The following is a 564831-nucleotide window of genomic DNA, read 5'->3' on the forward strand; positions in this document are numbered from 1 at the left end:
TAATATAGCAAATCAGGTCAATATATGAGCTGTTGTATACTTTCTATTTTCATATGGAGAATGGAAAAATAATCGTTATCGCATTTTTCATGTTATCACAATGTGTTATCATTTTCTTCACATTTCAAGTGATCAATTAAAAAAAAGTGTGGGTACCACATTTTTGATGCCCTAATTGGTCTGAAATTTTGTAACAGAAGGAGAGTTTTATGAGGCAGCTAATCAATTCCCCGCTGTGAAAATCATATGGCTTTCAACAAAATGAATGCAAATGTTTTCCAAAAAAATCTGAAAAGATATATCTTCCGGACAAGATCCAAAAAAGTAAGCTTGGTAATCTGTGCTCTCTACCACTACTACTAAGAACTCACCGCAGCACCAAGCCGCCTGAGGCCAACACAGCTACGCATGCTTCTCCTTCATCCCAATCTATTCCAAGCCTCCCTTTTTACACCCTCCCATTAAGTTCCCATTCTCTTTAAATCTTTCTTCATGACGCCCACCCCAAACGAGGACGACCTGCTTACCGTTTAGCCCTAGACGGTTGGCCGAAAATATCAATCTTCGGCAATCTGTCGTCTTTCATCTGCACAACGTGCCCTAGTTACCTTAACTTTTCTTTCATTATAGTCCTAGAAAGCGGGATTGAACCACATTTTTCGTACAGCCTATTGTTTGAAATGCAGTCAGTCAGTCGGGTACCCAGGACAATCCTTAAGCAATTTCTCTGGAAAACATCTAGCAAATCTTCATCCGCTTTTCGGAGCGCCCATGCTTCACAGCCATATTTGACTACTGTCACCACTGTAGCTTCTAATATTCTAATCTTTGTTTGCAGACTTATCTTCCTATTCTTCCAAACTTTTTTTTAATGTGAAAAAACAACCTGAGCCTTGGCTGTTCTACTTTTAATATCATCACTGCTCCCACCATCTTTACTGGTAATACTACAAAGGTAAGTGAAGCTGCCCACCTGATCAATCTTTTCATTACCCAACGTCGCCTTTTTATCTTCACTTTTTCCTAGCCTTATTGACTTAGTCTTCTTAATATTAGTTTTCAAACCTATCCTCGCGCCCTGAACTCGCAAAACCTCTAAAAGTTTATTCACGTTGCTCATACTCCTCTAGGATGCTTAAATCATCAGCATAATCGTAAGTCCAGGAGAATTTTTCTTCCCCATTTGATTCCGTGGTCTCCCATTGCCTTTCTTGTGTTCCTTAAAATAAAGTCCATCAAAATAATCCGTATAAAGGGGGATAGAACACAACCCTGTTTGACTCCTGATTTAACACAAAACCAGCTGCTAACCTCATTTCCTACCTTAACCGCAGCAGTGTTATTTTCTTACATAGCACTAATCACTGTAATGTATTTGTCTGGTATACCAAACAAGGATAAAACCTTTACAAAAGCTCTTCTATCAACAGGATCGAACCCTTGCTCATAATCTATAAAACTGAGGACCAAAGGTGTTTGACAACTCAGGCGCTCCTCAAATATTAACCTAAGAGTGAAAATTTGGGTGAAGCATCTTCTACCTTTTCTTAAACCGCACTGTTCTTCTCTTAAAACTTTGTCTGGAGCATCTCTCAGTCTAAAAAGCATCATATTGCTAAGTAATTTGCTACCTACAGAGACCAGACTAATGCCTCGATAATTACCACACCCACTTTTATCACCTTTCATAGGCAGCGTGCTGGCGCTGCCTAAGTAAAGAAGGATGTGGGCACAATTTTTTTTTTTTTTTTTTTTTCTTCATCAGTCGGGCACTTCGCATCGAAGGAGTTGTCGTAGAAACTTTGAAAAGGGCTCATTCGATTGGAAATTGGAGTGGCTAGTGCCCTTTTCAATAGTCGAAAGTTTTGGAGGGCAACTAGCCCCCCCCCCCCCCACGCCCATCATTCCCCCAAACACACCCAATCAAAATTTTGAGATAGCCAGTTAGTTCAGTGTAGTTGATTTCCAGATAGAAAATATGTCTTTGATGAGGACACTCCCCCACAACACTCAGGGCAAGGGTTTTAAGTTATGCCCTGGGGGCATATAAGGTTTCTATAAAAGGTGTTGTCGTAGAAACTTCAAAACAGGCTCATTAGATTGGAAATTCGAAGAGCTAGTACCCTTTTAAATAGTGGAAAGTGATTGGAGGGCAACTAGCCCCCCCCCCCCGCCCCTCATTACCCCAAACACATCCAATCAAAATTTTTATATAGCAATTTTGTTAAGCGTAGTTGATATTCTGATAGAAAATATGTTTTTGAGGAGGACACTCCCACACAACCCTCAGGACAAGGGTTTTAAGATATGCCCTGGGGCATATAAGGTTTTTATAGAAGGCATTGTCGTAGAAACTTCAATAAAGGCTCATTCGATTGGAAATTCAAAGGGTTAGTGCCCTTTTTAATAGTCAAAAATGATTGGAGGGTAACTAACCCCCTCTCACGACCACATTTTCGCCAAACACATCCAATCAAAATTTTTAAATAGCCATTTTATTCAACGTAGTTGAAAATTTTGGAAATTAGGTCTTTAAGGAAAAAAACTTCTCCCCTCACAGCCCTCAAGGCAAGGGTTGTAATTTAGGCCCTGGGGCATATCAGGTTTTTATTGAAAGTGTTGTCGTAAAAACTTCAAAAGGGCTCATTCAATTGGAAATTGAAAGGGCTAGTGCCTTTTTTAATAGTTGAAAGTGATTGGATAGCGACTAACGCCCCTCTCACGACCACCATTTTCCAAAATACATCCAATCAAAATTTTTAGCTATCCATTTTTTCAACGTAGTTGAACGTTCTGGAAATTAGGTCTCTTAGGATGATAACACCCTCAGAGCCCTCAGTGCAAGGGTTGTAAGTTATGCCTTGGGGGCATATAAGGCTCATATAGTAATTTGTTAAATAAATCACACGCAACGCGATTACGCTGCCTAAGTAAAGAACAGGGACACTCGAGAACGAGACAAGAAACGATAACTAAGTAAAGAGGAGGACACTCCCCCACAACCGTCAGATCAAGGGTTTTAAGTTATGGCTTGGGGGCATATAAGAACGATGGTGGCACAATGTATTATTTATTAATTTATTCTTTTAGAGCAGGGCACTTCGTATCGAAGAAGTTGTCGTAGAAACTTCGAAAAGCGCTCATTCAATTTGAAATTGGAGTGGCTTGTACCCTTTTTAATAGTCGAAAGTGATTGGAAGGCGACTAACACCCCTTCCACGCCCCCCATTTCCCGAAACACATCCAATCAAATTTTGAGATAGCCATTTTGTTCAGCGTAGTTGATTTCCGGATAGGAAATATTTTTTGAGGAAGACACTCCCCCACGGCCCCTCAGGGCAAGGGTTTTGAGTTATGCCCTGGGAGCATATAAGGTTTTTAAAGAACACGTTGTCGTAGAAACTTCAAAAAAAGCTAATTCGATTGGAAATTCAAAGGGCTAGTGCCCTTTTTAATAGTCGAAAGTGATTGGAGGGCAACTAGCCCCTTCCCACGCCCATCATTCCCCCAAACACATCCAATCAAAATTTTGAGATAGCCATTTTGTTCAGTGTAGTTGATTTCCAGATAGAAAATATATTTTTAAGGTGGACACTTCTCCACAATCCTCGGGGCAAAAATTATAAGTTATGGCCTCGGGGCATATAAGGTTTTTATTGAAATCTTTGTCGTAGAAACTTGAAAAAGGGCTCATTCGATTTGAAATTCAAAGGGACAGTACCCTTTTTAATGGTCGAAAGTGATTTGAGGGCAACTAACCCCCCCTCTCACAACCACATTTCCCCCAAACACATCCAATCAAAATTTTTAAATAGCCATTTTATTCAACGTAGTTGAAAAATTTGGAAATTAGGTCTTTAAGGAAAACAACCCCTCCCCCCACAGCCCTCAGGGCAAGGGTTGTAAGTTATGCCCTGGGGCATATAAAGTTTTTATTGAATTTTGTCGTAGAAAACTTCAAAAGGGCTCATTCAATTGGAAATTGAAAGGGCTTGTGCCTTTTTTAATAGTTGAAAGTGATTGGATAGCGACTAACGCCCCTCTCACGCCCACCATTTTCCAAAACACATCCAATCAAAATTTTCAGATATCCAATTTGTTCAACGTAGTTGAACGTTCTGAAAATTAGGTCTCTTAGGATGATAACACCCTCAGTGCCTTCAATGCAAGGGTTGTAAGTTATGCCTTGGGTGCATATAAGGTTTATATAGAAAGTTGTTGTATAAATCATAGCAGCACGATCGCGCTGCCTAGGTAAAGAACGGGGACACTCGAGAACGAGACAAGAAACGGGGACTAAGTAAAGAGGAAGACACTCCCTCACAACCCAGGGCAAGGGTTTTAAGTTATGGCTTGGGGGCATATAAGAACGATGTTGGCACAATGTATTACTTATTAATTTTTTCTTTTAGAGCAGGGCACTTCGAATCGAAGAAATTGTCGTAGAAACTTCAAAAAGCGCTCATTCAATTGGAAATTGGAGTGGCTTGTGCCCTTTTTAATAGTCGAAACTGATTTGAAGGCGACTAAAACCCCTTCCACGCCCACCATTTCCCGAAACACTTCCAATAAAAATTTTGAGATAGCCATTTTGTTCAGCGTAGTTGATTTCCAGATAGAAAATATGTTTTGAGGAAGACACTCCCCCACAGCCCTCAAGGCAAGGGTTTTAAGTTATTATCTGGCGTCATATAAGGTTTTTAAGGAAGGTGTTGTCGTACAAACTCCAAAAAAAGCTCATTCGATTGGAAATTCAAAGGGCTAGTGCCCTTTTTAATAGTCGAAATTTATTGGAGGGCAACTAGCCCCCCCCCCCGCCTCCCACGCCCATCATTCCCCCAAACACATCCAATAAAAATTTTGAGATAGCCATTTTGTTCAGTATAGTTGATTTCCAGATAGAAAATATATTTTTGAGTTGGAGACTCCCCCACAACCCTCAGAACAAGGATTATATGTTATGCCCTGGGGTCATATAAGGTTTTTATTGAAATCTTTGTCGTAGAAACTTGAAAAAGGGCTCATTCGATTTGAAATTCAAGAGATAGTACCCTTTTTAATAGTCGAAAATGATTTGAGGGCAACTAACCCCCCTCTCACGACCGGTTATTCCCCATACACATCCAATCAAAATTTTTAAATGGCCATTTTATTCAACGTAGTTGAAAGTTTTGGAAATTAGGGCTTTAAGGAAAACAACCCCTCCCCCCTCATGGCAAGGGTTGTAAGTTAAGCACTGGGGGCATATAATATTTTTATTGAAAGTGTTGTCGTAGAAACTTCAAAAGGGCTCATTTGATTGGTAATTGAAAGAGCTAGAACCTTTTTTAATAGTTAAAAATGATTTGAGAGCGACTACCGCCCCTCTCACGCCTACTTTTTCGCCAAACACTTCCAACCAAAATTTTGAGATAGCCACGTTGTTTAACGTAGTTGAAAGTTCTGGAAATTTGGTCTTAGAGGATGCCAACCTCCCTAACAGACCTTAGGGTAAGGAATGTAATATATGCCCTGGGGACATATAAGTTGCTTATAGAAAGCGTTTTCGTTTCCAAAAGGGCTCATTCGATTGGAAATCGAAAGGCCTAGTCCTTTTTTTATAGTCGAAAATGATTGGAAGGCTTGACATTTTTATAGTAAAGATCGAAGGGGGTATAACGTATTGTTTTTTGTTGTTGCTGTTTGTTATACTGGTAGGTTACAATACCACCAGTATTGGTGTGGTAAGGTACGGGTGTCACCACTTATTGGTGCGAAAATGGAGCTAAACCATTTACATTAGGAAAAAGCCCCTGGCGGCGCCAAATTTTATTGGATGCCCGGGTCTACCACACCGGTTCTGTAAATATCAGCTTTGGTAATACCCAATTTACAGTATACCCTGCCCCAGGGTATAATAACGTGACTGAGCGGTCTAATGGCCACTTTAGGCCAAGGTTACCCACCCTGGGTTACCGCTAATTTCTAATTATCCTCTTGGAGGTAACGAACCCCCCTGTCAATATAATTTTGACGGTATCTCGTATCTCTGTTCCTACCCTGTCTGGGTTCCGGGAAAATTAGTACACAGTTTGTAGAAAATATCTTACTTGTATTCTTCTAAACGGTCAGAATAAACACATCTATAAATTCCCATTACAGACTCCGTATACGGGGTCTCAAAGTAAACTACTCAAAAATAATATTCTGTAAAGAAACTTTTCATAGGGGTGGACCTTCGCTTGGCCCAGCCAATCCTCTCAATCTCCATTCAAAACCCATTCTACTTTTTCTTACCTTTACCTTTCAAAGACTCAAACCAGGAAGTCCATGATAGAATTTAGTTCAAAGCTTACTTATTGCGAAACAATCTAACTTAGCAACCAGAATTCAACTTAGGATTAAAAATTATCTTATAGGCTAATATAATTACAGAAAAGAAAATCGGCCATTTATCTGAAAAGAAAAGGAACAGCGGTAGAATCCGAACACCTCGCCCTGTAAGATAAACGACCACCCATACACCATGCTGGTCCACCTTTACAAATATAAAACTTAACTTCGACTTTACAAACTCCCTTTGTCTTCTTTCTTCCACCAGTGCCTGTACTTCCACCGCTTGGCTCAGGATCTGTCGCTATCCTCACGTCTCTACTGTAGAACCACCATGGTCTCTATCGTATAGCATCCTCATTAGGTTTTTAAAGTCGAAGTCCCTAAGATTCGTAGAAAATGATCGTGCGCAGCTCATTCACGACACAAATTTTCTTGTTGTTATGAATTTACATTTGAGAGGAGCAGAGAATCAGTTTCTAGCACATTTGATGAAGCCAGCCATCATGAAAATTGGCTGCCCTAGCATTTTAAATTCTATCTGTGGAAACAACCCCACATCTCAATAAAAAAAGTAAATTGCCCCTTGGCATAATTTCAAATCATCTCGCTCTCACGAATTTACATTTGAGAGGAGCAGAGATTCAGTTTCTGGCACATTTGATGATGCGAGCCATCATGAAAAGTTGCTGCCCTAGCCTTTTAATTTCCATCTGTGGAAACAACCCCACATCTCAATAAAAAAGTAAATTGCCCTTTTGCATAATTTCAGATCATCTAAGGCCGAACATGCACAGGCCTGTGAAAACGATAAGGGTACTTGGAAGGAAGTAAAATTTTGAGCGAACCATGAATTGCCTTTTTTCTGGGTTCCCTCTCCTTGGATAATCAAATGCAGAATATGCGTTGATGCTAATTGAAGATGAAACTTTGATACTGAATATGATTTGCCGGAAATAATTGTCGATTCCCATGAAGAATAACAACTATGAATAGGGTTGCTGGACAAAGGTTTGGGTGAAATTTGAAGTGACTGGGAGAGAGTATCACCCAAGGACTCCAGATCAGAGAGGCAAAAGCTCGGTAAAGGGATCTCAACTTGTCTGCCAGTTGTGCATTGAGGAAAAGGGCTATCTTACGCGACTTCCTTCAGGGGATCTTACCCAAGGGATTCCTCCCCCTCGTAAAGGATCGACATATCTTTTGATTCGATAATACTAATCTCAGATTCTTTTCCGAGTTTTTCCAATCTGACTCAACATTCAATATCCCCCAACTTTCCCCCGACCCGTTGTAGGTCATTCATCTATTTTGTAATAATTTTGTTTTATTCCCCATGAGTCCTGGACCTCTTTTTCCCCCCTATTATTTATGTTATCAAGGCACAGCCCATCCAACATGTTTTTATATTTCGCCACTGCCAGCTGAATCTCCAATTTTTTTCTCTTTTTTGCATTTATTTGTTCTTTTTCACTTTTTCCATGGCGTAAAATGATAAATCATCGTTAAATCTTATTTTGACTCCAGTGTCCACCATCTTTGACTGCATTACTTCATTGTAGCTCCGTTTAATATCTCTTTTCTCCCTTTTAGTTTCCTTTTCTTTTGTAGTAGCATTAAATAAATCGTCATGAAATCTGAATTGGACTCCAGTGTCCACTATCTTTGACTGCATTTCTTTATTGTAGTTCTGTCTTGCATCGTTTTTCTCTATTTTAGTCTTCTTTACTTTTACCGCAGAAACAAATATTTCGTCATCAAATGGGAACTAAACTCCGACATTTGGTTTTTCATATTGTACTAAACTTTCTCGGACTTTCCGAGGAAAAGCGCGTACAATAAATTTCGTCTCCTTATTCTCTGATACAATCAGCGCTTCATTTTGGCAAACATTTTTCGGCGTCTCTCACTCGTTAAACGTGTTCTCGAGTTTTCCATTTTCTGGAAATTTTCCCGAAAAATCATTTCCGCGCGTTATTTTCAATATTGTGTGGCCTGTTTACTTCCGCATCCCATTTTTGTGGATTATCAACATTTTGAACACGAGTATCAAGCTTTTTGTTTTTCCGACAGGGGGCGTCGCCCCCCAATTTGTTTTTTGTGCCGGTTCACCTCCCCCGTAGCCAACAAAGTTGCCTATTTTCCTGTATTAGTGTTGTTATGTAATTTTTCCACTAAGTGTAGTTTCGTTAAAGGACTCACTTTTAAGGATAGGAAATTTTCAATATCCCCAAGGTCTCCTCCTACTAAATCATTCACTGCAGGAGTAGGTACTAAACCTACTTTCATTGTTTTTCTCTGGACCGTACCGTCCTTCTTTGCAATTTCTATTCTTACCCAAGCAGACGGGAATTTGTGCTTATCTCCATAATAACACACTGTTGTAATATTATTTTTATGGTCTATTTCCGTCTTTTTAATTAGGTCTATTCGCACAAAAGTTTGCTCACTCCCTGAGTCAATTACCATTTCGGTCAATTTTCCGTTTAATTTTCCTTCTATTTTATGTGATTTCACAAACTCGTCAATGTTTCCTTCATTATGGGCTATAGCCCAATTTGTTCTTTTATAGGTTACTTTCTTACCTCTATTATGACAATTCTTAGAAAAAGGCTCCGAGGAAACAAATTTTACCAGATTATCAATATTTTGAGTATCAGCCTCCCATTTTGTTTTTTAGGCCAGTTCACCCCCCCCCGTCGTCAACGAAGTAGCATGTTTTACCGTAAAAGTGCTTAATGTCTTGTAATTTTCATTTTCTCCTGATTGATCCCTAGACAATCTATTATGGTTGTCCAATGGCCCAGAAGTAACTTATGATAGAACGTAACTTTGCGAATTTCTTCAGTAAGTTTTCATTAGTCTGTCAATTGTTTTTGCAACATCCTGGTGATATTTTTTATCGGACTCCCTACGGGCCTGTCTTTCTTCCTTTCTTTCTCTTTTATCTTTTTCTGTTTGTTTCCTATCCTCCTCCTCTTTTTGCTCTCTGGCTTTTCTTTCAGTCTCTATACGTTCTTGTCTTTCCTCCTCTATTTTCTCTTCTACTATTTTATGTAAAGTAGAGGTGTATACTTTTCGCGGTCTAGAATTTTTCTTAATTAATAGAAGAACCCTGTCAATAATTTCCATCTGAAATTTGTCAACCCTCTTATTTAACTCTTCGTAGGGTTGAAAATTTTCTGTAAGTGCTGTTGTACACGCCTCGTGAGCAATGTATGCCTCGTAAAAAACCCTGTGCAATTCCCTATATAGATCCTCAATAATCTGTTGACGTTTAAGAACAATCTTTTCATCCTCTACCCCTTCTCTTAAAGTGTTAAGTGTTATATTTCTTGTTTAGTTGTTTGGACCAGGGCACTTCGTATCTAAAGAGTTGTCGTGGGAACTTCGAAAAGGGCTCATTCGATTGAAAATAGAAATGGCTGATGCCCTTTTTAATAGTCGAAATTGATTTGAAGGCAACTAATCCCCCTTGCACTCCCACCCTCCCACGCCAAACCTCCCATTTCTGCTCTTAAAATTTAACCAAATCAAAATAGCGTAAGTGTGTCCAAGCGATCAAATAAAGTAAACAGATTTTTTTGCGAATGCTATCAAGTTTTCCATTTCAGTTCAACTAGAGGAGGTATGAAACTAAATTAAACAGTATTATTTGTGTCCCGATTTTTAAAAGGGTGTGTGTTGTTAAAAATTGCTGAAAATGTTTCTCCAGCGTACAAATAGCAGGCCAAACTATAAAGTCTTAAAAAACGAAAAGATTTAAAGTATTATTTTCTTTTTCTTCGAAAAGACTGTGTCAATATAAAACGAACAGAAATTAATTTAAAAAACTTTCTCCGCAAAATAAGTTTTTCAAAGAAAAGTAAAGAACTCCATTAACCAAAAAATGAGCAAAAATAAAATCAAATAATATACCAAGCGTGAAACTACCACAAATCAGCATTAATTAATAAACGAAACCCAAAACGAACAGAAATAACAATAATTAACCGAGTCAAACTCAGAACGAGCAGAAATTAACATAAGTTGGGCGCAAAACCCCTATGCCTTCCCAAGGCCAGAACAAAATTTGCACTTTACTGAAAAAATGCAAATGAATTTGCATTGTCAGTTTAATATACATATGCTGATATTTAGTAATCGAAATGTTAATATTATTTGATTTATTAAAGTTATAAAAGTAAAAACATTTACCACCCTATCAGCAACTAGACCCTTATTATTTTTTATTCCTTTCGGTATTGTCGCTAATTTTTACTCACAAAACAAAACTTACTTAATGACCAAGGTATAACAAAATTTTTCATTTTCCTCTATATATTATGCCGCAACTCTATCTGGGTTTAGCAAATTCTCAAATTGTTCTGCCCTCTCTCTTTAATTCTTTTCTCATCGCTAATTGTGGCCCAATTCCTATCTTTAACTGGGGCAAGTCCGGATTGACTACTCCCTCTGAATTTATTAACATGCCAGTACAATTTTTACTATTATGCCGTCTAGATGCATCTTCCAGATCCTCAGCAATTTTATCCATGGCCTGCACTTCACATCTCCTTAGATCATATTTTAATGCTTTCTCCACTTTCTTTACATTCCTTTTGTTTGTATGTAATCTATCACTTAGATAATTCTCGTACAAGTCCTTTCTCCTTTCTATTAAACATAAAGCTTTTTCACTAATATTCTTAGCTGCAGTCATACCTTTCTTCTCTAAGACACCTTCAGCAACTTCACAAATTATTTTTCTAAAATCCTTCCAACCATCTTCCACATTATCAAATTTGAAACTCTTAAGTTTAGTATTCATCTGTTCCTAGCAAATTTCTCCCAAATTCTCATCCTGGAGTCTACCAACATCATAACTTGCGGGAGGTAGTTACCCTTCCGAAACTTGAGCTTTAAATTAACCATTGACACTACTAGAGGGTGGAGTTTACTTTTAACATCAGTAACAACACTCCTATGTACCCTAGTATCCTCTATTAATCCTGCCAGTCTTGGTTTACTATAAAATAATCAATAAGGTTTGCTGTCTTACCGTCACGTGCATACCATGTTAACTTATGAGCCATTTTATGACCAAACACCGTTTTGGTTATAACTATATTGTTATGCCTACAAAATCGCAAAAGTATCCATTACTGTTTTCTTTTCCTATACCAAATTTACACAGGCTAGGATACCATCTATCCCTATTTCTACCGACCTGGTCGTTAAATTCTTCTAGTAAAAACATCATATTTCTACCTGGGACCCTATTTGCTCCTGTAACTGTAAGTAAAATTCATCTGAGTCACTAGTATCTCCGTTAGTCGATTATACAGGGACATATACTACTATAACTGATACCCTGAACTTTTTAGTCATAAAATGAGCAATTAGTATTCTATAATTATTACCTTCCCAGCCTAAACAAGACTTAGCAGCTTCCTTATTCATCATGAGCCCTACTCCCTGTCTATGTACCCTCTATTTTTAAAATAAGGGTTGAATCCCTTAATTTCGGCTGTAGCCTTATCAGTCAAGTTAATAATTCTGAGATGAGTTTGCGATTAAAAGTATTTAACTGTCTGGTAAAGGCTATGAGTAATAAAGCAAGATATAACGAGATTGGTATAGTTCGCTGTTGCTTTAAAAGGAATTCAATTTCTACGGGACTTTGATAACTTTTGGAATTTCTTAATCACTGCGAGAACTAGAACCTGGTTTGTGAAACAGTGTAAAATATTTGAGCTTGAGCTAAATTGAGTCATCGTCCCTAGTTGTTCGGTGGTAATGACCTTGAAAGTGTCTTGAAATGCCCAAAATAAACATTTTTGTTTCTTTTCTCCGTCATCAATGAAATGCCGTAACTTTCAACCCCTCAAAAGCTAGAACGGTATGTTCCAACAAGAATATTTGCTCAAAAAAAAATTACAATATTTTTTTTTTACAAACAGTCTCAAAATACGCTGTTTTCTTATACTAACTTTATTCTGTGTTCTCTGACATCCAATGAATGTAGTTACTTTTAAAATACACCATTTATACAAGCTTGCCCCAAAATATAAAACAATCTATAAAATATACTCAATCTATGTTGCTATTTCTAAAATTGCAGTATGTACAAGCCACAGCTACGGGGAAGGCGTCTGGACATCGACACGTCAGGACCACTACCGTCAGGACATCGACAAAATCCATCATAACTAATAGTATAAGAAGTATAGAAGTATAGATTAATAGTATAGAAGTAGGGCACCATACTATTGTAAGATCTACTAGTACTAGATACCTTGGTGTTATAATTGATGAAAGCCTTAGTTTTAAAGACCATATTGCATCTGTTAACAGCAAATTGTCTCGTAATATTGGTATTATGCGTAAACTTAGGTATCTTCTTCCGTGTGAAATTCTGAGAATGTTGTATTTTTCTATGGTTCACCCATATCTCATTTACTGTTGTATGGTTTGGTCGAAAACATTCGTAACTCACCTCCATCCGCTCTGCGTAACACAGAATATGGCAATTAGAGTTCTTTATGGTAATCAAATTGACCTATCGGTATCGGTGAGGCATCTTTACCGCGAGTATAAAATTCTACCGTTAGCAGGAATATGTGTATTCCATAATGCTCTGTATATGTTTAAATATTTAGCTTTGAAGTTACCATCATTTTTTTCGGGAATGTTTAGTCTTGCGTCTAGTATTCACGATAATTTAACACGATTTTATCAGTTGGTACAAAGACTAATTTTGGTCACGTCTAGGTTTGGGTTTTCAATTCATCATGTTGTTCCGTTAGTTTGGGAGAGTTTGCCAGAGCATTTGAGGAATGTTGGGGGTTTGCAGGATTTTCGTAAGTCGCTAAAGAACCATTGTTTTGATGTGTATATTTTGAATGGATTAGTCCACGCCACTTAAGTTTTGTTTTTGAGGAGGGTTTAGTTGCAGCTGAATATTATTATAATTATTATATTTTTGTTGGGTGTTGTTTGGAGGCTCGTTGGTTTTCGGGTCCGGTAAGTTGAGCTCTAATTATGTTGTGTTTTTTTATACTTTTTTTTTTTTCTATTTTTTTTGTTTCTTTTTTTTTTTTTATTTATTATGAGGGTTTTCTCCCGCACAATCATTGCTTCAGGGAATCGATGATTTATATATTTTTTTTTTTTTTTATAAACCCATTGCTACTTAACATCGACACAAAATCCGTCAGAACATCGACAGGTCAGGACATCGACAGTCACAATCGCTAGCCGTCAGAACGTCGACAGTCATAGCATTGACACGTCAATTTATCAACAGTCACAATCGCTACCCGTCAGAACGTCGACAGTCATAAAATCAATTTTGTTTCATACCGAAAATCCGTTAAAACGTCGATAGTCATAACGTCGACGCGTCATAACATCTAAAATGTTTTCATAAAATCTAAAATTTAAAAACTTAAGTAGAATGCTAATAATGAATTCTGGTCCTTTACGTTCCTTCCTATGGTATTCTAAGGGTTTATGTTCCTTCCTATGCTATTCTAAGGGTTTATGTTCTTTCCTATGCTATTCTAAGGGTTTATGTTCCCTCCCATGCTATTCTAAGGGTTTATGTTCCCCCCATGCTATTCTAAGGGTTTATGTTCCCTCCTATGCTATTCTAAGGGTTTATGTTCCTTCCTATGCTATTCTAAGGGTTTATGTTCCTTCCTATGCTATTCTAGGAATTTATGTTCCTTCCTATGCTATTGATAAGAATTTCTTAAGAATGTACGTCGTGAGTTCACGTGCACATTTTTTTTTCTTAAAAAAACTGGTATGGTATAAAGTAGTCCAACATGTTTTGGGAGTATGCACGAAATTATGTAACTCAACCAGAGTGTTTTTCGAGCCAACATCCGTTTTTTATTCGTCCTTGAGATTCTGTATAAAATGTTCATACATTACAATTTAATTTTCATTATGATTTAATATATCGTACATAGTACACTGAATATTATTAACTTTGAAACCATGGATACTTCTATTTTCAACGTGAGTATAGTTTACTGAATTTCTTAATTTATTTCCAAATAAAAAGCATTTTACCAGTAAATTCAAATTTCAGGGGGACTTAGCCCCCCCTCCCCTCCAAGAATACACACCCTAAAATATGATGAGTATACTCGCTAGAAAACGCAAAGCACGCTTTTGTTCTATGATGTTAAACAAAAAGTCCCTCCTCCATTGCTTTGTTACGGCCATAATTCTGTAGTTTTACATATCTCGTTCAAAATGTGGCTTTTCCCAATTGTGTGTTTAAGATATTTCGTCTTTTTCCGGTCTACCTAAAGGCATCTGTGTCTTATCCTGTTAGCAAGAGTGACAATTTCCAAACAACCTTTTACATGTTACTTATCTGGAATTATTATTATTACCACATGTCTAAGTACAGTGCCAATGATTTCCTTGAGCAAATAGATTTCTTGTTGTGGTCAAATTAGGCGAGAGTAAAGCCTTTTAAATACGATGCGTGAGTGATGTTTGAACAATGTCATCAATTTAAAATAGGATCTAGCGTTATGATATACTAAAAAATTGATATTAAAATCGTTAATTAAAGAATAGTACACTAAACTCAGAATTGACTTTAGGGGGATAATTTATATTATGGGGGGATGTTTTTGAAACCTCCCTTCCCTCCAAACTCAAAATTTTCCAAAATTCTACTTTAGAAGCTTTTTTAATTATTTTTAAAGCACTAAGACATAGAGTGCTACAAATATCAGAATCGACTTTTTAGGGCAAATTATATTATGGGAAGATGTTTTTGAAATCTCCCTTCCCTCCAAACTCAAATTTTCTAAAATTCTACATTAGAACCTTTTTAAATATTTCTAAAGTGCTAATAGATATAGCGTTACAAATATCAGAATCGACTTTAGGGGATAATTTATATAATGGGGGGATGTTTTTGAAATCCCCCTCCCCCCCAAACTCAAAATTTTCAAAATTCTGCTTTAGAACCTTTTTTAAATATTTCTAAAGTTCTAATAGATATAGCGTTACAAATATCAGAATCGACTTTAGGGGATAATTTATATTATGGGGGGATGTTTTTTAAACCACCCTTCCCCCCAAACTCAAAATTTTCAAAAATTTTACTTTAGAACTTTTTTAATTATTTCTAAAGCACTAAGACATAGAGTGCTACAAATATCAGAATCTACTTTAGGGGATAATTTACATTATAGGGGGTTGTTTTTAAAACCACCCTCCCCCCCCCCCAAACTCAAAACTTTCAAAATTCTACTTAAGAACCTTTTTTAAATATTTCTAAAGTGCTAATAGATATAGCGTTACAAATCTCAGAATCGACTTTAGGGGATAATTTATATTATGGGGGGATGTTTTTGAAATCCCCCTTCCCTCCAAACTCAAAATTTTCCAAAGTTCTACTTTAGAAACTTTTTTTTTAATATTTCTAAACCACTAATGGATATAGTGTTACAAACATCATAATCAACTTTAGAGGGCAATTTATCTGTAAAAGGGAAATTGTTTTTTCCATGCTAAATTTTTCTTCTTCTTTTTTAAGGATGAGGATTCGTACAATTACTCTCCCCCGGAAAAGAGAGCTAAGGCTAACGGCGTTACTCCAATGAAACAAGTGGAGATAGGTGGCCCATTGGGGGCTACTCACATCCATTCCGGACCGGCGCTGCCTGCCCAAGACCCACCCATGCCAGCCCCTATGCAGCCGGGTAGAAAGCTGAAAAGAGAGTAGATAGTTCCTCACATGATGGTGAATCCCACTGGTACAGCCCCCCAAGCCAGTCAAATCGCAGCTACCACCACATCTATGCAAGAAACAGATGGCACCGTCCCATCTATCTCCCATCATGCTTTGCCAGGACCATACGGCACTCAACTACAGTCTGAATTTGGAAATGTGAGCATTTTTACTTTATTGCTATTACAAATAGTAGATTTGTAAAAAAAAAGGAATCTGCTTCTAGTCTGATCGCTATTTTTTATGGATGACTAGATTTGTAGGAAAAAAGAGTCAGGTTTTTTTTTAATGAAGTGTTAAGACAATTATTGAGTTGATTTTTTTTACCATATTTTATTGCTATTAGTCAAACATCGCGTTGTGTGTGTGTGTGCGCATGTGTGTGTGTGTGTGCGTGTGTGTTAACGTGTGTGCGCATAAGTTTGTGTGTGTGTGTGTGTGTTTGAGCGGTGCATGCGCCGCGTCTACCGGATAATTCATGGAGATAGTATAATGAATATTGCAAATTCAATATCGACGTAATGATTTTCACTATTTTGTTGTGTGTTTGTGTGTGTGTGTGTGTGTGTGTGTGTGTGTGTGTTTGTGTGTGTGTGTGTGTGTGTTAGTATTTGTGAGTGAGAGAGTTTGTGTGTGTGAGGTGGTGTTTGTTTGTGTGTGTTTGTGTGTGTGTGTTTGTGTGTGTGTGTGTGTGTGTGTGTGTGTGTGTGTGTGTGTGTGTGTGTGTGTGTGTGTGTGTGTGTGTGTGTGTGTGTGTGTGTGTGTGTGTGTGTGTGTGTGTGTGTGTGTGTGTGTGTGTGTGTGTGTGTGTGTGTGTGTGTGTGTGTGTGTGTGTGTGTGTGTGTGTGTGTGTGTGTGTGTGTGTGTGTGTGTGTGTGTGTGTGTGTGTGTGTGTGTGTGTGTGTGTGTGTGTGTGTGTGTGTGTGTGTGTGTGTGTGTGTGTGTGTGTGTGTGTGTGTGTGTGTGTGTGTGTGTGTGTGTGTGTGTGTGTGTGTGTGTGTGTGTGTGTGTGTGTGTGTGTGTGTGTGTGTGTGTGTGTGTGTGTGTGTGTGTGTGTGTGTGTGTGTGTGTGTGTGTGTGTGTGTGTGTGTGTGTGTGTGTGTGTGTGTGTGTGTGTGTGTGTGTGTGTGTGTGTGTGTGTGTGTGTGTGTGTGTGTGTGTGTGTGTGTGTGTGTGTGTGTGTGTGTGTGTGTGTGTGTGTGTGTGTGTGTGTGTGTGTGTGTGTGTGTGTGTGTGTGTGTGTGTGTGTGTGTGTGTGTGTGTGTGTGTGTGTGTGTGTGTGTGTGTGTGTGTGTGTGTGTGTGTGTGTGTGTGTGTGTGTGTGTGTGTGTGTGTGTGTGTGTGTGTGTGTGTGTGTGTGGGTGTGTTTGTGTGTGTGTGTGTGTGTGTGTGTGTTTGTGTTTGTTTGTGTGTGGGTGTGTGTGTTTGTGTGTTTGTGTGTGTGTGTGTGTGTGTGTGTGTGTGTTTGAGCGGTGCATGCGCCACATCTACCCGATAATTCATGGAGAAAGTATAATGAATAGTGCTAATTCAATAACGTCGTAATGATTTTCACTATTTTGTTTTGTGTGTGTGTGTTTATGTGTGTGTGTGTGTGTGAGCGCTGCATGCGCCGCTTATTTTTCTGTCTGACCGATAATTCATGGAGATAGTATAATGAATATTGCAAATTCAATAACAACGTAATAATTTTCACTATTTTATTGTGTGTTTGTGTGTGTATGTTACTAACAAAATTTGTAATTTATTAAGCATTTGTTCTGTAAATAATGCTATAAGCAAAGATTATTTAGTTTAAATAATTCTAGGAGGAATTGAGTTTTATGGGTGGTATGGAAAAAAATGGTATGTGTTAAATATTCAGGTAAACATGCGACTAGAAATGAACATGATTTTTCAACTTTATGAAATAATGCTTATTTCACATAGAAAATAAACCTTTTTTCTATAGATTAATGAAATAGCAGCACCATTGGGACATGAAACATCAACATTTACTGGACCTGAACCAGTTCTGGCACCACCAATGGATTTCAGAGACGAACCTTCATTAGTTCTAGACAATATGGAATGGCATAGGGGTTTTCTTAATGATTGTTTTGGGAACATTTCTAGCCTAGACGATTTAACTTGTGATATTGACATGATGGAGGATCCGGAGTGGGCTGATAGATCTATGCGTGAGCATTTAGGGGATGTTACTAGTGCATCTGAACCGGATCCTCATAAAGAAGTCCCATCACAGGACAATACAGGCTGGCTCGATCAACTGTCTCCAAACACCTTGGAATATGTACTAGCAGGCCTAGGGGACCTCATGCCATCTCCAACCATTGCAATTGAACAGACTGGGGGTGGTGTTATTGACAATTCTATGTCACCCCCCACCATTCCGCTTAATGATACAGCAACAACAATGCAAATTGTTGGACCTAATTTTTCCGGGGACATTTTTGACGATGACTTTATAATTAGTGAATTGGATCCTGTACAAATAGGTGCAGGACATGAAAATAGTGTCATGTCCCCGGAACTACGTGAATTTTATTTGTTAGAGTCTGCTCTAGGTCACTTACAAACACATAGGGTAGAATTTAATCCTCCTGAAGAAAACGGGGTTGACGGGGGGGCGTTATTTTAACAGACCCTGTAAATGTTCTTCATAGCTAAATCGACCGAATTCGAGCACTCATTGAGAATCAGATTCAGAAATGGGGGGGGGGGGGGTCAATGGGGGATTAAAGCATCAGTATATCAAAAAGTTTATTTACAAAAGGGGACATCTGGGGACATTTTTTATTTTCATTTTTCAACTGGCAACCAAACTTTTCACCCTGGTCTAAATGAATTTGAGGGCAACTTTTTCAACTGGGTAAATAAATTAATATCGACTTTGGACACATTTAACGAGAGGGGAAGCGGGTCCACAATTTTATACATTGAACACATGGATCTGAATCTCAGTAGATTTAAAAAAAAACTTTATTTTAAGGGAGGTGGGTAGTCGACGAATAAAATGCCCCCAGATTTGTCAGCGGCCAAAGGGGTTCATAGTTTCGATTTTGACTCGGGGTTGCAATGTTTTAAGTTCGAATTCTTAGCGGCAGCCCATAAAACATTAAACATAGAGTGATGAATAAAAAATCTCGACGATCTTGCACGCAACGGCTGTGAAAATTTCCCTAAGGTAAATTTTGACTGTTTAGAGGGGAAGTATCTGGTGTCATTGAAAGAAATAGCCATATTTGAAAAAGCAAATGACAATCTTGGGTTGGGGGTGTTTGTTCTCCACTATGACACAGGATTTGTAAATGGGGGAAGAAAACAAATAAACAAGAGGTTTTATATTCAGTTAGGACACCGATGGTAGATAATGTTAAAAATTGGGTTTAGGTTATTTATGAGCCCCCCAAAGATGTAAATTCCTATGGTCATTTTTTCCCCGTTACAGCAATAAGTCGACTCTTATCCCAAAGCAAGAACAAAGGAAAATGTCATTATTGCCCCATGTGCCTTTCCTCATTTAGATCTGAGCGAACATTCACGGATCACATGAGACATTGCAAAATTCATGGCAATCAAAGAATGCCGGCAGAAGGCAAAGATACTTTACAATTTATAAATTTCCAAAATTCCCTGCTACAAGTTGATAAAGTATGTTTGGACTGTGAATCAAGACTGGTGGAGGTATCTCACCCATTAAGGCTAAATATAGTCAAGGATCACAAAATAGTTGTGTGTTCATATTTGCAACCTTGTTGCAATTCTAATAATAAAATGTATCTGGAAGGGGTTTTTTGCTTTGGATGAGAAGGGTAGCATGGAGAAGTTATTGGTGTCTTTAATAAAAACAGCAAACAGCGCAATTTCACGATTGCGTCACACCAACTACGCAAACTCATTATCAGATAAGGAGCAACGGAAACTAGATAAGGGGACAATTTGATGAGTTTGTAGGGTTGCTCTTGCCCCAAAAGACGCTGTCCAGGATCACAATCACCTTATTGACCCCAATTCAACGGGTAAAAGTAACTTTCGGGGGTGGGCTTACAATTCATGTAATTTAAAAATTAAACAGCAACTCTTTCTTCCGGTTTTTATGCATAATTGTAACTACGATCTGAATTGTGTGCTACCAGCAGTGGCACATCTTCAAAGAAATGGAACAGTAGATGATGCATGGGTGATAGACAGCTTTTCCTACAAAGTCATTCCTAAATTGTCGGAAAAGTTGCTTGTTTTGGAATTTATGCGGAGATTTGTTCAAGACGACATTGAGTACACGAATAAAATTCGCTTTTTAGATTCCTTCAGTTTTTTTCCCAAATCTTTGAGCGAATTAATTTAAGTGCAGAAAAACGATGACGGCTGCAACGCTTTCCCCCTTCTCAAGCAACAATTTCCAAATGATTTATATAAATTGTTGACTGCCAAGGGCATATATCCTTATGATTTTTATTGGTCCATGTCGAGATTCGCCGAAGAAACTATTCCCTCGATCGAATCCTTTTACGACAGTCTACACGATCGTAGGTGCACCCCCGATGAATACAGTTTTGCTAAAAAAGTATGGGCAGAGGGAGGGTGTAAAAATGGGTTTGACTACTGCAAGCTGTATTTATCGAGTGATTTGTTAACTTTGTTAGACATTATGTGTAGAAATACGGGTAAAATCTATGGGGAATTTAATCTTGATTTGGGGTATTATTTTTCATCTCCTCATCTGGTGATGGACCTCATCCTAAAAATTAGTGGGGATAAAATTGAGCTAATTACTGACATTGATCAGCACCTGTTCATCGAAAGGTCAATCAGGGGTGGATACTTTTTTCACGGGGATCGTATCTTGGAAACTGATCCAACTGGAGAGAAGACGGGGACAAAATCGGATGCAGTTTTTCTTGATATGAATTCTCTCTACCCCTCGGTCATGACTCATTGTGCGCTACCTTACGATGACTATAAATGAATCAATGACCCTCAAGCTCCCCGTTTCCCGAATATTGACAGTGTTGAGGAGAATGGACCGGTTGGATGGTTTTTTGAAATTGATAGGTAGATACCAGTTGAGCTTCACGATTCAGTAAAGAATTTTGTTTTCCCGTGCATCAATAGACCTGTGACTAGGGACTCTTTGAGCCCTCGCAATAGGCGTTTAGTCGAGGTGGACGGATTGCATTGGTCACCTCCAAAACAAAAACTTATTGCTGACCTTCTGCCGAAAAAAAATATGGTTGTACATCATGTGGCTTTAAAATGGATGTGCAACAACGGTTTCAACGTCACAAAGGTTCATAGAGCGCTCCAGTTTAGTCAAAAACCCTATCTGAAAACATTTGTTGACACCTTTGTCAAGAAACGTTCTGAAGCACAAACGAAAGCCGAAAAAGAAATTTATAAACTCATTTTGAATTCGGCTTTTGGCAAAATGTGTGAGAGTGTTCAAAATAGGAATCGTTGTGACGTCGTGACCCATCCCAAACAATGTGCTCGAATTATTGCCGATCCAAATTACACTTCCTTCACGATCATTGGCCCGGACATGGTACTATTGAATAGAAAAAAAAGACGCACTGTATTAAATAAAAATATTGCTGCAGGCAGTGCGATCTTGGAGATCTCTAAAAAGCTCATGTTGGAATTCTACTACAATGTGGCTAGGGTACAGTGGCCGGAGAAGGGGCAAGTAGAGGTCTGCTACGGGGACACAGATTCTCTATTGATAAAACTAAAAACACCAAATTTATTTAATAATTTACCGGACGGGTAAATTATCAGCTCACGGATGGAATACACCAATTGGAGTGGGCTTTACCCAGAGCTAGTGAAACGTCGGGCGCCAAATCAGCTTTTATTTTTTAAATCAGAAACGGGAAGCGACATGATTTCCCGTGGTATGTTTAAGTCCGAAGGTGTACTTTATACAGACACGACAAGGAAATCAAGAAACGTTGCAAAGGAGTACCCCCGCGCTATGTGGATAAGAATTTCGACATGGACATCTATAGGAATTATATTGTTCAAAATACAATTCCACGAGCCAAATTGCTGGCAATTCGTTCACTGAACTACAGGAACTATACTGTAAATGTAGAGAAAATTACCATGAGTACAATGTTCGACGAGGACTATGTTTGTCAATACGGCGTGACTACCCTCCCCCTCTGGCACTATTTAACTTCAGACCGGACCGAATGTGTCAACCATAGGAAAAGTCTCGGTTTGAATAAAGTCCAATAAATTTTTTCCCAAACTTTGGGGGGGGGCCTTTGGGGGGGGGGGGGGGGGGGGCTCACGGCCCGGGGGGGGGGATGCACCGCCACTACCAAAGTTATCTTTTTTTTACTTAGAGCAGATTTTTTTTGTGCTTTTGTAAATATACATGTTTCGTTCAAATTTAAAAAAAGTGATATTATTTTAAGTGCTTTTTCTAGTGCACTTTTTATAAATAAATTTAAAAAGTGTATTTTTTTCTTTGTTTTCTGTAAAGTGCTGTTTTTAATACAAGAAATATGATTCTTTACTGATTTTGTTCTTGAACAGACTAGTAGCAGTAGTAGGGAAATTATTTATTCATTAGACAACTATAGTCTACAGTAAGTTGTCCAGGTGAACTATTGAAGGGAACGTGTATCAATTTAAAAAACCATTCAGATCGCTTCTGTGTGGGCCGTCAATGTCAGGAAAAACAAGACTCTTAACTTAAGTAATTAGGAATTGCGATATAATGTTTGTTGAAAAGTCAAAAAAAATCTACTATTGTTACAGTATTTGTCAGGAGCAACATAATGAAATAAAATCAGTTGGCGCGGCGGGGTTGGCGCAGATACAGTTTATACAGGGACTTGATGTTTTCAACATTATTGAAGCAAACTCTTGGCTGATTATTAACGATCTGGCAGAATCTATTGAACAATGGTCCCAGGAAATGTTGCAATTATTCACCATTCGCTCTCATCATGAACAGATTTCCGTTACTCTGGTTCTACACAATCTCTTTCATCAGAGCAAATAGATGCGAAAACTTGCTTTGAAATTAATATACTGTCTCATCTACAGAGCCTTTTGTGATTCTAGCTCCCTTATCACCCACAACAAACATATATGTCCAGGCACACCTAAAGTTCAATTATCAGCATACAAAAAGGAAGCCAATAAAATCTACAGATTTATTCTTTTACACCTTAATCAAAATACATCCGTGGATTTGTGCGTAGTCAAAGATATTTTTAACAATGAAATTACAGTATGTCTACCCGAGAACACTCAAAAGATCTATTATTCCGTATAATGACACTGAACACTCTGCATGAAAATAGGCATTTGTTTTAAGTTCTAAGCACTTCAAAATCTCCAATTAGGAAAGCCATAATCAAACATGGTATTGACAATGATTTCATTAATCTAATATCTGAACTTTGTTTAAATTCGATAGAGGGCAATGTTCAACTGTCAGAAGTAGTTAAGCAACAGGCAAAGCAACATCGTTCCATTGTACGTACATTGGCCTCTAAAAACAAAGGAAAGAATTTTAAAAGGAAACGACTTCTTCAGGCGGGTAGTAGCTTTTTCACACTTTTACTACCAATAATTGCAGGACTTGTAAACAGTTTTCTCTAGAGAATGGCAAAACCCTATAAATTGACTCCAATAGAACTCGCTCTCTCACCCGTGGAACACTTTGAGAACAATCTGAGTAAATTCATTGACAACGAGAATATTGAGGATGATAAAAAACTGCTTTTACTTCAAGATGCACTTCCCCGAGTGGACAAACATAAGCCCTATCGTGTGAAGGCTACTGGTATTGATCACAAAAAAGAATCATCTCCTCAGGATTCTGCTGCTGTAACACAATTAAATATGGAGGAATTGGATTAATTTGTATTGAAATTTGTAAATATATGTCCCCACTCATATCGTGAACAAAGTAAACGACTCCTAGCCTATCTCATGGAAAGTGGTCAAGATCACATTCAAGTTGAGAGCAATGGGAAAGGGATTATAATTCTGGGCAAGAACTATAATCTACTTGATTTAATCTATGATATGGTTACAAATCGTAAAGAACTATTATCATTTGACGCTCATCTATACAACTTTCTAAATACATTAAACTTTCCCAAAAGTCTTATTAGCAGTCAGAAAATTCTAAAAAAATTAAATGAACATGCACCATCATCATCAACAACAACACCATTAAAATATGAAGAGGAAGAAGAAGAAGAAGAAGATTTTAAATCAATCTTGGAAAATACTAGAACACCTAGTGGAAACTTGACAATGGTGGCGAGGAAAAAGCGAAAACGTATCATGTCATCAACCACAACTAGTATACAAAAGGGTAGAGGACGTTACACAACGTGTTTACGTTCAAAATCGTTGAAGTTCAGAAAGATGTTTATAAAAATATTGTTGAAGTAGGGAGTTCAAGTTCCAACAGAACTCTTTCCAAGGTCACCTGTATTCGAGATAAAAGTTTACAGGACTGTCCACAAAATTAATCATGGTACACTCTTCATCTAAATCACATACTTCATGCTGATCAAAATCGAAAAATTAAATTTATCTCACTCTTGTAAATAATATAAGTAGGTCTCCCGATTTCTGACGAGATTGAAGGACATCCAAATGCACCTTACAAGAAACTTCTACTTACCCTCAACTTTTTTGTCAAACGAAATATGCAGCTTAAGGGTGCTCGAAGAGGGGGGTCGATATGGCTCAGGCCGATTAAAGAATTTTTTAACAGGATTAGAATAAAAAACTCGGACAGATTGCGGAAGCGAATTTGTTAACCCCCATGTTGCAAAAGTACTAGTGAAATATAGTACACTGCTCCATCATAGTCATAGTCCTATAAAGGCTGCATTGGCCAAACGATTGATAAGAACTATTCGACTTTTAATTTCAAGAAATTGTATACTGAAAAATAAACCTGTTTTTATTAATGATTTAGATAAAATCATGTTGGTTTATAATCAATGACATCATCGATCATTGTCAAACTCTACCCCAACGGAAGTTCATTATTCTGATCATGATACAATTGACACCTTTCTTAGATATATATTCCAATGCAACGATTGTCAAGAAGAAAAATAAATTCAATGTTGGTGATACTGTTCGAATTAATAGAACAACTAATGTTTTTGAAAAGGGGAATTACTTGTGGTCCACCGAACTTTTTAAAGTGGCAAAAATCTTAGACACTAAACCCATAACATATCGTTTACGCGATACCAAAGATGAAGAGATTCTCGGTGGCTTTTATGACTCTGAACTACAAAAAGTTAAAAATAATAGTGAAATCTATCAAATTGAAAAGATATTAAAGACTCATACTCACAGGGGTAAAAAACAGTTACTTGTTTGGTGGCTAGAATACAACACCGATTTTGATTCTTGGATCGATGTTGAAGATATCTACAATACTCAATGATTTCTGCATCACTTTTTTGTCCAACATTTTAGAACCTCTCTACAATGACCTGAATAGAAAAATGGATTTTTGGGCCAATCTTTCTCCCACCATCAAAGTTTACAGTGCGTATGAAGTGACCATTGTCGATTGTATTCCCAAAAATACCTATGAATTCCCTAGAAAGGATCATGTGTATGATATAAAAGTTATACCATTCGATTGGGCACTCTTTGTCGACTATGAATAGGTTGAAGCACTTAAATCTAGCGAATATCCACATGCCAAATTAAAATATATTGAATACGATAATTTGACAGATTTGTGTCGTACAATCAATAGAAAAATCTCATATCGTAGGAATGGTAAATTCCATTTTAATTATTCATTGGCACACGATAGGATTTATGTTACCTCACCTGTTGACACTGAAATAATTATTCTCAATGATAATCTGAGAGACGTTCTTGGCTTTAAACAGAATACGATCAATGGGGAAAATGCTGGCATCGTTTACGGGATGGATCAAGTTATTTTTGCTGATTATCCACCTGGTTTCGCCTCGGACTCTTGCATATTTCTCTATGCATCCTTTGTGGAAACGTTGAGAGTCGGTAATTCAAATATCCCCCTCCGACGTGTTCTTGAACGAAAAACAACTCAAGAACTTGTTCACCAGTTTAATATAAAGCATCTTCAGTAGGTTCTTGTAAACAGTTCTTATTTGGAACTCTGTGATTTAACACTAGGAAGTGAATTGGTTGATCTTCTAGCAATAAAAAAAGCCTTAGTAGTGATGAAATATCCCTTTTGACCCACTGTTTGAGATAGCGTAATGACTTAACATAAACAATAGGAGAATTTTATTTTTCTGCCTCGATATCGAGTGCTATGTTGATGCTTTGAGTCCACGTCACAAAGGTAATGGATTGGACTATGACAAGGGACGTACTACGATGTCTGGCTATGGTCTTGGTAGCTGGTTTGCCAGGCTATTTCGTTTTGCACTACCCCTTGCCAGAAAATATCTTGTACCTACTGCATCAAATTTTTCTGCCTCCACACTACAGGACAGGGGGTCGGGTAAGAATTGCAAGAAGAGTGTTAAAGAAAATATTAGATCTTCAGCAAGAGCCATTGGTGATCAATTAAAATCTTGAAAAAATGCGGAGGGATTGAAATTGATGCGTGCGCGTCATTCACTGATCAATCTCCAACCAAGCGGCAAGTGAAAGACATCAACAACAACTTTGATGAACAAAACAAGAAAGAAGGCTAAGCAGCAGAAGAAGAAGAAGAAAAATATTGTTAGATCAAAGAAGGATTTCTTCTCTCAAGATGACTTATCTCCCTCACAAGGAATTATATCCATCAATCAGTTCCTCATTGAATCTATTCAATGCTGAAAATGTTGATGTCAGTGTCAAGTATGACTACTATGAACAATTTCATCCCCAACAACCCCTCTCGGAAAATATACACTTTCAAATATTTTCCAATGAAGACTATTTCATTGATTTGTCATCAACGTTTATTGATTTGAATGTTGCGGTGAAGAAAAAGTCAAATATTACAACTCCAACTGCCGGTGATGGTCTCTCATACAAAAACTGCATTCTACACAACATACTCAAACAAAGTAATGTATTCATTAATAGTAGATGGGTGAGCACTAGCAATGATTTATTCAACTATGCACGCTACATACAATTTATGATGATGACACAAAAGGCATACAAGGAGTTGAGAGGACAAACATTGGGCTATGAATATTGATCAGGTGTTGATACTGATGGTGAGTTGACTACTGCAGAGAGCCAGGAGTATCATCTGGTTGGAAAATTAAATCATGAGATATTCAATATGTCTCAATGGTTACCCCCCAATGTCAATATTGACATAAAGTTACAGATGGCCCCATCGAATTTCATTTTGAGAAAACTACTTCCTGCAGCACCCGATGCAAATGTCATAATCATATTGACAATTCTCCATGTCTGAAAACAACAGGTTTTGAGTTCTGTTTAATTTGCAGAGTAAAAGATAAGAGCCAATGGTAACAACATTAAACTTCTTATCCCCCATACGATCACCAATCAACGTCACATTGACACCGGCTCTCGTAGTTATAGCAAGTCATCATGAATAAATGGAGCAATCTCTTCAAAATTGGCTTTAGCCTTTGTGAAAGGTGGCAACGCCATTGAATTCTGTACTGAATCCCCCCATGATTAAAATTTTTTCGGTCAATCTAGTCACGTGTGTAAAATAAATGGTATTACGTTGTACACTCTATCATTTGACAAAAAATCCTATAGAACTCTGTACGAGTTGACCCTGCAATCCCTAGATCATGACTCAACTATTTGAAAATGGAATAACCGATTCCATGTTTTCAAAAAATCATGGGGTAATTGTTTTGGACTTGTCGGGGACTCAGGATATGAGCATAGTACGAACAGGGAATGTATGTTTAGAGTGTACATTTGCCGATGCTTTGAATGAAAGTATCACGCTAATATCACTGAGTCAATTTGAAGCCTATTAGGAAATCACACCCGACGGCAGTGTTCTACTAGACCTAGCACCAAGAACACAAACCAAGTAATCAGCGTATTTAGTATGGATCCATACATGTCCCGGTACAAGTCCTATTGCATACCTTCGGACTCCATTGAAAATATTCCAAGCGTTAACAATACCCTAATCATTGTTCATAGCAGTCCATCGACTTTGAAGACCGGCCATTGGCTATGCATCTTTCAAACAGCGAAGAATATTGAATTTTTTTATCCTCTTGGCCTATCTTATAAATTCTATACTCCAAACATAAGCAACTTCATTGAAAGCAGTAGGAAAACTATTATTCAAAATCAACGAAGAGTACAAGATTTAACGACTAAGACATGTGGCTTTCATGCACTACTCTTTCATTTTCAGATGTCGTGGCTACACCTACAAGCATTTTTTCAACATCTACGTTGACTTACCTCGATTGAACGACTTTCTAGGGGAGAATAAACTTACAAGCGTATTTAATGTTGATTTTAGTTCCCTACGAATAAAATGTTCTAAAAATATATGTGAAAATTGTTTATCAATAAATGATAAAAACGTAAATATATGATAAAAACGACTTTTCTACTCTTTAGATTTCATCTTCGACTAGGTATAGGTATTTGTCGACAACAACTAGTGCAGGTAGATTATCTTATTTCACAGTATACTGATCCTGATGTACTGCAATGTCAGGGTCACATTTTCCACAGTAGAGTATGACTTCACTCTTGTCATATCTCTTTGTATAGTCAATGATACTATTTTCATTCATTCAATAGAATTCACATGTTTCAATTTGACTATTTGAAGCAATGTCACAAATATTATCCTCAAGTGGCGAATCACATTCCGTCACTGCCAAATAAAAATCAATAGGTTTACAATCATAAGACATCTTGTCTTCACAACGATGACGTAGAAACCTCATTCTGTTGTTTTTCCAGCTGTTGAATCGGTGACCCAGTTCTTTCTCCCATAATAATCTAAAACTACGACAACACCAATCTCGCTGCAATAAACTAAAATCACGCTTATAATTTATTCCAATCATACCTGAGTATGCATTCCCCTACTGATTACATTTATAATAATGACAATTGGAACATAGGTGGCCTCTAGGATGAGAGTCACACACTTCTTCAAGACAGGAATTACAACCTTTAATTTGTACAGCATATTCTCTATGCAATTTACACTGGTTACATAATTTACGCTTTTGATCATACTCGTCGATCATTGTGCAATCCTCACATGATGACCAGCTGCCCAGTGTGTACATACATAGGGGACATGTATGGAACATTTTTTTTCATGTGTTGACACTCTCACTGCCACAATGAAACCGAGCTAGCAACAACAAAAAATTGTCTGAGATAGAGATAGAGAGGAGTAAATCATCCTTGAACGCCATCTTTCTCATGAAAAAAAGTCCTAAATTTCTAAACTAATGTTTAAAAGCATATCTACAATATTATTTTGCCGTGTCGTGATCATTATATCAATAAATTGTGTAAATGCATTTGGACCACGATGTAGAAGCTTCATACAATTGTCTAATGATTCAGAACCAGTTGTCATTATATCATATAGAATTCCTTAAGAAAATATATTCTTTTGAATAGACAACTCCAGAAAATCATCATCTAAAATCAAGTGATTTATCATAAGTACTAGATTCCCAATGGTTCACTCTTTCTCGACTCCATCAATTTTTTTTAGTCCTAACTGTCCCATAACCGACTACTGACTTACCAGAATTTTTCTAATAAAAAAAATATACACTAGTCTACTATAGAAAGAAAAATACCTTTGATTTAGAAACAATTTTATTGAGTATAATTACAATAATAATATTCACTGATGCATTTTGTTCTCATCAATATATTTCGATAGGACATCTAATGCTGACCGAAATTTATTTGTATTGAGAATATTCACTTTTCTGGAAAAACATTGTTGCTCTTCCTACTTAAAGTTGCGTAATGATGTCACGTGTCTAGCATACACATCCGCCGGTTCAAGTCAAAGTCTACAGCCAGTGATTATTTCAAAGGCTGCATTGTTTACTCGTAAATACTTGCTGCTAATGCCAGCTCCATCAATAATCTTCAATAATGTAAACGCATAACTAGTTTTTCTCCTAAATTATCCTCTCAAATAAACTATTCTCTATGAATTCAATTCTCTTACTAATATGAATTGTAGTGAAAACCATTCCTTTCATTCAAATTCCAGTCACAAATCAAGTTATCGTATATGGAGTAACCTCCGCTCTCTGATTGGCTCCTAAAAAACGGATGTTGACTCAAAAACCAGTCTGCTTAAGTTATATAAATACGACCATACTCTCAAAACTTGTTTGACCACATTATACCTTGCCAACTTAATTCCTAGGGGCTTGCGCAAATAGCATAGGAAGGAACGTAAACCCTTAGAATAGCATAGGAAGGAACATAAACCCTTAGAATAGCATAGGAAGGAACATGAACCCTTAGAATAGCATGGGAGGGAGCATAAACCCTTAGAATAGCATGGGAGGGAACATAAACCCTTAGAATAGCATAGGAAAGAACATAAACCCTTAGAATAGCATAGGAAGGAACATAAACACTTAGAATAGCATAGGAAGGAACGTAAAGGACCAGAATTCATTATTAGCATTCTACTAACTTTTTTTTTTTTGGGGGGGGGGTTAGGGGGAAAGGGACTTAGGTTAGGTTAGGTTACGTATTTAATATATACTATGCTTTTCCCCCCCCCCCCTGATGTGCAAATATATAGCCGAAATTTGTTTCTAAACTATTGTATGCTTATTACTTTTATATAAACTTGTAATTTTTTTACATAATGAAAATCTGTCAGAACCACTACCGTCAGAACGTCGACAGTCATAACATCGACACGTCATAAGATCTAAATTTTTTTAGATGTGATGACGTGTCGACGTTCTGACGGGTAGCGATTGTAACTGTCGATAAACTGACATGTCGATGTTATGACTGTCGACGTTCTGACGGGTAGCAATTGTGACTGCCGATGAACTAACTTTTCGATGTTATGACTGTCGACGTTCTGACGGGTAGCGATGGTGACTGTCGATGTCCTGACGTCTCGATGTTCTGACGGATTTTCCTTCTCGATGAAATGACATTTAGTGCTTGTGACGGTTAAATGAAATGGTAGCACCCCCGGCTACGTTTGAAAACTGTATTTGCGACACAAGTTCCTATCTCTTTAGAAATGGGGGAACTGTTTAAATTTAGGAAGTACATATGATACCATTCCCCAACTTCAGTTCCAAACACAGAAAATGAAATCACAAAGTCGACCAAAATCTCAAATAGAATTGGCTTTTTAGCGTAGATGGCAACATTTTCCAACTTCTGTGAAAATGCTCGTTTTGCGGGCCTCTAAATTTTTCTTTTGCATTTTCGAAGAACATATGTTGTTGAGTTTACCAATATGTCGTGAAAAAATTTTTAGTATGTAATTTAACTCCAAATTGAAGCTACTTCCTCCCTTCTTGAACGAAGCTTTCTGCTCAAATTTAGAAACAAGGTTTGAAGAAACGAAAGGTGTCTGGAAGAACTTTAGATGCTCTTACGTAGATTATAGATTTCCACTTCAGGTTATACACAGTAGTTTCTTATTCAAGGACACACAATACCATCCTTTTAGCACCTAGGCAAGAATTATACACATCCATCCAAGAATATAATATCATATTCATTAGTTCGGCCCAAGGTCGAGATTTTCCTTAGAAACCGCTGAGGTTAGGCCTTTGCCACGTTTGTGTTTGGTGCGGGTGTTTGGCACATTATCTTAATGCTAAATTTTGGATTAATTAACAATTATTCTAAGCAATTATTATTAACTACTAACAATGCTAAATCAATGATTCTTGTGCTTTGATAGGTGATGAACAATGTTGACTATATTTATAAAAACCAAAACCAATTCGGAACTATATATAAACCAGAAGAGATGATGATTTTTCAGTGCCAAGTGACGAAGATTGAATCCACTGTAAGTTGTAACTTTCCTATTTCAATTCATTTTGATTATTAGATTTGTCAATAGTTGTGTTAGTGAAATTTTAGTAGTCGTAAGTAACATGTTAAAAAAAACTAATTCAGGTACAGGTTTATTTGTTTATCAATCATAATCATATATATATATATATATATATATATATATATATATATATATATATATATATATATATATATATATATATATATATATATATATATATATATATATATATATATATATATATATATATATATATATATATATATATATATATATAACATACTAAATATACAAATATCTGCCAGAGAGGCAAGATCGTTTTGTGCTGATTTAACATCAAGTGCTTTAACTTCAAATAAACCTCCTTTTACCCACTATTCAAATCTTTAAGAATTATTGAAAACTGTAGTGCCTACTGAAATTGAAGATGTACAAATCCTGATGCATAATTTTAAAATGTCATGAATCGAACCTAATCGATTCATGATCTGGGTTCGCCCCCTAGTCAATACCTCGCTCTTTAAGCCAAAGATTTTTTAGTACTTTCATAAGAGCTATTTGTTCTAATTAACGGCCTTTGTGATTATGGGGTCATTCTTAATAAATTGAAAGAATTTGAACTTTAGCGTAAAGAGCGAGGTATTGACTAGGGGGGCCAACCCCCTAATATGCGTAATAAAAATACACGAATATAGAAGTTCATTACGTAAGTTAATTTGTAAGTTACGTATATTTATTACTAATAAAAACGTTAAAAAATAAAATTAAACAACTTTAGAGAAAGCCATTTAGCCAAAAAAAAAAGTAAAATTAATATGCAAATTTTGTTTTAATTATTCATGTACGGTGAGCCCAAATAAAAACCTGTATTAATTCAAAAACGTTCAGAAATTCAATTTTAAAAAAGCAAGTTTTTTTTTACTGAAAGTAAGGAGCGACCTTAAAACTTTTAACGAACAGAAATGATTCCGTGTAAGAAAGGGGCTGTTCTCTCCTCAACGCCTCGCTCTTTACGCTAAAGTTTGACTCTGTCACAACTTTATTGTTAAAAACAATAAAAACCTTAGCGTAAAGAGTGAGGCGTTGAGGAGGGGACAGCCCCTTTCATATCCGAAATAATTTCTGTTCGTTAAAAGTTTTAATGTCGCTCCTTATTTTCAGTTAAAAGAACTTGTTTTTTTATTTAATTATGTAAAGACACAAGGCAAATGACGAGTCCAGTCCTGAATGCCTTTAACTGGTGTTTTCCTTGATGGTGTTATATCAAATTAGTGCCCTGTGACTTTTGGAGTGGCTCAAGGAAGCATTCTCGGAGCATCCCCTTGAGTCATTAAGCCATACTTGTTCGTTTGCAAATTGTGTACTTATTATATACCACGTTTTGCCCCAGTAAATAAATAAGCAATGGCAAGTTGCGTCGAAAATTGTTTCTTACTCATAGAGAAATCTTTTGAGGGATTTTATCGTCAAATTCCAAGCTAATGAACCAAAGTTTTTTGGAAAGAGACAGGTAATTTTGTCGCGACATCGTTTTTGTATCAACAATTGAAAGTTAAATCTTCTTTTTAAGTATGCATAAAATGTGCTGAGAATATTGCTTATTTTCTGCACAAAGAGCAAATATTTCATTTCTAGCTGATCTAAGGGTTTCCGTTCATTTCTGTCGTTCTCAAATTCTTATGCTTTAAAGACCATTTGAAGGAAAAGTTGTTTTGTGAACAAATCAAAAGGAAATATGGAAGTTCAAAAGAGTCTGAATTCATGCACTATCGGAATAAAAATCTTCAATAAGAGAGTCGAATAATATGTCCTCTAAGAATGTGAACCATGATTGTTAGAACTTATTGAGATATGTAAATTACCATATAAAAATCCTTAGTTTATATTTTTGTGTGTTATTTATTTAATAGTTAGCCTACAGACTGCAAAAAATTTAAACCAAAAAAGATTCAAAATGCATTCCATAAACATTAAAACGTGTGCTTCCATCTTTTTTCTTCTTCTTTTTTGTATAATTCATGGTATGAAGTGCATTAGGAGTGATCTATTAGCCACTGGTGTTTTACTTGGTTGTGTCTCGAGGTTTTATACATTTGTTGAATCTTCCCTTGAAGGAAAAAATAGCAGGTTTCAGTAGGGATAGTTGCATTCAACACTTTTATTTGATTAAAAAGAGTAAAAAAAAGGTAGTCAATTCCCTCCCGAAGGAAGCACGGTGCTATACAAAGTATAAAAGGATCTTTCACCTGGCGAGAAGGGAGGAGGCTTCAATTAGAAAAAAGTGCATTTTTATCACACTGAGCAATTTACAGTTTGCCCAGCAGGGATCTTTCAGATTGTTACATGGGGTCCCTATCCCCACTGTGTAATAGTATGTGCATGTCCAGTGTAATTCCATCTAATATTTTCTCATTAGGCCTTTTTGATGGATGTTTATACGGACTCGAAAGAAACTTCTGCTACAACTCACCTTGGATATTGTTATATTATACCTGATTCAATAAAAGATGGATCGTATGGAAATTTGAAGCTTACTATAGTTAACCTAAAACACCATCCAATCGGAAGCATCAAAGGTAATTTCATGTCAGTCGTCTATGTCTCTTGTTTCAATGTTATTTGTGCTATTAGTTTCTATTGGTGTTCGCCTTCTTTTCTCTTTCTTGTATACTATCTTCTTGGTTCTTGAAACCTAACAGAATTTGCTTTGAAACTTATTTTGCCTTCAAATAGGTGCCTATTTATTTCCATAGTTTTTTTTTTTTTTTTTTTTTTTGTGGCTAACAAAACTTACACGAATTAGATGCTGCTAAAACGCGAAGTTATTTGCACTTAATTGGACCTTTTCAATCGCTAAAATGCTAATGCATAAGTTTAAACATGGGATTGAATGGAAAGCAAAATGGATAATTGTGGGTTGGTGTTAACGCGTACTGGACAACAGAACTCATGTGTAATGCTATTCATGCAAATATAACTCAGATTTCTGTAACTTTTACTTTCTGATAAAACTATAGGGATTTTTTTTAAAAACAGATTTCTTTTATATTGGTCCAGTTGAAATATTTAGCGCAGGTGGTGAACGGTCATGATGCATGTAAGTTATGACTAAAGCAGAACTCCAAGGGGACTGAGCACCCTCGAAGACAAAAGTGCGTCCCAGATTAGGTTGGGGTAAGATTAAAGAAAGGTAAAAAATCTTTGAGAATTTCGTTGGACGAAAGTTTAAACAGGATGTGATGAAGAAGGGGTGTTTGTCGGTTTTTTGATCTTGGGTGGTTAATACTACAAAAAAAACACAAACAGAGATTTTTACACTGTACTGCATAACATGAAGAAAACACAGGGTAGGGGGTGGGTGAAAATACTAGTTTCTTCCTCTTCTCTTGAATGCGGCCACCTATATTAAATGACGCATGTGATTTCGTGTGCTCTATAGACATTCTTTCCAGAATAATTCCCAGACTAAGTCGAACTTTTAAATGTGGCTTTAAGGTATCGTACTTTTTTATTATATCTTTTATTTGATTCAGGTGAATATTCATACTTACGATGTAAAGTACACAATAGGGGAGCTGTATGAAAGATGTCCTTTCTTCTAGATGGTTTTTCATAAAAATGTCTTGTGATGGTGTCTGCTCGTTTTATTTTTACGATGCTCTACTAAGTTAATCTGTTTTCACTTATTATCTATTAAAGACATACAGAGTCAAAATGGACAAAAATAAGAAAAAACGTTGTAAATGGCATATTAAAATTAGACACAGATTCAACACAGAAATGCAGGTATTGGTACACGAATATGTTACTTCAGAAACCCTTTTTTTTTTGCCAAAAAGAGCTAGTATACTAAAAGCATATATATAAAACCAGTATTGGGAGGAACTGAGGCTTGAAATTACATGACAATTTGATTTTTAGACCCCACCTTCCTATCTTCGGTTTTTATGATTATCTCCTTAATATCCTATATTTTTAAAATAATTTGCCTTTTTTGGCTGCATTGTCTAACTCACGTCCTTTATCACTGGAATAAATTCCCGCATAATTGCCTATCAGTTCGTAATTTGTTTTTGTTCAAAACAAATTGAGAAAGGGGATGGAATGGTCCAGCTGAAGATAAATTAGTGATGAATTAGAAAGAAGATATAGTAAACGAATGAAATCATACAATATTGTCACGATTTGAAGTTTATTTTTATAATTAATTTTCTCTGTTTATCTTATATTAATTATCCTATAATATAAAAAACAATGTGAATATATATGTGATAATATCAACATTATCAGATCTTGTTTTTTTAACCAATACCATCCGATGAAGTAAGCAATACTTGGAAGTCCAGTAGCCATTTCTCTAGGCAGATGTCTTTCGGGAATAAAACATTTAAAGCCACAGCATAAAGTCTAGATCACAGCTTTGTTTTAGGATGAATTAACTCTGCAAAATTCCAGATTTTAACATATCATTCTTAGGCATGGCAACGTTGATATTTATAAAAAAGCAGCGGAGACTGCAATCCATTCGTTTTTTATCTTCTTCATTTTCTAATCCAGTCTAAATTAAAAAATATTGCACTCATGATCTCAGATATGCTGCATTTTTATCCTTAAATTAGGCCACATAATACAGGTGACATTAGGGAGCAAATTGGTATTTTTCCTTTTTTAGTCGACTATCTTGTAATCCATTCCCTTCCTGAAAATATATGTGATATGAGTGTATCATATGCTAAGTACTGGGACCCGTCTTGGACAGGACTAAATGTTGGACACCGAGGTTCTGGTAGCTCCTTCAAGGCTAGTTTTAAAAGGTGAGTTTACATTTCTCAAAACTCAACGCTTTTGAATGATATGCTTATAGTATCTCATGCTTGGGGTTATTGGCGAGTATTACAATAAAAAGGTCTGATCTTATTTTCTAGACACAGCTACCCTCTAACCTATATTATTCGTCTAATATTAGAAATTTTCTGGATTTATGTCTTCAGTGTATTTAAAAAAAAAGAAGCTCAAGTGTTCAAAAGGTGTCCCACATTAGCCATATTATTGGCAATAGTCTAGTTAACTAATCATACGGCCAATGATTTGCTTAGTCTGACTTCAAACCTGGAGCATAGTCTAATCTTCTTCTAACATAATATGTGACTGCTATTCAAACCGTTCAGATGACAAATGGAGTAAGTTCATAAATGGCCAGTGACAGCAACTCCACCAAATGGAGGTGTATAGCTGGTTTTGATTTAATGCACCAATAATTTTGCACCCAAAAAAATGTCCATAATTGTTTGAGGTTATTTTTTATGGAATTGACTATAGAAAATGTTCTCAAAGTACGTTCTTAGTCTTTCTTTTTTATACAAAACTCCATTTTAACGATTACGTGTAATTTATGGTAGATTGGCGTCTGACGTTTATTTTCGGAAAAAAATATTTATTGTTAATAAATTGGCATGTACGTTGCTTGCGTGTCAAACTGTGGGCAATATCTTGGGGCATCTTCCTCGTTGAAATCGGCTAAAAGCTACCCCAACCTACAAAGACCAGATGGAACTTGAAAATGTTCCCCTATTCTGTGATGAATGTCGTTGTAAGGCTACTTTTGGCAATAAAATGGTTTATGTATGTGAAAGTTATGATATTTTTAGATAGATATTTATTGCAATAAAAACCGCTTTGGGCCATGGCAAAAAATGATATATTTTTTTCCATTTCTATCTATGTTGATAGAAATGGTAAAAAGGCCGTTGATATTAAAATATTTACCTTATTTCGCTGAAGAGAGATTAAGATAAATGCATAAACTGCACTTGCTTGATTATTATTGTCTGTCTGTTTTCCTTGTTAATTATGTGACTCGTTATCTTTTTGACTGATCTAAACTATTTCAAGGCAATACATGCTAGAAAAAGGCTTATCAGCCTGCTTAGCCATTAATGATTCTTATACAGTGTTAGCCTGTCTTCTTTGTTTCTTTGTTCTTCTTTTTTGTTTCTGTCTCAAACAGTTGTCAAACAACCTTTGTCACGCGTGTGAATAATAGTTCATTTGGTTATGTTTGAATGTTTGATTATTTTTCAAAGATGTGTTGTAAATCCATTACCACTTGGAAGTAAAAATCGAGACTGATGCAAAATTATAGTCGCTGTGTATTGTCAAGATGTTTCACTACTACTCCTAACAACTCACCGTAGCACCAAACCGCTTGAGGCCAACATAGATACGCACGCTTCTCCTCCATCCCAATCTATTAAAAACCTTCCTCTTTACACTCTCCCAAGAAGGTCCTGTTTCCTTTTAATCTTTCCTTACGACATCCTCCCACCCCATTTTGGGACGACCTGCTTTTCGTTGGCCCTAAACCGTTGGCCGTGAAGGACTATCTTTGGCGATCTGTCATCCTTCATCTGCAGAACGTGTCCGTCATCTTAACCTTTCCCTCATTCTAGCCCTAGAAAGCGGGATTAAACCACCTTTTTCATGCAGCTTACTGTTTGAGATACGGTCATTCAGTCAGTAACCCAACAACGATTGTTGTTATTCCACCAGATGTCTTCACCCAACAGTAAAAAACGGAGAAAGTTTAACCAGATAGCACGTGATCGTTTAGGGTTTTATTTTTCTAGAAAAGACACGATAGCCTCATTCTGTTATAGTCCACTGTCATCAAACAATGAATTTTGAACATCAAGCTTGACATGGCCAGTAATGATACCTATAAATGTGTAATGATTTTTGACGTCACGGAAGTTTTTTTGAGATAAATATCATTGAAGATATTGTTTGTCACTTTATCCAATTAAATATACTCCACGTATGCAGAACAATTCTTGTTGTTTGCCCTTTTTCTTGCAATCATCATTAGCAGCATAAATTGAAAAATCTTCAGCTTTTTAGTCAAACTTTTAGGGGGGAGGGATATTTTTCTGGATATTCTTAGTCTAAATCCATTCTCACGGTCCCAAATCCTTCTGCGCAAATTTTCACGTTTCTAGTCTGACTTGTTTTGTTTGTTTTTCAGTGCAACGAAAAAAAGTGTACACATATACTATTGATTTTATTGGGTTGTTCTCCTTAACTCACCGACTTGCATATATATTTTTTTTTTTTTTTACTCTTGTCACATAAATTTGTTTTCCATTTTTCGACCACTTCCGAATGTTCAATTTATTCCAAATTTTATGGGTATATGCACTTCCGATGACAGTGCGACAGCAAAGGACTAAAATTCTCCCTTCTTGTATAGTCCGCCTAGCATGAATAAAACAACATGAATGTGTGATTGGGCGAATTGAAAAAGTATAAAACAGACACCGTTATGCAAGAATTGATAGCGTAGTGGTGAGGACATTTGCCGATAACCGTGGTAACTCAGATCGAATTTTAGATCAGATACATTTTCTTGAAATAGACAAGTTCAAGTTCATTTAATTTCTCATTAAATCACTACAAGACAAAATAACACTTTTACAATATGAATCATTGGAAAAGAAAATATATAAAGAGGGTGCCTACACAGTGAGGTGCCTACACAAGTTTGTCTATTGTTTTGAACAGACAAGCTGTTGTCTTAAAGACACTAAAGGAAATGGAAAGAATGTGGAATTACCAGCCTCGAAACTAAAGATTATTGGTAATAAATTTGGTTCATTCTCTTTTGTCTCAGGGTCGTATTTTCTTCACTTGTTTTGTCTGGATTTGTTTATATGTATGTTTATTTCTGTGTTGGGTCTAAATGTCCCTGACTTCCACGCTGATTAGACTTGGAACTCAAAATGGAATTTGAAATCCAACTGGTTCCAGTTGGAAACCGAGAGGCATAGTAGTTAGAAATATGAAGTGAATAAGTGTTTGTATAAGAATAAATACAATTCATGGTAATAAAATTTTTCTAACTCGTTTTCAAAATAGACTGAAAAGTAGAGAATAATTTCTTTGCTGAGAATCTATGAATTTAAGTGAAAACAAGGGATGCAAAATAGATTGGGCGTAACATAATTTGATCTTTTAACTCGTTTTCATCAATTCACCGACTTTTATGGCTTAGGCATTTATAACTTAGATCAATTTGATATCCTTGTTGTGTAAAACCCAATCCGCTTTGCGCCCCTCGTTTACACTAATGTTCATAGATTCTCGAGAAAAACAAATTTATACTTTTTAGTCCATTTTGAAAACAAGCTTTAAACAAAGATTATGTTTGTTGTACACAAATATTCTTTTTTTTATCGATATTGTTATTATAAGCACACCGAGCTTTTCAAGCTTGACATTGAAAAATTATGTTTGTTACTTGCTTTGATTAACTTGTTCTTTTAAAGCTTAATTTGTGTCCTTCTTGGCTGTGTTTGCGTCCTTCTTTTCATGTTTCGACTAAAAAGAGTTTCAAACAACTAATTTCAGCCTGATCAGTTTATTTCAAGATCAACAATTTATCTCATGGTTTTCTTATTTTCTGCTTTTTATCCCATCAATATATGTGTTTTGTAATGTTATGTCCTAGTTTCGGGTGATATAGTTAACCCTGAAGTGACTCAAAAAATCCCGTAATCGCGATTCTCCTGACTGAAATGAAGGAAGAATTTTGTGTTTATAGTGTTTCTTTCAGAACGGGACATACACTGTTCTGTTACTTACTTGTTTCTTACACATACATCTTCGACAAACTTGTGTTGGAGGATGCACATGTCAGTATCTTGGATTCAAGTTATTATATTTACAAAATACCTGATAGATAATTTTCCATAATGTTTAATGTGTATGTAATGTGTGTATAACACAATGATGTGTATATGTCAAAGCTAATTTAAAGGTGTTATGTCGAAAATATGTCAAAGCTACCCAGCAAAGACCTGGAAAAGCTTTCCAGGGGAGAACAATTCTCAAATGGGGGACGAAATTAAAACAAAAAAATGAAATGAAATTTCAAATAAATTCAAATGGAATTTGAATTCAATTTCAAATCAAATTGAAAATTCTTGTGGCCTTTTTAAGAGCCAGAAGGGATAGCCCTAAAATAGGATGTAATTTTAGGCAGAAGTGCATTTTTGGTCAGCATAGTTATTATTTATTTTATGGTTCGCTTTTTATTTACAAAAAGCTGATAGATATGAGAAGTTGCTTTTCAATGAGTCATTAATTATCTCTCTGTCAGTTTGTGGTATCCTGATAGCCTTAGCGAAAGAAAAAGGGGGGCAAATCAGTGCTACCTATTCAAAAAGTAATTTTCCTGTTCGGCAAGATGGGGGGCTAAAAATTCCTGTTTAGGGTTTCCTTCCATGGGGATTTCAATTGTGTATTTCTCATTTCGGTGTTCCGCCATTTTAAAGGAGTTGGAGCTCTTCTCAAATTCTAGAAAAATGCTTTGATAATAAATTTTTTTATGGTCTTTGTGGTCTTTAGACCATAATGTGGTCTCTAAATGGATAAACCAAATTAAGACGTAAATTCTTACTAATTAAGTTATCATTTGTTATGCACCTTTAGATGGGAATTCTTTTCTCACTTGACAGTCTTTTTTAAAACTTGTTTTTTAAATTTTGATTATTCATAAACATAGCACCATGTCATGGCGTTCATATATCATGCGAAAATAACATAAAATGTAGTTTTTGCATTTTAATTTAGTGTTAAGCCGAGTTTATGAAGTATGTAGAAAGAGCATTAGCTTTCAAATGAGCCCTTAAACAGCTTTCTACGACTTTTCAGTGCCCTGCTTGTGCTGCCAAAGAAAAAACGACATGTCAGTGATACTATAGCTAAAATGCAATGATGAAGGGCTGAAAATTGACCATGATAATATACTTTTTAGGTTGATCCACCTTCATTTCGAGGTGTTTTAAGGTCTTTTGGAAATTTCCATTAAGTTGTTTTCGTCGTTACTTTTTTATTATAAGCTTAACATCGATAATAGCTGCCAAGTCTGAACACTAATAGGTTTAGCTATGTTTTCACGTTGGGTATCTATTTTGGTGAAAGAAATGGAAAATTGTTTTAAAAAAATCAGCAGAGAAACAATCAAACTGGGTTTTAACAATCGTTCTGCTCCTGTTAATAATTTGTTAGTGATTTTGTACAGACGGCCAGAAAACAAAACCACTGGAAGGTAGGAAAATCGTTCGTCGTCTTTCGGGTTTTAAAAGTGCATCTCTATTTGATTATGACCTGTAAAATTTACCTTCTCTGTTGAGCCATTATATTTTGGTGATGATAAATTATTACTATATTTCTTCTCTGCAAATATGAATGTAAATAAATTTATATATTAGTTACTAAAATGTCTACTTCACATTTGCTTGTAAGTTTTGGTTCTTCCCAGCAGTAATTTTGAGATAAAATTCAATCTCTGAGAAAGCTTTTTCTCGTAAGGTTTCTGTTGTCCCAACAAAATTATTTATTAACATTTTTGTTTCTCTTTTATCCTTCAGAAATTTGCCGCGTAATTGTGTAAAGAAACTGTACATTCCCTAGTTGTCAAAAATGCCCATGATTTTGAATTTTAATATCTATTTTATTTCAAATATCCTTGTTTTAGCTGTTCTCACATTCGTGAAAACACACTAGCCTCGCTTCAGCTTGCTGCTGAGTATGGCGCTGATTATTTGGAGTTTGACGTCCATCTTTCCAAAGATCATGTACCTGTTGTCTACCATGACTTTGTTGTCAATGTCTTGCTCAAGAAGAAAGATTTCGATGATCACGACAAACTACTTTTGCCTGTTAAAGAATTGACTCTAGATCAATTGCAAAGACTAAAGGTAAACTCTTTAGAAGTATTAATTTGTGTTCATTGAAGAGTAGCATTTGTGGCTTTCGGAGCTAGTTGGTCTGCTACTGCTAGTTCTACAAATTTACCACTCCGCTGGGCTACCTAAGCATAGATTATATTTAGCTAGCTAAATACATTTCTTCGTGGGTAATACTAACGCTATCGTTTTTTTTTTTTTTTTTTTTCATCGTCGATGATGCTGGGCTCAATAAAGACGAGTAATGAAAATTCGAAACTGTTTTGGCAAATATAGTCGTATAGAGAAGAATAGCTATGAGGTTTACAAAACTTGCAGTAATTTTCGGACCCGAAGCATTTTATTTTCTAGTCAACTATATAGTTTGTACGAGAAGCGAATAAAAATTTACCTGACTCTGCAAGTAAGCTTTTATGATCACGGAATGTCAGACCCCTGCAGATAATCGAATTATCTCCTCTGTCGAGTTGCTGTCGTCGCATCTCAACCAAATTTAATGAGAAGCCAATTTCGTATCTGTCTTATCCGGTTTTATGTCTATATTGAATTTGGGCATAAAAGTAGAAAAGTGAAAGGAAAGAAGGAGAAGGAACTTGTTGAAAGATGCAACTGAAAGGTTGATTTTAAAACACTGTGGGAATTTTTGAGCCCTTGGTGTTTGAATCATTTACTATTCCTGAATTTCTACAATGCCCCTAAGCTTTTACCCTGTTTTTGGAATTAAAACAGTAATGGCATATAAATACTGTCTTTATCCTACATTATACTAACTTTGTTGTCTCTGTAATAACGACAACTGCTCTCAGGCCCCAACTTTTAAGATTTACTCCGAAGAAGTAAAAGATTTACTTCGCAGTAAATGGTACAGGAACCAGATTATGTCAATATACACAATGTTTTAATTATCTTACAAAAAAAAATCTATGATTTTAAATCTCATGCCACTTACAAGGCTTGAAACCAAGGCTTGCGGTGGTCATATAAATTCACCGCAAAAGCACTTGTCCGCACAGGCTGCAAGGAACTATAATTGAATGTGTTTTCAGCTTTGTTTCATACCAACTTAAGGAAACAACAAGGCGTTAGAATTTTACCTTATAAAGCGTTGCTATTTTCTTCCTGCTTAAGAAAACGTTGACACCCCCTCCCCCTCCTCATTAATATATTCTTAAAAGGGAAACCGCCTTTGCCCCAGGAAAGAAGCATTCTCGTTATTTCACTGCATTGCATTACCGGCTTTTGCATACGTTATTAATGCAAATATTGGCTAAGAAATCTTTCATGTACGGTAAGGTACTCATAAGGTCTGAAACGCAAAGGTATTTTGGACCTTTTTCCATTTCAATTTATTCAATTTCCAGAAAAGCATGCTGTTTTGACCTTTGTAAATAAGCATGTACTGTTGATCTGCGCTCAATTAAAATAAGTCCATATTACAAATTCGCTTTAGTGTTAAAATAAATAAGAGCTATATTTTCTTGTGTTTTTTTCTTTTTTTTATGGACTTTTCCTACTTTTTTCCTACTTGTTTAGTGCCAGAGAAAAAAATTCAATAGCAATTGTAACAAAAACATGAATTAGTCTAAATAAATGTGCAAGTGAAACAAATATTTTTTTGCCTTATTGAAATACTTTAACAGAAGCTTTTTGTTCATGCGAATCTTTTTTTTAATTTTACATAGTCTGTCCTGCATAACAAATATTCTCCCCACCGCCTAAAGGTTTGCTTTTTTTTCTTTAATTTTTTAGTGTTTTAACTTTTCACCATTGACTTCAGCACTTGATAATTTCACTTTTTGGGGAATTTCGAGATATTTTTTTTTTTCATTTGCAGTTTTTGCATCAAGCAGAAAGTGAATCTAGCAAATTGCCAGATGTGGGTGATGATAGGCCATTTCCTACCTTGGAATCTGTTTTGGACTGTGTCGATGAGCGTGTTGGAATGAATGTAGAACTGAAATGGAACATGCAAAAGAAGGTGAAGTTTAATGTATTCACGTATGAGCATATTGAATGATGATCAGTTAAAGTCTCTCTCTCTCTCTCTCTCTCTCTCTCTCTCTCTCTCTCTCTCTCTCTCTCTCTCTCTCTCTCTCTCTCTCTCTCTCTCTCTCTCTCTCTCTCTCTCTCTCTCTCTCTCTCTCTCTCTCTCTCTCTCTCTCTCTCTCTCTCTCTCTCTCTCTCTCTCTCTCTCTCTCTCTCTCTCTCTCTCTCTCTCTCTCTCTCTCTCTCTCTCTCTCTCTCTCTCTCTCTCTCTCTCTCTCTCTCTCTCTCTCTCTCTCTCTCTCTCTCTCTCTCTCTCTCTCTCTCTCTCTCTCTCTCTCTCTCTCTCTCTCTCTCTCTCTCTCTCTCTCTCTCTCTCTCTCTCTCTCTCTCTCTCTCTCTCTCTCTCTCTCTCTCTCTCTCTCTCTCTCTCTCTCTCTCTCTCTCTCTCTCTCTCTCTCTCTCTCCTCTCTCTCTCTCTCTCTCTCTCTCTCTCTCTCTCTCTCTCTCTCTCTCTCTCTCTCTCTCTCTCTCTCTCTCTCTCTCTCTCTCTCTCTCTCTCTCTCTCTCTCTCTCTCTCTCTCTCTCTCTCTCTCTCTCTCTCTCTCTCTCTCTCTCTCTCTCTCTCTCTCTCTCTCTCTCTCTCTCTCTCTCTCTCTCTCTCTCTCTCTCTCTCTCTCTCTCTCTCTCTCTCTCTCTCTCTCTCTCTCTCTCTCTCTCTCTCTCTCTCTTATAAAGGTGAAACTTTCAGGGAATATTTAGGGGGGGTGATGAAGTAAATCTCAACGCACTATGTGCTTTCTGGTTGCCAAAAGTACGTATGAACAATTTCTCAGGAACAGCTTAGGGTATTAAGTTTAAACTTTCGGGGAGTGTTGAGAGGGATGTTGAACTAACAAAAGGTGCTCGTGTACTGCTGCTACTATTGCTGCTGCTACTTCTTCTACTACTACTACTGAAGGTAGGAAGATGAAACTTTCAGGGAATGTTTTGGGGGATGCTGAGCTCAGAAGGGTGTATCAGCAATATCTGAGGAATGGTCCTGAGTCTTATGTTGAAACTTTACGGGCATGATAAGTGTAAGTTGAATAAACCAAAAAACACTCTATGAGTACTATTGCTGCTTCTACTGCTACTGTTAATACGACTATTAAGGCTAAGGGTATTAAGTAGAAATTTTCAGGAATTTTTGTTGATTTTTTTTTGGGGGGGGGGGGTTGAATTAAATTGAAATACGCTATGGGTATGCAGACTGTGAAGAGGTTGTATCAGCAGTATCTAAAGAACGGTTTAGAGTATTAGGTTGAAACTTTCAGGGCATGTTGAGGGGTATGTTGAACTATCAAAAAAGTACTAAGTACATACTACTACTTCAAATAGTAGCAGTACTACTGCTACTGCTATTAGTACTAGTATTACTGAGGCCAATGGTATTAATGTGCAAGATTTCCGAGACTCTTGAGTTGGACTGTTTGCTAAATCAAAACACACTATATGCTTGCAAGTTATCAAAAGTGCATATCAGCAATATCTCAGAAATAGATTAAAATATTAAGTTGAAACTATCAGGGCATGAGGAGGGGATGTTGAATTAGACCAAAAAGATAGAATGTGAATGCTATTGCTGCTACTACTTCTAATACTACTACTTCTATCACTAATAAACTTCCACTACTCATACTATCACTTTTGCTACTATGACTACTACTATTGCTAATGCTAAGGGTATTAATAAAGTTTTCAGGGAATGGCAAGGGTGGTGTTGAACTGAATCAAAGCACTATGTACATGTGGGCTTTCAAAAGGTTGTATTAGCAATATCCCATCAACGTCTTAGGGTATTAAGCTGAAAGTTCCAGGGCTACCAATATTACTGTATTTTTTGCTACTCTTTCTATTACTGTTGCTGCTACTATTGAACTTAATCAAAATAGTTCAAGTGCATCCAGGTTGTCAAAATAGACCTGGTTGTCAAAATAGACCTGGTTGTCAGATATCCAGGCGAGATATATTAGGACTGAGAAAGGGTAAAAAGTAAAAATTTTCAGGGAAAGCCTTTGTTGCTTGAAAATCAAATCAAAAGACACTAAGTGCATGCTGGTTATCAATAAGACGTCTCAGCAAAATCTCAAGAACGACTTAGGGTATTAAGTTGAAAGTTTCAGGGCTACTGCTATTAATGCCGCTGAAGTTTGTTGAACTGATGAAGGCATACTATGACGCGTCAGTGAGCCGAGTTCGAGTCTATGGTGAAGAAACTGAAGAATTCCTGGTTGAGTTCGGAATAAAACAAGGGTGCGTCCTCTCTCCTGCTCTGTTCAATTATTGCGTCGATTGGGTGCTTGAAAATGCACTGTCGTCCAATCCAGGAGTTCAGATCGGACAGAATCTTTCATTGACTGACCTCGATGATGCGGATGATGTTGGCCTCCTCTCAGACCCCGTAGAAGCTCAAAACATGCTTGACAACATGGTGGCCTGGGTAGACCTGATGGGCTTGAACGTCAACACAGAGAAACCGAAATTCATGGCTAATAACCACGACAATGGACCATTCACACTAACTGTCAGTCAAGTTCAGCTGGAAAAAGTCAACCGTTTCACATACCTAGGCTCCCAGATATGTATTGACGGATCTTCCGATGCTGATATCCAACAGAGAATACAGAAAGCGCAGACAGTCTTTGCCTCCCTTCGGAAACCCTTATGGAATCGCCGCGAAGTCAGTGTCCGAACGAAATTTCGAATCTACATGGCACTAGTCCGCACCGTTCTCCTTTACGGATGCGAAACATAGTCGGTAAAACTACAGTATGAGAATACACTGAAGGTGTTTGAGCATACCTGTCTGCGAAGAATTCTCAGAATACAGCTGCGTGACCGTATCTCCAACGTGGATCTACGTCGAATGTGCAATATTCAGAGAGATGTTGCGCTCACTATTAAAAAACGCCGTTTGAAATGGTTGGGCCATGTATTACGGAAGCCGCCAGAATACCTACCTCGCCAAATACTTCAAGTTAAGCCTGTTAGCTCCTGGAAGAGACGCCAAGGAGGACAGAGGAAGAACAGGTGGAACCTGGCCAAATCAGACCTTGAACCTATCGGGGGATTCAGAAAGTTCGGACACAGATGGTCAACTCAGTGGCTCGCTTTTGCAGAGCATCTGGCAGAAGATCGCTCAACATGGTCCAAGAAGGTCTCCAAGATCATCGATGCCGGGCGAGGTGGAAACCCCTGATTCCCGCCACAAGTACAAGTAGTAAGTACTGCTATAACTACTTCTCTTAATATTTAATTAAATCAAAAAGTGTAAGTGCATCCAGGTTGTCAAAATAGAATAGATACAATGGCTTAGGAACAGAATAGGGTATTAAGTTTTTGTTTTCTTTGGGAAAGCTGAGGCGTGAAACTAAATTAAAATTTATACTATGTATATCCAGATTTTCAAAGGGGCGTATATTATTAAAAATTGTGGAAAAGTTTTGTCTAATTATAAAAAATAAGCAAAAATCAGGAGTCTTATAGAGAAGAACCGAAAAGATTTAAAATTTACTAAAAAAGACTATGTCGCTTAAAAAGGAACTTTCCACCAAAGAAATTTTTAAAAGAAAAGTAAAGGGTTAATCTATACCAAAGATGACAGAAATGAAGTCAAAAAATTTTCAAGGGTAAAACTACTGTAAATCACCATCAATAAATAAATTAAACCAAAACGAACAGAAAATATAATTAATAACCAAGTCAAATTCAAAACAAGCAGAAACTAAAAGGAGTAGGGCTGACGCCCTCATGCCTTCTAAAGACTCGAATAGAATTTGCAATTTACTGAAAACAAAATATTTTTTAAATGTTAACTTGATTTAACAAATAAAAACATTAACCTCGAAATAAGGATTGTTTTCAGTAAAGTGCAAATTACGTTCGAGTCTGTAGAAGACAGGGGGCGTCAGCCCTACTCCTCCTAGTTTCTGATTTGGTCTGAGTTTGGTTATTTATTATAATTTATGTTCGTTCTGGGTTTCATTTATTAATTGCTGGTGACTTAAGGTAGTTTTACGCTTGTAATATTATTTGACTTTATTTCTTCTCATCTTTGGTTTAATATAGCTCTTTACTTTTCTTTGAAAAACTTCTTTTGTGGAAAAACTTTTTTAAAGTTATCTGTAAATGCACTATGTGAAATTTATTTAGTATAGGGCCAACCTTTTTGATTACTGGTTTAAAAACTTTTCTGTAACAATCTTGTCTGGAGTTTACGCTGCTGCATCCGAATATTTAGTTCGATTTTTTTTTCTACTGTCTTTTCCATAATCAAAGAGAGCTAATTTGACCAAAAAATGGTTGACCAAATTTCACCAAAGACGGTACTCTAACGATGTTATTTCTAAAAATGAAGGATACCACGTTATTTCTTCTACTTAAATTACATTTTTAGTTTCTGTATTTTTTCGCTTTCCTTATCATGGTTTTGGTTCGACAGATTCGCGGAGTCAAAACAGGTCTATAGAAATAACATCTTCCATATCTACTCTTTCAGTTAATAAGAAAAAAAATGTTTTTGCGTAGTATTAACAGAAAAATAATTTAATTTTCAGGACGGAACATATGAATTAGAACATCCTTTTGATCCAAATCTGTACGTCGATCAAGTTGTCATGACTGTTCTTCGCCACGCCGGCAAAAGGAAAATTGTTTTCTCATGCTTTCATCCTGACATATGCGTCATGTAAGTTCATCTATGTAGATTAGTTGTTGTTTCATTAAATAAGTCTTTATTTCGTTTGGTTTAAAAACGAATTAAAGCTTTTATAGAGAAATTTTTAAATGGGAAATTTTGAACTTTACAAAAGCTTAGTTCAATGCTTCCTCAAATATGTTTTATTATTCTCATTTGGTCTCTTGATGGCTCTATGAAATTTGTGTTTACATTATTGTCGTGCAAGGATGCTATTCAAGTCCTTGGGCCAAGAGGAATCTAATAAATGAAAAAAAAAATCGTTTCTGAGCGCTGTTTCTCTCCTCCCCGCTCTTCAGTAAAAAGAGCCCAAAAAGGGCCAAAAAAACGTTTCTTTTGGTTGTTTCAAAATTTATGCATATAATTCCCTTAGCAAAGGAGCAACTAATGCAAAGAAAAGTAAAACTGTACCCCCCACAAGCCGGGACCTGACAAAGGGCCGATTTTTTTTTCCAGCCACTTCGTACAGAAAGGATGGTCTAGAAACTTGGAAGGGGGCTCATTCTTCTGGAAATTTTAAGTTCTAGTACCCTTCTTAAGTGCCAAAAGGGATTGGAGAGTCACCCCCCCCCCCCCCCCGTCCAATGAGAGAGAGAGAGAGATAATTGAAATCTCCCCCAGAACCCGGATGCACTGGCTCTAAATTATGTAATTTACTGATTACTCACATATAGGTTCTCGTAGAAAAATTGGCCATGTTTGGTGTTGGTTGTTCCAACAGCTAGGATCTCTTAGGAATCGTTCACTAGACTAAGACTCCCCGAGTTTTCCAAAAGTATATTCTGAAAGCGATATGCGCACCTGAGTAAATATGAAGATTTGTTTGTGCACCAAAGTTTACAAAATATCTGCAATATCTCGGTCATTGCTTTGGGGATTGATTTGAGAGTGCCAGGAAGTATTGGAGGATCCAGTCTTGTCTTGGGGAAAGGACAGAGGTAAATTGAAATACGCTATGTATATCCAGGTCATCAAACTTTCAGTTGCCGTTGGGGAAAGGATGGTCAATGTAGGGCAAGGGGATTTCATGCTGTTTTGTGACGTAAGGGATTGGACGATTTTTGTCAAAGCTCCCTCAAAGTGTGTTTCCACTATAAGTTCTAGTGGGACTTTTAATCTATACACGGTTAAGTAGCAAGGTAAATAAAAAACAAAAGAAAAAAAAACTATGTGTTGTCAGAATTTTGAAAACGCACTTGCTTCCTCCGGAACTGCTTGGGATGTAAAGTTAGAACTCTCAGGGACTCTTTGGGACAAGTGAAGGGTGAATTATGGCTTAGGGGAGGGAATAGATAAATCAAAAAACACTAGATACATCCGAGTTATCAAAGTAACGTATCTACAATTTCTCTGGGACAAGTTGAGGGATGTAGTTGGAACCTTCGGCTTATGTTGGAGAAGAAAAGGGGGCAGGGGCTTGATTTTTTAGGATTAAAATTTGTGTTGGAGGAAGGGGCTACTAAATAATGTCTGGTTAACCTAAACGTTTTTGCACAGTTAGCCGCTAGGGAATTTAAAATATATTCACGGTAAAGTAGTAAATCAAATCAAGGCCAGAATGTTTTGCCATATCTTTAGAATAGCATATCTGGATTATCTTGGGAACTGCATGGAATATGAAATTTTAACTCGAATGAGGGGACAGAGAAGAAGTAAATATAAATCTGCCTGAAATATAAATCTGCCTGAAAGTTTTGGTACTTCAGTCCCTCTAGGACTAAATGAAATTGAAAACGGGGTTACTGAGATTTTTGGATGCAATGCAAATATGAACTAAAATTAAGTTATATATAAAGGCTATAAAGCGTTGTCTCCGATTCGTTCACTTTTTGCTTATTTTTTCCTCATTTTAAAAGTTTCTTTTCTCTGTCTTTCAGGCTGAGGACTAAGCAAAACAAGTATCCTGTCCTGTTTTTGACCATAGGTGTTAGCCAGAGAATAGAGCCATACAAAGATCCAAGAACTTATTGCATCCCCGTCTCTACATACTTTGCTTTGAGTTGTGACATACTGGTATGGTTAGAAAATATATCTAAAATTTATAAAAAGTTGTACTAGGGACTAGTGGGGCTGTTAAGCATAAGAATTGTGCACTTCTGGCAAAAAGCACGAAAATTAGTGGAAATATAGATTAACATAAAGAAAGAAAAACGAGCAAAAATGGGGTTTTTTAGAGGCCAAATGAAAGTACTGAAAAAAAAACACAACAAAGCTAATATTTCGATAGGACAAACGCCTCTCTTCTTCAGCACGAAACGAAATAATGTATCCAAAAACAAACGCGGAAAGTCGATGTGAAAAAAAAAACAAAAAACTTAAAAGATGAATAAAATTCAATAAAAGCCAAAAATTAAAAGAATTAAAACCAAATACCTAACAAGCATAAAAGCGAGTTATTCGCCAATATCCGCGATTTGCATAAAATCCAAAAAATTATAAACTGCCATCAACGGATACTAGCGGACAACTAAGCGAGAAAAGAAAACAATTCATTCACTCAAAAACAAAACGAACCAGCAATTAAATAAGTTGGTGAACTATGTCATATGACTTCGGATTTTAATTAATGCATTTCTTGCAGACACCCTTTGAGACCTAAGGGGCTGTTAACGTGTTTGATTATATGACTGGGAAAGTGGTGCAAGGTGTATTTCAGGGATTACTAAAGTATCGGCTTCTTTTGAGAAAACCGAAATATGACTCGTTTATTCTTAAATCACCAGAATCTCTGTTAAAAGCTAGACCTAAATGTTGGTAATTATAAATTTCAACAGCTTCTCTGTGTGCTGGGCAAAACCTTTGTCATGCTAAATTAGGCTAGCTTCATTAAACAAAATAGTATGGTCTGGTTTTTCAAAAATGTGCTCTGCAAGGGCAGAGTTGAATTTTTCTGTTTTTTTCGGCATTTTAAGTATATTGTTAATTGAACTAGAGTGCTGAGTTAATCTATCCGTGAGTCGCTGATCAGTTCTTCCGATATACCAAAGATCACACGAACAAGGCATTCTGTAGACACAGGAGTTTTCACCTATCGGGATAGGGTCTTTACCTTTATAAATTTGGGACCTGGGTCTTTTCTGGGTTTTTCTGGGTCTATAATTAGTGTAAATGTTATTTTTTCTTAGATTTTTTGAAATGTGGTCTGAAACCCCTTTAACGTATGGGAGACCAAGATAAACTGAATTTTCCCTTTGATTTGTGTTTTCTGTGGAACTATCTGATAATCTTGTAATGCGTTTTGCAATTACAGAATTTATTAAACTAATTGGATATCCAATTAATTCTTTTAATTTTTGGCTTTTATTGAATTTTATTCATCTTTTAAGTTTTTGGGTTTTTTGGGTTTTTTTACATTGACTTTCCACGTTTGTTTTTGGATACATTATTTCGTTTCGCGCTGAAGAAGAGAGGCGTTTGTCCTCTCGAAATATTCGCTTTGTTGTTGTTTTTTTTCAGTACTTTCATTTGGCCTATAAAAAACCCCATTTTTGCTCGTTTTTCTTTCTTTATGTGATGTCAGGCCAATGTGGTTTAAGAAATTATCTTCTTAATGTAAATTAAAGCACGGGGAATCTAATGGTGACGGGAAGCACGTCGAGCGGGCGCTCTAAACCACCTTTACGAGTGCCCAAAGTGCTAAAAAACGCGCAAGTTTACCAACATCTCTACAGAAGCATCAAAACCTCTGAATATACATTTTAAGATATGGCGATTCCAATGGTGGCTATATAAAAAGTAAAGGATCGCTCTGAAGCGCACAATAGAGCGCTAAAACATAGCTCGTAAAGCGCAAAATCTTAGCGCCTATCCCATGTAATACCTAAACAGGCAAAAACATAGTTTAGAGTACTAGAAGTCTAAAGATTAAAAGCAACAGCTCGAGTCTGCGCGTCAAAGCGCAAATTTGTGCGCCCAAAGCGAAAAGTGCAAGACTAATGAAAAGTTTGAAGAAACTCCGGAAAAAGTGGTAATGTAGTACTAAGTATGGGGAACCCAATAATCATAGGTAGAAAGTCTAGAGATCGCTTTATAGCACCTTTACACTCGCTGAAAAGTGCGCCAAAAGCACAAAAATCATCTGCTTGTTGCAGAAAGTTCCGATTTGGTAGAAACACAGTTTGAAATACCGAGAGTCCAGTGGTGTTGAAAAGAAATTGAAGCTCTCAGCCAAAACCCGGTCCTGGCATCTTTTAGTGCCCGCTTCAAGCGCAAAAATAGAAAAATTAAAAACATTAGTCTCTTAAAACAAGCGATAAATCGAAATGACATCAAACATGCAATATGAAGCGCGATTTAGAGCGTCCAGCAGAGCCCACGACGCTTAATGACACGAAAAGAATAAAGGATTTTGAACACACTTAGAGACCTAGATGGCACTTTTTCGGAGATGCGCAACCAGAAAAGCTTTTGAGTGCCCCAATACGGGCTTGGACAGACAAATTCGAGCTGCTTCTTGTAATACTCGAACTTCTAGTACTCTAAACTATGTTTTGCCTGTTTTTGTATTCCATTTAATAGGCGCTAACATTTTGCGCTTTGCGTTCTATTGCGCGCTTCAGAGCAATCCGTTGCCTTTTATTTAGCTACCAATGGAATCTCCATATCTTAAAACGTATCGTCAGAAGTTTTGATGCATCTGTAGAGAGACTGGTAAACTTGCGAATTTTTTAGCGCTTCGGGTACTCGTAAAGGTGCGTGCTTCTCGTCACCATTGGATTCCTCGTGCTTTAATCTATATATCCCCGTCAATTTTGGTGCTTTTTGCCAGAAATGCACGATTCTAGTGATATTTTCCTTTAACAGACCCACTAGACGAGAACAATTCCTTCAAAACCGGTTAGAAACATCGTTTTCCTCAGTTTTGAATGGAAAATTTTAGTCTTTTCATTCTTGGGTTTCTTCTGTATCGATTATTGTCATTTGCAAAAGCGTTGTATGATTTTTTTTTAGCCCGCTATTTACTATCAATTTCCAGGTAACCTCTTCATTTTAAACTTAAATTGCTCAAAATTTTTGTGCAAACTTTCTGATATTTTATAAGCCATTTTTTAATTCTCAGCACATATCTGATAAATTTAAAAAGTTGTATGGTAATTCTATTATCAAATATATATGATGCATCTGGTGTGCAAAACCCTAGTGGTGGTGCAATTCCCTGTATAATCTACAAAATGAGTTTTGATTATAAGAAGTCAATTCTCAGGCGGTGGATTTCATTATTCTGTATTTCACGGCTTGATATATGGTCATTCGACTTGATATATTTTTTTTAAACTAAAATGTTTCCTGTCATACCTGAATACTTTCTTGGACAGATTTTTCAAGAATGGTTTCTTGAATAATCCCTGAGCAATTTTGCTTGGACATTAACAAAAAACAAAGAGATTTGTTCAGCCCCAGGGGCAAAGACCCTAAATTATGTAAATAACCCTCTTTACGAATATGTTTTATAGTGGAAACAAGGCGCTTATGATCAGTTTGGATTTTGCAACCATAGCTCCGTGAGCCAAAACGGCCCTGATTTACAAAAAAGGAAAGGGTTAAAAACTGATTTTATATGCTTGACTCGAAACGTGTATCATAAAGTATCTGGGTAAAGAGAGCCCTAATGCAAAAGAAAATTTCCTCTGAAAAAAGGGTCTCAGAAGGGACAAAAAAAAAATTTTTAATGAATACCCCAGATCCGACTTAAAACGAGTTAATAAAAAGCCGAAAATAAAAGTGAGGCTAGGTCGAAATAATAATTCAGTAAACTAAACAACATGATCAGCTACCAATTCTCTAAAACTACCAATGTTCTTTTCAAAAGTTTTATTCAATTTTATATTTTTAAAATAAATACAATGTATTTTTAAGAGGGTAAAATTAAATTGAAAGACTTACTTAGACATAGTTCTTCCGACACATAGTGGCATATAAGACAGCAACCTCCATTTGGAAGATCCTGACCTAGAGACCGCAGCTCATTTAGGGATGAACGTCGAATTCCCGTCTCAGCTTCTAGAAAACGACCAATCGTGGTCTGTTCTGGAAGCCTGGGGGGGGGGGGTCTGGCACCAAATGTCAAATGGAAGCCTTCTCTGTATTATTCGAGTCATGTAACCCCAGTATCGCCAGCTTCTTAGTCTGACTGCATTGGTTATTTGTGGTTGCTTAGTGTGGTTAGTTTCTTTCTTGTAATTTCTGTTCGTTTTGAGTTTGAGCTGATTGTTCATCTTAATTTCTGTTTTCTTTAGGTTTTATTTGCTCAAACCTTCGCAAATTTCTGTTAAATTTAAGTTTTGATTATTATATGAAGTTAACTCTGGTCGTTTCAGGTTTAAATTTCGCTCTTTGCTTTTCTTTGAAATTTTTTTTTCTTGTAAAGTGTTTTTGTTTAATTAATACCGAGGAAAAAGTAGAAGATAGATTAGTTAACGGTTTATCCTTAGTAACAAAATTTAACTTTTGATTTTTGCATCAACGTCTAAAATATATTATCCTCATAGCTTATTTACACTCGATTTGAAAACATGATTGCAGGGACTCCATCGCCCGTGTTTGTTGAAATATTTATGATATGAATCTTTTTATAATTTTGGTAATTTAATAGTTTTGTAAAATAATATTTAATTGTTAGCGAAGTTTTTCATACTGTATGCCAGTTCAAAAATCTTCCGCAACGTTTCTCTAATGTTTTTTTTTTCTTGCACAAACGGTGTTACAAAATTACCCTAAACTGTTGATTTTTTATCATTCAAATTTTGCTGACGGAATTGCGACCGGCAAACTTGTTAATTTAAAGGTTTAGCTTAAAAATTTTAACTAGAGCCGTTTTAATATTTGAGCCAAAAACCGGTCAGAATCTAAATAATTTTTGTTACTTACCTTTGTTGATTCTACAAAAAATTCACAATATGCAGTTGTTCATAATTAATATCCACCTTTTTACACAGACGCATCTTGAAGAAGACAATTTGGTGCATGCTCTGTGAGTAATATTGCTGCTTTACTCTCGCCGGAATCAAATGTTTTCGTGCTACGAAACTACTTATGAGAAAATTTACATTTGTAGCTTGCCTTTAAAAAAAATGAGAGAAAATAGCTTGAGGGCCAAGTTTGAGAAACAGATCGGAATTGTTGGTATAGTGGTCTTGGGTCAGCAGTAGTTTATTTTATTTTCCATTAGTCAAACGATAACGTTAACCTTATTGTTCCGATTCGGCTTTAGAAAATAAGTTTATTATAAATTATTGGTTTGATTAGTTATTTGACTTTTCTTTATATTTAATTTTGCTTAGATATTTTTGACTGAAAGTTGTGGTTACAAAGTCAAAAACACCTACATTTTTATGTATAATATGTTACACCCTAACTGCGGCTCTTCAATGGATTTTTTACAGTCTTAAAAAGATCATCTAAGCCCTTTGAACTAAAAAGGTTGCCCATCACTGAACTATGGAGATCAATTTTCATCTCGCTGTCATTAAAAAGTGGAGAGATCACTTGAACGATACTGATCATTTATATTGAACGACACAGAATTGGAAGAAAACTAAGGGAAAAAATATATATAGATTATAAACCTTATGCTAATAACAGGAATAGAATCATTAACTAACGATTAAGACAAATGAAGCCTGTCAAATGTCGTTTCCCACCTTAGTTGATAGTATTGTAAGTTCTACTTATTTAGTTCTGCATCATGGGCGTAGGGAGGGGGGGCCGCTGCCCCCCGCCTAAACCTTCAAATTTACATTAGATATGGCTGAAAAAGCAGATGATTGGAAAAGCAGTCGATAAAAGGCCCTCCATCACACTATCGACTGCCCCCCCCCCCCGAAACAATATGCTGCCTACGCCCATGTTCTGCATGATAGTTCTGTAAGTAACCGCAGTATTATGAGCTTAAATTTATTGTTACATATTTCAACTGCCAGATATCTTAAAGATTGTTTTCCAGAAATGAAAATTGCTAGCTGACTATGTAGGATGTTGATGTTTCTAAATTGGATGTATTCCACCCTCTAGTTGTATTTCTTTGTGAAATTGAGCTTCAGACAAAAGGATAGGATGCAGTCGAAAATATTGCACAAAATTAACAGTTTTGAAAGAAAATAACAAATTTTGTCCAGCAAAAGTGACAAATCTAAGCTGCTATTTGAATTTCAGTTGTTGTCTCTGATTAAAAACGAAAGTTTCTAAGGTACAATGAGGAAATTTCTAAAAAATACTTTGCTGAATGCATATCCGAGAAAGAATACTAACTGTATCAGTTTTACGCAACTTTGAGCACAATTTTGTCTATGAATACAAAAAAAAATTGAATTCTGAGCTGAAACAGAAGTAAACTAAAAATTTGGAAAGAGGAGGGTGGGTATAGGTTTTTTTTTTAGAAAAAAACTATATTTGTAAAAGTGTATTTCAAAAATCTGTGGGATGTATTTTTTTTATTCGATATTTTTTATTGAAAATTCGAAAAAAAACATTTTTCAATTATATTGGTTGTGGGAGGGGGGGATAATGTCCTCCTCAGTTGGTTGCCCCGTTCGTATAGACATTTTTTAGTGTGGTGACATGAAATGGGTTTGTGGTGCCACAATCCGAGGCCTGTCAGAACTTAGCCCTACTCTCACTAGAGATAATAAACAAATAACCAAACTCTCATGTTGGCTAAGGATGAGCCAGAAGTTAGTCGAATTGAAGACCGTTAAAATCGTTAAAGTCATTTTCTTTATATCAATTTAGAAAATAAAAAACTGGGATTCCCACTATTTTAATATATTTTAGGAAGTTTTAAAGTGTTATTTATCTTGCCAAAATGATTCAAATAGAATTTGAATAAATATTACATTATTTTTATGAATCATAAATTACGTGCAAAGATAATATGAGCATAGAGAGAAAGATGGCACGTGTAAATACAAGAGGATGGAAATTCTCATTTGGATGCTTATGCTTTTTTCTGTAAGAATAACAGTTATTTAATTTTTTACGCTTAGTACTAGCCATACAACTATAGCCTAAGTTTTTGTGGGTTTTTTTTTGGGAGGGGGGTATAAGAGGGCTAGGATTTTGTGCTTGGGAGAAGAGAGCAAACTACTTTTTCTGCGGTCCTTGACATACAGCAGATGTTATTTTTCATGTCCGTCTTCCAACAGGCTCTTAGGCTAGTTAATTTACAATGAACTTCAGTCAGCATTCTTATGGCGAGCTATTTGCACTTTTTCATCAATGGTGCTTGCAAAGGTTTCCCACGGTGTTTGAAGTAGGCAAAACCGCCTATTCAAGTCTGATTCTCTATTATTACCATTGATTGTCACCATTCTTGTCAGATGACTGGTGGCTGTTTACTTTCTCGCGTAGTGTAACGTTCTTTATGCATTATCTGGCAAGAGGTATATTATTAACAAGAGAGACAATTAAATACCTTCAAGATAAAATGTCTCTCGTCTGAGTAAGGCTCAGGATGACCCGTCGTTATTACTTCCGAGATGACATTTTCGCGCTGATCGGGATCAAAGAGCGAAGCAGTCGGTAGGCGTTCATAATTTTGTAAGTGTGTAAATTTTAGATGGCTTATAGACTACTTTTATTCTAATTAGTCTAATTGAACAAAAATGACTATTGGTTATAAATTGACTATTTGAAAGAGAAAAGCAATAGTGATTGTAACAATAAGGTATCAGAAGGGACAAAATTCCCGTAGCCGCAATTGGTACTGACTGCTTTTAAGCAAGGCTTGCAGAACAGGGGACAATTCCTTGAGAGTTTATGTTTTCTATTGATAAACGCTTGAATCTAACCTAATTCATTTGTTCATTTGTTCTTCCTGTTATAAAATGCCGAAAACAAATTTAGTCGCGTGAAAAATCGAAAAATTATTTATTAGGTACTTTTTTTCTTTTTGAACAGTAAAAGTGAAGCAATTTTATGTTCAGCTTTTCTTTTGTCTTTTGAACTGCTTTTTGCGAAACCCCGTTTTATGTGTATTCAATTTAACTTTTCTTCCTTTTTTCTGCTTAAGGGTATAAATGTGCATGCGGAGGATATTCTTCGCGATCCTAGTCAAGTCCAATTTGTCAAAAAATTCGGACTAACTCTTTTCTGTTGGGGCGAGGACAACAACGACCAAGCCATTATTAGACAAATGAAAAAATTAGGTGTCGATGGAATTATTTATGATAAGTAAGTCCTAACTTACAGTATGTTTCCCGCTATCATTTGTCTTTGCTAGCGTCGCATTTTTTTTTCTTATTTTTCCTTCTCTGTGTGCAGACTCTTCTCTTCTCTGATAATTTTTTCATTTCCAGTATATCGGACCATTTAACTCTCAATCTCTTCTTTTTGAAGGCTTGTGTTTATCGTGTTTAACCAAAAAAGTTGGATATAACCAATAAAAGTGAAATAACGAAGTTTTTAAACGTCCACTCTTAAAACAAATCATTTCTGTCTTTCTTTAACGGTCTAACCACTGAAGTCATTTTTTTTCCGTTTGCCTGTTCTTTGTCGTTTCGCTTTTTTATATTCCTTTTTATATATTTTTGTCCTTTTCAATGTTTGCGAGTATATATACCCATATTTTGTTCTATTAAGCTTAATAAAATTTCGAAGAGTGGGTAGAGATTATGCAAACTTTATTTGGTTTTTATCAAAACTGTAAGTCAATTGCATCTATAAAAACATTATTTAATTTTAGGACTCTTAAAAAGACTCTTGTTTTCGTTCGTTTCTCAGAAGGTGACAAAATAATTCAAGAAACACTTTTAAGACTAGTGCCACAACGTAATTTTTCTAAATCATAATAATCACTTTGTTAAAGCCCTTTTGTAATTGGCAAGATCATAAAACGAAAATATTCGTTTTTCTTGTTTGTTTCTCGTAAACTTGCCTTAGTTTTAAGTTTAATCCCATCCTCATGTATTAAATCTGTTTTTGCCCTGCGCTGACCCCCTATCCCTCCTAAGCATTAAATTTGATACACTAAATAATATCTGTTGTTATCTAGCCGTATATCTTTGGACTGCATTCTTGTGCGGTAAACAAAGCTAACCTATTCAGTTCCTGGGTAAGAAGGTGCACCCAAATAAACTTTTGAAGAACAGTTTCATACTGATCGTTTTGGGGCTATATAACTTGGAAGTGGTAAACTTTTCCCTTTGTGCAGTAGCTGAAGCGGAAAATGCACAAATGTGGACCTTTACGTTTATGAGTGGATTGAAAAATTCACGCTTTGATTGTATTTTTCACATTTTCACTGACGATTTTGATATCAGATTGTAATTGGGATTTTTTCAAATCTAACTATCAAAAAACCAATGTGAAATTGCTCTTTACTTCATATATTACGCTAACCGTTTGGCAAAGTGATATTTAAAAATAGGATTTTAAGGTAATATGTTGTGTAAGTGAAAGAATAACTTAAACTTTTACTGTTAAGCCAAGTAATTGTGGCGTTTTAACACAATGATGATCACGACTGATAAAGATATACTTTTAATTTTCAGCGCTCCCAATGCAATTTTTGTTCACTGTCTAGATTGTTGTACGGTTAGTAATTTGGATTGCACAATCATAGGCAGCGCGCTAGCGCAGCCTAATTAAAGAACGATGTGGGCACAATGTGTTGTTCTTTGGTTCTCCATACCCGGGCACTTCGTATCGAAGGATTTGTCGTAGAGACTTCGAAAAGGGCTCATTCGATTGGACATTGGAATGGCTAGTGCCCTTTTTAATAGTCAAAAGTGATTGGAGGGCAACTAGCCCCCCCCCCCCGCCCATGAGTCCCCCACACACATCCAATCAAAATTTTGAAATAGCCATTTTGTTAAGTGTAGTTTATTTCCAGATAGAAAATAGGTTTTTGAGGAGGACACTCCACCACAACCCTCAGGGCAAGGGTTTTAAGTTACGCCCTGGGGGCATAAAAGGTTTTATAGAAGGTGTTGTCTTAGAAACTTCAAAACAGGCTCATTAGATTGGAAATTCAAGGGGCTAGTCCCTTTTTTAATAGTCGAAAGTGATTGGAGGTCAACTAGCCACCCCCCACACCTATCATTCCCCCAAACACATTCAATCAAAATTTTGATATAGCCATTTTGTTAAGCGTAGTTGATTTCTAGATAGAAAATATGTTTTTGAGAAGAACATTCTCCCACAACCCTCAGGGCAAGGTTTTTAAGTTATGCCCTGGGGGCATATAAGGTTTATATACAAGGTGTTGTCGTAGAAACTTCAAAACAGGCTCATTCGATTGGAAATTCAAAGGGCTAGTGCCCTTTTTAATAGTCGAAAGTGATTGCAGGGCACATAGCCCCCCCCCCACGCCCATCATTTCCCCAAACATATCCAGTCAAAATGTTGAAATAGCTATTTTGTTCAGCGTACTTGATTTCCAGATAGAAAATATGTTTTTGAGGAGGATACTCCCTCACAACTCTCAGGGCAAGGGTTTTAAGTTATGGTCTGGGGGCATGTAAGGTTTTTATAGAAGGAGTTGTCGTAAAAACTTCAAAAAAGGCTCATTCGATTGGAAATTCATAGGGCTAGTACCCTTTTTCATAGTCGAAAGTGATTGGAGGGCAACTACCCTCCCTCACGCCCATCATTCCCCCAAACACATCCAATAAAAATTTTGAGATAGCCATTTTGTTCAGCTTACTTGATTTCCAGATAGAAAATATGTTTTTGAGGAGGACACTCCCCACAAGCATCAGGGCAAGGGTTTTAAGTTATGCCCTGGGGGCATATAAGGTTTTTATTGAAGGCGCTGTCGTAGAAACTTCAAAACAGGCTCATTCGACTGGAAATTCAAAGGGCTAGTACCCTTTTTAATAGTCGAAAGTGATTGGAGGGCAACTAAACCCCCCCCCACGCCCTTCATAGCCATTTTGTTCAGCGTAGTTGATTTCCCGATAGAAAATACGTTTTTGAGGAGGACACTCCCCCACATCCCTCAGGGCAAGGGTTTTAAGTTATGCCTTTGGGGTATATAAGGTTTTTAAAGAAGGCGTTGCCGTGGAAACTTCAATAACAGCTCATTCGACTGGAAATTCAAAGGGCTAGTGCCCTTTTTAATTGTCGAAATTGATTGGAGGGCAACTAGCCCCCCCCCCCACACCCATCATTCCGCTAAACACATCCAATAAAAATTTTGAGATAGCCATTTTGTTCAGGGCAGTTGATTTCCAGATAGAAAACGTTTTTGAGGAGGACACTCCCCCACAACCTTCAGGGCAAGGATTATAAGTTGTGTCCTGGGGGCATATAAGGTTTTTATTGAAATTTTTGTCGTGGAAACTTGAAAAAGGGCTTTCAGAGCCCTGAGTGCAAGGGTTGTAAGTTATGCCCTGGGGGCATATAAAGTTTTTAAAGAAGGGGTTGTCGTAAAAACTTCAAAAAAAGCTTACTCGGCAGGAAATTCAAAGGGCTAGCACCATTTTTCAAAATCAAAAGTGTTAAGCAGGAACCTAGCCCCCCCCCCCCACACCCATCATTCACTCAATTACATCCAATAACAATTTTGAGATATCCATTTTGTTCAGGGTAGTTGATTTTCAAATATAAAACACATTTTTGAGGAGGACACTCCCCCAAAACCCTCAGGGCACATATTGTAAGTTATGCCCTGGGGGCATATAAGGTTTGTATTGAAATCTTTGTCGTAGAAACTTGAAAAAGGGCTCATTAGATTTGAAATTCAAAGGAGAAGGGTTTTAAGTTAAAGCCTGGGGGCACTTACTATTATTTTACAAGATGTTGCCGTGTAAACTTAAAATAAGGCAAATTCGGTTGGAAATTAAAAGGACTAGTGCCCACGTAAAAAGTAAGACGTGAGTTAAGTGACACCCGCCCACCCCCCCCCCACGCCCTTTAATCCCCCAAACACATCCAATCAAAATTTTGAGATAGCCATTTAGTTCAGCGTAGTTGATTTCCAGATAGAAAATATGTTTTTGAGGAGGACTTAGTATGAAACTAAGTTAAACAGCACTATTCGTGTCCAGATTTTTAAAATGGTTTATATTTTTAAAAATTGCTGAAATTTTTTCTCCAGCATACAAATAGCTGGCCAAACTGTAAAGTCTTAAAAAATGAAAGATTTAAAGTGTTATTTTCTTTCTTTTTCCCTGAAAAGACTATGTCAATTAACAGAAAAAAATTTGCACTTAACAGAAAAAAATATAAATGTTTTTACTTTTATAACTTTAATAAATCAAATAATATTAACATTTTGATTAATAAATATGAGTGTATGTGTATTAAAATGACATTGCACATTCATTTGTATTTTTTCAGTAAAGTGCAAACTTTGTTCTAGCCTTGGGAAGGCATAGGGGTTTTGCGCCCAACTTATGTTAATTTCTGCTCGTTTTTGAGTTTGACTCGGTTATTTATTGTAATTTCTGTTCGTTTTGGGTTTCATTTATTTATCGATGCTGATTTGGGGTAGTTTCGAGCTTGGTAGATTATTTGATTTCATTTTTGCTCAGTTTTTGTTTAATGGAGTTCTTTACTTCTCTTTGAAAAACTTATTTTGTGGAAAAAGTTTTTTAAATTAATTTATGTTCGTTTTTATTGACATAGTCTTTTCAGGGAAAAAGAAAATAACATTTTAATTCTTTCGTTTTTTAAGACTTTATAGTTTGGCCTGCTATTTGTATGCTGGAGAAAAATTTTCAGCCATTTTTAACAACATACACCATTTTAAAAATCTGGACACAAATAGTGCTGACCACCTTAGATCAGTTGTTTATCACTGATGTCACATCTGATAGGCCGTAGAGCAATTTTCTCCGAAGCAGAAAGAAAGCTGACTCGAGCACGATACACAAAAGTCTTATCCAAACTTATTCGGAGACCGTGTTTATTAAAACGAAAATGAAAGGTCCTACGCGTCAAAATGTAATTGAAAATAACTCCTACCAATACTTTAAGGAATATTCCTTCGCAATAGAATTTATTTTCAATGAATCAGTTTTTATTTATAGTTCAGTTGACTTTTTGCTTTTGATGTAAGAGTCTAGTTCTCTAAATTTGCGTTTTTATGATCGTCGTGTTTATTTTTAAATTACTATTTAACTTCTGGTGTTTTTATCTATAGGTTTCTTTTTTATTGAACTGGATTTTTTTGTGGTGGTGGTTTTTGTTGTTTTGTCGTTTTGTTTTTGCATTTTTTTTTTTTTTTTTTGTTTTTTGGCACAGGAGTGCCAATTAGGGGCGGGGGCTAGAAGAGTGGGACATGATTCTCTTCCCCATATTTTGCGAAGGACTTTTTTTTAGATATTTTTCATTTTGAAAAAACGGAAATAATACCCCTTCCCCTAGATTTGGCATAAAAACACTATCGTTCTATATTCATAAAGAAAAATCAAAAAAATACCCCCCCTCCCCCCAATATAAATATTGTTAATTGGTGGTCCTGGTGGTTTAACTCCCTTCATTTCTTACGGCTGTCTTACCTTGGTTCTTTTAGTCCTCTTCTTTCTGTATCTTTTCAGATTGAGATAACTTGACCTTGCTTGATGTTTTCATAATCATTTTTATTCATATTTAATTGCTCAAAAGTTTTCTTGGTTTATATTCTCTTGGCGTTTGTCTTCTCTTTCTTTCTGTTTTTTTTTTTAATGATGCAATGGAAAAAAGCTGCAAAATCAAAGATTGCCCCTCGCTTAACAATGACTTCATCGTTGTTTCAGTTCTTACTTAGAAAATGTGGTTGTTTATTATCCCTTGTCTGTTTTTTATTATAGGGATTTTATTGGGAAGAGAACATTAAATCTCTTTATAAAATATCAAAAGGATGTTAGAACTTCATAAAATTTGTTTATTTTTCCTTCTTTTAGGATATATGAATACCATGTCAAGGAAAAGGAAAATGAAACTACTTTCCTCGTCTAAGCCAAAATATGGAAATGTTTGAAATGCTTTAAAGCGTAAAGGCCTCAGTCTACGTGAAATTGTTCTTTAGTTGTAGCTATGTTTTGTGTGTAGATGTCCTAACTTGGGGGTTTTCTCTAAAGTAGCTTGTAGAATTGCAGAATATGGTCAAAATGAATCTTAATTCGTTTATTTTTAAAGTCTGTAATGTATATCATGCGATTTTAGCTACGTGAAGCTCTTTTTAAGCAACCAACAAAAGCTTCTTGCGATATGACAAGCTTTTAAGTATTTGAAGAGGTTTTTTTCAAACTGCATTTTATTTTCTCTATAACTATCAATGCGCCCAGTAAAATACGGACAACACTGTCATGTACCTAACAACTGGAAAGGTTAAAAAAAATTATATACTCATTTTTTTTTTTTTGTGAATGTTTTTTTTTTTTATCGGATGGTGAGTAAGGAACTCTTCTTTCTCAGACCTCCTTAAAAAACTAGTCCCATCTTTTATCCTGTTTTGGTTAACCATAACAGAGTTAATCTATATATATATATATAGATATATATATATCTGTTTTAGTTGCTCTTTTAAGCCTTTGTCCCCAGCCTGACTGCCTCCCTTTTTTCGAATGGACTCAATCTGTCTATTTTGTGAAAATTGTTCTTTTGGTCATATTTCTCTGTTAAGACTATAGTTGTTTTTAAGAAACTGTATTTGGGTGTGTTATTTAGTTGTTTTGTTTTATACAATGGTCTTGCTGTATTCTGTTTTTTGTCTTTTTATGCCTAAAACCTACAGTTGTAAGCTTGTTTAGGTTTATCATCAACAATTGTTAATGACCGGTTCATTCCAAGAGGATAGACAACAACCAGTTCACCCCTTTAGATGATCATAAGAGGATAATATTTAATCTCATCCTTTTTATTAAAGTGAGAAAGAATCCGTTCTTGTTTTTCCCCTGTGTTCTGAATGAAACTTGTAATAAATAATTAAGGATAACTGGCTTTGAGATTGCGCTCATTATTAATGCATCATTCGGATGAAGAGAAAACATAAATATTGGACAGGAAGTTCAAATCTTTGACAGCCTACCTAGGCTACTTTTCCTAAATAAAAATTATTTTTTTTGCTCTCTTTATTTCCGTCCACAACAGCAAAAACTTCAAAATCTTGAGACCTGACTATCAAATTCTCAATATAAATTTCTATGGAGAGGTATTCCGTTACATGCTATTTCTATTGTATTGTATCGTATTGTATTGTATTGTATCAAAAATCCACAAGAAAATTTATTTAGTCAATAATATATGCAAATATTTATAGGAACTGAAGCCCCGACAATCCATGGAAGGCTCAATAACGAGAGGGAAAAAAGGGAATAAGTTATTCCCTTTTTCTTTTGATGGACGTAAGGCTCAAAAGAAAAAGGGAATAACTTTGTTTTTGATTCATGAGACTTTTAGACCACACGTGAGAATAGGGGGATAGACCAGGTGCGTCAATAAGGGAAGGGTTCAATTCCCTCACCTAGATTTTGAAAAGTACCTTCTTTTGTATTTTCATCGAATAAATACTTTTTTGGTATTTAAATTGGGAAAAACGATAAAAGAACAGAATTCTCCGTTCCCCCTTGATTTTGAAGACACATTTTGCCTCCCCTGTATTTTTGTGAATTGAAGTCCCTGGAATAGACAAGGGGAGTTCAGGGTTTAAGATATGTCCGACTGATCCATATTTGTCGAAAAATTCAAGTTGTCCCTATTTGTTACCCTACCCCCCTCACCTCTTATTTTTCGTTAAAAAAATGCTAGGATAACCCTCTTCCTCTTAGGGGTTGGAAATTTATGTTTCTATTTTTGGTAGATTTTAACTGTAACATAAAAATCTTCTTTTGTTTCATTAACAAAACACTTCAATCCAATCTTGGTCAGCGCCCTTTGCCTGTTTTGAAATTAACTCTTCTCTGGAAATGCGCCAGGTGGAAAAAGAACAGTCAAGATCACATTATTTCATGCTAGCGAAAAGTGTCAGATACATCCTTTGGTCATGGGCAAGGCTATTTTTAAAATAGTATAATTTGTAACTAAACAAAATGTTATTGCTTGTCAAAATAACAAGTTGGCTTTTGGTGGGGAAGAAAAAAGTTCTTCGTTTGAATCGCCGAGAATTTCAAAAGAAGAAGAATAATAATTTGTCGGTATAATCGAATTATCTCTAAATAGATATCCAACCAAATAGTTACAAAACACTGATGTACGATAGACTTCAGGATTACCCCTTCACCACTTGAAGGAAAGGAGATATGAATCAATTGCATTCCATAGCTCAAGATCAAAATAATCTCATTTCAGGGCCAAAAATATGAACGTTTTTTATTAAAAATATATTCTCAATCATAAATTGCATTAGTTTTATTTATATTACGTCGTTATAAATTATATAGAGCTATAAAAAAAGATCCACTAAATAATTTCGCATGGTAAATGACCGAAATTGTAAATAAACTTTTGTACTTAATCGTAATAGTTAACGATTAACTTGAGGAATCCTTAAGATTCATGTTATTGAATATTTCGAGAAATAAAGGTTCATGTCATTCAGCTATAACATCATAAAAAGAAATTTGTGGCTAAATACAATGTTTTTGTTTTTGTGTCGTAGCAACTGAAAGTACGTTTAACAAATGGCTTTTCGCTTTCAAATCATTTCCGATAAACAAAAAAAAAACGTTAGAATTGACCGAGGAAATACCAACGAAAGATAATTGCCTGAAAAGTCACTTCTGATGGGGGAGTTAGGCCTAAAATTTGATAACCTAGGACTAGCCGGAGTTTCTTTAAACCTAGATCAACAGACATAACTAGTGACCTTTTCTTACCTTTTTGTTGTAGACTTTACCGTTCCAAACAAATCAAGTAACTCGTGTAACTTGAAGTAATAATTAAATGTTTGGTAGAGAAGTAGAAATATGGTAGTTTTCGTGTGGTATATGTATGTGGTAGAAATATGTAGAAATATGGTAGATCTATTTCGATTAATAAAGTTTCTCAAATCTAAAGAAAAAAAAATGCAAAGGATGTTCAAGCCTAAAATCCTGTACTGATTTGGGTGACTACTATTTACTTCATTTTTTGTTTTTACCGACTGAGGCTGGTCTTCTTTCATTGATTTTACGTTCATCTACCCTTGTAAAAAAAAAAAAAAATAAACCGGTAAAGTAGTAGTACTTCACGCCACTAATTTGTTGACTCAAATTTTTTTACCGAATGGTTGAAAACATTTGGGGGACCATTGCCCCCCCCCCCCTATACGTGGCGCCACCGTGAGAAGCTCATGAGGATACGGAACCAATCAAATTATAAAAAAATTTGTTCTGTTGAGGTTCTGCTGCACATCATTTTGGTTAAAATAACAACAGCTCTTTTGAATCTATAAGAAAGAAATAAAAATCGTAACCCAAAAACAAAAAACATAGTGAAAAAAATACAATATTAAAAGCAACAAATTTCGTTTTCAATTTAACAAAGCCCAGACTTAGACATTGTTGGGCTTCTGGGGTGACAAGACCTTTATGCCCCTTCAATCAGACGGATTCATCCTTTAACCGGCCATTAGGTGCCTTAAATATTCACAATTAGAAAACTTGTATGCTGCGTGTCGGACTTCCAGCCAAATATTGTTTACTCCTTGAAAAGTTATATAAGGAAACCGAGAGCTGCATTTAAGTAAACGGGAAGTGAAGCACGCCATTTACCATCAAAATTGGTGTGCGACAAGGGTCTGCTGTCGTCCTAGAATTTTTTGGCCTCCGATTTGGGGGTCGAGTCCTGATCAACGTTGACTTCCCAGACGACCTTGCGCTCATTACTGACTCCATGCAACAATTAAGACATTCTGAATGTCCTGTAGGAAGAAGCTGCAAAAATCGGGCTTAAAGAAAATTAGCAAAAAAACAAAAATAATGGTGCTCGAGCCGCCAGCCCCAGTTAGACTCCCTGAATTCATTGTAGTTTTTGGAGCCCATGTTGAAGTTGTTGCTAACTTCATCTATCTTGGCTCTGGGATTTCGAAGGTTGGCTCCGTGGACGCGGAACTGGGCAGCCGAAACATGAAAGCTTCTTCTGTCGTTGGAAGACTTAATGTGATCTAGAAATCACCTCATTTCTAGGCACACGAAGGTGCGCATATAAAACTCATCCGTCAGCTCAGTCCTGCTCTAGGTTGGCTGAGACATGACCCTTCAAATACACCATTTTGAGCAGGATATGCACTTGCCAGACGAAACAACTCCATCGAATTTAGGTGCTCCAATGGGATGATTTTGTACGTGATGAAAGGCTCCTTGCCCTTACTCACCAAGTTCCATTTATCACAAATTGCCCAATGAACTATCAGGTGGTTTGGGCATTGCCTTCAAATGCCACCGACTGCCCCTGCTAGAGTTACATACGACTTTGACCTTACATCCCGTGATTAGTTACGCCTGAGGGTTAGAACTTGGATTGGATGGAAGGACAGCCTTCAGAAGTTCCTCAAAATGGTCGAAATTGATGCTGTCGAGGCCCCCCCCCCTCGCACCATAAGATCGGTCAACCTGGAGGAGTACAGTTGCTATGCTCTCTACGCCACATACCATGTGGAGGAAGTCTTTAGTCAAGTAAGTCATGTGCTCCCTATGCTATAATCGTATGATAATATTGTATTTTAACTGACATGAAGCTTTCTAATAAAAATTCCTTTAAAAAGCATTATTGTTTTATATCTACACAATATTCATAGTCTTTGAAGTGAAATAGGCACAGTTCTATATATCAGATCATCCTATATATCAGATATATTGGCATCCAGGGGCGTCTGTTTCCCTCTCTTAGAAGACCAAAAACATCAAAAAAAAATATAAATTCTGCCAAATGGGAATGCTTATTTGACGAAAGCAGTTTATGAACTGTAGCCTGCCTCCCCTCGTAATGTTTTTTCCGGATTTTCCTCTCTTCTCTTGAAAACTGCGCGTAGGGGTTCTTGACAGCATAATTAATTCTCTGATATATGAAAAGTGCTACAACGTTCAAACATTTAAAAACTTCAGGAAATTTTCTTTCTTTGAAATGATATGTCTCTATTAAAATAGTTTTGAGATATTCGGTGCTGCAAAAGACTTTCATCTCTTCCAGTTTTATCAGAGGATTGCAATTCGTTGGTTATATTCGGGTCTAAAAAAAATATCCCTGGAACAGATATAACTTGCTAAACACAAATTTTCCTTACTAAAAAATATTAAACTAGCTCCTTTTCTCAGTCGAAGGAGCACTCTGGAAAACCGATACATTCATTAAATACCTTAAACCCTCTTCCGCATGATAAGGCTCAGAAGCCTGTAAAATTATCGCCTGGAAACGTCGAAAACATTAGAAGAGCTGACTAAGGGGTCATCCTTTGTCACCTTTAATATAAATCTATTCTATGGCAGATTTGATTTCTTTGGATAGGCTGTTCCACTTGACTTGACTTAAGGCTCCTGCCGAGGGTTCGGCGTAGAGAACGATGAGACTAGGCACCTCCAGGTTGACCTATCGCTTGCCAGGCTCGCAGCTTCTTCCACCGGGATGTGGGCTTGGGTGAGGAATTCATCAGCTTTGTCTTTTCGCCTAGTGGGGGGCGTCCTCTGGGTCGCTTCCATCCGTGTAGGGTGGGGTCGAATGCGACCCGTGCTGGGGCGTTGCGTGAGATGCGAAGGAGGCGGCTGTACTACCGAACAGTACGCTGGGCGAGCTGCGTCGAGAAAGGAGTTTGAGCGGTACGTGACAGGAGAGTCTGGTTGCTAACGAAGTCAGTCCAGTGAAATCTTTCGATTCTTCGGAGATGTTTCGTCTATGCGACATCGACGGCGCTGAGGATAGATTTTGCAGCTGGCCACGTCTCCGCTCCATACAGCAGCATGGTGCTGACTGACGCATTGTAAATGCGCATTTTGGTAAAGCTGCTTGTGTTTGGCTTTCGCCAGATGCTGCTAAGCCTCCCAACAAGTGCTGACGGTTTCGCTATTCGAGATGCAAGCTCTTTTGTGATCAAGCCATCCTTCGACAGAATAGATCCCAGGTAAGTGAGAGCACATTTCTTCTGAGAGCACACGGAGAGCTTTGGTGACCTTTTCGACGGTGTTCGCAACTAGCGCTATGTCGTCGGTGAAGTCAACATTAGAGAGTAGCCGGTCTCCGAACTGAAGGTGATTCGTCATGCTAGTCATAACATGGTCTATGACGCAGTTGAAAAGCTTGGGAGTGAAGGTGCAACCTTGCCGGACGCCAGTCTTCGCCGATAATGTGGGACTGCGTTTTCATTTGACTTGCACGCAGCTTTCCGTATTCTCATACAGCTTTTCAAAAAGTGAGCAATATTTCTTGGGAGACCCGTAGTTCTTAGTATCAGCCAAAGTGAACGGCGATCAGCAGAATCGAAGGCAGCCTTAAAGTCTACGAATTCGATGTACGCTTTTCGGTGGAATTCGCGTCTTCTCGATCAAGTGGCGCATAGTGAAAATTTGCTCCTTCGTCGACCTGCCGGGTATGAATCCTGCTTGCTGGACTCTTCTCCTTCTACGGAAAAAGGTGGAACACCTGTCCAGGAGTGACATGGCGAAGAGTTTACCAGGAACGGGGAGAAGCGTGATCCCACGATAGTTGGAGCACATTTGACGGCTGCCCCTGCGTTTCCAGAACGGCAATATGATGCCAGCACGCCAGTCATTCGGTATGCTTTCCGTCATCCATACAGCTGAGAATATTAACTGGAGCCACAGAATCATCGCTGCACCCCCCTACTTGAGGATTACTGCATAAATACCACAGACGCCGGGGGCTCGATTAATATATAACCGTTTTACAACATTTTGGATCTCAGAGGTGGTAAACGGTTGCGATACGAGGTGGGAAGTAGCCTCGGGTGTGGCCATGGCTGCTTGAATCAGATCTGGGTCGGGATGAGCAACTGCCTATGCATTCAAAAGTGTTGAGAATTGACTGCTCCTGGCGGAGAGTTGGCCTCCATCGTCATCCAGCATACTTCCGTCACCAGACGAAACACGGCTCACGGTGGAAGCCTTCCCTTCCGTCACCCCGCGGAGGTGTTTGTACAGGGAGCAGGTGTCTCCTTTCCTTGCAGCATTTTCAAGATCGCTGGCTTTCGGGTCAACAAAGGCCTTCCTATCTCTGTGCAGTAGGCTATTGCGTAGGCCATTGAGTCGTCTGTACTATGGCATATTCTTTGCTAAGCTGGCCTTCCGGCACAGCTCGATCACAGAAAGATTCTTCTGGGGTATCCAGGGTTTATTGTTGTATCTAATGCGGCCAATGTTGTTGCCAGCAAAATCGAGTATATTATCTTTGAAAGACTTCCATGCTACTTCAGGGTCGTCCAGAACTTGGAGGCAGCTTAACCGGTTAGAGATATCGAGAGCATACTTCTGTTGAATCTCAGAAGTAGCCAGACTACTCAGATCGAGCATGGGGGGCCGTCTTTCTTATCGTTGTGCTCTCAGGCGTAGCCTCAGTATGGCGACTACCATCCTATGGTCTGTGTTTCCAAGCTCGGCCGACCTATAAGTCCATCAATTTGTTATTGACGAGCGCCAGCGACCCGAGATCATAACATAATCGATCATCTTCTTTGTCTGGCCGTCGTTACTATACCAACTGTATTTGTGTATATCTCGTCTCTGAAAGAGCGTGTTTGATGTGACCAGATTATGCATATTGCAGAGCTGGAGGAGTCTTTTTCCGTTGTCATTCAGTGAATCCGGAGTCACAGGGCCGAGAACACTTCTCCACACGCCATTTACCGCCGCGTTAAGGTCTCCCAGAAGAGTAACGATGTCTTGGGGTGGGACTCTAGACAGGGTCGCTGAGAGCTCCGCATAGAACTGATCCTTCACTTCCGCAGGAATCGGATTGGTGGGAGCATAGTATACAATAATTGTCCACTTTCCATGCTTGTGCTGGAGCTGAGCCAGCAGTATTCAATCTGAAATTTGTTTATAGGAGGGAAGGCATCTCTTGGCTCTGACGTTCAGTGCGAGGACTATACCATTTGTCTTGCTTTTTGGGTCACCAGACCAGATCGGATGGTATTTTTCATTAGTATCCTTAGACTCTTTTCTGACAAGAGACGTTTTCGTAAGACCAACCACAGCTGCATTGAACCGTGTTAACTCATAGGCAAGCATTGATTTAGCTCCAGGAAAGTTGAGTATGAGTACTTTCCAGGTGACGAGTCGTATTCCATCTTGGTCAATAAGGTTCATTCGATGGTCTGAAATTTGTCCAGGGACATGCTGGGTTCGTGGAAGGTAAAGGGGGGGGGGTAGGTCATCCGAGGCAGTATCATCGTTTTTCGTTGCGGTAAAATTTTCGGGTGGAGGGTTACAGGCCCAACCGACCCTAGGCCTTGAATCTAATTAGAGCTAGGACTAGCTAAGATACTGAGATTCCCTGGGATGAGATCCACCCACCTCATCAGGTTGAGGCTGACCATGAACATGGAGCGCTTAGTTAGGGGGAATACCCATATCCAGAGGCACGTGGTCAGCAGACATAGTCTGCCTCATTCCGGACGAACTCCATCCGCCTCAAGATAGAAAGGCCTTCAAGATAATAAAATGAATACTTCTATAATCGAAGAAATGAATACTTCTACGTCTTTGGATTATGACGTAAGATATCCGATTCTAATTTATTAGTTCTTACTGACTTTAACATTCCCCTCGACATACTCTGAAAATTTCAAATTAATGCCCTTTACTGTTCCAGATATAGTGCACACACCAATTTAACAAGCTGGATGCAGATACCAAGGCCGTATCCAGGGGGGGGGTTACCCGAAATTAATGATCGAGTCAAAAATTAGTCTAAAAAATACCTGTAAAGACAAAACCTTACCAGAAAAAAATATGCTCCCACACTAAATCCTATTGCATTTTGTGGGTAAACGGTTGTGATCAGCTTACGCAATTAGGTAAGCCCATGTTCGTCTTATTATGCAAGGTCAGACCTGGCATAGTAAATTAGGATTAATGGGGGCTCGAGGTAAATTAGGATTTAAACTAGGTAAATTAGGAGGTAAATTAGGTCAGACCTTGCATAGTAAATTAGGATTAATGGGAGCTCGAGATAAATGTTATAAGAGAGTGCAAGATTGTCAGTTCAGTTCAATTTCGGACTTGGATAAGAGAAGAGCGATTTTCAACATGAAGAGGAAGTGTGACATTACGTCGTTTTTCGCGCCCAAGCGGACCAGGGATGTTTCTGACAGTGGCGTTTGTGGGACGTCTGCGGAGCATTCTATTGTGGAAAGAGAGCATTCGTCAGTGTTGTGTCGTGGTTTTTCGTATCACTTTTACCAATAGTATACTTCAAATTGCATTTGGAAGCTTTCTCGTTTAAATCTTTTAACTCGGGATGTATTTATAGTGTTGGCTCATGCTTTATCTTATCAGTGTTACCTCTCTTGATGTCTCAAAGTGCATTTTTTTCATAGCAAAAGTATGACTCAAGATATTTTTATAGTGTTGTATCATGCTTCATCATGTCAGTGCTACCTCTCTTGATGTTTCAAATTGCATTTTGGAAGTTTTTTCTCATTTGAAACATATGATTCAAGATATTTTTTGCAGTTTTTTGTCGTGCTTTACCTTGCCTTTGTTAAATTTGTTAATGTTCCGAAATTCATTTTGGAAGTTTCTCGTTTGATACGTATGACTCAACATGTTTTTTTTAGTGTAGTGTCAGGGTTTGTCTTGTCATTGTTACCTCAGTTGATATTCCAAAGTTCATTTTGGAATTTTTTCTTTTGAACAGTATCACTCACGATGTTTTTCTTGTCTTTTGTCGGGGTTTAACTTGTCAGTGTTACCTCAGTTGATATTTCAAAGTGCGTCTTGGAATTATTTCGTTTGAAACTTGTGACTCAGAATGATTCTATACTGTTGTGTCGTGGTTTATCTTGTCAGTGTTACCTCAATTGATGTTTTAAAGTGTATTTTGGAAGTTTCTCGTATGAAGCGTACAACTCAATATATTTTTGTAGTGTTGTAGCTTATCTTTCCTGTTTCACCCCAATTGATGTCTTCAAAGTGCAGTTTGGAAGTTTTTTCCCTTTGAAACATATGTTTTGGCTTATTTTTGTAGTGTTGTGTCGTGGTTTATCTTCTAAGTGTTACCTCTATTAATGTTTCAAACGAGAATAGCATCAAGTTTTCTGTCAAAGATAACAAATTTCTCTTAGAAGAAACCATTTTCTGTTAATGCTACCAAGTTTTCTGTTAGAAGTATCAAGTTTCTCTTAACACCAACAAATTTCTCTTCGAATTAACAACTTTTTCTTTAATACTAACAAACTTTTACTTAATATTATCAAATTTTTCTTGGAGGTAACAGCTTTTTTCTTAATAGTAACAAATTTTTTCTAATAGTAGCAAGTTTTCCGTCAAAGATAACTAATTTCTTATAGAAGTAACAATTTTCTGACTATACTAACAAAACTTTTGTTAGAAGAAGTAAGTTTTTCTTAACACTTACAAATTTTCTGTTCGAAGTAACAACTTTTTTCCTTAATAGTAGCAAAGTTTTTCTAATAGCAATAAGTTTTCCGTCGAAGATAACAAATTTCTCTTAGAAGTTACAATTTTTTGTTAATGATACCAAGTTTTCTATTAGACCTAGCAACTGTTTCTTAACACTAACAAATTTCCTCTTCGAAGTTACAACTTCTCTCTTTAATGCTAACGAATTTTTACTTTATACGATCAAATTTCTCATGGATATAACAGCGTTTTCTTAATAATGAAAAAATCTAATCTCATTCTTGAAAAGTATTCCTAAAAATCAATATTAGATATTACATTAGTTACTACATATTAGATTAGACTAGGGCGAAAAATAAATCATTAGAGATCTTAGGAATACAAGAACTACATAATGTTCGAAAGTAAGGTAAAAAAAGTGCTGTAAATATTTCATGATTGCCAATAAGCGGTTCAACCACTCTTGAGGCTGAGAGTGGCTGTTTCTTCGTTTACTGAAAAGGATTCCAGAGAAGCTGTAATGCTTACGTCGTGTGAAGTCAAAACAATATGGATGTTTCAAAGATTGGATTTCCATACAGAGTAGTCCCCGAAGCCGCGCCACGCCGAAATGACGGCGGCGAATGTGTGATTCAGTATCGGCGGCAGGAAATTTTTTTGGCGGCGCGCCGCCGATTTTAGACCGGCGGCGCGCCCCGGTGCGCCAAATTTTCTGATTAAAAATAAAAATAAAAATTCCACATCACCAACCACGTTCAACCTCAATTTTAGTAAGGATTTTTAAATGGTTGGCTAAAAACATACAAGAACAATATGACAAAACCGGAATTTGTTGGGCCGTGTGGAAAGTGTTTATGTTCACCGTCGATCAGACCTAGTAGAATTTTCATTTTTAGCCACTAGACCCAGGGAAACCTATGTTGTGTTTATGTTTAACATAGCATTGTTCCTATAAAATCCCGTGTTTAGTCTTTTTCTTCTTTTTAATGGTTTGGGATAATGTTTTTATAACTTTTAAGTTTTGAAGTTCAAACTCCTCCTGTTCATAAAATACATACGAAAAGGAAGTGAAAAAAAAACAAATGACATAATCGAAAAAATACTTTATACATGTCAAATATCATGGCTTAACAACATGAACAATTTTAGGTCAGCGGTTACATCACTTCAGTTACAACTGATGTAACAAAAGTGAGTTTGTTCACTCTGCCTGGAGCCATTGATCTTTTTGCAGTCACTATCAGTCCTGTCGTGCTAATAGGCCGTTTAGCTGGGGCACTTGTGGCCGGTACACTCAGAACTTGACGAGCGTAAACTGCCATTCGCGGGATCTGATACTAGTATTGGACCTTGGGGTCCCACAGAATGCCGCAAATGGGCTTCTTCTTTGTATCTGCTGAAATAAGTTGTTTTATAAGGGAGAACAAACCTTCACCTTCACCATAGGGCTCCTGCGCCCTACACTACAGGAGGAACTAAACTGCGCCTTTACCCTCTTTTCTTATCAAGACGGAATAACCCTCCGAAATTCTTTTCTGAAAGAAGTGGTCAAGTTATAACATTTCAAGTCAAAGTTTAAGGCTACTTCAACTTCAGTGTGCTCTGCTAACTGTGCAAAAAAAAGTAATTCATTTCTACAGATATATTTCTATACTAGCTCTAGATAATCTACCAAGCGGGAAACTACCGCAAATCAGCAACTATAAATAAATGAAACCCAAACCGAACAAAAACAACAATAAATAACTGAGTCAAACTCAAAACGACCAGAAATTAATATAAGTTGGGCTCAAAACCCATATGCCTTCCCAAGGCCAGAACATAATTTTCACTTTACTGAAAAAATATAAATGTTTTTACTTTTACAACTTCAATAAATCAAATAATATTAATATTTTGATGACTAAATATCAGTATATCTGTATGAAACTGACAACGAATATTCATTCGTATTTATTTAGTAAAGTGCAAATTTTGTTATGGCCTTGGGAGGGTATAGAGATTTTAAGCCTAACTTAGATTAAATTTAGTTCCTTTTGAGTCTGAATCGGTTATTTATAGTAGTTACTGCTCGTTCTCGGTTTCATTTATTTATCGATGCTGATTTGTGGTAGTTTCACGCTTGGAAGATTATTTGATTTTAATTTTGCTCATTTTTGTTTAATGGAGTTCTATACTTTTCTTTGAAAAAACTTATTTTTTGGAAACAGTTTTTTTAATTAATTTCTGTTCGTTTTATATTGACATAGTCTTTTCAGGGGAAAAGAAAACAATACTTTAAATCTTTTCGTTTTTTTAAGAATTTATAGTTTGGCCTGCTATTTGTATGCTGGAAAACAATTTTCAGCAAAATTTAACAACATAGACCCTTTTAAAAATCAGGACACATATAGTAGTGTTTAATTTAGTTTCATTCCTCCTCTAGTTGACCTGAAATGGAAAACTTGATAACATTCCCAAAAAAATTTGTTTAATTTCTTTGATAGCCTGGATACACTTACGCTATTTTGATTTGGTCAAATTTTAAGAGCAGAAGAAGCCCTGAAAGTTTGAACATAATACCCTCAGTCGTTCTTGGGATACTGCTGAGATGCCTTATTGGGAACTAGCATAAACACAGTCCATTTTGATTTAATCTTAAGGAAACATTTACTTTTTAAACATAATGGCAAATTGGGAGGGGGGGGGTGGTAGGGGGATTAGTTTCCCTCCAATCACTTTCGACTATTAAAAAGGGCATCAGCCCTTTCTATTTTCAATCGAATGAGCCCTTTTCGAAGTTCCTACGACAGCTCCTTCGAGACGAAGTGCCCTGGTCTAAACAAAAACAACAACAAAATGATACATTATAACCACAACGATCTCTACTATAAAAATGTCAAGCCTTCCAATCACTTTCGATTATTAAAAAGGGCACTAGGCTTTTCGATTTCCAAACGAATGATCACTTTTAGAGTTTCTACGACAACGCTTTCTATAAACACCGTATATGCCCCCAGGGCAAAAATTACAACCCTTACCCTAAGGGCTGTGAGGGTGGTTGTCATCCTCTAAGATCTAATTTCCAGAACTTTCAACTACGTTAAACAAAATGGCTATCTCAAAATTTTGATTGGATGTGTTTCGGGAAATGGTGGGCGTGGAAGGGGTGTTAGCTGCCTTCCAATCATTTTCGACTATTAAAAAGAGCACAATCCACTCCAATCTCTGATTGAATGAGCCCTTTTCGAAGTTTCTACGACAACTTCTTCGATATGAAGTGCCCTGGTCTAAAGGAAAAAATAATAAATAATACATTGTGCCAACTCGTTTTTAGGTACCTCCAGGGCATAATTATAAAACCCTTACCCGAAGGGTTGTGGGGGAGTAACCTCCTCAAAAAAACATATTTTCTCTCTGGAAATCAGTTACTCTGAACAAAATGGCTATCTTAAAATTTTTATTTGATGTTTTTGGGGAAATGGTGGGCGTGGAAAGGGTTTTAGCTGCCTTCCAATCACTTTCGACATATTAAAAGGGCACTAGCTATTCAAATTCCCAATCGAATCAACCCTTTTTGAAGTTTCTACGACAACTCCTTCGATAAGAATTGCCCTGGTATGGAAAAAAAAAATAATACATTGTGGCAACATTGGTCTTTACTTAGGCAGACCGATTGCGTTGCCTATGATAACATCCTGAATTGCCTAATGCTCTTTTACCTACCTCTTTTCATCCGAAAAATCAGAAAGAAAAATGAACAGAATTTTAAAGTGGAAGGTAGAATTTTGTTTCAAGAAAAATTTCTTCTTCTCCTTCCTACGAACCGATATACATGGTGAGCCCATTTATTCTTAAGAAACAGATTAGCCGGGATGACGGTTGAAGCCCGAAGGTCGATATCGATAACCAAAAAAGAGATAAAAAAAAAAAAAAAAAACGGCGGCGTATTAGTGACGCCGCCGCCGATAGAATCAGCGGCGGCGTCAGCGCGCTGATGCAAGTTCGGCTTGCGTTTTTTTTTCGGCGGCGCGCCGCCAACTTTTCGGCGTGGCTTCGGGGTCTAATACAGAGTGGATTTGATGGATTACCACGTAGTTTAAGATACATAGACTGGATGAATTTGACTACCACATGGTTTAAGATTACATTACTTATATCCATTTTTATGATTAAGGTAAAATAGAAAGCACTTTCACATTTTTAATTCCTGTCAATAAAGCATTTAAAACTCAGATCATCTTATCTCAAGCTATCCAGAGAGTGTAATTCTAGGAACGATCGTAAATATTATAAAGCTACTTTTATCATTCACTTTAAAAATGCATAATTTCGAAGCAAACCACAAGCGAGAGGTTTCATATAACAAAATCTTACAATTGTACTAAATGTTATCTCACCGACCATTTATCTTATTCTTGATAGCCTTTGTATATACTCAATATTTATACTGAATATCTATACTTTAGAAAAATTACTCTTAATTTTTATAGACTCCATACAAAGGATTCTTTTTGACAAGAAGACAACGTGACGGGACAAGAATATGTTTATTTTTATACTTTCTAATTTGTAATATACTGCATAGTTGGATGCAAGCCAATTATACTAATTTCGTTATTTTGTCATTCTAATCAATCACAGCAAGACAAGCAGCGAGTGACGTGAGAATAGTTTATTTAGGGGTTAAAAATAACGCATACGAAAGGGAACTTCAGATAGCTAGAAACATGAATCTTATTTACATGCAGTCTTGGAAAGGAATAACATTGTGAAGGAATTATATGACTTATAAATTTTAGATTTTTTTTCATATATATTTTTATAGCCTTGCTGTCTGTAGCCTAGTTAATGTTATTCTTGGAAAGGAGTAACATTTTAAAGGAAGCATACCACTTATAGCCTTTAGCCTTCTTAAAGTCCTTCTTGGAGAGAAATAATATTCTGAAAGAATTATCACTTGCAAATTTCTGTCAAGTTTATTTTTTTTTAATTTATTCTAAAATCTAGTGTTTTTACATTTAATTTCGATTAAGCTTGGAGTTACAGACATTTTTTATTTACAATGTTTTTTACACAATTTTGTGAAATGTCTTTAACTTTCTGTTTTGATCTTTCATCTATTATTGCTGTTATATATTCTTTTGTGAAGTAAAAATAGATGAAAGATCTCAGTCTCCTTGGTTTTCATACAAAACTTGTAATTAAAATAACATTGGAGTCAGAGTAAGTACTGGAAGAACTTTTTCTGTTTGTAGGTTTTGCCTCCGTATAAAAGGATTTTCTGCGAGGAGAGGACATCTTTTTAACAGCAGAAGCACAAGTAAAAAATTATTTTATGTGTACATTTAGTCCTATTCTTTTAAACAGGGGCGAATCTACAACATTTTCAGTGGGGGGGGGGGACGGGTCTACTTTCGGATATTCAAGGAGCATGGGCTATATAATAATTTTTTATTCCCATTACTTGGGGGGGGGGGTAACTGCCCCCTTGCCCCTCCCAAACGACGCCCCTGCTTTTAAATACTCTTTCTCTGGTTCTTTCAAATATGGCTGTAACTTGATTCAACTTTAGTTTTCTATTAAAAATATGAAAAAGGTCAACTCTATAAAGTTTTATCATAAGCTATATTTTGATTTAAATGAATCCTATTTCTACATCATATACAAACAATTCATAACTAATTTCTATAGAAATATTATAACATAGCTGCCTCCATTATATGACCTGAAAGGATAAGTAACAATTAATTAAACAAACTTATATAGGTGATAACCATGGACAAGAAGTATATAGAGCTATGGGACTCACAGACACATATTTACATGCACTGTTAGTGAGAGGATATTAAGGGTTCAGGTTTGATACTACGGGACGGACAGGGTTGGCTGTGTAAAACCTTTACATTGGAGCACTGTTTTCACGATTCTCAGTGCATTTATACACAACTAGCAGTGCATCCAGAAGATCCAGGATCAAACATGCCCTATTTTCTGCTAAAATAAACTAAAATCACTTTACGCAAGAGATAACCATATAACCATCGGAGGATATCAGAATTAATTTGATAATTTATATAGGTGATAACCATGGACAAGAAGTCTATAGAGCTACGGGACTCACAGACACAAATTTACATGCGCTGTTAGTGGGAGGATATTAAGGGGTCTGGTTTGATGATAGGGGGCGTACGGAGTTCGCTGTGTAAAACCTTTACATTGGCGCACTATTTTCACGAATCTCAGTGCGTTTACACACAACTAGCAGCGCATCAATAAGATCCAGGATGAAACAAAATGCCCTTTATTTGTTAAAATAAACTAAAATAACTTTACACAAGAGATAACCATATCCTCCTATAACCATGGGAGGATATCATACTTAATTTGATAATTTATATAGGTGATAACCATGGACAAAAAGTCTATAGAGCAATTAGACTCACAGACATATTTACATGCGCTGTTAGTGGGAGGATAAAGGGGTCGGGTTTGATGCTAGGGGGCGGACAGGGTTGGCTGTGTCAAACCTTTACATTGGAGCACTGTTTTCACGAATCTCAGTGCATTTATACACAACTAGCAGCGCATCCAGAAGATCCAGGATGAAACATGCCCTATTCTCTGCTAAAATGAACTAAAATAACTACAAGAAATAATCATTCACAAGCAGTGTACAGAGCTATTATTAGGGGGTTGGACAGACCTATCCTCCCATTTGCGCTGCTAATGGGAGGATATCATAATTATTATATAGGTGATAACTATGGACAAGAAGTCTATAGACCTATCTTTAGTCAGACCTATCCTCCCATTTGCGCTGAAAATGGGAGAATATCATAATTAATTTGATAATTTAGGATTTCATAATTAATTTGAGGATATCATAATTTAATCATAATTAATTTCTATAGAAATATTATAACCTAGCTGCCTCCATTTTATGACCTGAAAGGATAAGTAACAATTAATTGAACAAACTTATATAGGTCATAACCATGGACAAGAAGTCTATAGAGCTGTGGGACTCACAGACTCAAATTTACATGCGCTGTTAGCGGGAGGATATTAAGGGGTCGGGTTTGATGCTAGGGGTTGGACAGAGTTGGGTGTGTAAAACCTTTACATTGGAGCACCGTTTTCATGAATCTCAGTGCATTTATACACAACCAGCAGCGCATCCAGACGATCCAGGATCAAACACGCCCTATTTTCTTCATAAGAAAACCTTGTATGTCATAGTATTTTTATTGCCTTAGGAATATTTTGAACTAAAATAGCTATTCTAAATTTGATCTGGTCCATTTGAGGAAAAAAGGTGTAGGGAGGGGGGGGTGCCCTCTAAAAACTTTTAACTCTTAAAAGAGTACCTGATAACTAGTCGAATGAGCTGTTTTTAGAAAATGGGGAGTTCTTAGATGAAGGCCGAATAAAACATTAAAGCCTAATGGTCTTTATGACCTTTGGTTTTCTATTGTCTAAAACTTGGTAACAGAAAAAAAAAATAATTAAAAAAAGTAAAATAGCTTTACATAAGAGATAACCGTTAAAAAGCAGTATGTAGAGCTATCCTCCCATTTGCGCTACAAATGGGAGGATATTAGGGGGTTGGGTTTAATGTTAAGGGGTGGGCGGACGGGGTTGGCTGTGCAAAACCTTCCAGTTTGTGGCCCTGTTTCTACTGATCTTATTGCAAAACTAAAAACAATAAAACATCGAAACCTTATTGCCTTTATGGAAATAAGGAAATCCTATTATATGGAGGCAAAGTCTACAAACAGAATAAATTCTTTTAGTATCTAGAAAGAATTATATAATCTTTGCAGTATATAAACCTATACTCCAATTTGCGCTGCAAATGGGAGGATATTAGGGGGTCAGGTTTAATGCTAAGGGGTGGACGAGCGGGGCTGGCTGTGCGCAATAAAATGAGGAGTTTTCAAAACTAAAAGTAACAAAACTAAAAACAATAAAACATTGAAACCTTATTGCCTTTATGGCAATAAGGAAATCCTTTTATATGGAGGCAAAATCTACAAACAGAAAACATTCTTTTGGTATCTAGAAAGAATTATATAATCGTTGCAGTATATCCTCCCATTTGCGCAACAAATGGGAGGAGGGAGTTGGGTTTAGTGCAAAGAGGTGGGCGGACGGGACTGGCTGTGCAAAACCTTCCAGTTGGTGGTCCTGCTTTCACTGATCTTTTTGCACCACTAAAAAAAACAATAAAACATTGAAACCGTATTGCCTTTATGGCAATGAGGAAATCCTTTTATATGGAAGCAAAATCTACAAACAGAAAAAAATATTGTATCTAGAGAGAATTATATAATCGTTGCAGTATATAGAGCTATCCTCCCATTTGCGCTACAAATGGGAGGAGGGGGTCGGATTTAATGCTAAGGGGTGGGCGGACGGGGCTGGCTGTGCACAACCGTCTCGTTGGTGGCCCTGTTTTCGCTAATCTTAGTGCACAACTACAATAAAACATCGAAGCCTTATTGCCCTTATGACCTTCAGTTTTCTATTGTCTAAAACTTAGTAACATAAGAAAATTAATCTAAAAAAATAAAATAACTTTACACAAGAGATAACCATTCACAAGCAGTATATAGAGCTTTCCTCCCATTTGCGCTGCAAATACGAGGATATTAGGGGGTTGGACAGACCTATTCTCCCATTTGCACTGCAAATGGGAGGATATCAGGGCGTCGGGTTTAATGCTAAGGGATGGGCGGGCAGGTCTGGCTGTACACAACAAAATGAGGAGTTTGTAGAAAAAGACCCAATAAAACATTAAAGCCTTATGGTCTCTTTGACCTTTTGTTTTCTATTGTCTAAAACTTAGTGACAGAAAAAAATTTATTAAAAAACTAAAATAACTTTACAAAAGAGATAACCATTAGCAAGCACTATATAAGGCTATCCTCACATTTGCGCTGCAAATAGGAGGGTGTTTTGTAGCGTGTTTCCTCCTCCTAGCAGTGATTTCCAGAGGGCACGATGATATTAGAGTTACATTTAAGCCATATTAAGAGCTTTTAAGGAAAATAACCTGTTTTCTTCGACCCAAGACTATGAATATTCCACACAATCGAGACTTATTATTAAAGCCATATTAAAAACTTTTTAACGAAATTGCATCGTTTGTTTGACTGGGATGTTAGATTTCAGTCTCCCTCTCCCTAAAAAAATATTTTAACAGCCCCCCCCCCCCTTATCTCTAAGCTCTTGAGTGTGCTAGTCCAAGGCAATGCATGCCACCCTGGCAAACTATGGATGGCATACGGTACCCTCTGGCACTCTCATTATTCCAAAGACATTTACAGATATTTTCATGATAACAATATGAACTTAACTCCACCCTCAACATGATACCCCCATGGCAATTCACGCCACACTATCAAACTATTACTGCTCTGCGGCACCCTCTAACACTCCCTTCATTGTTCCTAATACATTTTTCATACATTTCTTGTTAAAAATTATGCTTCAATCCGGTGATTCAAGTTTTTGCAAGCCAAGCTATTTATGATGTTCCACAAAGCACTCCACCCCATCACAGCATTGCGTGCTTGCCACTCCGGCATCCACGTCGAATCACCCGCTCATCCCAGCCTCTAGGACCTTTTCAACTTTTTCCACGGAAAATAAGCTCATGAATCTAAATTAAAAAGTACATTTTTGAACAGCGGGAACTCGACATTTCATTGCAAGAAAGCGTTACTCCAAGCAATTCACGCCACAGTGCCACACTATTTTTCCCCTGTGGAACCCTCTGACACCCCATTCATCATTCCTAAGACTTTTTCAGACATTTCTTGTTAAAATATATGCCTCAATCCGGTGATTCAATTTTTCCCGACCCACCCCTACGTGATATACAATGTCAATTCAGACCACCATGGCATTACACACCTTCTCATCCGTCATCCATGTGGAATCACCCACTCATCCCCCCCTCTAGGGTACTTTCAACCGTTTCACTACGAAAATAATCTCATGAATCTAAATTAAACAGTTTATGTTTGAACAGCAGGAACTTGACATTTCATTGCTAGAACATATTACTCCAACCAATTCACGCCACAGTATCCCAATACTGTTGCTCTTTGACACCCTCTGACATCATATCATCATTCCTAAGAGATTCTTAAGACATTCCTTGTTAAAATTTATGCTTCAATTCATTGATTCTTATTTTTCTTGCAAGCCAAGCCAATCATTATGCTCCACAAGACACGTCACACCACCATGGCATTACGCACCCATGCAATTCACACCACAGTACCATTATTTAACTGCCCCCACACCCCCTAACAATCATTCCTAAGACATTTTTCAGACATTTCCTGTTAAAAATTATGCCTCAATCTGGTGATTCATGTTTTCCCAACCCATCCCTACGGGATACACCATGTCAATTCACACCACCGTGGAATTATATACCTCCCCATTCGTCATCACCCACTCACCCCCTCCCTCTAGGACATTTTCAACCGTTTTACTCCAAAAATAAGCTAATGAATCTAAATTAAATAGTTTGTTTTTGAACAGAGAGAAGTCGATATTTCTTTGCTAGAGCATGATACTACAAACAAATCGCGACAAACTACCCCACTACTATTGTTCTTTGGTACCCTCTGACATCATCATTCCTAAGACATTTTCAGACATTTCTTGTTAAAAATTATGCTTCAACCCATTGATTCTTGTTTTTTGCAAGCCAAGCCATTCATGATGCTCGACAAAACACATCACACCACCATGCCATTACACGCCCAGCCAACTGCAGGGAAATTTTAACTATGGATATACAAGGATTTAAGGATTGAAGCAATTATTTTCAATATTTCAACATATACTTCATATATTTAATATTTCCAGGGCTTATGGCCCGAGGTTTGAGAATTTTCAGATATTATTTACCATATTTTTATTATTTTTACATATTGTTCGCTATTTTCCTGAGTTTAATAGATCCAGAGAACGAAAAAATTTAGCATCGAGTGAGACGTAAGATTTAGATAATTTTTATATTGTTGTGTGTTGTGTCGTGGTTTTCTTTATCACTTGTACCACCGTTGATGTTTCAAAGGGCATTTGCAAGCTTTCTTGTTTGAATCATATGACTCAGGATGTATTTATAGTGTTGTGTAGTGCTTTATCTTATCAGTGTTACCTCTATTGATCTTTCAAAGTGCATTTTATCATAGCAAACGTATGACTCAAGATATTTTTATAGTGTTGTGTCATGGTTTATAATGTCAGTGTTACCTCTGTTGATGTTTCAAAGTGCACTTTGGAAGTTTTTTCTCATTTGAAACATACGATTCAAGATATTTTTTGTAGTTTTGTGTCGTCCTTTATCTTGACCGGATTATATCTGTTGATGCTTGAAAGTTCATTTTGGAAGTTTCTCTTTTGATGCGTATGACTCAAGATAATTTTGTAGTGTAGTGTCAGGGTTTGTCTTTTCACTTTTACTGCAACTGATATTTCAAAGTTCATTTTGGAATTTTTTCGTTTGAAATTTGTAACTCAGAATGTTTTTATAGTATTGTGTCGGGGTTTGACTTGTCAGTGTTACCTGAGTTGATGTTTCAAAGTGCATCCTGGAATTTGTTCGTTTGAAACGTATGACTCAGAATGTTTTATACTGTTGTGTCGCGGTTTATCTTATCAGTGTTACCTCTGTTGATGTTTCAAAGCGTATTTTAGACGTTTCTCGTATGAAACGTATGACTCGAGATATTTTTGTAGTGTTGTAGCTTATCTTGCCTGTGGCACCTCAATTGATGTCTTCAAAGTTCAATTTGGAAGTTTTTCCCTTCGAAACATATGTCTTGGCTTGTTTTTTTAGTGTTTTGTCGTGGTTTATATTCTCAGTGCTACCTCCGTTAAGGTTTCAAACGAGAACAGCAGCAAGTTTTTCGTCAAATATAATAAATTTATCTTTGAAGTAACAATTTTCCATTAGTGCTACCATGTTTTCTGTTAGATGTAGCAAGTTTCTCTTACCACTAACAAATTTTCTCTTCGAAGTAACAATTTTTTCTGTAATACTAACAAACCTTTACTTAATATTATCAAATTTCTTATAGAGATAACAGGTGTTTTCTTAATAGTAAAAATTTTTTCCAATAGCAACAAGGTTTTTGTCAAATTTAATAAATTTCTCTTAGAAGTAACAATTTTCTGGCTATGCTAACAAGATTTCTCTTAGAGGAAGTAACTTTTTCTTAACACTTAAAAATATTCTCTTCGAAGAAACAACTTTTTTTCCTTAATAGTAACAATTTTTTTTTAATAGCAACAAGTTTTCCGTCAAAGATAAGAGGTTTCTCTTAGAAGTAACAATTGTCTCTCATCGTTACCAAGTTTTCTGTTAGAAGTAGCAACTTTTTCTTAACACTTACAAATTTTCTCTTCGAAGTAACAACTTTTTTCCTTAATACTAACAAATCTTTACTTAGTATCATCAAATTTCTCATGGAGGTAACAGGTTTTTCATAGTAACAAATTTTTTCTAAGAGCAGCAAGTTTTCCGTCAAAGATAAAAAATTTCTCTTAAAAGTAACAATTTTTTGACTATGCTAACAAGTTTTCTGTTAGTAGAAGTACGTTTTCTTAATACTAATAAATATTCACTTCGAAGTAAAAATGTTTTTCCCTTAACAGTAACAAAGGTTTTCTTTTAGCAACAAGTTTTTCTTCAAAGAAAACTAATTTCTCTTAGAAGTAACAATTTCCTGTTAATGGTACCAAGTTTTCTGTTAGAACTAACACCTGTTTCTTAACACTAAATTTTTTTTTCCTTAATACTAACAATTTTTTACTTAATACGATCAAATTTCTCATGGAGGTAACAGCGTTTTCTTAATAGTAAATTTTTGTTTCTAATAGCAGCAAGATTTCCGTCGAATATAACAAATTTCTCTTAGAAGCAACAATCCGTTGCTAATGCTGCAAAATTTCCTGTTAGAAGTAGGAACTTTTTCTCAACCCAAACAAATTTTCTTATTGAAGTAACCACTTTTTTCCTTAATACTAACAAATTTTTATTTAATACGATCAAATTTTTCATGGAGGTAACACCTTTTTACTGATAGTAACAATTTTTTTCTAATAGCAGCAAGTTTTTTCCTTAATACTAACAAATTTTTACTTAATGAGATCAAATGTCTCCTGGAGATAACAGCGTTTTCTTAATAGTAACAACTTTTTTCTAGTAGCACCAAATTTTCTGTCAAAGATAGCAAATTTCTCTTAGAAGTAACAATTTTGTGTTAAAGCTACCAAGTTTTCTGTTAGAAGTAGCAAGTTTCACTAACAATTTTTCTCTTCAAAGTAACAACTTTTTCTTTAATACTAACAAACTTCTACTTAATATTATCAAATTTAATAGTAACAAATTTTTTCTAATAGCCCCAAGTTTTCCGTCAAAGATAACAATTTTCTCTGAGAAGTAATAATTTTCGGACTATGCTAACAAGATTTCAGTTAAAACTAATAAATTTTCCCTTCGAAGTAACAACTTTTTATTTCATACCAACAAACTTTTACTTAATATTATCAAATTTCTCATGGAAGTATCAAGTTTTTTCTTAATAGCACAAAAATTTTTCTAATAGCTGCAAGTTTTCAGTCAAAGATAACAAATTTCTCTTAGAAGTAAAAATTTTCTGACTATGCTAAAAAATTTTCTGTTAGAAGAAGTCTGTTTTTCTTAACACTAACAAATTTTCTCTTCAAAGTAACAACATTTTTTTCTTAATAGTAACAAAGTTTTTCTATTAGCACCAAGTTTTCCGTCAAATATAACAAATTTCTCTTAGAAGTAACAATTTTCTGTTAATACTTCAAAGTTTTCTGTTAGAAATAGTAACTTTTCTTAACACTAACAAATTTTCTTTTCGAAGTAACAATTTTTGTTCTAGTTAATTAAAAAAAAACTTTCCGAAATATAAGTTTTTCAAAGAAAAGTAAAGGCCATATTAATCTTAAGCTCAGCAGATACAAATACTTTTTAAAATTCAAACTCAAAACAACCAGAAATTACTATTAAAGAACATATGAAACCAAAAACGAAGAGAAATTAAATAAACAGTCATAGCAAAAAACATACAACAGGTAATATTATAAATGAATAAATAGATCTTAAAGCGAGTAATGCTTAGATTGAATATGAAAATCGAAAATCAAGATTAAAACGAAAAAAAAAATATTTTCCTATTGAAGTATAAATGAAATTTAAAACGAACAGATGTTAAATAAACAATCAATACAAACAAACATACAATAGATATTAATGTAAATTAATAAATAAATCTTAAAGCGAGTGAAACTTAAATTGAATATGCAAATTAAGCTTGAAACAAACAAAATTATTACAAAAAAGAGTTTAGGCCTCACCTCCTTCTCTCACTCTAAAAGTCTAAAACCTACTGCGTCATTGGCACTTTACTGAAAACTAACTTTATGAAAAATATTTTCTTTTGTACTTAATATTGAAAATAAACATTAAAATTATAGTAACATTTTGAACTGATGAGTTTTCACCAATTAATATCATTATACATCAAATATTCAGGTTAATTTATTAGCTCTTTTTAAACTTGTTCAAGACGAATATAGTTTCTTTACAAGTGTCTGGATACTGCCTCCTTCCTTAACTGTAAATAAAAACAAAAACCTACTGCGTTATTGGAACTTAACCGAAAACGAATTATATTCTTTTATATTCTTATTCTTTCTCAAATATTTTCTTTTCCAGTTCTTACAGCATTGAAAATAAAAATAAAATTACAGTAAAATAAATTCTTGAACGGATGGATCTTTGACCAATTAATATCATTATACATCAAATTTTCAATTTGATGTTGTTTGTACTATCCAAGACTGTTCAAGACGCATATAGTTTTCAGTAAAGCGCCAATGAAGCTACTTGTTGTATGTTTTTAGCTATGATTGTTTATTTAATTTCTGTTCGTTTTGGGTTTCACTTATTCTTTAATATTAATTTCTGGTTGTTTTGAGTTTGAATTTTAAAAGGTATTTATATCTCCTGAGCTTAATTTTAAAGTTGCCTTTACTTTTCTTTGAAAAACTTATTTTTCTGAAAGTCTTTTTTCATTACTTTTGGTTTGTTTTTCATTACAAAAAGTTTCAAGTTCTAAAAAATTACTTATTTTAAAATCAAACTTTAAAAAAAAATCAAATGTTCATCAAAGTATCAAAACTGCTATCAAAGTAACAGTTTCAAAGTTAAGAAATGGGTTTGCCTCAACCTCGGAGTTTTTATAATCTGGTGTTTGAGCTATTTTTAATAAAATGGCTATCTCAAATTTTTTATCTGATGGGTCTGAGGAAAAAGGGCGTGGGGAGGGGGCTAATTAACCTTCGGTCTCTTTTGAATCTTTAAAAGTGAACTAGAACTTTCTATTTTCAATCAAATGAACCCTCTCTGAAGTTTATACGATCATCCCTTGTATAAGAACCATATATATCCCCAGAGTTTAACTTATAACGCCTGTCCCTGGAGCCTGGGGGGTTGTGTCGACCTCGAAGTTTTAGTATCTGATTTTTGAACTATTTTGAACAAATTGGTCACCTCAACTTTTTAACGGATGGGTTTATCCATCCAATAAATCCAAAGGCGCGGAGGGCGGGAGAGGCTAGTTGCCCTCCCAATGTTTTTTCACTCAGAGAAAATGAACTACAACTTTTAATTTCCATCCAAATGAACCCTCTCTGAAGTTTATACGAGCATCCCTTTCATAAGAACCACATATGGCCCAAGGACATAGCTTACAATGCCTTCCCCTAGGGCCCTGGGGGGTTGTGTCGACACCGGAGTTTTTTTTTATCTGACCTTTGAACTATTTTGAAAAAAATGGCTCTCCCAAAGTTCTTATCGGATGGGTTTGAGGAAAATAGGGCTTGGAGAGGGGGGTTAGTTGTCCTCCGATCTCTTTTGACTCTTAAAACGTGAACAAGAACTTTCATTTCCCAACCATATGAGCCCTCTCCGAAGATTATACGAGCATACCTTCCATAAGAACAATATATGCTGCCAGAGCAATACTTCCAACGCCTGCCCCGGGCTCTGGGGGGTTGCGTCGACCCAGGAGTTTTAAAAACGAAATGGCAATACGTTAAGGAGTTTTTTTTTTTATATGATCTTAGAAATATTTTAACAAAATGGCTACCTCAATCATTTGAGGGGGGCGGCTAGTTGTCCTCCGCTCATTTCTGACTCTTAAAAAGGGCACTAGAACTCTCAAATTCCAATCTAATGAGCCCCCTTTGAAGTTATACGGCAACCCCCTCTATATGAAATGCATCTTGGAAAAAAATAAATGGAGTGTGGGGGAGGCTATCTAGCCTCCAATCACTTAGTACTCTTAAAAAGTGAGTTACAACTTTCAATTTCCAATCAAATGAGCCGTCTATGAAGTCTATAAGAGCATCCCTTCCATAACAACCATATATACCCCCAGGGCATAACTTACTACGCCTTCCCCCAGGCCCTAGGGGGCTGTGTTGACACCGGAGTTTTTCGTTATCTGAACTTTGAACTATTTTTAACAGAATGTCTATCTCGAAATTTTTATCTGATGCATTTAGGACGTAAAGGGGGGGGGGGCTAGTTACCCTCCGATCTCTTTTGATTCTTAAAAGGTGAACAAGAACTTTCAATTTCCAATCAAATGAGCGCTCTCCGAAGTTTATACGAGCATTCCTTCCGTAAGAACTACATATGCCCCAAGAGCATTACTCATAACGCCCTCCTCCGGGCGCTAGGGGGTTGCGTCGATACAGGAATTTTTCTTATCTGACCTTTGAACAATTGTTAATGAAATGGCTATTATAAAAATTTAATCGGATGGGCTTGGGGAAAAAAGGGTGTGGGGGGGGGGCTAGTTGCCCTCGGATATCTTTTGACTCTTAAAAATTGAACTAGAACTTTCAATTTCCAATCAAATGAGCCCTCTCTGAAGTTTATACGAGCATCCCTTTCATAAGAACCATACACGCCCCCAGGACAACACTTATAACGCCTTTCCCCTGGGCCCTGGGGGGAGTTTTCGTTATCTAATTTTTGAACAATTTCCAAAAAACTGGCTATCTCAAAATTTGTAGCGGATGAGTTCGGGGGCAGAAGGGCTTGGGGAGGGGGCTAGTTGCCCTTAACTCTCTTGACTCTTAAAAAGTGCACTAGAACTTTCAATGACCAATCAAATGAGCCCTCTCTGAAGTTTATACGAGCATCCCTTTTATAAGAACCATATATGCCCCAGGGCATCACTTACGACGCCTGCCCCCTATCTCTGGGGGTTATGACGACACCTGACTTTTTTATCTGTATTTTGAGCAATTTTTAACTTAATGGCTATCTCAAAATGTTTCTTGGATGCATTTGGAGAAAAAGGGGCATGGGGGGTGGTAGTTGCCCTCCAATGCCTTTTGACTCTTAAAAAGTGAACTAGAACATTCAATTTCCAATCAAATGAGTCCTCTTTGAAGTTAATAAGAGTATCCCTTCCATAAGAACCATATATTCCACCAGGGCATAATTTAGAACACCTGCCCTCGGGCCCTGGGGGGCTGTGTCGACCCTGGAGTTTTCGTTATATGATCTTTGAACTATTTTGAACAAAATAGCTATCTAAAAATTTTAATCAGATTCATTTGGGAGAAAAGGGTTTGGGGGGGGGGGGGGAGCTGGTTACCCTCCCATATCATTTGAAGCTTAAAAAGTGAACTAGAAATTTCAATTTCCAATCAAATGAGCACTCTGAAGTTTATACGAGCATTCCTTCCATAAGAACCATAAATACCCCAGGGCATAACTTATAACCCTTGCCCTGAAGACTGTGGGGGACTGTCCTGCTCAAACATACAATTCCCAGAACTTTTAACTACGTTGAACAAAATGGCTATATCAAAATTTTGATTGGACGTGTTTGGGGAAATGGTGGGAGTGGAAGAGGTGTTAGCTGCCTTCCAATCACTTTTGGCTATTAAAAAGGGAACTAGCCATTTAAATTTCCAATCGAATAAGGCCTTTCTGAAGTTTCTACAACAAAGCTTTCTATAAAAACCTTATATGCCCCCAGGGCATAACTTACAACCCTTGCCCTGAGTGCTTTGGGGTAGTGTCCTCTTCAAAAATATAATTTCTATCTGGAAATCAACTAAGCTGAACAAACTGGCTAACAAACAAGCTGAACAAACAAGCTGAACAAAAGGGCGCTAGAACTATGGATTTCCAATCGAATGAGTCCCCTTTGAAGTTTCAAAAACGACCACTTCCATATGAAGTGCCTCGGGAAAAAAAATAATAATAAAAAAAAACATTGGAGCTGTATGGCCTTTACTATAGGCAACGCTATAGCGTTGCCTCTGATAGCAGCAAGTTTTCCGTCAAATATAACAAATTTCTCTTAGAAGTAACAATTTTCCGTCTATGCTAACAAGTTTTATGTTAGAAGAAGCAAGTTTTTCTTAACACTAACACATTTTCTCTTCGAAGTAACAACTTTTATTTCTTAATACCAACAAAGTTTTTCTACTAGCAACAAGTTTTCTGTCAAATATAACAAATTTCTCTTAGAAGTAAAAATTTTATGTTACTGCTACTAAGTTTTCTGTTACAAGTAGCAACTTTTTCTTAACACTAACAACTTTTCCCTTGGAAGTAACAATTTTTCCCTTAATACTAACAAATTTTTACTTAATACAATCAAATTTGTCATGGAGGTAACAGTTATTTCGTAATAGTAACAAAATTTTTGTAATAGCAACAAGTTTTCCGTTAAAGATAACAAATTTCTCTTAGAAGTAATAATTTCCTGACTATGCTAACAAGTTTTCTATAAGAATAAGTGAGTTTCTCTTAACAATAAAAAATTTTCTCTATGAAGTAAAAACTTTTTTTTCTTAATAATAACAAAGTGTTTCTATTAGCAACAAGTTTTCCGTCAAAGATAACAAATTTCTCTTAGAAGTAGGCTAACCCATTTTCTGTTAACGGTACCAAGTTTTCTGTTAGAACGGGAAACTTTCTTAACACTAACAAATTTTCTCTAACGAAGTAACAACTTTTTTCTTTAATACTAATAATTTTTTACTTAATACGATCCAATTTCTGATGAAGGTAGCAGCGTTTTCTTAATATTAACCAGTTCTTCTAATAGCAACAAGTTATCCGTCAAAGGTAACAAATTTATCTTAGAAGTAACAATTTTCTGTTAATACTACCAAGTTTTCTGTTAGAACTAACAATTTTTATTTAACACTAACAAATTTTCTCTTCGAAGTAACAAATTTTTAATTAATACGATCAAATATCTCATAGAGGTAACAGCTTTCTCTTAATAGTAACACATTTTCTGTTAGAAGAAGTTAGATTTTCTTAACACTAACAAATTTTCTCTGAGAAGTCTTAACTTTTTTCCTCAATACTAACAAAGGTTTTCTAATATCAACAATTTTTCCGTCAAAGATAAAAAATTTCACTTACTAGTAACAATTTTCTGTCTATGCTAACAAGTTTCCCGTTAAAAGAAGCAAGATTTTCTTAACACTGACAAATTTTCTCTTTGAAGTAACTTCTTTTATTCCTTAATACTAACAAAATGTTTATAGTAGAAACAAGTTTTCCGTCAAAGATTAGAAGTAACAATTTTCTGCTAATGCTACCAAGTTTTCTGTTAGAAGTAGCAACTTTTTCTTAACACTAACAAATTTTCTCTTCGAAGTAACAACTTTTTTCCTTAATATTAACAAATTTTTACTTAATACGATCAAATTTCTCATGGTGGTAACAGGTATTTCATAATAGTAACAATAATTTTCAAATAGCAGCAAGTTTTCCGTCAAAGTTAAAAAATTTCTCTTAGAAGTAACAGTTTTTGACTATACTAACAAGTTTTCTGTTAGAAGAAGTAAGTTTTTCTAAACACTAACAAATTTTCTCTTCAAAGTAAACAGATTTTCTCCCTAATAATAACAAAGTTTTTCTGTTAGCAAAAAGTTTTCCGTCAAAGATAACACATTTCTCTTAGAAATAACAATTTTCTTTTAATAGTACCAAGTTTTCTGTTAGAACGGCCATTTTATTCTTAACACTAATAAATTTTCTCTTCGAAGTAACAACTTTTTTCCTTAATACTAACAAATTCTTACTGAATACAATCAAATTTCTCGCGGAGGTAACGCCGCTTTCTTAATAGTAAAAATTTTTTTCTAATAGCAGCAAGTTTTCCGTCAAAGATAACAAATTTCTCTTAGAAGTAACAATTTTCCGTTAATGCTACCAAGTTTTCTGTTAGAAGTAGCAACTTTTTCTTAACACTAACAAATTTATCTTTGAAGCCACAACTTTTTCCTTAATACTAACAAATTTTTATTCAACACGATCAAATGTCTCTTGGAGGTAACAGCTTTTTCTTAATAGTAACATATTTTTTCTAATAGAGCAAGTTTTCCGCAAAGAAAACAATTTTCTGTTAGAAATAGTAATTTTCTGAGCATGCTAACACGTTTTCTGTTACAAGAAGTAAGTTTTTCTTAATATTAACAAATATTCTCTTCAAAGTAACAACTTTTTTACTTAGTAGTAACAAAATTTTTCTAATATCAACACATTCTCCGTGAAAGATAACAATTTTCTCTTAGAAGTAACAATTTTCTGGTAATGCTACAAGGTTTTGTGTAAGAAGTAATTCGATTCTTCGATTTCTGTTTACGCTAACAAGTTATCTGCTTGTAAACTTCTTAACTATATTATGTTAACTACATTTAAGTTAGATTCATTTAACTTAGGTTAGCATGAGCGGTCATATTAATCAAATTTAAATGAACCTAACTTAAACTTAGCTAACTTAATATAGTTAAGAAGTTTTTTAGCAGATAACATGTTAGCGTAAACAGAAAATTGTTACTTCTAAGATAAATTTCTGAAACGGAGAACTTGAGATAAAAATCTTTGACGGAGAACTTGCTGGTATTAGAAAAAAATGTTAATATTAAGAAAAAACCTGTTATTTTCAAATACATTAGATAGTATTAAGTAAAACTTAGTTAGTTATAAGGAGAAAGTTGTTATTTCGAAGAGAAAATTTGTTAGTGTAAAAAAAATTGCTACTTCTAGCTGAAAACTTGTTACCATAGATAGAAAATTGTTGCTTCTCAGATAAATACCTTATATTCGACGAAAAACTTCTTGCTAATAAATAAAAATTGTTACTATTAACAAAAAACCTGTAAGTTCCAAGAGACATTTGATAGTATTTTGTTAAAATTTTGTTAGCATTAAAGAAAAGTTTTTACTTCGAAGAGAAAATTTGTTAGTGTTAACAAGACTTGCTACTTCTAGTGGAAAACTTGTTATAAGAAACAAAAATAATTGTTACTTCTAAGAGAAATATCTTATCTTTAACAGAAAGATTGGTGTTATTAGAAAAACTCACTTACTATTAAGAAAAGCCTATTACTTTCAAGGTACATTTGATAGTTTTAAGTAAAAATTTGTTAGTATTACGGAATAAAAGTTGTTACTTCCAAGAGAAAATTTATTATTGTTAAGAAAAAGCTGCTTCTTCTAACAAAAAACTTTTTAGCATAGACAGAAAATTGTTACTACTAAGAGAAATTTGTTATCTTCGAGGGAAAACTTGTTGCTATTAGAAAAACTTTGTTAGTATTAAGGAATAAAAGTTGCTACTTCGAAGAGAAAATTTGTTAGTGTTAAGAAAAACTTGCTTCTTCTAACAAGAAACTTTTTAACATAAACAGAAAATTGTTACTTCTAAGAGAAATTTCTTATCTTTAATGGAAAACTTGCTGCTATTATAAAAAAAAAGTTGTTACTTCGAAGAGACAATTTGTTAGTGGTAAGAAAAAGTTGCTACTTCTAACAGAAAACATTGTAGTATTTGCAGAAAATTGTTACTTCTAAGAGAAATGTGTTATATTTGAGAGAAAACTTGTTGCTATTAGAAAAAACTGTGATACTATTAAGGACAAAAGTTGTTACTTTGGAGAAAATTTTTTTTAGTTTTAAGAAAACCTACTTCTTCTAACAGAAGACTTGTTAGTATAGTCAGAAAATTTTTACTTCTAAGAGAAAATTCTTATCTTTGACAGAAAAACTTGCTGCTATTAGAAAAAAATTGTTACTATTAAGAAAAAACTTGTTACCTCCAAGAGAGATTTGGCAATATTAAATAAAAATTTGTTAGTATTAAAGGAAAAGTTGTTACTTCGAAGAGAAGATTTGATAGTGTTAACAGAAATCTTGTTAACATAGACAGCAAATTGTTACTTCTAAGAGAAAATCGTTATCTTTGACGGAAAACTTTGTACTATTAGAAAAAATTGTTACTATTAAGTAAAACTTTGTTACTATTAAGGAGAAAGTTGTTACTTTGAAGAGAAAACTTGTTAGTGTTAAGAAAAAACTTGCTACATTTAACAGAAAACAGAAAAAATATTATCTTTAACGGAAAACTTGCTGATATTAGAATTTTTTATTTTAAGAAAACGCTGTTATCTCCATGAGAAATTTGATCGTATAAAGTAAAAATTTGTTAGCATTAAAGAGAAAAGTTGTTACTTCGAAGAGAAAATTTGTTAGTGTTAAGAAACAGTTGCTAGGCTTAATAGAAAACTTGGTAACATTAACCGAAAATTGTAACTTCTAAGAGAAATTTGTTATCTTTGACGGAAAACTTATTGCTATTAGAAAAACTTTGCTACTATTAAGGAAAAAAGTTGTTACTTCGAGCAGAAAATTTGTTAGTGTTCAGAAAAACTTACTTCTTCTAACAAAAGTTTTGTTAGCATAGTCAGAAAACTGTTAGTTTTAAGAGAAATTTGTTATCTTTGACGGAAACCTTGCTGCTATTAGAAAAACTTGGTTACTATTAATAAAAAACCTGTTACCTCAATGATAAATTTGATTACATTAAGTAAAGGTTTATTAGTATTAAAGAAAAAGTTGTTACTTCGAAGAGAAATTTGTTAGTGTTAAGAGAAACTTGCTACTTCTTACAGAGAACTTGTTAGAATTAACACAAAATGGTTTCTTCTAAGAGAAATTTGTTATCTTTGACAGAAAACTTGATGCTATTCTCGTTTGAAACATTAATAGAGGTAACACTGAGAAGATAAACCACGACACAACACTACAAAAATAAGCCAAAACATATGTTTCAAATGGAAAAAACTTCCAAACTGCACTTTGAAGACATCAATTGGGGTGAAACAGGAAAGATAAGCTACAACACTACAAAAATATATTGAGTTGTACGCTTCATACGAGAAACATCCAAAATACACTTTAAAACATCAATTGAGGTAACACTGACAACATAAACCATTACACAACAGTATAGAATCATTCTGAGTCACAAGTTTCAAACGAAATAATTCCAAGATGCACTTTGAAATATCATCTGAGGTAACACTGACAAGTTAAACCCCGACAAAAGACAAGAAAAACATCGTGAGTGATACTGTTCAAAAGAAAAAATTCCAAAATGAACTTTGGAATATCAACTGAGGTAACAATGACAAGACAAACCCTGACACTAAACAACAAAACATCTTGAGTCATATGCATCAAGCGAGAAACTTCCAAAATGAACTTCGTAGCATCAACAGATGTAACACAGTCAAGATAAAGCACGACAAAAACTGCAAAAATATCTCGAATCATATGTTTCAAATGAGAAAAAACTTCCAAAATGCAATTTGAAACATCAAGAGAGGTAGCACTGACATGATGAAGCATGACACAACACTATAAAAATATCTTGAGTCATACTTTTGCTATGAAAAAAAAAATGCACTTTGAGACATCAAGAGAGGTAACACTGATAAGATAAAGCATGAGCCAACACTATAAATACATCCTGAGTTATACGATTTAAACGAGAAAGCTTCCAAATGCAATTTGAAGTATACTATTGGTAAAAGTGATACGAAAAACCACGACACAACACTATAAAAATAACCCAAGTCATACATCTCACTCGATACTGAACTTTTTCATGCCCTGGATCCATTAAACCCCAGAAAAACAGTGAACAATATGTAAAAATAATAAAATATGGAAAATAATACTTTAAAATTCTCAAACCGTGGGCATTAAGCCCTCGAAAATATTAAATACATGAAGTAAATGTTAATATATTGAAGACAATTGCTTAAATCGTTAAATGCTTGTATAGCCACAGTCAAAATTTCCCCGCAGTTGGCCGGGCGCGTAATGGCATGGTGGTGTAATGTGTTTTGTGGAGCATCAGGCATTTGCGAAAAACAAGAATCATTGGGTGAACCATAATTTTTAACAAGAAATGTCTGAAAAATGTCTTCGGAATGATGATGTTATTTCAGAGGGTGCCAAAGAGCAATAGTAGTGGAATGTTTCAAAACCAGCTAGGGAAGGTTATCCTGTTGAAACATTAAGAGTGCTGAGGGGAATTTCGAGCTTTAAAACACTTTGTGCATCCCTGTTGTCAATGAGCGCAGCAGCAATATCTCAGGAATAGCTAAGATATTGAATTTTAAAGTTTCAGAAAATGTCAATCTAATGAAGTCAAGACACCCTAACCATTCTGGTAGTCAAAAAAAGATGTCTGCAATATCTCAGGAACAGGTAAGGGTATCAAGTTGAAACTTTCCGAGAACGTTGACTGGCTTGTTGAACATTAACAAAATACAACTATGTACATCCCGGCTGTCAAAAATACATATGTGAATATCTTAGGCTTGGCCAACGGTGTTAAGTTGAAACGTCTTGGGATTTAGAACTAAACCAAGAGATAATACAGTATCTTCCAGGGTCGTATCCAGGATTTTTGTTCGGGGGGGGGGGTGTACCCGATTTTTTCCCGTGGATTTTTTCTAACATCCTCGAGCAACAAGACCGTTAGTCCGCCCCTTCCGAACGAGGAGGCGTCCACTAGGCATACTTTCGGCATTTTTTTTTTTTTTTTTTTTTTAGTAACGCAAAAACAATACAATTATTTAAATACAGTTCAATACTACAAGCTATTTTTTTTTTGAGACAGCAAAAACAGTTAACGCAAAAACAAGCAAAATAGTAGAAATATTCTATATATTTTTTTTTTTTTTAGCTAAAAGTAAGGGTGAATATCTATAAAACGAAATCCAGGCGACGATTTTTCTTCCCTCCAAAAATGTCGATGACCTTGTCAGGGCAGATGTCAACGTCCCTATGGAGCGCAAGGAGGGCTAAGTCACTCAATCGTTCTTCTCCTGTTGAATTTCTCAGCCAGGTTTTGAGCCTTCTGAGCGTTGAGAAACTTCTTTCTGGAGTAGCAGGGCTAACAGGTAACGTCACAAGAACAGCCAGAAGAAGAAACACATTTGGAAAAAAGGTGGCGTCGCATGCCTGAAGCGAAGACATAGCACAAGTAGGCCTTTCTGATACCGGAACAGTCTCCCACTTGATGCGCCATAGCTCAATTTCTTGCTTCAGACAGTCTGGTTCGGGAAGAATATCGCCATACAATTCAACCAATGACTCCAGGTTTAATGCCTTCAGATTGACAGAAAAAATTTTGGCAGGAGAAAGGACGCTGATATTTGACAGCAGTTTCTGGTGAAGCACAAATCGTTGTTTAACCTCGAAAGTGAAGTGGTCCATGAAAGGAATAAAGAGCGAGGTTCTATAGTGGTTGAGAAGGTCTGGATCGTGTGCATGCATACTCCGGCTACCTCTCGTCCTTGGACGAGTCATCTCCAGTCCTAAGTCGCTGGCAAAACGCTCAGCTTCGTCGAAAATAGACGTGAAAGCAGTAGCAGTATTTCCTCGCATTTCCTTTGTTTTTGAAAGGACAGTTTCCACGTGCTTGCATGCAGCTACCAAATCACAGTTAACTGACTGAAGAGTCTTGCACAGTGGAAGCGTAACCCAGAAAAGCTCTTTGACCACATGGAGACACACAAAAAATTGTGACTGGTTCATCGTGTCCAGCAACTGCGCCGCTTTTGGAGAAGTTTCTGCATTTCCGTTCTCTTAAAGAGCTTCCAGAGATCGCAGGATTGGTCAGTACAGCTCAAGAAAACGCACGACTGAATCGTGGTGCTCCACCCATCTTGTTTTGCAAAGTCCGGTTAAAGTATGTTCCCTCAAATCCGGTAGTATTTCGTTGATCTTATCTTCTCAATTCTGTGTCCTGAGTGGGAAAGTATGGTAAAAACTGCAGACTTGTGACAAGACACTGAAGAAATGTTTAAACGCCAGAATAGAGCCTACAGAATAGATGACCAAGCTGAGACTGAGCGCACTACAATGAACGTAAAGCACCTTCGGATACTTTTCAGGTATAACAGCCTGGACACCCCTAAGATGCCCACTCATCTCTGCTGCACCGTCATATCCCTGACCAACCATCTTGTTCTGATTAAGACCAAGGCTTTCGAGGAATCGCAGGATTGACGAAGCCAGACCTTGCCCAGTCAAATCAGAAACTGGGGTAAAACCAAGGAAGTCCTTGGTTTTAAAAAAAAAACGACGTCGTTTTTACCAAGTAAGTCCCTGGTAAGTCCGAAGGGGGTGCTAACTCTTTTGCAATTTAATGTAAATTTGGAATAACATCATTGGTGTCAATCTACGGAAACGATTATTTTAATTGGATTGTATGAAAGTAGTAAAAAGGGTTAAACTGCTTACCAGTTAAGGTAAGCCCGAAGGGGGGTGGTAACTCTTAGGCAATTTATTATAAATTTGGAATAACATCGTTGGCATCAATGTATGGAAATGGATAACGATGTCAAGATGACCGTGTGACTTGACCTAGCTTTACTTCTCGACTGCGTTCTGTATAATACACTAGTAACATTTGAGCAGTGTTGTCAAAATAAAATATGCTTTAACATTGTAGTATACTAAAAAGTTGAAACTAATAAAGATGTAGGCACCAAGATGGCCTTCTGACTTGACCTAGCTTTACTTCTCGGGTGTGTTCCGTATAGTACCCATCCTTTTTTGCTTTTTTAAAGCAGACCAGCATCCAGTGACATTTTTAAGACTCAAAAAAGCAAATCAGCCACATTTGAAGTGTTTTTTTTTATAAAAGCCTGTTTTCCGACGAACAAAAGCTTTTTTAGATGGCTGACTTTGCCTGAAAAAACCTTAATGAAGACAGGGCTTTATACATGCGAGGTGTGTTTTTTTATTAAGATCTGTTTGATCATAAGTACACAACGAAGGACTATTTAAAAAAAATCCAAAAGTACATACTTTACTCTATTTAGCAGCATAGTTGCCGAGTTTGTTGTAACACTTATCATACATTTCAATTTATTTTAAAGTAATCTCTGTATAAAAAATTGCCGCCTGTTCTGCTAACCAGGAACTCACTTCTGTTTTTGCGTCGTCGTCATCATTGTGTGACTTGAGGAGGAGAAACGGATGACAATCATTCAGCGCAAGATCAGGACTGCATTGTGGTTTAACTAAAACTTCCAAACCAAAACTATCAAATAAATCACGGGTCTGACCCGAAGTGTGAGGTCTTGCATTGTCATGAAGAAGGAAAACTTCATTTGTCAGCATACCCAGTTTTATTTTATGCTTCTGCATTGACAGTGGTTCCTCCTTTGCATTAAATCGACCAAAAAAACCATGCCTATTCCCAAACACCGACGCCATGATTTTGCGCTTGGAGAGAGAGGAAGTTCGCCCTTCAAATTTCCAGGGGAGTGTGTACGTTACCGTCCCATGTTCTGTTGCCTAGGTTTGGGCGTAATATGGAAAACTCATCTTTCGTCTCCAGTTCAACCGGCTGCCACCTCAGTGACAACCGTTAAAAAGGTGACGACGACGTAAAAACAGCAGTGAAGTCTTGGTTCTTGGAGCTGGCGGCAAGTTCTTATAAAGACTTTACTTTCGAATTAGTTGAGAGGTATAATAAGAGTTTCAAAACACTTGGTAACTATGTCAAAAAATCTAGTGAAGTATGCTTCTTCTGATGACATATGAACCCAGACTTGGTGATTATTCGCGACCTTGAAACCCATCTGTTTCCTTAGCCTCGTTTTCAGGCTCAGCGGGTTCGAACACGGGTTGTTCTCGTGTAGTGCATCAAGTGTTTTCACAAAGCGGGTTCTTGAGGAAAACACAGGGTTGAAATTTCGCAGCTGAAAACGCTTAATGCCGAGGAATAAAGCGGAGATTTTGAAAATAAAATTGCATGGTTACAAGGAATATTTTAAAATTTTAATTTGATTTCAAATGATTGAAAGGATTAGACAGTAGGCCATATATCCTCATAGAATCTTAGGAGTTTGATAAAAAAAACTGTACATATATTTGTTGATTTGTGATTCTTGAGATTGTTATTAGGTAATCAATGTAGGCTATTTCAAAAATTAATTGAGGCAACTGTTTGTCTCTTGACTGCCTAAACTGATTAAGTAGATTTAATTATAAAAACTAACTGTTGCTTAATATAAACACAAAATGAGAAGTAGGCTTAACACTTCTCATAGAGTTGTCACAGAATGATGTGTTTTGCTAACACTTAGGTGGCACTCAAACAGGCACAATAAGAGGGTGACCAGCGTTTACACCCCTCCCCCTCCATTGGAAAAAGGGTTTTCCAAATTTGAGAATTTTATTCAAGTTTTATATTTTTTTATTATATACCAAGGACAGCAAAAACAAAATCTTACTGTTACTGTTAAATTAACAAGGACAGTGAGAATGAAATCTCACTGTTACTTTAGCCTACTGCTACTGATATGTACTGTTACTATTAAAGTACCAAGGCAGCAAAAACAAAATCTTACTGTTATTGCTAAAGTAATAATGACAGTGAGAACAAAATCTCACTGTTACTGAAATGTAGTGTTACAATTAAAGTACCAAGGACAGCAAGATGAAATCTTACTGTTACTGTTAAAGTGACAAGGACAGTGAGAACAAAATCTCACTGTTACTGAAATGTACTGCTACTATTAAAGTACCAAAAACAGCAAAAACAAAATCTTACTGTTAGTGTACTGTTACTTTTAAAGTAATAAGGACAGTGAGAACCAAATCTCACTGTTACTAAAATGTACTGTCACTATTAAAGAATCAAGGGCAGCAAAAACAAAATTTTACTGTTAGTGTACTGTTACTTTTAAAGTAATAAGGACAGTGAGAACCAAATCTCACTGTTACTAAAATGTACTGTCAATATTTAAGAATCAAGGGCAGCAAAAACGAAATTTTACTGTTACTGTTAGTGTACTGTTACTGTTAAAGTAACTAGAACAGTGAGAATGAAATCTCACTGTTACTGTACTGTTACTATCAACATACTAAGGACAGCAAAAACAGACCTAGGTACCTTTTATTCCTGCTAAACCCCAAAAAACTAAAGTTCAAACATACTTACCAGAGTGAGAAACCCTTAGTTTATACAGTATCTCATATAAGTACCAGGTAATGGTTATCTGATCTTTGCAATACAATCCTAGCTTGTTTTTTTCCTGGATTATAAACAAGTACCAGCCATGTTGATATTCTTTTTGATGATCAGTATAATTTTTTTTTAATTTCTTATGTTTTAAGGCATTTTAGTGAGATTCTAAGCCAACCATAGACATATTGCTGTCACAAATGACTTTGCTCAAATAAGCTGGTGGAAAACAAATAGAAAATATAAATTTTCTTTTTTTGTTATTTCAAGACTAGAATATCACAAAACTAAGCATTCACAGTGCTGGTTGTATCTTAAGCAAATACAATCCCTGATGGAGTTTTGTTGATACCTGTCTTAAAATAATTTGTCTAAATAAAATATATTGTTTATGGGACAGTAGTGAAAATGGCAGCAACTGTGACTTGAGTTGTTTTGTTTTCAATATTTTCTTTTTTCAAATAAATGTTGTTCTCTGGTCACATTGGTGGTCCTGGCAAAGTGGTTGACAGTCTGGGCTGGGAATCTTCTGTCCAAGGGGCACAGGTTTAATTCCTGGCACTGCTAGTTTATTTTGTTTGGGATAGGGATCAGTGATGTGACTCTGTAAGCTCATCCAGAGTTGGCCAAGCTTTAAATGGGTATCTGGAAAAATCTGGGAAGATAAGGAAAAAAGGCATGCCAAAGCGTGGGATGGCTGGCCCCTAGCTTCCTGCTTCACTTCTTGGCTAAAGGATCACAAAATAAAGATCAGTACTGCCAGTTTGAACCTTGAAAATCTAGTGCTACTATACTAACTTACACATTGGACTAGAGTTCGTATACAATATTTGATCTTCAGTAATTTTTAAAAGCATTTAGACAATCAGCCAATCAAGTCTCAAAGCGTGATTAGTATTAAGTAGATTTTCAGGCCATGCTGACTTTGCATTTAAAACAAATGCATTTTGCTGTGTTTAAGAAGAGATTTCAAAGTTATTAACTATTGAGAAGCACTTTCTCCTGTTTTGCCAACTTTTTAAGCAATAAACAATTTTTAATCACCATAAAATATTTTGTGGGATCTTTACCAGTGGTTGTCCTTTCTAATGCACTTAACAATGATAGAAATATATTGTGATCACTAAAAATTCTGAAAATCTTACCTATTTTAACAACTTAAGATTGTTCAAAAAGGTGTAAGAAAATATTTAAGTAGGCCTAATGACTTAGCAACAGAAACCTTCTTTAAAATCCATTAAATGAAAGCAGATATGAAGAAATGCAATTAAGATGGTCCTTCTTATTGCCTGAATTGTGGATGTATGGACATGAGAGATGGTGAATGTAGTGAGGGATGAATACTTTGCAAGATTTAAAAATTTAGGACAATTGCTCAGGTTGGCAATTGAGCACAGAAGAAAAATTTTTGTTTTGTTTTTCTTTGTTTCTTTTATACTTAAGTAATGTCAAGTATTTTAAAGTTGATTTTGTTTTCTGTTTTTTTTTGAATTGCCATGACACCAGGGCTTTAGTGCAATAAGACCTACTTATGTCTATTCATTTTCCTTAGAAAGACAGGAGTTATATGTTTCCTACCTTCAATAAATTTAAGTGTTTTTAATGTCCTTAATTCTGTTAATTTAAATGTCCTTAGTTCTGTTAACATTGTATGATATCACAGAAAGCTGAAAAGTCTTAGATGTGGATACAGGTCCTTTTTTAGTCTCTCCTGTATAACAAGACAACCCAAGCTTTAAACATAGGTATTTTTTTTTAGTTAGTACATCTAGGGGGGGGGGACAATGCAGGGTTTATCTTTTGTAGGAATGTGTGCTCCAGCACAATGGGCAAATGGTTGAGTATTAACTGAACATGCATGTTAAAAGTCTGTGGTTGGGGGAGTGACACGTTAATAAGCTTTAGTTTTAACTTAAAGTGAGTCTTCACCTTGTTGACTTTTTTGAAATCTGGTTTGAATTTCTCAGATTCTGGAAGCTCAGATTACAGAGAACCCAGGAAGTGAAGACTCACTTAAGTAGTAGTGAGTTGATACAATACCCATCAGAATCCAAATTGCCAGAATTGGGAAGCCCAGATTCTTAAAATCCAGCAGGCAAAGACTCACTATTTCAATAATCAAAACATTGCTTTTTTCAAATTTAAGTAACGAAATAGAATAAGCCTTATTAAACTGTTTCATCTTTATTTTCTAGGCATCTATAACATCAAAATGGAATTTCACCTTCTTTATGAAGGCTTTTCTACAATTTGGAGCATAGAGGAAATTATTCACCCAATAAACCCTCTTCCATTCCTAAGCAATTCAAGTGGCTTAAATGTGCATCAAGCAGCTTTAGAGGCAATTCTTGAAGAGAATGGAAGGACCCAGCATCCCAAAGTACAGGGTTTTTCAGAAGTGACTGTGGAATCACTCAGTAATGAGAGATTCCGAGAACATTTTAGGCTGAATAAAACAACCTTTGATGTTGTTTGCAACCTGCTACAACAGGAACATGAAATTACTAAAGAATATTTTCCACATGAGTACCATGGTGGCTCTGGAAGTGATTATAACAAGCCAATAAAGCGTGTAAAAGCAATGCAGATTACCCTGTGGTACTTATCAAATAGTATTTCAATGAGAGACATTGGTGACCGCTTTGGTGTAGCAAAGTCTAGTGTTTTTTCATGTGTTAGAAAATGCTGTTTGATTTTAACCAAGCTGTCTAAATAGTTTATAGTGTTCCCCACTGACCCAAGTATTTACCAAGACATTGCTACTGAATTTAAGAAAATCTCTGGTTTCCCAAATACCAATGGCTCAATTGATGGTTGCCATATCCCCATCATATGCCCAGCAGATCAGCAAGTTGCATATCGCAACCGGAAGTGCCAGCATTCAGTGATTCTGCAAAGAATTTGCACTGCTCAAAAGATTTTTACTGACATTTCAGCTGGCTATCCTGGGTCAATGCATGATGCTAGGGTTATTCGGAACAGTGGAATATTTAGTAAGGCCACAAGTGACCAGAGTTGTATTTTCCACAATGGACAATACCATTTAGTTGGTGATTCCGCCTACCCATTGCTGCCATGGCTTATGGTCCCCCACAAAGATTTTGGTGCTTTAACCAATTGTGAAAAGAGATATAACAAGAAGCTTTCTAAAACTCGAGTAGTAATTGAAAATACATTTGGGCTCTTGAAGGGTAGATTCAGAAGACTCCATATGCTTGATTGCAACATTGACTTTGCCTCCTATGTTATAACTGCCTGTTGCGTTCTACACAATATTTGTATGTCCAATGGGGACCTAATCCAGGAGTGGTATGAAGAAAACGACAGTATGCCATCCCAAGACTCATCCTCAGAAACTTATCAAAGTAGCAGTGGCAGGTCACCAGCTTCAACTGAGGTAATTGCAAGACGGAAAGCCATATCTTCTAGTTTATGAACTTTTTTTAAGAGCTTTAATTCTTTGATTATCTGAGTTATTTTATTAATTGTTTATTATGTGTTTTGTAATCACATTTTGCAAGAAATGTAATCAACGCCACTGCTTTTACCTGCCATCAAAACGTATCTTATTATCTTGAATAGTCACTCATTCAAAGCTAGTTTTTTTTTGCTGTTAGAACCCATTAAATAATGTTGTATATCTTCTCCTAAAATCTGAAATTAGGGACTCAGGTCTTTCTTCTTTTCAAGAGGCTGGGGAAACTGAGATTTCTCCTGAGAGCTCTATATTTTGTCTGGAGAGGAGTTAGCGCCATAGTTCATGTTCCCTCAGAGCCTTCCACCTACCCCCCAAAAAAGGCTCAAGATTTTTAAGCATTTAAGAATAGAAACGAACTTGAGGAAAATGGCCTAAAGATTATGGCAACTAAGCTTAACTTTACCGACCCATTTTTTCCCTCTTTGTGCCATATTTTGTAGATTGTTTCAACTTGCAGACTTAAAAAAAACATTCAGTGTTTTCTCTGTGCTTTTTTTGACGTTCCGCTACTAGCGATTTATTCATACAGTATTATGAAGAAATAGGTATATCTTGTATAAATATATATAATATAATGTGAACTAACTGGATAAACTACTTGAAACTATATGTCACTAAATGGAACTCAATCACTGTCTGAGCTACTATTGCCTTTCCTTTTTTTGCCCTTCTTCTTTTTGGGCAGCTCATTTTTATTGGCAAGGGCTTCCATTAAAGAAAGGAAGCGATCAGACGCCTCTTTCTGCTGGGTCAAAGCCCTCTCACGGACATTATAGTCTTTTTTTAATTGGTCCAGCAGGACCTGACGGAACTCGCTATCCTATTTTTTATTTTCTTCTTTGTTTTTTTTTAATTCATCTAACCGCTTCAACGTCTCAACTATGGTTTGCCTTTGATGTCCTTTTGCTGGCGGAGGTGTAATAGGGCTCGTAGCCTTCTTTCTATGATTTTCTTTGTCATCTTCTGAGACTGTTTCCAGGACAATGGTTGGCCCTTCTCTTTCAATAGTTTCGTCTTTGGACGTGTCAACAATGTTACTCAGGGTGATGGACGAATCATCGTAGATAACTGCCATCACCTCCTCATAGAACTGTAGTTTATCCATTGGAGCCGCTCCGGTTTTTTTGGCATTGTCTAAAAAAGTTTTCACATTCTTTTTCAAGTTATTCCACTTATTCTTACATTTTTCTGCAGGAACAGCGCCAAGATTGAATCCAGCCTCCACAAGTTTCTCAGCAATGTGTTTATATTGAATATCTTTGCGTAAACTTTTGGACTGGATTCCTTCTTTTAATTTTCCAATAAGATCGATCAGCATTAATGTAGCTGTATTTTCGTCTGCAAAGCACTTCCCCTTGTTTTTTTTTTTACATAATCCAGATTTCTTCTCTTGCACTGGAAGCTGAAAAGAAAACAAAATGATTGAATATTTGAGTTGAAGCAGTCTTGAAAAACATACTTAAAGGATAAAGGAATGCAAAAAAAAGTGTCACTAGCACCATTTAAGAGTGAAAGTTTCAATCCATATCCGCTAAGGGGTTTTTTCTTACATTTAGTAGTTTTCATGATTCTGAGCCTCCATAGGTATCTCCGCGTCCATAGTGCATCCAAGACCACGCTTTTTCTATTAGCTGTTGATACTGTCAGCACATTGTTGGTGGCTGCTTGTGATCCACTGTTCATGAGAACCGGTTTTCCAAGACCAGGCATATAAAGACAATGATAGCAGAAATCGCTAATTAAGAAGTTAATTTGAACTCAGATCTTTTGGATTTGAATGCAACCACAATTGTTTATAAACTATAGATTTAAGCCTGATTGCGTTTATTTGTCCTTTACACATACTACGCCTATTGCATTGATAGCTGGAAAAACGTTCCGAATAAGGCAACACATTGCACCTATGGCACACATACTGGATAGTCTGTGTCTCTCTGGAGCTTCGGAAGATATTTGCTGGATATATATTTTAACCAATTTTTTTTCCTAAGCAAATCACTCAAAAACTGGTATTGTCAAATAATATGGGATTATCTGAAGTTTTTTTGCTCAATATCTCTTTTTCTAAATCGACAAATCAGGCCAATTTCTTATGGCTTCTAAACTTTATCAACAAGGACCTAACCTAGGAGACAAACTGCAAGTAGGTCCATTAACTCGTAAGCTTGCAATTTAGAATTCCTTTGGTATTGATTTATTTCTCTTGGTTATTGTATCATAATTTAAGACATTTTGATCACTTGTAGATTGAAAGGACGGTTTCAGGAAGGAAGGGGCGCCAAACTGGCAAGAAGATTGTTTTTTTACAGTACTCATTTAACCATAAAAAGGATTAAAAAACACAACTATTATCTGAACATTTTTCTTTAATTCGTATTTTCTTGAATTTTGTATTTTGCAGTCTCTTTTGCTTTTATCAGTCTTGAGTTTGATTGTGACAGGTTTACTTAATTTAAATTTATTTGTTGATTCATTAAAATCTGCTTCAAAACATGGGGTTGTGGTGATCAGAAGGGAACTTCTGGTTAAATATCAAAAATACCTGACAAAGTAGACCCAGAAACTCCCCCAGAGGTTGTTGTTTGACAAATGCTGATTCTAGGTGACAGAGTTGAAGGTCCTGGCTGCATGTCCATTACATGGCTTACATTCGATGAGCCAACTGCAAAATAAAATTATAAATTATTTCTTCAATGAAAAGGAAAAGTAAGGATATTGAAGCTATTTCTTTGGGGGGGGGGGGAAGATCCGTTATAAAAAAGAAATAAGAAAAGAAAAAAACAACAGGGAGAGATCGAGAAGAGAGGAGCTGCAACTGGTCCTGACCGAGATTCCAGACCCCTTGCCTTGGCCACGTCCCTTGATCTTGCAATTGCCAAGCTCTTTTTGTGTGAATATGATTCTAGCTTAAGATATAAATAAACGAGTTTGTTTATAGAATATGATCCACTCTAAATTGAGTGTGCATAACCCGTATAAGATAGAGACGGATTAACTGGATCTTGGAAAGACTAAGTCGTAACTATTGACTATATGATTTTTCAAGTTGGTAATTTCAATATTTCCATATCTATTTTTATTCCCTAAATATGCTAGATAAATAGGTGATCATATAAATAGGGTTTATAGTTTAGCCAAGAGGTCACATGTTAATGAAAAACTGGTGAGTTAAGGGGTTAAAGGGTAAAACTGAAAAGGGTGCTGCTTCAGACTTTCGGAGGAGAGCCTTCTGTCTGTGTCCAACCATAGCATTCTTTTAGAATAAAATGGAAAAAAATGCATATGCTTGTATTAACACAAAATAGAGTTCAAATTCATTCTAAACAAGTGTTGAGCTGGGCTGGGTTTACATTTGCTCAAGATTAATCCATATAGGTTTTATTTACCTTCACTTTCCTTCTCAACACTCAATGTAATCGCTCGCATACTTTGTCCTTTTTTATAGGAATACTGAGGTGGCAGGATGTCCCTGTATATCTGGTATATAATGGAAGTTCCTGGAAAAAATATGCCATTGTAACAATTTAAAACCACTTCATATGACAACAGAGCTTACGAGGAGAAATTTTGAACTGAAAGGAAGGGTAGCCTGAGGTAACATGGGACTTAATAAAAGGCTAAGCTGTAAAGAGCATGATGGCTTTTCATGCTGAATTTTAGAAATAAAATTTAGAAACTCCAACTCTTTGCTGAAGAATGCATTTACAACTCTTTCAATTGCCATAATAAAGATGAAAAATAAAGATAATTTAATATGAATTTGTGCCAGTGGTAAGGTTCAATGATTTGATCCTTTAAAGCAGACAGTTCCCATTTCAGACTAATTGCTGTCTCCTCCTGAAGGTAAGAAGAAGAACTACAGTTATTTCAGCTGGACTTGCCAAATTTTGTCTCTTAACCATGGGGTTATCTTTTGTCTTTAAGCCTGTTTGACTGGAAACCAAAGGAGACATGAAGTTTTAATGAAGTAGTCAATTCTCTAATTTGTATGCCTATCCTTTGGTGAGACCTTGTGTATATTTTTCCTCTTTAAGAAGTTGAGTGCAGATGGGAGACTGTATAAATTTACAAATTACAATATCTCCTAGATATTTCTTTATAAATATGTCAGCCACAATAAGTTTATAACATTATTCAAGGAAAGTCTGAATGCTTTAAATAAAGCAACTGGTTCTATGGGGAAGGCAAAGCATGTCCTCGAAAAAAGAAACTCTCAAATGAGACCATCTATTTTATTTGGAAGCAATTTATTTGAATTTATTTCGATTTAAGCTTTTTGAGGTTTTATGACTTCCTTTAAATTCGCTACTGTTTTAGAGCCCAAAATACTGCTAGACAGAAGTTAAGACACAAATATACAATTCAATTAGGAATTCAATCCTCTATCTGAATATAAAATCGTTTCATCTGTAAATTAATTTTAGAAGTTTAGAAAATTTTGGAAATTCCATAGACTAGTCTGGAATTTAAAAAATCTAATCTTGGTTTAGTTTTCAGCTCACTTAGGTTTTTGGGGTCTAGACAAACCTATCTATAATGCTGCAGCCCACCCTCAAATCCCTTTGTCTACCCTAAAAGCTTGATTTATAGAATGTAGGAGGTAAAATGTCCAGAGGAAATTATGGTAAACATGCAGATTAGTTCCTCCTGCAGTGTAGGGCACCAATAGGACTGGGATATACAGTAAGATGTGAGTTGTTTGCAAGCTGCTTTTAATGGACAGTATCTGTGCAATTTTATAGCCTAATTGAGAGAATAATATACAATTAGAAATAAGTTGTTTTTATCAGGGGAAACTAAACTGCACCTTTACAAAAATTACTGTTATATCTGGATACAGCATTAAATTCTATATTTATTAGTGTGTTTATTTCCTTACTGTTTCATTATGGACCTATATTTAAAGTCAGCCAACCTTGCAACCCAAGATGATCTAGTACTAGATAGATCAAAGGTGCGGATAAATTCCCCTTTAACTTTAGAGTGCAGATGACCTGCCAATAGAAGCAGGATATACAGTAAGAAGTGATTTGTTTAGCCTATGCCTTGCTTCTATTAAACAGTAAGGGTAAAATTCTACTTTAGCTACTTTTGGCTATTATGGGAAGGGGTTAGATTCGGCAAATGAAACTTTTGGGGATGGGTCTACAGGCTAAAGTATACCCTGGGAAGGTATTTTGAAGTACCTACCTCCACTCCTTCTCCCTCTAAAGGGTCCTGACCTTTGGTGACCTTTAAAAATCTGTGTGTTATAAAATTCCAACCTTGCGAAATAAATCTTGTGCTTAAATGAAGTACAACAAAATCGTTTTCAGCTTCACAACTTTGCTCAATCCCAATTTATGAGGTTTTAAAGATATGCAAATACATTTCCTAAATTTTGAAAAAAAAACATTGATATGACTTAAAATTCTACTCAAATAACAGGGATTGTAGTTCAGAACTAAAACCAGAGAAAAGGAAACTGATAAGTGAAAATCAAGGTAAAATGTTGTTTTGTCAAAATTTAAATTTGTTATCTTGTTTTGTCAGAATACCCCCAAGAGGGAGAAGGAGTGGAGGTAGGTACTTCAAAATACCTTCCTGGGACACACTTTAGCATGTAGACCCATCCATGAAAGTTTCATTCTCATAACCTAACCCCTTTCCAAGATAGACAAAAGCAGCTAAACTAGAATTTTACTGACAGAGTAACTGTGAAAATTTATAACCTAATTGACTAAATAATATACAGCAAGAAATGGTGAAGATGGAATTTAGATCCTCATCATTAAAACAACTTATTTCTAACTTGTATTATTTAGTCAATTGACCTGTAAAGTTGCATAGATACTGTCCATTAGAAGCAGATTGTAAACAAGGTACATCTTACTATATATCCCAGTCCTATTGGTAGGGCCTCTGCAACTTATACTACAGGGGAAACTAAACTGCACCTTTACTGTAATAAATAAGCTGTTTTTATCATGGAGAACTAATCTGCAGCTTTACTCTACCCAGGACCTAGGCTCCCTTCAGGCTTGGATTGCCTCAAACTGCAGTGCCAAAAGATCCCATAATAACCCAATTGCTTGAAGTTTTACCATGTGCCAAGAATATCTCATAGTTTTGATAATTCTTTGTTACTTGAACAAGGCACCCCAATGAGCAAACATCGCGGGCTGTAAATTCTGGATGGTTAGCCATTTTTGAATTTATCGCCCATGAAAGCAAAACTCGTGTTTGAACCTGGTATTTCTGCGGGTTCCAGATTAAACGAACCCGGGTTCAAACACGGGGAGAACCCGGCAGATGAATACGCTTAGGAGCGGATTCGTGTTGAACCCGCAACCCTAAAAACGCATTATACAGAACTCGATAGCAACCCGTGTTCGAACCCGGTGCCTGAAAACAAGGCTACTTGAAAACGCAGCTCCTGCTCCTACTGGCAAATTATTTGAATGATTCCTATATTGCAAGTGAAATCAGCTTAAGAAAATGGACTATTTAGTGAAATCTGTATCATTGTACACTCTTAAACCTGTTAGTAATCAGCTACATTTATGGACGTTCGCAATGGCCTATGGTTTTTTTTTTTACTTTTGGCTAATTTGTGGAGCCATTGATGATGAAATTGGGCTCATTGGATCTTTCACTGTTGGAATACTTCAGATCATAATCTCGCTATTTTGTTTTTGGTCTGTTGATGTAAAATGCTTTTTAATGTGTAAGAAGGTAGGTTCTTTTTTAAAAATTTATTTTTGGCGTGCTTTGGAAATGGGTTAAATTCATGAGGCTAGATATACCTTCATAGTAGGCTAGTAACTGCAGTTGTTAGCCTATACCATCTACAAATATAGCATATGCTAGCAGCAATTCAGAAGGAAATATCTTAATAAAATGAAAGTAGGTACAGTTCTACGAAATCATATTATTGAGTTAGGACTAAAGTGAATACACCATTTGATGCCTTTTTTTTATGCTGATTACAAATATAATAAGCATTTATAGTGGTAATGAATTTGAGCCCCCCCCTCTACATAGGCTATACCTAACCTAGGCCTAACCTAACCCAACCCTGAATTGGCATATAGAGGGGGGGGGGCTAAAGTTCATTTCCAATAGAAATGCTTATTATATTTATAATAAGCATAAAAAAAGGCATCAAATGGTGTATTCACTTTAGTCCTAACTCAATAATATGATTTGGTAGAACTTTACCTGAAAGTAGGCTCTAGCACCATTATACATTTTGTGACCCTTTCCTACATAAAAGGCTAGCTGTTACCCTAACTTTACACCCTAATCCTCCCCCCCCCCCCACCTGATGGACTCATATATAGTCTTAATAATATATTCCTTTGCTGTAGTTTTCATGGTTTGATTGATTCTATAATGGGTATCTACTGGGTAGACTAGAAGATAATTTAGCCTGATTGAATATTAGATGAAAATACTATTTTAAATGACTAAAAATGTGAATAGGTTAGTACTGGAAGTGAATATGATAATCTGATTAATATAAATATCCTAGGCTATTCCTTAGCACATCTATCAAAAAGTGCTAGACTTGCTTCTCCACAAACTCAAGCTACAAAATACTCATGAGCCAGTTACTTATACAATTCTTGGACCATAACCAGATCATGTAGACTCACTGCTCATACTTCTAAGTTACTATATACACTATTTCCTTACCTTTCATTGAAGTTTCAATTTTTTGTTGGCATTATTAGCCTTATCTATTCTGTTGTGGTCAATGAACTTTCTGGTGGAGTATTTTCATCAGGCATCTGTGGGCTGTTGATGACATTAGAAGGGGCTTGATCATTAGAAGAGGGATTGCTAGGAGATATAGTCATGGGATTTCTTTCATATGATTAGATAGTATGTGTCATGTTTAGGGGTCTGTCTCTTGAATTTTTGGTGTTGTGGGTAGGGGGTCAGAGATGTCTTTCCTATCTCTCTCTAAACTCATCCCAGATTCAGGTACTAACTGGAGGTATCTAAGGTGTCCTGTTTATGTTAGTGCCTTGGCTTTGTTTCAATGGTCATTCAATTCTTACTGGTAGACAACTTTATTGCCTATGTGGAGTTGGTTGTGAGGCTTATCATGTTTTTCAAATTTAACTTGCTTGATCCTGTTTTCTCTTCTGTATATATTTGTAATGGGAACAATCTGCTTCTGTAGTTGTTTTCCTTTACAAGAGATTGAGTGAAGATGACAGCTCATAAGCTCATCAATACCTCAGAAGGGTATTTTGGTATTCAAGTTCAAGGAGTTGTAACTATGTATTGTCTCCAGTTGCTATTGTTTTTGTGAGTTTATCCTTGCATGTTTGGACAGCTTTTTAAGTCCATTTGATTAGGCATATATGGGATGAAAAGTTTTATGGATTATGCCCCAGTCTTCTATGAAATGTTTGAATTCAGAGGATGGTTATTGAGTGTGATTAATTAAAAAAAAAAATTTCCCACAGAATAAGTTTTTCAAAAAAAATTAAAGGACTCCATTAAACAAAAAAGAAAAGAAAATAGAATCAAATAATCTACCTAGTATACAAGTACCATAAATCAGTATCAACAAATAAATGAAACCCAGAACAAATAGAAATTAAAATAAATAAAAGAGTCAAACTCAAAACAAGCAGACACAAAAGCCAGAACATAATTTGTACTTTCAAAAAACTTGTCAAGACAAGGGGGCCAACAGCTGAACCAAAGAAACTCGCCTTTTCAGTTCCCCTCCCCCCAATCACATCCACAACAACCTTTATCAATATTGACATCATGTTACTGGATCCCTTCTTTGCGGTCACCATGGGTCAGATGGGCTCAGCATATCTCTCTGGTTCCTCTTGGAGCTTTCCCCCGTCCTCCCTCCCCACCTACTCTCCCCAATCCCTAGGTCTTTCCTTCTTAAAATATCAGCCTCCTGCATTTTGAATATAAGCCACACCATCCCACTTAGTAACAGGTTTTCGCCATTAGAAGAAATTGATCTTGCAGAATTGTTAGAACACCAGGAAACTGTCTGCACAAGGACTAAGGGGAAAACCAAGGTCAAAGAAAAATCTTCTAACATTTTTGCTCTCCCTAGTTTTTTTGTATAGTAATGCGGAAAGTTTAAATACGGATAAGATTATTGAGCTAGAGAATTTAGCTCGAGTAATTGGAGCCTCAATAGTAGCAGTAACAAAGGTTCATAGGCAAAATCCGGATCTACTCAGTTTATCCAGTTATAATAAAATGATAAAGTTACGGCCAGATGACCTTTGGCTTGGAAAAAAGGGAGGAGGTCTTGCAATTTATATTAATAAGAAAATTCCTGCTTTTCAGATAGAGGTACCTGTGCTTGATGATTATGATGAGATTCTTTGGGGTTTTGCAAAGCCCAGACGCCTGCCCTACCATTATAATGGTGTAGCTGTTAGTGTTTTTTATTGTTCACCAGGACAAGATGTCAGCTCTCAAAAAGCTTGCCAGGAAAAAACTTCAATTAAGTGCTGACTAAGTACAGGGTAAATACCCCACAGATGTTATGTTCCTGCTTGGTGATGCTAATGAACTACGACTTGAGTCTTTGGAAGCAGAATTAGGTCTAAAACAGTTAGTTCATTCCCCAACAACAAAACGTGATACAGCTCTGGACTGCATAGCTAATAACATGTCTCAATTCTACAGGAAACCCTCCCCAGGCCCCCGAATAGGAGGAAGCTACCACTTCACCCTTGAGCTACACCCCATAAGCAAAATCTGGGTCACATACACTACAGAAACAACTACAAGTCGGCCAATCACAAACAGCAGATTGTTTGGTTTCAGTAATTGGCTCACAAGTGAAAAATGAGACAGTATAATTTCTACAGCTAATGCTGATGAAATGGCCACTACTTTTCAAGAAAAACTTCTTGGCAAGTACCATTTCTATTTTCCTGAAAAAGTTAACAAACGTTTTTCAGCAGATTGTCCATACATTACAAAAGAAATCAAAGCATTAAGCAGGAAAATGAGGCAACTTTTCAGGAACAAAAAACATAAAGAAGCTACTACCCTGAAGAATAAAATCAGAAAAATGACCCGCCAGGCTGCAGTGTTGTACTACCAAAAGGAAGTGTCTCATTTATTGGATTCTAAGCCTGGACAGTGGTACAGAAGGATAAAGCAAATGACAGATAAAACGCAGGCTGGATCGGATTTTGGCTATTATGAGCCGGACAAAGAAACTGCAGATCGCCTAAACACTCACCTGGCAGCAATTGTTCAGTCACTTTCACCACTAAACTTGGAGGATTTTCCACGTCCATCTCCAAATCTTATGGATTTCGCAATCATCACAGAATCCCAAGTTCGCCTCAAATTGATGAAATTGAAGAGGACCAGCATTACACCACTCAATTTTCCTGTTGATCCCATAAAGGCTTTTCCTGAATTTTTGAGCGCTCTTTTAACTTTTATATTCAACAAGATTACAATGTCAGGACAGTATCCACAAAATTGGAAAAGTGGATTCATAACCCCTATCCCCAAAAAAGGAGCCCCCTTTGATTTTACTGGTGTGCAGCCTATATATACATATATATATATATATATATATATATATATATATATATATATATATATATATATATATATATATGTATATATATATGTATATATATATATGTATATATATATATATATATATATATATATATATATATATATATATATATATATATATATATATATATATATATATATATATATATATATATATATATATATATTGATTTTTAGCAAGATTTATGAAAGTTTCATTGATGGGTGGCTGAAAACTTATTGTGCATAAAATTCACCATCAGCAATTCAGGAATGTTCCCAAAACTTCAACAAGCCATTACTTAGTTAGTTTGCTTGATAAGATTTTAAAGTATCTAGATGAACCAGAATGCTGAATCAACCTCATTGCAATTGACCTAAAGAAATCATTTACCTGATCTGCCATAGAACCCTTATCCACAAGCTATTGACAAATTTTAATGTTGATGTATATTTGATAGGAATAGTTGCAAATTTTCTTTCAGGTAGAAGTAAAAAAATTAAGTATAAATCAGCCTATTCTGATCCCCAGCCAATTTACTGTGGAGTTCCCCAGGGAACAATTTTAGGCCCTCTACTTATTTTGGTTATTAAAATTTGCCCTGCAATCACTTTTGGCTATTAGAAAGGGCACTAGACCTTCTGATTTCCAATCAAATGAGCCCTTTTCAAAGTTCTATGACAACTTCTTTGATAGGAATTGTCCTGGTCTAAAGAAAAAAAAAATAATACATTGTGCCAACATTGTTCTTTACTTAGGCAGCACTATTGTGCTGCCTATTTTCTGAGCAATACCATGTCTAGTAAAGCAAATTTTCAACTCGGTAATGACTTCCTTGGATGACATATTTCTCAGCTTGTTGTCTTAAAGGAAGTGGCTGTTGTAGTTAACTTTTATGAGGTGTGTATCTTTATTCTTGTTAAAGATGTTTGAAGCTATCTGCTGCAATGGTAAGATAGGTATTCTTGAACTGATTTGAGGCTCTTTTTGCTTATTGTGGCTGTGCTTTTGACATACTGGACAGTTGTTAACAAGGGTTTCAATGTTGTTATTCATCTTGGACCAGTTGACAGGCATTCTGGCATGTCATTTGGTCTTCTCAATATCCAGCTGAGATGAATGAAGCTGCTTTGGGATTTTTGGACAAATATCCAAGGAAATGACAATTCTCTCACCCTTGAATAGGATTCCATTGACAAAGCATAACTTTTGCAGGATATTCCAGCATATGATGACATCTGTATGACACTGTTTTCTAGAGCTTGGCCTTCTGCTTTGAATGGTTGTTTTAAGGTGTTCACATTTTTCTGTATATAGTTATATATCTTCAAACCTAGCATTGCCAATAGGAAGAAATTTTGTAATTTGATGGATATTGCTCCCTCTGTGGGGAGTTGGGTGATGGGCTGGACCATTTTTTGAGCAGATGCCAAAGTTTGGCGATTTTGAGGCATAATTTTTTTTCGAGGGGAGGTACAGCTGCTTGCTGGTATTTTGAGGACTACCTTGCGTGACCTAATTATTGCGCTAGGTTGCTTTTTAGAGAGAGGATTGGATGTACGGAAAGCAGCAACTTAAATTTGTTGAGTGTTTTTGCATGGTTTATTTTTATTTTTGTTCAGTGTTTTGTGCATTTGGCCACTTATCTGTGAAGCTTCTTATCAACTTCAGGTTAGTGCATCCTTGATATGGTACTAAAAACTGCAACATCAGTGTCAGGTTGGTAGTTAAACACCAGGTCATATGGCTGAAAGTAGGAAATTATGGCTGGAATAAATCTATATTTTTCATAGTTTTGGGGGGAATAATACCAGAAATCCTAATTTCAAAACAGAAGTTCGGATTTTGTTTTTCTATAATGGTTTATTTTGATTTTTATTATAGTTTAGATGTTTAATGCCGTGAGAAGTAATAAGCAGCAGACCTACACTCTTCTGTGTTTAAAAGTGAACCCTACACTAAGAAATAAAAGTTTGCACAATGAACTAACATTGACCATACAAATAATAACCTTCAATAATCGTGACTCATCTGAGAACTTGATGCAGGAGCAGACACATTTACTAATATCCAGAAATGTAATGTCATACACTTTGGAGAATTTTACCCTCAGAGCCAATATTTTATGGACTCTAATGATAGTTCCAACCAGTTACTACAGAAAAGATCTGAGAGTCTTGGTTGATGATAAGCTCAAATTCAATTTATACACAGTCTGTTGTAGCCAAAGCCAACCAAACTTTCAGTAGTTCATAGTTGCTTGTGTCATAGACTAGATATATTCTTTTCAAATTTGATAAACTGAAGATTCTGAATATGATTTTTGAATGGAGGAAATTCAAAGGGGAGGTAGGGGGGATGTGGAAATTGAACAAGGGGTCCCCTTATCTCTTTCAATAAATAGAAACATTTAAAAACCAATTTAGAGAAATTTAACTGTCAATTCGATTTTTGATTTTATCCTAAAAAATGAGTTAATAATTATTATAAGGTCTTGCAAAATTACCAGGGGACTAAAGTAAATTCCAGACCAAAAAGAACCGCAGGATTTGATGCCAACAAAAAAAAATCCAACAAAATAATTAATTTCAGCCAGATTCATTTTCTTATTATTTTATTTGGTTGAGCTATGTTTGGACCAATCTTATCCCGGGGTGTGGGGTAGCTTTTGACCTCGTTTCTTTTAAGTCTAATTTGATAGTTCTAGTTCTGGTTAACTCCGTTCGGTCCAAAATCTGTATTTAAAAAAATTGTTTTGACTGCAAAGAATGAAAAAGTAAACACATGAAACCTCAATTAGTTTTGACATAGATTGTTCAATAGGTGCATGGTTCAAGCTCAGGAAATAACTTCTTGGCACTAATTGGCTCTGATCTGACCTAGAAATCTTCAAATGAGAATTATACACTCCTGGTTGAGGAAATGCCTGGAGCTGGAACTGGGTTGTTCATTACATTAATCATATCCTTCACTGATAACTCAACACGTTTTAGGCCACTTCCAAGGCCCCACCCCACACATTGTCATAGGATTTATCTTTACTGTGCCTTTCTGTTGGTCAATGATAATTCCAGCAAGTGTTTCTTCTTCATATAAGAACCACACGAAAGTACCACTGTGAAGTTTGAGATCATCAGCAATATTTAGATTTGCATCAATTATGGGATTTTTCTTTGCCACATTTCTTTTCTTGGATGTCATGTGTATGTCTTTGTCTGAACTATGATTATCTTTGGATGACTCTGACCCTTCTTCAGTTCTTTGTTTGGCATGCTTTTTCTTGAATATTGAACATATAGGGGACCTTTTATCATGACCTTCAACATTAAATCTCTTTGTTTTATTTGCTTGCTTTTGGACTTTATTTGCAAAGGTTAGTCGTTTCAATGTGTGTCTCTTCCTCTTCGTCTTCACTGAGCTTTGGGTCGCCTCTGAGCATCACATCATCTATGCTATAGCTTTTTTCAGGTGGCACATTGATTCTCTTCCGTCAAGGGGCCCTTTCACTTTTCTTGCCCTTTTGAAGCTCTTTCAAATACTCAACTACTGTCTTGTTTAGAGCATCATTTGGTTTTTCAGTTTTGCAACTTGGTAACCGGCTTAGTACTTCCTGGGGTTTAAATGGCAAAATTCAAGCTTTTTGAAATCCTGATATCACATTCGCTGCTCTGTTACCTTCATCAAGAACATCCAAAAGTTCAAAAGTTTTTTTTGAACAAACAAACTAAACTAATAATGTCAGCTGGGTCAGAGATTCTTCACAACAATCACATATGTGGAAAGAAAAAGAACTTCCAGTAAGCCTAGGCAAAAATATGGACTCATAATTTTTTTTCAGTTTTGTACCAGTGTTACTCCAGAGGACCAAAGTAACCACATTCTATAGTACTCAAATTGTTTAGACTATATATATGCTATGGTAAATTATGGAGTAATAATTGTATATATGTTAGTTTGGGTTTATATTGTTTACAATAAAGCATTTTTTAGATTTTATAGATTAAGTTTAAATTTTTCTTTTAATTTGTTATGTCTTATATATTTTCTATACCAAGCTTAGTTTATTTCCATTCTAAAATTATTTACTTTACCAAGCTGTAAACTTTCCAACTAGGTACCAGGATGGTACCTTTCGTTGATGGACTTTGTAATAATAGGTGGCTATGAAGCTCTATTATACATAGCCCCACTACTGCCCTTGGTGCAAGTAATCACGCTGCTATACAATGTTCCCTTAGACTGTACGCCGAAAAAACAATTTTTTACCAAACATATGTATAGAGATTACTGTCTAATGAGGCAAGAGTTGGCAGGGTGTGATTGGTCCTTTATCACTGTGAAGGATGTGGATAAATTGTTGAATAGATGAAGAAACTTTTGCTAGATGTCTCAGAGAAAAATACTGTAGTAAGATGGACTCGAAAACCCAAAAGCCACCATTTATGACCAAAGAAATAGAAAGAGCGAGAAAGATAAAGTATTGGAGGTTATGTAAGCATAATATATGCAATAAAAATCACTATACAAAATATATCAAGACATGGAATCAACTCAGAAATCTCTCGTGAATGCTATTTGAACAGCATGAGCAGGAAACAGCAGCAGCAAGCAAGTCAAATTTAAAACGCCTGCTGTTAAATATAAGAAGAAGAAGAACGCTTTTGGAAATAGACCTCTGTCTGTAAACCTGGCAGACACTTGATTACACAAATTAAAAAGAACGACTGTGTAGATGACTCAAAAGACATTCCTAATGCTGCAATTAGGCAGTTTACGATAATGCCCCTCTTCCACCAAAATCTTGAGGGTGAATGAAGATGTGGTTGAGTGGCTGATACGAAAAATACTGAATAACAAAGTAAGCCTCTATGCTGATGACTCGAAACTTATTGGTTGTACAGACACAATGGAAAGTATTGAGTCGACAGTGATTACTGCCATTTACAAGAATAATATAACTGCGTTTAAGGGAGGAAAAGACGTTAGTAGATGGCTTCATGTTGAATCAAGAATTAGGCAGAGTTGTGTTTTATCCCTGTTTATTTGGATAATTTTGATGGAATTAGTCCTATGGAGCCTGACAAAGGCCATGGCAGAGCATGGATTCAAAGGGAAAGTAAAACCCTCCTAGAAACAGTTTTTGCTGATGACTTAAGTGTCCTAGATAAAAATGTTTGGAAAATGAATGATTTTTGGAAGGTTTCAAGAGTTTAAGGCACAAGAAGATTAAAGTAATCAGGTGAAGTTTGGTAACAAGAAGATTGATCAAGTGGATAGCTTCATTTTTTTAGGTAGTATTATTAGTAAAAATGGTGGGTGCAGTGAAAATGTTAAAAGTAGAATGGCAAAGGCTCAAGATGTTGTTTCACAGTTGAAAAAAGTTTGGAAGAAAAGGAAGGTAAGATTCCGATTCAAATTTAGAATAGTGATGAGAGTGGTCAAGTAGGGTTTTGATTGGTTAGGTGCTTTCCAGAAACACTTTCTACGGATCCTTTTGGGTACCCATCTGACTGACTATATTTTCTGAACATTACATGTGCTTCATACCCACTTTCTAGGGAATGAGAGAAGGGTTGTGATGGCTAAGAAATGTTCTGTAGATGAAGGATGACAGATTGTCCTTATTGGCCAACCATCTATAGTTAAATATAAAGCAGGTCTTCCCCGAATGGAGTGGGAAGAAGTCACAAGGAAAGAATTTTTTTTTGGGGGGGGGGGGAATCATTGGGAGAGTTTAAATATTTAGACTTTAAATAGATGGGGGCGGAGGAGAAGTTTGCGTAGCTGCGTTGGCGTCAGGTGGCTAGGTGCGTTAGTGGTAGGCTAGTATTAATAGTATTAGACATGAAATTAAATGGTATATTTTTTTTTATTTCATTTCTGCGTTGCAATATAAACTTAGTAAGTTTTCAGTAGTTTTGGGGGCACTGGTAAGTGGTTCACAAGTTAAATCTACTTTGGGGCAATTAAAATAATGTGGTTGTATTGTCTTCATAGATGTTATAAATTTTCAAGATCTCCAGTGTATAGACTTTCTAATAATTAGATTACATTTCCTAAATTTTATCATTCTTAATGTCAAACTATACTGTCTTTATTTTAAAGACAAAACCATGTTTTTACATGCTGGTAGCTGCTTCATTTGTCTGTCTTGAATCGGATCTTTTTTTTTCCTTCAGCTTCACATGGGTGTTCCAAAGGTTTATCTATTTCCACAACAATAGATGTACTAGATTTATTGTCTCTTTTTTTCTTCTATTTTAATTAAACCTACCTCCACTCCTCTCAGTGACAGCAACTTTAACAAGAAAAATACTTTAAAGCTTAGGCATCACCAATACTCTTTTTAAAAAAGATTAAATAGCGGCCGAACTGGACACACTTCAAACCACCATTTGCTACAAAAATAAGACAATCTTAAAAAAAGAAATTGCTTTGCCCGTAATAAAGGGCGTCCTTTCACCACAGGTTGTCCTTCTCACAGTGATTATACTTACTATTTCAAAGGTTTTCCAAAAGAGTGGCCCATCATGTCTCCCGCACAAACAGAAAGAAAATTCCCTATATTCTCAAAAAGGAGATAATGAAAAATTATAGTCATTCAAGAAAAACTAATCATCATTATCATCATCTAGTGTGTGAGCAATATACTTATCGTCTTCAACATTCTGATTCCTTTTTTTCTTACATGTAAGGTGATATTTCAATCCTTTCACTGTATATCATATTTTATTAAGTACCCTACTTAATTAGCTTAAAAAAAACATTTCTAAGTGCAAAACTGTAAAAAAATGGTTTGTGTGTGATCGTTTTACCATGCTCATCAAATTGCTGTTTTATTAATATTTTTATCGAGTATAGTTGTTCTGAATTTAGCAATAGATGCGTGTTTTCATCCCGAGTTGTTTGTTCCCCTGGTGTAGTTTTGTCTTTTTTTTGGTTAGTTGATAAGTTTTTCTGATGTTAGATGCTAGAGTAACCTTGTTTTTTCCTTCCTCCCTTCCCTACTTTATCGTTGTTCTTATGTAATCAATTAATTTCTAGTTGTATTTTCGGTGTTTACGGACTGTTTAGCTTATATATATTTTGCTTGATTCATCATTTATCAACAGGGGTACCAATCCATAAAATGGAGGGCAAGAATTTTTTTTCAATTTCTTTAAGATTCAGATATGAAAAGGGATCATCTTCAAAATATTGGTGGTGAGGGGGGGGGGTAATTATTTTCTTCTTTTACTTTTTTCGATGAAGATACCAAAAAAACTTATTTTTCAGAATCTAAAGGTGGGCAATAGCTCCCCTGCCTTTCTCCTAAATCAATGCCCATGCTTATAAACAAAATACTTGATTATAAAACTGCATCCAAAAGAAGGTATTATTATTGTTGTATAGCCAATTGTATTTTCATATTGGGTGTAGCCTACTATATTTCTATGGTTTACCTTATTTTGGTCTATGTTGATCTTTTTCAGGAAAGGTCAGTTCTTGTGGCATCCCATGTTAAAGTAGTCCCCACTGCAAACAATGGATCAAAAGAGCTTGTCAAGTTATACAAAGAAAAGGTATCTTTCATCTTTCCTTTACAGGGCTTAGAAATTTGGAAGAAAGTTGAATATGCTGAAATTGCGATTTTATATCATTTGATGTGGCATCACATCTTGCTTTATCTAAAATCTAGTGTTAATAAAATTCACATAGATATAGCTAATCTAAAAAGTATGATATAATCTATGATGATCCTATGGAGTGGTTAGTTTTTCTAGAAAGCGAAGATCTGATCTGTCAGTTGGTTTTTGGTTGCTCACAGCTGAACATACATCTTCGTTTTTCCCTAAAGGCAAGTAGATGTATCTTATTATAGAGAGTGCATGATGTCAATCGATTTGATTAAAATTAATGATTTTTATATTCAGTTCGGTAAACAATGTCTCACAAATTGGGGATTAAGTTAAAACTTTCAGGAAAAACTTTCTTTTTTGGAAGTTACGGATATTTTTCTCTTGTCCTGGCAGAACAGAACATACTTTTTTGTGGGGGAGGGGGGAGGATTGTCCTTTTGGGGGGGGGGGGTGCGGCATCACTGAGTTTTTTTTGGGGGGGGTAGTTTTTTCTAGATCCTTGCAAAAGAGAATATACGACAGTGTTTTCAAGAAGTTAAAACTATAAAGTTTGTGTCAGTAGGTTTCATCTAAAGTAAAAAAACAAACTATATATTCTTTGGTAATTATGCCTTGTTTTTTGTCTAATGGCTCAAGTTTGAACTTTCAGAAGAAGTTCAGGGCCGGATAAAGAATAATTGGAGTTACTTGGCTCAATCGGGCCCTGCGTTTGAAAGATCCCCACGCTGCCATCATAACGAACACAATTTTTTTTCGAAATTGTGAAATACTTTTAACAATTCCTATAAGCGTTGCTCCAGGAGAGAGATCATTTTCCGGGCTAAAACTAATAACAAAAAAACTATTTGTTATCAACAGTGCATCAGGAATGGATTAAATAGTTCAGCAATTATGCCGAATGAAAGTGAAGACGCAAGGAAATTAGTTTTTCAGACAGTTCTAAAAGAGTTTACAGGACGAAACTTAAAAATATATAAGTTCAAGTGTGCATATTCGCTAATGTAAATTTATATTCAATATTTTTTTTTTTATTTTGTAAACAAGAAATAATTTTATATTTATTTATTTATTTGTTTATGCACGAATGAATGTATAAATTTGTTCTTAAAGACAGTTCCATATATGTATTGGAAAATTGGCATCCTGGGATTTTCTGGGCTTAAAAAAAAGATCTAGAAAGGTCACAAGTTTAAGAAAATTCGTTAAGAACATTAATTTTGGAAAAAATTTCATATGACTAAAGTCATGTTTATGAGCACATTTCAAATGCAAAAGTACGTCATTCGGCCCCAGGAGTGGTTCTATTGTTTTTAGTATCTATGACGCACGTAAAAATACGCAAGAAACATAGCTAAGTATAAAGGACCAAGTTTAATGAGTCTATTTACAAAAGGCGTTTTCTGCAGTTCCATAATACCTAGAGGAGAAAATGTAAATTAACAATTGCTCAAAATGAACAAACTGAACCATCAAATGAAACAAAATCAAGAGCACGACCTGAGAAATGTAAGTTCACAATCACAATGGGTGAAAATGAACAACCTAGACCATCAAATGTAACAACACCATTTACCTCATTATTAAAAATAGCAGTGGTATTAGCAATAGTAGTGACATGCATATATTACCTTTTTGTCAATTGATCTCCCGCTTTAAGTATTCTCCAAAGTTCCAACTTAATACCCAAATCCATTCTTGAGATACGCCCTTTTGACAATCTGCATGTGCATAGCGTATTTTGATTTAGTTCAAAATCCCCCTCAATGTTCTATCAAATTTCCACCTTGATACGCGTAGCCTTAATTGTACAAGTATCATAGTATTAGTGGTAGTAGTAGGAGAAGTAGTAGCAGTAATAGTATATTATTATTAGAAGTAGTAACAGTAGTAGCAGCATGATTAATAGCAGTAGTAGCAGGTACAGTTTTACCTTTTGCTCAACTGAACATCCCACTCATGATACCCCAGACGTTTCCTCTTCATACGGGAAGCCGTCCCGAGAATATAGATTATACACCTGTATCAGCAATCTGTATGCACATAGTATGTTTTGATTTAGTTCAACTCGAAATAAGAAATCATTTATTTAAAGACAGCTTTCATAGTCGTAGATAACAATTTCTGATTTCTGATTTTTAATGGAGATCTTTACTTTTCTTTGAAATACTTGTTTTGTGGAAAAAGTTTTTAAAATTAATTGTATTAAAAAAGCTGTAACTACGATTGGCTTTACTCCGTAATTTATGTCAGAATTTTAGTTATTTAGTTCGATTGAAATTTAGTTCAATGTGTTTGCAGCACTATGCTAAAATTTTACAATCTTTGAGCTTTTCCCAGTAATATCTCTTAAAATGACCCAATTTTCCTCTTGAAGCATAGGTGTAAAGTCGTCTCTGCTATAAAAAAAAAAAAAAAAAAAAAAAAAAATGGGAGTGAATTAGGGATTTTGGCAATATTCTTTTATATAATAGCCAATTCAACAAAACTATCTTTTAATTATAGGTTTTGCGGAATTATCTTTTTGACAAGACTAATATTATGATATTTATGAAATAGTCGTATAATGCTACGCAACCTTCTATCATCCTTGGTGGATGGCAGCTGATACTTCATAACAGCAATAGTGGTCCGTCCCTATTTTTCATAATATATGCAATAATTTGGCACCACATATACCAATAAATCTTACAGACCTTTCTCTATTTTAAAGAAAAAAGATAACCGTCAGTAGTGAGGATAAATTGCAGTTTAAACCTCTATTTGTTTAGTTTTACAGGAAATGGAAGTAAAACGATGGTGTTTTTTTGGCATTTCTTTCTTGGAAGAGAACACCTTAAACCAGTTGTGACAATACATAAAAGTTTTTTACTACCATGTTTTTTCTAGGATGGCAACGATAGGATCAAAATTGCTTTTACGTTTCAAAAGAGTAGATACTGGTGGAATGAAGAGAAAGAAGAATTTGAGGCTGTCAAATATCCTATGAACAGATCAGTTAGCTTTTATTCCTCCTCAAAAGGTTTTGGATCTAGTCAGGATTTAGCAACTGCTACTGAATATTTTGGCACCAATTCGTAAGTTTTCACATGTTTATATTCTCTAACTGGCTTAAATACAATTTTTTCTCATTAGGGAATGAATTATTCTTTAATGTCAAGAATAATTTAATTTTTGGCTGGAATTTATAAAGGCTAAGTTTTATTAAAGTAGACATTGTCTATGAAATTAAAATTCAGGTTGAGATGGGGAGGATATCAGATGATTTAGGGACATATATCGGGACGAGTTTGGCACATATATCCCCCTCCTTCCATTGAAGAAGGAGGCTACCAAATGAGTATTTGTAAGACATGGTTTTCTAACTTCGGAGAAGTGGGGGAGGGAGAAATAAACTTGCCCCTTTGCCTCCTGCTCAACTGCAGTGCTAATTACGTAGGCCTATACTGTTCAGAATTTGTCTATTTGACTACTGTCAAAATTTTGATTGACTAATCAAGTTAAAGATTTAAGGTAAGATTTTCTTTTAAATTGGAAAAGGTGGAAGATTGGAACCTATCTTTGAGATGAATCCGACAAAAAATAAAGACATAGTATTAGTTGGGCCCAAATTAGCGTTGATGTAAGCGTTTCAAACTAGTTTCTTCCCATTACCATTTTCTGCTTCTAGTACAAGTGTGTTGTTAAAACCAAGGGAAAACATGCCTCATTCATAATTCAGCTTTTTTATCGAAAGGTGTAACTACGGTGTCCCTTTTCCATCATTTATTAATGCATTCTAATCATACCTTCCTGTCAGATCAGAAACTACCTTCCAAACTAAAAAAAAACCTTGAATTCATGGAAAAGAATCGAAACGAACCTCATTCTTTGACTAGGAAAACCTAAACAACTCCTTGATGATGCTTATATCATTTTTGATGTTCAAATATGTTCAGTTTCAATGTTCAATGAGGAAAAGATGGTCAAGAGCAAGGTGAGCAAGGGCCTTTTTTGCATTCAATTATAACATGCAACTAGGGAACAACAATTTATTTTACTTAGATCTGTTTTTTGTTTTGTTTTTACTAACTTTCGGGCTCTGAATTCAGAAATAACCCTAGGTTTTCTGTGTCATGGGGTCTCTTTTTTGTGTTTCTCTTTTATTCAGAAGTAATAGAACATGTGTATAAAAAAAGAAAGAGGAAACCTAAATAGGTAAAAACAATAGTTTAATTGTATTCACAGGTAAACTTTTTTTTTACCAAACAGTATACATGCATGAAAAGACAAAATCTGCGCTTACAGCTTCTTCTAGAATTTTCAGTCTGTGAACATCTTTACTTGATGCTCCAGCAATAGTCTGCCGTCATGTGTAGACTATATTCTATCGACCTTGGTACTATCCCTCAAAATTGGTAGAATCACTTATCCTGGTCATCACTGACTACATCAAATTCTTCATTATGTCGCAAGATGTACTTGATGTAGTTTGATGCAAATGTTGCAACAAACCATTTTGTAGCTGCCCAAGAGCAGCTGGATAATTTCGGTGGGATTCTGTTGTCAAGCACCTTGGCCTTTATATTTTCACATTACAGGAAAGAGCAAAATGATGTATACTAAACAGTCTCCTTCGATTGACTGACCTTTAACAATGAAGCTGACAAATTTATGACGTAGAATGTTTCAATCACCTTGTTTTAGGTTAGACTTTGGTGGCCAATTAGACTGTGTTGGCTATGTCAATAAAGGCTAATATAGCACTAGTCATTTACTTAAGTTCTATCGGATCTGTATTTGATGTGAATGAATTTGTCGTAAACCTCCCAAGTCTTATATTTGAAACGCTGACGGAGCAAAAAGCATGACTGACAGAAAAAGAAAACACTCAAATATTAACTACTACTGCTAGTAGTTCTAGCAACTCACTGCAACACCAAGCCGTAAGGCAGACATAGTTGCTCACGCTCCTTCTCCATCCCAGTCTGTTCTAAGCCTCACTCTTTAACTCTTCCCATGAAGCTCTAGTTTCTTTCAAATCGTTTCATATGACTTCTTCCCACTTCATTCAAGGACGACCTGCTTTTCGTTTGGTTCCAAAAGGAGGCTCAAAAATATTTGGCAATTTATCATCCTTTATCCATAAAATATAGCCTAGGCATCTGAACCTTTATATCTATATTGCCATAGAAATTGAAATTGAACACCAGTTTTTGTGCAGCTTAGGACGAGACAACTATATAAATAAAAACAACTAAATATAAAAAGAGAAAAAACATAGTATTCACAACAGAAGGTAACTACTTCACAAGTATGCTACACTTGTATCCGAATAGTAAACTGTTTGTAGTACTTGCTGTTGTTATTAACCTTTACAAAACCAGTATAGATTGAGGATGATTAACATAGAAACTGCTTTCGTGTGAGAAAGTTGACCTATAGGCTCAAAGGGAGAAGGCAAAGAGTCTCAAATTCCCTCTCCCTGTCCCGCAGTTTCTGTTGGGAATTTTTTATTTATTTTTATTTCGGTATTTCGGAGGTATTTCGCAGGAAAAACATGTACAATATTCACTACAACAAAATACAGTTATCTGCTGGAGACGGTCACTGGATATGTGGCCAAAATATCCAGAGATTTTGCTATTGTTTCACTCTGAAATAAAAAGATTTGTCCCTATTGAAGTGTTATCTGTATGTCATGGAAAGGTAGTGTGGTCAGTTTAGGGATAATAAAAAGATCCAAGTAGTTAAAGAGGTTTTCAGGGCTAACATTTTAGGTGTGATACACTATGGATCTGAGGTTTGGGGATATGCGAAGGGAGATAGTGTAGAAACAGCGCATTTAGGATATTATAAGAGGTGACTAGGGATAAGTCATGTGTGCGGGAGGGTTTAGGGCTCGAGGTAATGGGGGACCAAGTAACGGGATTAGTTATAAGGATTTTACAGGACCAAGAAACAAAGGTGTGGTAGTCGCAGCGTTCGCTTTCAAAATCACTTGGTCTTTCTTCTCTATTAAGAGAGATTTTAGACGATGTTTTATTTTTTAAGATGGGGTCGAATGAAAGTGATATAAACTAATTCATTGAAATGAGGGCTGATATTTTGCCACTGGGCCAAAGAAGAAACTTTATCGGGAGGGAAAGGTCAAAGGCTGATCCTTATTTTTGTCCTATGTGTGAAGGTTTAGACGAGAGCGTATATCACTTGATGTGTGAATGTGAGAAGCTGAGTGATTGGAGACTTGAAGTGTTTGGTAGGGGGATATAATTTTGAGTGGTTGATGAGAGTGTGTGCGGATGAGTGTTATATGGATTTCAGAAGCTTGGCACGATTCCTTCGTCTCGCGATGAATCATAGAAATAGTTTTCTGTAGGATTATGTTAGGATTTGTGCAATTTCTTTGTAATTGTTCTTTGTTTATATTTTTTGCCATAGCCTATGGGTTTTTAGTGCAAATAAATTCAATTAAAAATTCTTCGAAATTACCCACAGTTATCGACCACCCTTATCCTCAGTGAAATTTGTTTCCATGGTTTTGCGAGCCTAGGAATTATAGTTAATATTTGAGTATAATTCTTATTAGACATTATATTAGACCTTGTATAATTTTTTTTATGAATTTTATAGTTATATATAATTTTCAAAGAAACTTTGACTTTTATTCAAAATCTAAATGAATATTTTGATAATATTTTAATGGATTTTCTTTTGTTGACTTAATTCGTATATTCTTTTTTTCTAGCATGATTATGGATATTCCAGAGTTTAAAGAACTGTTTTTGGAGCGTGCAACCGCTCCTTTCTTTGTTTTTCAAGTTTTTTGCGTCCTGCTTTGGTGCTTAGATGCCTACTGGTACTATAGTGTTTTCACCTTGTTTATGTTGGTTGCATTTGAAGGTATTCTTGTTCAACAGCAACTGAGAAATATGTCTGAAGTAAGAAAGATGGGGAACAAACCTTATTCAATTCAGGTATGTTTTTTTTTCGGTTTTATAGACGATATTCATTATTCTTAATGCCCCTTCTTGGCCCAAATGTGAATTAGAAGCATATGCTTTGTTCTGGAGCCCGATTCATATTGCGTTTTAATGTTCCACTATTGGCCTTATTATGAGATACTGGATCTGTTATGCTTTTGTAGTCTAATTAATAATAAATAAGAAATTTGTATTCCTTTAAGAATTGTAATAACGTTAAGAACAATGCTTGTCGTGTGATATAGACAATGTAGTACCAGGCCCTGGCACTTAGCAAACAGCAGGCTTCTATATATGGATTCTCATTGTCGCTTGTCTTCTAACCGCAGACAATTTGCTGTCTTGAAATACTGAACTGAAATGCTGAACTAAAAAAATATAAATGTTTTTACTTTTATAACTTTAATAAATCAAATAATATAAACATTTTGATTACTAAATATCAGTATGTGTATATTAAACTGACAATGCACATTTATTTGTATTTTTTCAGTAAAGTGCAAATTTTGTTCTGGCCTGGGAAGGTATAGGGGTTTTGCACCCAACTTATGTTAATTTCTGCTCGTTTTGAGTTTGACTCGGTTAATTATTGTGATTTCTGTTCGTTTTCGGTTTCATTTATTTATCGATGCTGATTTGTGGTAGTTTCACGCTTGGTACATTATTTGATTTCGTTTTTGCTCATTTGCTGTTTAATGGAGATCTTTACTTTTCTTTGAAAAACCTATTTTGTGGAAAAAGTTTTTAAATTAATTTCTGTTCGTTTTATATTGACAGTCTTTTCAGGGAAAAAGAAAATAATACTTTAAATCTTTTCGTTTTTTAAGACTCTATTGTTTGGCCTGCAAAATTTTGATTGGATGTGTTTTGGAAAATGGTGGGCGTGAGAGGGGCGTTAGTCGCTATCCAATCACTTTCAACTATTTAAAAAGGAACTAGCCCTTTCAATTTCCAATTGAATGAACCCTTTTGAAGTTTCTACGACAACGCTTTCAATAAAAACTTTATATGACCCAGGGCATACCTTACAACCCTTGCCCTGAGGCCTGTGGGGGGAGGGGTTGTCATCCTTAAAGACGTAATTTCCAAAATTTTTCAACTACTTTGAGTAAAATGGCTATCTAAAAATTTGGATTGGATGTGTTTGGGGAAAAGGTGGGCGTGAGAGGGGGGTTAGTTGCCCTCAGATCACTTTCGACTATTAAAAAGGGTACTGTTACTTTGAATTTCAAATCGAATGAGCCCTTTTTCAAGTTTCTACAACAACGATTTCAATAAAAACCTTATAAGGCCCCAGGGTATATGATCCTTACCCTGAGGGTTGTGGGGGAGTCTCCTCCTCAAAAATATATTTTCTATCTGGAAATTAACTACGCTGAACAAAATGGCTATCTCAAAATTTTGATTAGATGTGTTTGGGGGAATGCTGGGGGGGGGGGCTAGTTGCCCTCCAACCACTTTCGACTATTAAGAAGGGCACTATCCCTTTTAATTTCCAATCGAATGAGCCTTTTTTGAAGTTTCTACGACAACGCCTTCTATAAAAACCTTATATACCCCCAGTGCATATCTTAAAACCGTTGCCCTGAGGGTTGTGGAGGAGTGTTTTCCTGAAAAACAAATTTTCTATCTGGAAGTCAACTACGCTGAACAAAATGGCTGTTTCAACATTTGGATTGGATGTGTTTGGGGGAATAATGGGCTTGGGGGGGGGGGGGGCTAATTGGCCTCCAATCACTTTTGACTATTAAAAAGGGTACTAGCCCTTAGAATTTCCAATCGAATGGGCCTGTTTTGAAGTTTCGACGACAACGCCTTCTACAAAAACCTTATATGCCCCCAGGGCATAACTTAAAACCATTGTCCTGAGGGTTGTGGGGGGAGTGTCCTTCTCAAAAACATATTTTCTGTCTGGAAATCAACTATGCTGAACAAAATGGCTATATCAAAATTTTGATTGGATGTGTTTGGGGGAATGATGGGCGGGGGGGGGATAGTTGCCCTCCAATCACTCGACTATTAAAAGGGGCGCTAGAACTCTCACTTTCCAATCGAATGACACCCTTTTGAAGTTTCTACGACGACTCCTTTCATATGAAGTGCCCTTCTCTAAAGGAAAAATATAATACATAGTACATTGTGGCAACATCGTTCTTATATGCCCTCAGGGCATAACTTAAAACCCTTGCCCCAAGGGTTTTGGGGGAGTGTCCTCCTCAAAAACATATTTTCTGTCTGGAAATCAACTACACTGAACAAAATGGCTATCTCAAAATTTTGATTGGATGTGTTTGGGGGAATGATGGGTGTGGGGGGAGGGCTAGTTGCCCTCCAATCACTTTCGACTATTAAAAAGAGCACTAACCCTTTGAATTTCCAATCGAATGAGCCTTTTTTGAAGATTCTAAGACATCGCCTTCTATAAAAATCGTATATGCCCCCAGGGCATAACTTAAAACCCTTGACATGAGGGTTGTTGGGGAGTGTCCTCCTCAAAAACACACTTTTTGTCTGGAAATCAACTACGCTGAACAAAATGGATATCTCGAACTTTTGATTGGATGTGTTTCGGGGAATGATGGTCGTGTGGGGGCTAGTTGCGATCCAATCACTTTCGACTATTAAAACGGGCCCTAGAACTCTCGATTTCCAATCGAATGAGCCCCTTTTGAAGTCTCTTCTTGACCCCTTCCATATGAAGTGCCCTGCTATAAAGGAAACAAATAATAAAGGGTACATCATGCCAACATTGTTCTTATGTGCCCTCAGGGCATAACTTAAAACCCTTGTCCCGAGGGTTGTGGGGGAGTGCCCTCCTCAAAAGGATATTTTCTATTTGGAAATCAACTACATAATAACTTCAGCGATTCTGACTGAACTTAACAATTTTTCAACTTTTTTTCATGTCTTAAAAAGACATTGCTTATACTTATAAGAAAAGAAATTCGGTAATAATGTTTTTCTAACAACGATTTCTACCAAGTTTCAAACTTTTGGTTTTCTTTTTTAAGGTTTTGAATTGTTGAAATCCCTTGTTAAAATATATACAAATATATTTATATGTTTGTGTCTATTTATATACAAATATTTTTGCAATTACTTGTTTTTTGCTCTTTACGCAGTTTAATGCATTTTCATACTGCGTCTATTCAAAGATATTTGATTATTACCGCAAGTCCAATCTCTAACAACGGCTTCTACTGATTTTTAAACTTTTTGTTTGTTTTTTAAAGTTTTCGATTTGTATCGAGATCTTCTCAAAATATATATGAATAATTTTGCAATTGCCAGTTTTTTGCTCTTTAAGCAATTTAATATAAACTTCTCTATACACGAAAATCTTCAATTTTTTCACAAAAGTGTGACAAGTGTGACAACGTCATTGCAATACTGATCAGAGGCAACGCTATAGTGTTGCCTATAGTAAAGACCATACGGCTCCAATGTTTTATCATTTATATATTTATTTTTTCCAGAGGCACTTCATATTGAAGGGGCCTAGCCCCCCCCCCCCCGCCCTTTTTTTCCCAAATGCATCCTATAAAATTTTGAGATTGCCAATTTGTTAAAAATAGTTCAAAGATCATATAACAAAAACTCCGGTGTCGTTACAACTCCCAGGGTCCGGGGGCAGGCGTTGCAAGTTATTCCCTGGGGGCATATGTGGTTCTTATGGAAGGGATGCTTGTATAGACTTCAGAGAGGACTCATTTGATTTGAAATGAAAAGTTTATAGTTCACTTTTTAAGAGTCAAAAGAGATCGGAGGGCAATTAGCCCTCCCCCTCCACGACGTTTTTTCCTCAAACCCATCCGATAAGAACTTTGAAACAACCATATTTAGAAATAGTTCAAAGATCATATAACGAAAACTCTGGGGTCGACACAACCCCCCAGGGCCCGAGGGCAGGTGTTGTACATTGTGCCCTGAGGGCATATATGGTTCTTATGGAAGGGATGCTCGTGTAAACTATGGAGTGGAGATCCTGATTCTGAACTTAAAGCCGAGGAATGGGGTTGGAAAAATAAAGATGACTTCTTGTATTCATTGACTACTGACGTCCTAGCAGTTCTCGTCTGCTTCCTAAAACCGTGAAGTGCTCCTGTCAACTGGAATGTAGCTCAACGAGATGTAGCTGCTTTATAAACGGCTTAGCTTGCACTGCAGCGTGTAAAACGTGCAAAGGGACAGCATGTTCTACCTCTCCAAGAATCGAAAGCTATAACGATGAGGAGAACATCGAAGTTAAGGTATCTGAATTAAAAGAATGCGTTGTGAGTGCTAATCAGAGTTTTATTCTGTTTTTCGAATGTTCACGCAGTTGATTCAACAGTTTTATTACTTGTGAATACTAGTCAGTGCTTTCGCAGTAGTTAGTCATAAGATGGATTTTAAATGTCAACTGCTGATAACTAGTTTTATTGAAGATTTCCGTTTTCTAATATATTTAATTTTTCAATAAACATCTTGCAATCACTTTTTTTAGGCCGTCCCATCAGGTGATGGAGCCAGCGACGATCAGATTCAGGCTAACTAATTATTATGTCTCAAAACCGACAATTTAGCAAGTGAAAGATGGTGTGGTAAACAAAAATGGGGGTCACGACGACGAGAAGCGTAAAAATATCATATTGATGATTATGAAATTTTTTTATATACCGTACACGAAATTTGACTCCATTTTCGCACTCATCTCGTCTTTTTACAATGGAAAAATAACTCAGTTCAAGAAAAACGAACAATTACCGCAACTTAATTTTTTTGTTAGGAAAGTGAGAAAACGCACGATACGCAAACAAAACTAGTTTTGCGTCGATCTAGAATGTGCAACTTTGGATATGTTGTTCAGCTTTTTTTCCTGTACAAAATGGTGTAAAAATCATTTCTGTTGCTATTTGTTTTTATCAACAATTGACGAATTGGTGGACAATAAGTGCTGAAAGAAATATGGCAAATGAAAATAAAAAAGTGCATATTGATGAATATGAAACGGATTTTCTAGTAGACATTACATCAGGTTAATTTGATTTTTGGGCTCAGCTCATCATTTTATGTCAGAATAGTTGCCTTCTGATAGTATGGTGAAAAAGAGGTCACAACGATGAGAAGTGTAAAATCACATATTAATGATTATTAGACTTTTTTCTGGTACATTGTGTATCAAATTTGATTTCATTTTCGGGCTCAGCTCTTCCTTTTACATCGGGATTATGCTTCATATACAGAAAAACGAACGTTTACCGATAGTTCATTTTTTTAGAATAAAACTGAAAAAAATTGACACGAAAAGCAAAAAAAAACTAGTTTTGCGTCGACCTAGAATGTGCAATTTTGGATATGCTGTTGAGCTTTTTTTTTCTCTACAACATGGTGTAAAAATAATTTGTGTTGCAATTTGTTTAAAGTCAAACTCTAGTTTGCCTGTACTATTAGCAAATAAAAAAGTTCACTTAATTTATAAGGCATAAGTTTCTTTGACCCGTTGCTATATATAATTGCCATAGATAGTTTGCAGATATCCGCTATTTTGATAATCAGGCAACACATAATGCCTTTTAATTTACCTCGATAGTTAGACGTGATTCTATGTCCCGTGGGGGCATGTAGCGGAAAAACCTTTAGCTGGATCGGAGAGTTTGCTAGTTTTTATCATAACAGATAATAACATCAGTTTTGCATCGTTAGTAAGTTCAGATTACTCCAGTGTCAACTTATGTTATTTTTGCACCGATTTAGGGTTTTGTAACTTTCATTTAAGCAAAACTAACCTTAAGTATGTTTTATGAACAAGTCAAATTCTAACATGCAATATACTATGTCGGATGGTAGACTACAGGAGGGACACAGAAGAATATTGTGCCTATTTTTTGAGGTCACGGATTGATGAAACCTTTTTCTTCAATTTTTTTTTGTCTTCTATAAGGTTTTCTTCAGCCCATCGAAATGTAACTTTGAAGGTGATTGGGAGAAACCTATCTGTGGTTTTACCAATCTATGTTCGAAAAAGAAAAGTTCGTAGATGTCTGTTATACGGAACGCAATCAAGAATTACGCTGCGTAAAATTTGACAGAAACCGGTTTTCCTTCCTGGTTAAGTATTTAATATAATGCGTTCCATACGGCCTTCTTTCGTCGTAGTTTCCATAATATATACATATATATATATATATATATATATATATATATATATATATATATATATATATATATATATATATATATATATATATATATATATATATATATATATATATATATATATGTATATATATATATATATATATATATATATATATATATATATATATATATATATATATATATATATATATATATATATATATATATATATATATATATATATATATATATATATATATATATATATATATATATATATATATATATATATATATATATATATATATATATATATATATATATATATATGTGTGTGTGTGTATATATATAGAGGTAGTTAAGGGTTAGGTTGGGTTAGTTTAGGTATTTAATATAATGCGATCTGCACGGCCTGCTTTCCACAATTCTTTGTCGTAGCTTCCATAATTTGTTTCTAAAGTATTATATTATCGTCATATTTTGGCATATTTCGTTAGGATTAACCTATCTTCCCTTTTTGTGTGCGTTCCGTTTAACAGACAAGTACCGGAAAGTTCTTTGGCCCTTTCTAGGGCCCATTTGGCCCAATGCTTTCTTTTTTACATTTGGTTCCCCTTGGCCTAAGGACTTACAGCTGTAAGTATAGAACGGATCAAGAACATCAAGTTCCCAACTCATTTTTGAGCAGTCTAGCACCCTCCCAACAAAAATGTGCTGTCCCCTTAGCACAACAATCCTTGAGAATTTCCAGTCAATTGGGGATAAATATTTCTGGCTTTGTTTTGCACCCTATCTTTGGAGAGGGGTATGGACCCCAAACTAGAATTGTCTTTATACATTAGCGTCCACTTGCCTGAGAGAATTAGGGTTTTAAATTTCAATCTGTATAGAAAGCAAAGAGCTTATTGGCCCTTTTATGAACCCTGTTTTCAGGTGAATCAATATTTTTTTTCTTTGATGTTTTAATTCTTCTTTGCCTAAGGTATTTCAAATATAAGTTTCAAAGCAATCAAAACAAAATAGTTTGGTTGAATCAAATCATCTTCTTTCTTTTTAACTTCTTTCAGGTTTATCGTGAGAGCAAATGGAAGTCAATAATATCGAATGAATTAGTAGCTGGGGACGTAGTGTGTGTTGGAAGAGCAAAAGATGAGTTTCAACTTGTTCCTTGTGATATGTTGCTTCTGAAGGGTTCTTGTATTGTTGATGAAAGTATGCTGACAGGTAAAAACATTTTCAATTTCATTTTTATTTTCAGAATTCTTAAAATAAATCCAGCTGATTCATTATCTATAAGGGCTGCTTTAAATTTTGCTATAGAAGCAATTTTAAGCTGTTTAAAATGGAACGGAAGTTCAAATTTGTTTCGTAAGCAGCTGTTTTGCGGAGCATCACTTCTGCTCTCGTTGTTTAGATTTTTTATTATTATTATTTTGGCTCAGCTTGGTAAGTTTGGTAAGGTAAATAAGGAAACTTGAAAGATTTTCACGGCTGGGGGATTATGAACCGGAGAAGAAAAGGTCCTAGAAAGCTCGTGAAAAATCTTGAAATTATCCAGGAGTAAAATAAAAATAAAAAATCTTGCCAAGTAAATAGCCAAAACGAGAAGCAAAACGGAAATACCTTAACTTTGAAAATAAACTTCTTATGTATCATTAAATGTCTAGCTTGTTTAGATCGTAAAATTACCGCTAAGAGCCCTTTGATCGAGAATTCTGTACTCTTCTAGATTTCTAAGAAATAGTTCTGGAAAGCTCAATAGTGAAATCCTTAATTTAATTTTTTGTCTCTTTGTGCAATTTCTATTTTGATTATGCACTTCAGGCTTAGTGCCAAAATTGAATTGAAAAAATGTTGAATCTGATCAAACTCACGGAGGAAAGGGAAAGAGATTCTATTTAAGCCGTCATTCGGACATCATCATGAAGTGGTTTATATTTCTGCTCCAATCTGATATCATAGCCAGCGCGCTAGCGCTGTCTAAGTAAAGGACGATGTGGGTACAATGTGTTTTTTTTTTGTTTGTTTTTCTCCATACCCGGGCACTTCGTATCGAAGGAGTTGTTGTAGAAACTTCGAAAAGGGCTCATTCGATTGAAAATTAGAGTGGCTAGTGCCCTTTTTAATAGTCGAAAGTGATTGGAAGGCAACTAGCCCCCCTTCACGCCCGTCATTTCTCTACACACATGACATCAACAGTTTGAGATAGCCATTTGGTTCAGCGTAGTTGATTTCCAGATAGAAAATATTTTTTTGAGGAGGACACTCCCCCACAACCATTAGGGCAAGGGTTTTAAGTTATGCCCTGGGGGCATATAAGAACGATGTTGGCACAATGTACTACGAGTATTTATTTTTTTTTTTCCTTTAGAGCAGGGCACATCATATGGAAGGGGTCCTCGTAAAAACTTCAAAAGGTACTTATTCGATTGGAAATTGAAAGTTCTAGGCTATTTTTGGGAGTCGCAAGTGATTGGCGGACAACTAGCCCCCCCCCCCCCACGCCCATCATTCCCCTCAGAACATCCAACCAAAATTATGAAATGGCAATTTTGCTCAGCAAATTTTATTTCCACATAGAAAATATGTTTTTGAGGAGGACACTCCCCCACAACCTTCAGGGCAAGGGTTTTAAGTTATGCCCTGAGGGCATATAAGAACGATGTTGGCACAATGTACTACGAGTATTTATTTTTTTTTTTTCCTTTAGAGCAGGGCACTTCATATGGAAAGGGTCGTCGTAGAAACTTCAAAAGGGACTTATTTCATCTGAAATTGAGAGTTCTAGGGCCCTTATCGGGAGACGAAAGTAATTCAAGGGCAACTAGCCCCCCCACCCCATTCTTCCACCAAATACCACCCATCCCAATTTTGAAGTATGCAGTATGATCAGCGTAGTTGATTTCCAGATAGAAAATATGTTTTTGAGGAGGAGACTCCCCCAGAACCCTCAGGGCAAGGGTTTTAAGTTTTGCCCTGGGGGCAAATAAGGTTTTTATAGAAGGCATTGTGGTAGAAACTTCGAAACAGGCTCATTCGATTGGAAATTCGAAGGGCTAGTACCCTTTTTAATAGTCAAAAGTGATTGGAGTGCAACTAGCCCACCCCCCACGCCATCATTCCCCCAAACACATCCAATAAAAATTTTGAGATAGCCATTTTGTTCAGCGCATTGGATTTCCACATAGAAAATATGTTTTTGAGGAGGACACTCCCCCACAACCTTCAGGGCAAGGGTTTTAAGTTATTCCCTGGGGGCATATTTTGAGATAGCTATATAAAATTTTGAGATAGCCATTTTGTTCAGCTTAGTTGATTTCCAGATAGAAAATATATTTTTGAGAAGGACCCTCCCCCACAACCCTCAGGACAAGGATTATAAGTTATGCCCTGGGGACATATAAGGTTTTTATTGAAATCTTTGTCGCAGAAACTTGAAAAAGGGCTCTTTCGATTTGAAATTCAAAGGGCTAGTGCCCTTTTTAATAGTCGAAAGTGATTTGACGGCAACTAACTCTCTTCTCACGCCCACCTTTTCCCCAAATACATCCAATCAAAATTTTTAGATAGCCATTTTATTCAACGTAGTTGAAAGTTTTGGAAATTAGGTCTTTAAGGATGACAACCCCTCCACCCACAGCCCTCAGAACAAGGGTTGTAAGTTATGCCCTGGGGGCATATAAAGTTTTTATTGAAAGCGTTATCGTAGAAACTGAAAAGGCTAGTGCCTTTTTTAATAGTTGAAAGTGATTGGATAGCGACTAAGGTCCCTCTCACGCCCACCATTTTCCCAAACACATTCCCAAACACATCGAATTAAAATTGTGAGATATCCATTTTGTTCAACGTAGTTGAAAGTTCTGGAAATTAGGTCTTTTAGGATGATAACCCCCTCAGAGCCCTCAGTGCAAGGGTTGTAAGTTATACCCTGGGGACAAATAAAGTTTTTCATTTAAAGGGCTGTCATAGAAACTTCAAAAGGGCTCATTCAATTGGAAATTAAAAGGGATAGTGCCTTTTTTAATGATTAAAAGTGTTTGGATAGCGACTAACGCCCCTCTCACGCCGACCATTTTCCAAAACACATCCAATCAAAATTTTGAGATATCCATTTTGTTCAACGTAATTGAAAGTTCTGCAAATTAGATCGTTTAGAGAGATAACCCCTTCAGAGCCCTCGGTACAAGATTTGTTAGTAAAGCCCTGGTAGCTTATGAGGCTTATATACAAAGTTACGTTATAGATCACGGGCAGCGCGATCGCGCTGCCTAAGTAAAAAACGGGGACACTCGAGAACGAGAAAAGAAACGGGGACTAAGTAAAGAGGAGGGCACTCCACCACAACCATCAGGGCAAGGGTTTTAGGTTATGCCCTGGGGGCATATAAGAACGATGTTGACACAATGTACTATTTATTAATTTTTTCCTTTAGAGCAGGGCACTTTGTCTCGAAGAAGTTGTCGTAGAAAATTCGAAAAGCGCTCATTCAATTGGAAATTGGAGTGGCTTGTGCTCTTTTTAATAGTCAAAAATGATTGGAAGGTAACTAACACCCCCTCCACACCCACCATTTAACAAAGAACATCCAATCAAAATTTTGAGATAGACATTTTGTTCAGCATAGTAGATTTCTAGATAGAAATTATGGTTTTGAGGACAATCCCCCACAGCCCTTAGGGTAAGGGTTGTAAGTTATGCCCTGGGGGCATATAAGGTTTTTTTATAGAAGGTGTTGTCGTAGAAACTTAAGAAAAGGCTCATTCGATTGGAAATTCAAAGGGCTAGTGCCCTTTTTAATAGTCGAATGTGATTAGGAGCAATTAACCCGCCTCATACACCCACCTTTTCCCCAAACACATCTAATCAAAACTTTGAGATAGCCATTTTATTCAACGTAGTTTTAAGTTCTGGAAATTAGGTCTTTGAGGATGACAATCTCCCCACAGCCCTCAGGGCAAGGGTTGTAAATTATGCCCAGGGGGCATATAAGGTTTTTATACAATGCGTTGTCGTAGAAACTTCAAAAAGGGCTCATTCGATTGAAAAATCAAATGGTTAGTGTCCTTTTTAATAGTCGAAAGTGATTGGAAAGCAGCTAACACCCCTTCCACGCCCACCACTTCCCCAAACATATCCAATAAAGATTTTGAGATAGCCATTTTGTGCCACGCAGTTCAAAGTTCAGAAAATTATACCTTTGAGAAGGGCACTCCCCCACAGTCTTCAGGACAACGGTTCTAAGTTATGCCCTGGGGGCATATAAGGATTTTATTGAAATCTTTGTCGTAGAAACTTGAAAAAGGGCTCATTCAATTGGAAATTTAAAGGGCTAGTGCCCTTTTTAATAGACGGAAGTGATTTGAGGGCAACCAGCCCCCTCTCACGCCCACCTTTTCCCCAAACACATCCAATCAATATTTTAGATAGTCATTTTATTCAACGTAGTTGAAAGTTGGAAATTAGGTCTTTAAGTGTGGCAACCCCTCCCCCCTCCACAGCCCTCAGGGCAAGGGTTTGTAAGTTATGCCCTGGTGACGTATAAGGTTTTTATTGAAAGCGTAGAAACTTCAAAAGGGCTCATTCAATTGGAAATTGAAAAGGCTACTGCCTTTTTTAATAGTTGAAAGTGAATGGAGAGCGACTAACGCCCCTCTCATACCCACCACTTTCCCAAACACATCCAATCAAAATTTTGAGATATCCATTTTGTTCAACGTAGTTGAAAGTTCTTGAAATTAGGTCTTAGGATGATAACCCCCTCAGAGCCCTCAGTGCAAGGGTTGTAAGTTATGCCCTGGGCGCATATAATGTTTTTTATAGAAGGCGTTGTCGTAGAAACTTTAAAAAAGGCTCATTCGATTAGAAATTCAAAGGGCTAGTGCCCTTTTTAATAGTCGAAAGTGATTAGAGGGCAACTAACCCGCCACACCCACCTTTTCCCCAAACACATATAATCAAAACTTTGAGATAGCCATTTTATTCAACGTAGGTTTAACTTTTGGAAATTAGGTCTTTGAGGATGACAATCCACCCCACAGCCCTCATGACAAGGGGTGTAAATTATGCCCAGGGGGCATATATGATTTTTATATAACGCGTTGTCGTAGAAACTTCGAAGAGGGCTCATTCGATTGGAGATTAAAATGGCTAGTGCCCTTTTTGATATTCGAAAGTGATTGGAAAGCAACTAACACCCCTTCCACGCCCACCATTTCCCCAAATACATCCAATAAAGATTTTGAGATAGCCATTTTGTTCCACGCAGTTCAAAATTCAGGAAATTATACCTTTGAGCAGGACACTTCCCCACAGTCTTCAGGGCAAGGGTTATAAGTTGTTCCCTGGGACATTTAAGGTTTCTATTGAAATCTTTGTCGTAGAAACTTGAAAAAGCGCACATTCGGTTGGAAATTTAAAGAGCTAGTGCCCTTTTTAATAGTCGAAAGTGATTTGAAGGCAACTAACCCCCCTCTCACGCCCATCTTTTCTCCAAACACATCCAATTAATATTTTGAGATATCCATTTTGTTCAACGTAGTTGAAAGTTCTTTTTAGGTCTTAGGTCATAGGATGATAACCCCCTCAGAGCCCTCAGTGCAAGGGTTGTAAGTTATGCCCTGGGCACATATAAAGTTTATATATAAAGTTGTTATAGAAATTTCAAAAACGGCTCATTTGATTTGAAATTGAAATTGCCCTTTTTAATAGTCGAAAGTGAGTGGAGAGTTATTAACCCCCCTCTTACGCGCACCATTTCCCCAAAAACATTCAATCAAAGTTTAGAGATAGCCATTTTGTTCAACGTAGTTGAAAGTTCTGGAAATTATGTATTTAAGGATGACAAACCCCCCAGAGCCCCACGGGCAAAGGTTGTAAGTTCTGCCCTGGGGGCATAAGGTTTTTATAGATAGAGGTGTCGTAAAACTTCAAAAGGGGTTCATTCAATTCGAAATTGAGATGGCTAGTGCCCTTTGTAATAGTCGAAAGTGATTGGAGGGTAACTATCCCCTCTCACGCCCAGCTTTCCTCCAAACACATCCAATCAAAATTTTCAGATAGCCATTTTGTTCAACGTAGTATAAAGTTCTGGAAATTAGGTATTTGAGAATGACACACCCCCTGTACTCAGGGCAAGGGTTGTAAATTATGCCCTGGGGGCATAACTCCTCTCACGCCCACCACCGCCCCTCTCACGCTCACCATTTCCCAAAACACATCCAATCAAAATTTTGAGATAGCCATTTTGTTTAACTTAGTTGAAACTTCTGGAAATTCGGTCTTAGAGGATGACAACCACCCTAACAGACCTTAGGGTAAGTGTTGTAATTTTTGCCCTGGGGGCACATAAGGTGCTTATAGAAAGCGTTGTCGTTTCCAAAAGGGGTCATTCGATTGGAAATTGAGAGGCACAGCGCCCTTTTTAATAGTCTAAAGGGATTTAAATGCTTGACATTTTTATTGTAAAGATTGATGTGGGTATAATGTATTATTTTATGTTGTTGTTGTTGTTTAAACGAGAGCAATTCGTATCGAAATAGTTGTCGTTGGAACTTCGAAAAGGGCTCATTCGATTGAAAATAGAAAGGATTGATACCCTTTTTAATAGTCGAAAGTGATTTGAGGGCAACTAATCCCCCTTCCACTACCCACCTACCACGCCAACCCTACCCTTTCAGCACATAAAAATTAACCAAAACAAAATAGCGTAAGCGTATCCAACCTATCAAAGAAAGTAAACAGATTTTTTGCGAATGGTATCAAGTTTTCCATTTCAGGTCAACTAGAGATGGTATGAAACTAAATTAAACAGTACTATTTGTGTCCAGATTTTTAAAAGGGTGCATGTTGTTATAAATTGCTGAAAATTTTTCTCCAGCATACAAATAGCAGGCCAAACTATAAAATCTTAAAAAATGAAAAGGTTTAAAGTATTATTTTCTTTTCCCTGAAAAGACTATGTCAATATAAAACGAACAGAAATTAATAAAAAAAAAAAACTTTTTCCACAAAATAAGTTTTTCAAAGAAAGGTAAAGAACTCCATTAAAAAAAAAAGAAAAAAAAAGCAAAAATAAAATCAAATAATCTACCAAGCGTGAAACTACCACATTTCATCATCGATAAATAAATGAAACCCAAAACGAACAGAAATTACAATAATTAACCGAGTCAAACTCAAAACGAGAAGAAATTAACACAAGTTGGGCGCAAAACCCCTATGCCTTCCCAAGGCCAAAACAAAATTTGTACTTTACTGAAAAAACACAAATGAATGTGCATTGTCAGTTTAATATACATATACTGACATTTAGTTATTCAAAATGTTAACATTATTTGATTTATTAAAGTTATAAAAGTAAAAACATTTAAATTTTTTCAGTAAAGTGCAAATTTTGTTCTGGCCCTGGGAAGGCATAGGGGTTTTGCGCCCAACTTATGTTAATTTCTGTTCGTTTTGAGTTTGACTCGGTTAATTATTGTAATTTCTGTTCGTTTTGGGTTTAATTTATTTATCGATGCTTTTTTGTGGTAGTTTCACGCTTGGTAGATTATTTGATTTTATTTTTGCTCATTTTTTTGTGTAATGGAGTTCTTTACTTTTCTTTGAAAAAATTATTTTGTGGAGAAAGTTTTTTTGATTAATCAAGTAAAAGGTGACCCATTTGTACATTTAGGCTGTCAATACACAATCTGATCTCATCTAAAACCTGGATGCTGGGAATTTCTAATTTTTTGTCATTAGGGCATCTGCTGCAAGTGATTCTCGGATCCTGACTAAACCTGGAAAGCCAGAGCAAGTGTCTAGCTGCACTGTTTGGAGTTTCTTGGCTGATCCAACCCTTGGGGCTGATGAAGGAATCTAAATTCTTGTTATCAGAGCATTCAGCAACATATATTGTCCGAATTCAATTAAACTTTGTGTGAAGCAGCAGCAAGCGTCCCTTCTGGGTCTTTTGGGTGTAAATATACAATCCATTCTTTGCAGGAAGAGAGAAAGGGGAGGATACTCATTTTATTTGGACAAATGCCAGATCAGATAGTCGGATCTCAGTAAACTTTTTGAAAGTAAAAATGTGTCCCGAAATTATGTCTTCGGGATCCTATTTGATAAGACTTTCTTAGGGGAAGATAGGGAAAAATTCTAAATTCTTGTCAATCTAGGTGAAGGGGCTATTGAATTTTCAACCAAACTTGGTTAGAATCAAGAGTAAGTATGATAGCTGTATATCTTAAGGGTCCATTCTCATTCTGGTCTAAACCATCTTGTCACAGTTACACCGATTGGAGATGAGGACGTAATCCAAGATCTAATCAAATTCAAAACTCTAACTTCAGCCTTTTTCAAGTCAAATATCTATGTGCGCATGTGGGGGAGAAGGAATAGTCACTGTAATATCTTGGGGTAATGCAAACGTTTAAAGGGGTAGTTTGATCTCGACCCAGATCACCGGAAAGTAAGAGCTAGTGACGTAACTGGGCTTTTCGAGAATTTTCTGCCCATTGCAACCTCTTTTGGGACTGGAGGCAGGGGACACCCTCAATTCTTGTCATCAGCACGTCTTCTAGAAATGAACGTTGGATCCTAGCCAAACTTAGTGAAAGTAAGAGCTAGTGTCCTAGCTGTGACCTATGCAGAGGCAACCTGACCATTGCAAAGAAAAATGGTCCATAAATTTTTGTTATGACATCTAATAGAAGGGATCATTGAATTTCAACCATACTTGATGGAAAGTAACATTATGTTAAATGCCCCTTTTTAGCCTTTAAAGTTACCTTCATGGTGGTCGTTCAGGGCATATTTCAAGGAGGTAAAGGCGCAGCGGCCCTCAGCATTGGACTGTTGCTTAGCTGATGATTTTGAGCTGAACTACTCTTGTTCTACTCTTCACACGGTGTCAGATGATATGCCCCAACCAATGCGTAGCACTCCCGGCAGAAGGCAGAAAATAAAGAGTTCGGTACCTACACTATGCGAATCATTGTCTGCATGCGAACTAGTTTTTTCTTGATCTAGGCTTGTGTTTATCTGGTGTTATCCTCTACTTTGATTTCAAGCTCCCCAAAATCGTGAAGTACTGGTGTGAAAAGGACTGAAATTATGATGGTTATTTCAAGTCATTTTCTCGAATAGATTTTTTCTGTTATAATTCTCTGTCATAATAATTATTTTTTTTTCTTTTTTTTTCTTTTTTTTTAATTCCGGTTTTCAAGATTCCAAATTTGCTGCAAAATTTTGAGTTTCCAGCTTAGAGACGAACATTGTACTTCAAGTGTATATACTCAGTAGCTCCGGCCTTCGGCCTTTGCAAATGAACCTCACTTCGATTGGGCTTTTTGTGATTGTAGTTATTGGCCTTGGTTCGCCATTGACGTCGCTACTGTTTAGTGATTTGAACACTTGTACCTGAAGGCTACAATGGTTCCAAGAAATATATAAAAAGAATATATTATGTTTGAAAACAAACATTATGCTGCTCAACTGTTTATGAACGAAGTGAGTTGGCTCCGCTCATGATGAAAGAGCAGGTTTGACGGAATTGGCATGTCCTATAAAGGAATAAAGACCGTATCCTTAGAATAAAGAATAAAAAAAAGCTGAACGTCCCATGTTAGGTAGGACAAAACTGAATGAAAACTAGTAAAAGCTTCTGGTATCTAGGGTGAAGCAGCAGCAGGGTTGGGTACAAAGAGTCGACAAAGACCACCTACTTAAATTAAAAATATAAAAAGACTGTGCGCACAGTATTAGTCTAGGATAAAATGGAGTAAAAACTAGTAAAAATCTCTGTTTTTTGGGGGGAGGGAAGGGGGCGTCTGAGGAAAAAATTTTACCAGTGCACCCTGAAACAAAAAGGCAGAAAACAAATTTTTCTTTTTGGTGAAAATTTATAACAGCAGAATGAAACGTATAGTATAATTACGGGGTTTCTATGTTTGAAACTTATTAATCTGGAAAATAGAAACGAAATTTTCCTGAAGTTTGTATTTGTATTTACTTTCAATTATTTTCATGTTTACATTTATGTATTTGATGGGTTTTTTTCCTATTGAAGTTGGCACGATTTATATGCACCCTGTAAATTCCAAAAAATATTTTTATAGTAATGTTTATATTCCAGTAGTGATGAACAAATGTAAATATAAAGTTTCACTGGTCCATCATTTAGTTTTCCAAAAAAATTAAACGGAAAAGGCTGGGAAAATCAATGGCCAATAAGCTGAAAAATTACAAATAGCTCCAATTACATTATATTCTTTTTTCTTTCTTTTTTAAGGACTGTTTCTTATAATTAAAATATTTTATGGTAACTTTTTTGGCTAATATTAACCTAAAGTTTAAAGATGTTAGTCCCTGAGATTCAAAACACACATCTTTTTCTTAGAATCCCAGTTATTACAATAATTTTATGCAATTCCACTTTTATAGGTGAGTCCGTTCCTCAGATGAAAGAATCCCTAGAAAATGGGGAATATGATCCGGACAAGATAGTTGACATTGAAGCCGATGGGAAACTCCATGTACTCTTTGGCGGAACTAAGATTGTCCAGCATACTCAAGGCTCTAAAACATCCCAATTTAAAGGTATAAATTCATAAATATTGTCTTTCTGGTGACAGTTAAGAGTAATTTAAAACTTTGAGCAAACATAACTTATCATAATTAAACATAAAGATATATTAGGGGTGGTTTTATCCTAGGCACCCTCACCCCCACTCTTCAGGTATTGCGCAAAGGTTAATTAGCTAAAAATATTTCGTATAAAGTGCATGTTACTAAATAAGCCCTACTTTTTTAAAAGTTTTTAGTAAAAATCAAAAATTTTGCCCATTACCTTTCTTTTACAGAGTTCATTGAAGCATTGGATGAAAGATAAAGCCTTTGCGTAAAGGCTGTGCATCAGGCCCCCTTCATATATAGAATAACTTCTGTTTGTTTTTGGTTTCAAGATCCCTTTTTACTTTCAAAATTATCACAAATAAGAGTAGAGCCGTCACCCTATTAAACATTCTAAAGCCTAAAGTGTTTTACTCACAAAACTCCATTTTAAACAGTTGTTCTTTGTCAAAGAAATAAAAAAATCTCTAAGTTCTAGGAATTCTTTGGCTATATATAATAATTTTTAAAAATTCAATTTAATGTCGGAGACCGTACTGCCTTTGCATGACGATAAATAAAAGTTCAAATAGGACAGTGATTTTCACAAACAGTGATAAATTTCACAAAAAAATACTAGATATTTCGGTCACATATGCAGTGACCGTATGACGGTCATTGCATATGTAACCGAAATATCGAGTATTTTTTGTGAAATTTTATTACTGTTTGTGAAAATCACTGTCTATTAAAAGGATTTTATCCCTATTTGAACTTTTGGTTTCAAAAGTCAATTTGGTTTCATCAACGTATTATAAAGTAATATTTTTCTAATTATATTATTTTCAAATACATAGAATAGCAATTGGTGAATTATATATTGTTTTGTCAATTTCAATTGCTTTAATATAGTAAACAGATCCTTTCAAAAATTACAAAGTTTTACTTTAAAATTTTATTTAAGCATCAATTTCTTGTGCTTTTGAATAAAATAGAATCAAAAGAAAGGCTCTGACAAAAAAGTGTCCTTTCAAAATAAAAAAAAATAAATCAAATTGTTTTTTGTCGAGAAGTCTTGATTAATATTATGATTTTCTATGTATTTTCTAGTAAATAGAAAAGACGATGTTGAAGATGACGCAAATGACGATGTTGCGTTTAGTTTTCACTTACCGCAAAGGACACCTTGTCTGTTGTAGCTGTTTATGTAAATGATTAGCATTGTGATTTTTTCTTTTTTTTTAACACTATTTATAATACAAATAGTTTTTAGTAAAGGTTATATGACACTCTAGCCATTAGAGGCCTTAAGGGGTGGAATTTTTCTCTTTTTGTGGTAATTTCTGTTTTTTTTTTTTTTTTTTTTTTTTTTTTTTACCTGATTATTCATCCTAAGGCAAATGGAGGAGATCCATGCTGAGCCGCAGCAGTGATGGACGATAATCCTTTTAGAGTATGTTCTTTTTCAGATGTTTTTTGCAAAACAGTTATCAGAAATCTATGACTTTGGAAGGGAACCAAAAGCTGCGTTTGTTCACTGTAAAGTCGGTTCTCTTGGATTTTTCTCGGGATCTTTGTAGGAGTCGCAAGCAGTTTCCATTTCTCTCATTAGCTTTTCTGTCTCTGTTTCCCATCACCATTTGGGTTCAAGTATTTGTTATGAACTTGAATATCTGTCAAAACAGTTTTCTGCTTTGCTTGACTTTCCCTTGTCCCGACTCGGAACGGGTAATAGGCCTCCTGCAAGACCTTAGGTGAGATCGACTCCCTCATCTATACCTTTGGACTGACACTATTGCCAGTCATTCAAGTAAATCTAGTTTACTACCAGGTCTTCTCCGCATTATCTCAGGAACTGTTAGTGGTATTAACTTGAAACTTCCAGGGGTGTTGAACTAAATAAAAATACGCTATGTGCATCCAGAATGTCAAAAGGACGTATCTGCATTTTTTTTAGGAACTTCTAAGGGTACTTACATGAAACTTTCTGGGGATATTGAATCAAACCAAAGCCCAATATATGAATCCACGTTTCAGGGAATGTTGATGGAGGTGTTACTATATATGTCTATCAAGTGGTCAAAAAAGCAAAAACAAAGGCTCGTGTTATCGGGAACAGATAACGGTATTAGTTGGAACTTTCAGGGAATGCTAAGGGGGTTTTGAACTAAATCCGAAGACAATCTTGGTATACAATTTGTAAAAATGGTGTGTCTGTAGCATCTCAGGAATGGCTAAGGGCATTAAGTTGAAACTTTCATGGAATGTTTAGGGACCTGTTGAACGAAATTCAAATACACTCTGTGCATCCAGGTTTTCAAAATCAGGTATCGGCAATTTTCTGGAACAATTAAGGGTGTTAAGTTGAAACTTACAGAAAATGTTGAGGGGGGGGGATAGCTAAATTAAAACTTACTATTTGCAACCAGGTTTTCAAAAGGGTGTATTTCCAGCTTCAATATCTCAAGTAATTCTAAGGGCATAAATTAATAGGTTAAGGGACCCCTCTGAAATTTCAAGGTCGTATTAGATGGAATGGTCGAGTATATTTTAGTTTTTACTTTGTGGGGGGGGGGGGGGAAGGGTAGCTTACCCGGGACAAGTAGTTTTATTGACTCTCTTGACCATTTATAAAATTATTAGTATGATCTGCTTAAAATTTTAGCCCTTGAAGTCATATCAATAAAATTTTTAGAACCGAGGAAATCCGCACTGGAAACAAACCTGGTTGCATTTATTCAGGAAGTCCATATTTGTTTTTACTTTTTAAACAGCAAATTAGATTTATTTTTAATAAATCAGCTCAAAATGTATTGATTTTGAACAAACTGGCAGTTACAACAAGATAAAACACAGTGAGATTCTTCATTCAGACTTATAATAGGTACCATTCCTAAATTTGCTTCAAACGGCGATTCTTCCTCGCTTGAAAGTTATTTTTTCAAACACTTTATTCAATTTTTGGCTACTATAGGCTAGAGTTTGTTCTTTATTAGGTTCCGGTAGATGCCCCAACCATGATCTATAGTTGCTTCATTCAATTTAGGAGTTGGCTTAGCAATGGTCGCTTTTTGTATTTTGGGGGTGTATTGGATGGGATGGTCGAGTATATTTTAGTTTTTACTTTATGGGGGTGGGGGCAAGGGTAGCTAAACGGGTTGTATTTACTCTCTTTACCATTTTTATTATTATTATGATCTGTTCAAAATTTTAGCCCTTGAAGTCATCTCAATTAAATTTTTAGAACCGAGGAAATCCGCACCGGAAACAAACCTGGTTGCATTTATTCAGGAAGTCCATATTTATTTTTACTTTTTAAACAGCAAATTAGATTTTTTTTAATAAATCAGCTCAAAATGCATTTATTTTGAACACACTGGCAGTTACAACAAAATAAAACACAGTGAGATTCTTCATTCAGACTTATAATAGGTACCATTCCTGAATTTGCTTCAAACGGCGATTCTCCCTCGCTTGACAGTTATTTTTTCAAACACTTTATTCAATTTTTGGCTACTATAGGCTAGAGTTTGTTCTTTATTAGGTTCCGGTAGATGCCCCAACCATGATCTATAGTTGCTTCATTCAATTTAGGAGTTGGCTTAGCAATGGTCGCTTTTGGTATTTTGGGGTTGTATTGGATGGGATGGTCGAGTATATTTTAGTTTTTACTTTATGGGGGTGGGGGCAAGGGTAGCTAAACGGGTTGTATTGACTCTCTTGACCATTTTTATTATTATTATGATCTGTTCAAAATTTTAGCCCTTGAAGTCATCTCAATTAAATTTTTAGAACCGAGGAAATCCGCACCGGAAACAAACCTGGTTGCATTTATTCAGGAAGTCCATATTTATTTTTACTTTTTAAACAGCAAATTAGATTTTTTTTTAATAAATCAGCTCAAAATGCATTTATTTTGAACACACTGGCAGTTACAACAAAATAAAACACAGTGAGATTCTTCATTCAGACTTATAATAGGTACCATTCCTGAATTTGCTTCAAACGGCGATTCTCCCTCGCTTGACAGTTATTTTTTCAAAACACTTTATCCAATATTTGGCTACTACAGGCTAGAGTTTGTTCTTTACTAGGTTCCGGTAGATGCCGCAACCATGATCTATAGTTGCTTCATTCAGTTTAGGAGTTGGCTTAGCAACGGTCGCTTTTGGTATAGACGCTGAGCTATCCAATTTAGGGATTCGATCGTGATAAATAGGACCGTTGGTCTTCATAAGTTGTATCTAAGGCTGCACTGATTTTTTTTTTCAATAAGGGATTTGCAGGGACCGGACGTAGTTACCGATCCCGTTACGCTTGTCCTGGAATGAAGTTTCATGGCTGCAACGCAACCTTCTTTAAAGGAGCCAAACATGACTCAAGGATAGATTTTTATAGTCCTGCTTCTAGCACATTTTAAGAGATGAAGTATCCTCTGTATTTATTGTTCTAATATAAACTGGCTGTAGATGGTGTTAGCTGCAAAGTTGTATAATTACAATGAGGATTTTTTTTTTTTACTCAACGTCTAACATACGAGTTTCTTACCAAGCTGCTTAAGCTTTTTGAAAGTGAATTCCTAATCTTGTGGTCGCCCATATTTTTTTGTCCAAATTATCTTGGAATATCTGTGTAAATCTTCAAGACAAACTTGTAAATATAATTGAATTTTCTGTAGAGCTCCTAGTTTCTTTGTTCAAGTTAGTGTTGTAGGAGACTTGAAACACTGGACATAGCAAAACGTACTTTAAATAGTGTTATTGTAAAAGTAACATTTAGACATGATCGTTTAAATGATTAAAAATTAAACATTAACATTAAATATCTGACAAAGACAAAATCTGTGACCCAGGAGCTTAGAAAATAAATCCAATATGTTCATTAATAATATGAAATACAAGAAAATGAATGAAAATAATGGTCGGCCTGTTATCCCTATAATATTGAGCAAAATATATTAAATTCGTGTCGAAAAATAAAGTCAAATTCGGAAAAAAAAACCTATTTGTAATAATGTTTCTGCGATATTTGGTAGAATTTTGGCATTTAATAAAAAGTTTGTTTTTTTTTATTTATATTTGTCACATTTTTTTTCAGGCCATGAAAATGGCTGTTTAGCTTTTGTTCTACGCACTGGATTTGATACCTCCCAAGGAAAGCTTTTAAGAACTATCCTCTTTGGGGTTAAGCGAGTTACTGCTAATAATCTAGAAACGTTCCTGTTTATCCTATTCTTGCTGATTTTTGCCATTGCAGCCGCCGCTTACCTCTGGATCGAAGGTTTGATTATTGTCTATGTAGAATTCTTTTATAGTGCATATGTATATATTTGCGTCTTTTATCTTTATAGATAATCGGCACAGACTTGGCAGAAAAGCTTTTATGGATCGGACTATCACGACTGCTGCAGGCTCAGTAGGCTTAAAATAGAGACTTCGTCTGAGTTAGATTCCTCTCTAGAAACTACAAGCCTTTTCCACTGAGAAACCGAGTTCAAAATTCTAATCTGCGTTGTAAAATTTATCATTCCCCTGATAATCCATATTATGAAACTTAAGTTCCAATGGCAATCAGGATTGTAAGTTCATAATCTAGATTGGGGATAGTTGGTTTGGCCCAGTCGTGATTCAGGTTTATAAACTCAACGTTCCAGAGGCTGCAATGCAACAATCCAGTCTTATGAACTTCTTGGCTCCTCCGATAATTTTCAATCTTGGTTTAAGAATCTGGTTTGCCAATGGAAAACGCCTTATTTTTAACCCAAAGTTCGGTTTCAGAAAGCCATGGGGAAGAAATATATGTTGATGTCTATCAGTATTAATTAAAAAAAACAAGTGTTTTTTAACGAAATTAAAGAGCGAAGCTATGAAGAGCCAAAAAAAAACTTCCAGAAATTGTAATGAGCAATGAATTTGAAGTTAAAAGAAACAGATTTTAGACTTATTAAAAATGAAACCAAGAGTTAACTTATGATGTACCAAAAATATAACTGATATTCAACTCAAACTTAAAATGAACATAAATCACTAGATATATGAACTGGGAAGTCGTCCTCCTTGTACCCCAATTATAGATAAAAGAAACAGACATTAAAGCTGAAGGAAATCGATAAAACAAACAAACTTGATAAAAAACAAAACCAATAATGAACTTGTAATGTGCCAAAAATAAAACAGATATTCAACTGAAACTCAAAACTAACTGTAATTACTAGATATATGAACATAGAAATCGTCCCCCTTGTACCCCAATTGTAGCGCGAGTGTCATTCGGGCTTTGCTGAATTAAAGTCATAAAGAAAGATTTAAAGGAAATGGGAACTTCGTGGGAGGGTGTAAGAAGTGAGGCTCTGAATATATCGAGATGGATGAGGAGCGGGAGTAGCTGTGTTGGCCTTATGCGGCTTGGTGCTGCGGTGAGTTGTTAGTAGTAGTAGTAGTAGTAGTAATAGTAGTATATATATATATATATATATATATATATATATATATATATATATATATATATATATATATATATATATATTAAGCGATTTCAAAGCGAAAGTAAAATTTAAAAAAAAATGAAAGTTTTGTCAAATAAAAACTCAATGTGCATCCAGTGTGAAGAGTTCACCGGGCTTCAGCTCCCCCCCCTCCACCATCACCCAAAGATAATTCTACTCGTAAAAAGGCTACAAAAAATTTTGATGCGTTTTGTAGATGTTTTTGTAACCCCCCTCGAACAAAACATCCAAAACAAAGCATCCAGATTGAAGGGTGTTACCGGGATTCCAATCGAATGAGCCCCATCCAAACTGTATACGACCAACCCCTCAACGGAACCGTACAATATGTTAACTATGGGCAACTTGCAGATGTTACAGCCCTTTCCCAAGGGGCTGGGGGAATTTGTGAACCCCTGAGTTATAGTTATTTGACTTTCGGAGTATTTTGATGAAAATGGCTATATCAAAATTTTGGTCGGATGCACTTGGAGAAAAAAGAACCTGAGGGGGGAGGGGCTGGATACCCTCCGATCACTGATGAGTCTTAAAAAGGGCACTAGAACGTTCGATTTCCTATCGAATGAGCCCCCTCCAAAGTTTACACGACCATTATTTCCATAAAAACCTTATATGTTTACAATGGACAGCAAGTACTTGTAGCCCTTGTCCCGAGGGCTGGGGAATTATTAAACCTGGAACCATAGTTATTTGACCTTCGGAATATTTTAGACAAAATGGCTGTCTCAAAATTTTGATCGGAAGCATTTGGGGGAAAAGGAAGGGGGATGAGTGGTTGCCCTCCGATCACTTATTCTCTTAAGAAGAGAGCTAGGATTTTCGGTTTCAAATTGAATGAGCATCTTCTGAAGTTTACACAACCACCCCTTCCGTAAAAACCTTTTGTGTTAACAATTGGCAGCTTGGATAACTTACTGCCCCCATAGGATTATGGGGTTTTATTAACCAAGGAGGCATAGTTATACGACCTGTGGACTATTATAAACAAAATAGCTATCTGAAAATTTTGATCGGAAGCACTAGAACTTCCGATTTTTAATCGGATGAGCCCCATTTTAAGTTTATACGACCACCCATTTTATGAAAAACTTATAAGCATATAGGGATTGAATCAACCCTGGAGGCTTTGTTATGTGACCTTTGGACTATTTTGAACAACAGGACCATCTTAAAATTACGATCGGATGTTTTGGGAAAAAGAGGGCATGGGGGGGGGGGGTCAGGCTCACTCCCGATCACTTTTGATTCTTATAAAGGGTACTAAAACTTCCGATTTCCAATCGAATGAGCCCCCTTCGAAGTTTAGAATACCAGCCCTTCCATAAAAAACTTGCATGGTAATAATTGGCAACTAGCATAACTGGGGGGGGGGGGGGAGATGTGGCATGTTACCTTCTAATCACTTTTGACTCTTAAAAAAGATACTAGAACTTTCAATTTCCGATCGAATGAGCTCCTTTTGAAGTTTCTCCGACAACTCCTTCTATACGGAGTCCCTTGGTCAGAACAAAAATAATAATACATTGTACCCACTTTGCTTTTTACTTAGGCAGCGCTATTGCGCGGCCTATGATACACGACAGACTTTATAGACATTGATGGGACCATTCCCATTGATAACCAAGAATAAGACCAAATTTACTTTGATTGATTATAAAAAATAATGAACCAACGTGGACAATAATTCCACGTAGCATCTAAGTTCCAGATGCCAGTTGAGGCAGAAAACACTTAGTCTTGTTACTGGGTCAAGAAGAAAATGAGGGTGAAAAATAGCCGAACAAATATGGTTTCCAGTTTTCTTTAAGGAGCCAAGGACAGTGAAAATGAAGTCTAATTGTTGGAATTAGATTGAAGTTCAATCTAATGCAGTCTAGTTGGAGTGGAAACCTAAGCTAGCGTGTATATATTAAATTAATAAAAATAGTTCAATTTCTAGACAAAAATTTCCATGTGGAGTTATGTAGTTTTGATACTTGCAAATGCAAAATTAAAACAAAAGAAACGTGGGTAAAATATCAGCAGACAAAAATCTTAAAATATAGCACCAACCATCTTAAGATACTGTAGCTGTCCTTTGAAGGCATAGTTGCCTTTGGAATCAGCAGATTTTATTTTTTGATATTTTACGGACAAAATTGTTTTCAAATTTAACTAATTAATTTTGCTCATTTATCTTTCCGATTCAACGTGACAATACTGACAAAATATGATACTGCCGTAATAACTTCATGATTTTGAAGCAACCGAGAGAAAAATTTTTGAAAACTGGTTTCCAGATTTGAATAAACTTTATATGGGTCCAGGGGGGAAATGTCTTTATTTTTAATGCCCTTGGTACTTTAAAATTTATGACTGCTAATCTTAAAATGATTTTAACACAATCTTTCTGGTTGTAAAAGCACGTTTGTCAGCTCGGGTTCGAAACAGAAGCAATTATATTTACTATCGAAATAAAGACAATTTCCGTAGGTCGACGCGAAGTTTGGCAGCCAAAACGAAATTCGATTCCTGGCAGAAATTTCTTAGTTCTTTAGTGCATTATTTTCTTCGTCATACTCACAAGTGAATGCATCTTATAACCTCTCTTCTTTTTAATTAAATGTAATGTTATTGAAGATGCGTTTGTTGCTTTGGATTGTTATATATTATATTGACAAGGCTCATTTGGCTTTTAGAAACTTTATCAAATAAGCAATTAAGCAATGCCATCAATTAAACTTATTCTAAACTACAAATGATCGTTTTATTTTTTTTAGGGTCGAGAAATCCAGAGCGAAATAGATATAAATTATTTTTAGAGTGCACTCTTATCCTTACTTCAGTTGTACCTCCTGAGCTACCGATTGAACTATCTTTAGCTGTGAACTCGTCTCTTGCTGCATTGGCCAAATTGAGTAAGTCGATTTACACCCTCCATTCATAATTGACCTTGTTTGAAAGGCTAAGGTAAAGGAGGAGCATAATGTTGTGTGGTAATGTAAAAGGCGTTGTTGACATTCTCGGTCAAATTAAGATTTAGAGGCCATCTCCTTAGCACAGATAAGCGAATTGGAATAAGGAAATAAAGTTCAATGTAACAATTTGAGGAAAGGGGTTTGATGCAACAAAACAAGAATTTAAAGCTTTAATGCTGAAATATCAAATCTGTATTAAGATTGAAAAAAGATTATTGATAAACACAATTGAGCTCTCAATTTTAATCTTAGAGAGTTGAAATCCTCCATCAAAACGTTTATTATTCGAACTTATTAGAGGCAACATTGCTTTGTAAGATGTAATAGTATACACACAACTAGTTTTTACAAAAGTAAAGAGTGATGATAAAACAATAGATGAATTGAAATTACTAGAAGGGTCGATACATTAGAAGGATGCATGCAATCCTTGTCATAGCGCTAAAGTTTTATCTGTGTCTAATTGAAAATAACACATTTTACCTCCAACTATAACCGTTATTATTGGTAATAGCGGCTGAAATATTTTATTGATCTTTCATACGAAGCTTCGTTCCACCATTTGCCTCCAGAAATAACAGTGCTTGACAAGATACAAAACAGCTGAAAGCGGCATATAGCCTTCTTTTAAAGGGGCTGTAATCCACCACAAAATCGGGAGCCTGCTTACAGATGATGCCAGGAATTTTTTCAAAGAGGGAGAGGGACAATCACCTTCCTGATGCGTGTTTGCGTTTTATGTAGTTATCCACCAGAAATGGCACGGTATGCATATAGCTAATGTCTTAATGCTGCAAATTCTGATACTAAAGCATATTCTTGGTAAGTATCGACTGTAAATACAAGGCTGTTGCTTCAATGAGACTGACTGGAGACGACCAAAGTTTAATGACGTCATCGATTGATGAACTGGATGTACAGTTTTCTGTTTTTAAAGTATGCTTTGAAAATGACAGAACTAAATATGTATTAAATTAATTACACGTCATTTAATTAGCAGTTATCTAAAATCAACTGCAATATTTTTTCCCAAACATTCGTACGAAAGAAACAAAATTGAATCAAATCTCATTAAACGAAGTGGAGAATTTTATTGTTTACAAAAGTTGTTAAATAATTTTTGCGAACAATTTTTTGTTTTCTCTTTTTTCTCTCTTTTTTATTTTTGTTCTCTGTTTTTGTCGTGTCCATTAGTTACTGCATAGCGGGTTTTGCAACAGGTAATAAGAATAATGAGAAGAGAGAGGGGTAGCGAAAGACTAAGACAAGTAAAACTAAAGACATTACCGTCCAATATTTATCAAGATTTCCTTCCCCTACCATTCGAAGGATTTTTTTTTTTTTCATAAAAGGACTGCCAAAAAACAAAATCAAGGCAGTTAGCGCCATATTACGATAAACAGAGGCTTAGATAGAATTCTATTTTGGTGGTTTTTTACTTATTTTGGTGGGTGTAACAGGTTTATTCTAATATATCCAGCAACCAAAAATTTTCTAATAGTAAAACTAATTGAAATTAAACAATAAAAAGAAACTCCTCAGCTTGTATTTTGTGTAACTTTTTTGCAATTAAACCCATCGAAAATAAATCATTCATTTACCATCAACTTCGTTTCCACTGAAGTAGTGGTCTTTAGCAGCTTAAAAGGACACTCCCGTCCAGAGTACCTTAATTAAATAAGTTTCCTATTTCAAGAGTTCAGATGAGCTTATTGGAATCTTCAAATCTTACTTTATTTTGATAGACAATTAAAACGACAATAAGAAGGAATGGATGTTAATAAAAAACGATGAATTATGGCTGCTATAAGTTTAATTTGTTTTACAATTAATAGGTCTAATGGTAACAAATTAAAGCACTTTAAAGGTGCTATACATTAAAATGAAAATGATGTAGTTTCATGTCTATGAAACTTAAAGAATAAAGAATAGTTGTAAAGAAAGAATAGAATAAAGAATAAATAAAGATTAAATAATAGAATAAAGAAAGAATAGGTAAAGAAAAGTTGTATTGGTATTGAATAGTTTTAGACCAGAAAGTAAAATACTCTTTGCGAGTTCAATCACTAAAAAATAAACTCAAGGATAAAGGAGAACAATTACACAGTCACCTAGGCATAAAGTGAGGTTTTTCATTGTCTTTCTTCTCCCCCACCCCCTCTCCTAGGGGGTAGATAATTTCGGAGATGTCTCTTTGATTTCTAGGGATCGGGGTTTAAAGAAAAATTTGGGCTGAACTCTATCTATGATAATTTATTAAAATCTGACAAGAGTAAAGTTCAATTCACCCAATGTAGTTGACCTCTGTCCAAATTTTATACCATTAAACACTAATGAACTGAATCCAAGAAGGTCAAAGAGGCTAGCTTCCGCCTTTGCTTTGAAAAGAATTAAACAATATGTAGTTTTATTTGATTTCATATATAAACTTTTGTTTTAAATTGTTTTTGCTTAGTTTTACTACTGATGACGGTCACTGTATATGTGACCGAAATATCTGGTATTTTTGTGAATTTCTATACACTGTCTATTAAAAAGGATTTTATTCCTATTTTGAACTTTTATTTTATCCTCCTAGGGGGAAATCCTCTCCACCCTTCGCAGACCTGTTTATGTCCATTAGCTGATACCATGCGGCACTTACGATGCTCAAGCTCAGCACGTAACCTCTTCAACCCTAAATACTTAACCAGGGCCAACCCTAATACCACATCCCAGTTTTTAATCAACTTTCATCCTAAAATGGCGATTTCTTTTTTTTTATATTGATATCTAGGCTGAAAAGTAGGTACTCATAAAAAAAAATTGTCGGAAAATATTGAAAAGCAGTCAAAGTGATAAAATATGGCTGGTCAAATCCAATAATTAAGGATGGGAAAGAAGAAAGATAAAAGAAAAAAAACACAAGTTTAAAGGAAGTTTTTTTAATTTAAATTAAGTGCGAATAAAAAGAGTAAGAAGTAAAACATAATTTAAAACAGAAAAAGATTTCAATGTTTTAAAAGTTAGCTCAGTCTGAAATAAAAGGGCATGATCAACTAATGAGAAGTTCAGTAACATACGGTACCAAGCAGTTGGAATATCTTTCTGTGTGGATAGAGATTGAGGAGTAAAGGGGACTTCCTAGGAAAGTCCCTACCTTTCTGTATGGGCATATACTTTGAATAAATAGGACTTTGGAGCTTTAGGATGGAAAATTCTACATTTATATTTATTTTGCTATACCATCATCCAATGACAGTTTTTTTTTTTATTATTATTATTATTGCTGATACAGATGTCCTCCAATTGAAATCCTTAACACTGTGGTTTTCAAGAGGCAGCATTTTCTCATCTTTAGATAAAAGCAAAGGGACGTTAAAACTTGAAATTGAGTTGACATCTCAGCTGAATGGGTATCCCATTCAGCTCATAGGAGGATAACTACTTTAAACAGTTTTAATCAGTTCTCGAATAAGTTACACCTGCTACTCCCGGAAATCCAGATAAGTGATGTCGTATGTAAACAAAAAATTCCATCTTTTTTAAAAATGGAACAAACACATGAAATTATAGGCAGAAAACAAAAAGGGAGAGCAATTTTGAAATGAGGCTAAGCTTCGGGGATATTATAAATAAGCTATGTTGTTTTTTGCCCATAACGTTTCAGTTAACTAGTTGCCAGAAATATTTATTGTTATCTTTTTTGATATTACATCCGGGGAAGTTAGTGATAAGCCTATAAGTCGGACAAGGGATGCTCGAACGCACTAAAAATGGACACTTGCAAAAGATCTGGTCTTGGATTTAAATCAAGATCCATGATTTTTCAGATTTTAGTGTAATGATTTCGGCACAAATAATTACCAAAATGAATTCAAACTTTAAAATAGCAAATAGAATCTTTTGAAAGCATGGACTCAGTATGCTGTTTTTGCTTTTGTAACTTATGTTTTTAGCTCAGTATATGTGATATTAATAGTAATATATTGCTTAAATAAGGCTCATATGCCTCTAATTGCAAAAATAAAAATCACATAGACTTCTCTCCAACTCAAAAGTTCTCTTTAGCTCAGATATCTCTTTGGTATTTGTAAATTTCATACATTTAAAGATAGAATATTGCGTATATAGCGTATAAAATGGCGCTATGGCATATAGCGCAAAAAATTTTGTTTCTGCTATATTGTCGACAAGAAGCTTCAATTCTAGTTATAACTATTATTATTGGTCATAATTTCTGAAACCTCTCTTTTTTTTATAGTAAGCCTCGTTGGCTCAAATATAGCATTGCTTCAATTTATGCAGAACAGCTAACGATATCATCCAAGGTGGTGGTATCTTTTGAAAGAATCTGGATTGGATGCCTTACAAGACTTACCAGGTTTAAGCTCTCCGCGTAAGATCGTCAACTGTTGGCGGGGCCCAGCCCCAATAGTAGAACCCACCTATTTTATTAAATTAGGTTCTGAATGCGGTATCTCATAGGCATGTTGCGTATTTATGGACTCGAGAGTCTCGTGCTAAAACTAATTCAATTCGCTTCATTTTGGTTCAAAGGATTACACAAGCATATAAACAAGTTTATAAAAAGTCGTGAGTCTATTTGGAAATTTCTTATAGTTGCATATTATGTGTCACAAGACTTGTGATAAAAAGTGACGTGAATCACTTTAACGCTCAGCTTTTCAATATTTTTAATCAAACAGAGGTAAAATCCTGCATGTCTGTTTTGCTTGATCAGCATTCATAATGATGCTTTATCAGCTTTATCAGCATTCTGATTTATTTTGGTTTTAGTGGTGTGGTGCACAGAGCCATTCAGGATTCCTTTTGCGGGTAAAATTGATATATGTGCTTTCGACAAAACTGGGACACTGACCACGGATGCTTTGGTAGTTCAAGGGATTGCTGGTTTGGTACCGTAAGTCTATTTTCTATTTCAGCCTATGTATTTTTTATGTATCTATAGACTGATTCAAATAGACCGAAATTGAAAAACCTTAGTAGACAATCTTTGCTAATTTAAGATAACCCTTTGACTTTGACTAACCCTTTCAACCCTTTGACTTTGACTAACCCTTTCAACCCTTTGACTGCCCCGCGCTTTTTGAGATTTCGTGTCCGCTGTGTGCTATAATTTTATTGTTGCGTATTTATACGTGTAGAGCAGTTTGACGAACTTAGATGAGGCGAGTTTGTTCGTGTTTAGCAGTTAGCAAGCATATTTTTAGTTTTTTAAATAAGAATATTCGCTAAGGGAGTGAAATGAAGTGTTCATTACTCAAATGCAAAGAAAGTTTATTTCGAAAATTTGTTGCATGTGCAGTGTTAACTTTGCAGACGTAAATAATACTAGGCGAAATTAGTCATATGAGCAGTAAACTCTAAAAATATATAAATACTGATTCTATTGCACCCTGTTAACTTTGCAGGTTGGAACACATTCACAGATGTTTAAATGTAAATAATACAAGGCGAAAATAGTCGTGTTGAGCAGTAAACTATATACAAAAAAAACGCGAAATTGGTCGTTCGGAGTGGGGGGGGGGGGGTATCAACTGTTTTGCAAATATATGCGGACGGAGCAGCAGAAGGGTTAAGCTGTATTCGGTAATGACCAACATTTTTCGTCATATACGGTTTTTAAATCAACAAGTTTTTTGCTTTTTTATTTGGGGGGGGTGGATTATTTGACTTATTTGACGGTGCAAACTAATTTATAGCGAAAAATTGACGGGATATAAGCGTCATGTAGCTGGTTTTATAATGATTCTTTGGAACTTTGCAATGTCGCTTAAGAGTAAAAATGAAGAGTTCTAAAAGCTAATTCATGTGATAGACAATTTGAATTTATTTAATGTCCAATTGTGTTAATATTTGAGCAATTTATGTGTTGCGTGTTACTCGAAATCGGACTCTTTCACTAAAGGTCTGTTTTGTTAAGAGAGCCTTATTCCAGTTCATTCCTTATTTTCTACTTTTGATTAAGGAATGATTTTAGCTTTAGTCAACCAAAAAGGAATAGGCCAGCTTATCTTATTTTACTACGAAATGATTTCCTCCCTGTCTAACCAAGTTAAGGAAGGATAAAAACTTGGTGGTATTGTAAGTTGTTATCATTCCCTAACCTGGTTTGACAGAGAAGGACACATTCCTTGTCATTCCTTAATAAAACGAGAAAAGTGCCTATTCCACTTTAGTTAATTAAAGTTAAAATCATTCGATAATAAACATAGAAAGTAAGGAAAGAACTGGAATAATGCTCTCTTAATAAAAATAGGCCTTAAGGAAAATTGTGGCTTCTAGAAACAAATTTGATATGCAAAGTTGTGTGCATGGGCGTAGGCAGTATCTTGTGTAGAGGGGGGCAGCCGCTTCTGTGATGGAAAGGGGAGGGGTCTTACTAATACTTCCCGAGGTCCTTTGAATATAGGTCTTTAGAAACTAGTCATTCTATATTTCGCTGAATCTCGGTCTTTAACATTTTCCATGTGCTACTTTTCCTGCAACAGTATAATATAAGAGACCCACTATCCTACTTCCAATTTCCAGAAAAAATAAACACCACAAAAGCGATTTGATACAAATCACATTATGGTTAGATAACAGCTTCTTCTAAGAATTCAATTCAAAAGTTTACAGTTGGGCAAAATTAAATATCAAAATTGGTATAGGGGAGACTGGCCATGTTTAGCCAAAGCAAACAGTTTCAATATAAGAGCCTATGGGGCTTCTGGTGGATTATAAAAGCTCTGACAGATGGTAGTGCACGTTTTTAAAATGTCTGACCTTAATTAATACTTTTATCAAGAATATTACATTGGATCTCGTTTTATGGTGATTGACTATAGAATTTTGTTCAATTTTGTCTGAAGGCTTATATCTAATTACAAATACTAGAAAAATCATGCTGTAAGCTCGCACTGAATTCCCTTTTTATTTGCCTGTTTTGGCAGCTTCTGAGACGTGCCATCTTCACCGGTTTGCTGTTAGTAATTTTTTCATCCCGCGGGATGGCGAACTCCCTTGTTCGGCCACAATACCTGAGGTAAATTCCGCATGCCATACGAAGGTGTCCAAAAGTGGGCTATGCTTGTAAAGGCTGTGTAAACAGCATATTTAAAGGTTGAAGGCAAGCTTAAAACCCAAAACTGTGTTAATTCTGGCGTTGTTTAATCCTGTCAGAACAGTAGGTGAACTGAAGTATTATTTTTTCCTGTTATATTTTATTCAAGATAAAATGCTTAAAAGTAAAACAGAAGAGAAAAGAATGATAAGTGGCTGTGATCCAGAAGAAAACAAAATAGTAGCTTTTTCTCTCTTACTCCACAAGAAGTCAGTTTTATTCTATAGAAATTCCATGGCTATCCCTAGAGGAACACTGCAAGACTACATAAAAAAGGTTGAGAAGCTAAATATCCCTCTAAATAGTCTGGACCTAAGTTTCCATACACCCTGTTACAACACATGATAAATATTTACAGAAGAACAAAAAAAAGGACTAAAAACTTACTTGAATACGATAGCTGATATGCTTTCGACTGTATTCCCCTAGAAGCGTGTAAATTTGCATACACTTATGCCATTATTAAGAGTATAAAAGTACCGGATAACGGAACTGCAAAGGGAGTGGAGACAGTGGAGGAATTACAGGTAAAGATTGGTACCGTTATTTTATGGATTATCTTAAAACTCTATCAGTAAGAGTGCCAAAAAGTACAAGCTTATGACTGACAACGGCATTAAGCTATCACTGTGCAGAAGCTTTCTTTAACGATTTGGAGGGAGGTCTATATAAACACATGGTCAGACCACAAGATATTTGAAAAAGTAGCAACTGAAGAACTTAAGGTCCACTTTTGAGAAGAGACTGGAGCAAGAGACTTTGCGCTAACTGACGAGATGGATATTGTCTTAAAGACAGAAGTTGAAATGAAACTACCACCACTGACAGGTAGAACACCAAGATTAGCGGAGTGGCGTACTTTTGGTGTTGATCAGTCAATGTATAATTAGAAATTATTACTCTTTAGTTTTTTTTTTTTTTTTTTAACCTTAATGAAATTCATTTTGTAGTTTTTTATGCTGACCATATTCTTTCTTAATTTTATAGCTGAAAAACAAGCTTTAATGTTTCCCTGGTCACTTTTCTTTTTCTTTTGTACGGTGGCCAAACATAAGCCAGAGACGGCCGAACCAGTGCCGGGGTGGCCCAGGTTTGGCACTCTTGACCACTTGGATACAGAGGCATCCAGGTGGGAAAATGGCGGCGTATTTCTAATTGTCTTTTTCAAGCATGGTATTGAATGAGTTACTTTTGCTTTGGCATGCTCAGCAACTTTTTATCGCTTGAATCAACTCATAGAGAATTGAACAAGTCAAAATCAGCCGATCGTGGGCCAGTCTCCTATCTATATATCGGACCGAGAATCAATATTGAAGATCGAAACGTAAATGTTGATATCGCAAACGATATTTGGAAATTTCTGTATATTTCCAGCTTTTTTAACCATCTACCAGGTATCATCCAACAAAAAATTCCAACATACGAAAAGTTCTCGTTAATGTTTAGCGTAAATTTGAAGTTCTAGGGGGGGCAGCTGCCCTCCCCTGCCCCCCGTTCCCTACGCCCATGGTTGTGTGAGAAACTTTTTGTATACAATTATGACTTTTTTTTAGTAGTCCAGGATTCTGAATTTTTCCCAAAAAAGGAACAAAATTCAAGAAATAAAAAAATTTACGCGAAAATAATTCAGATTGGATTTAGCATTGATATTAAATAGTATTTTTAAGATTTTCATTTTAAAATTAAAATACAGACATATTTCTCGAAAAAAAAGGATTTCAAATTAAATTTGCTGAAAGAAATTGAAGAGAAATTAATTACTCAGCCTTATTAAACCGAAAAAAAGTTCTGTAGGCTAATGTAATCATTAATTATTTCAACTGTAAGAGACAATTAACAGCTGAAGTTCGTTTACTTTTATGTTGCTTTTGTTCTCGTAGATGATGTTGTCATTCGTGTGTTACAGGGGTATAGTCTATATGGTCATCTATTTTGCATTTTTTCATTCTTTGGTATTTTTCATCCATTCCACATTTCCTTGACATGTCTTGATGTTCTGCTATATCTTATCGACTAATAAAATAATCCTGATAATTATTTTTGTATCATCTTGGTAAATTAATCTTGGCTCTTCAGAATGTCGTAGATTCCTGGTTTGAGCTGTTTTGAGGGTTGACTCCAAAATAAGGTGGCTTAAATAACTGGGTGACTGAAAGGTGGCTTAATTGGCAATTAAGGTGGCGTAAACTGTACCAAAATAATGTAGTATTTTGCTGGCTTAAATTCAAAATTTTGAGGATACAGAAATTCAATGTCTTTTCTATATTTAGTTTAATATACAGTTTAAGATGTGTACTCTAAATTTGCAGAAAAACTTTGACAACACATAGATAAATGTTTATTTCACTAAAAAGTTAGTTCACAAAATGTCATTAACACCTTTGTGCCTTGAGGAGGTTTTGAATTCAAAACTGTATTTTCAATGCACGACACAATCAGGAATGTTTACCTTTATCAGCAAAGAAAAGAAAAAAATATATAATGCAAAAATAATACTAAAGAGAATAAAGAGGGAGCGCTTCAAAAGCAGAGTGAGTAAAAGATAGTGAAGAAGGTTAGAGAGAAAAGCAACCATACTGTGTTAGCAGTCAAGGGGTCATAGGTGACGTCGTAATACAGTATTCGATGAAAGGAACAATTAGCGATCACCAGTTATTTGATGTCTTTAAGTAGTTTTTTATAAAAATGAGATAAATAATCAGGGCTCAAAACCTAATCCTCAATGCTCTTCCTCCAGGATCAATTTTGGGCAAGGAGATTACTCCTTTAACCAATGGCTGTAACGTGATACTCCATTACCTCTCTGATGGCTACAATATATCTAGAACTGCCAGGAGGGGAGGGGGAATAAGTGGCCAGGGTTCGATGGGTGCTGTGGCTGAGACCTGGTAGTTTTTTTTTAACTGGAAAGTTTCATGGACTTTTTTGCATGGTATATTATTGAAAACTGTACCCAGCTCGAAATTGAAAATTGCTTCTTTGAGTAGAAAAATTAAAAATTGTAATCTCAGTTTTGCTCTAAGAAAAGTGCATATAACTAGAACAATTGGCACGGAAATGCAAGGTATTTGACACAGTAAGCTAGGAGAGGCCATTGGATTCGGTATGCCCTCTTATGAACGCTACACTGAAAAAATTCTTACTCCACTACACTAAGAAAATTTCTATTTGTTGAATTTAAAGACTTGCTCCAAGTTTAACTGCATCTCAACCCGCTAATGCATGGCCATGACCCCAGGATTTATACAAAAGGATTTGCTGATTTTGTTGTTTTGTATTATTTGTTTTGTATTATTTCTGGACGTATTTTTCAGCGACAGGCGTTTCATAATGTTAAATAATTACAATTAGAAAAAGAAATTCAAGATCAGCGAACATTTATATGTAGCCTAGTGCTATATTCATGCCTCAAGGTAAGGGGGCCGATATGCCGTTAAACTGGAACATGCTATGCGATTCCAATACATATGAATTTCGTAAATGTAATTATTAAGAGTTTTGCTATTTTACGGTCCAGTTCACAAAAGAGGATGAACTGTCCTTTTTTATCTTTTTTTTAAGAAATCGCCATTAATTAATAATTAGGAAGGTTTTTATACGACAATTATGAACTAGGGCTATGTTGGTCTGAAGATCGTATACTAATTACTAAAAGTGCTGCACAATATACCCTTTTGGTAAAAGTTTGTTGCTAATCTTCGGTCCAGGGCAAAGCAAAAGTAGAAAAGGGTTTAATAATATAGACACCACTAATATTTTTCTTTGGGTTTTAACACTAGCTTTATGATTTTCCTAGGCAACCCTAGATGTTGTCTTCTTCTTTTCTTTTCATTTTTTTCACCGTATTAAGTGTTGTCTATCAGTTCCCATTCTCTTCAGTAGGAACGGGGAAGTGACCGATGTAATTGATGCGCCTTATGCTACGCAGCAAGTACTTGCATCCTGTCATGCATTAGCTCTGCTAGAGGACGGTTCTATCATTGGAGACCCTCTTGAGAAGGCAGCATTGCTAGCGATTGACTGGCACCTCTCTAGAGGTAATTTTTTTCTTCATATAGGGGACCTAATCATTAATTAATTGTAACTACTATATTTGCATTTGTTAAATATTTGAAAACTAGAGACCCTCGAGAGAAGAAGAAATAATTTATGCCTCTGTTTTAGTAAATTGGCACTTTTGAACCCCCGTACTGCGAACCTTTTCCCTGAATACCATGTACCTGATAGAAATTGTCCTCCACGAGCTGTGTCCCAGCCTATCCCCACCTTATCTCCCATTCTTTGTACTACCTTGCGGTATAAGAAATCTTTTATCCCTTTTTTACTGATATAATAAATAGTTGTTAATTTGTACATAAATTTTATCTTATCTCTTACATGATAAAAGAAACAGCTTGTTTTTCTTTTTTCTCTCTCTCTTTTTTTTCTATCCCCTTTTTATGTTATTTTTTTAAACATTTGTTAATGTATATATTATTTATTTTTTTCAGTTTTACCACTTTTATCTTTTTAACTAGTTGCCATTTTGCAGTTTTTAATATAACTGACAAAGGAATCATATAGGGGAGAGTCGGGAACCCTGGGAAAGTTCAACTTAAAGCTCAATATCTCCTACATTTACAGTCCGATTTTCCTGTATCAAACATCAATCTGTCGCAAAATCATTTGGCTCTTACTGGGATTTTTCTCAGATTTTTATTCCTCATTGTAAAATTAGCAAGACTTATTTTTCAGAGGGTTCCTGTTTTGTCTCAGAGTACCACTTGTGCGGGTACTATGGGTCAGGGTGGTGGGTACTTTGGGACACCATGATAAATCAATTAAAATTTCGTATATTTTGTGATATAAAACTGTAAAAATACAATAGACTTATTTAAAAATTATTCAACAGAGTAGTCGGTCAGGTCTGCATCAAAGCTGATCATCTTGGCAATGCCTTTAATTCCGCCCGAGACCATTAGAACTGGCAATTTCATCACTACTTCTGAGCTATCGACAAATGCTTCATCGCGCTCTTTCGGAAAGGTAAACCTCCAGGCTGGAACGTTTCGTTTCATAAAATTAACAGTGTAGCCGTCTGGCTCGGCCTGAAGCACTTCACTAGTGTAGAATTTTGATCACTTTTTTCCCTTGTACTCGACTAGAACAAAGTCACCAGAACAAATACTGGGAATCTCAGACTCTTCTTCTGCCAATCGGAGATCTTCAGAGCAGAACGGGTTGTCAGAATTGTCGTCTCGCTCAAAATCTCCTGGTCCTGCTTCATCTCCGCTTTGGTCACTGAACGTCAGCAATCTCTTGGTAGTTTTCTTCTGAATCTTCGGCTTTTTGGCAGGAGCCGCTTTTTTGCTTTTCTTGAAATCCTTCTTCTCTTCTTTTGCCTTCCTTTCGTTTTTCTGCAGCTTGGATCGAGTCTTTCACCGATGTAGAAGTCAATATCTTGGATACTCCAGGCTTCCTGCCTGTCATTCTGTTTTTAGCTTCCCTTCTTGGCAGGGGTATAATATCTTCTGGCACAACAAACGAGGTTGAATGGGTTGTAGTACTGGGACTCTGGCTCAACCGAAGCTCTTGCGGATCTAGTAAATGTTCGTCAACAGCGGCAGACTGATTTCCCGGCTCACTAGTATCTTCTCGTCGCAAAGCAGGAAGAAAGTCAGACTCGGGCCACGCTCCAGTATTCAGGGGGGAAATTACTGGGTATGAGATTCTACTAGTGATAGTACTCTGAGATAAATTCTTGGGAAGAGTAAACCCCCGTCGTTCACCGATGTCATAGTCTGTTATTCTTTATCTAGGATTAAGTCTCAGTCAGTTCTCTGGAGTATACAAAAAGTACTTCTTTAAAAGGTCCATAAGCCAAAACTCCGAAAGGTTGTACCCTTGATTATGTGTATGGTTTGACAGCAAATATACGTATTCTATTTTCCTTTGCCCACGGAACACCTGCATAACTTGTGTGAATTTCATGATTGTCCATCAGAGTCAAGACAGGATTCTCAGGATATGGTTGGGCATGTGATACAAAGGGCTCCAAATGCAACAAAAACAGATCCTTTGTCATCCAAGAATTTCCATGCTTGCCAGCTGCTATTCCAGCAGTCGGTGGGGGGGGGGGGGCTCCATCAATAAACCTTTCAACAAAACGTGCTCGTGGGAAAATCAGAAAGGCTGGAATAAATCCTCCCATGGCAATTATAGTGCCAACCATGGTCACCAGCTTTCCTCTCTCTTGGGAAGTCGTAGCACCAAGCTGCTTTACTCCCTTCGGGCTCAGCATTCCTTGACACTTGGCCTGGACATTCGTGAGCCCAGTCTCATCGAGGTTGAAGATCCGGCTAGCAGGGAACTTGTATTTTGAATACAACTCTCTGAGATTCATGTAAAAAGTGTCAACAGCAACACGATTGAAACCAAGATTTCTCTGGATACTTCCGGTCTTCGAAGCGAAATCGAAGGGATGCTTTCTAACAAAGCTGTACAACCAGTCTTTGGCTGCAAACTTTTTTGTGTCCCAGCTTGACGGATATGCAAGTCCGTTTCGTTTCACCATAAGCCATGCAAGCTCTCTGGCTCTCTTCCTGGAGAGACCATAGTGCATTCGGGATACTTGAAGGATGGGATACTTCAAGTTGAAGCTCCTGCTCAATCGTAAATACTCGCCTGTTGTCATGGGTGGCAGTGTAGGTAGACTTCTGTTTCTTCATCTGTTCTGTTACAAAACGTAGTGGCATATCTGCTAGAAGTTGATCACATGAAACTATAGACTTCAGCAGCTGCTCTAAGTGGCATCCCATAAAGAGGAGCTTCTACCGTTTCTTCGTGTCCTCCTCATTCCAGACGTAAAGCGACGGATCAGCTTTCCTTGTTTTTGGCATTCTCAAACGAAAGAAAGAGTTTTTAGTTTATATATTAAGTTTAAGTTCTTCTAAGTTTATATATTAGGTAAGATTTAAGTTTAATTGAATAATTAGAATGTATGGAGTTTATGATTGTAAAGAGTTTTATAGAATATAGAAATAATATAGGATTTTGTATGATATAAAGAAAAAAATTATAGAGTTTAGATTTGAAGTATTTGAGACTTAGATTGTAGGTTTTAGATTTGAGGTCTTAGATTTGAAGATATTGATTTGAATTAGTGGAGTTTATTTTATGAAAAAAAATTGAGTAAATTTTTAGGGAATGTAGAAATAGTATAGGATTCTTATGAATTTTTAGATTATAGATTATAGATTTGAAGTCATTTTTTTAATGATTGCTGGAATTTATTTTAAACTAGTGGAATTTATTTTATGTGTTGAGGAGGATTCGATTGGCCTGGATTGTAAAATATCTGATTTTTGGGAGTTTTTTTTAGGATTGTTGTAGCTACCTAATAACACAAGGCCTATCGAAAGTAGAAAAACGAAAGAAAGAAGTCAACATAAGACAAGAAGCATACTCTTGAAAGTTCTCTAGGCTAAAGCAATCAAGGACTCCCAGGGACACAATGAAATGAACCTGTCCCAGTGTACCCCGGAACACGCGTCCCAGAGTAACCTAGCAGTACGAACTTAAGAAGAAAAATTAGATCAGCCACTAGATGGCAGAAGAACACAACAAAATTTATACCGTCGAAAAGCTAATAGATTTCTCTATCTAATGGGATATAAGCAATTTTCTAAAAGCTGCTTACCTAAGAGTACCGTAGAATTTCGCAAAGCAAAAATAATTTTCAAAAACCACATAAAAAGTTCTTACGTAAATTTTGTGATAGAAAGTTGCACATGCGACCACTATACTACATCCACAGATACTCTAAGAGATGGCGGTTGAGGTATGAGTAGCGGTAGATTTTTAGCTTGAAGTTTTCTGTCAAAAGTACACGTGTCTCAACGGACCCGCGTCCCAACGTTCCCGACTCTCCCCTAGCATTCCGACTTTTTTTTTTTTTTTTTCTTGCATTGTTTGCCAATCTTTTTGTTGTTGTGCTATTGTTGTGATTTTCTTGTTTATTTTTTTTATGGACTTCGAAATTCGAATTCGGCCCGTCAGGGCTTGTGATAGTAATTTTTCGAAATAAATATCTATCTATCTATCTAAAAACTTAATTTTTTTTTTAATATAATGGAACAGCAGAATAGTCTCAAGATTACCTTGAGAGTCGGGGCTGAAACCCTCTATCAACGGGGCAATCGCTTATTTCAGAATAAAGGATTCCAGATCTTAATGACTAAAATTTAATCTTGTACTTTCATTTATATTTTTCATATGTTTATGTATTTTTCGGAAGTGTTAAATAATTGTAGAACCGATTTGCTGTAGAATGAATTGTAAATTAAAGTTGGCAACAAAAAACATAGCAAGACCATGTCCATCTAGTTTACTACTGTTACGAAAGGAAGTCAGAATTTTTAGAATACTTCATTAATCATTGTAATACTTTGGCCAGTTTAGTTCAAAGCTGTGTTTCCGACTCTGATCCAAGTGCTCACGAATGAGCCATACTCCCTTGTTGCGACAATTTTGTTGTTGACTTTAGCAATTTTAGTTACTTTGTTTACAATTTAGTTACAATTAATATAATATTTTGAGATTTATCGAATATCATGGCAATTTCCTTATGACAAGAGCACTAGTGATGAAAGAGGAGTGATAATTCAACTTAAAAGTTAATCGTAGCTTTAAAAATGTGGAACCTTATGGAAACACAACAGGAACTAATTGTTCATTGATCTAATTGATTGCCGAATGTAGCCAACGTTTTACTGCGTAAACCTATCTTAAAAAAGATTAATAAATAAAGAAATAAAAATCGGACTTTGCTTGAATAATGAACTCCCCATATACATCACTTAATTTATAAACTTCTTTTTTATAGGTGACTCTGTCGTGTCTAGAAAGGCAAAAATTCCCGGTGTAAAGATTCATTACAGGTATCACTTCCAGTCCGCTCTGAAGCGTATGACGGTGATTGCTGGGTACGTACCACAGGGAACCAATGAAAGTGTTTGCTTTGTAGCAGTAAAAGGAGCCCCAGAAACCTTAAGACCAATGGTAAGTCTTATTTTTTGAAAGCTCAGTAAACTTATCCTACAGATATTCGTAGCGTCTTAGGACTGAAGAAAAGTTTATTGGGACAATAAAAATTTTAAGATTAAGAGAGCATCTAAAGATTGTACCTAATAAAATGTGAAGGTGTCTATGTCTAAATGTTAAATGAAAAACCACAGCAAAAGTCAATCTATTTCGGTGAAAATATCTGGCAACACCGGCATTAAACCTGGGCTAGAAATGCAAAGTTTGGCTACAATATTTGAAAATGATTGTTTCTGATTAAGTAAAAATAAAGGCCAGTAAAACAACCTTATTTACTGATGTTTTAAAGTTATTTTCCATTGTCTCTGCAATTATGTATGCTTAGTTTTTTATTATACCAATTTAGTATTGAAGAGTTACACTGAATACTAGATTTTCGGGCTTGAATTTTGGGCTTGATTCTTCTGTTCACATTTTTTTAGAATGACTTGACTCGGAAGGTCAAATTGTTTCTGAAAAATTCTTTTGGACAATTATAAGGTGGACAGAACTAAAGATTTACATGATGAAATTTGCTAAAGAAAAACCTTTTCGCTAGCATTAACTATAACCGAGTTATTAGTTGAATTTTACTATCAGTGAATTTTTATGTTTAGTGGGCTTTAAAAGAGGGAATTTTACTTTGTTGACTTAGAAAAAAAAGACCATCCAATCGAACGTGTAAACAAAAAGAAAAAGATTATAGCAGAAGTATGAATATACAACAACGAAATAGCCCAATGGAGAATGAACAAAAAAGAATAGAAAAGAATGAAAAATTTGAATTAAGCTTATTTATTAGTTTTTTAGTGCTGTGGTGAACGCTTTTTCTGTATTTATAGATTAAGGGATAAAGACTGCACATCAGGGAAATGACTTATGAGGCTAGACTGGGCAGGTAAGGTCTAAAGGGAAAATAATTACTGGGCAAACTTTTTCTCTACGACTGTTTTCAGGGCGTTTTTTGCTTGTTGACCGAACTCAAACAGCTTATCTTATCAAACGTGCTCAAGCTTATCTCAAACAGGTTTACTTATGCTTTTGCAAGGGAGAAGGCAAGTTGGTCTTGTAACCCCTAGAAGTATATACTATATGCCAAGAAAAAAAAAATTCAATAGATTATTTTTCGAATATACGTGTTGTTACAGAATAGGGTATCAGTTTAGTACTCCCACTCTCTGTAAGGAAACACTGTAAAATTCTGGAAGCTATTTAAAGATATTATAAAATACTTGTTTATATCATTCCTATTTGCCTACCATTAAACTTTACTCCCCACTCCCTTTCCCTAATGGACAAATATATAGCCCAAATTGCATATTCTCAATGGATTTCAATAGCGCCACTCTTTTCTTTCTGCCTCTAGTTTACTGCTTGTTGTGAAATTAATTGGAAGAAAAGAGTCGCACTATTGAAAATTTATTGAGTGTATATAATGTGGGTTATATATTTGTCCATTAGAGCAAGGGGTGGTAATTCCGCATTTAGGAATGATATAAGTATTTTGTAATTTTTTTAACTAGTTTCCAGAATTTGTGGAATTCATTATTGTTCTAATCTCTCTTTTTTTTCAGTTCGCAGAACTCCCAGAAGACTATGATTCAACTTATTTGAACTTATCTCGAAGTGGTGCTCGTGTCCTGGCACTAGGAAGAAGGGAAATCGGCCCAGTAACCCCAGGAAGCTTACGAGATGTATCACGTGAGGAACTAGAAAGTCGATTAGAATTTGTTGGTTTTGTAGTGATCTCTTGTCCCTTAAAAAAAGATTCTAAGAGAGTCATTTCAGAAATTTTACAATCCTCCCATAGCGTAAGTAAATCTTTCCTGTTGTCGTAAGTAATTGATGTAAAGAAACGAAATATTAAATGGTAGCCAAAATTCGATAAAGAAGTTACTTAGTTGAAAATAAAAATGGGAATCATATGGTAATATCGATCTATAGCTATCTCTCTGGCAAAGTATATAGTAAATTTTGGTAATTTCATTTGGTAATTTCTTTGGTAAATTCGAATTGTTAAAATGTTCTTCTCCGTAGAATCTCCATTTCCTTATGTTCTTATTTTTACTAACTTTTGCCATATGCTGTTTTATATTTATAATCTTTATTTTTCAGTGCTATTTTGCTCAACATTTGTTTATTATTATCTAATTTGATTTCAAATAATGTCGAGTTTAACATAAAACTTGAAAAAGAACTAAACTTTTCAAGTATATAAGCTTACGCCGTTCCTATTTCAATTGGTTAGTGGGAATTCTCTGCTTCTTCTTGATGATTGTTGTCAGTTCAAATTAAAAATTGGGGTAACAGCGGAGACGGTCGAATTTTAGTTAACTCAGAAATTTATGTAAATGAGATTCCGAGAAATTTATCTCCAACCAATATCTGGGCCCATGAGGTTTTTTTCTGCTCCTCCTCTTTCCTTCCCTCCAGAACATTAACTTGAAAAGTTTTGCAGTCAGGATTTTTACGTTTGTATATTTTACAATATAAAACCTCCTTGAATTCGGTTAATGGGACCTTATGCATAATCTTTGGTAGACAGATAGAGCAAGAAAACCAACCCGGGAAGGTATCAAACCAGTTCTCTAATGATGACCTGGTAAGGTATTGAGATGGTGCTAGTAACTTACCAGCTCCTCTTCTTCCCTGTTTGTAAGGCTTGAAAGACTCCGTTAGGGCATTTTTACGTCGGTTTTAACTTCGAAAAGAAAATTCAAAATTAGCTTACAGCAAGGCCGTACCCAGGATTTTTTTTGAGGGGGTTTTACTCAATTTTTGTTTTTGGGGGGGAGTGCACAAAAAAAACTAAAAAACGCATACAAAATTTGTTTATGTCCATTTTTGTTACGTTTTTACGAGTCAGACAAACATTTCGGAGGGGGAGGGTTCACCCCCCCCCCCCACTGGATACGGCCTTGGCTTAGAGTATGCTTTATCAAGACAGCTCCCAGGATTCCTGGGTTCTAATCCAACTTTAATTTTAATCTTGCAATCTTTTTGTATAAAATCTTTCCCACCTTACATGCTTTGGAGTACTGGCGATAAGATAACAAGCAGGTGATTAGGAACACCTACCCTGGCTCATAGTTTAGAGTTACGACCCTTGTTTCATTTACTGATCCCATAATTTATTCAAGTTTATAAAATTCTGAGGAGAGGAGTGTGCCTTAGGGCCATTCTTTATAGTTTTCTTCAACTTGTTCAGCATATTTCCGAGCTCCTAACAATCTTTTGCTGGACAATTGAATATTATTTGCAGAACATTATTTGCTTGAAATTATTTTAGTAGTTTAAGTAGGAAAAAAAACTGAACTAAAAACTTCGATTCTTTGTTTTATTGGTCCAGTATTGTTTGTTGAGATTTTTGCAGTGTCTGTCTCAAGTTCATACAAACAATGTAACTAATGATTTATTTTTAATATAAACATTCAATCAAGTTAAATATTTTTGTTTTTCTTCGGATATGGTTTCTGTGCTTCGGATGGTTTATTTTTCCTCTTTTTATGAATTTGACTTTTTGTGTCTCGTATCAGGTTACTATGATCACTGGTGATAATCCACTCACAGCTTGTCATGTTGCCCGAGAATTAAAATTCACCCGTCAAAGAACAACCTTAATTTTAACTGAAGATAAACAAAGCTGGTACTGGGAGAGCGTTCACCAGGACATTCAGATTGCAGAATTCTCAGAAAATAGTAGCAAATCCCTCATCGAAAAGTATGATCTATGCTTAACTGGAGAGGTATGTTCCCGTCGTATTTATTTCTAATTATTCATCCGAATGAAATGAATTCAGTTATCCAGTGGTTTTCTTGTAATCGACTAGTGCTCAATGAGCCGTCCTGGCTAAGTGGACGTGCGCTGGGTTGAGAATTCTTTGTCCAAGTGGCACGGGTTCGATCCCTGGCGTGGCCAGTTATTTGGTTTGGTACGCGGGTCACTGGTGTGACTCAGTAAGCTTAGCCAGAGTCGACCCGCTCTAAATAGTTACCTGGAGAAATCTGGGGAAGGTAAGCAGGAAGGGTGTGCGAAGGCACAGGATGACTGGCCCCCAGCCCCCCATTGCACTTCCTGGCTGAAGGGCCACGAAACGGAGATTAGCACCGCCGGTTTGGACCTTAAGGGTCTAGTGCCGTCATACTTACTTACTTACTTGCTAGTGCTTAATTTCTCTAAGACAGAATTTATGGTTTTTGGGAGATCTAAGCAATGAGTTGCTAAAGTTGGGATTGATGAGTTAGTTGTTTCTGGGTGTAGAATTAGACGGGTTAAGACATATAGATATTTGGGGATTATTTTTGATGAGATTTTATGTTTCCATAGTCATTCTGACCATCTCCAGATAAAATTAGCCCAAAATTTAGGATGTTTTCATCGATTAAAGTATGTTTTTTCCTTTTTCAATTATTAAAATTCTTTATCATTCTTTAATAGAATTATACCAAAGATATTGTCCCATTATTTACCTAAATTTATTTCTTAATAATTTAAAACCCCTCCAGATATGACAAAAAAAGCTATAAGGATTCTTGGTACTGTCTTTCTTCATCCTGCACGACTTCAAAATCTTTGTGAAACAAAAACTTTATTTTTATTTCTTCATATATTAGACCTAATCAACTTAGGGAATTGCAATTATCGCTCTGGCATTATGATATTCAGTCTCCGGCGAGTTATTTTTATGAATCACAAATTCTTGTCACCCCTATTCGCTCACTCGCTTCTTCGTCGGCTCCTTTTGGAGCAATCCCTTTGGTTAATTGTGAAAGAGATAAATTTTCAATAAGATACCAAATCCCTTATATAGCAAATAGGCTAAAATGAAATAGTAAATTTAAAAATATTAATAAACGATCACTTTTAAAGACTAAATTAGTAGAATATATTATTAACCTTTGATGACGGGGTGATTCTTCTTGATAATTTGTTTCTTTGTATTATTTTTAGATTTTGCCGTGCTGGGGTAGCCTCCGTTGTCCTTCTCCTTCTATATGTTATGATTTTTTTTTTTTGGTTTATCTTCTTTATATTTATTTTTGGTGTACTTGAACTCATTGTAATAATTGTTAGCCTTCCTTTCGAGCTTAGCTCTCTGTTGGCTCTATGTAATTATTTGTGTAGTTATATTTATATGAAATAAAATCTATCTATCCGAAAGGAAACAAATGCCCAAAAGACACACCATGATGACAAAAATCTATGTATTGGTATTTTACCAATAGACTATAGACAGTATTTATTTAAACTGATCCTAGACGAGATCATGGCCGCTCACAGATTAGTTGGGCTACTTCGCCCGTTTTTTTTTACCCTCATTAAGAAGTGCAAATCTTTTAGAATAAAATTATATGTTTACTGTAAAAAAAAGAATAAAGTTTCTTTTCTTCTCGGATGTTTTTTGTGTCTGTGTGTTTTTTTTTTCAACCAAATTTATGAACTTGAGTCTGTCCGTTTGTTCACAAAAACATCTTTTCAGCTTGAAATTAGCCCGCAGATTGAAAAAACCCTAAAAAACATCAAAAATTTATTTATATTCATTTTTTTTACGATTCGGAGTCGACAAACATTTTTTGCGGGGTGGGTCAAACCTCCAACCCCTCCCCCCTGGATACGGCCTTAGATGTGTTTGTTTGTCCTCTTTGTAACATTCATTGTTTCAGGGCTTTTCATATCTGGTTACCAATCATCCAAGGTTTCTACGTAAGATCATTCCTCACGTGGGTATTTTTGCTCGAGTAACGCCGAAACAGAAAGAAGCAGTAATTCTCATGCTCAAAGAAATGGGTTATGTTACCCTTATGTGTGGAGATGGAACGAATGATGTTGGTGCTCTGAAACATGCCCATGCAGGTAATATTTTCTAATCGATGCCTAATTTTAGAACGCTCGTGTTTCTAATTCATGATAATGCATTAAGGTAATTATCAGATTAATAAATATTTAGCATTCTGTTCCGTTCGACTTAAAGTTGCTCAGTCCACTGTTTCAAATTTTTGAGCCAAAAAATAGAATATTAGGATATTTTGTGGGGATTATTTTGTTAAGGACTTAAGCAAGAGGAATATACACAAATTACGTCGTATAGCTGAATAATGTGGTTTTATTTTGGTATCTATTGGATAATGTTGTGTCAAGACAAGAGTCAAAAGTGATTAGAAAGCAACCAGGTCCCGTGCCACGGCCACTAATTCTCCAAACACATCCAATCAAAATTCTGAGCTACGCTTTTTGTTCAGTATAGTTAAAGAGTCCAGTAACTATGTTTCTAGGGATGTTGACTCCCTTGCAGCCCTTAGGGCAAGAGCAGTAAGTTATGTAATATGCCCATTGTTTAACTACAGTATTTGTTATTGAGAAAGGTGGGCATGTTTGACCTTTAGTGTAAAAAAAGACGAAAGGTATTCAGATGAACCTTTCAGAGAATGTTGAGGGGAGTGTTGAACTTAATCAAAATACATTCTGCGCATAACGGTTGTCAAAAGGGTGTATTTCAGGAATGAGTGTATTAATTTGGATTTATCAGAAAATGATGACGGGGTTGAGTAATTTACCAAAAAGGCAGTATTTGCACGCTGCAACTACTACTATTACTACTGCCAAAACTACTGCTACCACTACAATTACTACTTCTGTATTGAGTACTACCAAAGCTGAGAATATTGAAGTGAAAGTTTTAGGAAATGCTGAGGAGAAAGTTGAGCTAAAACGAAACATACTATGTGCTCCAGATTGTCAAAGGGGTGTATCAGTAATATCTTTAGAACGGGTTACCGTATCAAGCTGAAAATTTCAGGGTATCATGAGAGGTATGGTCAACTGAACAAAAGGCAACATGTGCATACTACTACTACTATTAAGGCTGCTACTACTACTGCTACTTGTGCAACACTGCTGCTGTTATTACTGCTCCTACTACTACTACTATGTTACTAGTGATATTAATTCCAAGGGTATGAAGGTGAAAATTTAAATTACATCAAACACACTATGTGCGTGCAGATTGTCAAAAGGGCGTATCTCACGAATGGATTAAGGTATTAAGCTGGAACTTTCAGGGAATGCTTCAAGGAGAAGGTCAATTGACCAAAAGGTGATATGTGCACAGCACTACTAACACTACTACCACTGCTAGTGCTTCTGCTACTACAACTATTTCTATTGCAATAATTACTAACGCTAAGAGTAATAAGATGAACATTTCAGTAAGCGTCGAGGGAGAAGTTGAGCTAAATTAAAACACACTATGAACACCCAGGTTATCACAAGGGCATATCGACAATATCATAGCAAAAGCTAATTGTGTCAATTTGAAACTTCCAGGGCTTGATGAAGGGGATGTTCAACTAAGCAAAAGGCAACTTGTTAATACTACCACTGCTACTAGTACTAGTGCTATTGCTTTCAATACAACTATTAGTGCTACAACTAATACTGCTGTGACTCATATTACAAATATGGCTAAGGGTATGAAGGTGAAATTTTCAGAAAATACTGAGGAGGGAAGTTGAACTGATTTTCAGAAAATACTGAGGAGGGAAGTTGAACTGATTCACAACACACCGTCTGGATGTAGGTTGTCAAAAGGGCTATTAGTAATATCTTAGGAATGGTTTAGTATGTGAAGCTGAAACTTACAGGGCTTGTCGTGGGAACTGTTGAACTAACCAAAAGGTAACACTTGCATCCTACTACTATTACTTCTACTACCACTGCTGCTACTACTATTACTACTTCTACTGATACAACTATTACTACTGGTACTGCTACTTCTGCTACTAAAGCTAATGGTATTTAGGCGAAAATTTTAGGGAATGTTGAAACAGTGTTGAACTAAAGGAATGTTTCAAGGAATGTTTAGGTGGATGTTGAACTAAATCAAAACTAACTAGGAGCATGCAGATTGTCAGAAAGGTGTAGCGGCAATATCTCAGAAACGGCTTACAAATTATTAATTTGGAACTTTCAAGCATGTTGTGGCCGATTTTGAACTAACCAAAAGGCACTATGTGAGTGCTACTAATAATACAATTACGATTGCTGTAACTAATGATGCTAACGGTATTAAGGTGAAGCTTTTAGTGAATGTTGGGGAAGTTTCAATTAAACGAAAAAAAACTATATGCATACAGGTTTTCAAAAGGGCATATAAGCAGTATCATAGGGATCGCAGTGCTATCATAGAAAATTTTAAAGGAGCCCTTTTTAGGAGTCAAAATTGATTGAAGGGCAAATAGCCCCCCTCCCAAGTCCATTAATTATCTAAACACATCCAATTTGGGATTCATCATAGTTGAAACGTCCAGTAACTATGTCTCTGGCGATTTTAGGGTTGTCAGCCCCCCACAGTCCTCAGAGCAAGGGCTGTAAGTTTTGTAATTTACCCATTATTTGCGTATAGTATTTGTTAATCATAAAATTGGCATGTTTGACCTTAGGTGTTCAAAAAGACCAAGTATATTCAAGTGAAGCTTTCAGAGAATGCTGAGGGGAGTATTGAACTAAATTAAAACATGTTATGTACATAAAGTTTGTCAAAAGAGGAAACTCAGGAATGAATGAAGGTATTAATTTGGAAATTTAAGGGAATGACGATGGGGATGATCAACTAACTAAAGGCATGTTGGGGGGGGGATGTTAAGCTAACCAAAAGGCACTATGTGCATGTTACCACTATTACTACTATTACGACTTCTTTGACTACTACTACTACTGAGGGTAAAGATATTAGGTGAAGCTTTCAGGGAACATTTAGGGGGATGTTGAAGTAAGCCAAAACACACCGTTTGCATTCAGGTTTCCAAAAGGATGTATGAGCGAATTCGCAGGAATAGCTTACAGTATTAAGTTGAAACTTTCAGGTCGTGCTGAGAGGGGTGTTGAACTAACCGAAAGGTGCTCTGTGTATACTGCTGCTACTTCTGTTGCTTTTACTATTATTGCTACGACTAATACCACTAAAGCTAAGGGTAGAAAATTGAAACTTTCAGGGAAATTGAAACTTTATAGTTTCTACTTTACTGAAAACAAACTGCATTTTAAAGATTTAAACTTTTTCAACTTTATTAAATCCAAAATTACTAATACTTAATTAATAAACATCAGTATGTCTATAATAAACTGTCAATCCATATCCTTTTGTTTGTGCTTGTTTTTTCAATGATCTTGGTTATGACGGGTTTTTTTCGATATTATAAGAAATAGAAGCATTCGGCTTGAAATAAGAATTGTTTTCAGTAAAATGCAAATTATGTTCTGATCTTAAGAAGGCAAGGGGACGTCAGCCATACTCCTCTTAGTTTCTGCTCGTTTTTTAGTTTTCCTTGGCTGTTTATCGTAATTTCTGTTCGTTTTGGGTTTTATTTTTATGTTTATTTATGGTAGTTTTACGCTTGAAAAACAATTTGAGTTTATCTCTGTGTGTGATATATCTAATCATATAAAATATAATCTGTTTTCAGATTTTGACTTATAAGGAGACCAATGAGGGAGAATTATTTAATCTAATTTCTGTTCCTTTTGGGTTTCATTTATTTGCTGATGGTGTTTTGTGGTAGTTTTACACTTGGAAAATTATTTTACTTTATTTCTGCTGATTTTCGGTTTGATGTAGGTCTTTATTTTGCTTTGAAAAGATATTTTGTTAAAAAGTTTTTTTTAATTAATTTTTCAGTAAAAAGAAACGTTCTGGAATGTAGGTTTAACAAGGTTGTAGCTGTAGATGCAACTTATTAAAGAGCTTAAACACAGGCCTCTCAAACGCAAACTAGACATTTCAGTAAAAGATCCTGCCTCCAAAAGCCACTTATCTCAATCTATTTGACCTTGACCTTAGTTCTATGTTGAAATGTCGGGTATAATAAATCTTGCTGATTGGATGAGTAGCTTAAGCAGTGTGAAGTATATTGTCAGATACGCTAGTTTACTTGGATAATCGCATGAGTGATGGATGATAATTGTTTTTTTTAAAGCGCTAATACTGGTAACGCTGGAGCTGGTCAATTATAATGTATCTTTGTTTTCAAATTAATTTATTTAACATAAAAATAGAAACAAATTTACAGCATCCAAAATGTTAAACTGCTTCTGTTTCTTATGTGATTTGATCTTCGGACTCTAAATCGGAAAAAAGTGACAGTTACTCACAGAATTCAGGAAGAATCATTTACTCATCATTATTTAACTGAACAAAGCTAAATTTTCTTGCCCCAGTTGTGAAGGCAGATTCCGTTGATTCTTATTTGACTATCAACATCAGTCTCTGTAAAATATTGAGCTTAGGACCTGTAGGCAGGGTATATAGATATAATGACTCAAAATAACAAATTGCGCTGATATAAAAAAAAGAAAAAAATAAACGATGGTCGTCATTTTTTGTGTCGTCTGAAGGTTCTAACTTATATTTCCTCCTTTTATGCATGGTTCTCCTACTTATAGTAGAAGTAGAGTAAATTAAAAAAAAAAGAAAAAAAAAACAGTTTGAAGAAATCGATTGTTTTATCTGCTGCCATACCAGAACTATGCTGAAACAAATTAAAACCTTTAATTCGAAGAGAGAAAAATCTGTTTGAACCTTTAGCTAAAACAGCAACGATATTAATAGCAGATTTTTAACTTTAAACTGCTCTCATATTTGCAGGAGTGGCTATTATCACTGGAGCTCCTGAATCACCCAAACTGCAGACTAAAAGAGACAAAGAAGTTCAAAATGGAACTACGCTAGTCAAAGCTTCTGGAAAACCCATTAGAAAATCTGCTGCAGCCTCTGCAAAAGCAGCCATAAAAATGCCAGCTGAGAGGCCCAACCTCCCTATGGACCCTAGAGAAGTAATTTTTTCTTCTTTATTTTCTCTTTCGAGAGTGAATTTTCTATATATTCAAGTAATTGACCATGTTATTCGTCAATACCGCCGTACTATTGCATTTATATCCCCCTCCTCGTTTCCTCAGAATCATAATCGCATTGCTTTAATTAATTTATTTTCGTAACCAAAGATAGTATTATTCATAAAACTTTAAAAATTGTCTTTTTGTTAATTAAAATGAAACATCTTTTCATGTTTTGTTGTAAATTACAAAATTTTGATTGAAAAGGCTTTGCACTTTCTTACGATGTTTAGGAAGTGAGGGAATATTAATAAGAATTCACTAGTTCCGCTGATAACGTTTATGACCAATGGGTCATTGTTTATGACCCAGCCAGTAAATTTTGTTTACCACAGATCTTGAATAGTTTTAATACCTATTCTGGGGCTTAGTAAAGCTATAAAACCAATTTGAAATTAATATTTTTTAAGGTTATAATACGACTTTAAATTAAAATGTTTTTTGAATCAGAGTGAAAGTATGTAAAAGGGTATTTTCGCAGCGTTCAAATAAACAGCCACAAATACAGTCTCACAAATAGTTATACCCCAGGGGATTTAGTTTATTTCTAGATAAAATTTCTTTAAGATTTGAAGTAAGTTATCCGAGATAGGTGATTGAAATTGAGACCTGAAAGTTTTATTCACCTGGCTCCATTCTTAAGAAAATTTAAAGAATATTTGTTCAGAAAGTGACTGTTTGCCATAGTTGATGGCCAAGATTAGGGCAGAAGCTCAGTCACGTAAACTAGCACCTATTTCTTCAACATCTAAAATGTAAAACTATGGAAAGGTCATCATACTTTCTCCTGGAATCGACACGTTAGCGCAGATAGATAGCACATAGGTATAAGATAATTTGTAATTACATAGATTCAGTAATCTATTTAAAAATGGGAATTAATCTGTTTAAATCCAGTTTGTCTATTTTAATCTGATTAAAATTTGATAGATACGTAGTTCACAAGTATATTGTTACCTTAACTGAAACACCTGTCAGAAAAGGACAATGCTGTCTCTTTTTCCAGGTGAAAAAATATGAAAAATTTATTCGTTTAAAAGTGAAAAGAATATATGTATTTTGATTTTTTCTTTTTCTGATATTTTTTTGCGTTTGATGTTTTGACATTTGGCCTTTTTACATTTTGCTTGACATTATTATTGGACATTCTTGAAGGAGATTATGAGTATTTTAACTCTAATCTCAATGTTTAGAAACTGACCTTTCCTTGTAGAATTGACGTATGAATTAATCGTCCATCCAATTTATTTTATCTTATATGTTAATAAAGAATTGATAATTTCAAGACAGATAGGTGGAATCACATTTACTTTGTTAAAGACTTACCCTCTAATAATGACTGATGGCCCTTATTTTGAAACCGTCACTTAACCATCTTACCTTGGACTCGTATGCTTAGTAGATTTTACTTTATGAATTTTGGGCTTCAGATGGTTTTTCTCCAGCACCTTACTCATCATTGTAAGATGAAGCAATGTATTGAGTGATGTTTCATTAAAAAAGCATTTGCTTTTGTATTTATAAACGCTAACTGTCTATTGTTTAATCGTAAATGTTCAAGACTTAGTCTCAGGGAAAATATTTATATTCCTTACAGAGTAAACTTAGATTTTAATGTTATATTTTTTATATTTTTGAACTGACCGTTAACGTTGTGCTAAGGACAAAAAATTGACCCAGTAGTTTTTTTTATCATAATCCTTGAAAAGGATTGAGAGGGGGGGGGGGCGCTACCGTGGTTAGTTATGCCTATATTCTTTTCTCAATAGTCCGTCCCTAGACTGCAGAACAGGTTCAAATATAATAGCCTCTATCGAACGACGACGTATGTTATTTTGATTTTGTCCAATTGTGTCAATATCTGTCATACAAACCTGTTTTTTTTCGTAAGGAAAAAAAATCCTTAAAAAGATTTTCAAAAAAAAGGAGGACAGGTAACCGAGTTTGGTTGGAATGAGACTTCAAATTGGATCTACGTATTTCAGGGTTTTCTTGAAATGTGGCGGAAAAACAGGTTTTAAACACAGGAGATGATTCCAGATGGGTTATCAGCCTCTGTTTTGTTCTTTTTTACTCTATGACAAGTTCTTAGCAGAAGCTGGTTCTGAAATTTTTTTTAGAGGGATTTTTTGGAAAAATTGTAGTGTTTAACCCTTTTTTCCTTTGCTGCAAATCTGCATGCATCTAGTAAACTATGTCAAATACCATAATAATATGTCATACGTCATAATAATCGTATTTAATAGTCATATTTTATTGAATTTAGGTTCGAAGACTTAAAGCAGAAGAAATGCGTCAGAGACTGATGAAAGAACTAGAAGAATTGGAGGAGGCAAGTGTCGTACGTTTGGGCGATGCCAGTATTGCAGCTCCGTTTACCTCCAAGTTATCCTCAGTTGAATGTGGTAAGTATTGATTTTATGAGAGCCTAAACATTGATCAATTGCTATTGATGTGGCATTATGAAATGGCGCTGAGTTCAACAACCTGACGCAGTATGTTTTCTGAGTTCACTTTTCAGACCAAATGTAATCATCAAGCCATTCAGACTGTGTTGGGAGGGAATTTGTATTATATAATCTAAACATTGTTTGACCATCTCTTTATAGAAAGGGACCCAAGAGTGTGAGAGGGGGTACCAATTTTGAACCCCTTCCTCCGAAATTTTTACCCGACTTGTAAAGTAGTGACAAAATGCACATAAACTAATTTCTAATGCGTTTTGTAAGTTTTTTTTGTACTCCCTTCCCCGCGCTCGAAAAACAACCTCCTCAACAAAATATTGGATACATCCTTGAAGGGAGCTATGAATTTTAGCTTTGTTTCCCCTTCCCTCGTCAACAACGGTAGGATTTTGGGAATGAAATTTTGTTCTTAACAGCAGGTGAGATTGTTTTTATCTTGTGTTGTTTTGGCTGTTATCCGTAATGGCTGTAATCTTCTCAGGGTTGGTATGTAATCTTCTGGGGAAAGGTCGTCTTGGATTACAATCCTTTAAACTTTTGTAAGAATTTCTTTACTTTTGTTCACCTCTTATTTTGTTGATATGACAACTTCTGTTTCCTGGAAATGGATCTTGTGGGGGTAGAAAAATGATATGATCCCAAAACAAAGGAGCTATCAATCCCCCAATAGAAGTTTGGTTGTTGGGTTTTCAAAATGTATGCCTGGAATTTTAAGTTTGGCCTCGTGGATCTATAATAAAATCATGTAATGAATGGTTATGTTGAGAAATAATATAATTGATAAGATTTCTACGTTAGCCAGTGCTGATTTTTTTTTTTTTTTTTTTTTTTTTTCTCTCTAACTGCATGCTTTATAATATTTATCGGTCAAATCTGCTATACCGAACTCGTAATTTAGCTGACGAGTATTATTTTTTGCTAATTCTTTAATTTAAGAACCACTTGATCTCCATCGACCTAGAGTTGAAAAATGTAGCGAATCGGTGACAGCTCTGTGGAACTCTCATCTCTAATGCAAAAGATGTAAATAAGGGAATCCCAACTTATTATAATAAATGTTTTAAGGACGCCATCTAAAACATCCACTTAAGATATCTTCTGAATATTTTTTTATGATTCGATTTCAACCTTTTTGGAGGGAAAAACATTAGCTAATTATAACTAATTACGTGTGTGAACATTAAAGAATTGTATATTTGGTAGTTTGACAGTAATGTAGATTAATGCTTACTTCTTGAGCTTCCGAAAAGTTTTGAAACATCAGTGCTTAAATACATTTTCATGAATGCTCACGTATCTTCTTCGTGGTTCTGAAACATGGACATATAATCAAACATAATTGACACAGGTTGGTTGAGCGTCTTGCAGTGACTTTCAGGAAGTGGCAATGTAGAACATTCCACGTGGCAAAAAAAAAAAAAATCGGAATAGCAAATCCTTTGAAACAGGAAGGAATGCATCACTGATTGAGACTAATCATACTTTTTTTAAGTTGTTTTCCCATACAGGTATTTCAGCCTGAAAAAGCTATTCTGACGTTCAGAAATTCCTAATTTTTTTTTGCTGACATATTTAAACCTAGTTTTATCAGTTGAGCATATTATGGGCTGGTTGCTCTAATGAATAATGTCAGTCAAGAGCATAAAAATAAAACACTCCCCCTTCCCCCTGAACCCATCTTAGGTATATTCATACCTGAAAAATTTAATTTACAAAAAAATTTTTTTTTTTGATTGTTCCAAAATTATGAAGTTTCTAGGTCAGTACCATGATTTCGTCAGTGTTGCAGTGTTGAACCGTGGAAATAAATAAGAAAAGTAAATGGTTAAAATTGACATTTATTTTCGTCCGTAAAAATCAAACATTGACTATTTGCGTATTACCGAATACAAATACACCTTAAGCTCTTCGGTATCCTATGTTTTTAGCTTGTTTTTGGCTGATTTTTCACCTACGTTTCTCTTTTTTTTTGGTACTCACTGCTACCAAAAATTGCATAACAGCATGTGAATGTATTTGTCCTTAAAAATTGAATTCGCAATTTTTATCTAATTTTTAAATATATATATGATTATTTAATTTTCCACTTAGCCAATTCAACTGCTACTACTACTAACATGCCACTGTAGCACCAAACCACTAGAGGCCAACACAGCTGTGCACGCTGCTCTCCATCCCTATCTATTCAACTTTCCCTCTTCACACCCTCCGAAGAAGTCCCAAGCTCCTCTTAATCCTTTCTTACGACCTCGTCCCCCCCCCCACCGTTCGGGAACAGCCTAAATGGCATTTGGGAACGAACAAATCGAACGACCTATATGGCCGTAGGTAGTTGGCTGAACAGGGTGATTTAAGCAATCTGACATTCATCATCCGCAGAATGTGTCTTGAATATCTCAAGTACAGTATAGTAAACTGTTTGAAATACGGTCAGTCATACGGGTACCCAAATGAATCCTTAGACAGTCCATCTGGATAATATTTAACAAATCCTCCTCCATCTTTTGAAGCGACCCCGTTTCAGAACCCTACTTGATCACTATCGTCTCTGCACCTTCCAATATCCTAATCTTGGCTCGGAGACATATCTTCCTGTTCTTCTAAGCCTTTTTCAATTGTGAAAAAAACATCCTGGGCCTTAGGTATTCTACTTATAACATTGTCAATGCATTTATCATCTTTACTAACAAAACTAACCAGGTAAGTGAAGCTATCCACTTTGTCGGTCTTGTCGTCAACCAATATTATCTCTTCCCCTTATTCGTTCCCGGCCTAAGCGACTTAGTCTTTTTAACATTAGTTTTCAAGCCTATTCTTGCACTCTGAACTCTTGAAACCTCCAAAAAATCTTTTATTTCGCTAATATTTTCTTCTAGCCAATTCAAACGATCAGATTCTGCTGTCACTGTCATTGGTGTTATGAAGGGACTCGGACTCGGCGTAGATATGAAAATCAGCCTGTGTAAATATCATGAATTGAAAACCGTGTCACCTGAAAAATCCTGATTGGGGACTTTTTTATGGCATCTTCCGTGACACCAGGCCGCTAAAAACTTAGGGACTGGTATACTACCATTTAACTTTTTACATGAGTCTTCTTCTTTGAATTGTGTTTGTTGAATCTCCTTTTATAGGTAGTAATAGGCGGTTAGAAACTAATAAATTTATTTTAAAATCGAAAGCACAGGAACTGTCTAGTTTAAGTTAACTTTGAATCGGCCGGTATATTGTAACTGTGTTGGTATGTGCCGAAACTCTTGTTCTTACCATTTGTTTCTCGCTAAGTTAATGGAATAAGAATTGGAAGAGAAAGGTACCGTAGAAAGAAAGACAGAAAGGCTATTAATTAATAAATTATTTTATTGATGTGTGTTCTTTTTAGTGTGTCAAATTATTAAGCAAGGAAGATGTACATTGGTGACAACCTTGCAGATGTTCAAAATTTTGGCGTTAAATGCCTTGATCATGGCCTACAGTCAATCTGTTCTTTACTTGGAAGGAGTCAAATTTTCAGATGGACAGGCAACTTTGCAAGGACTTTTATTAGCTGGATGTTTTCTTTTCATTTCAAGATCTAAGGTAATGATAGTTCAAGTCCACAGAATGTAAGGCTTGTCCATTTGAGGGCGTTTCTGCGTGTTCAAGTTATTCATTTGATAATTATGAGTTATTCTTGGTCTTCTAGTCTCAATAAACTCATAACAGATTACAGTGATCCCTACCACCATCAATAAGTAGCAATTAAGTGCTAGAATCACTTACATTTCCAAAGTATGAACTAAATAGGGTTATTAAAGATGACGGACTTCACGTTGTTTCTGATTGGCTACTGTCCTCCCCTAATTTAAATGTCAGTTTCAGTTTGAGGACACGTGACCAATTTTGGTATTCCTTTCAACCTTAACCAACATTTTAGTTTAGACGTGGCCTGGTAAACATTTAAAATTAAAAAAAAATAATAATTTTATTTAAGAGAGCATGGAGGGACACTCTAAACAGAGTGATATTGTTGCAAAAACCTGCAAATTATTTGAAGTACCAGGGACATCAAAATGAAAATATTTTTGGCTCTCTGGCTTCTTCTCATGTCCGTTCGTACCTGAAAACCGGAATGGTATTTGTAACAAAAGTTTAAATATTTTGTGTCATGCGTAAATTTTCACCCTTGTTGCCACGCGAAACCGTGAAAAAGAATAAAGCGGCAACTAATTTGGCGGAAAATCGTTCATAAAATTTGAAGATATTGTAGAAACCTGCAAATAATCATTTAAGGAAGACATGTCTTTCAAAAAATGGCCTAAGTTCATCCTCACTGGGTATTTTCTGTTTATGCAAAATATACCAGTCTAATTGATTATCAAATAGCAATATGAGAAGCCAAGAAAGGTTAATGAGGCAACTGGGTGATGTTTCAGTAGTCTAGATGGTTTTATGACATTCCATGCCGGATCTTTTTTTTAGAGAGAAAATGGGTTTTATCTGGAGCAAAAAATCAAATTTAATATTTGTGCTTTACAACGGCAAAAGTTAAGTAATAAAAGCGATATATTAGGAATCAGAAGAAATTAAGAATTTTATTGATTCTTTGAAAAAGTTCAAGTGTAACAAAATAGGATAATGGGTCAATTATGTTCTTTAATTTAAGGCACTTAAATTAATAATTTGATGTATCTAATCTTGAATAATTTTGATAACTGTTTGCTATTCAATGATTGATGATTTATTTTTTCAATTCCTTTTTGGTAACAAAATATTAGTGTTATATTCTTACATAATTTTACTCATTCAATCACTGTTTTTTTATGTAGTTTATTGTTAATTAATGGCAGTGTTGTCTTTTGTTGCAGCAATTAGGAAAGTTACGCTTCCTGGAGCTCCATGATTCATTTTTTCCGCTCATTTTCCGTGGATTTGCCACACAAGTTTCTTATTTTCAAACTAGGCACCCGCTAAGTTTTAAAACTGCATATGGAGGTCTTCTTCATCAAAAATTGAGTTCCGCTGGTCTTCCTAAGTTTTAAAGACGCATGTGGTAATACAAGTGTCCACTAGACCAACTTCAAACATCAGATTTCATTTTTGCTGTCCTAGGTACTTTAACATTTTGGACATCTCGTCAATGTTTTTTTCAGTACCCTAAATGTTGAAAGACCGTTAGCTGATTTTATTTTATCTCACCAAGACCAATTTCAAGGGTAGGCTTTCAAGGGTAGAAGTCAATTAAAACCTCGTTAATTGACTTCTAATAAAAAAAAAACTAATTTCACTTTTAATTTATGTCATTGTATTGAGGTAATCAATTTTCACTTCTTAGTTACTGATAGCTTTCAATGCTCTATCCTTTTTTAGGTATTTAGAAAGATACTTCGAGATAATATCTCTTATCCAGGTTTAGATATCTGGAAAGCTTCTAACCGGAAGTCTATTTGTTTTAATGCTTTACACGGGGTTTTATATAACTTAAATAGTTTACTATTTAAGGAAACTTAAATAGTTTCCAGTCTTTTATCCTATAGAGAATTTCGATTATATTTATTGAATTCATTTTGACAATGTACAGCTCGAAGGCTGACATACAAGAAGCGAAAAAAAACGTTACGACAATAAAACTGGAGCCTTTTCTTTTTTGATTATTCCCAGATCTGGAAAAAAAAATATTTTGAAACTAGGCTATTCTAAATACTTTTTTCTTAAGTAGTATCTACCTGTAAAATAAATTGTGAGCTAACAATGTCATATCTTTTATTTGATATCCTTTTTTTCAGCCATTGAAAACACTGTCTTCCCAAAGACCTTTGCCAAATATATTCAACCTGTACACTATTTCCACAGTTCTTCTTCAATTTGCGGTCCATTTCTCTTGTCTAATCTTCTTGGTTCGTCAAGCTATTGCAGCATCGCCACCTAGGTAAGTGAAAGTGAAACTATTTATTTTTATTGTTGTCAATAATATTAACGCTTGCATATGGGGTTTATTAAATTTCAAGTAGTTAAAGAATTGAAGCTTGCGACTTAATTTCTTGCTTAGACTTAATTCCTCGTACACAAGCTGATGAATAAAGCGACAACAGTGCCTTTTCGCGATGACTTCTGTGGAAGTTGCGGCCTAGGTCTTCCAAAGATGCTCCCACCAGGGTAGCATCCTTCTCTGGGCATCGGCCAAGCGTTACCTTCTCCCGTTCATGCCATCTAACACCAAGGGGATCCTAGTACCAGATTTTGTGAAAGAGTCTATCATTTTTCATGTGGACCATGTGTTCCGGACATCGCCGCATGCTATTTAGGTTTTTCTGAACTATCAAAGGCTCCTATGTTCTTTCGCGTATGGATATGTTCGTCGTTTTATCAGATAAGTGGATTCCCAGGGGGCAGTTTCTCGACCTGTTTTTTCAATACCTTTGTCTTGCATTTGTACAGAGAGGATAATTGCTATTTAGGAGTCAGAGCTTTAGCTTTACACAGTATATTGTCAAATTAGATCTGATGCAATTTGTCATTGATTCGAAAATCATCAATTTACACGGGGATTAGTCCATATCCAAAACCTCCTCCTTTCTTGCTGCTCCCCATCACCCCAAAAGGGATTGATCCCTACAGGCGCAGTTCCAGGCATGGGTCATAAGTTTGCAAAGTCATTATCTTCGTTGATGGGTTCTCTTTCAGTGGTCTGTTTTGTCACTAATCTGACTCTTGTAAAATCAGAAAAGAGATTTCTTTATTCTCTTCTAAAATCAGCTTGTATTTGTAATGCCTAAATGGCAAATAGAAATAGAAATCCTTTGACTTTTCTTCATTTTTTTTGCTTAGGGGGGGGGGTGCAATTGTAGACAGAACTTCCTATAAGGCAAAGATTCTCGACAGAAGAATGAAAGCAATCAAGTGAATTTATATAAAAAGATTCATAAATAAATCTTGAAAGAAAACCAACCCTCACATTTCGACCTAGTGAAAACATGAACCTGCGCTTTCCCCCGTGGAAAATCCCCCCCCCCCCCGCATGAAAAATGGAGCAGCTACAGAAAAAAATACAAAATATATACCTCAAAATGTCGATCAGGTGTCCTAAGGGGTAACAAAAGGACCTGGTTGACTGGTTGGTCTCTAATCACTTTCGAAGATAATTTCTTAAACCATATTGGCCTGCCATAATATAAGAAAAGGAAACGATCAAAGATGAGGTTTTTTAAGGCCAAATGAGAATATTGAATAAACAGACAAAGCAAATTTCTTGGATGTTCTGGTCCACCGAAACGATACATGTATCCAGCTCGGGGTCTATAGAAAACCTACGCATAGTGACTGTTACTTAAATTATTCCTCTAATCATTCTCCTCCGGTTAAAAGAGGAGTGGTCACTTCTCTAGTCGATAGAGCATTGCAGGTGGTTCACCACGTTTCCTGGATTTATAGCTCGACCACCTTAGGATGTTTTATTTGGGAATTGTTATCCAATTAGTTTAATAAATTCCGTAATTGAAAAACATATTAAAAAGCTATCAGATGGTGACACAGCTAATACAAATCAAAGGGAGAATTGCGTTTACCTTGGTCTCCCGTTTGTAAAAGGGGTTTCAGAACACCTCTCCAAAGATGTAAATAAAAAAAAACATTTGCTCCTATTATAAACCCAGTAAAACTATCAGTTCCAAAATTTATCAAGGTAAAGACCCTATCCCAAAAGGTGAAAACTCTGGTGTACACAGAATTCCATGCTCGTGTGGTCTTTGGTACATCGGAAGAACTCACCAACGGCTTACGGATAGATTAAATCAATACTCTACCTCAATTGATAACACCCTTAAAAAGCGGAAAAAAAACGGAAAATTTTGACTCTGCCCTTGCAGAACATATCTATGATTTTCCGGAACATACTATTTTATGTAACCAAGCTAGTTTAATTTCTCATGACAAAGGTATTGTCCAGCACTACAGGGAAGCGGCAAAAATTTTTAAATACCAACGTTTAGGTCTAGCTTTAAACAGATATTCCGGTGATTTAAGAATAAACGAGTCACATTTCGGTTTTCTCGACAGAGAAGCCGATACTTTAGTAATCCCTGAAATAAACCTTGAACCACTTTCCCAATCATATAATCAAACACGTGAACAACCCCTTAGGTCGCAAAGGGTCTCTGCACGGAATGCAATACTTAAAATCAGAAATCAGATGATATAATTCTCCAACTTATTTAATTGCTGGTTTGTTTTGTTTTTGAGTGAATGGATTGTTTTCTTTTATATCTCAGTTGTTCGCTAGTATCCCTCGATGGCAGTTCATAATTTTTTGGATTTTGTACAAATTGCGGATATTGGCAAATGACTTGCTTTATGTTTGTTAGGTATTTGGTTTCAATTCTTATAATTTTTGGCTTTTATTGAATTTTATTCATCTTTCAATTTTGTCTTTTTTTTTTGTTTTTGGGAAAATTTTCTATTGGGGTGGGAGATTTTCCGGGGGATGCCTAGACCCAGTGAAGACATCCCACATAATCACAAAATCACAAAATTTTCGAGTTCAGCCCTTACATTTTGACCAAGCGAAAACATCCAACATAATCACGAAATCACAAAATCCCGACTTCAACCCTCACATTTCGACCAAGTGAAAACATCCAACATAATCACAAAATCACGAGTTCAGTCCTCATATTTCGGCCAAGTGAAAACAGCCAACATAATTCGCTACGGGAACTAATGATCAGTGTGCCTAACCAAAAATGAAACTTTTTGAAGTCTTAATATAAAATTTCTTGACTTTTTCATTATAAACCCTTGAAATATTTCAGCTTATTTCCATGAATTTAAATCCATTCGAAATTTTTCAAATTTTTCTCTGAGAAATGGGCATTGACTTACTAATTGCATCAAATGGTAACAAGTAGCTTGGTATAATAAGACACTTGAAGTGGCAGATGTAACTAGGTTCTTCTCCGAATGTTCGGTTTGGTATTTTTCTTTGTAGTTCATTTGGTGCAATTCAACTGCATTTAAAGTGTAATTTTTCGCATATTCTCTGCATGTTTTTGCAAGGAAAATAGCCTTCATGGGCTTAGGTTTTCCGCAAACTGTAGTATATGGAAATATATATAGTATATAGTATACTATATATATGGGAATATATATTGTATATGGAAAAACGAACAGAAGAACATGAGAACGAAGTTGTTCACTACCCTTAGAAACATAGAAAAAATCAAATTTTGCTCTCAGGGGGACGACATATCTTTGAATCTTTAAATCATTTAATGCTCTAACTATCTTCTGCATAGATTTTCTTTAATGAGATGGGATACGGTCACAAAAAAATGTTTAAGACCAGAGCAGTGAAGCTCCGAATAGATTGGAGTGAAGGAGGAACTTGTGCTACTGTGGTTGCTTCGGGTGGTCTGGTCCTGTCGTGAGTTGTTAGTAGTACTAATAGTGGATTGTCAAAACGGGTTAGTTTATTTTGAATCAGAACTTCGATGTTCAAATTAAATTAATATGATCCTCCACCTCAAAGAGTATAGGTAAGTTATGAGAATAGAATAGAAACTGGCGCTAGTCGAGGAAAAAAATCACCGACGTCTTCTGTAGAAGATTGTCAAAACGGGTTAGTTTATTTTGAATCAGAACTTCGATGTTCAAATTAAATTAATATGATCCTCCACCTCAAAGAGTATAGGTAAGTTATGAGAATAGAATAGAAACTGGCGCTAGTCGAGGAAAAAAATCACCGACGTCTTCTACCATTCGGTATTTCTTGGCGTTTTTTAGTGTAATAATTGGACAAAATTAGTGTAATTGGCAAAACTCAAGTAGCAACAAGTCTCTAATTTTAGTTTCTAAAAAAAATTATAAAATTTGAAAAAAAAAACGCCAAGAGATGCCAAATATTAGATATAACTGGTGTTTTTTTTTACCCTAGAGCCAGTTGCCACTTATAAATTACCCATACTCTTCTCTCCATCCCCCACAACAAATCTGGAAAGTTGCATGTCAATTTATTGCTTCACGAGCGTATAGTACCCACATACAAACTTTTCCTTGGTGGGACCCACCGCTTTCCTTGAAATATTCTGGACCTTTTCGAAAGGGAATGCCGGGTATTTTCTTGCTTAAAGTATAATAATTCTGGAAATATAGAGTTGCGTCCCATCAACTCGTGTTCAAGGAACTAATCATTTTGTTAAATACCTAGAAATGATATGACATTATGTAAGACCTCTGTACAGTAGGATTAATTCACAGCGATGGTTTTTTTTTATACTTGCATGTCTTTATTGTGTCAACCACTTTTTTTCCATTTGCTGTTGTTAAGTTTGCGTTTTTTGTCAATATAAAAAAAAATATTGACAGTAGATTCGGGAATGAATTTTTTTTTTTAAGAGAGAGGGATAATTCTTAATTTAAGAAAATCTTACAAAATAAGCAGCCTAACGCACAAGTGGCCTTTGTGGCTATTCTTCAATGCACTCCAATAAATTATGATGAGTTATATTTCAATATTGACTCTTTAATTAAAATTAAGCAAACTAAAAGCCACTGAGGTAAACGCCACTTAAAACAACTAACGTGGCTCAGAACTCTTAAATAAAAAAAAAAAGATCCGGGTAGTACCCTATTAGGAGGCCAGTGAAAGTACCCTGGGAAGTGATCCCCAAATATTGGTAAGTATTTCATAACTAGAGCAGAATCTTGCTGATATTTTAATTGCATGTTTAAATAGTACTGAGCTCCTAATGTGACTTGCATATCACTTTAACATGCCGTCGTATAAAAAGCAAATAGACAACACTGGTAAGAATGTTATATAAATTTGTTTGTTAACCGCTAGTTTTTGGCATGCGTAGCTGCTTAATGGGAGGGATAAAGTTTTATAAAAAGCTGTTTTTTCTGTAAAAGTAACAGACGTTTAAGAACAATACAGAATTTTTTACTTTTTTGACGTGTTCAGTATCCCCCCCCCCCTGCCTACCCTTCTTTGAATGACCATGATTTCTCTCGATAATATAGTTAAAGGCTATATAAGTAACTTTCGAGGTTTTGGCTTCCCGGGCGAAGTCTCTGAGATTGTCTATTTGATTTGGTATTAATTTCCACCGGCTAATCTTTTTGGTAAAACTTTAGATCAAATAAAATAAAGCCAAGTTGAGTTGGTTCACTCTTGCTCTGAAAGGGGACTGCGTATTGTCGGAGCGCTTAAGCAATTGATGAAATATCCTACCCAATGCACTAGATAGAAATTTTGGGCATAAAGAAGCTTTTTTTTCTTTTTCTTTTTCATGCACTATCTAATAATGTTAATTTGAATAAAGGTTGGCTTTCAATCACTTTAATATATATCCGAAAACACTGTTCCTATATTGCATTTTTTCAGGGAATCCGAATTTGCTGATGTGGAGAAAGAATTTGAACCCAATATTTTAAATAGCACTGTCTATTTAATTTCAATGGCACTACAAGTTGCGACTATAGCTGTTAATTATAGAGTGAGTAATCAGAGTCATTGTTTTCTCGATTTTCTTTCTTTCCGTGACCCACGTGTGTATGGATTTTTTTATCGTATCTTTTGTTCAACCTTGTATGTTTGAGACCATGCCAAATATATGAGGGCCATAAAATTTTGACCTTGAATTATTCAACCTGACAAAAAACTATTGTTAAACATTTCAGGCAATATTTTTTTGACTATGTAATTAGTGAGAGTTGATACAGCTATCAGTTGACTTTTGGGTCTTATTTAAAATTTCTCAAATAAAATTTAGATATCGTTGTTTCTAGAATAGATAATTTTGCAGACCACAATGCCTTTCCATTTATACTTAAATAGAACCAAAATGTGAAAAGGATAAAATTTTTAATGGAGACATTGAACTTTGAAAAAAATTACAAATTTTAATAAATGTGAAGCTGAAATGACCTTTTTTTTTTCTTCTTTTTTTTGTGCTTCAAGAAAATAGGAAATTCTTGACGGTTATCGCTACTGGTTTGCTATAAATCACAGTTTTCGACAATTTGTAATCCTTTATCACTAAAATGTGACCTTTCTTTCATTGTAACCCTGAAAGAGGAATCAAATTACATTTTCTTAAGGTTATTGTTTAATATTCGGTCATCCAAATAAGTATTTATAATTATTCTTAGATAATTTCTTTAGAAAAAATCTTCTAAATTTTCTATTCCCCCACATTTCGAAGGGCCCACTTTTCAGTGTCATATTTCACTGTTGTAAGCACTGTAGTATCCTAACCTTGGTTCAAACTCTATTCTACATCTTTATACACTGAGGGTCTTTTCGGACGATATTGTTGATCGAAATCTGTTCTGGCAAAACATTGTTAATCAACAATTGTGTTCCAGCGACCTGCTACGGTTTTGTTGGTCGATATTGTGGATGAAAACAACCCATAATTGAAGGCGTTGTTTAAACTTTTTGGTCAAATTTAAGCGGGAAATTTCAAGAATGAATATTATGAGGGGAACTTCTTTTTTGTTCTTATAATTTTAAAAGAAAAAAAAACATTTAAATTTGATATAAAGTTTGTTATGTCTATTATTAACTTGATCTCTTACTTAAAATTAAATAAAAAAAACAAGTTTTTTAAACTGAAAGTAAGGAGCGACATCAAAACCTAAAACGAACAGAAATTATTCCGTATATGAAAGGGGCTGTCCCCTCCTCAACGCCTCGCTCTTTACGCTAAAGTTTTTTACTGTTTTAAAAAATAAATTGTGAGACAGAGTCAAACTTTAGCGTGAAGAGCGAGGCGTTTAGGAGGGGACAGCCCCTTTCATATACGGAATAATTTCTTTTCGTTTTAAGTTTTAATGTCGCTCCTTACTTTCAGTTTAAAAAACTTGTTTTTTTAGTTAATGCAGCTTTTATTTTGGCTAACCGTCATTGAATAATTAAACAAAATTTGCATTAAAATTTTACTTTTCTTTTGCTAAATGGATGTCTTTACAAATTAACTTACGTAACTAACTTCTATATTCGTATATTTTTCTTCTGGCAAAAAATACAAAGTTGCAGATTTTTGCAGATATGAGCTTGAAACCTATGTAATAGGGTTTTCTGATACGCTGAATCTGACGGTGTGATTTTCATTAAAATTCTTTCACTTGTTGGGGCTGTTTCCCCCCTCTTTAAAAAATCGGGTAAATTTTCTCAGGCTCGTAGCCTTTGATGAGTAATACTAAACTTAATAAAAGTTATATATTTAGAATCAGCATTATAAACATATTCTTTTGATACATTTATTGACATCAAAATTCCGTTTTTAAAAGTTTCGATTACTATTGAGCCGTATCGCTTGTTTTTTTATTGTTTTTTTTTATTACGTATATGTTATTACGTATATGAGGGGGCTGTCTCCTTAGTCAATACCAAACTCGTTACGTTAAAATTTAAAAAAAAATTGATTCAAAAACCCCTGAATCACAAAGGCCGTTTAATTAGAATAGATAGCTCTTTTGAAAGCACTAAAAAAAAATGTAGCGTAAAGAGCGAGGTATTGACTTGGGAGAGAACCCCCTCACATACGTTATAATTTCTGTTCGGTTGCTTCTTACTTTCAGTTGAAAAAAACTTGTTTTTTTTTTTATTTAATTTCTGATCGTTTTTTGAATAATGCTTGGAAATCCGGCGCCCCCTTCATAGAAATGTCCCTTACCCCAAAGAAACATCCTCCATGGAAAGATTCTCCAGAGTAACCGCCTCCTCTAGCCCCCCCCCCCTCCAGAAAAAAATCCGTACTGAAAATGTCTGTATACTTCCCAATAACCAATAAATAATGCTGGTAAGTCCGGCGCCCCCTTTATGGCAATTTCCCTTGCCCCATGAAAACTTCCTTCATGGACAGATCCTCCAACATAACCCCCGACCCACCCTTCCCTCCCACTACCAGAAAAAACCCTCCTGAAAACTTTTGTATACTTCCCAATAACCAATACTATATGTTAACATTGGGTAAAGTTCATAACTTTTAGACCTCCCCCTGCGGACTTCGGGGATTAAGTCATCTTAAAAGACATATTTATCATATTTTCGACCATGCTGAACAAAATGGCTATCTCAAAATTTTGATCGGGTGAGTTTGGGAAAACAATAAGCGTGGGAGGGGGCCTAGTTGCCCTCCATTTTTTTTGGTTACTTGAAAAGGGCACTAGAACTTTTAATTTCCGTTCCAATGAGCCCTCCCACGATATTCTAGGACCACTGGGTCGATTCGGTCACCCCTGGAAAAAAAAAATAAAAATAAAAAATAAACACGCATCCATGATCTTTCTTCTGGCAAAAAATGCAAAATTCCACATTTGTGTAGATAGGAGCTTGAAACCTCTACAGTAGGGTTCTCTGATACGCTGAATATGATGGTGCGATTTTCATTAAGGTTCTATAACTTTTAGGGGGTCTTTTCCCCTTTTTTTGAAAATCAGCCAAATTTTCTCAGGCGCGTAACTTTTGATGGGTAGCACTAAATTTGATGAAAGTTATATATTTGAAATCAGCATTGAAATCTGATTCTTTTGATGTATCTATTGGTATCAAAAACCCATTTTCTAGAATTTCGGTTACCATTGAGCCGGGTCGCTCCTTACTTACAGTTCGTTACCACGAACTGTTTGATAAGATATGTGAACTTAGTTTCTTTCAAATTACCCACCCATTTCTCCTCAAAAGGATACTGAAAAAATTATGTTGTATTTAACTGAAACTTTCAGAATTTGATCAGACAGTGAAAAAGTGTATACACAATGAAAATTACAGGAGTGAACATGAATTTTAATTGAAAATAGTGAAACGGTGTTCAAATTACTGTGAAAATATTGCCGTTTTTTTGCCAAAAATAATTAAATTTGTGTTCTCGTGAAACTTATTGTGTATCCACAATTGTTGATAAACAAATATGTTCTCGCGATTGTTGATCATCATTGCTGATCTACAATTTTTCGTCAGAAAGGGACTCTGTAATACATCCACCTTTATTACTAATAATGCTAAGTAAATGAGTGACACTTTCTGTTCGCTCAGTTTTCCCGTTAATAAGCACCGTCTCTTTATCTTTAGTTATTCTTAATTTGAGCAAATTGGTCTTCCTAGCTTAACTTTAAAAGTTATTCTCATATCCTGAACTCTGAAAAACCAGAAAAAAAGAATCATCAGTTTTGCTACTACTTTTCTTTTATTAAAGAACATTTTATTAGACCTTATCTAAGGTGCTCAAATTGTCTGCGTAATTGAAGTCTAGGAGAGTTTTACTCTCCAAATTAGTGCTATGTTTTCCCATAGCTTTGGTTTTCTTTCTATAAATAAAAGTTGGATAGGGATAAAATCCTTTTATTAGACTGTGATAATTCACAAAAAAAATACTTGATATTTTGGTCATGTGTGCAGTGCCCGTCATCAGCAGAATATTCAGTATTTTTTTGTGAATTATTACTGTCTAATAAAAGGATTTATCCCTATTCGAACTTTTATTTATCGTCATGGAAAGGTAGTGTCCTCTTTGAAGTTATCTACGTTGTCTTTCTGGGGACAAAGCAAATTGAAACTCGATCCTGGCCTGATTATCCTCTCTATGTATCAATAAACTCAAAAAAGGCTTATCTTTTTTGTTATTTCATCGGCTTAACTATGGTTGTATACTAATAGGTATTCTTAATATTACCACTGGAAGTTAATGGTTCTGAATAATCGATACTTTTGATTTTTTTTCTACTGTATAATTAAAATAAAAGTGTATAGTGTCTTACTCTTAATTTAAAAACTGTATATTGCACACCGTGCCAAAAACCTGGGGATCGTAATCAAAAAGGAATTCCTCTTAAAGTTTTTCAACAAGGCTAAGATGTTGTCTGTTATAAGCCTCGTTTTTTTCATTTCTCAAGTAACTCTCACTATCTTTCAATTAAAATTTTGATTATTTATATTATTCTTAACCCCCTTCCCTTCTTGAAGAAGGCTCAAGTGTGCCAATAGGGTCTTAAGCAATTTATCGAATTTTTATTTTAAATCTTGGGGATACTTTTTTTGCAATATCTGTTTTGTTCTTTAGTTTATATGTACAGCATATAGCACATTGACGAATGTGACTAGATTTATATTATCTAATGGAATGCATAATTTTACATTAAAAGTCAACGCTCAAGCCAGAATGGTACATAGATTCAGCTCTGATTAAGCTTTAAAGAATAACTACTTCGGTGAACTTATGACCGGTATGGACAGTATCTTCCTGGCCTCTCACCTTGGATAAGAAATTTTTGGGCCACTGGAAGATGCGGTATCATAAATCCTAACGGACCATCAGGAGATGCTTTGAAGCATATAAGAACCAAATAAAATAACCACCCATAGTGTTTTATTTTAAAATAGTACATGTATTGCGATTTTGTGTGATTATCATGCTTGTATTGTGCTGTGAGTTTTGCTTTTGTTAGTTTTCATTCTTTCGTTTCTCTTATTTGCATTATGCTTCGTTTGCAGTGTATATATTCAATAGTCTTGACTTGTCTTCCGAATATTTTCCATCTAAGTGCCTCATTTTCTTTCTTTCTTTCTAATTCCTCCTGTTTTTATTATATTGGCTCTCTTGTTTTCTCAATAGCGTTTTCTTGTAATTTTCACCCTCCATCCAGTCTATCTATTTTTGCCGGTGTTTTGTATCATACAACGGTTTATAGATTTTTTTATTGCCCCGTACAAGATTTTTTCAAGGGTGTAATACTGTATCGAACTGTGATTGTATTCTCTTTAACACGCAGTAAATTAATGAATTTGATAGGTTAAAGTTATGTTCTAAGGCTTTAAACGGTTAATTCTGAAGAAAAAGCGGATTTAAATGTTTTTGGTAATCAAATATGAAACATAAAATGTTGTGAGGAGAAAACGGCAATCACTTTGACGCGTACACATAATTTCTGTCTTAGACCATCCCTTGTCGCTTGCTTTCAAAGAAACTCTTTATCAAAAAAGGAAATATTTTGCCATGTGGTTGACCTGATAAGCGCAGTCCCGGGGGATAAGACCTATAAATTATGGTATCAGCCCTTATTAAGTAGAAGCTTTCAACTGGAAAAAAGGCGACATACTTGAAATCAGAGTCATTGATAGATAATGCAGTGCCATCGTATTGACAAAGAAATTAACACAAATCTTAAAAAAAGTTTTTGTTTGACAGGACAAAATTTCAAGTAATTTGCATGTACACATAGTTTGCCTTGAGGCCATACTAAGGTTTAAAGTAGGGATTGAGAACTCCTGGTTGGAAGCTATAAAGATCTCAAAAAGATATAAACTTTGCTCCTTAAGGACAAAGTATTATAATATTGACACTAGATATAGAAATGTTGTTTTATTTGGGCATTTTATGGCGATTATACAAGATCTATAAGAGCACACAGAAATGCTCACAAGATATCTTTGATATTATGTTCATCGGCTTTTTAAATTGAATAGTAGGAGTTTTCTAATATAAAACCAATATTATTTGCTTTGTTATGAACAATATGATGAACATAAATGTTCATCGTATTGACAAAAAATTCTGAGCGTACATTTTAAATCGATATATTAAATAAGGATTTCAAGTCAATGAATTAATCGAGGGATTTTAGTTTTACACGTCGTGTAAAACGAGCATTATGTGCTTCGCCTGAATACGCTTAGATTTTTATTACAGTACCAAGGACACCAAATATGAAACCTGAAAATTTACGCAATCATATACTTCTTAAAACATTAGGAAAAACCGGGAATTAAGTTTTTAATGAAAAATATGTTCAATTTTATTTCAGCTTTTTACACTCGCTGGCGCCACGTTTAAAAACAAAGAACGTGTGGCAAAAATCGGCGAAAAGAATTTATCATTGTGCAGCTTTAGAAATTGTAAATTTTTCGTGTAGCAGAAGGAAAACACAACCATTACTTGGTAATAAACTGGCTAAAAACCCAGGGATTAGAAGAATAAAACTATGTAAAAATATAGGCTAATCTTAACTTCTTGTTAGCAAATAGGAATTGGAAAGAAGTGCCTGTATCATGGAATAGCTAAAACTTTAAGCTAGGCCTTGATTTGCCTTGTATTAAAATTAATCAACGAATCAAGTTGTTAGGTGTTGACTTGGCTGTAAGTGTATCTTTTTGGAAAGATCAATTACCTTATTTCGTTATATTTATCCCTTCCAAATATTTATGCCAAAAGTACCACTTTTGTTACTTAGCTTGTATCACTTAAAGTGCAAATGTCAAATTAGTTGTTTCGCTTCAGAAACCAGGAATGAAGCATAGATATGACACCTCCAAGTGTAACAAAAAGGACTTACATTTAAATTTCACCCTAATCTGTTTTGCTTGACACACGATGAGCAATTAGACCAGTCCTTGCAGGAACAAACATGAATTATTGTGTAACGAAAAACTGAAGACAAATCTTCCTTGAATGATTATTTGCAGTCGTTAGCAATATCTTCGAATTTTTGAGTGCAAAAAACCTTATCGAATTCACCGAATTTGTTTCTGCAAATTGTTATTTTTACATTTGGGTTTGGAAACACTGTGAAACTTTGGACAGGAATTCTGACCTTTAGTATTTTGTAATAACTAAAAGAAAAATCGCAGAAAATTTAAGATGGAGCCAAACGGTAGTTAAAATATATGTACTGGATTGCTGTTCGAAATGATGACATTGAAACTTTTACTGATTCAGAAAACATGATACTCATATGGTTCTCATGGTTCGAAAAATTGAACTCCTTGTTTGTTCTAGTACTTTAATTGTATTTTCGACAAAGTTTTCACAATTTTAGCGTCATAGAAGCTATAAACTTTTCTCTCTGAGGACAAAGTATTAAGCTGTATGTAAATCTTTTATAATTTTCGTGGTTTAGTATCCATACTAAGTTTGAACGGTTTTATTCTTATCGTCCTTTTATGAAGTCACTTATTTGAATCGAAATAGAACTTTTGTTCAAGCTCTGTGGCCGAATCGCTGAACATCGGTCACTCGAAAGGGCAGCTTTTTAGATGGAGTCAGGGTTTTCTTTTCTTAGTGGTCCGGTAAGTATTGTAAATACGTGATTGGAAAATTCTGATTTTGCCGGAAGAGCTACATCCATAAACTTATAATTTTAATGATTTTATTCATACTAAGTATAAACTTTTTTTCGTAGGGTCATCCTTTTATGGAATCGCTGACTGAGAATAGACCACTATTATACGCATTGTTTGGCTCATTAGCGTTCATTTTTTCCTTAGGACTGGGAATTATTCCAGACGTAGCTCAGGAATTCAGCATAGTTGATTTTGAACCAGAGGTAAGCTGAAAACGCTTTACACAAATAAAAGCATCTTTAACATGCTCTACGCTAATATTTATTGTGTTTTTACGTGTAGTTAACTAATGGGCTTCCATTTCCGATGGAATCATAAAGGGTTTGACATCGCAATTATATAGCTATTTCTTCTATCCAGTTGTGCCATAATGCTCGTTTTTACGTAAACAATTTATTACGGATAAACAATTTATTACGGAATAATTTTGTTTATACTAGTTGTTGTACTCAAGAATAAATTCCAACCGTGCTCTTATTTGCGAAATAAAATTAAAAACAGATAGGCTTCTGGACTGGCTCTTATCAAACACTGACGTATAATAAGGCACGAATGAATTTGTCAAACGTCTTGCGCACATGATAGATGGTTTCAGTCTGTCTATGGTCTTTAAACTTGAAATACTTTGTCAGTGAGGACGGGGATTTGATTCCTAGTGTCGCTGTGTATTTGGTTTGTAGCGGGGGTCAGTGGCGTGACTCTGTAAGCTCAATCAGAGCCGACCCAGCTTCAAAAGGTACCTGAAGAAATCTGGGATTTCTTCTCCAAACATTAAAACACTAAGTACAGAAATAAACTGAATGTATCAAACTCGCTGCCATTGAAAGTAAATAAGGTTGAAGTTGATGCTAATGCTGTGATGAAGAAAGGTCGGAAACAAATACATCCTTCCCATTGAATAATTTTGGAAAAAAAAAAAAAACTTGCAGGTGTAGTTATGTGAGTAATAAAAAGATTATTTAAGTCGTGTTTCTTATTTTAACAGTCTTTCATTCATATTGGTAACACTTGTAAATGTTCTTTTTATTATTTCACTTAGAGCAAAGAAGTTCCACTACCCGCCATTTCAGAATCTGAGCATTATCAATATTAATGCTCGTGACCGTGACCCATTCAATATTTGCTCGTGACCCACTAGTGGGTCGCGCGCAAGGCTGTATCCGGGGGAGTTAGGGGGTTTGATCCCCATCCACCCCGCCCCCCCCGAAATGTGTGTACGACTCGTAAAAAACGTAACAAAAATGAATATAAACAACTTTTTGGTGCATTTATAAAGTTTTTTGTAACCCCACACCCCAAAAAACGTTTTTGTAAACCCCTCCCCCGAAAAAATCCTGGATATCGCCCTGGTCGTGACCCACAGTTTGGGAACCACTGTTCTAGGCTCTTAGGTCCCGAATAAGCGGGCAAAAAAGGTTCCACTATTTTTTACTGGGTTTTCATATTTCTGTTTTTCTTATTTAAAGTGAAGAGTTATTATAAGGTTAGCGAATTGTTGAATTCTACTAAATTTTTAAACCTTGAATCTACCTTTCATAAAATTTGCTTTATTGTATGACGGTAAAAGTTTCAAAATAATCTATGGTTATTGGGAGTCGATCCATTCTCTTACTCACTTCTCGTGAGCAATACAAATCGATAGCGGTGACGTTTTCCTTCTTTGGAGCAAATGTGTTGATTCTATCCTTTCTTTTTCAGTTTCGTTCCATTCTAGTGAGGACGCTTGCTGCTGATGTCATTTTATCCTTTTTAATAGACCGTATATGTCTCGCTCTCTGTGGAGAGGGTAGACCGAAGCTTTAATTGATGATCTCCGTTTGGAAGCTGGTTTAGTTTGTCATTGTGTCAATCAGTATTTTTTGACTCGAATAAATTTCTGCTTTTTATATATTTAATTCTTGTCAGTTTTTTATTTCATATTAGCCCTCAAAAGCAATCAAGTCAGTCTAATATGGAATCACTGTACATAAGTATAAACATATAATAAGTGCTCCTGACTTCCTATAAAAATATTGGAAAATCCAAAGCATAGAATAAAACCGTGTTTTTAGGGAATGATTACAGGGTATTGTTATGTTTTATAGTTTTATCTTATTTTATACTTGTTTTTGAATTTTTAATTGATGCTTCAAATTTTTGCTAGCCTATTTAAGGCATTATTTGAAACAAATGGTAAATCATATGTTTCTGAAAAATTCCTACAACGACTATTGGCTCTACATTTTAACTTTTTCTATGATAAGCAGTGGCATCTTATTCATCCTCTTTTGCTGCCTGTCAAGATCAGAGATTCTTAATTTTGAAGTGCTGGACCCATACTCTGGTAATATACTCTGGTCGAGTAGCCTACATAGTACATAATTTACGTTCATTTCGTGATCGTACAGTTTCCGACGCCAAGTTTTAGCTCCAGATTTGGTATTCAAAAATCATTGCTTGCAGGAATAAATATAACCGTATAGCACTAGAGAAACTGTACTTGACCTGCTGCGACCACTCCGTTTTATCTTTGCCTGGTGTGCGGAATTTGAATGCTTCAGATATAACGGCAAAACTGGCCTTGTTGTAGAAGGAGTTATTTGTGTCTGCTATTTTAAATTTTCTGCAATTTCATGGTCTTATCCCATATTTTTATTCTAGTTGATTGTTTTTTTTTTGGTTTTTTTGTCTCTTTTCTTTTTTTATTTCATTACTTTGCTTTTGTCTTGTTGTTTATAGTAATAATTAATAGTAATTATATTTCAACCCTTCATACAAATACACGTAAAGGCTCGAAGGAGTTATGAAAACGAAAGAAAAAAATAACGAAAAAATCACACAACGCTACAAAACAAAATTAAACTGCGTTAACTATGGAAAAGAGAAAACAAACGAAAACAAAATCACGATTTTAATGCACAGGACTAGCCAATGGAAAGTCGTGGATTGTTCTATTTTGACTTTTGAAACGTGTATACAACTCATCCATTTTCTTACTTAACTCAAAAATATAATACCTCTGCCGAACATGAGAGTTTCTTAACCATATGGGACTTTCCAATGAATATTTGCAAATCCGAAAAAAAATTGAACGAATTTAGCTACGTTAGGTTTTACCAAAGCAATTCCATAAAGGGGTTAAATAAGGACAAATGTGGCGCGAACATGGCGTTATGGAGACGATCGAGCGTAATTTTCTCAAATGGACCTTTAGTTCATGCTAGCATACCGTAAGTTTTCCGCAAGTGCTGCAATAACTAGATTTTTAGTAGCTTTGATAGAATTCCCATATTGAAGTCCGAGATACTCAAACTTATTCTTTTGGACAACTGTCTTCCCGCAAACATCAACAACACGATTTGACAATGTTTCGTTGTTCAAAACGAAGAGTTCAGTCTTAGACGGCTCTATTGTTAGCCCAATATCACCAAGTGCAGACGAAACGGCGTTAATAGCTTTCTGTTGAGATTTTAAATTATCCCTTATCAAAAGTAGATCATCTGCGTAAAATAAATGATTAGCGTCAATTCCATCATCTATTAAAAAATCTTCTATCGATTTTGTCGCAGAACGTATTGCATTGTTAAATATCACAAGGCTGATTACTGAGCCTTGTTTAACTCCCCTACGTATATCTATAGGTCCAGAAAGCTGTCCGGCAGACCGAATTCTTACTTGAGATTTTCGATACCATTACCACAGGGAATTACAAACAAAGGGATCAACTCCTGCCCTTAGTAGTGACAAGACTAGTAGTAAGGCCCTTAGTAGTGGGCTAAAATTAGTTATTATTATCATTATTATAGTACTCGATTTCTGGTCGCATGTTTGGAAAGCACATTTGCAATTAATTTAAAATGATGCTAAATTTTTTGATAAAATGATGCGAATTATCAATGGGGTCATATTGACCTTACTTAGGATTAATTCAGTCCCCCTAAGAGGAAGGTTTTTTTCAATTTTGGCTGAAAATAGGGCCAGGAACGAGGGATGTTTTTTAACTACTCTGAACTATCAAGGGCTAAAATAAAGAATTTTCAGTTTATATTTATTTTTATTTTTTCGAATCAATGTTTTACATTGCTGCAACATGCGTTAAACTATAAACAATGCTTCAATTGAACATCAAAACGAGTCTTTCAGTCTGGACGCATCGTTAGAACGAGTTTTTTTTTGCGGCTCCCCTGCTTAAGATGAAAAACCGTTGTTTCTGGTCCCTGTTACATTAAAGGAAATCTCCGTTTGCTGCATAATATTTTCCACGAAAGGGCTCTATTTCGGCCACTTACTTTCCGTAAAGGGCTGCGGTCCATATTTCGTAAAATAAAAGTGGTGCATAGGGGCAACGATCACAGTAAACTAAAAAGAAGCAAATTTGTTCAAATAAAACTTTCAGGAGAGAAAAAGACCAGTGCCAGTTTCTTAGAAAAGATAGAAGAGCCGAAAATGTTCAATCTTCCAAACATTTTCTTTGAGAAAGTCCATAGAGCTTCGCCTAAAATCCTCATGGCGCCTTGGGACTTCACCTATGATTTTTTTTTTCCCTCTTTTTTTGCAGAGACTTCAAAAAAAGAGTTGTCCGAATCGCGGATAGTGGATTAATTTTAAAGCTGTGCTATTCCATGGGTAAAGCTTAAGAATACCTCCTCAAATGGATAATTGGATTTGACTTAGCTTTATTTTTCTTAGGTGTTTAACAATTTATTTGCTCTAGTTGGATAATGTGTAAATAGTATGTTCTTCATAAGAGAGCTCAGTGTTTTCTTTTGGGGGATTCAAGGTGTACAAACCTTATTTCCAGAAGCCTAAAAAAGAAAAGGGAAAGAATATGGCACCAAATTTTTACAGTCCAAAACGGGGGTGCTGATCTCGGTATCCTGTCCCTTCAGCCAGGAAGTGCAATGGGAGGTTTGGGGCCAACAATTCTGTCTACAGAATATATCTGCGGAAAACTTATCAACACTTTGCTCCTGAATATCCACTAATTTAAAAATCCTGATTAGCGAAAATGAACTACGAAGAAAACTGCGGTTGTAAGACATGCAACGACAGGCATCACTACGAATCACAAGTGAAAATGATGGACGATGAAATCTTGGGTTAGAAGACAAGCGACGGTAAGGATTACATCCAATCGTTATTTTCTTCAAGTTTGACCACTCCAGATACGGATTCGTCGCTGGTGCATTCCAGAGATCAAAGAATTAGCAGATCTGGAAAATAGAATTTCAAAACTTCATCTTCCAACTTCTAACTGGACCGATTTAGATTAATCGTCAAGCACACTTAATTCCCACGAATTCAAGGAAAATACAAAGCTCAGAATACTTATTCTTCTAAAAGTTCTTATAATTAGTATTGACTTTGATGAAATGCCATGTACGAAGGAATTAATAACGAGAGGAAGAGGGGGTCAAAATTTGGCAGAACGACAAAAATATGCGAACCTATAAACATTGTAGGAAGGTTATGCAAAAATTTGAACATCCTGAAATGTCTGGTGGCGTATGATTTATTCCTAGATAATTTATATCTCAAAAGTTACTCTACAGGAGTAATTCCATGTGTTTTCCCCATAAATACTGACAAAGCAGTAAGCTTGCATTTCGAAACACAAGACAAATAAGAGCAAAATTAGACTGCTTTGGCCACAACAAATAATAATGAAGAAAAATCTAGTCTACATTAGCACGGTGTACTGTACACATCACCTCGGATGAAAACGCCGTCGATGTAATCTTGTGGGAAAGTTTGGATGTAGCCTAAGTTATATGTTTCTATTGGTAAACCATCCTAATTTTTATAAAGTAATGCTTTGCTCTGTCTTTATGCATGCAGACAGATTATAGATTTTAGGTTTAGGCTGACAGGTTCTGTTCAAATGGGAAAAGGTGGCTTGACACAAATAATTTCCATCGGAATCTTTGCGCTTTTTGACTATTTCTGGGAAACCTGGGATCTATATAAGAAAGAAAAATATTGAGGTTTCACAGGAAATTTTGAATTATTTCCCTGTTGCAAACAGAAAAATGAGTTTAACTAGAGGTGTGTTCAAAGCCAGTAATTTTTTAGGGTTTCAACAAGATAAGATTTACACATGACTCGATATAAGTTTGTTTCCCTTGTATGGAAGAATGAACCAAATATTTTCTTAACCAGTAAACGACAAATTTTACATTCTCTTTTGTTGAGAATCTTCTTATTATTTTTGTTTAGATTGGTCTAGTGTCACAAAAATTAATTGAGTTACATTGTGTTGACGTTCTCAGTCCTTGAGTATGTATCAAATTCTTGATACACACAGTGTCATGTAGGATGCAATTTTCTCGAGTATACTTTTGAAAACTCAAAAGGGGAAATACAAAAAAAAAACATTTATTATTCAGAAATGCGTCTATAGCAGAGATCATGCCAAATAACTGAAAAGAGAAAACTGGAACAGCACCAAAATCAGATAGATTCTACTGTAAGAGTTATATAATTAAAATGGCTGAATGATTTTGAAGCTAACAGAAACATCAAAAAACTTCTTGAAAAAGAAATGACAGCATTTACTAGATTGTGACCTTTTTTTAGCTAAAGTTATGTTGAATATCCTAAATATTGTTTTTTCAGCATTAACTCAGTAAAGTAAAGTGACGCTAGCTTTTTAGATGAAGATCAGAAATTGTTCTAAACCAAGGCTAATGAAAATACTTTTTGCTGTCGCTTTCATGCGAAGTAGATACACTAATAAACTCACAACTGTTCTTGCAGAGTCGGTGCATTTTATCAAGTAAATAACCAACAGCGAAATCGGAAACAAGCAATCGAATAGAAGATCATTTACATTATTTTACTACAATGACGCTTATACTTTCAACAAACTTGGGTGAAATCAAATCAAAAACACGAAAATAGTCGCTATTCTGTTAAAGCTATTGGAATTTATTGTTATTTGATATACTAATGCCGCATATAATCATGTTGTAAAAAAGTTTATGCAGTCCCTTTGGTCTCTTCATTTCAAAATTGGTCTCTTCACACAATTAAATAAAAAACAAGTTTTTTAAACTGAAAGTAAGGAGCGACATTAAAACTTAAAACGAACAGAAATTATTCCGCATATGAAAGGGTCTGTCCCCTCCTCAACGCCTCGCTCTTTACGCTAAAGTTTTTATTGTTTTAAAAAATAGAGTTGTGAGAAAGTTTTTATTTTTTTTAAAAATAGAGTTGTGAGAAAGAGTCAAAGAGTTTTTATTGTATTAAAAAATATAGTTGTGAGAAAGTTTTTATTGTTTTAAAAAATAGAGTTGTGAGAAAGTGTTTATTGTTTTAAAAAATAGAGTTGTGAGAAAGAGTCAAAGAGTTTTTATTGTTTTAAAAAATATAGTTGTGAGAAAGTTTTTATTGTTTTAAAAAATAGAGTTGTGAGAAAGAGTCAAACTTTAGCGTAAAGAGATAGGCGTTGAGGAGGGGAAAGTCCCTTTCATAAACGTAACAATTACTGTTCGTTTTAAGTTTTAATGTCGCTCCTTACTTTCAGTTTAAAATTTTTTTTTATTTAATTTCTGATTGTTTTTTAGTTAATGTAGCTTTTATTTTGGCTCACCGTCATTGAATAAGTAAACAAAATTTGCATAAAAATTTTACTTTTCTTTTGCTAAATGGCTGTCTCTAAATTTGGTTCTGACATAATTTACAAATTAACTTACGTAACGAACTTCTAGATTCGTATATTTTTCTTCTGGCAAAAATACAAAGTTGCAGATTTTTGCAGATATGAGCTTGAAACCTATGTAATAGGGTTTTCTGATACGCTGAATCTGACGGTGTGATTTTCATTAAAATTCTTTCACTTGTAGGGGATGTTTCCCTCTCCTTAAAAAATCAGGTAAATTTTCTCAGGCTCGTAGCCTTTGATGAGTAATACTAAAGTTAATAAAATTTATATATTTAAAATCAGCATTATAAGCCCATTCTTTTGATACATTTATTGACATCAAAATTCTGTTTTTAAAAGTTTCAATTACTATTGAGCCTTATCGCTTGTTTTTTTCTTATTGTTTTTTTTTTATTACGTACATGTTATTACGTATATGAGGGGGTTCTCCCCTTAGTCAATACCACGCTCTTTACGTTAAAATTTAAAATTTTAATTCACAAAACTCTGAATCACAAAGGCCGTTTATTTAGAATAGATATATCTCTTTTGAAAGCACTAAAAACAACTGTAGCTTAAAGAGAGAGGTATTGACTTGGGGGCGAACCCCCTCATATACGTAATAATTTCTGTTCGTTTTAAGTTCTAATGTTGCTTCTTACTTTCAGTTGAAAAAACTTGTTTTTTTTAAATTTAATTATAAAATAAAAGTTCAAAACAGGGATAAAATCCTTTTTAATAGACAGTGTATAGACAATTCACAAAAAATACCAGATATTTCGGTCACATATACAGTGACCGTCATCAATAGTAAAACTAAACTAAAACAATTTAAAACAAAAGTTTATATACGAAATCAAATAAAACTATATATTGTTTAAATCTCTAATTCTTTTCAAAGCAAAGGCGGAAGCTAGCCTCTTTGACCTTCTTGGATTCGGTTCATTAGAGTTCAATGATATAACGTTTGGACAAAGGTCAACTACATTGGGTGAATTGAACTTTACTCTATCCGATTTTAATAAATTATCATAGATAGAGTTCAGCCCATATTCACCTGTATCCCGATTCCAAGCAATATTCTTGAATAAGATTTTCTTTATTTCAAGAGTTTCACGGAAATTTTGCTTTAAACCCCGATCCCTAGAAATCAAAGAGACATTCTCGAACAAAATAAAATGGTCTGGAAAATTAAAAATATATTCTGAAACGGCTGAATTAAATTTTTCAGACTTAGAATCTTGCTTTACAGCCGAAGAAATATAATTTTTATGTGGTAATAATCTCATTTCCAAACTCTGGTTAGTACGTCCAACATATGAGCTTCCGCAAGTACATAGGATCTGATAAACCTCACTTTGTTGCCCCAGTGAAGTTAGACCCTTCCCAGAATTCAGAAAACTACCCAAAGTATTATTACTCTTTAAAGCTACCCTTAGACTATTGCTTTGTGAAATTCTTTTAAGTTTTTCACTTAGCCCTGGTACATATGGTAAAGAACAAAAAACATCTTTCTCCTGAGTTGTCTCCAAGACTTCCTTAGAAATTTCTAGAAACCTTATCCTTCTTCTTGAAAAAGTCTGGTTAATTAACCACTCTGGATACATGTTGCTTATTAGTATTTTCCTTAGAAAAGACAACTCCTCCTCAACAAATTTTGGAGAGCAAATACTAAAGAACCGGTCAATTAAAGAAATGATCAAACCAATTTTTACTTGGCGAGCGTGACAGGAACTATAAGACAAAAATCTATTGTTATATATCGGTTTTCTGTAAATTTTAAAATCCAGACTATTTTGATTTTTCAAAAGAAGAACATCAAGAAAATGAAGTTTCCCGTTCTCTTCCAATTCAACAGTAAACTTTAAATCCCCCCCCCCAAACAATTAAGTTGTTCCAAAAATCCTTTTAATTCTTCTTCCCCATAATCCCATATTGAAATAATGTCATTCATATACCGGCCCCAGAAAATATGTTTTAAAAAATATGAATCTAACGCAATTGTTTCAATATTCTCCACAAAGATACTAGCTAATAAAGGGGATAAAGGGGCCCCCATAGGTAAACCATTTATTTGTTCGAAATACTCCCCTCTGAATTAAAAAAAATAAGAGAACTTATTGCACAACCTTACTAAATACATAATTACAGAAACTTCCAAATCTGTTTTGCCACTAATCAAATCCAAATTTCTTAACAGCTTTCCTTCTAGATGAGTTTCGGCTGCTTCTACATCAAAATTTGTGTACATTGATACAATTTAGAAGCTTGAAAACAAAGAACTTGAAGAAATTTCTACTTTTTTCAGTTTTTCAACCAAATGCAAAGAATTCTTAATATACGAAATTTGTGTAGACAAAAGTAGTATGCAGACTGACACTAACCACTTGCTCAAAACATTTGTTGGTGACCTTGTACTTGACACAATTGGTCGTAATGTTAGGCTTATGAATTTTTGGAAGTCCATATAATTTAGGGCACAAGGAACTGCGTGGCAGGCATTTGTAATAAAGTTGAAGTGTAATTTTTCCTTCATCATTTAAGCACTTCAATTCGTTCTTAAACTTATTTGTAAAAGAGTCTGTTGGATTATACGACAGCTTTTTGGAAGTTTTTTCATCATTTGGTAAACTTTTTAATTTTGATTCGTAGTCCTCAATATTTATGACAACTTAAGTGTTACTCTTGATCTGCTTTTTAATGGTAATTGAACCATCCTCTTTTAGTTTTTTAGAATGCTTATGTTTTTGATGGTCGTACTAGGAAATCCCGGTTTCAATACAAAATTAGACAGGGTTTTTACGGTAGAAGCTCGTACTAAGCTAACATCTTTTATAAGATTTGCGTTTTTATGCAAAGATGTTTCTATTGAAGAGATAATGTCTTCCACGAGGTCTTTATCCGACTTAAAACAAAATTTCGGACCCTTTTCAAGCACTGATCTTGTATCGTTAAAGTTCTTGATCAAAAATTAACCACACCTGGTCCAAGAATTGACGAAGGTATTACCGCATTATTTGTTGATATTTTCGAAAACTTTTTTTTAGCAATCTTTCTCTGGAAAGGCAAAAGTCATGATTGGAGTGATTTTTTCCTGTTTGTTGAATAAAACAAAGGCAGTGTGGTCTCCGAAATTATCTACGTTTAATTTAATTTCTGATCGTTTTTTAAATAATGCTCGGAAATACGGCACCCCCTTCATAGAATTGTCCCTTACCCCAAAGAAACATCCTCCACGGAAAGATTTCCCGAGTAACCCCCTCCTCCCGCCCCACCCCCCACACCAGAAAAAATCCTTCCTGAAAATGTCTGTATACTTCCCAATAACCAATACAATATCTAAGCAATGGGCAAAGTTCATGACTTGCAGCCCTTCCCCTGGGAACTTTGGGGGATTAAGTCATCCTAAAAGATATATTTATTAGATTTTCGACTATGCTGAACAAAATGGCTATCTCAAAATTTTAATTGGGTGACTTTGAGAAAAAAATGAGCGTGGAAGGGAGCCTAGTTGCCCTCCATTTTTTTGGCCACTTAAAAAGGCCACTAGAACTTTTAATTTCCGTTCCAATGAGCCCTCCTACGATATTCTAGGACCACTGGGTAAATACGATTATCCCTGGGGAAAAAAACAAATAAACACGCATCCGTGATCTTTCTTTTGGCAAAAAATAGAAAATTCCACATTTTTGTAGATAGGAGCTTCAAACCTCTACAGTAGGGTTCTCTGATACGCTGAATATGATGGTGTGATTTTCATTAAGGTTCAATTGCTTTTAGGGGGTCTTTCCCCCTTTTTTCAAAAATCAGCCAAATTTTCTCAGGGCTGTAACTTTTGATGGGTAAGTTTAAACTTGATGAAACTTATATATTTGAAATCAGAATTAAAATCTGATGCTTTTGATGTATCTATTGGTATCAAAATTCCGTTTTTTAGAGTTTCGGTTACCATTGACCCGGGTTGCTCCTTACTTACAGTTCGTTACCAAGAACTGTTTGATAAAACTTATACCAAAATTTTATTTCTCTTGAATACAGCACAAAGGAAGAAGACGTCCAAGGGGCAATTATAATGCAGTGTTTGCTAATAATAAAGAATCATCAAGGACATGAAGTGAATCGCCACAATGGTGAACTCTTCATGAACATTCTGACATAGATTTACCTGAAACCATAGATCTGGCATGAATATAATTATAATTAAGTTAAATCCCATGCTACCTCCAGAAACTTTGCACAATAAAACGTTGCAAATAAAAAAAAATTCAACCAGACTTTTCAGTACTTTAATATATTTTCTCCTCATAGTTTGAGAGGTTTTAGCACAAATCCAAAGTTGAACATCGTTTGGTGTGATAATCTCCAAAGCACCCTCAGTCAACTTTTAAAATAGTTGGCTGCTTTGTCATTATTATGGGATCCAAATTTCTAGTATACTTAACAAAAAAAATGAACAATTTCCAAGATATGATATTACTAGTAATTTATCGCATTAAAGCAACAATTGGATTCGAACTCTGGTTCCTGTATTACCAAGCAGAGATCAAACCCACTGTACCACCACACGACCTATGATATTAGTAAAGTCGGAGTACAGCCCCAAAAGACCCGTGATGAGAAGAAGAATGACATAGCCTTTTATAGCGCCATCTAAACAACAAGACGCTTAGAAAATCAAAATCACTATCATCAGCTTCCTTGCGTATGACAACATTGGGATTTTCCACCATATTTGTCAATAAATTGCTGAGTAATTATTTGTACTTTTAACAAAGGATTTCTTGAGTTTGGTAACTTTTATTTTTGGGGTTCTTTATGTGTCAGTGAAGTATTTCTTGTGATATTTTGAATCTATTTATACAGCCTACTGTAAGCCTAGGCTAGTCTCTATCATCGGATCCTATTTGATAGAACCCCAGGCTAATGTAGGATGAAACAACTAGGCTACTTCAACAAAAAATTCCCCACTTTTTAATATGAACTGTATTTATTGCGGTAAATAAGAGTGACCAACAGAAAATAGTCTGTTCAAAGGCGCGCAACCAAAGCTATTGATGGATGCAAGAACCGACTATCCATCCTGCCTGAACGAACTACAGCTCCCAACACTCGTCTACAGACGGCAGAGGGGCAATGTCATGGCTTACAAGCTACTGCATTCTGATTCCTCTTCTCAGAGTCCTTTACAACTTGACAAATCATTCAGGACAAGAGGGTTTAGTAAGAAGCTGCTCCAGAAGAGAGCTCACAGCAGACTCCACAACCACTACTTCTCCAATAGAGTGGTGGGCCCCTGGAACAGTCCTCCCAATGCAGCTGTCACCGTTCCCTCTGTCAATGCATTCAAGATTGCCATTGATAAGAATTGGTCCACCAAACCATGGAAAACAGAGTGGGACGCCCCTGAACCAGTGACTCCCCATCGTCACTGACCAGCAACTCTACAGGATCTTTCCTTGTTTTGCTGGACAATGTGATATAAGGTAATTTAAGGTAAATTTTTTGCTATCATATTATTCACTAATGAATAAAGTAAACATACAACTTGATATCTTTTTGTGCTCTTTCCAAATGTAATAATCATTTTTGTCAGAAATGAATTTTACCCCCCCACCCCTATATATATACCAGTCCAGGGTATATATTTGGGTAAATTTTTACCAAATTTTATTATTGACTTACAAATAAAGTTAATAGGCTATACCACTCAAAACCTTTTTTTTATGCTCTTTCCAAATATAATATTCATTTTTATTGGAAATGAATTTTACCCCTAAACCTAAATGCCAATTCAGGGTATATATTTGCGCATTAGGGGGGGGGGGGTAAAGTTTAACCTTACTTCCCATTTACATCAGCAATAAAATTTGCCCCCCCCCCTTAATGTGCAAATATATACCCTGAATTGGCATATATTGGGGTGGGGGTGAAATTCATATCTGGCAAAAATGATTATTATATTTGGAAAAAGCTTAAAACAAGACATCAAGTGGTACTTACTACTTACTTAGGTCCTGGCCATCCTCATGGCATGTTTTGGGGTCACTCCTCTTGCTAGCTCATGTGTAAGGGCAGTAAATATTTACCAAATCATATTATTGAGTTACAATTATAGTGAATATGGTAGATATCTACCAAATCATATTATTGACTTATGCATAATGTGAATATACCACTCAATGCCTTTTTTATGCTGATTACAAATATAGTAATCATTTCTATCGGATAGGAATTTTATTCCCCTCCCCCCTAGCCTATATATGTCAATTCAGGGTATATATTTCTACATTAGGGGGGGCTGCCTTTTTTATGCTGATTACAAATATAATAATCATTTCTAATGGAAATGCATTTCAGCCCCCCCCCCCCTAACCTAACCTTAGGTGGTAAATTTCTACTAAATCATATTATTGAGTTAGGAATAAAGTGAATACACCATTTGATGCCTTTTTTATGCTGATTACAAATATAATAATCATTTCTATCTGAAATGAATTTCAGCCCCCCCCCCTATATATGTCAATTCAGGGTTAGGTTAGGTTGTAGAAATATATACCCTGGGTAAAGTTGTACAAAATCATATTATTGAGTTAAAACAAAAGTGAATACACCATTCAATGCCTTTTTTTATGCTGATTATGAATATAATAATTATTTCTATCGGAAATTAATTTCCGCCCCCCCCCCTCCTATATACGCCAATTCAGGGTTTGGTTAGGCATAGCCTATATAGGTGGGGGGGGGGGGCTGAAATTCATTTCTGATAGAAATACTTATTATATTTGTAATCAGCATAAAAAAAGGCATCAAATGGTGTATTCACTTTATTCCTAACTCAATAATATGATTTCATAGAACTTTACCAGGGGGAGGGGCTGAAATTCATTTCCGGTAGAAATGATTATTATATTCATAATCAGCATAAAAAAAGTCATTGAGTAGTATATATCATTTTTGCAGGAAATGAATTTTATGCCCACCCATATTTATACAATTCAGGGTATATAGGCCTATTTGCACATTAGGGGGTGAGGGTAAATTTTATTTATGATATGAATGAGAGGTAAGTTTAAACTGTCCCCCCACCCTAATGTGCAAATATATACCCCAAATTGGTATATATAGGGGTGGGGGTAAAATTCATTACCAACAAAATTTATTATTATATCTGGAAAGAGCATAAAAAAGGCATTGAGTGGTATGCTTACTTTATTCATAACTCTGTAATATGATTTGGTAAGTATTTACTGTAAGGGCTTGGTATGCTGCTTTATCTGGTGTGATACATGATGACTGGGCTATCTTGACATTGTTGAAATAGAAGTTCTCCATCCATCATTTTCATGGTCTGCCTTGTGGACAAAGGCCATGGAGGGATCCTTCAAGGGCAATTTTTGGGAGACACTCAGCTCCATTCACTTGACATGGCTGAACCAGTGCAGTTGTTACTCATTGGTTTTACTTAGAATGGTTTCAGTAGACTGAAGCCTTCAGTGGACTTCCACATTTGTGATTCAGTCAGTGTATTTGATTCTAGCAATACAATGGAGGCATCTCATCTCAAAAGCTAGAAGTTTTCTTTTGTCTTTGGTTTTCAGAGTCCATGTTTTACATCCATAAATAACTGGGGATTACTAAACTGTTGAATAGGCACATTTTGAGTTTGTTGGCTAGGTGGTTGCTTTTCCAGAGGTTGGCTAGTCTTCGGGAGCTAGATCTAGCAACTACAAGTCAACATTCCAGGTCAGAGGTATGGCAATTACCTGAGGAGAGTAGGCTACCAAGGTACAGGAAGTGGTCAACCATTTCAACCTGTCTCCTGCCTATGGTGATAATGGGCAGGTTGTCTAGTTTATGTCTTGTAGTTACCATGACTTTGGTCTTGCTGGCATTGATCTCCATCCCAAACAGCTTTGTGGTATTGTAGATTTTATCAGCTTGTGCCTGCAGTTCTTGTGTAGAATTGGCTAGCTCAACAATATCATCAGCATAGACAAGATTGTCTATCAGCAGCCCTCCTATTATTGCATCATATTCCATCTGCATCAGTGACAGAATGACATTTAGAAAGAGGTTGAAGAGATGTGATGATAAGATGCAACCCTGGAGTAGTCCTGATAGAGTTGTGAACTCTTCTGACAGCCCATCAATGGTTATTACTTGGCCTCTGAACTGGTTGTACAGACTCTTGATTACTTGGATTATCTCATAAGGGATCTCATAGTGAAGGAGGATTTGCCAGAGTCCTTTGTGCCATATCAGGTCAAATGCCTGACAGAAATCAACAAATAGTTAGTAGAGTTCCTGGTTGAATTTGATGTATCATTCCATGAGTTGTTCAACAACAAATATCTGATTGATTGTGGATCTTCCAGGGCAGAAGCCAGCCTGATATTCTCCAATAGCAAAGGCAGTAGTAGCTTGTAAGCATTGCAGTAGGACTTTTGTCAGGACACATGACTGATGGCTCATGAGGTTGATCAGTTGGTAGTTTCCATGCTCTTTCTTTGGCCCCTTTTTGTGAATAGGTACAGTGGCAGCCTTGCACCACTGACAGGGTGCATGGCCAGTTTCCCAGGCTGCAGACACAATGGCATGGTACAGATCAGTTACATCATCTGATCCAACATTAATGAGTTCAGCAGTGACTCCATCTGGGCCAGGGGCTTTTCCTTGTTTGAGCAACTTGATTGCTGACTCAGTTTCTGACTTGAGTGAGGGTGGTGGTCTGAGTTCTTGGTCAGGTATGGGGAAATGGGTTAGTATTTCAAGGTCTGGAGCTACTGGTGGATTCAGTTTATTATTAAAGAATTCTTTCCATCTTTCAAGTTTCATCTTTGAATTGCTAATCTCATTTCTGTCTTTGTTCAGGATCACTGATGTTTGCAGCTCTTTTTTCCAGCTTAACTCACATACCATTCTGAAAACTGCTCTGCTGTTTCCCTTCTTGAACAGTACTTTGCAGTCTTTGTATTTCTTCTGCAGGTGGTTATGTAGTGCCTTTCTGATCTCTCACTCTACTCATCTTTTGAGGAGCTTGTAAGTATCCAGGCTGTGGCAGTCAGATTTATTACAAAAAAGTCACTTATCCTTCAATAGTGCAATGATCTCATCTGTGATCCATGGTTTTTCATTGGGAGTTTTTCATCTGAAGACATCATTTGCTCTCTTGATGATTGCTGATGTTGCCTGCTCTGTCATGGAGTCTTTCTCATTAGCACTGGTCAAGGGACAATGATTTGCCAGGATCTCTCAAAATTTTTCAGATAGAGTGGAAGTGTAGGCCTGCCTTTTTTTGGGATCTTGTCGCAGATCCACCCAGAATCTTGGGATTTTTGTTGCTTTTTGCAATTTTCTCATTCTTTGCTTGAACCTTGACATCAGGAGAGTGTGGTCAAAGTTGAAGTCTGCTCCAGGTAATGCTACTGTGTCTAGTACGAAAGACTTCCAGCACTTCAATATCAGCATACAATCAATCATGTTCTTGGTTTTACCATCTGGGGAGCTCCAGGTCACTACATCAATAGCAGTGTTTGAACATTATATTCATTACAAATAACTCATTTTCTTGGCAGAAGTCCAGTAATTGTTTGCCTCTTACATTGAGTTTACTGTGACCAAAAGGCCCCATTATATCAGACCAACCAGTATTATCCATACCTACTATAGCATTAAAGTCCCCCATGACAATCAGTACGTCTTTCTTATGGATTTGGTGAATGATGCTTTGTAGTGTGAAATAGAATTCATCACATTCTTCCTCACTTCTGGCAGAGTCTGGGCCATAGACTTGGACAATAGAGATATTCTTGGCAACTCTCTTCAGCTGTAAGAGGGTTATTCTTTCTGAGACTGGGGTGAAAGAGATTAGGTATTTTTTGGCAGTTGGTGATACAAAGAATCCCACACCTTTTCAATGAACTCTGTCCTTGCGGCCAGACAACAAGAGGGAGGCTCCAGAGAGGTTTTCCTCACTTGTTCTAATTTTCCCAGTCTGGCAAGTGTTCAGATGTTTAGCATGCCAAAGTGTAGGGTGTTTTTTGTTGGAATGGAACAACCATGTGGATTTTTGCCCCAGGTGGGAGTTTGCTGGCTGCCCCAGACACTGTAGCATGTAAAATCACATTATCCTCATTCAAAGTTGGTTGTTCGTTGGTTACCCTGGACATGGTAGCATGTAAAATTGCATTATCATCATTTAAAATTGGTTGTTTGTTGGTTACCCCAGACATGGTAGCAGATGTTTGCATAATACTGAGCCCTTTTTTCATGATATTCAAGAGAGGTGGTTTCTTGGCTAAATGGGTGGTGGCAGCAAGCCACTCCTCTCCACCACCTTTCAGAGGCAGTCTATAGAGGGTCCTCCCACAATGGTGTTCTGCTTCACCATGCAGTTAAACCCATTGCTGGGAGAAAGTTTGCAACTAATGGGATGTGTCCACATGCCAATGGGCCCTGCTGAGTGTACATCCAAGGGGCCTTCTTCCTCCTCCACCTGAATTTACAGCCCCCAGGCCAGGGTGCCCCAGTTTCAATTAAGGACCACCAGGGACTGGGCCCCCCCATGGTCTGTGCCTCCTACTCAATGGAGGTACCCTACATATCTGTAGGGCATTCCCCTATCTGCCACTTGGGGATGCGCTGAGTGGCCAGGGGAGGCCCCTACTGAGAAATCTCAGAAAAATTTTTCTATATTTACACATTAGGGGGAAGGGGAAAAGTTTAAACTTACCTCTCATTTAGGCTACATCAGAAATAAAATTTACACCCCCCCCTAATGTGCAAATATATAGGCTACCCTGAATTCATGGTGTATCCTCTAGTTCTCATTGACTGGTCAGGTTCAATCATATTTTGTTGCAAGGACTGAGTATACAGTATTTTGTATGCCATGATGACATCCACACACTTCCATCAATAGGGGAGAGTAGGAATCTGTACCCTCTCCAGGCAAGAAGGGTAGTCTAGGCTTTTGCAACTGTATTTTTATTTAGTTGCTTGCCTTTGGACACTTGTTTTTTCTTGTCACCTTTATTTAATAGGGTTGCCACACACATACCAAATTCCAGTTTTGGTCAAGCTAGTCCTTTATATAGCTTTGGTGACCCACTGTGGAATGTTCTTTTTATAATTCCCAGGGTCTGGAGCTTTAGAGGCAACTGACTGAACATGTTGGCCAAACTTTAATTCTACATCCACAAGTATACTCAGGTCTCTTTCAGCATGGAAGGAATCAATCATCTGTCCAACACCATCTATTCCACACATGTGATACTGACCCCTCATATTCTGGTAAATTTTTTGCAAATCATATTATTGACTTACAAATAAAGTGAATATGCCACTTGATGCCTTTTTTATGGTCTTTACAAATATAATAATCATTTCTATCAGAAATTCAAATTTAAGCCCTTTTTGAGCTATTGAAAATGACGAAAATATAAAAACCTAACCTAGATACCCCCCCCCCCCAAAAAAAAAAAACAACCAAAAAACAACACTTTAAATATTGTATATGCAATTAAAACAATGCTATACATTGTATTTCTCTACAGCAGTGTCTTGCATCATCCTGTCAAAATGGGTTTTTCATTTAGTCTTCAGTTTGAGATATATAAAAGAGTGGGTATATTGAAGGAGTACCTGCAAAATTTAGTGTTAAAATTTTCATTTATCCTACTTAATTGTGGAAAGTCAGTGCTTGTGGATTAAAAAAAAGGATTTATTATGAAACAGTAAGTTTAAAACAAATGTTTTAAGCCTTTTTACATCCTATATATTTTTATATTTTTGTCATTTTCAAGAGCTCAAAAAGGGCTTAAGTTTGAATTTCCGATAGAAGTGATTATTATATTTGTAAAGAGCATAAAAAAAGGCATTAAGTGATATATTCACTTTATTTGTAAGTCAATAATAGAATTTTCAAAAATTTACCCATATTCTTTCTGCCAAAATGAATTGTCCTGCATTTGTTAATGTTGAGTTCTAACCTCCACAGTTTTGCTGAATCTGAGAGTTTGTCTAAGTCAGCTTGCAATAAGGCTTGAGTTTTGGCTGTTTTTGCAGGGCTGATGATTTTCAAATCATGATGAAACTTATGTATATATAATGAAGGTGAGCTAGGATGCTAATGCTGCTTGTCAGAACCAATCAACTTGTATACTCTATCCAAGACTGATATTGCACAGTGGTGCCTACTCTAAGCCACAGAACAATGATCTCCAGATCGCACCTATTTGATGGCTACTACTACTGAGTGGGCTTAAACTGCATATATCCTACTGAGTGGGCTTAAACTGCATCAGAAAGTTTTCTGAATAAGGTGATTAAGAGGACCTAATAGATCAACATGCAATTCTTTTAGAAGTTTTGGGTGTACTCCATCAGGTCCTACTGACTTATTTGGGTGTAACCGTTTTAGGCATGTCTTTACTTCTACCCTATTGACTGTAATCAGGGGCATAGGGGTTATGATTAGTGATTGGGCAGTATTTAAAAATTTTAAATGCTTTCTATGCATTTCAAATATGTTTCTGGTAGAGTATTAAAAATGTATTTTTAAGTATTTTTTTCTTGTATTTGAAATACAAAGTATGCTGACTTAATACTTAGAAATTATGTGGAGTGGCATATAATTGTGGATCAGCTAAAATGAAAGATGGATGGTGGGTAGGGTATTGTGTAGGGGGGAGGGTATTATCACATGCCTGAAAGAGTACATTTCAATGCCTAATGGTCTAATTCTGTATGGGCCTTCATAGCATGGGGATGGGGAGGTGTAGGAATTAATCTCTCATCTCCCTTCATTTAGAGATTAGACTAAGCCTCCCTTCTTATCTTCTGTCATTTAGACTGTGGTTATTGCAGGGTAATACTCCCTATATTATTATGGAAAATATTTCTGACATTTATTTTCATACTTTGTTAACCTAAACTGATTTGGATTATAAAATAATGATGTATAAGCACATTTTAGCAATTATGAACAAGAGATGGTGGATCATTTTGCAGATGTGGGGTTATATGCCTAAAATAGTACACTTTAATGGCCTAGTTTCTAGTTCTCATTGGGTCTTCAAATAAATATAAAATTAGTATTTAGGAATTGTGTTCTAATCCCTCTTGGTTCCTGCTAATATTTTGGTCTCTGCCTTCCATCTATCCCCACAGAATTTTCCATGGGGGAAGTTTTGCAGGAGGATTTTTTGTGAGGAAGGATTCTCTGGGTGAAATTTTCTACAGAGGTCAAAGGGTGTTTTTCTGCCATGACTTGAAAAACAATCAAAATTAAATATAGTTAAAAAAAAAATCTGGCTGAAAGTAAGGAGCAACATTAAACCTTGAAACTATCAGTAATTTTTTGATATATGAGTGGGGGGTTTACCCTCTTCTACCCCTCGCTCATTATGCTTAAGTTTTAGTGCTTCAAAAAGTTTTCTATTCCAAATAAATGGTCCTTGTATTTCAGCAGTCATTCTAAAAGACTTGGGAAAGAAGTCAAGCTTTGGTGTAAAGAGCAAGGGTTAAAGAAGGAAGCAACCCCCCTTCATACATGTAATAATTTCTTTTTGTTTTCAGCTTTAATGTTAGTACTTATGTTCAGCTGAAAAACTTGCTTTTTAATTTCAATAAATAAAGGGCAATTTTTTAGCTTGTGATGCTTAAGATTTGGTTGTTCCCTTGAAATCATAGAATCATAGTTCCCTTGAATTCCCTCATAGTACTACCTTTCTGAAGTGTAAAACACTACTCTATATAAGGAAACAGGCCCAAAATTATCTTGACTAAAATTGAACAATAGTTTCTTGAGCTGAGCAAAATTTCAAAACCTGTGTTTACTAGTTTTTGAATGCCTCTTTCTTAAGCTCTCTGATGTCTAGACACACCTGCCTTCAAAAGCCCTATTATTGCCTTTAAGATTATCCTTCTCCATAGGAGAGCTTCTTCCACACAGAGGTGGCTCCCAAAGTGAAAAACTCTACTTAAACTGATGCAGTAACTACAACTGTATGTAATTCTACCAAAACCCTGCAAATCATACCAAGTCTGAATACATTGATTCTTCTTTAAAACCAGAGATTCTGTTTTCATAAAGACAAGAGGAAAGATGTTGGTCTATTCATTCCTAGTACAATGATTTCAAAAATGTCTAATAAATTTAATGTGTCAATTGTTGTGTCAGAGATAAGAGATGAAGATAAGATATTTATTTAAAAAAATCACTATCACAAGCCCACAAAGGGCCGAATTCGGACTTTGGAGTCGACAATATAAATGGTTACACTAGAAATGCAAAGAACAACAACAAAATAGAGAAAACCATAATGAACAATCATTTAAAAGTCAATAATTAATACTGTAAAAAGTCAATTAAAAAATTAAAAAGATAAAAATTGGTCAAACTAAACTTAGAGCAAGACATAAATGCATTTAAATTAAAAGGGATACAAAGAAAGTGTCAATAATTCAACTACAGTAAATCAATAAAAAAGTTAAAAACAATAAAAACTGATCAAGAAAGGGGGGGGGGCAAGCAACTGAGTGCAAGAACCTGGGCAGTACCATAAACTAATAAAGAAAAATGAGGGAAAAAAAAGAAACTATTGAGGCATTTTATTAATTTTTTCTGTAATGAAGGGGATAAAAGTTCTTTCGTATCTGGAAGTAACACAGCAAGTGGGGGACAAAGCAGTGATGGGCTCAGAAACAGCTCAAGGCGGCCATAATCTTGATGGGGAGTGATGTTTGGGGAAAATACTCGCCGTCCGATGGTTTGTTATGGCATTTTTTGCAAAATGGAGGCACAACAAAAACCCTCCTTTGCTCAAGGGTTTTCAGACTAGCTTTTTTTAGGAGCAGAGAGTATGGCACCTTGCCTTCTTTGAAAATTATTCGCAAGGCCCTTTTTTGAATTGATTCGTTTTTTTCTGATTCTTTGTAAGAGATATCAGGGTGCCAAACTGGACAAGCATATTCTAGATTCAGGCGGACAAAAGACGTGTAAATTCTTAAGGAGTGGGAAGGGGGGACACTGAATTTATTTAGGAGATTAAGGAGGGCAACAGACGCATCAGCCCTATGAATGATGTCTTTAACGTGGATATCCCACTTTAAATTTGAAGAAACTGTGACGCCAAGTAGTTTAAATGAAGAAATAAAAATTTCAGGAGGGATAGGAGTAAGAAAACAGGGTGAGGATTTCAGGAAACAAATGGGCATTATCATGGACTTAGAGGGGTTTACTGTCATGTTTAAGTCTAAGGCCTCATCTCCAATTTCATTGAGGATACTCTAGGGTCACTTATTAAATTTCTGAAGCAAGTTTTAACAACCGTTAGGTCATCAACCAATTTCCATCAGTCAGGAAATTCCTTTGCAAGGCTGTTGATCATTACTGAAAAAAGGAGGGGACCTAGGAGAGTACCTTGGGGTATGCTGATGTGGACAGGGAGAGGATTTGAATAATTATTTTGGTATTTGAAACTTGTGATCTATTTGTTAAGAAGGAGGCAACTAATTTCACCAGTAAGGGATCAATATTGAACTCGTTGGCAAGTTTCTCAATTAAAATATTGTGGTTAACAAGGTCAAATGCTCTCTGAAGGTTGATGGAAATTAAATTTAGCCAGGAATAAGGCTTTTCAAGGATTTTCCTGATGTGATCAATAAGAGAAACAAGGTAATGGGAAGTAGAGGTGGATTTTAGGTTCCCAAATTGTTTCAAGACAGTAAGAGGTAGGATTTTTTCCTTTAGGCAATCTGCAAGTAATCCTTCATAAAGTTTCGAGAAAATATGAGTAAGAGTAATAGGCCGGACGCCTTCAAAACCAGGCTTTCCATTTTTCTTTTTCAAAGGGGTTATGAAACCCTGTTTCCAAATTGTAGGAATTTGCCCAGACTTGGCAATCTTGTTAAACAGGAAAGACAAGGGCTTAGACAAGAAATTGCCAAAGGCACTAATAAGAGGAAAGGGGATATCCAAAGGACAAATACTTGTCTTTCTTAGTTTTTGAATTCTTCTTTCTATCTAAGATGGGGAAACAGTGGGTAAAGAAGGGGAAAGGGCTCCTGATGATAATTGGTTGGACAGTGGTGGAAGGCTGGACAATGTAAGCAAGGAATTTATAGAGATTATTGGCAGTAATATCAGGGGACTCAGTTAGATTGAAGTTAAGCTGTTCAAGTCTCCTGCCACACAGCTTTTTAACCTCAGGATACCAGTTTTTTGGTTTATTAGTAAACAATACTTTGACCTTATTTTTGTAGTACAATTTTGCCAATTTGCCAATTTCTCTTTTAATTGATTTTCTTAGTTTACTGGCTTCATCTGGTTTACCATTTTAGAAAAGCTTCAATTTAGTTCTAATAAGTGTTTTTATAGTTTGGTTAATAAAGGGTTTGTCACTGGAGCAATTTTTAAATTTTTTTTTCTGGGAAGCAAATTTGATATTTGTCAATTAGCTTTTTGTGGAACAAAGCCATTTTCTCATCAATATTTTTTTAACTATAAACATCAGACCAGTCTTCAGTATTCAGCCACATACCAAAAGAAAGAAGACCAGAATTTTGAAGAGGGTGATAACTGCCATAAGTTTTTGAGAAAGAATGATTAATATTTGAGGAGGGGGATAAAAGAATCGAAAGATGATAACTCCCACCTAATGGAGGCAGAGCTGAGGGAGGGTTGTAAAAATTATACATATTAGTTAAAATAACATCAAGAGAGGTATTTCCCCGAGTCGTTGGTATTTTAACAATCTTCTTTACTTTAAGTGAGCAGTAAAAAGAATCCATTTTAATGTCATTGTCATCACCAACTAAAAATAGACCAGCATTGGGGTATTTAGAATTTACAAAATCAACAGTTGGCTGAAACTGCTGGATGAATTTACGTTTTGACTCGATATTTTGATTTGGGGAGTAATAGAAAACAGCTATTGCAATAATATTAAATGGACAAGGGAGAACTTTTGGTCTAATACTTAGCCAGAGGATTTCATTGTACTTGGATAAACTAAGGACTCGAATAACCTTTGGGTAAAGGTTACTCTTAGTAAAGAACAAAACACCACCACCTTTTTTTCCAAGTGGGTGGTCTAAAGGACAGACTTTAATAAACTTTGAATAATTTGTCAGGTGCAGAGACCCTGGGTCGTGGGACTGTACTTCCGTAAGTGGGACTGTACTTCCTTAATAGCTATAATATCGATTAGATTTGATTCTGAAAGCACCTAAAGTTCAGTAAGCTTTTCAAAATTAAGACTTTCAGGATTAGTAACTAACAGTTTGGGAAAAACAAACCGATTGGGGAATTTCAACAGGGATACTTGGAGTGTTTGAGAATTTCCTGGGTGGGGTTTCAATTTAATATTATGATGCTGCAGAGAAGTAGGGTAAGAGAAGGCTTTACCTTGGGGATTTGGAGGTGGAGGGAAGGGCGGGGATACAGCCGAAGCATGATGAGGAAGGTGCAACTTGTTTTCAGTTGTCGAGAAGTGCAAACAATTAGGATTTAATACAAGAAAATTATTAAATGCAAAAGGTCTCAGACCTGAGTCACCCTGGTAGGGTGGGCACAAGGGATTAAACGCATGGATTGGAGGCGGGAAAATATGGGAGGGAAATAAGACGGTGGTAGTTTCAGGAGGTTCAACTTGGGAGGGGTTAACTGGAGTGTTAAGAGGGAAGGGATTTTGCTGGGAATATGGAGTTTTTTTTCTGGGTGGTAAAGGTTGAAATTTTTTGAGTGAGCAGGGTGGATTTGGGATAAAAAAGGAAGAGTATGTGCTGGTGAGCTAATTTTACTAATTGAATGAAGGGGGCTCTGCTTTTGGGTTGATTGATTACTTGTAACTATTTTACTATTAAAAATTTTACTGCACCTGGCTATAGCACAATAATCCCTGTTTTTCAAATGTAATAACATGCACTTAGTTTCATAACAAAGGGCACTTTGAAATTTATGACAGGGTTTTGAATGGGAAAGGGAGCAATAATTGTCATTACAGTGACCAGTAGTTAAAAAAGACACACAAGGGTGAACAAAGGTACAATCACTTTTTTTTATACACTTGTTGTCCAAGTGAAAACAGCAGGCAATAGAGTTCTTCACTGATTTGGCTTCAGGAACCGATTTACTAATAATACTCAAGTTGTCACTGACCCCTGGATCTGGAATATTGGCTGAGTTCACACTTAAATTGTCACTGACCTCTGGATCTGGAATATTGATTGAGTTCTCATTTAAGCTGTCACTGACCTCTGGAACTAGGTGACCGATTAAATTCATATTGGAGTTGACACTTGCTTCATTAATATTCATGTGTTGGGAGTTGTTGCTTGTTGATTGAATTGCAGTTGGTTTCAAATTGGCGTTTTTTTTTTTTATTTGTATTCACAAACTTAAGTTTGTTCTTAATTATATTAACCCTAAGATCAATGAAAGTAGAAATTTTGTTGGTAATGAACTCGAGTTTTTTTTCAGCACTAAAAGGGAGGGGAGGGAAGGGTCACATAGGGGGCTGGGATCACAATTGCCATAAGGAAAATTTTTAGTCTGGCAGGAGGCATCATTTGAAGGCTCACAATTAGATTCAAAATCCGTCTGGGTACTGGCATCTTTAGTTTCTAGCAGAAAATCAGTCTGGCAACACTGGTTAAAACTGGTAGGGGAGTAGTCTGACACTCGCTATGGGCTGCAATGAAAGCTTTACCATCCCTTTGGCAAGTCGGGGCAAGGGGGGACGACCTGATATCATCTAAAATTTCTTTTAAGGAAGAATTTATTTCTGACAATCGGCGTCGTGGGGTATCATTAGCTTTTGAAGAATTTATTCCTGACAATCGGCGTTGTGGGGTATTATTAGCTTTCGAAGAATTAGGGGTGATATATTCTTGATTTTTGGTGATGTTTTGTTTCGAGGAACAATCCAAACATAACCAGTTCTTATTCCACTGGGAACGTTCTATCCCCACTCATTGCTCATGAATGGAAGAGTTGCATGTACTACATACCAGGCAATTGATTGTTGCCCTTAATCTACACTCAGGACACACTCTCTTAAAGTCCTTTGGTTGTCCTTTAGTTGATTAATATAAAGGGTTAAAAAATTCAATTCACCTGATGGCTGGTGACAAAATCCGGAAGTTAGGTCACAGTTAATCAACTTTGTCACTGAATTGGTTGTCCTTTAGTCATTTGGTTGGTTAATATAAAGGGTTAAAAAGTTCAATTCACCTGATGACACAATCCGGAAGTAAGGTTACAGTTAATCAACTATGTCACTGAATTAACTGAGTTTAATGCAGAAAGGCATAAACCAAATAGGTGTTAACAGGTTGAACTCTGGTTGATGACGGAAGTCTGTTCTTGTGAAGCCCCTTTTCTAAGTTGGAAGTTTCATTTTAACATGCAAGAGAAATGAAATTGAAAATTATAGAATTGAAAAGTGATTGGTGTTGAAAGTTAAAAAAAACACATTAGATTATGAGTGAAACAGATTGTTGTGGTATTTATATTCATAATCTTGATAGTCTTTCTTTTATTAAAGTATAGACTAATTAAAATTCAAGTGGTTATCCTATTAAAAATTTTTTGTATATTATTTTCTACATGTTCTAGTTCTCTTGTATTTGGGTATTTAAATACATTGTTTTAGTATGTCAGTATATAAAATATATGCTTAGTCACATATTTGGAAATACTACTTTTTAAGTGTTTTATCTGTCACAGGCTATGATGGTATAGGAGGGGGAGGGTCTAGAAGAGGAGTATTATTGGGTGGAGCAAATACAACTGTAAACTGCCTGTTTACAGCAGTTGTAGTTGGGTCAACTACTACATGTATTTCTCTTTAAGTTGTGTAACAGAATGTCTACCAGGTTTACAGACTATTTGATGAATAATTCCAAGAGCATTTTGGATTTGACTTGCTGCTATAGCCTCCTTATGCTGTTCAAATAGCTTTCTGGATAGATTTCTGACATGATTTTGTGCCTTGGTATGTTTTGTATAGTGATTCTTATCATATATATTCTGTTTATATAGTCTTTAATGCTTTTTTCTTTTTTATTTCTTGCTTTCTTTAATTCTTTGGTCATAAATGGTTGTGTTTTGGGTTTTTGAGCTCAATTTACAGCAGCAACTGAGACATCAAGCAGTACAATTCTCAGTGATAAAGGATCAATCATGCCCTGTCAACTCTTTCCTCATCAGGCAGTAATCTCTATACACATGTTTGGTAAAAGTTTATTTTTCAGGGTACAGTCTAAGGGAGCATGATTTTCTCTTAAATGACAAAAATATAGCATGTTGTCCTTTAGACATCTTTGCTGGTTGTTTCTCATAAAGGATGCCTCTTTTTTAAACTTGGTACTAGCCTAAACTTAGTACAAAATAAAAAGATCCTGAGCTGCATGATGTGCACCATAGGATAGTGACAACATAAAATACCAGATAATTGTCAGTAAAAGAATGATGTTATCTTTAAATTAAGTTATTGTGACTAAAAGTCTTTTAAGACTTAAGAAATGTATACTATTAAAGAGGGTATGTACTAGGGATTTTAAAGTTCTCAATCATGCAAAAACAGTATTCTACTGTGATGTTCAGTTGCACCAATGTAGAACTCATCAGTATGGGAAATGGCAGTCACCTGAAAAGACCACAAAGGACTTCAAACCTACCAAAAGTTGTAACAAAATGATATAAAACCTGAAACATTCAATGATAATTTGCATCATCAGTGCAAATATTGCCACCTATCACTTTAGGGTATGATACTCAGAAATAGGTTCCCCAAAAGGGTGCTTGACCCTCATAAATTTACCTGAAAAATTGAAGTGCTATCTGACAAGTTTTGTCTGCAGCTCATTAAATTTTGTTTTTCTTAAACTTAACTGAGCAAAAATGCAAGTAAGTAGAAGTGATTGAAAAATAAAAAGGTAGTCATCACTATTATCAATTGACTTTTATTTTTATTAGACAAATCAAATTGAAAAATAAATTAATAAAAATAAATGGCTAAGAAATTGTTTAGAATCTTCTAGATGAGCTTCTAGACAGTGATAAACATAGCTAGGAGAGGCATGCATATATATACTAGTTTATACACTAGCTATATACACTTAACTTTTTATACTTTATTCACCAGCCTTTTTACTTTATGCAGCAACAACCCGCTTCCTGCATGCCTGCAGCAAATTTTGTTCTAAATGGAGCTATGTTTGAAACACCACTTTCAATCCTCATGGTTAAATTAGCTGTATCTTCTAATAATCAACTCTTCAAGCTTACACTCAGAAATGATCAAACTTGCACTCAGAAATCCCCTGAAGTAAAAAAAATGATTAAGTTGGAAAAAAGATTGGAAAAAAATGTTTTTGAAGAAAAGATTAAATTGGTTCTAATTTTGCTATACAATGAACGGATTTTATTTTTTCTGGGAACGAAATACAGCTCAGGATCTTAGTGTGTAGAAAGTCTCGATGTTTATTTATTTGAAATAGAAACCCAGGTCACCTAGAACAGAAAGGTAAGAATATTACATCCTTCCTCCTTTCCAAACTAGCGAGCTGGTACAAAACATAATAAACAAATTCCACTTTTAAATGCTAAACACACTATCATAATAAATTACTGTATTTCTTTATGAGGAGGTACGAGGCGCGCGCCCCTTTTTTTTTTTTTTTTTTTTTTTTTTTTACAATGTTCACTTAACTTTTTAAACAGGGTGGTGGTGGTATTCCTTTAATTAAAAGATTAACAATTAACAGGTTAAGCCTCTGGACTGGATTCACAGTGCGACAGGTCCAGGTTATGGAGGGGCTATCATGGAGTTCTGTATGGGTCACATGACAGGTGCTTGGTACAGGTATGGGCCTGTTAAATGTTGGGCTATGAACGTGAGTAAAGGGTTTCAGACGGCTGTCATCTGGTGTTCTAGGGACAGGGGTAGGTATTGTTTCTGATAGATCAGTGGTGTGGTTGGAGTATCTGTATGGGGAATCTCTTCAGTTGTGGTGGCGTCTGGTGACTGAGGTTGCTGACAGACTATCTTTATGTGGCGCCTGTTCCTTCTGTAGGTTGCTCCATTGTTTGTCTCGACTATGTAGGATCTGGGATTCACATCTGCTCTTTTGACAATGCCCACCTGCCAGAGTTTGCCGTGGATTTGGGCCTGTACAGGTTGTCCAATTTGTAGGGGTTTCAGTTGTTTTGACTGTTGATCATAGTACTTGCTCTGGCGTGACTGTTGCTTCATTCAATTCTGTCGAAATTGCTTGTGGTGAATGGTCTTTGGTACAAGTACTTCTTTGGTGCATGGGATTATTGATCTGAGGTTTCTGCTCATTAGCAATTGTGATGGGGAGGCCAGACCATCAACTGGGGTGTTCCTGTACTCTAGCAACGCCAGCTCAAAATCATTTCCATCAATATCGGTTTTACTCAGGATATCTTTGGCCGTCTGTACGGACCTTTCTGCCAATCCGTTTGATTGGGGGAAATGTGGTGAGGATGTGGTGTGGGATATTTCCCAATCCGATATGAATTTTTGGAAGACGGATGATGTAAATTGTGGGCCGTTGTTGGTAATGAGCATACAAGGAATTCCATAACGAGCAAAGTGCTTTTTCAGGTACGGAATTATTTGGTGAGCATATGTACTGCTTCCCAATCTATCGACTGTAATAGTCGACCGTAATGAGGAAGTATTCTCCGTTTTGGTAAAAGAGGTCGCAAACCGATTTTTTCCCATGGTAAGTCAGGGATGTCATGTGGCCTCAAGGGCTCTTTCTGGTTAGAGTTTTGGAGTCTGGTGCATGCATAGCAGTGTTTTATAAATTCCTCAATATATTCTGTCATCCTTGGCCAAAAAATGACGGAGCAAGCTCACTTTTTGGTTTTTTCGATACCCAGATGTGATGCGTGTATGCAGTTGAGGATATCTTTGCGGGAGTTTTTGGGTATGACCAGGCGATCACCTTTTAGTATAATTTGGTCTGCCGTTAGGTCATGCCGGACATTCCAGAATGGGGTGGGAATTGCTGGGAGGTTTCTTCTGGATGCTGGCCAACCACTTTTGATTGTCTTAGCCAGCTCAACCAATTGAGTGTCAGCTGTTGTCTCTTGTTTGAGCTTTTTAAGTCTGTCATTGCTGATTGGTTGGATTGACTTAACAGAATGCACATATGATTCGATCTCTTTTCGCATCTCTCCATCCTCTTCAGGGAGATGCATGCGTGACAGGGCATCGGCAACTGGAATCTCTTTGCCTGGGTGGAATGTTATGGTGAAGTCGTATGGTTGGATTCTCAGTAGCATCCGCTGGAGTCTCGGTGACGACTTCGGTGGTGTTCAAAGAGCGTGATGCAAAGGAGATTGACTTCCCATTTTGAATAAGGGTGGCTCCTAGGCCAAACTTCGAAGTGTCAACTTGTAGTTCGATGTTCCCTGCTTTTGGATCGAAAAATGTCAATGAGCTGCAAATGGATTCTTTGATGTTGTTCAATGCTATATCGTGTTGTGGCTCCCACTTGAGCTGTCGCTGTTTTGCCAGGTTACGTAGGGGCTGATTTAGTGATGCTAGATTGGGAATGTACCTTGCAAGGTAGTTCATCATTCCCAGTATAGTCTACAGTTCATCCTTGGTAGATGGGGGTCTCATTTCTTTCAGTGCACGGACCTTTTGTGGGTCTGGGTGGATACCACCTTTTGATATTATGTGTCCAAAGTATGGTATGCTGTTGCACCCGAACACACATTTTTTTAGGTTGAATTTCACAACCTTTCGCGTGCTCTGATTAGTGCACTGCGAACATTTGCGTCGTGCTCCTCTATGGTTTCCCCAGATATAATGATGTCATCAACTATGACGGAAAAACCTTTAATGCCTTCAAATGCCTCTTCCATACAGTGTTGAAATTAATCCTGCGCTGAAATCAACCCAAATGGCATGCATTTGAACATGTATCCGCTGAATGGAGTGTTAAATGTTGTTAGTTGAGATGATTCGTTGTCAAGGACGAGAGACCAATATCCGTGACAGGCGTCCAGCTTGGTGAAAAATTTAGCACCGGAGTGTTTTAGTATTACTTCGTCAAATGTGGGTATTGGGTGGTGGGTTCTTTTGATGGCCTTGTTCCGGTTCTCTAGGTCATTGTAGACCTAGAGGCTTTTGTCAGGTTTTTCGACCACATCTGCAGCATTTACCCAATCTGTTGGGTAAGTAACCTTTTTGATGACCCCAAGTGCTTCCATCCTGTCTAGTTTCTTCTTGAACCTGTTTTAGAGAGATATTGGGATGCGTCTGGCTGGTAAAGCCTTAGGTTCGGTTCCTTCTTTGAGTGGTATGTGACACTCACCTCTGAACTGTCCTATACCGTGAAATACGTCTTTGAATTCCTCAATGAATGGGTATGGTTTTGTCAAACTAAGTATCAGCTTAATTAATTTTAGTTTCTTGCTGGTTTCGAAGCCTAGGATTGGGACGGGGGCGTCTTTCACTATGAAGAAGGGCTGTGTCTCAGTGCATCCGTTGGTATATGCGCAGTTAAGGCTGCAAATGCCAAGCGTTGGGATCTTCTGTCCTCCGAAATTAGTAAGAATTTGTAGTGTCTTATTGACTTTAGGCCTTGGTTTAAAGGTATAAAAAAATGCTTAAGGCATGATGTTGGCCTTTGCTCCTATGTCAATTTTGAAAGGGATATTGATGTGTTTGTTGATTATGATATTCACATAGGGCTGACCATCACCTGTGTTCATCTTTATGGTGTCTATGAAGAACTCATCATTGCTGTCTGGTTGATGCTCATTTGTTTGATGTCGTTGATTTATTACATTCACCACCTTTTTGCTGCTTTTGCAAACCTTTGCAAAATGGTTTGGTTTTTCACAGTTACTGCATATTTTTCCTTTTGCAGGGCACGGTGAATAATCCCCTCCACAGAAATAGCATTGTCTTACAGATGGGGCATGGTTTGATTTCTTTGCCCTCCTGACAAAATCCACTTCATGCTTTATGCATGTTTCTTGATAAGCCACAAATATCAGGCTTTGACATTGTCCTGAACTGCACCTGGGTTTCTATATGTGTTCGCACTATTGTAATTGCTTGTGAATGATTTAGACTGGAACCTGCTTGGAAGAGTTTCTCTCTGACTTTTGCTGAAGAGACGCCACATACAAGTCGGTCTCTTACCATTTCTTCTCTAATGGCTGTTGTGGAATATGCACATTCACGAGCCAAAAGATTCAGATCAGTTATGTATTGATCCACTGGTCCACCATCTCGTTGATCACGTTTATGAAAAAGGTATCTTTGAAACACTGGATTGCACTGAGGGAGGAAATATTCACTGAACGTGTCCATGTATAATAGAACTTTGTCCTGTTCATCAGCTGTAATTGTAAAGGTATTAAAAATGTCCCACCCTTTATTTCCAAGCCAGATCAGCAGGAAGGCGCATTGCACTTTTTCTGTCTTTCCGCTAAGGGGTCCTTTGAACATCAGTTTTGCATGATTGTTAAATCTTGTCCACGCCTCTTTAAGGTTATCATTTGTCCAATCCATTGCAGGGTAGTGGACGTTGGTTTCCATGTTGTTTTTTTAGAGGATCTGACACCATGTAGAAAGTCTCGATGTTTATTTATTTGAAAAAGAAACCCAGGTCACGTAGAACAGAAAGGTAAGAATATTACAAGTGCAGAGATAGTTAAATCAACTGTTGGTAATATTGAAGCATAAGTGCAATAATGTCCTGTGTCACTTGAATGAACAGTAACTTTCAAAGAGCTATTTTGTAAGCAAGTTGCAAGTTGAAGCATTATGTGAGTGGCACTTACTCCTGGTGTGCTTTCTAGCTCTGCAATAGTGGCAGGAATTTCATCTGTCTGACTCTTTCTCTCTAGACTTCCTCCCAGGAAAGCCCTCAAATCACTTCTAGAAATGTGCTTTTTCTTTCATTCTTTAAATACCAATTTGATCATCTTTGCTTTACATTTAAAATCTGTGTGAAAGGTATCTAAGTTCTCAAGTATTATGATCTTTGTTGTAGACATTCCTTTGCCAGCAATTTAGGTGCCATAGTTCTTGGCAACTGCTACTATCTTTCAGGAAGATAGCAGAGCTTGATGGGGCCTTTTGGCCAAAATATCTGGTGTATATATCAATAAACAGATGTAACTGACAAACATCTGTAGATAAAGCATCTTGGAGTTTCTGAAATATTATCTGAGAGAAACATTTCAAAGCCTACTTTTCAATTGTTTTCTAAGACTGTGAAGATGAGGTGAAATAGCAGAATAAGTTCTTCTTGGCTATAGATCTGGTTGTCCTCTACTACAGTTGACCAAGAATCTGTATTCAAATGGCTGTCAAATAGAACCAGCAAAGCTGATTTATTATCCTCGCATAGTTTTGCAATGCCTTCTTTTTCTATACAATTTCTAATTGAAAGTGAAAGCAATTTATATGATAGGAGTTTCTTCAAAATATCCACTGGAGAATTGTGACTATCTGGACATGCCAACATTACCTTTTAATCATGTCCAGTTTCAGTGGTGCTGTGGTAGTAAACTTTTGACCAAAGAAGCCAGTTTTTGGTGTCTCAATGGTTTTAACTTTTATTTTGGAGAAACATGATGTTTTTCAACTCAGAAACCCTTCAATAGCTTTCAGGCTGATGTTTTCTGTGGCCTTTGCAAATACTAAAAGCCATTGCTTCATCTGTCACTATGTCATAATGTCATAAATGCTTCATATGTCATAATGTTTTTCAAGGCATCTTTATCATGTCTGAATGGATCTAAATTGTTGTCAATGGCAGTCACAGTCTTCTTAACTGGAAATTCCACTTTTGGGAACCCCAGCTGATTTGTTATCAGAATTCCTTCAATTCCAGCCAACTTGCACGGGGGTCTTGAAGCTTATGTATAAAGTGGTAGTGTAGTTGTCCACTTTGAAATGGCTAGAGGATTTAGCAAAATACCTTTGATGGCAATTTTTCCTTAGCTTCTAGGTTTAGGCTTGATTCACAGACATGATAAGTTTTCAAAAGGTTCCTTCCTTGTGCTTGATGTTTGGAAAAGATGGACATAAATTTTACATATTTCTTCTGAAATGTCTTGAATTTCCATCATGTATATTATCAAACATTCACAGTTTAGATGCTCTTGTCAGAAGAACCATTTAGAACTTCTGTTAAAATTTAGATTGCCTGTCTTCTAATTTGACCTACCTGTCTTTTATGCAATCTTCTTAGCCCTAGAAATCAAGGCTGGGTAGAAATTGTAGCTCGAAAACACCTTCCCAAGGTGTATTTTAGGTCCTGGTTTCATTCCTGAAAGTTTTATTTTGCCTACCTAACTACTACTCTCCAAGATAGCAAAAAAACTATAATCTAGAATCCAATATTGGTAGTATTTGGATTGCAATGAAACTAAAAAGAATTTAAGGTGGGGAAAAAAGAAAAGAAATAAGACAGATAGAAAAGGTTCAGAATTTGATAATGATTACTTTCACTGTGCAAAGAGATATCTAAAAAGTTATCATGCCATTTGATTCAAAATTCAATACTGTATCCAAATATAACAATTATTTCCATTGCAAATTTTGTTCAATAAATTAGTAAAAATTCTTCTTTTGCTAGAAATTTCGGGCTCTTCAATTAAAATTATTTAGCCCATTTCTTTTTCTTCTTCTATATGCAGTGTGCTAAAATATTACAGGTTCCAATTTATATGTCCTGTAGGAGCTCCTTGAATTCAAGCACTGGATAATCCTGATATACTATTTTGAGTTCAATACTTGCTGTGAATTTGTGGTCATCTAGGCTTTTAAACTGTTGTTGGTAGTTCCTTAATTTGTATCCAACTTTTTTCTTCTTGAAAGTGCTAGCCCTGCAAATCTTTGTAAATGGTAATGCCATTAATCCAACAAAGGTGCAATTGAAATTTGCTAGATAGCGCTTTTTTAATTTTTTGGGTCATTTTTAAGGGTTAAGCACCCCTCAAAACAACCTTTTCCCAGAAATAATTGTAATCAGTGCCTTTGATAGATCTAAAGAGTGCTTTTAGACATCTTTAAACAGATGTATCATGACAATCTGAAGATAAGCATTGTTTTGTCTAGTGGTATCTGGACTAAGGCTATGACACTGATTCAATTTATATGTAAATTTAACCAAGGCCGTATCCAGGGGGGGTTACCCGGTTTGACCCCCCCCCCCCCGAAATTTTTGACCGAGTCGAAAATAAGTCGAAAATTAGTAAAACCTAGGTAAAAATCAGTAAAATTAGTCGAAAACTGAGTCAAAAATTAGTAAAAACCCCCGAAAAAGTCAAATATTAGTAACCCCCCCCCCCCCCCCCGAAAAAAAAAATCCTGGATCCGCTCCTGAATTTAACTCATATCCATAAGTATTTAAGCAAGTTTTCCATTTTCCAACTTTTGCCCCATTTTTCCAAGTGATAATGTGCTCCAGTTTGATCTTAACTTGTTTTGCCAATGGGCTACTACTTGGAAGCTAGAATTTGATGTCCTGTTATGCTAAACATATAGTTTAAAAAGCTAAACTGGCCTTGAATATGGTTCTGAGTTGAATAAAAGTAAATTTGATATTTGGATTTTTATTGTCATTTGGCTTCTATTTTGTAGCTTATTTTAGCATTTTATTGTTTTTGTCTTCTTGATTTTTTTTTTCTTTTTATGTCTGCATGGAATTTAGATTTGTATCATTGGAATCAGAATTTCAAAAAATGACATTCTTCATTTAAAACAGTAAAATGGGGATAGGAGTAGAGTCACATAAAGATGAATATTGAGATATAGAACAAGTATAAGAGCAGCTTTTAAATTCCAACGATTCCACAGGAAAACTGAATATTGCTTGCTTGTCAGAATTTTATTTATTTTTTTAACAGTTTTTTCATTCTATTTTTTTATGTCCTCTAGATTATGCACTTTTTTGTCTTGTAAGAATTTGTACAATTGACACATTTGAATTCAAGTAAGGATGGTTGTGAATGATGAAATTTAGCCAAAGTTTATGTATTCGACATCTTAGTCTTGAGTATATATGCAATAGAACTTTCGAAAAGCGATTTGCTGACTATATTTGTGCATGCACTGCATTTTGAATGTTCATTTTTCTTTAGTTTCTAACTTGGGATTATTTTGCAGTTGCCAAAGATGGAGCAGGAATCTAATCAAATGCAGTCTCAACCAACCTTGTGCAGGTCTGGCTGTGGATTTTATGGTAATCCTGGAACTGAAGGAATGTGTTCTATTTGTTTTAAGGAGGTAAGAGCACGTTTTTAAACATCTTATGCCAACAAAATGGGAGTAAAGAGTGGCTTGGACTAATATTTATTGATTAGTATATTCATTATGAGAGTACAAGCTAAATCTGGGGTACATTAAACCATTGAAATCTGCAGAAGATGTAACAGAAAAGCAATAGCTAAATTGTATTCTAGCCTTTGTGATCATGCAGCTGTGTTAGCAGCTGTTGTTTATATTTTGTTTTGCCCCAAAAATCAGAGATGTTAAGGTGCTGCATTTAAGATATTGCAGGCTTTTCTTGTACATGCCTTGCAGATACAACAATAGGGATAGCATGGGGTTTTGACAAGCTCTGATAATAGATAATAATTATGATGATCTGGATTTAATTGCCACTTTATCCTGGTAGCCACCACATCAAGTTTTTTCTCTGTGTTTTTGTTTTTGGGTTAATTTTTATTTGCTGTTGTGTGTTTGAAGAAAATCTGGACCCAGCATGTAATATTGATGGTGAGAGGAAAGAGAATAGTTCCCCATTTATTTCATAAATATTTTTAATTTGAAACAAAAAAAATACATTTATACAATACTGTTAAGAAGGGGGGAAATTTCCGAGAGTAATAATGAAACATGTTGAAAATTATAGGATATTATAGGAGCTGGATCTGGTTGGCTGGTTTGTCTTCGCAGCTAGAGTATTCGCCGGTTAGTTCCATCTAATTCCTTAATGACCAAGAGAGCCTTAACTTTCCTCTTGTTGAAATATACAGGACAGGAAATCCTCCAGGAAAAGACTTGCTATATGGGACCACAAAGTGAATTCTTTAATGATTCCTAGTATAGATCTTGGATCTATGAAGTGAAAAATGTGAGTCTTTTCAAATGAAAGTAAAGAGCAACGTTAAATCGAACATACAGTCATTGATGCATGGGTCGTAAATTACGGAAATCTAAATTGTTTACAGATAGGTTTTATAGTGGAAAAAGGGGGTATGCTTGATCATTGTTACCCAGTGGTCTAAAACTTTCAGGAGTTGTTCTCTTGGTAAAAATAATTAAATATTTTTCTTTGGAATGGAGGGGGGGGGCAGGGGCCATGAAATAGACCAAAACCATTTTTGTCCCTGATCAGTTGGATACTTACACTCATAGAAAGTGGGCCAAGAGTAACTTAATGTACCAAAAGATTTGTTTCGGGGCACCCCCACCCCACCCAAATAAATATTAAGAAAAAAGAAAAAGAAAATTTGGCCCTGACAAAAAGCCAACAACTTTCCAATCGACATAAAACATATATATTTAAGGGTACTCCAACATAAAAGAAAAAAAATATTGGTTTGCCCAAAAACAGCTCTTGAAAAGGGCCCCCCCCCCCCCCTGCGCAATTTGGTATAGAAAAATATTCTAGAAACTTAGGAGGGACTCAATTGGTTAGAAATTTAAGTTCTAGTGCCCTTTTAAGGGCCAATGTGGTTGGAGGGTAATCAGCCTCTCTTCAGTGATCTTTCCGGGAACCCGACCTCCCCCCCGTAACTCCCATAGTATTGGACCAAGTTTGAAGTTAGTCGTTTCGTTTCTGCTGAAGTTAGTCGTCGTTTCGTCGAAAGGTCCAATGAGTAAGCGTTCAGGGTCGATATCACACCCACAGCCCCAGGGACGATGACCCTAAGTTGTGTAAATTACCCATTGTTCACAGATTAGCTTTAGTAGAGAAGACTCCCATGTTCGGTCTTTATAGTCCAAACAGCTGGGAGTTCTTAGGGATCATTCACTGAGCTAAAATTCCCAGTTTCGCAAGGGTATTGTCTGCAAACGACACGCGTACCTGAGTAAATCAAAAGACGCTGTGTGGACCCGAGTGTTCAAATTATTTGCAACATGTCAATAGTGACTTGAGAGATCGATTTGAAAATTTCACGAGTGTTTGGGATTAGGGGGTGGGAGTTCAAATGGATCACAAATTTTGAATTTGAGGAGACTGACAGGGTTAAATTGGAAAACACTATGTGTATCCAGGTCATCAATATAGTATTTCTGAAATAACTTGGGAATGGCTTGGGATTGAGTTGAAACTTTCAGGTACTGTTGGTGAAAAGAATGGAAATGGTGGGTGAGGGAAATCCAAGTTTTGTTGGGGGAGGGGGAAGATGGGGATAAAAAAGTCATCTGCAATCCACCGAAAAAATTTTTCATTTTAACCTCCTATGGGTCTTATAATTTATGCTCGGTGAAATAGCGAGGTAAGTCATAAGACTATTTTTCGCTTGGTAATCAAAAGTGGCACCTCCACCATATCTTTGGGATGAATTGGGACATCAAGCTGAAAATTTTGGAGGGCGTTGATGGAGGGGAGGGCACATGGACGTTGAATATGACTTGGAGAGAGGGCAGAGCTAAATCAAAAGACACACCATATCTGAAGTATCGGGAAAAGATAGAAGATTGAGTTGTCAATTTTCAGGAAGTGTTGGTGGAGGGGCAGGTGCTTTCAAAATTTTATATTGGTGAAACAGCTAAATAGATTATTTTTTTTATGATCCTAAACGTTTTTCTACTCTTAAGCCGCAATGGGACTTATAATCTGTCCATGGTTAAGTAGCATAGTAAAACAAAAGACACTATTGCCAGCTTATTAAAATAGCATATCTGCAATATCTTAAGAACGGCTTGGGAGGTGAAGTGTGAAACTTTCACGGAGTGTTTTTTTTTTTGGGGGGGGGGATCTGGACATTGAGTTTTATGAGAGGGAGAAGAGAAGGGCGAAACATACTGTCTTTATTTGGGGCAGTGGTAAATTTGAAGACACTGAGCATGCCCAGGTCATCAGAATAGCATCTGTATTATCTCTGGGAAAGCTTGGGGGAATCAGATGAAACTTCCAGGTAGTGTGCAGGGCAGAAGGACTCGAATTGTTTGTCGGGAGGGAAGCGGTTAAAAATTAAGGGAGGGAAGGGTTCATTTATTCTCATTGGCTCTTAAGAATAAAATTTTCAGCTCAAATTTCTAATAGACAATCGGTAAATGAAACGCTTGCAAGTACCAGCTGGCTATACATTGAACTCTAAAATGCCTTCAAAGAAGCGTTAGTAAAACTTTAGCGTCTTGATTGGTGGATTGAGGGAGTATTAGCCCCTTTTGTAATTGTATAGGATAATTTTTGTTCGTTAAAGTTTTGATCTCTTTTTTTTTTATTTAAAAACCGGCTTACCCATCGCGCGTTGCTGCTATCTCAAAAGAAAGGAAAATCCCCCACCCCCATCCCTAGCGGGAAGTTTTCCCCTGGAAAATTTGCAGGAATCCCCCCCCCCCCCCCCCTACTATGACAATTCCGCAAGGTAACGCGTTTCCTTTTTTTCGTTATGGTAGTTTTAAGATGTTTTGGAACTACTGTCTTATTGGAATCAAATGTTCTAGTTTTTAATCAGTATATTACTGAATCCTTCAACAAAATCTTCTAGAAATTGACAAATGGGTATTGCTTTTCAACACCCTGTATCATATTACTAATGTTAAACCTTAGTTTAAAAAATGACTTTCTCTTAAAAAAATTTTCTCGTACACTACTGGCGACCTGGAATCCGTGTGAGTAATAGCACATTGCTAAGATATTCCCAAACCCATTCGAGTACCAAAAATGTGATTAAATAAATTTTATGAATTGTGTTTCTGGCAAAGATAACTTTTCTTTTAATTAGCTGTTTTTGCCCCCCCCCCCCCCATCCTAACTAAAATAAAATTATACTCACGCGCATGCCTATTTTGTCGAGATATTGATAGTATATTTGCTATCTTGACATTGAGAGAATACATAAATAGTGCTTTGCAATAGCACTCATAACATAATTCTGGGAAAATGGTTACTTTAATTGATTACTTGGAACAATTATATTTTAAGTGGTCAGATTCTGATGAGGAAAGTTAATTGGGAGTAATGACATCCTTGAAAAAATCGTTGTTTATAACTACAGGACCTTCTCGGATACACGAAACCTAAATTTTAAGGGTCAGGGATACCAGAGGATTTCCAAGAAGGGAAGAGCGTTTGATATTTCCCTCAAAAAGTAGTATATTTAGCCTAAATTTGTCCTTGGTACCCATTCCAATCTTAAAGGATGCACCCCCCCCCCTCTGCTTGTGCACAACCTACGCACAACCTTCGGTTAGCAACCTTCAATTAATCAAGATTTATTGACTGATAACTATTGACTGATTTATTTGATACTTTTCAGGCTTTGAAGAAAAAGCAAGCGCCACCGATGAGCTCAAGCAGTGCCGGTAGAACCTCCCCGTCAGTTCTTTTTAGCCAATCTTTATCTTCGTCTTCGCCCACTTCTAGCCAATCAATTGTCAGCCCTGTCGTTACTGCACAACCAACTGTCCCCTCTGTTGAAAATGTTGAAGGTGACTTTTAAATTTCTTAAATTCATTTTTGTCTATTTTTGCTTTGCTATGGATAATTATCTGTTATCTGCAATAACGTTTTGTAATTGTAATATGTTTGGCATTTATATCGCCATAAACATTATATACCTTTTAAAAAGTAAGGTTTTTAGTTTCAACATGCTTGAACTCAAAGTAAAAACATTTCCACAGAAATAACTTCAATTTAGGTTTTTTTTTTTTTTTTTTTTTACAAATTTCTTAAATCAGTCTTAAAATACATATTTCCTCAGTTCTTATTGCATACCTTCAATCATTGCAACAGAAAACATTCAATCTATTTGTTCCCTCTCTTAAAGTTTCAATCGTAGACGTAAATGATTTTTTTACATTGTCTTAAATGTCAAGTAAGTTAAAAAGTCTTATTAGTTGAGTCTTGGCAAGGTGAAGAATAAGTAAAGAGTTCGTACTAATTGATTGTGGAACTTTCTACAACCAAGGCCTTAGCAAGAATTTTTTTTGTGGGGGGGGGGGGTACAAAAATTCCTAAAAACACGTAAAAAATTTGTTTATATGAATTTTTGTTACGTTTTTAAGAGTCGAAAAAAAAATTCTAGATACAACCTTGTGCACCACGATATATATCTTAAGAAAATTAAGAAAAAAACAAGAATTAGATTTTTATTGAAAAATCCTACTTTATCCAGTTTTGTTAGATGCAGGTGCCGAATGAAAAAAAAGAAACATTAGTGAAGATCAGCAAAAAAAGAAGCTAAAATCATATGACACTAAACAGTTTAAGAAGGTGTTCCCTTTGAAGGTGTAGTTGTCTTAACACTAGCAATAATTTCAAGCTTCCCAAAAAACTTCATAATTTGGGGACAGCCAAAGAATCTAAAAAAAAAACCGCGAATGAACTAACCTAAGATGGGTACAGGGGTGAAATGTTTTCATTTTGATGTCCTTAGTACAACAACTGGTTAAAATTGTCCCATCAATTCACTGGACATTATATTTAGGGAAGTATATGTGTTTTTGTTTTAAGATATTGCTTTTTGCACGTTTCTAGTAAAAAATTGCATATCTTACCAAAATCTATGTTTGCCATTCTTTGGGTAAGATGATTCCAGGAAATATTCTTTGCTAGTGGATTACGCAACATGTGACAGATGTGTCAGTACGGAGAAGTTTCCATCTGCGTTCTCCATTTGATTGTTGTCGTATGGAACGATACCTAATTGTGCAAGCAAGTACACTCTTGAAATAATAGGAATGTTTTTGTACTGCTGCTATAAGATTCGAGCCATGTGCGTATATATATGTTTTTGCCAAGGATTTTGGCTTTTAAGTCCCTTTTCAGTCTACCCCAATTTCGCCGCATTTTTTCTAAAAAATATCTTATTGAAATCCTTGGGAAGGAGGTGAGTAGGTGTAGGAACTTTGCCTAGTGGACATGTAAAATCATTATGGGATCCATTGTGAAAACCACACGAAGATTATTCAGTCCAATATCATGCATTTTTTTCCATGGAGAAGTAAATTTTATTTTTAACATATTGGTGTTATAACTATCGAGTTTTATTTTATTCCATCTAGACAAAGGGATTCGTATTTTCCTTTTTGCTAATTCATTGATTTTTACTACTGTTCCTTTTTTTACCTTTTGCTCTGTTAGCTTGTTTATTGTGTTTTGAGGGAAGATAGAAAAATCGCTGAGATGATTGCCATTCAAAGGTTAAAAAATGTAAGCTAAGTATGTTTTCTTTCATTAGTTTAATTTTTATTGACATAATAAATCTCAGATTTCTATTTGTAATTAATCTATCCTGTTCGCTTTTTCCAAATTATTTGTTTGTTATCTTTATCTTTTATGAATCAAAATCCGTTAAATTCTTAATTTGTCTGCACGTCTTTTCTATTTAGTGTTTAAACAACTCTGCTAGTGGGTGGAAAATCATGTTTTTTTTCGAATTCGAACTTTTTTTTTTCTTTTTTTTTTCTTTTTTTTACATAACTACCGATACAGAAGAAACAACTTCCGGGCGGTAACGTGTGTGTGGAGAAAACTCAGACTGCTGCTCCTACCCGACCTTTCACTCACTCAAAAATTTTGCATTTCCTCTTAATTTTCCAGTTTTTATTTCAATTTGCCTGATTTTTCTGAATGGAAAATACCCCCCCCCCTCCTTTTACAATGATTAGTCTCCTAGTTCTTTATTATACTTCGCCTGATTTTTTTGTGTATTGGAGTTGCCCCCCCCCGTCTTTAAAGTGTTTCTGATTACATGCCTACTTCTGTTAGTTCCGGTGTTGTTTTGATGACTGTTTTCCCAGCCACTGTCCTTTAGTGTGCTATTCAAAATTGAGAGGTATATACAAGGTATATTTTTCTGTTTTTAGCTTTTATAGTCATCAATATTTCACCCTAACCAGGATTATGGACTCTTAGGTTTTCTTGGTTTGTACAAGCGCTTAAAAAGAGGTTTTTTTTTTTATTTAGATAGCCTTTTTGCTATCAAGGAGGATGTACTTTCAGGGTAAGTTTCAAAAATGTATTAAAATAATTATAAAGCTTGGAAACTGAACATTTTAATGAATTATGCCTACCTAAGAACCACTCTTTTCCCATCAATTTTACACTGTTTTTTATTCTGGTATATAATGGCATTCCATCAGTCTGTTCAGGACTGACAGCTAAAACAAGTAGGGATATTCATAAAACTCTTGATTTAAAACAGACTGCTATATTGTAATAAGTCGTCAAAAATGTATGTTTCAAAGTCGTAATGTTGAAGTAATAGAAAAAATCGTTAAATTTTTTCCACCAAAAAACGATGGGCACTAAGTGATTGTTTTTACAAAACTTCAACAAAATGTATCAAAAATAAATCTTATTTTATGCCAAATTGCAAAAATCTCCGGTTGTGACAACCTTTGGGCAGCTTCATCCATAAATTTCGTGACTCAATCATTCCTAACTTTTCTTCCAAGTTTTATTTTCAAACTAGATATCATTGCCGAACTTACATTTTACGTAAAAAATTATGCAACTCAGTAGAAAAAAAGCTCCCGAAAGCCATCTTAGCATTTCTGGTCGTAAAAAATAATAAATAAAAATCAAATAGCGCCTTAAATCTATCCTTAGACGGTTCCTTACATCTAGCATATCTTCCTGAACCTTCCAAAGCGCCCATGTTTCAGTGCTCTGTTTGGCCGCTGTCGTTGCCTTGGTTCGGCTACCCTAATTTTAGCTGGAAGACCTTATCTTGCGATTCTTGCAAACTTTTTTCAACTGGAAAACAACCTTTCAAGCTGTGGCTATTTTGCTTCTAACATCTTCACTCTATTCATTATCCTTAACAATATTGCTACGTAGGTATTTGAAGATTATCCGCTTGTTTTATCTTTTTATCTAGCTAATATTAGCTCTTTATCCTCATGTATTCTAAATTTGAATTTATCTAGTTGGATCCTTGCATAATTATTTATTATTCCTCAAGTTGTATAAGTATAACAATTCTCTGCATTTATTGAGCTTAAAGTACGAATTTAGCGAAATATGACAGTGTAAATTGATCTGTTAACGTCCCTATTGAAGATGTAAGAACTTCAAATAAAGGTACATGTTTTTACGAACAAGAGGGCAGTATCTATCAAAGGCATTCATTCAATTATAGACATTTGTTATATAGATTTGGCTTCTCCTTCGACAGCCGCTCTTGCTGCCTCCACAAGTTCCACCTCCCTGGTATCTGCTGTCAGTGATGTCCAATCAGAAACTAGCAGTGTTGCGTCGCTTGAATCTGTCGATGGTGGGGATAAGAAAAAGAAGGGAAATAGGTGTACAATGTGTCGTAAAAAAGTTGGATTAACAGGTAATCTTTTCAATAAGATTTGTAAATGACCTTGTTTTACTGGCTCTTCTGCCACTCTACATGAAATGCGCTAAGTTTCTCCAATGCATGTCTCACATTTCGATAACTGTACAGGCAGGCGAAAACGAGGTTCCAAGTTTTTTTTTTGGGGGCGGGGGGGTCACCTTTTTGCCCTGACTACTTTTTACTGACTATAAACCAAATAGTATTTTGGCCAATAAAAAAAAAATATTTATCCCCGACAGTTTTTGTACCTTGTTTTCTCTATTTTAATGGGCAGTTGAAGGCCGTCCTCAAGGAAATGTTCCCTGTTTCCAGCCTCTTAACTCACTTTGAAGGATAACAAATTACATGGGATTTTAGTTATGTAATGCTTAGAAAATTAAAAACCAATTCACAGTTGTAAAAGTAGCAGAAAAGACATCGGGAAGAGGATTGATGGGGGAATCAAATTGACTTTTTTTCGCTAACATAGTTTTGTTTGAAGATTAAATTATATTGAAAAATGTGAAATAGTTACAATGTATAGATGAATAGATTGGCTTTGCCTTACTTTTCGTCAATCCACCTGGGACCAAAAACGAAACTATGTGGTGTCCTCGAATGCAACGGGAAGATGTAATTAGAAACGAATTAAGGATGTATGTGGTCCACATAACAGGATAGATAAAGGAGAAGCATATGAAGCAGTGTTTGACTCAGTGTTGATATGCGTTGCTTATAGTTGTCAGTTTTTCACTAATAATTGCTGAAAGTTGTTCTAATCATAGTGTATTTATTGCTTATGAAAAAGTTATGAAAAAAAGACACGCCCTTTCGTAGACAACATCTTTCACTCTTTTCAGGATCGACTCAAGGGATAAGAAGTTTGTGAAATTGATAAGGAAGGAAACCTTGACGCTGTTAAGGCCCTTTCACAATGAGATTTAGCTAGTCGTAATTTGAGGCAGTCATTTTCACAGATTTTTCTGATTCGCTCAAATTCACATTGTGAAAAATCTCTTTGTGAATGGACCTTAAAATAGGTTTAGTATGAATTAAAAACTGCAAAACTGACAGTGAAGCATTACCCAGCATAGATAAAAAGGATTCATAGCTGATTTTAACTTATTAAAATTTGGATTTCAATTAAAAGTATAAGTTCGTTTCGATTCTAAAATGATCTGAACGTAGGTCGATTTTTTCGTATTTAAGCTGTGTTTTATTGTTTGAAAAAGGGTTTGGGTATGTGTTTGTACATAGATTACCTAGAATAAAGGTAGAGGAATATACATGTTGTGTCATTTTGGCAAAAAAGGGTCTTAGGTACTACATTTTATATAATATAATTTTGGGATCTAGCTTGGTTTTCCTACATGTCGTTGCTTCTCAGACAAAATTGAAATTCCCATTGTCAGTTTCACATAATCAGTGGAGTATACCATCCAGCTGTTATTACTAGATATTTGTATTCAATCAGTCATATCATAGATAGAGCACCATTTTACGTGCTTTAGATGCACGTTTTTTGTTTGACCCTTTTTATAGATTAAATAGCAACATTTTAGCCTTAGTGATGGGAGCGATAGTGATGGACTTTAGCTTGGTCCTTAAAAAGTTATTAAAGGCCTTCTTTAAAAAGCCAGACTCCCATGGTTGTAGTTATGCAGTAGCACATTCACAGGGTAGTTGCAGTGAAATGATAGGAAGACCAGAAAATATAAAATAAATTGGTGTCTTTTGATTTTCAGGCGTCTTGTAGACCCTGAAATAAATTTTTTAATTCATTTTAATTATTTAAAACTAATTTATATTATATTAATTGTTCAACTTATTTGTTGTCCTTCTGCCACTTTTTATTATGCACATTGACATCATTTATGGTACAAAAAAGAAGCTTTCGCTTCAATTATTCAAAGCCAAGTTTGCAATCAATGATATCGAACTATTTAAAGTTTGGTTTCTATTAATTTAAAAAGATGTAATTCTAGCAAGTTGTATTTTTTGGTAAGTGTTGTCAAACAGTTCGTGGTAGCGAACTGTATGTAAGGAGTGACCCAGCTTAATAGTAATAGAGACTCTAAAAAACGGAATTTTAATATCAGTAAATGCATCAAAAAAATCAACTTTTTATGCTGATTTCAAATATATAAGTTTCATCAAGTTTAGTCCTACCCATCAACAGTTACGCGCCCGAGAAAATTTGCTTGATTTTTGAAAAAAGGAGGAAACACCCCCTAAAAGTCATAGAACGTTAATGAAAATCAGACTATCAGATTCAGAGTATCAGAGAACCCTACTGTAGAGGTTTCAAGCTCGTATCCGCAAAAATGTGGAATTTTGTATTTTTTTGCAAGAAGAAAGATCACGGATTTGTGTTTATTCTTATTATTTTTTTCCCCCAGGGGGTGATCGTATTGACCCAGTGGTCCTAGGATATCGCAGGAGGGCTCATTCGAACGGAAATTAAAAGTTGTAGTGCCAAAAAAATGGAATGCAACTAGGCCCCCTCCCACGCTCATTTTTTCCCCAAAGTAACCCGATCAAAACTTAGAGATTGCCATTTAGTTCAGTGTGACCGAAACATACAAAAAGTATACGTTTGAGGATGGCCTAATCCCCCAGTTTCCCCGGGGAAAAAGCTGCGATTTATGAGCTTTGCCCGACGTTTACATACAGCATTGGTTATTGGGAAGTAAACAGACTTTTTCAGGGGAAATTTTTTTCTGGTAATGGGGGGGGGGGTCGGGGGCACTGGGGAGGATCTTTCCATGGAGGAAGTTTTCATGGGGGAAGGCACGTTGCTATGAAGGGGGCGCCGGACTTCCCAGCATTATTTAAAAAATGATCAGAAATTAAATATAAAAAACAAGTTTTTCAACTGCAACAGCAGCCACATCAAAGCTTTAAACGAACAGAAAATATTACGTATATGATTGGGTTCACCCCCTAGTCGATACCTCGCTCTTTAAGCCAAAGATTTTTAAGCCAAAGACCCCCTAACATACGTATTAAAAATATATGAATATAGAAGTTCGTTTCGTAAGTTAATTCGTAAGTTACGTATATTTATTACTAATAAGAACGTTCGTAAATAAAATTAAACAACTTTCCAGAAAGCCATTTAACCAAGAAAAGTCTCAATACTCTTTATCTATACACTTTTTTCTATGGGTTTCCCATTTTGTCTCTGTTCGGTTTATTCTAATCGGTATTATCACTTCTTATGAAAATTAAAATCCCTTCAGATCTGACTTTGTTCTACGCTTATACACTAAGTCTTGACAGGGATTTTATGCAGAGAAGGGAGTCATACTTGCTTGGTTTCAAGCTGCTGGTACACGTTGTAAAACGTCATAGGTTACCTAGTTTTTTTTACCGAGCATTTCTATTGGGTGGTAAACATTCTACCGTCGCAATGTCAGTCGAACATAAGAGACTTGACATCATAAATAAATCATAAGCCTTTTTGTATTTTTATTGAACATAATTTGAAAAAACAACAAATCTGCCCCCACCCCTCCACACACACACATTGAAAAATACATTGTGTACCCCCCTCTATATCCGAATGAATTAATTACACATGGGCCTACAGACGTTGGGGGTGGGGGGGGAACTAGAAGCTATTCTGAAAACCAATAGCTTAGGTAGATATTTTCTCAGTGTAAACAAATTCAAATCTTGTTACACTACCATTTAGTTTAGGGCACATAAATTGGATTAACACTCATTTTTTTTATTTATGATAAATAGGCTTTGATTTGTTTTGGATCGAAGGCAGGGACTAGCTTGGTCCAACTCCCTGACACTTCAACCTTCCTTGAATTTCTGGGCACTTTTTTCTTTATTTTTATTTATTTATTTTTTTACGATTGTCATCTCCCTTCCCAGGAAAGAGTCATTTATGGCTTCCAGTTTTTTTATTAATATTATTATTATTTCTTTATATGTGATATAGCCTCTGCAAACATTCATCAGCAGTCGTCAGCGGTAAATAAAACGCCAAGTGTGTTCGCTTACATTTAGTTCCATAGGGCACCATCTCGACGTAGGGATTAAAATAAACGATCGTTTATTTTGACGCTCGTTTATTGTGACAATGGACGGCTGCATTGCTGCTATCGACGCTTGTTTTACCAAGCATTTTTTTCCCGCCCAATGTGTCCGTCGCAATACTATCCTATACACCTATACAGTTCGGTAAAAAATGCTAGCGTGTCTCTGGCCATACGATTGTTTTCTGTGCTGAAGATAAGCAATTATCTCAGAGTTGCCTACATAGGCAATTATAATTGCAAAATTTATTTGTAATTTCGAATAATTCCAGCATTACTACGGTTTATTTTTTGAATGCTTTACGGAATTTTGTACTCTGGTTTCAAAGCTTTTGAAAGATGTGTGGTGTTATGAGGGTTTGAACCAACACAGGAGATGTCCCATCTTGTGTTTCTCTATATGAACGAATACTAGTAACAGAGAGCAGCCAGTTTTTCAGAGACTCGCTCATTTGAACCGCCGTAAATGCAATATGTCGTTTACGGAACAACTTCAAATTGATTATGTTATCGGACACATTGCTTTAGCTATCCCCGAATTATTCGAGATGTCCTTGAAATTTCACACAAGGGAATTGGGTTTTCTGAAATCTTCCCGAAAATTACTTAACAAAACTTACCGATTTGTATTTTGTTGTAACATTCGTGTATTTACGACCGTTAATTTTCGGGGAGTCGTCACTATTTTTTCAACCACCATAATTGTGGCATGTCATTTACAGATTAACTACAATTTGTTATGTTTTTTTATATCCGTGCTTTAACTATCCTCGAATTGTTCGAGGTTCCCCTGAATTTCGTCTGGAAAACGTCTAACAAATCCTCCGTCTTTCGAACTGTTTTTATTACTGTCATCTCTGTAGCTTCCCAATATTTTATTCTTTGATGGTCATACTTTTCCACCTGTAAAAAAAAAAAAAAAAAAAAAAAAAAAAACTGGCCCATGGCTATTCTATTTTAACATTTCAACTGCATCTAAAATCTCTACTAATAATATTGCAAAGGTAAGTGAGGCTATCCAGTTGATTGATCTTCTCGTTACCGAACATCACTTCTTCATCTTCATTTATTCCCAGTCTAAGCGATTTAGTCTTGTTAACAGTTATTGTCAAACCTTTTTCTGCGCCCTGAACTCCGAAACATCATACATTTGGATAACATTCTTATCTAGGACACTTAAATCGTCTGTTTAATCTTAAGTCTAGGAGTTTTACTTTCTCATTTGATTCCATGCTCACCCATAGTATTTGGCATGTTCCTGAGGACAACAAAATGATCCATAGAATTGGGGATAGAACGCAACCGTACTTAACTCCTGATTCTATACGAAACCAGCTACTAACCTCATGCTCTACCTTATCCGTAGTAATGTTGTCCTCGTACACAGCGCTTACGAATGTTAATTGTGGGGGAGATTTTCAGGAAGAAGTCAATTTTCTTTCAACTGCCGTAAGCGCAGTACGTAATTGTAATTTGCAATGCAATTTACATAATTGAAGTTATATAGTGGACATGATAACTTTAGTTCGATTATGCTATTAATACCAGTGTTCTAATTCTTCGACGTTTGGGTTTTCCGAAATCTTCTCAAAAATTAGTTCACTAAACCTAACTATCTGTATCTTGTGGTAACAGGGAGAAGTAAGTTTTCTTTTGGGGAAATTTGGGGACCCCCCGAAAAATTGGAGGCAGTCTAAGCATGGATTGCTACCAAAGATGATTTTCACAATATGATCAAAACCCTGAAAGGAAACTTCTTTCTCTGTTTTTTACTTTATATACCTCATTAATTTCTCTTCCGAATGATTCATTTGAATATTTGAGATATTTTAATATTGTCTTGTTCTTTTAGGATTTGAATGCCGATGTGGTGGTATGTATTGCGCTATTCATCGATACAGTGATAAACATGATTGCACCTTCGACTACCGTGAACATGGCGCTGAAGAAATTCGTCGAAACAACCCAATTGTTGTTGGTCAGAAGATACAGAAGATTTAAAAAAGAGTGGAACCAAAAACATGATGAAATTAAGTTACAGCACATAACAAATATGCCCCAACATTTTATTTTCTGCTGCACGTTTTAGGAAAGAACATATATATATATATATTTAGGTCATCTGCTGAGATTTTGTGTGACTAACTAGTAGGGTATTTTCTGCTTTCCCAGTTGAAACAATTTATTTTTTCGTTTAATAGGTGGTGCTCTATTCGACTTTTGAGTTCTGCTTTATGTGGAAAGTTTCTTTTTTGTTCAATTTTTGTCTGTTTATTGAAGAAAGAAAGAAAAAAAGTTTGCGTAATCGGAAAAGCGTGTGTGTACTTCCATTATCATTACCTCTAGTATGGTTGCGCTTATTTTTGTGTGCTTGATTTTTCTTTCTCGTTTGTGTTTGTTGTAGGTTAATTATGACTATTTGAATTTCTTTTGTGAGGGTAGGGGATTACAGTACGAAAAATAAGTGTGAAAAAAAATGAGCTTGTTATTAGACGGCAATGCATAGAAAGCGTCCACCTCGCGTGAACTTTTTTTTTGTGGAATGAAAATAACTGAAAAATCAGTTGTAACTAATGGCGAAGGTGTACTCGAGTCTAATTTCGAGTATATCGTAAATTGCTGTAGGCCGAAGTATTCAGGGCTCTATCCAGGATTTTTTTTTTTTGGGGGGGGGGGGTACAAAAAACAAATAATAAATTTCTTTAGATTCATTTTTACGAGCCGGACAAACATTTCGTTGGTAAGGTCAAGTTAGCCAGATTAGTTGTTTTTGTTATTTTCTTGGCAATGGAAAAAAAGCGGAATGTTTAGAGTATTTAATCACACTTGACGATTAGCCTAGATGAATTTAGAAGGATATGTTTGTTTCGTGATCTTTATTGTTTTGTTATTGCTTACGATCCTTGGATCGTTTTAATAGAAGTTAAATGTTCTTCATCTTTTTTCAAATAAATACTTCCGAATTGAGTCATTCAGAAGCCAAATCGATTAACTCCACATTTCAATCTATTAGTTTTTTAGTGTTAAAAGATTTGTCTTACTCCTAACAAGCAAGTACTAGGAGCAGTGGCTCAAAAATGACTAAATATGTTGCATTCTGCCATTTTCTATTTTTAAGAAGTCGGCAGAACTATCTACTGAAATAAGCTCACATTTTCTATATCCATTAAACTCAAACATACGTTAGAAACATTTTCTCCACCGTTTCATACGTATAATATCCAACATATACGACGCATCTACTCTTCTAATTTTCTCTTTTGTTCTGTTGGCTATTGGATTTGGCGGTTGATTCGCTCAGTTGTTTGAATTACACATCACTTATCTTTGGTTATCTAATTTGAAATGAGTGTCATCAGATTCTAATTATCATCTTAGGAAATAGTTTTTTTTTGTGATCTTTGGAAATAAAGACGAAGAAAAGTGAGTCTATCCTTCCATTTCGTTTTGTTGAATTTGAAGAAGCATATTTAGTAGAGGGATAACTCTTTGATATAAAGTTTATTCCTTACTGATCTTTGGTGCTTTAGAGCTTCTGCACAGGAGAAACAAGAAGGAACATAATAACATCTAAGGTCGTTGTGTAAGGTTTTCCACCCTAAGCCTGATGGTGTATTAGTTACTTTTTTCAGTAGCATAGGCTGCTGTTTTTAATATTTTTTTGGCAATCATTTACTCTCTTTTTTCTTAAGTTGGTTGTTAGCAAAAGTTAGAATAATTAGCATTTTATATTGAAGTTGAACCACCCCCACCCTCTAGGATGACTCTGGTTAATCGAATGTGAATCTTTTGCTTAAAATCTTTTTTAACTTTAACAACCAGTTGAACAAAATTTAAAACTATATTCATTATCTTGAATTTTTTCTTAAATAAAAAGAAATATATAAGTTGGGATGTTGTTGCAATCTGTTTTCGTGTTAGTTTGAAGACAATCGTTTACCTTATTTTTTTCCCTCTCTGAACTAATTGTCAAATTGGAAATTCTCCTTAACTGGAAATTTAAAATCCACTTTTCCAAGTTCTAAATTCCACTTTTGTATTTTTTGTAAGGGCGTTTCAATACTACTCAAACATAATTGAATGAAATCCATGCAAGTAGAAAAATCATTTTATAAAAGAGTCGCTTTTAGCTCGAATATTTAGATTTCTATGCTTGTGAATTCTGTTTTGTGAGGTTGATCCTAGACGTTATTTGCGCGATTTGTAGATTATTCTCCCATCCCTCTCATTTCTTCATTGTCAAAATAAAGCTCTATATATTGCGGAAAGTTTATCCCTCATGAAAACAAGATTTACAATTATTTGTAAAACTTTAAAGTTTTGTTTGTAAAATTTGCGTTAAGTCATACTAATTATCGGTAAACGCCATATAACCAATAATGACGGTGAGTTGAAATACGACTGATAGGAATTAATCTGCACTGCTGCGTTGATATTGAATATGGTCAGTTCATAGTTCACTGACATATGCGGTTCGGACCGCTGCTTATTAAAAAAAAAGTCATTGGTTTTATATTATGCAATAGGACGATTTTTTTTCTTTGTTTTCCTGGTTCTGGGAGATTTTTTTCTTTTAAGGTATATATATATATATTATCGTGTCTACATTTGGATCATATTAGGTTATATAGCGATACGTGATTTTGCCTTGTAATTTGAAATTTGTTTTTCGAATCATATAAATAAAGCAAAAACTACAAAATTGTATGTGTTTCTTCTTTATATTTGCTTTACGTTTCTTAGCAAAATTCGAAGACTACGGTTACTCAAAAGCGTTGGGGGATATTTTTGTTACTGATTTCTACCCAAGCACATACTGGGGATGGGAGGCTATTTGGAAACTACAGGATTATTGTCGTCAACCATTTGTGACGGAAATTAAGCGACAAGTCAGGGCTACAGTGACAGCCAAAGAGTGGAAAGGGGCACTAGTGTTGACAAAAAGGCATTACCACCATCTAGCGTTTAGCATTCCAAGGTTCTTATTTGTCGTTTTTTTAGACATTGCGATCAACCTTTTACTACCAAACTGACTTCACCTTATTACTTCACTGAAAACGCCAAAGATTAGATGGTGTTTGTGAATTATTTTTGACGACACTAGTGCCAGTCTACTCTCTTGTAAGTTACCAATACTCTTTGATCACAATCTCCTTAAATGAGAACCACTATCGTGAACCCCCCTTTTTCATCTCATGGACTGCCAATTAATTTTTCACTCACATGAACCCCTTGTAGGTTGTCGGCAATCCCTGAAGGGTCTATATAAATTACCTTGGGTATCCAATGTAGTCTGAAACTCAGTGTCGCTTTAACTTTAATTTTTAATAATTGTTTAGTCCTTCGGACCAATTTCACGAGGATTCCAGACATTTCAATTTTATAAATGTTTTCACATGCCACCTGTCAATGTTATGATAAGACTTCGTTAAAATTACAGAATTTTTGTAGGTAAAATGAGGTAGAAATGCCTTTGGTTGATCGCGGATGGTACCCTTTTTCAATGCTTACCATGAGGCAAAATTCTTTGGTTCTCCAAAATTAACTAAAAAGGAAGATGACGAAACTTCAATTCGACCCCTGAGGAAGGGGGGGGGGGTGTGTGAAAAATTTCAATGGAAAAATGTAAAAACAGTATTTGTTTCGTTATTACATAATTTATTTTTTTTGCAATAATTGTGCTTTTTTTTATTAATTATAATTTATTTATTGCCGTTAAACAGAAGTCAAATTTCAACCTTTTTAAATGTTTTCACTCGGCACCTGTTAGGACAGGAGTTCGTGACCTTGTTAGAATTTGAAGGTAGAATGAGTTAACAGTGGGATTGGCCGAATGGCTTTAGGTTATCCAGGATATGCAAGCAGAAGTCGTTTTTAAGTAAATAATGTTTCAATTTCGCCACAAAAACTTGTCCAGTTTAGATTCATGAAGAGAGTAGGGGTAAAGGAATCCAAAAAGAGGGGAAAACAGGCCCAGGTAATTCAAGAATCTTTTTTCGGCTAGATACTTTATAAGTCAATTGAAACTGGTACCAGAACTTTACGTCCTGAGGTTACCATTTAAGGCAGGAAGTATAATAAACCTTCATTATCAACACTAAGTTGCATCATACTCGTATGAAAACTTGGAAATGGATGCTTGTTCAACTTCTATCGTAGCCCTTCAATCCCCGACCTTGAAAAGCACAGAAACGCGGTTGCTGTTTTTCATCGTTGTTTTCATTTTCGTGGTATTATTCTAGCACTACTTCCCCCATAGTTTCCATTTTTAAAGATGTTTAATAGCTTTCAAAGATATTGAGATGATTTTGGGGAAAATTTTGATCCAGATCCCATGTTAAATTACTTAGAAATGACCGATAGAGAATTTTATAGAGGTTCTACTTAGAGAATTTATATTATTTTTCTGTGCCACTTTTTTTTTATACAATATAATGTATTACAGTTACCTAAACCGTATTTATTAAAACTAGCATTCCCCCCCCCCCCCCCGCCCAAAAAAACAAATAAAATTGTATATTTACAAGAGATCTAAAGCCCAACTGGTCTACTATGAGAAAACCAAGAAGGAACTGTTGAAAACAAGAAGGAGCCCGCGGCACGCAGGAGGAAGAAGGAGAATAATTGCATTGATATTTCACTTCTATCGAACAAGGCGTCCTCAGCTTGGAGAAGAAGGAATTAAAACTATATAAAAAAGCGAGGAAAACTCAAAAACAAAGAAAAAAAGACTATCAAACCAAATATATACAATAGCTACTCTATGACACAAACTCCAAAAGAAGAATATACAATAAAAGAGCCAATCCTCTGAAAAACAACACGGAACAGCTGTTATTTTATTATATACTCTACTTCCGTAATTTGTGACAATGGAATGAAGATTGCATACATTTGAATTGATTGTTTTGTTTTTAACCCCATCCTAGAGAATTCGTAAAAGTTTCTATACTTGTTTTAGCTTTACTCTGGACTTGCAGCAGGATTAGGCTGCTGCTTTTTTATACTAGTTTTTAACTAAGCAGGCAATGCTCCACGTTCAAAGGCGTTAGAATTGCACAATTTTTATTACACCATGGTGAAGCGCAAGATTCTTTTTAGTTAAATTTCAAATCCGAATGATAGTATTTACAGTGCCAAAGGCGGATTAGTCTGGACAAGTTCCCTTAAATCATCACCACAATCAGAAATTATGAAGTTGAATATTTACACTTTCCAACATAAAAGCAGGGACACAGCTAAGGGGGGGGGCTGCAAAGTTCCATGGCGTTGGCACAGAGTGCCGACGCCTTGAAACTTTTGGCGTCTTAGTTTAGCTTATGTATCTACATTTGTCGGCAAATTCTCTACCCCCCCCCCCCCCCAACTCAAAACACCAGCTTCGGCCCTGCATTTAAGGAATTGAAAAGAAAGAAAATGTACTTTTATAGTTTTTCAGTAGAATGTGTCCGTGATGTCATAAATTTCAACGAAAGTTGTGTCAAGTTCGTGTCAAACCTGACAATGAAGAAGAGGAAAAATAATAAGGATTAAATTAATCCAGAACTGGAATCATGACAATATAGACAGCACAGTACCAGTGGGTCTACTTTTTGGGCAACCAGCCTAGCAATTCTCTTTGTTCGTGCTCTCTCGAGATTAATGAATGCGAACAATTTCTTTCCAAACACATTGAATATGTATAAAATAGAATCACACAACAAGATCAAGAAAAGGAAGATAACTGACTTAATTTCTCAACATCTTGAATTAACGTTTGTAGTTCGGGGCTTGAAAATTCACCAAGTTGCGTCTCCTTCTCCAAAGCTAAAAATATATGTATATATAAAGCCAGGTATGTTCATACACAACAAAAACTGGAAATCTGGCGTCACGTCATGATAAAAATGGTCATTGCATAGGTTATTTTTATGTGCTTTAAACGGTGAATCCAATGGCGAATTTTATTTTGAAGAAGCACATTTAGAGTTTATTAGCGTCAATAGAAACGTGTGAGGTTTAGCGAGGCCCGAGCGAAGCGAGAAGACATCAGACTATATTTGCAAGGGTCGAAGGCCAGAGGGAACAGAGACACGCGACAAAAGCTTGCTCTCTTGTGCTAGTATATAAATATATATATATATATATATATATATATATATATATATATATATATATATATATATATATATATATATATATATATATATATATATATATATATATATATATATATATATATATATATATATATATATATATATATATATATCATATAAACATCCTAAGACACCTTATTTCCATTTTATAATTTGAAATTTGATTAGGAGAGTAGTTTTATTTAATGGTATTCAGTTGTATTTAGTTAATAGTAGTAGTAATTATAATTTATCATTTAAAACCGGCTTTGTAACATTTTATAATAAAATTTTATACGTGTATAATAAATTATGTTACATTATATTACAATTATTTCATATAACTAATATATAAAAGACTAGTGTATAATATATTATGTAAATTATGTATTTTATAATCATACTCATATAACAAACTAAGTTATATCAACTATTAATATAATAAATTTTATATTATTATTTTATAACTATGAAAACATACAATAATTTAATTAACACTTAATAGCATTAAGTAGTATTAAATAGTACCTAATAAGAAAACTTACCATCTGCCAGTTTTTCCAGGGCTTCGAGTCGGCTTTCGACTTCTTTATGGGATTCTTCGATATGTGAAACTAAGTTCTCCAAACAATCGTCGTTGTTGATTCTGTCTTCTGCTTGCGGTATTCCTAAAATTAAGCAAAATATAATTTTTTTTCAAATGCGTCTTTTGGTTTCCCATCACATAACAAACGACGTGTAATTTATTAAATGTGAGGAAAAAGAAAAGAAAAAAATACCCAGCTGCTTTCCTACTTTAGTAATTAAGACAGATAAGCACCTGAACGAGGCAGATTAAATCCTTCCAATTCCTTTGCCTTCCGACCTACTGAACTCAGTGAATCGCCGCTACAATTTTTTCAATGCAATTAAAAGAGAGGGAAGGAGTTTAAAAAAAAACGGAGAATACCTTTCTGGTTGAGTTCAACTGACATTTGTTCCAGCTCCGAAGATGTGGGCAGTAAGGCAGAAATATCTGAATTTTCAAAAAATGACGTATCTAAAGCATCATCAGGCAATTCATCCATGAAAAAGTCACCTGAGTCCTAAAAATTAACAAACATATAATTATAAATCTTTTTTTTTATGGATTGATATTGCTTTACAATGTCTTGTTTGCCCCCGATCCCCGCCAAGGATTGATAGAACAAAAGAAGAAAGGATATTCCACCTTATTTTATTGCAGTAAAAGGGCTTAGTAACCAAATACCGCAGAGCCTCAGTGGTCAAACGACTGTGACAGAAAAAAACAAAAATAGATTTACTCCAAATATTTAAAAAGAAAAAAAAAATGATCCAACGTTAGAACGCAACAATCTAGCATAGTCCACTAAAGTCAGGTGACAAGACCCAGGACAGGGTCACCGGCGACCACACACACTCATTGCTACATCCTATGCAGTATGAGTGAGCACGTAAATACTAAGCTGAAAAACTGATTCACAACTGCTTCAGACATTTATGAGAAAGACAGCAAAAATGGTGCAATGCTAGCACAGCTGTATCAGAGTTACTTGCTTAGATAACGACAATCGAGCTGTTTCTGTTCCTAACAATCCTTCAACAGACCCAGCGACCCAGAAATCGCCGTATCTGCTTGTTCATTACTAGTATGCTTTAGTTCAAATCTTGACAATAACTCTCTAATGCTAGCTTTAAGACTTCTTAAGTTTTGCTTCTAACGCAATCAATGTCAGTCGTCATGGGATATTCAACTATCATGTTATCGAAAAAGTTTAGTTTTGTTTCTGTCGTAATTAAATAATATGTAAATCTACAAAAGGTAAATAAGATTTTGAGGGCTAGTTAATACAGAAAATGGTTATAGACAATACAAGAGCAAAAAAAATTTTTTTTAATACCCTTCCTTCAACTGACCTTCAAAAAAAATTATGGATAAAGAAATTGTTATGTCTCGGTAAAATGTTATGCCATACCCTCTTGTTTGTGGCATCATTTATAATATTTGTATTAACCGAGAGGCAAAAATTTTTCAAATGAATGACAAAGTATGATATGGTGCTAATCATCTTTTAGATTAGTAACAAAATTAAAGACTTGTCTATTTTTTATCATTAGCAAGTGATCTAGGAACGACTCCATGTTTCTGATTATAATGAATAATGACTTTGGTGCCAAGAACACAATTTTTTGTGAAAAATTCCATCTTACTTTAATCCAATCACTTTAACTAGTTTGACTCGAATTGAACGACCCCCTCCTAATTCCTATGATAAAAAAATAATACATGGAAGACACCTTGTTCTTTACTTAGCATTCCCAATGCCCTCTACTACAACAATTCAAATTAGAGTAGACGGTACACACTACTTGTGACACCACTCTGTGCAAAATACTAACTAAAAAATCTGCCTTGTTTAGGAATTGCAATAAAAATAATTATTGTTTAATAAACTAAGATGCCACACTCGGCTAAATTAGGAGCAGCAAACATGTTCAGATCAGAATAATAATGAACATCAAGGTTTGTAAAAAGGTTCTCAAGTCTTTCCGGAGACTTGTCCTCAGTCAATTCATTATTATTTTGAGCTTCATTATTAAATCCAAATTCATTGAATTTGTATTAAATTCAAATTAATTGAATAAATTTAAATTTATTTAAAAATTCAATATTATTTTACATTCAAAATTATTTTGCTTTAGTAAATTCAACATTATTTTGGTAGTTTCCATGAATTTTGCCATGTGCAATTTCACAGAAGATCGAAGAAATAAATTTTCTAAAAGAATTTTTTTTTTTTCAATTCAATCTCAATAGTCGTTTTCTCACACACATCAAAATATTTTAACCCGTGTAAATCTACGTTTTCTCATAAATACTTTTTGGAAAAATCGCCAAGAGTCCATGAAATTATCACGCTGCACTGTGAAATTGCAAGGATAATATACAAAGATACGAGGATACACTACCTAATTGTAAGACAAGGTAAATGGCTTCATATTGTGATTTTCCATGGCTTTGCCATTATTTGTAGTTTTGAATGTATTTTGATTGTATATTTTTTTTCGTACCTGATGATAAATACTACTACGCTTCAGAATAATTCAAAACTACTTTTGACTACCCCGCTCGTAAGTCAGTTTGTAGCAGGGGTGTATCTACACGGGTATAACCGAGTGAAATTTATACCGAGAAATCAAACCCCTTTAGACCTTAAGACCTTAAGGGGGGGGGGAATAACAGTTTCTTTAACCTCCTTAACCTAAGGGCTGTGAGCCAACAGCGTGAATGCAAAAAAAAATCTTGCAGGTAAATGTTTCACACCGTTTGGAGAAAAAGTATGTTTGTTTTAAATTTAAAATCCGAGTAAGCTAGGCAGGTACCTTTAAAATTACAGCTCTTACAGTTTAAAACTTTTTGCTGTTTAAACCCAAAAATTTTTGCATTTGATTTTTGTTGCTTATTTAGTCTTCAATTACATAGTTTCCCAAATGTTCATTAATTACAGACACACAAAATCAGGTGACCATCTATGCATTGTGGAACTACAAGGATAATATGTAAGATAATAAATGTAAGGCAATCCACTATACAAGTGTAATGCAGGGTAAATGGCTACTCTTCGGGGTTTTCCATATCTTTGTTATTATTTTTAGTTTGGATTGTATAAATATCAGCTTTAAATTTACAATCGGAGTAAGCAAGACAGGTGCTTTGAGTTACAGTTCTTTGAGGTTTAAAATTTAAGATTTTGGTTGGTTATTTAATTTTCAATTACATCGTTTCCCAATTTTTATAAATTACAGACATAGAACATTGGGTGACCTTCGCCAATATTTTATCCATTCCAAATCCATAAAACATTTACTATAACAAGCTTCAAAGAATCGTAGTTTGAAGTTAAAATCGGTAGAAATAGTTAGAGAAAAGAAAATGTTTAGCGCTTTCATGTAAGGCAGTAATTTATACAAGATAGAAATCAATTGGGTACACCAAAACTTATTTTTTGCAGAGTCTGTGATTACGTAAAAATCGGATATGGTTGAAAATTAAGGAGCACTGAAAATAAACTTTGTTTATTTCAAGTTTCAACATCCTTCTTTTCTTTAGCAAAAAAAGTATTTTTTTTAGGTTAATTTTGTTCGTTTTATTTTGAAATTATTTGAAAAAAACTACGTTTTCTAAAGAGTTAAAGAGGCTGAGTCACAAGTTCAAACCTTAAAACGTACAGGGATTAGGAGGTACAGTTGGGGGGCTGCCACCCCCCAAACCCCCCACGTTTGCAGCCTCTTTTGTTAAGATTTTTATTTTGGGGGTCTCCCGCCCCCCACAACCCCGCTTTTTACCTTGCAAAGAAACGCTTTGCAACACGAACGAAGTTTGCTTGAATTTTTTACAGTAAGAACATCCTATTGCATCTCTTTGAGTAGAAACAGTACTGAGCCTGTTTGTTGGATTTTTTTACAGGAGATTTTTCCCTAACCGATAACAAGCTATAATGTGATGAACTTGGTACGATCAACTGATTGCAGGCTACAGGACTTAAAAAAACCTTAACAAAAGAGGCTACAAAAGCGGGGGGTTTGGGGGGCCATAGCCCCCCAACTGTACCCCCTAATCCCTGTACGTTTTAAGGTTCGAACTGGTGACTCAGCCTCTTTAACTCTTTAGAAAAAGTTTTTTTTTTCAAATAATTTCTGCACGTGTTTGTACAGTTTATTACTTATTATTGCTTGACTAACTGTTAGCTGATCGTGTCAGGAGTTAAAGTTGGGGGGCTGCCGCCCCCCAAAACCCCCCCATTTGAATATTATTGTGTTAAGGCTTTTAATTCCTGAATACTCAAATCAAATGCACAGTAAGATTTTCTTTTTTCAACTTTTCTTCGAGCATGCGGGTATACGGCATGTTATCAAAGCAGTGGAGACTTACCTGTAAGCTGAAGACCGATTGTGATATTCTTCTGGAGACGCCTGTTGAGCCGAAGGATTTAATAGATTGGATTTAAAAAAGAAACCGAGTTTATTTTTTAACCTTTAAATTTAAGAGATACTACTTTAAATTTAATATATAAAAAATTAACTCTGACGTGGAATCGAACTCGGGTCTTCCGCATGACAGGAATAGTGACCACTGTACTATCAGAGACTTCTTAAATTATTTTTAGTCTCTGCAATGTATTTTCGACGCAAGCAAATACAAAGTGAGATATTCGTTTTTTGACAAAAAATCTTCTGGGAAAGAGCTGGAATTTTTGGAAGCTTGCAGTCGGGTATTTCAGGTTAAGAGGACCATTTTGATCTAATTTAATAATGAAATACCATGCTTTAAGGAATTTTAAAATTAACATTGGGGCTTACGGGAAAACGAAGGTTTTTCGTAAGAATAAATTAGGGGGATCATTTTTTCGGTCTGAAAATATCAAAAGGCCCTAACAGGTCAAATTCCGGTTCGAATGAAACCTCATTCACCCGGATCCGTTTCCAACTGTGGCCTGTAGGCTTGGCTGATAAAAAAAAGGGACTATATTTGGTTTTTGGAAAACAAGAAAGGAGTGATCGGATTGAGCTGAAATTTTGAGGATATGCTCCCAGACCCTAGGAAAACTTATCCTCTAAATTTCAGCCCGATCGGACAACGTTAAAGGGGGGCTGTGGTGGGAAAAATTAACATGGGCTCTTATAGGAAAACAAGGTTTTTCGTAAATGTAAATTCGGTGGATATTTTTTTCGGTCTGAAAATATCAAAAGGCCCTAACAGGCCAAATTTCGCTTCAAGTGAATCCTTTTTTACCTGGATCCATTGTCAAATCTGGCTTCTAAGCGTGTCTAACAAAAAAAAAATTGATGAGCATTAAGCGGCTATATTTGGTGTTTAAAAAACAGGGAAGGAGTGGTCTGGTAGAGGTGCAATTTTCAGGATAAGCTTCCAGGCCTTAGGAAAGCTTATCCTCTAAATTTCAGCCCCATCAAGCAATGTTAAAGGGGGCTGTGGGGGGAGGGTCAAAACTTCCGGCCCACTTTCCCCCATGAAGATAAAGTCGGAGGGGGTGAAATTTTGCATGTTTCTTAGTTTGAGCTTAGCCTACAAAATGCGATCACCGCCGTCTCTCTGCGACCGCTACGACCGGACATCGCTTAACATTGTGGTGGGTCGCCTCTTTAAAGAGGCACAAGTGTGCCTCCTTGATATGATCAATCAACCTTACAAAAAGATCTTTGTCTAACTTGGGGAATGAAGAAGTCAATAAGAGTTTTGTTTAAAAAAAGAGCGTAGTTTACTTCCTATCCCCCTGTAACTTCCCACGAGATATGTGCAATTTTGTCACATGGATCAGGAGACTAAGGTCTAAGCGGGTACATTATCACTGGTTTTTGAAATGTTGCAGGTATAGAATTCAAGTATTTTCTTGAAAATGGAAATACATAAATGAAAGTTTTTGTGCGTAAGGCAGTTCTTTTTTTCAAAACATGTTTTTAGCTTTCACTTACAAAGGGGGCTTGAAGGGGAGTAGACAAGAGCAGGGGATCCTAAATCTTTGGTATAGAGTTTTTGACCATGGTGATTACAATCGTACCCTTTGCATACTCCCCAGCTTTTCCACTCCATAAATGGAAAGCACCATTTTTTAGCGTCGTATAGCACCTTATGATGAAGCTATCAACACGAATTTATATAAAGCATGCATAGATATGAACAGTGGCTTTTAAATGAACCATTAAAAATCTCTTTATTACTAGCGATAGCCCACTAGCCCTGGCAAAAAAGTAGACACATCACTGCTACCATGCAAAAATTTACTTGTTTTTAATACTAAAAAAACCTTGGTTTGGGGTTTTAGATCATGAGAAACCGATCATGGCTACCTTAGAATTTGCGCACCTCAGCATTTTGACTTTCTTTGGGCAAAATTGGTGATTTGTGGCACTAAGTGACACTCTGCTATTTTTGCAGAGAACGTGTTTTAGTTTTGGGCGGTCATTGCATAGATTAGAAGTTATTAGTTTCCAATAATAGTGATCTTTTTCCTTAGCAGAGAGAAGAGCTTGATGAGCTAGGTAAAGGCCAAATATAAAACATAGGAAGAAGCACTCAAAAAAAAAATAACCATGAAGTACAAAATTGGCAAAGAAGAAATAAAGGGGAGTAAAAATGAGAAGAAAGTTCTAAAAAAGAAGAAAAAAAAAGGCGGACAGTGACTGGAGAACCCCTAGAAGAGCTTAATAATAACAAATAATGGCAATGGGACTGACAGTAACAAGACTATTAAATTAATCTTGAGTGTCCTATTTTTTAATTTGTATAATATTTTCCCTCACCTAGCCCATGTTTATTTGCTATTTAAGGAATGTTGGTACCATAACAGGAACCTTGACCTATCCGAGACAACAACAGGGAGTCGATACCACGATAGCCGAGAACAGAAGGAGCAGGCTGTATTAGAATGGGCATATCATAGAACTAGTTACCTGGAGACAGAATACTAAACCTTCATAGAGCATTAATTTCTCTTATTTGATTTAAACTGGAAATATTTAAAGAAAACAAAATAATAGTAACGATTCAGTTTCAGAATTATACGGTAGCTTTTCGAAACGTCATTTTTTTTTTTTTTAAATTTAATGTTTAATTTAATTTAAATAAAAAAAATTATCGCAATCAGACAAAAATAGAGTAGGGTTGTTAATTCGTAATCAATAGTCAAATAATAGTGGAAATAATAGCAGTGTTTTTAATGTACTTAGTAATTTAGAAACGAATATAAAACATAGAAACATTAGAATAATATTTCGAAATAAAGAGTAGATCTTTTCTAGGGAATAACATAAAACCTTTGGAATTAGTAATGGATAATAGGCATTCAATGAGCAACGCACCCTCATGATAATGAGGCATACGTGTTGCGAATGAGTGATAGAGCCAATATTTTGTACAATTTCAAAACCGTAATAATATGCTTTGCAGCCAAAGTTTCTGTGAGAGAGAGAGAAATATCTGTACAATATTTACAGGAAATTACATTAAATCCAAGGGGGAATATCCAGGACCTCTACAAACTCTTCAAATCAATCGAGTAACCTTAGGTAATTGCTTTTTGGCTTTAAACCACAAAAATAGAGGTAATGTGTTTTGATTTTGGACGGTGATGTCTTTTGAAAACTCACTTGGGAGGCCATAATAGGCAGATCTTCGAGTCTGTCTTGAGAAGATCCTTCCTTCTCTCTGTTTTTGGGGCATTTCTTTCCTGATCCAGCCCATAAATATAGCTTTGGATGATCCTTGTTTCTACAAAAAAAAACATTTTTATTAGTGATTCTGTAAGCGTGTTTTCCTCTGAAATAAATAAACATCATAAATAAATAATTTTTTTGTTAATTCTACTAGTCTCAAGAGCAAAATTTGCATTTTTGATTTGAAAAAACGAGCTGAAAAGAGAAAAAAATAAAGATGAAAGAGCACTACCAAAGTAAGAAATAAAAGAGAATTGTCTAAACATGTTGAATAGGAGAAAAAAGACAACAGAAAAGGTGAAATTAAATTGACGAGGCTGGACTAGTGGCGGTTCTGGCCTCTTTTCAACCCGGGATGAAATCTTGATTAGCGCCGTTCTCCCTGTCTCCCAGAAATTTTCAGACCACATCTTAGCCAAATTTTCATTTATTAACAATAATTGTTATTATTTTATTAATTAATTAATTAACAATTTAATAGTTACTTTCATTTATTAACCGCGCCCCTTCTTTATTTTAGTAAAAATAAAATTTCAGAAATTATAAAGTGATTATAGCCGTTAGATTATTTATTTGAAATTTTGCACCCCTAAAATTTCTGCGCCCGGGGAAAGTGCTCTCTCGGACCCCCCCCCCCCCCTAAAACCACCACTGGGCTGGACTTCCTTTTTATCGGTTTCGTCAGTAAAAATTGTAGAAAAAATGGAATACAGACAAGTGAAATTGCTTGCGAGATGGGGAGAGAGAATACACGGTATATAGGATAATGACTTATGAGGGGAAAAGTTTTCACACTGTCTCTACAAATTCACACTAGAACAAGTTCTCTCGGGTTACTAACGGCTCATTAACGTGTATTAAGGTATTGTGTACTACGTACTATGTGTACGTATTTACACGGACCGGGATTATTGTATTGGAGTATTTGAGAGCAAAGGAATATTCGTAACTAATCATGTTAATTTATGTGTGTTTATTAAATTTATAATTTGGTATTTTTATCACCTGAAATCGTGTTTAGTATGAAATCATGCGCATAATTCATAGGATCATGAGCATATGTAACATAGGCCTTCTAACCTACACAGGCAAGCAAGGGCATTTCCACGATTTGTTTCGGAGGGGTTTTTTTCAGGGGAGGGAGGTTACAATTTTCTTTTAAACGCACCAGAAATGCATTTATGCATTTAACACTGAACTATTTAAAAAGAAAGTTAAGCAGTCTAAAAAAAACTTAAGGGAAATTTATCCCTGCCATGGAAGCACCAAAACTATTTTTAGAATAGCCGCCAAGCACGCATCTACTGAATAACAAAACAAAAAATAATGGAAAAAAATTCTAACAAGGTACTTGTGGTTTTAACTTCTTCTAAAGAAGCGCTATACTTCTGCATATACAAATTAAAAAAAAATTGATACAAGACTTCCAATCACAGCGGTGATTTCATTCCTAACAATTATTATTCTAAGTTATTTTGCTTCTAGTATGATCTTTTTCATTCTATTCTTGGTGGGGGAAGGATGTTAACATCTTATTATTGAAAAATAATTTGAGAAACTGATAAAATTGAGTGGTTAGTCAAGTCCACTCGAACTCCCGAAGTGTTTAGTCAACTGCCGCTCGGGCTCTGCCTCTGAAACTTTTTTTTTATCTCAAACTTCTCAAAACTCAAACTTATCAAAACTTATGTTCGCCTTATATCTAGAGGCGGCATCAGAACCGCATCTGGCACGGTGCCATCATATGGCATCGTGTTTCATCCAAAATCGTGTAAGGATCTTTAATTAATATGATTGAAAAAAAAAGAAAAGAAAAGTATGCCCTTTCTTTTTGAATTAAAATCAAGTTGGTGGACTGTGATGAAAAAGTTAATAGCCATGGCTAATTGAAAAAAAAAGTGAAGACAGATAGTCTGAGTGAGAGGCAAGCAGGCAATAGATCCAACGGCAGTCCCTACTAAAAAGCATGTTTGGATACACAAAAAATATACATATGTGAAAAAAATTTGTTTCCAGACAGTTTAAAAATTTTGAAGAGACTTGAATAGTCGAGCACGATTATAAAGTTGAAACTACTGATTTCAAAAGAGCCAATATGAAGACTGATAAGAATACAAACTGAAGAATACAAACTTCTACGAGGATAAAAAACAAACAATACAATCAATCGTTTTCTGGCATAATCCCAAATCTGCCTTTACTTTTTTATTATTCTCTGTACCAGTAGCAAAGCTGATGATAATAGGATTATTTTTTTTCCAAATGCTCATAGGTGTTTTCACTGATTTTAATTTTATCTTGCAACGGCAGCAGCAATCGGTAGTGAAGCAACTGCTTTTGGAGCTTCCTTTTACCTTTCAGTCCTAATTTTTAAATTTCCCGTTTACCTTTTTAATTCTATTTGGTAACGGTATACATTCAGTGCCGTTACTAGTTCTTAATTGCTACTTCACCCATATTAAAGCATCAAAGATACACTTCTATTCAGTTTCCTATTTTCATTAGTTTCAAATCCTTTTTAATTAAGACCGGAGCATCCATCAAAAAGATTTTCGGTCAAAATATGCATCATTTTCCTCTTAGAATCTGAATGTTCAAAATAAATGCTACGATTTTAAATTTTGATATTGTCCCAATGACTATACGGAGGGACTACCGTAGGTCCGTAGCCTTCATGTCATTAAATTGTCCATTTCTACAAAAAAAAAACAGAAAAAAAACTTTTATTTCAATAAATCTTTTTTTTCTTGCACAACTACAAACCCTGTCAAAGAAGGTTCTTTAAGAATTTACTTTACTTTTATCAAACTCAAGCAGTAAAACTTCCCTTAGGATAAAACTGGAAGCGCAAACATAGCCATTAAAGTACACTTAAATGTGAAAAGTTAAACACTTCAAATTATTAAACGGCAGATTAAATCGACTTACTTAGAGATGTCAACTTGTTTCGACAATTTGGCCAAAATGTTTCCTATTTCTAGCGATTCTCCCAAGGCAGTATGTGTTTTTTGTAAGGTCATTACACGCTTTGGGTTTGAATGCTCATTTTTCTTGTCGACAAAAGCAAGTCTAAAAGAATTAAATCCTCGCTTACTCAATAATACTTTCTCTAATGTCTAATCAAACTCATACAGCAAGTCAAACAAAAGCAATGGAAAAAGAAATTGCATACCCCTCAGAACTGTTGCCTTTAATATCACACTTTTCATCTCAAACGCCTTTAGTTTTAAATCACTTTTAGATTTAACAATACCAAACAAATAAAATAGAGACAACTTCGCACTAGATATAGCGTACCTAAATACTGGACACGGTACCAAAAATGTCGAATTCAGCAGTTCCATATTGCTGAGTTGATCGACATTCAAAAGTATCAATATTTTCGATACATGAAGATTACCCTTAGTCTGAAACTCGTTTCTACTAGTGTGCAAAATTTACCCGTATAATTTACTAACGCCACCATAAAATATTTTTAGCCAAGAAGTGGCAAATTCACGTCTGGAAAAAGACCACAGAATACTAAGAAGATTTTGAAACTAATCCCACAAATTTTAGGCTTATCAGGATTGTACGCACATTGCGTACCTTGCCAAACACGAAGAATAATGGCCTTTTCTAAACCCAAGTATTTTCAATTTTTGTTCTAACTCATGACAAAAGTTTTTATTTCTACAAATTCAGGATTCCTTAGCGACATTTTATTGCATAACAAGCCAAACAGCCTATTAACTGGCCAAAGAGCATTAAGAGCCAATAACTAGCCATACAAGTCACAAGCTAGTTAACTAGAAAAGAGCCATACTAGACAACACCTAGTCATACAAGCCACGACCCAGTTAACTAGCTAAAGAGCCATACTAATGAGTAACTAGCCATACACTCCAAGAGCCTGTTAACTCGCCAAAGAGCATTACTAACCAGTAACTAGCCATAGAAATTGTACCTGACCCCAATATCACCTCTATTCAACCTAATTATAATCCTGACCTTGAGAACTCAATCAGAGATACACAAATTTGTTTTGAAAGTACTGAAGTGATTCTGACTAATAATAAGGACTTCTCTGCAAATAATTACAAATGTGCTAATATAATTTTGGCAGGTATTTGCAAATTATGTGATAAAATTCATTTTGGACATGATAGTGCTCCAAGCACGCTGCAGGACAAAAGTATTCCTGATAATAGTGTTATAAGAAATTGCAAGTTTTTTAAGCAAGGAAATTGTAAATTAGGTCCAAAGTGCCCCAATAATCATGGATCTATTATCCGTAACTTCAAAAAACAAAATGAAGCTAGTCCAAGAGTTTGTTCTCTATTTTTATATAACAAGTGCGACCAAAAGAAGTGCTCGTTATTGCACTTATGCCGTTTTACCTCACTGGCAAGTGTACTAAAACAAAGTGTAATTTTGACCACGTTCCTTTATGTAAGTTAGCATCAAGTGGGTGTTGTTTTGGGTGTTATAGCCTGCATATTTATTTCCCCCTTCCTTTTTACAAAATAGATCAAGCTGCAAACGGAAAAAAAGTGCACTAACTTGGGCAGTCCCAGCTGTTACTATTCAAGAATTCGAGCCTGGAAAGCCCCCTTTTTTAGGCAGTATTTCAGGCTTCATGCTTCCCTCATCCAGTACTTCTCCTCACCTACCTCCCTATCCGTTACAAAGCAACATGACCCAGGCATCCTCTACCCGAAACGTCCCTCCAACCCGAAATTTTACTCACGGCCAGTAAAATCATCATCACAGACGTTACTGCACCAAAACCCTTCCACAATCCCCTCTTACTCATATTATTTGAAAAAAACTACGTTTTCTAAAGAGTTAAAGAGGCTGAGTTACAAGGTCGAACCTTAAAACGTACAGGGATTAGGAGGCACAGTTGGGGGGCTGCCGCCACCCAAACCCCCCGCTTTCGCAGCCTTTAAATAAAAAAAAAAGTGTTTTAAACTGAAAGTAAGGAGCGACATTAAATCTTAAAACGAACAGAAATTATTCCGTATATGAAAGGGGCTGTGCCCTCCTCAACGCCTCGCTCTTTACGCTAAAGTTTTATTGTTTAAAAAAGAGTTGTGAGAAAGTCAAACTTTAGCATAAAGAGCGAGGCGTTGAGGAGGGCACAGCCCCTTTCATATACGGAATAATTTCTGTTCGTTTTAAGATTTAATGTCGCTCCTTACTTTCAGTTTAAAATTTTTTTTTTTTTATTTAAAGGCTGCGAAAGCGGGGGGTTTGGGTGGCGGCAGCCCCCCAACTGTGCCTCCTAATCCCTGTATGTTTTAAGGTTCGACCTTGTAACTCAGCCTCTTTAACTCTTTAGAAAACGTAGTTTTTTTCAAATAATTTCTGCACGTTTTTGTGCAGTTTATTAATTATTATTACTTGACTAACTGTTAGCTGATGTGACAGCTTGCAGGCTTGCGGGATCTTATAGGAAAACGAGCCCGCGTTTTCGCGGGCTCTTGTAGGACAACGATAAGAACCCGCTTATAGCGGGTTCTTATAGGAAAACGAGGTTTTTCGTGAATGAAAATTCGGGGGATAATTTTTTCGGTCTGAAAATATCAAAAGGCCCTAACAGGTCGAATTCTGCTTCGAATGAGTCCTCATTCACCCGGATCAGTTGCCAAATGTGGCCTGTAGGCGTGGCTAAGAAGAAAAACAAATTTTTGAACTTTAAGTGGCTATATTTGGTTTTTGGAAAACAGGGAAGGGGTAATTGGATAGAGCTGAAATTTCGGGGACAAGCTTCTGGGTCCGAGGAAAGCGTGACTACTAAATTTCAGCCCAATCTGACAGAGCTAAAGGTGGACTGTGGTTGGAGGCTCGAAACTTCCGGCCCATTTTTACCCATGAAGATAAAGTCGGAGGGGGGTGAAATTTTGCACGTTTCTTAGTTTGAGCTTGGGCTACAAAATGCGATTACCGCTGTCTCTCTGCGACCGCTAGGACATTGTGAAATCGCTTAACATTGTGGTGGGTCGCCTCTTTATAGAGGCACAAGTGTGCCTCCTTGATCCCTCCCAGTCACAAGCCCCCTTGGATACCTTACCCACTCCATGTGCCCTAGATGCTGTTGACTGGTTCTAAACTCCCTCTATCAATTGCCGGAATAAATCCAACCTCCCTCGTCCCAGTAAGTTCCCCCCCCCCGTCCATGTCCCAGTCCCGGCGGACCTTCCTCACTCCCCCTTTCCTCCCTACCAAAAAACTTCCTGAGTCGAAAACGTCTTAAATTGAATCTACAAAACACCGCCCCCGACCTATTTGTTTTACCCCGCGTGCCCACCCTACCAGTGTGACTCAGGTCTGAGACCTTTTGCATTTAATAATTGTCTTGTATTAAATCCTAATTGTTCGCACTTCCCGACAACTGAAAACAAGTCGCACCTTCCTAATCATGCTCCGTCTGTATCTTCGCCCTTCCTTCCACCACCTCCAAATCCCCAAGGTAAATCCTTCTCTTACCCTTTTTCTCTGCAGCATCATAATATTAAATTGAAACCCCACCCAGGAAATTCTCAAACACACAAAGTATCCCTGGCAAGACTCCACAATCGGTTTATTTTTCCTAAATTTTTAGTCACGCATACTGAAAGTCTTAATTTTGAAAATCTTACCGAACTCGAGGTGCTTTAGAATCAAATCTAATCGATATTATAGCTATTACTGAAGTACAGTCCCATGACCCAGGGTATCTGCACCTGACAAATTATTCAGAGTTTATTAAACTCCGTCCTTTAGATCACCCACTTGGAAAAAAAGGTGGCGGTGTTTTGTTCTTTACCAAGAGTAACCTTTACCCAAAGGTTATTCGAGTCCCTAGTTTATCTGAATATGATATATAGTATTAGACCAAAAGTTCTCCCTCGTCCATTTAATATTATTGCAATAGCTGTTTTCTATTACTCCCCAAATCAAAATATCGACTCAAAACGAAAATTCATCCAGCAATTGCAGACAAGTGCTGATTTTGTTATTTCTAAATACCCCAATGCTAGTCTTTTTTTAGTTGGCGATGCAAACGACCTTAAAATGGATTCTTTTTGCTCCTCACTTAAAGTTAAGCAAATTGTTAACATACCAACGACTCGGGGAAATACCTCTCTTAATGTTATTTTAACTAATATGTATAATTTTTACAACCCTCCCTCAGCTTTGCCTCCATTAGGTGGGTGTTATCATATTTCGATTCTTTTATCCCCCTCCTCAAATTTTAAGCATTCTTTCTCAATAGCATATGGCAGTTATCGCCCTCTTCAAAATTCTGGTCTTCTTTCTTTTGGTATGTGGCTGAATACTGAAGATTGGTCCGATATTTATAGTCTAAAAAATCTTGATGAGAAAATTGCTATGTTCCACAAAAAGCTAATTGACAAATATCAAATTTGTTTCCCTGAAAAAAAAATTAAAAAGTGCTCCAGTGATAAACCCTTTATTATCCAAACTATAAAAACATTAATTAGAACCAAATTGAAGCTTTTCAAAAATTATAAACCAGAAGAAGCCAATAAACTAAGAAAATCAATTAAAAGAGAAATTTGCAAATTGGCACAATAGTACTACAAAAATAAGGTCAAAGTATTGCTCACTAATAAACCAAAAAATTGGCATTCTGAGGTTAAAAAGCTGTGTTACAGGAGGCTTGAACAGCTTAACTTCAATCTACCCGAATCTCCTGATATTACTGCCAATATTCTCAATAAATTCCTCGCTTCCATTGTCCAGAGCCTTCCACCACTGTCCGACCAATTACCATCAGGAGCCCTTTCCCCTTATTTACCCACTGTTTCCCCGTCTGAGATAGAAAGAAGAATTCAAAAACTAAGAAAGACAAGTATTTGTCCTTTGGATATCCCCTTTCCTTATATTAGTGTCTTCGGTGATTTCTTGTCTAAGCCCTTGTCTTTCCTGTTTAACAAGATTACCGAGTCTGGGCAAATTCCTACAATTTGGAAACAGGGATTCATAACCCTTTGAAAAAGAAAAACGGAAAGCTTGGTTTTGAAGGCGTCCGTCCTATTACTCTTACTCCTATTTTCTCAAAACTTTACGAAGGATTACTTGCAGATTGGCTAAAGGAAAAAATCCTACCTCTTACTGACTTGAAGCTTCCTTTTACCTTGTTTCTCTTATTGATCACATTGGGAAAATCCTTGAAAAGCCTAATTCCTGGCTAAATTTAATTTCTATCAACCTTCAGAAAGCATTCGACCTTGTTAACCGCAATATTTTAATTGAGAAACTTGTCAACGAGTTCAATATTGATCCCTTACTGGTGAAATTAGTTGCCTCCTTCTTAACAAATAGATTTCAAAGTGTCAAATACCAAAACCATTATTCAAGTCCTCTCCCAGTTCACAATGACCTGCCCCGAGATACTCTCCTTTTCTCGGTCACTATTAACAGCCTTGAGATATAATTTTCTGGCTGTTGGAAATCTTTTGATGAACTAAGGTTTTTTTAAACTTGATTCGTAAATTTCATACGCGACCCTATGAGTATCCTCAATGAAATTGGAGACGAGGCCTTAGACTTAGACATGACACTAAACCCCTCTAAGTCCATGATAATGCCCATTTGTTTCCTAAAATTCTCGCCTTATTTTCTTAATCCTATCCCTCCTGAAATTTCTGTGTCCTCATTTAAACTACTTGGCGTCACAATTTCTTCAAATTTAAAGTGGGATATCCACATTAAAGACATCAGCCATAGAGCTAATGTGTTTATCACCCTCCTGAAGCTCCTAAATAAATTCAGCATCCCCCCCTTCTCACTCCTTAAGGATTTACACATCTTTTGTCCACCTGCATCTAGAATATGCTTGTCCAATTTGGCATCCTGGTATCTCTCGCGAAGAATCGGAAAAAACCGAATCAATTCAAAAAAGGGCCTTGCGAATAATTTTCAAAGAAGGCAAGGTGCCATACTCTCTGCTCCTAAAAAAAGCTAGTCTGAAAACCCTGGAGCAAAGGAGGGTTTTGTTGTGCCTCCATTTTGCAAAAAATGCCATAACAAACCATCAGCTGGCAGATACTTTCCCCAAACATCATTCCCCATCAAGATTACAGCTGCCTCGAGCTGTTTCTGAGCCCACTCCTGCTTTGTCCCCCATTCGCTGCGTTACTTCCAGATACGAAAGAACTATTGTCCCCTTTATTACAGAAAAAATGAATAAAATGTCTCAATAGTTTCTTTTTTTCCTCTTTTTTGTTTATTAGCTGATAGTACTACCCAGGTTCTTGCACTCATTTCTGCCCCCCCCCCTCTTTTTTTCAGTTCCCCCTGTAATTTTTATATTTTATTCTTTGTTCTTTTTACGGGGGTTTATTTTTATTTTTTTTTTTTTTTTTTTTGTCCCCCCCCCCTTTCTTGACCCATTTTTATTGTTTTTAACTCTTTTATTGATTTACTGTAGTTGAATTATTGACACTTTCTTAGTATCCCTTTTAATTTAAATGTATTTATGTCTCGCTCTTTTTTTTGTGTCTTTTTGCTTATTCCCCCCTTTTTTATACCCGTTCTAATTCTTTTTCTGATTTGTATTTGTTTAAGTTTAGTTTGACCAGTTTTTATCTTTTTAATTTTTTAATTGACTTTTTAGAATTTTAAATATTGACTTTTAAATGATTGTTCATTATGAGTTTTATATTTAGTTGTTGTTCTTTGAATTTTTGCAAGTTTTAGTGCAACCATTTATATTGTCGACTCCAAAGTCCGAATTCGGTCCTTTCTGGGCTTGTGATAGTGATCTTTTTGAAATAAATATCTTATCTTAAAAGCAGTCCAGAGAACACACGTTTAGAGTACTAACATCACGTGATTGTTTTCAGACTAGTCAAAGGTTGGGAGCTAAGGACAATTGCATTAAAATAATACGGTAGTCGACTATAAACACACCACCCCAAAAAGTTCAGACAAGCGAAATGAGGTATTAAGGTTTAAGACAAAGGAGGCATCTTAAGCCAGAAATAAAGCTACTACTACTAACAACTCAATGCAGTATCAAGCTACCTGAGGCCAACACAGTTGGTTACGCTCCTCCTAGACCCCAATCTTTTCAAAGCTTCACTCTTTACCCCCTCAAAGAGGTTCCAATTTCCTTTAAACCCTTCCTTACGAATTTTTCCCCACACTATTCAGGGACGATCCACTTTTCGTTTGACCCAAGATGGCCAAAAAGAACGACCTTGGAAAGATTGCATGATGTTGTAATATTAGCTATGCGTTGACAACTTTAAGACGTTAGTTTCGCCATTTATTTGGGAGAAAATTGTTGAAATATATTATCCTTTTTTATAAACCAAAAAACAATGCTAAATGCTAGCGCAGTATTATAAACAGATCGCTTTGACAATCCTTCCGTCTGGACCTGGTAGGATTTATTAGTGTAGGCACTACACATTCTGAAAAATGATGACATTGTGAAAACTAATATGGTTGAAAATTAAGGAACATCAAAAATCAAAACCAAAGAAAACACGGAGTTAGAAGGTTCCTAGTTTTTTTCTTGTCTTTAAACGGGCTACAAGGTGATATAAAGCATAAAAATAATGCTGGCTTTCCTTCGGTTTCCCCGGAACTTCTCGAATTTTTTTTTTAGACTGGTCCACGCCAAGTCAGTCATCATAAGTCAGCTGATTTGAGCTAGTTTTGTAGATATACGTTGCGTAATCTGCCAATCAATCATATTTGTTCGTTTTTAGTTTCAACTGCACTGTTTACTTTTGTATGATGAAGCATATTATTAAAACTAATCTTGGAACGTTTTTTTTAAATATGCTGCCCCCCCCCCCTAGACCTTCAAATTTACATTAGATATCGCTGAAAAAGCAGATGGTTGGAAAAGCAGTTGATAAAAGGCCCTCCATCACACTATAGACTGCCCCCCCCCCTAGACAATATGCTGCCTACGCCCATGTCCGGTGGCGCAATTTCTTTTATTATTTAAAGAGAACACCTCGTTCAAATGATCCCTCTTCCAATATTCTACGACCACTGATTCGATACAGTCATCCATGGGGTAAAAAGACGTTAAAAAATGAGATACATCAGTGATACCCAAGCAATAAAAGTGACGTTCCTTGTTTCTCAAGGACTGTAAGCTTCTAATTCAAATTTTTCGACAGAAACAATTCCCATGGTGCACTTTTCGTCTCGATCCACCGCCGTTTTTGAGGGTTTTAAGGTCTTTTTAAAAATCCCAGAAAACATGTTTTCTCCAAAAAAATTACTATCAAGTTAAGTCTATTTAATGGTAATCACTCCTGAATCCCATTAAAATGGAAAATTTTTCTCACGAGTTATATTTTACAAAACGCGTGTTAAACTTTCGTTTACTATGGGCTGTAGTAAATTCATTTACTTGCAGCTATTGCTGTAACCACGCTATGGAAAAAGGGACAGAACTCCAAACATGTTTGTTCAATACTCTTGACTTTCTTCTGCTCTTTTTAAACTTTTCAAATTTTCAGGTATGTGCTGAATCGGAATATATCACGCATCATTGAGCCGTAGCCTACTATCGAGATTTTTTGGCATATAAATTCGAGTAACTCGCGAAAAAAAATGTATTTGTACTGAAGGACTTTCTATATGAAAAATATGAATACATATAAATACCTATAAATAAATAATCACTAATCAGATTGTACAATTAAATTTTATGACCAAACCAGCAATTCCTGAATTTTGCTTCCTGAATTTTTTTCATTCATTCGTCTTACAGATAAATTGGTTGAACATATTGTTGCGAGAGGGCTAAACCGATTAAGCTTCTGAATTGGTCGACTGAACCTTTGTTGCAAACTCTTTGCGGTAATATTTTACGTACAACTGAAGAATTAAAAAAAGAAACAATACACCAGGACGAAGCAAGGGCAACAAAGGGCGTCCATAGATTCATCACAATTTCAATGCAAACTGTATAGTGGCACTTCTTCTAAATCAAAAACACATCGGAAGAGATCAACCGTCAAATTACACAGGATAAAATCAAACAGTATTAATACAATAAAATATGCTAAGCTTAATAAAAACCCGAGATAGCCAGGGTGTTATCGTTGACACAAATTAATGGTTGATAGGGAAAGCTAGTCTTCTGAGTTTGTATCTCATCTTCTCCACTTTTAAAAACATTCAGAATTTTTTTTTCACATTGTGACCAACGGTTTCCGTAGCGCAGGTACCAATCTCCTCATTCAATGCCTTCGGCCGGGAGTGGAATGCGTGGTTGAGGGCAAATCATCCAACAATCTCCGCGTTTTCCACCCAGATTTTTCCGGGTATTTATTTAGAGCTGGGTAGACTCTGGCTGAGCTTACAGAGTTAGACCATTGACCCTCGTTCCAAACCAAATAACCAGTGACACCAGGACACAAAACCCTGGTGTTGGTGGTGGTGTTTGGTTCCAAACCAAAATTGTTGGTGGTGCCAACATCTCCTCGACCCAACCTCGAATTTTGGCATATGCGCTAAAAAAATTTATTAATATAATGCAGCTTAAGTAAACAAGCAGTAGGAACAAAGTAGTAGAAATGTTCTGAGCTAAGAAAAAAACACGACAAACTGTGCAGCAGCTCACCCTGACACTAAACGAAACAAGAGAATACAATGAAGAATAAGGAAAAAAAAATACCGAGCAAGTGTTCCATCTTTAAGCCAATTTTCATCGTAAGAAACTCTCATAGATTGCCGTACTTTTTTTGGATTTGAGCAGAAATTACATGTAAATCTATCTGGAACTTCTTCTTCAGCGATGATTCCAAAACAGACACCATGATGCCAGCACAAACATATATCACACTAAATAAGAATGGAAAAAATATCACAGTTGACTAGAATAGGATAAATTAAATGAGCATTAAATAATATTAAATAATTAAATATTTAACATTAAATATTAAATAATTCAAAGTTGATTGGTTTGTAAATTGCTAGTGTTGCAGCTGCCAAAAGCAAGTCTTGCAGTTAACAAATTTGTTGAATTTAGTTAAAGAGAACGCGATACTTTGTTCATTACATTTTTCCAAGCCATGTTGAGAAGCCTTCAGAAACCTTAGAGAGCTATGAGAAACAAGCCGATACAGAGAAAAGACAGAGAAACAAAATCAATTTTAAATTAAAAGGTATTATAAAGTGTATATACATCTTCCGTACAAATATCGACTTTCATCTTCATACAACTATGGAAGTAAATCAAATGTGCATTTTTTTTTTTATTTTTTTTTTTTTTTTTTCAATGGAATAAATTGTATCCCTGAATTTTTTGTGCTAACATAAGTAATGATGGTTAAGATGAAAAGACAACTTCTGCCACCGTTTTAAAAAACAGAAAAAACTTATTGTTCGAACAGACAAACAGTAAAATAAAAGTGATATAATAAAATGTTGTGGGGCCTGAACACGTTCTAGCCCTGAACACCGTAATTTTGACGTAACACCTTAAATTAGGCATTGCTTCCATATGCAGAAATGAGACCAACCCAGTAAACAGCTATAAGCTCAACATCTGGTTTGTAATTAGAAGACACGGGCTTTGCCACCTTCATTGTGAATTTGTTTTACATTTGGGCAAGATTAAAGAAGGAAATTTACATCAAGACTTTGAATGAACTTTGTCAGTGAACTCTCTCTGAAAATGATTTAGTGAATAATCCGTAAGTTCATTACTTTGTGAATGACGCGAAAAGTTATTTATTTTGTAGTGTATATACATGCTAGTTTAAATTTTATTAATTTAGTACCTGTTTTTTCAAATTCTAAATAAATAGATTTATCCCCATTTGAAATTTTATTTGTCCGCCCTGAACAGCTCGAGAGAAAAACGCTTCTATTTACCATGGGTTTAGCTTAGCCATCTAATTGCCCTGTAATTTAAAGAATTGGCAGGATTGTATCCTTTTGCCTTTCAAAACGTAACAAAACAGTAAGTTCACAAGAAACTTTCAGAAAATCCTTTGTGAAGCCCACCCTCAAAAAAGGAGCTGTATTGTAGGACAAATTTATAACTATTTCCTACACGTTTCTCGAAAGTAACACCACTGAAAAAGGCAAACGAGTATATATATATATATATATATATATATATATATATATATATATATATATATATATATATATATATATATATATATATATATATATATATATAAAAAAAAAAATCAACAATATGGATTTTTTAGTTACCGAATTGGGCGAACAGGAAGAATAGTTTTTAAACAAGAAGGAAATTGTTATTTAATTTTGTTAGTTCATACCTTGAAGTGGGTAACTACATAGAAATTTCTTTCGAGCGAGGGGCGAAATTTTAAAATAAACAGAAAAAATGGATAACGATTCGAAAATAATACACTATTATAGGACATATATAAAATTTTCGTTTTTTATGGGGGAGGGACAAAAAAGTACGAACTCCCCCTCTACACGCTTGCCTTTCTTGGAGTTAGTCCCTTTTTTCCAGTTGCGACACTAATTTTTACACTTGAAAACTAGTTTCATAGAATAGTGGTTTAGAAGTTAAATAATTCCAAATTTCTGCAAAATGTTCCGCTTAACTTAAACAGCTAAAGGCACTAAACAAATAAAGGCACCTTTCCTAGTCATTTCTCATTTGCTTTTTTTTACAACAATAATCTCCCCGACAAAATTGAAAAATTTAACACCACTATGAAGCAGCTCTACGAAAACTGGGACAAATGAGTTACGATCGGGTCGGTCTAATCCGGTAGTTTCGGCGGATCGGTTGGCCAAACTAATTTGACTTTCTAGTTCTTGACAGGTGTGCTTGATCGGGTACAATATAACGGTGCTGGGTCTTAGACAGTTAAACATTTCAAATTCATTATCAGAGTTTGGTGTTGAAGGCACGGAAATCCTTAAATCAAAATGAAATAAAAAATCGAAAACATTTTTTTTCGAGAATCTATGAATATAAGGGAAAATGAGGGGTGCAAAACGAATTGGGCTTTACATAACAAAGGTATGAAGTTGATGTAGATCATAAATAAATGAAAAAAGCCAATTACTTGAGGTAAACGAGTTAAACAAATCAAAATTATGTAAAGCCCAATAAGATGTTTGCAAAGATAAGAAATTCCTCCCACTCTTTCTCCATCACAGCTGCAGCCGATCTTACTGTGTTCCTCTGATGAACTTCCCCCGCTATTACGTCCTGAACAGTTATCAGCTCAGGCAAAGCTTCCGAATTTCATTCTGTGTAATGCCCGATCCTTAACAAATAAAGTTGACGAGATGGAGATACTGCTGAGAGAAGTGAGTGTTCCTATTGCCGCAGTTACCGAATGCTGGGATATCACTGATGAAATGGGTAGAATAAAAGGCTACACTAGCTATTTCAACACTCGCCGTGATAGAGGCTTGAGTAGAAAAGGTGGTGGCGTTGGTATCTATATTTGTAATGACATTTCGTCTAAGCTGTTAAATATACCAACCGATTCATGTCATGAAGTTGTCTGGGTAGAGTGCAAGCCATCCAAACTATCAAAAAAGTTCTCATGTTTGATAATTGCACCTGTGTATTACCCAGAGAGTGCGAAAAATAGGAAAGAGCTTATCAGCTACTTACAGACCTATATCGATAAACTTCGTCGTGCCCATGCCTATCCTGCCTTCATAATAGCTGGCGATTTTAACCAGACGAACAGACAATGGGTATCTAGTGTCCTTCATCTGAAGCAGGTAGTTACCATTGCTACGCACCAGAGTGGCAGTACTCTAGACCTAATTTTTACAAACATGATTGACAATTATTACTCCCCTCGGTCGTTAGGTCCTCTCCAGAGTTCAGATCATTATGTAATTCTCTGGCAAGCCAAAAATAACCAACCGAAGCCAAAGAGAACCGAAGTGACTATTCGTCCGCTTAACTCTCAATCAATCTGCGATTTCGGTCGGTGGATCGGGACTTACTGCTTCGACGACCTATGTTCTATAGTAAACCTGAATAGCAAAGTTCAGCAGTTTAACTCTCTTCTGTTAGAGATGTTTCACAAGTTTTTTCCCACTAAAGTTGAAGCGGTAAGTGAGTCCGATAAGCCACGGATCACAAGCGATCTCAAACAAATGATCAAGATGAGGTGCAAGCTGCACAGTTCCGGACAAATAGCCGCGGCGGCGAAACTTAGAAATCGAATCGTGGCAGTCAATCGTTTGAAGCGAAGAAATTATGTTCGGGAAAAGGTAGTACCCCTTCTCCAAAGTAGCAGTCGGAAGTGGCATTCCACAGTGAAAAAAATGACTGGCAAGTCAGTTAACAGTGATCTAAAAATACCCAAGCCTGACGGATCTCAAATGAGCGCTTCAGATGTAAAGGAGTTCTTTGCTGGCATTTGTACCACCTACCCCTCAATTACAGAGGCCGAACTGGTTGATCTCTTAGTCGATTGTGAAACTGACGAAATAAATCAGTTTACCAAATTTGCTGTTTGTAAAGAACTTAAAAAACTAAAACCGAATTGCTCTTCCTACCCTGATGAGTTGCCGGTCAAACTTGTTCGTGAATATGCCTTGTTTTTAGCCAAACCATTGACATCGATCATCAATCAGTGCTTAAGTGAACAAACCTTTCCCTATGCTTGGAAGCGAGCCTATGTTCGCGTAATACCCAAAGTTAAAGGACCTAAGACATGTGATCAGTTAAGACCTATTTCGATCACACCGAACTTTGCTAAAGTTACAGAATCTTTCATATATCGTGAACTTCTCACGGACATTTCACCGTCACTTGACCCTTTCCAGTATGGTTGCTTGAAGGGATGCAGCACGTCTGTTTATTTAGTACGGCTTTATCACCTAGTAGTTGAATGGTTGGAGTTTGGAAGCTCGTTTGTAGATTTACTTCTGGTAGACTACCGAAAGGCATTCGATTTGATTAAGCACCCTCTTGCCGCCCAGAATCTAAAGTCAATGGGTGCCCGTAAGCACATCCTCCAATTAGTAGTTGATTTCTTACGTTACAGGTATCAAAAAGTGTACGCCCTTTTTCCCGGTGATATTGAATCGGAATGGGTGGAAATTACATGTGGCGCCCCACAAGGTACCAAATTAGCAGCTCTTCTTTTCCTGGCTGTTATCAACTATGTGCTTTCTGACTTTGACGATCGTTTTAAATTCGTCGATGATTTGTCTATGCTTCTTAAATACCACGTAAAGGATTCGCAAGCTGTAGCCCAGTACGACCCAAATTTTTTCGATCAGTTTAAATCACAGTGTACTGCGAACAGTCGACAAATTAATGAGAATAAATCAAAGGTTTTGAGGTTCAACCCACTTAAACGCGATTTTACCTACCCAGCAACTTTGTTCCCTTCTGCTTCGTGTGCGACTATCTTGGGCGTCACCTTTAGTGTGGACTGTTCGTTCTCTACTCATGTACAAGAACTGGTTAAGAAGGGACATTATGCTATGCGGACACTGGTGGCGATGCGCCGCCTAGGTTTTCCAGTGCATCAGCTGAAAACAGCGTACCTCACTTTTATTCGACCCATCCTTGAATATGCGTGTCCCGTCAGGGGCCCACAAGTTCATCACATAGATTACTTAAGTGATGATTTGGAGGGGATCCAGAAACGAGCTGTAAAGATCATTCTTTGCGACAAATATGTAGATTACAGCTCCGCTCTGAAGTCACTTGAAATACCAAGCCTTCGCGATCGCTGTTTTCAGCTGATGATTCGTTTTGGCCAGTTTTATTGTCTAGTCCTGTACATAGGACAATATTACCACCTAAAATGCCTGTCCGCGCAAATACCAGAAGCAAAAGCAAACTTATGCCCGTCTCGTGCCGCACAAACAGACTTAGTAACTCCTTTGTTCCTTTTTTTTTACAAGTGCTTTTAATAAAGCGTAGAGAAGTGTTTTCATGTAAAAAAGTTTTCATGCAAAAAACAGTGCCTTTTAGTGCATTTTTTTAATGTGTTTATGACAGCTGTTTTCATTAAAATGATTATGATTCTGATTCTTTTTGCGCCCCTTGTTTTCACTTAAATTTATATATTCTCGAAAATAAAGTTATTTTCTATGTTTTAGTCCATTTTGAAAATGAGTTCAAAATCATTTTTTATGTACTATTTTTGACTTTTCAGTATTCCGATTCTATTATCATGAAATTGTAATTATTCTTATGCAAACATTTACACACCTCATATTTCTACCTACTATGGTCACTCGGTTTCCAATTATAGCCAGCTTGATTAGAATTCCATTTCAAGTTCCTTCAAAATTAACTTTTCTAAGATTTGGACGTTGGTTGCCACAGGCAAGTGTTTTTACAGCTTCGCTATCAAGTCTTGGATTGTGACAAACAATAAAAAACACAAAAGTCGGGGAGTTGAGGAGAGCGAGGCATTAAAAAAGTAAGATCAGATGAATAGAAAATACCTGTATCATTAATCCATCTTCTTCATAGAATCCACATTTGCAGTGAACCAAATCTTCTGACTCTTCAACTGCTTCAACAATCATGTTAGAAACATCTGCTTCTGGTTCTTCTATCACTGTCATAGATGACTCTAATAGAAAACAAACATATGAGCATGTATTAATAGAAGAAAAATTATACTCATCTAGCCACTATTAATTGCATGCCACAAAACACAATATATTCCATACCCATTTAATTTTGTAAATGACTCTCGTATATACGGAATAAATTATCTACTAGAATTTTGATGACTTTTTTTTTGCTCCAACAATTTTAATAAATGTAAGTGAGAACTGCATAGACATAAACTGCATCGAAACCACAGTATAAAGATATAGCAGTACGTTTACCGCAGATAATTTCTGGCTCTTCATTCTCGGTGCGAACAAGCAGCTCCTCCCACTTATTCTTTTATTAGCACGTACAAACAGCTCCTCTCATTTGATCTGCCATCAGCGGTCCAATTACCCTGGAACACGTATTTTGGCAGAAACTTTCTCAAAATGCCTTTGAAACCAACTTGACTTAAAAACCTACATTTAATTCCTAAAAACATCTAATAATAACATTACAGTACTAATTACCAATTTTTATATATGTATTGGAATAAATTAATTTAAAATTAGTTTCTTCAAAATTTAGTGTTCCAACGTTGAAGCCAAGTTTCGCGTTCAATAGAAATCTGACTTGTCTACCCGTGAAAAGATCTAATGTTGCTTTATGTTTCTACGTTCTCTGGAGCACTCGCACCTCGGTCCAGGTTTTTATAATGGGTGAGATAGGGAAAGATCATACTGCCTATAATTTATATACTGTGATCGAAATCGAGTCAGCTAACCATTGTGGATACCCATGAGAACATGTGTTACACTTTGGAGCATGAAGTGACAAAAGAAGAGTAGAGATTTGAACGGTTTATTGCAGATATCGTATCGCGTTGCGTTTAATTTCTGTAAAAAAAACAAAAAAACTGTTGCATATAAAATTTTGAACCTTAATGTAGTACCATTCAGAATACCAACCTCACTCAATTAATATTAATTATAATATTAAAATATTAATCAATTAATATTAATAATTTTTTCACTCAATTAACATTCAGAATCAAAAGGTATCCAGTTTTTAGCCGTGAGCATAAATGTTTTTATTGACCTGCCAAGCAATACTATCCAAAACATATTTATTATATTATTATATAATAATAATATTTTATTTCTTATCTCTTTTCTTCCTTTTTAGTCTATTTTCTCTCTCCCTCTCTCAATTACTATGTCTTACAGGGCAGTGCTCCAAATTTTTTTTTCTTCTTCTGTGAATTCAGTGTCTATATTTGTTTCGACTGTTTGCCTTCATATGTACTAGGCATTGGGCTATTACAGCACATAATATGTGATAAAATCAGTATACCATCATCTAATAAGAGAAATGCACAGAGTAAGTAGCAAGGGCGTCTTTATTGTTTTTTTTGGGGGGGAAGGGGGAAAGGAGGTAAAAAAAAACATAAAGAAGAAATTTACATAAAAACAAAAAAATGTTTATGTGCGTTTCTGTTACGTTTTTACGAGTTGGACAAAAGTTTTAGGGGGGGGGGGTTCAAACCCTGATCACCACTGGATTTGGCTTTGATAGGCAGTTATTTGTAATTTATATTAACTGTTGGGCTAGCCAAAATTAAAAAAAAGGAGATGATATTTCTGTTCCTACGATAAAATAAACTCTTATTGTTTAACTTAACTAGGTCTCTTCAAGATATTTACAATTCAAGATCTTTAATAAAAGTAAAACAAAGAATCTTTTCATCGCAAGGCATAAAAGGATACGTTTCCGATTTGGACCATCCCCCCCCCTCTCTCTCTCTGTTGTTCTGATTTTTCCTGTTTGAAATAAGTACTGGTATATATCTCTTTACTCTTCTCGATTTTCTTTTCTTCGCGGACCTAAAACCATAAGCAAGAAACCAAAACCCCTCTATAAGCGTTTCCTTCCACGAGGAATCATTGGGTTTTACATTAGTATTTTGTGTATGGCTTTAAATTCGCCATATTATGGAGAATGAGGAATTTGCCAAAAGTCATGAATCAGAGGATTCAGAAAACACTGAAACTATTTTGGCTTCAGGCTTTAAGAAAAAAACATAGAAAACGGCCTTAACAAATAACTGTCAAGATTTGACGAAAACAAGAAAGTAAAAGTAGGAAGAAATCAAAAAAGAAAGAAAAACTCAAAATCAAAACCTTCCCGAAAAGAATGCTGAAGGCAATAGAAAATCAGGCAAATACGGTAATTGGCTTCTTTTATTGATACCAGGACAAATATAGACTTGACCAAGGGTATACCCTTGATTTATTGTCTGTCACCAAGGAACAACAGTCAAAATAAATATAATTATCCACAGAACAGCCGAGGGCGGGGAAGGTAGTTATTAATATTATCGATTATGTCATTAGTGGGCAAATAATGTTATTTTAGTGGGAAATGAACGTTATCCAATTCCTTATTAGTGGAAAATTAATGCTACTGCAAATTCCTAATGCTGCAAACATCACAAAGAAAGGTTTAAGGGGAACTTCTTGGGAGTGTGGAAAGAGGGAGGCTTTGAATAGATTGGGATAAAGGATGAGCGTGCGTAGCTGTGTTGCCCTCACGTGGCTTGGTGCTGCAGTACATTGACAAGAGCATTAGTAGTAATTATTGCTGATTTTGAACCGAAGAGATATATAGCATCTTCAGAAATTTTACATCAGAAAACAAAACAACAACAAAATAATAAACGCTGGCAATCAGGGTTCGTCCGGAAGTTACCATAAGCCTATATGAGTTTCGGCGCTATAGTTTCAGGTGTGGCAGAACCTTTGATCATAAAAACTGTCATTTTTGACAAAATCACTTTTGATTAAAGCAGAAAAATAAGCAATTATATTTTATGGAAACATCACAAATCTTAATTTATTTAAACTACAAGACGGCACTTACTGTATTGTTTTCAATTTATTTAATTATTATTACTACCATTAAAAATGTTACTACACTTATCAAGATTCTAGATAATAAAAAAAAGACAGTCAAAATTAGAAAGTTTAGGTGGAATGACCCCTCCCCTTCGTTTTTAGAGCCACTATAAACTTTAGTCACAAGTTCACAATAGTTGGAAAGCCAATAATGAAAGTAAAAGCAAACCGGTTTTTGCAAGAATTTCCTCTCGTTTTGCCAAAAACTGTTGAAACTGGGCTGAAAAAGACATTGCTGTTGATTCTTCCAAACCTAAAATCGAAGATAAACTATTAGATCAATACACTCAGTAAAGGTTCATCTTTAAAAGATTTAAATATATTTTAAAGCAGAGGACATTGAACTGTGAGTTCAGCAGTATAAAGGGAATTTAACAACTAAAAAGAGGAGTTGTCATTTTTATTTTTTTCATTTGTCCACTTGATCTGCGATATAAAGATGTGGGAATGAACCTTATCTAGCTTACGAACAAATATAGGAATAAGCAATGCTCAAACTAAATTTAGAGGATTGGGATGATTCCTACATAGTTAGGTAACTCGGTAAGATAATAAATATTATTATTTCAAGCAAGTTAAAGCAGTTTTTTTGTTGCAAACATTCAATAAACGAGAATCAGCAACGGCAAATTGAACAATAACACTAGATTCCATTTTTGGAAGCCAATGTGCCGTTTTAGCTTACACTAACGTTTTTCAAAATAATACTCTGCGGAAGGAGAGTGAAGGGGGGAGGGGGATCCTAGAGAGAGAACCAGTCTATGCTAAGAAAAGAAGTATAACAACCCTTTCATTTAAATTGAGACAAGTACCGCCGCGAATAGCTGCCATCTAGTTTGAACACCCTAAATAAAGGTGCTGTTTTTATCTAATCTATGTTTAAAGTTAAAAATTTTCAAACAAGAAACTGAATAAATAAAAAAAGGAATCCTGCTTAAAACCTGCACTACAAGGATACTCAAAGAAAACACTGCCTAAATTGGGCATTACGAATAGCCAGTAAAGCTACCCATATTCAAAATGCCAAAAATGAAATTGAACAAAAAAACGCAAAATCAAGGACACTTAACGTTGTTTTTTTTTTTTTTTTTTTTTTTTTTTTTTTTTAGAGCATATTAGGAATTTTAGTGCTAAACAGAATAAAAAGGATACAAAATAAAAACTTCAGTCCACAAAAAACGCCTATATATGTATTTTGGCTCCTACTTTTGGACGCATACAAATCTACCTGGCATACATTTGTTTTTTGATTTTACTAGCCAAATGTCCCATTTAATAGATTGCACTTTGTCCCAAGGCTTAGGGGATGAGGAGTGTGTGCGCAGCTGTGTCACCCAAAGGCGGCTTGGTGCTGCAGCAGGTTCCTAGTAGTAGTAGCAGTGATGCCACATTTTTCAGAAGTACAAAACTTTGAAAAAAAATCTTCATACTGCGGTTTGGCAATTCTTATTATGTTATGATGAATCTTGATGATGTCTGATGAGTCATGAGGAAGAAATTAAGATGCAAATTAGAAATTAAGACAACGAAAATGAGAAAAACTCATTTTCTTGGATAGTAAAATAAAATATGGGATTTTGGTTTAATCGTTAATCTCCAAAATGGAGTGGATTAAATGACCCTGCCATACGGCTTCTGGGGTATAGTCCCAAAAATCATTACAAATCTTTTATATTACTATCAAACAGTTCGTGGTAACGAACTGTAAGTAAGAAGCGATCCAGCTCAATGGTAACCGAAACTCTAGAAAACGGGTTTTTGATACCAATAGATACATCAAAAGAATCAAATTTCAATGCTGATTTCAAATATATAACTTTCATCAAGTTTAGTGATACCCATCAAAAGGTACGCGCCTGAGAAAATTTGGCTGATTTTCAAAAAAAGGCGGAAAGACCCCCTAGAAGTTATAGAACCTTAATGAAAATCACACCATACTATTCAGCGTATCAGAGAACCCTACTGTAGAGGTTTCAAGCTCCTATCTACAAAAATGTGGAATTTTGCATTTTTTTGCCAGAAGAAAGATCACGGTTGTGTTTTTTTTTTTTTTTTTTTTTTTTTCCCAGGGGTGATTGTATCGACCCAGTGATCCTATAATATCGTGAAAAGGTTCATTTGAACGGAAGTTAAAAGTTCTAGTGCCGTTTTTTAGTGACCAAAAAACTGGAGGGCAACTAGGCCCCCTCCCACGCTTATTTTTTTCCCAAAGTCACCTGATCAAAATTTTGAGATAGCCATTTTGTTCAACATGGTCGAAAATATGATAAATATGTCTTTTAGGATGACTTAATCCCCCGAAGTCCCCAGGGGGAGGGCTAAAAGTTATGAGCTTTACCCAATGTTAACTAATAGTATTGGTTATTGGGAAGTATACAGAAGTTTTCAGGAGAGTTTTTTTCTGGTAGTGGAGGGGGTGGGTGGGTCGGGGGTTATGTTGGAGGATCTGTCCATGAAGGAAGTTTTCATGGAGGAAGGGAAATTGCCACGAAGGGGGCGCCGGACTTGCCAGCATTATTTATTGGTTATTGAGAAGTATACAGACAATTTCAGGAAGGATTTTTTTCTGGAGGGGGGGGGGCTAGAGGAGGGGGTTACTCTGGAGAATCTTTCCGTGGAGAATGTTTCTTTTGGTTAAGGGACATTTCTATGAAGGGGGCACCGGATTTCCAAGCATTATTTAAAAAACGATCAGAAATTAAATTAAAAAAAACAAGTTTTTTCAACTGAAAGTAAGAAGCAACATTAGAACTTAAAACGTACAGAAATTATAACGTATGTGAGGGGGTTCTCCCCCAAGTCAATACCTCGCTCTTTACGCTAATATTTACATAATTAAATTGTATAAAATTGTACGCTCTATACGCTAATAATTAAATTGTAGATCAGCAATGATGATCAACAATCGCGAGAACATATTTGTTTATCAACAATTGTGGATACACAATAAGTTTCACGAGAACACAAATTTAATTATTTTTGGCAAAAAAACGGCAATATTTTCACAGTAATTTGAACACCGTTTCACTATTTTCAATTAAAATTCATGTTCACTCCTGTAATTTTCGTTATGTATACACTTTTTCACTGTCTGATCAAATTCTGAAAGTTTCAGTTAAATACAACATAATTTTTTCAGTATCCTTTTGAGGGGAAATGGGTGGGTAATTTGAAAGAAACTAAATTCACATATCTTATCAAACAGTTCGTGGTAACGAACTGTAAGTAAGGAGCGACCCGGCTCAATAGTAACCGAAACTCTAGAAAATCGGGTTTTTGATACCAATAGATACATCAAAAGAATCAGATTTCAATGCTGATTTCAAATATATAACTGTCATCAAGTTTAGTGCTACCCATCAAAAGTTACGAGCCTGAGAGAATTTGGCTAATTTTCAAAAAAAGGGGGAATGACCCCCTAAAAGTTATAGAACCTTAATGAAAATCACACCATCATATTCAGCGTATCATAGAACCCTACTGTAGAGGTTTCAAGATCCTATCTACAAAAATGTGGAATTTTGCATTTTTGGCCAGAAGAAAGATCACGGATGCGTGTTTATTTTTTTTTTTTTTTCCAGGGGTGACCGAATCGACCCAGTGGTCCTAGAATATCGTGGGAGGGCTCATTGGAACGGAAATTAGAAGTTCTAGTGCCCTTTTTAAGTAACAAAAAAATGGAGGGCAACTAGGCCCCCTCCCACGCTTATTGTTTTCCCAAAGTCACCCGATCAAAATTTTGAGATAGCCATTTTGTTCAGCATGGTCGAAAATATGATAAATATGTCTTTTAGGATGACTTAATCCCCAGAAGTCCCCAGGGGGAGGGCTAAAAGCTATGAATTTTACCCAATGTTAACATATAGCCTAGTATTGGTTATTGGGAAGTATACAAAAGTTTTCAGGAGGGTTTTTTTCTGGTAGTGGGAGGGAAGGGGGGGTCGGGGGTTATGCTGGAGGATCTGTCCATGAAGGAAGTTTTCATGGAGGAAGGGAAATTGCCATGAAGGGGGCGCCGGACGTGCCAGCATTATTTATTGGTTATTGGGAAGTATACAGACATTTTCAGGAAGGATTTTTTTCTGGAGGGGGGGGGCTAGAGGAGGGGGAGAATCTTTCCGTGGAGGATGTTTCTTTGGGGTAAGGGACATTTCTATGAAGGGGGCGCCGGATTTCCAAGCATTATTCAAAAAACGATCAGAAATTAAATAAAAAAAAAAACAAGTTTTTTTCAACTGAAAGTAAGAAGCAACCGAACAGAAATTATAACGTATGTGAGGGGGTTCTCTCCCAAGTCAATACCTCGCTCTTTACGCTACAGTTTTTTTAGTGCTTTCAAAAGAGCTATCTATTCTAATTAAACGGCCTTTTTGATTCTGGGGTTTGTGAATAAATTTCTTTTTTAACTTTTAACGTAAAGAGCGTGGTATTGACAAAGGGGAGAACCCCCTCACATACGTACTAACATATACGTAATAAAGAAAAAAAACAATAAAAAAAACAAGCGATACGGCTCAATAGTAATCGAAACTTTTAAAAACGGAATTTTGATGTAAAAAAATGTATCAAAAGAATGGGTTTATAGTGCTGATTCTAAATATATAAATTTTATTAAGTTTAGTATTACTCATCAAAGGCTACGAGCCTGAGAAAATTTACCCGATTTTTTAAAGAGGGGGAAACATCCCCTACAAGTGAAAGAATTTTAATGAAAATCACACCGTCAGATTCAGCGTATCAGAAAACCCTATTACATAGGTTTCAAGCTCATATCTGCAAAAATCTGCAACTTTGTATTTTTTGCTAGAGGAAAAATATACGAATATAGAAGTTAGTTACGTAAGTTAATTTGTAAATTACGTCATAACCAAATTTAGAAACATCCATTTAGCAAAAGAAAAGTAAAATTTTTATGCAAATTTTGTTTACTTATTCAATGACGGTGAGCCAAAATAAAAGCTGCATTAACTAAAAAACGATCAGAAATTAAATAAAAAAAATAAGTTTTTTAAACTGAAAGTAAGGAGCGACATTAAAACTTAAAACGAACAGAAATTATTCCGTATATGAAAGGGGCTGTCCCCTCCTCAACGCCTCGGTCTTTACGTTAAAGTTTCTCTCTGTCTCACAACTTTATTTTTTAAAACAATAAAAACTTTAGCGTAACGAGCGAGGCGTTGAGGAGGAATCAGCCCCTTTCATATACGGAATAATCTCTGTTCGTTTTAAGTTTTAATGTCGCTCCTTACTTTCAGTTTAAAAAACTTGTTTTTTTTTTTAATCACTAATAGTGATAGGCCGTTTTGCATTAACAATAAGCAAACATAAAAAAAACTCAAGAGGAGAAAACTACAACACTAAATACAAATTGAGCAATACATATATAAACTGAAAAATAGCAGAACAAACTAGCAATAAATCTCAATTCATAAACAGACCATTCATGAAAGTCATTCATAAAATAGCCTTATCGCTACTTTGGTACATATCTCTACAGTAAACTGAAATAAACTTAAAATAGAAAAAAAGGGCTTGACCCACAATTCAACCTGAAAAACAAACATTAAAACTTAATTCATTAGAATGAGACTGAGTACCTGAAGCGTTCTTTACCTTTAGTTTTGAGCGAGTCCTCTTCCCCTGCAGTGCGGGCGTATGCCAAATCTGCCACTTTGGGGAGTATTATGTCTGTGTTCGATATATCTGGATGTTGGTGCTTAATATGCATCTAAACAGAATTATATAAAACAATGATCAAAAAACTGATTCAACAAAAAAAGGTTGCTAACTTAAAAAAAATGATGCCGCTGAAAACGTTAAATTCAAAGTAAAAAATAAGAATAGAAAGAGAAACTTATATCAATATCAGTTTTACTGTTTTTAGAAGAAAAGGAATGAAGACTAGTTGCTAGTAAACCTAACAATATGTCTTGATGTCAATCTTGATATATAATAATAAGTTTATTTGCTATCTCTCACAATAGAGCATCAAGCAATTAATTTATTCTGCACTTTCTATGGAAAATTTGAGCAGCATTGAAATTGAAACTGAAAAAGTTACCCAAAATATGAGGAACGCCGCTACTATCAACCTAAATTTCTTGTCCCAAACAGTCAAATTTAACATAAGTTTTGCTACAATTATTACATATCTAGCACTGTATTTTTATCCATATACACTTTTTTACTAGAATGCTTTGGAAATAAAAGTGCTTAATTATTTGTGCTTATAGTAGCATTTTCGTATTTATAGTAGCACTAACAAAAAATTCTTATATTTCATACTATCTGAAGTTCAACAAGATTGAAATAACAACTTTGAAAAATGAAATACCCAAAGAGAATAAAAATAATTAATATTAAAAGACTACTATACTCTTATCTTTCAAGAAAACAAGAGAATAATCTATAACACTTATTAAAAATTTAACGAATATTTGAAAAATTTTTAGTGAGTCTATTGAAACAAAGTGTCCTTTCCCTCCATTTCTTTTAGTTAAAGGAGAAATAGCAATCAAAATTCTCCTAAAATATATCAGTATTTAAAAATGTCCAAAATACTCATCCGCATCAACGAATCCTTTCAGCCGTGAACCACCAAAAGCGGTATAACCAACAACCTCCAAGAGGAGATTACCTGTGCAGCAGACTTGAAATAGTTCTGTAAATATTGCCTAAAATATCCAAAAAGCTCTTGCAATGTCAAAGGTTACTAATAGTACAACTACTCACGTGCAATAGCAACGCACTTCTGAACGACTTAGTGCACATCCTTCCAGGGCAGATGAAATCATTAGGTGTAGGAACGAAACTATCATCCCGAGGTATGCTTCTAGATATAACTGGTTTTTCTTGAGGTTTCCTCACTTTTTTAGGAGGATTTCGAACAATTTTTCCAAGTTGCCGCAGAAGGTCAGGTCCCAGTGCAAAATTGAAAGAAGATATGGGAATATTCAGATTTTTGGAAACTAAATAATCAGAAATGGATTTCCTTGAATAAAATCTTGCTCCACAAGGTCTGTACAAGAGAAAAAATTAAAGGTTTAAAAGAGGTTAAACAAGGGATCATAAATATAAAAAAAAAAAAATAACAAGATGTTAAAAAGTTAACGTTCTATCACTAGAATGAACTTGAAGTGAGTCAAGCTCAGACAAAAACTTTCCATATATAGAGTGCAATACATAAACTTTAGTGATAGATAAGAAGCAACTTTTTATATTGAATAAGATCTCGCTCCACTTGATCGTTATAAAAGAATCAACAAAAAAAGTTTAAAGAGAAAATAAATACATGAAGAGCTCGTTTGGAGGGATCTAAACTTAAGCTTGGAGTAAATGAAGTTCGAAAATTAATTTTTGGTATGCATGTACACCTTTACATTACCAGAAGTCAAATGACCTTATATTTGACCACTAATAGGGATTTCGCCAAAAACGGTCAATGCTAGACTGCCTAATAACTCAATTTGTAGGAGAATTTGAGTCCTTGGCAAAAGCATACAACATCTGGCAACTGTCATTTAACATTAATAAAGATTTTGACAGAATATCTGTATGATTCTTTCCTACAAGTCGATGTTTCCTGAGGATACTTCAAGCGAGTATCTTGTCAAGCCCTCTGCATACTTTGCCAACCCTACTACGATACAAACATCCTTCTGAAAACATGAACACCTGACTCAAGGCTTTTTGTCTTTACTGATGGATCATTTTAGAATAAAAGAGAGGTCACAGGCTTTGAACGGTCAACTACGGTTCATCGAAAGCGAAGAAGTAGCTGACTTCTCAACAAAAGTGTCACGCTCACATCCCAATTGCATTTTCACGAATAAAGCTAAGCAGAAAATAAGCGAGCTCTGTTTTCTAAGGATGAAGTCCAAAGATCTGTCTTGGAACACCCACCTCGATCGGGTGAAAACTTTTTGCCCCGGAAAACTGGGAAGCAACCTTCAATAAAAAAAAACTTCCCACCCAGTCCGATCCTCCAGCTTTACAAACCCTCCCTGAGGCAAAATGTCAAAGATGTATGCTCGTTATATGTGCTCCTTTAGACGAAGATGGCACCACTTCAAAACCCCTTTTACAGCAGATTTGATGCAGTATCGATTTGAAGTAAATGACTTCACCACCTACTGACGAGCTATCCCACATTCCTCCCTCCCCCTTTTTTCAGCTGGTAAAGCAGATTTGAACGCATACCAGTCAACTGGCTTTTGTAGTAAGCCTTTTTATCGACCAAAGTAATTGTAATTTCCCTGATAATCTTTAGAACTATTTATTTTCCTTGTATTTTGCCCTTACTTCAATAATCTTGTCCCGTTTGCATCCATATCTCGCCGAAGACCAAACATTTGAAATTGAAACTGTTCAAGAAAAAGGCCCTAGAACTATGCTCGGTTTTACCTTCACTATCTATGAGGATAGTTTGGATCGACATTACCCGACTTTTGGTAAAATATTTCATTCATTTTAACCAATGATTTTATCCTGTAACATTTTATTTTATTTTATTGTGTTACCCTTGAAGTAACACTTGCTATTTTGAATAAATTTTTCTTGTATAAATGGTTGTGTTAAGCTAACTAATACAAAAAAATGGTAAGAGCGACGAATCCAGTCCACCTCTTAAAAAAAAAAAACACCATCTAGCGTAACCCAGGAAGATTACATAGGTGTGATAACAGTCATAAACTTGGATATAAAAAAAAAAAAAACCAAACAAATAAAAAAGCTACATTTATTTTCGTATCTCTTCTTTTACTTTTTGATGTGCATTAGGCCAATGTTGGCATACTAACCTAGCCATAAGTATATTAATATAAATAATAACAGCAAGCGAAAATCAGCCCAACTAACTTTAAATTAAGTAGTAATTGAATGCGAATAAACTTACACCTTCAACTGAAATATAAGAATTTTACATCTTTTTTTTTATTCTACTGGCCAATACTGTATTATCAATTGAACTAGTAGTTTTATTTCCAAAAAATGCCAAATTTTCTTCTTCTTTCAGTTTCCCTACTTTTGATCCAGATATTGACGAAGGACACCCTTATAAGAAAAGAGAGACATTTGTTCTTGACTAGACAAGATTTTTTATTGACAAAATACATGCTAAATAATTTTCTAAACTGGTCGACGGGGAGCAAGGCTCGATGTCTCGGGGCCATAAACAGAGATAAGAAAATGCCGAAATAACAAATAAAGGATATCAATAAAAAAGGAACATACAAGGTAGGAGATAACAGAGAAGGCCACCCCAGCGCGATAACACCACAAAAAATCCATACAAAAATCTATTTTTCAACAATCCCAATATCCAGATAAGGAACCATTTTTGAAATATGTTTTTTCAAAGAAAATCGCCTCTTGAAACTCGGGAACATTTCTACTAGATTAAGTTTATTTACAATATGAGGAATCTGGTATCTGATTGAGAATCTAGCTTTTTCTAATTTAATTGGGAGGAGGCGATACTTCTTGGAGCGGACAGGGTGGGCAGGAGAAGTGAGAGTCTCAATTATACCCAAATCATGGAAATAATTTGTTGACGATTGGATATCATAATACCATATTGTTGTATGCAGGTCTTTCAGTTGTTTGAGATTAAGTATATTGAGAAAAGCATATAAAGTTTGGGTTTCCAAGAGATTTCGAGGCCTCGCTGGGCGATGAACAAAAGTACCAAGAATTCTAATTGCCTGAATTATCTGAAGAGGTTTTAGATGGACCATAAATGTGTTGAGACAGGGTCGTTACAGGGCAATAATCAAGATATGATTCAATTAGAGAATGGTATAACATTTTAAGGATGAAAAAAGAAACACATGTTTCAATCTATGAAGACAACCTAAGCTATGGGCAAGTTTCAATCTCAAATAATCAGAATGCTTACAGAAAGATAAAAGATATCGAGAATAATCCCAAGGTAAAGAAATGAATTTACTCTTTTTATCCTACTTTGGTTTACAATTAACTCTTCTATGGTAATTCTATTTACTCCCCGCTGTGCCCGCCCAAAAATCATGAATTCAGTTTGAGAAAAATTCAGAGCTAGGTAGTTACATGCAAACAATTTATTCAAAGATTTCATTGCTGTCACCATTTTCTCAACCAACAAAGATGGGGTTTTAGCTTTTACTGTCACCGCCGTATCATCTGAAAAAATTACTGCTAAGCTACTATCTTGGGGTAAACACCTCGGAAGGTAATTTATATAACTTAAAAATAGTAATGGCCCTAATACTGATCCCCGGGGGACTCCAATATCATCAATAACACAATCTTACCACGCACGCAAAATCTTATTAGATCTAGGCCTTTACCTCTGATCAGGGCTTCCACTTTCGAATCTTAAAAATCGGGGACAAGTCTTAAGGATTCGGGGACAAGTCTTCAAGATTCGGGGTATTTTCGCAGAAAAAACAAAACGGAATTTTGTTGTGAAAATTTGGGAGCCAAAATTGGTTTTAGCTTCTTTTTCAGGCTCAAGTAGGACTTGGATTCAAATAATGAATCAAGCCTTTTACAGAGTAGGTTTTAGAGCCAAAGCACGGGATTGGAACCCATAGCTGAAAACGTTTATTGCTGACATTGCGGCAAAAACTTCAATTAAATTGTTTTACATAAAAGAAATAGGCTGAATTACACTCTGGAACTCCGTTGATTTAGGTTTTACAATATCTTTGTTGCTTTATTCTCTAAGCACGAAAACGAGACTTTTATGTCACTTATTTTCAGAAAGATGACAAAAATAAAGTATAGACAGGCAATAATTGCATACAGAGCAATAACATGTGCAATGATTCTTACACCAGGAGTTTAATACAAAAAAAATCACCTGAAAGTAAGGAGCAGCATTAAAAATTAAAACGAATAGAAACAATAACATAATAAGGGGAATTGCCCCATCTAAACACCCGACTATTCACGCTGAAGTTTTTTAGTAGTTAAGCTTCTCAGATCCTCAACCTATAATTAAGGGGCAACGTTAAAACGTAAAACACACAGGAACTAAATTAAATTCATGCTGATTTTCATGCTGATTCTAAGGTTCTAGGTGTTTACCCCCCCTCCCCGCTCAGAAAATCCCCCCGCGTAAAAAAATGAACCCCCCCCCCAAAAAAAAACCCACATAAAATACTCCCCGCAGAAAATACCCCCCTGAAAATACCCACCATCCCTGTAGGAAATACCCTCCCGGAACATACATTTTTTGCTTCTAATATGCTTTCCTTTCTTTTGGTTACCTCATAATTACTATATAGTCACCGATTAACCCCACCCCTGCGGCCGTCCATGTTCCAAATATAGTACTTATTGCAGTCTCATTTTTATATCAGCCCATCTAATGTCTGGACATGGTAGCTATAGGCTACAAATCATACACAAATTACTTATTCTTTTTCTTCACACTAACATTATTTGGCATTATTAACCAACGGTTCCTGATAAATAAGTCCGAAAACACTATAGAACTCCACAAGAAAACAATATGACCCTAATACCCAAATTTTTATTTTAAGCTATAATGTAAATTCTTATGAATAATATTTTTGAAGTCACTTCCCTATAAATTCCCCTATTTCCCGATCTTGTACCTAGACTATAGCTAAATTTTGCCTCATTAGAAGGAGACAGGGCAAAGGGGTGGTGTAATTTTACGGTAAGAAGATTGTATTTAGGGATAGTTCTTAAGAAGAAATACAATTATACCACATTTTCTTTAAATTCTTTTGTTTCTATCTCATGATTAGCCTTCATACAGGGTTACTAATTGTTCAAGCCTTAGAAGTTGTAAAGGTAGGCCTAAATATCTAAATAAATTTATTAGGCTATCCGTAATCTGAGCAGAATGTATTTTGCGTAAAATTTCCTTCGCCCAACTAACGGCTTTGGAGGACCGCAAAAAGATCCTAAAACTGTAGTTTAAAATAATACGTCCACTGAAAATATTCCACGGGTGAAGGGACCAGAATAATAATTGTGAGGGGAATAGAAGGTGAATACGTTTAAGGATAAAAGGTGGTATAACAAATACAATCCTCAGATAAAAAAGAAAAAAACTTAATTTTTACCCACCGAATGAAACAAAAATTTAAACGATAAGAATTCCTGGAAAAAGATCAGTTCCTTCAATATATCATGCATTCAATCATTATGTATTAAAAATTAATACAGTATGTCCAAAACCAAAAATAGCAAAAGAAAACAAAATTTAAACTTACGATTCGGCTTTTTTTTAAAACAATTCTCCTTTAGAAGTTCAATTTCAAAACCCAAAATCCAACTCAACGTTCAGTTAAACAACTTCTAGTATAATTCTTGACTAATTTTGTCAAGATTGTCTTGACCACGAATGATGTAAATATAAGAATCTTATAGCATTCGGAATGCTGCATTCGAAATTGTTTAATATAAATTCAGAAAAATGACACTTTTGTGAACACATGAAGAGCCCTCTACAGTTAATTTGCGTTGGTCTGGCTTTTACGCTAAGTAATATAGGATACGACATTTAACAATTAAAAGAGCAGTGAAAAATTATGGTATGTAAAGTAATATTTGCTTGGGATAGTTACTGGAGGTGACACCATGATTGGGTGATTCTAGAGAAAATTTCGGCGATTCGGGGAACCAAATTTTTTTTGGGGACACACATAGATTTACGGGGAGATCCCCGAAAATTTGGGGATAGTGGAAGCCCTGCCTCTAATACCTGCATTATTAATTTTCTCCAGCAAAATTTCAGGGTTTAGCGTATCAAATGCTTTTTTTATATCATAGAAAAGAGTAGACACAGGATTATCATCATCTAGTGAATCATTAATCTCTAAAATTACCGCAGCAGTAGCTTGTTCAGTAGAATGACCCGACTTGAATCCAAACTGATTTTTAATAAATAAGTTCCTTTTATCAAAATGCGAAACAATTCTTTTTTGAATATTTTTTTTTAGAACCTTAGATATTGGGGAAGAATAGCTATTGGGTGATAGTTGCCTATATCTGTCTTATCACCTTTCTTACGAATTGGAATAAGTCGTGCAGATTTCCATACTTCTGGAAAGATCCCTGATGATATAGATGCATTTAAAATATGAAGCATCAGGACATGGATTACACAAGCAAATTCTTTCATAATATTTGTGGAGAGGCCATCTAGACCTAGGGAATTACCACTCTTTAAATTCTTTATCACTTTCTGGAACTTACCGAAAGTAACGGGGGCCAGGAACATACTAGAATTTTCAAATGGCGGGAGATATTCTTTATATGAATAAAACGGAGATTCAGAGAAATTCAGTTCAACAATAGTACTACTATGAGAAAAATAACTACAAAACTAATTTGCAACAACATCCTTCCCCTTCAATGCAACACCATCTTCATTTGTGATCACTTCAGGGTGTGATGGCTTAGTATTGTTTCCTATTTTTTCCTTGATTAATTTCCATGAAGTCCGAGGTGAATCAGATTTTTTAAACGAATTTTCATAATAAATTTGTTCACTTGTTCTAAGAATTTTAACCAGAAAATTTTTATAGTTTTTTAATCGCTGTACATTATGAACTGAGAAGTATTTCATTTTTATTTTATACAGCCGATTTTTTTTCCTTGATAGATTTTAAAAGTGATAAACTTATCCAAGATTTTTTTTTGGGTGAGGTTCTTTTCCGGTATGTAGTATAAAATGGGCATTGAAGGTCTAATTTTTCATTCAAAATTCGATAAAGTATATCTAAGGACATATTTGGGTCATTCTCATTAGTCACTTCACTCCAATCTACATCGCTAAGATTAGATTTCAGTTAATTCATATTTACTTGTGAGAAATTTCTCCTCTTCATAGGATTTTATTTATTGACTATCTTTTGCGCTTTGAAATCAGACATTTAAATACAATGATCCGATGTATCTTACATAAACACGAATGTAGCCTCACATGGATAAGGTGCAAAAATGTTATCAATCAGAGAAAAAGAACAATTTGCTATTCGTGTCGGAATGAAAAATAATGGGTTCATACCATGAGAAAGGTTACATTCTATAAACTGAAGGATTTTATATTATAAATACATTAAAAACTGACAGACAAAATGTCAACATAAAACTAATTATCGCATGTTTTTGACGCTTAATTTATTGTAACAAAAAAGAAAAGAAAAAGAACTACCAAGATTTTCTTTAGAGCCAGTTGGTGAATGGATTGAACGGATTCAGTATGGATTTTAAGTGATTTATTTGACATTTAACCTTAGAGAAAACTTAAGATGAACAAAAATAATAGGGCATCAGCCATCATCTGATAAATACTATCAAATATACTTACGAAATTAAGGAGACCGACCACTTCTTCGCAAAACTATGACAAGGAAGTATTTTTTTGGCAGCAATTATTCTTTTCATCCATCCCTCAGGCAAAACAGGGTCATGAAGAAATATCTCCCCTAAAAAAGGATAAAATCTAACAGATTTACAGGGAACTCACTTCGGTGAAAGGAGAATTAACAGTATTTTAAAAGAACAAGAAGTGCCAGGCCACTTTTTTTACTGTCGGGGTTGCAGAAAAATCCAGAACTGTAGAAAAATCGTCTACCCTTGCTCGCAAGTCAGGAATACTTTCTTTTAACGTAATGTCACAGTAGACTAGTCTAAATAGAAACCACTCCATACCTCTTTTAGTACAAATATAAACATGTTGCATGTACTGAAATCAGATTAGCAATGTCGAGTAAGTGACTCTTATCATATATTTCTGCGGACTTCAAATCTATTGCCTGAATAATGTTTTTTTTTTTTTTCACAAACTTCGGCAATTTCAAAAGTTAATAAATGCCCAGGGAAACCTTTCTAATATAAACTTTAGAACTTTTTTTTCGCAAAGTCTGATTCTGGTGACCATAATTTTCGTAATAATCTTTTGAAGTTTTCTTCCGCCCAATAAGTCCAGCATTCAATAAAAAAGAAAATAAAAAACTCTAAATAGAATTTCAGATCTTCTAACGAGAATTCCCTAAAATTACTAAAATAGTAGTTTGCATTCAACGAAATCATTCCTTAATAGTATTACCTATCTTATAAATGGATTCTGAAAAACAGTAATTTAACAAAGGAGGTACGAAACGGGAGCATAAGCGCGTGATCAGTCCAGTGTGCGATAAGTACGTGCATAAAATTTCGCAACTGCAAAGAAATCTTTCCCTAGAATGATCTTGAGAATTTTTTTTTCAAAAATGGAGAGAACTTAATGCAGCGGGAAAAAAGACCCCACATACACTATTTCATGGATCAGTATGAAAGTGAGAAGTCCACTTTAATAGCGATATTTAGAAATGAATTAACTATTGGGATGTGAAACTCGATGGATCCAGAAAAAAAGGCCATGCGGTTTTGCAAGACATGTGAAAACCACAATTGAACTGGCGGACAGGGATATAAACTCTATCCACCTATGTCCAAGGTATTTAGTATACCCGCAAAGTCAGTTCTACTGTATAAACTGTGATACATACAGGAGAGTTCTACTAATAATTGCTTATAATAAAATTTGTTTCCAGTGAGATGGAGCAAGCTTTCAAGACCTCGGATCAGCTGAAACAGATCTTTGGATGCCAGTTGATGAAGTTAAGTGGGTACCTAATTTCAAGGACCTCGACCTCCGGTATTTTTCCTTTCGGACAACCTCAAGTGCAGATTGTCCACATGGATTTTAAGAAATCTTTCTGGACGAAAGGAAACTGCGTCAGATGAGACCAGAATTGACCATAAGAAGTTTTTAAAGAAACAAATGACTAACCTTGCGTTTCGATGAGCTAGAGGAAGTTGTAAAATTCAAGTGTCATGGGAGCCTCATAAATTCTGACGAAAGCCTGGAACACAAAATTACAACTGGCATTGCTTATGCATGCAATGCTTTTACCGAACCAAGTAAAGTCTGGTAAAACTCTGCACACGCTACTATCTTGAGTATCGAATACAAGGGCTTTGAAAATAAATCCCTCTGACACATCCTGGGAACACATTGGTACGACAGTATTCGGAACACGTTCGCAGATGAAAAAATCAAGCAACCATTGATTGTTCAAAGAATCGAGAGTAGCAGTCAGCAGTATTGGGGTCACATGGTACGTATGGACGATGGCAGGCTCCCCCGCGATTTCTGGTGATGGATTCACCCCTAGTATTAGAGGATACGTCCGGCAGAAAGTGACGCTTGGCCGATGCCTTGAGAAAAGTGCTAGAATGGTGGAAACGTCTTTGGAAGACCTGCGGCCAAAAGTTCCCCAGACGTCGTCGTGGGGAGGCACAGTTGTCGTCTTATATGCCAGCAGACGTAGGTAATGCTTAATATATGTTTTTCCTAAGATCCTAAGGTTAGGACTTGAATACCAAGATGCTGGAAAAAACAACAAAGGAGTGGCAGCTGTATGAAAAAGTGGAATTTAAATAAGTAAGTTGTCTTTTTCATATTTACTGCCAACTTTTTTAATGTTTCTTTTTGTGTTTGTTTTGATTAAAAAGGCCATCAAGACTTGTGATAGTTAATTGTATCCAACAAATTATCTTATTTTGTCCAACAATTGTCTTAAATAATCTTATCCTGAACTGAAAAATAGAGAAAAACTAACCTGTAGCTGGGCTTACTGGACTGTCAGACCGTGAAACGCATTGTACGACTTGCTCATTGAAAACCTTCTCTTGAATATTCTTATTGATAATTATCTTCTTAGCTATCAGCTTATCAGGTGTAACTCCTTCACAAAGATTAACTTGATTTAACTTGGCCTGAACTTTTTGAGTGCCCAATTCTTCTACCTTTGGAGGTTTATTTTCGGTTTTCAATGCTGCAATTCCGAGATTGGGAGATGTCTGAGTTTGCATTTTTGAAAGTTGTACTTTTTTAGCTACATATTTCTTATCAACTGGGCCGGGTTCTTCCTTATGCAGCTTTAATTCTTCTTCAAGTGAGGACCTTTCCTCTGTGCTGTTTTTAGAAATTCCAAAGTTTGGTAGTGCCACCTCTGGAGGCTGCATTTTTGACACCAAGTTTTTCCTATCTAAAAGGCCAGCTTCGTCCTTCCCAAATTTCAGTTCTTCTGTCTTCAAATATTTTTGGCTGGTGTTGTTTTTTGAAATTGTAAGACTTGGAGACACTTCTTCTTGCATTTTTGGAGGTTGCATTATTGGCAACAATTTTATCTCATCGCTAGTGGGAGAGTCATCTTCTATAACAACAATTGGTTTCGTAGCTTTTGTGTCTCCAGGCTCAGCCATAGGCTTAGAAAGCTCAGTTTGGACATTGTTTCCCCCCTTATTAAAATACTTTTTCTTCGTCTCACCACAATGAAGATCACTAACAATTTCAGGTGTATCACTCTCACTATCCGAGGAAAGAGTGACGCTTACTATTGCTGCAGACCTCCTCTCCCTAGATTTAGGGTTTCCATAAACAAATGAACTTTGATCAGGTCGTTGTCTAATTTCTCCAAATATTGACTTAGCGTAAGTTCTTGGGTAAGTAGTAAATTCGTTCGGCGAGCTGACTCGACGGAGGGGACTAAATAGTTCTGTAACAGAGAATCTTTTACTTCTCTCTCTTCGAGCGGCTTTTTCGAGTAAAACTGGTGTTAGTGCACCAGGAGCGTTCAAATTTGTGACCACAGGAAATACACAAGACTTATCATCCGATTGAAAAGAAGAAACACTCGAAAACGAATTGACGCTCGATGTTCGTCGTCTTCTTGCAGAATGTGATACCTATAACAAAAGAAACGATATAAATATGCTACTGATTTAGGAGAAAATTATTTAATACCTTAATGCTGAAAGACTGGACGTAATAGCATGTTTCATTTTGTTATCTAGATTCAGCACTATTAAATACACAAAGCATGTGTCAGGTTTTGAGCATCGATAACCTGTAAGCATCTAAAAGTCAGTTAAGAATTGAAACAACATTCTTGTTCCTCCATCACATTCTTTTTATATTTTTTTTTATACCTTATACAGAGCAACCCTCTTACCACAGTGAGTACCAGTCAAAATTACCATCTAGAGAAGAAAAAAATATGCATAAATAAAGTACAAGAGAAAAATATACGAAAAAGCAGACAGAGAGAGAGAGGAAAAGGGGGGAAGGGGAGAGATAGGGAGATACATAGAGAGAGATGGGTAAAGGGAGAGAAGGGGGGAGAGATGAGGGAGAGAGCGCGAGAGAAACAGAAAGAGAGAGAGAGAGAAAGAGAGCGCAACTAGAGAAGAAAATAACATATATTAATAACGTAGAAGAGAAAAGTATTCAAAAAAGGAAGAAAAATAAAGAGAGAGAACAAATCTTTGAATTACCACATATTTGAAAACTGAGAGAAGACACTACAACAAGGCCAAAACTTGCCTTATCCTGAACTAAAATAAACTGATCTACCAGAAGACCTCTATAACGGTGGCCGGCGTTCACCCCCCCCCAAAAAAAAATACCCCTCCCCCCCGTGGAAAATAAGGTTTTCCAAATTTTAGAATTATATTTGAGTTTTATTTTTTTAATTTCTGTAGGGGGAAGGAATTTTGGGACTTGTGTATTATGCGCCAATTTTCGAGAAATTCGAGAACACGTCGTTTTTTTTGTTATTTTCTTAGTTACTTTAGAAATAAATTTGCGCTATAGATTTGCAAATTAGGGGGGGCGGGGTAAGCATATCAGGTCTGCATGCAAAATGTGTTTGGTAGAATTATTCTGCATATCAGATAGATAGACAAATAAGTGTCTTTTAAAGCCAAATATACGGCCATGAACACAGTAAAATAACATAAATGAATATAGTGAATGGGGGGGGGTTAACCCCCCGGAAAATGCCCTCCCCCACGAGAAATACCACCCCTACAGAAAGTAACCACCATGGAAAATACCTCCTCCTTGGAAAATACCCTCCCCCCTGTGGAAAATAAGGTTTCTAAATTTGAAACTTTTATTTGAGTTTTTTTTTATAGTTTTGTGGAAAAGTGCTAAGGAACAGGAAAAAGAGGAATTTACACTCCAGAAGTGTATTAAAAACGTAGAAAAAAAAAAACACAAATCCATTCGTGTTGAAAAGACTTCCATATGAACTTCTGCAATTTTTGGCAGTAGCAGGTGCCAAATTAAAAATAAAAATTGAAGAAGAAAAAAAATTTAGGCAAAGGAAAAAAAAAAGCAGAATAGGGAAAAACCATGAAAAAAATGTTTGTTGTTCCATTGTTGGCTGCTTGCCAATAGATTTTGTCCCATATTAAGGAAAAATATTAGTTTTAATTTGTGACTCAGTGACCCCTAACAAGTTTTCCACAATTTTTTTTTATATATGATTTGGTTGGAGCAAAAAAAAAAAACACAAAAAAACAAATTCTTCATAGTAATGGTAAGTAAATAACGATCCTTGTCAATAGCATAAACCTAATAATAGTATTTAATACTTCGAAAAAAGGTCATCGAAAAAAAAAAACTTGTAAAAAAACACTTAAATAAAACATTGCATTTCCTTTATACTGGGATTTTTTTTTTTTTTTTTTTTTTTTTTTTTTTTTTTTTTAGTTAACAAAATTTTGAGATACCTCGCTATTCTTGAGTAATTTTTTAGTGGCTATAAACCTAGAAAGAATTGTTTTCTGACTTCAAACTGTCCAAATACTGTGCCCCCCCCCCCCCAGTGGAAAAGAAGGCTTTCAAAATTTGAGAATTTTATTTGAGTTTTATTTTTTTTATTTCTGTAGATGGAAGGAATTGTGTTACTTGTGTATTATGGGTTCAAGTATTACGCTAAAGTTCAAATTTTCTTCGAATCACAAATCCTTCAATCACAAACCCTGTTTAATTAGACTAGATAGGTCTTTTGAAATTGCTAAAAAAAATAGCGTAAAGAGCGAGGTATTAACTAGGGGACAAACCACCTGATATACTTAATAATTTCTGTTCGTTTTAAGTTTTAATGTTACTCCTTACTTTTAGTTGAAAAAACTTGTTTTTTTTTTACTTAATTTCTGATCGTTTTTTAAATAATGCTGGGAAATCCGGCGCCCCGTTCATAGAAATGTCCCTTCCCCCAAGGAAAGATCCTCCCACGTAATCCTCTCCTCTGACCCCCCCCCCGGTAAAGTAGTGTTGTCAGCCATACTCCTTTTACTTTTTGCTCATTTTGAGTTTGACCAGGCTATCTATTATAATTTCTGTTAATTTTGGGTTTCATTTATTTGTTAATGGTGATTAGTAGTAGTTTTACACTTGGAAGATAAGAAAAACAAACTTGTAGAATTTGACAACGCTTTTGTCCGTAAAAACTTAAACAATTTAGAATGTGTTGGTTCCCAAAGCAAACTATGTTTTCGAAGGGTTGCCAAACCTTCTTAAACTTTTTGGTGCCATATATTTTAGCTTAATTTTAATGATTGTTTGCCTAAACTGTTTTTCTTCTTCATTTTTTTTTTTAATTTGACACCCACTACTGCCAAAAATTTCAGAAAATCATATGGAAGCCTTTTCAACACAAATGGATTTCTGTTTTTTTTTCTAAGTTTTTAAGACACTTCTGGAGTGTAAATTCCTCTTTTTCCTGTTCCTTAGCACTTTTCAACGAAAATAAAAAACTCAAAAAAAAGTTTCAAATTTAGAAACCTTACTTTCCAAAGGGGGGGATGGTATTTTCCGCGGGGGTATTTTCCAACGAGGGGGTATTTTCCACGGGGTTTACTTTCCGCGTGGGGGTATTTTTCGTGGGGAGGGGCATTTTCCGGGGGGCCAAACACACACCCCCCCCCGATTCACTATATTCATTTGTGTTATTTTACTGTGTTCATGGCCGTATTTTTGGCTTTAAAATACACTTATTTATCTATCTATCTAATCTGCAGAACAATTGTACCAAACTCATTTTGCATGCAGACCCGCTATGCCCCACCCCCCTAATGTACAAATCTATAGCACAAATTTATTTCTAAAGTAACGAAGAAACTAACAAACAACCGGTGTGTTCTCGAATTTTACACAGCGTAAACTTGAGTGAGTGGCGCATAATACACAAGTAACAAAATTCCATCCCCCTACGGAAATTAAAAAAAAAAAACTTCAAATAAAACTGTCAAATTTGGAAAGCCTTATTTTCCACGGGGGGTATTTTTTTTGGGGGGGGGAGGGATATTTTCTGGAGGGGGGGGGGCTATTCACCGGGGGGTATTTTCCTAAAACCCTCTATAACATTCAAGTATGTCAGAAAAGGATAGAATTTCTTAATTTTGTTATTCACCTTGAACTGATTCACTTAAATTTATTTCTAAAGTAACGAAGAAACTAACAAAAAACCGGTGTTTTCTCGAATTTTAAACAGCGTAAACTTGAGTGAGTGGCGCATAATGCACAAGTACCGAAATTCCATACCCCTACGGAAATTAAAAAAAAAAACTTCTAATAAAATTCTCAAGTTTGGAAAGCCTTTTTTCCACGGGGGGTATTTTTTGGGGGGAGGGGAGGGGTATTTTCCGGGAGGGGGGTATTCGCCGGGGGGTATTTTCCTAAAACCCTCTATAACATTCAATTATGTCAGAAAAGGATAGAATTTATTAATTTTGTTATTCACGTTGAACTGATTCACTTATACCGTTCTTACTAATAATGCAACACTAAAAACAAATGATATAGTGGAGTACATATGACACATACAGGGTGCTCAGAACACTCAAAGAGAAAGAATGCATTAGTTTTCTAATCATTACTAAATTTTCTAAATAATTTAGTACAAAAACTCACAGCATCATTCTTGAAAGACAGATTCTTATTTACTAAGAAGCTAAAATATCAAACAGATTCAACTCTCGATACAAAACTATGAGCTCCAACTTAATCATGATGTCCAGGACCACAACTTACTTTTACGGGCAATTTGTTTTGTTTCCCCAGTTGATTTGTTATCGGTAGTTGAGAAACAGTAAGATTTGAAACTTAAAAAATCAAAAATTGGAGGTTCTTTTGATATGGAGATTGTAAAATGGAGAAGATAAGGTCCTCAAAATTCTCCAGAATTTGTATTAGTTTTCCAAAAAAAAACGAAAAAAAAAAAAATCAAATTTGTTCCCAATCTCCAAAAGTGCAAATCTTAGGCTATAGATTATGCAATATATAGGGCTGGCATAAAACATTACATTACATCTTAAAAAGCCTGAGATAAAAACTCCATATTTCTTCAATGTTTTTTTCAGGAAAAGATAATGTAAATACTGATCTCAAAATATTAAATTTGGTTATTCTTCTTCAATGGGATTTCCGATTTCGATGCTTATTGTATTTTTATCGGCTCCAAAAAAACTCAACCTGCACAAAATTCCACCGCCAAAAATATGAGGAACATACTGAAAACTCAAGGTTTTGTCTAAGGATGACGGCCAAAAGGCATCATTCAATGGGTCGGATACAATAGTTGAATTTTATTTTGGTGGCCTTGAATTTGCCTGGTTTACATTTACCGTCAGTTGAACTGAGTTGAACTATGCACTGGCTAACTTTAAAAGGAAAGGATTTTACTGGGTTGAGTTTAGTGTCGGTGCGATTTTATGGGCTGATTTTTGCGTATGTCGAGTTTTGTCTGCACCATCTTTACTGAGGGGTACGCTGAAAAGTCAGTAACAGATCGTGAATTTAAATATTTACTAAATAACTAGTCAAGCTATAAATTATGTGCAAAACTCGTATCTTAAATTACCTTAAATCACAGCTTGGAGTGAAATAAGGACTTTCGATCCTGTTGAATCACTCCTGATTCCCTGTATCGCATGGGTTTTCCTTGTCATCCTTTTAATTGATCACTTAATATTTTACTATTGCTACTACTAATAACTACCTGCAACACTATACTGCCTGAGGCCAACACACCTATTTAAGCTCCTCCTTCATTCCAATTTATCCAAAGCTTCACTCTGTATCCCTCCCATGTAATTCGAATCTCCTTTAAGTCCTCTCTCATGACGTCTTGATCTCCCCTTCTATGACGAATTGTTTTTCGCTTGACCACATCCTTCTTCCATATAATGTGACCAAGCCATCTTAACTTGATTGTGTTACAGCCCTTAAAAGTTTCATCGAACCATTTTTTTTTTCGTTGAGCTTTTTGTTTGACATATGGTCAGTCAAAGGAGTACCTAGAACTATTTCCTTTGGAAAACATTTACAAAATATTTCCTAGCCTTTCAAAGCCCTCACATTTCGAAGCCATACTTAACCACCATCATGGTCGTGGATTCCTATATTCTAATGTTAGTTCACAGACTTATCTTATTATTCTTCCAAACCTTTTTTTAGCTGGCGAGCAATCATCCAGTACCTCAGGTATTTTACTTTTTCATCTTCACCGCATTCATCACCTTCACTCATAATACTAAAGTAAAGCTATTCAGTTGATCGATTTTCTCGTTACCTAAAACGACCTCTCCTCCTACATTTATTCATGGTCTAAGTGACTTCGTCGTCTTAACACTTCAATTTTCAGACCTATTCTTGTGCTTCAAACTCTGGAAACCTCCGAAAATCCATCTATTACGCCAATATTTACAATTCAAGGGTGCAAATTTTTCATGTTTCTTGGAGAGGGTTTTTGCTTTTCAGATTCAGCTTAATCCCATTCCAGTGCCATGTACTAAAATCGGTTAATTGTTAGATATTAAGAATCCTTTCATACAACTTATGTGAGAGCTCAGCCATCCAAGAACATTTTTGTCAATGTTTTCACTAGTTTTCCTGGATCTAATTCCCAAAGAAATATACCTTTGATAGCAGACAGTAAAGTAGTAAAGTCTCACAATATACTTTTAGGCCTTAAACCCAACTGAAAATGTAACTTATTCATATATTTATAAATAAGAATGATGATTGGATTAAAAGTTTGAGTTTGTGTCTTGGCTTTCTGTATTTAGGAAAAGTATTTTTGGGAGTAGAGTATATCAAGGTATCTAGAATACATGTTTATTCAAAGAAAGTCTCAGTTTGAAAAATTATTCTGATTTTGGTGTGGTGATTTTTGTTCATTTCATTTCTAGGTAACACACAAATCATCAGCATAATCAAACCCTTGGGGTTTTACCCTCCTATCTGACACAGTTCTTCTATAGCCTTCACCGCGTTCTTTAGGACAAGCCCATCAAGGTAATCTATATAAACAGGGAGATAAGACATACCTGGTTAAATCCTGATTCCTCATCAAGCAAACTAGACCAACTAACCTTACTATTTACCTTAACTGCAGTAATACTATTCTCATCTATAGCACTATTCACTTTAATGCACTTATCTTTTCTACCACAGAAGGATAGGATCAACACTGAAGCTTTTCTATTAGCTGAATCTAAGGCCTGTCCATAATCTAACAGATTGAGGACTAAAAGGGTCTAATGATTCAGACACCTCTCAATTATTAATGTAAAAGGGAAAATTAGGTCAAAGCATTCTCTCCTTTTCCTAAAAGCGATTGTTCCTAAAAGGAAAAGTAACTTGTTTTCTACAAAAATCAAGCTAGTGCCTTCCTAACACAAGTCAAGCTCGTCACTAATTGAGGTACCGTACTGCATTGAACTGGACAAGTCCAGACAGACTACTTTCTTTCAATTTATAAACATACCATTATAAAATATTACTATTATGCCGTCTGCCTACATCTTACAGGTCCTCGGCGATTCTTTTATCATCACAAGATCTATCACTCAGAAACTTCTTGCTCAATCCTCTTCTCTCTTTCACCAAACTTAAACCCTCTTCCTAATTACTAGCTCCTTTTCTAACGTTCTTCCCTAAGGCATCTTTCGCTATTTCGCCAACTATTTTCCTTGTATTAATCCATCCATCTACACTCTCCAGTTTCAAACGACACCATAAGTACCCAGAATAAAGCTACCCTTCGTAATTTCACCTTTAAACTAATTCTAGAAACTACTACATGGTTAATCTTTATTTTAAACATCAATATTGCTACTCGCATATATCCTAGTGACCACTTTCAATCCTACCAATCTTCTATATATCATAACATAATCAATTAGGTTGGCTGTCTAGCCATCATATAGGACCATCTTAACTTATAAGCCATTTTACGTCCAATGCCACATTTGTTATAGCTAGATTAACGTACCTACAAATTATAGCTGTCTATTGCCATTGCTGATTTCCGCCACTAAGGAAAATTTACTTATGCTAGGATATCATCTTTCCGTAATTGTACAAACCTGAGCATTAAAGTTTCCGTATAAAAATGTCCTATTTCTGTCTGGGATCTCGACTATTTGTTCCTGTAACTGTATTTCACTTCATCTGAATGACTATTGCTTCTGTCAGTCAGTTCTATAGGGTCATACACCATTATCACTGATAACTTGCACTTTTTGGTTATAAGATGAGCGACTAGGATTCTATAATTAATACTATTAACCAAGACTTAGATGCTTCCTAATTCATCATAATCCCTGTCTATCTAACCTTCCCTTCCTACATGAATAAATATATTCTGTATTACCTAATTTCATTTTTCCTAACACTGGGAGATGAGTTTCTTAAAGTCCTAGTAAGTAGATTTCAAAGTGTATGAATTCGTCAGCTATGTTTTAAAATCGCAACGTTCCATGTCACAATTTTCATTCAAAGTTACAAGTCAGATGATTTTAAATCATTTAAATTTTGACGGATTTAAGAAATGTAAAGGACCCCGCCAGTGTAGATCAGGGACTAAAAGCTCCTTTTCGAGAAGCGCTGAAGCCGGCTGAGAACAGAACAACAACAAGTTTGTTATATTTTTAGGTAAATAGAGGCTTTGTACAGGACCATCTTGGTCATTACATGGTTTTCCGCAGTTGGCAATGAGCTCACATCAACAAAGCCAATCTCCCGCACCAACAATCTCAAACTTAATACCTCCGACTAACTGAATTCCATATTCATGCCATATTACCACCAAATGCCATATTCATGGCGTTTATTCGACGGTAGGTTGGGATCTTTTTTGATTGTTCACCACAGGAAGTAGAGGTGAACACAATTGGAAGTGGAGCTGAAACACATTTTTTCGCAGAGCTCACTGCATGATGTACTTTCATCCTAAACAGTAACTACACTTAAACCATTCCTCTGGGAAACATCTAGCATATTTTCCTCAGCCTTTCAAAGGGCCAACATTTCCGAGCAATACTTGAACTTATCATTTGGCTTCTTGTCATTTGTCATTAGTATTCAAATTCTAGGACTACCTCGATAATTGAGGCTATCTACTCAGTCAATTTTCTCGTTTCCAAGTACAATACTTCTACATACATAATCCTTGGTAGCGCATATGGGTAGCGCTATATATATGGTGTATATATATATATATATATATATATATATATATATATATATATATATATATATATATATATATATATATATATATAAAATAGATATGTGTTAATTCGGTTATTTTGTGGATATAGAGGAAAGCAAAGCCTGCTAATAAAGTTTTAGAAGCAAGAATAGTTATTTTTAAATGGTGAAGGCGTTGAAAAGTTCTTGAATACTTATCAAATGAGTTTAAAAATTCGTAATCGTGAACGGCGAGAACTGATTACAAGATTTATCAAAAAATAAAATGAAAAGAAAAATCTTTTTGTTTACAAAAAGCACTAAAAATTAAAAAAATTACCCCCGCCCCCCCCCCCCCCCAAAAAAAAGAAGAAGCTTTTTTTGTCAAATCACGAGGAAGTTATAATACAAAAACTTGTCCCCGAACGGTTACGAAACATGTCATAATCGCTCCATGTTTTCCTTTTAGTTTTTGAAACTTTCTATCTTTATGGTTAGCACAACCAAATAGAAAAAAACAACATCTTTTTAGAGAATTTAGAGATAACACACATTTACTTGTTCACTTTTTTTTTTAATCGTCTAACCCAAAAAGTTTTGCAGAATGAATAAGTATAATTCTTTAGAAGGGATAAAAAAAACAGGGGGGAGGGGGGGGGAGTAAAGCACAAATTGACAATTTTACCTGATTATCGTGAAAGGTATCTTCTGCCGAGGACTCAAAAGGTTTGCTTTTAAAAAGAGAAGCGACATCTAATTTTTTGTTCCTAGCTCGTCTTTCTTCTTTTGTACCAAGTCCAGTCGTGTCAAAAACTGACTTAACCAACGGCTCCAATACAGGCTCCGGCGGGGGATCATACATCTATTATACATGACGAAAATTAGTATACTAATATAAAGTAGAGCATTTAGATATACACCTGTATATAAGAGGGAGTACCGCAAAGCCGGAAAATAGAGGTGTAAAACATAATTTCGTCATTTTACAACTTTTAAGATCTGATTGAAATGTTTCCTCTAGTCTTATCAGTCTTCGTTTTCCGGCATAAAATCTTTCTCTATTTACCCAATATTCCTCATTATTCATACTGATTCAAACTAGTTCACTTGAGAAAGCATTTGAGTAAGAATTCATAAAGCATTATGATGACTACAGGCGCACAAAGATCTAAACTTCGAGGGGAGGGGGTAAAAAAGTATTCATTATGGAGGGAAGGCTCAAAGGGCATAAAACCTTTTTATTGAAGGAGGAGCTTTTGGAAAGGGTTTAAAGAGATCCCCTGTCCTCCCATGTGCAGGCATGGCCTTAATATAATATATAAGATCAATCCATTCCCAAGAGGGATATAAAATGTACTGGTTTCATGCTTCGACCCCAGAAAATATCCTGAGGAGATATATTTCATAATTACGACCCCCTATGATTAAGACTTATCCACTATGTAAGATTAAGTCGTATGTAAAATATGCTTAGGAAATTTGAATTTGAAACTTGTCATTACTTAATAAAGACAACTTCCGATACATGTAGTATGTTCTTTTACTACCAATTTCGAAGACATACGACTTATAAATAACAAAAATTGATAACGGGAATTGCAAGAAGATTTTTCCAACTGACATCAGGATTGAATACACAGTGCTAATGTTTACAACAAATATACCCAATAAGCAGCGTAAACTATGCAATTCAATATAACGGAGCAATTGCTGTATATTTTGAGCCGTAGCTTTACAATGAAAAAAGCTGTAAGTAGCATCAGTCATTGCAATAGAAATACTCTTTTTGGCTCATAATTGTTCCATCAACCTGAACCAATCCGATATTAATTAAATTGTTCACGGTAGAGAACGGTAAGAAAACAATGACCCTTGTTAATAGAAACTGGAAATCTAAAAAATTTAAAGTTTGAAAACAATATTTAAATTGAATCTAATTTTTATACTGATCTCCATTACACAATATTAACCTAAAAAAAACAAAGTTTTTTCCGAGGGAAGTAAAGAGCGAAGTTGAAACTTAAAACAAACAATAATTATTGCTTCACAGCCTATCTAATATATATCAATAAAACTAGTGCTAATAAACCTAATAATTATGTGACCCTGTGTTTCTAGGATTATAGAAAACTAGCGCTTTACTGAAAACACAAAAATCAAGTATTAAAAAGAGGAATACTTATAACTAATCTAGGAATAAACTAATCTATAAAGCTTTTCAAAGTCTTACACCAGCTGTGATATCAGTAGCTTTCCATATACAATTAAAATTATCTTAAAAACATAAGCGTAAAATTAAATTTTTTTTAATAATCGCAAAGTCATTGAACAGCATACAGAAATATTGGGTTGGTTTATCAGGTAGCATTTTTGTCTCGCCAGCTATAATACCAATAGTGATTAATAAACAATCTTGAATTGTAAGAAATATGCTTTACTATTACTTGAAATGAACATCAAATAAGACACAAAATGAACTCTGAAAATGCGGTTATTTTTCTCTATACAACAGTGAATTTCAAGCTATGATACAAATTCTAAAGCTAGTCTATACTCCTAATCCTAATGCTATCAATATGGCTTTACTTCGAACTTGTCAACAAACTAATCATGACATGTCCTTTTTAAAACCAAAAGGAAAGCCAGGCATTGAACTGAGCCATCGTGCAGAAGTGATACCAAATTAAAAGAAAAAAAAAATAAGCAACAATCCTAAAATGAATTGTTGCCTTATCTTAAAAGGGATTGATCCTAAAAGGGATTGATAATATTTTTATTCCGTATACAGTGTCCTTAATTGGTTTCCTTTACTGTACCAAAACTCTTATATTATTTTGTGTTTTCAGTAAAGTGCTAGTTTTCTATAATCTTAGAAACACAGGGAAACATAATTAGTTGATTTATTTGTACTAGTTTTATTGATATATATTAGATAGGCTGTGAAGTAATAATTTTTGTATATTTTTAGATTTTAAGAAACACTTCTATTCTTTTTTTCTATTATTTGAAAAAAACTACGTTTTCTAAAGAGTTAAAGAGGCTGAGTTACAAGGTCGAACCTTAAAACGTACAGGGATTAGGAGGCACAGTTGGGGGGCTACCACCCCCAAACCCCCGCTTTCGCAGCCTTTAAATATAAAAAAAAAATTTCTTTAAACTGAAAGTAAGGAGCGACATTAAAACTTAAAAAGAACAGAAATTATTCCGTATATGAAAGAGGCTGTGCCCTCCTCAACGCCTCGCTCTTTACGCTAAAGTTTGACTTTCTCACAACTCTTTTTTTAAACAATAAAAACTTTAGCGTAAAGAGCGAGGCGTTGAGGAGGGCACAGCCTCTTTCATATACGGAATAATTTCTGTTCTTTTTAAGTTTTAATGTCGCTCCTTACTTTCAGTTTAAAGAAATTTTTTTATATTTAAAGGCTGCGAAAGCGGGGGTTTGGGGTGGTAGCCCCAACTGTGCCTCCTAATCCCTGTACGTTTTAAGGTTCGACCTTGTAACTCAGCCTCTTTAACTCTTTAGAAAACGTAGTTTTTTTCAAATAATTTCTGCACGTTTTTGTACAGTTTATTACTTATTATTGCTTGACTAACTGTTAGCTGATCGTGTCAGGAGTTAAAGTTGGGGGGCTGCCGCCCCCAAACCCCCCGCTCTTGAACATTCTTGTGTTAAGGCTTTTAATTCCTGAATACTCAAATCACGTCGTACAGGGTGCCTCCTAATCCCTGTACGTTTTAAGGTTCGAACTTGTGACTCAGCCTCTTTAACAGCCCCCCAACTGTGCCTCCTAATCCCTGTACGTTTTAAGGGTCGACCTTGTAACTCAGCCTCTTTAACTCTTTAGAAAACGTAATTTTTTTCAAATAATTTAAAAAAGAAACTGAGTTTCTTTTCAAAGTATATAAAAAAGTTGCTCTGATGGTGAATCGAACCCGAGTTTTCCGCCTGAAAGTCTGAAGTCTTAGCCGCTGGACTATACAAACACAATAGTAATTGTTGTTTAGCAAATAGAAGGTATTTTCGACGCAAGCAAATTCCCAAAAATCTTGATATGTGGTTTTTGGAAAACAGGGAAGGAGTGATCAGATTGAGCTGAAATTTCGACGATAAGCTCCCAGGCCCCAGGAAAGCTTATCCTCTAAATTTCAGCCCGATCAGACAACGTTAAAGGGGGGTTGTGGAGGGAAAAATTAACATGGGCTAATATAGGAAAACGAGGTTTTTCGTAAATGTAAATTCGGGGGATAATTTTTTCGGTCTGAAAATATCAAAAGGCCCTAACCGGTCGAATTCTGCTTCGAATGAGTCCTCATTCAACCGGATCCGGTGCCAACTGTGGCCTGTAGGCGTGGCTAAGAAAAAAAAAAGAGATGAATTTTAAGTGGCTATATTTGGTTTTTTGAAAACAGGGAAGGAGTGATCGGATTGAGCTGAAATTTCGAGGATAAGCTCCCGGGCCCTAGGAAAGCTTAACCTCTAAATTTCAGCCCAATCGGACAACGTTAAAGGGGGCTGTGGTGGGAGGGTCCAAACTTCCGGCCCAGTTTACCCCATGAAGATAAAGTCGGAGGAGGATGAAATTTTGCAAGTTTCTTAGTTTGAGCTTGGGCTACAAAATGCAATTACCGCCGTCTCTCTGCGACCTCTAGGACCTGAAATCGCTTAACATTGTGGTGGGTCGCCTCTTTATAGAGGCACAAGTGTGCCTCCTTGATTTCGTTTTTAACAAAAGCAAAGAACTATATAACACCTACTACGAATAACAATTACCATATATATGTGAGAGAGGCTGTCACACTTTCAATGATCTTTACAAAAAACCTTAACTTGCAGTGAAACTTTAACTAAACACTGAGAATATACTAAATAAAAAGTTATCTGGTGATTACAAGTGTTTCATTTACTTTGTCAGACGCAGATTGCTAGATTTCAGTGTAAATTTATCGTCTTTCCTGTCTTTCAAAAAACAAAGAAAACAAAATAAATTGCCGTGAAATAGTTTTATTTCAACTTGTTACGTTTCTTTCTTGATAGAAAAATACAATTTTGAAAACTGACTGTATCGATTGACTGGGCGTGCCCACATTAGAAGGTATGGTATAAACACCACCAGCACAAATGCCACATAACACCTTTTAAAATGCAACAGCTGATTTGTTCTTAGAAGATTTAACAAATTATTAGAAAATATAAAAGCTATGTGCAAAATAAAACACGTTACTATACAATTTCATCATTCCTCAACTTGAAAAGAAACTGTATAAAATTTCAAAATTGTTCGTAACTCTATTTAGGGACACACAAATGACAAGCCTGTAAGTCCTAAAAGAAAAAAAGTGACCAAACTGATAAAAAGGAAAGTACTAAAAAAGATTTCAAAATTTAGAGTGAACTTCTTCCTGTGCTCTGAAACGATATTTTCAAGCTCCAAATAAGCTCATGTATTGATCAAACTGCCAAAAAGCCAATTTCAGTCATTATCCAAATTGGTTGCCCATCCAGCAGAAAATGGTTCTCTCTGGAGAAAAGAAATTCAACAGCTTGCTTATTTTAGCCCATAGCAATGATATTCCAATAATTGTTGACACGGACAGAGAAAGATAACAAAATAAATTTAGGTTTATAAAATCAAAACATAAAATTTATAAATAGCAAGCATCTACCAATCTTTCTTTGTCTGCTTCGGTCATCTTTTGTATTCTTGAAGATTTGTAGGTTTTAACAAACCCATCATAAAAACGAATTTGATACGAATCACCTGCAAAGAATACACATTGTTAACATTTCAATATGATAAATAAAATGAGTATTGACGGTGCTGTAACTAAAACGTCTAATTTGAAAACTACACATGAATTTGAGGACTGAATGTAGTTTCAAAAAACACGTTAAACTCGATTCTATAAAGGTGGAAAGGTGCACACAAGTTCGACCATTAGGTAAGGCAGGGAGAGGTATAAGTACACATTCCATAGGAGGGGAGGTCAAAACGGATTATATGCTAAATGTCAGCCCCCCCCCCCCCATACATGCAGATATGAATAGTAAGATGACTCCCAAACGGTCAAAGAGGAAACAAAGAAACCTACATCAATTTATTTTATTTTCCTCCTCACAGGTTAAGTCCATTACGCCCAATGCTTGGGTTTCTGCTTTATAGGCACATTAGTTTAAGTCTTCAAAACGGAAATAGTTCATTGGCCCTTTTTTGTATTAACTCTCCCTTCACTTTTTTGGTGCATCGATTGTTATTTAGTCTGTGGTCTATAAAAGTAATCTCTGGTCCAGAGTATAGTACCGCCACCGATATGAAATAGAATCAGAATCTTAGAGCCAAATACTGTTCTGATATCATCAATTGTTCGAGTTTACGACCGAGATTTAGCAAACCTGACATATACCTTGTTAGTAATTTTTTTCGAGTTTATATAAACTTGCTAATATTGTAATTTACTCTATAAAAATTTTCTTTACCACTGCCCTCAGCAGTTTTTCATCCCCTTATCATTCGATGGAGTCTGGGATTCACTGAGGGATATTCCTGGGTCCCACTATTCTTTTGTATTGATAAATGACATGAACGAAAAATAGTGGTTCCGACATTTCAGAATGCCCAATACCGTACGATTAAAATCAACTAGTCAAGATTGGACAGCCGTGAATGACGAGCCAGACTCAATAGTGTTTTAAGAGAGCATAGCCAAATTGTACAAGGTATAACTTGTTGTCTATAACGGAAATGACATAATTGCTTTCTTGAAATCCAGTTAAAAGATGGCGTTAGTTAATCTGAACAAAAACAATCACTCCTCAAAAAATAAATAAATGACAATAAAACACAAAAAACCTATCTGTTCAGGGGGAAAATACAAAAATTCCCAGCATTTCGTTCAGGGGAAACATTTCTGATTATAATGGCTTCATATATCAGCTCCATCTTTAGGTTCTTACACATTCATTATAGGGTCAAAATCTATTGGCAGGCAGTCAACAATGGGGCAACACAAGTTTTTTCTATTGTTTTTACATATTCTGCTTTTTTTCTTCTGGATATCCAATAATTACTTAGTAGTCCCAAATTTCCAGGGGTGGCCATGCCTCCCCCCCCCCCTGCCGGCGCCCATGGAAGGTGGGGAGCTTAAATTATTTACATCTGTTGTCGTTAATTTTTCTTTTACATTATTTTCTTTTCTTTACTCACTTCATTATTTTATTTTTCAAGTATTTTCGGCACTATTTTATGGCTTGCCTTTTTTATGTATGTACCAGGGTGGTTGTTATTCTCTATTAATTATGAACTCATTGTTTCTACCACAGGGTTCACAAAAAAACTTCACTGTCGGGTTTTGGCATAGTTTCTAGGTTTATAAAACTGGGCATGTCTAATATAGATAATAACTTTATTAGATTTCAGCAAAACTGTACTATTTTTGTAAACTAGAATGAAACGTCTTGTTTCATTCCGTTGTTGACGGGAAAAACTCCGTTTTTGGGGTGGGACGATTCCCTGCCAATTTGACAGGCTTTTCTTACAGGAGTATGATTGCTTATAAATATATTTTCCGTTCGTGTATTTAATCTTCCATTGTTCCCCTTAAAGAAATCCTCTCCTTTACCCTAAAGAGCGTTTAATCAACAGCGTTTTCTTACAAGATTATGATTGTTTAGAAATACATTTTCCGTTCGTGTTTTTAATCTTCCATCGTTGCCTTGAAAGAGACACAAATCTTCTCCTTTTACCCTAAAGGGCGTTTATTCAAAATCTACTGAATAAATTTAAGAGATGTAGGTTCTTTCACGCGATGGCTAAAGGATATAAGTACATATGGTAAGCACTTTTTTCTTAATTCTTTCGATGTTGAGAGATTTATTCTCGGAAATTCAAGAAATAAAATTTTTGTACCAAGAGAGCGGCCTGACATCCTGGTGCAAAGCATATTAGACTCATAAGAATGGTAATCTTGGGCATCTAAACATGGGTTTAATAGGAATTAAAAAGATATACTAATGCCATTGACATAGCAACAAACAAAAAAGGTTCAATTTTAATTGTTGAAAATTTGGAATCCAATAATTTTGTATCCTTATTTTCATCCAAACTAAAGTTTTATGAAAGTAAGTAGATTTTTTGGTTTAATGACTATTTTTCAGGGTGGCAAACAGGGCTCACCAGTCTCATTCACGTAACATATCAGTCTCGCTACTCTCCATCCAGGAGTCTCAACAAAATAGCACCAAAGCCACTAGTTCTAGAAACTGGACTGTCAGCCTCAAAACAAAGCTGAAAGTCTCATGAAATTTTGACTTTTGGGGGTAAAAAAACGTAGTTTTTCTTACTTTTCTTCTGCCAGTTTTTTATATTTTTCGATATCGCCTTGCTTCCAGATAGAACTGAAGCATAGTTTTTTGTTGACATACTTATTTTGGCTATAGATTTAGCCATTTGGACCTTTGAGAACCCGAAATAGGCAAAATTGGCATATGTAAGAGGAAGATGGAATAAAAAAAGAAAGTGCTTGAATTTAATAGACTGAATCGGTCAATAAAGATGCCAGTTATGTCAGTGTGAGTAATTCAATTCAACATTTTAGTAGATACTTCCCAGTACGGGTAGATAATGAGGTAGGCAATCATTTCCTGAACACATTTTATTTAACACTCAAATGAAGAAACATCTAGGCGAATCAATCTGTCAACGATTTTCCGGAGTTAGTTTTTGGGTCGAATCCAAGAGGCGTCATTTATAAAGATCTAACACTTTCTTTAAAATATGAAAAAAAAACTCTTAATTGCTTCAGAGAACCTTTCTATCAATATAAGTGAATTAATACAAAATTTCAAGAGAGGAATTCCTAGTGGCGTTTTGAGGTTCACCCAACTACTGCATGTTGATCCAGTTTCTGAAAGTAGTGGTTTCGGAGCGATTCCGTGAGACTTCTGGTCCAAAATGGCGAAACCTATGTGTTCCATTTTTAAAATGACTCAAGCCCTGGCGAACAATATTCACCACCCTGTTTTACTGACCAAAACACAGACTGGTTTCAAAAATTGCGCACCCATGTATATATTGTGCCCTTTCGAAAATAATATTCTTTTGTTGGGGGGGGGGGCAAATGTAAACATGATGTTCTTTTTTTCTCGAAGACAAACTTGGGTTCCTTTTCTTATCAGTGTCCATGCTTATTGCTCTAAGTGTTTTTATAAATTATCTTCTATCATGATTTCGATAACCCAGCTTTTTGCGGAGAAAAGAGACAAAGATTTAGAAACAACTGCTGTTTCAAAGAATACAGTGCTAGATTTAGAGTTATTTTTACATGAAAAAAAAAGAAGACTGAAAATTTTATTTCTGAATATGTTTGAAAGCGATACATGTTTGGAGCATAACTTTTTCAAATGATGTTCTCACAAGTAATAACAGAAAAAAAGGAAGAAAACGCTCATATAACTGTAAACAGGAAAAGAGAACTTTGGGCCTAAAAGTTTTGGATCTGAATCCAATACAATCGTTTCAAAGAATTAGAAGTTTCTATTGCTTAGTCTATTTAAGTAACCTGTCAGAGAAGGAAGTAAGGTGTAGATTCTCCACTCCCCACATCTCTAATTTCTGACAATTTCAGTCATAGTTTGTCGTATTTTGATATATTACACCTGTTTCTGCTTTTTTCAAATTCAGAAACAACCTTGGTCTTTCTAAGACTTGCTTCCCGCGCAAAAATAAACGATCATTCAAATAGCCACTCTCAATTAATTATTAGTTAATTGTCAGATTGTCATTATGAATTGTCATTATTAAGATGTTAGATAGTTTAACAGTCTAAAATTAAGAATTAGTTTACTTATACAACCAAACTAAATTTACTGAAGGAAACTTAAAAAGTGGACATGTTTTTACAGTAACCATAGCAGCAAATCTTTGATGGTCAATATTTTATCAAGTATGCATGGGATCAAATATCCCACACCTCGTTTATAGCCCGATAAAAGTTTTCAGCTGAACCACCAGAGACATAATCCAAATTAAGACTTTTTAAAACCACACAAGATTCAGATGAACTTACTTTCTACATCATACGCAAGAATTTGAGCTGGGAAAGGTTTTGGTTGATCTTTCCATTTAGCCATTACTTGCTCACCCACTTTGAAGTTCTGCCGGGTTTTAGGCTTCTCCATAGGTAACCTTAAAAAAGGAAAACAAAATAATAAGGAAAACAGGTTATAACAGCAGTTGAACTTTAATACCAAGAATATTAAAACTACTAAATATGTGTACACCTATTATATAATATAAAAGTTATTAATAATAGTTATTAATATTATATAATATAATTTATATAAATATAATAGGTGTGCACAGGTCCAATCATTAGTAAGAGGGGCATGATTCACACATACCACTGATCCCCATGGTGTTTGGCTCGTAAAAGAGGGGGAAGACACACGAGTCAATTAAACACTTTACACACTAAATCAGAGATAGAAAAAAAAAAGAAGTCAAGAGAAGTTCAGCTTTGTTTTTAAAAAGCTTAATGAGTGACACTATCAAGCTGATTCAGGTATCATTTTCCATACTATATCACTAAAGGTCTCAATGATTGAAGCAGGATCTCATCGATAGATTTAATGGAATCTGAATACGATTTATATTTACCAAGATGATAATTATTTGGATAACTGGCAAAAGATGGTGGAATACTAAGACGCTCAGGGAGGTCATCTTGAAGCTGAGAAAAAGCAAAACCCACACTTGAAAGAATATAAAGAGATTCAAGATCAAGTAAATGAAAAGTTCCTGAATCACTAGTTACCTGAATGAGGCCTCAGTAATACGGATATCAACGAAGACGTACATATTATTGGACAGTAAGAAACACAAGATTAGATCATGCAGTGAAACAGTACTTTCAAAATTGATCTAGGAATAAGTATGCTAAAGCTTTCTCACAATCAAACCAACTTGATAATTCAAAAATTTGTTTTCGTCAAAAAGAACACCCAAGTATCGAACATACCAATCTTTAGATCTACTAATGATGCCAATTGACAGATGCATTTCAGATGATTGAGGAAAAACCTGAGAGACACGCAAGAAAATAGAATAACTCGAATCACTTTATAACTTCGAAAAATTTAGGGTAAGATAACCAGCATCAAACCGCAGAAGCACCCTCTCAAAAAAATTTACTAGATTTGACTTGAGTTCTGATTAATTTATCCCATAAGTCCAAAGTTTATATGAACACCCATTCCATAAAAACCATATATGCCCCGGGATATAACTTAAAAACCTTGCCCATTAGCTCTGGGGGATTGTGCCCACCCTAAAGACATTTTCATATGATTTTTAGACTATTGGTAACAAAATGGCAATCTCACAATTTCAATTTAATGTGTTTCAAAAAAAAAAGAGGATGTCAGAGGGGGGGGGGGCTAGTTGATCTCCATCATGTTTGACACTGAAAACTGAGCCTCCAAGCCCGAGCCTCTTCTAAAGTGCACACAACCACCCCTTCCATAAAAACCTCATGTCCCTGGGGCATAAATTACAACCCTTACCCCCAGACTCTGGGAGATTCGGTCAACCCCAATGGCCTTGATATATGATCTTTGGACTATTTTTGAACAAATGGCTATCTCAAAATCTCTATCGGATGCATTTGCGGGAAATACTACGGGGTGGTGGCTGCCCCCGATCACTTTGACTCTTAAAAATGGCACTAGAGCATCTGATTTCCAGTGCAATGAGCCCTCTTCGGAGTTTATACGACACCCTTTCCATAAAAACCCTATATGCCCTCGGGGCATAACTCACAACCATTAAGCTGAGTGCTGTGGAGGGGTCATCATCCTCAAAGACATAATTTCCAGAACTTTCAACTACGCTGAACGAAATTGATATCTCAACATTTTGATTAGATGTGTTTTGGGAATTGATGGGCGGGGAGGGGGGGGGGGGCTTTTTTGCCCTCTAATCACTATTGACTATTAAAAAGCGCACTAGCTCTTTCAATTTCCAATCGAATGAGCCTTTCTCAAAGTTTCTACGACAACAAATGCCCATCTCAAAATTTGTTTTAGATGCATTTCAGGAAAATACGAGATATGGGGAGGGAGGAGGATATCCGCTCTCAGATCACATTGAATCTTTAAAAGGGCAGTAGAACCTCTGATTACCATTCGAATGAGACCTCTCCAAAGTTTATACGACCACCCTTTCAATAAAAACCTTATAAGCCCCCAGGGAATAACTTACAACCCTTCCCCTGAGTTGTCATCCTCAAAGACATAATTTCCAGGCAGGCCTTTGAACTACTCTGAACAAAATGACCATCTCAGAATTTTCTCTGGGCGTGTTTAAGGGGAACGATGGTCGTGGGGGGAGTAGGTGCCCTCCAATCACTTTGACTCTTAAAAAAGGTCCTACAGTTTTTGATTTCCAGTCCAATAAGCCCCCTCCGAAGCTTATATAATCACCTTTTTTTTTATAGAAACCTTATATGCCCCCCAGGGGATAACTTACAAGCCTTGCCCTGAGGGCAGTGGGGGGTTGTCATCCTCAAAGACATAATTTCCGGACCTTTCAACTATGTTAAAAAAGATGACTATTTCAAAATTTTGACTGGATGTGTCTGGGGAAATGGTGGGCATGGGAGGGGGGTTGGTTGTCCTCTAATCACTTTCGACTATTAAAAAGGGCACTAGCCCTTTCAATTTCCAATCAAACGAGCTCTTTTCGAAGTTTCTATGAAGTTCGTTTTGAGTTTCATTTATTTATTGATGGTGATTTGTTGTAGTTTTATGCTCGGAAGACTATTTGACTTTATGTCTGCTCGTTTTTAGCTTAATTGAGCTCTTTACTTTTCTTTGAAAAACTTGTTTCATGGAAAACCCTTTTTAGTAGTCGAAAGTGAGTGAAGATTAATTAACCCCCATCTTACGTCTACTATCTATCCAAGCAAATTCAGTCAAATTTTAGAGAGAGCCATTTCGTTCAATGTAGTTGATAATTTTGGACGTTATGTATACAAGAATGACACGTACTCCACAGTTCCCACAGCAAAGGTCGTAAATTCTGCCCTGGGGGCATATACGGTTTTTTTAGATAGAGTTGTCGTAAACCAGTAGACGGGGGGGGGCCGACTCGTGACATGACCACGTGGTCCTGTCAGCATTTTTAATGCTGACGGGGCTCCTAATATGGGCATAGAGTCCCTAGGGGAGATGGATTTCTGAGAAATTGATTGCGTAATCAAAGTGTGTCAATGACCTAAATTTCCAAGGTCGATGTTGTTGTTGTTGTAAGTGCACGCTCTAGGCAAATGTTATGAGTTTCCCGGAAATAGAAAACAGTATTTGTTGTTGTTTTGGACATGTACATGCTCGAGGCGAATGTCATGGCGTCCAGGAAACAGCATTTGTTGTTGTTGTTGTTCTGGGCACGCTCGAGGCAAATGTTATGAGTTTCCAGGAAACAGTTAGATCACGTGTTTCCTTCTCAGCCAACCAGAGGGCTTGTTTACATAACAATTTGACCTTGAGATTTCGTATATAACGGGCATGCAATGTGATTCAATTATCAGAAAGTATTGTGAGACAATGGATAGAACAATTAACATAATTGATGAGCTTGAGGCCTTGGCAGCCGCAATTTACCATGTAAGTACATTTTTTATTTTCAAACGAATTTTCCTTGGACGCCCTCCAGTATATTCAGCTAAAACGTAAATATATTCCTTTACCCCCAAACCCCCCCCCCCCAAACCATACAAACATCTTTACAATCAATGGAAAACATAAAATATTTTCTTTTTACCCTAAAAACCAAACCCCCCCTCACTGGTTTACAACAAAATTCTCGCAAAAATAAATAATTAAAACTTCTCTAATTCAAGGAACTCTTACTTGTTATATATAAACGAAAAAATCGACAATTTACTTACGTCACGGGTGGTATTAACCCGCTATGATGTTGAAACCATGCTCTACGTGAGGTTAAAATTAGCTGTCACCCCTTTTCCTATGTGTTTACGAACGCGGCAGCCAAAGTCAAAGGGAACTGTTTCTCCGTCAAAATTAAAACACTTTGAGGCAATTGTAATAATTAGGCGCAGACGCAATGCGCTATTTTGGAGAAGTGAAACAGATTATTTTCAAGCTTTCTTTTGATAAAGTTTCTTTTATATTCCCGGGAGGGGAGCGTGAATCCAGGATTTTTGTTGGGGAGGGGGTTAGCGCTTTTATTAGTGACAAAATAGAAATGAAAGATTGTTTTTACCATAATTGTTTTCAACTTCAGTGTCTAACCATTTCTCTTTGATATTTTAGTGATTTTAGCTATAGCATTTGAATAAAAGGTAGTAAGATATATTCTTTATTGAAATGCCTTTCGCTTGAATATATCGCAAGATTAACTCAATGAGAGGGATGGCTTAATTTTCCTAAATTTAGGGGAGGGGGGGGGCGTGAATCCAGGATTTTTGTTGGGGGAGGGGGTTAGCACTTTTAATAGTGACAAAATAGAAAAGATAATCGTTTCTTACCTTAATTGCTTCTTCGTCATTTAGTGATTTTAGCTATAACATTTGAATAAAAGGTAGTAAGATATGCCTTTCGCTTGAATAAAACACATGATTAAATAAATTAGAGGGTAGACTTATGGTGGGTTAATTTTCTTAAATTTAGGGGGGAGAGAATATGGGTTTTTTTTGCTTTACTAAATTGAGATAAATACTTTTCTAAACAAAATTATAGTTAATAATTTTCATTCTGTAAAATAAAGGGGGAAATTATTTTGATTTGATTTTTTTTTCTCTTCTTTAAGGCAAATTATGAAGAATTTGTGGCCCCCACATCGATGAGAGCTATGGCTGGCGCAAATAGCGAAGAATGCTTGTCACCGCCACCCGCTAAGAAAGCTAGGGCTAATAATGCGCCCCCTGCGAAGGCTACCGTCATGCAATATGGTCGCTGGCCAAAACCCTCTAGCTCCACGCTACTTGACCCAATGCAACCTCTCAGAAAACTAAAGAGAGAGTGTGCGAATAGCTATAATGCCGAAGCCCCACCTACGCAAGCTTTTTCAAGGGTCTCAAAAGCTGTCCCGACTGCACAGCCATATGATATTGCTGGCCCAGCTGCACATGAAATTAACGTCACCGCTCCCTCCACCCTCCAACACACGTTACCTGGACCTCTAATAGCTGCCCCATCGACGCTAGGTCAGGAGGTTACCCTCCAGCATGCACTACCTGGTCCATCCGGCGCCCAAGCCCAGTCGGATTATGCAAATGTACGAATTTTTCCTACCCTTCTATTTCTTCCATTTTTTTTTATTTTTCAATCACCCGATAAACAAGTCTCAGCGAGATCTTCACCCCTCACCCCCCAACCATTATGTTATCTGCACCCCCCTCCCTCAGCGATATCTAAATATTAGGTAATTTTTTTGCAAAGAAAAAGCTCTTTTATAATATTTGCTATCGCTTCGATATCTCATAAGCGAATATTTTTAGGTAATTTCTATTAATAATCACCGCCTTTGAAACTCGAAATGCTATTTTTTCTAATCTTTACTATTTTCTCTGTTGCTATCACATATATTTTTAGGTACCTTTGAAACACCGACTGCTCTTTTTTACGTAATTTTGAGAGAGAGATTATCCCATCTGTCACATATTGACGTTCTAATTTACACTGAATGTTTCTATCGTGCCAAAGATTTTAGTGAGGGGAAAGCAAATTAACGGCTTTCGACATTTTGAAGTTCAAACTTGTTCATCTAACCTCCATAATTAAATTCATGTGTCTACTGAATCTGTATGGAATTAGAAATATTTCAAGTTTTGAATGGCATTATGTAAAGGGGGCTGGGAAGAGCTCTGGAGGCGCTGCATGAAGCGCTACGGGCCCGAGAAGCACCGTGAGTAAGGGAAGCGTCGCAGGATGCGCTGTTGGTTCCGTAAGCACCGCAGGGATGCACCGTGGGCCCGAAAAGTATCGCAGGATGCGCTTCTATGTCATATTTTAGATTATCTTACGTTGGAACTTTCAGTTAGATTAACCAAATGTTATTAAGCAATAATCGAAATTTTAACAGTAGGGATGATTTGAAAACTTTGAAAATAAGCTATTTTTTTCATTTATAGATTGGACGACCATTGGTCCCCTACTCTCCGTCCAGTGAAGAAGGGGAGGAACCACCAGCGGAGTTTCAGGATAATGAAACATGGGACGATAGCATTGAAGTACCTTTCGATATTGACGGGTTTTTAGCTGATTTTTTTAAAGTAGATAATAGCACAGTTGAGCTGGTAGACTTGAGCCAAAATACACTACAGCTTTTAAATGATTTCACAGGAAACCCTCCTCCACCAGCCTTCGATACCCTACCGAGTCCACTTCGAACAACTGAAGTGTAGCTTTCACCATTTTTTTTTGAACACGGTGGGGGTGGGTATAAGATCCCCGCGGGGGAGGGGGGTACAACTTCTCCCGATTTTCAATTAGCCAACACAATTTTTAATGCAATAGTTGTTTACACTGCGACGTTTGGTGATCCCTTTAATACACTTATGGGGGGAAATTTTGTTTTTGACCGTGTAGAAATTGTGCATGCCTATGTAGATAAAATTCGTGCACTTCTGGAGAATCAAATTCAGTTGTGGGGGAGGGATTCAATTAAGGTTTCTATTGTTCTAAAAGTTTTTTATTTATATGAGGTGAAAAGTGAAGTTTACTTCAATTTTGTAAAGTAAGAGATTCGTGTGGTGTATTCGAATTTATAAGATTATGGGTAAGTTTTCACGGACTGGCTGGATCAAATTATAGCAAATCTTGAGAACTTTAACGAAAATAGTAGTGGGTCTCTAGTTCTTTTTGTTTTTAAATTTAAGTGTTAATATTTGTAAATTTAAGAAAGATTTTATTTTAAGAGGGGGGGCAGGTGGGGAAAGAACAATAGTTTTAAAATATAATCCAGATACAGAAGGTTGTAAAGGTGTCCAGCGAATCTGTTTTGAAACAGGTCAAATATGTTTCAGATATAATTTCCTCATATCACGATTCAAGCCTCTAGCACGTGACGCTAGCAAGATGAATTTAGACAATTGGGCTGTACATGGGAAGGACGGGTCCGATTTCCCCATTGTAGATTTCTCTTATTTAGAGAGGAAATACCCAGTAACCCTTCGATCTATTGATATTTTTGAAAGGGCTAATGCCCACTTAAATATCGGCGTTACTGTGGTTCAGTATGAAACTGAATTTGAAGATGGGATTCGTTTAAAAAAGAAGGGGGTCATCATCCCCGTAAGGGGCCGTCAATTGATTTGGTCAGACACTGGGTTTGGTTGTTATACACACCCCCTAGTGACCCTGCCAATTCAATTGGCCATTTTAATCCGATGACCGACATTCGTAGCGTTCGGGGGGAGGGAATGAAAAGGGGGGAACGTTTCTACTGTCCAACATGCTTGTCACAAGTCTGTAGTGAAATAAAACTACGGACTCACATGAAGCATTGTAGCCGACATGGCTATCAGACAGTGGAAACGGTTTCAGGGGATAGGGCTATTTTAAGCTTTAAAAATTTTCAAAACAACCGCCTCCAGTGCAACAAAATATCTTTGGATTGTGAAGCTAAGCTGGTGGAGGTAAACGACCCCCAATTTCCAAACCGATTCAAAGAACACCAAGCTATTACAGTGTCCTACGCCCACGCGCAAAGACACAGTTCTAACCACATGCGGTTGTTGGAAATAGTAGAAATATTGGATGAGGGACTAGATTACATGTTCAAGGCCCTGACTAAACTAATTGGTACGGCTAGTGGTGCTATTTCTCATTTAAGAAATACCCATTATCCAATGGTGCTGTCTTCAAAAGATCGTCTCGCGATTAAAAATCAAAAAATATGTTGGGTTTGTAAGGGGAGTTTGCAGAGGAGGGGGATAAGGGGACTAAAGGGAAAAGAGGGGGGAGGGGGAAAGTCAGAGACCATGATCACATGTGGCAGGAAATATCCTCGGGGGGTAGTAATTTTAGGGGGGTTGCGCATCAATCGTGTAATTTAAATGTTAGCCAGCAGTTTTTTATCCTGTTTTTATTCACAACTCTAATTATGATTTAAAATTTTATTTACCGGCACTGGTACGTATGCAGAGGAAGGGAGGGGGAGTAGAAAGTCCATGGTTAAATAGTTCATTTACCTATTATATTATTCCCTAATCGGTAGACAACTTGGTGCTTCTCAAACTGAAATTTCAGGTAGTGTATAATGGGCATATGTGCTGGAATCAAATCAGGTTTTTAGAATCTTTTAGTTTTTTCCCCAAGGCATTGAGTCAATTGATTCAAGTGCAAAAAAGCGACAATTTTGATAGCTTTCCCTTGCTTAAACAGCACTTTCCAGACAGTGAAATGTATGATCTGTTGACCTGCAAAGGTATATACGCATACGACTATTACTGTTCTGGCGCTCGCTTAAGCGAGGTGAAACTACCTCCAATTGAAGCTTTTCACAAGTCACTGACCAACAGTGAATGCACAGCAGAGGAGTATGAGTTTGCCAAGAAGGTGTGGTCCAAGGGGGATTGTAAAAATGGGTGGGATTATTGTAGACTGTACTTGGCCAGTGAGGTTCTAACTCTGTTGGATATAGTCTGTAAGAACACAGACCAAATCTATTCAGAGTTCGGGTTAGATATAGGCTATTATTTTTCCACACCCCATTTAGTAATGGGTTTAATTTTAAAAATTAGTAGGGAGAAAATAGGCATACTCACGGACATATACAAACCACATGGGGTATTGCTGTACAGAAGGGGTGGGTATTAAGGAACCATAGATCATAAATTGATCAATAATACGATTGTTCACTGTAGGGGTGGGCTAATGGTCCCTGAAGTGCTCTTGGATATTAACACGTAGTTCACCTCTACGCCGTATCTCTCTTCATTGCTGTGTTCGACAAATACATGGCTTGTAAAGCTTTGTGAGTCTCCCGAAATTAAACCCAACGGAGAAAACGGGTCACCAAAATGGTTCTTTGAAGTTGACGGTCACATTCCACTGGCGCTTCACAACTCAGTCAAAGATTTTGTCTTTCCCTATATCAATCGGCCCCTGAGCAGGGACTCTCTGAGCCCCTACAATCGTTCAGTGGTTGAGGATATGGGGATGCTCTGGACTCCCTCCAAACAAAAACTGATTGCTGATTTGGACCCTAAGGAGAATATCGTTGTTCACCATGTGCTTTTGCACTGGATGGTGAGTAATGGTTTCAAGATCACCAAAATACACAGGGTCCTGCAATTCAATCAGCGAGCGTATTTGAAAATGTTTATCGACACCTTTGTCGATAAACGCTCTAGGGCAAATTCAAAGGTGGAGAAAGAAATGTATAAGCTCATTCTAAATTCAGCGTTTGGCAAAATGTGTGAAAGCGTTCGTAATAGATCTCGCTGCGACGTCGTGACTGACCCTCTAGAGTGTGCACGAATTATTGCCGACCCCAATTTGACATCGTTCACGAGCATAGAGACTGGCATGGTTCTTTTACACAGGCGAAAGCGAAATGTAGTACTGAACAAGAATATAGCAGGCGGCAGTTCAGTACTGGAAATTTCCAAAAAGCTCATGTTGTCGTTCTTTTACAATGTGTGCAAGGTGCAATGGCCACGGGAGGGGGAGGTTCAAGTTCACTATGGTGATACAGATTCTCTGCTGTTAAAGGTAAATGGGACTGAAGATTTATTGGGTGATTTAGAAAAGGGGGTGCACATCAGCTCGCGGATGCATTTCACCAACTGGAATCCATCACTCTACCCCGATCGGGTGAAACGTCAAGCCCCCAACCAACTATTAATTTTAAAATCAGAGACGGGGAGTGATTTGATATCCAGGGGGGTGTTCCTGGGCCCCAAAGTCTATTTCGTTGAAACTCATTGTGGGGGAGAAAAGAAGGCGTGTAAAGGGGTGCCTACACATTTTGTAAAGAGCAATTTCAACATGAGCGTGTACAAAGACTGTGTAGAAAGTAGCCTAGTGCCGAGAGCACAAGTGCTTGCAATTCGCTCTCTACAGTATAGAAATTATACTGTGAGAGTGGAAAAGAATGCAATGTCGTGTATATCCGACAAAGTCTATGTGCTCGAGAATGGTGTGACTGTCCTGCCTCATGGTCACTACCGTATTTCAGACCGAGTTGAATGCATTGACTATCGCAATCAACTTGGTCTGGGTAAATTAACCTAATCTGACTAACCAACTAACCACTAACCACCACCCAACCCGTTCATAAATTAAATGCTCCAACCTGTTCATAAATTAACTAACCTGACAATCTAACCACCGTGCAACTCAACCTCATCTAACCTGACGATCTAACCACCACTAACCCAACCACTCACCTGTAGCAGCAGCCGCAGTGACCGGACAACTAGTGTAGTGTTTTTTCCACCGCGGCTCCAGGGGGGGGGGCCTGCCCGCGGCCGCCCAGGGGGGTGGGGGTTCCCCCCCGCGGCGGCCCGGCCACCGGCCCCGCGGCCCGGGGGGGGGGGGGGGGGGACCCCACCTTTAAATTCACTGTAATCAAGTTCAACTGTGCTATTGTTCCAAGTGTCTGTTTTCAAGTGTTTTCTGTGTTTTCTGTTTTGTTTTTGTTGTTGTATAGAAGTGTTTTTTTTTGTTTTTTTTGTACAGAAAAGTGTTTAAGTTGACAATAAGTGCTGCTGATGTTGTTGGACAGAAAAGTGTTGATGTACAAAAAGTGTTGATTTACAAAAGTGTTGTACAGAAAAGTGTTTAAAGACAAAAAGTGTTTATTATAAAGTGTTATCATTGTTCATGTTGAACAAATAGAGTTTTCATGTTGACTAAGTGTTCATGTTGAACAAGTGTTATCATATTGCTGTAATAAATGTTGCCATGGAATATTGTTTTTGTTGTTCTTGAATAGATAGATATATGGGGAAAATTACTACTTATTCATTGGACACGTATGATTTACAGTTAGTTTTAGACCAACTGTTGTCAACAGCAGTATGTATCAATTTAAAATACCCTTCAGATCGTTTCTGTGTGGGCCCTCGATGTCGGGGAAAACAACACTTTTTGCTAAAATAATTCAAAATTGCGACAAAATGTTTTTGGAAAAGCCGAAAAAAATCTACTATTGCTATAGTATTTGGCAGGAGTCCTATGATCAAATAAAAGCTATTGCCACAACCATACCAATACAATTCATACGGGGACTTGATGTTTTCAATTGTATTGAATCGAACTCGTGGTTGATTATTGATGATTTGGCTAAATCCATTGAACAGTTCTCACAGGAAATGCTACAATTGTTCACCGTTCGCTCCCACCATGAACACATTTCCGTTACCCTGGTTCTACACAATCGGTTTCATCAGAGCAAATGTATGCGAACCCTTGCTTTGAATTGCACCGTCTATATTATCTATCGAGTCGTTCGTGATTCCAGCTCGCTCATAACTCTCAATAAGCAGATATACCCCGGCGCCCCTAAATTTCTGTTGTCAGCGTACACTCAGGCGACTAACAAGCCCCACGGTTACATTTTGCTGGATCTTAATCAGAGCACGCCCGAGGATCTTCGTGTAGTCACCGACATTTTCAACAATGAAATTACAGTATATCTTCCGGTGAACAGTAGAAAAGGCTATTAGTTGCCATTATGACACTGAAGAAACTACACGAACAAAGGCATTTATTTTCCGTTTTAAGCACTTCAAAACCTCCGCTTAGGAAGGCCATACTCAAACATGGGGTTGACACTGATTTCATTAATCTAATATCTTAACTTTTTTTAAATTTAACGGAGGGCATTTTTCAACTGCCAGACGGTTTTAGACAACAGAAAACGAAACATCGTTCAAGTGTACGTGACTTGGCTTTTAAAAAAATGGGAAAAATATTTAAAAGAACACGGCTCCTTCAAGCAGGTAGTAGCTTCTTCACACTTTTACTGCCAATAATCGAAGGACTTGTAAACATTTTTCTCTAGAGAATGGCTAAACCATATAAAGTGACACCATTTGAACTTGTCTTCTTGCCCATCGAACATTTTGTAGACAATCTAAGCAAATTCATTAACGATGAGAATATTACCGATGACAAAAAACTGCTTTTACTCCAAGATGCTTTGCGACGTGTGGACAAACATAAACTCTATCGTGAGAGCCCCACCGTCTCCACCGTCACTGATCCTCCTAAACAGGAAACATCTCCTCAAGATTCTGTACAATCAAAGGAGAAGGAATTGAATTCGATTGTAATGAAAATTGCAAATCTATTGCCAGTCTCCTATGGAGAACAGAGTAAAAGATTATTATCATATCTAATGTTTGAATCTGGTGAACAGGTTCAAGTCTATAGCATAGGGAATCTAGTTATAATTCAAGGAAAATTGTATAATATAGTTGACTCAATTTTTGATATGGTGATAAACCTTCAAGAGCTATTATCAATTAAAAATCATCTATACACTTTTTTATGCTCAGCAAATTTTCCCAAAAGTTTTATTGGAGTTAAGCAAATTCCTCACAAAATAATAGAATATATTCCTTCAACAACGCCAACACCACCATTTAAAAAAGAAGAAGAAGATTCAATATTTGAAAATACTATCAGCGCCACTGATTTTACAACACCTGTGGCTGCTAGTCAAAAGCGAAGACGAATTGATTCGCCCTCCAGTGTGCAAAAGGGGAGTAGACATTACACTACAAGTTTATGCTCAAAATGGATGAAGTTCTGAAAGGTGTCTATGAAAATGTTGGTGAAGCGGGAAGTTTAAGTTCTTCCAAAACGCTTTCTAAAGCTGTCTCCGGCACCACCACATTGAAAAATGCAAAAGAGTACCTAGAAAATGAACCGAGTTACACACTACATCGGAATCACAAGCTTTATAGCAAACAATATCGACAAACTAAAGCCTTTTTCCCTCTGCATATAATGCAAACGGATCTTTTAACTTTAGACACACTTCAACAACGTCAAAATGAACCCTACAAATATATTCTAGTGTCAATCCGTGTCTTAAGTTACTATGCGTATGCAATTCCATGGTGATCAAAGAGAGGTGTTGAATTTACTCGAGATATTGAAAGTATTTTTTGAATAGAATTCGTATAAAAAAATTTAATCTGATCGTGGTAGTAAATTTGTTAATCTACATGTGCAAAAAGTTTTTTGAAATATAATACATCACTTTATCACAGTCACAGCCCGATAAAGGCTGCATTGGCTGAACGATTAATAAGAACGATTCGTCTATTAATTTCAAGATATTGTACCCTGAAAAATGCACCGGCTTTTATTCATGATTTAGATAAAATCATGCAGATATACAACCATCGATCCCATGGATCTCTGTCCGACTCAAGCCCTCGGGATGTTCACTACAATGAAAATACATTTGATACTTTTCTAAAGTAATACTCCAATGGCGAAAAAGAGAAAAAATATAAATTCAATGTTAGTGATACTATTCGAATTAATAGAACTAGAAATATTTTTGAAAAGGGGAATTATTTATGGAGCACTGAACTTTTTAAAGTGTCCCAAATCCTGGACACCATACCCATAACTTCTCGACTGCGAGACACCAAAGATGATGAGATTCTCTGTGTTTTTTATGAATATGAACTGCAAAAAGTTAGAAACACTAGCGAAATGTATCAAATTGAAAAGATATTAAAGAGTCGTACACGCCATTGCAAGAGACAGTTGCTTGTTCGCTGGCTAGGATACAACTCAGATTTTGATTCTTGGGTCAGTGCTGAAGATATTAACAATGCCCAATGATTTCTATGTGACTTTCATGTCCAATATTTCCGATCCTCTTTACAATGACTTGAATAGAACAAGTGATTTTTGGACGAAACTCTCCCCCACCATCAAATTCGAGGGCGCGTATGAAGTGGCTCTTGTCGACTGTATTCTCAAAAATATCTACGACATCCTGAGAAAGGATCGTAAATATGAAATAAAAATTAGACCCTATGATTGGCCGCCGCCATCAACAGGTGATCAAGAACAAATTCAAAAAATCAATTGGATGGATTATCCATATATTGAATTACCCTACGAGGAACTCACCTATATGAACGATTTATGGCGTTCTATTAATAAAAGAATTTCCGCTCGTAAAAGAGGTGCTTTTCATTTCATCTATTCAAAGGAGGAGGGTAAGATCTACATTAGTTCACCGATTGCCAGTGAAAAGGTTATTCTCAATAATAATCTAAAGCATGTTCTTGGCTTTAAACTCAATATAATCAATGGTAAAAGTGCTGGAAACACTAATTTTATTATTGCTGACTACCCACCTGCCTTCTCCACGGACACCTGTATATTTCTCTATGCTTCATTTGTGGAAACATCAAGGGTTGGTAATTCAAATATTCCCCTTCTACGAGTTCTTGAACGAAAAACCAATCAAGAACATATTCACCACTACAATATAAAGCATCTTCAGTATATTCCCGTAAACACTTCCTATTTGGAACTATGTCAGTTAACACTAAGAACCGAATTGGGTGATTCCATAGCAATTTCAAAAGGTTTAGCTGTGATTACGTGCCATTTTCGACCCATCGTTCAACAGCAAGATGTCTGATAAAAAAGTGGTTTTCACTTGTCCTGATATTGACTGCTATGTTAATACTCTTGGCCCAAGACAACAGGGCAATGAAATTGACTACTATAAGGGTCGCTCGTCAATGTCTGGCTACGGTCTTGGCAGTTGGTGTTCTAAGCTGTTTCGCTCGTCCCTCCCACGGGCTAGAAAATCTCTTGGACCGGCTGCGACAGATTTTGCATCATCGACACTATACGATTGGGGCTCTGGCAAGGATTTTAAAAAAAAGTGCTACGGAAAATCTTAGGTCCAGTGCGCGAACCCTTGGCGAGAGATTAAAACAAAATGGTAAAGGCTTAAAAAGGTCGAGAAACAATGCATCACTCATCAGTCTCCACTCAGGTCGGAAACGAAAGACATCATCCATCTTGTCAAAGAAAATAATGAAAAGGCCGACACGTGCTGTAAACAGAAGAAGAAGCCCCAGGAAGAAAATTGTTTGATCGAAACTAGATTTCTTCTCCTAAAATGTCCTATCTACCGCATAAGGATTCTCAATCTTCAATCACCGCCTCATTGAATCTATTCAATGCTGAAAATGTTGATGTGAGTGTCAAGCATGGATACTATGAACAATTTTATCCACAACAACCCCTCTCCGATAATATCCACTTTCAAATTTATTCCAATGAAGACTAGTTTATGGACATGTCTTCAACATTTACAGATTTGCATATGAAAGTCCGGAAATCCGATAATACAATGCCAATTCGGACCGATGGAATATCCTATGAAAATTGTATATTACATAATTTTTTTCGTCAAATCAGTGTCTACATAAATGGCACGCTGGTGAGCACAAGCAACAATCACTCAAATATAAAAGCTATATGCAATTTATGCTGATGACACCCAAGTCATACAAGGAATTGAGAGGCATCTCCAATGGTTATGAATATATTACTAATACTGATAGTACAGATGCACTTAAAAATGCTACAACTAGTGAATTACATCTAGTTGGAAAAATATATCATGAAATATTTAATATACCCCAATGGCTGCCGCCCAATGTTAAAAGTGGATATAAAACTAACGCTTGCACCCTCCAATTTCATATTGAGAAAAGAACTTGCTGTCAATCGCGATGTAAGTCTCTCCCTCACCTCAGCAATACTTCATGTACGCAAACAACAGGTCAAGAGTTCTGTTGCTTTGGCCATGGAAAAACTGAGAGCCAATGGAAATAATATTAAACTACTTGTTCCTTATACAATCACCAATGAACTTCATAGTGCAATGGGCTCATGCATCTTCGCTGATTCATCCTTTATCAATGGTGAAATTCCGTCATAATTTGCTTTGTCATTTGTAAAAAGCGCCAGTGCAACAGGATCATGGACTGAATGCCCACATAAATTCGAAACGTTTGGACTTTCATCTCTTGTGTGCAAAGTAAACGGCATCCCACTCTACAATCTATCTTTTGATAAATCCTATAGAACATTGTATGAGTTGACCATGCAAGCCCTAAATCATGACTCTCAACTATTAGAAAATGGTATAACCGAAGATATGTATGCTAAAACACATGGTATCATTGTACTGAATTTGTCAGGTACACAGGATATGAGTATAGTACGCACGGGGAGTGTGCGTTTAGAGTGTACATTTGCCGACCCATTGGCTGAGAGTATTGCCCTAATCTCACTAAATCAATATGCTCACTAATCTCACTATGAAACCTATTGGGAAATCACTCCCGAAGGCAGTGTTCTACTAGACTTGGCGCCATGAACACCAGTCAAATAATCAGTGTATTTAATATGGATCCCTACATGTCCCAGTACAAATCCTATTGTCTGCCCTCAGACTATCTTGGAAAAATTCAAAGTGTCAACAATACCTTGATTATTGTTAATAGCAGTCCGTCGACTGTGCTGACGGGTCATTGGCTGTGCATCTTTCAAACAATGAAGACGATTGAATTTTTTGATCCTCTTGGCCTACCCTATACATTCTACACGCCTCACATCAGCAACTATATTGAGAGCAGTGGGAAAACTATTATTCAAAATCAAAAGAGGGTGCAGGATCTAACGACTAAAAGCTGTGGCTTCCACGCACTACTATATTTTGTGTTCCGATGTCGTGGTTATACTTACAAGCAGTTTCACCACATTTATGGTGACAATCCACGTGTGAACGACTTTCTAGTGGAAAATATCCTCTCAGACCTATATAGTATTGATTTCAGTGCCCTAAGAGTAAAGTGCTTAAAAAATGTTTGTGAATCTGTTTATTAATAAAATGCATATATACAACAATGTCTTTAAATCTTCACTTAGATTTCTTCATCTTCGATGTATAGACAACTGTTGTGAACCACTAATGCTGCTAAATCATCTGTATTTAATGTATATTGATCTTAATTGACTGCAAAGTCAGGGTCACATTTTCTGTAGTACAATGTAACTTCAATCTTGTCATATCTCTTTGTATAGTCAATGATACTATTTGCATTCATATTATGAAATTCACGAGTTTCAATCTGTCTATTTGAAGCAATATCACATACTGTGTTTTCAAGTGGTGAATCACATTCAGTAACTGCCAAATAAAAATCACTTGGTTTATAGTCATAGTAGGTGGTGTCGTCACAACGATGACGTAGAAACCAGATTGTCTTGTTACCCCAACAGTTGAATCGTAGACCAGATTCCTCTTCCCAGAATTATTTAAATCCGCGACGATACCAATCTCGTAGAAATAAACTAAAATCACGTTTAGGATTCTTTCCAATCATAGCGGGGTAAGTATTCTCCCACTGATCACATTTATCATTGTGACAATTGGAGCATAGGTGCCCGCTAGGGTGAGAGTCACACACCTCTTCAAGACATGAATTACATCCTTTAATTTGTACTGCATAGCCTCTATGTAATTTGCAAGGATTACATAATTTACACTTTTCATTATAGTCATCAATAATTGTACAATTCTTGCATTGAGTCCAACTGCCAAGAGTATACATGCACAATGGACATATATAGAACATTTTTCTGTTTCCGATGTCAACTCACTCACAGATAACACGAAACTGATCGTCCTCGCGCCATAAATTCAATGAGAGGGAAATGGAGGAAAGGAGTAGATCTGTGATATTACCTAATTTGAATGATGGGAGGGGCCATCTACATATAATCCATTCGCAGTGTTTTTAAAAGTATATCCTCAATATGATTCTGCTTTGTTCCAATTAATAAATCAATAAATTGACTATAAGCATTTGAATCACATTTTAAAAGTTTCATACAATAGTCCAAATGGGGAGAATCACTCCTCATTATATTGTCAAGTGTTCCCTGACGAGAGAATATCCTGCGTTGAAGAGATAACTCGAGAAAATCGTCATCCAAAATCAAATGTTTTTCCATAAACACTAGATTTGATCTAATTCTCTCTTTCTCAAATTTATTCATTTTTCAATCCTTTCACTCCGACTGCTGACTCTAGACTGACCAGAAAAGAAAGGGAACATTTTCGATTTCGAAACAATTTTATTGAATAATTACAACAACACCAATAATACTATGCATGTACAATTAGCGATAGAGTTTATTGTCTTCGATATGTTTCACTAATGCACTTAAAGCACATTGAAGTCTATTCACATGTGCTATATCAACTTTAGCGGCAAAACATAATTGATCTTCCATTTTAAATTTGCTCAAGGATATCACATATCTTGCATATACTGCATCCCATTCCAGACAAAGCCGCGATCCTTTCGTGATTTCCACCGCAATGCTTGGTGCTCTTGTATTATTATCATCAACTCCACTATCAACTTCTAAGAGGGTAAACATTCCACTCATCGACATCAACACAAATATATATCCAAATGAGTAAAGTCAAACTGTTCTTCTCACTCATTTAAATTCTATTCACAGACTAATAAAACTATAGCAAAAAACCCTTTCCTTATATTCCCTCCGTTGCTAATATGTAACCAGCCCTCTGATTGGCTGAGAAGGAAACACGTGATCTAACTGTTTCCGGGAAACTCATAACATTTGCCTCGAGCGTGCCCAAAACAACAACAACAACAAATGCTGTTTCCTATTTCTGGACACCATGACATTCGCCTCGAGCATGTACATGTCCAAAACAACAACAAATGCTGTTTTCTATGTCCGGGAAACTCATAACATTTGCCTAGAGCGTGCACTTACAACAACAACAACATCGACCTTGGAAATTTAGGTCATTGACACACTTTGATTACGCAATCAATTTCTCAGAAATCCATCTCCCCTAGGGACTCTATGCCCATATTAGGAGCCCCGTCAGCATTAAAAATGCTGACAGGACCACGTGGTCATGTCACGAGTCGGACCCCCCCCCCCCTTCTACGTAAAACTTCAAAAGGGGCTCATTCAATTGGAAACTGAGAGGGCTAGCGCCCTTTTTAATAGTCGAAAGCGATTGGAAGGTAACTATCCCCCTCTCACGCCCACCATTTCTTAAAACACTTCCAATCAAAATTTTTAGATAGGCATTTTGTTCAACTTAGTAGAAAATTCTGGTTATTAGGTCTTTGATAATGACACCCCCCCAGCACTCAGGGCCCGGGTTCTAAGTTATGCCATGGGGGCATATAAGATTTTTATTGAGATTTTTGTTGTAGAAACTTCAAAAAGGCTCATTTGATTGGACATTGAAAGGGCTAGGGCCATTTTTAACAGTTGAAAGTGATTGGAGAGCAACTACTGCCCCTCTCACGCCCATCCTTTCCCCAAACACATCCAATCAAAATTTTGAGATAGCCATGTTGCTTAACGTAGTTGAAAGTTCTGGAAATTCGGTCTCAGAGGATGACAACTACCCTAACAGACCTTATGATAAGGGTTGTAATTTATGTAACCCCAATGCCTTCCCAAGGCCAGAACAAAATTTGCACTTTACTGAAAAAATACAAATGAATGTGCATTGTCAGTTTGATATACACATACTGATATTTAGTAATCAAAATGTTAATATTATTTGATTTATTAAAGTTATAAAAGTAAAAACATTTATATTTTTCAGTAAAGTGCAAATTTTGTTCTGGCCTTGGGAAGGCATTGGGGTTTTGCGCCCAAGTTAATTTCTGCTCGTTTTGAGTTTGACTCAGTTAATTATTGTAATTTCTGTTCGTTTTGGGTTTCATTTATTTATCGATGCTGATTTGTGGTAGTTTCACGCTTATTAGATTATTTTATTTTATTTTTGCTAATTCTTTGTTTAATGGAGTTCTTTACTTTTCTTTCAAAAACTTATTTTGTGGAAAGTTCTTTTAGTTAATCAAAATAAAAAATGAACCATTGGAATCAGCAAGGTTGAAAACCTTGTATACGAAAATTACAGTCCCCCTCCTTGAACAACAAGGAAAATCACTTTTTTGCATCGGTTAGCACTGATCTGTCTCGCATTTTTTTTTCAGCAGTCCTAGTGGGCTACCAGAACATCATAGAGAGATGCTTAAAGGCTCATTCAAAAGATACTTCTCATATCTACGTGCTTTTTATAAATTCCGCCATCTCCAAGTGTCATATGGCACTAAAATGGCACTTTTTTTTACCATTTCTCAAAGGACAGACTACCAGAACATCGAAAAAATTACTAGCAGGCTACCAGCATTACTAGCAGACTACCCGAACATCGAAAAAAAACGGTATTTTTTTCATCTTTTATAGCTCATATAAAAGATATTGCTCATATCTACGTTCTTCGTGTAAATTCCACCATCAGCAAGGTCCAAATGGCACAAAAAAAAGGCACTTTGGGTGCCGTGTCTGAAGTAGAAAAGCTGAGGCTATTGGGCAAGCAAAACTTATAATAGTGATATTTAATGGCTCATTTGAAAGCTATTGTTCATATAGGTCTATACATGCTTTTTTTTCAATTTTACCATTCATAAGTGCGATATAGCACTGAAAACAACACTTTTAGTGCCGCTTCTTAAGTGGAAAAGCTCTGAAGTACAAAACAGGTACCATTGTAATAGTTATGTTCCAGAACCCTTAACTGGAGGTTTACAAGAACACCTCCTGTATACTCCCCTCCCAGCCCCCTGAGTAAGTTTCATAAATGGTTTGCTCATCAATAAGCTACTGAAACATTAGCAGGCTACCACACCATCTTAGATAAATGTTTAATGGCTCTATTAAAAGCTATTGCTTATATTTACTAGGTTTTTAAAAATTCTACCATCTATTGGATTTCACAGATTTCAATGTTAACTAGTTTCTGGGGAGAATTTGCAATGAACTTTTTGTCACGGTTGAAGCATTAGCTGCAACCTTGTAAAGAGCGAACTAAAGCCCATAGTAACTAAAACTTAAAAAATGTTAAAACGGTATTTTTTCTTCTTTTTTCCAGGTCTAGCGGGTTACTAGAACATCGTAAAGAGGTGCTTAAGAGCTCACTCAAAAGCTATTTCTCATATGTACGTGGTTCATATAAATTCCACCGTCTGCAAGTGCCATATGGCATGAAAAATGGCACTTTTCGTGTCGTATCTCTAGAGTTAGCGCTAGCAGGTTACAAAAACATCTTAGATAGATTTTTTTATAGCTCATAAAAAAATATTGCTCATATCTACGTTCTTCCTATAAATTCCACCATCCTCAAGTTTCAAATGGCACTTTTGGTACCGTGTCTCAAGTGGAAAAGTTGGGGCTAGTGGGCTACCAGAACTTTTTAGAGTGACGCTTAATAGCTCACTTGAAAACTTTTGCACACATCTACGTGCTTTTTATCAATTCTACCATTAGTAAGTGAGATATAGCACTGAAAACAACACTTTTGGTGCCACTTCTTAAGTGGAAAATCTTGGAAGCATACAACGGTATCATTGTAATAATTAAGGTCCAAAACCCTTAACTGGAGGTTTGCAAGAACATCTCCCGCAAATTCCTTCTCCAGGCCCCCCTTAATAAGCTACGCAATTAAGTCATAAAGACACCAGCATATTAAATTATATTATTAGAGGCGTGGTTCTGTTAGTACAGCGCTGGACTTCAAATTAGATTATCATGCCTTCGATTCAAAGTTGTTTTTTTTTTAATCACTGTTTTTACCTTCCTGTTATTAATTTTCAAACAATCCCCTATTTTTGAAAACTTGATACACTAATTAATATCCCGGGAAGGCTCATTTTAAACTTATTACTCATATCTAAGTCCTTTTTTTTCAATTTTACCATTCGTAAGTGAGATATAGTACTGAAAACAACCCTTTTGGTGCCACTTCTTAAGTGGAAAAAATTGGAAGCATAAAACGGTATCATTGTAATAATTACGCTCCAAAACCCTTAACTGGAGGTTTGCCTTACCCTTAACTGGGTATTTTGTTTTGTAATAGTTACCCAATTAAGTTCATTGACAAAATAATTGAAAATAGACGGGTTAAACATGATAGTAGGGTTATTGGGGTTTCTCAGTCTTTAGATTTAGATGCATCAAAATGTTTCATTTCATTAACGTATTTGCATGGTGTGGATTAAAAATTTTCACGGGTTTTGCTTAAACTTGGTATTGAAACATGTTTCCAATTGTTGAGGCCAATGGGCTGTTACTTTTTTTTTGGTAAGGATTTAACCTGGGTAATTTTAGCAAGTGGGGTGTATAAAATTCTGTGCTCTTGTGGGAAGATCTATATTGGTAGGACTCACCAACAATTTGTTGAAAGGTTTATTGAACACGGAAATTCAATAGAAAAAACCCTACAATTAAGCAAACCTCCAGAAACTTTTGCTTAAGCTTTAGCAGAACATATTTGGTTTCAACCAGATCACCTTTTAAAATTTGATGAAGCCTTAGCTATATCAAATGATAAGGGGTACAATCAATGGGCGAGGGAAGCCATAGAAATTAAAAAACATATGTTTACTAACCTTTCGATAAATAGGGACATAGGTAATTTAAATATTGTCCCAATTTATGATAATCTTCTACAGAGTGAATCAACAGTCAACAAGGGAGTTAAGATTTTAAATAATCACCAGGGGATTATTTTACCTGTTAGACCAAAATATTTTGCTTCAGTAATAGCTAACAAAAGAATTATTTCGCAAAAGAATAATTAAAGTAATTTACAGTTTTTTTCCTCAGTTACTCTGGTGTCCTCACTGAAGTAACTCTATAATAGCATCTTTTCCCTACGTGGATCAGTTTGCGCCAATTATAATTTTTTTTTGTGGGGTTTTTATTGGTTTTTAGTTTTATATTGTTTTTTTTTATCCTGTTCTTATTGTGTTTCTTTCGTGCTGAAGACGACTTGTTTGGATACAGGCGAAATATCCGCGTTGTTTTGCATGTCTTTTATCTCCACTGGCCACAGTCTTGTTTTTTTTTGTTATCACTGAGATTTTTCTCTTTGTTGGTTTTTGTCATGGCTGACCAGTTTGGCTTTGGGACCTTCAGTAGTTAATTGTAAAGGCAGCAATTGGCCGGATCTGTCAACTATTATTTTTCTTTGGTTAAAAAACATGCAAATTTGTTAAATCAACAAATTTTCTTAAAAAATTGCAAGACGGAATCAGTGATTCCGAAACGTTTTAAAACATGTACCCATTTTGGCATTGAAAATGAAACAAAATTAAAAAACAAATTAAGCCTAATGGCTTTAAATCACATAATTTCTGAACAGAAACAGAGACGTTTTCAACTGTCTAAGGACTTAAATTCTGTTGAAACCCTTTTAAGGAACAATCGTTTATCTGATATTTTTATGCGAATTAAGGAAATGGCCATTAGATCTTTTCGCCATGATTTTTTTATGTGAAAGGTTCGTCTGGTTCACAGGTTTGATAGGCCATTGTGTGAGAAGCTCCAAGAATTAGCTGTTTGTTATCCTCTTCATTGTCTTGGTCCAGCAGTTAAGAATTTGTCTTCTAAACTTCTTAATAGTCAACAGGAGGCAGTTTCGTCGAAGGGTTCTAAGTTCTGTTTTCCAACACCAATCTCTTATTCAAAAATAATTTCAAAGGTGGAGTCAGGTATTATGGCTTCTATTGATAAAGTTGAAACTCCTCAAGAGCTCAGAGCCGAGATCGTAAGGAATCTGAACACTTGTATTATGATCGTAATTGGTAAGGACATTTCACAAAAAAATGACATTAAAGTCCTTTAATATTTGAAAAAGGATAAATTCATTACTAACCCCAGAACCGATAAGGGAAACACGATTGTAATTATGAACACTGAAGACTACGATAATCAAATGAAATCCATTATTTCTGACACTATTACATACAAAAAAATTTTGTTAAATTTTTCAGTACCTGTTCCAAAATTATGAGTGTGGTTGTTGGTAGCATTACGTCCACTTTTGTAAACACTGAAACCATAATTGAAAAATACGACTGACCTTCTTATTAAATTCCAAAATTTCATGCCGAAGGACGGGTCAATTCTTTGTAGTTTCGATGTTGTTTCCATGTATTCAAATTGTGATTTAAAAAGGTGCGAGGACATTTTAAAAAGTAAATTAGGAAAACACTTTGATTTAATACAAGATGTGACTTTAGCTAGTTTGGATACTCAAGTCATTATGAAACTAATTACTCTAGTAAATGAATTTTATTTTTATTTTGGTTTTAGATGGGAGATTTATAGACAAATTTTTGGGTTACCTATGGGGCTTCTCTTTCTCCTTTATTGCCAAATCTTTCCATAGATGACATTGAAACCTCCGCTATACACAGTTTTAGAATCTCCCCTTGTTTCTGGGGTAGGTTCAAGGATGATTTGGTGTGCGTTTGGAAACATGGATTGGACTCCTTAGACCTATTTTGTAAGCATTTAAATTGTTTTGATAATAATATTAAATTTACAGTTAAGTTTGAGGATAATAATAAATTACCTTTTCTGGATATTTTATTAATCAAAAGGGAACTCCATTTACTTTTCTCGATTTACAGAAAACCAACGCACAATGATAGGTAGCCTATTTGAATTTTTACTCTTGCTACCCTATTGCGGAAAAAAGGAGGGTTGTGTTATCCTTAGTAGATGGAGCGTTTAGAATTTTTTCTCAGGAATCTCTGGATTTAGAATTATTTTACTTAAGGGATATTTTATTTTGTAACAACTTCCCATATAAGTTCATTGATAAATTAATTAAAATAGACGGGTTAAACATGATAGTAGGGATATTGGGGTTTCTCAGTCTTTAGATTTAGATGTATCAAAAAGTTTCATTTCATTACCATATGTACCTGGTTTGGGTGAGAAAGTCTCACGGGTTTTACGTAAATTTGGCATTGATACATGTTTCCAATCGTTGAGGCCAATTGTTAGTTTTTTTGTTTCCGGTAAGGATTTAATCCGGAGAAATTTAGTAAGTGTGGTGTATAGAATTCCATGTTCTTGTGGGAAGTTCTATGTTGGTAGAATTCACCAACAATTTGTTGAAAGTCTTATTGAACACCGAAATTCAATAGAAAAAACCCTACAATTAAGCAAACCTCCAGAAACTTTTGTTTCAGCTTTAGCAGAACATATTTGGTTTCAATCAGATCACTTTGTAAAATTTGATGAAGCCTTAGCTATTTCAAATAATAAGGGGTACACTGAATGGGCGAGGGAAGCCATAGAAATTAAAAAAAACTATGTTTGCTAACCTTTCCATAAATAGGAACACAGGTAATTTAAATATTGACCCAATTTATGATAACCTTCTAAAGAGTGAATCAACAGTCAATAAGGAAGTTAAGATTTTAAATAATCACCAGGGGAATATTTTACCTGCTAGACCAAAACGATTTGCTTCAGTAATAGCTAACAAAAGGATTATTTCGCAACCGAATAATTAAAGTAATTTACATTTTTTTTTTTTTCTCAGTTACACTCACTGAAGTAACTCTATAATAGCATCTTTTCCCTACGTGGATCAGTTTACGCCAATTGTAATTTTTTTTTTTTTTGGTGTTGGTTTTATTGGTTTTTAGTTTTGTCTTGGGTTTTTTGTATCCTGTTCTTCTTGTGTTTCTTTCGTGCTGAAGACGCCTTGTTTGGATACAGGCGAAATATCCGCGTTGTTTTACATTTGTCTTTTCTTTTGTCTCCACTGGCCACAGTCTCGTTTGTTTTTTTTTTTTTTTTATCATTGAGATTTTTCTCAATGAGAAAAATATAATATATATATATATATATATATATATATATATATATATATATATATATATATATATATATATATATATATATATATATATATATATATATATATATATATATATATATATATATATAATATATATATAATATATATATAATATATATATATATATATATATATATATATATATATATATATATATATATATATATATATATATATATATAATCTTGTGTTAAATCTTGGAAAATCATTTTTTAAAGAAAATCCCTTAAAAATCTTTCAGCGTATCAGAGAAACCTACTGTAGAGGTGTCAAGCTCCAATCTGAAAAAAAAAACACGTAATTTTGCTTTGTTTTTTTTTTGTTTTTTTTTTTTTGCCAGAAGAAAGGTCACAGATGCATGTTTATTTGTTGTTGTTTTTTTCAGGGGAGATCGTATAGACCCACTGACCTTAGAATATTGGGAGAGGGCTCATTTGAACAGAAATTAAAATCTCTAGTGCCCTTTCTAAATGACCAACAAGATTGGAGGGCAACTAGGCCCCCTCCCACGCCCCTTTTGTCTCAGAATCACCTGATCAAAATGTTGAGAGAATTCATCACAGTCGAAAAGCTCACGAACTATGCTTTTGGAGATAACATGACCCCCCGCAGCCCCTGGGAAAAGATAAGATTTGCCCATTTTTTACGGATAGCACTGTAGAGAAATATAAACATTACGATCATCCTAAAAAATATATGTCTACTACAGTCTCGGCGCGTATAAAATTTCCTCCCATTTCCTTTGTTTAAGCTATCCATTTTAAATTTCTCAGTTCCTCGATCAACTTTGGACAATGGTGCGAACCTGTATTATTTATGATTGCTAAAGCAAAAACAAAGGGGTTGAGCCGACGAAGTGGTTTGTCATTGTCCCATCTCACAGGACTTGACTGAGTGGCGTACCCATGATTTCTAAAAGCAAATTTTAGCAAATACGGAAACTCCCAGTGCCAACTTCTGATCAACGCTGCAACAGAGAAATAGCCGGAATTTCATAAATAGTGGGAGAGGGATCCGCAAAGTGGCGGGACTATTTGTAGTTTGGCACGAAACTTTCTCCCACAAAGGGGCAGGGCAACCTAACAGTTTTTGCACAGATTATGTTTAGATTTCACAATAATCTGTGGTTTTAGATAGGCCTAGTAATATTGCAACATGGAGCGTCATAAATTTTTTCTTCCGCGCGTATAAAATTTCCTCCCATTTCCTTTGTTTAAGCTATCCATTTTAAATTTCTCAGTTCCTCGATCAACTTTGGACAATGGTGCGAACCTGTATTATTTATGATTGCTAAAGCAAAAACAAAGGGGTTGAGCCGACGAAGTGGTTTGTCATTGTCCCATCTCACAGGACTTGACTGAGTGGCGTACCCAGGATTTCTAAAAGCAAATTTTAGCAAATACGGAAATTCCCAGTGCCAACTTCTGATCAACGTTGTAAAAGAGAACTAGCCGGAATTTCATAAATAGTGGGAGAGGGATCCACAAAGTGGCGGGACTATTTGTAGTTTGGCACGAAATTTTCTACCACAAAGGGGCAGGGCAACCTAATAGATTTAGTACAGATTATCTATTAGATTTCACAATAATCTGTGGTTTTAGATAGGCCTAGTAATATTGCGCCATGGAGCGTCAAAAAATTTTTCCTTCTTGGTAAGGAAAAATACTCCCTTGAATATTTCCTCTTTTATAATCTTTTTTTGGGCCATAAAAATGTCCTTCAAAATTTGATGTAGGACTTCTGTTTTTTGTCTAATAGCTGGTGGAATAGCCCTATCCAAGAGAATACCAAACATCGGTTAAGAACTGTTTGTCGTGAAATTCTTAGTGAGTTTTCAGATAATTGAAGGACATGAAAAGAATTGTATTTGTACTATAAGAAGAATATGAAGTAATGCTTGTTGTTATTTTTGCTGTAAATATTCTGCCACGAACTTGCAAATTACATTAAACTTCTCATCAGAAAGCATTTTTTTATGACTCGTTAAGTTAAGCCACACAATGTATTTTCATTATGTTTCCAATTTCGGATTACGTGCAAGTTTGGAATAAAACTTTGAATGTTTCAGAATTGTGCTAAGATTACTTTAAATTATATAATCAGTATAGTTACCAAGTTTATTGTCAGTTGCTAAACAAACTTTTTTTTGTCCAGGGCATGTTTGGAGCCAGAGGGTAAAGAGGCAAAATTTTTAAAAACTAGTATTTGATTATCTCTTTAATGAGCTCCTCAGTACTATAGATTATAAAAATCTAACAAATATCAATAAACATATGGGAAAAAAAGGAAGCGACTAAATTTAATTTAGCTGCGAGTCTGCACCCACGCCGACCACACAATTTCCCTTTGAGAGTAATTGATAAAACTATGGAACTGAAACATCAATCCGAAGCGCCAAATTTCCTAACCAAATGTCATCACGTTGTGGCATTGTTCAAATAAAACTTATTTTTACTTTGATTATCCTTATAAATTTATTCTTTGTTTCTCTTTTACATTCTCAAACCAGTGCTATCTTTACCTTTTGCATTATTACATCCATACCAATTATTTTTTTTTTTTATCTCCTCAACGTATAGCTTTCTCACTCAGTAATGGGTAGTCATTCTTGAGAGACAAAAATAAGATCTTGATAAAGAGGACTTGAATTTTATTGTTTTTGAGGAGGACACTCCCCCAAAACCCTCGGGGCAAGGGTTTTAAGTTATGCCCTGAGGGCATATAAGAACAATGTTGGCACAATGCACATCTTATTATTTTTTTCCTTTAGAGCTGGTCACTTCATATGGAAGGGGTCGTCGTAGAAACTTCAAAGGGGCTCATTCGATTTAAAATTGAGAGTTCTAGTGCCCTTTTTAATTGTCGAAAGTGATTGGAGAGCAAATAGCCCCCCCAGCCCATCATTCCCCCAAACACATCCAATCCAAATTTTGAAATAGCCATTTTGTTCAGCGTAGTTGATTTCTAGATAGAAATATGTTTTTGAGGAGGAAACTCCCCTACAACCCTCAAGGCAGGGGTTTTAAGTTATGCCCTGGGGCCATATATGGTTTTTATACAAGGCGTTGTCGAAGAAACTTCAAAACAGGCTCATTTGATTGGAAATTTGAAGGGCTAGTATCCTTTTAAACAGTCGAAAGTGATTACAGGGCAACTAGCCCCCCCCCCCCGCCCATCATTCCCCCAAACACATCCAATCCAAATTTTGAGATAGCCATTTTGTTCAGCGTAGTTGATTTCCACATAGAAAATACGTTTTTGAGGAGGACACTCCCCCACAACCCTCAGGGCAAGGGTTTTAAGTTATGCCCTGGGGACATATAAGATTTTTATAGAAGGCGTTGTCGTATAAACTTCAAAAAAGGCTCATTTGATAGGCAATTCAAAGGGCTAGTGCCCTTTTTGATATTCGAAAGTGATTGGAGGGCAACTAGCCCCCCCACGCCCATCATGTCCCCAAAAACATCCAATCAAAATTTTGAGAAAACCATTTTGTTCAGCGTAGTTGATTTCCAGATAGAAAATATGTTTTTGAGGAAGACACTCCCCCAAAACCCTCGGGCAAGGGTTTTAAGTTATGCCCTAAGGGCATATAAGAACGATGTTGGCACAATGCACTATTTATTATTATTTTTCCTTTAGAGCTGGGCACTTCATACGGAAGGGGTCGTCGTAGAAACTTCGAAAAGGGCTCATTCGATTGGAAATTGAGAGTTCTAGTGCCCTTTTTAATAGTCAAAAGTGATTGGAGGGCAACTAGTCCCCCCGCGCCCCTCATTCCACCAAACACATCCAATCAAAATTTTGAGATAGCCATTTTATTCAGCGTAGTTGATTTCCAGATAGAAAATATTTTTTTGAGGAGGAAACGCCCCCAAAACCCTCAGGGCAAGGGTTTTAAGTTATGCCCTGGGGGCATATAAGGTTTTATAGAAGGCGTTGTCGTAGGAACTTCAAAACAGGCTCACTCGATTGGAAATTCGAAGGGCTAATACCCTTATTAACAGTCGAAAGTGATTGGAGGGCAACTAGCCCCCCCCCCCGCCCATCATTCCCCCAAACAAATCCAATCAAAATTTTGATATAGCCATTTTGTTCAGCGTAGTTGATTTCTAAATAGGAAATATGTTTTCGTGGAGGCAACTCCCCCAAAACCTTCAGGGAAAGGGTTTTAAGTTATGGCCTTGGGGCATATAAGGTTTTTATAGAAGGTGATGTTGTATAAACTTCAAAACAAGATCATTCGATTTGAAATTCAAATGTCTTGTACTTTCTTTCAATGTCGAAAGTGAATAGAAGGCAACTAGCACCCCCCCCCAACGCCCATTATTTCCCCAAACATCCAATAAAAATTTTGAGATACCCATTTTGTTCAGCGTAGTTGATTTCCAGATAGAAAATGTGTTTTTGAGGAGGACACTCCCCCTCAGCCCTCAGGGCAAGGGTTTTAAGTTATGCCCTGGGGGCATATAAGGTTTTTTTAGACGGCGTTGTCGTAGAAACTTCAAAAAAAGGTCATTCATTTGAATTGAAAATTCAAAGGGCTAGTGCCCTTTTTAATCGTCAAAAGTGATTGGAAGGCAACTAGCCCCCTCCCCACGCCCATCATTCTCCCAAACACATTCAATAAAAATTTTGAAATAGCCATTTTGTTCAGCGTAGTGGATTTTCAGATAGAAAATATATTTTTGAGGACACTCTCCCACAACCCTCAGGGCAAGGATTATAAGTTATACCCAGGGGGCATATAAGGTTTTTATTGAAATCTTTGTCGTAGAAACTTGAAAACTTCATATCGAAGGAGTTGTCGTAGAAACTTCGAAAAGGGCTCATTTTATTGGAAATTGGAATGGCTAGTGCCCTTTTCAATAGTCGAAAGTAATTGGAGGGCAACTAGCCCCCCCCCCCCAAACCCATCATTCCCCAAAACACATCCAATCAAAATTTTGAGATGTCCATTTTGTTCAGCGTAGTTGATTTCCAGATAGATGTTGGCACAATGTACTATGTATTATTTTTCTCCTTTAGAGCAGGGCACTTCATATGGAAGGGGTCGCCATAGAAACTTCAAAAGGGGCTCATTCGATTGGAAATTGAGAGTTCGAGCGCCCTTTTTAATAGTCAAAAGTAATTGGAGGGCAACTAACCCCCCCCCCCCCTCAAGCCCATCATTCCCCCAAACACATCCAATCAAAATTTTGCGGTAGACATTTTGTTCAGCGTAGTTGATTTCCAGACAGAAAATATGTTTTTGAGGAAGAAACTCTCCCACAACCCTCAGGGCAAGGGTTTTAAGTTATGCCCTGGGGCCATTATAGGTTTTTATAGAAGGCGTTGTCGAAGAAACTTCAAAACAGGCTCATTCGACTGAAAATTCGAAAGGCTAGTACACTTTCTTATAGTGGAAAGTGATTGTAGGGCAACTAGCCCCCCCCCCCCCCACGTCCATCATTCCCCCAAACACATCCAATCAAAATATTGAGATAACCGTTTTGTTCAGCGTAATTGATTTCCGGATACAAAATATGTTTTTGAGGAGGACACTCCCCCACAACCCTCAGGGCAAGGGTTTTAAGTTATGCCCTGGGGGCATATAAGGTTTTTAAAGAAGGCGTTGTCGTATAAACTTGAAAAAAGCTCATTTGATTGGAAATTCAAAGGGCTAGTGCCCTTTTAATAGTCGAAAGTGATTGGAGGGCAAGTAGCCCCCCCCCCACCCCCCCACCCCAAGTCCATCATTCCCCCAAACACATCCACTAAAAATCTTGAGATAGCCATTTTGTTCAGCGTAGTTGATTTACAGATAGAAAACATATTTTTGAGGAGGATACTTCCCCACAACCCCCACAGAAAGGATTCTAAGTTATGCCCTGGAGGTATATAAGGTTTTATTGAAATAGTTGTCGTAGAAAATTCAAAAATGGCTCATTGGATTTGAAATTCAAAGGGATAGTGCCCTTTTTAATAGTCGACAGTGATTGGAATGCAGCTAACCCACCTCTCAAGCCCAATTATTCCCCAAACACAACCGATCAAATTTTTGGATAGCCCATTTATTCAACTCATTTAAAATTTTTGAACATTAGGACCTTAAGGATACAACCCCACCCGCCCAAAGCCCTCAGGGCAAGGGTTGTAAGTTATGCCCTGGGGCATATAAATTTTTTTTATTGAAAGCGTTGTCGTAGAAACTTCAAAAGGCCTCATTCAATTGGAAATTGAAAGGTCTAGTTCCTTTTTTTTAATAGATGAAAGTGATTGGATAGTGACTAACGCCCCTCTCACGCCGACCGTTTTCCAAAACACATCCAATCAAAATTTTGAGATATCTATTTTGTTCAGCGTAGTTGATTTCAAGATGGAAAATATGTTTTGAGGAGGACACTCCCCCACAGCCCTCATGGAAATGGTTTTAAGTTATGCCCTGGGGGCATATAGGGTTTTTAAAGAAGGTGTCGTCATAGAAACTTCAAAAAGGCTGATTTGATTGGAAATTCAAAGAGCTAGTGCCCTTTTTAATAGTCGAAAGCCATTGGAGGGCAGCTAGCCCCCCCCCACGCCCATCATTCCCCCAAACAAATCCAATCAGAATTTTGAGATAGCCATTTTGTTCAGCGTAGTTGATTTCCAGATAGAAAATATGTTTTTGAGGACACTCCACAACCCTCAGGGCAAGGGTTTTAAGTTACGCCCTGGGGGCATATAAGGTTTTTAAAGAAGGCGTTGTCGTAGACACTTCAAAAAAGCTCATTCGATTGGAAATTCAAAGGGCTAGTGCCCTTTTTAATAGTCGAAAGTGATTGGAGGGCAACTAGCCCCCCCTCCACGCCCATCCTTCTCCCAAACACATCCAATAAAAATTTTGAGATAGCCGTTTTGTTCAGCGTAGCTGATTTCCATACAGAAAACATGCTTTTGAGGAGGACACTCCCCCACAACCCTCAGGGCAAGGGTTATAAATTATAACCTGGGGGCATATAAGGTTTTTATTGAAAGATTCGTCGTAGAAACTAGAGAAAGGGTTCATTCGATTTGAAATTCAAAGAGCTAGTGCCCTTTTTAATAATCGAAAGGGACTTGAGGGCAACTAACCCCCCTCTCACGCCCACCTTTTCCCCAAACACATCCAATCAAAATTTTTAGATAGACATTTTATTCAACGTAGTTGAAAGTTTTAGAAATTAGGTCTTTAAGGATGACACCCCTCCCCCCATAGCCCTCAGGGCAAGGGTTGTAAGTTACGCCCTGGGGCATATAAGGTTTTTATTGAAAGCGTTGTCATAGAAACTTCAAAGGGGCTCATTCAATTGGAAATTGAAAGGGCTAGTGCCTTTTTTAATAGATGAAAGTGATTGGATAGGGACTAGCGCCCCTCTTAGGCCCACCATTTTCCAAAACACATCCATTCAAAATTTTGAGATTTCAATTTTGTCCAACGTAGTTGAACGTTCTGGAAATTAGGTCTTTTAGGATGATAACCCGCCTCAGAGCCCTCAGTGCAAGGGTTGTAAGTTATGCCCTGGGGGCAAGTAAGGTTTATATAGAAAGTTGTTGCATAAATCATAGGCAGCACGATCGCGCTGCCTAAGTAAAGAACGGGGACACTCGAGAACGAGACAAGAAACGGGTAATAAGTAAAGAGGAGGATACTCCCCCACAACCCCCAGGGCAAGAGTTTTCGGTCTTAGAGGATGACAACCACACTAACATACCTTAGGGTAAGGGTTATAATTTATGCCCTGGGAGTATATAAGGTGGGTAAAGAAAGTGCTGTCATTTCCAAAATGGCTGATTTAACTGAAAATCAAAAGGCATAGTGCCATTTTTAATTGTCAAAAATGAATGAAAGGCTTGACGTTTCTATAGTAAAGATTGAAGCGGGTATAATGTATTATTTTTTGTTGTTGTTGTTGTTTAGACCAGGGCACTTCGTATCGAAGGAGTTGTCGTGGGAACTTCGAAAAGGCCTCATTCGATTGATAATAGAAAGGGCTTTTTAACAGTCGAAAGTGATTTGAGGGCAACTAATCTCCCTTCCACTTCCACCCTCCCACGCCAACTCTCCCACACCAACCCTCCCATTTCTGCTCTTAAAATTTAACCAAATCAAAATAGCGTAAGTGTATCCAAGGTATCAAAGAAAGTAAATATATTTTTTTGTAAATGGTATCAAGTTTTACATCTAAGGTCATCCAGATGAGGTATGAAACTAAATTAAACACTACTATTTTTGTCCAGATTTGTAAAAGGGTGTATTTTGCTAAAAATTTATGAGAATTTTTCTCCAATGAAGAAATAGCAGGCCGAACTAAAAAGTTAAGAATAAAGAAAAGATTTAAACTATTATTTTCTTTTTCCCTGAAAAGACTATGTCAATATAAAACGAACAGAAATTAATTTTAAAAAATTTTTCCACAAAATAAGTTTTTCAAAGAAAAGTACTCCATTAAACAAAAAATGAGCAAAAATAAATCAAATAATCTACCAAGCGTGAAACTACCACAAATCAGCATCGATAAATAAATGAAACCCAAAACGAACAGAAATAACAATAATTAACCGAGTCAAACTCAAAACGAGCAGAAATTAACATAAGTTGGGCGCATAACCCCTATGCCTTCCCAAGGCCAGAACAAACTTTGCACTTTACTGAAAAAATACAAACGAATGTGCATTGTCAGTTTAATATACATATACTGAAATTTAGTAATCAAAATGTTAATATTTTTTGATTTATTAAAGTTATAAAAGTAAAAACATTTATGTTTTTTCAGTAAAGTGCAAATATTGTTCTAGCCTTGGGAAGGCATAGGGGTTTTGCGCACAACTTATGTTAATTTCTCCTCGTTTCAAGTTTGACTCGGTTAATTATTGTTATTTCTGTTCGTTTTGGGTTTCATTTATTTATCGATGCTGATTTGTGGTAGTTTCACGCTTGGTAGATTATTTGATTTTATTTTTGCTCGTTTTCTTTGAAAAACTTATTTTGAGGAAATTTTTTTTTTTAATTAATTGACCCAAAATAACATTCTGAATTGTTAGGATGTAATATTAAAGGATTTATTTTTCTGTCCAAAATATTTACCAAAGATTAAACAGAGGACTACTACTACTACTAACAACTCCCGCAGCACCAAGCCGCCTGAGGCCAGCACAGATATGCACGTTCCTCCATCCCAATCTATTCAAAGCCTCTCTCTTTACACCCTCCCAGGAAGTTCCCACTTCCCTTAAATCTGTGAAATTTGGATATAACATTTTTCACAAGTTGATTTTTTCTCCTAAATTCTTACTGCCGAGATTGGACTGTTAAAGTACCTCTCCTGAAAAATAGTAGTTTCAACCATATCCCTAATGGAAGTGGGACAGCTTCATTCTAGCTCAGCAAAATGATGAATGCTTCACTTTGTATTTTAGCATAATACAAACTTGTTCACCAAATACAGAAGAGTTGTTTGTATTTGTTCTGAGACAGTACATTTTGCAGATAAAAAAGCTAAAATGGATCAAATCAGGTACAACCAATTAAACATATTTTTTTTATTGAAATCATAGCTACACTAAGCTTTTCAGTAGAGAGGGGAAGGGGATATGAAAGAGTATCAGATAAAAATTTTCTGGTGATGGCTCTGATGCTTATTAGGCCTCAATGACAGGGTTTCTGCACATTTTAGCTTATTTACTTAAAAAAAAATAACAGTGAAATTTGCTAATGAATATAGATATGGCTATAATTTTATTTTTTATATATGAGCAGGGAATGTTAGTAAAGTCTAAGCCTGAAATACAGTTTGAAGTCAAGAGTCATTCAGCAACGGAAATTCTCTTCTCTATCAGGCATGTTAGAAAGATTATCTGAAAAAAAAACAATTTTTCGTTATAAATTTCGTAGTATTCACTTTGTATTTTCTTCTCTTTAGCTCTAAAGAAAAATGACTTTGTAAGAGGGAAGGGGTGATTTTTTTTTGTAAAGATATTGTTCATATCTGAAAACTAAACGAATAATCTCAAAGCACCGAAAGTTCATAGACACCCCCTAGCTATGTAACACCCAAATTGTAGTAGTCTACATCTTAAGTAAATTCTCAATAACAAAACGTGGGGGTAGCTACCATGAGAAAATCACCAAAACCACAGAGTGAGAGAAGGAGGGGGGAATGTGTACTTCAACCTTCCCTAACTTAGAGAGGAATAAGAAATTAGAGATAAATATTTTTCTAAGAAAAACTGCACAAAATCATTTTCATTTTTAACTTTCTCTTATAAAGCCTTTAAAGTAGCCTACCGACTTTAAAACTTTTTACCAATTCATATATTCTTTAAACTGCAATTTTAGTTGCCAGTAAAATAAACAATTTAGTGGGGCATAAGCTTTGGCTTGTAATTTCATCAGATAAAAGAACCAATACAACTTTGCAAAGTTATAAAAATTTAAGAAAACAAAAAATATAAGAAGATTCTATATCAATGGGTTAGTGGCATTAACTTGAAACCTTGTTAGATTGAAAAGTAACAACACCTATGCTTACCTATTCAGCTTTCTTATACACTTAAAATCGATCCATTCCTCCCATATGACACTTGGACCTTTTAATCTAACAAGGACCTCATTATCATCCAAATCAATTTGTAGTACCTGACCTTGACACCTAGTTAAGAAAGGTTCAGTTATTTCAAGGGTCAAGTAATAATTTATATGGAGAATTACACAGAACTTTAGTTTTTTCTAAACTGTAAACAATATACCATCTACTTCTGTAAATGCTAAAAAAAAACTACATGCTTTACTTTTTTATCTCCACAAGAGAGGGCCAAGACCCTCATCAATTCAACTTAGCCAAGATGGAAAAAATCAAGCTAGGATGGTAATATTGAACCATAAAAAGGCATTGATAAGCTATATATTTCATATTTCTTTTTATCTCCACAAAAAAGGGCCAAATGCCTTGCTAATTTAAAAGAGCCCAGAAGGTAAATAAAAAGTATGGCAGAAGGTAAATTAAGCCAACATACGAACATGAAGTCTCATCGCTGAAGAACAGGAATTGTCCTTATATCCAATCCTTAGCCAGTGTCTTTTTCATCCCTTATGATTTTTAGAAGGTCCTAATTTTTCAAAAATGAACGATTTCACTTTCTCTTGCCAGCAATTATGTTTATCCCCATAAAAACTTATGTCCTGGACCACAAATTCTTCTTAGTTCTACAGTCAAGGTTTCATTAGTCTTTTACAACCAAGATTTAATGTCAAATATTGAATAGTTCTTAGCTGTATACTTTTTGATAGAAAATAAGTTATAGGAAAATTGTGCAAAGCTGCAAATTAAATCAAATAAAACACAATGAAAATAAAAAGTAAACAAGCAAACAAAGGTCATTAAGAAAAGGAGACGAGGAGATAGCCATTGTTGACAAGGATTATCTCAGCCGCTGATATATTAAATCTTAGACCTAGGTTAAGGTAAATTGTGTGCTGCATATGTAAAATTGTTAATACGTAAAAAAAAAACTTTGGAAAAGGTGACAAAAAAGATGAACTGCTAATTTTGATCACATTTACTGAATTACCTGATGGTATAGAATAGTCAGGCAGATTATTATATAGATAGTGGCCATTTTTCACCATTTGATCTTTTATGAGAGGGAGGGGGGGCAAATAGTTTATTTTTAAGTTAATGAATATATCAATTTAAGTTATTAATATATTTCTTACTTGCTCTTTACTCTAATAACTTAGTTCAACTCGTTGAACTAATTCATAATATAAATTTACTTTAATTATATATCATTTATACTAAAAACATAATAGTCATTTTTCTTTTTTCCTGAAATATAGTCTTATCAAATCTCATCCTTTTCCATTAAATTTTTAGACAACTATAATTTTTTTCTAAGGTGTGACGTCATTTACACCAATAAAGTTACCATGGACACGTGCAGATTTTAGGAATTTGAAAGGGGGGCACACTAAAAAGAGCCATTAACAGATAAATTAATTAAAACAGATTCAAGATGGCGAGAGCAGTACCATAAAATTTGGGGGGGGGGGTGAGCCCAAAAAGCTTCCTTTTCCTGCATACCTGCCAAAACCTTGCTTACTAACTTAATCTTTTAGCCTAACAAAATTTTGAAAAATATATTTGAAAAAATAAATTCAAAATATTGTACAATATATATATTAATATAGAATAAAACAATACCCATTGAGGGCTTTGTCAGCCCCATAAGCAGAAATCTGTTCAAATAGAGTTCGTTTTGGGAATGGAGGGGGAGGGGTGTAAAACATGGCAAAATAGGCAGATTACACAAGTAATCTGGAATTATAATTTTGTGGGGTTGGAGGCTACACAATGTAATCTAGTACATGCATGCCTGTATGCCCCATAAGCAGAAATCTGTTCAGATGAAACTCATTTTGGGGATGGGAGGAGGGGGAGATATAAAACAGCAAAGCAGGCAGATTACACAAGACCTATATGATATTTAAAGTCAGACTTTAGAATTAAGAGTGAGGTCTTGAGGAGGGAGAAACCCCTCTCATATATGTAGTAGTCTCTGTTCGTTTTAAGTTTTAATGTTGCTCCTTACTTTCAGTTGAAAAAATTTGTTTTTGTTTAATTTTTTATTGTTTTTAAATGATGCTGGGAAATCTGGTTCCCCCTCCATGGAAAGTTCTTTCCACGCAAAATACCCCCCCCCCCCCCTGCCAGGATAAGTCCCCCTGAACAATTCTATTCTAGCTGAAAATTTCCCATGGAAAATTTTTGCAGAAAATTCTAGGTGAAAAAATTTAAGATTTTAATTTCCAATTGTTTTTAAAACCACGCCGGAAAACCCTCTTCTCTGGAAAAGTTTTCCCGCAAACCCACAGTCACCCCCCTCCCGCCCCCTAGTAAAATGCTGCTCGTGCAGGAAATTCCCTCTGGAAACCTCCCCCCCCTTGGAGGATTTCTCCCTTGAAAAATGACCCCACAAAAGATACTCCAGACAATCCCGACCCGGTAGAAATTTCCCCCCAAATTATTCCCCTTAACATCTCCACATGTAAAATTCAGTCACAAAGAGCTAGTAAAACCAATAAAAATAATTTTGTATAGGAATTCTGGCAAATTCACCCAGTGTAAAATATCCCCTGGAAAGTCCCCCCCCCCCCCGAAACTTCCATCCTTATGGAAAATTATCACCCTGGAAAAGACCCCCCCTAAGAAAAATGCGTGTATACTTCCCAGTAACAAACGCTTTACATAAAAAATGAGCAAATTTCATGACTTACATACCTTTCCCCAGGGTCTGTGAGGGGTCATGTTATCCCCAAAGGCATAGTCACTGGATTTTTCAACTATGTTAAACAAAATGGCTATCTTAAAATTTTGAAATTTTTGATTGGATGACTTTGAGGAACAAAGGAGGTGGGAGGGAGGCTAGCTGCCCTCCAATATTTTGGTCACTTAAAAAGAGTAATAGAACTTTTAATTTCTGTTCAAATAAGTCCTTTCCCGATATTCTAGGACTATTGGCCCAATGAAATTATTGCTGAAAAAAACATCCATGATCTTTCTTGCAGCAAAAAATACCAAATTCCATATTTTTCTAGATGGGAGCTTGAAACCTCTGCAGTAGTGTCCTTGGATACGCAGAATTTGATGGTGTGATTTTCATTAAGATTCTTTTACTTTTAGGGGGCGTTTCCCCTTTTTCTCAAAAATCAGACAAATTTACCAGGCTTGTAAGTTTTGATGGGTAACAATAATCTTAATGAATCTCATATATTCGTAATCAGCACAATAAGCCAAATCTTTTGGGATATTTATTGATATTAAATAGGCAGCGCAATAACGCAACAATGTTGGCACAATGTATTATTTATTTTCTTGTATTGGCCAGGGCATTCCGTATCGAAGGAGTTGTCGTAGAAACTTCAAAAAGGGCTCATTCGATTGGAAATTGGAATGGCTAGTGCCCTTTTTAATAGTCGAAAGTGATTGGAAGGCAATTAACATCCCTTCCAAGCCCACCATTTACCCAAACACATCCAATCAAAATTTTGAGATAACCATTTTGTTCAGCATTGTTGATTTCCGGATAGAAAATATGTTTTTGAGGATGACACTCCCCCCAGAGCCCTCAGGGCAAGGGTTGTAAGTTCTGCCCTGGGGGCATATCAGGTTTTATAGAAAGCTTTGTCTTAGAAACTCTAAAAAGGGATCATTCGACTAGAAATTCAAAGGGCTGGTGCCCTTTTTAATAGTCAAAAGTGATTGGAGGGCAACTAACCCCCCTCTCATGCCCACCATTTCCAAAGACACATCCAATCAAAATTTTGAGATAGTCATTTTGTTCAACGTAGTTGAAAGTTCTGGAAATTAGGTCTTTGAGGATGACACCCCCCTCCCAAAGCCCTCAGGGCAAGGGTTGTAAGTTATTCCCTGAGGGGTTTTACAGAAAGCGTTGTTGTAGAAACTTCAAAAAGGGCTCATTCGATTGGAATTTGAAATGGCTAGTGCGCTTTTTCATAGTCGAAAGTGATTGGAGGGCAACTAACAACCCTTCTACGCCCACCATTTCCCCAAACACATCCAATAAAATTTTGAGATAGCCATTTTGTTTAACGTAGTTGAAAGGTCCGGAAAATATATCTTTGAGCAGTACACTCCCCCCACAGTCTTCAGAGCATGGGTTGTAAATTATGCCCTGGGGGCATATAAGGTTTTTATAGAAAGCGTTGTTGTGAAAATTGGAAAAAGGGCTCATTCGATTGGAAATTCAGAGGGCTAGTGCTCTTTTTAATATTTGAAAGTAATTGGAGGGCAACTAACCCCCTCTCACGCCCACCATTCCCCCGAACACATGCAATCAGAATTTTGATATATTTATTTTGTTCAACATCGTTGAAAATTCGTGAAATTAGTTTTGGTCTTAGAGGATGATAACCTCCTAAGAGCCCTCAGGGCAGGGATTGCAAGTTATGCCTTGTGAGCATATTAGGGTTTTTATAGAAAGCGTTGTTGCAGAAATTTCAACAAAAACTCATTTGATTGGAAATTGAAAGGGCTAGTGCCCTTTTTGATAGTCAAAAGTGAAAGGAGAGCAACTAACCCCCCTCTCACGTGCACCACAAATCCAATCAAAATTTTGAGATAGGGATTTTGTTCAACATAGTTGAAAACTCTGGAAATTATGTCTTTGAGGATGATAAACCCCCCAAACCCCTCAGGGCAAGGGTTGTAAGTTATACCTTGGGGGCATATAAGGTTTTTATAGAAAGTGTTTTGTAGAAGCTTCAAAAATGGCTCATTTGATCAGAAATTCAAAGGACTAGCGGCCTTTTTAACAGTTGAAAGTGATTGCAGGGCAACTAACCCCCTCTCACACCCACCATGTCCCCAAACACATCCAATCAAAATTTTGAGATATCCAGTTTGTTCAGCATGGTTGAAAGGTGCGGTAATTATATCTTTCAGCATTAAACTCCCCCTATAACACTTAGGGCAAAGGTTGTCATTTAAGCCCTGGGGGTATTTAAGTTTTTTATAATAGAAACTGTTCTCGTGAAAATTTCAAATAGGGCTAAATCGATTGGAAATTGAAAGGGCTAGTGCCCTTTTTCATAGTTGAAAGTATTTGGAGAGCAACTAACCCCTCTCTTACACCTACCATTTCCCCAAACACAAGCAATCAAAATTCTGAGATATCAATTTTGTTCCAAGTAGTTCGAAGTTCTGGAAATTAGGTCTTTGAGGATGATAACCCTCTCAGAGCCCTCAGGGCAAGGGTTGTAAGTTATGCCCTGAGGACATACAAGGTTTTTATAGAAAGTGTTGTAATAGAAACTTTAAAAAAAAGCTCATTTGATTGGAAATTGAAAGGGCTAGTACCCTTTTGAATAGTTGAAAGTGATTTGAGAGCAACTAATCCCCCTCTGATGTCCACCATTTCCCCAAACACATTCAATTAAAATTTTGAGATAGGTATTTTCTTCAACGTAGTTGAAACTTCTGGAAATTATGCCTTTGAGCATGAAAAACCCCCCAAACCCCTCAGGGCAAGGGTTGTAATTTATGCCCTGGGGGCATATAAGGTTTTGTTTTTATAGAAAGCGTTTTTGTAGAATCTTCAAAAAGGGTTCAATTAATTGGAAATTGAAAGGGCTAGTGCCATTTTAATAGTCAAAAGTGATTGGAGGACGACTACCCTCCCCCCCTAAGCCAGAATATAATTTGTGGCGACTATCTAAAAGCCAAATATCTAAAAGCCAGAATATAATTTGCACTTTACTGAAAAAAAATCTTTTAAATGTTTTCACTTTTATAACTTTAAGAAAACAAAAATTAATTAAGATTTCAAGGAATAAATATCAGCATATATATATTAAACCGGCAGTGCACATTTTTTCAGTAAATTCATTTGATTTTTTTTTCAGTAAAGTACAAATTATATTCTGGATTTTAGAAAGCATAGGGTTTAGAACCCTACTGAGATTAATTTCTGCTCGTTTTGAGTTTGACTTATTTTAATTTCTGTTTGTTTTGGGTTTCATGTATTTATTGATACTGATTTGTGGTAGTTGTATGCTTGGTTATTAGATTTTATTTTTGTTTATTTTTGGTTTAATGGAGTTCTTCACTTTTTTTTAAAAAACTTATTTTGTGCAAAAAGTGTTTTTGATAAATATCTAAAAAGGGTGATTGATCCTTCCCTGAAAATTAAAGGCCTTTCAGCATAATTAGAGTAGTGCCCTGGAACAGTCTTCCCAATGCAGCTGTCACTGCTCCCTCTGTTGATGCATTCAAGATTGCCATTGATAAGAATTGGTCCACCAAACCATCAAAAACAGAGTGGGACACCACCAAACCAATGGCTCCCCATCATCACTGACCAGCAACTCTACAGGATTTTTCCTTATTTTGCTGGACAATGCAATTTAGGGTAAGGTAATTTAATGTAATAACAAGGGTTGCCTAAAAAATACTTGAGCATGTAACATATGAAACTATTATAACATATTTATCCAGTAATTCATAGTGACTCTAGTAAAGAAAGATCAGTGAACACAAATTTCTTAAAAAAGCTATAAAGCTGATTGAAAAAGAATCCTCTGATGATATTTTATTCCTTGATTTTCAAAATCTTTTGATAAGGAAAGATACAAGAAAAAATATAATCACTTACTATAACACAAAAGGTTGCACCTACAGGTTAACAATTTGATCAATAATTCTCTTAAATACAAAGCCCATCAGGTGAAATCATGATCCAGGTAATGTATTGTAACGAGTTATACTCATAAGGTAATGAGTGAATTTAACTTCCCCATAATGCACTGGATTTATGGTGTTGGTAATTCTATAACTGGCACTGTAGATTCATCTTTTGTCTGTTTATTTAGTTCTTGTTCTCAGCAAAATCATTACTTTACAGGACAAAATTATTAATCTTTGTCTTGTGAAGATTATGCCCTGCTACAAAACAATCTTCATGTGCCGGGTCATTGAGCTCAAGCCTGGCTTCTTGAGTTCAATGGTGCTAAGTGACATATCATTCACTTTGGGAAACAGAACCCAATTCGCTCTTATTTTTTGTTATGCCACCTAGTCCTCTTTTGTAAATAATGAGCAAGGTCTTCGTGTCACTAATGAGAATGAACTAAAATTCAGCACACATGCTAATAAATCTGCTGCTGGGGTTAGTTCAACCTTGGGTTTGATTAAGCGTACCATTTCCGCTTGTTCTTCTAAAATCATCAGTCTTCTTTATAAGGGACTTGTGTGTCCTAAGCTTGAAGTTGGAATGTCACTTGCCTCTCTATACTTTAAAAAAGATATAAAAGTTCTTGAAGATGTCCAGAGACATGCCACTAAAGTGATATCTGGCATGCAAGAGCTTTCCTATCCTGTAAGACTGTCAAAGTTGAATCTCTCTACACTTGTATACAGGAGAAGTAGAGGGGATGCCATTTTAGCCTTTAAGTTATTGAGGGTTAATATTCTCCCAGCATTATTCCCTACTGTTAGCACCAATTCAAGAACTAGAGGTCATCAACTGAAACTTGTCAAGCAGTCTACAACATCTAGAGTCCATACTCAATTCTTCTCAACATGTATTGTCAACAATTGGAACAAATTATCTAATGAAACTGTTACTAGTGAATCCGTTGATGTTTTTAAACAAAGGCTAGATGCTGAGTGGTCCTCCAAAGAATGTAAATTCAATTGGGATGCTATCAAAGATGGAGCAGCACCTGGTCATCAGTGATTCTTGCATACAATTAATCATCATTCTGGAGCTCTACAAGGAGAAATCCTTAGATTGCTCCTAGCTGCAATTTAAGGTAATTACTAAATTGACAAAATATAGAGGTGAACAGAACCCATCCTTTTTGGACTCTGTAATTTTAAGTGATTGTGAATACCTTATTAAATATGAGTTTCTTACTCCTATTGTTAAAAGTGAACATTAAGTTATCCTGTCTGTATTGTTTTTGAATGAACACCCTTAACTTCTGTACTACACTGAAACTTTTATTGACTATCAAGCCATAGAACAGGAACATGCATCAATTAATTGGCTGGAGCTCATTACAAATGAAATAAATGAATCATGGTTGAACTCAGAGCATCATAGCAAAACTTATGTCATTTGGAGGGGTTCCTGGCTCTTCTTAAAAATTTCTGCAAATTTCTTAAGATTTTACCATTAAGACTAATAAAAAATATATTTATCATTCTTGACTCAGCAACATCTGGTAAATTTTTCTAACTAGCCTATCCAGTTTTTTTAAGAAACATGTTTTTAGACTTTTGGTTACTATGTGTTGTTTTTAGCTTTTTTTAGGACCCAATGTGTAATTTCCTGAAGATATGATTACTGAAATATGATGGCATAGGCCAGGGCTGGATCTAGGGGAGGGGTAAGAGGAAAGTGCCCCAAGTGGCATGCCTGGAATGGAAAAACAAGCTTAAATTGTAATATTTTTGAGCAAAATTGTAATAATTGCAGTAGTGAGGGAGCAGTAGAGGCAACAAAGTCTAGATTTGCCCCCCTCCCCCCCCCCTGCCTGAGAAAAATATCTAACTCAGGGCTAGGCTAGCCTAATTTCATTTTATTAGCATAGTTTATTGGTCAATATATACCAAATCATATTATTGAGTTTCAAATAAAGTGAATACACCATTCGATGCCTTTTTTATTTTGATTACAAATATAATAAGCATTTCTAACGGAAATTATTTTAAGCCCCCCCCCCCCTATATCTGCTATACCTAACCTAACCTAACCTAACCCGGAAGTGGCATATATAGGGGGGGCTGAAATTCATTCCTGATAGAAATGCTTATTATATTCATAATCAGCATAAAAAAAGGCATCGAATGGTGTATTCACTTTAGTCCTAACTCAATAATATGATTTGGTATATATTGACCAGTTTATTTAGATGTAGTTTGCCACAGCAAATTTGTCTTCACTTCTCATCAACATTTTATTCATGTAGAGAGGGGGGAGGTCATTTGCAGCTTTAAGTGGGATAACTCTGAAAATACAATTTCTAAAAACTTCCCAATTATAAAAATACAATATCTCCAAAGCTTTTACTAACCAAGCTAAATTACTTGTCTTTACTAGGCCTATTGAAGCAACTTTGTCTAGAAAACAATTGTTTATGATAAGCCTACTTCAGATACTAAGATAGGTGCACCTGTAAACTCCTTAACTATAATTTTACATACCATTGTTGATTGGCACTTTTAGCCTCAACAGTTTCCCCCAATTTAAACGGCATGATTATCTTAATTCAAATTCCGACTTCATTGGTAATAAATTCCCCAAATTGCGCAGTTCTCTATTTACGTAAGTAAGCTATATCTATTTCACTGAATAAAAGTTTAGATGGCGTTCGTAACGTCAGTTTATAAATAATGTACATTGGATTTCGCCTGCGGGTCGTAGGTTAGGTTTATGAATTTTGCTGTTCTGCAGTTTGCTATTTGATAATCCAGCTTCTGGTATTTTTCCACTGATAATTGTCAGTGGTAGAATACCTAATCTAGACGAGTTTATAAATTTAGGCTTTATGTCTCTACGATTTTAAGTATGGACTTTAGTTGACAATTTTTGAACTACACCCAGGGGCGTAGTGCCAGCATTTTTATTGGGGGGGGGGGCAGAAATTTATTCCAGCACTACTGAAGAAAAGTTGCCATTTACCGAAGACGCTACTAGGTTAAACTCAAAATATTACTCAATGCATAACAAACAATAAACACACATTAAATAACCATAAAATTCAGTACTATGGTGATCAAGCTTTTACTAAAATTATGATCAATGAGTTGCTATAGGCGACAGTAGTATAGTTTAAAAAAATGTCGTGGAATAAAGTGAATTTATATACATTATGCTTTTTTCAGCAGGCTTCATCACTAATGTTGCAAAGCCTATCCCCCCTCCACTTTCTCAACCTCGCTTCCCAGTACAAGATGCTCAATCTTATAGTTAAACCAAGCACCATTCTAACAGCTCTGTGTATCATGCTATCCAGTTGCTGGCAATTTTGAACAGACTTTGAATCTGTAAGATTATATTTGTTGTGCTAAACTTTACTATGCGTGATTCATTGAAATATTATTTGTGAATTTTTATTAAATTGATTTGATTGTAGATTCACTGCTTTATATTAATAAATAGTATTGAAATAAGCGGGCTAGATAAAGCAAAAATACAGGATAATTCCAAGTTTTATTACATATAATTCCAGATCTAAGGTTATATTGTAACATGAATCATATGATATTTCAAAATTAGAAAAATTTACATATAAAATAAACGCACTAATCCTGGAATAAAAAAATCAACGTGTTGGCTCTGTATTACACAAACTTGTTACGAAAATTGTAGTCGTCTATGTTTTTCTATATTAAATTCCTTTATCACTTTATCATTGTCAATCTGTACTTCTCTTTCAATTGCCAAGAGTGCAAGTGAACATAATCTTTCTTGCCCCGTGGTGTTGATCTGAAAAAGATATTTCACACGACGCAGAATTCATAGGAATAGTGAAGTACGGTTTAAATAAATCAAATATCAGAGAAAACACACATTTCAAGCGCTTTTCAGCAAAAACAAATGCTCTTTCTAGAATGTTCTTGTTTTCATATTCTCAACTCCGTACAAACACTGTAGCTCAGACATAGAACGTCCGAAATCGAGCTTATAGTACTCACGCACAAAGCTTACAGCGTCTTTGTTCATTTTGTTTACACCTAGCATTACGCTTAAGTTGTTTAAAACGTCCAAACTGTTCTCTTCTAGCCTACTTTCAATTTCTGTAATTAAAACATCAACAAGAGGATACAACACTGTATTTTTGAAAAACTCTTGCACTGTCTCATACTGAACTATTGTACCCCTACCCAATTTCACTGGAACTTTACGTTTCCGGGGCAATTCAGGACCTCTAAAACCACATTTATTAGCTAATTCTGAGCTGTGATTGAACAATTTGAAAAAAAACTCTTCTGATCGAAATGACTGCAATACTTCAACAGTACTTATCTTCACCCTTTTTACAACTTCATAAGTCACACTTCTGGACTTTAACGTCTTCGACAATATGTCGCATTGCATTAAAACTCTTCTTAGAAGGAGTGGCTTGTCCTCCAGCGTCATGATCAGTCTCTAAAATTTCTTCTAAAGCTACAAGAGTTTCTTCAAAATTGTCCAACAGTGCACGTACTGCTTCAATGCGACAAGTCCATCTGGTGTCGCTTAGTGACTTTAAAGTTGTGGTTCCCCCATGAAAGGACTTGGAACTCTTCTGAATCCTCTCAAAAACTGCATGGAGTTTGGTTGACTTTTCAATGGAATTATAGATACTTTGAAGGACAAAGAACGTATTTCTAATTGAAGTTACTGAATCACAGCAGCTGACAATGCATAGATTCAGATTTTGTGCGCAGCAAAGAATATGCATTGCGGTTGGGCTCTCCTGAAGTATTCTGGCTGCCACACCTTTATAAGGCCCTCTCATGTTTGAAGCTCCGTCGCAACACTGACCACGTAAATTTTTAATGTCCAGGTCTAGTGAGAGAAATGTATTTTTTATAAGTGTGGCTAATGTTTTTCCATCGGTTTTTTCCAGTACGATAAAAACCAACAAACGATTCGTGAACTTCTAAGTTTTCATTAACATATATCAAGACCACTGCAACTTGCTCATGTTTTGCTATATCTTGATTTTCGTCCACAATAGCAGCGAATATTTTCGCTTCTTTTAGTTGTTTAACTATTTGTTATATTATTTGATCTCCGATAATAAATAATCACTCATTCTGGATAGTCGGTGAAATATATGGAAAATTCTTTTTACGTTCAATGAAGAGCTGTTGAATCACATCACTGTCCTTAGAGCGAAGTTCCATGAGCTCCAAGAAGTTCCCTGTGGTTTTTGAATCCATACTTTCGTCATGGGCTCGTAATGCGATACCTTGTCTAGCACAAAATATCAATGATTGGCAAATGGATTTTAGATACAATCGATTTTGTTGCACGTCTTTGGAGTATTTAATGTTTACTTTTTCAGCAACAGAACCAGTTTTGTTCGATTCTCTAAGAGAGACCAGTTTAACAGCATTATCCATGTGTGAGTAACACTCCTGATGGCTTTCAAATGCCTGGACAGCTTTTTTCCAATTATAGAACCCATTCACTGTAAAAGCATCATCTGCTTTATATTTTTTACTATAACAGTAAAATGCACGGCAGGTGAAACGATACGCTTTATCATTTCCTGGGCTATACTCTAACCAAGGCAATGTGCTGTACCAATATGTTCTGAATTTTCTGCCGTTAGTCGAAAGGAAAATCAAGTCTCTTTGTTGAAAGGGGTCATCACAAACATGAGCCAAAGCTGAGGCTGGACCATTAACTGGATCTCGTTTGTTTAATAATTTGGTCAAAGCAGAGCTGCTTTCACAGTTTAGATTGGATTCACTTTCTGTATTTATGTTGCTATAGGAAGAAGTAGACGGTGAATCATAGTTCTTTTCAATACCTTCTTCTTGGTGTTCCAAAGTCCCTTGCTTTTTTACAGTTGGTTCTGAACCAAAAAAAGAAAACAAGGAGCTCTGCCCTTTCTTGGTTTTAAAAGCCTGTAAAAACCAAATAAATCGATATAAATTATGTTTTCTATTATATTATAAAACAATTCAAAGTTGAGAGCTGGACAGAGCTAGTTTTTAAGGGAGCTGGTGAAGGAACCAAGAGTTTCATCTTACATCGCTGAGCCTACGAACGCACTTTTTCTGAACTATTAATTTTATTGAATACATAGCAGCCCAGCTGTCCCGATTCTGGGACCACAAGTGCATGCGCTCTTCCACCTGATGGGGAGTAGAGGGGCGGCGGGGGGGGGGGGTTTACCAAACGGTCAAAAGAGTAAAGATGGCCTCTTACTTCCCTAGTTTTTCAATAGATCATTTCTCTTCAAGAGGTAGAAAAGAAAAGTTACTATTTAGCAATGACGTTGTTCGGTTAATTTCAAAATCCTTATACAATGCATAAATAAACAACGCACACGTATCAACTAAAATTAAATGTTTACATTCAGCTTTTTCAAAAATTGTCAGCTATGAGTTGCTGGAGACGACAGTAGAGTGCTGTAAACAAGCTTTGGGGTGAGTGATGGTGAATTTCGTATAAGATCGGTCTTTTTTGCCAACTTTATTTTAATATTAAAGTGCGTATCTCCCTTCCACTTCCTTCAACTCCTGCGCGCATTACTGGATATTAAATCTTACAGTTTAACCAAGCGGTATTCCAATAGCCCCGTGCATCGCATCATTCAGTTGCATGTGATTTGAAAATAACTTCTTAGCAAATCTAAAAGTACGCCCTTTAAATTGCAATTGTCAAAACCTTATACAGGAAAATTATAAACCACCTCCTTGAACAAAAAGAAATAATATTTTTTTTTGCATGGACAGCAGCGATATGTCCTCTTTATTTCTTCGTTGCTATCGGGCACTGAAACAGGGCTAATTCTAATATCTTTTTTGTAAATTAGACTCGATAAAGCCGTCATGAACTACCATATGGTACTCAAGGGCGGATCCAGGATTTTTTTTTTAGGGGTGGGGCGCAAAAAAGGTTGATCCGATAAACTTGCGTTAAGAGGAAGTTTAATTAACGCAAACTTACCTGAATTAGGTAAATTACGCCACTTTAGACTACGTTAGGGGGGGGGGTACTCTAAAAGAGCAATTCGGGTGATATTTTTGGAATAGAAAAGCCGGGCTAGACACATGGACATCATAGAGAGCTAATCATGAGCTCATTTATACACAAATCTTCTTATAAATTCAACTTAATAAGGCAATCATAAGGTCCCATATGACACCCACAACGTGTACTTTTGTTAAAAAAACCTCCTTTTTTATTTAATGTTCATCTTTAATATATTAAATACTTAATATCTTTTTTATTTAATTTCACGGGTTGAAACAAGAGTGACGCATCGGAAAATACACGGGAAACGTATAATTTGGGTTATATATTTTTATACTGGGGGGGGGGGGTTGTGGGTAAACTATAGTGTAGTTGCAGTCAAAATCTGTCAATTCTAATTATTCTACAGATTATGAAGCAGGTCTAAGAATTGTTTTTTGACATATTTCCTTCTCAACTGCCTCAATTCTATACTTAAAAAAACATTAAGGAGGGTGGCAACTTTTTTCCATGAAAATATCACATAAAAATTTATTTTTGAAATCATGGAATGGGGGAAAATCCAGGAGGAAGATACCCCCCCCCCCAGGGATTGGCACCACTGGAACCAGTTTCGATAGCAACAAATTCAATACTCTGGATTTTAGGTTCGTTGACCGCTGTAGGCTGGAATTCCTTCGGCACTTCCCTATGGGATAGCCTAGATAAAGTATCAAATAATTGCCTAATCTAGCTTAAAACGCAAAATTAACATACCATAGTCTAATTGAGATATTGCAAACAGTCAAACTTGCTACTCACTATAATGTATTTCAAGCACTAGACGTCTAGACGCGCCAACAAGAGCGAAACTCTCCCTGATTGATGTTATGCTGAACATGTATATGAAGTAGATGACCTATATCCTTGATGATAAGACTTCAAAGGCGGTATTTTTGCATAAATATTAATGAGGAAGCGCCACTGTCCTCAAGGAACGCCACTGTCCCCCCCCCCCCCCCCAAACGACGCCACTGTCCTCAAGGAACTATTTAGTTCTATATTAGAAAATCCTATCTATTAGTTATCTTTATCAAATACGCCTTTAACTTCCACGTTTTTGTATAACTCATCTATATTGCAAGACCAGTATACTGAGTACCTATTTCTTTTCAGCATATTAGCCAGAAAGTAATGTAAAATACCACCTTAGATATTGGCAAGTATTTTTTTTTAGATATTCTTTAATTCCTTTTTTAATTTAATTCTCTGACACCAGAGAACTAAGGAAAATATCTTTCTTGTCAAGCCAGAGACTGAGAGCAAAAAATTTCGACCACAAAAGCGCATGTAATCAGTCGAAAAATGCTTCACTGTTTCAGATTTTGGAATATGGTTCCGAAATCTATCAGCGAAGACTGCTACCAATTTTGAGTTCTAGTATTCTGAAAAGCAAAATTCACACTATTTGGTAACATTGACTCTGAATTTCTATTTTTTTTTTTTTTTTTTTTTTGCACTCATCCCTGCAAGATCTAATTTTCCCTGAATTTCGAACTCCACCCAAAAAACATTGAGCGAAAATGCGCCGACGGCACATTTTCGCTTCCCTTGGTGCGCTATCTAAAGTCAGGCCCCTGGCATCACCGAGGGCCATAACAGCCGAGCTCTGGAACCTCAAGTCAGGTTTGAAATCCTGGGCGATCACTCGCACAAGTCTCTGAAAGGGCAATTTCCTTATTAAGAGTTCGGTAGTTTTTATCTCGCGTTCGGCTATAATTAGCTTAGGTACTTCCTTGTTAGCTAGTACACACTCCAGAGTTAAAGTTAGGTTAATCATACTGAAATATACCAAAATATGATGAAATTATAATAGTTTAGTAACAAAATTATGAAAACCACAACAACAAATTATGGAAGGGGGGCCACCCTAACCGCATTATATTAAATACATAACCTAACCAAAATACCAACTAAATATTTCATTAAAATATAACTATAATGTAGCTTCTCACAGAGCCGAAGCTAATTGTCTGGTATAAAGACCGTCAAAACCGATTATTGTCTCATGTTCACAATACAAATTCTCGAGTGTGCACTAGCTTACAAAAAAGTACCTTAGCTGACTCTTTCGCGAAGTAAAGTATGATGTAGGTATATTTTAATTAAATCTTTAATATATATGTGCGGTTAAGTATTTAATATTATGCGTTCTGGACGGCCGGCTTTCCAGAATTCTTTGTTGTAGTTTCCATAATTTTGTTACTAGAGTATTATATTTTCAGGTTTCTCCAGCATAATAGTTTCTTCCAGCATAAAAAGTTTCTCCAGCATAATAGGAGTTGCTGTAAACACAAGTCTATTCTTGAATGCTAAATAGAATTCCTCACAATGGATAGACCTTCTGGTATGGGACTGGAGTTCCAATTCTCATTTCCCTTAAGTTTGAGCAACAGGACTGCAATTTACCCTGTAAGGAAGACCCAGCAACTGAAGCGTTGATTTGAAGCCCTATGCACCATCAATGGCTGTGGAGGACGTTTATTCTTTGAAAAAGAATATAGAATATCTGCATATTAAAAATAAAAAAAACTCCAAAGAGATAACATGCTTAATTAATTTAACGTACCAAAAAGAGAAGTAAAAAGCTAAATTTAATCCAATTCAATGTTTATGATAGATCTTGGAAGACGTTAGCTTAAGAAAATGGCACTGATTCAGTTTTATCATTCTGGTGAAATCTAGAAAAAAAGGGAAATTATCAGTACAAGAATAAATGAAATATTAAAAAAGATTTCTGAATAAAGATAAATTCTAATAACAACAGGAAAACATGCTTAAGCTTTATCATACCCATTCATAACCAGATTTTAAGCCAAGGAGACATGCAGTACTTCCAAATCCTGCAATACCTACTTATCATTCCCTTCTTTTCATGTATCTTGGACCTGTAGACTCCATCAAAGCCAATCATTGTACTATGGCTATCAGAGATCTTTTGAACTTCTTTAAGCCTACATGGTCCAAATTGTGGTATAAGTAAGCGTTAGCACTGATTGGAACACAGCGCTGTACCCAAAAGAATATGTAACTCACCCTCCCTTCTCACCGAAGATAACAGAAAATCCTACACTGTAACCAAATTGTTTTTTTTTTTCTTGTTTTTTTTTGGGGGGGGGGGGTAATATTGGCAAAATTGAAATTTGGTAATAAGCGATAGAAAAACCCAGTTGAGAGCCCCATACATATATAGAAACAACAGAGTATGCAATTTTTTATCATATAATTCTTGTATTTAGGAGAATTTCTCAAACATTTTGTGGTGACAAACTGTAAGTAAGGAGCATTGTAGAGATATCCTTTTTTACATATATTTAAAGATATTGGTTTGATTTTTATTGTATATATTACTGAGGATCTTATTAAGGAGATAATCAAATACTAGTTAAAAAAAATTTCCTTATGAAGAAGAAAAAAGTTTTGACACTCCATGGTGCAATATTACTATCTAAAACCATAGATTATTGTGAAATCGAATACATAATCTGTGCTAAAACTATTAGGTTACCCCTCTATGGTAAAACATTTTGTGGCAAATTTCGAATCGTCCCGCCACTTCGTGGATCCCTCTCCCTCTATTTATGAAATTTCAGCTATTTCTCTGCTGCAGCGTTGATCAGAAATTAGCACTGGAAATAACAGTATTTGCTAAAATTTAATCCAAACCCCTCTTTTAGAAATCCTAGATCCACCACTCAGTCAAGTCATAAGTCATACCTGTGAGATAGGACAGTAACGAACAGGGTTGCCACCAGACCAAAAAATTTCGTAACGTCCAAACTCATAAAAATGTAACTTTTTCGTAACTTTCGATAGGAAAGTCTCTTTTCAAGGCAGGGTGCCTTAATTTCGCTATCAAGAGCGGTACTTAAAGGGGGGAGTGGACATTTTTTGTCTGTATAATTTGTTCAATATATATTGACGTAATCTCATTAAAAATCTTCCCTCTAACTTTTAAAAGGTGCCTAAAAAGTGTAAAATAATAACAATTCGTGCTTATTTACGTACAATAATAACAATTCATGCTTATTTACCTTGAGGTAATTCTTATTGCCTAAAAAGCCTAAAAAGTGTACAATAATAACATTTCATGCTTATTTACGTACAATAATAACAATTCATGCTTATTTACCTTCAGGTAATTCTTATTTATTCAGCTTTAAGTGCTGCTTCCAGTTTACCTGCACAACAGAAAGACACCCCCCCCCGTGCGTGTATATAACCCCAGCCTCCTATTTTTCTTATTTTGTTGTTGTTGTTTTTAATCGCTATTATTGGTGTTTTAAACTGCAATTTCAAAACTCAATGGGTCACACTGAGGTAGAGTTCATTGATATGGCCACTGTTCTATTTATAATTAACTGGCATGACAGTTTCCATTCCTGAATCAGATCCAAATGGCTATATTTAATGAACAGACGTAGTTTATACAAAACACATTTAAAAAATTCTGTCATTTTGGCCAGTGAGTGTTGTTTACTAAGTGCATCTGACACAGCAAAAGTGATATCAATCTCATTTAATGCAATTGCTACTACCGTATCATTTACCTGTCCAATATAGCTATAAGTAAAAAAAAATGATTATGCAAATAGTCATGCATAGCTCAGAAAATACAGATTTCCTTTATCTATGGGGAAATATTCATATACAGTTGGCAAGTTCTGATCAGTATTGTCAGATATACCCACTATTAGATATCGCAAAAATAAAATGGAGGTTCACTAAAAGTACGATTTACAAAAGAGAATGTGTCCAAAGTACAGCCTTCCAAAAATATTTGCCAACAAAAATAGACTAATTTGAATATTTTTATACCAAATATTCTCCAATACGGGCCAAAATGGCGCAAATACTCCCGATCTGGGACTAATATTTTAATTATGTGAGCTGTGGAAGTGAGAATTAAAAGAAGATCCAGAACTTAACAAAAGGATTTTCAGAGACAAGGTTGATTTGGGCAAAGACTGGAAGGACATGGCTGGAAAAGATGAAGACAATCAAACAAAATAGTCACTGGGAATCGTTCCAAAATCCTTTGATGACGGAGAAGACAGTCCATCATCAGGTCCCCACCAAAAGTAAGAATCGAGTAAGTGATGATTGTAGCAAAATTTAATAAAAACAAGAAAACATAAAAACCTCATTTAGTCCCGTTTGCAAATTCTAAACGTTTTATTGCAGTATTAACAGTAATCTTATATCAAAAGTTTTCGAACAAATTACTTATTACGGGCAATAACATAGTAATTTAGACATAGGTTACAACCTGCTTTTGCTCCATGGTAAAACACCATTGCTCTTCTGAAAATTTCATCCGAGGGCAATGGTGGGTATTCTACATCAAATGAATTGTTTAATCTACATTTGTCTTCAACCAGTACATCTAGAAGCTCCTAGAACAAGAAAAAAATATTACAAAGAGACAAAGCCATACTTTAAATGCTATTACTACTACTTATAATAGCACGAATGCGACACAGTACAAAAATAAGCTGTGTGACCCATTGTGCCAGCTTCAGATACACCACAATGCACTGAGACTTTTTTTGAGACTGCACTGTATTGATACTGAGTTTGTAAGGGTCAAATTCACATTTCAGAGTCATAAGACCAAAAACTGGGTTTACATCTGTTTGTTGAAGTGGGAAACGAGTGTTTACGTCAATGAAGGGATGACCCACCATAATTGGGACCAAAACATTTCAGTACTTTAAGGTTTATGCTTACCATGCATGTTTTTGGCCGATTTTAAATAGATCGCGAACCGTCTTCAAGTTTCGACGAAAGGTAAAAATTTTGGTATTATTCGATAGCTGAGATTTAACTTTATAAATTCACCGCATTACTTTTTTCAAATTTGCTTCACTTTTTTTTTTAAGAAAAATATTTTTTTTTAAATATGGAATTTTGCGACTAAGCTGAAGCTACTATTTCAACCGAAATGACAAGATTTTTATACCATATTGTTCATTAACTTCAGATCTATTTATTTGCCGTGCCAGATTTTTTAAATTGCTTTGAATTTTCTGTAAAAAAAAAATAATGTAAACTTGCTTGAAAGAGCATTAATTGTTACCGCTAGATGGACTCTACTTCGCTATTTCTCATTCAAAGAAATAAAGGCGGATCCGTCATGAAGGGTGAATGTAATGCCTTTAGAGTAGGTGGTTATGGTTGGTTTAACAAAATGCAGTTTTGCCTTACAGTTACGGCCTGACAAATAGACAAGGCAAAGTTCTTGACTAGACTACTTTGGAATATTCTTCTCTGTAATTTATGGGACTCAGTGATTTAAACAGTTTCATCACGGGAAATAAAAACGGAAGAAGAAAATAAAGCGAAACTCAAGGCAATTCTAAAAGTATCTAATCTTGGATGTCCCATTCGATGTATTTGGTTACAGTAAAATGGAAATTATGTCTTTGGATATTGGTTTGTTCAAAGTTGTTTAACAAATCTGAATATAATTTATTTATATAAGTTTCATTAGTTTATCTATGTGCATTTATTACCAATCCACAAAAAAGTAATGAAAATGTAGCATGGAAACGGTAGAATCTTCTTAATTCATTTGTTTTAAAATTATACCGAATCACAGGCAAACTTTTGAAAGTTAGCTTGCGAAAAAATAAATGCACTCATAGATTTGCCATTCATGCTTTTTCCAGTATAATAATCACTACTGTTAAAATGGGATCTAATGCCTAGACTGGCTACAGTCCCAGTTGAGAAACTAACTTTATAGATATTGTTTGTTTGATATTTTTTCCACTTATTTCTCATCAACAGTTTGTTCGTAATGTCAAACCAACAAAAGTGAAATAAATAAAATATTGTCACATTCTTGACCTGATGAAACAATTTCCGCTAAAATTTCAATATAATTACTAGATTAGTATATTAGGTACTTGCGTGTTATAGCGACCACACTTTATTCTTGATCTGTAATGAAATCAGTTCTCTGTCTTCACTCGGAGATAATCAGCTTAGCCTGAGCGAGAGAAACAATTTTGGGGGTATATTTTAACTAAATATTTAATATATAGAGGCGGCTAATCTAAGTATTAAATATAATGTGTTCTGGCCGTCCTGCTTCCCATAATTCTGTGTTGTATTTTCCATAATTTTTTTTTTTTTAATAAAGTATATTATTTTCATTAATATTTTTGTATATCTCAAAATGATTAACCTAACTTCAATTCTTTGGTGTGGTCGCTATAACATGTAAGCACCAAATATTATTTGACTATATTCCAATATAGCCTATGTGGGTAACAATGGAAGGAAGCATGAAACTCTGATTAATAGAAAATTACTGCAAATATGAAGTAATAATTACCTTGTTCCATTTTTTTTTTTTTGTATATCCTAGAACTAGCAACCATCTGAGGGTGGGTGGATTTCTTAAAAAAAAGCTACCATGTTAGGTGGAAAAATAAATTTTGTAGTACTACTGTTATTTTATTAAGATGTTTCCATGAGATTTGACTAATAACATTGACCGCAGCCCCCCCACTCCATTAAAAAGTCGTTCCTGGGGTTTGCGATTCGGGGGGAAAATTGATTACAGCACCCCTCCCGACTCAATATAAGCGAAAAAAGCTAAATCAAAATCAGATCAAACTAATGTTTGCTCTGTTACTATGGTACTTGTTTCTTATAGCCACCACACTCAAGAAGTGAAGTTGGGTTAATCATAATGAAATGTACCAAAATATGATGTAAATATAATAGTTTAGTAACAAAATTATGGAGACAATAAATTATACAACAATAAATTATGGGAGGGGGCCGCCCAGACCGCATTACATAAAATACGACCTAAATTAACAAAAATACCAACTAAATATTTAATTAAAATATAGCTACAATGGCGTTTCCCACCGAGCTGAAGCTAATATTGTCAAACAGTTCGTAGCAACGAACTGTAAGTAAGGAGCGACCCAGCTCAATAGTAACTGAAACTCGGAAAAAAGGAATTTTGATACCAATAGATACATTAAAAGAATAAAATTTTAATGCTGATTTCAAATATATAAGTTTCATCAAGTTTAGTCCAACACATCAAAAGTTAAGGACCTGAGAAAATTTCCCTCGTTTTCGAAAAAAGGGAGAAACACCCCGTGGAAGCTAAAAAACCTTAATGGAAGTCCCACCATCAGATGCAGCGTTTCAAAAAACCCTAAGTGTAGAGGTTTCAAGCTCCTACCTGCAAAAATGTGGAATTTTGTATTTTTTGCCAGAAGAAAGATCACGGATGCGTGTTTATTTTTTTGTTTTTTTTTCCCCAGGGGTGATGTTTTTTTTCCCAGGGGCGATAGTTTCCCACCGAACTGAAGCTAATATTGTCAAACAGTTAGTTGTAACGAACTGTAGGCAAGGAGCGGCCCGGCTCAATAGTAACCGAAACTCTAAAAAACGTAATTTTGATACCATAGATACATCAAAAAATAAGATTTTAATGCTGATTTCAAATATATAAATTTCATCAAGTTCAGTCCTACCCATCAATAGTTACGGGCCTAAGAAAATTTGCCTGATTTTCGAAAAAAGGCGAAACACCCCCTAAAGGTCATAGAACCCTAATGAAAATCACACCGTCAAATTCAGCGTATCAGATAACCCTACTATAGAGGTTTCAAACTCCTATCTGTAAAAATGTGGAATTTTGCATTTTGCCAGAAGAAAGATCACGGATGCGTGTTTATTTTTTCTTTTCCCCGTGGGTGATCGTATCGACCCAGTGGTCCTAGAATATCGTGGAAGGGCTCATTGAAGCGGAAATTAAAAGTTCTAGTGTCCTTTTCAAGTGACCAAAAGAAATGGAGGGCAACAAGGCCCCCTCGGACGCTCATTTTTTCCCATGGTCACCCAATCAAAATTTTGAGACAGCCATTTTGTTCCGCATGGTCGAAAATATAGTACCTATGTCTTTTAGGATAACTTAATCCCTCAAAGTCCCCGGGGGAGGGCTGAAAGTTATGAGCTTTACCCATTGTTTACATATAGTATTGTTTATTGGGAAATATACATACGTTTTGAGGGGGGATTTTTTTTCTGGTAGTGGGGGGGATCGGGGGTTATGTGGGAGCATCTTTCCATGGGGGAAGGGACAGGGCTATGACGGGGCCGCTGGATTTTACATCATTGTTTAAAAAAACAATCAGAAATTAAATTAAAAAAAAAGTTTTTAAACTGAAAGTATGGAGCAACATGAAGTTACCTAGTATCACAGCTGGACAATCTTATAACTCAAAATTTTTTTTCATACTAGATTATTATTGGTCTTAAGTATCTAGAGTGGACTTTCGATTCCAACCCCTTTAATAGCCAGTGCCGTCCTTTGGGGGTGGCAAGTGGTGTTACCGCACTGGGCCTCGCGCTAACAGGGCCAAATATGTTATGAATTACAATCACATGAGTGATTTTGTGACTTCGTGAGGGGACTCAAAGAAAAAACCGTGGAATGTACGACTTGAGTTCCCAAATTTGCGCTCCCCCTTTATATTAAGCGGGGCCAGCGGTTTTAAAACTGTCAAAACCCTCCTTCGTTAGACACCCTTTTGGCCCTAAACCACAACTTTCCTGCTGAACCCTAGGAATCACATTGGTAACAGCCCCGCTAGAGGCTACATTATTAGTGCTCCCGCTATATTACGACCATAACGTCAGGCCCCGCGTAGTGCCGGCTGCACAAGGCCTTGCGCACCAGTAAGGCCGCGTCTCCCAATACCCCAGTTGTATATCTGATTTCAGTGAACTTTATGAAAAGAAAGGGGTGATTTTGTAGAAAAAAATCTTTAAGTTGGAATCCTGTTTAAATCCTCTACATGCTATGCTTCAGTCTAGTATCAGGTTATTTGATAATGCTATAGGAATCGAGTCAGACTTCAATTTTAAATTTATTTAGCTTTTGTATTTAGTTCTGAAAATGCTGAGTTTGGTGACTGTGATTCCCATAGCTTTACGACAATTTTTTTACACATTATATTATCAATTTTTGAAACTTTTTTTAAAGTAATTTTGTAGTCCTTCTCTCTCTTTCTCTGTCTCTCCCTTAGAGAAGCTAGATATCTTGGGTTTAAAAATAGTACTACTGTCAACGCTTAGTGTCTCCAAAGGGGGTAATCTTGTTGAGAAACTTTTCAACGTTAGGAATCATTTTAGGTATTTTCTTCTGAAATATGAGTTAGAAGCTAAAATTACGAAAAACCACGGTACTTGTCTATTATATAAAACACACTCGAGAATTGAAATTTGGTGAATGCTAATGAAATAAAACAAAATATGATAAAAATACAATGCTTAAGCAACAAAACCTAACAAAACCTAACCTAACCAAAATACCAACTAAATATTAAACTAAAATAACAGCTATTATTTGGTTTCTCAACAAGCCGAAGGTTATTGTCTGGTATAGACAGCGTGAAAAACCGGGTAATCGCAACACAAGTTCTCGAGTGTGTTTTATATTTTAGACAAGTAATTGACTAGGGCGCTGTCAAGATTGTAGTTTGGGGGTCTTAAATATTTTTGGAGGATGAAAGCTACAAACACTTTCAAATTGAATTTTTAAAAATTGTTGTTGCATTTTTGCGAGTAAGCCAAAACAAATTGGCCGAGGAGTGGTAATAAAAAGGTCAATCTTCCCATTTGGATCCGGCCTTGATCATTAATAAAACTTTGGTTTTTAGTCAACAAGCGTGACTTTGATGCAGCCCTGGCATAAAATGTCGCAATATCGTCTATGCTTGTCTCCTTAGGAAGTAAACAAGTTTTCACGATACAAAGATGGATTTTGCCTTTTCAAAAATAATTTGAGACTGGAAAAAATATTGTGCCACTGAAATACGTGTGGTCAATCCCTCTTTACCACATTGTTTGGGATCAGTACTTCTAAATCTAGATATTAGGTTTCTGCTTCTGAAATACGAGTTTGACGCTAAAATAAAGAAAAACCACATACGATTTACAATGGTGCATCCAGGATTGTTGTTAGGGGGGGGGGGGGGTGAGAGTATTTTTTTTTTGGGGGGGGGAAGAGGAGTTACAAAAAAATGAGTATATAAAATTTTTGTTACTTTTTTGCGAGTAGGACAAAAATTTAATGGGGGCAGAGATTCAAACGCTGTAATTCCCCCCGCTTGGATACGGCCTTGGTCATTAATGAAATTCGGCTTTTTTGTTGACAAACGTGACTTTGATGAGTCCCAGGCATAACATGTCGCAATATCGTCTATACTTGTCTTCTTATGAAGTAAACAAGTTTTTACGATACAAAGGTGATTTTTGCATTTTCGAAAATGATTTGAGATGAATAAAAAAATTCTCCCACTGAAACGACATACGGTCAATCCCTCTTTGACACATTGTTTGAGGTCTGCACTTCTAAATCTAGATATTTCTAAAAAGCAATGATCTGTTTCTGGCGTTGTGGTACGAATGTTTCAACAAATAATTTTTTTTACAATGAAAAACCTATCACCCCCAAAAAAGCTAGTCAACAATATGGTACAAGCTTAACTGACGGGGAAAACAACCTAGTGGCTATTGACTTAAAAATAGCATTTCAAATTTCAATTCCTTTTGTTCTGGTGCGTATGTGAATAAAATATTTTATGTTACAAAAGGAAACGATTTTCGAATTGCAGAAAAATGTTTTCTCCGTTTAAAACCTCGAGATATAAAAAAAAGGTTTTTACTTTTCTTTTATAGCAGCCCCACTCAATAATTAAAGCTTGGCAGTTCCTAAAAAAAAAAAAAAAAACGGGATGAAAATATAATGATTTAGAAAAAAATTTGGTTATATTTTTAAACACTAGGGGGTGGGGTTAAAATATAGCGGGTATGCATGCAAAATGTATTACCTGCCATTACTCTGCATATTATGAAATAAGAATTGTTTTCTAATTTCACATTATCCCCATACTTTAGCCCCCCCCCCTAATATGCAAATATATAGCCCAAATTACATAACTCTCATGTATTCTATCACCCGCCACTTTTTTTTCATTGAGTATAATCTAATTGTATTTTAATACAGACACAAGAATAACCGGTTCTAGGTTTGTTCTTGAATTTTACACAGCGTAATTCCTGAGTGGGATCAAGCTTTATTTAAATTAAACCCATTTTTATCTTTTTCATTTTTGTAAATGAAAAGGCAGTGTGGTCTAAGAAATAATTTTCTTTCTTTAGAAAGAAATTTTTTGATCACCCCGGAGATGGCTAGCCTCCTCGAGTCAACTATATCGCGCAAGAATCTGCGACGGGGAAAAACTGGTAATTTGATTTTAAAATAAGCATTTCATATTTACAGCTAAACAAGTAAAATATACCAGGCACTAGAAACTCCTTATCCTTCAGTTCTTTCTTTTTTTCAATCTTACTTCAAAATATACCTTGTCCAAAAGTCGCCGGCTCTTATATCATAGTCAAATCTCCGCTAAAATTTCGTACTTTGGCGAAATGTCAAGTCTAGATGTTAAACGAGAATGAATTTCATTGGTTGGCATGGGTTCGCCCTATATCTTACTTTTGACCAATAAACTGTACCGGGTGAAACCTATAGAACATGATCAAAGTTGCAAATAGCGCCACCATAGCGGAAAAATATGTATGGGCCCGAATCCAAACGTAAACGTTAAGCTATACACAAAAAACACACAACTGGCAAAACCATTACTAATCATTTTCAAAAACGAAAGGATGGTCTATTCAGAACATATTATAAACTAATATTCCTATAAATCCTTTTATCAAAATGTTTGAACAAAAGCTGAGTCCTGGGAAAAGCTTAAGAACTTTATTTTAATTCTCTACTAATATTAAAAAAATACAACAGATGCTGCTAAAAAAATAATTAAATTGGAGCAATTTACACACAAGAATGTTTAAAATTAAATTTTAATCTTAAATTCAGTTAGGAGGATTTTCAACTAATATCTAAAATATGCTGACATTTATTAGAATTTCCAAATAAAAGTATGGCTTTCTTAAATTTATAAATGAATTTATAAAATAACGGAAGGTGTCTCAGAGAGGAAAGTCAAAGGGGCATCTAGGAATACTATCAAAAACATACATAGGAATATTTTATATAGGAAGTTAATTACTGATAATACGGGAATAACAATGGATGAAAGCAGAGAAGCCAATAAGGTGTGATTTAAGAAAGTGTTACATGAAGGCTACAGATAAAACTACAGGAAGATACAATAATACAGCACAACATAATAAGTTGTATTTACATGTTAATTGAGAGGAAGCAGTCAATCTGGACTAACTTCGTAATTTTTTTCAGCATTATTGATTTCAAGGTTATGTGATTGATCTAATTGTTGCCGCCTACTGACGAAGTTGAATTTATATATTGAAGCTGGAACTGTTCTATGTTACATAAAAAAAAAATGGCCAAAACATGCCTTTTCAGTGTGATGCAAAGACAATCTAGCCATTAAAGAGACTGGGGGAATGGGTAGCAAACTGAGCTAGGAAATTCTTAATTTTGCCTCAGTAGGCCTCGCACTCTTCGAAAGGTCAAATTTTCTAGAGTCTTCGACCTATTTTAAAATATTTTTCTTAAATCCATTTAATCAATGATGTAAATTTAACGCTGCAGCTGCAAAAAAAAAAAAAAAACGTTTTCATTTTTATTTCTTAAAATACTTTTTCCTTTATAACTTTTTGTTTGTATAGTGGGTATTAGAAACTATAACAAAATTACCAAACACAAACCGGAAGGGTCATGAATTGGCTCTGACTAGATAAAATTAATTACGTGACATCACTTTCAACAAATCAGGGGCGTTTCCAAAAAACTTTTTTAAAGAGAAAGTAGTGTTTTATGCCATTAGCCAAAGCATTACTGACGGCGAGTGAAAGTCACTTTCTCAACTGCGAAATTATGCTCGTGAACCCAAGATATTAGAAGAGCAAATCTCCTGCTATGTAGTGGATTGAGTGAAAATGGTAATCCTATTATTTAATAGCTTGCATTATATACTTTTGCCTTCCGAAATATATTTTTCAAAAAAAGCAGAATAGAATAAAGGAGAAATACTTTACGTCCACTTGTACTGGGTGTTCTGCGACACTGTAGTTTTTCTGTAGATGAACTACCGCCGTCTCCCTTCCATAAAAAAACTCCCAGATATACTCCCCAGTGTCGGTAATTGTATATAGGGCTCTCCCTCTGAAATTTTACGAGGTCACCTATAACAATCAATGTTTGACTAATAAGAAGTACTTAAAATAGGAAAAAATGTTCAAAAAATTCTAAGAAATTTAATATTTTGTACAGATAAATGGTACTTCAAACTAACAGCGTAGGCAATCATGGATAAAATACGTTCTTTGCATATGCATTGATATTCAACAGAATTCTTTGGAATCTGTGTCAGAAGATAAAACAATATCCATCAAAATACCGTATACAAAACATAAAGAGAGAATATTTTAGCCCTTTAGCATGGGTTCACCATTCACTAGGTTTGCCTTGGCAAAGTGACAAGGTCAAGCAAGGTCTGGTCAGATTCTTCGGCAAAACCTTTTGGGCACAACCAGGACCGTATCCAGGACTTGTTTTTTTTTGGGGGGGGGGGGCAAAACAATTCGGTTTTAGGACGATTGATAATATATTTATTCTGCAGGCTTTAGTCAATAAATATACTTGTGCTAAAAAATGAAGGTTTTACACGGCATTTATATATATTAAAAAAGCTTTCGATAATGCTTGGAGGTGTTTACTAATGGAAAGTTTGTTAGAGATAGGTCTCCCGATCCCAGTTGCTATAGTTTTAGTTTAAATGTACAGGATTACTAGAGTAGTTATGGTAGCTGGTGTTTGGCAAGTTGTAAGGCAAGACAGGTTTCAAGAGTAGTTAGAGGACATACAGGTGTTACAAAGGGTTACATGTTGTCTCACAAATTATTCGCCCTGTTTATAAATTCTATAGTGGCGTTTATGAAAAAGAAGAAGGCACGAATAGTAAGTTTAGATATTGTTTCCGTTTGTATGATGTTTTTCGCAGATGATATTGTTTTGGTTGCCGATTCACAAAGGAACCTTAAGAAATTATTTGATATTTTAGGTGATTATTTGGATAGGAAATAGTTAGAACTTAATGTGGATAAAACCGTATGTTAGTATTCCGTAAATGTGGTAGACTTGAGAAGGATGTTAATTTTAGTTTTAAGGGTAAAAGCGCTAGATTAGTGGAGGAATGGTCATATTTAGGTGTTAAGTTTAAGGCGAAAGGAAATTTATTTAGTACCAATGTAGGAAGTAGGATCGAAAAAGGTAAGGCATGTTGTAATATGGTATTAAGAAGTCAGCTGAGGGATATTAAAATGATCCAAGTAGTTAAAGAGGTTTTCAGGGTGTATCCCATTTGAGCGCTTTCCCCTGTGAGAGCCATGGCGCGCAAATGGGAATTTCCTATTTGCGCGCCGTATTTTAATTAGTTCAGTTGTGTCCCATTTGAGCGCCAGATAATATTTTGCGTTTCCTCTTCATGTTGAAAATCGCTCTTCTCTTATCCAAGTCCGAAATTGAACTGAACTGAGCTAACAATCTTGCACCCTCTTATAACATTTACTTCGAGCGCCCATTAATCCTAATTTACGATGCAAGGTCAGGTGACCTAATTGCGTAAGCGATTGCACAACCGTTTACCCACAAAATGCAATAGGATTTAGTGTGGGAGCATATTTTTTTACCCTCTTATAACAAGTATTTAATGATGCCAGGAACAATATTTCTGGTTAGTATTAATAAGTCAGTTTGACAATGAAGAGCTCCAAGAATAAACAACTGCTAGAACACGACGGTTTCGTCTACAGATTCGATAAGCCGATTTCTGGAGGAAGAAAGAAGAGCTGGAGATGCATGAAGAAGGGATGTCTCGGGCGGTTACACACTGATTCCAGCGACGGCTCACCAGTTTCAGTTGGTACGCACGACCACAGCGCTGATCCTCTGCAGACCCAGCAGTACAAATTCCGGTCAGACCTTCGAAGCGAGTCAGCCCGTACTACTCGTCCGATTCCCGCTATCTACGACGGCCAGGTCGCAAGTGCTGCTGCCAGTGGGCTGAGTGCTTTGCCTCAGTTACCCTATAAGCACGTGAAGTCGTCCATGTACAGATCACGAAACAAGCTGATACCACCACTGCCCGCTGATACTATATCCGTACCGACGCCCTTGCCCCAGGCTTTCAGTGAGACGTCTGCAAACCAGAGATTCCTCCTCTTTCAGCTTCAAAATAACGCTGCGATTTGCTTTGCAACCGACGAGTCGTTAAGTCTGCTTGAACGAAGCCCGGAATGGTATATGGACGGCACCTTCGACTCAGCTCCTTCCCCATTCGGCCAGTTGTTCACCGTTCACGTTTTCTTCGGCGACAAGCAACTTCCCGCTGTCTTCGTGCTCATGGAGAGCAAGTCTGCGCAGCTTTACAACGACGTCTTCAGCGAGCTGATCCTACAGGCTGCGATGAAAGGAGTGACACTTCGCCCGACGACCGTCGTCTCTGATTTTGAGACCGGTCTGCTGACATCCGTGAAGCAAGTTTTTCCGGCCGCCAAGCACCGTGGGTGTTACTTCCACTTTTGCCAAGCAGTAATCAGAAACTTGGGGCGTCACTCAGTCCGTGAGCTGTACATGACCGATGCAGACTTCAACCTCTACGTTCGAAAGCTTCTGGCTCTGGCGTTCCTACCTCCAGCGATCGTCAGAATCAATTCTGGTCCAATCATTTCTCACATCGTTCGTACCTGGCCTTCGGCTCGTCCGTTTGTCACTTACTTCAGCCGTCAGTGGTTCGACTAATGTCCTCCTCATTTCTGGTCAGTCTACGGCATCCAGCGAAGGACAAACAACGACCTCGAATCATGGCACATGCGGTTTAACCGAAGAGTCGGTCGCTACCACCCGAACTTGTGGCAGTTTATCTCTTTCCTGAAGGAAGAACAAGCAGTCGTCGATTCTGCAAGGACACAGCTACTCCAGGGTAATGTCATCCATCGGACGAAAAAGAAGTATGCAAGGCTGAACGAACGACTCGAAAAGCTGTCGACGGAGTACAGGGCTGGAACTCGAACAGCAGACGAGCTTCTCTTGGGTGTCGCACATAACATTTCGCCGGATGTGTGATATTAGCAGTTTTTGTTTGTATTTTTACCAATATATTAATTTGAATTATCCGTTTTTGGCACGATTTTTGGGTGATTTCGTTCCATTTCTAAACGATCGTTGTGAAATAACTCTAAAAAAAGAGCCGAATATTTCGACTTGACCAGCAAGCCTTCTTCAGCGGCAATCAGTTCTTACCCTCTGAACGTGCGTAAAATCTTCACTTATATTCTTCACAAGCTTAACAAACGTTTAGCTTCTTAACTCTCAGTACAGAGTTATTTCACAACCATTGACCCAATAAAATCCTCAGTTTTGTTCGTTGTCTTCGTGGCAATAAATATTTCTACAGGTCAATGTGGCAGCAAACCACGCTTCATCCACCGCAAAATCACAATTTTGGGTTTGGCGCTCAAATGGTACTCCGTGGCGCTCAAATGGGAACAAAATTCCGTGGCGCTCAAATGGAACAAAATTCCGTGGCGCTCAAATGGGAAAGCGCTCAAATGGGAACACCCCGGTTTTCAGGGCTAAAATTTTAGGTGTAATGCACTATGGTTCTGAGGTTTGGGGGTACGTGAAGGGTGATAGGCTAGAAACAGTGCAATTAGGATATTATAAGAGGTGGCTAAGGATAAGTAAGCACACAAATAGGAAGTGTTTGGTGGGGGGGGGTTATGATTTTGAGTGGTTGGTGAATGTGTGTGCAGATGAGTGTTTTACGGGTATGAGAAGCTTGGCACGATTCCTTCGTCTTGCGATGAATCATAGAAGTAGATTTTTGTAGGATTATGTTAGGTTATGTGCGATTTCTTTGTAATGCTTCTTTATTTATATTTTTTGCCATGGCCTATGGGCTTTTAGCGCAAATAAATTCTATTCTGTTCTACACAAAAGATAAACAGAGAATATTTTAGCCCTTTAGCATGGGTTAACCAAGTACTAGGTTTGCCTTGGCAAAGTGACAGGGTCAATCAAGATCTGGTCAGCTTCTTCGACAAAACATTTTGGGCGCAACCAGGACCGTATCCAGGAGTTTTTTTGTTGTTTTTTTGTTGTTTTTTTTGGGGGGAGGGGGCAAAAACAAATTCGGGGGAGGGGCTTATAGAAAAACTTAAAAAATGCATAAAAAATTTGTTATGTTAATTTTTATAATGATTTTACGAATCCGATAAACTTTTCGGAAGGAGGGTCAAACCCTCGACCTCCCCTGGATACAGCATTGGGAGCAATACATTTTTTAAACAATTAATTTAAATCTCTTTTATCACGGGTTTAACCATTAATAGACTGATGACAACTTTGATTCCACATTGGCCCAGCATATTTTCGAAAATCCTACACATCTCGTTCTTTTTGAGGAGGCAACTTTAATATCTACTGTAAATTGCCTACCTCAATCTTTTAAAGAGGTAATTGAGATAAAAAAATATATAAACAGGAATTTGGTTATAAATAAGGACACCGGAGACCTTTAATTAAGCTCAATTTATAACAATTTAATGCTAAAAGACTCTTTTGATATTTGCACCCAATCAAATTTAAGAGAACCTATTAACATATCTAAAGAAAACCGAAATGGCAGAAGAGCAAAAAGTATTGCTAGGCATAAGATTCTTGCACAATCTCTTAAGTAAAATCCTTTTTTCATTGGTTTCGGCTTTGGTCTTTCATTCAGTGTTTGTTCGGATCTTGTCCAGTGAACTCTAAAAGGTTAGATTTTATTTTTTTTTTTTTTTTTTTTTTTTTGTGTTGTTTCTTTTTTTTTTTTTTTTTTAGCCCGTGAAATGACTGTATGGTCATCCTTGTCGAAATATTCGCTGGTTTTCGTCTTCATATTTTACCAATGGCTGACAAAATCCTCGTTTTCTCACCCTTTTCTGGTCTTATTTATCATTTATTATTTCCTTTCCTCTCTTAGCTTCATACGTAATGTATAGCGAGTGTGGTCATAGAAAATATTTACGAGGAATGCTTGGATTGAATATGAAAATCAAGCTTAAAACAAAAAAAATATTTTTATAAAATTACAGTTTGTATATTTCTAAGACCCTATGATCAGTTTTCTTGTTATTGTTTGCTGATGAAATGGTAGATTCCAGTGAAAACTATCAAAGAATCTGGAAAGATCAATAAGTCATCAAAATTTGCTGGGATCATTAGTATCCTATTAGCAAATATATCATTGCCATTCATTGACAGTTCAGGTTATTATAGTGATTAATTATAAAACACTTTCAGAGAACAAGTTTTTCAAAGAAAAGTAAAGGCCATTTTAAACTTGTTTTTCGGAAAGTTTTTTTTTTAATTTATCACTATAATAACCTGAATAAGCAAACAGAAATGACAAAAGATTTTCTCTGGTACGCCAAATTGCATCTCGTTCGTTTTCAGATTGGCAATGAGATATCTTAACAACCTCAAAAATACTGTAATCACTTTAAAAGCCTGAATAAGCAGCCAGAAATGACAAAAGATTGTCTCTGGTACACAAAATTGTATCTTATATAATTTAAGATTGCCAATGAGATATCTTAGCAACCTTATTTCGGATTGGCAAAGAGTATCTTAGTAATATTATTTCAGATTGGCAGTGATATATTTTTAAAACCTCAAATGCTGCAATCACTGTTAAAGCCTGAATAAGCGCATAGAAACAAAAAAAGATTGTCTCTGGTGCACCAAATGTTCTCTCGTATGGTTTCAGATTGGCAATGAGATATCTTGATAACCACAAAAATACTGCAATAACCGTATAAGCCTGACAAGCAGAGAGCAATGGAAAAAGAATGTCATTTGTACATCAAATTACGTCTCTTATAAATTAATATTAGCGATGAGATATCTTAATAGCCTCCAAAATACTGCAATCTTTATAAAAACCTGAATTAGCACATAGAAATGGCAGAAGATTGTCTCTGGTGCACTAAATTGCGTGCCAAAACATATTTCGACCAACCTACTTTTAGTTAGCTCTAAACCTTTATGAATTTCCTTTTTAAACAATAGCACCTGCTAAACTAGGTGCAGTGAAACGTAACAGCCAACTAAGGGGATTCCCCACTATGAATCAGAGTCTTGGAAAACGCCATGCAGAAAAAAATCTTGAAGAAAACTAGTCCCAGGGGCAAAAGGAATGCAGCCTTGCTTGTATTTGTTAATATGATCCAGCAATCAATAAAATCAAAGCAAATTTTGATGACTTATTAATCTTTCCAGATTCTTTGATAGTTTTTACTGGAATCTACCATTTCATCAGCAAACAATAATAAGAAAACTGATGAAAGAGTCTTAGAAATATACAAACTGTAATTTTATTTAGTTTATACAATGATGACATGGCGTTCGAGACACGCTTAATTTAGTTTACTTAACGATAACATGGCGTTCCATATACGTTTACCAGCTTGACATAAACCTGTTTGATTGGACGAATTACTGACACCAGATGGTTCAAATATAATAGACTTTAGACAGATTTTCTACCATGCTGTAATCTATAAAATTTGTATTTACAATCGATCAATTTGGATTAACAGTTGAGCTTACATTTGCTCTTCCATCTAGAGTCAATTCATGTAAATCAAGTAAAAAAAAAGAAAAGAAACAGAGACCAGATTCAACTGAATTTCATTGTCTAACTGTGCCATTAACCCACAGACTTTCTAATTGTTTAATAAAATAACTAGCAAGAATCTGGTCTCTATTTTTTTTTTCTCTATATTTCTTTCTTTTCTCTTCTTTCCTAAATTTAAGAACAAATATTTAAAATTAAATTACAGACATTGGGTTTTTAAATTAGTTTTGTTAGGTTTTGGCGGTAAAAACAGGTTGTAGTTATTGTTCTGAAAAAAAAATCTCAATAAAAAAACAATATAAATTTTTTAAAACTGTTTGTTCTCAAAGTAACTTTATAGAGGATTACTGAGCCTAATTAAATTTAATTTCTTAACATACAATCAGTGCAATATCTCACTATTAACTTTCTAGCTGAACCCCCAGACCCACAACTTGACACATACAGTTCTCTCAGTGACATCTATATTGAGAAAATCCAAGAAAACTGAAAATCTGTACTTATTTAAAATCATCAGTAATTAAGTGCAGTTGTCAGCAAGAAGGGATCATTTTTAATTAATATTTAAATAAGATCCGTTGCAATTTTAGGCTGTCTCATGGAATAATTTTCTTAAATTGAGTTTCTTCAAAAAAAGCGTAACAAAAGATGCAGCAGTGACTACAGCAGTGGAGTTTTTAATGAGAGTGGCTATTCGAAAAAACTGCAAAGAAAAGAACAAGATAGCAGAGAGTTTCGGTGGACAATATGAGAAAAAGAAGCCGAATAAAGTTACAAGAGAAACACTAGCCAGTGACGTGTACAATATTTTGAAACTATTGAGCTCTCACACTGAGTTTAAGAAACACTTTACCATCTGGAAATTATTGGAAGTACCAAGCATTCCACAAGACATTTTTACATCCTTGTGTTAATGAATACACACATAAGAATGACAGTTTCTTACGGTACAGTGTAAATCTATGCTTTCGTCTCTGAATGTTTGGCACCACAGCCCGTGAAATCCTTACACCAGGTATACATCACTAAAGTCCCTACCACAGAAATTGACTCATGTTCCAAGCAGAGGCATTTTGCCGAAAGACACAATAGTGATGGAGACTTTGGTCATATCCGACAGACTAAGTCTGATCTGGTTGCTTACAGGAACAGTTCTAAATCAGCAGCTAAAATCGCCAACTCCCTCAAGACCTCCCCAGATATAAATGAGTCTTTTCTTGAAGAAAAAAGTCTTCACGATCGCTAACTTTTTGCCTCTTGCCGCAGCTTGGGATAAAATTCTGTTTGTTAAATCTAAACTGGTCAATGCTAAGTGATTAGAACAATCTGAAACAATCGAACCTATCTTTGGTGACGCCAAATCTCGAAATACAGCAATCAAGTGTGAGCTATTCATTGATTATTCGTACCTTTGAGTTTTACCATTAAGACAAATTCCGAAGTGATGTTTCAAGTGTCAGTCATTTAATCACCTTGCTAAAGACTCTTATCAGTAGTATGTGATGGTCCAGATACGCCCACCCCCAAGAGAACAGTCAAGAGAAGTTCCTGCCGTTCTCAAACAGTGAAGTGTACTTTGTGTCCTGACCCTAATTATAGTCATCCAAGATTTTGTCTACGGTGCCCAGCACTCCGACGAGCAATGCAGATGGCTTATTCTCAGACCAGAAAATGAATGAACTGCCTATGTTTTGCCGCAATGTTTACAGCCATAATGTTGATAAACTGGATTACATCAGGAACTTGTGCCTCACGTACAATGTTGCTTGTGCCCAAGAAAACTAGTTAGCCACCGATATCCTTGGGCTTTCTCAGGTGGTTCCTTACAAATCCGTGCACATTCTTGAGGTTACGTGGTCCATTACCAAAGACCACCCTAGTTACGGACAGGGTTCTACCACTATATAGCAGTTGAGTTCCCTAGTGCCGGTATTTTCACTTTAGTCAATGTCTACCTACCAACTAACATGAATACCGACTGTAAGGAAAAAAATGGATACCAAGGCTTGTGGTCAACTTAGAAAACTCCTCCACGTGCTGGGAAATTTGCGCTTTATAGTCTGTGGTGATTTCCAGTGTGACCATTTTTAAAAAGAAAAGTTGGAAGGTGCTCTTATGGCATGTACCACGAGGGATTGTTCTCCATATATTAAAGATCAAATCTTCTCGTTCATTCGCGATTGACAAAGCACGAGTAATTTTGATTACGTTTTTTTTTAACTTCACTATTCCTTCACTTATATCTGTCGATTTAGATTTTGTAGTCAGTAACCATCTTTGTCTCAAGTTTAGTGTTCCTGTTAGTCACGCTGTGATATTGAAATGTCCAGCTTACATTCAAAGACTCAAGTAGAAAAAGATTAATCTCAGTTTTTACTAGCCGACATGTGAAAAAATCCTGGGCAAAATAAAAATCCCTTTTTAGCATCTTGTCCATGGGTGTGATTACAAGATCGCACTCAATACATACTGCACTTAATCACTCACACACTAAAAGCCACCAACTGTGCCTCAGCCCCAATTTATTAAGAACCATAAATGTAAACGCGGCTGGAGTGTAAAACTGCAAGGGTGCCGACAGAAAATAGTCCCGGGGGGGGAGGGGCAAACACCAAAATATCAGTGGTAGTTGGCTGACAGGGAATGCATTTCAGGAAATTTGTTTCCTAGGAATAAGTTTATTTTTAAATACTTTTAGGAAAAAACTTAAATAAAAAGAGCAATTAAATTGCATGCAAAATAAAATAAAATACACTAAATTTTAAATGACAAGGATTCCTGGCAAAGGGATCGATTTATTTAGGCAATAATAAATTTAATTATTACGCATTTAATCTTAAAAGAAAATCGAATTCAAAACAAAAATACAGAAAGATTTATTGCTTCCATAGATTATAACAGATGTAGACTTGTCTCTATGCAATTTCCTACGCCTTAAAATAGTTTACAGAAAGAGCAGAGATATTCAAAAATCATCCTGCCTGCATAGACGCCACGTCTTGATTTTATGATGGCCATGAAAAATATGCCTCTTTCATAACGGGACAATTCTCCCTTCCTCGAAATTGAACCCTTATATATTCAGACACTAAAAAAAATAGAATAGCGACAGAAAAACAAAATTTAAACTTATTATCCAGCTGCCAAATTAACCCTCTTTATTTTTAGTGTCCGATTCAAATAAATAAAATAAACAGTTTAAAAAAAAATCGTCACAAGATAATCTTATCAAGTAGTTCGTTATAAAAAAACAACTGAAATTAAAACGTTATTTGGAATAATATTAACCAAAACAAAAAAAGGAATACTCAAGACAATTTCTAAATTGACATTATTGGATTTTTTTGGTGCCTCAAAATATATAAAATTCTTTCAGTTTATTGTTACCACCAAAAACCAAAAATCTGAAAAAATTTGCCTGATTTTTGAAAAAAAGGGAAAAACCCCCCAAAACCCACGTGATCTTATTGAAAATCCCTCCATTAGATATATCATATCAGAAAACCTTGCGATAGAGGTTTCAAGCTCCAATTTTCAAAATGTGAAATTTTTTTTCAGAAGAAACATATGCATGTTTATTTGCGTTTTTTTTCACAGGGGTGATTGTATCAAACCGAAGGTCAAAGATAATTGGGAGGGAGCTCATTTAACCCTGAATTTAAAACTCTTTTTTAAGTGACCATACAGATTGGGCCAGGGGAAAGTCTTTTTTTCTTGATATTAATTTAAAGAACTTTTTCACAAAATAAGTTTTTCAAAGAAAAGTAAAGAACTCCATTAGACACAAAATGAGCAAAAATAAAATCAAATAATCTACCAAGCGTGAAACTACCACAAATCAGCATCGATATATAAATGAAACCCAAAACGAACAGAAACTACAATAACTAACCGATTCAAACTCAAAACGAGCAGAAATTAACATAAGTGGGCGCAAAACCCCTATGCCTTCCCAAGGCCAGAACAAAATTTGCACTTCACTGAAAAAAAGATAAATGTTTTTACTTTTATAACTTTAATAAATCAAATAATATTAACATTTTGATTACTAAATATCAGTATATGTATATTAAACTGACAATGCACATTCATTTGTATTTTTTCAGTAAAGTTTTTCAGTAAAACCACCAGACAAAGCCAATAAACAGTGATCTTAAAATTCAAAAATATGGAGGAATAAAAAAAAAGGAAAGAATAAAGTTTTAGCTATTGGTTGGGATTTAGATTGAATTTGGAGGATTATGAATAGTGAAACAAGGGCCACAGTAAAAATCTGTGTCCAATGCCCTTACAAATTTAAGAAATGGCTTTGGGTATTTATCAGAAAGAGTCTTGAGTATGTAATAATAATGCATGTGTATCACATTCAAGATTGCTGCACAATACCCAAAAACTGCACTTTGGACCTTGACCGTATATTTTTTTACAATAAATGCAAAGCCACTGGTCATCTTCACTGTTAGCCTTTTGCTGCTTGTTTTTTTCATGGTTTTCTTGCAACCACCTCATACAAGAAGATTGCATTAAACAGGAGTCAGGTGGACAACTTCTTTTCCAGGATGGCCTTCCATTGTCACTGGCCTCTACACTTGTACCTGATAAAAACTTTTCCATTGGACCAGTGATAGAAAGAGAAGGAGAGCTGGGCATAGCTGCAGAGCTATAATGTGGCTGCACCACGGTCCTCGGAATAGAAGTTACTTCCCTCCTTGCTGTGCTTATTTCAGCTGGCAAACATGCTGCCTGACTGCCACTATTCTCTGTGGTGTTGGGTTCAATGTTTGGTACAGCAGTGACCATAGAACTGGTGTTATGAAGAGAATTATATGCATCTCGCCATATATAAAAACGTAGCATATGTTCTTTACCCCCCTCCCACCTCATAAAATTCCTTTGTCTCATGAACTCATTGAGGTCATTGGGGTCAATATGATCAGCAACATAAGTTAAAAAAATATTTTTCATTGATGAAGGAGAATTTTCTACTGGGAGAGGGCTGTCTCTGGAGAAGGAATGGGAGGCGAAAAGGATGCTGTGGATGAAGTTGGGATGGGAGTAGATAATTCGAGGGGTTCAATATTACTTAAAAATGACCCCAAGGAAGGTGATTGGGCAAGATTCGACCCCAAAGTTGATGGGACAGGAATAGGATCTGGGGTCGAAATTAAGGGGGGTGAAGTTGAGGATGAATTTTGACTTTTGCAGAAACAGAGGAATCCCTTTCAACGCATTTTATAAAATTAATATTGTCTGCAACAAATGGACAGAGCCCAGTTGCATGAAACGCATTTTTGCACGTGCTTTATTTCATTATTTTTCAAATTATTCTTTGTAGATGAGCCGCGAAATTAGTTTTTTTTTATTTCTCTTGGACGGTCACCGACTCTTTCCAATAGTGCAATCCCATTCTCGTCACAAATACTAACCTTATATTCACTAATATGGTGTTTCCATGCCCCTTTCAAGGGGCCAAAAATACCAACATCAGCTTGTTGTAATATATGGGTCGCATTTGGAAAGAAGCACGGCAGTTCAATTTTATTCTCTTAACAGATTCTGGACAATTCATGATTTATATGGTACCCGTGTCCATCAAAAGTTAAGAGGACTTCGTCGTTGTTTAGGCCCTTTTCTTATACCCATGGCACAGATATATCTCAGATATACCGTAGTAAGGCTGAGGCCTGCATCCAACCCGAGTCAGTGAATTATACTGCCAACTCCCTGGGGGCATATAAGGTTTTTATAGAAGGCGTTGTCTTAGAATCTAGAAACTTCAAAAAAAGGCTCATTCGATTGGAATTCAAAGGGCTAGTGCCCTTTTTCATAGTCGAAAATGATTGGAGGGCAACTAGCCCCTCCCCCCCCGCCCATCATTCCCCCAAACACATTCAATCAAAATTTTAAAATAGCCATTTTGTTCAGTATAGTTGATTTCCTGATAGAAAATATGTTTTTGAGGAGGACTCTCCCCCATATCCCTCAGGGCAAGGATTTTAATTTATGCCCCGGGGGCATATAAGGTTTTTAAAGACGTCTTTGTCACAGAAACTTCAAAAAAGCTCATTCAATTTACAATTCAAAGGGCTAGTGCCCTTTTTAATAATCGAAAGTGATTGGATGGCACCTTTTCCCCCCCCTCCACGCCCATCATTCCCACACACATCCAATAAAAATTTTTAGATAGCCATTTTGTTCATATTAGTTGATTTCCAAATAGAAAATATTTTTTTGAGGACGACTCTCCCCCAAACCCCTCACGGAAAGGATTATAATTTATGCCCTGGGGGCATATAAGGTTTTGATTGAAAAAACATTATAACCTAAGGTTTTTATTGTCGTAGAAACTTGAAAAAGGGCTGATTCGATTTGAAATTCAAATGGATAGTACCCTTTTTGATAGTCGAAAGTAATTTTAGGGCAACCAACCCCCCTCTCACGCCCACCTTTTCCCCAAACACATCCAATCAAAATTTTTAGATAGCCCTTTTATTCAACGTAGTTGAAAGTTTCGGAAATTATGTCTTTAAGGATGATAATCCCTCTCCCCACAGCCCTCAGGGCAAGGGTTGTATGTTATGCCCTGGGGCATATAAAGTTTTTTATTGAAATCGTTGTTGTAGAAAATTAAAAAGGTCTCATTCAATTGGAAATTGAAAGGGCTAGTGCCTTTTTTAATAGTTGAAAGTGATTATATAGCGACTAACCCCCCTCTCACGCCCACCATTTTCCAAAACACATCCGATCAAAATTTTGAGATATCCATTTAGTTCAACGTAGTTGAACGCTCTGGACATTAGGTCTTTTAGGATGGTAACCCCCTCAGACCCCTCAGGTTGTAAGTTATGCCCTGGGGGCATATAAGGTTTATATAGAAAATTGTTGTATAATTCAAAGGCAGCAGGATCGCGTTGCCTAAGTAAAGAACGGGGACACTCAAGAACGAGACAAGAAACGGGGACTAAGTAAAGAGGAGGACACTGCCCCACAACCCTCAGGGCAAGGGTTTCAAGTTATGCCTTGGGGGCATATAAGAACGATGTTGGCACAGTGTATTATTTATTAATTTTTTTCCTTTAGAGCAGGGCACTTCGTATCGAAGAAATTGTCGTAGAAACTTCGAAAAGGGCTCATTTAATTGGATATTGGAGTGGCTTGTGCCCTTTTTAATAGTCGAAAATGATTGGATGGCGACTAACACCCCTCACACGCCCAACATTTCCCCGAACACATACAAATAAAATTTTGAGATAGCCATGTTGTTTAACATAGTTGAAAGTTCTGGAAATTCGGTCTAAGAGGATGACAACCACCCAAACAGACCTTTGGGTAAGGGTTGTAATTTATGCCCTGGGGGCATATAAGGTGTTTTATAGAAAGCGTTGTCGTTTCCAAAAGGGCTCATTCGATTGGACATAGAAAGGCCTAGTGCACTTTTTAATAGTCGAAAGTGTTTGGAAGGCTTTACATTTTTATATTAAATATCGAATTGGGTATAATATTTTTTTTTTTTGTTGTTTAGACAAGGGCACTTCGAATAAAAGGATTTTTCGTGGGAAATTAGAAAAGGGCTCATTCGATTGAAAATATAAAGGGCTAATGCCCTTTTTAAGAGTCGAAAGTGATTTAAGGACAACTAATCCCCCTTCCACTCCAACCCTCCCATTTCTTCTATTAAAATTTAACCAAATCAAAATAGCGTAAGTGTATCCAAGCTATCAAAGAAAGTAAACACATTTTTTTGCAAATGTTATCAAGTTTTCCATTTCAGGTCAACTAGAGGAGGTATGAAACTAAATTAAACATTACTATTTTTGTCCAGATTTTTAAAAGGATGTATGTTGTTAAAAATTGCTGAAAATCTTTCTCCAGCATACAAATATCAGGCCAAACTATAAAGTCTTAAAAAAAGAAAAATTTAAAGTATTATTTTCTTTTTCCCTGAAAAGACTATGTGTGTTTACTTCTCTGTGAGTTGTCTACTTCTCTGTACAGTGAGACTTCTTCTCTTTAGAGCCTTATGGTAGCGTTGGCCTATTATCTGGATTCTACCGGTGGAGGTTGTCTAAAATCTCTAACCATCACATAGTTTATGTTTAGAGTATAAAATGTTTATTTGTACATATAATACAGTGAATGTACATATGGCGAGGACAGATACAGAATTAGAACTGCCTCAAATAATCTAAATTGGTAACCTATATTTAGCACAATATGCAGATACACATCCGGGCATTTGACAGAACTGTTCCACCCTAATTTGTCACCTTCCAGGAATTACAGGAAATATTCAGAATTAATTTAGATCAAGGAACTGGGATTTTAACTAGGAAATGAACCTTTTGACATATACTTAGAATTTTAATTATTGGTTTTCACCAATAAAAACCTATTCCCAAAATTTACAATATATATATATATATATATATATATATATATATATATATATATATATATATATATATATATATATACATAATGGGGGAGGGGGAGGAAAAGTTCTGGTTTGGAATGGAAAATTTACCCCTTGTGGATGAGTTTATTTGGTACTGATGCATTATAACTAAACCAGCGCTATAGACTGTACAAGGAAATGAGACATGGAAACCCGTCAAACGGGTATTTCCTATCAAAATTGAATGCAAAGCGAGATTTCTCATTGCTTTTAAAATATTTAAACGGCACTTGTACACAGGGACATACGCAGGGGGGGGGCTCTGGGCCCCCTCGAAATCTCACGATTTTTTTCATTTTACCATAATTTTCTGATTTTTTTCACAGAATAATGGGTTTGAGGGATTTGAGCCCCCTCCCGAAACAAATTCCTGCGTACATGCCTGCTTGTACATTATAACTAAACCAGCGCTGTAGACTGTACAAGGAAACCAGACACAAAAGCAAACAAACGGGTATTTGCTAGATAAATTGATGGCAAAGCGTGGTTTCTTATTGAGTTTACAATATGTAAACGATTGTTTTTTGGGGTTTAGGGGGTGGGAGGTACCTAGGTTAGGTTACGTTATTAATATATGCTAGGCTTGTTAGTGAGGAAAGTATTGGTAGAGTCTTTGGTAGACAGAAAATTTTTTCGTGGATGGGGCAGATTAAGGTAATTTTGGATTCGTGCGGAATGTCGGGTAAACGGAAATGAGGACTTGGTAGGGGTTAGTGAGTAGGAGAGGTATATGAACAGGTATGTTCTATTTTAGTTGATCAGGAAATTCAGAATTCTGGGTGTCAGATGAGAACTTCTGACTTTCTTGGTTGGTATTCTAGGGTAAAAGAGGCACGGAAAGAGGAGGTATGTTTTAAAGCAGTGCTATCTAGGGAGGGTATTACGTGGACAATTTCTTGTACAGGTAATTTCATCCTGGTTGGGGAATGAATAAGATATTTGAGAAGGGTTAGAATGAAGACGGGTTCTTAGAGTAGCATATTGTGTAGAGAATGGGAGCAAAATTGGTTGCACATGTAGTAAGCACCCCCTCCCTCCAAAAAAAAAGTTTTTAACTTTGTACATAGAAGCTTGTAAAAGATAGGTGCATCCTGATCGGGGTACTGAAAAGGAAAACACATTATTCCTTCAATTTACACCGTAAGTATTGAGCATTGCCCCTCCCCAACTGAAACAATTTAGTCAGGATTGTTCGTAAAAGGGTCTAAAATCTCTGGGACATATAGTCCTGGAATAGTCGTAGTGAGATTTGTTAGGATGAAATATTATAATTTAAGCTTTTCAATGCAATAATATTATAATTCAAATATAATTATAATATTATAATTATACTATTACTTAATATAAGCTAACTTGTAGCTATTCAATGGTATTTCCATTTTGAATCATTAAAGGACTAGAAGATTATCTAATTTTATCTTTCAGCAAATTTTGGTTAACATGGATAAGATAGGCTGTGTTAATTTAAAAATTTCTTTGGCATTTAATGTACATTACGATTGCAAAAAGGGTATTGAAATTATTACTATTCAATAGAAGACTGCTGGCTAAATAAGAAAAAAAATTTAAAGAAACCCACAAAAAATCTTTAAATGCCTGAATCAGGGCCTTTTAAGCTTTTGTCCCCTACAATGCTGTAGATTAGGCCGAATTTTCCAATTTGAAGGACCCCTGACCAATTGTATACTCGATTGATTTAAATCTTTGTCTTTTTCAAGATTAGGTTTTTATCTCAATTTTTTTACACTCGAGGAGTGGAGATTTGAAGTTTTGTCTTTTTGAAGATTAACCTTTTCTTTGACATTTGAGGAGCAAGACAAGACTCTAGGCGGAGCAAGGAGATAGACAAGTCCTTGCAGTTCAGGAGACAGACAACTTGTCTGAGGTAAGATAATTAATTATATCTAGATATAACTTTTAAGTTATCTTGTCTTTTATTTGCTTCAATCAGATTGCGGAACAACTATGTCAGTCTTATTGGCATAAAGAGGGAGCCAAATAATAGGGAGTATCTGGGGTTCAAAACTAATTTATAGCTCTTTACTCAAATACATGTTATTGAGGTTTTTAGTGACGACATTTTCACAAATTAATGGCCCTGCTTAAATACGGGGCCCGTGGTGGTACAAAGACCTGTTCGAACGCACAGGTCACATCTGCCTATTGTGCGCATACCAAACAAGACCGTCACTAGCTTTCGTGGTACCCAGGGAAGAATAAAATTCAGCTCCCTCCACCCGACTAAAATATAAACAAAAAAAAAAAAAAACAAATGAAAAATTAAAAATTTGGTAAGGATTGAAATAATCCTGAATTAATTCCCCTGCTCAGATAATGGACACGTGGTATAGTAAGGCCATGTACAGACCACCAGGTCACATGTGCCTAGCATTTTTTGTAAATGTTGATTGACGTTGTATCCTCCCCTTTATTTGGTTGATAACTTTGGCCATCTATCCTGGAAAATGTACCTTTATATACGCTTGTTAGCGCACCATCCGGCCTACTCCCCCAGCTTTTGTCATTGCAAATTTGCTCTTGCTTCCATTGAGCGTTCCTCTGCCCCTAGTCTGTTTACTATATTGACCATAAATTGCCTTTGCTCACGACCTTTGCAAAAATACGCTTGTTATTAGGATATCTGATAAATCTTTCTATTTCCTTCTTTTTTTTTAATTAAAAAGTGACATTAAAACTTTAAAGAACCAGTACTGTTCCGTGTAAGACACGCAATTCTCTCAGTAAGTTTATTAGTATATTAATAAACAAATAATATCAAGTGTTTAATCTTGAATAATTGCTGACTCGACTAGGCCTATTCGATTTATCGGTCTAAGTTCATAGCTACATAAGCTTATAAGTTACGGGCTAAGTTTATACGCTAAGTAAATACGTAACCGGAAACAAGAAATCTTATTATATGATTTGTTAATCATTTTAAATCTATTGGCTTCCTCAGAATTTTCAATCGGTATCACATTTTCCCTATTTGGGAAAAAAGTGTAGTTCGGTGCCACAAAAAGACATAAAACGCCAATTTACTGAGACGCACTCTTTTTCCCTAAGCTAGGCATACTTAGAAGGACGCTAGAACTTTTGTTTTCTATTCAGATGAGCCTTCTCTTGATTTTCTAAGACCAGTGGTTTATTGCGATAGGCTCTGGGATAAAAATAAAAACGAATACATACTCTTATAAATTGTCTTCTCAAAAAGTCAAGAAAAATAATGCAAAATTTGGTATTATGGTAGATGAGAACTTGAAATTCCCCAATCAAGGTTTTCTGATGTGCTGAATATGATGTGTGTTTTTTTTCATTAATCTTATATACTTAGTGTAAACCTCTCTTTAGTTCTTTGTTTATGCCCTTCTATGTTGGCAGATGTAATGGTTTACGTAAATTCCAAAGATAGACGATAAACGTTGGTACATGGTCTTTATTAAATAACGTGAGAATACACATAGAGAAAATAAGGTAGCACAAGAACAACTAACTACGACGAAGGCGAGAGATGGACTCCCTTTAGAAATGAGCGAAGCATGTAACTTTCCTGGAACGGAAGTTCCAGCCCTGGGAACGACCCCTTTCCCACGACTAGCTTTTAGTCCCAAGAGCTCCCCCCTGGACCGCTATCGTTGACGCATAAATGCCCAACTAACTAAGAAAGGAGATACCCGGAAATGCTGGTCCCGTGGGATGGTACTGATGCCTCACGGGATGGTTTTTTTTTTGCACTGCGAGATGGTACTGATTCGTCGCAGGGCGGTTTGGCTACCCAGGAAAAGGGAGCTGGTTTTAAGGTCCCGTGGGATGGTACTGATGCCTCACGGGATGGTTTTTTAGTTTCACTGAGAGAGTGTACTGATTCCTCGCAGGGCGGTTTGGCTACCCAGGAAAAGGGCGCGTGTTTTGTTTGCCCGTGTGTTGTGACTTTTGCCTCCAATGTTGTTTTTTTTTTGGTTGCACCGGGAGATGTTACTGATGCCTCGCGGGGAAGTTTGTCTACCCAGGTAAAGGGAGATGATTGTAATATCTCGCAATATGAGGTTGATGCCTCTCGGGATGGTTTAATGCGTAGCGCTAATAGTTATGTAGAGATATCAACAGTAGTACTGCCATTTGTCGAACCACAAGTTAGTAGAGAAAAACCAAATAGGTCTAAACCGAGGCGTTCCGCAGCAATAAGACCCCGAGGATTTTATTGGGAATAATATCTTAACGTCATTGCAGCATGGTATGATTTTTAAAGTTTCTGCAATTTCTTTTAGTTGTCGCTGGTATTTTCAGGATTAATTAGCCTTTCCCGGTCATTCCTTTTGCCCTAATTCAAAGTTTATACATAATCCCACCGCTGCCACCACTCTGTAAACCTCTCTTTAGTTCTTTGTTTATGCCCTTCTATGTTGGCAGATGTAATGGTTTACGTAAATTCCAAAAATAGACGATAAACGTTGGTACATGGTCTTTATTAAATAACGTGAGAATACACATAGAGAAAATAAGGTAGCACAAGAACAACTAACTACGACGAAGGCGAGAGATGGACTCCCTTTAGAAATGAGCGAAGCATGTAACTTTCCTGGAACGGAAGTTCCAGCCCTGGGAACGACCCCTTTCCCACGACTAGCTTTTAGTCCCAAGAGCTCCCCCCTGGACCGCTATCGTTGACGCATAAATGCCCAACTAACTAAGAAAGGAGATACCCGGAAATGCTTCTCGAATTGATGTTAAATACTTTACTTAGTGATGTTTTCACTTTTCCAGCAAATCAATAAAATTTTTTGAGGATTATTATTTTCGACATGTAACTTTAAACTTAATGAATCTTATATATTAGCGTTGACGTAAAAAAAGATCCTTTATGTATATATTTCAATAAAAACTTCTTTTTATTAGATCTTTGGTTACTATCAAATGGCGTTAACATGCGTATTTACCTAAACTGCCATGTCTAGACACGTGTCTGACCAAAAATCAATGTTTAGGCCACTTCCATTCACAAGTAACACAGCCTCGGTAGCTAAATTGTTTCCGGTCGACAACATTGTTTATTAAACTAACGGTTCGTAAAGAGAAAACAAACCATTTTTTCAAACTGAGATTTTGGCGGTCCGTGATGGAAAAAAAATCCCTAAAATATAATAAGCAGTTTTCTCGTTCCCATTGCAGGCTTTTTAAAAACCCTGCATTACAAACTAAAGTGTAAACAATGTAGTGCAAAATTTATTTGTAGAGCCGGAGAAGGGTTTCCAGAAAACACTACGCCAAGTAATGAATGGGTCGAAAAATCTTAAAACCGCCCAAACTTAAAAAAATCTTAGTACCCCTTCCCATCCCTAAACAAGAATCGTTGGCTCGGTTGAGTATGTTATGGACACGCTTCTTTCGGAAACTCTGAATTTCTTAGCATTATGCTACTGTAAAAGAATATACAAATTAGCGTAAAAACGCCATTACTGCACCTAATTTATTTAATTAACGTAAAGAAAGTGTCTTTTTTCGTTTCAGTTTGGTCTTTATAGCAGAATTTTTTATTCTTTTTTTTCAGTATGAATCCTTCGCAAAAGGAGCAAGCCGAGGCGGAGATACGCCAAGGCCAAACCATTAAAGCAACATCCATCAAATATGGAATCCCTAAATCAATATTATGTGACGCGTACCGCCTGGTACCCCGGGAGGCTCAAAACACAGGGCCTCATCCAGCACTGGGAGTAGAAATTGAAGAAGTTCTTAGAAACTTCATTCATTCAAGCCAGGTAAGGGGGTTCTCAATAACTAAACTAAACTTATGGAAGACTGCCGCTCGGCTTGCTAGTAGGGCAAGCCGAATTTGGCTGATACACTGATGTATCAGCCAGATTTTTTAATTGCGGAATCCCAAGCGGAACGTGGGCTCAGCGGTTCAAGAAAAGGAAGAGCAAGACAATGTCCGTAAGAGCTGTCGAAATCATTCCTGCTCGTGCTACCGCCGTGAGCGAGTCAAATTTAAGGAATTGGCATGCAAATACCCCATTGCAATTGGAAGGTGCACTTTCCCGAGAAGTATTTGATAACCCGCGTCAGTGGTTTAACTTAGACGAAACCATGTTATATTTTAACCCCGATGCCGCCAAAAAAAAAAAACAGAGTACTTTATAAAAAAGGTAGCCAAGTTAGCCAATTCAACCATCAGGCAAAAAATGAAAAAAGTGGGGTTACACTCCTCCATTGTTTTAACGCAAAAGGGGAGTATCCACGACCCCTCGTTCTTTTTAAAGGTAAAACTAGAAACTCTGCTTTAGCAAACTCTGTACCGCAAGAGTTGACAGCAGATTTCACCGACTCGGGTTGGATGCAGGCCTCAGCCTTACTACGGTATATCCGAGATATGTCTGTGCCATGGTTACAAGAACAGGGCCTAAACAATGACAAACTCGTCTTAACTTTTGATGGACATAGGTCCCATGTAAATTATGAATTGTCCCGATTATGTTTAGAGAAAAAAATTGAACTGTCGTGCTTCTTTCTAAATGCGACCCATATATTACAACCAGCTGACGTTGGTATTTTTGGCCCCTTGAAAGGGGCATGGAAACACCATATTAGTGAATATAAGGCTGGTATTTGTGACGAGAATGGGATTGCACCATTGGAAAGAGCTGGTGACTGTCCAAGAGAAATAAAAAAAACTAATTTCGCGGCTCATCTACCAAGAATAATTCGAAAAATAATGAAAGAAAGTACTTGGAAAAATGCGTTTCGTGCAACTGGGCTCTTTCCATTTGTTGCAGACAATATTAATTTTACAAAATGCGTTGAAAGAGATTCCTCTGTTTCTCTAGAAAATGAAAATTCACCCTCAACTTCACCCCCCTTCGCTTTGACCCCAGTTCCTATTCCTGTTTCATCAACTTCAGGTTTTAATCTTGCCCAATCACCTTCCTCAAAATCATTATTACGTAATATTTAACGCCTCGAACCACCTACTCCCATCCCGACTACATCCACAGCATTCTTTTCACCTCCCATACCTTCTCCAGCAACACACAGTCCTCTCCAGTAGAAAATTCTCCTTGATCGGTAAAAAATAGTTTTTTTTAACTTATATTGCTGATCATATTGACCCCGATGACCTCAATGAGTTTATGAGACAGAGGAATTCTATAAGGTGGGAGGGGGATAGAGAGCATACGCTACTTTTTTATATGTGGCGAGATGCATATAATTCTCTTCATAACACCAGTTCTATGGTCACTGATTTACCAAAAATTGAAACCAACACCGCAGAGAATAGCGGCAGTCATGCAGTATGTGTGCCAGCTGAAATAAGCACAGCAAGGAGGGAAGTAACTTCTATTCCGAGGACCGTGGTGCTGCCACATTTTATTGCTAATAAGTTCAATTTGACTATCAAACAGTTCGAGATAACGAACTGTAAGGAGCGACCCGGCTCAATGGTAACCGAAACTCTAGAAAACGGGTTTTTGATACCAATAGATACATCAAAAGAATTGGATTTCAATGCTGATTTCAAATATATAACTTTCATCAAGTTTTTGATGCTACCCATCAAAAGTTACGCGCCTGAGAAAATTTGGCTGATTTTCGAAAAAAGGGGAAAAGACACCCTAAAAGTTATAGAACCTTAATGAAAATCACACCATCATATTCAGCGCATTAGAGAACCCTACTGTAGAGTTTTTAATCACTTAAATACAAAAATCTAGAATTTTGTATTTTTTGCCAGAAGAAAAATCACGGATGCGTGTTTTTTTTTTTTTTATTTTTTCCCAGATGTTTTATTATCGACCCAATAGGCCTAAAAAATAGTAGGTCGACGCATTGGCACGAAAATTAAAAGTTCTGCCCTTTTTAAGTGACCGAAAAAATGGAGGGCAACTAGGCCCCCTCCCACGCTTATTTTTTTCCCAAAGTCACCCGATCAAAATTTTGAGATAGCCATTTTGTTCAGCATGGTCGAAAATATCATAAATATATCTTTTAGGATGACTTAATTCCCCAAACTCCCCAGGGGGAGGGCTAAAAGTTATGAACTTTACCCAATGTTAACATATAGTATTGGTTATTGGGAAGTATACAGAAGTGTTCAGGAGGTTTTGTTCGGGTGGCGGGAGGGAAGGGGGGGCCGGGGGTTATGTTGGAGGATCTCTCCATGAAGGAAGCTTTCATGGGGGAAGGGATATTGCCACGAAGGGGGCGCCAGACTTGCCAGCAGTATTTATTGGTAATTGGGAAGTATGCAGACATTTTCAGGAAGGATTTTTTCTGGAGGGGGGGGGGGCTAGAGGTGGGGGTTACTCTGGATAATAGTTCCCTGGAGGATGTTTCTTTAGGGTAAGGGACATTTCTATGAAGGGGGCGCCGGATTTCCAAGCATTGTTTAAAAAACGATAAGAAATTAAATTAAAAAACAAGTTTTTTCAACTGAAAGTAAGAAGGAACATTAGAACTTAAAACGAACAGAAATTATAACGTATGTGAGGGGGTTCTCCCCCAAGTCAATACCTCGCTCTTTTTTAGTGCTACGCTACAGTTTTTTTTAGTGCTTTCAAAAGAGCTATCTCTTCTAATTAAACGGCCTTTGTGATTCAGGGGTTTGTGAATCAAAATTTTTTTTAGCTTTTAACGTAAAGAGCGTGGTATTGACTAAGGTGAGAACCCCCTCATATACGTAATAAAAAAAAAACAAGCGATACGGCTCAATAGTAATGGAAACTCAAAGGCTACGAGCCTGAGAAAATTTACTCGATTTTTTAAAGAGGGGGAAACATCCCCTACAAGTGAAGTAATTTTAATGAAAATCACACCGTCAGATTCAGCGTATCAGAAAACCTTATTACATAGGTTTCAAGCTCATATCTGGAAAAATCTGCAACTTTGTATTTTCTGCCAGAAGAAAAATATACGAATATAGAAGTTAGTTACGTAAGTTAATTTGTAAAGACATCCATTTAGCAAAAGAAAAGTAAAATTTTTATGCAAATTTTGTTTACTTATTCAATGACGGTTAGCCAAAATAAAAGCTGCATTAACTAAAAAACGATCTGAAATTAAATGGAAAAAAAACAAGTTTTTTAAACTGAAAGTAAGGAGCGACATTAAAACTTAAAATGAACAGAAATTATTCCGAATATGAAAGGGGCTGTCCCCTCCTCAACGCCTCGCTCTTAACGCTAAAGTTTGAATCTCTGTCACAACTCTACTTTTTAAAATAATAAGAGCTTTAGTGTAAAGAGCGAGGCGTTGAGGAGGGGACAGCCCATTTCATATACGGAATAATTTCTGTTCGTTTTAATGTCGCTCCTTACTTTCAGTTTAAAAAACTTGTTTTTTTTTATTTAATAATCTTTAAGAAACACGTCCTGTGCTTTTCGAAGCTGTACTAATTACAGCAAAGTATAAACACATACAACGTAATGTATGTGTTTATACTTTGAATTACAGTTACAAAACAGGTCTTTAGGGCGCTTTTGTCAGCCACCCGCTCAGGGGGTGGAAAGACATAACCACCTTCTTGGTTCAACCCGGTGGGAGAAATTTGTCGTCATAATTCAAAATGTGGTCTGCTTTGAAACGCAATTGAAAAGGAAAAATTATGTATATTCGTGATTTATAGAGCAAATATAAAGAAATAAAAGTTATATTTTTAGAATTTGCAGACAATCAGCTTTCTGTTAATATGTAAAAAAAACCTGAAACACTGAAAGGATATATACATCAAAAGAGGATAGTTGGTATATCCGAAAAGAGGTTCTTGGAGGTAAGTCCATAAACTAACAATTTCAAGTATTTGATCTAGAATAATTTTAGTCATAAGCATATCAATGGATAGCTTAGATTCTTAGCTATTCATTGGTATATACAATTCTTCTCAATTCCTCTTTGGAAACAAGATGTGAGGGTTTTAGTTTTACGTTATTTTGCTCATCCGGATGCTGGTCTTTTACCCTAGGTTTTGCCACCATTTTCCTGGTGGATGTAGATACTAGGATTTAAAATTCTAGTATGTTCATACTAGGTATTTGGCTGTGGAAAGAACCGGTAAAATACGTTTCCATCATTGTAGATACTAGGTGGTATCTCAGCAACTATAGCAGATAGAAAAATTCTGACTTCATCACTGGACTCGCCGTGTTAAGATTAGGGGAGATCCATCCTTAACTCAAAATCAATTTTTTGCAGATACTTGGTTTTGGCAGAGGACAGCCCCACTGAGCACGGGGATTAAGTCACACGATGGCTCGCTTAAAGTGGGCTCAGTTACAGGGAGATTCAAAGAGGGAATCAGTATCACGGGACTTAGTTGCACAAGGGCTCAGTTGCACGAAGGTACAGTTACAGAGGGGTTCAGTTACACTGGTTTTTACTTTAATAGGTTTGAATTGCACGGGGGTCCAGCTTCATGAGGTTTCAGTTAAAATGGGTTCAGTTGCATGCGGGTCCAGCTATTCAAGGGTTCAGCTGTATGGGAGCTCAGTTGTACAGGAGTTCATTTGCACGAGGAGTCAGTTACATGGAGGCTCATTTGCATAAGTATCAGTTGCATAGGGGCATTAATCTTACCAGGGTTCAGTTGCAGGAGTGCTCATTTACAGGGGTTAAGTTTCTTGGGGTTCAGTTACACAAGGTTCCAATTATATCCATGAAGTTATAAGGGAACATTAATGCGTAAATACCAGTGACAGATCTAGGCCTGAGCATGGGAAGGCAGCAGCCCCCCTGTTTTTCTGATATTAAATTGTTTCTATTTTTACGCTACTACCAAGGTACTTGATTGACTGGAAAATTGTCTTAAATGTAATTTTTCTATACCCCTTCCCCCAGCTTATAAGCCCTAAAACTGTTACTGCTAAGTACATTTCTAAATGTTTATAACAGCCGTTCTCTTTAAAAGAATACGATAAAAGTTTGCTTCGTGGGAGGATTAAGAGATTTTGAGCTGACCAAAATTTTGCCATACCCAAACTGAATAATTTTTGAAGAGTTTACTAGATTATTGCTAGGGGATCATTTCAAAACCCGTAGACAACTTTGATGAGATTTCGGAGAATTTGAAGTAAGATCCTGAAATAATATTGTAACTACTACAATATTGTTATATTTTGTTATTATTTTTATTAATATTGAAATCATAATAGTTACAGTACAAAAATAATCGGTGATGTATGAAATATCGACGCAACTCTTTTGTATTCCTTTCCTTCTCATTCACTACTAACTTTTATGTTTTAACTTCTTGCTTTCTTTGTATTTACTTTCTATTGTACCCTGTATATAACGATTTTACTTTCGTGCTTCCTCACATTATTTAGTGCTTCATAACCCCACAAAAGTATTTGTTTGCTTTCAACAATGTTTCAATTCAATTTTTTAAACAGCCGTTTCGCGTTTCTTTTGATTTTTATACTCTATCATTTTCAATCTTCTGGCGTCTTGTTCTCTATTAATGTTGAACCTGTCGATTGTTGGTATTTAACAACATCATGCTCTTATTCTTTTTCTACTAAAGGGGTTTGTTATCCTTAAACTTTTTGACGTTCTATATGATAATTTCTTACTATCTATCTATCCATTGTTGTCTTATATCTAACAGTTTCACTTTCAGAGGTGCTAATGTACGAAAATAAAGGGGGAGTGCAGGGGTAGGTTTTCTTCAACTCTTCTTAGAGAATACAAAGTCTTTATTTCACTTAAGTAAGAGAGTAATTTCCACCTCTGATCCCCCCCCCCACAAAAAAAATCAGTACTCTTGTTTGTTTTCTCCGTTTAATCACGTCTCCTATTCATACAAATCACATTATATACCCCTTCTTACTTTTTAATCATTTAGCGTCTTACTCTCTTTCTATTTATTTTCTGGCTTACCCTATATCAATTAAGCTTTTTTTCGTTTCCTTCGTTTATTTAGTGTTTTGCGTGAATCAACAAAAGTTTGTGCCTGCTTCCTCGTATTCTTCTTTCTAACGAGTTCATTTTCTTAATTGTTTCGTTGTAACTTATGCTAACAAAGGATTTGTGGGATTGTTAGCATTCTTCTGTTGATTGTTCTACGCTACCATTTTCTTTTCCTTCCACTGCTTTACTCCTATTTCTACAATATTTAAACCGTTGATTTCTATCAAATTACTCTCTACCTTACCTTGTACTTAATGTTTTCACTTTCTTGTTTCCTCACATGTTTGAACTAACCATTTCCCTTCAAAAGTTTTTTGCTTTATTTTTTTTTTTGGATTCTTTCATCGATTGTTCTAAAACTACTCTGTTATTCTTTCTTTTCAACCATATCCATTATCACTTTCTAGCTCATAGTATCTTGCTTTCTATTTTTGAATTACCTAGTAACTAATGACTTGACCTTCTTGTTTCTTTAGTTTGTTTAACATTTCATATCCATTGAATAACTTCTCATTTACTCCTTCATATTCCTTAATCTGTTGCTCTGAACCAAGTGTTTTTTCCCCTTTCCTCTCTCTAGCTTCTATTGCTTTCAATTGATTTGAGCAATTTGTTTCGTCAACTTCACTTAAATACCTTATGAAATTCTGTCTTTTAATAGTAAGTAATCCTTTTTCAATTCTCAAATCATTGCCTTTATGTTGGCTAGATTCTTTTTGTTTCTACAACTGTTCCTTTAAGTTTTAGTACTATATCGTAAATTTCTAAATGATGTGAAGATCTTCTGACCGACGGCATTTTTTCTTATTGTGTCATTGCGTCACTATCCCTGCTTCCTTTAATTTTGTCGTTCATTTGATTGTCTATTCAATTATGTCCATGGTAATCACTTTTGGGCGTTTACGCCCTCTATTAAAAAATATGTACAACTCTGAATATATTAATTTGCATGGTCGCAGATAAGGATCATTCACGAGAGTCAGGGAGATATTAAGAAACCACAATATAATTTGAGTAGAGACGTCACGTATGAGTTAGGAAGGTTAGACTTCCCCTGCAACATGTTTAGTGGTTCATTTTCTTAAATTAAATAAATGTCAAGTAAAATTAATCATAAAAAGAAAAAAAGGAAAATATATAAAATTAATGAATGAAGACAAAGAAAGTACTGATTTGACAACTACTAAATCTCGACCTGCCGAAATATCATTCTCAGTCAGTAATACAGCAATTTTCAATCCTAGCCGAGTGGTTAGCACGTTAATACTGTGTCCGTGAGGACAGGGTTCCGAATCCTGGCATCGCTGATTATTTGGTTTGGAACAGGGGTCAGCGGCGTGACACTTAAAGCTCAGCCAGATTAGACCCAGTTATGAATGTGTACATGGATAAATCTTGGAAAAAAAAAAACAGGAAGGGTATGCAAAAGCATAGGATAGCTGACCCCAGCCCCCTTCTGCCTCTTTGGTTGAAAGACCCCGAAACGGAGATCAGCACCGCCAGTTTGGATTTTGAAGTCTAGTGCCGCATCCTCGGCAGTAATTCTATTAACTCAATTTCTATTTTTTTTTCTTTAATGAATAACATTAAAAAAATATAAGGACTAAAAACAGATACCAATACTGACAGAAAATCTATTGATGTGTCAATGTTTGTAGTAAAAGCGGTTAGTAGGCTTGTGAGATTTGTCAATTTTTGGGTTGTAATTTAGAATTTGAATTGCAAACATGCTTTATTAGTTAAGGATGTAACATCAAAATTGATGGTTTCGATTTCTAATGATACTAAGTTTCAGTGCCTTATTGGCAGTATTTCATTGGGAATCCGTAGTGTCGCAGGATTTTCCATAAGGAGTATCGGACGATGGAGTCAAAGGGTTTCTCGAAGTCTACAAAAATCAGGTACATTTTCTCCCCGTTCATTCCACTCCTCAATCCTTATTTGTAGTGTGTAGATAAGACCCGTGCAAGAACGGGATGGCCGGAAACCGTAATGTTTGTCCCGTAGGTATTTATCGAGGGCTGTCTGGATGTGCTGAAAAGTAATTTGTGAGAAAAGTTTATCCGAAATAGATGGGAGCCTGATATAGGTAGATAGGAGCTCCAGTTGTCATAACTTGTCACGTCTCATATCTTAAAAAGATTGTTGAGCGTAATTTTTTGTCCAATCTATCGCGTACCTTTTCAGACTTCCAGATGCTAGCAAAACTTTAGGCCCCACATCCATACAGGCATTCAGTGGTATTTTATCATTTCGGCTGTTATTCTGTCAGTTCCTGCTGTTCTGCCATTCTTAAGCTTGCGGGTTGCCTCAAACAATCATTAAATAAACAATCAATGCAAAAAAAAAACATACAATAGATATAAATGTAAATTAATAAACAAATTTAGTGCTGATATTAATGTAAATTAAAAAATAAAGTTCTGCTGGGGGGAATTTAACGCGGGGGAAGTATCAGCAGCAAAAGAAAATGTTCTTTGAGGGGGGACGAATTTCCCCAGAGTGGGTTTTCCGAACGTGAATTACTCAGGGAGGGGACGACTAAACCTTTTCGATAGTATTCTAAATTTTACATCGGAAAGTAACGAGAATAAACAATCAACGAAAATATCAGAGATAACACTTCAGGTTCCTTTAGACGATTTTGTTCGTTTCTTTTGAAAAAAGACATTTTCAAAAGACAGATTATTTTCATTTGTATTACTTTCTCTGTGGCTGCTCAATTATGCATGTGAGGGGAGAGACTTCCCCCCACCACTGTCTACGCTAAGGTTTCAGTTTTTATCTCAAGGCTCAAAAGTAAACGCAATGCAATAAAAGTATAAGTCAAAATAATATATATAGGATAATAAATGCACATAACACGGAATAATTAATCAAAATTGCATATTTTGAGGTGAGGCTCACCCAAATGATGGCTCAGGGGGCTCACTATTCAACAATCTATGAAATCAATCCTGCAATAACTGAAAATATAAGATATTTTTGAGTATTTTAACGTTTTCCACATCTCAAACGGTCCAACATTCTACGGCCTAATGAGTCTGTCTAATCTCCTAAATCGGGAACTGAGGAGATAAGTGAAGATCCATCTCGTACTGGATGAGTCTCCAACCTCCCCCTCCCCCACTCCTACTGTCTACGCTAAAGTTTTCTTCTTTATACCAAGTACGCCGCCTCCACCCCGAAGACTTTAATAAGGTAAAGTTTTGTATGGGAAGAACACATAGTAAATCTATTATAATTATCAATCATAAGGTTAAAATACATACTTTGTGATAGATGCAAAATTGCTTTGGCGCACAAAATCCTATAAAGGTCAATTCCAAACATTCGTAATCCCTTTGTGTCAGCAAGTGAAAGGGTCTAAACCCCCGTATTGGAGCTATTTTTTCAATGTATTCATTGTTTTCAATCGCTGTCCACAAGTTATGCAATTTGTCTTTTGTTCATTTATAACAATCATAACAAAAACATACAGCAATTAATATTATAAATTAATAAATAGATCTTAAAGCGAGTAAATCTTAGATTGAATATGAAAATCAAGCTTAAAACAAACAAAAATATTTTGATATTAAAGTATAAATGAAACTTAAAACAAATAGAAATTACATATACAATCGATGCGAACAAACATACAATATATATTAATGTAAATGAATAAATGAATCATAAAACGAGTGGAACTTAAATTGAATATGCAAATTAAGTTTGAATTGAATAAAAATAACTACAAACTAGAGTATGGGTATCGCCTCACTGCAGAAGCCTAAAACAGACTACGTCATTGGCGCTTTACTGAAAACGAATTATATTACAAATGTTTTCTATTCTACTTAATATTGAAAATAATTATTAAAATTAGAGTAAAATTTTGAACTGATGAGCTTTTAGCAATTAATATCATTAAACATCAAAGATCAAGTTTAATATATTAGTTCTTCCCAAGATTGGTCAAGACAAACATAGTTTCACTACAAACAAAATTTGGATACTGCCCCCTTCTTTAACTGTAAAAACCTAAAGCCTTCTGCGTCATTGACGCTTTACTGAAAATGAATTACTCGTATATTACAGATTTATTCTTTTCCATTTCTTACAGCATTGAAAAAGAAAATAAAAATTACAGGGAAAATAAATCTTCAACTGATGGATCTTTCAACAATTAATATCATTATATATCCAATGTTCAATTTCATTTTGTTTATACTTTCCAAGACTGTTCAAGACTCATATAGTTTTCAGTAAGGCGCAAATGACGCAGTAGGCTTTGGGCTTCTGCAGTGAGCCGATACCAAAATTCTTGTTTGTAGTTATTTTTATTCGATTCATTTTTATTATTACTTGTTGTATGTTTTTTGCTGTTTTTTGTATGTATGATTGTTTATTTAATTTCTGTTTGTTTTGGGTTTTATTTATTCTTTAATAGTATATGAAATAAGTTTTTCAAAGAAAAGTAAAGAACTCCATTAAAAAAAAGGACAAAAATAAAATCAAATAATCTACCAAGCGTGAACCTACCACAAATCAGCATCGATAAATAAATGAAACCCGAAGCAAACGGAAATTACAATAAATAACTTAGCCAAACTCAAAACGAGCAGAAATCAACATAAGTTGGGCACAAAACTCCTATGCCTTCCCAAGGTCAGAACAAAATCTGCACTTTACTGAAAAAATATAAATGTTTTTACTTTTATAACTCTAATAAATCAAATAATGTTAAAATTTTGATTGCTAAATATCATTATATGTATATTAAACTGACAATGCACATTCATTTGTATATTTTCAGAAAAGTACAGTTTTTGTTCTGGCCTTGGGAAGGCATAGGGGTTTTGCACCCAACTTCGTTTATTTTCTGCTCGTTTTGAGTTTGACTCGGTTATTTATTGTAATTTCTGTTCGTTTTGGGTTTCATTTATTTATCGATGCTGATATGTGGTAGTTTCACGCTTGGTAGATTATTTGATTTTATTTTAGCTCTTTTTTTGTTTAATGGAGTTCTTAACTTTTCTTGAAAAACTTATTGTGTAGAAAAAGTTTGTTTAATTAATTTCTGTTCGTTTTATACTGACATAGTCTTTTCAGGGAAAAAGAAAATTATACTTTAAATCTTTTTTGTTTCTTAAGACTTTATAGTTTGGTCTGCTATTCGTATGCTGGAAAAAAGTTTTCAGCAAGTTGACCTGAAATGGAAAACTTGATACAATTCACAGAAAAATCTGTTTACTTTCTTTGATCGCTTGGATACACTTACGCTATTTTGATTTGGTTAAATTTTAAGAGCAGAAGTAGCCCCGAAAGTTTGAACATAATACCCTCAGCGGTTCTTGGGATACTGCTGAGATGCCTTATTGGGAATTAGCATTATCACAGTGCATTTTGATTTAATCTTAAGGCAATATTTAGTTTTCAAACATAACGGGAAAATGGGAGAGTGGGAGTGGAAGGGGGACAATTTGCCCTCCAATCACTTTTGACTATTTAAAGGGCATCAGCCCTTTCTATTTTCAATCGAATGAGCCCTTTTCGAAGTTCCCACGACAACTCCTTTGATACAAAGTGAACTGGTCTAAACAAAAACAACAATAGAAATAGTACACTATATCCACATCGATCTTTACTAGAAAAATGTCAAGCCTCACAATCACTTTTGACTATTAAAAAGAGTACTAGGCCTTTCAATTTCCAATCGAATGAGCCCTTTTGGAAACGACAACGCTTTCTATAAGCACCTTATATGCCCCCAGGACATAAATTACAACCCTACCCTAAGTTCATTCTCAAAGACCTAATTTCCTGAGCTTTCTACTACGTTGAACAAAATGACTATCTAAAAACATTGATTGGGTGTTTTGGAGGAATGGTGGGCATGAGAGGGAGATTAGTTACGCTCACATAGCTTTCAACTATTACAAAGGGCACTAGCCCTGTCAATTTCGAATTGAGTGAGCCCCTTTTGAAGTTTTACAAAAACTCTATCATTAAAATCTTATATGCCCCAAGGGCATAAACTTTTAACTTTGCCCTTGGGGCTCTCGGGAATTGGTCATCCTTAAATACATAATTTCCAGAACTTTCAACTATGTTGAACAAATGGGCTATCTCTAAAATTTGATTGAATGTTTTTGGAGAAATGGTGGGCGTAAGAGGGGGGTTAATTACTCTCCATTCACTTTCGACTACTAAAAAGGGCAATTTAAATTTCTAATCAAATTAGCCCTTTTTGAAATTTCTATAACAACTTTCGAAAGAAACTTTAATGCCCCCAGGGCATAACTTACAACCCTTGCACTGAGGGCTCTGAGGGGGTTATCATCGTAATCGACCTAATTTCAAGAACTTTCAACTACGTTGAACAACATGGATATCTCAAAATTTTGATTGGGTGTGTTTAGGAAAATGGTGGGCGTGAGAAGGGCGCTATCCAATCACTTTCAACTATTAAAAAAGCCAATAGCCCTTTCAATTTCCAATTGAATGAGCCCTTTTGAATTTTCTACGACAACGCTTTCAATAAAAACTTTATATGCCCACAGGGCATAATTTACGACCCGTGCCCTGAGGGATTTTGGGGGAGGGGTTGTCATCCTTAAAGACTTAATTTCCAAAACTTTCAACTACTTTGTATAAAATGGTTATCTAAAATTTTTGATTGGATGTGTTTGGGGAAAAGGTGGGTTTGAAAGGGGAGGGGGGGGAGGTTAGTTACCCTGAAATCACTTTCGAATATTAAAAAGGGTACTATCCCTTTGAATTTCAAATCAAATGAGCCCTTTTTCAAGTTTCTACGACAAAGATTTCAATAAAACCGTATATGCCCAAAGGGTATAACTTATAACCCTTGCACTGAGGATTATGGAGGAGTGCCTGGGGAAAAGGTGTGCGTGAGAGGTGGTTAGTTGCCCTCAAATCACTTTAGACTAAATTGAATGAGCCCTTTTTCAAGTTTCTACGACAAAGATTTCAGTAAAAACCGTATCTCTATGTGTATCTATGTGTACTATCTCTATGTGTGTCGTCTCTATTTGTGTGTTGTTTCTATGTGTGTGTCGTCTCTTTGTGTGTGTTGTCTCTGTGTGTGTGTCGTCTTTGTGTTTGTCGTCTCTTTGTGTGTGTCTTCTCTGTGTGTGTGACGGATGTGTGTGTTTGTCGTCTGTTTGTTTTGGGCGTCTGTTTTTGTTTGTCGTCTCTGTGTGTGTTTCGACTCTTTTGTTGTTTCTTATGTGTGTGTTTTTAGTCTCTGATTTTTTTTAGTATCTTTTGGATTGTCTTATGTTTGTGTTTGTCGTCTCTGTGTGTTTCGCTTCTGTGTTTTTGTCGTCTCTGGTTTATTTTAGGTCAGTTTAGGGGGGTTAGTTACCCTCAAATCACTTTCGACTATTAAAAAGGGTACTAGCCCTTTGAATTACAAATCGAATGAGCCCCTTTTCAAGTTTCTACGACAAAGATTTCAATAAAAACCTTATATGCCCCCAGGGTATAACTTATAATTCTTGCCCTGAGGGTTGTGGGGGAGTGTTTTCCTGCATAATATGTTTTCTATCTGGAAATCAACTACGCTGAACAAAATGGCTATCTAAAAATTTTATTGGATATGTTTGGGGGAAGGATGAGTGTGGGGGGCTAGTTGCCCTCCAATCACTTTTGACTATTAAAAAGGGTACTAGTCCTTTGAATTTCCAATCGAAAGAGCTTATTTTGAAGTTTCTACGACAACGCCTTCTTTAAAAATCTTATATACCCTCAGGCCATAACTTAAAACCCTTGCTCTGAGGGCTTTGGGGGAGTGTCCTCCTGAAAAACATATCTTCTATCTGGAAATCAACTACGCAAAACAAAATGGCCATCTCAACGTTTTGATTGGATGCGTTTGAGGAAATGATGGGCGTGGGGGGGGGGGGCCTAGGAGCCCTCCAATCACTTTTGACTACTAAAAAGGCCACTGGCTCTTTAAATTTCCAATAGAGTGAGCATTTTTCGAAGTTTCTACGACTATGCCTTCTATAAAAACCTTATATATCCCAAAGGCATAACTTAAAACTCTTGCCCTGAGGGTTGTGCGGGAGTGCCCTCCTCAAAAACATATTTTCTATCTGGAAATCAACTATGCTGAACAAAGTGGGTATCTCAAAATTTTGATTGGATGTGTTTGGGGGAATGATGGGCCTGGGGGGGGGGGGGGGGTTAGGTGCCCTCAAATCACTTTCGACTACTAAAAAGGGTACTAGCCCTTTGAATTTCCAAACGAAAGAGCCTGTGTTGAAATATCCACGACAACGCCTTCTGTAAAAACCTTATATGCCCCCAGGGCATAACTTAAAACCCCTACCCTGAGGGTTGTGGGGGAGTGTCCTCCTCAAAAACATATTTTCTATGTGGAAATCAACTACGCTGAACAAAATGGCTCTCTCAAAATTTTGATTGGATGTGTTTGGGGGGAACGATAGGCGGGGGGGGGGGAATAGTTGCCCTCCAATCAATTTTGAAAGAGGGCACTAGCCGCTCCAAATTCCAATTGAATGTGCTCTTTTCGAAGTTTCTACGACAATTCGTTCGATACGAAGTGCCCGGTTATGGATACAAAAAAAAAACACATTGTGCGCACATCGTTCTTTACTAAGGAAGCGCTAGCGCGCTGCCTATGATTTCTGTTCGTTCTGAGTTTGAATTTTAACAGGTATTTGTATCTCCTGAGCTTAAGTTTAAATTGGCCTTTACTTTTATTTTAAAAACTTATTTTTCGGAATGTTTTTTTTTTATTAATATCAATGAAAAGCCAAAATGAATATTGTTATGACCTTTTATTCTAATTTCAATAATATTATTTTTCAAATTTAATGCACTTCCCTACTAAAAAAGAAATAAAAATTATTATAAACTTTCTATTAAATTCTTAACCATTAGTTGAAAAGTCCAGTAACTATACCTTCAGGGTTAAGTTGACCTCTTAAAAACCCTAGGGATAGGTTTGTAACTCATGAAATTCACTTATTCTTTAAGTATAATATTTTTTATTGGGACGTATACTGTTTTTTTTAGAAGCTGGTGGTTTTGTTTGGGGATATTTCAATAGGAGAATTTTCTGAGGGGAAGGAAGTTTCCAGGGGGTGAATTTTCCAGGGAGGGTTTACAGGAAATTGTCACAAATCCAAGATGAAACTTTTGTTTCGTATTTTTGTTTTTGTCTTACTTTCGTTTTCCCTACTCAATTTTACATGTAGAGATGTTGAGGGGAACTACCATAAGGAAATTTTGACTGGTTGGAACTGTCCAGATTATCTTTCCGTAGGGGCTATGGATTTTCCACGGAACAAATCCTCATGGGGAATTTTTCCATGGGATAAATTTTCCAGACAAAATTCTTCTCCAGGAGCAACTTCCTAGTAGGGAGCAATTCTATAAATTATTTACTATGGGGTGTGAATTTGTGGGAAGAATTTTCCACGGAGGAGTTGGTTTCTTGTATGATTTTAAAAAGAATAAGAAATTAAAATCTTTTTAAATGAAAGGGTGCTAAGAAAAATTTTTCAACTGGAATCGTCCGCAAATGTTTTCTGGAGGTAATTTTCAGCTAAAATGTAATTCTCTGGGGGGAATTATTGTATTTATGTGTGTGTGTGTGTGTGTGTGTGTGTGTGTTGTGTGTGTGTGTGTGTGTGTGTGTGTGTGTGTGTGTGTGTGTGTGTGTGTGTGTGTGTGTGTGTGTGTGTGTGTGTGTGTGTGTGTGTGTGTGTGTGTGTGTGTGTGTGTGTGTGTGTGTGTGTGTGTGTGTGTGTGTGTGTGTGTGTGTGTGTGTGTGTGTGTGTGTGTGTGTGTGTGTGTGTGTGTGTGTGTGTGTGTGTGTGTGTGTGTGTGTGTGTGTGTGTGTGTGTGTGTGTGTGTGTGTGTGTGTGTGTGTGTGTGTGTGTGTGTGTGTGTGTGTGTGTGTGTGTGTGTGTGTGTGTGTGTGTGTGTGTGTGTGTGTGTGTGTGTGTGTGTGTGTGTGTGTGTGTGTGTGTGTGTGTGTGTGTGTGTGTGTGTGTGTGTGTGTGTGTGTGTGTGTGTGCTGTGTGTGTGTGTGTGTGTGTGTGAGTGTGTGTCGGGGGTCTTTTATGTGGAAAAACTCTCCATGGGAGAGAAGGAATTTTTGAATTCCGTTGATCTTGATTTGTTGATCGTTGATCATAGCCAGAGCGCTAGCGCTGCCTAAATAAAGATTGATGTGGGCACAATGTGTTGTTTTTTTTTCTCCATTCCCGGGCACTTCGGATTCGTCATAGAAACTTCGAAAAATGCTCATTCGATTGGAAATTGGAGTGGCTAGTACCCTTTTTAATAGTCGAAAGTGACGGGAGGGCAACTAGCCCCCCCCCCACGCGCATCATTTTCCCAAACACATCCAATCAAATTTTCGAGATAGCCATTTTGTTCAGCGTAGTTGATTTCCAGATAGAAAATATGTTTTTGAGGAGGACACTCCCCTACAACAGGGCAAAGGTTTTAAGTTATGCCCTGGGGGCATACAAGGTTTTTATAGAAGGCGTTATCGTAGAAACTTCAAAACAGGCTCATTCGATTGGAAATTCAAAGGGATAGTACCCTTTTTAATAGTAAAAAGTGATTGGAGGGCAACTAGCCCCCCTATCGCCAATCATTCCCCCAAAAACATCCAATCAAAATTTTGAGATAGCCATGTTGTTCAGCGTAGTTGATTTCCTGATAGAAAACATGTTTTTGAGGAGGACACTCCCCCACCACCGTCAGCGCAAGGGTTTTAAGTTATGCCCCGGGGGCATATAAGGTTTTTATAGAAGGAGTTGTAGTAGAAACTTCAAAACAGTCTCATTTGATTGAAAATTCAAAGGGCTAGTGCCTTTTTTAGCAGTCGAAAGTGATTGGAGGGCAACTAGCCCCCCACCCCTCGCCCATCATTTCCCCAAACACATCCAAACCAGATTTTGAGATTGCCATTTTGTTCAGCATAGTTGATTTCCATATAGAAAACATGTTTTTGAGGAGGACACTCCCCCACACCCCTCAGGGCAAGGGTTTTAAGTTATGCCCTGGGGGCATATTAGGTTTTTATAGAAGGTTTTGTCTTAGAGACTTCAAAAAAGGCTCATTTGATTGGAAATTCAAAGGGTAAGTGCCCTTTTTGATAGTCGGAAGTGATTGGAGGGAAACTAGCCCCCCCCACCCCCCTCATTCCCCCAAACACATCTAATCAAAATTTTGAGATAGCCTTTTTGTTCAACGTAGTTGTTTTCCTAATAGAAAATATGTTTTTGAGGAAGACACTCCCCCATATCCCTCAGGGAAAGGGTTTTAAGTTATGCCCTGGGGGTATATAAGGTTTTTAAAGAAGGCGTTGTCGTAGAAAATTAAATAAAAGGTCATTCGACTGGAAATTCAAAGGACTAGTGCCCTTTTTAACGGTCAAAAGTGATTGGAGGGACACTAGCCCCCCCCCCACACCCATCCGTCCCCCCCGGACATCACAAAAAAAGTTTGAGATAGCCATTGTGTTAAAGGTAGATGATTTCCAGATAGACAACAAATTTTTTAGGAAGAAACTCCCCCACACCCTCAGGGCAAGGAATTTAAGTTATGCCCTGGAGACATTTAAGGTTTTTATTGAAATCTTTGTTCTAGAAACTTGAAAAAGGGCTCATTTGATTGGAAATTCAAAGAACTAGTGCCCTTCTTAACAGTCGAAAGTGATTTATGGGCAACTAATCCCCCTCTCACGCCCACCTTTTCCCCAAACACATCCAATCAAAATTTTTAGATAGCCATTTTATTCAACGTAGTTAAAAGTTTTGAATACTAGGTCTTTAAAGATGACAACTCCTCCCCCCACAGCCCTCAGTGCAAAGATTGTAAGTTGTGCCCTGGGGGGCATATGAGGTTTTTATTGAAAGAGTTGTCTTAGAAACTTCAAAAGGAATCATTCAATTAGGAATAGAAAGGGATAATGCTTTTTTTAATAGTTAAAGTGATTGGATAGCGACTAACGCCTTTCTCACGCCCTCCATTTTCCCAAACACATCGAACTAAAATTTTGAGATAACCATTTTGTTTAACGTAGTTGAAGGTTCTGGAAATTTTGTATTTTAGGATGATGACCCCCTCAGAGCCCTATGTGCAAGGGTTTAAATTTATGCCCTGGGGGCATATGAAGTTTATATTTAAAACGTTGTCAAAGAAACTTCAAAAGAGCTCATTCAATTATAAATTGAAAGTGCTAGTGCCTTTTTTAATAGTTGAAAGTGATTGGATAGCGACTAACGCCTCTCTCATGCCCACCATTTTCCCAAACACATCAAATCAAAAGTTTGATATATCCATTTTGTTCAACGTAGTTGAAAGTTCGGGAAATTAGGCCTTTTATGATGATATCCCCTTTAGAGCCCTCAGTGCAAGGGTTGTAAGTTATGCCCTGGGGGCATATATGGTTTCGAATAAGGTTCGAAATCGAAAGGCCTAGTGCCCTATTTAATAGTCAAAAGTGATCGGAAGACTTGATATTTTTATATAGTGAAGATCGATGCGGGTATAATGTATTATTTTATTGTTGTTGTTTAGACCAGGGCACTGTGTATGGAAGGAGATGTCGTAGGAACTTCGAAAAGGCTCATTATATTGAAAATAGAAAGGGCTGATGCCCTTTTTAATAGTCGAAAGTGATTGGAGGGAAACTAATCCCCCTCCCACGCCCATCCTCCCATTTGCCTTTATGTTTAAAAACTAAACGTTGTCATAAGATTAAATCACAATGCACTGTGTTAAGGCTAATTCCAAATAAGGGATCTCACCAGTATCTCAAGAACGAGTGAGGGTATTATGTTAAAACTTTCGGAGCTACTTCTGCTTTTAAAATTTAACCAAATCAAAATAGCATAAGTGCATCTAAGCTATCAAAGAAAGTAAACAGATTTTTTTGCGAATTGTGTCAAGTTTTCCATTTCAGGTCAACTAGAAGAGGTATGAAACTAAATTAAACACTACTATTTGTGTCTAGATTTTTAAAAGGGTGTATATTGTTAAATATTGCTAAAAAAAATTCTCCAGCATACAAATAGCAGGCCAAACTATAAATTCTTAAAAAAATAAAAGATTTATAAGTGTTATTTTCTATTTCAACACCATCACAAATTTCCCTATTTTATTTCAAGTGAAAAAATATTTGAAGAATATATTTGGTGCTTAAAAAAAGAAAATATTTATAAGTGTTATTTACTAATTTTGCATCTTATTTCAAGCAGAAAAACATTTTGATAAACATATTTTTTATTTTGAAACATTTATTTTTTTTTATTTTCATTTTATTCAAAGGAACAATAAATGTTGAGCAGTGCTAACACATATTTCCTCGTGTTATTTCAAGCAGCAAAACATTTTTTGAGAATCATTCGTTATTTTGAATAGAGCATTTCTTACTTCCATCTTAGTTCAAGAAACAATACAATTTGAGCAACATTCTCTCGTATTTCTTTATTTCATTTCAAGCAGCAAAACATTTTTAAGGACTATTTGGTATTTTAAATAACGCTTTTCAAATAAGTATTTAGTTTTTTGCATAATGAATTGGCTTATTACCATCTTATTTCGAGAAACAATGCACCCTGAACAACACCGTCAGATGTTTCCTCGTCTTATTTTAAGCAGGAAAATATTTTGAAGAAAATATTTGCTATTTTGAATAACAAACTTGCTTCTTTCCATCTTATTTCAAGAAACATTACGTTTTGAGTAACACCATCGCGTATTTCCTAATCTTATTTCAAGCTGCAATATATTTTGATGAAAATATATGGTATTTTGAATAATACATTTGCTTATTTCCGTCTTATTGCAAGAAAAAATACATTCCTAGCTACACCATCACGTATTTCCTCATCTTATTTCAAGCAGCAAAACATTTTTAAGGACTATTTTGTATTTTAAATAACGCTTTTGCTTATTTCCATCTTATTTCAAGAAGCAGCAGATTATAGGCAACACCATCACAAATTTCCCTATTTTGTTTCAAGTAACAAAATATTTAAAGAATATATTTGGTGCTTAAAAAAAGAAAAGATTTATAAGTGTTATTTTCTATTTCCCTGAAAAGACTATGTCAATATAAATCGAACAGAAATTAATTTAAAAATCTTTTTCCACAAAATAAGTTTTTCAAAGAAAAGTAAAGAACTCCATTGCACAAAAAATAAGCAAAAATAAAATGAAATAATCCACCAAGCAAAATCATCATCGATAAATAAATGAAACCCAAAACGAACAGAAATCACAATAAATAACCGAGTCAAACTCAAAACGAGCAGAAATAACATAAGTTGGGCTCAAAACCCCTATGCCTTCCCAAGGCCAGAACATAATTTGTATTTTACTGAAAAAATACAAATGAATGTGCATTGTCGGTTTAATATACATATTCTGAAATTTAGTAATCAAAATGTTAATTTTAATTTATTTATTAAAGTTATAAAAGTACAAACATTTATATATTTTTTCATTAAAGCGCAAATTATGTTCTGGCCTTGGGAAGACATAGGGGTTTTGAAAGTTCTGAAATAACATACGTTGGGCTTTAAACCCCTATGCTTTCCCAAGGTCAGAACAAAATTTGCACTTTACTGAAAAAATACAAATGAATGTGCATTGTCAGTTTAATATACATATACTGATATTCAGTAATCAAAATTTTAATATTATTTGTTTGATTAAAGTTATAAAAGTAAAAATATTTATATTAAATATAAATGTTATATATATACATTTATACATAAACATAAGTTGGGCGCAAAACCCCTATGCCTTCCCAAGGCCAGAACAAAATTTGCACTTTACTGAAAAAATATAAATGTTTTTACTTTTGTAAATATAAATGCTTTTTCTTGTATAAATTTAATTAATCAAATATTATTAGAATTTGGTTACTAAATATCAGTATGTTTATTAAATGTTTTTTCTTGTTTTTAAAAAACTTGTTTTTTCAACAAGTTTTGTAACAGAAGATCCAAAAGTAAATTCTAATTTAATGTCCAAAGTCTCAATTTTGGAAATTAAAAAGATGCTTTTCTTGTTAAACAGAACAACAGTGACGCCCTTCGAGTTCCCAGTAGCTCTTACTAGAGCATTTGCAAAATAATAGTCTTTCCCAGTTTAAAGGATCCATTGCAATATTATTAATACTGGACATTTCCCAAAAAAAAAGTGAGAAACCAGATATATAACTGCTGTTCCAAAAAAGGGAACTGTTCATTATTTCGATGGTGCGAAGCCAATCTCTGTTACATTACTCTTCATCTTAATTTTTGATAGTTTTGTTGCATGGTAATTAAAGAAAAAAAAATCAGAAGCAAAAGATAAAAAGCAATTTGGTAACATCCCAAGGTGTTTTACTGTTCGGCATCTAATTAATCTGCTCGATTTCATTTTAAAACAAATAGAAAAGCGCAGAAAGGGGATAAATTTATATTCTTATTGATTTTAAGAAATTCTTTGGTTTTTTAGATCATATGGAAAGGCAATGACAAAGGAGCACAAGAAAGGCGATGGGAGAACACAGAATTAAATGGGGAGGAAGAATGTCTCTAGACTTAGATTATGGTGATCATTTTAGAATTTTAGATGAAAGTGAGACGAAAAAGAATGGACTTTTAGAGGTTTTGCGTGTTCAGGGTGTTAGAATAGGTTTGAAAATTAATATTAAGAAGAATAAGTTGCTGAGACTAGGAATAAGTGAAAATGGAAAGGTGACACTTGGTAACGAAAAGATTAAGTTAACAGCTTCACTTACCTTAGTAGTATTATTTGTAACGAAGGGGGGGGGGGGGCAGCGAAGAGTAAAAAAAAAAAAAAGAAATTACCAAGGGTATTTTTTAACAGTTGAAAAAAGCTGGAAAAATGTCTACGAACCAAGACTATTATATTGGAAGTCAGAGTGATAACAGTTGTCAAATACCCTTTTAAAGTATGGGTGTTCTAAGAAACGGTGCTCTACAAAACGGAGAAAATTCGCTAGATATTTTCAGAAAAATTGCTCATGGACTGTCCTGGGTACACAACTGACTGACCTTGTTTCATACTGCAGGCTGTTCGAAAAATGAAACGGAAAACAGGTTTTTCTCGGTTTGGATAGGAGGATGTAAGGTCAGATTAAAGGGAAATGGGAACCTCATTTGACGATGTAAAGAGATTGGTTTTGAACTGATTGGGAGGAGGACATTCGTAGCTGTGTTTGTCTCAGTTACCTCGGTGTTGTAGTGAGTTTTAGTAGTAGCATCTATCTTCATTTAATGAATCCCTTCACTCCAAGATCTTACTTTGGTTTTAAAGAAAGGGGCTGTCTCTGGGAAATTTTTCCAGGGTTAGAGAAATCATAGTGATTTTATGGCAAAAATAATCTTATGGAAAAAATAATTTTTCCAGGGTTAGAGAAACCATAGTGATTTTATGGCAAAAATAGTCTTAATGTTTATGATCATGTTTGTGGTATGATTATTTTAAATTTTCTTGCAGGGCAGGGGGGTTTAAAGTATATGAGCCGAGATTCATATTCAGTTAAGATCTTCAGATTCATTTTTAGATCTGAAGGTCCTTGGGCACTGAACAAAACATTTCAGTTTGACTGAGTTAAAGTTCTAGCATAACACAATGTAAACTAATAAAACTCTCTGTAAAATTATTTCAATTATATACTTTTTTAATAAATAAATAAATAAATTTATTATTATTTAGTTATTATTATTTATTTTTGATAAATAAATTACTTATTTATTATGTTTTTATTAATAGTTAATCAATTTAAATAAATAAAATTATTCAATTATATAATATCTAATTGTTTAATTATACAACGTGAATAAACCATTTGGCTTCTTAAAATCCATAAGAAAATAGTACTGTGAATGAAAAATGCAATATTCTTGAGTAATTTTTAAGTGTGTGTGTAACTCATGAATATTAATAAGCAAGTCTTTCTATGTTATTACTTCTCTGCAAATAAAAGTGGCGTAAGTCCTTGTTGTAAAGTGTTAAAAAAGCTACGAACCTAAGTTTCGAACAAAAATCATTAGAATGTTAATGTCAAAAATTAAGATGAAAAAAAAACAATTAAGTAATCGATCTTGAAATTCATACTTCCAGCCTAACCAATATGGTACTAGTGTGTTATATAAAACACGCTCGAAAACTTGTATTCTGGTTAATGCTAATGAAATAAAACAAATATAATGGAAATATAATACTTTAGTAACAAAATTGTGAAAACTACCACAAAGAACTTTTGAAAGGGAGCCGCCCAAAGCACATTATAATAAATATGTGACCAAACCTAACCTAAATAAATTACCAACTAAACATTTAATTCAAGTATAGATATAAAGTATTTTCCCAACGAGCCAAAGGTAATTATCTAATATAGACAGCTTCAAAACCGGGTAGTTTCTCATCTTCTGGATACAAGTTCTCGAGTGTGTTTTATATAATACACAAGTACCACCAATATTCTTATATGCATGAATGTATTTACAATGTTCAACTATATATTCTGAAAGTAACTAAAATTTTGAAATCTTTAGGGATAAATCTTTAGGATTGAATCCAAAAACTAGCTGGAACTTCTAAAGTCCAATTTGAAATTTGCTCTTCTTTCCCTTGAATTTGGTTATAGAAACAAGCAAGGATTTTGGCACAAGATTTGTCATTGAAAAATGATATCAATTCAAGAGCTGTCAACCCAAAAATCTGATATGAAAACTGGTATCCAAGAGCCTCTCTAATTCTTTGAAAATCATATGAACTGTGCTACTCCAATAGGACTTCTAGGCTTTTGGCTTGTTTCTAATTTATTCCATTTAGCCAGCACATTTTTTCCATTGTTTTTTTTCCTCAAAAACACAAATAAACATGCCTATAACAGAAAAAATAATATAAAGGGGTATCTTACAAACTAAAGCATTGCCTATTTATTGTTATTAATTTCTGGGTTATCAATTCTGTTCATAAGAACTTAAGGGTTTTTAATTAAAAAAAAAAAAAAATTTTTAATTCAAATGTCTGCAGAATAATATAAAAAAAATTAGGCTTGACTTTCTAGTTTTGGAATTACTGAGAATGAGCGACTACTACTTTAAGTAACTTTTTGCAGAGAAAGGCGTATCTATGAATAGAGAGAATGTAAGAAGGTTTTAAGGTGGATTACTTTATGAAGATCAAAATAAAGTTGGATATGAACAAAATAAATGTGTTCTGTTAGCTTGATTATGGATAATATATTTATATTTGTCTATTTTGTTTCTCTGTTTTTAGTCTTTATTCAAATCTGCAACATAATTAAATAAAAAAAAACAAGGTTTTTTAACTAAAAGTAAGGAGCGACATTGACACTTAAAGCAACAGAAATTATTCCGTATATGAGCGGGCTGTCCCCTCCTCAGCGTTTTGCACTTTATGCTAAAGCTTTTATTGTTTTAAAAAGTAGAATTGTGACTAAGAATTAAACTTTAGCGTAAAGAGCGAGGAGTTAAGGAGGGGAAAGCCTCTTTCATGTCCTTAATAATTGTTTCAAGTTTTAATGTCACTTCTTACTTTCACTCGAAAAAAAGAAACGTTTTCTTACAATTAATGCTTGAGCATTTTTCAACTAATACAAATTTGAATTTGTCTCACCGTACATGAAAAATTAAAATGAAATTTGTATATTAATTTCGGTAGATTTATTCTGTATATGAAGGGTTGCCCCCTCCTCAATATCTTGCTCCTTGCACTAATATTAAAATCACTTTTAAAAACGCTTCCTATTCTAATAGAACAACCCCATGTTTCAGTAGCTACTCTCAAGAAATTTGGACAAATAGTCAAACTTTATCGTAAAGAGCAAGATACTGGAAAGGTCAGCCAACTCACATATGTAACAATTTATTTTTGTTTTTCAAATACTGAGGGTAAACCTGGCTCACCCTCAAAATAATATACCCCTCCCTCTCAAAGAAGACTCCTCCGTTGAAATTTCATCTAACACAAGGTACATCCCCTCGTCAAAGTCTCTCCTGAGAATTCAATCCTCGCTGTGAATCTCCCCTCTCGGTAATATTGCTTGCAGACGATTCAGCTTGAAAAATTCTACTTAGCATTTATTCATTTGATTAAGACTTTAATCTCTAATTGGTGCCTCGAGCACTTCAGAAATGCTTCCTTCCGTGGAAACTATTTCCCGGAAATCAAAACACACGGAAAATAGTCCCTCGATAAATCTCCCAAAACATCTTCACATGAAAAATTTGGCAAAAAGCATATAAAACAATTAAAAAGAATTTCGTATAGTAATTCTGTCAAATCTCCCAGTGTGACTTTTCCTCTGGAATATTCACCCCCTAGAAATTTCCCTCCCCAAGGAAGATTCTTCCTATAGTAATCCATCCCAAGAATAACTCCCTCCTCCCTCCCAAAAAAAAAACAATGTCTGCATGCTTCCAAATAGCAAATATTATGCGTAACTTATGGGTTTCAGTCAAATTTCAAGAAACAATACATTTTTAACAATACTATTTTTATTTAAAGCAGCACCACATTTTGAAGAAAATATTTGATATTTTGAATAATTTATTTGCTTTGTTTTTCATTTTCTTTCAGGAAACAATACATTTTGAGCAACACCATGGCTGATTTTTTATTTATGTCAAACAGTAAAAAATTGAAGAAAATATTGGGTATTTGAATAATGTATTTGCTTATTTCGAATCCTATTTCAAGGAACAATACCTTTTAAGCAACACCTGCGAATATTTCCTCATATTATTTCAAGCAGCAAAACATTTTGAAGAAAATTCTTTGTATTTTGAATAGTACCCGTGCTTATTTCCATTTTATTTTCAGAAATAATATATTTTGAACAACACCAGCTTAAATTTCCTCATCTTTTTCAAGAAAAAATTCATTTTAAGTAGCACCGTTGCATAATTCCTCATCTTGCACTAAGCAGCAAAACATTTTGATGAAAACATTTTGTATTTTGCATAATGCATTTGCTTATTTCAATCTTATTACATTAAAAATATATTTTGAGTAGCAACATTACATATTTCCGTATCTTATCTCAAGCTGCAAAACTTTTTGTGAAAATATTTAGTATTTTGCATAAGGCTTATTTCCATCTTATTTCGAGAAAAAATGCACCCTGAGCAACACCGTCAGATGTTTCCTCGTCTTATTTCAAGCTGCAAAACATTTAAAAAAAATATTTGCTATTTTGAATAATAAATTATTCATTCATTTGCTTATTTCCCTCTTATTTCAAGAAACATTACATTTTGAGTTTGAGCATCATTACATTGAGAAGCTCCATAATGAGAAACATTACATTTTGAGCATCCCGTATTTCCTCATTTTATTTCTAGCTGCAAAATATTTTGATGAAAATATTTGGTATTTTGAATAATGCATTTGCTTATTTCTGTCTTATTTCAAGAAACAATACACTTTGAACAACGCCATGTCAACTTAAAGGGGTTACACTTGAACAGCTAGTCAAGGCTTGAGTTCTGGGTTATAAGAATCCTTTAGTTCAAGCTATTTTTGAGCTAAGCTAAGAATAACCGTACTTGCTTTTAATTCCAATTTTCATTAACCCAAACAAAGAGATTCTTTTATTATTTCTTGAAAGGATTGTGTATTCCTTTGACCTTTCTTAAGCTTTAATTTTAGCAGCGAAACTTAATTGAAAATATCTGGACATAACGGTTTAGAAATTCTTAAGCTGGTAATATTGTTCCCCTTTTTTCCCTAACCTGCTTGTATAAACAGTGAGTTTACCTTTGTATAAACATGCAGTCCGGGGTAAACTAGATTAAGACTTATTAAAAGGGTAACTGTGTTCCTCTTCGTATACCCTTCGGAAGATTGCACACAGGGGAGGGGGGTTAGTAATGTCATGGTCCGATAAGTCAAATTTTCGGATATAAGCTCCTTATAAAGTCAAGCTAAGTCTCAAGGGACTCTAGGGTGAAAGGGGAAGCACAAATGGCTCACCTAGCTTTCTCTTCTTGGTTAAGATTTCCTTCCCTCTTTAAACCCTCAGTTATTCATAGCTTAAATTTCTGGGAAGAAATTTAATTTGGCTTATTCTAACCGTAAAAAATGCTGTTTTGTCCAAATGGCTCAAGGCTCGTCTAATTGGGAATACTAAATGAAACTATAAGTCCTAAAATCATCAATTTCTCTTATATACTTATTAAAATTATTTCCAAGTGACAGAAAGCCTTTTAGAGGTTTCTTTTCTCTTATTTTAACCTTTATATTCAAACTTTTATCCCCAAGGAGAATTTAAGACAGAAAGTGGTAGCTTATCGTTATTATAAAGTAAACACTTACTCTTTGTTTGATTTCCAAAAAAGACTACCTTATTTTCGTTCCTCACTCCCTATGTTAAGTTCTCTCTATTTTGTTCTTCTTTTCTGTCATTGGTCAGAGACCAGTTTGATGTCATCCTAATAATAGTTCTGTGTTCAAAAGTTAGTATCCCTTTCTCTATTAAAAACCCTGTTTTTTGGTCATGTGATTCAAATAGCGTAATATCTCTCGTCGTTGATCCCTGGAGTTTGAAGCGTCAGTCCGCTATTTGTATTTGCATCTTATGGTCCTTGTTAAATGAAGGGTACGCTTGTTCAAAATCAAGTTAAAGTTGTTTGTTTCCTTAAACAAAGAAAATTAATACTTCGTTACCCTTATCATTAATCAAAAAGTCATACTTTGCTATCTTTACAATTTAGTCAGGTTATGACGGCTTTCCCACATTTTTACAACCTCCCACACTTAAAATTCTTAGTACAGTTATTTTTTTTAATGAAACTATAACTTGCTAAGAATCAATTTAGTTCAATCTCTTCCTGTTCTACATTTACGTGGAATCCTTGAGACTTTTGTTTCCTATAGTCTAACCATAGTTTGCTCAATGTTTTAAATATAATTCCAATAGAGACTGGTCCTAATAAGGATAGAAATAGATTAAGGGTATTGAAAAAAATGTCCAATAGCTAGCCGTTTTCCTTCCTTTTTCGTTCTTTAAGGAAATGTGCATTTTTCTTAGCTCAGCTATGCCGATCTGCGTCTTGGAGTTGTTCTGGAAATATATAGAGATTAAATCTTCAAATTTTTTGCTCCATTCGTTTTTATACCAGCTATGGAGAGGTTTCCTTCTAAGCTAATTATCGATATACTTAAAGGTGCCATTTCCTTTGTAATCTGTCCCCTATACATAATGTTTATCTTTAACATTTCTGCAGTTAGAGAACATTCTTCTCGCAATTTCACTATTGAGCTGCCTTTTATACATGTGAATTTACTGTTTTTCTCTGTTTTACATTCGAAATGTATTCTTATTTCTTCTTTGAAAGGAGATGTGATTAAATACTTTTCCCTTCCAATTCTTTGGATTAAGATTTTATTTTCCTTTATGATTTTGGTTTGACATTCTTTAAAAATTACTGCATTATTTTCCATATAGTTTGCTAAACTGCAGTAGTTCATTGGTGTGCTCCTAATAATAAATTGGTGGTTGCACAATAGTGGCATACTCTTTAAATTACATCTATTTTCTATATTGTCATCTTCTAAAAAATATCTCGTTTGATCTTTACTTAACCCACAAAATTTGAACTCATTTTCTATTTGAAAGAAATACGAAGTGTTTGACACTGGGAACGGAATGCTGAACATTTCAAACATTCTGAACCCATCTTGTTTATTTGATGTAGAAAAATCACAAATAACCAACAATTTCAATTGTTGTGTCGCCACATTGCAGCTAGTCGATTTATAAAGTTCCAGTAAGCCGTAACATCTATAATTAACCGATATTATATAGCCTATTGGTAGTGAATTTTCAATTTCGAAAATTGTCCTAAGCATGTCTGTCGGATCTGTGACAATGAATGGGAAACTTTTATTTTCTGCTTGAAGAATAGAAAGGATTACTGTTTCTATGTTCTTCACTAGATTTTTTATTTGGATTGAACCCTTTGTCATTTCTTTGTTTATCTGTAATTTGTCTTATATTTACTAACCGTCGTTTATAAGTTTTCAACTGGTGTAAAAAAAATACATTTTTATATAAATACGGTAAAGCTAGATATATTATTATATAAGAATAATTTTATTATGAAATTTATTTAATGACTCTTTTTTTTCTTTTTTTTTAATACATATTTGTCGGCTGACAAATACCTCTTGAACGAGATTAGATATTCATTCATATTCAGAACGAAACTCCTCTCAATCATCCGTGCTAGTGACTCCTGTTTCATAGTCCTAGTCTTTCCGTGCTAGTGACCTTCATAGTCCTAGTCTTGTCCGTGCTAGTGACTCCTCTTCCATAGTCCTAGTCTTGTCAATGATAGTGACCTTCATAGTCATAGACTTGTCTGTGCTAGTTACTCCTGTTTCATAGTCCTAGTTTATCCGTGCTAGTGACCTTCATAGTCCTAGTCTTGTCCGTGCTAGTTACTCCTGTTTCATAGTCCTAGTCTTTCCGTGCTAGTGACCTTCATAGTCCTAGTCTTGTCCGTGCTAGTGACATCTGTTTCATAGTCCTAGTCTTTTCGTGCTAGTGACCTTCATAGTCCTAGTCTTGTTCGTGTTAGTGACTCTTGGTCATACTAAATCTACTACTAACGGTTAACCTACTACAAAACTACGGAATTGGGGCCTGTGCCTTCCGGTGGTTCCCTAACCATTGCTCGGAGGATGCAGTACCTTCAGAAAATTTGCCTTAAAGTTTTGCTTTGGGCTGGTGTATAGGTGTTGTAGCTAAACAATATTTTGCTTTGTGGCCTGTTTCACTACAGTGGACATAAGTTGGAGGTTTTTCACATTCCGATTGTCTATGTGAACCCTCGCTAGTCCAGCATTTTATGCAAGCATTTTTTCTTTTACTAAATTTATACCTGGAATAATTATCCCTAGTTGGTCCTGACATATCTTTCTTTCCACAGTTCGGACATTTCTTTGGGTTATTTTTATAATTTCCTATGTTTTGAAATTCTCCTCTGGAGTTATCTCTTTGTTCTCCAGGGGAAGTTTTGTCTCCTGAGTCAACCACCGTTGCTCCCAAAGACATGTCTGAGGAGTCCCTACACATTAAATCAATCAATTCAAATCTCTTTGTCAGCGCTAATAATTCATCTTTCCCTAAACTCTTTTGTATTTGTTTAAGGGTGGTAATCCATGAATGGATTTCATTGGGATATGTTAGTAACGAGATGGGAGGCGCTTGCTCCACAAATAGGTTTTGAAGCCTACTTGTCACTGTGGCATCTCTATATTGCCCTTCTAGAGCGTTTATTCTAGACTGTACGTCTTGTAGTGCCATTTCTAACTCTTTGATTTTGTTTTCATTTGAACTCATGATTGTTCTATCCTTATAAATTCTTAATGTGGAAACGTTTTGAACCTTTAAATTGTTTTAAACTACAAAATGAGTTAGTTTATAAATTGCGTAAGAATTAGCGCCATATCTCGATTTAAATTAACCTTCAAGGTTAATATTATAATTACACACACTTGAGTATGATTAACCTATGGCCCTATTTAAGTAAACTATAGACGCGGATGCTAAAACTTGTAGCAAAGAGAAAGAGAAGGAGAAGAAAGAAAGAATCTTAGGAAGATGAAAGATAAAAGTCTGTCTGAGCTTCCCCCTTAGGTTAAAATTTCCTTTAATGAACACTTTTTCAAACTTTTCTGCCTTGGATAGGTTTGGAAAACTGAACACACACCTTCTTGTGAGGAACAGAGGACTAAATTTTACCAAATTTTATGAATTTAATTAATCCTCCCCCACGTAAACGAGAGTTGTACCGAACTTGAGTACCGCTGCGACCAGATGTAAGGTTGCCCCTACTAACAGGGCTAATATATTTGGTAGCGTGATACAAACTGAGGCGTTGGGTAAGGAATCGGTACTCAGAATTCAGTGACAACTGATTTTATTTATAAAATAAGATAAAATGAAAAATATTCTAATTCTATCTATGTTGACTATTTCCAAATCTCTTCTAAGGTCAAATGATCTACTTGTTCAAATCCAACAATGTATACCGAAAAGAAAAAGATTAAGTTAATCCTAAGCTAACGAATGTTTCAACTTAAAGGGGTTACACTTGAACAGCTAGTCAAGGTTTGAATTCTGGGTTATAAAAATCCTTTAGTTTAAGCTATTTTTGAGCTAAGCTAAGAATAACCGTACTTGCTTTTAATTCCAATTTTCATTAACCCAAACCAAGAGATTCTTTTATTATTTCTTGAAAGGATTGTGTATTCCTTTGACCTTTATTAAGCTTTAATTTTAGCAGGGAAACTTAATTGAAAATTTCTGGACATAACGGTTTAGAAATTCTTAAGCTGGTTATATTTTTCCCCTTTTTCCCCTAGCATGCTTCTATAAACATTGAGGTCACTTTTGTAAAAACATACAATCCGGGGTATACGAGATGAAGAATGATTAAAAGGAGTACGGTGTTCCTCTTCTTATAAACTTCTGAAGATTGCACAAAGGGGGGGGGGGTTAGTAATGTTATTGCCTGATAATTCCAATTTTTGGATACTAGGTCCTTATAAAGTCAAGCTAAGTCTCAAGGGACTCTAGGGTGAAAGGGGAAGCACAAATGGTTCTCCTAACTTTCTCTTCTTGGTTAAGATTTTCTTCCCTCTTTAAACCCTCAGTTATAAATAGCTTAAATTTCTGGGAAGAAATTTAATTTGGCTTATTCTAACCTTAAAAAATGCTGTTTTGTCCAAATGGCTCAAGCCTCGTCTAAGTGGGAATACTAAATGAAACTATAAGTCCCAAAATCATCAATTTCTCTTATATACTTATTAAAATTATTTCCAAGTGACAGAAAGTCTTTTAGAGTTTTTTTCTCTTATTTTAACCTTTATCTTCAAACTTTTATCCCCAAGGAGAATTTCAGACAGACAGTGGTAGCTTATCGTTATTATAAAGTAAACACTTACTCTTTGTTCGATTTCCAAAAAAACTAGCTTGTTTTCGTTCCTGAATCCCTATTTTAAGTTCTCTATATTTTGTTCTTCTTTCCTGTCATTGCTCAGAGACCAGTTTGATGTCATCCTAATAATAGTTCTTTGTTCAAAAAGTTAGTATCCCTTTCTCTATTAAAAACCCTTTTTTTTGGTCATGTGATTGAAATCGCGTAATATCTCTTGTCGTTGATCCCTTGAGTTTGAAGCGTCAGTCCGCTATTTGTATTTGCATTTTATGGTCCTTGTTGAATCAAGGGTACGCTTGTTCAAAATCTAGCTAATGTTGTTTGTTTCCTTACACAAAGAAAATTAATACTTCGTTACCCTTATCATTACTCAAAAGTCATACTTTGCTATCTTTACAATTTAGTCAGGTTATGATGGCTTTCCCACATTTTTACAATGTGTAGCAGCAACTACTTTTTGCAAAATAAAATTGGATAGAGCAAGTTAAAGCTTTATATCAATCTTAACGTTGCGAGGCGACAATTGAGGTATATTAAAAATGTAAAACTTTAGTTGTCACATCTCCAAGTATATTGGTAGTTTCAGTGACCATTTTATATTCATATCCAATAGCTAAAACTCTCAATTTCGTATAAGACACTGAAGTCATCAACATTAATTGTATATAATTCGTATAGTTTGAAAGATTGTTGCTTGTGCTCACCACAGTTCCATTTACGTAGGTAATGATTTGACTTAACAAATTGTGTAGTACACAATTTTCATAGAATAGCCCCTCAGCTAAACTTTGTTTTTATTGTTAGATTTTTTTAACAATGACACGCAGATCTATAAATGTTCCAAAAAACCATTGTACCATAGGAAAAAAACAGAACATAAACATAACAGAACCAGCAAAAAGACACAAATAAATTAAAAAGAAGAAAAAAACACAAGCAAATTAAAAAGAAAAAGTACTTATATATGATTCTCCTCGAAAATATTTATAAAGAGATAGATCTGTCACGATCTATCAGCCCTTCATCTACATATTTATCCAGATTCATTAAAATCATTCTAACTCGTGATCCTACACTCCCTTCCACTCACCTTCTATCTACCAACACTAGCTAAAAACATTCATTTCCCAAATCTGCCAATTCCTTTCAATTCCACCAAAATGAAAAATATCCTCATCATTTTCTCCACACATCAGACAAGGGATGGGACCCCTAAATTTCCTAAATTATCCCGTATATGAAGTGAGCTACCCCCTCCAAAATATCTTGCTCTTTATGTTAGACTTTGACTTTTCATTCCCAATTAAATTAAAAAATAAGCATTTTCAACTAGAAATAAGGAGCATTGTTAAAAACTAAGACGAATGGAAATTATCCCGTATATGAGGTGAGCTACCCCCTCCCAAATACCTTGTTCTTTATGTTAGAATTTGACTTTTCATTCCCAATTAAAATAAAAAATAAGCATTTTAAACTATAAATAAGGAGCATCGTTAAAAACTAAGACGAATGGAAATTATCCCGTATATGAAGTTAGCTATCCCCTCCGAAATACCTTGTTCTTTATGTTAGAATTTGACTTTTCATTCCCAATTAAATTAACAAATAAGCATTTTCAACTAGAAATAAGGAGCATCGTTAAAAACTAAGACGAATGGAAATTATCCCGTATATGAAGTGAGCTACCCCCTCCGAAATATCTTGTTCTGTATGTTAGACTTTTATTCTCCCCTCAAGACAATTCCATTCTTGTCAACTTTTGGAGGGTGTTTTCCTATTTTTCGATATTGAAATGGTGATTGCCCTCTATCAAGAGCAGGAGGAGGCAGCAAAACTAATAAATTCTGCATTCTGGAATAGAATATCATCTGCTTTCTTAGAAGATGGAATACACTATTCTTCAGCGCAATGCCAAATTAAAAGGAAAAATCTGAAAAGGCAGTAGTGGGATCAAAAAGATAGGGCAGGAAGGAGTGGAGCGGGAAAAATAGTTTGGGAAAATTATGAAAACATGAAAGGGTTGATGGCCCCAAAACCAGAAGGCATTGATGCAGTGACTGCTTCGAGTAGGGGGGGGGGGGGGTTGAGAATCCCTGCTAACTCTGCATCACAATTGAAATCAAACCGAGTTATAGAAGCAGATGTAGATCCAGAGCCTAAGATCCAGAGCAAAGAACCAGAGCCTAAGAGGGCCAAAAACTGCCAAAAACAGATGGTTTTGAACAGCTCATTTGTTTAGGGAGGGGGGGGGGGCAAAAGAAATTATAGAAACGCATCAAAAACGGGAAATTGATATCCCCTTATGATTTCTGGGAATATTTCGGGTCTACGCTGTTATTATAAAAGGAATTTTCTTCAAATAAATTTAAAGAGAAAATGTAACTTTACTCTTGATTAATATTTAGATGATTATGCAATTGGCTACGCTAACAAATGCTTAAACATAGAAAGTAACATACTAATCAGTAAAAAACGGTAACTATTTATTTAAGAATTATAAAAGTCTCGCAATGCGGTCCCTTTTTGTTCTGCCAGCGGCTGTGGAATTGGAGATATTATTCTCGGAATTAATTGTAGCTGCTTCGCCGGAGCTCAGCTCTTCTGAATCTTCAAAATGGAGATCATTCTCGTCAAGGCAAAAGTTATGCAAGGCGCATGCTGCAATTACTGATTTGCAAATAAATGGAAGGTCAGGGGAATCAAAAGACTTAAGTCTTCTAAAAAGACTTTTTAACTGTCCAATCGCCCTTTCAACAAACATTCTTGTAGCAGACAGTTTAAAGTTGTACCTAACCCGACATTCAGTTAGGTTACCCGTATCTCTGATTGGTGTAAGTAAGCGGTCAGAAAGTGGGTACGCTGTATCGCCGATTAAATGGCTATCATCAGGAAAAAATAAAGTATTGGTTTGTAGATCAGTGCTAATTTCTGAAAACCTAAAAACATGGGCATCATGCATTGACCCTGGCTGCCCTACATAACAGTCAGTAAATTTCAGGTTATGTTGGCACACAACCTGCAATTGCAGAGAGTGAAAACCCTTTCTGTTGATGTATGTTCCCGGAGAATGTCGAGGGACTGTGATTGGGATATGTGTTCCATCTATAGCACCAAGAACTCCTGTAAAGCCAGTAGTTGAACTATTAGCAGAAATTATGTTTTGTGCTTCAGTAGCCCCTGGCCTCTTTATTGTTGTTGATGCCACTTCGAAAATTGCGTCAATAGTGCTTCTTAGTATTCGGCATACTATTGACTTAGACACACCAAAAGACATCCAACGGACCTGTAGCACTCTGGGGTTGCCAGAGTCCATAAAATTATGAGGAGCATCTTGTCTGGTGATGTTGGTCTTGTCTCATTCTCTACGTTTACCTTAATTGTTTCTAAGAGATGATCGAAAGTACTTCTATGAAGTCTGCAATGAGTTTTAAAATCATAATCCGCCATTCTCTCTAGGACTGTTTCTGCATATCCTGCTACCTTTGGCACATTTCGTCTCGGTATGGTTGGTGTTGAAGCTCTTGTCTAAAAAGAGAAAAAAGATTTGTATTAGGAAGTATTTTGAAGCCACGGATAAGCCTTGACTATGAAACCAAGAAGATCCTTCTTGAAAACCAATTGGGTTTCTATGAAAACCAATCACAAATTACTTCGAGTTAAAAAGAACTTGTGCTTTAATTAGTCACGGGAAAAAAAAAATCTGATATTCATCGTTATTTAACGATCAACTATCACGCAACTAGCCTCCTTCCCGTATCCCTTATTCTCCTGAAGACATCCGAAGGAAATTGTGCGACAGCCATTTGATGCATGCTAAAAAAAAACCTAAAGAAAGGAAAAAATGTGAAGTTAATATTTAATCTCTCTCGATTTCTAGGAATATATTCCAGGGCAAAAGTGTTATTATGGAAGTAAAGAGTAATATTAGGCTCTAAAATGAGCAGAGTTTATTATGTAAAGGAGGGAGACCCCCCCTTTCTAACCCCAATCTCCACCTCACGATCGCAGTAACTTCGGAGGGTGCCCATTACTTCAGAAATTGACAGCTCTAGTCTTTTTTTTAGAAGTCGAAAGTGATTGAGGACCAACCGACCGCGACGGGGGGGGGGGATGGAGTCGTTTTTCTGGGAGTGGACGATGGCTCCCAGTTATTGATATAAAAATTTTGGTTACTATTGAGCCGTGTCGTGGTTTACTTAGTTTATTACCACGAACTTTGAAAAAACAAATTTTGAACTAGCTAAAAGCAAATAATAATAAACGATAATATAATGCAACAGTTTCGTAACAACAACAGCAGAAAAGTAACTAAAACATAATCAGCAAGGTGCTAAACTAGAATCTTCCCCCAAAACATGCTATATTACCTGGTATTTGTAACTTAGGTTGTACAAAATAACAATTTTACACTATTGGCGTGGCACAATACTAATTGACAAATTTCACGGATGCAGGGTTATATATGAAGTCAACCCAAAAGTCAAGATCTGATAAACGTTGCTAATAGTTTCTTTTCATGGAAATCAATTTGAATTTTATAATAAGAAAATCTGTAGCATACTCCTGAGGGACCCTCACCTCATTTTATCATGATGTTACATATTACCATGTGTTTCAACTGTAAGCAAGGATCGACATTAAATAAGCCGTCGTCCCTAGTAAAAGTGTTATAAGGGTGGCTTGGATTTCGTTTTCACGGAAATTGATTTGAATTTTTCCATGAGGAAAAGAAACTTAAAAAACAACACAAAATATGTGAAATTGTTATCTACTCCCCTTATGATTTCAGGGAATATTTCTGGTCCACGCTGTTATTATGAATGTAAAGAGTAACATTAAACCAGTGACGGATCTAAGGGGCGAGGGAGCGCCTTCCCCCCTAACGTAGTCTAAAGTAGTGTAATTTACTTAATCAACTCAAGTTTACGATAATTAAATTTGCTCCTAACGCAATTTTGTCGGATGAACCTTGTCCCCCCCCCCCCTAAGTAAATACAATCCCTGATGAAGTTTTGTTGATACCTGCTTTAAAATCAATTTGTCTGAATAAATTGGGTTCCGGTGATTTTCCCCGATAAATTCCCCCCCTCATAATACTCATAGGTGTTTCAGGCGAAAATTACATTCGAATACACAACACGTGGAGTGCACATGATCAAGGTTGTTATCCTCATACTTATCCGTAGCGTTCCATGTAACACGTGGCCGGATAAGTATTTGTTGTTATATTTTGTTGTTATCCTGACAACACGTGTCAGGATAAGTCGGAAAAGTTATGGAACGCAGTCATGGACTGCGTTCCATTACTTGTCCGGATAAGCAGATTACTAATCCAAGCGTTTCATGAGGGTGGACGTGACGTCAGAAATTAGTTGGACAAGTAATGGAACGCTCAGGATTACTTGTACGAGGACAAGTAATTGCTTGTCCTATAAAAAGCAGGATTAATCGAGGATAAGTGACGTCAGTCTTGTTTATTTTTTTAAATATAACGAACATGTGACTTTGCAGAGAATGAATAACGGTTTTTGTAGATAAGCTTTATTTATAGTTCAGTAAATATGATTAATATTTCTAAGAAAGCCTATCAAGTCTCCAGGGACGAGGGGAGGATTCAATTTCAATTTGTGATTGAAGTGTGTATTCAGTTCCAAAGTTCCAGTCATGAATTCGTAGAACTTTATCTACATTTCTACAACCTAACCTAACCCTGAATTGGCATATATAGGGGGGCTGAAATTCATTTCCGATAGAAATGATTATTATATTCGTAATCAGCATAAAAAAGGCATCGAATGGTGTATTCACTTTATTCCTAACTCAATAATATGATTTGGTAGAAATTTACCGAGTTGTTAGTAGTAGTAGTTTGTCTAGAAAACAATTGTTTATGCTAAGCCTACTTCAGATATTAAGACAGATGCACCTGTAACCTCCTTAAATATAATTTTACATACCATTGTTTATTGACACTTTTAGCATCAACAGTTTCCCCCAATTAAAACGGCAAGATCATCTTAATACATATGTTGTTGCTGTTTGTTTGTAGCACTCCTGGCCAAGCTGCCCATTGTGCACGTCTCCATGATTTCATCAGAGCCTTTAGGGATGAAAGGTATTCCACGTCAAAATTTCGGCTGTCCAGCGGTTGTTCTGTCATGACCGGGGGTAAAATAATTTAACAAAAAAAAAAAAATGGCTTTTGTCACTGTGGTTAGGGAGGGGATTTGAAGAATCTCAAGGCAAAATAAACAATAAGCCAATATCAGGCTGCATTCAACTCTGTCCAATGGTGTCACAAATCAGCCTCCATATTTACAGTTCAAACACAACTGGCTGATATGGCAATTTAAACTGCTGAGCTTGGCTTGCAATATATACACATACTCATACATATAGCTTGCATATCACTAATTTACATGTACAATATTAAAATAATGTGCAATAATATTTATATATACAATTATTAATACAAATTACAGCTCTAAGTGTAGCTTAGTATCCACAATAAAACGGCCTAGTACTTCCACAGATTTTTTCCTAGCCCATGGTGGTGCCTGTGCATGGCCCAGGATACTTCTGAGCGTGAATGCACCAAAATACTTTAGGCACGCTTTTTTTAGTGGCAATCTCTGTCTCTCATACTTTTTACAATACATTAAAATATGTCTAACATCCTCTTCTACATTGCAGACCTCACATAATGGGGAGTCTACTGACTTCCATTTAAATAATGCACTCCTAATTCGAGCATGGCTTGTCTTGAGCCTGAATATACTGATAGCCAGGTGTCTGACTGGGTGACATAGATCAGGAGGTGGGGCACCATAATCATACAAATCAAGGATACGGTTCTGAGACCTTTGACCAAAAACCTCTTTCTCCTTCTTCTTTAGCAACTTATCATAATAACATAAAAAATCATTCACTGAATACTGACATACTAATTTCTCCCCATACCTAGCACCCCATTTTGCCAGCTTATCTGCCTGCTCATTTCCCCTAATTCCAACATGTGCTGGTACCCATGTTGCTACAATAGAGGAACCCCTAATAGAGGAACCAAAGATGCACTTCTAAGGTTAGAACACCAGATAAAATCTGGCTTCATGCAGGGTAAGGAAACACTAGCAGCCTTCTTGGATATGAGGGCTGCTTTTGATAGGGTTAGTGTGGATAACCTGATGGGAAAGTTACAGTCTTTCCAAATCTGCCTAGAACTGAGGATATGGATAGAAGATTAGTTGAGAGGCCGGGAACTGGAGATCCATATGGGGGAGAGTAAATCTCCATCAAGAACAAAGCCAGATGTGGGAGTACCTCAAGGGGGGGTACTAAGCCCACTCCTCTTCCTTATTTACTGCAGTGATATTAGTTTAGAACATATTCTGGGATGCAAACTGTATTTGTATTCTGATGATGCTGCACTTGTTGCAACATCAAGAGATAAGCATGCCCTGCAAGCTGCTGTCCAGAAGGGTCATTATTATCTTGGGTTATGGGCAACTGTCAACAACATGGAATTCTCTCCTGCTAAATCAGCAGTGCTCCTCTTCACAAGGACTAAGATTCATTCAACGCCAAGGCTCTCAATCAATGGCACTGCTGTCGCAGTAGTTGAAAAGTTCTGCTACCTTGGGGTGACTTTTGACACTTCACTCTCATGGACTCACCATGTGAATTATTTAATCGGAAACCTCAAGAGCAGAGCCAACTTTGTCAATGCTATTTGCTTATCTAAGAGAGGAGCCCCTTTCTCTGTTGCCACCCAGCTTGTGAGAGCAGTTGTAATCAGTAAGCTGGATTATGGCTGCCTACTATACCGAGAAGCACCTGCCCAACTTCTGAAAAAACTGGATACAGCCCTGCATTGTATACTGAGGAAAATTCTCGGATGACTAAAATCAACCCTCCTACCTGGAATATACTGTGAACTAGGACTGACAACATTAGAAACTAGAATGAAGAAATTAGAAGCACAATATTTTACACGGAAGATGTTGATCCCAAATGACATTATCTACAAAGAACTTAATGAACCATATGATCAGAACCAATGTTTCCAACCAAAATCAATTCCACCATACTGTCGAATGGTGAAATACATCTCTGAAACAGCTGCTCCTATCCCAACTCCTGATGTTATTGATGAGGTAGGTTCAGCTTCTAGTACAGGTATAAAGTCAAATATAGCACTACCCCCATTTTCAAGGGGTAGTCCAGAGGAACCACCAGAGCTGGCAAGGTGGCTTGAATGGGTAGAGCAGTGGACACCGACTGGACATAAAATAGTATTCACTGATGGATCATGCTTTGCCGCTGGGGGTGGGGCTGCAGTTTTGGCCCCTGGGTTCAGTCATGCACTGTCTCTTAAAACAACAGAGAAATTGTCAATATTTTAACTTGAGTTATATGTACTATTGAATTTATTGCAAGTGTTTTGCCAGTAGGTAATTATTTGATATGTAGTGACTTACTTTTAGTGCTGAATTATTTGATGTATGGCCATAGGCCAGCAAGAAAATCAGGGCTGCTTTTGGAAAATATACTGCTAAAACTAATGACAGCCTTAAAACATATTCCAACTTCATTGGTAATAAATTCACAGAAGTTGAGCAGTTCTCTATTCAGGTAAGTAAGTAACCTATATCTATTTCACTCAGTACAAATTTAGATGGCGTTCGTAACGTTAAAACAGTTTTTCAATATGTACATTGGATTTTGCCTGCGGGTCGTAGGTTGGGTTTATGGATTTTGCTGTTCTGCAGTTTCCTATTTGATAATCCATCCTCTGGTATTTTTCCACTGATAATCGTCAGTGGGAAAATACCTAAACTAGACGATTTAATTAAATTAGGCTTTATATCTCTACGATTCTAAGTATGGACTTTAGTTGACAATTTTTGAACTACACCTCGCCTTCAATAGTGCTTTTCAAATTAAATGTTGTGATTTTTGGTGTCCCATAAAAATTGCGATTTTTAAATACTTCCCTAAAGTACTTATTGGAAGCTATTACAGTGATTATTTCCATATTGTGCTGAAAAGCTCAACAAGCTCCAATACGTCCTTTAAACAAATCATCAACCAGGATAAGACCGAAGACACAACTTATTAAAGAATACTATTAGAATTAACTTGTGACAAATTAAATTTTAAGTAGTCAAATTTATTACTAAGAATGCCCTGTTATAGATTAACTGGTTAAAAATTTAAAATGAGATTTTCAGATGTAAAAATACCAAAATTTTTAATTGAAAAAATGCAGCTTTTATAGGAACTTCACGGAAGCTCCTCTGAAACTGGAAAAAAAAATGGATGCTTATAAATAATATATTTGATAAATATATTCATTTTGTGTGGAATATCTAAAGCTGTCTACAGCTAGCAGTTTCAGTTTTAGTATTCTCAACATTTGCAGGATCAGGGATTTCAAGAGGAGAAATACCTGTATCACTCCAAGGCGTATCCTGGATACGCTCCGTGGAAGGATCAGGTGTATCTGGCTTAGATAAAAGAAAAGGACAACTAAAAATATATTAAAGGTACTAAATCTATTGAGTAAATAAAAAACCAAAAATGATATAGAGATAAAGCTTCCATCCAGACCATCTAGTTCTTGCGATGGCACAATGGAATCTGTGGGTAAGCCCCAATTTAGTAAACCAAATTACCAGTTACAAGGTGATGAAAGCCATCTGGCACGTGATGACTTTGAAATTCATCTAGTACACGGTTTAAATATCTATGTAAATCAAAAAACTATAATTTACCAGCTGATCTACAAATTCATTCCTGGTTAAGTAGCGATGTAGACTTACCTTCAAACTTAGACACGATCAGATTCTGATTGCCAAAAGAACTTGTAGCGTAAGATCGTTGAATTATCAGAGACGTGAGATTTTTAACATGATGCCCATTCAAAATTTTAAGTTCATCCATCCCTCTCCTTTTTTCTTTACCTGTAATTTTCAACTCCATTCCCCAAGCTGTTCTAGAGATACTGCAATTTTGGTGTTTTGATAGCCAGAATTTGTGAAGGCTCATTGATTTCTCATTTTTTCCAAGTTGAAATTCAACGTCCACTTGCCAAAACCCTCCCGGAAAAAAGTTCCTGAAGGTTTCAAATTGATGCCCTATGCAATTTCAAAGGTATTGTGGATGCGTCATTTGAAAGCCTGGTGGCATAGGATGCACTTTGATTTATCTCAAAAGTTATTTTTAGAGAGAGAGAGAGAGAGAGAGAGAGAGGGAGAGAGAGAAAGAGAGAGAGATTTATTCTAAACAAACAAACAATTTAACATAAGTTTAGCAGCCCCCCCAAGAAGTAAAAACTTGTTCAAGGAGGTTGAAAAAATACACTAACATAACAAAACAAAAAAAAAAACGAAAAAAATAATAACCTATCTATATCACAGTCCCCAAACAGCACCACAAACCTTAAACCTTAACATTTTCATTAAATTTACTATTATATTCATAATCATCACCCCCAGGAGCCATAAAAAATTTACCAATATCATTATTAAAAAAAAAAAAAACCTAAAATTCATACTTACTAAAAAGCATCCCTTTAATTAAAATCTTAAAAGAATAAATATCACCTATATTTTTTATATTTTGATAAAGATGGTTCCAACTTCTGATCCCCCTGTGAAGCAAAGAAAACATCGATCGGGCCGAAACTACCAGTGGAATATTAATCTCTGCAGATGACCTAGTATCATAATCATGGACAGAAGATCTCAGGTTAGTCAAGCTATCAAAACACGGGAGGCTTATACCCCTCTGAATCCTAAAAATGAATAGAAGTGTATACAACTCCCGTACTCCGGAAGCTGGCAGTATCTTTACACGCTCATACACGTTTCGTACCGAATCCTGGGGTTGTAGGCCATCTAACAGCCGAACAGCGTTGTTTTGTAGAACTCGTATTGGCCGAGCAATAGAAGGAAATGTTCCAAGCCAAACGCTACTACAATACAATATATATGGATGGATAAGAGAATAATAAAGAAGGCGCATAACATAAGGAGGAAAAAAATGTTTAAGTTTTCTTATTATACCCAGGTTACGAGACACAGTTTTACAAACATAATGTACATGGTGCTTGAATGATAAAACCTCATCAACATAAACCCCCAGGTACTTATAAGAACACACCCGCTTTAAAGCTCCATACTGTGTTGCAATATCCTGAATTCATGGATAAAAATCTGGTGAACGGGAAAAAATAACAAAATTAGTCTTACCCAGATTAATCTTTAATCTATTTACCCTCAACCATGAATATAACCTTTCAATAGCATCTTTCATCGATGTCTGAAGTAATTATTCTGTCTTCGCGGTACTAGCAGCAACTGTGTCATCAGCAAATAATGACACCGTCTCATTCCTGGGATTTTTGGTCATATCACTCGGGATACAATTAGGTATATCATTAATATACAATTAGAGGGATATTAACCCCCCTCCCAAACCCAACATTTCCCCAAACACATCAAACAAAATTTTGAGGTAGCCAATTTCTTCAGCGTTGTAAAAAAGTCCAGAAATTATGTCTTTTAGGATGAAAACCTCCCACAGCCCTCAGGGCAAGGGTTGTAAGTAATACCTTGGGGGCATATAAAGTTTTTATAGAAAGGGTGGTCGTATAAACTTCATGGACGGCTCATTGGATTGGTAAGCAGGAGTTCTAGTACCCTTTTTAAGATTAAAAGTGATTAGAGGGTGGACACCCCCTCCACACACACACACGTCGTATTTTCCTGAAATGCATCTGATAGGAATTTTGAGATCACCATTTGTTGTCGTAAAATCTTACAAAAAAGCTTGTTAAATTGGAAATTGACGGGGCTAGTGCCTCTATTAATAGTCGAAAGTGATTATAGGGCAACTAATCCCCCTCCTGAACCCACTATTTCCGCAAACACATCCAATCAAAATTTTGAGATGGCCATTTTGTTTAGTGTAGTTAAAAGATCCAGAAATTATGTCTTTGAGCTTGACAACCCCCCCCCCCCCCCCCAACAGCCCTCAGGGAAAGGGTTGGTAACCTTTGCCCTGGGGGCATATAAAGATTTTACAGGAAGGGTGGCTGTATAAACTTCAGAGGGGGCTCATTGGATTGGTAATCCAATGAGCCCCGAAGTACTCTAGTACTTCGAACGGAAGTTCTAGTGCTCTTTTTATGATTCAAAGTGATCGGAGGGCAGATACCTCACCCACCTCGTATTTTGCTGAAATGCATCTGATAGAAATTTTCAGATGGCCATTTGTTTTCGTAGAAACTTCAAAAAAGGCTCATTCGATTGAAAATTGAAAGGGCCTTCTTTTAGTAGTCAAAAGTAATTGGAGGGCAACAAGCCCCCCCCCCCGCACGCCCATCAATCCCCAAAACATAAGTAAGTAAGTGAGTAAAACGGTAAAGGTCCAAACCATCGTTGCTAATGTCCGTATCATAGCCCTTCAGCCAGGAAGTGCAATGGGAGGTTGAGGGCCAACCATCCTGTGCTTTCGCAAACCCTTCCTGTTTACCTTCTCCAGATTTCTCCAGGTACACATTTAAAGCTGAGTCGACTCTGGCTGAGCTTACAGAGTCACGCCACTGACCCCCGTCTCAAACCAAATTATTGGCTACGCCTGGGATCGAGCCCATGCCCCTTGGACAAAGAGTTCTCAATACAGCACGCCAATCACTTAGTCAGGACGGCTTCCCAAAATATATCTAATCAAAACTTATAAAGATAGCCATTTTGTTCAGCGTAAATAAAACGTCTGGAAACTATGTTTTTGAGGATAAACCCCCCCGCCCCCACAACCCTCAGCGCAAGGATTGTAAGTTTTGCCACGAGGGCATATAAGGTTATATGAAAAGGTTGGTCGTATAAACTGTGGAGGGAGTTCATTGGACTGGAAATCAGATGTTCTAGTTCCCTTTTTAAGAGTCAAAGTGATCAGGGGTACTCGCCCCCCCCCCCTCCCCCACCCTGTGTCGTGTTTTCCACATATGCATCCGATAAAAATTTTGAGATAGCTTTTTGTTCAAAAATAGTCCAAGGATCATCACTATTATAGTGATGATCCTTGGCCATCATATAATAAGTCTGAGGGTAAGGGTTGTAAGTTATGCCCCAGGGGCATATAAGGTTTTTATGGAAGAGGTGGTCGTGTGAGCTTTAGAAGGGGATCATTTGATTCAAAATTTATAGTTCTAGTTCCTTTTAAATTGTAAAAAATAATGGAGTGCAACTAGCCTACTTCCCTGACATCTCTGTTTCTCAAAATGCATTCAATTGAAATTGTGAGATTGCCATTTTGTTACCAATAGTCCAAAAATCATACAACAACGTCTTTAGTGTGTAGCAGTCCCCCAGAACCCATTTGCTAGGGTTGTAAGTTATGCCCGAAACATATTAGTTTTTATGGAACGGGTAGTCGTATAAACTTTGGATCGGATGGAGCTCATTCATTCATTGTTTACATCTCGTATATGTTATTGAGAAAGTTATGCATGTTTGAACTTTACTTTCTAAGAAGACGAAGAGTATTCCGGTGAGACTTTCAGAGGATGTTGAGGGGAGTGTTGAACTAAATCAAAATATGTTATGCGCATACGGATTGTCGAAAGGGTGCAACACAGGAATAACTAAGTGTAAAAAATTTGGAAAATTCAGGAAATGATAAGGGAAATTATTAAAAAGGCAATATTTGCATGTTATCAATACTACTTCAACTACCACCACTACAACTACCACACTACTCCATTTAGAGATTATATATAAATATAATACAGTATGATCATTCACTATCTCAACCAGTATACATAGAAAGGGCATCAGCCCTATAGTTTACGGCTTTTCTAGTTTTTTTTTTAATTAATTGCCCTTTTTACCTACTAAATATTAATTAAGGCAATCAAATACAATAGGTTACTCTCCGGGGCATACTACTACACAAATAAAAACATAACATTTTAAAACGCACGTCCCGCTTATAGGAGAATCCTTTAGCGGTGGCTTCAATTACTTTCCAAACTTTATTTTACCCCTTCAAGCTTCCATCATAAAAAAAAATAATAATAATAATAACAATAAATAAAAATATAATAATAATCAAAAAATTAATAAATAAATAAAATAAAAAATACATACAATTTGAACCATTCTTCCCTTACAAAGACCTCAACAAATAATAAAACATATACTTAAACAACACAATATTTATTTAGGAAGAAGGATTCAAAATTTCTAACAATTTACCCTTAAACTTTAAACTTCCAAATAAAATTCATACTTTACTTGATTGCCTAAAAAAAAAAAAATTAAAAAAAAAAAAAAAAAATCCAAACTATTAAAAAAATCAAAAAATCTTTAACATTAAAAAAAATCAACTATTTACCAAACCCTCTATCCACTCCTCATCAATTATTCGTTTCCATTTTTTATTCTTTCTCAAAAGCTATACTTTCTCCCTACCTACTCTTTTAAATCTTTCTAGCTCAACTCTTTTTTTCTTTTTCCTCATCTTCCTAATATGGGTTATTTTTGGCCGGGGAGGGTTATTTTTGGCCGGGGAGGGATTTTTCACGAGAATACTTTTCCGCGGGGAAAGGGGTTTCTGGGGGTAAAATTTCTAGGGACAATTTTACACTCGGGAAACTTTCTAGAGTTCCTGTACGGAATTCTTTTTATTTTTCTTATATTCTATTTGCCGACTCAATTTTACACGTGAAATCTTCCAGAGGATAGTCTGGAGAGATTTTCATCGGGTGGAATAGTATGAAGGAGTTTTTCGATACCAATATCACTATTAATGACATTCCTTTCTGTCTCTTTTCATCATCTTTCTTTCAAAATCTAACTTCCAAATTTTTTTCTTACTAAATTTCTTACTAAATTACTTACTAATTTTCTTACTAAATTACTTACTAATCAAAAATGAAACTATAAACTTTTTTTTGTTAAAAACACATTCTATAAATTCATGCTGTAAACCATCAACCACCATTTCATGACACAGGTTGCACTCCTTTATTTCAACCTTCTTGAAACAGCTTATTCTATCCCAGTAAGGTAATATGGTGCTTATCAGCATAAATATCACCTCTCTTTCTTTATTGTCACATGGTACTTCATTTAGATTTTTGAAAGCCACATCAAAATTCATGAAAGGTTCTTTTTCTTTAACATGGTATGAAAGATCGTCCTCTCGGGTCCATATGTAATCATCTATGACCCTTTTTCTTTTTATCTGACTCAATCGATCCTGAAACACTCCTTTTGATCTCAATTCTCTTAAAGTTTCCGCTGTTTCCTTTAACTGATCTGGCACCTCTTCCACTAGCGTCAAAACTTGTTCCTCCACTACTTCGTTCAAGACCGGTAGTAGCCAATCTCTCTCTAAACATCCAATTTCATCGTCCTTTTGGAGCATCTCAATGGCATTCCTCCAAAGAAGTGATTGGTATAAATTCCTATAATTTACCACTCCTATTCCTCCTTTTACTCTTGGTACAAACAGCATTTTCATGCTCAACTTTTCAATTTTTTCTCTCCAAAAAAAACTCCAAATAATCTTTTCTATTCTCTTATCACTCCCTTCATCTAGCTCAAAAGCTGGCGCGGAATAGAACAGTAGTGATAGACAATATGTGTTTACATATGTTGCTCTGAAAAACAAAGAACTCTCTTCAATATCATTTGCCGTCATCAGCATCCCTTCAATTTTCTGTATTTTATCTTCCCATAATTTATGCAACTTCATCTCGTGGGTCCATGTCAGTCCAAGTATTTTCGCCTTTTCTAGTTTCGCTATTCTAAGTTCCTGCATCATTTCTTCCTTATTTTCTGATTCCAGTGTTGGTAAAAGAATGTTTTTTCCCTTGTGGATTTTTACACTAAAATTTCTCTCATACCAATCAAGTCCTTGTAGAACTGTCTTTACATCTTCGACGTTCGATGGGGTAAAAGTTCCATCATCTATAAGCCCCAGGGCCTTTAAGCATATCTAATTACGGAGAGGTAAACCGATTATACGGTCTTCTACGCACTAGAACAAGGGATCAATGTATTTGTCAAAGAGGTATGGTGAAGCCGGGTCTTCCTGTCTCAAAGATATCTACAAATCAATCCTCCTTGTAATCGAGCCATTTACATTTATGACAGCTATTGGTTTTTGATAAAGGCTTTTAAACATACCAACAAAATTCTTATGAAAGCCATACTTTAAAATCATAAAATACCATAAAATTTCCCTGTCAACCGAATCATACACTTTCTCAACATCCACAATTAAGAAATAAGCAAGTTTCCACAATTCATTTTTCTTTCGGGTCATCTCATCTCTCCTATATAATACATCTCTTAGAACTTTCAAAATGTGCCGTGCCTTTCTTCCTTTTATCCTCTCGAACTAGTAGTTTCCTAGTATATGTGGCATTATTTTTCCAAGTCTTTTTGTTAGCACTAGGGATGCGATCTTGTAGTCGCAGCAAAGCAAGGAGATGGGTCTCCAGTTGCGTAGATCAAATCGATCCCCCTTTTCGTGTACAAGAGATATTACTGCCTCCTCTTTCGGGTACCCCTCAGTGATAAAAGCATTAACGACTTTTTCGTAAAAATCCCCCATTTCTTCCCATAGTTCCAAATAGAACTCGTAGCTCAGCCCGTCTTCTTCTTCTTCTAATTTACAGCAGGCGGGCTATTCAGTTGGTACTTTTTAGCCCTCTTCTTTTTGCTTCACTCTGTGGGCTACAGAGCTACTGTCTTGGTTGTCTCTTATTTATTAGATATTCTCAGATATCTTTCAGTAGATCTTTTGACTCAAGGAGTTCAAATATAATATGATAGATATCGATTTCTGTGCTCTGTGTGCAGGTATAGTTGGCTAGGCTCTTGGCTGATAGTGAGATTTTGAGGTGTTTGAAGTATTTTAACAGTTTACAAAGCAAGGTATGTTGTGCAGACGTCAGCACATTACATTCAAATAGGCAATGGTCAATTGTTTCATTATTCATATTACAATGCCTGCAAAGAGGAGACAGGGGAATTGAACCACTTGAATTAGAAAGCTTATATGAGAATGCATGGAAATTTAGTCCATTTGTTCCAGAACGAATTCTATGATAAATTTTAGAAAGATACTTATTGGGAAAGGGGGAAAGGATAGGATTAATCTTATTAAAATTAATATCTGATAGCCTCCATCTGTAAATATCTCTAATTAGGATTGGTCTCCCAATTGGCTGGTCAATATTTATAGCATTTTTTGCTATTTCATCAACCTGATGATTACCACTTATGCCAGAGTGGCTAGGAATGTACTGAAAGTAAGTTTTTATTCCACTTGAAGCAAGATTATCAATAAGACTGAGACAATGATAAGCGTCAATGTCCAACTTATATTGAGGAGCTGAGGCCAGCAACTCAAGGCTTGATAGAGAGTCGGAATAGATGATAATATTATTCGAATTTGCAATCAAAGGTTGGTTTTGCTTAAGGTGCTCTAATGCCATGATTATGGCATTTAACTCAGCAGACATTATAGATAAATTATTAAATAATCTTTCACCCATTGCAATTTTCAGGTGAGGAAGGAAAACACCACTTGCAACCTTCTCATTTATTTTTGACCCATCAACAAATATTTGGAAGTGATTTTTATAAGTAATTGTATTGTTCTGCAAATTTTTTCTGGACAAAAGCAATAGGGGTTAAATCTTTATTCCAATTTCAAAATTCAGTATTTATTATGGGAAATGACCAATTCCATGGAGGGGATTGGGGGAAAGTGGGTGCAATAGACTTTGCTGGTACAGGGAACTTCTTTTGAATATTGGCATACTCATCTGCAATACCTCTATGCATGGCTGGATTTCTTAACCAATTATGTAATGTGTGTGAGCTATTTGATTCAATTTTTGTAAGATTTTTTGTCAAGAGAAAGCTACGTCTCTCCCTTATTGTTGTTAATCCACTCTCCATAAGTAGAAACTTGGTGCTTGTTTATTTCCAAAGGCCAAATATGAGACATATTAAATCATTGTGTGTTGTTTCAGTCTTTTGCATCTGGATCTTTGCACATGCACCATCGACAATGAACCCATAGTCAATATGGGATCTTATATGTGATTTATAAAACTGGAGTAAGGTTTTTTCCTTACAACCCCAGGGTGTGGAAAGAAGTCTTTTTAGTATATTTGCTTTTCTATAGCATTTTTTTATTGTGTTTGAAATGTGGAGGTGGAAATTAAGTTTTTGGTCAAGCAAGAGACCTAGGTAATTAATATGATTATCTTCTGGAATAGTTGTTTTATTTAGAGTTAGTTTTGCATTAATATGATTTCGCTTCCGGTGAAATTGGATTATTTTTGACTTGGTGGGTGCAATGGGTAAATCTGAATGTTGAGAGAATTTTTCAAACTGGAAAAGTGACTTTTGCGGATTTGACTGTGCTATCTGAAAGGTTTTGCCAGATGACCATAGCACCAGATCATCAGCATATTGTAGATTCGTGTGGGGTATGTTCATGTCCGAGAGATGTAGGGCAAATAGGAGGCAACTAAGGACTGCTCCCTGAGGTGGGCCTTTGGGTATTGTCTTTTGGGGTGAAGAGGCTGAACCAACACAAACAATGAAACTTCGCACTTCTATGAAGGATTTAATAAAAGATACTAGCTTAAGGGGTACTCCAAGGTTTGCAAGTTTATTTAAAAGGATTTGGTGGTTCACATTGTCATATGCCCCTTCAAAATCTAGGAATGCTGCCACTAGGATTTTTTTTTGAGAAACATTCATTTATTGCATTTGTTAGCAAAATGAAAGCATCTGCTTAGCAGTGGCATTTCCTGAATCCAGTTTGAGTGTGTGGGATCATATTATTGTTTTCAACAAACCAGAGGAGTCTGTGATAAATAATTTTCTCCATTATTTTCCCCATCACAGGTGTAATCATTATGGGCCTATAAGACTCAGGGTTATCTTTTGGTTTATTTTTCTTTAGGATTGGTAGGAGGGACGAACATTTCGATATATTGGGGAACATAGAAGATGCCCAAGCGTGATTATAACAATTTAGCAGTTCTTGATTGCATTAAGATGTGAGATTCTTCATCCATGTAGGGTGTATATTGTCATTGATGCTGCTATTTTTGGTTCTAATATGATGTATTGCTTTATTCAATTCCTGGATTACATATGGGTTAGTGATGTACTCGTTTCCTTGGTGTGGTTGGTAGCTTGGGTTAATAAGAATTGCGGACAGTTTGTTTTGATTATTTGATGTTAACTTATTAATAAAAAGAGTTGCAAATAGGTTAGCCTTTTCATTATCATTGTCATAATGGGTATTATTATGTATAAGCTCATACAGGAGTGGGTTGGGGGAAGTCTTTTTCCCACAGATGTGGCTTATGACTTTATGTATAATTGGCTCATGCGTTTCTCTGGAGAGATTATTTGCAAAATTATTCCAGTATTTATATTTAGCATCTATTATAGTCCTTTTTAAATTAGATTCTGCTTGTAATTTTTTTATATATGTAGTAGGTGATAGTTTTTTTTATTAATTCTGTCCTAGCTGCCTTTTTTATCCTCCATTTATTTAGCCACTCATTTGTCCACCATGCTTTAGGAATTTCTTAAGGGAATGTTTTCTTAGGTGTTGTCCTGGGGATAGTATGATTAGCTGTATTTATTAGTAAAGATGTCAAGGCTTCAGCTTGTGTGTCAACTGTTGTGTTAAAAATGGATGAACTTTGGGTGAAACTTGTAATTTCATCATTTAGCTTATTTTGGAAAATAGACCAATTTACTTTGGTGTTAATATATTTGGAGGTATGAGATGAAGTTTCAGCAGGTTCATTTAGGGAGGAAACTATAGTAAAGTGGTCTGTACATAGACTATCAATTCTATTTATGTAAATTGTGTTCAAAAAATTTAATGACACAATTTGTAGGTCAATTGTGGCGAATTTGCCACTTTTGGGGTTGAAATATGTATTCAGGTTTGGAGGGTTAGCAACAGCTAGTTCATTATTATTTGAAGTCATATGCTCAATAAATTTACCAGCTTTATTTGCTGGTTTATTCCCCCAAAAAAGGCTGTGGGCATTGAAATCACCACAAATAATGATATTATTTAACATATTAGAATTAGTTATATAATTAAAGAAATCCTTGGCATCTGTAGTTTGACCATTAGGGTTATAAAAGCTTATTATGTAGTTTTTTAAATTATTCAGCCAAACACTGATACCAATTACATCAACATCATTTTCAAAATGTGGAAAATTGATGCCACAAAATTTTATATTATTATTGAGTAATAAAGCTACCCCACCTCCTTTTCTCTCTGAAGATCTATCCTTTCTCAGGATAGTATATCCCAGAGACTTAATTTGTTGATTTTGGGTTAAATGAGTTTCCTGGAGGCAAGCAATATTAATCGAATTATTATTCATAAATGATATTAGTTCATTTAGCTTATTTTCTGTGAGTGATCTTACATTCCATTGGAGTATTGATAAATGTTGTGTTGTTGATTAATTCTTCATATGACTGAGTATCAATGTTCAGCTTTGTTAAAAGTAAAGCAAGATCTTTTTTTGCTTGAATGAGCACATCATCTGGGATGTAGATTTTTGCCAATTCTGCAATAATTTTTGTTTTCTGTAGTTGATGCATGTTCATGGCCTGAACTGCATTAGGCCTACAGTTTAGAATGAATAAGCATATATTTGGGGATTGCATTCTTGGTTGAGCATCCTGTTTGTTGGTTAAGGGATTGATTCCTGGTAGTGATTCCGGTTTGTTTCGTGTTGAGAGGGAGGGCCAGGTTGACCTCATCTCACCAGACAAGAACGCTTGGTGGCGTGGTGATTCCTTCTGATCGGGAATTATCTCGGAGTCTTAGAAGATGGTGTTGTATATGGGGGGCTCGATGCAGTGGGAGCATTAGACTTGAGGATTTTGGTTGGTTTCAATACAGCCTTTATTTGGTATCCTTGTGCAGCATTTGCTTCTGTTGCTGCAAAGGGGTCTGGACTGGCCTATTCTGTTGATATTTGGAGTGATAGAGCTCTTTTCTTGTATGCAGGGCATAATGATTTATTTGTAGATTCATGTGGGCCTTTGCAATTGATGCATGTAGGCTGAGTGTTGTTGCAAGTTGTCAGCTCTTTAGGATGGAAAGCTTTACAATTACTACACTCTCGGAGAATTTCATTACATTTGTTTGTTGTGTCCCAGTTTGAAACACTTCTGACACTGAATAGGCTTAGGTTTGTATTCCTTGTGTGGTTTAATGCGCACCAATAGGAATAATTTTTCTGGGATATCAATTTTATCCTTTAGTGTGAATAAGAAGGATCTCTTAGTTTTTAGGCCGTTAGAGTTAGGTTTTCCAAGTTGGGTAACATCCTCAACTGGGATTGTGCTTCCAGCCCTATCTGAGAGCCCTTCTTTTAACTCCCGAGTAGATATCTCTGGGGGAACATTATAAACTACTATTTTTGTTGGTGATTGTTTTGGGCTCCAATTAGATGCAATAATTTGGGTATTCAGAAGGGGTTTTAGGTTAATTATTGTATCTGCTGATTTCTGATCTTCTACAGCTATTAGTAGAGATCCATCACGGTTATGATATTGATTTTATCAATTTAAAAATTGCAACTCTTATTGCAGTGATCATTTTTATTTCAAAGGGGGTAGTGGGATTAATTTTAAGGTAAATTCCTAAGTTTTTGGAGGGAGGATCTTGGCGCTGGGAGAGGGGTAATGCTTTTAATTGGGGAGATTTTTTTCCTTTTTTTAGAGCTTCTAGAGAGGACCTCTTGAAACCCATCATTATCATCATTTATGGTTACATTAGCCCCTACACTTATCATTGTCCTATTCTCCAAATTGGAGCTATCATTAGAACTTTCAGATAATGTGCTTGACCAGCCAGGATGGGTATCTTTCACTATGACACATTCAGTGGAATTTGATTTGGGATCTGGGGGGTCTTTTTTTTGGAGGACTTCTAAACATTGCCTATTGGAAAAAGCTTTAAACACAAAAATAAAACTAAAAAAAAAGAAGGGGAAAATAGAATGATATCAAACCGTCTGCACTATACTCTGGGGAGGATAAACACCACAGTATAGCCCTGAGGATGAGTTGAGCAGGATTGGTTTGGTACGACTGCTGATTAGAAGCGATAATATACACAAGAAAATATATTTTAATTTTCTTATAAGGTTGCTGTTGTGTTGTGATCACACAACACTTCGTCAGCGTCACAAATCTCATTTATTTTTGCCCGGGTTTCTTCTGTCTCTTTGGCAGCGCACTTCTTTCAGTCTTTTTTTTTGCTCGTTTGTTTACTTGTAGTTGATGATAAAGATAGGCTACTTAACGTTCGTTTTGGGGATTGGGTTGATTTTGCCTCTGGCTCCTTAACTCCTCTCAGACTACTCAGGAGTTAATGCCCCTTACGTCTTTCACCCCTGCTTCAACTCTTTTCGAACTTTCTCCCTTAGGCTCTGTCATTTCCTTTTCTTTCACAATAGCTACTTACAGCTCTTTTTCCTGACTTTTCTAGTATTTTTAATTAGTCATAGGCCTTAAGACAAAAATTGAACAAAATTCCAGATTTATTCACCTTAAAACGTGATCCAATCTGGTATTTTTGGTAAAAGTATTAATCAAGACCAGACATTTTTAAAACATACACTGTCATCTGTCTGGGCTTTTATAATCCACCAGAAGTCCCCAGAGATTCTTAAATTTAGATTATTTGCTTTGGCTAAACGTGGGCCGGTCTCCCCTGTACAAATTTTTATATTTAATTTTGCCCAACTTTAAACTCTTGGATTGAATTCTAAGGATAAAAAGCTGTTATCTAACCGTAATGTGATATGTCTCAAATCACTTTTATGGATTTTATGTTTTCTGAAAATTGTAAGTAAGATAGTGGGTCTATTATATTATAGTATTGCGGGAAAGTAGAACATTGAAAATGTTGAAGGCCAAGTTTAAGTGAAATATAGAATGACGAGTTTCTAAAAACCTATATTCAAAGGAAGTATTTGTAAGCCTTCTTTCCATCACAGAATCGACTGCCCCCCCCCTCTAGCCAAGAAGCTGCCAACGCTCATGCCCTTGACTACACTGACAGCTAAGAAAAGTAAAAATTCCAGCTTATAATAGATTGTAATTACTGTGGATTGTATTGCAATTAATTTAGTCTTCTTTGATGAACCGAAGCATTCTAATACCATATTGAGATTTTGAAGTCAACGGAATGTGAATTAACCCTTACTAGTCGAACTAAATAGGAAGCTGGCAACCGGCTTTGAAAACGCATTCTTGATGAATGTGGAACAGTGGCAGATATTTCATATTTGAATTAAAAACGGGTTAGACTCTAGTTTTCTATTTTTGCTTATTTATTTGTTTGGATACTTCAGCTCTTTAGATCATTGTTATTTATAATAAACCGAAAACAGTTTTAATTACGTAGTAATCAACGCAGTCTTTTCTCTTTCGCAGGCTATGATGGATAGAATAGGCTAGGCCTAGACTTTATCCTCTTCTAATTTGCCACATGACAACAAACCAGTTTATTATAACTACTTATATTCTGGGTATAGGTTTAGATTATGGGATATTGAGAAGGAAAAATGTTAAGAAAACAAGACTTGCTTCCATAATACATAGAATTATTGTAGCTAATGCATTTTGCATGAAGCCCTGCTCTACTTTACAGACATCCACCACATGGCTAATATGGGAGTAAAGTTCATTTGTGATGCAAATGGATTTATATTTAGATTGAGGATGCAATTCTAGGTATATATTTTCCCATTAGGGGGGTGGGGGTATATATTCTGTGAATATATAGGCTCTAATAAATTTATGAATTTTTTAGAAAAACAAGGAAAGAACTGAAGATAAAGGCTCTCCCCCTGAAAAATGTGTTAACTAGGCTTATTCTACATATTATAGAGTAAGAATTGTTTTCTTAGCCTAATATGTTTTGGTCAATATCTACCAAATCAGATTATTGAGTTAGGACTAAAGTGAATACACCATTTGATGCCTTTTTTTATGCTGATTATAAATATAATGAGCATTTCTATTGGAAATGAATTTCAGCCCCCCGCCTATATATGCCAATTCAGGGTTAGGTTAGGTATCGCCTATATCGGGGGGGGGGGCTGAAATTAATTCCCAATAGAAATGCTTAATATTCGTAATAAGCATAAAAAAAGGCATCGAATGGTGTATTCACTTCATTCCTAACTCAATAATATGATTTCGTAGATATTGAGCAGGTTAGGTTGGGTTAGGTATAGCCTATATAGGGGGGGGGGGGCTGAAATTCATTTCCGATAGAAATGCTTATTATATTCGTAATCAACATAAAAAAATGCATCGAATGGTGTATTCACTTTATTCCTAACTCAATAATATGATTTGGTAGATATTGACCTATGTTTCCTTTTGTCCAGCTGGACTCCTAGACTTAAAATACTGGTTGGCCAGTTGGCTAATTTGAAAATTTGTATGTACATAAACTGTTGATAAAATTCTAGTTTTGCTACTTTGGTAAAATTCTGCTTTAGCTAGGCCTACTTTTGGCTGTCTTGGAAAGGGGCTTGGTTTGGAAAATGAAGCTTTCAGGGATGGGTCTACAGGCTAAAGTAGGCCTATGTCCTAGGAAGGTATTTTGAAGTACCTACTTCCACTCCTTCTCCCTTTAGAGGGTTGTGAAATTTGCATACATGACAGGTCTATAGCCTATGTATTGAAATTTTGACAAAACTGAAATTTCAGGGAAGGATCTACAGGCTAAAGTATATCCCGGAAGCTATTTTGAATTACCTACCTCTACTCCTTCTCCCTCTAGAGGGTCCTGACCTATGATGACCTTTAAAAATCTGTGTGTTATAAAATTCTAACCTTTCAAAATAGATCTTCTGCTTAAATAAAGTACAACAAAATTTTTTTCAGCTTCACAACTTTGCTCAGTTGTAATCTATAAGGTTTTAAAGATATGCAAATATATTTTGTAAATTTTGCTAAAAATATTGATATGGCTTAAAATTCTACTCAAATAACAGGAATTGCATTTTCAGAACTAAAGCCAGAGAAAAATAAATTGACAACTAAAAATTAAGGTAACATGTTGTTTTGTCAAAATTTCAATAGGTATAGACCTGTCAAGTAGGCAAATTTCAGGACCCACTAGAGAGAGAATGAGTAGAGGTAGGTATTTCAAAATACCTTCCTGGGACATACTTTAGTCTGTATACCCATCCCTGAAAGTTTTAAAGTAGAAAATTCTACTTTAGCTACTTTTGGCTAACTTGGTTAGGGGTTAGGTTAGGAATATGAAATTTTCTGGGATGGGTCTACAGGCTAAAGTATGTCCCAGGTAGGGATTTTGAAGTACTTACCTCGACTTCTTACCCCTCTAGAGGGTCCTGAAATTTGCCTACATGACATGTATGTGTGTGTGTGTGGACTATACCTATTGAAATTTTGACAAAACAACATTTTACCTTAATTTTCATTTATCGGTTTTTTTTTTCTCTGGCTTTAGTTCTCAAAATGAAATTCCTGTTATTTGAGTAGAATTTTGAGCCATATTAATGTTTTTTTTTTTAATTAGGAAATGTATTTGTATATCTTTAAAAACTTAAAAATTGGGATTGAGCAAATTTTTGAAGCTGAAAACAATTTTACTGTACTTCATTTAAGCAAAATATCTATTTTGCAAGGTTTCACTTTTATAACACACACATTTTTAAAGTTCCTCAAAGGTCAGGCCCCCCTAGAGGGAGAAGGAGTGGAAATAGGCAGGGGCATCCCAAGACTCATTTCATTGGAGGGGGGGGGGTGATTGTTGTAAATTTTATCAAATCAATACCTAATTTATGCCAAATTTTCTGCAGAAATCAAGAATTTTGGGCAATTTTGCAAAATTTATGCCAAAAGTTTTGCCTTCAGCAAAAATTTTTACCAAATACCAAAAATTTTAGAGGGGCAGGATGCCCCTCTCCCCTCCTCAGGACACCCCTGGAGGTAGGTACTTCAAAATACCTTTCTGGGACATATTTTAGCCTATAGAACCATCCCTGGAAGTTTTATTTTCCTAACCTATCCTCTTTCCAAGACAGCCAATAGTAGATAAAGTAGAATTTTACCTTCTCTGGCTTTAGTTCTAAAAATGCAATTCCTGTTATTTGAGTAGAATTTTAAGCCATGTCAGTGCTGTTGTTTTTTTCAAATTTAGGAAATGTACTTTCATATCTTTAAAACCTAATATATTAGGATTAAGAAAAATTTTGAAGCTGAAAACAATTGTGTTGTAACTCATTTAAGCATAAGACATATTATTCAAGTTTTTAGTTTAATATCATACAGACTTCGAAAGGTCATCAAAGGTCAGGACCCTCTTGAGAGAGAAGAAGTGGAGATAGGCACATCAAAATACCTTCCCAGGACATACTTTAGCCAGTATAGACCTACCCCCAAAAGTTTTATTTTCCTAAACTTACCCCTTTCCAAGATAGCTAAAGTAGACTTTTACTGCCACTTTTTGCTGTCTTGGAAAGGCATTAGGTTAGGAAAATGAAACTTTCAGTATTGAATTTGGGGCCAAAAACATACTCTGGGAAGGTATTTCCAAGTTTCCATGTTAACCCTCTTCTGATTTCTGAGTCTTAGAAATTTGCTACTTGAGAGGTCTATAGGCTACGTATTGAAGTTTTGGCAAAATAATAGTTTACCTTAATTTTTAGTTATCAGTTTCTTTTTTGTGGTTTTAGGCTAGCTCTGAAAACCCAATTCTTGTTATGTAACTAGAATTTTAAGCCATGTCAATGGCTTTTTTCTAAATTTTGGAAATGCTTTTGCAGATCTTTGAAGCCTCATAAATTGTAATTGAATATAGTTGTGAAGCTGAAAACAGTGTCTTGTATTTCATTTAAACAGAAGATCTGTTTTGCAAGGTTTCACTTTTGTAATAAAAAAAATTATAGGTCATCAAAGGTCATTGCCCTTTAGAGAGAGAGAAGGAGTGGAGGTAGGTACTTCAAAATACCTTCCTGGGGCATACTTTAGTCTGTAGACCCATCTCTGAAAGTTTCATTTTCCTAACCTAACCTATTTTCAAGATAACAAAAAGTTGCCAAACTAGAATTTTAACTTATGCATTTCCAATGCATTCTGTCTCCTGTCACTCTTGGTTTTCTGGTTCTGGTTTTATTTGGCTATACATTTGCATGTTAGGGTTGATTAGGAATAAAGAGTAGCAGAACTGCATGTGTTAACTACAATTATTCTGCATATTAGCTATGAAGCAAGCTTTGGTTTTATTAACATATTTCCTTCTCAATAGCCCCTAATCTAGACCTATACCATGTTCTGATTATAGGTAAATATAGAATGTACAAGATTCCATTACCTCTACATGGACCCCACTCCCTTCCAGATGGTCCTTTACATATGGAAGCTTCCCCTGTGTAAGGGAGATGTAGCATCCTCAATCCCTCACTCTTAATGCTAAAGTTTTTCAGTAGGCTACTTTTAAAGAAAGCTTCTTATTCTAATTAAATGACCATTATGTTTCAGGAGTTGTTCTGAAAGCATTGAGACAAAAATCAAACTCTAGCATAAAAAGCGAGATATTGAGGAGTCATTTACAGAGTTAATTCTGTTTGTTGTAGTTTTAATATTGCTCTTTTCTGTTGATTTTTTTTTTTTAATATTTAATTTCTGATTGTTTTCCATATAATGCCAGGAAATCCAGCTTCCCCTCAATAGAAAATTCTTTACCCTCTACAGAAAGTTCCTCCCATGTAAAATACCCCCCCCCCCTCAACAATTCTATCCTTGCTGAAGATGTTCCATGTAATTTCTTTGTAGACAATTCCACCTGACAAATTCTCCTTGGACCACTTTCTTTAGAAAAAGACTTTTTTTTAATTGTTTTTCACATCATGCTGGAAGTCACCCCTTCTATGTTTTTTTTTGGAAATTGCCTCCCCCCAGTGGAAAATTTGCCCCCACAGAAATCCCCTCCCCCAAAGAAAAATCCTTCAGACAATTCCAACTCTGCCAAAAACTTTCCTTGAACAATTCCTCTAGAACATCTCCACATGTAAAATTGAGTTGGCAAAGAGAATCTAAGCCAAATAAAATACTTTTGTATAGGAATTCTTGCAAATTCCCCTAGTGCAAAATTTTGCCTGCAAAGCTAAACCTGGAAACTTCCCTCCCCACAGAAAATTTTCTCTGTAGAAATCCTCCCCTCCACCATAAAAATATGTATACTTTCCAATAATGGATACTAAATGTAAACAACAGACAAATGTCACAACCTACAAATCTTTCCCCCTGATCATTCAAGATCAGCACAGGCATTTAGCAAAATTTCTAACCCTGGCAGTGGTGGACCCAGAGGGGGGAGGGGGTGCACCCCCCTAGCATAGTAAAGTACATAGTAGTGTACTTTACTTAATTAACTCAGGTTTGCATTAATTAAACTTGCTCCTAATGCAAGTTTATCAGATCAACCTATTTTGAGACCCCCCTAAAAAAATCCTGGATCTGCCCCTGAACCCTGGACTATGGATATTAAACAGATTATAGTTCATATCACTTGCAACAATAGGAATAAGGCCTTGCTGCTGTGAGCAGAATAAGGGAACTTGTGAGTTTACTACATGCAATGCTGATCTTGCATCACAATAGTCAGTAGGCAGGTAGACCAAATAAACATCTACATTCTTTAGTATTATTTAAAAAAACTTTTTCCACAAAATAAGTTTTTCAAAGAAAAGTAAAGAACAGGTAATTAGCCTTTTTCAAGTCACACAGGAACTACAATCTGAGAAAGTAAATATCACAACGTGAAAAAAAATGATAAGCCATCCAGAGGGGGGGGGTGCCTCCTAACGTAGTCTAAAGTAGTGTAATTTACCTAGTTAATGCAAGTTTGCATTAATTAAACTTGCTCCTAACGTAAGTTTATCAGATCAACCTATTTAGTGCCCCCTCCCCTAAAAAAAAAATCCTGGATCCGCCCCTGAAACCATCACATCTATTTCACTAGTTATTAGAAGAAGAAAAAAATTCCTTATTTTCACAAATTTCACCAACCCCCGCCCCCTTTTTTAGAAATCCTACATAGGCCAATCAGTTAAGTCCACAGTATATAAAAAAAAGATTAAGTCATAATTTTTATATAAATTAAGTCATGCCTGTGAGATGGGACAGTTGCAAACCACTTGGCTGGCTCACTAAGTTTTTTTCTGCTTTCTCAATTAAGAATAATACAATTTCAAACCATTTCTCATTGATTGACACATACACACTAACCCGCTAATGCATGAAGAAGTGGGAGGAACTTTTTGTTCGCACCGAGAATGAAGAGCCAGAAATCATCTGTGGTAAACTTACTGCTAATTATATATACAGTGACTACTACTAACAACTCACCACAGCACCCAGCCGCCTGAGGCCAACACAGCTATGTATGCTCCTCCTCCAACTCAATCTATTAAAAGCCTCCCTTTTTACACCCGCCCACAAAGTTCCCATTTCCTTTAAATCTTTCTTTATGACGTCCTCCCACCCCAGACGGGTACGACCTGCTTTCCGTTTAGCCCTAGACAATTGGCCAAAAAGAACAATCTTTGGCAATCTGTCATCCATCATCTGCACAATGTGCCCTAGCCACCTCAACCTTTCTTTCATTATAGCTCGAGAGAGCAGTATTGAACCACATTTTTTGTATAGCCTACTGTTTGAAATACGGTCAGTCAGCCGGGTCTTCACTGCTCCCACCATCTTTACTAATAATAAAAACCAAGGTAAGTGAAGCTGCCCACCTGATCAATCTTTTCATTACCCAACATCACCTTTTCATTTCCACTTATTCCTAGCCTTAGCGACTTTCTTAATAACATTAATTTTCAAACCAATTCTAGCACCCTGAACTCGCAAAACCTCTAAAACTTCATTCATTTTGCTCACAATTTCATCTAGGATGCTTAAATCATCAGCATAATCCAAGTCCAGGAGACTTTTTCCTCCCCATTTGATTCCGTGGTCTCCTATTGCCTTTCCTGTGCTCCTTAAAACAAAGTCCATCAAAATAATCCATATAGAGGGGGATAGAACACAACCCTGCTTAACTCCTGATTTAATTCAAAACCATCTGCTAACCTCATTTCCTACCTTAACAGCAGCAGTGTTATTCTCGTACATAGCACTAATCACTTTAATGTATTTGTCTGGTATACCATACAAGGATAAAACCTTTGCTAAAGATCTTCTATCAACAGAATCAAACGCTTGCTCATAATCTGTAAAACTGAGGACCAAAGGTGTTTGAAAACTCAGGTACTTCTCAATTGTTAGCCTAAGAGTGAAAATTTGGTCAACACATTCTCTACCTTTTCTTAAATCACACTGTTCTTCTCTTAAAACTTTGTCTACGGCATCTCTCAGTCTAAAAAGTATCATACTACTAAGTAATTTACTACCTACAGAGACCAGACTAATGCCTCGGTAATTACCACACTCACTTTTATCACCTTTCTTATAAAGTGGCTTACTTAAGGTTTTCAAAAATCGTTAGGTACTTCCCCTTTTTCAAAAATCACATTCATAATCTCCAGTAACTTAATTCTGACCTCAGAGCCACTATATTTAATAAACTCATTTACCACACTATCAGCACCTGGAGCCTTATTATTTTTTTTATTCTTTTATTACTGTCGCTAATTCCTCATCACAAAAAAAATCTTCCTTCACATCCAAGGTATCACACACTTTTTTAGTTTCCTCTATTTCTTTTCCTGCAGCTCTATCTTGGTTAAGCAAATTCTCAAAATGTTTGGCCCATCTCTCTTTAGTTTTTTCCTTATCGCTAATTGCGTCCCCATTCCTATCTTTAACTGGGCCAAGTCTGGATTGACTACTCTCTCTCAATTTGTTAACATGCCAGTAAAATATTTTACCATTATGCCGTCTAGCTGCATCTTCCAGATCCTCGGCAATTTTATCCCTGGCCTTCTCTTCACACCTCCTTAGTTCATGTTTTAATGCTTTCTCCACTTTCTTTACATTCTTTTTGTTTCCATATGATCTATCACTCAGATAATTCTTGTACAAGTCCTTTCTCCTTTCTATTAAAGATAAAGCTTTTCACTAATATTCTTTGCTGCAGTTCTAGCTTTCTTCCCTAATACACCTTCAGCAACTTCACAAATTATTTTTCTAAAATTATTCCAACCATCTTCCACATTATCAAATTTTAAACTCTCAAGTTTAGTGTTCAACAGTTCCTGGAAAGTTTCTCTCAAGTTCCCATCCTGGAGTCTACCAACATCATAACTTCCCGGGAGGTAGTTACCCTTCCAATTTTAGCATTAAATTAACCCTAGACACTACTAAATGGCAATCTTTACTTTTAATATCAATAACAGCGCTCATATGTATCCTTATATCTTGTATTGATCCTGCCAGTCTTTGGTTTACTATAACATAATCAATAAGGTTTGCTGTCTTACCATCACATCAATACCATGTTAACATATGAGCCATTTTATGACCAAACACCATATTGGTTATAACTAGATTGTTATACCTACAAAATTGCAAAAGTCTGTATCCATTGCTGTTTTCTTTTCCTACTCAAAATTTACCTAGGCTAGGACACCATCTATCCCTATTTCTACCGACCTGGGCGTTAAAATTTCCGAGTAATAACATCATATTTCTGCCTGGGACCCTGTCTATTTGCTCCTGTAATTGTAAGTAAAATTCATCTGAGTCACTAGTATCTCCGTCAGTCAGTTCTACAGGGGCGTATACTACTATAATATAAAAGCATATATAAATCTTAAAGCGAGTGAAACTTAAATTGAATATGCAAATGAAGCTTGAAACAAACAAATATCACTGCAAACAAGAGCTTGGGTTTTGCCTCCTTCTCTCACTGTAAAAGTCTAAAACCTACTGAATCATTGGCGCTTTACTGAAAACGAATGATATTACGAATATTTTGTTTTGTACTTAGGCTACGTTAAAATTACAGTAAATTTTTGAATTAATGAGCTTTCAGCAATTAATATCATTATACATCAGATATTCAGTTTTATTTATTAGTTCTTTCTAAGATTGTTCAAGAAGAATAGTTTCACTACAAACAAGAGTTTGGATTCTGCGCCTTTCCTTAATTGTAAAAACCTAAAGCCTACTGCATCATTGGCACTTCACTGAAAATGAATTGTATTACGAATATTTTCTTCTCAATTTCTTGCAGCATTGAAAATGAATATAAAATTACTGTGAAATAAAATTTTATAGTGATAGATCTTTCAACAATTAATATCATTATATATCAAATATTCAGTTTGATTTTGTTTATACTTTCCAAGACTGTTCAAGACACATACAGTTTTCAGTAAAGCGCCAATAACACAGTAGGTTTTAGACTTTTACAGTGAGAGATGGAGGCAATACCCAAACTCTTGTTTGCAGTGATTTTTATTTGTTTCGAGCTTGATTTGTATATTCAATTTAAGATTTACTCGTTTTAAGATTTATTTAAGCATTTATATTAGTATCTATTATATGTTTGTTTGCATACATTGTTTATTTTATTTCTGTTTATTTTGGGTTTCATTTATTCTCTAATTGTAATTTCTTTGATAGTAATTTTAGCAGTTATTTGTATCTGCTGATCTTAAGTTTAAAATGGCCTTTACTTATCTTTGAAATTTTTTTTTTCGGAAAGTTTTTTTTTAATTAATTTATCAGGAAATGCTTTTGCTAAATCAATTGGAATATCAAGTGGGCATATTGAAGTTCTCTTTAGTTTATTTATTTTCGCCTCAAATCAACAGGTTGTACTACAGTGATATCCTGGTCTGGTGCTAGGGGGCAGGGAATATTACATGAGAGAGGAGGGAGGGTTTGTACAATAGTGGCTAGATGTTTATTTAGTGAATTAGCTGTAATTTCAGGGGGAACACCAAGACTAAAGTCAACATTTTTGACTGTTTTACCACTGATTTTCTTGACTGTATTATACCACTGCTTTGGTTGTGCTTTCAAGAGTTTGCTTACTTTATTATGGTAATACTAGGCTGAAGCTTTTTGAATCTGCTTTTTTTAGAGATTTTAAATCTCTTAAAAAAGTGAGTTTTTAAATCTCAGTGGAAGAGGCTTTTGAATGGGCAGGGAGATATCTGGAACTATTGCTGCTACAGTGGGTTTATTCCCTACTAGAGATCCATCAGTGTAAACATGTAGATGATTTTTGAACTCTGAACTCTGATGTTGGACATTCTCCTTTTTGTCCTGTATAAGCTCAAGGCTGGCTCTTGGTGGACAAAATTTTCATGGCGAAGGGAAAAGGATTTACCTGAATTTTATCCATTGCTTGCCATGATGGAATCCTGATTTGAATCTGCTGCCTAGTGCTCCCATGACAGAGTGAAAATAGGGTGCTGCTCCCTATAAGCTTGAATCCTAGTGTAATATTTGACAGTGGCTTTGGGTATTCTATTGCTCATAGGTACAAATCCTGCTAGTTTACTGGTACAATTACCTTAAATCACACTTGGTAGCAATATGGATGAATCCAGTCTAAGCCAGTCAGTGATGATAGGGCCACAGGACATCTGCTGCATCCCATTATAACACGTACATAAATAAATGTCACAAAACACCGCACATGCCTGGTGGCATTTGACTGTGGCTTTGACTGGAACTGGCACCAAAGCCCCTGGGGAAAAGTATTTAAGTTATAAAATTTGCCCACTGTTTACATGTAGTATTTGTTATTGGGAAGTATGCATACGTTTTTCGGGTGGGGGGGATGAATTTTCTGCTGGGGATTTTCCATGGGGCGAGAAGTTTCCAGTGGGTAAACTTTTCAAAAGAAATTTTACACTGGGGGAGTATGCTAGAATTCCTATACAAAATTTTTATTATATATCTTGCTTTCTCTTTGCCAACTCTGTTTTACGTGTGGATATATTAAGAGTAATTGTCCGGGGTAAATTTTCACCAGGATTGAATTGTCTAGAAGATATTTTTGTGGGGAAGGGGGATTTTTCTGTCGAGATGGAGCCAGATTTCCTGGCATTATGTAAAAAACGATCAGAAATTAAATTAAAAAAAAAAAACAAGTTTTTTCAACTGAAAGTAAAAAGCAATATTAAAACTTAGAACAAACAGAAATTATTATGTATAAGAAGGGTGTTGCCCCCTCCTCAACACCTCTCTCTTTATGCTAAAGTTAGAATTTTTTCCCAATTCTTTAAGAACAACTCCTGAAACCCAAGGGTCATTTAATTAGAACTATAAGAAGCTTTTAAAAGCACAAAAAAGTGATACTTTCTGTCTTTTCTAAGTTTTAATATTGCTTCTTACTTCCAGTTGAAAAAACTTGTTTATTTATTTAATAACAATAAGATAAGATTTTTATTTCACAAAATTTCTATCACAAGTCCCAAAGGGCCAAATTCAAACTCCAGGAGAAAAACAACTAACAGGAAAACAGAAACATCAAACAAAACAGGCAAAAAAAAAATATTGAAAGGTCTGGTAAAAGTAGTTAAAATATATCAAAAAAATATAAATTTTAGGTTTAAAATCTAAAATGTATGAATGATCATAATATATACAAAACATAGGCGACACCTGTACAAGTAAAAAGGACAAATATTAGAATTTTTGTTAACTTTTTCAGTAATGTTGATGACAGTAGTAGTTTTTTCATATCTGGAAGTGATGTAGTGAATGAGGGACAAGATAGGAATGGGTTCAGAAACAACCCAAGGTGGTTGGAATCTGGATGGGGATTGACTTTTATCCATCTAGCAATACACCGTTAGACAGGAGATGGGTCAGAACTTTGGCAGTCACAATACCTTCCTGTGTTTTCACTACATCTGAAGTTATGCTGATTTCCTGATAGTTCTTTGCTTTGTCTTATTGCCTTTCTTGAACATTGATGGAACATGAGAGTTCTTCTAGTCTAGAGGTGCACTTTTTAAGTAAAGGGGCTTTCAAAATATTTACGTCAGAGGTTTGAGATTTTGTTTGGCAGTTCTTTCAGAAACCTTGGGTGTATATTGTTATTTCCTGCGAACTTGTTAGCATCTAGTGCTTTAAGTTGCTTCTTGATGTGCTTGGGACAAAATCATGATAGGTGGTATTGATATGGGGCATGGTTGACATGATATTGGGCATATTAAGAGGAGTAATGTTTCCAAACACTGAGATTTAGGACACTTTAACTTATTAAGGAGCTTAAAGAGGTAGGTTTCTGCATATACAAGTTATGAAATGTTAATGGTATGGCAATCCCAATTCAAAATTACAGCCCCAATAATTTCATAATGCTAACTAACATTTCAGAGGGTATAAGCCAAGTTTAAGGAAACAGAGTTATAAAGAAGTTTATTGTTAAAATGGCTGGCTTTGAAGGATTGACTGCTGTACCATTAGAAATAGCTTTATATGATATGTTTTTAAGGATATCTGTTAGGCCACTTTAGAAATTTGTGACAGACATGTGCCTTCGAAATTTGTCTAGAAAACAGTCAGCCTGAAATTTGTATTAAAGGTAACCCATTAGTGCATTACTATTAATTAAACCAAAGGATTTTTGTAGGTCTACTGCTATAAGATTAAGCCAAATTCTTGGTTTTTTAATTTAAATTTAATCAAGTAAGACCTAGCAATGATTCATGAGGGTGCAATTATAAATTGGAATAGGGTTGAAAAAATGGGGTATTTATGTGCATTGGTTCCATTAGACTGAAAGGATGGTTTGGTTAAAATTAAAAGAAGGTCAGCTGGAAATTTGTATAAAAGTTAATCAACTAGTGCATTATGGTTAATTAAACCAAAGGCTTTTTTAGGTCAACTGCTACTAGATTCAGCCAAGTTTTAATTTTTTTTTTTTTTATTGTGATCATGCAAGGAACAAGGAGTAGATGGTCAAAGTAGAACGCGTAATTCCCCAGTTGTTTTATAGAATTATCCTTTCTGTTTAACTGATCAGGTAAAAGGTTTTCATTTACTTATAAAAAGACAGGCACAAATTTAGTTGGGAGGGCTCCCACTCAACCTCTGCGAAAGGTATACTAGCCAGTTCTTTCGTTTTGAGTTGGACTTTTTCTTAATGTAATTTTTTCTTTTGCAGCCAGTTAAATTTCGTTTAAAATGGCCCCAGTTCCAAAAAAGGGCATAAACAGAGCTGAGACGCTCAACGTTGCCATTAATCAGAAGAACAATGTTGTATCTGGAAATATTGAAGACAATGTCAGACGAACTAGAGGTGCAGTCAAGCGAAAGTCTGAAGTAATTAGTGGAAATGAAGCAAAAAAGCGCACTGCACTTGGTAATTTAACAAATGTATGTTTATAATTTTTGTTCTTATTTGTATTTTTTATTAACAGGTAAATTACTTGTTCATTTTACACACCTTTCAAAAAGAAAGAAAACTAAGGCTGTTTGGCAATTTTCCTATTGTCACAAATACTCGTATTACAAAACGCATTTAAGTTTTTGATAGTTTCAGTTGTCTCTTGAACTGATGAAAAAAGTGCTCAACTCTTGCACTTTTCTGTGACTCCAAAATTTTTCTTTGGGGATACATTTTTCAAAAAAAGGGGACAAGAACAACATAGATTTATTTATCTTTAATTCTTTGGTGACAAAGTTGTGAGGAAAAATGAACAAGAGCAATGCAGAAACAAGTAACTTTGCTTTGTGTGTTTTTCAGTTATTATCATTATCTATTTCTATTAATATCCCATTAAGTAGAATGAATTTCTTATGCAAATGATTGCTAAGATTTGATTTATTTATGATGATGAAATACACATACAATAGTAGGTATTATTTGATGTCATAATTACATCATGCATGAGTTTAACAACAACAAATACAAAAAACGTCGAATAACCCGCCCCCCCCCCTGCAAGGTTCTATGGCAAGGGATGCAGGGAGAAAGAAAAAAAAATAAACAAAAGACATAAGTAAAGAAGGAGAAAAATGAAAAAACATACACACAATACAGATGAAAATATCTTGAAATTAACATGAATAATCTTTTGTGAACGATTGAGATGAATTGTTATCTTTTTCTTTTTTTACGCGTATTTATCCCTGAAGTCTAAGGCCTGAGTTGAAAATATCATGCTATGGAAGACATGCTTTAGATCAGAAAATTAAGAGCTGAGTGGTTAGAGCATAGAACTTAGGCTATAAAAGCAAACCAAAGACAAAAGTAAAAAAGGAGAAAAAATGAAAAACATACACGTAGGTATGGAAAAAGTTCCAAAGCTGCCAGTAGCAGAATTCCAAAAGCTGCCAAATCTGCCAACAAATTTAAGTAGGCCATGAAACCTGCCAAGTAGCATTGCTTCTATGCTACCCCACTTTTTCCATGGCACCATACACACACAGACTAAAGATAAAAATTTCTTGAAATTGACATGAATAATCTTTTGTGAGCTACTGAAATGAATTGTTATCTTTTTCTTTTTTTACGCGTATTTATCCCTGAAGTCTAAGGCCTGAGTAAAAATAGGATGCTATGGTAGACAAGCTTTAGATAAGAAAATTAAGGACTTAGTCTGATAAGCAAGATGCATGCATATTACACCATAAAAATTGAAATAAATGGGTTGTTTGTTAAAAGTTTTTTTTTAATATTTCTTCATTCTTTTTATACAGACAAGTAAACTTACATTCAATTAGTTCTTTTTCATTTCAGTGGCGTAAAATGAGGGGAGGGGGTATTTGCCCACTCACCATAGATTTAAAAAAAAACATTTTTGGTATGGTATTTTCATTGAGAAATACCCTTTTCTCGTTGAAAAAATTGAAAAAAACACACCTACATTTTTGTGAATTGATGCAACTGTGTTCTTTTTAAGAATTTGTCAGTGGGTGCTGTTGTTCATCGTAAGTTCAATTTTACTAGTTGTATAATAAGTGTTATATTTAATAAATTAAAAAATTAAAGTATGGTAAATTCAAAGAAATTATTTTATTGCTTTGCCTTGTTTAAGGCTGCTAGAAAAGAAGAATGATTAATTCAATGTATGTATTAAATAGCTTTAAAATGCTAATCAAAAATTTTAACGGACATCTGATAATATTTTGAAGGGGTTTAGTTTCTAAGGAAGTAGGGGTTTCCCCCGTAAATCCCCCCCCCCCTCCCACGAAAATTCTCCGGAATTTCCCCATGGGGAATTCTCCGACACGCAAAATTGAGCAGCCAAAGAGGAAGTACGAAATAGGCACCTCAAAATGTTGATAAGATATCCTAAGAGGCAACAAAAGGACCAGATGTCAAACAGTTTTAGCAGAGTGACTGGTTGGTCCCCAATCACATTCGACTTACACAAAAGGACTAGAAATCTCAATTTACGATTGAATGAGCATCCTCCGAAGTTTCGACGATCATGAGAGGGGGTTGGGGTGAGGAACGGGCAGGCCTCTTCCTACACCGTATTAATTAAGCTCATTTTGAGGTTTAATGTTGCTCTTTACTTTTATAATAACAGCGGTGACCAGAAATATTCCTGGAAATCGAGAGGGAATAAGTATCAATTTCTATGATCATGTGTCAGAGATTGGGATGAAGAAGAGGTAGCCGCCCTCATATACAGTATAAATTCTGCTCATTTTGGGGTTCAACGTTACTCTTTACTTTCGTAATAACAGCGTTTGGCTCAACGATGACTTAATGAGAGTTGGGATATTTTGGCATTAAAATGCACCCTTTGAGGCATCTGCTCTCTCTCTAACTATAAAAAAAATCAGAGTCCTACTGTAGACCTTTCAAGCTCTCATATACAAACATTTGGAATTATGTTTTTTTTTTTTTTTTTTTCTTCCAAAAATAATCGTGAATTAAAACAGCGACAAGTAAAATCACAGGGAATTTGCCTAACACAGTGAAATTTGTACAAATCCTAATAGATTTCGGCTTTATATCCAAGAGCCTTTCCTTAGCTAACTACGTATATTAACGAAATAAAACTTACTATAAAATGAGATCTTTAAAACTGAATTTGAAAAATTAAAACAGTCCCAAGTTTGTTATTTTTATGACGAAAAGGCAATGTGTTCTTTGTTGCTATTCAAGAATCATGGAAATGTTTTTTTTTTTTTTCAGGAATGATTGTATCAAACCAAGGGTCCTAGTAGATCAGGAGAAGGCTCATTCGAACAAAAATTTTAAGTTTAAGTGACCAAACAGAAGGAAGGGCAACCTGTCCCCCCTCCCATGCCTCTTTTTGCCCCAAAGATATCCGAAGGAAATTCTGAGATAGCCATCTGGTTTGTTATAATTGAAAGGGAGATGCAGATAATGTCTTTTGATTTAGCTCAACATGTCCCTCAACGTTCCCCAGCATTTCACCTTAATACCCCTAGTCTTTTTGGACACATCCAGGATCAAACATTCCCTTATTTCCCAATGATAAATTCTCAAAATAATTAAAAGTTCCAACTTTCAAGTTCCCTCTCAACATTATTTTAAGTTTCAACTTAATATGCCTAGCCATTTTTTAGACATTGCTATCGTACCCTTTTGACACCCCTCCTGCATATAGTGTGTTTTGATTCTGTTTGACTTCCCCTTCAACATTTTCTAAAGGTTTTACCTGTATACCCTTAGCCTTTTTGGAGACTCAGGATCAGACAAGCCCCATTTTCCCAATAATCTACCTCATATGTAAACAATGGGCAATTTATATAACGTACAATATTTGACCCAGGGGGCTGTGGGTTTTTTTGTCATCCCTGGAAGCATAGTCATTTGACTTTTACATTATTTTGTGCAAGACGGCTATTCCAAAATTTTGATCATATGTCTTGGGGGAGATTGCAGGTGAAAGGGCACATGAAGGAGGCTGGCTGCCTTCCAACCATTTTTCAACATCCCCTCAACATGCCCTGAAAGTTTAAACTTAAAACCCTCAGATTTTCTCGAGATATTGCAGATACGCTTTTTTGAAAAACCGGATGCACATATTATCTTTTGATTTAGTTAGACTTACCCCTCAGTATTCCTTGAAGTTTCACTTTAATACACATAACTTTTTCGAAGATACTCAGAATCAAACATTCCCCCTTTTCCTAACGATAAATACTGTATTTATAAAAGGATAAATTGCATGATAAACAATTCTTGCCCTGGGGGCTTTGGTGGGGGGGGCATTGCATCCCCGGAGGCATAGTCACTAGATCTTTTACCCGTTTTGAAAAAAAATCGCTTTTCAAAATTTTGATCAATGTTCAGGGGAGGGGGAATCTAATAAAGGCAAAGGGGGGAGGTTGTCTTGTAGCCCTCTAATCACACTCCGACATCCTCCTCAATATACTCTTTGAGTTTCAACTTAATACCCTCGGCCGTCCCTTAGATATTGCTGATACACCCTTTTGATTACTAGGATGTGCATAATATGTTTTGATTGAGTTTGACACTCCTCTTCAAAGCTGTGGAGTGTTATGCCATCTCCACAGTCATAGTTATTTGATCGCAAGACTATTTTAAACAAGATGGCTATTTCAAAATTTTGATCAAATGCTTTTGGAGAGAAGGCAACTAAAGAGGGTATGGGAGGGGTACTGGCATCCTCCTAACCACTTTAAAACATCCCACTCAACATGTCCTGAAAGTTTCAACTTGATATTCTCATCCGTTCTTAAGATATTGAAGATCCATCTTTTCGATAAACTGGATGCTCATAGTGCCTTTTGATTTAGTGTAAGCTACCCCTCAAAATTCTCCAAAGTTTCATCTTATTACCCTTGGCCTTTTCGAATATACTCTGGATCAAAACTTCCCCTTTTCCTAATGATAAATCCGTCATGTAAACAATGGATAAATTGCATAATTTACAATCCTTGCCAAGGGCCTGTGGGAAAAATGGCATTCCTGGAGGAATATCTATTAAACCTTTTGACTAGTTTGAACAAAATGACGGGTTACAAAATTTCGACCGTGCTTGAGGAGAAGGGTCACATGAAAAGGACAAGGGGGTGGGGCAGCTGGTTGCCCTCCAATCTCTTCAACATCCCCTCAACATACCTTGGAAGTTTTAACCTAATACCCTCAGTCGTTCCTTAGGTATTGCTGATATTACCTTTTCACAACCAACAAGGACAAAGCGTGTCTTGATTGTTCTGGCATCCGTCTCAACATTTCCTTAAAGTTTCATCGTGATACTCTTAAGCTTTTTTGGAGATCCAGGACCAAACATGTCCTATTTTCTCGATCAAAGCCTTTCTATATATATATATAAACAATGTGCAATTTGCATAACTTACAGCCCTTAAACCAGGGTTGTCAACCCCGGAGGTATAGCCATTTGGCCTTTAGACTATTTTGAACAAAATGGCTATTTCAAAATTTTCATCGGATCCATTTGGGAAAAAAAAGTTTTTTTTGGGGGGGGGGCTGATTGCCCTCCAATCAAATAAGCCTCCTCCGAGGTTTTTACGACCACCTCTTCCATAAAATCTTAAGTGTTAACAATGGACAACTTGCATAACTCACAACACCTGCCCCCGGGCTGTGGTTTTTTTTGTCAACCCTGAAGGCATAGTTATTTGATCTTTGGGCTGTTCTGAACGAAATGGTTATCTCAAAATTTTAGTCGGATACATTTTGGAAAAAGCGGGCGTAGGGGGGGGGGCTAGTTGTCTTCTGGTCACTTTTGACTCTTGAAATGGGCACTGGAACTTCGAATTTCCGATTGAATGAGCCCCCTCTGAAGTTTATACGACCACCTATTCCATTTGAGTGGTCTCCGGGAAAATAATAATAATAATAAATAAGCAAATTTTAAAATATTGAAGCCTTATGACTCTCTTTACTATAGGAACGCTATAGTATTGATTCTAATAGGCAACGCTGTAGCATTGTATCTGATTTAAACAGGTGAGTAGAACTTTCAATTTCCATTCTAATGGAAGTCATCCAGGAGGAATATAAGGAGGATTTCCGGAGAAATGAACACCTAGCACCAGTCTCTGAAACCACCTGCAAATTCTGTTTTGGACATAAGTTTCTATAAAAAGGGCACATTAGACTAGTCTTGGAGAGAGGAATCCCCCATCCTAAATCCCATGGGAACAGACATGCACTTAAAACGTGATTAGCAATAAACTGAAATTAGTTTTGTTTTCTACTGCTCTTTTGTTTTTCTTCTTTTTTTTTTGTTTAGGGAAAATTATAATGTTCCTTGAAATACACTTCGAAAGGGGGAGAAATTGCACAAGAGGAGATGTAGAGTATGTTCTCCCTTCCCCTGAGAAGTAGTGGAATGAATGTCTAGATAAAAATAGCTTCTTTCCTTACAGGCTATCGGGAGGTCTACAAGGAATATAACATCTAAGATAGTAAAAAAGAATGAAGCAAAAGCCAAAGTGGGGACAAGTGAAGAAAGTGATAAGAATATTGGCTGCCTTTCTGACAATGATGCAGAGTTAACTATCGGGTCATCATCTGAGAACGAGGTTTATTCAACTCCGTCGGAAACTCCCATTGATGGATCTTTAGTGAAATCTGAATCTTCCCAAGAGGCTGAAAGGTAAACAGTCTTTACAGGGTTGTCACTACCATGGTGGATGTGATAGAATGCTTTGTATTTTCACTTTCAAAGGTACAACTCTTGGCTCTTGGAATTCTTTGTCTATTTCAAGTCACCAATGCCAAGGTTTCAACACATGAAAAGAGTCTTTTTGACAGGTTAAATGTTAAGGTGATGTGGGAACCTGTAACTCGTAGTCTAAGTAGGGACGAAGGCTGCACGGACTTTCCATAACAAAAATAAGAAGCTATTTAACAATATGAAGTCTATAATGATAGTGGCTAAAATCAATCATTAACGAATATTTAGCTGTACATCCAACAGATGTCATAAAAAAAAAAGAATAAATAAGCATTGAATTGTGTATGGACTCAGGGCTTTTTTATGCTCTCCTTGTATGTGTGTCTACGTTTTTACAAGTTTCTGAGCTCAATTAGTGCTATAACGAAAAATTTTCCGTCATTACGTTGTACCTAAGTGTTGTGTTTTTTTCGTTGTATCCAAGTGTTGTGCCCTAAGTGAGAAGCGCTAAATTTTACATAGGCGCAAAAAAGTTAAAAGTAACCATCAGATCATTTGACTTATTATAATATCTAGTTATTTAAATAAGAAAGTGTTTTTTGATTCTTCAAGACGCGGTTACTGCGCAAACACTGCAATGCTGATAATTCAATTTTCTTGTATAATATCCTGGCATAGTTTTGCACGTTTTCGGAATTTCCTAACACACAACAAGAGCATAATAAAAGCTCTGAGTTGTGATCAAGGCCGTATCCATGGGGGGGGGGGTCAGGGGGTTTGAACCCCATCCCCCCGAAATGTTTGTCAGGCACGTAAAAACGTAACAAAAGTGAATATAACCAAATTTTTTATGCGTTTTTTAAAGTTTTTTGTAACCCCCATCCCCCGAAAAAAATCCCTCTGTATCCCCCCCCCCCCCCCCCGAAAAAAATCTTGGATACGGCCCTGGTTGTGATATACATTCCATATCTTTTGATTCAGCTTACATTTTTTTAAAAATCGTAAATGTTTAAAGCTTTTTAGTAAAGCAACTCTGGTTTCAAAAACCCAAGAAACAATTTGTCAGAGAGATAGTTTAAAATAAAACAGATTTCAAACAATTATAATGTTCTGAATTGAGACTTTGGTGAACATATGCTGAACCCCTTGTACACCATTTTAATAAAATCCAATTGAAGGTAACACAAGACAAAATCAATAAAAGTTCATCCTGAGCATGCATAAGAGATTCACCAAACTGGCTGCCCAAAGCGAGCACTTTAATAAAAGATAGTCTAAAGTTTTGATTCATTTCACAGTCTTAGATGATTTGTTTAGGGTCAGGTTTAGTTTTTAATTTAGTTTAATTTCAGCTTTGTCGTATTTTAAAAAATAACAAGTGAAAATTAGGGAATTTATCTAAAATAGGGAAATTTGTTTAAACCTTAAATCAATATTTTGGCTCTGTATCCCAGAGCAGTCCTCAGCAAACCACGTATATAAATAAAAAAAAAGACTTACAATAAAATGCGATATTTAAAACTATAATCAAAAATTAAAACAGTCCCAGAATGATAACTTCAGCGAAGGTCGACCAGGACTGAAGATAAAACAGCACGAAACAAGGCAATTCATTCAGGTAGATACAAATCAAGAACATTTTTAAAAATTTAGATTCTTGCTCTTTTTTTTGCAGCTAACTTAGACGGTCTTTTTATTACAGGCTCATCGGTATTGGCTACTGGTTTTGTAATATAATTTGTTTAGTCATTTTTAATTAAATTTTGTGTATAAAGCATTGAGTACTCCCCCCAATTGCTGTATTATTTAGCTTAATGGGGCTGTGCGGGCGTCAGGTTATATCCAAAGGCAAAGTTATTGGGCTTTTCAACTATGATGAACAAAATAGCTATTTCAAAATTCTGTTCGGACGATTTTGGGCTAAAAGGCGGGGAAGGGGGCCTAGTTACCCTCTAATATTTTTGGTCACTTAAAAAGGGCACTAGAACTTTCAATATCCGTTTGAATGAGTCCTATTGCGACATTCTAGGACCACTGGGTCGATACGATCACCCCTGGGGAAAAAAAAACAACAACAAAAAAACAAACACACATCCGTGATCTTTCTTCTGGCAAAAAATACAAAATTCCACATTTTTGCAGATAGGAGCTTGAAACCTCTACAGTAAGGTTCTCTGATACGCTGAATCTATGGTCTATTCATTTTTTATACTATACCTATTTTTTCCATTTCCTATTTCCCATCCTCATCATGCTTTTTTTGTATTTTTGTGCTTTACGTGAAGTTTGAATTTACCAAAACTGTTTTTGACAATATTAATGGACACATCTTTTCATTATATTTTATTTCAGTGTCCCTCCACCTGGTGTAGCAGATTTTGATAAAGAAAATTGGACAGACCCTTTTTGTGTCTCTATTTATGCGATGGACATTTTTGAAAATATGAAAAAAAGAGAGGTATTTATGTTTGTATCTAGCTTAGTTCTTCTTTTATCATGCTAGGGGCTTGTGGAGCCCAAAATCTGCACTTGTCCCTAGACGGGACCATTACCGTAAGTGGATTAGTCCTCATTTTGTAGCCATCATCAACAATTACAAATTATTTAGAGTAAGTTTTACACCTTACTACTAATAATGAGAAGAAGATTCGTTTTTCCTTAAAGAAAGAGACCTATAAAATTGTTTTATGTTTTACGCATAACGTGGTAACCTACGCCACGTGCATTTATCATAAAAGTTGCGTACTTAGCGATAATAAAGATCAGATGGTTAACAGGAATTAGCCCAAATAACGGTTTTGAACTGGAATATGGTCGCATGTTCAAGGCCGTGTCCAGGGGGAGGGCTAGGGGGTTTTGAACCCACACCCCCCTGATATGTTTGTCCGACCCATAAAAACGTAGCTAAAATGTATATAAACAATTTTTGTGCATTTTAAAAAAGTTTTTGATTTTGAATTGAAATTATTAAGTATTTTGCAGTAGGTTGCATATGGTTGCATCAAGACATGGCTAATTGTAGACAGAGAAAAGCCAAGACAGATAGTTCAAGTAATTGAGAGGCAAATGTTTAAATGGCTGGGGCTGCACGGGTAAATGGCGGGATTATGCATGACTCTTTTATTGGACACATACTTGTCAGGTTAGTTTTTGGAAAGGCATGCCTGCCTAGAGTCTCAGGCATCATGTTGATCAAGAATTTAAAATTGACATAAGACCGTTAGATTGCCTGTAATGAGAGGCAAACAAGACACGCCCGCCTATGGTCTTAAGAAGGTTGACCAAGAATATAGAATTGACATAGGACCATTAATTTGCTTGAAATTAGAGGCAAACAATCGTTTAAAGCCATCGCACCAAATATTAAAAAAAAAGAAGTTATTTTCGCACCAAATATGAAATGCTATAGATTTTCAGACTCATTTAAGTTATATTTTTTCATTTTTTATTAATCTTATTTTAGTTCAACACAGTTTTAATCTTACTATTCTGCTTTTATTCTCGTTGTTTCCCCGTCTAAATTGCAGTTAATGCCTATGGGTTGACAAAAAATCTTGCCTTTAAAACTTCCAGAATTGACCTCTCGTTAACGAATAATTAGTCATTGAGTTGTTTTTTTGTTTGTTTTTTTTAAGAAGTGCACAACTGCTAATGATGCTGAGAAATGAGGGGAGGGGTTGAATCTGCTAGTAGTGCTGATCTTATCTGGGAAAGATTTATGTCAGCTGACAAAATCTTATGTCTATATGCCACAGTAGATGAAGAAATGAGAAGTATAAATTTGTCGTGATTTGTTTGTGCTTTTCTATAAAACTCAACTAGAGCTAATCAATTAAGTGTAATCATGCAGCAAAAAAATATCTTAAATTTAACTAAATTTAATTTTGTCATAGTTCTTTTGTTTTTAGAGGGGTAGGGGGATTGGACATTCGATCTTTGATGTAGGGTTTCTAATGGGAGAAAGTCTGACCTTGCTTAATAAAATTGTTTCGCGTAGAAAAACTAGGATTAGTAAAAAAAAAAGCAAGGGATCTTACATGGACAATTCCCTATTTTTAAATATATATTATTTCTCATTTTTAAGGTTTTTTCTCTTCAAGTTTGTAACTTTTTATCCTGGTATGTTATTTATCTGCTCTGTTGTATTTTTAGCATATCAACGAAAGATGAAAGTTGCTATCTTTTAAATTGCTGATATTCAGTTTTATCTGTTTACTGAATTAGAATTTTGAAATTTAATGTACAATGTTTTTTTTTTTATTAAGAATGCATTAAAAATTGGTTGAATAATATTTGAGAAAAGGTTATTTTTTGATTTTTAAGCAAGTTTAGATCCTTATCTAAAACAGCAATTACTATCAAAATTTTGGTTTTGTAAATGGATAGATTTGATACTAACGAATCCAAAAATGTAAATATATTGTTCTTGTGATGTAAGTTACAGCTGCAGGCTTGTTGCAAAATCGCTTGTTTCAAAGGGAACATATACCTTATTCACAGGAAATCTTGTGGATATTTCAATGGGGTTGTGTCTGCTGTCATTATTGAAATAGTAGAAAGTTTTTTGAACATATATTTAATTTTTATTTTGCCGACAACTTAACCATAATTCAATCAATATTAAATAGGAGTAGAATGTATTAAGTCCTAGCGGTGATTGAATTTTTGTTATTTTTGGAGGAAGTGTATGTGCCGTTTTTTTTTTTTTTGTGACGGGTGGGAGTATTTTCAAAAACGCAAATATGTATCGGGACATTAAAAATCGTAAGCGGTAGTGATTTTATTTGTGTTGTGTTTGGATTTAATTAGGGTTGGAAGAGAAGGACTAGGCACCGCCCTCCCATCTCCCTCTTGGGTGAATTCTTCCTTAATTTTCATCACGATATGGAAGAGAATCAGTTCTAAAGGAAGTGTCTTTAAAATTGATTCCTAAGTCAAATGTTTGTTCTTTTTTCAACTTGGAATGTGAAATCAATTGCAGAAGTGCACGGAGCATTTTTTTTTTTTTTTTTTTTTGTCTTGATTTATTTATAAATTCGTCAAAGCATAAAAGTAAAACATATTGGAAATTTAAATGAAATTGCAACATTCTATTGGTTTCTTATACTGTTATAAGCTTTTGCCGAATTTACACTTAGAAGACAAGCGACAGTTAGAATCGCAAAAAGCCGAAAACGAAAATGATGCAGAACGTTATCTGGGGCTAGAAGACATGCTGTAACGGGCATCAAGAATTTATAATCATTGATTGATTATTATCCATTGTTATCTTAGTGCTAAAGAAGAAATTATTATTTAGTAATTTGACTTATTATTAGTGTTAATAATAATCTGACAACAGAATCGTCCGCATACCTGGATAGAAGTCTTTCGAGGGGGGGGGGGGGTGAGTCAGGTGTTTTTTTCCTGAAGAAATGGAAAGTGTCATCACACGAAAAAAGCTCATGTTAGACCTCCGTTTTGGTAGTGAGGATTGCAAGTATAATTATCGCCTGCGGATGATGGCGTGTATGGTTTTAAATATTCCAGAGTTATTTATTCACCTGTTTTCGACTTTTAACACCTACTGCAGTCGGGTGAAGAGACTTCAGGATACAGTATTACGATACGTAATGTCTTTTCTTCAAAAACTGTTTTGATCTATTTGCTTCTGAAGACAAATGCCCTTGGTTGCAGTAATTCTCAGACTAAATAGTAGAAGGCTGAAACCTCTTTCAATTAGCTCTCAAAAAGTCTAATTTTATGGTGTGATATTGAGCAGAACAGCAAGTAGTTTTGAGTGTTTTACACATTTCACAAAAGTTATACGCATATTTTCTTATTTTGATCATATTGTGAGTAAATGGTAGTGTAAAAACGAGTGCAACTTGATAAAATCCGATATTGAATCTAAAAGAGAGTTCAAAAACTTCGTTCACAGATGGACAACCCAATGTCTGTCACTTGCAAAGCACCTGGCTGCAGACCGCACTTAATTGTCCAAACGGGTGTCGAAGATCCTTGATGCCGGGCAAGGTAGGGACGCCTGATTCCCTCCGCAATTACAAGCAAGTAAGTACATGGTACACATTTGATTTCGACTACCATTTTATTGAAGTTCGCTTATAATCGACGAGAGCTGCTCGTTTTATTTACTCTCAACTAACACGGATACTTTGAAGTGTCGTTGTTTTTATTGTAAGTTAAAAACCCACTAGCGTATTTGCTTTCAATTATACGTCTCAACTCTTTAGTAATTAATCTGTCTTTTTACTGATTTGCTGTTGCTGGCCTATGTTTTTCTTCTTTTTTTTTTATCTCTTTTTTTAGGCAATGTTCCGGGTCAAGCCTTATCTCGAAATTCAGGCCGATTTGACAAAATCTATGCGAGTTATTCTTGTTGATTGGATGGTTGAAGTGCAGGAATCTTTTGAGATGAATCATGAATCGTTATATACGGCCGTTAAATTGGTAGATTTATTCTTATCGAAGGTGCACATCAAAAGAGACGCCTTGCAGTTAGTTGGAGCTACAGCCTTTCTAATATCATCCAAATTTGAGGTATGATTGCCATGGATGTTAATGAAGTTAAATTACTTACTAAAATTTGCTTCTTTTTTTCAAAATATGGAGATATTTCAAAGTTATTTTTGGACTATAATACTATTACTACTAACAAATCCCTGCAGCATCAAGCCGCCTGAGGCCAAAATAGCTACGGACGCTTTTCTTCCAACCCTATCTATTCACAGCCTCCCCCTTTAAACTCTCCCAAGAACTTCAAAATTTCCCTTCAATCCTTCCTTATTACCTCTTTCAACCCAATTCGAAGATATCCTGCTTTTCGTTTCGTCCTAGATGGTTGTCCGGAAAGGACAAATCTTCAGCAATGTTCAGCATCCTTCATCCACAGTACTTGGCCTAGCCATCTCAACCTTTCTCTTATTGTAGCCTTAGAAAGCGGGGTAGAACCACATTTTTTGTAAAGCTTACTGTCTGAAACAAGGTGAGTCATATGAGTACCCTAGAGAATCCGTAGACAATTCGGTTGGAAAACATCTAACAAAGCCTCCTCCGTCTTTCGGAGCGTCCACGTTTCAGAACCAATGTCATCACTGTACCTTCCAGTATTCTAATCTTGGTTTGCAGATTTATCTTCATATTCTTCCAAACCTAAAAAAATTGTAACTGTAAAAAAAAAAAAAAAAAAAAATACCCTGGACCTTGGCTATTCTATTTAAACTGTAAAAAAAAAAAAAAAAAAAAAAAAAAAAAAAAAAAAAAAAAAAAACTGTAAATTAAACTGTAAAAAATAAATACCCTGGACCTTGGCTATTCGGCTTAAACTGTAAATTAAGTTGTAAAAAGGTGCCCTGGATCTTGGCTCTTCTACTTTGTAAAAAAAATCAACTGTAAATTAAACTGTAAAAAAAAAATACCCTGGACCTTGGTCTTATTTCCTACCTTAACCGCAGGAATGTTATTCTCTTATACAGCAATAATCACTTTAACGGATTTATCTGGTATTTTCGAATTATGGTATATTATAACATCACAATGTAGATCAAAAACAACAAAAGTACGAAGAACAAAAGGGAAATCTTTTTGTAAGACAGTGGAGATAATTTGAATGAATATTTCGGCCCTATGTCCAAGGGCCGTCCTCAGCAAGACAAAAATATATAAAAGAAAAAAAAAGACTCACAACAACAGGCGACCAATAAAACCAAAAAAGTGGAAATTTTTTCCAAAACAATCCTAGCATCATTACTTCAGCGAAGTTCAACCAGGACTGATAAAAAGTAAGGTAAAACAAGACGATTCAATGAAATGAAAGAAAATAAATTAAAAACATGTTCTTATTGCTAATCCAGCCTTTTTGGCAGCTAACCTCAAAGGTCTTTTTGTGACCGGTTCTGTGTTAATGTCTATCGGTTTTTTAGAATATTTTGTAAGATCATTTTTAATTAAATTTGTGTATAGAGCATTTAGTGTATATTCCCCCAAGTCCCTATTTAAGGAAATATTATTATTAATCTTAAGTCTGATTTCAATTGATTCTCGGACTACCTGCTTTATGCCTAGGTTATTGCTAATAAGGGCGGATTCATCAAAAAGTATATTGTGGTTAGGATTTTCAAAAATATGGCTGCCTAATGCAGAATCAGATGAAACAGTGGAAATATTAGAATTTAAAGCTTTGACAATATCATCTTTATGCTGTTGTATGCGCTTTTCTAAATTCTGGTGTGTTCTACCTATATAATATTTGCCACAATCGCATGGTATTTGATAGACCCCTCTTTGGCGAGTAACTGGGGTTTTATCTTTACCAGAATTTAGAAAATTTATGATTCTAAAATTATTTGTGAATACTACATGCAGATTATTTTTTGTGCAAACTTTTTTAAGATTTGTAGTGATTTTTGGGATATAGGGGAGGTAAATTATATTTAAGGGCTTGTCAGACATCTCACTTGGTAAACTACCATTAATTTTACGGAAATGTCTTTTCAGTCTACAGTTAATTACATTATTAATAAATATCATAGGATACCCATTTCCAAAAAGTATGTCCTTGATAAAGTTTAATTCTGCTGTGATGTGGGAATCAGAACAAATATTTAGGGCGCGATCGACGAGGGATATTACGACTGCTCTTTTAACTTGAGGGGGGTGGTTTGATGTAAAATTCAAATATCTATTATTTTGTGTTGGTTTTCTATAAATAGTAAAATTGAGTTTATCGAAGCTACGAATAACTAACACATCTAGGACTGGGATTTTATGTGTGATTTCGATTTCTAAAGTAAACTGTAAATTTCTATAATATGTATTAAGGTGATCTAAAAAACCCTTAAGCTCATTTTCACCATAGTTCCAGAGTGAAATTACTTCATCCATGTACCGTCCCCAAAAAATATGTTTCAAAAAATACGAATCTAATGCCCAATTTTCAATATGTTCCACATAAATATTCGCCAGTAACCCGGAGAGGGGTTTTTGAATGAATATTTCGGCCCTATGTCCAAGGGCCGTCCTCAGCAAGACAAAAATATATAAAAGAAAAAAAGACTCACAACAACATGCGACCAATAAAACCAAAAAAGTGGTAATTTTTTAAAAAAAATCCTAGCATCATTACTACAGCGAAGTTCAACCAGGACTGATAAAAAGTAAGGTAAAACAAGACGATTCAATGAAATGAAAGAAAATAAATTAAAAACATGTTCTTATTGCTAATCCAGCCTTTTTGGCAGCTAACCTCAAAGGTCTTTTTGTAACTGGTTCTGTGTTAATGTCTATCGGTTTTTTAGAATATTTTGTAAGATCATTTTTAATTAAATTTGTGTATAGAGCATTTAGTGTATATTCCCCCAAGTCCCTATTTAAGGAAATATTATTATTAATCTTAAGTTTGATTTCAATTGAGTCTCGGACTACCTGTTTTGTGCCCAGGTCATTGCTAATAAGGGCGGATTCATCAAAAAGTATATTGTGGCTAGGATTTTCAAAAATATGGCTGCCTAATGCAGAATCAGATGAAACAGTGGAAATATTAGAATTTAGAGCTTTGACAATGTCATCTTTATGCTGTTGTATGCGCTTTTCTAAATTCTGGTGTGTTCTACCTATATAATATTTGCCACAATCGCAAGGTATTTGATAGACCCCTCTTTGGCAAGTAACTTGGGTTTTATCTTTACCAGAATTTAGAAAATTTATGATTCTAAAATTATTTGTGAATACTACATGCAGATTATTTTTTGTGCAAACTTTTTTAAGATTTGTAGTGATTTTTGGGATATAGGGGAGGTAGATTATATTTAAGGGCTTGTCAGACATCTCACTTGGTAAACTACCATTAATTTTACGGAAATGTCTTTTCAGTCTACAGTTAATTACATTATTAATAAATATCATAGGATACCCATTTCCAAAAAGTATGTCCTTGATAAAGTTTAATTCTGCTGTGATGTGGGAATCAGAACAAATATTTAGGGCGCGATCGACGAGGGATATTACGACTGCTCTTTTAACTTGAGGGGGGTGGTTTGATGTAAAATGCAAATATCTATTATTTTGTGTTGGTTTTCTATAAATAGTAAAATTGAGTTTATCAAAGCTACTAATAACTAACACATCTAGGAATGGGATTTTATTTGCGATTTCAATTTCTAAAGTAAACTGTAAATTTCTATCATATGTATTAAGGTGATCTAAAAAACCCTTAATCTCATTTTCCCCATAGTTCCAGAGTGAAATTACGTCATCCATGTACCGTCCCCAAAAAATATGTTTCAAAAAATACGAATCTAATGCCCAATTTTCAATATGTTCCACATAAATATTCGCCAGTAACCCGGAGAGGGGAAATCGCAAATAAAATCCCATTCCTAGATGTGTTAGTTATTCGTAGCTTTGATAAACTCAATTTTACTATTTATAGAAAACCAACACAAAATAATAGATATTTGCATTTTACATCAAACCACCCCCCTCAAGTTAAAAGAGCAGTCGTAATATCCCTCGTCGATCGCGCCCTAAATATTTGTTCTGATTCCCACATCACAGCAGAATTAAACTTTATCAAGGACATACTTTTTGGAAATGGGTATCCTATGATATTTATTAATAATGTAATTAACTGTAGACTGAAAAGACATTTCCGTAAAATTAATGGTAGTTTACCAAGTGAGATGTCTGACAAGCCCTTAAATATAATTTACCTCCCCTATATCCCAAAAATCACTACAAATCTTAAAAAAGTTTGCACAAAAAATAATCTGCATGTAGTATTCACAAATAATTTTAGAATCATAAATTTTCTAAATTCTGGTAAAGATAAAACCCCAGTTACTCGCCAAAGAAGGGTGTATCAAATACCATGCAATTTTGGCAAATACTATGTAGGTAGAACACACCAGAATTTAGAAAAGCGAATACAACAGCATAAAGATGATATAGTCAAAGCTTTAAATTCTAATATTTCCACTGTTTCATCTGATTCTGCATTAGGCAGCCATATTTTTGAAAATCCTAGCCACAATATACTTTTTGATGAATCCACCCTTATTAGCAAAGACCTAGGCATAATACATGTAGTCCGAAAATCAATTGAAATCAAACTTAAGATTAATAATAATATTTACTTAAATAGAGAATTGGGGGATTATACACTAAATGCTCTATACACAAATATAATAAAAAATAATCCTACAAAATATTCTAAAAAACCGATAGACATTAACACAGAACCGGGTACAAAAAGACCTTTGAGGTTAGCTGCCAAAAAGGCTGGATTAGCAATAAGAACATGTTTTTAATTTATTTTCTTTCATTTCATTGAATCGTCTTGTTTTACCTTACTTTTTATCAGTCCTGGTTGAACTTCGCTGAAGTAATAATGCTAGGATTGTTTTGAAAAAATTTCCACTTTTTTGGTTTTATTGGTCGCCTGTTGTTGTGAGTCTTTTTTTTCTTTTATATATTTTTGTCTTGCTGAGGACGGCCCTTGGACATAGGGCCGAAATATTCATTCAAATTATCTCCACTGTCTTACAAAAAGATTTCCCTTTTGTTCTTCGTACTTTTGTTGTTTGTGATGGAAAGGCAGTGTGGTCTTCGTCGCTATTTTAATGTAGATCAAGCGGAATAAGTTTGCACATGATTTAAAGCTTAAAAATTCAGTATGAATGGTCCAATTGCCTTTAAACGCTAAAAAGGGTTCTCTGTCTAAAAAGCTCATAAATCGATATTTCAATACCTTATATAACTAACTCTTATTTGAGCTTGTGTTTTTAAGAAAAGGCATTAAGGTTAGAACATAATTTCTAGTGTCTCTGTGAACTCAAGAAAAGATAGTGAATTATAGCTTTTTAGGAGATAAGTCTCTTTGAAGGAGATGGCTTTGTCTATGGCTTCTTGGGGAGGCATTGGTCTATCAGACTATGTTCTGCCCTGATTCATACGTCAAATGTAAGATTGTACGTAGTGTATGGAATCTGCTAAAATAATAATCATTTATTTCTTACCCATTGATACAATAATTTGGTACAAAAAAAAATAAAAAAAAAAAAAAGAAAGAAACAGAAAATCACAGAAGATCGTAGAAAGGTGGCAACTGACTGAGGTTAATATCTAACAGCCTTCTTACCACAACTGTTCTAAAAATACTATCTATTCCAAATTTTTGTAATATCCTCCTACTACGGTACCCAGGCAAAGGTAAAAATGAAAATGTACAGAAATGGAATACTGTCTGTGAATATGTACTACTACATCTATGTTCTTAGTTTGCTAATTTTCAGTTGTGTTCTAAATATGTATCATTTAGCAGGATAAATGCTGCCAAATTCTTCACAGATGCCGCTTGACACGAACACTGGGTTATAAGTACTACATACCCTTCAAGTTCCACTTTGTTATTGTCGTAATTGGGAGGTAGAGTACCCACTGCTGGGTTGAAGGCCAGATTCGTGTATTACAGACTGCAGACTCCAGTTTCATTGCTGGCGGATTTTTTTACTGAATTTTCTAACATTTATATATAGGCTTTATATGACACATAATTAACGTATGCATTGTTGTCGATTTATATTGGCAGTATCAAATCAAATCTCCAAAAGCTTATGTGGTGGGGCTTGTTGATATTACCTGTAGTTAAGCGTGGAGAGGCCTTTGGACAGGGATCCCTTCTCCCTCAAAATTTTTAAATTTGTACAATTAACCCTCGATTTACATATTTTGATTGAAATTCTATTTCTCTCGCCTCCTCTCTTTGATAGTAATTCTCACGGGCGTTTTAGGTGTCCATTTCAGCGACTTTATATTAGAGAGGAAGCCATGGCTCTTTCCCATTGTCTAGGGCCATAATGAAGGAAAGAGTATGATAACTAGGTCATATTTTACGGGTGAAGGATGATAGGTTACCAAAAATAGTCCTTTTTTGGCAGTTCAACCTGGACCACACGGAGAGTAAGGTGTCGTTGAATGGGAGAAAAATCTTAAAAGGCCTTGGAAAGTTCATGGTAAAGCTCTGAATACTTGTTGCTGTGATGACTTGTCTGGTGTGGGGAGTCATAAGTCTGTTAGCCCAAACAGTGTTGCTATTTGCAGTAGCCCTGTCTTTTATTTGCTTTGTTCTTTTTGCACAGTTTTAATCGTAATCAATTAAATATTGTTTTTAATGAGGATTTTTTACAATATAGATTTCCTAGCAAGTAGGGGGTGGAGGGGGGATAGAAACAAATCTACATTCACCCCATCAGTTTTCTGTTTGAGTCATGTATGTACGCAGTACACTGAAACACAGCGAGTGTAAATGAAAAATTTACTATTTACTGAACATTTTTTCTTTTTAAGGAGCGATGCCCCCCTGCTGTTGATGACTTCTTATATATATGCGACGATGCATATACAAGACGAGAGGTTCTCAAAATGGAAATAAATATGCTAAAAGCAGTTGATTTCAATTTGGCATTTCCCTTGTCATACAGCTACCTCAGAAGATACTCCCGGGTACTTATTTTATTAATTTGATATAGAGGCGTATGGGGTGAAATAAGGGGCTGAAGCCATTCTAATGGTCTCGTATTGATAAATGCATTCTAAATGCCAGGTAAAATTTGGTATTTTGTTAAGTATGTCTGTTTATTCGATTTTTTTGGGGGGGGGGGGGCAAAATAATCGTTAGAAAAATAACTAACTGGTTTTTTAAAAGCGTATATAAATAATTATTACGATCCGAAGAGTGGACTTATTCTAATTGCTCACAGATACATTTTCTGTACCGTAGAAGAAGTGGTAGATATTATAAAAAAAAAAAAAAAAAAAAAACTAAGGAAACTAAACTCACTTTCGTGAAATGAGATCATTAAACTGTGTTTATAATACGTATGCTTAATACATTTCTATTGCCGAATATAATCCTCTAATTATATCTTTTCCATAGGATGACTGGATTTTCCGGCTTTGATGTCACTCTGTGGGTAGTTGTAATGCTTTGTGTTTATATTCTCTTGTCGATGTCTCCAATATTCTGTGTGCCAATTTGAGTAAGCTCATAGTATTATAACTAAAAAAAGTAACAAACAGTTTGGGGCAGCTTTGTCGCTAATTATAGTGTTTTATAGTATAATTCTGCTCACTGTGGTGTATAAACCCCTATGGATCGTTTCACTCTCGGTGAACTTAAGCGGTTATATATGAATGTTCTGTTTCTAAGCGGTACGCATAATCGTTCTTTTGCAAACAGTTTAACTATACTGTTTAGTAAAACTGCAGAATTTTCCCCAGACTGCAGCTTACCGGCCAAGGCCAAAGTTAGAACCCATTGTTCCCTCAGCTAAATTGGAAAAAAATAGCCTAAGTTGTTTGAAACAGTAAAACCGGATGTTGCAACTAAAACGTAGCTCTCTTTGAGTTCTAGGCTGTTTAAATATAATAAGGGAATGGTTATTATAATTTTGTCTATCTTTGACACGTAAAGTTTTTTTTTTACTAAGTTTGTATCTTTTGAGTGTTTGTCTTTTTTCCGAGCTATTTTGAAATTCTAAATGAGACTTGAAATTCTTGGTGTAAACACAATATAGGTCATTATCAGTTGTGAAGTTGAGTTGAGGGTAGAGTCCTTAAAGAAAGAAAAAAAAGAACAAAGAACAACATTTTCTTAAAGAAGGAAATTATAGATGACTTTCCTATAAAATGCTCTAATCGAGCACGGTTCTCTTTGTCGATCTTAAAAACGAAAAGAAACGAAGATTTTCCGTTAAATGTCGACAAAAGCGGGAATTTAGCACAATTTTGTTGTTGCTCCAAAAAAACTAATTAAAATATTATATTATCACTAAATGTTGATAAAAGTTATAATCTAGCACGATTTTTTTCGTCGCTTCAAAAAAAAATGAATGGAAGAAGGCTTTTTTGTTGTGCTGATGGAACGAATAATCTAATACTTATCTTCGTGAATCTTAAATTCTGTCAAAAAAAAGAAATAAAAGAGGAATTTACCTCTAAAAATCTCGGAAAAATTGTAAATGAACAGTTGGTAGATTTTAGGAAGAAAATCTGTCAACTAATTTTAAAATTAAATAATAATCTAAAGCTAGTAGTGGGCGATGAAAATTAAAACTAAGAAAGATAGAGAAGCAATTTTAAACACAGAAAATATCAGAAAAAAAAAACAAGAAACGAGGTTTTAGGCCGTTGAAGTTAAAGCTAAAAATTTTTTATGAATATGTGGACAGAATCAGCATTAAAGGTGTTTTAATCGGAAACTAAAAGCAATAGTATTGAAAGAAGGAACAAAAAAATCCGATTCTAATTCTGTCCTGATTTTATTTTGTAATATTTTTTAGTTCTTATTGTTTCTTGTTCGATTTTTTTTTCTTTTTTCTTTTTTTTGCATAGCTGATCGCTTTGGCTTTAGTTCTTTTTAAAGTTTAAAAAACTTGGTTCTCATTTAAAAGTACCAATCCCTGAAAATTTATATCATTGTCTCATTGGTGTCATATGCTTTATGTGTATGCCGTGATCAACAGAAAAATGGCTAAAATTAGGCATCAAGTTAGGGCACCCTTACGTATGAGGCGTGGCTTCGAAGAGCAAGCTATAGAGTGGAAATTTTTTTCAGGTGCTTCTAATTTAACGAGAGCGGTGGATTGACAATGGTTGAACAAAATCTGAACTGAAAGTAGTTGACCTGAAAATATGTTTTTTATTACATGCAACATAGCCTGGAACCCAATAAGTTGATCTTTGTTGTCATATACTCAGTAATTCATGATGATTTAATTTTAGCATCTTGCTCAAAAATTTAGTCTAGGAAAAATAGTAAATTTTGATTAGTGGTCATCGTGGACACCATATTGTTGACAGGATGGAAGCTAAACTAAAATAAAACGTTCTGATTTTTGTTTCTATTTTCTTTTCAGTGTGCCAAACTTAGCCTGGAGACTCTAACGTTGGCTCGGTATATACTCGAATCATCCTTGATGGAATATGACCTCATATTTGAATCTGAATCTTTAATTGCAGCTGGAAGTCTACTTCTAGCTCTTATTATGAAGAATAATAGCCAATGGTCGCCTACCTTGGAATACTATTCAGGTAAGTCTTTAAGTACTAAAACCAAAAGTTACATTGAAATTACCACGTGCAAAACAAAATAAGATGGGAGTTTGCACCCATCTCATCTTGTTATTTTTGTCAACAACGCTACACTGCTGAGGCTTTGTTCCTCTGTATTCGGAATCAGGTTTCTCCCCCATAGCAGTCGGGAAAATACTGTAATGTATAGCTAGAAAACTGTTTAACCCGCAGAAGAACTAGGACAGATAATCGCTTTTCCGACAATCTTTCTTTAAATCACAAGGTAGTAATTGAGTTTCAGTCTTAGTGAGGGATTCTCCCAAGCCACTCAGCATCTCCCCTGGTGGCCGATAGTGAAATTTTCTGCAAATATGCAGGGCACCTCCTGGTGGGGCGGCGCAGACCAAGGGGAGATCATGTCTCTCGGTGATCTTTCAACATCCCTGGAATATCCACGTCTGGGGGGTCATAATGCAGGTAGAGGGGGTGCAAACCCGTTCGATGCATTCTGGAAAGGGTCCATTGGCGTAGGGTTGTGTTCCGCCAGTCACAAGCCTTCTTCCAAAAATAGTTGAATTTAGGCGGCGCGGGACCCCAAAAGGGCACATTATCGTTAGAGGTATAGCTGGCCTCTGCCTGGGACGGAGAGGAGATGCTTACTGCTGTGCAGAAAGAAGCCAAGAAAGCTTTTTTCTTCTTAAAATAAAGTGAAATACAACCGAACAAGAATGGAACGTGTGCTACTGCGTCTGGGGTAACCTGCGAAGGCCATGCGATGTTTGAGGCAGCCGACTATTTGATTACTAAGAATCTCGCGAATGGGAATCCTTTAACGACGTTGAAGACTCCGACCCTGGAGCCTTCCCAGTTTTTCCCAGATGTGTTCTGTGGTGGTGTTGTAACGCCGGTGATTAAGGAAACATGAAAGCAAATGTAGTTCATATAGGTCAGTCACGATTGCACCAGTGATGTGCATATTGCTAGAGTTGATAGTTTTGACAAGGTCACTGAAGTTTGTTCAACACCACAAAATCAGTTTAAAAAAGGTTACGGCCGCCAACATGTACACAGAGTTATTACTAATGTTTTATTTGATGTTGAAGAGAAAGTTGATATTGCTGTTGTAGCTGGTCACGATATGTCACGTGCGTTTGACTTGGGGATACATCCTCGACTTTTAATCAGTGCAAAGGATCGTGGTCTAGATTGCTCAATTTTATGTGCTTTTAGGCATATCTTTAGCAAACTATACGTTGTTATTAAAGTACCGACGCGGGACGGTTTTATAGTCTCGCAGGTTGCAATAAGTGTCTGGAAAGTGATTATGCAAGGTGGCGTGTCTTCACTTCCAATATATAACAACTGTGTGCTGGAGTCTCACAAGAAAGTTCGTACGACATACGTTTACCGAGGCCTTGATCTTTCGCTTCTGAATTACGCTGACGCCATATTGAATCTGAGCTGGACTATTTTGGCCATTAAAGAAAATTTTGATATTTTATGCATAGAATGTAGAAAAATAGGACGAATGCTGAAAAAAGAGATTGTTGCAATTGGTAAACCACGTAATCGGCCCTCCCCCAAGTATGTTTATCTAGATCCGTAATACCCAACATGAGGTGCAGGCCCCACCGGTGGGGCGCGGCAATAATTTGGTGGGTCATGGGGAGGACGTGCACCCTTTGGCTGACTATACTTTAGAGCCTTAATTTAAAAAAAATATATTTTTCTTGTGAATGACGTCACATTCGTATGCGTTTTAAAAAGGAAATAAAATACATAATAGTATTGTAATAGCGTCAAGCATTGTATAAAAGGTGTTTTTTATAATATGCCTATGTATTTTTATCAGCATATTATTTGATGCTAGTATTTTTCATTGGCATAGAATATGACTAGAGGAAGACTCGAAAAAAAAAACACCTTTTAAGCTTCCTTAAATGAATACATCAAAAATTTTGAATACGAAAATTTTAATATCACAAGGGGGGCATAGGGATTTTAGAAATTTCTAGATCGGGCATGGCCCAAAAACGGTTGAAAACCACTAGTCTAAATAGTCATCCGGTGCCATGATCGCCATTATGCCATCCGGTGCCATTATCGCAATTACCCGGGACTTCCTATTGGGAGTGGTTTGAGATATACCCAATCGCTTTTGCTAGATTTTGTCGGTTCAGAGCTTCGTAAGACGTACGGTGTCCTTGTTTCGTGTAAAGCTCGATATAAAAGAAGTATACTATCAATAATCTACAATGCATTTGCTGTACCCCATCTGCTTGCTCTGTCATCTTTTTGGAATGTGTTTGCTATCTCAGATAAGAGGATGTCGCGATCTTTGTTTTCCTGGTATGCCGAGTTATTACTTGGAATACCTTTGTAGGCCTAAAGCCATCGCCTAGTTTCTTTGTGTGGGGTCATATATCCTATCAAAGTCACTGTGGAACGGAGATCGCGGTTTGAGAAATCGTTGGATCGGACGAGTAGCTTGTTTAGTGTCTTTCTTTTTTCTTTTTTTTTCTTTGCTTATTAAGTGTGTTTCTTATATTGATATGAAGGTAAATAGAAGGTGTTTTGTTCATGTATTGTCTTTTTTTCTTGTTTACTCCATGTTTACACCATGTGTGTTTTTAGAGTAATGAATTGATTGATTGATCGCTATGCTATTTCTGAAATTCATCTTATTTGTTGGAACCTCAAACGTTAGGACGACTGCCAAATAAGGCAACATATACCTTGTTCTCAATAAACCAAACCGATATAAATAGGATATCGCGAGACTTTCCGAAACGCACCTCCCTAGACTGGTGAAGGAAGAATCTTCAATGCTAGTCTAATTGTGGCTGGAAGAGCCAGTAGTAAAGAGTAGACTTTCTGATGTCCTGTAAAGCACTGAGATCCCTTATGTCCGTAATATCCGTGTCAGAACGGTTGATTATGATACGAATGAAGAGATCACTGATCAACACTACGAGCATCCAAGTCTATACTCCAGGCTGAAATTCTCAGGTGATAGTTTCCTGTTGCAGTCTCAGGCCCCTGTCCCCCTCCCCTACGGTCTCAGTAGGATCACAGGGTAGGCTGATTACCAGCGACAACAACCACTCAAAAAGTATAAAAAGGCGGCTTACCCATGCAAGTTCCAGTTTCAAATATCTTACACTGATATGGTATAGCAAGGATGTGTCCGTAAGGCTCAAGATACGACTTTTCGTTACCTTGATCACCCCACCCCCCACTTCTTAATTTGCTCTTGTGAAACTTGGGCGCTGAAGGTGGATGACCGGTGTCGACTCGCAGCGATTGAAACTAAATGCCTAAGCCAAATGGCCAGAGTCACCTACATTGATAGAGTCTCAAATGTTGAACTCCTTGAGTGAGCGCCTTAATATTCAACAATAAATCCCAACTAGGATCTAGCTCCAGCAGCTTCGATGGCTCGGTCACGTTTAGCAAAGGAGTCAGTCTCTCATATTGCAGATCATCTTCGAAGACCAAATTCACGGTTCTCGCCCTCTTCGGGTTCCTCCAAATATGTGGAAAGATAACTTCGTGCCTCATCGCCTCTTGAACCTTCTTCAATTAGCAGAAGATTCCAAGGAATACGGAAGGCAGATCCACGCCAATTGCAAAAAAAGAGTCCCCAAGTCGATCTTCAAGGACGGATGGAACTTAAGTCAAGACAACTGAGCTGATTCCTGAATGTCACATTCTCTTGACTCTATTATTTCTTTAAAATAATATAAAAAAAAGTTTGTCTGGAAAGTATTTGTCTACCCTAGCCATAGGAGTCTGGTTTACAAATAACGCACTTATGAAAGAGTTCATGTCGGTTGGTTTTGTCGAGTTTTGTAATAATAGTCGGCTCCTTCCATACCACTATCCATGTTGCTTTTATATTTCAAGATTATTGTATAGGTATTCATAAGTCTAGTAGTGTGTTTATCCATACGTAGGATTTAGGCCTCAACTACTAACTGATCATTATTGATTTTGAAGTTTACTTTCTTGGAAAAACGGGGTGTAGCACACGTATATTAGTTCTCTAAATAGAAACTGGAAATGGGTTTCTGTGAAAATAATCGTTGCTGAAGATTTGCGAGTGCTGAAGGCAGGAGGTTCTGAATAGCGAATTGAGAGGCAATACAAGGCCGTATTTGTAAGAATAAAAGGCCCAAGCTGATAAGCTTAGCCAGTTGAGGGAAGGGATCTGAGGCTATACTTGCGAAAGATATAGGCCTGAGCGTGTTCGGGAGGTTGGAAGGCCCCTCGAGCTGTTAGAGTGTTTATCGTGACGGCTGAACGTCCGAGTGAGTGAAGAGAGAACAAAAATTCGGCCTTTTTCTATCCAAGAGGCCTGTAAAGTGAGGTTTTCTGGCTATTATATATATATATATATATATATATATATATATATATATATATATATATATATATATATATATATATATATATATATATATATATATATATATATATATATATATATATATATATATATATATGTGCACATACAGATATTTTATTTATGAAATACACATAATGCTACAAAATACACCTGCGAACATGCCTGGTGGCATATATGTATATATATCTATATATATATGTGTGTGTGTGTTACGGTGAATGTCCAAAATCTAGTTAATGTCGATATTCACCGGTGAATGTTCGAAATTCCCTTTTCTCTGTTTCGGTTCAATTAGCTTTGCGAGTCAGATTTTCAGTCTTATGCAACCTATGATGGTAAAAGTTAAAGTTAGGTTAGATTGGGTTAGGTTAAATTTGGTTCTAAATGCCAGAAATGCGTTAAAAACCTAACTTAAGCTAACCTAAACCAACATAACCTCGTCTAATCTAATCTAACCTAACCTCTCATCATCAAACCTTTTATTAAATTGAAAAAATTGACTGGCAACGATGACTTTTTAGCCACTAGTTTTTTATAATGCCACTGTAGATGCATTAACTCGTTGGAGTAGCACGCTTTTACATAATGCTGCTGCGAATGGAAAGCATTTAAATATATGTACGGTTTATTTTTTCATCAGACCTTCAATCTTCTGTCAGGTTTAGGTAATCTAAGTTTATACATGTATTGCTTTTTAGGTTTTGGTTTAGATGACCTGCGCGTGATCACAACAAAACTATGGCAAATGCTCAAACAAACTCCTAAAGACAGCATTAAGACCATAAGGAGCAAGTACTCACATCCGTAAGAGCTTATATCCTTCCTTTTTGTTCTTCTTTTTTTTTTGGGGGGGGGGGGGTGGGTTACAGCTCTGAAATATTGCTAAGAATTAAAAAAAAAGTATGTCAAAAACGGAATGGCCGCAGAATAAATAATAGTTGAAAATCAAGGATATAATGTATAAGCACTTATCAGATTTTCATTAATTGAAAAAAATCATTTATTTTATTAATTATTTAATATAAAATTTTCAGCAATTTTTGAAAAAAAAAAAAAAAAAACTACGTATAGTCAATCGTTTAGACCAGCAACAAATCTAAAGATTTAGGCAATTACAAAAGAGATTCAATGTTAGGATCGTCCAGAAGCCAATTTGGCTAGGTCCTTAGAGCCCACATTCGAGAAATTTCAGATAAAAGAGTAATACACGAATTATATGATGACTAAGAATGTTTACAATTTTAGGCGGTTTCCTATGTATTTGAGGATGGAGATAGTTTGTAAATCTATAGTTTCCTTAAACTTAATTTGCTAAGGGTTTTAATGATTTTAAACAAACAAATACATCAGCTAATATACCTATTAGAATGGGCATTCTTCAATTGACTTCTAAAAATAGTTTAGTGTTTGATAGTAAAACCGTTATAGTTGGTCCAACTAGCTTCTGGACAGCTCCTTTTCTACAGCAAATATTTAAGACAGTATTAAGACCACGAGGAGCTAGTACTAACACACTATTTATAGTACTTTTCTATCGACTGTTGTATATTTTTCTTTTTCTTTGTACGCCGTTCGAAATATGTTAAAGAGCTTCATGAATAAACCCAAAAATTGTTTATTGTAGTGGTAAATCTATCAATCATCCCAGGAAGGGTCGTTTATTTTAAATTTTTTGTTTGCTTGTATAATTGGGACTTTACATCTTTAGATAAATGAGCCGACTTTGAGGATGGGTGTGGCTTAATTGTCTCTTTTTCTTCAAATTGTACCTGGTCCTAGCTCCATATGCTTCATTACGTTATGGAAATTCTAGCTCCATATATGAAACGTCTGGGAACTTGGGGCAATTTCACTTGGAAGTCCCTTATGAGACACGGGAAGAAATTATTTGCCCACTACTCTGACGTTTTGTAAACTGGTTAAAATGTTTGTGTTAATCGTCAAATGAAAGGAAAAAATTACTGGAGCTTAATATAGATAAATATCTCGTGACAAGCCTTGTGCAATTGCGCTTTATCCGAAGAACACTGTACAAGTCGGAAATTTTACAGACATTATTTGCTAGTATGGGCAAGTTGGGCAAGTATTAGCCATTGGGCCTCCTTCATCTTTATGGCTCTACTGTGGGCTGATGAATATGTCTAGAACTCGGGAAAAGCCGATTTGGTAGTAGTTGAGAACCGAATATTTGGTTCCACTATGTCATTTATTCGGTCCTTGCAATTTAACATGTCGAAAATTTGTTTATTTGAAGATTTTTTCAAAATTTGGTGATCAATTTGTACCTCAATACTTATAATCCATAACGCATAAGAGTGGGGTAAATCCTATCTGATATTATTTTTGTCATATGTGTATACAAGGAGGGAAGTAGGAAACGATGAGGTTTCTCCTGGAATTCAAACGATGGTATTTGTATTGTTGTACAGCATTAGAGACAAATCAGGTTTGTACTTTTTTGACAGCCTCTCTCTTGCTCCAAAAAAAGAAGAAATTTGAGGTACTTGGTTCATCATCTCATATCTGAAAAAAAATTTTGCAGGAATTTGTTTCGAGATGAGGTAGGAATAGGGAAAATGGATTAAACGGGCGAACTGCATGAAAAAAGCTGGAAGTCGTAATCATAGGAAATCCCGAATTCTGGTTAGGGGACACAAGCCTGAAGGCCTTGTTTTGATTGTGCACATGTTTTTGCCGGAGAACGCCAATTTAACTTTAATTTTTTGTATGGTGGCGAGCCTGTATTCCAATGTACTCTCTCCCAACGTATTGTTGTTTCCACAACACAAGAAACCTTTATTGAGTTATTATTATTTTTTTTTAATAATTAAACCGCTCCATACCAATTTCGGTTTTAATGTGCTGTTCGATACGTAGATCTTTTATCAGCAACTTATATCTATGAATCTCAGTACTACTGGCTATTTATTGCTCCTTAGGGAAGTTATCAAATAATAAAAATCTAGGGGGCAACTGACCCTCTCCCCAATCGACGCCAGTTGTTCTTTTTAATTGTTATGACGATAATTAATCACAGGCAATATCCCTTGGTACTTCTGTTATTAAGGCAGTTGATTGTGTGTCATGCCTAGGCTTCCTATGGACACCCTTTTCCCGCGCATTCAGTCTTCTGATCGCTCACACTTCTAGCCGAATATCTGCTTCATCTGTTACCACCTTACAAGTCTTTATAACGCTTTTATGCTGGCTCATATGCTGTATGTTATGCCTTTCTAGAATATATTCACTAAAATATATAAAATAAAAGTTCTATCTTTTTCTGTTATCACCAAACACTTGCTCACATATCCCAATGGACATGGAACTGAAGATGAATTAATAAGTTTAGCATATAAGACCCAGAAACACCTCCAGTTTAGTATCCTTGTTTGAACTACGGTTGAATTGTTGGTCTTTCCCCCTCTCGTAGAGGCTGCACTTGTATGTTCTTGTGGCTTTTTGTTAGTGTAGATGCCCGTTTTTGTAAAAAAAAATTTATTTATTGTTCCTTCCTTTTTGTTTTTCTGGACACGGGTTTTCAAATAAATACACTACTTCCCAAAAATGTAGTATTTCTAGTCTTCAATTTAATGTGCCTTCGGACCCCCCCCCCCCCCTTTCTCTGGCAAACAGGTCGTGAACCTCCTACTTCGACCTTCCTAGGACAAAAATAGACGTCACAAATGGGACGCCCCTTATTTCTCCTTTTGGGCTATTTCTTGGAGGTATTCTAGAAGCATAGTTAGGGTAATAAGCGGAAGTTGTTACGTCCAGAACTTGTCTGAAACAAGTTCGGCTGGGATCCAATTTTTAGGTGCTGGGAGAGGAGTAGTTTTTGAAAATTTTCTTATCACCACATCTACTAAAAGAGGCTGTTGCATTTCAGCCAGCCTTTATGGGAAGTAAGACCTAGTATCGTAGCTATGCATTGGGGGATCATTATCGTCAGCACATCTACTAAAAGAGGTTGTTGTTTCTTAACCACGCTTTATGGGAAGTAAGACATAGTGTCTTAGTTATGTCTTGAGGAATCACTATCGTTAGTACATCAACTGAAAGAAGTTGCTGTATCTAAAAAGGCTTTATAGGAAGTAAGACCTATTGCAGTGGCTATGCCTTTGGGGATCACTATTTTGTCTAACCTTTATCGGGAAGGGCAAGAGAGGCCCCTATATTCTTGTTGTCGAGACACTTACCATAAGGGTTTGTCGGGTCTCAAGCAAACTTAGTGGAAGATCGGATCTAGTGTCTTGGTTTTGCTTTTTGTGAATCAAGATTCGATCTAGCCTATTTTGGAGTATGGAAAAAAAGGGGGGTGGTCTATAAATTCTTTTCACCAGGGCATATGCCGCAAGGAATTGTCAGATCTCAGTAAAATTGGTGGGAAGTAAGTTAACTGTTCCAATTATACCTGTTGAAAGGTCTATACCCTATACAATTTCTCTGAAGGGAAACGGATGATCTCTAGATTATTATCGTCGCGACATTTGCCAGAGTGTACAGTTGGATCTCACTCCAATTTGATTAGAATAAGAGCTGACATCCTGCTTTTGCCATAATGAAGCTTGGGCCCAATCCTGCCTCGAAGGAAATTGGGGAGAGGAGCCTATATTCTTGTCAACTAGGCGGAATCTGACCTAGTCTAGTCAATAGTAACAGTTATGGCTGTAAGTTTCTGTGCTCACTCCAATCTCTGTGAGGGAGTGAGTATATTTTTGTTATGTACATCCATCGGAATGGCTTAGACCTTACTCCTTAAAACAAAGAGTAGCAGTTAAGGTTTTGTATTTTTGTTGCTACAAGTAATGGTCATATGAGCTTTTAGGTTTTGTTTCAATTTTGGTTTTCAAATTGTGAAAAAGAATAGGGTCATTCAAATACCTTCACAAAATAACTACTGTTTAATAAATCGAATATTATCATTGAGGTGGGAATAAGGTTATTTATTTGAAAACCTGTCTACACAAACGTAAAAAAGAAACACTAAAAGACCGAAACAAAGAAAGAAACAGAAATGGACCGATATAAAGAGTGACTAAAACCTGAAATAAGAAAAATGGCGGTGTAATCAAATGGGAAGATAAACCTGTCCTAAACTTAGAATATGTAGATGATCTAAGTGTCCTACATAGAAATACTGGCAAAATAAATGAATTTTTGGAGAGTTCAGGGTGCAAGAATAGGTTTGAAAATTAATGTTAAGAAGGCCAAGTCGCATAGACCACGAGTAGATGAAGGTGAATAGGTGATAGTGGGGAACGATAAGACCGATCAAGCGGATAGCTTCTTTTACCTAGGCAGTATTATTAGTAAATATCTATGGCTGCAGTGAAAATTTAAAAAGTAGAATGGCTCAGGCTAAGGGTCCTTTTTCACAGTTGAAGCAAATTTGGAAGAATAGGAAGATAAACCTGTGAACCGAGACTAGAATATTGGAAGCTACATTAATGACAGTGGTCAAGTATGGCTCTGAAACATCGGCACATCTCACTTTCTAGGGCTATAGTGAGAGGAAGGTTGAGATGGCTAGGACACGTTTTAAGAACGAAGGAAAAGATATTGCCAAAAGAATGTTCTTTTTAGCCATCCATCTGGGGCCAAATGAAAAGCAGGTTGTTCCAAACAACCTGTAGTGTGTTAGTAGTAGTAGTAGTAGAGCATCAGTTAACATATACTGGAAACAAAAGAGGCTTGGAACGCATATAAAACTTGTTTGAAGGAAGTATTTGGGGCAAAATGTGCTTATGACTATTAATGTTTCAATGAGAAAAAAAACTCAATTTTAATTAGTAATAAAAAAAGTATAATATTCATGATACGTGAGATAGAAATTTTTAGCCCATTCTGTGACCTGAAGACTATCTGATTTGAAAACAGTGATTTCCAGGGATCTCCTAATTTTCTTGTCTCTTTTACCAAACCTTTGAAATCTTTTACTGTGAAAATGGAATGGTAGCCCGATATACTAACATCTTACAACGGTTCTGGCATCTTACCTGATGTCATGGGTTTGACTCCGAATATTGGCAGATTTCTCGTAAAAACTTCCGTTTATGTAATACAAATAATGAATGCATCAACAGTCTTGCATTTTCTTCATCGAAAATGTCTAAAATTTTCAATTGAAAAATTTTATAAGCTACAAATCAGTTTGACCACTTTGGCGGATGAAGCAAAAGGAAGGTGCAATTTCTCATAAAATGTCGCTTCTTTGTAAATATTTTGCCATCTTCTCTTATTCAATTTTTTCGTAGTCCGAATTGTTTCCTAACTGATCCTTCAAATGTCTTCTGAATTGCTTAGGTTATTTGTTTTGTAACCTTTTCTCCAGTGCTTCCACTTCTACAGATTTTTACGTAGATTTTTGGAATTTGATGTCTGTGTACGGACAAAAGAACGCAGTCACAAAATCTACGTAACATCTATGGGAAAATTGGAATCCTATTGAAAATGTCATATTGGCCTTTCCCTTATAATATTTATTCCAAATAATCAGAAATTTTTGCTATGAATTCCAATTTTGGTTCGACGCCAACGCGTATTCAGACCCAAATTTCATTCCAATCTAATCCGCGACTTGTTTTTGTCTGTGGTGTTGGTACTTTTTGTTATAAGGATTTTTGGACAGAACTCTTGCAAGAAAGGAAATTTGGAGAACCTTACTGGCCAGTAAAAGAGACAATAGTTTCAAATCAGGGCGAAACTCTAATCTCATACTTGTAACGACTGCGACGAAAAATGTGCCGGGTTTTTGTAATTTTGTACTTGGACCATGAACCTTTTGTGGCATGTAGTAGCTGACGGAAAATTCTTCTGAATCAGAAACGCCCTCCGTGGATTTTCTACGGAAAATGTCCAATGTTTAAAGGATAGTAAAAAGGAGCTAGTAGAATAACACTGCTTTTCTTAGTTTTTTTTTTTTGCTCAGTATTAGTGCTAAACGAACCTCAATATTTTCCCTTAGAAACATTTTTGAGGTTGTTTTTTCTCGGAATTTATATCTAAAACCTTGAGTCGCGTTTTCAGGCTCAGCGGGTTTGAACACGGGTTGTTGTCGTCTATTTTCTAGTTTTTCGTCTAGTCTCAGCGGGTTCGAAGTTTCAATCCCGTATTTTCCTCGAGAACCCGTTTTGTGAAAACGCTTGATGCACTAGACGAGAACAACCCGTGTTCGAAACCGCTGAGTCGTGAACAACCCGTCTTCGAACACGGGTTGTTCTCGTCTAGTGCGTCAAGCGTTTTCACAAAGCGGGTTCTCGAGGAAACTACGGGATTGAAACTTCGAACCCGCTGAAACTAGACGAAAAACTTGAAACTAGACGAGAACAACCCATGTTCGAACCCGCTGAGCCTGAAAACGCGGCTTTGGTCTTGTATTTACCATTTTTGTATAATTGATGTGTCCTTTGCGTTTTCTTTTTTTCGTTGACTTTCTTTCTTTTTTTTTTCTTTTTTTTTTATTGCGTTAAAAGATCCTAATTTTGAAAATTCAATGCTTTATTGATTCGGAAATTAGTGTCATATACTGGAATTTACTACTTCCTATTTCCGTAATTGAAGGTGTTTTTGGTTTTCTATTTTAAATGTTTATTCTTCTGACTTGCTTAATGACCAACATTAATTAAGAAAATCGTTCCCAAGTATTACAGTGGTACTTGAATAGGATCGATTAGAGTGGCGTTAATTCAGAGCGAGGGGTAGGAATGAAGGTCATTTCCCCTTTTCATAGATAATTTTTTTTTGGGGGGGGGGTGTTTTTTTTACTGAAAAATGGCTTTGTTTCTATTCTTATTTAAAAAAGCGAAATTGCCTCCCCTCTCCCCGCTCTAAATTTAGAAAATAAGTTTTTGTCTCCCCTCAATTTCCAACCTAATTTCTATGAATCTGGCGCCAGTGATAGGTTAAAGACATTTATATTTCAAAAGTTCTTGAAAATCGATGCCAAAAGAGAAAATATGTAAGTCAGCCTCATCATGAGACAGAGGGAGGGAGGGTGGAGTAGATCCAGAAAAGTGGTGGATTTGATTCCAGGCCCATCAAAAAAATAATTCCCTTCAATTGTAAATTAAAATGATAAAAAAATACTTAATAATTCTTCCCATGTTAATATCACTTGTCTTTACAGATATAAGGTGCGTATGCAGGAGTTGTATTTCGTTTGAGAACTGTTCTAGCTTATCAAAACACGCAGATTAAAAGAAAATATTGTAGAACGGTATAACTTTATCTTGAGGGAAGGGTGAACTCCTTGTCCCTCCCCTCCATGGGTAATGGAGACATATATACATTTAGTTATATTTATTTTAGGATCTTCTTCGAGGTCGCGCTCACCCCAGTTCCTTTGGTTTTGGAACTATAACGTGTCGTTTTCAAGCCTTATTCAACCTGATATGGTGCCTACTATGACAAATTTTGCAAAAGTTTTTATGATCTCCTATCTAAAGACGAGTTTATGTTGGCTCAATTGTGATTGGAGAGGAATTTGAGTGACTTTTGTGATTTGAAAAGATTTCTTGGAATCTTTGCTTGTGAAATTAGTCCTTAATTGCGTGCTATATAATTAGCCATGTTTTTGCGCCGACATGGTAGTCAATTTTTCACTAATATTCTTGCAGAAATGTTTCATTATGATTTTTTGGGTGTTTTTTTTAACAAGTTAGATCTTATGATTATGGAAATTCGCTATGAAGAATCTATTCATAGAACTCGAAGCAGGCAGAATTCAAAACTTTAATATTTTGGTAATATTGTTTTGAGAGAATTTAACTATGAAGTTAGTCTCTATTTTCATTCTGATCTGATTATGGTTTACATGAAAAATTTAAGTAATATAAAAGTCATTACAGTTAAACTTAAATGTTGTGTGAGAATTTTAGTACAAAGGTTACTTACCAGATCGGCACTAAAGTTTACATCTAATAAGATCAATTAAGTAATTAGTGACGATTTATGTATCAATTTTGATTAGGCAAAATGTTTCTTTAGTAAATTATATTTGTAGAACACAAAACAGTATACTTGTGCAATTGAATTTTAGACAGAAAAGGTGCTATAATGTTTATGCTTTTGTATTTTGTCTGTCGATATATGATTTAGTCAAAATTAGTAGAAACATATAAATGTTTCTTTTTCTTTATAGGCGGGTAAAGTTATGTCGACCCTTATATAAAAATTTAAATATAAATACAAATATTTAAGTCTCAGTGTGCGAAAATGTGGAATAGGTTGAGACAGCTTCACAGATTATTAAGATACTGGATGCAAATTTTCCGAATCGAGGATTTCTCAATGCAAATGTTATCGCATATGCACAGATGACATGGAAGTGCCTGTACATTCCCCAAGAATGATTTGAACACCCCCCCCCCCCACTTATAGAATAATTAAGGCTTTTTTTTCTATTTTGAGATTCACCGTTTTGATAATTCCCCTTATTCCCTGTTCCTCCTCAATGCACTTATGTCTCTGTGGTTATGTGTCGTGTAGTAATTTTGACATACACATGTTATTATTTAACTAGAGGTACGTTATCTTGATAGATAAAGATCATTAGCTTTTTAAGTTTTGTTGTATGGATTAATGCAGAAATTAGGCTTTTTGTTCTGCACATGCGCCTTTGTGTTGCTTAAGGTTAAATTTAAGTGAGATAGGCGATTTGTAAAATATATCGTTGGTTGGTTGCCCAACTATCAGGGGCAGATCCAGGATTTTTTTTTTGGGGGGGGGGGGAACAGGTTGATCCGATAAACTTGCATTAGGAGCAAGTTTAATTAACGCAATCTTGCTTTAATTAAGTAAATTACACTACTTTAGACTTTGTTAGGGGGCGCGCGCCCCCTCTTCGCCTCCTGGATCTGCCACTGTCAGCTATATTACCCGTGTCTTCTGGGAATAACTAGATATCTGACCTATTAGGTTTCTGAGGCCTTCTCCGCGTGAGTAGCTCCAAAATTTGGAACAATAAACCCTTATAAAGTGTCGAGTATTTGGATTCAACATGAAAAGTGAAGCATTTTTATGAAGAAAAAAAAATGGAAATACCTCTGCCAAAAATTAAAAATGATTGAAAGTTATTATAAGTTGACCTAATTTACAGGGATCAACCTACCCCACTGCTATAAATAATTTCACTACATATTGTTTCATTGGAATTTTTTGGTAACAGGTAAATATAAATAGTAATAGATATCGAGGAACTTAATACGACTGTAACTGGTGTGCCTCAAGTTTTCGGAAGGGAATTCTGAGGCACTCCCATGAAATTTTATTGGAACCTTTTCTAGACTATTTGTTCAATTATTACTACCATGAGCACTTACTAAAAAAGGTGTGCGATATTTTTTTTTTTTTTTTATTTTTTTTTTTTTTTTTTTTTTTTTTGTAGATGTTTAGTACTGTCAAGACAAATTGATCATCCGATATTTTTTACATCCATCAGTAAGATGTTTGCACCTAGCTTGCAATGCGAAACTGTCAAATAACCGTATTTTAATCTGTTTTTGATAAAGTAGTAAAGCTGAGAAATTCAAGAAAAGAAGAATCCGTACAAATCACTCGGGCAAAGAAATTATTCAACGTAGTGATAAACTATTTATTTATTTTTTTATTCGGTAATGGGTCTTTGCGGGCCGAGCCTCTACGCAATTTGGTTAGTCCGTCCATAATAGTAGCCAATATGACTATTTATCTATTTAGAGGCCGATATGACTAAGTCTGTAGTATAAAAAGTAGAGAAACAATTTTTGCTGGTTCACCAATCATTTGACGCCAAAAAGATACATTAAAAAGATTTTGCTTTAAGAGCCGAAAATGCATTAAGTAGTACAAAAGATAATAGCAGACAATTTAATAAGACAAATTAAGATGTTTTTGTGTTCGGTGGCAAAGGAAATTTTTGATTCAGATGCTTTGAAGATAAAACTTTAGAAAATCAAAGAAAGTTGTCTTAGTCACATTGGCTTCTGTGAAAATTTTCTCAAAATCACTAGGAGTGTAATCCTGAGGACTAGAGCTGCTTATATAGGGGGGGGGGGATAATGAATTAAAAATCTGGGTTGCTTTAATTTTGGTTTGTCCATCAACTCCAAATCCCTTTAAGACGTAATAAACGACACGTGTGCGGCCAGCCAACCGATATATAAAGAAATTTCTGGTTTCTTAAGAATTTATAGTTTGTAATATAGACATAGTGGTTTGTGATCAAAAGAACGGATTAATTATTTTACAGATATGAACTAACTACATCTAAATTCATAGTAAACGTGTACAAGATAATTTATTTTGAGAGGGGACAGGTTCGCTAAAATAGTAACTGGTGGACTATTAGAAAATATGAAACAAATGTAAAAATCTATGGATTTTTTAAAGGTAGATATCCTCTCGTTGATGTGCCCGGTCTATAGGGGTTCAAATGCTATCTTACTGCTTAAAAAGATGACTAATATAGGTACATTCAACAAAGCTACTGGCACATTTTTAAGTAGGCTACTTGCTTAATGTTAGTGAATATGAAACTAGAGAGAAGGAATGGAGGTTATTCAAGTTCTATGCCGCCATGTAGATTCATTTCTGTCAGTTATCAATTTCCTCACTACCATCGCTTTTCGCACAATCTTTGATATTAGTTCAGGTCACCCAAGAAAAATTTCTCTGTAAAACTTAAATAATTGGTTGGGTCATTCTCATTATTGGCCAAGAAGTATTAACTTTCATTCTAAAAACATTTCAATTGGTACTAACGATGAAGAAATGAATTGGTTGAAACTAATTCTAAGTGATGCTGAACTTGTCCTTGAAGATTAAAATGTTAATAAATTTGTACTATAGGTAATATAACTGACAAAGATGTGATGGTTACTATCTCGCGCTATGACCCAGTTTTGAACAGTTAAATCTACAACAGCAACGATAATAATGTTGATAGTAGAGATGACAAAGATAATAATGTTATCAGTCATTTCGATTGATTTCGTTTTTTTTTTTTGTAGAAGGAATCTCCATGATGTTAGATCCTCTGTAGGAATATATAAATCTTGGTCCAGGTCTTTAATCGCATCTAAAGAAAAAGGGTTGGAAAAACACTGTTTTGTCGGAACCAAAATTTATTTAGAAGGTGGAAAGAAGAAATTATATGTTTTTGTCAATATTAATATTTTTCGGACCAGTCAATATATGATTATTTAAGACTATTTTCTTCGATTCCAGTGTGTTTGTTTTCCATAGTCTGTTTTTTTTTTATTGAGTTTGTTTTCCCACTGGTGGGAGGAAAAGCTTAATATTTTTCAAATTCTGTAAAAAAAAAAAAAATCCCTACTATGGTTTGTATAGTTGTTTATTGTAAATATATGTGTCCATGATTCCTTCATTTTCTATCTTTTCTTTTTGACAATAAATTATTTAGTTTGGTGTGCTCAGACTGGAGCTGCATGTTTTGTTAAATTTATAGGCATTAAATAGTTATTCGGAATCCGTGTTTTCCTTGTTCTTTTTTATAGTCTATATTTGTTATATTGTTTTGATGTAAAAAAAAAAACTTCGTATACTCCGAAAAAAAAAACATTCCTATTAAAGAAAAATAAGGAAATTGAAGTGAATGGCTCTCGTGCCCCGTAGCGAGTGCAGGGAAGGAAATGCCGCCAAAAATAAGGATAAAGGACGTTAATATAAAAGTGTTTTATAATAAAATTAAGGTGTTAATATAAAATTGAGGCCACACTTAATAAGAAAATATTCGTTGATCTTTGTTGCTAGAAACATAGAGGCTAACTTGAACATCTCTCTATATATGGAGTAAATTCTCGTGAAAAAAAAACTTTTTGCCTCACAAGCTCGATGTGGTTAACATTGTTTTGGATGATCATTGCTAAATGTTTCTCCCAGCCTCTGTGAAAGATTCCATTGCAACTGAACCCTCGTGTAACTAAACCCCCATGCAAATCAACCCTCGTGCAGCTGAATCCCCGTTCGTCTAAACCCGATTCAATTGAACGCTTCTCAAACAGTTCGTGGTAACGAACTGTAAGTAATGAGCGTAAAGAGCGAGGCGTTGAGGAGGGGACAGCCCCTTTCATATACGGAATATTCTGTTCGTTTTAAGTTTTAATGTCCCTCCTTACTTTCAGTTAAAAAAGAAACTTATTTGTTTATTTATTGCGGCACAAGCTCGATGTGGTAAACATTGTTTTTGATAATCATTGCTAAACGTTTCTCCCAGCCTCTCTGAATGGTTCTATTGCAACTGAACACTCGTGTGACTGAACCCCCTTGTAAATCTGCCCTCGTGCCTGTTCGTCTAAATCCAATTCAATTGAACGTAAATCCAATTCAATTGAACGCTCATGCAACTCAACGCCCATCTAACTTAACCCTCGTGCAGCTCAGCCCTGTTTAACTGAACCCTCGTTCAACTCAACCCCGTTTAACTGAACCCACGTACAACTCAACCCCCATTCAACTGAACCCTATGCAACTCAAGCCTCATTCAGGTCTCTATTTTGGAACGTGTTTTTTTTAGATTAATATTTAATAGAATTAACATTGACTTGGTTTTAGACAAAGCTATGGGCTGATACAAGTAAAAGGCACAACCGTACATCGGTCCTGGCAAAAGAGCCATGTTCTAAAAATGGAAGTGGGAGGAGATTAACGACTCCCCTACTTCCCGTGTCTGAAAATCACTGAAAATTGATTCCCCTGATGTATTTTCCTCTCGGTAATACGCCCCGAAAATTTGAGCTATGACGCAAGCCACGAACTTTACTTTAAGGGTGGCCTCTACCTCATCCTCTTTGGTGGAGGAGGGTTGAAAATGACTTCATATCCCTTGCTTGGGGTTCTCTACCAAGGCTTAAGACTTGAAAGCACACGACAACATTGAAGGTTTATTAAGACTTAAAACGAGCGTCACAGAGATTGCCGGTAAATCTTATCAACAACAAAGGAAAAGATAGATCTACAGTGAATGCTTATATTTTGTATTGTCCAAATATATATATATATATATGTATCGGGCCATGATTTCGGAAATAGACCCATTCCTGAAATTCCCTTTCAATTTGGGAAAGTTCTTAGGCTAGCCAGATGGGCAATTTGAGTTAAAAACCACGAACGAAGCGAGAATTTTTTTTTTTTTTAGTTTTTAACCAGCGCTAGTTCAAACTTATTCTTACACAGTGGATTGAGTTGAGTCAGAAAGCGCTTAATTTAATCGGGGGTCGAGTAACATGAGGGTTGATTTAAACGGGGGCTCAGTTGAATGAGAGTTCAGTTAAATGGGGCTATGTTGTACGCGCGTTCAGCTGAGCGAGCTTCAGTTGCACGAGAGCTCAGTTAAATGGGGTTGAGAGCACGGAGCTTGAGTTGGACGAGGGTTCATTTATAGGGGGCTCAGTTATATATACATATATATATATATATATATATATATATATATATATATATATATATATATATAGAAGATGTGGCCATTTTTGGCTTATGACGAAATCCATTTGCGAGGGCTGAAGGCCCGACTTCTAAAACGCCAATTTAGTTTCATGAGTAAATTTTTTTGTTTCTAGTGCAGAAAACGAACACCCACCTTCTCAAATAGTAACAGAAACAGCCGCTCATAAACGGAGCAAATACTTGATTCTGGGATAAAAGTCGCTGTCTATTAAACTCGAAATATGGAAATGCTGAAACGAACTATATACCTTTCCATTTTGATATCATAAAATGCACTCTGATACGCTTTCCCCTTACGATATTCTTTGATCAAAGTAATGGGAGAGATGCTTCATTTTTGTGAAAATATTGTTTGCACTATATGTCAATCCCTGACAGAAATTACTTGTTTCTAATAAATCTACTATCAAGATTGGAAGTCAGAGTATCATAGCTGGGTGAAAAGATGAAAGTGGATGGCTGCCTCTTTTGTTTGCTTTAACAATGACTGTGGAGGAACTGTAATATTAGTGCCAAGAATGTTTTCTGCCATTCTGGTACCCTGGGGAAATATGCTGTGAAGCTCAATAATATTTTTTTTTTCGCCACATCGGACAGTTTCTAATTTTTCAATAATCTCTTCACATTAACCAACATTACCTGTTAATTCACAATCCGGTTTGTGAAGATATAATGGCTAGTTCAACATAAAACTAAAAAAAAGGTGTATATTGCAATGACGAATCCTCCACCCTCAATTGCATATAGAAAAACTGAAGCAGTTATAGAACATGTTGTTTTGTCCGAAAAGCTCTTGCTGAGCTGATACTATATTTGAGAACGTCAATTGTATCGTTTAAAAAGGACTGGCGCTCCACAAATCTTGCGTCAGAAATATTTAGTATCCTAGATTTCTTTGACTCGGGATGACCTCAAAAATTTTTGTTTTCAATAAGTCATTTTCCTGAGCATTGTCCTAAGTTTTTTTCTTTTAGATGGATATTTAGTTGTGGAACGAAGAAAAGTCACAAGAACTGAGGATGAGAATTAAGGAAGTGATAACGCTCTAGCCTTCAGAGGGTTTAACAAGACAGTAGCCCGCTCTTGTTTCTTGTATCCATTTGCTATAGTTTTCTTTTATTCATCCATAGCGGTATCCATGACGAGGATAGGCTAAATACAAGAGGTTGGAGCTGTTCCGATGTTGGAAGATGGTTTTGGCTATCCGCTCTGTCATAACCTCTTTCCTCCGTCTTTATCCCCATGATGAACAACCTGCATGCTTGGCCTCATAGTGGAGTCACAACGGACCTTTTAGGAGCCTAACCAGAACCGTGACTGAAAACAGCGCTGGAGGGCGACCTTAAGGAGTCACACCCTTCGTAGAAATTGTAGCCAAATGAACGACATAGCAGTTGACTGGATATTGATTAATGGATAATTATTCTGGACTTTGTTTGTTGCGGTGGATTTTTTTTAGGTGTATAACCTCTTCCTAGCTCTGTTGTCTATTTTGGGTTGCCATTACCCAATGTAGTATAATGTTTGCATGTATGGATCACAATATATATATTATAGGCAGTATGATATTTCCCTATCTCAACCATTATAAAAACCCGGACCGAGGTGCGAGTACTCTAGAGAACGTAGAAACATAAGCGACTTTGGATCTTTTCATGGGTAGACAAGTCAGATTTCTCTTAAACGCGAAACTTGGCTTCAACGTTGGAACACTAAATTTTGAAGAAACTAATTTTAAATTGAATTATTCCAATACATATATGAAAATCAGTAATTAGTAGTGCAATGTTATTATTAGATGTTTTTAGGAATTAAAAGTAGGTTTCGAAGTCTCAAATTAGTTTCAATGGCATTTTGAGAAAGTTTCTGCCAAAATACGTGTTCCAGGGTAATTGGACCGCTCATGGCAGATCAAATGAGAGGAGCTGTTTGGACGCGCTAATGCAAGAAGAAGTGGGAGGAGCTGTTTGTTCGCACCGAGAAGGAAGAGCCAGAAATTATCTGCGGTAAACTTACTGCTATATCTTTATACTGTGGTATGGATATATAAAGAGTCAGAGTTAATAGGATGGAGATTGCATATGCAGGACCTCAAATCTTGCTTAGGCCTATATAAGAGCGTTGTCAAGTGTGAAAAACCCATGTAGCGATCAAGATGGGCCTAAAATTGCACTAAAATTCTTTTCGACTGGAGGACTTAACTGGACTTAACTTTACCGGAGAATTCTTTTCTTAGGGACTTCTTTTTGTCCCGTTCTAGGGTGACTTAAGCACTTATTGTGGACTTGAGAAGAAGTGTTAATCCCTGACCTGTACTGATGTGGGAAAGAAAGGAAAAAGGTAAAGAAAATGTGGTTGGTTACCCTCCAATCTCTCTTTAATATCTCCTCAACATACCTTGGAAGTTTCAGCTTAATACCCTGAGCCGCACCTTAGATAATGCTGAAATATGCTTTTCAGAGCCAGTAAGCACATGTGTGTTTTGATTGTATTTCTCCAAAGCTGGGGGGGGAGGGGGTTATGTTATCCCCATTGGCATAGTTATTTGAGCTTTAGACTATTATGAACAAGATGTCTATTTCAAATTTGATCCAATCTTTTTTGAGGGAGATAAAATAAAAAGGTCATAGGAGGGGGTTGGCAGCCCTCAATCCACTTCTTAACATTCCCCCAATTATGTCCTGAAAGTTTTAATTTAATACCCTTAGCCGTTCTTAGTATATTGAAGATTCTCCTTTTTGATTAACTTGATGCCCATAGTGCCTTTTGATTTAGTATAAAATACCCCTCAACGTTCTCCAAAGTTTCACCTTAATAACCTTAACCTCTTCGGGTGCATACAGAATCGAACATTTTCCCTTTTTCTAATAATAAATCCTGTATGTAAACAATGAGCAATTTGCATAATTTACAATCTTTGCCCCAGAGCTTTGGGGGGCATGGCATCCCTATAGGCAAAGCTGTTAGACCTTTTGACTAGTTTGAACAAAATGACAGTTAAAAACTCTCGTCACTGTAGAGGAGAGCGGTATCTTTAAAGGGTAAGGAAAGGGGGGGGGGGGCTGGTTGCCCCCCAATCTCTTTCAATTTATCTTGAAAGTTTCAACCTATAATACCCTCAGCCGTTCGTAAGATATTGCTGATATTCCCTTTTCACAACCAGCAAGCACATAGGTTCTTTTGTTTGTGTTTGCTATCCCTTTCAAAATTTTCTTAAAGTTTCACCTTAATATTCTGAGCTCTTTAGGAGATACAGGATTAAATATGCCCTGTTGTCTTAAGAAAAAACCATATACGTTATAAATGGACAACTTGCATCGCTTATAATCCTTGTGCCGGTGGCTGTGGGGTTTTTGTCAACCCCCGAGGTATAGTGCATTTGGGAGAAAAGGGTGTGGGGGGGGGGGGGGCTTGTTGCCGTGCGATCACTTTTGACTCTCAAAAAGGGCACTGAAACTTCTGATTTACGATCGATTGAGACCCTCCAAAGTTTATACGACCAACCCTTCCATAAAGACCTTATATGATAACAATAGGTAGCCTGCATAACTTACAGCCTTTACCCGAGGGGTTTGGGGGGTTTTGTTAACCATGGAGGCATAGTTCTTTGACCTTTGGACTATTTCGAACAAAATGGCTATCTCAAACTTTTGATCAGTTGTATTTGGGAAGAAAAGGGTATTGGGGGAACTGGTTACACTCCGATCACTTTTCGACTCTTAAAAGGTTACTAGAACTTCTAATTTCCAACCCATTGATCCCCTCCAACGTTTATACGACCACATCTTCCATATGAAGTGCCCCTGGGAAAAAAAATGATACATTGAAGCCTTATGGCTCTTTATTATAGGAAACGCTATAGCGTTGCCTCTGATACCAAATAAATACATTAAAGTGATTTGTGTTATGCACGAGAGTAACACTGCTGCGATTAAGAAATGAGGCTAGTAGTCGATTTCGTATTAAATCCCAATTTATACGGATCTTCTTTTTGACTTTATCGCAAGGAAAGTGACAAAGGCTATTTTAGAGCATAGAATCAAATGAGAAAGTAAAACTCCTACACGTAGAATATGCTGTTGATTTGAGTGTCCTAGATGATGATGCTAGCAAAACGAATGATTTTCAGATAAAATTTCGAAAGCTCTGGGTATATGAATAGACCTGAAAATTAATGGTAAGAAAACTGAATTGCTTAGGCTGGGAATAAGTGAAGGTGATGTTTGGTAACAAGAAGATCGGTCAAGTGGATAGGTTCACTTACCTATGTAGTATTGTTATTCAAAATGTTAAAAGTTGAATAGCCAAGCCACAGGTTTTTTTTCATAGTTAAAAAAAATTTGGAAGAAAAGGAAGATATGTCTGCGACCAAGATTGGAATATGGGAATTTTAGTTGGGGTGTGTGTGCCAAACTTGGGTCTGGAGGGGGTAGTTGCCTCCCCCCATCCCATAGAAAATTATGCCCCTGCCTCTAACGCTAAGATCTTGAAATATTTAAGAAGTGGATTTCGTCTTAATCTAATTGCTTTAATATAATCGTTTGAAATTTATTTTATTGAAAAGCCTGTCTATAAGAATAAAGAAAGGACAGACCAATAAGTTCAAAAAATATAAAATAACAAGCGAACCTTTACATTAACGAAGCAACGAATACAAAATTCAAGTATACCCTAATGCGAGAGAGAAAAAAAATAAATTACAACTCAATTATAATTCAAACAAAAATAATAATCATGGGTGACCTCGTGTTCAGGGTTGCCACCCGGTGAAAAAAATCACTAGATTCTTAAAAAAATCACTATATCAGCCAAGGGCAGATCCAGGATTTTTTCGGGGGGGGGGTTACTAAAATTTGACTTTTTCGGGGGGGGTTACTAATTTTTGACTCAGTTTTCGACTAATTTTACTGATTTTTACCTAGGTTTTACTAATTTTCGACTCGGTCGAAAATTTCGGGGGGTTCAAACCAGGTAACCCCCCCCCCCCGGATACGGCCTTGATATCAGCACATAAATCACTACATCATTGACTAGATATCATTGGAATTATACTACTCAGTATCAATGTAATTAACAGTTGTTATGTTTACTTACCATGTTCTATATAGGTGCATCTATAGCAAGGGGGTAAAATTACCCCCCTAGGTCCGTTAAAATAACTTTAGATTTATGTTTTGTTGTTTCTCAAGCGAAAAATACCTTTGAAACTTTGAAAAATATCTTTTCGCATCTTTATGCAGAGAATAGAACAAAATCCTTGCTTCCTCCATGTATTTTTCCAAATTGGCACCCTTAACTTATAACCCGATCACTGAAAATTTGTTATCGGTGATGTAATCGAATTATTTTTTTTTTTCTTTTTTTTTATCGATTCAAAACCATTTTTTTTTTTATACAAAAACAAGCTAAACCTAAGGTATAGTTTGGAACCTTTCAACTATAATAAGCCAAATGGCTATCTTAAACTTGTGGTCGATCAATTTTAGGGAAAAGATGGACGTGAGAGGGGGGATAGTAGCCCTATGATCTATTTGGTCAAATAAAAGGGGCATTAGAAACTTTGGTTTCCTTTAAATGGCCTCTATCCCGATGTTCTATGACTTTTGGTCCTATACGATCACTCCTGGGGAAAAAAATGAGACGCATCCGTGGTTTTTCTTCTTGCCAAAAAAAATTAACATTTTTGCAGACAGGAGCTTGAAACCTGTACAGTAGAACTCTATTTTTTTCCTCCAAAAACAAGCTAAACCTAAGGTATAGTTTTGGAACCTTTCAACTATAATAAGCCAAATGGCTATCTTAAACTTTTGGTCGATCAATTTTAGGGAAAAGATAGTAGCTCTATGATCTTTTTGGTCAAATAAAAGGGGCATTAGAAACTTTAATTTCCTTTAAATCAGCCCTCTCCCGATGTTCTAGGACTTTTGGTTAGATACGATCACCCCTGGGGAAAAAATGACATGCATTCGTGATTTTTCCTCTGGCAAAAAAAAAACAATTTAAAAATTTTTGCAGACAGGAGCTTGAAACCTGTACAGTAGGGTTCTCTGTTACGCTGTTTCTCATGGTGTGATTTTATTTAAATTTATTTTGCTTTCAGGGATGTTTCCTCCCTCTTAAAAATATCAGGCAAATTTTTGCATGTTCGTAGCCTTTTATGGGTAGCAATAAGCTTAATGAATCTTATATATTTGGAATCAGCATAATAATCTGATGATATATCGATTGATATCAAAATTCCGTTTTTTAGAGTTTCGGTTACTATTGAGCCGTGTCCCTCCATTCTTTTAGTTCGTTGCCCCCAACTGTTTGATATGTTAGCACATGAATTCAAAAACTTAGGAATAGGACGAAACAAACCAAAGAATAGGACATTATCTGCGCTTATAAGGTGTTACAGTTACAAATAAGAGAATTTCAAGAATTACTGGAGTTTCAATTAGGTACTACAAGTAAAAAATAAAACCATTAAACAACTCTCAGATTAGATACCCCCCCCCCTTTTACTCCCAACCGCGTTCAATCATCAAATTACAATCGATTTAGCCTATCTATTTATGTTATAAATCTTATTACAAAAAGAACTGAGCCCTTTTTTCTTTTTCAGTAATTTCTTTTTTCATTCAAAAAACTATATTTAATGTATACCTACCTTTTTATTTTTCGATGGCTCCCTTTCTGTTCTAAATGTAGATGTAGAGGGTGTGTTCATATCCACTCTACTTTCAAAAGCTTTAAAAAATGAAAACCTAATTTGGAATTGATAGATTATAGAAAGTAAAAAATCATAAATTTGAAGACTAAATTTCGACCTGAGCAAATGTTGTGAAATAGGAATCATAGAACAGTTTTGCAATTTTCAGATTAAATAAGTACGCGCATCATCTTGCTGATAGCGTTCTGGAGTCTAACTGTCTAAATCTGGGTTCTAGGCAAATACCCCCCCCCCCGTGGAAAATACTCCCCCCACCCAGAAAATACCCCCCGCGGAAAATACCCCCCTGAGGAAAATCCCCCCTGCGGAAAATACTCCCTCGCGGAAAATACCCCCCGTGGAAAATAAGGCTTTCCACATTTGAGAATTTTGTTTGAGTTTTTTTTTTTATTTCCGTAGGCGGATGGAATTTCGGTACTTGTATATTATGCGCCACTCACTCAAGTTTACGCTGTGTAAAATTTGAGAACACGCCGTTTTTGTTTTTTTTTCGTTAGTTTCTTCGTTACTTTACAAATAAATTTGCGCTATAGGTTTGCACATTAGGGGGGGTGGGCGGGTAAGCATAATGGGTCTGCATGCGAAATGTGTTTGGTACAATTATTCTGATATTAGATAGATTGACAAGTAAGTGTATTTTAAAGCCAAATATACGGCCATGAACATAGTAAAATAACATAAATGAATATAGAGAAGGGGGGGGTGTGTTTAATCCCCCCCCCAAAAAATATCCTCCACCACGAAAAACACCACTCCCCCTCCTTCGGAAAGCACCCCCGTGGAAAATGCCCCCTCCTTGGAAAATACCCTCCCCTGTGGAAAATAAGGTTTCTAAATTTGAAACTTTTATTCGATTTTTATTTTTAGTTTTGTTGAAAAGTACTAAGGAACGGGAAAAAGAAGAATTTACACACCGGAAGTGTCTAAAAAACTTAGAAAAAAAACACAAATCCGTTTGTGTTGAAAAGGCTTCCATACAATTTTCTGCAATTTTTGGCAGTAGCGGGTGCCAAATTAAAAAAAAAAAATGAAGAAAAAAACAACTTAGGCAAACAATCATCAATATTAAGCTAAAACATATGACACCAAAAAGTTTAAGAAGGTGTGGCTATCCTTCGAAAAGATAGTTGGCTTTGGGAACCAACACATTCTAAATTGTTTAAGTTTTTACGGACAAAAGCGTTGTCAAATTCTACGAGTTTGTTTTTCTTATCTTCCAAGAGTAAAACTACCACAAATCACCATTAACAAATAAATGAAACCCAAAACTAACAGAAATTATAATTGATATCCTAGTCAAACTCAAAACGAGCAAAGAGTAAAAGGAGTATGGCTGACAACACCCATGTCTTCTTCAGACCAGAAAATAATTTGCACTTTACTTTAGAAAAACGTGTATTGTCAGTTGGATATGCATATTCCGTTATCTATTCCTGATAGTCTTGATACTTCTTTATTTGTTGAAGTCAAAAAAAGGGAGACATTTAAAATGTATTTTGTTTTCAGCGAAGTGCAATTTACTTTCTGGTATTGAAAAGTTTTGAGGATTGCCAGCCCTAATCATGCTAATTGTTACTATTTTGAGTTTGAATAAGTTATTTATTGTTATTTCTGTTCGTTTTGGGTTCTATCTATCTAATATGCATAATAATTGTACCAAACAAATTTTGCTTGCAGACCCGTTATGCTTACCTACTCCCCCGCCCCCCCCCCGAATGTGCAAATCTGTAGCGCAAATTTATTTGTAAAGTAACGAAGAAACTAAAAAAAAAAAACGGTGTGTTCTCGAATTTTACACAGCGTAAACTTGAGTGAGTGGCGCATAATACACAAGTACCAAAATTCCATCCGCCTACGGAAATAAAAAAAAAAACTCAAATAAAATTCTCAAATTTCAAAAACCTTAATTTCCACGAGGGTTATTTTTTTTTGGGGGGGGGGGGTATTTTCCGGGAGGGGGGATATTTTGCGGGGAGGGGGTGTTTTCCGGGGGGTATTTTCCACGGGGGGGGATTCGCTGGGGGGGAGGTAAACGCCGGCCACCCTAAATCTGATATGGACGTATGGTGGGAAATCGGAAGTTTCAAAGGCGGTATATTTACATAAATGCTAATCTGGAATATATTAGGAACTGTAGTGAATAATTATTTTATGTTTTTTTTTTTTAATTACTTCTTGCATGGTTCATTCGATTAAATCATGATTTTACGCGCTATAAGGTGAAAAATCACTAGATTTGAGGAAAATCATTAGTTTTAGAACAAAAATCACTAGAACTGGTGATAAATCATTAGGGGTAGAAACCCTGCTTGTGTTTTCTATTTATGATTTTCGCAAAGCTTTGGGACTGCAGTTGATGAATCTTCTACTAATCGATCTTGAGTTACGGACCCGTAGTGGTAAGCAGAGCAAATATCTGGCAAAACAGAAAAAGCGGTAACGGATATTTACTATATTAGCTTATAAAATATTTTCCAAAAGGCATGAAATACAGGATAACATGCCGACAGGAAGTCCTAGGTGTGAGATATGGTCTTATATACTAGAAAAAAGGGATTTAGTCAGTGATGAGTAATCGTTATCGCAATTAAAAATCGTAACCTAAAGTTTTTTGACTTGAATTTGAGGCTAAAATCACACTATTCATCAAATAGAGTGCCCAATTTCTGAAAACAAAAATGTGTTGACTAACAAATTTTGGTTTAAGAAGTTTCTCGATGGGAGTCAGTTTACGTTTTATTCCTTAAAATAAATAACCGCATATATTAGTTTGAATTATTTTAAATCATTAGTAAAATAAAATGTATCTGCGTAAGAATGTTTTAAGTCTACGACTTCAGGGATCTTTCATTGTCTAAATTTTTGTAGAGTGTCGTTAAATTAAATCTTACGTTTCTGTTTTGAAAAAACAACAACAACAAAACAGTAGTGTTAAGGCCATATCCAGGGGGGCTATGGGGTTTTACCCCCCCCCCCCCCCAAATATTTGTCTGACTCGTAAAAACGTAACAAAAATGAATATAAAAAAACTTTGGTGCTTTTTTAACGTGTTTTTTTTTGCAAAAAACCCTCCCCCAAAAAAAGTATTTTGTAACCCCCCTCCCCCAGAAAAAAATCCTCGATACGGCCTAGAGTAGTATGGTAACAATGTTTCTTCCCTGGCTCCCGGTGATCTCTGTGCGGCTATTCAACCTTGTTTCTCACTAAGTGAGATACCTGCTGTATGTTTGTTTGCTACATACAATGTGGAGCCAGCAGCCTGTATGGTCTCCAGTCTTGAACTTTTTATACCGTACCCGGGCTGTGGGGAATGTCCACGCCGATATTGCGAAAACTGGTGCGGACTTTTTTAGCACTGATTCGTTAATGAGCAAAGAAAATATTGTGGAATTTTGCAAACTGCACGAATCGCCCAAGTGATCGACGGAAAGCTGTAGATAACTGTCTGGACATGCTAAAAAAATTTGAAAAGTATGATGAAAAGCAAATACCCCTACCCCGTTTCGTAATGTATGAGTCTGACGAAGTACCAGTTATTGCATGGGAACCAAGTGCTACACTTACTCGTAAAGTTAACGAACTGTGTGTCAAATTCAATAATTACGTCCGGTCGAAGCGCAACCCGCTGCCTTCTTTGTCTCAAGCCCCCACACAATCATCCAAACCCTCTTTTCCCGTTACATTAAAGAATCCACCTAAAACGCTGAATGACCCCAAGGACCGCAAAATTTTTATTGATAACTTGTGTGGTAGCTCGAAGTCGGCGATAATTGAGCTTAGACCGGGAAAATATACTTAGCGCCTCGTTGTAGGTAATGAAAATGAAGATACTGCTTTAGCTGATGCCATTAAATCTAAGGTACAATCGCTAAGCCTACAGCTAAAAGTTCCAGTGTATTGTGGAATTGCCTGTTTCGTTCCTGACAGTGTTACTGATGGTCAGTTGCAGAACTTGATAACTAACTGTACCGAAGTCTCCCATATCTGCAAAACTAGGTCCTACAAGCTTCGGTTCTCTCGCCAAGAAGGCTTATTAGCAGCCATTTCCTCGTCAGTGATAATCGAGTACGACCGAATCCGCATTGATAAGTTTCTCCCTCTCCCTCCTCGCTGCTACAACTGCCAAGCTAACGGACATCTTGCTCAGCACTGTAAAGCTCTTATTTGTTGTTAACGTAGTGCGAAGATAGGAAACTCGAACAAGCTGGAAAACCCCTGTCAAAATAAAATGAAGTGTGCGCTGTGCAATCAAGTTGACCATCCTTATTACAGCTACAAATGTCCTGTCGCACAGAAACTTATGAATCCCCTAAAATGAGCACTAATCTACGTGTTATATTATGGAATATTATTGGAGGCGCCTCAGTGAAATTACCCGTAGGCCGAATTATATGCAAGACAAATGACCATCTCTACCTACAGAATCGCCTTTTCACTTCCAAAAGTCCCTATTTATTGATCAAGACTGGTTCTGCTGTCGCAACTATTTATTCAACTAGAGCCCTCAGGGTTCATCAGCCGAGTGAAGGCTCTACTCTTATTGATAGAGGTGTCCTCAAGCCTGAGAACTTTTGCGACGGTAACTATTTTACATCAGTCAAATTTCAGAATTAGGGGGCGGTTTCAGACTATTTACCCACCGATTGCCGTAATGCTACATCAGACAGACAATTTGATCAAGCATGCCGCCTAGTCAGTTCCATCGTGTCTGATTGTGAAGTGCAAAACCTAGCAGTAATCCTTGCTGGTGATATGAACTGTAACCTTTTTTGACGACAGTAGCAGTCTTGCTAATATTCTGAATAACATGTGCCCTCAGCTCTTGGCGGTTGAGAATACCTAATGTTTCACATGTATCCATAACTCTGGCAGTACCTCTTCTCTGGACTTCTTCATGTGTTCCCCGAATATAAAACCAGACTCAGGATCCTCACTTATCTCCACCTTTCAAATCCCAGATCATATGCCTATCAGTAATATATTCCCTGTTCAACTTATTGCACAGAGTGGTCCAAGTGCAGACAATGACAGTAAATGGCATGAAACCCCTGACTGGGCTCGTGTAGATATGTTTATGTTCCGGGCTGTTAGTGATTCTATTTTAAAAAAGATAAAAGTCCTGATTCATATACTCTCCCCAAAAAAAGGAATTATTAACATTTACAGAGAAGCAAATATTGCTGAATATTTACTGTGCAGAGATCGTTCACGCTCTACGCTCTGCCGAGCGTGCTAGTTTACCCATACGAATAGTACGTCTTGGAACTGAGAAGCATGGTTGGTCAGGTAACCTGACCTCATTGATTCTTGTGCTAATCGAAATTCTGGTTTCATGTCTGGAAGGAGTGTGGTATGCCACGGCAAGGTTTGATAAATGAAATTCGTCTGAAAACAAAGCGACATTTTACGAAAGTACTTAGGCAACACCGGGCTAAATCAGTAGCTTAACTATCAAGTAAAGCCACAAGTGAACCTAATTCCGTATGGAAACTGCTCAAAAGAGATAATTCAAAAGCCTATAATGCTTTCAAAATTAACAGTGACCAGTAACGTGACTTATGTAAAAGTGAGTTTTCCGAGCCTGATCTATAATTGTCAAACAAGTATGAAAGGGATCTTGATGGCTCCTTAGGCCAATCAACTGATGAGATCAGTTTTATTGTTACTCGATCTGCGGTTACTGAGTGCATTTCTAAGCAACAAAAAAAAATTCTTGTGGTGTTGATGGTCTCTCTGCACAGCATCTAAGATGTGGGTCCTCTCTCCTGATTGAGCATCTGACCTTACTCTTTCAGATGATTTTCTGTTGTGGTATAGTTCATGATGTGTTCAGTACTGGTGTAATAACAACGGTATTAAAAAGGTGAAAGTCCAAGGACCAACCTTCTTCTTTTAGACCAATTACGGTGTGACCGGTTTTGTGCAAAGTTTTGCAATTACTAGTTATAAACGTGATATCTGATAAGTGTTATACACCGAATAACCAATTCGGCTTCAAGAAAGGAGTAGGTCGTGACCATTCTCGCCATTTGATTGCTAATAATGAGGTAGCATATTTTGCCGGGTTAGACGTATCTAGAGCTTTCGACACGGGTATACATCCACATATCTTCTTGACTGCTTATAAGCGTCGAGTCAGTATTTCTGTCATCAAATCGATACGTGATATGTATAAAAGCTAATTGTCAAAGTTAAGCTTACCATCTCACATGGTACGCTGGAACTCACTCCATCACTTCAGTAAAAAAGGGCATTAGACAGGGAACTGTTTCTTCTCCTCCCCCTGTTTAATAATACTGTCGTTGTGCCACAACAGAACGTTCTAACCATATGTACATTTAATGGTATTGATATTTCACTAGCTAACTATACTGAGAACATCCTTGATATTAGTAGAACAACCTTTGGAATTGAGGAAAATTTTTGAATTCTCGATAGGGAGCATAAACGTATTGGTCTTCGATTTAATGAGAGTAAGACTGAGTTGCTTGTGTTCAATCACCGTTCAGATTGCCCGACAAATGTTCAGTTAGGTGAACATGTTATTAAAGCACAAGATACACTGACGTATCTTGGTGTACCGATTGGGTCAAATCTTCGCGCCACGCGTCAACTTTTGAAAGATTTTTTTGCCAGAAAAGCTAGGAATGCGTATGGTTTACTAGTTGCGTTAAAGTTTAAATGTAACCGCCGTATCTTAGCTAGCGTTTATAATGTATTTGCTGTTCCGCATCTACTTGCCCTTGCACCATTTTGGTCTCTTCTTACTGCTTCAGATATTAGGGATATACGGAAGTGTTTCTACAAGTAAGCGAAATATTTGCTAAGGCTGCCTCTCTGGACTAATAACAGCTCACTATCCTTGCGGTATGGAGTTGCAAGTCCAGTGTCCGTGGTACAGAAAAGAAATGAGAGATATCGGAGGCAGATTATTGGTGAAAGCACCTCTGAAATTGTCCGTCTTTGATAATAGGTTTGTTCTTACATATAATTGCCCCTATTTGTAATTTTTTTCTTCTTGTCTGTTCTTCTCTGTTTTGGTTCTGTTTGTATTTATCAGAATTTATTATTTTTTTTTTTTCATTTTCTTTCTTTAAACTCCATCAGTGTTGTATTTTACATTTATGATGGGCAATAAATTTATACATACATAGATAATCAGGGATTTTTTTTTAACGTGGTGGATTTAAAATAGATACAAATAAAAGTCAAGTTAGAAATAAATAACATAAGAAATGAATGAGAGGGCAATTATCTGAACATCATAAAGAACGAAGTAATAAAGATAATTATGACGGCTGTAGATCATAAAGATCAGATAAGGCATTCCTTGCTACACATGGGCACACGCAGATTTTAAATATAATTTAGAGGCTTTGAACCCCGCCTTTTCGCAGCAAGAACGAATCCAAATTATAATAGATTTATTTTCTTCTTAACTTCTACTGTTAGAGCGTGGTAAAGCAATGGCACTCAGAGTTTAAGGTGATTTAATGCTACTTTGGTTTCGATTACAGCAGTGGCGGTTCTGGCCTGTCTTGAATCCGGGGCAAAATCTTGATTAGCGCCCCCACCCCTTTTATTTAATAGGCCAAATTGTAACAAAATTTGCATTTATTAACAATATTATTTAAATTTACTAATTAATTAACAATTTGTGTTTTTTATTGTTTTTCAGTTTATTATTTAAATTGTCTAATTATAATCAATCATTCTAATTTAATCATCTTCTATTTTTTAATCTATTTTTACTTTATTAATTAATGAATAATTTATTAATTACTTTCATGTATTTAGTGCGCCCTCTACTTTATTTTAATAAAATGAAATTACAAAAGAATTATAACCATTAGATTATTTATTTGAAATTTTGCGTCCCTAAATATTCTTTGCCCGGGTCAAGTGCCCCCTCCCCTCTAAAACCACCTATGGATTACATTCATGTATCTAAATTTTTAATCCTTTTCCTCTTAAATGAATTCATATTTTATTTCCCCTAATGTCAAAATAAGTTTATTATGTTCTTAAGTAGTAATATTACGTCTCCACTATGCTCTCGGATGTCTTAGGAGCTCCGTGGCTGGGAAGCAACATGTTCTAAATCCTTCTTGTATGTGTTGAAGTATGGAGGACTGTATAATCAATTTAATATCGTTTAAACTTGGTATAAAAAAAACTACTAGTTATGAGCTTGTATAAACAGAGATTGAGATCTCAACAATAAAATCTTAGGCGTCAGAATTTCATTGGCGAATTAACGTAAAAATGACGTTCGTCGTCTTCTTCTTCGGTAAGACTTCTGTAAATTTCGTTAAAGTATGTCGAAGCTGAACTTTTCAGCAATGTCAGTGAGTGAAAAAGACTATCCAAAAACTCTTACGCATCGTTTATCGCTTATTCGTCGCATTTGCCCAGGCGGACATCCCATAATCTTTGCAGATCCAAGTATACTGGCTTCTGAAAGTAAAGCAAAGTTTTTATTCAAGACGTGCATAATAACACGCTGAGGAATAGCAAGGAGCATAGTCAAGGATGGGAATGGGAGGGTAATGATCCCTTGAAAACTTATTAACCTCCTTGAAATGTACTCGACTGTGAAATTAAGCTCTAACGGAAGATCCTAAATTTCAATCTCTCGTTTAGCTGCCCCCCCCCCCATAAGAAAAATGGCTAGATACCCCGGTGGTAAGGAGAGAGAATTTTTACAGGGGTGGGAATAAGGAAGAAAAAATTATATTCGGTAGTTAGCCTACGTATTATCCCGACCACACTCAAGAAGTGAAGTTAGGTTAATCATAATGAAATATACCTAAATATGATGAAAATATAATTCTTTAGTTACAAAATTACGGAAACAACAACAGAAAGTTATGGAAAGCAGGCCGCCCAGAACGCATTATATTAAATACCGAACATAATCATTAAAATATACCTACTTAGTAGTTTATATCATTCAGGCTAAGCTGATTATCTGAGAGTACACACAGAAAAACCGCTTTTAAACAAATCAAAGAGATCAAGCTCTTTGAGTGTGGTTGGGATAATACGTAAGTACCGTATATTCCTTATACCTTGTTATTCTTACTTATTGTACGTGCCACCATACATTACAACTTAGATACTTACCTGTTAGCCAGTACACACTCGAGAATTTGGATCTGTAAAATAAGACAATAACCGGTTTATTACTGTTTATATACGGAGATAAATAGCTTCGGCTCAGTAGAAAACTACATTATAGCTATATTCTAATAAATATTTGGTTGGTATTTTGATTAGGTTAGGTTACATCTTGCATGCAACCCCCCTATACTTAACCACTCCCCCCCCCTAATGTGCAGATATACAGCCCAAATTATATGTATATCCTATCTGTTTTCAAAGCGTCTCAGTTGTTTCAACCCCGTACTTGTAGATCCAAATTCTCGAGTGTGTACTGGCTAACAGATAAGTACCAAAACTAATTTTACATATGGAAATACAGCTACCGTATTTTGAATTCATGCCAGAGATTGGTATGTAACCATTATCTAATCAGAATTCAAAAATAAAAGTCTGATGAGTCACATGGCCATGATGATGTATTTTTCCGTCGAGGAATTCAGCAAGAGAGAACATAAAACTAAGAAAGAATATATTGCTTAGGAGTAGAGCAAGAAGTAGCTAAAATCTTCACTATTCTCCAGCCTTGTCAGGTGCATCCAATTTGGCTGTTAACACTCATATATCAGCATATAGAGGGAAATCACACCTTGGAAACGTTTCTGAAAATATCTAAGATTGTGAAGGGTCTGGATTTCTTCTATATATTTTAAATAAAAAAAAAGAAGTTTTTTCCTCAAATGAAAGTAAATAGCGATATAAAATTTTTCTGTAAATGAGGAGGGCTGCATGATTTATAGTTCTTTGGTGGAAGCAATTATGAGTAAAGCATTTGTAGTATCGGGTAATTAAATAGGTAAGTGTTTTATTTACCAATTGCCGTTTGAAACATTTGAGCTGAAAATTTTATTGCTAAAAATAAAAGCGCATCAATAAGCTTTCCATTCCAGAGGCATTGTGTATTATACTATTTATCCCATTCATTCAAATTGCACTTGTGTTTCAGCAGTGTTTCTTAAAGTACTGGGGACGAAAAATCAACTATGGCATAAAGATTGAAGGGTTGAGGTGGGGACAGCCCCCCCCCTCCCACTTATACGGATGGATTTCTATTCATTTTAAGCTACAATCTCGCTGAAAAAAACTTGCTTCATATAATATCGCTCCATACGAAAAAACTTATTTTGTCACTAAAAGTCTGAATATTCATTCAGTTCATATGAAGCCTCATGAGAAAGTTAAAACAATGGGTCTAACACGCTATATTGAGGTCTTAGATGCCCTATTTTTCGCAAGAGAATCTACATGCCAACACCCTTATAGATGGTGTTGTACTATTACTGTTGTTACTATTATTCTTTTACTATTATGTTGTACTATTTTCATTCATTTCATCTGAAGCCCTTCTCTTCGAAAGTTTGAAAATGAGCCACTAAAACATTTCATCAAACAGTTTATGGTAACAAACTGTTAGCAAGGAGCAACCCGGCTCAATGGTAACCAAAGCTCTAGAAAACGATATTTTGATACAAATAGAAAAACCAAAAGAATCAGATGTTAATGCAGATTTCAAATACATAACTTTCATCAAGTTTGATCCTACCGATCAAAAGTTAGGCGCCTGAGAAAATTTGGCTGATTTTCGAAAAAAGGGGGAAAGACCCCCTAAAAGTTATAGAACCTTAATGAAAATCACACCATCATATTCCACGTATCAGAGAACCCTACTGTCGAGGTTTCAAGCTCTCATCTACAAAAATGTGGAATTTTGCATTTTTTGCCAGAAGAAAGATCACGGGTGCGTGTTTATTTGTTTGTTTGTTTTTTTTTGTTTTTTTTTTCCCAGGGGTAATCGTATTGACCCAGTGGTCCTAGAATATAGTAGGAGGGCTCACTGGAATGGAAATTAAAAGTTCTAGTGCCCTTTTTAAGTGACCAAAAAAATGGAGGGCAACTAGGCCCCCTCCCGCGCTCATTTTTTCCCAAAGTCATCTGATCAAAATTTTGAGATAGTCATTTTGTTCAGCATGTTCGAAAATATTATAAGTATGTCTTTTAGGATGACTTAATCCCCCGAAGTTCCGGGGGGGGGGGCGGGCTGAAAGTTATGAACTTTACCCAATATAGTATTGGTTATTTGGAAGCATACAGACGTTTTCAGGGGAGATTTTTCCTGGTAGTGGGGGGGGGGGTGTGTGTCGGGGGTTATGTGGGAGGATCTTTCCATGAAGGAAGTTTTCATGGAGGAAAGGACATTGCTATGAAGGGGACGCCGGACTTCCCAGCATTATTTAAAAAAATATAAGAAATTTAATAAAAAAAAACAAGTATTTCAACTGCAACAGCAGCAACATCGAAACTTTAAACGAACAGAAAATATTACATATATGATTGGGTTCACCCCATAATCAATGCCTCGCTCTTTAATCCAAAGATTTCTTAGTACTTTCATAAGAGCTATTTATTCTTATTAACGGCCTTTGTGATTAAGCGGTTATTTTTAAAGAATTGGAACAAAATTCGAATTTTCACTTAAAGAGCAAGTTATTGACTAGGGGGAGAATCCCATAATATAAGTATTAAAAATCTATGAATATAGAAGTTCGTTACGTAAGTTAATTCTTAAGTTAAGTATATTTGTTAATAATAAAAACGTTCGTAAATAAAATTAAACAAGTTTCGAGAAAGCCATTTAACTAAATAAAAGTAAATTAATATGAAAATTTGGTTTTAATTATTCATGTACGGTGAGCCAAGATCAAAACCTGCATTTATTCAAAAACGTTCAAAAACGCCTCACGCCTCGCTCTTTACGCTAAAGTTTGACTCTGTCACACAACTTTATTTTTTAAAACAATAAAAAACTTTAGCGTAAAGAGTGAGGCGTTGAGGAGGGGACAGTCCCTTTCATATACGGAATAATTTCTGTTCGTTTTAAGTTTTAATGTCGCTCCTTACTTTCAGCTTAAAAAACTTGTTTGTTTTTTTATTTAATTTTTACACATCACGTTCCCTCCCTCATCCATTTGCCAACACTTTAATGATGTGCGATTATATGATACGCTATAGCAAATAGTTTGACTAGATAGATAAGGGTAAATTTATTATGGACTTCACGGAATTTAAAAAGCGAATGATATACCACATTCAGCATGACCTCTGAGACTGGGAGGCTATATATCCTTTCAGTAACTCTGAAATTTTTTAACTAAATCATATTTCTTTCGTGCCATAATGCCGAAATGCGACCCTTTTCACTGGCATGATCTCTGTGGCATAGACACTAAACCTTTAAACGTTCAATCTAGTGAACCCTTTTTTAGTAATATGCGACTAACAAGTCGATACAAAAAAGGAAGATTAAAAAAAAAAAAAAACACTTCGCGACCATCCTTTTTTGGAAAAATAAGAAATTTCATATTTGCTAGATAGCAGTAAGGTTTGTAAGATGGTAGCAGTAAGGTTTTCATACATTTAGAATTTCATTGTAATATGTTAATTCAGATCACATCCCTTTTTGGAGGAGTTTAACCTCTTTTTTAAAAATTATGCAAAATTTTATATTCTAATAGGTTCTGATGAACCACTTTAAACTTAATTATTATTTTTGTATATTTGGAGACAGCATAAATAATCCATTTTGTCGCTACGTTTATTGTAATCAAAACTTCCATCTTTAGAGTTTCTGTTTCTGTTGACAAAGGTCGCTCTTTATTTAGTGTGTTGGTGCGAGCTGTTTGGTCCAAGGTTCTTTAAATATGAGGAAAGCTACCACTCTCTTCCTCAACCCTCTTTTTACATCCGAGTTTAATATTTCTAAAAAAATGCCTCAAAAATGATAATCATCCCTGAAAAGTACATGAAATCAAATATTTCTCAGGAGAGGGGGTGGTCTGAAATGCCAAAGTCAATAACTGGGTCATCGTTTGTGCGGTTTTCATGGTAAGTTCTTTAAGCAAGTTTTATTAGCAGGTAATCTCCCCTCCACATTTTGGGAGGGAGGGCAGGGGGCAATGCCACCCGAGAAACAATAAGACATTAAAAATGTACATGAATATTAAAATAAGCGATATCCCCATTTAAATCTTCCTAAGAAATGTGTAGCCTTTGCCCTCCCTGGTAAATTTCCTGGCAGTACTCATAGTCCTCCTTTCCCACCTTCCCCTTCTGTGCCACCCAAATTATGAATGTCATTTTCTATGTTACACAGAAAAAGTGTCTGTCCAATAAAAGGGAAGGTGTCACCCAGAAATACCCCCCAAAAGATTCTTGGGAATGAAAGAATATTACAGATTAATGTCTAACCGACCTCCCCAAACTCATTCCATATTCAGCTCAAGGTTCACTCGAAGTTAGAAAATTTGGGCAAAAAAAAAATCGCTTGAAGGATTTCCCCCAGCCCCACCTAGACAAATATATGCTGGCCCTCCTCGATAATAGCTAATGCGTGAATTTGCACCACCATACATTATTTGATCAAGCCTAAAATAAATCAATTCAGTTTAATGAATCTCTACATTAATTGTATATAGACAACTGCAGACAACTACATCAGACAACTCATTTACAGATTCTGAAAATGGGCCTTTTTTCGTTAAAGCTACGTAGATCTATTTTGATGCTAAGGGACCATTTATGCTAGTGAATAAAGGCGTATAATTCGCAAAATTATGCGCCCTGTACGCAAAAATCTGTGATAAGATTTGTACACGCTTCTCTCAGTGTGTTAAAAATTAATAGAAGCGAGTCCCATTTTCTGTGCTAAAAATTGTACGTGGGCTATTCGAAGCCATGAAGTTGTGAACTTTCACTTCAAGTGTGGATTTAAGAACGAAAAGAAGAAAAGTCTAATATTTTATTTTGCCAAAAATTAGTTAATGAAATGGAAAATCAATGGAATTTTGGGATTTTTGTTGTTGTTGACATTATAAGAAAGAGAGAAAACTGGCAGTTGTGCAAGCCACAACAACTTTCAACTTGCTGTGATAATTGAAAACATTTGGTGTACAAATTTTTTCAACTATGAACGGGCGTGGAGAATAAGGGTTATCCATGTACAGTTTAATTTTTTTATATGTAAGCCTGAACAGTCCTTTAGATTTTGATTGAAGCTAATTAGGAGTGATGAAGATATACCAGTAAGAGCAGTATATCAGATTTGAAATTGTGATTTGAAAACGTCGTGTCCGTCCAAAATTAAGTCATTACTAGAAAGAGTAGGAAGGCCTTACTTATGGAATGATAATCTTGGTTCCCGTGATTTACCAACAGATTTAGAAAGACAGGTACGATTTACCTTATATGGTCAAGAAATTTAGTATTGGCAACGGCTGGTTTTAAATTCTACAACATTGAAAATTATAATCAGGTTAAACCTAGTTTTGGAGAGGAAGTTTGGAAACCCCACTAATGTGCAAATATACAGCCCAAATTTGTTTCTAAACTATTATATTTTCATCATAATTTAGTTTTATTTCAATAGCATTCGCCATACTTCACTTCTTGAGTGTATTTTATGTAATAGACAAGTACCGAAGTTTATTTTAGATTTGATTTACTGGCTATGATTTTATGCCGATGGATTCAGCTTAGGGCGAATTGCCTTCCAATCCAGAGCAAGCAAAAGATGTTCGACAAAAATATAGTTGATCCTGAAGGGCCGTATCTGCGCCCTCTTTGTAAAGATGAGGACGAAGATTTGAACCATTTTCTCCGGAAGTGCCCGGTGCTCTCTGATTTAATGGAAAAATACTTGCATGGGATTGTTTTGCTACTTCCTGGTATTTTACATAGTAATCCAACCACAATATTTCGGGTTGGTTTGTACATAGATAAAAGCTTAGAAAGAAAGGTTATACAATTAATTATTTATTATACAGAATTACAATTATTTTCTTGCCACATATTTCCCTATGTATTATGTTTCTGTGTGCTGTGTAATTTGTTCCTTTATTTATTTTTTTTTTACTTTTTTTTTTTTTTTTTTTTTTTTTTAAATTTTTGTGCGGGCTTGGGCTTTTGAAATACACGATCTACCAATCTATCTATCTATACTAACAGTTCATTTAAGTGGGTTACTTGCATCTTTAGTAACGAATATGCCACTGCCACCCCGCAGCGTTATGTTCTCTGAAACTGGCAAGCTCAATGTATGTATAGTTGTATGGTAATTTTAAACCGATCAACAATCTCAAAATTTTTCGTCCGATAGCTTTTGTCCCTCTTTGGGCCAAAATTGATGTTTTACACCACAAAATGGCAGGAAACACTACTTTGTCGTCGCGCAATCTCATTTGAAACTTATGCGCACCGTAACTTGCAATTTTCATTCAAATAAGCCATCTACCGATATTGTAGGATAATTGGTGTGACATGGATCTCCCCTGAGAAATAATAACAAAAAACAGACAAACAAATAAAAACGCATCCATGATCATCCTTCTCAGAAAAATACAAAATTTTATTAGCCAAATATTCTAACTTCTCACACTGGCAATTTCATCTATAATGAATTCTATATCATACAGTTCGTGGTAACGAACTGTAAGTAAGGAGCGACCCAGCTCAATGGTAACCGAAACTCTAAAAAACAGAATTTTGATACCAATAGATACATCAAAAGAATCAAATTTTAATTCTGATTTCAAATATATATGTTTCATCAAGTTTAGCCTTACCTATCAAAAGTTACGTGCCTGAGAAAATTTGGCTGATTTTAGAGAAAAGGGGGAAATACCCCCTAAATGCTATAGAACCTTAATGAAAATCACACCATCATATTCAGCGTATAAGAGAACCCTACTGTAGAGGTATCAAGCACCTATCTACAAAAATGTGGAATTTTGCATTTTTTTTTGCCAGAAGAAAGATCACGGATGCGTGTTTATTTGTTTGTTTGTTTTTTTTCCCAGGGGTGATCGTATCGACCCAGTGGTCCTAGAATATCGTGGGAGGGCTCATTGGAACGGAAATTAAAAGTTCTAGTGCCCTTTTTAAGTGACCCAAAAAAAATGGAGGGCAACTAGGCCCCCTCCAACGCTCATTTTTTCCCAAAGTCATCTGATCAAAACTTTGAGATAGCCATTTTGTTCAGCATGGTTGAAAATATGAAAACTATGTCTTTTAGGATGACTTAATTCTCCGAAGTCCCCGGGGGGAGGGCTGAAAGTTATGATTTTACCCAATGTTAACATATAGTATTGGTTATTGGGAAGTATACAGACGTTTTCAGGGGGATTTTTTCTGAATGGTGGGAGGGGTGCGGGGGTTATATGGGAGTATCTTTTCATAGAGGAAGTTTTCATGAGGGTCGGGACATTGCTATGAAGGGGGCGCCGGATTTCCCATTATTATTAAAGAAAAAGATCAGAAATTAAATAAAAAATAACAAGTTTTTCAACTGAAAGTAAGGAGCAACATCAAAACTTAAAACGAACAGTAAATATTACGTATGTGATTGGGTTCACCCCCTAGTCAGTACCTCGCTCTTTCAGCCAAAGATTTTTTAGTACTTTCATAAGAGCTATTTATTCTAATTAACAGCCTTTGTGATTAAGGGGTCATTTTTAAACAATTGGAACAAAATTCGAACTTTAGCTTAAAGAGCAAGGTATTGACTAGGGGACGAACCCCCTAATATAAGTATTAAAAATCTATGAATATAGAAGTTCGTTACGTAAGTTAATTCGTAAGCTACGTATATTTATTACTAATTAAAACGTTCGTAAATAAAATTAAACAGGTTTCGAGAAAGCCACTTATCAAAATAATAGTAAAATTAATATGCAAATTTTTTCTGAATTATTCATGGCCGGCGAGCCAAGATCAAAACCTGCATTAATTCAGAAACGTTCAAAAATTAAATAAAAATAACAAGTTTTTTTTAACTGAAAGTAAGGAACGACGTTAAAACTTAAAACGCACGGAAATTATTCCGTATATGAAAGGGGCTGTCCCCTTCTCTACGCCTCGATCTTTACGCTAAAGTTTGACTTTCTCACAACTTTTTTTTAAACAATAAAAAACTTTAGCGTAACTTTAGACTTTAGACTCTCTTGCATGCGCGGCCTAATGTGCAATACTTGTGAATGACCAAGCCATGAATAATGCAAAAATAAATTTTTTGTCAATGTCAAATAAATTAATTCATTTGGACGAAATTCAATTTGTTTTATCACATAGACATTGGACTGACTGACAATTTTTTTTTTGTAAAGATGCCGTAGGCCTGATTATGATGTTATATTTAGGTGTATTCACTTTAGTCTGCTCGCCTGATGAATAACTTTTGATCTAAAACGCTTAAGTTACCACTATGGTTCTATATGTTTAATTAAACTATGGCTAAAATTGTTTCTTTACTAGGTTGCGGCTGGCACCATACCATGATAAATCTGGTGACATTATTTTCAACGAGTTAATTTTAGTATTACTTTAAATATTTTTCTTAACTGTGCAAGGATTAAACAAAAGGTATATTGTCAGAGGTTATTTACAATGTGAACTTCTAATTTTGAAAATTTTGCCTGAATCATGTTTTGAAACTTTACCGAAACCTTCCAGAAAAAACTTGTATTAATCAAACTCTGTTTTGAACATAACAAAAGCTAGAGTTTATGCCTTTTTTTCACTAGCTTAACCCTTGAAATAATCGTCATCTCGCAAAAAAACAAAAACTTTGATAATAAATATGACGGTCGGTTTTATTAATATTTAATAATTTATGGGTGTTGTGATTACTTTATTAACATAAGCTTTTTAATGTTTTAGTACTAATAAATAGTTGCGTGGTAACTATTTTTGAGGGTGGGACTGGTATTTCTTTGGCGTGGGAGGCATCTCAAAAACCGCCAGAAATTAGGAAATTATGCGGTAACATAAAAAACTTTGGAATAATTAAAAAAAAAGTATCACCATCTCGAGGGGAAAGTACAGGCCTGGAGTCTCTCTCTATTATGTGTGCCAAATTTTACTTCAGTCTTTATATATAATATATATTTATAAACACCAATTACCTTTATCAAATGGCATTTCCCCAAAATATGTTCTCGGTTTATATACATTGAACCTGGTAAAACTTGAAAGCTACGCTGACGTCGTAGTCCTGAAATTGGGTTCAATAGTAGTTTTCTTCTGAAGTGGCTCGATTTGAGGCTACTAGAAGTTTGCGCGTTCGATGTGGAGCGAAGGAGGGGACGCTAATTGCCGGAAGAATCGATGTCAGAACATGGAAAATTAGAAATCCTAGACTAAAAAGGATGAAAATTGATTTGAATTTATTATTTCCACTTTTGTATTATTATTTTATTAGTGTGTCCATGGAGGTGATTATGGTGTTTAAAAAAAGATTTGTGTCAAAAAGTTAAGTTTCTTTGTTTGTTTTTTTCCTTTTCTCTTTGGTCCTAAATGAATGAATATAAAATTTGAGCTCGTCAGGTTAAGGGGAAGGTTTTCCAGTAAGGGCTTGAAGTTTTAAATTATTCCTAAACACAATTTTGTTCAATTATGAAGTACTTATTTATCAGCGAAAATGTTTTTCTTTTTAATTGATTCAAAATACATGAGCATACTTTTTCTTATGACTCGAGCTGAATCTACAAAAAAAAGAATTCTCATGGAATCTCTTTTCCGAAGAAATATCCTAATGTAAATTGTTCCTAATTAGAAAATCAGCAGTCCATAAGAGTATTATATACAGAATCACAAAGTAAACCAAATTCTTTTGGTACAGTAATGAATATTGACAGGATCAAAATGAACAAGTTGGTTTGGTAGAAGTCTGAGTGAGAACCACTGAGTATTAAACAGTGCTGGCGACGTGACTTTGCTTTTCCACACAAGTTTGAGAATGTTAAATAGGGTATAGCTATCCTTCATTTTTGCTGCTAAATGCCGATTAATGTATCAGAGGGCCTCCGGTACATTAATCCGGTACATTAATGCATTCTCCGGAGGGCCTCCGGTGGTTACCTCCGGCGGAGGCAACCACCAGTCGTCGCGTTCACACCCAGGGACGGCAGGGACGGATTTAAAGCTTTGATGTTTCTAGGCCCAAGCGTTTTTGCCGCTCTGTTTTTGCAACATTCTCGAGAAAAATCCCCGAAAATTTGGAGATCTTGGAAGCAATGAACATAACGCAACTGCTGAGCGAAAAGTAATGAAAGAGAGAGGTGATACAGAACTCTCATCTGCCATTCTTGAGAGACATCTGGCATTTATAAATGGCCACGGAATTATCGTGTTGTTTCAAAAGCACTTTTCTGTGAATAGGCAGGGCGGCGGCGGAGTGCACCTATCGCTTGACTATATAAATCTAGTTTTTTTAAGAAAAAATAACTCAGTGATAACTTATTGCGCCCCTGGCATTGTGCACCCCTAGGCAGGAGCCTAGTGGGTCTAAGTATAGGTGATTACTTACTTTTCACAAAGTACACTTGAGAGGTAGTTTGCAGGGGTCAGTTTTGAGCTGTATCAGTCCTTGGTGTCGTTCTGAACACTCGGGAAAGTGTGTAAATCCTAAAATGACATGTTATGGCTATGTATACTTATCAGCACGGACAGAGGAAGACCTATTTTTGACCCCCTTCCTTTTTGGGGATGAATAAATTATGCCCTTTACCTCATTCTGAATTTTCAAGCTACGGCCTATAACTTTTACCCTCCCCCTATTTCAGCTATCGGGGTTTGTGGTCCCTATCTTTACCTCATATTTCAATAATTTGAAATGTAGCATATATTTTTTTAATCCAAATCCTGTTTAATATTTTTCCAGTCCAAACCAAAAGAATGATAAAAATGTAACAACAAACAATGGTTTTTCGTGTCTCGTTAATGATTTATGAAAATACTGTTAAGTCACTTAATTTTCAAGTAGCCTACAACTAAGGTGCTATGACAGATTTGAAAATTTCTCTCCCTCCCTACGCAAATAAACATAGGATTATTGCTCAATTTGTGGACTTAAAGTTCCATTATAACGCATAATTGCTTACTTTGGTATTGCAACATAGATAAAGAAGTTTTTTTTAGATTTGTTTTTACTTCATATATGTTTGATTTATATATGTACGTATGTATTTTTTCTCAAAAATATCTCCATTTTTTCGGGAAAATTGGTTTCCTGGGATATTCTGGCCTTAAAAAACGAGTTAGGATATGACTTCCTTCTCTTACTGTAAAAGTCTAAAACCTACTGCGTCATTGGCGCTTTACTGAAAACTATATGCGTCTTGAACAGTCTTGGAAAGAATAAACAAAATCAAAATGAATTTTGATGTATAATGATACTAGTCGTTGAAAGATCCATCAGTTCAAGAATTTATTTCACTGTAATTTTTTTTTCAATGCTTTAAGAAATGGAAAAGAAAACATTTGTAATTTAATTCGTTTTCAGTTAAGCGCCAATGACGCAGTAGGCTCTTGGTTTCTATTTACAGTTAAGAAAGGAGGCAGTATCCAAACGCTTGTTTGTAGTGAAACTATATCCGTCTTGAACAACATTAAAAAGAGCTAATAAATTAAACTAAATATTTGACGTATAATGATATTAATTACTGAAAGCTAATCAGTTCAAAATGTTACTATAATTTTAATATTTCTTTTCAATATTAAGTACAAAAGAAAATATTTGTCATAAAGTAGGTTTTCAGTAAAGTACTAATGATGCAGTAGGTTTTGCTCTTTTATAGAGAAAGAAGGAGGTGATACCCAAAATCTTGCTTGTAGTCATTTTTGTTCGGTTCAAGCATCATTTTCATATTCAATTTAATTTTCGCTCGTTTTAAGATTTATTTATTCATTCATAATAATACGTATTGTACGTTTGTTCGCATTGATTGTTTATTTAATTTCTGTTCGTTTTAAGTTTCATTTATGCTTCAATAGGAAAATATTTTTTTTCGTTTTATGCTTGATTTTCATATTCAATCTAAGCATTACTCGCTTTAAGATCCATTTATTCATTTATATTATTACTTGTTGTATGTTTTTGCTATGAAAGTTTATTTAATTTCTGTTCGTTTTGGGTTTCATTTATTCTTTAATAGTAATTTCTAGTCGTTTTAAGTTTGAATTTTAACATGTATTTTTATATTCTGACCTTTATTTTAATATTGCCTTTACTTTTCTTTGAAAAAGTTGTTTTCCGGAAAGTTTTTTTTTTTTAATTAATTTAGATAACAATTACCCGCTTATGGGTCTCCATCACGGCATTCATTCGACTGTCTATAGCCGTTGTGTACCATTAAGCGAAACAGTACCGCAGTTTCTTATCATTTTGGGTTTGAATTATTATAGGAATTTATCTATGCTAGTCTTTGTTTTAATATGGCTTTTTATTTTATTTGAAAAATTGCTTTCGAAAGAATCTTTTTAATTAATTTAAAGAAAGCGCAACACAAAGTGATTTTTTTGTTATCTAAATTCTCAAACTTCCGATATTTTCAGCACAAATTTTTATTACTTATCATTCAGGAAAGGCCTGATACATCTAGTAAGAAAAAAAAATCAAACCAAAAGTTCCCAAATACAAAGAGAAAGTAGCTTTTGTGTCAGCTCCACCGAAGCAGGTAATTAACCTTTTTTAAACCAAACGATAAACAACTACGAGCGTAGAAAATACCACAAAATGAAAACTGCAAAATAAGCAAAGTGGTTAAAAAAATTACAGTATTTAGACGGTGAGAGCCGCTGTTTACCCCCCCCCCCCCCGCAAAAAACATCCCTTAAGGAAAATACCCCGCGGAAAATAACACCTCACAGAAAATACCCCCCTTCCATAAAATACCTTCCATAAATATACATATATATATACATATATATATATATATATATATATATATATATATATATATATATATATATATATATATATATATATATATATATATATATATATATATATATATATATATATATATATATATATATATATATATATATATATATATATATATATATATATATATATATATATATATATATATATATATATATATATATATATATATATATATATATATATATATATATATATATATATATATATATATATATATATATATATATATATATATATATCAGCTGACTGTGAATATAAAGTGAAAATTATGCTCTGTAGCGCTCGGTTTGTGCCTTTTTATGTTGACTTTCAATAGCAAATCGAACGCCTTTTTTGTACCGATTTAAAATGTAATACTATAATACCCTTTTATACTGAATTAGCTAACTGTCTGCTTTTCTAATTAATTCCAATTTCTAATCTTCCCTACGATTCTTGAACACAACACAAACCACCATTAAAAAAGAAGCAAATGTCATCAATTCACCTTACATATTGAATCTGCCGCTCGAATTTATAATTTCTATATCGACATGGAAAACAACGGAGCTTTTTTCTGCCGTCAAGGAGCTTTTTTTATGTCGAATGAGCGCTGTGTCAACAGGAAATCAAATAGAACGGCGTAACTCCTTGTCATGTTAATGGTCCTCCTTGTCAACAGAGATGCTACAGAAACAGAAACCCAAATACTCGCCCGCTTGTTTTACCCAATTGTGATCTCAGAACTTAGGAAATCAACAAAGTCTAAACAGGAAATGGGATTCTCGCTATCGTTTGGTTGAGATCTAGGATTCCTGCATTTTTCACTAATTTAGAGGCAATAACCTGGGGAATAATCAACTAGTGAAGCTCACACATATTAAATCAAGGCTCTGAGCCTCTGATAGTAGCCACTATCAGTTCAGTCTTCAACCGAAGGAGACGCATCGGTTAAGGCCAGATTTCCGGTGCTATTCATTAATTAAAATATTAGTTTAAGGACATACATTCATATAAAGCTGTAGCCCGATGGCAAAAATTTTCAACTCACGGACATAGACCCCTAAGATCTAAGATCCCGGTAGTAAGTGGGTGGAATCATTTTAGGAAAATAGTTTTTGAAGTCGCTGATAGTGTTTTATTGCAGAAAGTTAGACACAAAGCTAGAAATATAAGTGAAAATGCATTAGGTTTAATACAGCGGATTAGGGGCTTGTACAAGAATTATTTTAGTGATAGATTATATGAAAATAAGAGGAATGTAAAGAAAGCGAAGAAAGTATTAATATATGAATTAAGGAAGTGTGAAGTAGGAGCCATAGATAAAATTGCTAAAGATCTAGAAGATGCAGCCAGACGGCATAATAGTAAAATATTGTACCGGTATGTTAATAATTTGAGAGGGAACAGTCAATCTAGACTTTTCCCAGTTAAAAATAAGAACAAAGCCACAGTTAATGATAAGGAGGGAGTTAAAATGAGATGGGAAGAAAATTTTGAGAATTTGTTTAGCCGTGATAAAGTTACAAGAAAAGATATAACAAAGAATGACAAAGTTTGTGACATTTTGGGTGTGAAGGAAGATTTATTTTGTGAGGAAGAATCATTTGTCATTAGTTCCTCGTTATCCTAGTTTTACAGGATAGAATTAAAGCTGTGTTTTATAAATCATTCAGACTGAATAAAATGAACAAGAAGACATGTATACACTGGTAGTCTCAATCACTCAAAATTGTCGTTAACTTTTTTTTGTTTTTCTATTAAGTGTGATGCATGTGTGCTTTTAACTATAAGTGATTCATTTATGCAAAGTTTCATAGAAATGAAGTACTTACGCATTATAAGTTCTTCAGTGCTATTCAAAGCTTTTGAATCGACTGAACTTTCCTGATATTCAACATCCAGTAGATCTGAAGAAGTACTTTGGTAAGATAATGTCATCAACCTATATGCACAAAGGATCAAAAAAAGAACTAAAATTGTTTTACAGATTTTGTCCCACAAGTAGATCCATTTTATTTTCCTAATATAATCTTTTTTAGCATCCTTTTTTTGTCCATTTGCTAAACACGGTTTGGTTTCTAAAATATTCGCTTCAAGGTCAGGACATATGTTAAATCCTGGTAGTAACGTGCCTTCCTTCACAGGTGGACTATCAGGAATTCTATGAATGTTTAAGTCTTTCATTTCAGTAAGGCTTAATATTTCCTGTCTTGGTTGATGAATTTCGTCCACTACATCAATAGATGTTAGGCGAAAAATTTGTAGATTTTGTCTGTATTCCTCTGTAGGTGGAATCATTTCGAGTGCGGCCTGTTTCAGTTGTCCGTAAGTAGCACGAATGTGCAGTGCTTCAAAACCAATAGGGGCTGATAATTTTCTTACCCTTTCTTCTGCACCCGAGATTCCTGAAAAGTAAAAGAAGTGAAAATACTTTAGAAATCGTTGATTGGTCGCTTTCTAAGATGTTCTACAGTTCGTCGGTCGTTTCGATATGTTATTGATTTTTCTAAATTTCCTTATTTTTTCCAATATTGTCTATCGTCATTTTGTTTGTTTTTGTGCATGCATGTTGTTTCCCTGATCTCGAGTTTATAGTTAATTCACTTCTTGTTGTTATTGTTAATTCCGCTGTTTTTGATGCTATGTTCATCTAGCTTTGTTGTTATTATTATTTGCAAAAAACTAAGTTTTTCTGATGGAAAGTAAAGAGCCAAGTTGAAACTTAAAACAAAAAAAAAAATTATTTTTTCATAGTTTATACAACCTGTGAAACTGGTTCAAATAAAATTACTCGTGACATTTACCTATGTTTGTAGAATTCTGTACAACTACCGCTTTACTGAAAACCCAAAATCTGACGCAATAAAATAGGTTTTAGAGCAGAAAATCTTCAAGTAGCCTGCAGATCTAAAAAAATTCAATTAGCCTTAGTTTTCAATACAGCGCTACTTTTATAGAATTCTAGAAAATATAGAAAAATATCACGTGAAAATATAACGGTATTTGGTTTGTTTTTGTGCATGTATGTTGTTTCCCTGATCTTGAGCTTATAGTTAGTTCCCTTTAATCGTTGTTATTGACAATTCCGCTTTTTTTGATGTTATGTTGGTCTAGCGTTGTTTTTATTATTATTTGCAAAAAAACTAAGTTTTTCTGATGGAAAGTAAAGAGTGAAGTTGAAACTTAAAACGAAAGGAAATTATTGCCTCGCAGTTTATAGAACATATAGGCTCCCTGTGAAACTGGTTCAAATAAAATGACTCATGACATTTACCTATGTTTGTAGAATTCTGTACAACTACCAATTTACTGAAAGCACAGAATCTGACGTAATAAAATAGGTTTAAGAGCAGAAATCCTTAATTAAGCCTGCAGATCTAAGAAATTTAATTAATTTTAGTTTTGAGTGTAGTGCTAGTTTTCCAGAATTTTAAAAATGTAGAAAAATATCACGAGTCAGTTTATTTGAACCAGTTTTTTAGGTATATGTTGGATAAACTAAGAGGCAATAATTTTTGTATGGTTTAAGTTTCAATCTAGCTCTTTACTTTCATCAGAAGAATTCTAAGGAAAAACTAAAAAAAATTGGTTTTTCTGATGGAAGTAAAGAATGAAGTTGAAACTTAAAAAAAACATATATTACTTTGCACATTATACAACATATACCTGTGAAACTGGTTCAATAAAATGACTCGTGATATTTACCGAAGTTTGTAGAATTCTGTAGATCCACCGCTTTACTGAAAACACAAAATCTGACGCAATAGAATAGGTTTAAGAGCAGAAAAATCCTCAAGTAAGCCTGCAGATTTAAGAAGTTCAATTAACCTAAATTTCAGAGTAGTGCTAGTTTTCCAGAATTCTAAAAATGTATAAAAATATCATGAGTTAGTTTATTTGAACCAGTTTCTTCGGTATATGCTGGATAAACCACGAAGTAATAATCCTTGTTCGCTTTAAGTTTCAATTTCGGTCTTTACTTTCATCAGAAAAACTCTAAGAAAAGACTAAAAATAATAAGCTTTTTCTGATGGAAGCAAAGAGCGAAGTTGAAACTTAAAAAAAACATATATTACTTTGAACTTTATACAACATTAACTAAAAAAAAACCAAGTTTTTTTAACTGAAAGTAAGGAGCGACATTAAAACTTAAAACGAACAGAAATTATTCCGTATATGAAAGGGGCTTTCCCCTCCTCAACACCTCGCTCTTTACGCTAAAGTTTTTATTGTTTTAAAAAATAAAGTTGTGAGACTTTTAATCTCATTTCCGAATGAGCCCTCTCACGATATTCTAGGATCACTGGGTCAATACGATTACCCCTGAAAAAAAAGAAGAAAAAAATAAACACGCATCTTTGATCTGGCAAAAAAATTCATAATTCTACATTTTTGTAGATAGGAGCTTGAAACCTCTACAGTAGGGATTTCTGTTACGCTGAATCTGATGGCATGATTTTCATTAAGATTCTATGACTTATAGGGGTTGTTTCCCCCTTTTTTCGAAAATAAGGCAAATTTTCTCAGGCGCGTAACTTTTGGTGGGTAAAATTAAACTTTATTAAACTTATATATTTGAAATCATAATTAAAATCTGATTCTTTTGATGTATCTATTGGTATCACAATTCCGTTTTTAGACTTTCGGTTACCATTGAGCCGGGTCGCTCCTTACTTACAGTTCGTTACCACGAACTGTTTGATATACTTGTGAAACTGGTTCAATAAAATGACTCGTGATTTTTACCTAAGTTTGTAGAATTCTGTAGATCCACCGCTTTACTGAAAACAAAAAATTTATGCAATAGAACAGGTTTAAGAGCAGAAAAATCCTCAAGTAAGCCTGCAGATCTAAGAAGTTCAATTAACCTTAGTTTTCAGTTTAGCGCTAGTTTTCCAGGATTCTAAAAACGTAGAAAAATATCACGAGTCAGTTTGTTTGAAACAGTTTTTTTAGGTATATTCTGAACAAACGGCGAAGCAATAATTTTTGTTCGCTTTAAGTTTCAATTTCGCTCTTTACTTTCATTTGAAAAACTCTAAGAAAAAACTAAAAATAATAAGTTTTTCTGATGGAAGTAAAGAGCGAAGTTGAAACTTAATTTATATATATATATATATATATATATATATATATATATATATATATATATATATATATATATATATATAGCATCATATGAGGAAACATAGTCACCATAAAATTTGATTAAATAAAAAAACAAAAATCAACTGAAAGTAAGGAGTAAAATTAGAACCTAAAAGGTACAGAAATTATTACGTATATGAAGGTGTAGCCCCTCCTCAACACCTCGCTTTTCACGCTGAAGTTTTTCGGTACTTTACAAAAAAGCTTCTTATTGTTGTAGTTAAATGACGTTTGTGTTTCAGGAGTTGTTCTTATGGAATTAGGACAATATTCATACTTCAGCGTAAAGAACGAGGTGATGAGGAGGGGGCTACCCCCTCAAAGTACGCTATGATTTCTGTTTGTTTAAGTTTTAATGTTACTCCTTATTTTCAGTTGAAAAACTTTTTTTGTTTTTTAATTTAATTTCTGATCGTTTCTAAATCTCTGATTTCTGATCAATATTCTCTAGACAAGTCAATCCATTTGAAAATTTTCCCCGGACAATTACCCTTAACATTTCCACGCGTAAAATTGAGTCGGCAAAGGGAAAGCAAGACATACAAAAAGAATTCCGTAATAGGAATTCTTGAAAATTCCCCAGGGGGAAATTTCCCCTGAAAAGTTCACCCCCTGGAAACTTCCCTCCCCATGGACAATTTTCCCCGTGAATAATCCTCCCCAGTAGAAAATTCGTCCCCCACCCGAAAAATCTATGCATACTCCCCAACAACAAACACTATACGTAAACAATGGTCAAATTTTATAACTTAAAGACCGTTCCCCAGGGGCTGTGGAGTAATGTTATCTCCAAAGGGATAGTTGTTGGGCCTCTCAACAATACTGAACAAAATGGATATCTAAAAATTTGTATCGGACGATTTTGAGGAAAAGGGGCGTCGGAGGGGGCCTAGTTGCGCTCCAATCTTTTCGGTCACTTAAAAAGGGCACTAGAGCTGTTAATTTCCGTTTGACTGAGTCCTCTCCCGATATTCTAGTACCACTGAGGCGACACGATCACCCCTGGAGAAAAACACATGAACTCGCAACCGTGATCTTTCTTCTGGCAAAATTGCAAAATTCCACATTTTTGCAGATAGGAGCTTGAAACCTCTACAGTAGGGTTCTCTAATATAATAAATCTGATGGTGCAATTTTCATTATTTATTTTTTATTTTAGTTGGTGTTTTCCCCTTTTTCAAAAATCAGGCAAGTTATCTCAGGCTCTTAGCTTTTGATGGGTAACACTAAAATTAAGGAAACTTATATATTTAAAATCAGCATAATAAGCCGGTTCTTTTCGTGTATCTATTGGTATCAAATGGTATCTGTTTTTTAGAATTTTGGTTACTATTGAGCCGCGTCGCTCCATACTTATAGTTCGTTACCACGAACTATTTGATATTGCTCAGGCTTGGCAAAATAAGTTCTGTATGACTGTTGATTCTAACGATCTATGGTTACAGTGCTAGGAGGTTTAATCTAGTTGGTGTTTTCTCCTTCGCCAGAAAATTAGGTGTTAATACGGGAAATTTTTTAATCGCTAGCTTTCATCCACAATCTTATTTATCGGTGGCAAATGTAGTTCGTCAATCTCATTTCCGTAACCCCTTAGTATCACAATTTTGGTCATCTGTCTCAAATTTGGACCATCTATTTCAAATTTGAGACCTTGTACCTCAAATTCGAACCAACAGTAGCGTAGAATTCTGATTTTATTCGAGAATGAGTGGCTTTCATTGACTCTCAGTGGCGCTTTGACTGAGGCTATGAAAAATTGCTTCCCATTTCGATAACTTATCGTCAGCGGAAAACGCCTCAAATTAGTTGATATTGATGTCATGCGATCAATTTCATCCAATCAAAGACCATTTCACGACCCTTCTTGTTCAAATTTAGGACTTCTGGCAAGTTTCTAATACCCACCATATGTGCACATATAGACACGCTACGGCTGCACAGAGGAAGGAAAACGGACCACTCTGTGAAGTTAGAAAATGGATTCGATATTTATAGAAATGGGAATGGCGTCTTTGAAACGCTTAAAAATTGGTTTCTCTGCAATCACATGACACCTTCACTTCCTGCCCCCAAAAAGACTTCTATTTGCTTCTCATATTTATAGAGCAGTACAGTCATACTTCAAAAGAACCAATTAAACAGTTCATGGTAACGAACTGTAAGTAAGGAGCAATTTGGCTCAGTAGTAACTGAAACTCTAAAAAATGGAATTTGGATATCTGTAGATGCATCAAAAGAATCAGCTTTAACTAAAAAAAACTTTTTTCAGAAAATAAGTTTTTCAAAGAAAAGTAAAGAACTCCATTAAACAAAAAATGAGCAAAAATAAAGTCAAATAACCTACCAAACGTGAAACTACCACAAATCAGCATCAATAAATAAATGAAACCCAAAACGAACAGAAATTACAATAAATAACCGAGTCAAACTCAAAAGGAGCAGAAATTAACATAAGTTGGGCGCAAAACCCCTATGCCTTCCCAAGGCCAGAACAAAATTTGCACTTTACTGAACAAAATACGAATGAATGTGCATTGTCAGTTTAATATACATATACTGATATTTAGTAATCAAAATGTTAATATTATTTGATTTATTAAAGTTATAAAAGTAAAAACAGTTAGAGATAATACTCTTTTCTAGAGAAAATAAAATAATAGTTTAAATCTTTTCGTTTTTTAAGACTTTATAGCCTAGTTTGGCCTGCTATATGTATGCTGGAAAAAATTTCCAGCAATTTTTAACAACTTACACCCTTTTAAAAATCTAGACACAAATAGTACTGTTTAATTTAGTTTTATAGCTCCTCTAGTTGACCTGAAATAGAAAACTTGATACCATTCGCCAAAAAAAATCGGTTTACTTTCTTTGATAGCTTGGATACACCTACGCCATTTTGATTTGGTTAAATTTTAAGTGCATAAAGGCAAGGGTTGGCTTGGGAGGGGGATAGAGGAAGGGGGATTAGTTACCGTCCAATTACTTACGACTAATAAAAAGAGCATCAGCCCTTTCGATTTTCAATCAAAGTAACCCTTTTCGAAGTTCCCAAGACAACTTCTTCGATACGAAGTGGCCTGGTCTAAACAACAACAACAACAACAAAAAATAATACATTATACCCACTTTGATCTTTACTATAAAAATGTCAAGCCTTCCAATAAGTTTCGACTATTAAAAAGGGCACTAG

General features: G+C 35.8%; 6 protein-coding genes across 13 annotated transcripts in view; 4 read left to right on the plus strand and 2 right to left on the minus strand.

Moving 5' to 3' along the window:
* The window catches only part of LOC148941470 (glycerophosphocholine phosphodiesterase GPCPD1), a 179227-nt gene extending 112466 nt beyond the window's left edge, over window positions 1-66761 (plus strand). The window contains exons 5-13 of the mRNA XM_089104355.1: window positions 31953-32063; window positions 34489-34648; window positions 36745-36886; window positions 42607-42829; window positions 44652-44795; window positions 49399-49529; window positions 51416-51551; window positions 59545-59705; window positions 65363-66761. Of these exons, the coding sequence (XP_088960481.1) occupies window positions 31953-32063; window positions 34489-34648; window positions 36745-36886; window positions 42607-42829; window positions 44652-44795; window positions 49399-49529; window positions 51416-51551; window positions 59545-59705; window positions 65363-65417 (1263 nt within the window). The 3' untranslated portion in view covers window positions 65418-66761. The remainder of the gene's footprint in view (window positions 1-31952; window positions 32064-34488; window positions 34649-36744; window positions 36887-42606; window positions 42830-44651; window positions 44796-49398; window positions 49530-51415; window positions 51552-59544; window positions 59706-65362) is intronic.
* A 48560-nt stretch (window positions 66762-115321) lies between these two features.
* On the plus strand, window positions 115322-211694 carry LOC148941471 (endoplasmic reticulum transmembrane helix translocase). Of its 2 annotated transcripts, none has more exons than XM_089104085.1 (21): window positions 115322-115594; window positions 126914-127003; window positions 129947-130134; window positions 133785-134013; window positions 141207-141363; window positions 151567-151722; window positions 156832-157014; window positions 160999-161136; window positions 165976-166099; window positions 172184-172341; window positions 177168-177343; window positions 178939-179175; window positions 180901-181110; window positions 183029-183218; window positions 188005-188192; window positions 190519-190657; window positions 194100-194296; window positions 196483-196625; window positions 202077-202188; window positions 209873-210016; window positions 211512-211694. In XM_089104085.1, the coding sequence occupies exons 1-21, from the start codon at window positions 115358-115360 to the stop codon at window positions 211614-211616; spliced, it is 3501 nt and encodes a 1166-aa protein (XP_088960211.1). In that variant the 5' UTR covers window positions 115322-115357; the 3' UTR covers window positions 211617-211694. The 2 variants fall into 2 exon arrangements, with proteins under 2 accessions (XP_088960211.1, XP_088960212.1); XM_089104086.1 differs by having other exon boundaries at window positions 172187-172341.
* Window positions 211695-222145: 10451 nt separating this feature from the next.
* On the plus strand, window positions 222146-263710 carry drn (zinc finger AN1-type doctor no). Of its 5 annotated transcripts, none has more exons than XM_089104614.1 (5): window positions 222146-222224; window positions 246615-246734; window positions 250946-251117; window positions 254774-254971; window positions 260861-263710. In XM_089104614.1, the coding sequence occupies exons 2-5, from the start codon at window positions 246624-246626 to the stop codon at window positions 261007-261009; spliced, it is 630 nt and encodes a 209-aa protein (XP_088960740.1). In that variant the 5' UTR covers window positions 222146-222224; window positions 246615-246623; the 3' UTR covers window positions 261010-263710. The 5 variants fall into 5 exon arrangements, with proteins under 5 accessions (XP_088960740.1, XP_088960745.1, XP_088960741.1 ...); XM_089104619.1 differs by having other exon boundaries at window positions 254789-254971; XM_089104615.1 differs by having other exon boundaries at window positions 222150-222184.
* A 2942-nt stretch (window positions 263711-266652) lies between these two features.
* On the minus strand, window positions 266653-378801 carry MBD-R2 (PHD finger protein MBD-R2). 2 transcript variants are annotated; one of them, XM_089104319.1, is made up of 17 exons: window positions 378686-378801; window positions 369491-369610; window positions 333208-333326; window positions 328810-328904; window positions 323831-324007; window positions 313439-314567; window positions 311140-311257; window positions 303543-303828; window positions 302424-302538; window positions 296980-297063; window positions 293760-293890; window positions 287998-288164; window positions 278286-278426; window positions 275292-275412; window positions 268075-268210; window positions 267671-267793; window positions 266653-266814 (listed from the first exon to the last, which is right to left on the minus strand). In XM_089104319.1, the coding sequence occupies exons 1-17, from the start codon at window positions 378736-378738 to the stop codon at window positions 266714-266716; spliced, it is 3216 nt and encodes a 1071-aa protein (XP_088960445.1). In that variant the 5' UTR covers window positions 378739-378801; the 3' UTR covers window positions 266653-266713. The 2 variants fall into 2 exon arrangements, with proteins under 2 accessions (XP_088960445.1, XP_088960446.1); XM_089104320.1 differs by lacking the exon at window positions 369491-369610 and having other exon boundaries at window positions 378686-378791.
* A 94853-nt stretch (window positions 378802-473654) lies between these two features.
* On the plus strand, window positions 473655-529486 carry CycB3 (cyclin B3). Of its 2 annotated transcripts, none has more exons than XM_089103980.1 (9): window positions 473655-473678; window positions 486500-486711; window positions 492682-492911; window positions 495285-495390; window positions 499242-499472; window positions 506277-506432; window positions 508847-509021; window positions 514110-514215; window positions 528831-529486. In XM_089103980.1, the coding sequence occupies exons 2-9, from the start codon at window positions 486520-486522 to the stop codon at window positions 528871-528873; spliced, it is 1239 nt and encodes a 412-aa protein (XP_088960106.1). In that variant the 5' UTR covers window positions 473655-473678; window positions 486500-486519; the 3' UTR covers window positions 528874-529486. The 2 variants fall into 2 exon arrangements, with proteins under 2 accessions (XP_088960106.1, XP_088960105.1); XM_089103979.1 differs by lacking the exon at window positions 528831-529486 and adding an exon at window positions 521719-525871 and having other exon boundaries at window positions 473656-473678.
* A 13215-nt stretch (window positions 529487-542701) lies between these two features.
* The window catches only part of LOC148941475 (uncharacterized), a 36187-nt gene continuing 14057 nt past the window's right edge, over window positions 542702-564831 (minus strand). Inside the window, exons 2-3 of the mRNA XM_089104180.1 lie at window positions 558326-558898; window positions 542702-543028 (exon numbers count right to left, since the gene is read on the minus strand). Of these exons, the coding sequence (XP_088960306.1) occupies window positions 542934-543028; window positions 558326-558898 (668 nt within the window). The 3' untranslated portion in view covers window positions 542702-542933. The remainder of the gene's footprint in view (window positions 543029-558325; window positions 558899-564831) is intronic.

This window comes from Artemia sp. Qi Xiang Cuo, chromosome 18 (genome assembly GCF_049724085.1).
Source record: "Artemia sp. Qi Xiang Cuo chromosome 18, ASM4972408v1, whole genome shotgun sequence".
In the NCBI taxonomy this organism is placed as follows: domain Eukaryota; kingdom Metazoa; phylum Arthropoda; class Branchiopoda; order Anostraca; family Artemiidae; genus Artemia; species Artemia sp. Qi Xiang Cuo.

Excerpts from the sequence above, each read along its gene's own strand:
- LOC148941471 (XM_089104085.1), top strand. The coding sequence starts at position 115,358 with ATGGACTATTTAGTGAAATCTGTATCATTGTACACTCTTAAACCTGTT. Across the intron at positions 127,004-129,946 it reads TCAAGTTATACAAAGAAAAG|GATGGCAACGATAGGATCAA; the intron begins GTATCTTTCATC and ends TGTTTTTTCTAG. Across the intron at positions 181,111-183,028 it reads ATCTATGCTTAACTGGAGAG|GGCTTTTCATATCTGGTTAC; the intron begins GTATGTTCCCGT and ends TCATTGTTTCAG.
- drn (XM_089104614.1), top strand. The coding sequence starts at position 246,624 with ATGGAGCAGGAATCTAATCAAATGCAGTCTCAACCAACCTTGTGCAGG. Across the intron at positions 246,735-250,945 it reads GTTCTATTTGTTTTAAGGAG|GCTTTGAAGAAAAAGCAAGC; the intron begins GTAAGAGCACGT and ends GATACTTTTCAG. Across the intron at positions 251,118-254,773 it reads CTCTGTTGAAAATGTTGAAG|ACATTTGTTATATAGATTTG; the intron begins GTGACTTTTAAA and ends ATTCAATTATAG.
- MBD-R2 (XM_089104319.1), bottom strand. The coding sequence starts at position 378,738 with ATGCCGTTTAAATTGGGGGAAACTGTTGAGGCTAAAAGTGCCAATCAA. Across the intron at positions 302,539-303,542 it reads GAAGTGCGTTGCTATTGCAC|ATGCATATTAAGCACCAACA; the intron begins GTGAGTAGTTGT and ends AATTCTGTTTAG. Across the intron at positions 293,891-296,979 it reads GGAAATTCTTGCAAAAACCG|AGTCATCTATGACAGTGATA; the intron begins GTTTGCTTTTAC and ends GTTTTCTATTAG.
- CycB3 (XM_089103979.1), top strand. The coding sequence starts at position 486,520 with ATGGCCCCAGTTCCAAAAAAGGGCATAAACAGAGCTGAGACGCTCAAC. Across the intron at positions 495,391-499,241 it reads AAAATATGAAAAAAAGAGAG|GCAATGTTCCGGGTCAAGCC; the intron begins GTATTTATGTTT and ends CTCTTTTTTTAG. Across the intron at positions 514,216-521,718 it reads AGGAGCAAGTACTCACATCC|GATCTTCTTCGAGGTCGCGC; the intron begins GTAAGAGCTTAT and ends TATTTATTTTAG.